This window comes from Mustela erminea, chromosome 16, assembly GCF_009829155.1.
Source record: "Mustela erminea isolate mMusErm1 chromosome 16, mMusErm1.Pri, whole genome shotgun sequence".
NCBI lineage: Eukaryota > Metazoa > Chordata > Mammalia > Carnivora > Mustelidae > Mustela > Mustela erminea.
The window spans coordinates 36,254,450-36,817,945 of NC_045629.1; the positions used below are offsets into that span (position 1 = coordinate 36,254,450).

General features: G+C 37.8%; 8 protein-coding genes, 1 long non-coding RNA gene, 1 other non-coding gene and 2 pseudogenes across 16 annotated transcripts in view; 3 read left to right on the plus strand and 9 right to left on the minus strand.

The window, feature by feature from the left end:
- Window positions 1–57,360: 57,360 nt before the first annotated feature.
- On the minus strand, window positions 57,361–77,145 carry PSKH2 (protein serine kinase H2). Its single transcript, XM_032315993.1, has 3 exons — window positions 76,961–77,145; window positions 71,668–72,334; window positions 57,361–57,702 (listed from the first exon to the last, which is right to left on the minus strand). Exons 1-3 carry the CDS (start codon window positions 77,143–77,145, stop codon window positions 57,361–57,363), a joined length of 1,194 nt encoding a protein of 397 aa, XP_032171884.1.
- Window positions 77,146–96,130: 18,985 nt separating this feature from the next.
- Window positions 96,131–140,479, plus strand: ATP6V0D2 (ATPase H+ transporting V0 subunit d2). The gene is made up of 8 exons (XM_032316211.1): window positions 96,131–96,492; window positions 107,973–108,144; window positions 126,957–127,135; window positions 128,535–128,614; window positions 129,949–130,026; window positions 136,671–136,847; window positions 137,880–137,957; window positions 139,989–140,479. The coding sequence occupies exons 1-8, from the start codon at window positions 96,363–96,365 to the stop codon at window positions 140,148–140,150; spliced, it is 1,056 nt and encodes a 351-aa protein (XP_032172102.1). The 5' UTR covers window positions 96,131–96,362; the 3' UTR covers window positions 140,151–140,479.
- On the minus strand, window positions 104,811–244,114 carry LOC116575087. Its single transcript, XM_032316212.1, has 11 exons — window positions 243,877–244,114; window positions 220,400–220,508; window positions 216,298–216,385; window positions 179,967–180,097; window positions 178,494–178,562; window positions 177,139–177,187; window positions 172,713–172,769; window positions 165,613–165,699; window positions 141,950–142,073; window positions 124,400–124,567; window positions 104,811–105,824 (listed from the first exon to the last, which is right to left on the minus strand). The coding sequence occupies exons 3-11, from the start codon at window positions 216,327–216,329 to the stop codon at window positions 105,537–105,539; spliced, it is 1,005 nt and encodes a 334-aa protein (XP_032172103.1). The 5' UTR covers window positions 216,330–216,385; window positions 220,400–220,508; window positions 243,877–244,114; the 3' UTR covers window positions 104,811–105,536.
- Window positions 184,014–185,508, minus strand: LOC116575088 (annotated as a pseudogene).
- A 604-nt stretch (window positions 244,115–244,718) lies between the features above and the next one.
- Window positions 244,719–293,753, minus strand: LOC116574942 (annotated as a pseudogene).
- Window positions 265,072–385,339, plus strand: WWP1 (WW domain containing E3 ubiquitin protein ligase 1). 4 transcript variants are annotated; one of them, XM_032316199.1, is made up of 25 exons: window positions 265,072–265,512; window positions 286,771–286,866; window positions 297,464–297,554; window positions 303,950–304,088; window positions 304,733–304,857; window positions 318,242–318,379; window positions 318,474–318,540; window positions 321,699–321,883; window positions 331,650–331,986; window positions 342,528–342,623; window positions 344,354–344,528; window positions 346,653–346,707; window positions 346,793–346,877; window positions 347,007–347,135; window positions 349,890–349,965; window positions 350,072–350,143; window positions 351,931–352,019; window positions 355,477–355,636; window positions 358,578–358,711; window positions 358,800–358,940; window positions 361,311–361,431; window positions 366,473–366,577; window positions 368,915–369,011; window positions 369,449–369,521; window positions 384,092–385,339. In XM_032316199.1, exons 3-25 carry the CDS (start codon window positions 297,485–297,487, stop codon window positions 384,102–384,104), a joined length of 2,682 nt encoding a protein of 893 aa, XP_032172090.1. In that variant the 5' UTR covers window positions 265,072–265,512; window positions 286,771–286,866; window positions 297,464–297,484; the 3' UTR covers window positions 384,105–385,339. The 4 variants fall into 4 exon arrangements, with proteins under 4 accessions (XP_032172090.1, XP_032172088.1, XP_032172087.1 ...); XM_032316197.1 differs by lacking the exon at window positions 384,092–385,339 and adding an exon at window positions 375,009–379,532 and having other exon boundaries at window positions 318,477–318,540; XM_032316196.1 differs by lacking the exon at window positions 384,092–385,339 and adding an exon at window positions 375,009–379,532 and having other exon boundaries at window positions 265,073–265,512.
- On the minus strand, window positions 363,144–377,164 carry LOC116575084. Its single transcript, XR_004279598.1, has 3 exons — window positions 377,105–377,164; window positions 369,194–369,318; window positions 363,144–363,198 (listed from the first exon to the last, which is right to left on the minus strand). It is a non-coding gene; the product is annotated as an uncharacterized LOC116575084 (long non-coding RNA).
- On the minus strand, window positions 381,300–432,213 carry RMDN1 (regulator of microtubule dynamics 1). Of its 4 annotated transcripts, XM_032316204.1 has the most exons (11): window positions 431,942–432,004; window positions 428,942–428,999; window positions 417,589–417,706; window positions 409,107–409,203; window positions 407,172–407,331; window positions 397,539–397,628; window positions 388,019–388,074; window positions 386,263–386,350; window positions 384,734–384,764; window positions 382,097–382,230; window positions 381,300–381,507 (listed from the first exon to the last, which is right to left on the minus strand). In XM_032316204.1, exons 2-11 carry the CDS (start codon window positions 428,951–428,953, stop codon window positions 381,457–381,459), a joined length of 837 nt encoding a protein of 278 aa, XP_032172095.1. In that variant the 5' UTR covers window positions 428,954–428,999; window positions 431,942–432,004; the 3' UTR covers window positions 381,300–381,456. The 4 variants fall into 4 exon arrangements, 3 of the variants coding, with proteins under 3 accessions (XP_032172095.1, XP_032172093.1, XP_032172094.1); XM_032316202.1 differs by lacking the exon at window positions 428,942–428,999 and having other exon boundaries at window positions 431,942–432,213; XM_032316203.1 differs by lacking the exons at window positions 381,300–381,507; window positions 428,942–428,999 and adding an exon at window positions 381,698–381,775 and having other exon boundaries at window positions 431,942–432,213.
- On the minus strand, window positions 396,481–396,587 carry LOC116575648. Its single transcript, XR_004279887.1, has one exon. It is a non-coding gene; the product is annotated as a U6 spliceosomal RNA (small nuclear RNA).
- On the minus strand, window positions 413,956–415,758 carry LOC116575082 (L-lactate dehydrogenase A-like 6A). Its single transcript, XM_032316201.1, is given in 3 exon segments — window positions 413,956–414,149; window positions 414,152–414,528; window positions 414,530–415,758. Coding segments are annotated over 3 exon segments (1,116 nt in total). The 5' UTR covers window positions 415,231–415,758; the 3' UTR covers window positions 413,956–414,111.
- A 4,852-nt stretch (window positions 432,214–437,065) lies between the features above and the next one.
- CPNE3 (copine 3) lies at window positions 437,066–486,828 on the plus strand. The gene is made up of 16 exons (XM_032316230.1): window positions 437,066–437,179; window positions 450,747–450,884; window positions 451,160–451,339; window positions 453,321–453,395; window positions 455,033–455,104; window positions 460,860–460,943; window positions 463,026–463,115; window positions 467,361–467,459; window positions 469,825–469,911; window positions 471,267–471,326; window positions 471,804–471,937; window positions 478,099–478,153; window positions 478,233–478,284; window positions 480,714–480,847; window positions 481,955–482,191; window positions 483,733–486,828. Exons 2-16 carry the CDS (start codon window positions 450,753–450,755, stop codon window positions 483,841–483,843), a joined length of 1,602 nt encoding a protein of 533 aa, XP_032172121.1. The 5' UTR covers window positions 437,066–437,179; window positions 450,747–450,752; the 3' UTR covers window positions 483,844–486,828.
- Window positions 486,829–496,382: 9,554 nt separating this feature from the next.
- Window positions 496,383–563,496, minus strand: part of CNGB3 (cyclic nucleotide gated channel subunit beta 3) — a 150,126-nt gene continuing 83,012 nt past the window's right edge. Inside the window, exons 5-14 of the mRNA XM_032315994.1 lie at window positions 563,095–563,159; window positions 562,161–562,283; window positions 554,163–554,304; window positions 549,574–549,733; window positions 548,042–548,139; window positions 527,148–527,231; window positions 520,342–520,460; window positions 499,421–499,567; window positions 498,864–499,038; window positions 496,383–496,673 (exon numbers count right to left, since the gene is read on the minus strand). Coding sequence (XP_032171885.1) covers window positions 496,416–496,673; window positions 498,864–499,038; window positions 499,421–499,567; window positions 520,342–520,460; window positions 527,148–527,231; window positions 548,042–548,139; window positions 549,574–549,733; window positions 554,163–554,304; window positions 562,161–562,283; window positions 563,095–563,159 — 1,371 coding nt within the window. The 3' untranslated portion in view covers window positions 496,383–496,415. The remainder of the gene's footprint in view (window positions 496,674–498,863; window positions 499,039–499,420; window positions 499,568–520,341; window positions 520,461–527,147; window positions 527,232–548,041; window positions 548,140–549,573; window positions 549,734–554,162; window positions 554,305–562,160; window positions 562,284–563,094; window positions 563,160–563,496) is intronic.

Genomic DNA, 563,496 nt, shown 5'->3' on the forward strand with positions numbered 1-563,496 from the left:
TAGTTCTTATTCACATCTGTGTCTCCAGAAGCTCTTCAGCCGCTCATGTGTTTAGTAGCCAAAGACCTCTTTCCCCTTGGGTAGAAACTGCAAATTTGCTAGTTAATTAGCTAATTTGTTTCCATGCTTTGTGAACAGTACTCATTTGTTCTTCCTCTTTCCTCAGATTCATGCTGCTTGATTCTCTTCCCATTTGAGTGTCTTCCACCTTCCTGAAACTCCAAACAAGAGGACTATGGTCAATCAATTTCCTAAAGATTTCTTGAGTGTGTCTGTGTGTGTCTCTGTGTGTCTGTGTTTAATAAAAAAAAAAAAAAATGAGGAATGAAGTAATCTGGAACAGTTTTGTAAAGATCTCTCTGACAGAAGTAACAATACCTTTTTTTTTTAATAAAGGAAGTTTCCAGTTAGTATGAGGAGACAAGTAATGTTAACTAAGATCAACTTAAGTTGATACGTCTCAACCAATTAAAAGGAGCATTTGTGAGTTCTAAACCAGATATTCCTATAGGAATATTCCTTACAGTTCTTCTGTTTAGGCAATAGAAACAAAATACTTAAAGGTCTCCTGCTATTACTCCTTCTGCTCTTGTCTCAACTCATTTAGCAGCCCATTAAAGAAATAATTTCGCAGTGAGATTTATAACGGTAGAAATACACCAATAACTTTTCATATACTTTAACCCAAAGTTTTTCCTTGTGCTCTTCTCGAAAACTACCTAAACTCTCTGTAATTATTTAGAAGTCTGTCCTTATATGAGTAACCAACCTGTTAAAAGAGAAAACAGTTTGACTGGAAAACAATAGGGTAATTCTGTTTTGGGTTAATAATTAAGAAACTGGAAGCTATTTGTGAAAACAGATGACCTAAAACATCCGAGAGACTAATTTGTGTTCTACAAATCTGTATTCTTTCCACCAACTTCAGGGCTCAGATTGTATTTCTCCCTGGCCTCGGAATGCGTCACTGTAGCCTTGACTACAAGGGAGCCATTGATTCGGAATACAAAGAGGGAGTAGGGACTGTCCCTGCACAAGTGACTCCCTGCACCTGCTGTATGTCTCTCCTGGACTGAGCAAATCAGAACTTGCCAAACACTTTGCACTCCTCTAAACTCAACCTGACGTAGCTCTTCATGGTGAATAATTCAAGATTCACCAACTTCAGAGTACATGTTGTTTACAAAAGTATGATTGTGTAAAGACAAACATCCTACAACGATTTCAGTGTCTGTTCTTTTAAGCTGGATGGCAGGGTGGCAGATTAGAAGATATTTAACCAAGCTTCAAGGTTCCTTGATAACTCAATAAATTTTTGAACTGATATCATATTCTCTGGCTCTGAGGGAATATAATGCTAATTGATTTACTATCGTGGATAATAAATAAAAAACTGTTTGAATATGAGTTTATACCATTAAATAATGAGAAAGATATGGGAAAGACTCGGAAAATAGGAATGATGTCCCACCATATTTCTGAGTTTCTTCTATTTGTTCTGCACTGGATTTTTTCATTTTTATGGATTTCTAGGATCTGAAAGTGAAAACCATTAATATCATCTTTTATTCTGAAGGAGATAATAATAACTTTTCCAAAAATATTATAAAAAGAATTTCCAATGTGTACAGATAGCTTAAGATCAATTTATGTTGGTATCTAGTCACCGTCAAGTTTTTCCTCCAATTTTCAAGTATCCAGAGTCAGAAGTTGCGCCTGATGTCTTCATAATGCTATTTTGTAAACCACTATGGTTATTGTGTTTCATCATTATTAAATGCAAATTTATTTATATCTAGAATGTGAATCAAAATTTCACTTTCTGTGACTATATTACTATGATTATTTTTTTAGCCCAGCCTCTTCTGACATTTAGATCAAATATGAGCAGTCCTTCTTCATCAAGACAATTCATGCTTTTTCCCCGGCCCGCACATTTTGTGTTTTGTTTGCTTTAACGGCATACGCTTTATTCAACCAAGATAAATACAACTTTTTGTTAAGTCCTTTATTTTTTCTCATCATCTTACTTTCCTTTGTTCTTTATGTGCATATGGATAAAATAAGCTCACAAGATTGTTTCCTTTCTTTTTCCCGTACTAATTCCTTCTCAGACCTCACTTTTCTTTTGAGCTGGTTTTGGTCACCTTAAGGTTTCCAGGGTCCACCAATAATACATTTCTATCTTCTGGCCTAATAACAGCCCCTTGTCCTTGAGTGATTCCCGTCCTTTCTCTGTGCCTAACTTGTGTCCTTGTGATTGTAAACCTCATGAGCAAAGAATGTCACTAATGCTTTGTTCATTACAAAATCCAACATCATAGGTAGCAAATAGGACCATAACATTCAGAATTTTAATTAACTTGCAGACTATTGCATCCATATAGCTATATCAAAACTCTCTTGGAACATATTTAACTCATTTTAATCATTGTGGAAGTAATAGGCATCAGTAAAAAGCTGATATAATGTTGATAGCCTCAGGAAAAATTCTCTGGAACAATCTTCAAGGTGATCTTATGCCTCAGAACACATAATCTCTATTGTTGCTAAATCATTTCTATTCTGGACATCCTGCTATTAAGCAGCCAAAACAATATACTGCATATTTTCTCATGTTTTACAGACCGTGTATTAGTGGGTAAATATGCAGGTTGATGTGTAGGTATTTCAACACAGAAATTCTTATATAATAATTACATAATTGCTAGTGAGAATTATGTACTTCATTCAGTGTGACACTGAAAATCGGAATCTATAAACCTAATTATTACTTACAGCCTTTTCTTTATATAAAATAATAAGGCAATCATTAAAGACTCAGGAACCTTTGATTTTTCACCTTGAAGGGCATGTACAATATCACAAATGTCACTAGACAGTCGTGTTCTTTAGCAAATGCTAATAGAGGGCAGGAGACTGTGGGCAAATATGTCCTTGATTTACCTCTGAAAATGAAACTATTCTCTTTTTGGTAAAAGGGTACATCTCTATCTGAAGGATAATTTGTCTTGTATATCAAGAATTTACATAAAAGTATCATTTATGAGATTACTCCATGGACAATCATTTTTTTAAGATTTTATTTATTCATCAGAGAAAGAGCATGCACAAGCAGAGGAAGCAGGAGGCAGAGGGAGAGGGAGAAGCAGGCTCCCTGCTGTGCAAGGAACCCAACATGAGACTCAATCCCAGGACACTGGGATCATGACCTGAATTAAAGGCAGACACTTAACCACCTGAGCCATCTAGCCACACCTCCACGGACAATTTTTTTCTTGATTTTCTGTATAGTAATTAAAATCCTATTGAACCAAACAAATTTTTATAAATATGTAAATACTGAAATAAACTCAGAGTGTTTATATCCTTTTTTTTTTCATTTTTTTTTAATAAACATATATTTTTATCCCCAGGGGTACAGGTCTGTGAATCACCAGGTTTACACACTTCACAGCACTCACCAAAGCACATACCCTCCCCAATGTCCATAATCCCACCCCCTTCTCCCAAACCCCCTCCCCCCAGCAACCCTCAGTTTGTTTTGTGAGATTAAGAGTCACTTATGGTCTGTCTCCCTCCCAATCCCATCTTGTTTCATTTATTCTTCTCCTACCCACTTAAGCCCTCATGTTGCATCACCACTTCCTCATATCAGGGAGATCATATGATAGTTGTCTTTCTCTGCTTGACTTATTTCACTAAGCATGATACGCTCTAGTTCCATCCATGTTGTCGCAAATGGCAAGATTTCATTTCTTTTGATGGCTGCATAGTATTCCATTGTGTATATATACCACATCTTCTTGATCCATTCATCTGTTGATGGACATCTAGGTTCTTTCCATAGTTTGGCTATTGTGGACATTGCTGCTATAAACATTCGGGTGCACGTGCCCCTTTGGATCACTACGTTTGTATCTTTAGGGTAAATACCCAATAGTGCAATTGCTGGGTCATAGGGCAGTTCTATTTTCAACATTTTGAGGACACTCCATGCTGTTTTCCAGAGTGGCTGCACCAGCTTGCATTCCCACCAACAGTGTAGGAGTGTTCCCCTTTCTCCGCATCCTCGCCAGCATCTGTCATTTCCTGACTTGTTTATTTTAGCCATTCTGACTGGTGTGAGGTGGTATCTCACTGTGGTTTTGATTTGTATTTCCCTGATGCCGAGTGATATGGAGCACTTTTTCATGTGTCTGTTGGCCATCTGGATGTCTTCTTTGCAGAAATGTCTGTTCATGTCCTCTGCCCATTTCTTGATTGGATTATTTGTTCTTTGGGTGTTGAGTTTGCTAAGTTCTTTATAGATTCTGGACACTAGTCCTTTATCTGATATGTCGTTTGCAAATATCTTCTCCCATTCTGTCAGTTGTCTTTTGATTTTGTTAACTGTTTCCTTTGCTGTGCAAAAGCTTTTGATCTTGATGAAATCCCAATAGTTCATTTTTGCCCTTGCTTCCCTTGCCTTTGGCGTTGTTCCTAGGAAGATGTTGCTGCGGCTGAGGTCGAAGAGGTTGCTGCCTGTGTTCTCCTCAAGGATTTTGATGGATTCCTTTCACACATTGAGGTCCTTCATCCATTTTGAATCTATTTTTGTGTGTGGTGTAAGGAAATGGTCCAATTTCATTTTTCTGCATGTGGCTGTCCAGTTTTCCCAGCACCATTTATTGAAGAGGCTGTCTTTTTTCCATTGGACATTCTTTCCTGCTTTGTCAAAGATTAGTTGACCATAGAGTTGAGGGTCTATTTCTGGGCTCTCTATTCTGTTCCATTGATCTATGTGTCTGTTTTTGTGCCAGTACCATGCTGTCTTGATGATGACAGCTTTGTAATAGAGCTTGAAGTCCGGAATTGTGATGCCACCAACGTTGGCTTTCTTTTTCAATATCCCTTTGGCTATTCGAGGTCTTTTCTGGTTCCATATAAATTTTAGAATTATTTGTTCCATTTCTTTGAAAAAGATGGATGGTACTTTGATAGGAATTGCATTAAATGTGTAGATTGCTTTAGGTAGCATAGACATTTTCACAATATTTATTCTTCCAATCCAGGAGCATGGAACATTTTTCCATTTCTTTGTGTCTTCCTCAATTTCTTTCATGAGTACTTTATAGTTTTCTGAGTATAGATTCTGTGCCTCTTTGGTTAGGTTTATTCCTAGGTATCTTATGGTTTTGGGTGCAATTGTAAATGGGATTGACTCCTTAATTTCTCTTTCTTCTGTCTTGCTGTTGGTGTAGAGAAATGCAACTGATTTCTGTGCATTGATTTTATATCCTGACACTTTACTGAATTCCTGTGTAAGTTCTAGCAGTTTTGGAGTGGAGTCTTTTGGGTTTTCCACATATAGTATCATATCATCTGCGAAGAGTGATAATTTGACTTCTTCTTTGCCGATTTGGATGCCTTTAATTTTCTTTTGTTGTCTGATTGCTGAGGCTAGGACCTCTAGTACTATGTTGAATAGCAGTGGTGATAATGGACATCCCTGCCGTGTTCCTGACCTTAGTGGAAAAGCTTTCAGTTTTTCTCCATTGAGAATGATATTTGCGGTGGGTTTTTCATAGATGGCTTTGATGATATTGAGGTATGTGCCCTCTATCCCTACACTTTGAAGAGTTTTGATCAGGAAGGGATGCTGTACTTTGTCAAATGCTTTTTCAGCCTCTATTGAGAGTATCATATGGTTCTTGTTCTTTCTTTTATTGATGTGTTGTATCACATTGACTGATTTGCGGATGTTGAACCAACCTTGCAGCCCTGGAATAAATCCCACTTGGTCGTGGTGAATAAGCCTTTTAATGTACTGTTGAATCCTATTGGCTAGTATTTTGTTGAGTATTTTCGCATCTGTGTTCATCAAGGATATTGGTCTATAGCTCTCTTTTTTGATGGGATCCTTGTCTGGTTTTGGGACCAAGGTGATGCTGGCCTCATAAAATGAGTTTGGAAGTTTTCCTTCCATTTCTATTTTTTGGACCAGTTTCAGGAGAATAGGAATTAGTTCTTCTTTAAATGTTTGGTAGAATTCCCCCGGGAAGCCGTCTGGCCCTGGGCTTTTGTTCGTTTGGAGATTTTTAATGACTATTTCAATCTCCTTACTGGTTATGGGTCTGTTCAGGCTTTCTATTTCTTCCTGGTTCAGTTGTGGTAGTTTATATGTTTCTAGGAATGCATCCATTTCTTCCAGATTGTCAAATTTATTGGCGTAGAGTTGGTCATAGTATGTTCTTATAATAGTTTGTATTTCTGTGGTGTTAGTTGTGATCTCTCCTCTTTCATTCATGATTTTATTTATTTGCGTCCTTTCTCTTTTCTTTTTGATAAGTCGGGCCAGGGGTTTGTCAATTTTATTAATTCTTTCAAAGAACCAGCTCCTAGTTTCGTTGATTTGTTCTATTGTTTTTTTGGTTTCTATTTCATTGATTTCTGCTCTGATCTTTATGATTTCTCTTCTCCTGCTGGGCTTAGGGTTTCTTTCTTGTTCTTTCTCCAGCTCCTTTAGGTGTAGGGTTAGGTTGTGTACCTGAGACCTTTCTTGTTTCTTGAGAAAGGCTTGTACCGCTATATATTTTCCTCTCAGGACTGCCTTTGTTGTGTCCCACAGATTTTGAACCGTTGTATTTTCATTATCATTTGTTTCCATGATTTTTTTCAATTCTTCTTTAATTTCCCGGTTGACCCATTCATTCTTTAGAAGGATGCTGTTTAGTCTCCATGTATTTGGGTTCTTTCCAAACTTCCTTTTGTGGTTGAGTTCTAGCTTTAGAGCATTGTGGTCTGAAAATATGCAGGGAATGATCCCAATCTTTTGATACCGGTTGAGTCCTGATTTAGGACCGAGGATGTGATCTATTCTGGAGAATGTTCCATGTGCACTAGAGAAGAATGTGTATTCTGTTGCTTTGGGATGAAAAGTTCTGAATATATCTGTGATGTCCATCTGGTCCAGTGTGTCGTTTAAGGCCTTTATTTCCTTGCTGATCTTTTGCTTGGATGATCTGTCCATTTCAGTGAGGGGAGTGTTAAAGTCCCCTACTATTATTGTATTATTGTTGATGTGTTTCTTTGATTTTGTTATTAATTGGTTTATATAGTTGGCTTCTCCCACGTTGGGGGCATAGATATTTAAAATTGTTAAATCTTCTTGTTGGACAGACCCTTTGAGTATGATATAGTGTCCTTCCTCATCTCTTATTATAGTCTTTGGCTTAAAATCTAATTGATCTGATATAAGGATTGCCACTCCTGCTTTCTTCTGATGTCCATTAGCATGGTAAATTCTTTTCCACCCCCTCACTTTAAATCTGGAGGTGTCTTCGGGCTTAAAATGAGTTTCTTGGAGGCAACATATAGATGGGTTTTGTTTTTTTATCCATTCTGATAGCCTGTGTCTTTTGACAGGGGCATTTAGCCCATTAACATTCAGGGTAACTATTGAGAGATATGAATTTAGTTCCATTGTATTGCCTGTAAGGTGACTGTTACTGTATATGGTCTCTGTTCCTTTCTGATCTACCATTTGTAGGCTCTCTCTTTGCTTAGAGGACCCCTTTCAATATTTCCTGTAGAGCTGGTTTGGTATCTGCAAATTCTTTCAGTTTTTGTTTGTCCTGGAAGGTTTTAATCTCTCCTTCTATTTTCAATGATAGCCTAGCTGGATATAGTATTCTTGGCTGCATGTTTTTCTCGTTTAGTGCTTTGAAAATATCATGCCAGCTCTTTCTGGCCTGCCAGGTCTCTGTGGATAAGTCAGCTGCCAATCTAATATTTTTACCATTGTATGTTACAGACTTCTTTTCCCGGGCTGCTTTCAGGATTTTCTCTTTGTCACTGAGACTTGTAAATTTTACTATTAGGTGACGGGGTGTGGGCCTATTCTTATTGATTTTGAGGGGCATTCTCTGAACCTCCTGAATTTTGATGCTCGTTCCCTTTGCCATATTGGGGAAATTCTCCCCAATAATTCTCTCCAGTATACCTTCTGCTCCCCTCTCTCTTTCTTCTTCTTCTGGAATCCCAATTATTCTAATGTTGTTTCGTCTTATGGTGTCACTTATCTCTCGAATTCTCCCCTCATAATCCAGTAGCTGTTTGTCCCTCTTTTGCTCAGCTTCTTTATTCTCTGTCATTTGATCTTCTATATCACTAATTCTTTCTTCTGCCTCATTTATCCTAGCAGTGAGAGCCTCCATTTTTGATTGCACCTCATTAATAGCTTTTTTTTTATTTCAACTTGGTTAGATTTTAGTTCTTTTATTTCTCCAGAAAGGGCTTTTATATCTCTCGAGAGGGTTTCTCTAATATCTTCCATGCTTTTTTCGAGCCTGGCTAGAACCTTGAGAATTGTCATTCTGAACTCTAGATCTGACATATTACCAATGTCTGTATTGATTAGGTCCCTAGCCTTCGGTACTGCCTCTTGTTCTTTTTTTTGTGTTGAATTTTTCCATCTTGTCATTTTGTCCAGATAAGAGTATATGAAGGAGCAAGTAAAATACTAAAAGGGTGGCAACAACCCCAGGAAAATATGCTTTAACCAAATTAGAAGAGATCTCAAATCGTGAGGGGGGAGAAAGGGGATAGAAAGAGGTTCAAAAAGGAAGAAAGAAAAAAGGAAAAAAAAGAAAAGAAAAGAATTTTAAAAAAAGAAAACAAATAAGAAAAATATAAAAAAGAAAAAATATTTATATTGGATAAACTAGTTAAAAATCGTTAAAGAAGAAAAAGGTAAAAGTTAAAAAAAAAATTTACCAGAAGGCGAGAAAAAAAACAAAAAATGAAAAAGAAAAAAATTAAATTAACTGCAAGACTAAAAAAAAATCACAAGGAAAAAGCCATGAGTTCTGTGCTTTGCTTTCTCCTCCTCTGGAATTCTACTGCTGTCCTTGGTATTGAAACCGCACTCCTTGGTAGGTGAACTTGGTCTTGGCTGGATTTCTTGTTGATCTTCTGGGGGAGGGGCCTGGTGTAGTGATTCTCAAGTGTCTTTGCCCCAGGCGGAATTGCACCGCCCTTATCAGGGGCCGGGGTGAGTAATCTGCTCGGGTTTGCTTTCAGGAGCTTTTGTTCCCTGAGCGCTTTCCGTAGAGTTCCGGAGGACGGGAATACAAATGGCGGCCTCCTGGTCTCAGGCCCGGAGGAGCCGAGAGTCCGGGGCCCCACTCCTCAGTGCACCCTCAGAGAACAGCGCCCAGTTACTCCCGTCTGCCTGACCTCCGGCCGTGCTCCGAGCTCACCGAGCCTGCGACCAGTTCAAGGTAACACCGAGCTGTGAGCTTACTGTCGGCTCTGTCTCTGTAGACGGCCTTCCCGTTCCAGTACCCGCAAGGTCTGCGACACTCAGACACCCCCGATCCTTCTGTGACCCTGCGGGACCTGAGGCCACGCTGACCCCGTGTGGGCTTCGCCCCGGTTTAGCCTCTGGAGCGATGTCCCTCAGCGGAACAGACTTTTAAGAGTCCTGATTTTGTGCGCCGTTGCTGCGCCGCTTGCCGGGAGCCGGCCCCTCCCCCCGGGGTCTATCTTCCCGTCGCTTTGGATTCACTTCTCCGCCGGTCCTACCTTTCAGAAAGTGGTTGGTTTTTTGTTTCCAGAATTGCTGTTCTTCTTCTCTTCGATCTGCTGATGGATTTGCAGGTGTTTGCAATCTTTAGATAAGCTATCTAGCTGATCTCCGGCTAGCTGAAGTAGTCTCAGCCTGCTACTTCTCCGCCATCTTGACTCCTCCCCCTGTTTATATCCTTTTTATTAATATTAAATACATTTGAGCCATCCATTTCTATTAAGAAAACAAAAACTTTTAACTAAATAATGTTAACTATTTAACATTATTCTGTTAAATAGAATTTAATTCTGTGTAATTTTGAGTGCTTGTGCTAGGTGCTGGGATTATGGCCCTCAGTGAGGCAAATGTGGGGGTCTTTACCTTCTTGGAGTTCACAGTCAATCCAGGAAACCATGTTAAATAGGTAAGCATCAGACTGCTGAATATTATACATGGGGGAAAGCAGGCAACTATAGGAACACGCGAAAACATGATTTAACTTGGACAGGAGGGGATTACCTCATGACCTAGAAGATGGTCTACTGTGGCTGATAAACGTTCCCATTCAACAGTACCTCACTCCACACAAGCCAGTTCAATAGTGCAAGTGCCAGTCTGGTTATCTTCATTGGTCAGAACCTCCAGATTTCTTGAAGTCAAGAGTTTAGTTCCGGGACACCTTAGTGGTTAAGTCTCTGCCTTTGGCTCAGGTCATGATCCCAGGGTCCTGGGATTGAGCCCCGCATCAGCTTTCTTCTCAGCAGGGAGCCTGTTTCCCTCTCTTTCTCTCTGCCTGCCTCTCTGCCTACTTGTGATTTCTGTCTGTCAAATAAATAAATAAAATCTTAAAAAAAAATAAAAGAGTTTAGTTCATTTTGGATCACTAGGCTTTCCTTGTGAGGGATTTCTCTCCTCTCTTCCTCCCTACCCTGGCGGATTGCCCAGGTTTCTAGCAAAATTTGTAAACTGGAAATTGGGTCTGGTAATATGAATGATTTGCATACACTCTTCCCTTTTATAGGCAAGTAAGTCCTAAAAAAATGTCTTGCTGTTTGGGTCAGTAGCTGCATTTGCATGTGACTATAAAACCTATTATTGCCCAGACATTCTTGAAAACATCCTTGGATATAAAGACTTGAGATTTTGTCTATTTGTTTATTAAAAAGCAATTAAATATTTGAAATAAGGGAAGAAGTGATAGTTCATGGAATCCAGAAACAAAAATTATATACATTAAAAGTCACACTAAATTCAAAACTATCTTGCCATCTAGGCAAGAAAATGAAGGTAGACAGGTTATAATGAAAGCTTTTTGAAAATGAGTGAGCAGAATTTCCTTATACAGAGTAGACAATCAAAACCATTTGTAGATTGACTGAATGAATCACTGCAGAGTTAAATCAGTGAGCTCAGGTTTTCACACGTAAAGTATCTTATGAAGGACCAAATGGGCCTTCTAAAAGGCTACACAAAATCTAACTCTGTTGACAAGATGGCCTTTTTCTCCAGTTTTCTCTTGACAGCCTCTTTTCAGTGGTCATTTTGGCTTTAATTTCCTCCAGTGTGGAAAGTGATAATATGACAGGATCCTTCGCAAACTATTTTCTCAGTCTTCAGTTAAGATGACTGGCTTGAAAGGGCACACAGCAACCCTGACTGGGCATGAAGTAGCAGCCGTCCATAGGATGACCCAGAAATCTCTCAACGAATACACTTAAAAAATGGGCAAGGAAAAAGCAGAGGACAGAGTAAGAAAGCATTGCTTGGTCTTACTCTGACCCTCACCTTCCCATGTCAGGTCCAGTCGGGCTTTCATGTTCTGTTCAGTGAATCAGAGGGCACCATCTCCCCAAACTTGACTCTTACTCCTCTTAAACATTGAGGCATCCTGACGAGGAGGTACATAGCTCCATGCCTTTCAATCTAAACAGATGATCATAGAAAATTTTATAGTGTAATTTTACCTAGAAATGAGGAGCTGTCCACATATCATTAGAGTTGTAAAGAAGGAATTGTGATGGGACTGAGAGAAGGAAAATGCTACAAGGAGAGTAGATTTTCATCACATAACATGATTTTACAGATTTTGGTGTGAGTGACCACAATATTTAGTATCATGTTATTCCTCCTACAGAGAGTTATTTCTATAAACATTTAAATGACTAATACCTTCCTCAGACTTCGGAGAAAAGCAATCAAGCATTAAATGCCTAAGCCTCACACATTTTCTGTAGGAGATATTTGTTACCATGTGACCATCTGTGTGCATGCTTCCTAATGGGTATTACATCTTAGACTGCTTGCCAAATACTTATCTTGGTGTCATCATTATATTCCAAATAAACTGGCCTTTGTGAATCACACAAATGTGACAGCACATCAGTATATTTAAGTTCGGCATAGAGGACACAAATTCCTTTTGATAAAAACGTTCATGCAAAATCAGAATCGCATGGGCAATTGAGGTAGTTATATAGGCTATCTCTAGTTCTGGGAACAGAAATAAGGAACATACGGCTTTGAGTAGGGTGTTTCTTAATAAATATTAAAAGAGAAGGTGCGATTGCTAACACTTTGAAAAATTTTAAATGCCTCACTCATCTTCATCTTGGTGCCCTCATCCACTCTCCCTCACTTTTCTACCACTTCAATACGTGACTATTATGTGTTACATGGGATCAACACTTCGTAGCAGAGAGATTAGCATGGGATTTGACCAATGCGATTTTCCATCCCACTGAATGAATTCAGTCTATCTGACAAGAAAGAACAAAATGTGGGCATTCGGAAGGTTTGGGGTTCTTTTCTGCAAACAGAGTGCAACTGGGAGTTCATAATACATCCAGATAATCAAAAAATATTTAATCTCAAGGGGAAGGGTTTGAGGTTTCCATCCTCTTTCTCCTTGGGGGCCTAAGATTTTCCCTCTTATGCACATGATCTACTCCTTCAGAATTCCAGTTTCACAATCCTATAATTATTAACTAAGAAGTAAATGGGTCTGTCAGTCAGCTTTTTTTTTTTTAGATTTTATTTATTTATTTGACAGACAGAGATCACAAGTAGGCAGAGAGGCAGGCAGAGAGAGAGGGAGAAGCAGGCTTCCTGCTGAGCAGACAGCCCGATGTGGGACTCGATCCCAGGACCCTCCCGAGCCGAGGGCAGAGGCTTAACCCACTGAGCCACCCAGGCACCCCTGTTGGTCAGCTTTTAAAAAGATGTCCTATTCCTCCCTTTCTCTAGGATATTGAATGCTGCCTTGCCTTATGGCTTCATAACTTGTACCTATCTTCCCAAAATAGAAGCAGACAGCTCCAAGGTAATTTGCTGTCTTTGATGCACCTCAATATTCAGAAGAGAACAACAACAACAAAATATTATATATAAATTTGAAATGATTTTACCAGCTTCTTTGGCTTTTTATACATTAATATGTTCTTAAAATATCCAGAACAAAGGAAGAAGTGGATTTTCATAAGTCCCAGAAGCAGTCACGTAAATAAGAAAAGTAATATTATTTTCAAAGCATCCTGTCCAATCAGTAAACTAAATTCAGAGCGACTTCATTAAAGCCTTTGACATGGGGTAATACCACATTTCCTGGAGCATAGCAGTCATGCCAGAAATATTTGTTGATTGAGAGATGAAGGTAGGGGCGCCTGGGTGGCTAAGTCAGTTAAGGAACCAACTCCTGATTTCTGCTCTGGTCATGATCTCAGAGTGGTGAGACAGAACCCCATGTCAGGCTCAGTACTCAGTGCAGAGTCTGCTTTTTCCTCTCGCTCTGCTCCTCCCTCCACACACACACTCTCTCTCCTTCTCTCTCTCCCTCTCAAATAAATAAATAAAATCTTTTTTTAAAAAAATAGAGGTGAGGGTGCCTGGGTGGCTCAGGATCAGCTCCGGTCATGATCTCAGGGTCTTGGGATCAAGTCCCGCATCGGGCTCTCTGCTCAGCAGGGAGCCTGCTTCCTCCTCTCTCTCTCTGCCTGCCTCTCTGCCTACTTGTGATCTCTCTCTGTCAAATAAATAAATAAAATCTTTAAAAAAAAAATAGAGGTGAATGTAGAAATTTACGTCAATAGACTCAAGAGCTCAATCAGCAGGCCAGAATCTCACCACAGACAAGGACCTTCTCTGGAGGGTGAGTTTGCCTCTAACATCTACTCGTGTTCCATCTACGCAGGTCCAGTCCTGAGAAGAGTAACTTTCGTTTTCTCTCAGCAAGAATCATTTTAACTTCTGGTCCTCCCAGGGCAGGCAACATAAAATCTAAGAAATTCCCAGTCACCTGCCTTTGAGCTCTGAAGACAGCACTAGCTTGGATTAGAGCCCACAGCAGCCACGACTGGGGATCCCCTGGGCATGAGACAGCAACTTCTCCAGGTAAGATGCCTGGCTCCCCCCACAACTGACCCACTTTAAAAAGAAGGCAGGTAGGACCAGGGGAGAGGATAGAAAGAAGCAGAGAGTAGAGGAAGAAAGGATGCTTGGATCTGCTCTGCCACTCCCATTCCCATCTCATTTGTTGCTGGGTCACATGTTCTGATCCACCTCTCAGAACATGTTCTGGGTCTCTTCTGTTCTGGGTCTCCTCCGTTCAGAGAATCTGGCAGTGTCACGTCCCAAGATTTAGTTCTTATTCCCCTAAAACAAATAAGTACAGAGCCCTTCAGTCTGGGCAGATGACCACAGCAAATGTTAATGTGTAATTTTGCCCAGAAATAAGGAGTTGATCACATGTTATTAGAAAGTTGTACAGATGATTCCCCAACATGGATCTGTCATAGAGTGGAGAAAGCAAGACGCTACCACAAAGGACAAGCATTGGTCGTATGAAATGATTTCCCTAATGCTTCTATGACTAACACAGCATCGTGGCATCTTAGTCTTTTAAAGAGAGTTATTTTTTAAAGGGAGTTATGTTGAAAGACGTTTAAATATCTGAATCATACTCTCTTCAGAAATCTCCTCAGAGAAGAAATGCCCATGCCAGGCTGATCTCAATCACAGTCTTCATTAAGAGACCTTTGTTACTGTGTGACCATCAGGGTACATGACTCATAGTGAGAGCTGTATCTGCAATGCCTTCCGAATAATAGATATCTTGGTGTTCTCATTATATCCAAAGAAATTACCTTCACAAATCGCTCAGTTTGACAATATGTTGGTACATTTAAATTAGGAGTAAAAGATACTGAGTTTCCCTTTGATAAATATTTACCCAAAATCAGGGTTGGAAGGTACAAGCACATGATGTAACTATTCAGAATATCCCCAGATCTGGAGACAGGAATAATTAACAATATGGCTATGAGCATAGTTTTTCTTGATAAAAGTATAATATCAAATGCACTTGTTAAGTGGTTGACAAGTTTTCAAATACCTTACCTACTTTCATTTCCTCAGCACCCTCATTCCTACATCCTTACTTTACTACCAATTAATCTCTTGCAATTCTATGTTTCATGGAATTCTGCATATGGTTTAGCTAATGAAACATGGAGAAAAGAGAAAGGGTCTTCCACTTTTCCACCTATTATCAGGATCCCTGTGATGTTACAGTAATGTGTTGGGCATCCTTTTGTGTTAGAGTTGGAAAAGTCGTGCTAGCCAGCCAATAATTTTGCATGTAAAATATTTATTCCCACTAAATTAATGTGGCATATCATATCAAAATCACAGAATCTGGTAACTATATTTTTTAAAATATTTTAATTAATTATTTACCATGTTTCTAAAACACTTATAAATCTGCGGATTTTTCTTAGTGATATATATGTCGGTCAAGGTTCTCTAGAGAAACACAATAAGATATAGATATATAGAGTTAGATAGATCTATGTATCTATATCTTTAGATAGATATAGATATATCTATATGTTAGATAGAGATAGATAGATAGATAGATATAGGTCTATCTATCTATCTATCTCTATATATATATAGAGAGAGAGACTTAAAAAGATTTGCTCATGTAACTGTGGAGGCTTGGAAGTCCAAAACCCATGGGGCAGGCAGGAAGGCTGGAAATGCAGACAGGATTTCTGTTACAGTCTTGAGAATCCATTCTTTGGAAAGCTTCAGTTTTTCATCTTTAAGGCCTTGGACTTTTGGGGTAAGTCCCACCCACATTTTGAGGGCAATCTCCTTTTCTTAAAGTCAATTGATTGTAAATTTTAGTGATATCTACGAAATACCTTCACAACTACATGTAGACTAGTGTTTGACCTAACAACTAGGCACTGTAGCCTAGCCAAGTTGGCACATAAAATTATCAACAGTGTGTAAGTTATATTATCTACAAAATAAGACTAAGTACCCTTTATAATTCAAATTAAAATAGTCTCAACTGCTTTCTCACTTACTCCTGGACTATTCTTGTCTCAGGAGCTCCACTTCCACGATTCCAAGATGACTTTTCAGTCAGTTTTGGTAGCTCTCCCCAGTTGTTTGGCTCAAATCTGGCACAGTCCATTATAGCCAAGAATCTTCACCAGCTGCAAATGATGGCTGCTTTGGGGGCCACAGATGTCCTTGAAGTCTGACCCAGAACAGGAAATTTGGAGCAGCTTTTCAACAGCTACTTTTGGTGCCACACAATGGGTGTCTTTGGAGTCCCATGGATCAGGAGGGCTAGAGTATCTGTTGGCGCTCTTGTTACCTCATAGAGAATGACTCCACCTGCTTCCTCATCACTGCTATGATAACGGAGGCTTTGACAATGGTGAGTCAGCCAGAGTGTCTCAGATTGCATATCAAGGATATGAGGATGTTATCCTTGGGGGGTAGTTGAAAATACCCCATGTAACCACTGGTCTAAAAATACTCTCTTCCTCTTCTTAATAGGCCACCAATCCTATTGGATAAGAGCCCCATCCTGATGACCTCATTTAGTCTCAATTACCTCTTGAAAATATGGTCACATTGGGAATTGGGCTTCAACATAGGTATTATAGGGACAATACTGTCCTTAGAACTTTCCTCGTGTCTTCACTGTCCCTGGAATCCAATGTCACATTCTTGTGACTCTGGCTAAATTTTTCATGACAATGCACTTATTTAACATCTAAATGCTAGGAGGTATGGATGATGACAAACTAGGACATAGTATTATTGTTATTAGCAAATAACAATCATCTCAATGGTATTATTTCCTTACATAAAGAACACAAACTAATATCTGCCTAAGAACATGTACCCTCTCCTGCATTTAGTTCTATTAAATCAAAGACATTGAAGTCAGAAAGAAAGGACCAATAAGGGAGAAACTATGGGTACATTATTGGTATCTAAACTTCCAGCCAATGAGCAAACCGACAGCCAAATATAACAACCTCTGCCTATAACCTTAGGACTTCTCCGCCTCAGGGCAGAATTGATCAATAAGTAGATAAGTACGCTTTTCTATTTTCATTTCAAAGCATTTTATTTCTGAGAATCATCAGAAGTTTGATTTTGGATATTTTATATAGTGGCTGATTGGCATAAACGAATATATTCTCATCAGTAAATATATTTATGCTTTGATTAATTTAAATCCCATTTTTCTAATAATTTAAAAAGCGATTATTACCAAACAAACTTTACCAAAAAACCCACGACATTACCACTGATGAGAAGGCAGATGTTGGTTCAGACAACCAGGGCCTGAAAAAGGCACAGGTTTCCTGATTACCTCTAAGTATATGCAATTCAATCCCAAGAATGTTAGGAGGTTGACAATAGAAGCAAAGACACCCTGGAGTTCAAAGGTCATCAGGGAAATGGTAACACAAAATGGCTCCCATAAACGGGGTTTAGAGAGGATAGTGACCGTCCAGAAATACAGTGTCTAATTCCTAGGGTCACTGAGTTATTTAGCCCAGGGCCTGGCACACAGTGAGCTCTGTATCAGTGTTTGTCACGTAAAATAAATGGATACCAATACTAGGCAGACAGACTCAGTGTCTCAAATTCAACATGTTTCTCCTTCTCCACATCCACAACTCTCATGATTTCTCACATGCAGCCCTGAAGCAGCTTCTGTCTGTCTCCTGACTTCACGGTGGGGACGGGCAAGGTAGCATAAACAAGGGGAGACTGGACAAACAGCTCTAAAACTAAATAAAACTAAATAAACAGTTTATAAACAACAGTTTATGAAACAACAGTTTATTAAACAACAGTTTAATAAACAAACAGTTCTAAAACTAAATAAAAAGGCAATGAAGCCAATCCTAACTGCCAAGCAGTGTTACAGATAGTAACTTAGTTACTATCCTTAGTTCAAGGAAATTGAAATTTCTATGGGCGAAGTTGGGATAAATTTACAGAGGATGAAAGAAAAAATAGAATGAGACATGAAAAGGATGTGAAGGGACCATCTCAGGATGCAGAACCAGGATTCCTGTAGAGAATGTAGAGAAGATCTTCTCAATGTAGAGAAGATTCAGAAGCTGGAAGCTTAGAGTGATTCTTACAATGTTTCTGCTTCATAAAACTGCTCCTTTCACCTTGTTAGTTCAGCTCAGAGAATGGACACAACTTTGTCAATGAGAGAGTACATCAGTTTGTTGTAAAGGGATGTTTTCCCATGATCTGAAACCCAGCCTCTCTATTATCTGTTTAATTTCTCCTTTATATCAAAAACAAAATCTCAATTCCTTGAGCCTCAGTCTTGACTGTTTTTAAGTGTGCACATTACTGATCCTTTTAGTCTGTTAGACTGCTGTCATTTGTAGAAGAAAATTAGTTTCAATTTAAAAGTATTTTATTGGTGATAGAGCCTTTTTTTCAGAAGAAATAAAAACTCTTGTTTTCTATTCTGAAAATATGACTTCTTTTTCCAAATTTCATCCATGGGCACCTGTTCTCCACTTGGTTTCCTACAGAAGCAATAATAGAAGCACTTTATGTTCTCTGAGCTGCCACAATGTGGGCACAGTTATTACAGATTTTATTATACTCAGTAGAAAAAAAAATAAGGCTCTTAGCATTCTGTGGTATTGCTTTTGCAATTTATAAAAAGGTTAGTGAAATGGCACTCTGAAAATGCTCTCACCCTCCACCATGGGCATTAAGCGTCCGTGGGGGAACTGCTGTTCGCTTCTTGGCAGATTCTAACTTACTCAGTGGAAATGACACTTCCAAATGTGTTGTCCCTGGTCAATTGGGAGTCTCTTGGTCCTTCACAATGCTTTAAATTTTCCTTTTCTCCCTATTAACTGCAACTGTCTGTTTAAGGCTTCAGAATGTTAATGTTTTTAAATTTTGTATGGCTCGCCAGAAAAATATGAACTACTCTTCTATTTTCTCCACATCAACAGCTTTCATGGATTGGTGTTAAGCTTCAATCAGTCCATTTCCGGATTCAATAAATTTTGATTTATTCAAGTCAATCCTCTGCTTCTACCAAGTGGCCCCACATTGCACTAGGTGGAAGAAGAAATGCATTTGGTCCTCCTGGCTTTGTCCTTCTCTACCTTTCCCAACTCTGACCTCCAAGTGATGATGAACATTCCATAATGTTATCTTTGTGTCAGTATACACCTTGATGTTATTTTTTTTTAATGTTTTGCTCCTTTTAAAACCAAATGCAAGGAGTACATTGTGGCATTTCTCTTTCTTCTCAAGGATTTCTGGTAAATTTCTGGGAGATTTCTGATTCAGAGAGAATCCAGACCCTGAGAATGCATGGACCTAAGTCCAATCAGATCCTCGCTGGGCTGGACACTTAGCTATTAATGGAAGTAGCCGTGTAGCTGCCCTCATTAAATGCACTCTTCTTCTTCTTCCTGGGCACCCACACTTGCAGCTAAGTGTGGCCATGTGGCCAAATTTTTCACCAGTGGAATGCAAGCAGAAGTAATGTATACAAATTCTGCTTCGTTTGCTTAGTAGGAAATTAGTTTCTCTTGACTTCCTTTGTTATTCCTGTGCTAACTAGCCACAGATATGTCTGAGAGGCAGCTTCAACCTTCCAGATAAGCCCGTGCCCTAGGAAAAGAAGAAAAACGATGGAAACAAAGTATTCCTGAATGACCATATAGAATAGGACTATCCCCCAGCCTCAACCACATAGAGCACTGTATAAGAGAGGAGAAGATCTACTCTGTTGCAAGAACTATAAATGGTATAGCTGGGTCACTTTGCTTTAGCAACTTAGTCTTTACTCTGACTGTTCCTCTGAGCCAAGACAGATTTACTCCCTCTCCTCCCACTTTATCCCACAGGGGATGCCAACACCCTGTGGATGCGGAAAGGAAAACATCTCAGCAGGCCTCTGCTACAGTCACTCCACAGACAGCGCATCATTCAATCATTGTTTACTGTGTGCGTGTCCTATACAACACCCTGGGCTAGGCATTGTGCAGGAATTGACACCAACCTTGCTTGTTTAGAAGAGAGAGGAAAACATGCCCAATAGGAGGGATCGTGAGAGACCTTGAAAAGGATGTAAGGTTGGGTGGGTCTTCATGGTTGCAAAGGATTTCACAGATGGAGATAAAGGAATGGAAATTCTATGTAAGAGGGAACATGCTAGCTAAGAGACAGAGGCAAGAAAATTCCTCAGGTTGGCTAGAGCATGAAAGGAAGGAAGAGAAAATAGAAGAAAAAACAAAAAACACATTGTCAGACCTCATTTTGGGAAAAGTAGCAGATCTGAATGTCTGGGGCAAAATGTGGAGAGCCCCAAATGACAGGCTTTACCATTGGACAGTGGGAAGACACTGAAATCTGCTGCAGGTGCCACAATCCAACCAGGCCTAAGCAAATACTCTTTTTCTCTTTTTATTTGAAGTGATTTTGTTGCTGGTAGATGAAAAGTGAAAGCATTCATTTAGGGAATTGCCTTAAAGATATGAGGCACTTCGTAAATATTGTTAGTAAAGCACCCATGTTATTTTCAGTTACTTAGCATTCCTATGAGAAAGCCAACTTTTCCCAAATCTATTTTTGAGTCTGATCAGTGAATAATAGGAGAAATGTTAAGGTGATTGAAATGTATTTAGAGCTATCTGATTTAATCTATGCATTTAGTATGTGTTTTTCTTTGGTTGCTAACATTGTCAAAACAAATGCATGCCTCCGTATTTTCAATGAACATAATTGGTTTTTTAGATTGTATTTTTAAAAATATATGTAGGAAAAATGTACATACATTCTATTCATTTGTGTTTGGATTATACCGTTAGTAGTGATGGTTTCTTTTCTCTACCACTTGCAAAACTAACTCATTATTTTATTTCTTCATGAAAGTAATGTTAATAGATTAGCATTTGCAAGTACACCCTAGCATAAGATTCATAATAAAACTCCTTTTTCTGCCTGAGTTACTGCACAATGACTGTAGGAATTATAAATGCATCAGGAGAGCTTAAACTGAATATTTTAACGGGACTATGGAGAAATGATGTCTCACTGCAAAATTTTATCCCAAGATTATTCTTATTTCTGAGAATAAAATTGCTTTCAAAATCCTTAATTTGTAAAAATAAGTTACCATAAGTAGGTAATGGAATCCATAGATATTTTAGAGACATGATAGAAATAGGGATAGAGAGAGAGACAGTAGATAAATTTTTTTCTCAGTTACAATAGGCTCAGTGTAGCCAAAGACATGTAATTTCCCCCATTACCCCTGACATGCTCACCCCTCAAAACTGGGCATCTTGTCTATTATTCTGGTAATATAGAATAAATGAATATAAGGGAATCATGATACTAAAATCACCAATAGCCTTCTCAGGGAAACGGTCAAGAACTATATTCAATATTATTTCTCTTAACTCACTTTAGTTTTAATTATTTTCCAAAAATTCCAATTCCTAATGCCCCACCCATCCACACATTAGTATCTCAACTATATTACTGCATACACCCTTGCCACTGCCCTTGGAAATATTCCAATTTCTTTCCTACTACAGGAAAAAAAACATAACTCTTACCTCATTCTATTGAATTTTTATTTCCCCTGCCCCTTTACTTATTTAAAGTAGGTTACTACTATTGTACTTAACATTGGGTTACGATGCACAGAATGGGCCGTTATCCAAAGGACAAGTTCTGGTACACTGAGAATTTAGCATCTCAAAGTTCTTTCTTGGTAACTGACTATAAATTTGGTCTAACACGCTGATCCTTTTAAAAGCCGAACAAAGAGGATCTGATGAAGGAAGAAGTTAAGAATAGAATTAATTTGCTCAGCACCAAACACGCAAGAGAAATTGGAGTGGCTTCCCAAAGGACGATGCAAAACATGTGCACATATCCAGGAGCATATTAAATCTCTGACAAAAGACTGATCCTAAAACCATAGACTGATCCTAAAATCAAAACAACCACAACAATGAGAAACCGCCCTGACCAATTACATTCTAGTATAACATCAATCAGTAAAATACAATAAACAGAATAAGAGTTAAGAAATGTTTTCCTTGGAGCACCTGGGTGGCTCAGTGGGTTAAAGCCTCTGCCTTCAGCTCAGGTCAAGATCCCAGGGTCCTGGGATCGAGCCCCATCTCGGGCTTTCTGCTCCGCGGGGAGCCTGCTTTCTCCTCTCTCTCTCTGCCTGCCTCTCTGCCTACTTGTGGTATCTGTCCGTCAAATAAATAAATAAAATCTTTAAAAAAAAATAAAATCTAAGTAAGGGTCATTTTCAATGGAAATGGAAGAAGGGGAGCAACAAGTCACCTGGGTGGCTCAGCTGGCTCAGTGTTCGACTCTTGGTTTTGGACCAGATTGTTCTCTCATGGGCTGTGGGATAGAGCCCCAAGTTGGGCTCCTCACTTAGCAGTAAGCCTGCTTGAATGATTCTCTTTGTCTCTCTCCCCATGTACCTGTGAGCGTGTGTGCTCTCTCTCTCAGTAAATAAACATATCTCAAAAAAAAAAGAAAAGAAAAGAAAGAAAAGACGAAGAAGAAGAAGAAGAAAGGAGAAGGAGAAGGAGAAGGAGAAGAAGAAGAAGAAGAAGAAGAAGAAGAAGAAGTAGAAGAAGAAGAAAGGGAACAGTAAGAGGAAGGGAAATATAAATATAAAGGTGCTAAGATACAATGAAAGTGGCCAAATAGCAAATTAGTCTCATTAATGAAAACATTTCTTTTTTTTTTTTTTAATTTTATTTATTCATTTGACAGGCAGAGATCACAAGTACGCAGAGAGGCAGGCAGAGAGAGAGGAGGAAGCAGGCTCCCTGCTGAGCAGAGAGCCTGATGCGGGGCTCGATCCCAGGACCCTGGGATCATGACCTGAGCCGAAATTATTATTATTATAATTATTATTATATTTTAATAATGAAGTATTAATACTGTCGTCAGCAAGTATATACATTCTCAGGGAATCTTATTGCATTTTTTCCTTCCACTAAATGTGTGCTAACTTCACTTCCTTTGGCTCTGATTTACCCCAAATCTGAGCCAAATCTGGCTCTTGCAGCTTTTCTTTATGACTCCCGCCATCACATCCCACCCGAGCCTAAACGCTGACCTTTCATCATCCACACACCTGAGAGGCAGGTCCATAGTTTGTGTTTAACATTTTTTTAAGTTTCCTTTGTCAGGACCACCACCGTCACGGCCATCAACATCACCTTCTTCTAGTTTTTCTTCTTCATCATCATCATCTTCACCATCATCTGTAAAAGTTCCAATTCCTTGTCTGGATTTCTGATCCTTCCTTCCCTAGCTAGTTAGCTCAGATTAGAAACTCTTTCTTAGTGGTATAGATGCTCAACTTTGTTCAGAAATACAGAAGTTATAGAACTATTCATATCTTAGTCAATTTCCCTGGCCTTGACTTCCAAGTCTTCCTCAATCTTCATTATCTTTTTTTCTTCCTTCTAGAGAATCACAGCTGACTGGACATAGAAGGCACCTTAAAGGTCATCTTATCAACCCTTACTTTTTAAAGGTGAGAAAAGTGAAATTTAGAATTAATAGGTAGAATAACCAGATGTACAACCCACTCCTCCCTCTCTGAACCCAAAGCACCTTTTTTTCTATCTATAGTTCTCAGCCCACAATGATACTGACACCCATGCAATGGCTGGAGACATTTTTTGTTGTCACAACTGGTTGTGGGAGGAATATGCTACTGGCATCTGGTGATGTTTGGCAGCATCTCTGGCCTCAACCTACATTTAACCAGATAACTGTTAAACATGTAGAAGGAAAATGAAGTTAGAGAATTAATCCAAGTCACTCAACAGTAAGTATAAGAGTCTTCAATCCCAGCCAGGTCTATCTGGCTTCTAGATACCATCACTCCCCACTATGGTGCCCTCTTGAAAATAAAAGTTAAAAAATCAACTCAGAAAAGAAAATGAACTCAAAGTGTTAGTATTGTATTGTATATTATCTTCTTTTTTTCATTTTCCCAAAGTTGGACCATTTCTAATTCTCCTGAATTTTGTAAATATAAACAGCCTCCTGGGGGAAGAAAACCACTGTCCTCACTTGGTGGAAGAGAAAGAGGCTCCAGTCAGTGGTGTTGGGACCTCAGCCCTGTCTCAGGAGGAGTCCTGCGAAGATTCACTAGCTCAGCAAAGAGGAGGCCATCTTGCAAACAACACTGGCCGTCAGAATAAATTACTGTATTTTGTTCTCATTTCAATAAGAACTCCATGAGGAAAGAGAGACATTTCCTGGGCTTGTATGCCCTTTTGTTTCATAAGCTATTTCCTTTGTAAGTCAATATGCCTCAGAGGCCTTCGAGCAAAGAGACAGGACTTCCTGTGTGTTTTTGGATATGAGGCAGGGGGCACCAGAGTTTGGACAAGAGTGTGGAGGGACTGGAATAGCAAGAAAATAAATATGAGAAACAAAAATCTCCCAAGAATGTTTTTCAGAGTTTTATACTGTCAACCACTTACAGGGGACAGGGAAACAAACAAAAATTTAAAAAATTAAAAATAAGAAAACCCTTTGATTTCTATGATGGTATTTTTATCAAGAGAGTGACTGGCCATTTCATTGCTGATACTCTGACATTTACTATTTTTCAGACTCAGAGATCAGCACCTGTGTTCTCTGTCCGACCCAGGTTCTCATGTCTTACTACTGATTCAAAGTGGACTCCTATGTTTTCGCCATATATGCAATCTATACACATAGACTTAACTCTCCAAAATCATAACAGTGTTTTGATGGAGTCAAGTTGCCTCTCGACAGAATCTGGTTGGTGATTTGGCTTTGATACTTATAATTACACGACCTAAGACCTGAAATAGACCACAATTACCATAAATAATTGTTTAAAGAATCACAGCTCCATTTCTCCTTTCTCCCACCCAGCAGTATTTCTGACTTGGCACTGATATCTTTTTTTTTTTTTTAATTTTTTATTTTTTATAAACATATGTTTTTATCCCCAGGGGTACAGGTCTGTGAATCACCAGGTTTACACACTTCACAGCACTCACCAAAGCACATACCCTCCCCAGTGTCCATAATCCCACTCCCTTCTCCCAAACCCCCTCCCCCCAGCAACCCTCAGTTTGTTTTGTGAGATTAAGAGTCACTTACGGTTTGTCTCCCTCCCAATCCCATCACTTTTTATTGCTTATTTGCCTACCTGACTAATTCTTTTAGAAGCTTATGCATTCCTTAAAGAAAGGAACCACATTCTGTATTTCTCTTAATCCCCAAAGCCTGCAATAGTGTCTGACACAAATTAAGCGTTTGAGAAATATTGGTCAGGGTATCTGATGAATGAGTAAATAGTTAATTGCATGAATGAAAGAATGAACAACCACTGGAACTCTCAGGAGGTCTTTGTCTGCCCTAAGTAAGGCCACAGAACCCACATTTTGCCCCTGTTACAGCATCAGAGAATGAGACAAAGGAGGAGTCTCTGAAACTTGAGAAAACTTTCTCAAGGACTGAAACCTAAGCAACTTCTGAACATGTTACTCAGAACTCTGAATAAGGATATCCGCTTTCTTGGGCTGTGTTGACCCTAAGTGCTAGTTACCTTGAATGTTACACTCCTGAGTTGAGGAAGATACGCTCGCGGTTCCGAACCTCAACAGGAACTGAGAGGAGCCATTGTGGTTCGGACACAAGGAGTTCTGTGTCTTTTACCTCCCAGAGGTTAGAAACTTGCACATTGGTAGCAATTAACTAGGTGAACACCATGATCCCACCAAGTTGGGACATTCTTTCACTACCAGAGCAAATGATGAGAGAACTCTAGAGATACGATTCTAAAATACTCTTGATATCAGTGCGTCCATTCTATTCAATTCAAAGTCTCCACAGGATAACTGGTAATTGCTTAGCTTCCTAATCTCAGTGTTCTCACCTGGAAAATGGAAATTAACAAATAAGTGAGTTTGGGGCATCTGAATTGCTCGGTTGATTAAGGTCCGACTCTTGATTTCAGCTCAGGTCATCATCTCAGGGTGGTGGGATGGAGTCCCCTGTGGGCTCTGTGCTCAGTGATGAGTCTGTTTAAGGACTCGCTCTCTTTCTCTCTCTCTCCCTCTACCCCTTCCTGCCCCAAAATAAATAAATCTTAAAAACAAAACAAACAAACAATAAATAAATAGTAATAAGTTTAATAACTTATTTAAATAAATAGTAATAAGTTTATAGTATTTGCCAGAGAACCAGACACACACTGAACAAATATTGACTAAGAGGGCTTATAACATAGTTCCTGATGCTAAACACACAAAGAACAATTGTTGTAAAGCACTAAGTGCAACAAGAGCTCTAAGTTCACAGTGTTACAGAAACACAAAGAAAATAATCTATCTCAGTCTGACATCGGGCTGAGGAAGTTCTCCTGAACATGCCACTTCTTCTGAGACTTTGAGGATCATTAGGAGTTTGGGGGTTATCGAGTAAATGGAGGTGGGGGAGGATATGGCATTGCAAGCATCGGGACAGTTTACACAAAGACACAGAGATTAGACACCACATGGCACATAGACAGGAAACCAGAGCTCCTTGGTGTTTCTGGAGTCCAAAACTCAAGATACAGCAGAATTATAAGCAAGGGCCATCAAGAGGAGAGCCACGAGCTAGGTTAAGCAAGGAACCATTTGGCCATATCTGTCATTCAGAAAGAAAGTTCTTGTAGCCAGTGGGAGAACGGTGACAGTGCTGAACTTTACCTGAGCCACATACTCCTAGAAGATGGTGAAGCTTCTCGGGGATCCTTTCCAATCACGCCAGTCCCGCTCGTGTCACTTGCCCACCTCCAGCTCTCTCTAGCCTGGTTTACTCCTCTCCTGAAAGAAAAACCCTTCTGAAGCTTGGGATCTCACCGTCAGAGCACTCTTCCTGTGGCAATAATTCATTTCACACACACGCACACACACACCTTGCCATAACCCTTTTAAATAAAGTCTCTCCTTACTCAGTCCAGATTTGCGTTTTCTTTTTCAATGGACTGGGTAGGAACAAGAGTGGAGCCCACATGGGACCATTGTAACAGTCCAGAACACAGTGGGAGCATCCAAGCTGGGACACTAGAGTGGACACTAGAGTGGATACTAGAGTGGGGAGCAGCAAGAAACCTTTACAAGGTGAACCTGGTGGAAGCTGGTGGTGCTCTGGACAAACAAAACTCTAGATGCTTTTAGAGAGAAGGAAGAGTCTGCATGTTGCCTGCATGCCTTCAGCATATAGACAGGAAACCAGAACTGGGAGGCTGCTCAGAGCTCCCTGGTGCCTCCTCTGAGCTCCCCATGCACCTGCTACATCCCTGCATCACGGCCCAGGCACCGCGCAACCAGGTGTGTCTGTAACTCTCTCCCTATGGGCTGCAAGCTGCCCGAGAACAGGGTTTGTGATTAGTCACCTTTGTACTCTCAGAGCCAAGTGAAGTGCCTGGTGTCCTAGAAACAGACGCCAAGTGTTCACTGATTCACATTAGAGATTAACTCACAAAGCTGTTTTGATTTCTCAAGAAATCCATGTGTGAGCAAGTTCCCAGTAAATAACTATAAAGAGTTTAGGGTACAAACCCTCTAGCTTCTGAACTAGTATAAGTGCCTAGGAAAATAATTTCAGATGATATGTATTCTAGATTTACTATGTACCAGGCATTGGGCTTAAGCAGTCGGAGTGCACCCTCTCCTTTAATCTCCACTAAACCCCAAGAACAAGTACAATGATGATCATCCTTATTTTCCTGATGAGTAAAGTTAAGACTAGAGCAAGTGATTTTTCCATAAAGAAGCAGAGCTGGGATTCTGACTTTCCATCTGGCCCAAGTTCACACACTTAATCCCTACATGTGACTGCCTTCCTTCAGTATCAGAAATGGCTGTGACCATCTCATCGCGGGAGAACTGCTCATCTTTACGGACAGCGGGAAATCTGAGTAATAATAGGTCAAAGAGAAAGAGGTGATTAAAATGAGCAGTGGAACTTACTCTTTAGGGCAAATGCCAGAAAGACGAAATTCATTTGAAAACGTGCATGACGTATCTATGATTCAGTAGAAACATGGACCTGAGGGAGGAGATGAGGTTGTGAGAGCCTTGATGTTCTGTGCTAACCATCAGTCAGCATAAAAATTACCTTCTGAAGAATTGCAGCCAGGGACACACACACACACACACACACACACACACACACACACACACACGCAACCTGAAAAAAATCATTTTTGCAAACATGTTTGCTTTTCCAAAACATTCTGTGTGCCTTGCATTTTCTCAGCACATTTCTGGGTTAAACAGCGAGAAGTTGGAGAGCTTTAGAACAGCCAGCACGATGCACTTTGGAGCTGACTATCTGCAAATGTGGCACTTCCTTTGGGACAGCCTTGCAGAACTACGATCGATATGTAACTCTGAGGGGGACCAGCAATTCAATTGCACCTGAGATAAATTTCAAATTGTCTAAGACACATTCCAGAGTGATGGCCGGGTGGCGGACTTCAACATATAGAAAGCATCATTAGCATAAGCCTTGGGTTTAGCCAACTTCCAGAAGAGAAGAGAGGTATTTAAGAGCCAAGATGATCCTAAGATCACTTCCGCTTGAACTATTTCCTTCTGAGAGGCCGTGGATAGAGCACCAACCTTGCTGATGTTTTACAACCTCTGGGAATGCTGAGGATCAGAGCCGGGGAGAGGTAGGACTGGGGTTGGTGACTTATGACATTGCTTAACCAATGTGCTGTCATTTTTCTTGCTGTTATGCAGGTTTTTAAACTGAATTTCAAATACTCAAGCCCGTGCCTAGAAAATATAATCAATCAGAATTGGGTATCCTTTAATACATATGATGAAAACATGCTACAAGGGTGATGCAGTGAGAATAATTGTTGATTGATGATGTTTTCTGTGAGGAGGTGAGCATCCAGAGGCCACCACGTACAAGCTCTGGGTCTGAGGTCACTTCATGAGGCTGGATGTAGAGGCAGGAGGCCACTGCAGTAGCTGAGACTAGAGCTGTACCAGACAGTGAATTGCGTGAGGGGTCCGGAGCTCAGCTTCCTAGCTGTGCCCTGTCCCATAAGCTCAGGAAAGTGACTTCATGCACTTCTGTCTCCGCATCCTTAATGACCTATAAAAAAAAACATTTATATTGTTCCCCTATACCTATGATTTTTGAACTTTGGACAACATTGCAACTTGGTTTTACTTCACTGAGATCCCAAAAAGTAAAAAGAGAGAGAGAGAGAGACATTGCCCTTGAAAATGTGGGTGGGACTCAACCAATTCATTGAAGGCATTTTGAGCAAAATCTGAGCTTTCCCAGAAAAGAAGAAGGAATTCTCCCTCAAGACTGTGACAGAGAGATCCTGCCTGAGTTTCCAGCCTGCCCGCCAGCCCTATGCACTTCCAACTCAGCTTCCAGCTCATGGCTTGCCCTGCAGATTTAGAATTTGCCAGGCCCCACGATCACATGAGCCAACTTCTTAAAATAAATCTGTATCCGTATATTTTTTAAAGTTCCCAAAGACTCTTCATGCCGGATTCCCTCTGTAATCTTTTTCTTAGAAAACTATCTTTCCTTTTGATTGAACAAATAAATGAAGCAAAAAAATCTCAAACAAACGAAACAGCAAAGGCCTTCAACTTCGTATTTGTCTCCCTCATCTGTACCGGGCTGTGTTCACGATACCATTTACTCTATTTCTAGATTGTTTGCTTTGTGATTGTCTTCTGTAATGTTACAACAGAACCAGGAATGAAAGCACAATCCTAACTGGTTCAAGATTAAAATCACCACAATGTGTGTAAATACATGTAAGTTAAGCAATCACTGAACAAAAAAGCTGACATTTCATTTGCTAACCATTAATCTATAGCCCTGCGACTGCAGATAAATGTTTGTATTAGGGAAAGAGCTATGAATCAGAGAGTTTGATTTCATATTTGTTATAATCTCGGGTAATTTAAACAACCTTCCCTTTCATAGTTCTTCTTTTTTTAAGATTTTATTTATTTGTTTGTTTGTTAGAGAGAGGGAGAGAGAAAATAACCTGGGGGGAGAGGGCAGCAGGCAGAGGGAGAAACAGACTCCCCTCTGAGCAAGGAACCCGATGGGGGACTTGATTTCTGGACCCTGGGATCATGACCTGAGCGAAAGGCAGACGCTTAACAAACTGAGCCCCCCTACCAGGTGTCCCTCATAGTTCATTTTGATTGCAAACTAGTATCTGATGATCATATATAGTCATAGTTGTAGTGAATATAAAAGGAAGGAGTGTGTACTGGGTATTTACACAAAGATACAAATGTAGTGATCCTAAGGGACACCTTCAGCCCAATGTCTATAGCAGCAATATATACAATAGCCAAACTATGGAAAGAGCCCAGAGGCCCATTGACAGATGAATGGATAAAGAAGATGTGAGAGAGAGAGATATATATTCGTGGAATACTACACAGCCATCAAAAATGAAATCTTGCCATTTGCAATGATGTGGCTAGAACTAGATGTATTATGCTAAGAGAAATAAGCCAATCTGAGAAAGACAATTATCATAGGATCTCACTGATAGGTGAAATTTAAGAAACAAGGAAGAGGACCATAGGGGAAGAGAGGAAAAAATGAAACCAAAGAAGGAGACAAACCATAAGAGAGTCTTAATCTTAGGAAATAAGCAGGGTTGCTGGAGTGATGGACATTGGGGAAGGTATGTGTTGAATGAGCACTGGGTATTATGTAAGACTGATGAATCAGAGACCCATACCCCTGAAACAAATAATACATTATATGTTAATTACTTGATATTAAACTTTAAAAAAATTTTAAAAATGAAGGAGTGTGATGAGTTGAACTACGTCCCTCAACAAGATATGTTTATATTATCACAATGACCAAATGAGGCTGAAACTACTAATATCCATATTTCATAGCTAATAAAATTGTGCATAGACAGCTTACAGCCAAGGTCATGTTAGCAGGAAATACAGGGTATTGTGAGGACACTATGACATGTTTTGTCTTTAAAATTTATTAAGTAAAAGCGAAAACATATGCATGCTGACACAGTCATTCATTGGTTTTGTTTCTAGTATTGTCGTCCTCTTGAAATATTAACTCAAATGATCCAACAGAGGATTGAGAAAGAGAGAAAGGGAGAGGGAGAGTGTGTAGTGGGGCCGATGCAATCCTCAACAGACTAAGAAATAGAAGTACAAGCCTGTCGTATTCCTCGTGTAATCATCACAGGAGAAGAATTCATAATCTCCAGAGTCACATCAAACTTCCGGTTTGAGGTGATTTTCTAACGTAACATCCATTCTTTTTCTTGAAATTCTTCAGTTCTTTGTGGATTCGGCATAGACTTGCCTCCTTCCCATCTTCTGTGTTCGCCCTGGCAGTGAGTGAAGATGGGCTTCGTGAAAATGATTCATTTCTTCCTGATAAAATGGGAGGAAATGTTTTTCACTCTTTTTGCCAAAAAATCCTTTCTGCCTATTTTGTTTTGTTTTCTCTTCTTCGTTAAACGTGCGGGATGTCCAGGACTTTTTCCTGGAGTTATGGCTGTCTTTGGCAATGCTAACCCAGCGTCTTAACCAAGTGCTCACCCTCCACTCCTTCCAAGGAAGGAGGAGACAGAGATGAACATCTGTTCTTCCCCGCCATTTCTTTCAAAGCTCTTTTTTTTTTTAAGATTTTATTTATTTATTTGACAGGCAGAGATCACAAGTAGGCAGAGAGGCAGGCAGAGAGAGAGGAAGGGAAGCAGGCTCCCCGCTGAGCAGAGAGCCCCATTCGGGCGGGACTCGATCCCAGGACCCTGGGATCATGACCTGAGCCGAAGGCAGAGGCTTAACCCACTGAGCCACTCAGGTGCCCCCTAAGTTCTTCTGTTACAGACTTTCTTACCCATGGCCTTCCCTTCACCAACAACAACTTCTCCTTGAATTTTCTAAGCCACATTGTATAAGCATTTGTCTATGATTCTCTGTTTACTTGCATGTCTTAGCTCATTTGATTCTTTCAGTATTATGATGACAAGAGTAATGACTGCTCCAAAGTAACTCCAATTTGTCTGCTTCACAGTGACCAAAAATATGATTTTCAAAGCTTTTAATTGTCCCCCCAAACAACTGAGACAAAACTACTTGTATTCAGATTTATGATCTCAATGAAATTCAGAGTCTCAGGGTGACAGTCATGCAGACTCACAGCTGTGTATCCTCCATCAGGATTTCACATAGAGCCTGGGAAGGATTATTTAATAAGGTCCCTGATAATCAAGACTCATTTCTAACTTTAGCAAATTTCTAATGAGGTAGCTCTGGAACAGAACAATGACTAATTCAGGCTTCACGGGTCAGGAACTGGATTCTGAAGTGCACTGAATACATCTTGGATGGTAGATAGATCTTTCATTAGCAAATATTTATTGGGCATTTCCCTGTACTAGAGGGACTGAGCTAAGAACCTTACGTACATTATCTTAATCCTTACTCAGCTCCATGAGGTAAATAATATTATCTTTATATCCCTTTCACAGAGAGATAACTGAGGTTTAAAGGGGTTAGTAGCCTACTCGAGGTGGAGTCAGGACTCAATCCTGGACAATTTGAAGCCAAACTTTTTGCTCTGAACCACCGTCCTCTAGTGCTGTCTTTTACTAGAAGAACTCCACTGAGGGATCAGAAAGCCCGCTAGTGCATTTGAGACACATTTAATTGCCAAAGTAACAAAGGCAGTCACATTTACACCAAATAGTTTCCTGCTGTATTTTCTAGTGTGAGAACCTCAGAAGGGAAGATTTCACCAGAGATATGCTGGCCAAGAAATGTATCTCCTGGAGCACGTGGGTGGCTCAGGTGTTGGGCGACTGCCTTCAACTCAGGTCATGATCCCGGCATCCTGGGATCGAGCCCTGCTTTAGGCTCCCTGCTCAGTGAGGGGCCTGCTTCTCCCTCTCCCTCTCCCCCTGCTTGCATTCCCTCTCTCACTGGGTCTCTCTCTGTCAAATAAATAAATAAAATCTTAACAAAAAAAAGCATCTCCCTGGAAGTCATTAATTGCCCTGCTATTTTTAAATGGGCAAAATAAACTATTTTTCCCATTGCCAATGTTGAAAGCTAATTCACACATTTCTTACTTTGGCTTACACAGTTTCACAAGTCGACCACAGCCCTGCCTCCCAGGCTCACGTCTCACTACCCACTGACTGCCTCTACCGCATCCTCACACCAGGTCTCTTTGACACTCGGATGACTCATGGGGCTTCATACCTTCATGCCACTACGTGTACATTTCTTCTTGTTCCTTCTGCCTTCTTAGTCAGGGTGCAAGCCCTCTATTCATCCTTCAGGACCTGCTATGAGATCACTCCCTCTGTCCAACCTCTCTCGACCCTCCAGTACAGAATCAATCTCTCCTCTTACTTTCATGCATTTTTCTGACTATCACAATCATTGCCCTTATTTGCTTTATTATTATCTTTTCAGTTATCTCTTGTCCCAAAAGCTTGCCAGTACATACTGACAAGATTGTAAGCCCCGCAAGAGCAAATCGTGATTGCAACTGTTAAGCTCTGCATTTCAGTGTCCCCCTTGCTGATGTAGGCCTCTCTATTTTTCAAGCTTGTGAAACGTAAGTCTTATATCCACAAGATAACAGATGCCTTTTTTCCCTATCCCAGTTTCAACCAGTCTATTGCTTTTAAAAATCAATTTATTTTTCACCTTTAAGATCATCACCAACCTCCCGTGGGTGGATAGTTTACTTACAACTTAATAATTAGAACTCAGAAAGCCATTAAGGAAATTTGTCCTGAGCTGTGTGGGTTTGAGTGAAGCCAAATAAATATTTTCAAACATTGTCCTATTCCCAAAGAACCGTTGGTTTTTTAATATAACCACAGCTGTTAGCTAACAGAACCATGTCTTTAAAATAGCAAAGTTCATTAATGCCTTCACATAATAAATGTTTAGACTGTCTGCCATGTGCCAAGCATTGTGTGAGATCCTGGGGAAACAAGAGCTTCATAGTGTACTGTCTAGAGGAAAAGAAAAAGAAAGGTTTAATAAGCAATCACTCAAGCATGTATTTCCAAATGTGCAAGCACAGTAACAAGTAATATGGGTCCTCTGAAAAACAACAGCAGGGATCCTCAGCAGGTCTCTCAGAAAAGGACATTTAAATTGAGGCAGGGAAAGTGAGCAGTAGTTAACCAGTCAAGAGCAGAGAGAATGTCCCACCAAAAAGGGGCCAGCCATTGGTCCAAGATGCCAGCTTATACACATGGCTTATGTATATATTTAGCTATGTGTATAGATATGGCCTCTAAATGCAAAGAGGTATTTCAGAGACACTGAACAAAACTCACCTTTTTTTATTTCTATTTAAAGAAAATATTTGGGGGTGCCTGGGTGGCTCAGTGGGTTAAGCTTCTGCCTTAGGCTCAGGTCATGATCTCGGGGTCCTGGGATTGAGCCCTGAATTGGGCTCTCTGCTCAGGGAGCCTGCTTCCTCCTCTCTCTCTGCCTGCCTCTTTGCCTACTTGTGATCTCTGTCTGTCAAAAAAATAAATAAAATCTTTTTTTTTTTTTAAAGATTTTATTTATTTATTTGTCAGAGAGAGAGAGGAGCGAGAGTGAGCACAAGCAGACGGAGTGGTAGGCAGAGGCAGAGGGAGAAGCAGGCTCCCGGCTGAGCAAGGAACCCGATGCGGGACTCGATCCCAGGACGCTGGGATCATGACCTGAGCCGGAGGCAGCCGCTTAACCAGCTGAGCCACCCAGGCGTCCCAATAAATAAAATCTTTAAAAAAAATAAAGAAAATATGTTACATTTAATCATTCCTTAATTAGGTGATTATTATTCAAGATAAAAGATAGTTACACATAAAAGGAATGTGAGAAAGAAACATAGGAAAAGAGAATACAGAGATGATAAAATACAAGAATCTCCAACTTTTTTTCTTTTCATTTTTTGGGGAAAGAGAGAGCAACAAGGAGGGGCAGAGGGTGAGAGAGAATCTTCAGCAGGCTCCACACCCAGCGCAGAGTCTGACGCAGAGCTCCAGGTCACAACCCTGAAATCATGAACTGAGCCGAAATCAAGTGTGTTGTTTAACCTACTGAACCACCTAGGCATCCTGATTTTCAACTTTTCATATTGCGGGCCCTGCTCCGGGCCTCCCAGGGAAACTATACTTTTACCAAGGTCAAAAAGATTCCCCAATGTCAAAGCATGGGCTCAATTTCTGCCTGGGCAGACACTGTACATCTGCTTCATTGAAAAAAAATAACCAAGAAGGAGCATTCCAAGCATAAAGGAAAGGAAAAAAAAAGAAAAAAAGAAAGAAAGAAAGAAAGACCGACCCTCCCTGGTTCCCATAAGATTGAAGACACAGATTCTTGTGCGCAATGTAAACATTAAGAGAAAGTCTTTAGCTTTCTGGAGTGTCCGTGTTATAACAATATGTAACTCTTTATGTTAAAAAAAAAAAAAAGTATTTAGTTCTGCACCAAATGTTCCTTCCCTGGAGCATCCTCTTCTCTATGAAGATTGTGTATTCTGGGCAGCTGTCCTAACTTGGGCTCAAAAAAAATTTTTATTCCAGGGATGCTAGGGTGGCTCAGTTGGTTAAGCCTCTGCCTTTGGCTCAGGTCATGATCTCAGGGTTATGGGATCAAGCCCCACATCAGGCTCTCTGCTCAGCCGGTAACCTGCTTCCCCCTCTCCCTCTGCCTGCCTCTCTGCCTACTTGTCATCTCTCTCTGTCAAATAAAAAAAAAAAAAAATCTTTAAAAAAAAAAAAAAAGCAGGAAGAGGAGTACGTTCAATACAAAAACAGATACACACGTGACCAGAAAGACTCTACCACTGAATTATTGGAAATGTCTGCTCTTGGCAACTTTCTTTCTTTCTTTCTTTTTTTAAAGATTTTATTTATTTATTTGACAGACAGAGATCACAAGTAGGCAAAGAGGCAGGCAGAGAGAGAGGAGGAAGCAGGCTCCCCACTGAGCAGAGAGCCTGATGCGGGGCTGGATCCCAGGACCCTGGGATCATGACCTGAGCCAAAGGCAGAGACTTTAACCCACTGAGCCACCCAGGTGACCCTCTCAGCAGCTTTCAATTCAAGCTTTGGTTAATCTGATGCTGACAATAGCATCCTGTAGATGTCTACATGAACTGGGAGAGGAGAGACTATTTCTAAGGGATAGTTTTAAAATACAAATTGATGTCATTGGATTAAAGATAACTTCATTAAAATGACCCTCCTACTAGTGAATTCCCAAAGAACATACTCTTTTTTTTTTTTTTAATTTAGGTTATCCTTGACAGGCAAAAGAAACTGTCCACATTTAATGTATAGATCTGGAAGAGTTTGAGCCCAAGTATATACCTGTGAAACCACCATCATAAACACTACCATAAACATAAGCATCATCTCTAAAAGTTTTCTTTCTTCTCTCTTTTCTCATAAAACAATTTCTATCTCATATTGTAACTTTTGGAGACCAGGAGGTCAGGGCATGGGGATCAGATTGATGTGAGGTGGAATGTGGGAACTGGGTTGGTGAAAAGAAAGACTATTCAAAAGAGGGTACTGGGGGCGCCTTTTGCCATGGGTCCCTGAGCAAGTGGCAATAATGGAGAATATGTTGGCATTGTCTGGAACACATTCTATGTAAGCCTCTTCTGGTTTGGCAGCCACAAAGAGCACACACTCTGAGGACTCACGAGTGAGACCGCCTAACCTAAGTGGTCATATCACTATGGATGGGAGGCGGAATCGTAAGAGGAGAGTGTTTGAGGAAAGCATAAAACTTGCATTTTCTGCCAACCTGTAACCTTAGACGAGGTGGGAATTTCAGGGAAAATGTTTCACCTTCAAGAAAAGAAAGTACTGCAGGGCCATCCCTCACAGCTGACAACCTCCTGATTGTGATAACCCAGGCTGGAGAGGCCTGGAAACCAAAGCTCACGCCACCTGAGAACACCATCATTTCCTTTACCTTCTTCTCATTTATCTATCTCAAGGGTGTTTCTTTTCCAAATGGCAAAAAAGGACTTCCAGTCTAAATGGTGGACTGAGATCATGGGGGAGGGGAGTGGAATCACTCTTCTGAAAACGTGAAAATTCTGGAGATCTTATAAGAAGGAAGTGTTTAGAATACACGCCTGAGTGCAAAGGGTGTGAAACACTTCTCGGGCACGTTTTAATCAAAGCCGAAAGCGGCTGCCAGGGCAGTGAGCAGAATCATAGCCAGAGAAGCCTCTGGATCTTTGAGCTAAACTAGAGACTCAGGTTGGATGTGAGCTTTGAGCTTCTGTGAGATGATAGTCCCCTCAATATGGAGGGGATGGGGTGCTCCACCGAGAGATTTTTCCATGCAAATCCAGGAGTCACAAAAGGCCACCCCGTCCCAAGACTGGGAGCCTTTCAAGTTCTAATCTTAGTTTAGAAACTGACCCACTCACATTTTCAGGCTCAGGGACACAGCATGAAAGGTCTTTGGGTAGAAGAAGACTCGGTCCTAAGGAATCAGACATCACACCTCCGCCCCGTAAGAGTGTGGGATCAGACTTGGCACAGACTTGCCCAGGCAAATGTGAACCTATCCCTTAAGGACACTTTCGCAGCCCCGTGTATGGGACATGTAAAATGCCTATGTAACATGTATGTCTCTAGTCCAATTTTGAAGATTATATGAAGATTTATTATATGAAAGTAAAAAGAAAATGTTGACTTTATAAACAGTGCCTTTCCTTAATAGAAATTTTCAACCTCAAGCTTGGGTTTGAACCAGTATCACTCCAGAGCGCCGATATACCAACATAGGAATATCTTATGGCGCCATCTAGTGTCTAAGCATTACATAGCCCATCTGTTCTACTAAGAATAAGCAGCCAAGTGATGAATCACTGAATTCTACTCCTGAAACCACTATTAATTACACTGTATGTTAACTAATTAGAATTTAAATAAAAAATTTTAAAAACAATAAACATCTCTATCATAGGTATCTAGAGATTTCATGAGCCATTGTTTGGAAGGACTATGAATGCCTACAATGTTAGGTTATCTGTTCTGTATTTCTGTTAAAATCACATTCTATACATATTACCAGTGGAATCCATGTGTTTTTGCTGCCCACATGTCCCTACCCATTTCCACTGTCTGCACATGCCGGAATCCATTCTCACTCATGTCTGTGGCTGCCATGCTATATACAAACTAAGAGGTAAGTCAATCTGCATGGATGAGAGTAGAAATATCAACAATTTGGTAGAATTACACTGCCATTTAAAAGGAAAAATTTTGATGCCCAAAGAGATTGCCTTATAAGAAAAAGGTGTATCTTTACAAAGAATGGCAATAGTCTCTCGTGGTAAAACTATATATAATAATTTCTTCTGTATATTGCTCAACTGAGGCTTTCAGCATTTGGGGCTTGATAGCCTGCTTGTGTTGTCAAGGGTCCTTCCTTATTCACAGAAAATGCCTCACATTTGTGTGGTGCTCTGGAGGGATGAACTGAAGTCAGTGAGAGCATCTGCCCAATGAGAAGCATGTGATCTCTCTCCTTAGGGCCGGCCTGCCCACTTTCAGGGAAGAAGAAACCCATTCGCTTTGTTTGCCTAGGTTGGCTTGTTTGTTTTTCAGGGGTAGGAATTGGCTTCCTGATTATAAATTGAACTGTTTCCAATATTTCAACAAAACAGAGTAAAAAATTGATATTTTCATCTCTTGTGAGAAGTTACCAGCTACTGGTAATAAGGGTTTTTACATTTTCCATTTCTTTCATAAGAAACTGCCTGTTAGAGACCAATAACTTCCCCCAAATTGAGTAAAGACACTTGACCGAAGCTTACCTAAAAGCATACACTAGTTGTCAGATCCACAAAACCAGGTGAGAACAGTGGCAAACACTCCACAGTAACAATAAGGCCAATTCCTTTCAGCTCACACAAACGTGGGAGCAAAAAACGGACTAATCCTGCGGCTGCCTCCAAGTGAAGGTCGTGAACCACCACTGCTAATGTTCCTCCAGACCTGAGTTTAGACAGGTCTCCACCTTGACTAGGAAGTGCCTCCTTAGCCCCATCCAGGCTCTGAGGTGTGAGGCGCACAAAGGCAGGACAGGGTGTTACCAAGAATACCTCTTGAAAATAAACTATTCTGTACTATTTGTCAATAAATTATAGAACAAGCTATTACAGGTCTGGATTTGTTTGTCTTATTCCTGGTAGGCTAACAGGGGCAGAGGTAGAATTTTAAAAGCTTGTCAAAATAACACATTATCCTTTCATACATGTCTGTCTTCTGTTCTCTACCCTCTAATTCATCTTGGGATCATTTGCAAGTGGAATGGAAAAGAATCCAAATTAAATCAAGATATCATTTTTCATCTTTTTGAGTAAGATTCTTTTTCAATTACTAATACCCAATATTTTGGCAAGGGTGCAGGAGGTATAAATTTATACAAGTTTTCTAGAGAGTAAAAAGCGCATGCCCTTTGACCCAGCAATTCCATTCTGGAGATGTATCCCAAGAACAAACGTGGAAAGAACAACACCAGAATTTTTATTGTACTATTATTTACAATAGAAAAACTTTGGAACAACCTAAATCCTCAAAAGTAGGATAATGGTTAACTAAGTTATGAGATAGCCACCATGCAACCATTTAAAAAATATATGGAAGATTATTTAAAGAGATAGAAAAATGTCACAATATAAAAGTGGAAGGAAAAAACATACCACCAAACAGTGTGTACATGTTTATAAAATATGGCAATGTGAGCAATAGATATCTCTCGGTATTGGTATGGGCAATTTGATTTTCTTCCTCGGGTTTATAGATTTGTCCAATGAGCATGACTGCCTACTATAATCTGAAAAATAAACAATAGGTTATGTATAAAAAATGCCAAAGTAGAAGAGTCATGCGGTGGATAGAGTCACAAGCCTGAGTGAAGAAACAAAAATATCCATTGTTCTTCCAAATAATCATGACTTTGTAATTGCAACTCAGCAACCATCACAGGGGCCAGCCAAGTGTCATTGCTAATCATAATTTATGTGATAAGATTCCAGGAATCTACTTCAGATTTTCTTTCATAACTTACACTAGTAGAGTCCTATGGAGAACTACATTAAGGCATGCAGATGTGTTAGATAAATTCGATTTGGTCGTGGTGAACCATCCTTTTAATGTACTGTTGGATCCTTTGGCTATATGTTGGTGAGAATTTTTGCATCCATATTCATCAGGGCTATTGGTCCATAATTCTCCTTTTGGGTGGGGTCTTTGTCTGGTTTGGGGATCCAGGTAATCCTGGCCTCATCAAAAGTGTTTGAAAGTTTTCCTTCCAGTTTTTTTGTTTGTTTGTTTGTTTGGGGCTTTTTTTGGTAAAGTTTCAGAAGAATAAGTATTAAATCTTTTTTTAAATGTTTGGTAGAATACTCCTGGGAAGCCATCTGGCTGGCACTGGGCTTTTGTTTCCTGGGGGATTTTTGATGACTGCTTCAATTTCTTGGCTGATTATGGGCCTCTTCAGGTTCCCTTTTCTTCCTGGTTCAGTTTTCGTCATTTCTAGGTTTCTGGGAATGCATCCATTTCTTTGAGACTCCCTGATTTGTTGACTCAGAGTTGCCATCCTATGTTCTTACAATTGTTTGTATTTCTTTGGTGTTGGGTGTGATCTCACCTTCTTCATTCATGATTTTATTGATTTGGGTCCTTTTCTTTTCTTCTGGAGAAATCTGGGGTGTATCAATCTTATTAATTCTTTCAAAGAACCAGATCCTAATTTCATTGATCTGTTCTACTATTCTTTTGGTTTCTACTTCATTGACTTCTGCTCTAATCTTTATTATTTCCCTTCTCCTTGTGGGTGTAGGCTTTCTATGCTGCTCTTTCTCCAGCTCCTTTAGGTGTAGGATTAGGTTATATATTTGAGAACTTTCTTGGTTCTTGAGAAAAGCTTATAGTGCTATACACTTCCCTCTCAGGACCCCCTTTGCTGCATCCCAAAGATATTGAACAGTTATGTTTTCATTCTCATTTGTTTCCATGAATTTTTTAAGTTCATTTTGAATTGACTGATTGACCCATTCATTCTTTAGTAGGATGCTCTCCAGCCTCCATATATTTGAGTTCTTTCCAAATTTCCTCTTGTGACTGAGTTCCATTTTCAAAGCATTGTGGTCTGATAATATGCAAGAAATGATCCCAATCTTTTGGGACAAGAATGAATATGGTTGCCTTTCAATCTCTGGCCCTGGAGCTGAGACCTTGGGGCCCCACTCCTCAGTGTGCCTCACAGAAGAGCGGTCAATCCTTCATGTCTCCTTGGTCTCATCTGCACTCTGTGCTGACTGGTCCTGTGACCAAACATCTCTATCTCTGGCCCACGACCCTGTTTGGAGTCTCCAAACCCAACAGGCTCCTGCAGCATGCTCAGGCACCACTCCTCCTGGGGGAAGAAAGGGGCTCTCTCCAGTTGTGCCACTTCTTGGGCCCCTTCTCAAAGAACAGTGGCCAGACTGTGCTGTGGATCACAGTTTACGGCAACCTCCAGCTTAGAGGCCACTCCTGGGCTCGCTCTATACAACTGGCTTCCCTGCTCCGATACCTGGGAGCTCTGCTGCCCTCAAGCACCCCTGGTCTTCCTGGGACCCCAAGGATCCTGAGAACACACTGTTCCATTGAGGGTTCCACCCCTTGCTTTGCCTCCAGAGCAACGTCCCTCACCAGAGCAGACTTCTAAAAGTTCCGATTTTGTGCTTTGCTGCCCCTAGCACTTGGCAGTAGCTGGCTGATGGAGGATCTCTCCCTCCACAGTTTATCTTCCTGCCTAGAGACTTAGACTCACTTTTCTGTACCTTCTACCTTGCGGAAAGTGATGGCTTTTCTGTATATAGAGTTGCAGCTATTCTTTTCTTTGATCTCTGCTTGAATTTACAGGTTTTCAGAATGGTTCAATAGCTATCTAGCTAAACTCCTTGGACCAGATGAAATTAAGATCTCCTACTCCTCTGCCATCTTGGGCTCTCTCTCTTCTTCTTTATCCAGACTTCTTTGGGTGTTTGAGGTCTTTTGTGATTCCATACAAATTTTAGGATTGTCTTCTATTTCTTTTTTTTTTTTTAAGATTTTATTTATTTATTTGACAGACAGAGATCACAAGTAGGCAGAGAGGCAGGCAAAGAGAGAGAGGGAAGCAGGTTCCCTGCTGAGCAGAGAGCCCGATGCAGGGCTCAATCCCAGAACCCCGGGATCATGACCTGAGCTGAAGGCAGAGGCTTTAACCCACTGAGCCACCCAGGCACTTCTTGTCTTCTATTTCTTGGAATCACGCCATTGGAATTCAGATGGGGATTTCATCACATCTGTAGATTGCTTTGGGTACAGTGGACATGTTAACACTATTAACTCTTTCAGTTAATGAGCATGGTGTATGCTTCCATTTATTTGTGTCATTTTCCAAATCTCTGGTCCGTACATTCACCCACTAATACACACATATTTTTCCTTCCTTCTCCACCATGCTTTCAGTATACCAGGTCTTTCTCATTCTTGGTTACTTTTATTCCTAGATTTTCTTTGCTTGATGCAATTGTCAATGGTATTGCTTTCTTAACTTCTCTTTGTGAAAGTTTGATATCAGTATATAGAAATACAAGTTGGGGTACTTGGGTGACTCAGTCAGTTAAGTGTCAGGCTTCAGGTCAGGTCATGATCCCGGGGTTCTGAGAATGAGTCCAGCATTGGGCTCCCTTCTCAGCAGGGAGTCTGCTTTTTCCTGGCCCTCCTCTGCTCCCCTTGCTTGTGTTCTCACTCTTTCTGTCAAATAAATACATTCTTTTAAAAAAAAGAAATGCAACCATTCTCTGTATATTGACACTGTATCCTGTAGCTTTACTGAATTTTTTTATTCTAACAGGGTGTGTGTGTGTGTGTGTGTGTGTGTGTGTGTGTACTCTAGGGACTTCTACATATGGTATCATGTCATCTGCAAATAGTGACCATTTTCTTTTCCTATTTAGATTTCATATCTTTTTTGTTTTGTTTTTTTGTCTAAATGGTTTGGCAAGGGCTTTCAATACTGTGACGAATGAAAGTGGTAAAAGTGGGCATCATTATCTTGTTCTTGATCGTGTAGAAAAATTTTCAGCATTTCATCCTTGAGTATACTGTCAGCTGTGAACTTTTCATATAGGGCCTTTGTTTGGTTGCGGTATGTTCAATCAATACCCAGATGGTTTAAAGTCTTTAGCATAAATGCATATTGAATCTTGTCAAGTGTTCTTTCTGCATCTACTGTAACAATCCTAGGATTTTTATCTTTTATTTTATTAAGGTGGTATATCCCATTGGTAGATGTGAAGATGTGGGATCATCCTTGCATCCCTGAAATAAATCCACTGGATCCTATTGTGTGACTCTCCTGATGTATTGTTGAGTTAATTTTGCCAGTAATTTGATGAGGATTTTTGCATCTCTGTTCATGAGGGATATTGGCCTTTCCTTGTCTTGTAGCATCTTTGTCTTGTTTTGGCAGCAGAGTAATGCTGCCTTCATAAAATGAGTTTGGACATACAGTTTTCTCTCCTATTTTTTAAACAACTTGACACAGGGTTGGTATTAATTCTTCTTCTACTGTCCTGTTGAACTCCTCAATGAAAGTGTCTGGTCTTGGGACGCCTGGGTGGCTCAGTTGGTTAAGCAACTGCCTTAGGCTCAGGTCATGATCCCAGTGTCCTGGGATCGAGTCCCACATTGGGCTCCTTGCTTGGCGGGGAGCCTGCTTCTCCCTCTGCCTCTGCCTGCCATTCTGTCTGCCTGTGCTCGCTCTCTCCCCATCTCTCTCTCTGATAAATAAATAAAATCATTAAAAAAAAAAAAAAGAAAGTGTCTGGTCTTAGGCTATTTGTTTTTGTTGGGATGATTTGATTATCAAATCAATGTTTTTACTAGTGATCAGTCTATTCAGACTTTTTTTTTCCTTCACAGTTCAGTCTTTCTATGTTGTTGTTAGGAACTTATCCATTTCTTCTAGGTTGCCCAAGGTGTTGGCCTCTACTTATTCATAGTACTCTCTTATGATCCTTTGTATTTTTGTGGTATTCATTGTAATAGCTCATCTTTCTTTCTTTTTCTTAAGTTTTTCTCATTTTTTAATTTAAAATCAATTAGCCAAGTTTTAGTTTTTGATGTAATGGTCAATGATTCATTACTTGTGTATAACACCCAGGGCTCATCACCATATGTCCCCTCCTTAATGCCCATCACCCAGTTATCCCACCCCGCAGCCTACCTCTCCTCCAGTTTGTTAGACTGTGCTGTCCCATTGAGGGACATCGTGTGTGTCATATGGAAGAAGAATTGAAAACAAAGGAACCAGAGGCAAACCTACTAGTATGAAAGGTACTGCAGTAGGAATTTAGAAAAATAAATGAAAATTCCTGAAATGGTAGTTGGACAACAGAAATGGGAAGAAGGAAACATATTAGAGAGTCATTGTGGGGGTAGAAGGAACAGGGCTTGATGACGGAGTGGAAGCAGAAAGTGACTAAGAAGACACTGTTCAGGCTGTGATGCTGCAGTTAGCACAAACCTTGGCTGTGTTTACCCTCACTGTCTATCTGAATAGACAATTTCCACTAATCTGTTCTCCTTTAACAAATGATACTGTGCTACTCCACTCCTAGTTTATTACAGCTACAAAGAGCTCCTTCCAACCTGGGAGGACATGGCATTTGTCACAATATGTTATTATATATGCTATTAGGTATGTTACATACTATATGTGTTACCATATATGCTCTATGAAGTCCAGCTACCTCTGCAGTAAGCACAAAGTTAGAGGAGCAGTGGTATGGATAGTTTAAAAATAGGATCTTTTTATTTTTTTATTAATTTTTTAAAGGATTTTATTTTCTTTATTAATTTGAGAGAGATAGTGACAGAGATAGTGAGAGAAAGCACAAGCAGGGAGGAGAGGGAGAGAAGCAGGCTCCCTCTGAGCCCGGAGCCCAATGTGGGGCTCAATCCCAGGACCCTAGGATCATGACCTGAGCCAAAGGCATATGCTTCACCTACTGAGCCACCCAGGCACCCCTAGGATCTTTTTAAAATACAGTTTTAGAATATAGGTATATTTATAAAGAAGCAAATTTTGACCTAGAACTGCCCCCCCAAAAATTATTGTATTTATATTTTTAGTTTTTTGTTGTTGTTGATACTGCTGCTGTTGTTTTTCTGTTAAGTGATGTGTGAAGCAGAGGTTCTCAGCTCTTCCCTGACCCTCATTTAGGTGCAAAACCTGGATGGGCCAGACAAAAGGAAGCCAAAGGGTCAGGGGCAGGGCTGGGTAGTCATCATCTGGTAGATAAGCCACAGGTGACCAGGAGTCATAGGTTTCACTGGCTTCTCATGAAAGGGTAACCATTTCTAAGCAAAGTGTGTATTTTCTGGTCATTGATTTTTATGGGCCACATCTCCCTTTTCATGTTCCTCTTGTAGGTTTACAATGGAAAGGGTCATTGACTGAGACAAATTTCAGAACTGCCATATCTTTCAGAGCACAGATTGGTGGTTGTCAGAGGTAGTGGGTAGGGATATGTGAAATGGATGAAGGTGGTCAGAAGATACAAATTTTCAGTTATAAAATAAATAAGTCCTGGACATGGTGACGACAGTTATCATACTGCAATTGATATTTGGAAGTTGCTAAGAGAGTAGATCTTAAAAGTCCTCATCATAAGAAAAAAGATTTTCCAACTGTGTGTAATGGTGGCCATTAGGTAGACTTATTGTGGTCATCATTTCTTAATATGTATACATACTGACTCATTCTGTTGTACACCTGAAACTATAACAATTTGTCAATTATATCTCAAAAAAAAGAGAACTGGCATTTTTCTGAAAGTATAATATTTATAATATTTATCATTGTTTGGAAATGATACTGCAATCCAATGAAGACCTAAAACAGAATGGGTAAGCATACAGTTATATTTAAAGTTTGTTTTAACAAAACAAAATGTTTTAAGATATAGTCTTAAAATAATAGTGCTTTATATATGAAGAAAGCTTAAAAAAAAAAAAAAAAAAAGATACTGATTGATTAACAAGGTGATATTCTGCTCCCAGAACAACTGGAAGGAAACTTGGGCTTCTGTCTCACCTCTCTCATTATCTTTGTAACATCTACAAGTTGGTTCCTTCTCTCTGTAGCTAGAGGTGGTCTTCCCCATTTTTAAGAAAGTGATCAGTTTCCTAAGTAAAAAACTAATAGCTTATTAGCTGCTACAAAGAAAATAATGCCATTTTCCATTTTCTCTTCTTAATAAATGTTAATAAAGTTGTGTTCATCAGTTTCCCCCTTCTTCAAAACTTGAATGGGTGAAAATTTTGAGGACTCCATTCTTGACTGAATTTTTTGTCCATTTTCTTTCTTTTTCTACCCAGTGGACACAAAATATTCTTTAAAGACTTTAAAGAAAACCCTATTTTCAGAATCACCCCTATCTGAACATAGAAAAACAGTTGCTTTGTCATACTATCTTCCATGGAAAACAGTTCCCATGGGGACAACCCAAGAAGACCGTTCTCTGCACTGGCCATGGGGCTCGGGCTTCACAAAGGGTATTTGTGCACTGTCCTGTTCCCAAACCACCCTGTTCCTCCCTGGCTTCCCTGCCAAAGAGCAATGAGCATGGCCCCTCGTTGTTAGTGTCTCCTGCTTTGTCTGCAAACCAACTGAAACAAGTCCCCCCTTAGAAAGATGCCAGTCCCAGGCCCTCTGTTTTAGCAGGGCCCTGGATTAGTGAAAACCTGCAACCCGAGCTGGAATTCCCAGATTACTCGAGGACAGTTTCTCCGCTTTGGAGGGAGGCTTTGCTTCAACCTGATTCTGGCTGGGAAGAAGAGTCCCTCAGTTTCTTTAACAACATTGGAGTATATGCTAGAAAGGGACCATGCCCTTGACTTTCTTCCTTTTTATTTCCTGTTTCTATTCTGAGCATAAATCTCTCCTAAAAGGCCATGAAGTTCACTCTCACACACCATTCATGCCCTTCTCACTGTTTGGCTTGTCCTTAACCCATGCTAGTGGGTATGGATAGATGGTATTTCTTACAGCAGAGAATGTTCTGAGTGAGTGAAGCCCTGAGCTTCACTAATCACTTTAAAACCAAGGCCAGCTCTGGTATGGAGTGAAACAAGGTTCTTCTGAAGTTCCTCTATTCTGTGGCCAGAGCCGCCTCTCAAAGCTCATACCATGAGAATTCCCTGGTATGAATCTACCCTTAGATGGTTTGTGAGAACAAACAGAACTCTGCCTCTAGGTCCAGAGGAGAGCTACCCAGCTCAACCCTGCAAGCTAGTGTCCTGGACAGCCCACAAGCATCAACAGCATCTGCACCAATGCCCAGGCTCTCTGCTCCGCTATTTTAATACTAGAAGTACTGGTATTAGAGGGGGCAGGAGGTGTGAGCGGTCAAGGACCCACCATAAAAGTCTATGATCCTTCCACTCATCCCAAACCATTGCAGCATCATGGAAAACAAATGGAAATTGGCTTTTCTGTGGACTTGCTCTGGCATAAAGTATCCAAGAAAAAGGGTCTTGCTCTTCTGCTAAAACAAAGATTTTCCCTTCTCAATGAAGAATTATCTTCTATCTGTAGCTAGATCACGTATTTTTTTAAACAACTGTGTTAATAATTGGTAAGGAATCCAATATAAAATAAAACCAGGGGCCCCTGACTGGCTCAGTCAGTGGAGCCTGTACCTCCTGATCTCAGGGTTGTAAGTTTGAGCCTTGTTTTGGGTGTGGCGAGTACTTAAAAATAAAACCCTAGAAATAAGCAAACAAAACAAAGTCATAGGTAGTCACTTCTTAAAATGTAAAAGGCCCTATTGTCACAAACTAGGTATGATTTTAACAGATAAATGATTCTACCACCCGGTATCTGCTGGAAAGAAGAGTTGGTGATCATTTAAAATCAAAGTGATCTTTTTTGTCAGATAATCCTCAACTTTTAACCAGAATAAAGATATTAATTCTAGACAACATGCTAATTTATTATTACCTTACAAAGAGTTCTTGATGCCATTTTATTACAGAAGAAGGGACACTAAGAAGGGATAATACCACCCCTCTAGCTTCTATGAAACAGGTTGACATTTTTTTTTATATCTGAAGTAAATACTTTTCCACAGCCATTTAAAGATTTTTCAAATATAAAATTATTCACACCATGTGCTGGTGGCCTTTTTGCCCCTTCCTCAGGGCAGTGTAGCAGGCTCCAATTTCTTTCCTGTGCCTTCATCCTGTCTTGCCCTGTGGGGCAGCTTCTCTTCAGCATGTGGGGGACCATAGCCTGACGGTCCAGCCCCATTGACTGCCAGCTGGAGTATATGACGATATCCTGAACTGGCACTGTGGGACCGTCACCTTCAGCTTCTTGTCACAAGTAGAGCCTGGAATCACTACTGCACAATATAAATCAAAAGAGTGCTGAGAAACAATATTTTGGTATACCCATTCCTTTAGATTTTCTAGAAATCTCTCTCTTCAGCCATTGGGACCAACAAGTTCTGTACCTGGACCATAGGCTTTTGAGCACAGTGGAGCTATTTTCATAAATTACTCCTTGGCCTACATTGAGGGACATCACGAACAAGGAACTTGTTGAGTCTCTCAGTGTGTTTACTGTAAAGAGGTTGCTAATTGCATTGCACCCGCTAATTACATTGCACATCCTCTCCAGGAGATCCCACAAGAAATTTTACTTTGAGTCTCAGAGTCAGGAATGAATATGGTTCCTCTATGTAACTAATTAAAATTAATTTGTTTTAATTTTATTGTCACTTTGAAGCATGTTATCTTTCTTCTTTGAATGTATTGCTAGAAAACTGAGAGTCAGCTTTTCCGAAGTTTATCCTTAGCAAACCATCCTCTACAATATACAGTCTAAATTTTTTAAAAATATTTTCTGCACAGTGAAAGTAACAATCAATAAAACTAAAAGGCTGCATGAAAGATGATATTTGCATATCCAGTAAAGGTTTAGTATCAAAAAAATATAAGGAACTGACACAACTCAACAGCCAAAAACCAAATAATCCAGTTTCAAAATAAGCAGAAGACATGAAAAGTCACTTCTCCGAAGAAAACATACATAAGGCCAATAGACACATTAAAAAAAGAAGATGCTCAACATCACTCATCATCAGGGAAATGTAAATCAGAACTACAATAAAAAAAAAAAAAACTAAGTGAGATATCACCTCCTACTTGTCAGAATAGCTAAAATCAAAAACGTAAGAAACGAGTGCTGGCGAAGATGTGGAGAAAAAGGAACGCTCTGGCACCATTGGTGAGAATGTAAACTGGTGAAGCCACTGTGGGAAACAGTATGCAGCTTCTTCAAAAAATTGAAAATAGAACTATCCTATGATCCAGGAATCGCACTACTGAGTATTTACCTCAAAAATACAAAAACACTAATTAAAAGGGATATGAGCACCCCTACGTTTATTACAACATTATTTACAGTAGCTGAACTATGAGAGCAGCCCAAGTGTCTGTCAACAGATGAATGAACAAAGAAGATGTGGTATAAATAGGTAATGGAATATTACTCAACCATAAAAAAAAATAAAATTTTGCCATTTGCAACAACATGAATGGAGTTAGACAGTGTAATGCTAAGAGAAATAAGTTAGTCCAAGAAAAACAAATGCCATATGATCTCACTCATATGTGGAATTTAAGAAACATAACAAAGAAGCAAAGGAAAAATGAGAGAGAGAGACAAACCAAGAAACAGACTCTTAACTATAGAGACAAATTGATGGTTACCAGAGAGGAGGTAGGCGGGGGATGGGTGAAATAGGTGATGAGGATTGAAGAGTACACTTATCATGATGAAAATAAAATAAAATAATAAAAATTTTTAATATTTTCATTTTTATTTATAATTGTATATACTAATCTTACCTACTAGTTTTTCCCTATTCTTTCTAATCTCATTTTAATTTTTTTTTTTGCTTTTCTCTTCCATTCAATTCAGATTTTTACCTCAGTTTCATCTATTTATATAACTAAAAACCTTTGAAACAGGGAAAAGAATAAATAAAGACTGGAATACCCAGTTATTTCCCATGACAAATAAAATATGTCTTTTTTTCCTGAAGTGATATACCAGGAAAGAGAATGCAATTATAGAATTTTATAAAGTTGGAATAATTATATAGAATTATATAGAACAATAACTGGTGGATTTGTTTGCAAACAAATCCACTAGTTATTGCTCAAAGCACCATTGCATGAAGGACTGAAGTGAACCCAAAGCCAGGAGCAAATGCTGCAGAAAGAGTAAGACAATGGTTTAGGAAGCCAGATCTAAAGGAAGATACCCAGCATTACCTCCAGAGTCACAAACCATATGGGTTAATTCCTATCTGTAGTGAATTGAATAGTGACCCTTTAAAGATATATCCAAGCAGAACCTTAGAATGTTACCTTGTCTGTGTTCAAAGGAAATGCAAATGGAGACCAGACTTGACAATACCCTGAGCAGACCAAACCAGCTTGGTCATACAAGTGAAGCTTAATTTAGCTTATTTTGCAAGACAAGCCAGGCTAACTTGACCCTGTGTCACTTCTTGCTTGTGCCTGTGAAGATCATAAGTAACAAATTGTTCCCAAAAATTGATATGAGGTAACCACTGACCAATTCCCTTTCATTCAAGAAGATTTTAATATTGTAACCAGTCACTGTGAAGAGTAAACAGCTACTGCCTCCAGATTATGTTAGAACTGTGTTCTAACAACATACCTCTGAGCATCATTCCATGTTTTGGTTTGGATGCTCCTGGTCATCAAACTGTCTATTTGATGTATACACAATACATTTTTACTAATTACTACTTCAGTGATTTATTGGTTTTACATCTCTTTTTTCCTGAACTTTTGGAATAAGTGTCTTTCAAAACATAATGAAGGAAAGGATCTAGGAAGGAAATCATCCTAAATTAAGATGGGTCCTACCCCCAGTAGAAGCATCCCTGTAAGAGACAGAAGGGAAGACAGAGGGGAAAGGCATATGAAAACTGGAGCAGCAATCAGAGGGCAGCCACCAGCTAAGGAAAGCCAAGGATTGCCAGCAGCCACCAGAAGATAGGAGAGAGGTATAAAGCAGATTCTCCATCACATTCTTGAGGAGGAATCAAACCTCTCCATACACCAATTTTGGATTTCTGGCCTCCAGAAGCACGAGAGAACAAATTTCTGTTGTTTTAAGCCATGCTGTTTGTGGTAACTTATTACAGTAGTCCTGGGAAACGAATGCACCATCTTAAGTCTCCAGATTAAAATTCACACCAGTTTGGGATACCTGGGTGGGCCAGGTCATGATCTCAGGGTCCTGAAATTGAGCCCCACGTCCAGCCCTGCTCTAATCTCCACGCTGGGCACGGAGTCCACTTAAGATTCTCTCTCTACCGCTCCCTCTGCCGCTCCCTGGCACCATTTACCCAGGCTCCCTCTCTCTCCCCCTCCCTCTCTCTCTCAAAATAAATAAATAAATACAAAAATAAATATCACACTAATTCATGTTTTAGGTTTTAAAAAAGTTACCTGTGAATTAAACTCTTGGTTAAAGTGACTTTTTCCAAATGAAATAGTTTAAATATTAAATATTTAGAAAATATATTCCAAATACAAATCAGTAATTATTTGTGATATTAAGCTGAAGATGTTTATACTTCAGCCTAAATATTTTAACTTTCCAGAAGTGTATACACATAAAGACTATTCGCGATCACATTTGTATTTTAATAGACAATGGTATGATATACAATACAAGGAAAAAATACAACTCATGTGTGCATGATTTCTATTATTCAGAGTATGTCGATCAAGTATAGAATTCCTCAAAATATGGTTATTAACCTTGTGTTTATATCATGGAATGTAGATCTTCTTGACAAACACTTTTAAAATACACAAGCAAAGATAATTATAAGTCATTACATGCCCACTAGGAGAAAAGGAAAAACTACCGGTAAGAGAGAATTTACTAACAAAAGAAAATTCAGGACACATAATAACACAAGACAAAATCTGAATGGATACTAGACAGTGATGAATACTATTGTTAAGGATAAACTTGTTTTAGAAAAAATGGAAATCATCTTGTAAAAGAAATAAGAAGAAAATACGAGGTTTCTTGTATTTTTTTACAAAATAATTCGGTGTTCTTTTTACTCTATTCATGTTAAGCTCAGTGAAGTAAGAAAAGAATATCCAAATATTTAGAAATTAGTTTGCAATACCTAAATTCACCAGAGGATGGTAGAATAGGGTCAAAACATATGAAAAATACTACTTCATATTTTTCTCCCAGTTCACACAATGAAATCATATGATATGTCTAACTTGCAGAACTATCAAAACCTTTTTATTCAAAAACAGTTATTAGTGGGGCACCTGGTTGTCTCAATCAGTCAATGGAGTGTATGACTCTTGATATTGGGGATGTGTGTTTGAACCTCACATAGGTACAGAGATTACTTAAAAAAAAATAGAATCCTTAAAATAAAAAAAAAAATAGGTAAATAATACATACATACAGTTGGCTGTTAGTTTGATTGATTTGCTTGTTAGTCTGATTCTTCTGGGGTAGGGGGGAGAAGGGTGGGGAACACTCCACCCTGGGACATTACAATATGACCTATAAGTTCCTTGTCACATCTAATCAACAAGAAATTAAGCCCGTGAAAGAACGGTTTTCAAAGAGACAGTTATAAACAAACTGAGTTGATTTCTAAGAACTTTACAAAAGTTGGAGGGAAGGGAATTTATTACCCAATCACAATCTTCCATTCAAAACCCTTCAAGCGTTTGGGGACACACTGGGAGGGGCCAGGAGCAGCCAGCACAGAAGAGAAGGGTATTTTTTCCTACTCATGAAAATTCCCCGTGTGCACCCCACTAGGCCTCTTACTGTCTTCTCATCTCATCCACCCAACTTCTACCAAAAGATCAAGAGATTTTGATCTTCAACAGGAAATTTTGCTGCTGAATGGGGGAAAACGGGGTGGGGGGGGCAAGGGCAGGCAGTAAAGGGTCCACATCTTCTTTTCAAACAGTAACTGAGGTCCTGTTAGCTGCAGCCTACCACATTCTGGGGTTTCAAAGATAAGTAAGGTCTGGTCCCTGCCCATAAGAAGTTAAAAACATTGAGAGTTGGGGTGCCTGGGTAGCTCAGTCGATTATGCATCTGGCTTTGGCTCAGGTCCACTGATCACTGCCCCACAGTTGTAGGTCCCATCGAATGGAGAGGCACCCCTTTCCTGACCCTTCTTGTCTGGTTCCTGCTGCCCCAGACAGCCTCCCTGGATAACTCCCTGTCTGCCCATCTCAGAGACATGACCCATCTTCCTTAGCCTCTCCTAAACCTGGCTCTGCACCCTGCAATCAGTTTCCTCTTGTCGCTGCAATAACCTAGTCCTGACTTTGGGCCAGAGGATGCCTGCAGTGGGCTCTTGAAGCGTTGCCTGAAGAGGAAAGCACCTCAGCGTAACCTGCTGTTCTAAGTTTTAAGCAAAGGACATGAAAAGTAAACTATTCATGGAAATGACAAATATTTACATCATAACTTCAGGCAACATTGTATCCCACTATTTCTTGGTGTCAATATGGGCAGAATTGAAGGCATCAGGGCCTGACTTTTGCATTCTTATCTCCTGGGACTGATCCAACATAGAGTCTGAAGGAGGAGTTCTGAGCTTCTAATTCCAGATCTGCTATTTTCATGCTGTGTCACCATGCAGAAGTTACCGCACATCTCTGAGCCTAGGCTTCCTCATCTGTAAGATTAAATTAAGAATAATACTAACTTCATAGGTTTGTTATGAGAAGTAAATACGATAATATAGGTTAAGGGTATTGGTCATAGTACTTGGCACAGAATGAGCAATAAATGTTAGGACAGAATAACACAGCTACAGTTTAGAACTAATTTCTTTTTACTTAAGAAATCTGAAAGTACTACCATTAGAATTTTTATTGTTTGTATTTTTATTCAGAAAGTTTCAAGTGGAAAATATATAAACTATCCCATTAGATAAAGAACCAAGTTTCACATCTGATTATTCACTCCCCAATTTCTTGAGGGATCCATATTCAGGCTTCTCCTTTTTTATATGTTCCCTCGTGCCACTTGCATTTTTAACTGGCTTTTTTTTTTTTACTATAGATTTAAAGAAAATGCATCAATTTTAAAACTTTTAAAGTAAAAATAAGTTTAAAATGAAAAATAAACTTTCTCTTCCACCAGACTTCCTCTTCTTTTTCCCCTGAGATAATAACTCTATCAAATTCTTACAAATCTTCAAGCTTCTGAAAATATTTCTCACACAAATAAGATCACATTGTAATACCTTTCTGCACCTTGCCCTTCCATTTAATACAATGGCATATCATATAACAAAAGATACAGAGGTACCATGTCAGTTTTAATGTATGGTAGCTCTTTGCTTAAATGTAACGTGCTTTATTTGAGTTCCCCTATTGATGGAAATTTATTTGTGATTCTTGTTTATATAAATACCAATGTTTTATATGCTTTTATACATATGTCTTTGCACACATTGGCAAGAATATGGGTAGAATAAATTCCTAGAAATGCCACTATTAGGCCAAAGGGTCAATGTATTTTTAATTTGACTATATTGCTGCCAAACTTTTACCCTCTGAGGTAGAACCAGATTGCACTCCAGTATCTCAATGGAGCATGACATTATCTGCTTTCCTGTAACCTTTCACCAAATGAATAATAGAAATTTTAAACTGCATTAATCTGATAGATGAAAAGTTATTATGTCTCTGTTGTTTTAATGTCCTTTTTAATTAGGAGTGAAATTGAGTATTTTTTCACATGCTCATTAGTCATTTGGATTTTTATAAACTACCTGTCAAAATATTTGTCCACTTTCTTATTTTTTTAATGACTCTGACTTCTTTTATAGTAAAGTACCTAAACCATTGTTTGCCATACGTGGTGCAGCATTACAATTTATAGTGAAAATACTGTTGTCATATCTCTATATCATATATCTCATATCTCTATATCACATATAATTGTTCAACTTATGAAACCTAAAAGAGAAAAATAAAACAGAGAACTAAGACTGATTTTATAGTTATAGAAAATGTCACTCTAGCATTTTATTTGTACTTCATTAAACAAATTAAGTGATGTCAGCTGATGAATCGTTATTTACTATATCCAGTCATACGAGTGTCCCTCAGATATACTTAACAGTAATATCACAGTCTTTGTATCACTTTATAAAAATTTACTGTACTAGGGATCGGACCATAAGTGCCTTGCCTGGAGAATGGAGTTTTAGAGCTTACTTCTTTTATTTTTTTAATTTTAAAGATTTTATTTATTTATTTGACAGAGAGAGAGAGATCACAAGTAGGCAGAGAGAGTGGAGGAAGCAGGGTCCCCGCCGAGCAGAGAGCTTAATGCAGGGCTCGATCCTAGGACCCTGAGATCATGACCTGAACCAAAGACAGAGGCTTAACCCACTGAGTCACCCAGGCACCCCAGAGCTTACTTCTTTTAACACACCATTTATAATTATTCCATGGTAGGTATTTAGGGCTATCAAGGTATTTGATTAAATGATTCTAGAAGAAAGCTGTTATAACCAGAAAAAACTGACAGTAGAAGAATGAAGCAAGATGATCACATACTGTTTTGTGAACTATAGTGTGTGATAAAGGCTAACTATAGAAAAAAAATCACTATTGTCTGATTCCGCAGAACTCCCATGTTCCCGTGAATAATGCCCGAATTAAACTGAGTATCTTAAGGATAGAAGAGATATCTTAAGATTCTTTTTAAAAAATTTTATTGTGGTAAGATGACACCTAGCTTCTTAACAAAATTTTAAGTGACCAATACGTTAACATGGACTCTAAGTACTAGGCTGTACAGCAGATCTCTAGAGTTTATTCATCTTGTTTAATGAAAACTTTATACTCATTAATTAGTAACTCCCCATTTTCCCTTTCCTCGGCCCTTAGCAATGGCCTCTGAGTTTGACCATGTTAGATGTCTCATACAAGTGGAATCACATGGTGTTTGGCCTTCTGGGACTGGCTTCTTAAACTTTAGCATAATATACTCCAGTCTACCCATGTTGTCACATACAGCAGAATTTCCTTATTTTTTAAAACTGAATGGTATTCCATCACATGTGGATGCCACATTTCCTTTATTCATCTGTTGATAGACGTTAAGCTTATTTCCACATAGTGGCTTCTGTGACTAGTGCTGCAGTAAGCATCGCCTTGCTGATATCTCTTCCAGATCATGATTTCAATTATTTTGGACAAATACCCAAAAGTGGGATGGCTAGGTCATGTGGTATTTCTATTTTTAATTTTTTGAGTATCCTGCATGTTGCTTTCCACAGTGGCTGCCCCAATTTGCATTCCCACCCACAGTGTATATCCACATCTCACCAACAATTCTGGTTTGGTTTTCTGATAATAGCCCCCCTAACAGGTATAGAGATAACATTCAGCATTTGACCTCTTCTTTGGAGAAATATCTGTTTAAGTCCTTAGCCCATTTTTAAAATCAGACTATTGGGTTTTTTTTTTTTTTTTTACTAATGAGTCTTAAGAGTTTTGGAGATATTTGGGGGATTAACCTCTTATCAGATATGTGGTTTGTAAATATTTTCTCCCATTCCATCAGTAGCCTTTTCATTTTGTTAGTTGTTTCCGTTGCTGTGCAGAAGATTTTTAGTTTGAGATAGTTTCACTGTTTGATTTTTGGTTTTCTTGTCAACTAAGTTTTTCTATATGCTTTATAATTAGCAATTTCCATTAAAAATTGCTGACTAGATATGAACTTAAGAGGTATTTGTAATTATCTTGTTATTGTAATTTGTAATTATCTTGTTATTATAATTATCTAGTGGTTATTAACACCATACAGTGGTCATAAATATAATTCAGTAACTTCAGTATCAGTACATTTAATTCCTCATTTCTAACTACCACTATGTCTCTGATTCTTCATTTCTTCATATATATATCCCTTATTCCTATTATCCCCTACTTTACTTATCTATCAACTCTCAAGATATTTTCTTCATTTATTTCTAATTATATAAACATATTTAGTATTTACTATTTATCTTTCACAGAAGTATATTTTGGGGAAAAAATACAGACGTAGGAAACATTACAGACTAAAGGTGTTTAAAATGAAGGTCTGCCTTTTCCAACAATAACCACATGTTCCCAGGTCCATGGAGCTCTCTTAGGTGCTTTAATCCTGATCGAATGGTCCCTACTGACCTAATGCTATCCGTGTTGATCTGCCTTAAAATTGGTTAAAGTGGTTTTGAAGGTTATCTGTTCCCAAAAGTGCAGACAGTGATGATTCCTCTACCCTTACGTTTCTCATGTTCCGTATGTGCTTCGATTTGTGATAAGAACGCGACCTAGAAGACTGTGCAGACTCAGGACTCTGAGAGGGGAGAGACGCCCTCCGCATGAGGTTCCTGGATATGACCCTCTGAAGATTCTTCATGGAAGACCCGGCAGCCCTGGTGATCACCCAGGGATGATCCAGGGCCTGCCCCGCTGACATGCGATGACCAGCCTCGAACATCAGCAATTTGTCTATGAAGTCCTTCGCCAAGTGGGAAATATTCGGCCAAGGCTAGGAAGAAAAAATAGATAAAATAGAACAACATTAACAAAATAAAAATACACAAACACACATAGAGCATCATCTTCTTAGTTACATGATTAACACATATCAAACCTGGAAGACTTTTTCAAATAAGCAAGTTAAATGCTATATCATTATATATATTATTGGGAACCTGAAAATCTACTTTTGAGAGAGCCAAAAAAAAAAATCTATTTGCTAAAAGGAAGAGCCAAACACAAATTGTCTTCCAAATTCTCTGTTCAGTGAAGGAAACTTCCTTTCCAGAAATCTGTCCAGTGTGCTTCAATTAGCAATGTGAGTACCACATCACATTTATGTGGGCTGGACAAGGCAAAGCAGCTGTCGTCCATGAAGTACACCAGCCTTGGGTTAGTATTTACCACACTCTGGTCATCTCCTAGAGTTTCCAGAACTCCAAGAATCAGCTAGAGCAGAAAGTGGAATGGATTGAGAAATCATCGAATTTTCTTTCCCTTTGAAAGCTTACTCCATACTTAGGATGCTTCCATCTCCCAGCCTACAGAAAGAAAAGGCAGAACAAAATGGCCCTTCAGGGAAGACTCCTCCTGCTGTGCAGATCCTCAATACACTCCCCATCAGGTAGCTCCAAGTGGGATTCAGCATGGAACAGAGATACTGCAGGGTGCGATGTGTATACCAGCTACTTGATGTTTCAGGGATTTGTTCTGGTGACATTTACAGCTTTTGCACATATTTTAAGTACAATAAGAGCAATTCATGGTGACTTTTGTGAGGATGGAGACAAGAAAGCTGTTGCTTTACACTTGCTTTCTGCATTATCTATCAACACATACCATAGACCAAACAAAACAAAACTGTAGTTCTGTATCCTTTGTCATCTACAAAGCAGAAACATTGACAAAATTACCAGTACATTTGTCGTATCTCAAACATTTTCTGGTTGACATGTGTTTTTAAAAAGTTGCCTTTCCCAAGAAAGATAAGGAAATCCTTACAACCTAGTGTCTTTGTCCTTGTGTCAGGAAAAATCAGACTCAATTCAGATGTCACACTCTCCGATCTCTTAACAGTCTATTAACCTAGAATTTGAATCAAAAGAAACCAGTAAAAGAATTGCTCTTTTTTGTTCCTTCAGCCTATTTAGGCAAATGAGAGCTGAGAAATACTTTTCCCAAAAATAAAATGCATGAAATAAATGAGCACATTTGCCAAATACTCAAAACACAGGGAAAATAAAATGTAAACACCACATGTCTAGACAAAGTACGTCAGTGGCTGACACTCACAATGGCATATCCTTTGCTTTGGCTAGACATCTATTTGGCTCTGGATCTAGACACATTTATCTAGGCTCAAGGTTAAGCTAGATGTCTCTAATGGAGCATTATAAGACAAGCAAGTGAATCTTTCTGGAAAACATAAAATATGTGTAATGAGATTTATGAAGAGCTCATTAAGAAGACCCCCAAATGAATTTATGCTTAAAATGCAGTTGCAGAAAAAAAGGTAACATAGAAAAAAAGTTCTTCAGCCAAAGTGCATTATTTCAACATGGGTTAGAAATTACAGGATTCCTGAGCCATAAAGAACAACTGGAGAGTACCTAGAAGTCAATTATATATTACACAGTAGAAAATGACAGGTTTAGGAAAAAAATGTCAGAACTATTTATTTTTACCTTCTTAATCTAAAATTTATTTTTGTCTATGTTGTATCAAGTATAAAATAAATTAATATACTATATGTATGTATTCTATAAAGGAATACGAATTGAGTGTGCATGCTCATAATTTTTTGACTAATAGAGGTATATGACAAAAAAAAAAAAAAAAAAACGATTTAGAAGGGCATCTGGCTGACTCCGATTCTTGATCACGGAGTTGTGAGTTCGAGTCCCACACTGAGCATAGAGATTACTTAAAAAAAATTTAAAAATGATTTGGAGGCTACACATTCAATCAAGTTCATATCATGAACCAAATCTCACTTGATGATATTATTCAGTCCCTTCACCAGTTTGGACATCCACCTTGCCATTCCCACTCTTTACCTTGAAAATTCCTCTGTTCAGCTTTTCTCAGCAGTCTCAAAGAGACACTGCCATCAGTAAGCTGGTTACCCCATCTTAATGTGAAGAAAGACTGGGAGTGATGTGAGTGGATCTGGATTACAAGGCTGCCCAGTCCTATACAGCTCTAAATATTCTCAGTTTCTTCATCAAAAAAAAAAAAAAAAAAAAAATGGGCATCATATCTCTTTCACAAGATCGCTATTGGAACCAAATTAGATCAAGTATGTGAAAAATGGTTTTCAAAATATAAAATATAGGGTAAGCTTTAATTGCTCTTGTTCTTTTACTATTAAACCACAATGAAACTCCTTCAGTTCTTTTGTGGACATATCCACCTACTATATTCAGAGGACTGGAAGATGAAAATTACCTAAACTTCTCATACTGAGTCCACTTACTATTGTCATGATAAATGTGTGTCCTCAAAACAATGTTCTGCGTTCAGAGGTAATGAACCAAATAAGAAGAAAGGTAGCAAGACATACAAATGGCTAACGAATACATGAAAAGATGCTCAACATCACTGATCATCAGGAGAATACAAATGAAAACTACAATAAGACATCACCTCACATCTGTCAGAATGGCTAAAATTAACAACCCAAGAAACAACAGATGCCGGTAAGAAAGTGGAGAAAGGGGAACCCCTTACACTGTTCGTGAGAATGCAAGCTGGTGCAGCCACTTTGGGAAACACTTTGGAGCTTCCTCAAAAAGTTAAAAATAGAACTACTCTCCAATCCAGCAATTGCATTACTAAGTAGTTACCCAAAGGTTACAAAAAAGCTGATTTGAAAGGATACATGCACCCAATGTTTATAGTAGCATTATCAACAAGAGCCAAATTTTGGAAAGAGCCCAAGGGTCCACTGATCAATGAAGAGGTAGTATATGTATACAATGAAATAATACTCAGAAATCAAAAAGAATGAACTCTTGCCATTTGCAATGTTGTTGATGGAGCTAGAGTGTATTATGTTAAGCAAAGTAAGTTAGCCAGACAAAGACAAATACCACGTAATTTTTCATTCATATGTAGAATTTAAGAAACAAGACAGATGAACATTGGGGAAGAGAAAAGAAGAGGCAAATCATGAAACAGACTCTTAACTGTAGAGAACAAACGGAGGGTTGATGGAGGAGGATGGGGGATGGGCGAAGTGGGTGATGGGCATTAAGGAGGGCACTGGTGATGAACAGTGTGTGCTATATGTAAATGATGTATCACTAAATTCTAGTACTGAAACTGATGTTACACTGTATTTTTTTAAAAGATTTTATTTATTTATTTGACAGACAGAGAGCACAAATAGGCAGAGAGGCAGGCAGAGAGAGAGGAGGAAACAGGCTCCCTGCAGAGCAGAGAGCTCACCCGGTATGGGGCTCCATTCCAGGACCCCAGGATCATGACCTGAGCTGAAGGCAGAGGCTTTAACCCACTGAGGCACCAGGCACCCCTGTTACACTATATTTTAACTAACTGGAATTTAAATAAAAACTTCAAACTACAAAAAAAAAAAAAAAAAAAAAAAATGTAGCACTAGGGGAGCCTGTATGGCTCAGTGGGTTAAAGCCTCTGCCTTAGGCTCAGGTCATGATCCCAGGATCCTGGCATCAAACCCTTGTTGGGCTCTCTGCTCAGCAGGGAGCCTGCTTCCCCCATCCCCTGCCTGCCTCTCTGCCTGCTTGTGATCTCTGTCCATCAAATAAATAAATAAAATCCTTAAAAAAAAAAAAAAAGGAAGCTAGATACTACAAACACATACAAAAGTACACACAGAATATACACAGTTCCTAAAATTCTAGATGCAACATCTCAAATTTTAAGGATCATAATTAATGTTAAAATTTGCTAAATATATAGCTTACTGAAATACAGGGTAATAATTATTGATGGATTTAATTATAGAGTTTTCAGAAAACTACAAATATCTATTTTTAAGTGAATGGATAAGCTATCATTCAAATTCTTGGGCTAAGAGCACTCTAAGTAGCATTTATCTCCTTAAAAATAGTAGCTTTTAGGAGCACCAGCTGGCTTTGTCAGAAGAGTATGTGACACTTGCTCTCGAGATGGTGAGTTCAAGCCCCACACTGGGTGTAGAGTTTATTTAAAAAATTAAATAAATAAAAATTTTTCTTAAATTTTCAAATAGTAGCATTTATTATAAAACTTCTACTAGGGGCACCTGGGTGGCTCATTTGGTTAAGCATCCATTTCTTGGTTTCAGCTCTGGTCATGATCTCAGGGTCCTGGTATCAAGCCCCGTGTAGGGCTCTGCAATCAGCCCAGTGTCTGCTAGAGATTATCTCCCTCCCCCTCCCCTGCTCCTTCCCCTGCTCACCCTCTCTCTCTTTAATAAATGAATCAAATCTTAAAACAACAACAGAAAACAAAAACAAACAACAAAACTTCTACTGATGACAGTTCTCTGACTAGCATTTCTCTTCCCTTGAACTTTAATGTAGGGCCTTGGTAGGACTTCACTTAAGCTCTGCAATGAAGTTTTATGTAAATGTGCCCCAAAGTCCCAATGAACTCTCTATAACTTTATTACTTGAGACCGGGAAAATCACTCTTCCTTCTATCAGAAAGCTGGAGATTCTGTACATCATTATGTTATAAATATTTAAAATTTAAAATGTTTTCTTCCCAATCTAAGGGCAGACTTTAAGTTGTTTTATCTTTGCCAAAGCTGAAATTGTTCAAAGACAAAGCTAATTATGTCAGAATGCAATATCCATTGGAGCATTTCTAAAACCTGGGAAAAGTCAGGAGATACATACAAGTTTATTACAGGTAACATCAAATTAAAAAATGGTAAAAGAACCAATTAATCATATACCAGGCTCATAAAGAGAATATTTTTGTGAGCTAAGGAGTTCTTGACATGAGAGAAATGATGCTTCCAGTTTTACTTATACGGAAAACACTGAAATTTAGAGAGGATGGGACAAAGCCTAATTTGTTTGTGTACCTATCATATTTCAAAGCACTCAAGGTTAAAAAGAGATGTGTTCGATATTCTTCAAAAAAATTAAAAATGGGGCGCCTGGGTGGTTCAGTGGGTTAAAGCCTCTGCCTTCGGCTCAGGTCATGATCCCAGGGTCCTGGGATTGAGCCCCGCATCAGGCTCTCTGCTCATCAGGGAGCCTGCTTCCCTCTCTCTGCCTGCCTGTCTGCCTACTTGTGATCTCTCTGTCTGTCAAATAAATAAATAAAGTATTTTTTAAAAAATTAACAAATAAAAAGTAGTAGAAGAAGAAGAACATAAGAGCAACAAAAAATTCAATTGGCCTTTGAAACCCACCATATATAATATAGATTAGAACTAGTTCCTATTATAAACCCTATAAGCCAGAACATAAACAACATAGGCATAACATTAAAATTAGATATTTCTCGGTTAGCGAGAGCTTTACACAAATAGTTCTTTTCTCTTCAATTCCATGAATTCTACTGATGATATCAAGGTCAAAAAGTGCAACATAATCAAGAAAACAGATAACTGCTTTCCACCCTAATCACTATTCCTTACACCAAAGGTAACATCTACATAGCCAACGTGACATGCACGTGGTCTCAATTCCAAGAAGCACTCAGTGTGCTTGAGTTAAAGGTAAGTAAGACAGTATATACTTATACAATTTAAGTCAGAGAAGAGATGAAGAAAGTGATAAGCAGAAAATGAAATACATTATGAGAGATTTTATAGCCATTAAAATTATTTTCTGTAAAACTTTTAAAGTAAAAATATCACTGAAAAAGTTGAGCACCACATTTTTGTGAGCATAAGTGTTTTAAGAACTAAATCACAGGAATGGGAACCAAGTTACAAGAATTATGACCTAACTAAAATGTGGTTCATTTCATTATTGAAATTCTAGTCGTGATGGAAAGAGAATAAAAGGGAATTAGGGAACCAGATCTTCTGCTCTCCTTTCCCTTTTTCCTACTTAATAACCTGAATGAAAAAGAAATAGAGCAAAGAAAAAATAAGAGAAATTAATGGAGATAAGGATACAGAAAGAAAATTGGGGTCATAGCTGGTGAATAAAATTAATCAGATCTATTCCTTCTCAGGGAGTGCATCAGTAAATTTTTCCTACCAGTACGGCAATCACAGGCGAATCTAAGAACATGGGGACCATTTTCTATCAATATCTATATGGAATTTTTTTTCATTTTATTTTCCATGTGGGATTTTAAAAAAATATGTTTTTTTTAAGATTTTATTTATTTATATGGCAGACAAAGATCACAAGCAAACAGAGAGGCAGGCAGAGAGAGAGGAGGAAGCAGACTCCCCACTGAGCAGAGAGCCTGATGCAGGACTCCATCCCAGGACCCTGGAATCGTGACCTGGGCTGAAGGCAGAGGCTTTAACCCACTGAGCCACCCAGTTGCCCAAAAGAATATTTTTTAATAACAGTGTTTATCTTTGATGGCTGGCTAATATGGCTATAAGACTCACTTTATTATCAACTTTTTTCACATCAAAAAAAGATTACTGTGATAGAGTGCAATATAATTGGACAGTAATACATGATTTCCAACTCATGGGCAAGAATGTGTAATTTTTACTAGCATTAAAATGTTAATACCTCACTTTTCTCACCATTCCATTTAAAGGATGAAAAAAGGTATACTTGGCATTGTAATAATATATTTATATACTTTTATATATAATAGTTATTTAAACAAAAGTCAAACTTGTATTCCCACTGTTTCCCAACAGAAAGAGCTAACGCATACATAGCCCTATGTATTAATATGTGAACTAGTCTAAGCACATGACATCTTTTAGCTCATTTGATCTTCACAACAACGTGTTAAGTAAACACTATCATTATTACTGTTTCACAGATGAAGGAACTTAGATACAGAGAAATTAAGAAACATGACCAACGTTACACAGTTAGTAAGTGGCAGAGCCAGGAAAGGATCCAGCCAACATTGCTCCAGATCGTGCCCTTTAACCAGGACACAGCACTCCTTTACAAAATATCCACAAAACTGTACACTCACTTACACATAATGCTCCAAAATTCTTGTTTTTTACTACTATGCAACATATTCTCTTTTATGTGCTTTTGCATATGTTGTTCTACTGGGAATGTGCCCATCTCCCTTTAGGAAACTCTTTTTTTTCCTTAGTATTTTTTTAAAGATTTTTACTTATTTATTTGACAGGCAGAGATCACAAGTAGGCAGAGAGGCAGGCAGAGAGAGAGAGAGAGGAGAAAGCAGGGCTGGATCCCAGGACCCCGAGATCATGACCTGAACCTAAGGCAGATGCTCTAACCCACTGAGCCACCCAGACGCCCCCCCTTTCAGAAACTCTTACCCCTCCTCCAAGACACAGCACAGCACAAATGTCCTCTCCTTCATGAAAGCTGACCCAAATTTCCTAACCAGTAAGAGGCTATCTTCCCTTGTTCCATGGACTTTCCACCTTTGTTCCTACATGTATCAGAGCACTTATGTTTGAAGAGATACATAAGAATGCTTGGTCTCTCAGGCACCTGGATGGCTCTTGATTTTGGCTCAGATCATGATCTCAGGGGTGTGAGATTGAGCCCCGCATCAGGCTCCATGCTCAGCAGGGAGTCTGTTTGAGATTCTTTCTCCCTCGGCCTCTCACCCCTGTTCATTCTCTCTCTCTCTCTCTCATTCAAACAAATAAATAAATCTGAAAAAGAAGGAGAAGGAGGAAAAGAAGGGGAGGGGAGGAGGAGACAATGACGACAACAACCTGGTCTCTCAGACAAGATTACTTGAGCCCACAGAGCAGGGACACTGAACATTCTCACGTGGGTGTTCCCAGAGCTAAGCATGATTCCTGGCTGTAGGAAGGCCAGATAAGAAGGCGAGTGGAGACCTCCTAAGGATGCTTTCCAACAGTCTCTGGGAGAAACGATGGATGAGTCTTACTCTCTCCAGCATGAACCCTGCCACCAAGCTGAAAGACATCATGATGGTATTAGTAATCAAAAAGATAAGTAAAGGCCTCCTTCACCCAGTAGACATAGGGTTTCTTTTTTCTTCACCATGTGCTGTGTCTTTCTAGCCTGGTTGTCTCTCAGGCATTGTAGGAAACAACCAGAAAGGGGAACTCCTACCCATACTCTGCAAAGCCCAGTGAGTAGAGTAAATGTACCCTGCCAAACCACCCTAACATTCCAGAATGAATCTAATAAATTTAACAACGGAAGGTATTAGTTACCTAAAATCCACGTTACTCACCAAAGATAACAAGTGTAGTAATCCGAAGGGGCATCTGAACCCCAGCATTTATAGCAACAATGTCCACAATAACCAAGTTATGGAAAGAGCCCAAATGTCCATCAACAGATGAATGGATAAAGAAGATGTGGTTTATGGGGCACCTGGGTGGCTCAGTGGGTCAAAGCCTCTGCCTTTAGCTCAGGTCATGATTTCAGGGTCCTGGGATCGAGTCCCACATCGGGGTCTGCTCAGCGGGGAGCCTGCTACCCCCCCCCCCCCGCCTGCCTCTCTGCCTACTTGTGATCTGTCTGCCAAATAAATAATTAAAATCTTTAAAAAAAAAAAAAAAAGAAGAAGATGTGGTTTATTTATATAATGGAATACTACTCAGCCACCAAAAAAATGAAATCTTTCCATTTGCAACAACATGGATGGGACTAGAGGGTATCAGGCTAAGCAAAATAAGTCAATCAGAGAAAAACAATTGTCATATGATCTCACTGATATGTGGATTTAAGAAATAAAAAAGGATCATAGAAGAAGAGAGAAACAAATAAAAGAAGATAAAATCAGAGATAGACAAATGATAAGAGACAATCTAAGGGTTGCTGGAGGGGAGTTGGGTGGAGGGATGGGGTAACTCTGATGGACATTAAGAAGGGCACCTGATATAATTAAATAATGGGTATAATATAAGGTTTCTACCTCTGAAACTGATAATTCATTATATGTAATTAATTGAATTCAAATTTAAATTGACTTTAAATTAAAAACCAAAACAAAATAAAATAAAAATAAATAAATAAAGTCTACCTTACTATAAATTAAAATTTGTATTCTATGCTCAATGCAATTATAGTTGAGCTACATTTATTCATGCAGTTATAAACCAGAATCTCTTAATTTTTTAAAAGCAATTCTTTTTCTTAAATGCATTCTATATACTTAACTTTTCATGAAATCTTATTGGATATAAGGGGGAAAATGTGATACAGTCCTAGCCTTCAAAGAGCCAACAATGTCTTAGAAAGTTGACATACAGATTGAATGTCAAAACAAAAGAAATTTATTATAATCCTAAACACTATTCAGAAAAAGGAAAGAATAATCCGAGTGGAATGGTCATTAAAGCTCCGTGAAAAGTAATATATTTCACACCAAAATCAAGAAGAATTAAACGTGAATATTATAGCTAATTTTTTTTTGCTTATACATAGTTGAAGTCAGAGTACAAACTGCCAGGCATCTATAAAATATTTTCTATAAATAATAAACATCATTCCTCTTCATCATCAGAGATACAACACTTAAATCTCTGGAAGTTTTGTCCCATTTATTGCACTTCTTCACCTGACTTCTAGAGAAAGGAAGTGATTCACACTATGTGTCATACTTGGAATTTTAATTATAGACAAAAGAATTTTAATAAACAACCCACAATGGGATCCCTGGGTGGATCAGTTGGTTAAATACCTGCCTTCGGCTCAGGTCATAATCCCGGGATCCTGGGATCGAGCTCCACATCGGGCTCCTGGCTCAGTCGGGAGCCTTCCTCTCCCTCTACCTGCCACGCCCCCTGCTTGTGCTCTCTCTCTCTCTGACAAATACATAAATAAAATCTTCAAGAAAAAACAAACAAACAAAAAAGAACCCACACTTATCTGACAGTTCTGCAGGTCAAAATGGGTCTAACAAGCTAAAATCAGGTATCAGCAGCGCTGCCTCTTAACGGCTCCAGGGGACGGTTCTTTCCTTGCCTTTTCCCATTTCTAGAGATTGCACATGTTCCCTGGTGCATGGCCCCTTCCTCCATCTCCGAAGCAAATCATTCCAATCTACGTTCCCTTCATCACATCTCCTCTACTTTTGAGTCTCCCGCTTACCTACTGTAAGGGCCCTAGTGATCACACTGGGTTCATCCAGATAATCCAGGATAATCTCTCCATCTCAAGATCCTTAGTTTAGTCACATCTGCAAATTCTTTTTTGCATGTAAGGTGGCCCATCTACGGATTCTGGGTATTAGGGTCGGGACATTTGGGGGGGACTAGTATTCTATCTACCACACCTATGCTTCCAGAATTGATGGTCACCCCGGCATTTAAATAAAATTGGTGCATTTACAAATTAGTATGATTATTAATACATGGCAGGTATACAATAATATGACTGAGAGAACATGATGATAGGCTTTTCTAAGTCTATCAGTCTGTTACCCTGACATTATGGACTGAATGTTTGTGTCCCTCTGAAATTCATATGTTGAAGCTCTAATCCCTAGTATCATTATAGTTAGAGATGAGGCCTCCAAAGAAGTAATTAAGTTTTTAAATGAGTCATAAGGGAGGGGTCCTGATCTGATGGGATTAGTGAACTTTTAAGGGAGACACCAGAGTTCCCTCCCTTTCTCCCTCTCTGCCTCTTTCTACCCCATCTCTCTCCCCACACACACACACAAAAAGTAAGTCACATGAGCACACCATGAGATGGCAACTGCCTACAAACCAAGACAAGAGGCCTCATAATGAAACCTACCTTGTTGGCATCTTGATTTTGGACTTCTCAGCCCTTAGAACTATGAGAAATAAATATCTATTAAGTCAGCCAGTCTGTGGTATTTTGCTATGGCAGCTTGAGATGGCTAAGACCTTTTGTAATATTATAAGAGAATATGAATATGATAGACATGGGTGCCTGACAAACACAGGAAAGAAAGCCAAGGGGTTATTAACCGAGTATTACAAGCAGCCGCAATCCTACTCTGTTGCATGTTGTCTGAAGTTACAAATAGGCACGTCCTCAAGAAGCAGAGATTGCCACCATGGAGACAATGTCAATGCTCCATCCAGACCCTAGCCCCTCTTTTCTGTATGTACACACACCCCCTACCTTGGGAGTGCTCTCCTTCTAAAAGCCAACACCTTGTTGTTGTTTTTCTCAGTGACCACCCTGGGGCTCCTGGAGCCACTTGCCTTTGATCCCTAGAGAATGTAAAAATTTACCACCAGCTCCCTACCATCATCACCCATTGACTAACAAAGAGTGATAGGTGTGAAATCCCAGCTTGCCTGCCTCAGGTTGGAAGAATGCTGAAGAATCCTTCCCTGCAAGATGAGGCTTACCTTTATGGCTCTGGCCTCCTCATCTTCCCGGCCCTCTTTGCCCCCTTCCCTTACCTGTCTTCCTGGGAGTCTACCCTTACTAAGTCACTTGAACATGAATTGTCTTCTCATTTGGGGGGAATCCAATCCTAGAAACTCTCTGAATTGAACCTGATGGAAAGGACTTTTAAAACAGTATGTTGCTTATTATTTTTGCACATTGAAAAAGTAATCGTGATATCTAGTTTTCAAACATGACCCAATAAACCACACCCCCCGTAGTCAGACTGTGTGTGATCTCTTTTCACCTTGAATCTGGGCTACCCTAAGACTCACAGAATTCACAACAGAATGAGGCAGAGGTAGTGCTGTGCAATGTCCAACCCCAGCCTTTAAAAGCACTGGCAACTTCCACTGTTTCCCTCTTGAAATACTCCTTTTTGGAAGGCCTAAACTACCATGTAAAAAGTCTGACCACCCTGCTGGGAAGACGCCATGGAGAAACCCTCGTGAAGAGAAGGCCCTGTGAAGCATAGAGAGAGGAGGGTGAATAAAGGTTTCAGTGACCTAATTGACTCCAGGTTTCCAGCCATCCCCACCAAGATGTCAGCTATTTGAGGGATCATCACGGACATTCTATCCCAGTCAAACCCCAGTGACCGCAGCTCCTCCCAACATCATGTAGAATAGAAGAGTCACCAAGCTATAACCAAAACTGAAATATGTATTCTTTGTAAACAAAAGAACAACAGAAACAGAAAGATACTCGAATTATAAAGAAAAAAAAAATGAGCCATAATTCCCAAACCAGGAATAAGTTCTGTTAACATTTTAGTGTATTTCTTTTAAGCTTTTTTTTCCCCTGCATACATTTTTCCACATGATTGTGATCATGCTCTATACAACTTGTATTCTGCCATTTTATTCTCACTTGGTAACATACTGTGAACATTTTCCAAAGTCCGTACAGTTTTTTAAGCATGCATAATTTAGGGACTATCACTCTATTATATGGATGTCCCATAATTTATTCAAACTTTCTTTTAGGGTTTGTTTGGTTTTTTTTCCAATTTTCCACTTGTATAACTATAGCTCAGATGAACATCTTTATACTGAAACCTTTGCTGGATCTGGTATTATCTCATTAGATTCTTAGAAGAGGAATTACCAGAACAAAATATATAAACTTTTAAAAGTTCTAGGTGCATATTTTCAAACTGCATTCCAAGAAATCTGTAAAATTTGCCCTCTACCAACAGTGAATGAGATGGTTGATCGCTTAACAGCAATGAGTAGAGTTGAAATGGTTTTTTTTATCTTTATTGAAGTTTGTTTTCATTTGTATTTTTTAGTTATTAGTGAGGCTAGACATCTTTTAAACTTTTACTAGTCAGTGGTACTACATTGTCTGTGAATCCTCCCCACCCTTTCCTACTTTCTCATGTAAGTCTTAGGTCTCAAATACCAGTTTAGATGAGTTTTTTTAAAAAATGTACATATATACGATAAGATATTAAAGCTCTGCCAAAGTATGGAAAATACAATATTTAAATTAGTTATCTAGCTTTTGATTTTTCTTAAGATACTTACATATAGATGTTATCCCTTAAGAAGCTATCATCAAACTATCAATATTTTCCTTCATGACAAAAAGAACCTTTCATAGTTGAACATATATTTGATCACTTGCTGAACATGAAATGAATTTCCCCTGTTGTCAAGCTTCCTACACATAAGCATCAACAACTTTCCTTCTCTACCCAAAAACAACAGGAAGTGAACACGTTCATAAACATTGGGAGTTCCAGGTTTAAACAATGGATAAATAGTTTGCACAAGCTATGAGGTTAAACATTTCACTAAGGAAACATTATATTACAGAAAGGGCTTGGATCATCTAGACTCAAGGCAGAAAATCTCTCACCAGACACCCAAGCGTCATGCTGAGCTTCTGAGTACACACCAGTCTATTCAACTGATGTAAGAAAAACTACAAACTCCCTGGTCTACTTATCAATGTCATGTGCTAACCACAGACAACTCAGTAACACAGGCTCTTGCTACCTTGAGACCAATGGCTCTCAGCCAGGGGTGATTATGCCCCGCAGGGGACATTTAACAATGTTTGGACACAATTTTTGTTAGCACAACTTGAGGAAGGTGTTGAATCTAGTGTATTTACTAGATATCCAGCACCTACCAGTATCTACCAGTAGCGTATGGAAGGTGGAGTAGAGGCCAGGGCTGCGGCAAAACACCCTGCAATGCACAGGACACCCCCACTCCCACACCCTTCTCCCCAACTCACCCCGGCTCTGTAAAGAATCACCCATCCTGTCTCTCCTGCCCCGCCCCCGCCCCACAACCTCACCAACCTCACTGTGTGGCTCTAGGCATAACATGTACCCTCCAGAACTTGTGAGTAATAAATTACTAAATCTTATTTTTGTTCAAAGTTTAAAAAAAAAAAGAAGATTCATCCAGCCCTAAATGTCAACTAAATGTCAATAGTGCTGAGGTTGAGAAACTATACTAGGCTAACTCAATAAGAGTGAAATTATTTCTTACCTCTCCTGTGTAATTATATTTGCCCTTCAGAATCTTCCTGTAAAGTCTTGTATGGCTTTCATCATCAAAAGGCAGGACTCCGCTAAGTAAAACATATGTGATTACGCCAAGAGCCCACATGTCCACTGCACTGGTATATGGTTTCCTTAGCAAAATCTCGGGGGCTATGTACTCTGGGGTCCCACAGAATGTCCTCATCGTCCAGTCTCCGCTTTTGTTCCCAGAGTGTGCCAAACCAAAATCTGTAATTAAAATTTTCGACTCAGCACCTGGATGGTAATATAAGAGATTTTCAGGTTTTAGGTCCCTGTGAGTTATTCGCAAGGCATGCAGATACCTGATGCCATCAGCAACCATCTGGAGAATTCTGACAGCATCCTGCTCTGTAAAGGAGCCCTGAGTCATGAGTCGGTCCAAGAGCTCTCCTCCTGTAGCCAACTCCATCACCATGTAAACTCGATCTTGGGCCTCAAAGATCTCCACGAGCTGAACAATGTAGCGGTGTCTAACCCGCCTCAGGATGCTGAGCTCGGATTCACATGCTTCCCGGCCTTCCCTCACTCTGGTTTCCACCACTTTTATTGCAAAAGGTTTCTTGGTGGTCTTCTGCTCCGCCCTGACGACTTTGCTGAAACTGCCAGTCCCAATTAGGGCCTTGATGTCGTATCTGTTGGGAAGAAAAGCCAAATCTGTTATCCTCTGAAGGGAAGATTCTTAAAATTACCGAAGTTGGTACTTTCTATCATCTCTTTTTATCTTTACATCCCCCCTCTGACTCCCTTACTCATTGTTGCTTAATTGTATTTCTTATTTTTGAAAGCCTCCCCAGATTCTTCTTTGAAACGGAGATAAGTGATATAAAAGTAACTAGCTGGTGGAAAGGTAACTATTAAGACAACAGACTTAATAACAACAACTACCATTTATTATACATTTATTGTGTGCCAGAAAATTTATTTTTTGAAAAAAATTCTAATGACAGTATCCCTATTGGCTAACATAATACTATCTCCCTTTTTCAGATAAGGAAATTAAGAACAACAAAAATTAAGTGATTTTCCACGGTCACACAGATTATGGTTGAAATGGATAGGATTTAAATCCAACCCCTTCGAAGGTGTTTCACCGATTGAGTACCCATGCCCTATCTCATCCACAGCAGCACCTTGATAGACAAGCACTGATAGAATAAACACATCAGGTGGGGACAGTATTACAGCCACAGTTTTCTCCCGGCTATCCCCCTGCACTTGAAATTTCTACACAAGAAACAGACTTTTAACATGGGATATATGTCAATGCATAAAGTTATTTTCTCTCTCTCTCTGGGAAAGGCCAGGAGGTCAGCCAGGATTTCAAAGACTGGTGATCTTTTCAAAGACTGGTGATCTTAAACTTGAATTATCTGTGTAAACGCCTATGTCAGTTTGAGAATTCTATTAAGTTCAACCCTCTATTTAAGAAATGTTGAGAAAGGGGAGCCTGGGTGGCTCAGTAGGTTAAGCCTCTGCCTTTGGCTCAGGTCCTGATCGCAGGGTCCTGGAATTGAGCCCTGCATCGGGCTCTCTGCTCAGCGGGGAGCCTGCTTCCTCTTCTCTCTCTGCCTGCCTCTCTGCCTATTTGTGATCTCTCTCTCTGTGTTGAATCGATAAATAAAATCTTAAAGAAAAAAAAAAAAAGAAAAGAAAAGAAATGTTGAGAAAGTGCTCCACTTAGAATCATGATTTTACAGCTGGAAAGAATATTAGAAAATGACTTACTCCAACCCCTCATTTGACAAATGAAGAAATTTCAAGATCAGGTTAGCAGATTGGTTGTTTAAATTCTACGGTGAGGATGAGAACCCAGGTCGCCTTACTTTCATTGTAATTTGCTACTCTTCCGCTTTGTTAAAACTTCTCCCCAGAAAGGATGCCAGCAAGTGGAACAAGCCTGGGAGTATGTAGGGAAAGGTAATGCTTTCAGTTACATACTCAGTAACAGAGATTCAAATGCAAACTTCAATCTGTGCTGAAAATAGCCTTGCTTCTTTTTGCTGAGTTTATTCTTCCAGTAATTCTTCCCTCTACCTATCTATTCCTTATAGTCCTGTGCTTCCTGAATAAAAGTGTCATTTGGCTGTACCAGCTTACAGAAAACAGCTTTGTTCTATGCAGTGCATTTAATTTTCTGGCCAATTACTTTATCAAAACAGAGAGCAATTTACTCATCGTAAGTGGATTCTGTCGCCTCTTCTCTTTCCAGAGAAGAGGTTGATTTTGAAGATAATCATGGGCATTTCAAATTCTGTTACTTTGCAGACTAGCCAAAATTTACATTTACCTTTAATGGAGATGAAAGCACTTTGCAAATACTAATTTATCACTATGCCTTCAAAACTGCAGGCAAATTCATTTGCTCATGAAATTAATCATCAGCTATCAGATGAATTACCATCTCTGAGGAACTACACTCTTGTTTAAAGAAAAGGAGCTTTATTCAATACTGCTAAGGGACCTTCATACACCAAATACTTGAAAAAAAAAAATGATAGTAATTTGGCACTGAAGGGAACAGTAGGCTTTAAGCCAAAATGTAGAGTAGTAGAAATAAATGGTTTCAGATTGAATAACCAATGTCTCATAACAAATTCCTATAACTGCAGCCTTGCTTGTGATCCCGTGTTGGCCATAGACGGTGACTATTTTTATGATTTGAGTGGCTATGTCTTCTGCAGCATCTGGCACAGAAGGTACAGCAATAAATGTTGAATGAAAGAATCACTCATTGAATACATATTATTTCCAAATGACCACATATATTTTGAAAACATTAAGGATCAAACCAAGCATTAGAAAAGGCATTTACAAGGCCAGGCCATTCCTTGCCCTTCCACTGCTCCACTCCTACCCACCGCCCAACAGGGCAGCCTCAACATTACTTTTGTGGGTGGTGCAACTTTACATCACCCTCGAAATTGAAATTATTACTTTAACTACAGCTGCTACAAACCGGGAATTTTTTTAACGTGTATAAAACAATGAAAGCCAGAAACAATAGTAATATCACAACTTGTTTGATAGAAGCAATCGAGAAAGGGCATACAGTCAGATTTAAATTCTATTGTCTCTATTCTGCAAGAGTTCTAAGTGGATCACAATGAAGAAGAAAGACAACTGTATTCTAGACTCAATTCTGTCACTAACTTGGGCAAGTCAGTTAATCTTTTGGGACTTAACTCCTCATCAGGTAAGGAGCCTTGAGTTAGTCACTAGGGCCCTTACAATGTTGTGACCTTCCACCTCTCTGACCCCTTCACACTCGAAAGGACTAGGACTACCCCGCAGATGGAGGTTATGAGAGTAGATAAGACTGGACCACAGCAACCTCATTCTCTCTGGGTGTGGATAACCAGAGATGCCATCTAACCAATTCAGTCATGATAAGATCCCATGTCCATTCTGATTCAAGTTCAATTGGATCAGCCAACTTTGTCTCTAAGCTTAGCAGCTCCTGGACTAATCCATAACTTTTCCTTGTATTAGAAGTTCCCAAGTAGGCTGGGAAGTGGCTCTGCACAGACTGTGTTCACAGCACTGCAGTAAAATAAGCATATCATTTGAGGGCTAGAAGTGTCCCTGAGGGGGCGCCTGGGTGGTTCAGTGGGTTAAGCCTCTGCCTTTGGCTCAAGTCATGATTTCAGAGTCCTGGGATTGAGCCCTGCATAGGGGCTCAGCAGGGAGCCTGCTTCCCCTCTCTCTCTCTGCCTGCTGCTCTACTTGTCATCTCTCTCTCTCTATCAAATAAGTAAATAAATAAAATCTTTAAAAAAAAAAAAAAAGGAATGTCCCTGAGAAGCCAAATGAGCCACCCACCACTATGTCCCACCAAGCCCTGCAGAGTGGAAGAGGACTTCATGATTTCCTTCCTCTTTATGGCCAACATGGTATGTTCTGAGGAAGGTAGTTTTCAGGTCCAACCAACCTGTCATCCTCGCTCATTTCTTACAGGGATCAGCTAGGTCTTTTTTTTTTTTTTTTTCAAAAAAATATTTTTTTATTTATTTGACAGAGATCACAAGTAGGCAAAGAGGCAGGCAGAGAGAGAGGAGCAAGCAGGCTCCCCACTGAGTAGAGAGCCCAATGATACCAATGCCACACTTGATCCCAGGACGCTGGTATCATGACCTGAGCCAAAGGCAGAGACTTAACCCACTGAGCCACCGAGGCACCCCAAGTCAGCTAGGTCTTACGTGTGCCTTAAGAAGATAATAAAAAAATACTGTACTAATACCTCAAGACAGACTTGTGTCATGCACTGTTCACCACAATTTGCATGTATTACATCAATTATCCTCACAACATTTGTATGGGGTAGATATTATTATTATTCCCACTTTACTGAGGCAAAAACTGAGGAAGGAGAAAGGCTAAGGAACACTCTCAACCACACATGATAAAAGACACAAGAGTGGATCACAAGTCTGGCCGATTCAAAGACTTGTTTCTATTCCATGATTTATGGTCTCCTTTTCAAGAATGTGGTAAAGATCCTTCACAAACATGCCTGTTTGGCCCCAGCTCCAGCATATCTGTGGCAAGGCTCCATCAACCCTGGAGGGGTTGGGAGGCCTTCCTCCTTCCCCAGCTCTGAGCTCAGGATTCCCTCCCCTTCCTTGCTCCTGTTCCTCCTCTACTTTCAGTCTGGAATTTTCCTAGTCCTCTGCCCTCCCTGCTCAGTGTCAAAGAGAATTTGTCCCAACACTTGCTAAAAACAGTGGAAAAGACTTTATTCCAGACTATTACAACTGGAGTCAAAACTATTGCAGTAGGGGAGAGAGACTGACTTCAACTCTGTTGAAACAAAAGGCAAGAAAGTACTCAGCCCTGGGCAAGCTAGTATAAAAGTCCTAGAGGAACTGTCGGGGGGGGGGGGGGGGGGGGGGGTTGGGGCGGGGCAGGGAGGGGAGATTGGTAGAGTGACGAAGCCACCTGTGTTTGCTAATTAGTGCTTGGGGAAGTTGGGCTCCTGCCTTCCCGCAGAGACTGGGAGAAAGTGGCCGCCTGATTACATTTCAGAAGGATGGTCCCCTAGTCCTTGGGGAAAGACATTCCTAGCTTGTAGAAGACTTACATCTCAAAGAGGCGGAGGAAGTAGGGACATCAGGGACCTGTCATCTGAAAGAAGGCTGTCTAAGGTTTAATCAGGCTGGGGCCATTAATCAAGCTAAGGCCATCTTGATGGGTGCTTGGTTTATCTTCCTCAACCCAGTCCCAGGCCATTCCCTCTGCTACTGCTTCACCTGGCGCTTTACCTGGCAAGGACACGGGGGTCGAACCTGGCGCGGAAGCGGGCCACCTGCATCCTCCAAGCCGCCTCAGACACCGCCTCAGGCCCAGGTCCTACGTCTCTGGAGTTGCCCTGGCCTTGACCCTCCTGCTTGACCGGGGCCAGCACAGGCGACCCTGGGACCACCTTGGTGCTCACACCACAGCCCATGCCTTCTCTGCTCTGGAGAGGGGCCAATAGGCCAGGAACTGTAGGTAGGGCTGAGCAGTTTTTTCCCCCTGGAGCTTGGGGGTGGTGGGCGGAGAGGGACCCAGGACAGATCAGATCCACCCCCAGGGCCGGCCTAGAAAGAAACCCCACTGTGGATCTTTGTTAGGAAAATAACTTTCAAAGGGTCCTGCTGCCATGAGGCCACCTTGATGGTCACTAACGATTTATCTTTCGTAAAGTTTGACCTGGTAAAAGCAAAGCATACAGAGAAAAGGCAGGAGCCTCTCGTGCCTCGGCTTAATTCTCTGGGCCTTAGTTTTCTCATCTGAAGATGTGAACATACCGGTGGAATTTTGACCGGAATGGCATTAAAAGTATAGATGGCTCTAAGCAGTATAGACATCTTAACATTGTTTGTTCATCCGATCCAAGAGCATGGAATGGTTTTCCATCTTTTTCTGTCTTCTTCCATTTCTTTCATGAGTGTTCTGTAGTTCCTCGAGTACAGATCCTTTACCTCTTTGGTTAGGTTTATGCCCAGGTATCTTAAGGTTCTTGGTGCTATAGTAAATGGAATCGTTTCTCTAATTTCCCTTTCTGTATTTTCATTGTTAGTGTATAAGAAAGCAACTGATTTCTGTACATTGGTTTTGTATCCTGCCATATTACTGGATTGCTGTATGAGTTCTAGTAGTTTGGGGGTGGAGTCTTTGGGTTTTCCATATAAAGTGTCATGTCATCTGTGAAGAGAGAGAGTTTGACTTCTTCATTGCCAATTTGGATACCTTTTATTTCTCTTTGTTGTCTGATTGCTGTTGCTAGGACTTCTAATACTATGTTGAACAAGAGTGGTGAAGATGTGAACATAAAAAATTATATGAGCCAACGAAGGATATCATCTCCTTCATATCATATCATCTCCTTCATTATCCTATCCTAAAGAATCTTTATGTTTCCAAGGCTGAGCTATATCTAGATGACAGGAACATTAAATATATATGTATGTCTTAAACTAGAAGAACTTATAATATTGGATGTATGTAATATTATTGTACTCTGTTGCATTAATTAAACACGCATTAATTATACACACTCATTTGTTTCTGGTACTCCACTAACTCTCCTGCAGCTAGAAGAGCCTTCCTTCTGGATGATTCAACTGAAATAGAAAGACTGGGAGAAAACCAGGTGTCTAGAACCCAGACCAACACGACAAGAATAAAATATGTAAAAGTAATAAGAAGAAAATTATATAATCTTTCTATTATGTAGAAATTGTATAATCTTATCTTATAATATATAATAATTACTATATTATTAATTATAATTATACTATATATTATCTTATGTTTTATATATTTCATCTTTGCATTCATAATTATCCATATATGCATTATATGCATGATATGCATATTTTATATATCTGGTAAATATCTCTTTTTGATAAATAGTATTTTATGTATTGAGTAGATATCAAGATATTGATTATATATCGTTTACCTTGCTAAATTTTAAATAAATGATGTGTGGAAAGTGAAATCCAGTGAAGACCAAGCAAATCAAGATGAGGGACCCCTAGCAAATTGTAGAACCGGTACTGCAGCCCAGTCTCCCAACGCCTACGGTCGTGCTCTTTCAGTTATGACATTTCCTTTATATTAACACAATATCTGTGATGAGTCAGTTACTCATGGATTTGCCCAGAAGAACTGTATTTTGAAGGAAGATTTGAAATACGACTTGAGGGTTGCTGAGAGAAAAATGAGCCTATCCTGCAAAGGGAGCTGAACTACCAAATAGTGAACTTTTCTTAATTAAGAACCCTCAGAGGGTTGCTGGGGGGAGGGGGATTGGGAGAAGGGGGGTGGGGTTATGGACATTGGGGAGGGTATGTGCTTTGGTGAGTGCTGTGAAGTGTGTAAACCTGGCGATTCACAGACCTGTACCCCTGGGGATAAAAATATATGTTTATAAAAAATAAAAAATTAAAAAAAAAAATACACACAAGAACCCTCAGAATCCTCTGAGTACTAGGAAACCAAGAGAGAAGATTGATTTTTTTTCTTTTTTTTCTAAAGATCTTATTTATTTATTTGACACACAGAGAGAGATCATAAGTAGGCAGGCAGGGTGGGGGTGGGGAGCAGGCTCCCTGCTGAGCAGAGAGCCTGATGTGGGGCTTGATCCCAGGATCCTGAAATCATAACCTGAGCCAAAGAGACTTAACCCACTGAGCCACCCAGGTTCCTGAGAAGACTGGTTTTAAGCTGGTGCTGGTGGCTCAAGCTTTTAAAATAATTCTCAGAGTAAACAATATAAAGCAAAATGGAAAAGAATAAAAGGACAGAAGTAAAATGTCAAGGTGATGCTCAAAGAACTACATTTGTTACTCAGAGGGCCCTCGAGTATGCGTCGTTTGGATATGTGTGGCCCAGCAACTAGGACACATCCATTCTAAGTCCGGAACTTGGGCAGCAGGGAAGGAATCCAGTAGGTAGGAGGCACCTCTCTGGTGTGTCCCCCGTCCTTCAGGTCTCACAGAGCTCTGGTCTCCTGGCTGCAGCTGACCACAAAGCAGGAGAAGCTTTGTCAAGAGCCTCTCACTAAGCCTGAGCCACATTCCTTGAAAATTGGCTAAAATAGTCACTGATTTTAAAGCCTTTTAAAATGAAAACAGTAATGGAAACCATTGATGAGCTCTCTTTGGGGAAAGCATCAGCTATTAACTAGAAGTGTTATTGGTGAAATAAATCTTGTGCCTGGAGAAAAAATGAACTACTTAATGCATTCAAAACTGCTACTTACTCTTAATCTCACAAAACAAACCGAGGGTTGCTGGGGGGAGGGGGGGTAAGGAGGGGGTAAGGAGAGGGTGGTTGGGTTATGGACATTGGGGAGGGACATAAGGAGGGGGTAAGGAGAGGGTGGTTGGGTTATGGACATTGGGGAGGGTATGTGCTATGGTGAGTGCTGTGAATTGTGTAAGCCTGATGATTCGCAGACCTGTACCCCTGGGGCAAATAATAATACATTATATGTTAATAAGAATAATTAATAATAAAATAAAATAAAAGGGGGGAAAAAACTGCTACTTTTAAAGCTTTCACTGAGTTTTGAAATGTTGAAATGTTAAAGTCACATCATAAGCAAGTTCTTTTAGCCTAAGTAACCCTTGAGAAAAGGTGATAGCTCAAGTAACGTGTGGCGTAACATCATACGACACAATCTCTTGCGTGTATTTCTCTTGATTATGTGTAATCGCTACATTATTTAGGACACCTCTCAAACATTGCTTGGGATACGTGCTATGTATACATTAATTAACTATTTGTAGTTATTTAAATTACACATTTTATCTTAGTTGAAATAATAAAATTGTTAAAATGAGCTTTAGACTTAAGACCAGTTTTAAATGAATTTTTATTTTTACATCAAGTATTTCATGCCTACGGGTGGCTTCCTATAACACTTATACCAGCTGAATACATCGAAATGGTGTCTAGCATCTGTTTCTGGGCTAAACTTGACTCCAGTGGTGTTTTCTGAAGAGGATTAAATGAATTGAACCTCCAGCTTCCAGAGGAAAACACCTTACCTCATTCTCAACTTCCACTCATTGCCCCAAAGTCACAAATTCTTAAGAAATGATCATCTGTAACGTTCCTAACCATATGTAAATACTGCTCCAATCACTTCTGCCAGGTTCCATCCTGTAACTAGTTTTTGTTTTGTTTTGTTTTTTTAATGAGAGAGAAGTTAAATCCTAAAAAATGAGGATAAATCCTAAAAACCATTCTGGAAATACATATTCTGAACCCATAGAAACTTCCTAAAATAGCCCTCTGGCTTATACTTCATAAATACATTTATGTAATCTGACCTGTGAGAGCTATACAGTTATAATCCAGCTCTTAAAGAGTATTCCACTGAGAGCATGTAAGGAATTATGTCAAATCAAAACCCATTAAAGACTCATATTATCATTTAGAGAGAATTCATTTAACTCTTACATGAGCAAGATTGGTGGAAAACATGAAAAAAATTTTAAACATTTTTGTATTCTAGTCTATTCTCAATCTTCGGTACACTGTAGTAAAGAAGAGCAAAAAAGAAAATAGGGTTATCACAAGGAGTGAAACACTGGAAGCCCCGCAATTCTATGCCCTTCCATATCTTAAAAACAATATATATCTATAACCAAAATATTTGTTTATCACCAAAATATATATATAACCAAAATATGTATATAAAACCTATATATATATATATATATATAACCAAAAAATATATATAACTAACCAGAACACATTTTAAACAGATAACATGAAGAATTTGTTTCATTTCGAATTAGATCCTCCTGGAATAGCTGCAATTTGGCTGTGGTTATTTTTCCAGTCTTGCTTCTCTTTAGAGCCCTCCTGCTGGGATCCATTTTCCCTAAAGTGATCTCACGCCTGAAACATCAGTCTGAAGGTGCTCCTCTGATTGACTTCCTTTTTCCCAAGGTGTAGGATTTGTGTTTGTAATGACAACTCGCACAGGGCCCTTTCAAGCCAATTTCACATACCCAGCGACGCTGCGGCATACAAGCAAGAGCGCAAAGCTGCTCGCTGGGCTTTGTTCCCATGAACAAATAATACAAGTGTCTCTAAGTAGGATGCCTTTGTGTGGAAGTCAGAGACGGGAGAAAACTTCCAGCTTCCCTTGGCAGATTATTTCTCACTCTCACAACACCTCACCAAAAAAGAAAGAAGAAGCTAAAAAAAAAAAAAAAAAAAAAAAGACCATAATCCAGACAAGTCAGGAAGAAATTTTCAATGACTGAAAATGTTTTTCCTTCACTACAGTAATGAATTATTCATGTTAACTTGCCTCTCTCTGCATTGGACACTAAATAAAGAGAACTTAGCTTTTGTACGATTTCAAGTTTAAAACATTCTTTATCTTGCAATTACAAAAAAGAAGACAAATTATTAGCATATATAGTACTATACTGTAGGTAAGAACTCTGCTGTTAAGTAAAAATACAACTTTCACTTTGTTTATAGTAGCGAACCAAAGAAGTGGAAAGATATCATGGTGAAGTTTCCCTATTTTAATGCGTCAGTTAAAGTGGGAAAGTATTTCACTATTTTAGCTGATTCGCCTATTCTGTCTTTTCAAGGTGGCGATTTGAATCCAAAGCCTTTAAAAAATGATGGTTAGACATGTTTAGTTACATCAAAACATATTTGCAGTATGTTGGCGGGTGGAAAAAAAAGCCCTATATGGTCTGATATCATTTTTAAACTCACTAATGAGATAAATTCCTGTGGTGAGGAAGGAAGCCTCTGGCTAATAAGCAGTAAGGAATTAGGCCTGCTGACAACTATGTGAGTGAGCTTGGGAACAGATTCCCCAACCCCCACTGAGCCTTGAGATGGCTACAGCCCCAGCCTGTATCTTGATGTGAGCTCCTGAGAGCTTTGCTCAGAAAATAGAACTCAAATGTTTAAGTCCCAATGACACTCTCTACCAGCCCTATGACCTTAGGAAGGTTACTTAACCTTCTGGGCACCCCCCGCAACTTTTCTCATCTAGAACCTGAAATAATAAAAATATAAATGTCATAGGATTGTTGTGAATAACTTAACTCATGTAAAGCCCTTAGAGCAGTGCCTGGAAGAGCACAGATGCTCAATAAATATCATTTTTGTTATGAATTATATAGAATTATTATATACATTACATTATATACATTAAAAACAAATACAAGTAAATGACTTCAAAGGATATTACTAATCTATTATTATGTAACAAACTTCCCCCAAATTTAGCAGCTTTCAGACAACAAGCATTTATTTTTCCCCAGTTCTGAAGATGAGGCATCTAGGAGGCGTGCTCCCTAGCTGGGTGCGTCTGGCTCAGGGTCTCAGGAAGTTACCATCAAGCTGTCTAATGAGGCTACAGGCATCTCATGGCTAGACTGAGCCTGAATGCCCTTCCAATTTTATGTCTGTAACTATCAGCAGGTCCCGGTTCCCTGCTGGTTATTGGACAAACAGCCTCATCACACGCACTTCTCCACAGATTGCCTGAATGTCCTCTCCACACAGCAGCCAGCTTCCCCTACGACAGGGAAGGAGAACAAGCGAGCATGCACGGGTGAAGGAGGAAGAAAGTACTGAAAACAGAAGCTTCAGTCTTGTATAACTCCATCTCAGAAGTGACATCCCATCGCATTTGCCATGTGTTCTTGGTCACACAGCATCTCTGTTCCCATGTGGGCAGGAAGTGTGCAAGGCTGTGACTACCAAGAAGTGAGTATTTGAGGGGGCCATCTTGAAAACTGGCTTCCGCAGAGGTAGCACTCAGACCAGAGAGGGAAAATTCATCATGAAGAGGTATATTGAAAGTCAAAGATAGCTAGAGATGAAATTGTAAGCTCTTTCTCTCACTGGAATGAAGTAGTCTTGCAAGCACTTGGCCTTGTCGGGGAAGAGAATATTCGACATGATTGGACGTGATGAACATTCAAACCTCTTCGAAGCGTGGGTTTCTATGATCTTTCATGTGGTCAAGTCTAATCACTACTAGAGAGTAAGGCTCTTGAGGATCCAGATCACTGTGTCCATCCTGCTGTTCAAATAAAAGGAAGATCTCTGTAAATTCATGTTAATTCAGTTTGTAACCAACAGACATTAAAACTACTATCAGACTGAATCAAAATGAATGTATGCACATCTGTATGTTTAATACATTTTGAAATACATTTATATCCATAATTTTGTAATCAAACACTTATTTTGCCATAGTAAGTCCTTTATATTCACTTCTTTTAAAAAAAAAAAAGATTATTTATTTATTTATTTGAGAGGGAGAGAGAGAAGGAGAGAGAGCAAGCACGCGCTGGGGGAGGGGCAGAGGAAGCACAGGAGAGAGAAGCAGACACTCCACTGAGCGGGGAACCTGACATAGAGCTTGATCCCTGGACTCCAAGGTCATGACCTGAGCTGAAGGCAGACACTTAACCAACTAAGGCACCCAGGACCCCCTTTCTATTCACTTCCATTGTGTTTCTCTAGGGACTTCATTTTATAAACTTTTCAAAGGTCTGAGTCTAACTACTGAAATTAAAAAAAAAAAAATTAAGTTGTGATAACTACAAACACATGTGATTTCAGATAAAACCCCTCGCAAGGAAAATATGCAGTTGCTAGGAGATAGAGAAATAAAAATTTCAAAAAGGATCCAAGATATTTAAGAGGAGAATAGAAATACAAAGGGGATAAATGACTACCAGTGGCATCTCAGCAGAGTAGGACATTTTGTAATTTTCCATCCCTGCAGTCTAGATTCTAGCTCCATATTCTTCCATTATGAAAACAAAGAATGCATGTCTACTCCTACGCTTCAAATTCAACCACTTTAACCTCCCATCAGAATGCAGTTCTGAGGGGCACCTGAGTGGCTCTGCCTTCAGCTCAGGTCGTGATCTCAGGGTCCTGGGATGGAGCCCCAAATCTGGCTCCCTGCTCAGCAGGGAATCTGTTTCTCCCTCCCCCTCTGCTGCTTCCCCTGCTTGTGTTCTCGATCTCTGTCAAATAAATAAAACTTAAAAGAAAAGGGAAAGAAAAAAAAAAAAAGAATGCAATGCTGAGGGAAGAAACCAAAGAGATATTGTGTTATTCCAGTCCCTTCAAGAAGCAGGTGCCGAAATAGGACTAAATGTGCAAGAATGTTATGTGGTGAAATGCGTGTGCAAAAGGAAACAGGGAAGGAGCCAAAAAAGACTAAAAGAGTCATTTAAAAAGGCTGAGTTCTAAAGCGCCATGCAGAGTGTCATCAGGAAGTCCTTGAGCCAAATCATCTGAGAAAAGAGTCCCCTATCTCTCAGGAACAGGTTTTAGGATTATCCACCACAGCGATGTTGGGGGAGCAGGCGGCCTCTGGGCAAACACAGTGGATTTCAAAGTACAGAAGCTGGACCTCAGTCAAGTTCCCGGAAGTAAGAGGTTCTCAAGGTGCAGTTCTCATGGCTGCCTCAGATACCAACTATCCATACAATTACTAGGGGGGAAAAAGCAGTATTTGAATTATCTAGACAAACAGTTTTCAGATGAGCATTTTAACAAAAATCAAAACTTGTATTCAAAGAATTTTTGCAAAGTTTTCATAAATATCTCAAACACCAGTGGTTTAGAGACTGATTTCTAACTTAAACCAACATTTTGCTTCCTATTTACTGAAACATGTCTTGGATTTCCTTGCTGTAATATTTAAACCAAACCAAACTCTTTAAAAGAAGTTAACAAGGAAAAGAACCTTGGTTCTTTTTTTTTTTTTTAAAGATTTCCTTGGTTCTTGATTGACTTGTGGTCTCGGGGCCTTTCCACAGGTATGAGATAACAATTCTCACACAAACCTTTCTCTCCAGGGAAATAGCTTTCTCTTCCTACAACACAGTCCACTGCATTCTTGGCAATACTTTTCTCTCCAACTGTTAGTCTGTGACCAATGTTTTCACGCCGGCATTTTGGAGAAACCTGCTGTGGATTGAAATTGGAGGTCACAGTTTCCTTCCAAACATTACTCTCAGAATGTAGGACAAAGCCCTTCTACCCAAGAGGAGCCCATGGTCAAGCTGAAGCCAGCTGTGAAAGCTTTCAAGACTAATTTTCTTCACTCTATTATCAACCCTTCCGGTGTCCAAATGTGTCAGGTGCTGTTTGGCTTCAGCTATAAGAGAGAATGTTTAAGTCCAGATTTTATTCCTCCAGTATGTAAGGCTTTATTTCTGAAATGCTGTTTTGTGTTGTTTTTCAAGACATTCTTTCTTGGTTTATTCACTTCAATTTCCAAATCATGCTGGTGCTTTAATGAAGTAGTAAATTGCTGGGCTGCCTGGTGGGAAGATCTCAGGTTATTAAAATTACATGATTGGTTTGTCCCTATATGTTTGTGCCTTTTAAAATGTTGAGTATAGAACCATTTGTCAGAAAAATGGTTCAGACAAGAAGTCTAATAAATAAAATACAGTGCTGAAAATCATTCCCTAGTTCAAATATTTTTGCTCTCATTTTTCTCACCCTTCATCCCAGTCATTACCAATCGTTCTCAAACTCTAATGTACCAAAAACCAACTCAGGGAGCTCGTTTAAAAGGCAAATTCCTGAATGCCATTCCCCAAATTTCAGATTCATTGAGCCTGGGAAAGAGCCCAAGAATCTGCATTTTTAACCCAGTGCAAATGGTCTATAAACTACAGTTTGAAAATACTATTTTAGACATTCAAATTTAAAGGTCATTAAAATGCAACCCAAAGATTCACGGCCAAAAAAAAAAAAAAAAAATTATAGCCATCCTCAGTACTATAACTCATAAATGGCAAAACTGGCCGTCTAGTTCATAGACCCCAAATGCCTTACCTTTAGGGAATGAGGATATTAGGTAGCCACCACAGGACAGGGGGATAGAGAGGAGTGGAGAGAGAGAGAGAGAATCAACTTGAACTTATAGATGTATATAAATGTCATTCATTTCCATGTTTGTAACTTATTATTTATTAAAAATATGGTGGTGTATATAATGCAAAGTAACATTTTTTTCTGCCTGTCAGTATCCTTATTTTCCCGTGCCAAAAAAATATATACATTTATCTAAAGGATGATTTGAATGATTTTTTAAAAGATTGTATTTATTTATTTGGAGAGCCAAAGATAACAACTGAGAGCAGGAGCTGGGAGAAGAGGAAGAAGCAGGCTCCCTGACCGCAGGGCTCTATCCCAGGATGCTAGGATCATGACCTGAACCCAAGGCAGACACTTAACTGAATGAGCCACCCAGGCATTCCTCTAAAGGATGAATTTTAAAGATTTTATTTATTTATTTGACAGAGAGAGATCACAAGTAGGCAGAGAGGCAGGCAGAGAGAGAGAGAGGAGGAAGCAGGCTCCCTGCTGAGCAGAGAGCTCGATGCGGGACTCGATCCCAGGACCCTGAGATCATGACCTGAGCCGAAGGCAGCGGCTTAACCCACTGAGCCACCCAGGTGCCCCTAAAGGATGAATTTTAAATGGCTGACCAGCATTCCATCATGTACACACTCTACAATGTGATTAAGCATTCCTTTGTTACTGAATATTTCATTCCACTGTGTAGAGGACACTAGAATGTGCTACCAACATCACCTACAACACACAGGATTTTTTTTTTTTTTTTTTAAGGTGAGTGCTAACTAAGCCTGAGACCAAAAGTCTCCAGAACTAGGGGCTGAGCCAGCCAGGTGCCCCATTATAAAAGTATTTTAAATATTTGTGGAGAAGTCTTTTCAATTTGTTCCTTTATTGTTTCTATCCCTTACACTGTACTGAGAAAGGTCTTCTACAGTGGGAACATTCTGATGCCAAAATGCACTGTGTAATCAGTCTCTGTAATTTTGATCGAAACTTCTCGTTTTCTACTCAACACACAGACATGAGATCACCAAAGCAAATTGTATCTCAGGGTTCAAGAGTCATTGGAAATGGCTCTCATTGCTTTCCGACTGAAGTGAAGTGGGGGAAAATGATGACCTCACTCTCAGCAAGCAAATCCCTTTCACCTAAATCTTTACAACTTCCTATCTTTTGTGACTTTGCAATTCACTACTCTTCTCAATGACCCTAGTTCCCGCTCTAGATCCATAGGAGGTCCCGAGCATATTGTGTGTCATTTAGGAACCTTCCATCTAGTGGTGCGAATAGAGAAGAAGGCTTTTCTCCTGCAAAGAACAACTCCATTTCAGAATATAGCTCTAAGGACAATTGAATAATAAACTCATATTGTGTAAAATTATGAACAATTCACTTTTAAAATAGTGGAATGAATCATAAAACCTGTTTTCAGAACATCTTTGCTCTATCCCCAATTCTGCCATTATTGGTTTCTCATGTCGGTTTAAAAAAAAAAAATCCTCAACTCTTTTGAATCTGTGTTTCCCTTTTTTTAAGATGAGAAGGATGTTTTTTATGTTCCCAACTTCTCTGTCATATCCCTATATGTTTTATAACTCTATTTCATGTGGCATTTGAAGCGCTCTTACATCAAAAGGTTTCTTTTCCAGAAAAAAAAATAATCATATATCAAATGTTTTTTAAAAGCCATTTTGTAATGGTGAACTAAATAATCTTTAAAAATAAACCAATCTTGTTGAAATAGAGCTAGCATATTGGAGTTCTATGAAAGCATGATTTTCTTTACTAGAAAATATGTATTTTTAATACTTGGAAATATCTGAAAATGTAATGATTAGCCTCAAAAAACCATGAGTTCCTCCTTATTTCTGCAGTTGGCTTGTCAAATGACATCCAAGATCCCATCTTATTCTGATTGTAAGGTTTATTAGTATAAAATCTTTTCTGATTATAAATCTTTCTTCTGTGACATTTTTCTAGCCTTCTAATAATGTAAAATAATGACCTTTCTACCTATAATAATCTATTTTTCTCAGTTCATACTTTCTTATAGAAATAATGTTCTTGGCCTAATAATGCCATTTATTATATCTAGTGGTGAATTTTCCATCATTAGTTCATGTAATTACTATAAGAGCTTACTGTTGTAGCGAGACAGGTCCTGGGATTTCTGCCATCAAGATTGAAAAAATTTAAAAAAGGGAAACACTTGTAGGAGAGAAGAAAACACTGTAAGGTTGTTACATATTAAAATACATGTGAATTCAAAAATATATATAATTTCTTCAAGCTACAGATAGTTTTATTTATATAATAGTACAATATGAGCTTTGCAACATTTAAAAAATAATTAATGTTATAAATAAGGATTTCCCTAACATTCCAAAGAATACTATTTCTGGCTGTTAAAGGCATGAATTACCCAAAGAAAGGGAGCCATCGTCCAACCAGCTGTTTGAAATATGCTGTTTTAAAGTTAACCATCTTTAATCACCAAAGGACTTCTCAGAGACGTTTTCTGTTAATATGTACTTTGTCCAAGATGGGAAACACTTATCTCTTGCATTTCTCAAACCTGTTTGTCCACAGAGATTTTCTTCCCCTCCCTCCCCCAGACCATCTCTCAAGGATGCTGAAAACAAGATAAGTTGCTGTGAATATAAAGGTTAAATGAAACCAATTTGTGAAATAACAGATGAAAAGGTAAAAAAAAATAATTTGTAGTCTAGAAAGAAGAAAAGAAGGGCTTGCATTTAAGACCAATGATGGCTTGGGGAATGGAGTAAAAGACAGGTCATGGCAAGACTCTTTGAGCTTAGTGAGATGTCTAAAAGAAATCTTTTAACATAAACAACTGGAAGTCACTTGTTTAAACTTCGATGTGACATTTTCCAAAGAAAAGATTTACAGGTAAGGTAAATCAAACAAAGAGAGGCTTACTTTAATGTTATGGTGACCTCTTGTGGTTCAAAACCAAAATGATCCTCTCTTTGAAAAATCAAATCTGGCACCATAGCGGTAAATATGTTGGAGCTTAAATAAACTTTTCCAGTGTCCATCCAAACTGTTATCAGTGGTTATCTCTTCAGGGTGGTATTAGAGGAAATTTCATCTCATGTATTTCTGTAATGGCTGAAGTTTTGCAAAAACTATGCGTTGCTTTGGTGAGCAGCAAAGAAAACAAAAAGAACAAAGCATAAAATGTAAGAGGAAATGATTTTTCTCAGGTAATTATTCAGAATATGGAATTTGGATTAAAGTACTAGTTAATGTCCTTAAGCTCTGGAAACAAATATTCATTCCAAGATTTTGAACTTTTTAACTTTGCATAGTCATATTTACGTAAATATTGTATCTGGATATTATGAGTGATGATTGATTTTTGTTCTTTTCTAATCGGATTAAAAATTTTTGCCATAGACTGGGTTTTGTAATAAGAAATGAAATAGGGCCACTGAAGAACAATGAGATATTATGAAGGAAGGCATGTACTGTCTTAGATCCAGATTTAATTAGTATATGAAAGCAAAAATACTCTTTTGTTAAAGTAGAGAAAGTGAATCATTAGGGCAGACAGCACTTTGCAGATCACTCACATAACAGGTTTCAGAGCCAGCCAACACCTGAAATACTTGTCATTTTCTCTTCAGGAAGAACAATGTATTAAAATACCCTTAAAACTTTGAATTTTCAAAATCAACAAAGCACAGATAGTTCCACTTCTGATCCCAAGAGTAAAGTAGCCTGGAAAAGTCAATGATTCTGATGACAGTTTGCAAATTCTCCTGTTTGTAAGAGGCAAGTGAACCCAGAACCATCTTCTGGCGGGGTAACACGAGAGCTGTTCTGTTCGGAATCAATGACAAGCAATCTTGGTTTGCTTACAGCGTTCCTGAGCCGAATTCAGAATTCAGTCACATGCTTTCTGTTTTTTCTCACCATCATCCACGTTAATCAAGTTGAGATTCTTGACGAACATACATACAGAGGAGTTCAGTTCATGTGGCCTTAAAACTCATTTTTGCCAGGATAATGTATTTCTTGGGCTGACATGGGAGGTTTGCTTTGTTTTGGCAAGTTCTGATTAGAACGGCTCAAGAGCAGGGGAATGTTACAGAAAGGTAATAGCAAATGCATCTACAAAAACACGGGGCATCTAGAGAGAGCATCCGCTCTGAGCAATCCACAGCCCCTGGTTACTGACCTAAGCTTCTGGTGAACAGTGTGGGGCCATCACCACCTGTACTGCCCACTATGCTGCGAGTGCCTTTTTCTGCACGCAGTGTGAAACCAGAGCTTTCTGGAAAATGGCTGATTCCAGGCCTGGGCAAAAACTGCAGAATGAGCATGGAACATCCTGTCGTTACAGAAAGCAAGGAAGCTGTCAAAGACTACCAGAGTAAGAACATGCTGACTATGTTTAAATACATAAATTAAAAACACAATTGTTTATAAAAATAAAGCTCTTATTGGTCATTTTTGAAGGATGCATGAGAACAAACGCATTATATGGGAAAGTGGTAAGTAGTAGTTAATTAAGCATTTAGCTTGCCTTTCTATATAAGAACTATAAGTTAGGGGTCCCTGGGTGCCTCAGTCTGCTAAGCATCCAACTCCTGAGATTACTTAAAAATAAAAAAATAAAATCTTTAAAAAAGAGAAGGGAGAGGCAGATGTTACATGTATCCTCATGGAAATATTCAACACTGCTGTGATATGTTGTTACAAAACAATCTAAATTTAAAAGTGATCTGGCTTCTGGATCTAACTACCAATGCATATGAATTACAGGAGACAGAGCAACAAGTTAAATGACACCTCAGGTGCAATCACCAAACTGTGGAAACCTTTACAGAACACGTGACCCAGCTTCTTAAACAAAAAAACAGCATGAGCGGCAGAGAAAGTATACCTGGAAGTTAAGAGACATGTAAACCAATTGTAATGTCTCCTCATTCAAACTAACCAAATGTAAAAAAAAAAAAAAAAAAGCTGAGATAATTTGAACAGTGGATATTTAAGATTAATAAATAACTTTAGTATTTAGGTTTTACTATTTATTATTTAATAATAAATAACTTTAGTATTTAGTATTATGATATCACTATAATATAGTGATATCATAAAAGGGCCCTTATCTTTTAGAGATCCTGAAATTTGTGCACAAAATAATATGCTATATTGGGTTTACTTGAAAATGATTCAGGGGGAGGAGTAAGTGGTCAAGGTTATAGCTCAGGCGGTGGCAAACTATGGCCCAGAGGCCAAATCCAGCCCACCGCCTGTTTTTGCAAATGAAGTTTATTAGAACACAGTCATGCTCATTTGTTTATGTGTGGTCTGTGGGCACTTTCCTGCAACAATGGCAGAGTTCCGTAGTTGCGATAGGAACAATATGGCCCACAGTGCCTAAGATATTTGCTGTCTTGCCCTATGCAGAAAAAGCTTCTGAGACCCGGTATAGCTAAATCAAAATGGGCTATGAGTGGATTATAAGCACAGCGGGTGATGCTTATATGTCAATGAGAGACTGTATTATGGAACATGCAATGTTTTAAAATCTAAACCAACCAACCAACCAGTGCATACAGCTTTAGGAAAAGGCTTTGACTTGGCCCTTGACTTTATCACTGAGGATGGCATTCTTGTTCCACCCCATAGTGCATCCTCCCCAACACTCAAGACACTGTCCACCTTGAGAACTACTTCAGAGCTTAGCAAGACCTTGGCCTGCCTTAGTCTGCCACATCAGAATGTCCAGTGACGCCTGGGTGGCTCAGTTGGTTAAGCATCTGCCTTTGGCTCAGGTCATGATCCCAGGGTCCTGAGATAGATCCCCGCCTCAGGCTCCTTGCTCAGTGGAGAGCTTGCTTCTCCTTCTCCCACTCCCCCTACTTGTGTTCCCTCTCTTGCTGTGTCTCTCTCTGTCAAATAAATAAATAAAATCTTTGAAAATAAAACAAAAGAGAAACAAAAACATCCAGAAGATTTCGTAGGAAGCAGCTTGGATCGTCTTTGCTTACTCACTGTCCTTTGAAGAGGCTACTGTTTCTAGAAAGAAACCCTTTGTTTTCAGGATAACAGACACTGTACCTCTCCAAGGAGTATCTCTATTACTTGAAAAAATAAGTTGATCCTCTAATGCTGTGAAGCTAATGACACGAAAGCTATCAAAATTGAAACAGAGTCACCATAAATCCTATATATCTTATAGATAAGCATACACACGTATGTATCTGCTGCAAAACCCCCAAATAACCTCATTCCTCAAATACATTGACCAAATACGGGGTTTCCTAGAGAAACGCAGGGCTAACGACTGTAAGAGCAAGTTAGGTCATTTTAGAAGTCCAGTTCTGGTTGCTCCAGCAAACAGGTCCTCTCAAGGTGTGCTACTGAGCCGCTGAGAGCCAGAAAGATGAGTGAAACACTGTTCCTGGCCTGAAGGGTCCGGTGGTAAAGGATTAGGATTGCAGCAGTTGGTAGAAACGAGAGGAAGAGGCAAAGCCATCGCAATGGTTTCTCTTATTACGTACTTAGTACACACGCCTGCATGTGTTAAACATTCTAAGGATTTTCTCTCACTTCATCTTTACAGTCAACTGTGAGGTAAGTATTATTGTCCTCATTTTACACATGGAAACACTGGTGCTTAGAGAGGAAGTGACTTACACCCATGCTCTGCCGTAGTCCAAGCTGCTCTCCTAAACTCTGTTGGTCGTTTAAACGCCGAAATGAACATTTTTCTTTTGTTTGCACCGTGGGGACGCATTTATAAAGAAGCTCCAGATGCGTGTCCCTGCACTGGGTTTCCCCTCATCTCTCATGAGTTGGATCTCATCTCTGATGAGTAACTTTAACAGGAATGAGACTTTTGTTTAAAGATTGATTGAGTATTTATTTATTTATTTGACAGAGAGCGACATAGCGAGAGAGGGAACACAAGCAGGGGCAGGGGGAGAGGGAGAAGCAGGCTCTCCCCTGAGCAGGGAGCCCGATGTGGGGCTCGATTCCAGGACCCTGGGATCATGACCTGAGCTGAAGGCAGACGTTTTGTGACAGAGCCACCCAGGCGCCCCAGGAATGAGACATATTTGTTTGTGCAAAGTTTGAAGGATTATGTGAAGAGAAGAAATTGGCCTGCCTCATTCATGAATTTTGTAATCACAGGGGAAGTTGGTGTCTATCATTGTTTTTTTTATTCTGTATTCTTTTACGTAACCTCTACACCCAACGTGGGCCTGAAATTCGTGACCCTGAGATCAAGATCACATGCTCTGTGGACTGAGCTGGCAAGGAGTTCCTCTATCTATCATTTTAAAGAAACACTGGAACTTGGCTCTCCATATAAATGTAAAAGATGGCAAATTAAAAAGTCTTTTTGGGGACACCTGGGTGGCTCAGTCGGTTGGCTCAGGTCATGATTCCAGGGTCCTGGGATCAAGTCCCACATTGGGCTCCATTGGGCAGGTGGGGAGACTGCTTCTCTCTCCACCTCTGCCAGCTGCTTGTACCCTCGCTCTCTCGCTCTCTGACAAATAAATAAATAAATAAAATCTTTAAAAAGTCTTTTTGCACACACACATACACAAAATTCTCTTTTGAGCATGTTGACAAGCGAGACTAGCTCTGGGCAAAACTATCATGAGGGTTGCGTGTTGTACCATAAGTGTTTAACAACTGGCTCTCCTCCCAAAATATGTGTCTATATGTTTAGGATAATTTTTACTATTATAAAGAATGTGTGCCAATTGACAAATAACAATAAAATAATACTCTGTATTGTAAATTCCATACGGCCGATCAATTTTCACAGAATGCTTTCATTGATCTTTGTTCCGTAGTCAAACTTCGGTTTCAACCAACAGATAAATTCAGTTACAAGATGAATGGTGGTTGATGGGTTTGTTTACACTAAAGAGTAGAATGAAAGTGAAACAATAAAGACATATATCAGGACTTCACTTAGTCCTTATTACGGGAATCCTGTCTTTGCTAAATCATGTAATGGTTTTTGAATACTGAAAGACTATTTCCCCAAAATTTGTGATTCACAATCTAATAGCTAGAGAGATAGCACATACTTTTGAGTTTAATTTGCATTGTTAACATTTTCTCAAGTCTAGACAAACAACCAGCAATAAATCAAGCCCTGATTTATACCATTTGGCTACTTCCCTGTTCTAAACACTCCCACCATGGTAAACTTCAAACTACAATAATGTTATCATTAAACCTTTACTTGAAAAAAAATGCTTGGTAACAAGCCATTACACAGAAATCTATCATATATCTACAACAGACGTAACCTCAAGTGCATAAATTATAGTAATATGCTGAAATGATTAGGGAATGATGAATTTGTTTTATAATTTATTTAATTATAAGTTTGTATTAAATTGAACTGTATAAAATTACTGATAGGCAACCATTTTTTTGATCTACAAAGGTTAAGTTCATACAATTCAACCTAAAACATACTCCGGGAGTTTGAGATGGTGGAATTATTGGAGGGAGGGTTGGATAATGATGATGGTAATCAAAAGAGCCTTTACGGTTTATTAAATTAAGCTTTCAAAGTGCTGGACACTGTGCTAAACCAAGTCTGGCTATCTGTGATTTTTCAAAAACTACAACAGAATTTCTTATGATTCCATCTTATCTAGCTTCTCCCAGTTGGAAAATATTGAGACAGAGACTGGAGAATTTCTAACACTTTTAATTCAGTTAAGAATTTGACACAATATATATGAAAGTGAAACACTGTATATGTAAAATAGCATTCAGGATATTTGACACAATTTTTGAGCTAAGTATGGGAGAGAACAAGCACTCTTTTTGGAGCATGAAACTCAGTAATTGTCCTGGCTTAATTAAGTATGTACTTTATTACCACCTGTGCATTTTGAGCTGTCTCACAGATTCTAAGATCTTGTTTCTTATCTGTGATTTGGGTAATAATATTATCTGCCCAGATACTTGTTCTAGTGATTGTGACATTTAAATGGGAAAAGAAAATAAAGAGTGCCTTATGAATGGTCCAATTTTGTAAAGGTAGAGACTTATAGAATCACAGCTCTGTGTATTTGCCTCCAGGATATCTTTCTGGGCTCAGCTCCCAGACTTGGGGCTGGGGGCAGGGGCTAGGGAGCGGGGGTGGGAGCGGGGGAGGGTGGATGAGGGGGGTTAAGAGCTATCAGCTTTAGCAGTGTTAAGACATTACTAAACATTTATTTTATCAACAACTGCATTGCTGAATTAGCTTCTCAGGATTCTTCCAACTGCCTGCTCCCAACAGATCTATTTACAAAACATAATTTTTAAAAAGAGAAAAAAAGCCCTCCCTTTGTCCTCAAGAAATTCAGGACAACTGCAATTCACAATGGAAAAGCTCCAAAGCTCACATGGGGGGAGGTATGTTCACAGAGGCTTCAGGTGTTTCAGGACTTGCAATGGCACCCTGGGAGGGACCAGCTCCCCTGCAAGGGAAAGAGCAGAGACCTGACCCTCCCTCTCTCCTACTCCACTTCCCCCTGTGGGGGTTTGCTTTGGGTTTATTGGACTTATCTCGCTGACTCACTGTTGCTGTGAAAACAGGGATGAGCATGCTGTTGAAAGTGGCAGAAACCAGAGGAAACTAGTCACGAAAACCCTGACTCTCAGCTGATAGATTTTTTCCCTGATAACTGCCACTCCTACTTTTTTCCAGACTAGAAGAGGGTTTCAGGAGCAAACCAGCAGCCAAAGCTGCTTCAGCCCAAATTGACTGGGATCTCTTTCCCCATGCTGGAGGGTGCTGAGTTCTACTTTAACGTGGACCATGGCTACCTGGAAGGCCTGGTGCGAGGGTGCAAAGCCAGCCTCCTGACCCAGCAGGACTACATCAACCTGGTCCAGTGTGAGACCCTGGAAGGTACGTGCTGCTCTTCTCCCCTTTTACAAGGGGGAAAAGGGAAATGAGGCTGCTCATTGGAAGCATGGAGAAGGGACTGTGTTCCCATGGCCTGAGAGTCCAGAACAGGTTCTTATTCCCTGGGTCCAGACTTCAGGGATCCATGAACTTGGATGGGGAACAAAAAAATTACATCTTGCTTTTCAGTTTTCTCTAAGTAAAATTTCAGCATTTCTTTTTATTATGAATGGAGGCAACAAATCACAGTGGTTAGTACTTTGTCAACAAACAGTAAAAATTCGATATTTTCATATCTCTGTATAATTCTTGCAGATATTTTGAAATACCATAATTTCACAGTTTCATAATTATACTAGATATTAACTTTTTTTTTTTTTTATTAGAGAGAGAGATCACAATTAGGCAGAGAGGAAGGCAGAGAGAGAGTGGGAAACAGGCTTTCTGCCGAGCAGAGAGTCCGATGCAGGGCTCAATCCCAGAACCCCGAGATCATGAAGGCAGAGGCTTACCTCACTGAGCCACCCAGGCACCCCAGTATTGCACTTATTCTTTAATCTTGGTATTTAATCTCTTAAGAAAGAAGTACAATGTCATGCTTTATTTATTTTTATTTTTTATTTTTTTTTGAGAGAGAGCACAGGTGCAAGAGAAGGGGGAGGTGCAGAGGGAGAGGGAGGGAATCTTAAGCAGACTCTGGGCGGAGCTGGATTTCACCCTGAGATCGTAACCAGAGCCAAAATCGAGAGCAGGATGCTCAAACCACACATCTTAAAACATCTTGATAACCATAGTTTAACATACTGTTTTTACTTTGTAATTGTATGTATTTTCATTTCATTATTTATAAATAATATTTGCAGAAGGACTTAGTCAAAGTGCCCAGGGGTGAATGTCCCCCCACCAAATGCTAAGAAACTTGGGCTAGAAAATTTTATTCTATACCCAGTTTCTCAGTATATATTGATAGGAGATTTATTTGAGGTTTCTCTTTAACTGAAGCTTCAGAAAAAGCCAAGAAATGGGTGGGTGGTGAGGCCAGCCCTGTATTCAAAAGTACTGACCTTGACCTCTGCCCTATCTAGGTAGGGTGACCTAAGGCTCCTGGCCTCTGAGGCTGAGTCCTCACTTGTAAAATGCAATGGTAATGTCTGCTTTGCTTGCTTTGTGGAGAAATAAATGAAGTAATACCTGAGAGATACATTAGAAACCATGAAGCACTATGTAAATGGAAAATACTTTTTTAAAGCACTTTATTGAGGTATGATTGACAGACATAAAACTGTATATATTTAATGTATGCAACCTGATGAGATTAGAGGTAAGTATACCTCCATGAAACCATCAGCATCATCAATGCCATAAATCTATCCATGACCTACAAAAGTTTCTTCCTGCCCTCTCTTATTTTGTGCGCGCGCATGTGTGTGTGTGTGTGTGTGTGTGTGTGTGTGTGTGTGTGTGTGTATTAACTACTTTCTGTATGCTATCCAGTAGCTCTCTGGGACTTATTTACCTTGTGTTTCTGAAACTTCATACCTATTGACTTATACCTCCCCATTTCTCCCTTTATTCTGGAAATCATCTTTAAGCTACAATATTTTCAAAACTTCACCAAAGATTTCACATCTGTAATACAGTATTTTTATTATAAAAACAGCTACACTAGTTCATTTTGAAATGTACTTATAAAATCAACATATGTCAATAATAAGGTGCTTTAAGACCACAAGATTATTCTAGAGAAAACAGGGAAGCAATATGGATCGAAACTGCTAGGAAAGGTGTTAAAAGCAAAAACAAAACAAAACAAACCTGAAGGTGACTTGGCAGAGGCTGGGGGTCCTGGGTCACTTGTTTGTGGTTCTGAGCAGTTAGAGCCAGAGTTAAAGCAGAGCTGGTCAGTCTGAGTTAGATGCTCTCCTTTCCCTAGCAGTGGAGGCAGCTAGAAAAATCTTTCAGATGATAAATAGTTCTGTTAGCTGCAAATAATCACAATATAATTCCAACCCCTAAATCACATTAGCTTATTAAATGAGGAGTTTGGTGACTGGAGAATGTGAATCGTGTACAGAAAATCTGTGCAAGTATGATGGTAACTTCATAGTGTGGTAGATAATAACTACACTTACTGCGGTGAACATTTCATAAGGGTGCATACTTGTGGAATCACTGTGTCCTAAACCTGTAACTAATATAATGTATGTCAGCTATACTTGAATAAAAAGAGAAAATGTACTTAAACTGAAGTACAAAAAGTGAATGAATGCAGGGAAGAATGAATGTTTCTAACAGAAGCCACTTGAGAGCGCCGAATCCTAACCACTAGACCACCAGGGAGCGTCTAACAGAAGCCACTTGAAAGAATTGTACTTAGTTTTCAGTCAAGCTTTTACTTTTTAATTTTTTAAAGTTTATTTAAGTCATCTCTACACCCAACATGGGGCTTGAACTCATGACCCCAAGACCAAGAGTCTGAGCTCCGCCAACTGAGTCAGCCAGGCACCTCCAGCCAAGCTTTTAAATGAGCTAAAGAATGCAAATTTTAACACAAACAATACATAAAATGCCTAAAATGTGATACGAAATCACGTTTAGCCAACTCACTAAAGAACCCTCCGCTTCAATTTGGGAGAGGTAAAAAAGGGTTTCAGACCCTCATGAAGACCTGAAGAAAGAATCTTCTTAGAAAATACAGAGGTGCATGCATACAGAATTTTCCATGTACTATCAGGGGTCATGGACCACCCAGAGCCGTCCCTGCGCCCTCTTAAGAAACTCTGGCGCCTACACCATTGCTTTCTTGTCCTTGTGCCTCAGCTTTTATCTTACTTCCCTCCTAATAATATTTTTTTTTCAACCATTCATTTCACAACTATGTTTGAATCTGTGGGCCAGTCTGTTTGGAGACTCCCAGGAATATCGTGTGTGAGTCATTAGCCGCACGTTCTAATGGCTGCTGAGAAAAGAAATCTAAATAAGGATTTCACGACTGCAGGTGACAGTTGAGCACACCGATGCTTAAAATGGTCGCGGCCGTTCTGACGCTCTAGTCAAGGAGTGCAGGCATATCCGCATCTCTTTTTCCACTAAAATGTCCATATCTCCTGAGCATGAACTGAAAATAAATGATTATTGTGTATGTTGATACCATTTTTTTTTTTTTAAGATTCTATTTATTTATTTGACAGACAGAGGGAGAGCGTAGGAAGAGGGAGTGGCAAGCAGAGGCAGAGGGAGAGGGAGAAGCAGATTCCCTGCCAAGCAGAGAGCCCTGTGCTGGGCTGCATCCAAGGACTCCGGGATCATGACTTGAGCCTAAGACAGACACTTAACAGCCGAACCACCAGGCACCCCAGCTCCATTTTGATAAAGAAAATAATAAGGTCTGCTCTACTGAATATTCCATAGGATGTTGGGAAATAACTTGTGAAAAGCAATGCAACTGTTGCATATGCAAATGTGCTGAGAGAAACCCAACCGTCTCCTGAGCTGGATTTCTCAAAAATTGAGAAGAGGGGCAGCAGGCTGGCTAAATCAGTAAAACATGTGACTCTTGATCTTGGGCTTCTTAAGTTCACGCCCCTTATTGGCTGTAGAGATCACTTAAAAATAAAATATTTTTTAAAAGAAAGTTGGAGGGGCTCCTGGGTAGCTTAGTGGGTTAAGCCTCTGCCTTTGGCTCAGGTCATGATCTCAGGGTCCTGGGATTGAGCCCCACATCCGGCTCCCTGCTCAGCAGGGAGCCTGCTTGCCCCTCTCTCTCTTCCTGCTTGTAATCTATCTCTCTCTCTCTCTGTCTGTCAAATAAATAAATAAATCTTTTTTAAAAAAAGAGAGACTTGGAGAAAAGAAATCAAGGCCATTTATTGGAACAGATGTTAAGGACTTTGGGATTTCTATTTACATTTGCACAAAATATGCCTTGTACCAGTAATGGATGAAGAAGAGTAGGTAAGACTGTCGCTGTGGCACCCTGTGTTGACACAGACACTTTCTGCAAAAGAAAAGCTAACGTAGCAAAGATTAAATTTGCCTTTAGTCTTTTCAAGTTCTCTAGACTTCAGAAGTGTTCTGATAATGACAAATTATTTTAGAATTACTTAGAAAGAATACATATGATTTTAGGTAAATTTAGAAAAGAAAATGAAGATTGTCTAGCAAAGCTTTGAAACATCCTAGAATTCATTCTTGTGCTTAACTGCGTATATAATTGTGCCAGTGTGATCAGAAATACTCATCTGTTCCAAGGTCTGCCCCTGACTCACAGTGACCTGAATCAGTTGCTAGGACACTCGGTGACTCAGTCCTTCCCAGAGACAAAAGAGCAAGGCTAGTGCACGTGGCGCGTCCCACTGGTAGTGCTGGAACTCTGTACCATATGGAAACTTTAAAACCTTTAAAAGTGACTTCGCAGCGAAATAATAATGCTAAAAGGACATGAAATACTCTTTTAGAGAATTAACACTTTTTTTTAAGAATTAAGACTTTGTTTTTTTAGAGCAACTTTTTAAGCTAACAGCAAAGTTGAGGAGAAAGCACCGAGATTTCCTGTACACCCCCAGCCTCTACACCCGCACAGCCTCACCATTGTCAGCATTCCCCACCACAGCCTAGGGGCGCATTTGTTATAATCGATGAACCTGCACTGATGCATCATAATACTCAGAGTCCATAGTTTACCTTGTGGTTCACTCTTGGTGTTACACACTACGAGTTTGGACAAATAGATAATGACATGTATCTGTCATTATGGTATCATACAAAGTACTTTCACTACCCTAAAAGTACTCTGTTGGGCCTGTTCATTCCACTTTCCCAACCCTGCTCTGGCAATCACCAGTCTTTTTACTGTCTCGTAGTTTTGCCTATTCCAGAACGTGGTATAGTTAGAATTATACAGCATGCACCCTTTTCATATTGGCTTCTCTCACTTAATAACATGCATTTTTTCCATTTCTTTTGATGGCAATATGGCTATTTTCATTAGAATTTTTTTTTAAGATTTTATTTATCTATTTGACAGACAGAGATCACGAGTAGGCAGAGAGGCAGGCAGAGAGGGAGAGAGGAGGAAGTAGGCTTGCCGCCCGGCAGAGAGCCCGATGCGGGCTCCATCCCAGGACCCTGAGACCATGACCTGAGCTGAAGACAGGCTTTAACCCACTGAGCCACCCAGGTGCCCCCATTAGAATTTTTTAAATGACAAATAAGACTGTTAAATATTCGTTCCTCTTCAAAAAAGACAAGATGGTAAAGTTAAGACTTTAGAGCTCTAGAATTTAGTACTTGATATTTTCTAAAATACATGGTAAGAAGTGTCTGCTGGCTCTGTGGATTGAACCTTTCCTTTGTCCTCTCTGCTATATTTTTTTAAAAGGGGATGAGGGACTCTGATTCTATCGTACTAACAATTACGTCCCTTTAGGGGGCACGACCTTCCTTCTTTTCCAATAGGAATTAATTTATAACAACATGTTAAGCATTTCTAGCTAGAGTTGAGGAAGTAAAACTAAATAAGATATAATCCCTGCCCTAAAAGGGCTCCCACTCTGGAGAATAAAAATATTGAAAAATAAGAACTCTTAATGGGGGCAATTTGGGCAATACCTATCAAAATTCCAAAGGCATATACACTTGGCCTAGGATTTCATATAGCATTGTTTAGAATAGCAAATGATGAAGCAAATCAAATGTCCATCTGCAGGGAACTGATTAAACAAATTATATAACATTCACATAACAGAATATTCTGCAGCTATTAAAGGAAAAAAAAAAGGCATGAGGATACCCCCTTAAGAGGACTGATATGGAAAGACCACCAAGCTCTATTAAGGGAGGAAAGCAACGGGAAGAACTATGTGTGGTATAGTACTCTTTAGTAAAAAGGCAGATAAATTTAAAAATACATTTTCTATATGATGGTCTAGATACTGAAAGGATCCAACAGAAACTAAAAATAGTAATTACCTGCACCTAGGAGTGAGTGGGCGGCGGTGGTTGACAAGTTTAGGCGACTTTTCACTTTTTACCTATATTTATACCTACTATCTATTTTTAAAGGAAAAAAATATATATATAGGAGGAAGACTTAATTCAAAGAACTTTCTTCATGCTCCCTTAAATACTACTTGTGCCTCTAATTATAGCACTTTTCCACCTTGTATTAAAAATGCATATCCAATGCCGTCACTTTCCTGTTCAGAAATACTTCAATGGCTTTCATCAGGCAGGATCAACTTCACCCTTGGTTCAAAAGGGTGGAGGAGTCTTGCTGATCTCTACCTTGCAAGCATTTCCTCAGAACCCTCCTACCTTTTGTAAAGTTCTTCCTTCAGTCACAAATTCCATTCTCTATCCTGTTTGCCTAGAGAACACTCATTCCTCTTTCCAGTCTCCACTCAGGTTACTTCCTCTGTAAATCGTTTCCTACTGCAGACATGTTGGGGTACAGTTGACAACCCCTAACTTCATACTCTGTTGTACCTTATGAAGGACCTGATTCTGTGACATTTGTATAGATGTGTCAGACCAGGGGTGTACCTTTGTCTTGCTTGACTATCTTGCACCCTGAATTAACAGTTAAGGACTTAACTCATAAACTAATAAATGAATCTATCTCCTTCTGTGTTACAAGCTTCTTTAAGGGCAGTAAGTATCAGTATGTGAGGCCACTGAAGTGTCAGATAGGTTGGGGGGGGGATACTTTTATGTTGTATATGTATATCAGATGTATACTTGAAATACCTTACAGTTTTATTTGTCAGATGCACTTCAGTAAAGCTGAAATTTTAAAAAGAAATACCCATTTTTTTAAAAAGGGGGTAGAGACTGTCTACTTTGCTGTCCTAGTTCCCTGGCCCTAAGGCTATGTTTTGCACATAGAAAGAATCTGAAAACTCACATTAGAAAGGTGTACATGTTTGGGTTCAAGTCCTAGCAATTCCACTCTCTGGCTGTAGGATATTAAGCCAGACTGCTTAACTTTTAACATGGTGTTTTCTTATCTGATCCTTAGATTATATCTCCCTGGCCTAACTCCCAGTTATCAGGAGCATCAGAAATTTCTGAAAATGTTTTGTAAACTGCTAATCATAAGAATTCCTAGGAATTCATAAGCCCCTCCCTGAACAACTGTGTGTATACAACAAGAACTAGTTTTCCCTCTTTTGCTAGACTTTTGAATTCCTCAAATAATTCTTCCCATCTCATAGTTATGATTAATGGTGTTTCATATATGGTCCTATGTAGCTGATTGTGTTCTTCAAAGAGCACCTGTTTGGTGCATAAGAGCCAGAATGAGGCATGTTATCCTGATAACATGCATGGAATTATATAATGAAGTGCTATATGGCCCTAGGTGTTTTGTTGTTTGGGGGTTTTGGGGGGTTTTTTGTTTGTTTGTGGTTTTTTTTTTAACATTTTATCTATTTATTTGACACACAGAGAGCGCGTCTGCGAGAGAGAGATCACAAGCAGGCAGGCGGGGGTGGTGGGGAAGCAGGCTCCCTGCTGAGCAGAGAGCCCGATGCAGGGCTCAATCCCAGGACCCTGAGATCATGACCTGACCAAAGGCAGAGGCTTAACCCTCTGAGCCACCCCGGTGCCCCTGTTGTTGTGTGTGTGTGTGTGTGTGTGTGTGTGTGTGTGGTGTTTTTTGTTTTTTTTTTAAGATTTGATTTATTTGAGAGAGAGAGAGTGTGTGAGAAAGAGAGAGAGCGAGCCCAAGCGGGGGGAAGTGGCAGAGGGAGCGGGAGAAGCAGACCCCTGACTGAGCAGAGACTCCGATGTGGGACTTGATCATGAGGATCATGACCTGAGCTAAAGGCAGACATTTAAAGGCTGACTGAGCCAGCCAGGAACCCCAGGGTCCTAGGTTTTAATCAGAAATTAAAATCTACTGGGACGCCTGGGTAGCTTAGTTGGTTAAGCGGCTGCATTCGGCTCAGGTCATGATCCCAGCGCCCCACATCGGGCTCCTTGCTCGGCAGGGAGCCTGCTTCTCCCTCTGCCTCTGCCTGCCACTCTGTCTGCCTGTGCTCACTCTCTGACAAATAAATAAATAAAATCTTAAAAAAAAAAAAAGAAAGAAATTAAACCTACTAATATTTGAAGCTAATCTATGTGATAAAAATTGTATTGGGTGACATAAAGAATATGATAAACAAAATATTATGCACTCCCTAAACAGCTCTCTAGTTGAGAAGATATCATAAATAAGTAAAAACAATAAAATTTCTAAAATACAAGAACAATTTAAACCTATAGATCAAACATATATTTAAAAGCAAAGTAGATCTCCAGGGCTATAAGCTAGGAAAAAGCCAGTGAGATGCTAGCAAACAGTGTTGAGGTGGCTGGGCGTTCTGGGCCAGGAGGGAAAATTAATGAACTACAGATTCCTGTATTTAAATAAAAGCATATGGGTGAGGAGTAAACCGGTTTGGCTGCAGTACTAGAATACCTGAAGATAAGGCCGGAATTTAGGCTGGGAAAAAAATCTTGAAGGACCTTGGGAGATCTGATTGTGGAGCTTTAGGAAAATGAATGAGGCCAAGAGTCATGTCTGAATCTTCAGTCAAGTACTTGAAAGCATAGAAAACATAAACATACTTCTCTGGGCCTCAGTTTCTTCATCTATGAAATGGGAATATTTGCTCAAGTTAAGAGATAATGTCCATGAGAGCCATTCTGTCAGTAGTAAAACATTACAAATTTAGCAAAGTCCTTTTAATCTGCCTACAACTGTCAGTGACTCCAAGATTCCAAATAATTCTTAGGAAAGATTGAGTTTGAGGCAGGGAGTGCATGAGGAGAAGGGAGCTTGGGAGATTCAATTTAAGAGCTCACAGCAGTAATCTTGATGTCAGGTGGCCATTGTAAACCAGGGGCACGTGGAGTGGAAACCAGAGAGGGCAATAAAGAACAGTGCAAGGGATTGGGAGTAAGAAAGCTTTATCACCGTAAGAAATGCAGTAAATTAAGCAAAAATGGAGGGAGACGTCCTGGTTTTACAGAAATTGGTATATGTATTAAAATCCGAGTAATTACAAAATCTGATGGCTGATGCCAGTGTATTCGCTGAGACTATTCTGGTGTAGACAGTAAGAACCAAAGTCTTTAGCCTGCTGAATCAGATTATCGCTGAAGTAGGTGGGTAAAAGGGAGAAGAGAAAAGGTAACATTATGGAGTAGCTCCTCCATAGGAGTGCTGGCTCTTCACTTTCCTCCACTTGTTTAATCCCCACATCAACCCGAAAGCATGGATTCTGTATCCATTTGATAGGTGAAGAAACAGAGTTCAGAAAAGCCAGGTAACTTCTAAAGTTCAGCGCCTGCAGGGTGTAGGGAAAAGGCAGGGGATGGCTCAAGAAAACACCCCTTGTGGATTCTTCTCGAAGGTGTTTCCTTGGCATAAAACCTACCTGGAGTGTGAAAGGTTTGGATGTTCACTTTTAGAGAGAGCCCCAGACTGGAAGCTGCACAGGGAAAAAAAAAAAAAATGACCATGTTCTAAAACTAATCTGACCAGCAGGTTAGTAGAAGATAATCATGATGTCCCAGAGCCTAAACCTACCTCACTAACCAAATGATCTCCAAGAATTCACTGACCCTAGTGACTGCAAGCCACAGAGGACACATTTTTATGCTGCCCCATAGACACACATGCACATGTGTGGGTGCTACGCTGTGTTATATGCTCATATTGTTACAATGGCTTAATCTAATACTTCCATTCTTTGCCCTTTGGGACCTATTAAATTGATTCAGTTGGTAGTGATCCCAGTTTGGAAAACATTCCATTTCCTTATTTGAATAAAAAAGAAAAAACGTCACTTCTCTGGATAAAAAAGTGGTGTAATTTTCCAAAGTGCGCTCTGTGGTAGCTTCATTGTTTCCTAGTGGCTTGGGAGGTTCTGAACATACTCTTCAAAAAATCACTCAAAGTAATGTGTTAAAGGCTTTCAGTTCCTACAGCTAAGAAGCCTGTTTATTCCAAATTTATTTGACCACAGAGTCCTTTTTATTACATACCTATTTAAATAAGCGCTTGGGGAAATGCAGAGAAAAAATTACATGAGCCCATTTTGAAAACTATACAACTATACGCATTGTTGATATTATCAGCATTCTGTTACCATCTCAGAGCAAACATTTCAGATTTTGAGATTCTTTGAGAATCTCAGTGCAAGGGTCCTTTGGATTGTTTTGGTGCTGGGGAAAAAGGGTTCCTTCTATTTCATTTGTTTTTCCATTGACTACGGTATTACATGATTGCTGTGGGGTCTGAAACACTTGAGACGTTGAATTTCAGGATCTCACTGGCAGCTGAAAGGTTTGGGAGTTATTTTGCTTAAAAGAAACATATGCCACATGAGCAAAATATCATGGTTTTGAAAGAAATAACATTTGTGTTTCTTCTGTTGGCAAATATTCCTCAGTGCTGAGAAAGCAAACTGTCAAACTATATAAAAAATCTGAGCTGCCAAAAGAAAAGCCAAACAAGACATGCCCCCCCCAAAAAAGTATGTAATTTTTTTTAATTAAATTAATTAAATAAGTACTTGAACTAGTAAATTCTGCAGTCAGATAAAGAATATTTCAGTGCATAATCTTCTCCAGGTACTAAGGAAACATGCCTGTCCTCTGAATCTCAGATACTTTACAATCACTTGAGAGCCTAATTGCAAATTCACCGTCTGATCAACTAATGAAGCAATCAGTTCATAGCCAACAAGGGCTCCCGGTAAGCCTCCGGATAAAAAGGAAGCCATGCCAAGGCCAAGCCCCCTGTTCCTGGGGACAGCCTCCTGCTTACTGGTCTAACTTTCTTACCTCTCCTCCTATTCCACGTAATGCTTCAGCACTTACCTAGCATTGAAAAACATTGGCATTTACAGGATGCCTGGTGTGGTCTTCTGGAAATGATGTTGGGTTTTAAGAGTAAGGAGAGCCATCTCCCAATTCAAGCCTTATTTCTCTACAACTCTACCACTTAGCCCCCACTGAGACTCAATTTCTGCATCTATACTAAAAGGATATTATTGATTGCCCATTCCACCTCTCGTACCCATGGTAAATATTACTAATAAATTTCTTGTTTCCATCAAGCCAAGATGAAGCTTTAGGATTCTTCTCAACAGCTTTCTGCGCAGTTAGTCCCAAATGACTACAACTGGCTCAGGTAAACTTAGGACTAGGTGGTTGTTAGTGTTCTTTTCAACTGTATTAAATAGTTCTAGATTGCTTTGATAACTGAGTTTGTTGTTTTTGTACTAGAATATCTGTACTAACACTGAATTTTTTATTGCTTTAGAGAGTGACACTCAAGGCTAAATCATACAGAGGCATACACATCTAATAAGATAATAATAATTTAATATACATTTATCATAAAGTCACAATAAATTCAATTAATGTTGCAAAAGCTATGTATGCATGTTCAAACTTTAATCTGATTTGAGGTTTCATTTAATTTTCAGATGTGAAAATTCATCTCCAGACCACTGACTATGGCAACTTCTTGGCTAATGAAACAAATCCACTTACTGTTTCCAAAATTGACACAGAGATGAGGAAAAAGCTATGCAGAGAATTTGAATATTTCCGGAATCATTCCCTGGAACCCCTGAGCACATTTTTTACGTACATGACGTAAGTGGTAGCAGGAAGCCCAATTAATCTCCCGTGTGATTGTGCAAATGACTCCTAACAGTTAGGAGTAATGCCCTCCTAACAGGTAGGGCATTAGGCTGGCATGAAGCTTAAAACCCTTTTTCTTTTTTGTAAGTTTGAATACATTCAGATTTTCACAACTAATAAACTCACAGAGCCACATATTCACTGTTGGAAAAGAGATTTCATTCATTTCTAAACATGATTATGTAGGTGATGGCAGCCTCCACATAAAGGCCTGGTTTCAGGGCTGTCTGGCTGGCTTGGTTGGTAGAGCATGCAATTCTTGGTCTCAAGGTCATGAGTTCAAGCTCCACACTGGGCCTAAAGATTAGTTTAAAAAAAAAAGTGTTTTCAGTTTTCATTTTAAGAAAAATGGTAAGTGTGCTATTAAAAAGTTCTGCCTGCTGATACTGAAAGTAAATACTATGTGACATTTTGGATCACTTGTCAGGCTAGAGCTGAAACATCAAAGTTGTTGGTAAAGCCATATCTACCCTTTCCTGATTCCCCTTGCAACAGCAGAATAACTCCCATCATAGTTATATATGTTTCACTTTTTTCACTTTCCATAACCAGTAGTTTCAATATCTCACTGTCAAGGATTTTCATTCTAAAAATTCTTGAATTTCCACATAGTAATGAATTGTACTTCTATTAATCCAGTTAATAAATCCTGTCCAGGGCTCAAAACTTTGGGCCTCTCCAGTTGTTCTAATAGATAACCTGGGAACAAATGTCCACAGCAGATGAGCTGATTATTATGTATATACCATTCCAATGTAATATACACAGATATGTATACTAGACCTGGGCCCTAGACTGGATTAGAAAAGTATAAAATAAAAATATTCCTCTGTTCCACATGTCCCCTTCTTCTGCACTCGATTCCTTTCCCCAAAAGTAAATGCTTCCATTTCATATGTATTTTCTAGTAAAATACTTAGAGTTGAGTATGTTCATTGATACTCACTCAACCCACCCCACTTCCATACTTCAAATTTATGCAAATGGGGTCATATTCTTTCTACACTTTTTTCCCACCTGGTACTTCTTAGAAATATCCTTGTCAATATCATTCTTTTTGCAACTGCCTAGAATTCCATTTTGATACATATCATGACTCAATTTACCAGGAATCTATTAACAAATAACTCATTTTTTTCAAATGCAAAAAGTTTTGCAGCTAGCCTATTACTGTGTAGGTCTTGAATTTATTTTTAAGATACATTTTTAGCAGTGGAAGTAGTGAATTGAAGGAGTGTTCTTTTTTTATTTTTGTAAATTTTGCTAAGTTGTACTCAACAAAAGTGGCACCAGTTTGTACCCCCAAAACAGTGCATGAGAAAGCCTGTGTCCTTACACCATTACCAAGATTGAATATTATCTTTTTAGTTTTTGCCTGTCCAATAGGTTAAAAATTGCATCTTTTGCTTTTATTTATATTTCTTTATTATCAAAATCGAATAATTTTGTAGTTACTAATCATGTGTATTTGCTACCTCACCAAACACTTTGTATTTTTGTTATTGATATATTCAGCAGTTTTTCTTGATAGGGAAGAGCTCTTTGTAAATTAAGAAAGATAGCCCTTCATAATACAGGTTGAAAAATTATTTCCTCAGTGTGATATGATTTAATTTTTATAGCTTTGTTTTTTCCTGTAGAAACATTGAATTTTTTCACTAGCTATACCCATCAATCCTTTCATTTGTTGACTTCTGATTGTTGTGTACTGCTTAGAAAGTCCTTCTCCACTCCCAATTTGTAGGTAAATTTACCTTTTATTTCATTCATTCATTATTGTTGATTTTTTTCTTTTCTTTTCTTTTCTTTTTTTTTTTTTTTTGATGTTTCATTTTTAACATTTAAAACCTTTGTTCGTCTAAAATTTATTTTAGTACAGGGAATGAGACTAGGGATTCAGCTCAAATTGTTTTTCCCCAATAGCTATCCATTTATTCCTATACCATGTCTATAAATAAGTAGAAGAGATGACCATAGTTTGAGGCAGGAAGTAATCGTTGGTATACCTGAGGTAATGTGATTAGTGCCTATATACCTTGTTTGTGCAATTAGACCTCCTGTCAGTGCTAGAGGCTAAGTTTTTATTTATTGGCAAGACCCCAGGTGCTGATTTTATAAAGAATCACAAATACACAGCTGGTTAGAGATGAAAATTAGGTGTGAACTTGGGTTTACTCAGTCTGAAGCCCAAGCACTTTCTTTGGGAAGGATTCTGGGAAGCCTTCCAAAGATCTGACATTCCTTTTGATTCTGGAAATAGGCTGGAATTTGGATATGAGGGAAAAGACTGAGCATCTGGGGTTGGAGCATGTAGATGGGAAGGACATAGCATGCATGGTGAATAACAGGTCAGTTTGGGCAGGAGTGGGCTGCACCAGTAGTGGAGGGGAGCAACAGGAAGAGGAGGTTAGAAAAGTCAATTCCAGCTAGATAATGCAAGTCTTCAATGGCAGGCTAAGGAGGAGAGGTGTGTGTGTGTGCGTGTGTGCGCGCGCATGTTGGTATCTCCAAGACTCACCCTTAAAAATCTGATGGGTGGGACGCCTGGGTGGCTCAGTTGGTTAAGCAGCTGCCTTCGGCTCAGGTCATGATCCCAGCGTCCTGGGATCGAGTCCCGCATCGGGCTCCTTGCTCCGCAGGGAGCCTGCTTCTCCCTCTGACTCTGCCTTCCACTCTGTCTGCCTGTGCTCGCTCTCGCTTGCTCTCTCTCTGACAAATAAATAAATAAAATCTTAAAAAAAAAAAAAAAAAATCTGATGGGTGCCTAGCTGGCACAGTCAGTAGAGATTGTGACTCCTGATCTTGGGTTCATGAGTTCAATCCCCATGTTAGGTGTGGAGCCTACTTAAAAAATATTTTCATACATATATACAACTGAAGCAGAAACCCAAAATGCAAAAGAGATGAAAGAAGAGGCCAGGTCTGCTCATAGGACTCTTACCTCCTCATAATGGTTGGGGTGAAGAACAAAGTGCTTGGGCTTAGGCTGAATTAGCTCCGGGTTCATATCTAATCTTCAGTGACTGCCTGGTAGAGAGGCTTTTGAAGCAGCGATGCCTCCGCAAAAATGTCTGACAAGGGTAGTTATGGAGACATCATTAAAGATACTTCAGACAGACAAGAGGGCCCTATCTGTGTGGAGACAGAAATGACAATTGAATATTACTGCATGCCAAGGCTCTGCTAAGTGCTTTGCAAACATTGTCTCCTTTAAAGCTGACAAATCAGGGTACCTGGGTGGCTCAGTGGTTAAGTGCTGCCTTTGGCTCAGGTCATGGTCCTCAGGTTCCGTGGATGGAACTGGATCAGTTCAACTGGATTGAAGTGGATCAGGCTCCCTACTCAGTGGGAGGCCTGCTTCTCCTTCTCCAACTGCCCCTGCTTGTGTTCCCTCTCTTGCTCTCTATCAATAAGTAAATAAGTAAATAAGTAAATAAAATCTTTAAAAATAATAATAATAAACCTGATAAATCTTAGTTCTTATCCTCACCATTTTGAGGATGAGGAAACTAAAAGTTAATTGCAGCAGGTTGCCTGGGTCACGAATCAACAGATTAAAAAAAATTTTTATTTTAAAATAAAAATAAAATAAACATTGGAAATAGGCTTTGTAAACATCTTTTGCTCAGATTTTAGACAAGTTCAGAAAATCTAACCCATGATAGTAATAGAGGACAGTCCAATTTTAATGGAGTCAGAAAGCTGCCACATTTTGTACTTTCTGCATTGAGAGACGAGTCTCACATGACAGAAACTTGCTCAAAATGTATTAAGAAGTACTTTAGCTCTAAGAATGACTCTGAGTCACTTGGTTAGTGTTTCCTCTTATGTGATGACTCCATGGTTTAGTGTTTCCTAACTATAGAATCTTAAACCTGGGAGAAGCCTTAGCATTAATTAAGCAAGCTTGCTTATTTCACAGAAAACAACCATGTTGATCTAGGTAAAAATGTATTCTGTTTCTAGGGGCACTTGGGTGGCTTAGTCAGTTAAGCATCCAACTCTTTTTTTTTTTTTTTTTAAAGATTTATTTATTTATTTGACAGAGAGAAATAACAAGTAGATGGAGAGGCAAGCAGAGAGACAGAGAGGGAAGCAGGCTCCCTGCTGAGCAGAGAGCCAGATGCGGGCCTCGATCCCAGGACCCTGAGATCATGACCTGAGCCGAAGGCAGCGGCTTAACCCACTGAGCCACCCAGGCGCCCAAGCATCCAACTCTTGATCTCAGGTCTTGATCTCAGGTTGTGAGTTCAAGCCCCATGTTGGACTCCACTTAGAAAAAAATAAATAAATAAAATTTAAAAAGGGAGAATCTACTGTTTCTAAAATAAAATTACTTGGGGTGCCTGGGTGGCTCAGTTGGTTGAGCAACTGCCTTCGGCTCAAGTCATGATCCTGGAGTTCCTGGATTGAGTCCCACATCAGGCTCCCTGCTCAGCAGGGAGTCTGCTTCTCCTGCTGACCTCTCTCCTCATGCTCTCTTCTCTCATTAATAAATAAACTCTTTTTTTTTTTTTTAGATTTTACTCATTTTATTTGACAGACAGAGATCCCAAGTAGGCAGAGAGAGAGAGGAGGAAGCAGGCTCCCTGCCAAGCAGAGAGCCTAATGCGGGGCTCTATCCCAAGACCCTGGGATTATGACCTGAGTGGAAGGCAGAGGCTTCAACCCACTGACCCACCCAGGCACCCAATAAATAAACTCTTTAAAAAATAAAATAAAATTACTTAAAATTCCAAATATTAACAATGTTTAAAAATTACATATAAGAATACAGGTGGTCACAAAGCCTTGCATATAATATTAATGCAAAAGTGAAAGTAGAAACGTAATTTGGGTGGTATCAATATTGTTAGTGGTATTGGTAATGGACATGTTTTGACTTATCTACTCTCTCTCTCTCTCTCTCTCATCTATAAATTCTTTGAACTAATTCTTTTAGTATCTGTATCTGTACTTACTAGTATGTAATGGGCACTGAATATTTGTTGAATCAGTATATAATCCCATAGTTAGTCGCATCTTACACAGAGCTAGAAAATATTTGCAGACTACTCAGAATTTTATATTTTATATACCACTTGAATATTGGATACTTATTGGCCAATATGTTAGGAGTAAAAACCAGATATCATGCCTGCAGATACATTTTGTATAACAGGGTCAGTGTTTAAAGTAATTTAAAAAATGTATTTAGTTGAGCTTGCATTCTTCAATTAACCAGTCTCTAACAGTTCTGTCTTTTGTCTTATGATCGTCTGTTCTATCTTGTATCTTATGATCTTGGGTTACTTATCAGATCCCTGAAGATACTTACTCTCACTTAAATGTTTTATTTACATCTCCACTCAAGAACCCTGCAAAGAAGGTGTTTATATCTCCATTTTTTTCAGTTAGAGAAACTGAGGGTCAATAAATTAATGAATTTTCTTCTCTTTTTCTTTTTTAAGACTTTATTTATTTAACAGAGAGAAAGAGATCACAAGCAGAGGGAGTGTCAGAGGGAGAGGGAGAAGTAGGGGGAGCATCAGCAGGGAGCCTGATGCTGGATCCTGGTATCACAGCCTGAGCAGAAGGCAGCTGTTTAACTGACTGAGCCACCCGGGCACCCCAATTAATGAATTTTCTAAAGTCACAATACTATTAAGAGATTTGGAAGGGTTTTGACTCTGGGTCCATCTGTCTAGAAAGCTAAAGATCTTGCACTTCCCCAGTAGTTTATTAAAAGGCAAGTAATTCAGAATTGTCTGTGGCCCTTCAAAAAGTAAGTATATTCCTGATCGTTATTCCAGAAAATTCTGACCTTGTTGGCCTTGGAGTGGGACAGACACCCTTTTGGAAGACACCTGGTTTATTCTGGTGAACACCTTTGATTAACAATGCCTTATTGCGGTGCTTCAACTTTATGACTTGGAAGTCACTTTCACAATTATTCTCATGAGTTTCTCTCTATTGTTATCTGCACAGACAGCATCACCTCCCAGTCAGAGACCAGATAGCTCAACTGCACCAAAACCTAGGTCTTCTAAATCTTAGTCCATGATTTGTCCCACCCAGTCCTGTGAGTTGCCTGCCCAGGCAGCATCCAGTCACTCTGGGCAGAACTTAGACATGTGTCACCATAACAAAAGGTGTACATATGGAAAAGAGTCCTGAAACTACTTATTTCTCTTCTAGAATGTTTTCAGAAGTCAGGTGTCTAGCACCCACAAACTTCCATCAGGTAGGATTACTTTCTGTTCTATCAGGAATTGCCCAGGGCATCCTTTTGGAAATGGGAAGTCAACCCTAATAGAGATGGTCTAAATTTAAGTTGTTATAATAAATACAATCTAAGTATTGCACATTTGTGTGATATAATTACTGTACATGTGAAACTTATTTTGAAAATCTGGAATGGATATTTTTAAATGCTTAATAGCAGGAAGATCTGGGGGTTTTGTATACTATAATTATACACAGTTGTGTGAAACAAAGGAATGAATCCATAGCATTTTAATGAAGAGACTATTTAATATAGGACTAGATTGTTTTATTTTCTTCCCTCCTACTCAGCACTTTCTGGCAGCCTTTCAGCTTCCCATCCCTTTTGAGATGAGCCATCTTTTAAAAATAATCTTTCAATATTCAAAATACTCCACCTCAGGGGATGTACATTTTCTGAATATAGGAAGATCAAGGAAGAGCACGATCAAAGTCAAACATAGTCTTAAGTACTTGGACTATTATTAGCCAAGAACTGTAGGTTAAGGACCACACATTGAAAAAAATCTTCAAAGATTTATTCATAAAGGCTAATCAAAGTCCTTGACTATTCAGATGATGTGTTACAAACCTTCTTCAGGCTTTTTACTGCACTATACATAAGGAGGCTGTATACCCTCATTTGCCCGGAGGGGTTTCTCAGGACACGGGTCTCCCCCTGCTAAAACCAGCAAAGTCCTCAGCTGGCAAGTCTGTTTCTTCCTCTCCCTGCCACTCGTGCACTTGTGCGCTCTCTAAATAAATAAATAAACAAATAAATAAATAAAATATTTTAAAAAAAAGATTTGCAGAAAAAAGTCAAATTTGAACCAAAATATTAAATGGGCATTACATTGAAGGACTAACTTACACATTAGTGAGCCATGAGAAGATGTTGTGTTTGGAAATAACAAGTCAGCTCAGATGTGGCTGGAGCCGAGACAAGAACAGGAGCATGGGCTGGAAACAGAGAGTCTGGCCAGATTAAGGGCTCTGACCCTAAGTTTCTATGAGTAAAAGTCAAAAAAGGAAGGCTTTTCAGAAAGGGTTCCACCACCGGCATGCTTCCTGTGTGCAGTTGACTGAACCCCTCACCAAATGGTCACCATCTTGTCAGGTGGGGCATAGTCTCCTGGGAAGCCATTTGGAAGAGCCTTTGAACACCTACAGCCCCTCTGCCTAAGGCAATGAAGCATGGCATTAATTTCTCCTCTAACGGATAGAAAGCATCTGTTCTTATTATCTACATAGTGTTTGTTCAGTAATTGGTAATTGTTATTATGATGCCCATTTTCTGGGCCACGTGAGGACCTTGTAGCTGGTAAGTAGAGAAGCTAAGTAAGATGTGACATGAGGTCACTCCTGACAGCATTCCCTAGGTGCTACTTTCTCTTCTTTGTTCATTTGTTTTTACTCTTCAACACTTAACACTGCCTTGAAAAATGAGGGGACTGATCTTAACGTTTATTTTAGAAAGATGATTCTGCTGGAATTGTGAAAGATGCTTGAAGGGATGGAACTGGAAACAGAGAAGCCAGAGGGAGATATTTTAAAAGTTTAGACTAGAAATAGCAGCCAAGATAAAAAGGAGGGGACAGTGGTTAGATACATTTGGGAGATAGACGTAACACAATTTACCATCTTGATATATGATCAGTGAGAGAAAACAGGCAATAACTCCTGCAAATTCTAAGCTAAGGAAAGAGAATCTGCAAGTTAGAGAAAGGATTTTTATTTTTATTTTTATTTCTAATCAAAAAGAATAAGAAGCCCACTGTAAATTAGAGACAATTATACAAATAAAGCACCCTTAACCTCACTATCATTTTCATATTCTTTCTTTGATACATTTTAAAAGAACTAAAGTCACTCAAAATACAATTTCAAATTTTAACTTTTCTATATATACTATCAGCATTTTTTTCTATGTCAAAAATTTTTCTGACATTTGTAAATGACTATATAGCCTTCCATCTGTTCATGAACATTTTAGAAGGGCTGAGTTTTGTGTATTCCTTACCTAAAGTCCCCACAGTATTTAATTTATTAAATTTTGATTTCTGTAATCAAGTTCCCAATAATACTATGAGATTGACCATTTGACACCACTTTGCATTTGTGATTCTGAATCTCTGGCCAGAAAAGTCCTTCTGAAATCTTAAGGACTGCAACATTTTAAAGGTTTTCTATCCAGAGATTCCATATGGATGTTCAGTGGCAAGCAAGTTCAGGGCAAAAATGTCTCAACCGTAGCTGCTGATAAGGCCTCCAGCATTTAAAACTCTCAGCACTTTGAGAATTGAAAACCCTTGTGCTATCTTGTAATAGCAATACTTGATCTGTCTGGAATTGAATGACATTCACTTAATCAGCATACCGTATACTAAGTGCTAGGAGTGAAAGCCTATGCTAGGTTCTAAAATTAGAGATGAATTGAACATAAACTTGTCCTTTAAGCCAGTGGGATAGTTACTTAAGGAGCAGATTCCAAGACCATTTCTCTAAAAACTATGTTTTATTAGGTCCTGGAATATGGTCTGTGAATCTTCTTTTTTTTTTTTTTTTAAGATTTTATTTATTTATTAGAGAGAGAAACTGAGTGAGTGAGAGAGCACTAGAGGAGGAGGGTCAGAGGGAAAAGCAGGGAGCCCTACCAGCATCATGACCTGAGCTGAACGCAGTCGCTTAACCAACTGAGCCACCGAGGCACCCCTCTTCACTTTGAATAAACCCTCCAGGTGACTCTGTTGCAGGTGAGAAAGTCTTAGAACCATTTGGTAAACTCTCACCTGAGTCTACAATAGGCCAGTTATGGGATCTTGAAAAAAAGTTCCTTAGTCATTCAAAGCTTTGGTTTCCTTATCTAGAATACTAATAATTGTTTTCAAATCAGAATTGTTAATGTAATTTGAAAACGGGGCCAGCTATGTATTTTGCAAGTCCTTGTGCAAATGAATATACAGGGCCCTTGTTTAAAAAAAAAAAAATTTCAAAAGTAATTTCAAAGAGAGTAACAGCAGAGAATTAAACCAAGCATGGGGCCCTTCTCCACATTGGGCCCTGTGTGACTACACAGATCGCACACCCATGAAACTGGCTGATAGACAATATATGAATATATCCATACTTACAACATATCCACATACACATACTTTTAGAAATGCAGCAAATTTTTTGCATAGAGTATCATCACCAGTGAAGGTGAGAAAAGATTGCACAAAGGAGGTGAGGCCAAAGCTGTAGACTTGAAGGATGAGACCATGTTTGCACACGGACGTGCCTGGGAGGAGGCACCGTGTGCAAAGCAACGGGGGCAGAAACATGGAACTGCTTACCCAGTATTACTGTTGTGTTGCCCGTGCCACGTGACATCGTCAAAATTAGCGTCTGCCCGTTAGGGATGTTAAGGTAATGGATGTAAAAGAGCTTAGGGTGCTATATTCCTACAACAGTTCTCCCTGAAGGGGAAATAATCAGGGCCAAGACAGACCTGTTTTTTCACTTCATTCTTCGGCCGCATTTCAGGTGGGGGAATGATAATCAACCACCAGGGGGCATGATTGATCCCAGTAGCCTGTTTTCCAGAGCATTGCTCCCTCCCCAAGAATTGTTTAGTAAAAGAAATTTGAGACTGTCTCATAACCTGGAAGGATTGAAATCCACCCCGGTACTGATCCAGATATCCACTGCCTCAGTCGTATTTTATTTTATCGTGTTTATTTTATTTTTTTAATTGAAAAAGAAGCCCGTGCTTGTGTTTTTAAAGAGTTTTTTTTTTATTAAAAATTTTTTAGTGTTCACCAGGAGCCAGCACTTATATAATGACTTTATGTGTATTAAATTCATTTAATTCTCATGACATCCTTATGGGTGGTACTAATATTGGTATTTTAGGAATAAGGAAACAGATTAAGTAGAGACTGTATTTTGGAATGCAGTTCCCAAAACCCAGAGGCAACCCTCATAGTGTTTTTTGCTCTTGTTTTTATTTTTATTAGTTTTTATTTTTTATTATTTTTTTTTTTTAGATTTTATTTTTAAGTAATCTCTATACCCAAGGTGAGGCTCTAAGATTAAGAGTTACCTGTTTTACCGACTAAGCCAGCAAGGAACCCCAACCCTTTTTAGTTTGATGCATAATTACTTCCTATGCGAAAAAAAGTTTTATATGTATGCAAATGTTTATATGTAAACAAATATAAATATACATAGTTGGTTTTATTGTCTTAGAACAGCAATATCATATTACACGTATTATCTATACTTGGTCATTTTTTACAAAATCTAGTCAGAATTTCCTACATAAGCATACAAGGTCTGTCTTAATTAAGGCATATATTGTATCCCATTGTGTCTACCATCGTTTGTTTCCCTTTTATCCATTTAGGTCATTTCTTTTTTTTTTTTTTTTTTTTTTTTTTTTTTGCTATCCCAAGTAATGCTGCAACAAACATCATTGTACACACATCTCTGCTTTCTCACGCCAAAATTTCTTCGACATGGATTCCCAGAAGTGAAATTATCAGTAGACATGCAGGTCTTAAGATTGTGATAGATGTTAGCAGATTGCTCTCTCATCCTCCAACAATCAATGAAAGTTTTCTTCCTTAGGCTCTCAGCTGTTTTTTTTTTTCCTTCTTCTTTTCTTTCCCCCTCGGAAGACACGAGATTTCCCAACTTCTGTTGTGACTGGTGTTTTGAACATGATAAAGATGAGCTCCATCTATTAACTGTTCTTGACCGAATGAATAGGCTGTGATAGACACAGCTTATTTAAACCCATCTAACAGGCGAGAAGAATCACTCCACTGGAGTTTTCCTGTGAATTACCATAAATTTACATGCATGGTGAGCAAAGGGGTGGCAGTGGAGGAATTTCCCTAGTGTTACATTCTCCTCAATGGAAAAGCATAGAAGAGGCAAGGAAGAGACAGCTATGACCCCTAGAAAGGGAGCTCAGGCTAAGCTACCAGGTAGGCAGTTATCTCCTTCACTTCTGTTTACCCACTATCAGAGTTAATGTACTTGAATGACCATAAAGAAGAATTTATTCATTGACTGAAAAAAAATCATTGTGTCCCTATGCTGTACAAGTATGGTTCGGGCTTCTTGGAGCCCACAAAAAATGTAACTAAGAAAGACCGGTAAGGATTATCGACAAATAACTGTATTTGAAATGAATATGTAAAATGACTTACCTAAAAGCACACAGTTGAACAGTGGCAGAATTAGTATTACAGTCCAGGTCTTATTTCCTCAGATATGCAGTAAATACTTGTGAATGAATGAGCCGATGGTTCATGTTCACCATTGGTACTGCCAATATATATTGAAAGTTAATATCACCCCAGGATAAATATAAATACAAAAATTTAGAGAGAGGAAAAAAAAGATCACTTCCAGCTGGAGATATTAAAAGCTTAATGAAAAATGTGAAATTTAATATGACCTTAAAGAATGAGAAGGATTTCGATTTCTAGCAACTGGTGGGGAAGGAAGGTCTTATGCATCTGAAGAATAAGAACAGAGACACTGATGTAGAAAAGGACAAGTATGTTTGAGGAATTTTTAAATCCAAACAGATGGGTTAAACCAAGATTATAGAAAAGTACTAGAGAAAAGAGTTTTCTAAAGATTCCAGATCTACCAAGGGTTTGGGAAATGCATAGTGATCAGCATTCTCATTCTAAATATGCTATTATAGGCAATGCTGACTTCTGAGCAATTTTTTAGTATTTTATGAGAAGGGGGTAAAAAATGAGTGTGACAGCAAAATTAATTGCTTTTTAAAATTATTTTTAATTTTCACTTCTTCTATTTTAAAAAAGGGAAACTTTAGGGAAGTAAGAAATGCTACCCAAAAAAGTCCAATTTCAAGAGGGAGCAGATGTTTATGGGGGATATTCTGAATCTCAACAGTCTATTTAGCAAGTCAGACAAAATAGCAGAACTGCCCCCTGTGAGGATATAGAGTTAGCCTGGGATTAAATGAATCTGGAGTAGCAGAAATGTTTACCAGTGTGATCTAGGAAACTTTCATTTGCAAATACTTCCCACATGGCCCTGTTGTTCATGTCACTATAAATACTGTCGGGCCTGTTAAGCACGGATCAGCAGCACCTTTCATGAGGAAGGAAATAACTTCAAGTCCACCAAGTGTATTTTGCCCATAGCCCAGTCCTTCCCATGAAGAGTTACTCTTGATTTTGCATTTCTTGTCCCTCTCCCGGGATATTCCATACGTGCAAGTGTGACCTAGCGATCATATCACAGTTCTAGTCACCTAAAACAGAATCGTTGTCATCAAGAACGCTGTATATCACGTGTTGCAGAGGGAAGGATGCTGACCCAGCCTCTTGGTAGGAAGGAACCTACAGCAATCAAGTCCTGATACCAGGATGTGGCTCTTGGGATGAAGCCAGGTCGAAGTCATTCAATGGCTGTCAGATAATGAACCTGTTGTAATCACCAAGTCACCAAGTTACTTACTCCCACTGCACCCAAATGGAGAAGTTCAGATGGAGTCTTGAAGAGCCTCCTTCTAACAAAGGGATTTAGGCCTTTTAGGATATAAAAGCAGTTACCATTTATGACCACGAGTTAAGGGATATTGTTTTGAGATTAATGATTACATTCCCAAAAGATAAACATAAACTGTTTGAAGTGCTGATATCTTAAAGGAAACATCCTAAAGTAATGACCACACAAGGCTCATTCTAGGGTTGTGTGATGCAGAACAGGATGGGAACAGGTTTCCTAAAATCAGTATAAGTCAGATTTAATATTTAATATCCCAGCAGAAAACATAATTTATGGTCTTGTGGATGATGCAGTCTTCCCCTCAGTTCCTTGACTCTACACCACAAAAAGGTTGATAACTTCTTATCTTCTAAGAGCAATGGGTAAATTTAGAATAAAGATTCTATTGGCTAGAACTAAGTGTAAAACTACAAAGATGTAGAAATCTCAGATGATAAAAGAATTTAAACATTGTACATTTTTTTATATCAAAGATTAGGTGGCTTATAATTTCCTGTTCCCCTTCCTCCAGAGTCTGGTTTATTATCTTCTAAGAGCTTATGATCACACCCTCCTTCTTTATCCAAGGCACTCTACCAGGATTTCGTATGTGTTACTAATCCAGTGCCAACCACTCAAAGTAGAACAAATATTTCCATTTTAAGCCTGGGAAAATGGAGCTCTTGTTAAACTGGTTTTTAGGTGACAGAGTTGGGATTTGAATTAGGCTTCTCTCTTTCAAAGCCTGCGCTCCTATTGTGACAACTTAATGATTTATAAAATGTCACATGTATGAATTGATTTAGTTTACACAAAGACTGTATGAAGGCAGTGATATCCTACCCTTTCCCACAACTTGATGCTAAACTTCTTAAAAAGGATAGTCTATACTCATCCGTTTTCTCACTTGTTTACTGAAACCAATTCAGTCTTGTTTGCTTCCTCATTGTACCCCCCAAACCACTCTGGTTGCGAGGTCCCGTGGATATATTTTTCAGCCCTTCCACAACTCACTGTTGTATTCAGTTGTTGATGTCCTTGTCCCATGCATTCTGGGATGACACTTTCTCTTTCTGCTCCTTTTTCCATTCTGGCCCTTCCTCAGTCTTCCTTGCAGTCTTCTTCCTGCCCCTTAAGAATTTTGGGGTGGTCTGTTCTATTCACTTTTCTAAAATGCATACTTTTTTTTTCTTTAAAGATTCTGTTTATTTGATGGGCAGAGATCACAAGTAGGCAGAGAGGCAGATGGGGGTGGGGGGAGCAGGCCTCCTGCTGAGCAGAGAGCCCTATGCGGGGCTCCATCCCAGGACCCTGAGATCATGACCTGAGCTGAAGGCAGAGGCTTTAACCCACTGAGCCACCCAGGCGCCCCTAAAATGCATACTTTTTTTAAAATGGTATTATTCACATCCATAGTTGAAGAAATAATCAGAAGCCAGGTAATAGAGAGCTTTGCATACAATGATGAGAAATCTCTGCTTTATCTAGAGGCAAAAAGAAGCCATTGACAGATTTTTAGGAAAAAGAGTACTGATGCTGCTGATAGAGATAGGGATTATAGAAGAAGGAGAGACACTGGGGGCTTTCAGGTTTTGAGATTATGTAACCGAGGTGTCTATAAGAAAACCAGGCAGTCGGGGCCACAAGGACGAAGTAAAAGAGTCTGGACCTGTGCTGGGCAGAGAGGTTTAGACTAGAACTGAAGAATAATTTCTCTAACTCAACAAATTACGTCTCTACATTGTCTGACCATTCAGCTGCTGTTGTATAGCCCAGAATTGGATAGTTAACATACAGGAAATGTATTTTAGTTAGCTTCAAGATCCTTTATAAGTTCAGGGGCAAAAAAGAGAAAGAACAGCACCAAGATCAAAAGGAAATGTTAAAATATCACCTGCCTTGAGTTGTTTTTTTCCAAATCCGATAGGAGCCAGAGTTTTGGCTTTGGGGTGCCAGCTCTGCCTCCTTCTCACAGTGTGATCTTGGACAAGGTATTTAAAGTGGTGGTGATAGCGGTCCTTACAGTATTGAGTTGTGAGGCTTGCATGAGAACACACATGTAATGCCTGACACACAGGAAAAACCTCCAAGAGGGCTGGCATTTTAAAAATTACAATTTTTATGGCCTAAAATTTTTGGAGTAACTGCATCCCAGTTTTAGGTGACTTCATGATTTTCACAGGTGCCAGTATTAGAGTTACAGAATAAAATATTTAGCAGGGGCTATAAATGAGGGTGTTTGTCTAGACCACTAGTGAGAGAAAAATTAGCCCAGCTCCTCCTGGCTCTGTCACTACATACGAACACAATTATCTAAAACATGAGGACTTTGAACTAGTGGAACGCCCCACTGTCTTTAAAGTCAAAAATTACTCAAGTAAGATCAGCAGTGATTTTATTCCTAACCGCTCTGTGTGTGGCTCTGAGGGTCTACAAAGGTTATAGGCAGAAGAAAGGAAACCATTTCTGGCCGCATCAACCGCCTGCCACCCCAGAGAGCCAACAAGAATTATGTACCCAGTGCATATATGTGATGTGGATGAGGAAGGGGACAGGACTCCTCCTGCCTCCCGCCGTGGGCTGAGTCCTGTGTTTTCACTCCCAATTCCTGAACAACACTACAAGAACTGGTGTCACTGTTCCTTCTTAGAAACAAAGCAGTTTAAATAGTGAGTTGAAATAAAACAGAATCCAGGCCCTATAGTCCTTGCTCTTTGCAAAATATAGAGTCTAGCCTATTAGTAAAAAATATTTTTTGATTCTTACTTTATTTTTTAAGCGAACTCTACCCCCAATGTGGGCACAGATTCAAGACCCCGAGATCAGGGTCTCATGCCCTATGGACTGAGCCAGCCAGATGCCCCTGAAAAGAATGTTTAACTCAATACAGACATGGGCACACACACTGCAAAGACACAGGCATGAGTGTTACATGTGGGTAAATCCGTATAGCATAGACATTGGTTGCCCGTCAGCATGGTCTAATAGTCCTCTGCAAGTTGGGAATGTTGGCAGCTCATATGCTTTTACATTACAGAGGTGCTACGGGGAACAATTAAATGTCTGGAGCCTGCTAAGGATTATTAAGTGCTAGCGATTTTCCTCTCAGGTAATAGCTTTTGAGCCATAAAGGGACAGTTAAATAAGCACTTCCTTTTTAATATCATTTTCAAGAGATAAAAAGGAGTCTAAAATTCTGTAATGGCTAAATTTGGTACTGCTGTTTGGGAGAAGAAGAAACTTCAGAGTCATGTGCCTTTTGTAAAGAGATAATTGCCTGCTTCTAAATTTCTTCAGATAGAATTTTTTATTGGAGTAAATTGTCGAAGGTCCACAATGAGGGAGACTCTCTTCCAGCTGGAAATGCAGTCTTGCGCGCAAGGTCTGTGACCCCTGCAGCCGGACTCCAGTGACCGTGCTTCTAAGGGGCTCGGCTGATTTTTACCTGGTTGTTTTTCAAGCCTGCGTTGTGGCTGTGGTTTGTCCCATCCCTGTCAGACCCGAAGGACCTCAGCTCCTCAGGTGACAGCCCCTTCAGTGTCTTGATCCAAAACCTCACCCTCTCAGGTTCTCCTTTCTTCACAGCACCGGAACACCTTCTCTTCTCTCCCATCTTAAAAAAAAAAAAAAAAAAAAAGACCAAAGTTCAAAGCCCCTTGGCCCCTGGGTCTCCATGGAGCTATCTTTCCCTTCCTTTAAGGTTAGCTTGTAGTTTGAACTCCTTGTTTCTTTTTAGACCTCTATTTCCTGGTCACTTTATTTATTTATTTTTTTAAAGATTTTATTTATTTATTTGACAGATGGATCACAAGTAGACAGAGAAGCAGGCAGAGAGAGAAGAGGAAGCAGGCAGGCTCCCTGCTGAGTGGAGAGCCTGATGCGGGGCTCGATCCCAGCACCCTGGGACCATAACCCGAGCCAAAGGTAGACGCTTTAACCCACTGAGCCACCCAGGCGCCCCTATTTCCTGGTCACTTTAGAAATACACAAGTCACATTTCTGCCACCATCTCCCCTTTCCCTTCCACTAATAAAATGTCCTGGAAGTGTTTTGACTGTTGACAGATAACCTGTAAGTTGCTGCATCTTATGGACATTTCAGTGTCTACCTTGACTTTCTTGTGGCATTTGAAGCTCTGGCCACTTCCTAGAATTTCTAAAATTTCCCCCCACCCCCAGGTTTTCCTTCTATTCTCTGGTCTTTCCTTCTCAGGTTCCATCAAGGTCCTCGAATTTGAGGTTCTCCAAGGTTCTCAGGGAAGAACTCTTCCTGTGCACGCTAAGATGTGATCCCAACCATCCCAAGACTTCTGCTTCCACCATTAAACGTATGCTACTAAACCCCCCAAATGTCTGGTCCTGGCTGTCTTCAGAACACTGACTTCTGAAACCTACCTAGCATCTCCTCTTGGATATCTCGCAGGCATCTAAGCTCACTCTGTCCAAAGCATCTGCTCCCACTGCAGCCTGCTCGTCCTCTAAAGCTCTCATCTCAGTAAATGACCCCACGATCTGTTAAACCTAGAAACCTGTGGGTCATCCTTGACAGCTAAACAAACCCAGCATAGTATAAGGGCTAAGAGGAAGATTCCAAAAGCAGACTGCTTGAGTTTCTCAGTTGTCTCAGTTGTTAGCTGTGTCACTATGAGTGGAATTTTTACCTCTCTGGGCCCGTCTGGTTCCTCATCTATGAAGTGGAGAGAAGAGCAGTACCTATTATCATCATAGTGTTGTTATCCTGATTAAATAACTTTTGTAAAGCACCTCACTATCTGTTTATCCCTTCTCCTGTTTAAATCATTATTCTGCAAGATCATAACACCCGCTTCTAATGTTTAAAGGCATTCAGAGTCTTCCATCGCCATTCACCCCCAAATTCCTCATTTTGTCTGTCAAAACCCTGCATGCTCAGCCTCGGCCCCACCTGCACTGCCCAGGACCAGGCAGAAAACTCTTCTTTTCTTTTCTCTGGGGCTTTTTGCATGCTCTTCCTTCTGCCTTGAATACTTCTCTCCCTCAATTCCCAGCCACTTTTGCCTGAACAGCTCCTACTCATTCTACAAGTTTCAGCTTGAATATCACTCCCTAGGAAGTCTGATCCCAGACTGCTTCGGTGCTCCGATCTGAATCTCCACACCACCCTATAATTTGTCTAGCATCCCCGTGCTTTGTTACAATTTACCATAATAGATTCTTTGTCAAGTTCCTCCCTCAGACTACATTCTCCGCAAAGTAAGGAACTCGTTCTTTTGCTTCTCAGTCTCACTGCTTGGAATATCCTGGGTGATGAGCACATGATCGAACAAGCAGATGCACCCAGGATATCCCAGACAGAGCTTATACTGAGCAACATAATCACATAAAATATGAACCTATGGACTTTTGGGGAACTTGAGAGAAAACAGCTAGAAAGTTCACTACCTAGTCTTCATAGGAGGAAAAGAATATGGACTATTTTAAATTTCTAATAAATAAAATATTAATATTTTAATATTAAATTTAATAAGTATTTTATTTATTTTAAAATATTTTAAATTCTGAATCAGTGATGGCTTTATTGCGATCCAAAAAGTAAGTTTTGAAGATAGAGTGAAATGCTCCAGGTCTTTGTTTCTCCACTTCCTAAGCCCACAGTCTGTTCTGAGAAAACACTCAGTTTCACACTCATCCTCACCCTACCACATTTGACAATTAAAATATATGGGTCGTTTTCTGCCTATTACCACCAGCCTAGGTTTTATTTAGCTTTACTTAGTTACAATAACATTGATTTTCAAACTATGCTATCTCCAGAGAGTCAGATATTTTACCCCATTCACAGCTCTCAAACCCCAGAGTTTAAAAGAAAAGAAAACTCATATATTTCCGTAATGAAAGAGTATGTGCCTGAACACTATATATATATATATATATATATATATTTTTTTTTTTTTTTAAACTTTTGGTATGCTTCATATTCTCATACAGTTGATTTCCTAATGCTCGAGCCTTCTTCTAAACCAGGTGCAGTTACATGATAGACAATGTGATCCTACTGATGAATGGTGCATTGCAAAAAAAATCTGTGAAAGAAATTCTGGTCAAGTGCCACCCTTTGGGCCGTTTCACAGAAATGGAAGCAGTCAACATTGCGGAGACACCTTCTGATCTCTTTAATGCTGTTCTGGTGGAAACACCACTAGGTATGAACATATAAGCAATTATATCACTCCTTATGCATGTTTCATAGTCATCAGAAAATGTACATTCAATTCCTTTTCTCCATGAGTCCGATGTCATACTGTACAGATTCCTAGGCATGGAAGGGACATTAAGAAATAATTTAGTCCAGCTCCCTCATTCACAACAAATGAAAGTAACCTTCCCAGAATCACATAAGAACCATTGGTAGCTAAGTAGGAGCTGGGGCTCACCTCCCAACCTCCAAACCTTTGTATGTTGTGCCAGATCATAGTAAATAAGTGATAGAACTTGTAATTTTTCAAAAAAATTAATTTTCTAATTTGGTTTTTTATGATTAATTCCTTATCCTTTGGTTTTAAACTTCTGTCTGAATAAGGCTGTATTGTGGCAGTGTTTTGTTCTAGGAAGTTGAGGAATGCCATTTTTCTGAGATGCTTGGGGCGCCTGTGAAATGACGTGAAACAATGATGAAATAAATGCTAATTTCATTATAATTTAACACTGATAATATTTCTAGCATTTAAAATCTTAGCAGGATCACTTTATATATGTTATTGTCAGGAAAACTGGAGGGTAGCAATTCATAGCAATTCACTGTTGACCATGTGTCAAAATTTTTGCTGTTGAAAACAAATTTTTTTTAAAGATTTTTATTTATTTATTTGACTGAGAGAGATCACAAGTAGGCAGAGAGGCAGGCAGAGAGAGAGGTGGAAGCAGGCTCCCCGCTGAGCAGAGAGCCTGATGCAGGGCTTGAGCCCAGGACCCTGGGATCATGAACTAAGCCGAAGGCAGAGGCTTTAACCCCCTGAGCCATCTAGGTGCCCCGAAAACAGAAATTTTAAAAAGTAGAAAAAAAAAAAAAAAAAAGGCCATCATTTAATGTGTGATGCTAAGGGAGTGTGGTGGAAAGAGGGTAAGTCATAATCATGGATATTTGACTCCAGGCTCTGCCTGGTCCCAACCTGGTGAGGTAGAGCAGTGCAGTTTTCCCTCAGTTTCCCCATTTTAAAAATATTAGCATCTTAGTATAAAAGTGCTTTGAAAACTAAATACGACACAGTTTTAGTACAACTCAATGCTTAGCACATAGTAAGGCTGCAAATGATAAATGCTGCTCTGAGATGAGGGGTGAGGAGGGGGCTTCCAAAAGTAAGCCATAAAGTGACTAGTTCCAAAGGTGAAATAGATGCAGTGTTCAGTGACCAGCTGGCACACGGTAAATACTCAGTAAATAATGACTCTTATTCTCATCGCTACTGGTAGCTGAATCCAGTCTGTGGCTTGCCCCTGCACAGTGTTCTGGTCAGCTCAGGGTAAGATGTTCAGAAAATCGTTTCTACAGTTAATAATCATGCTTTCAATTAGTTTATTTTGTGTGATAATTTCTGCTTTCAGCTCCATTCTTTCAAGACTGTATGTCTGAAAATACCCTTGATGAACTGAATATTGAATTACTGCGCAACAAACTGTACAAAGTAAGTGTCTCCCAAAGTACTTTGTGTTTCCTTATGACATAATACATCTTAACCAGTGTTCTTCATTAAAAGTTACTTTGCCCATTAGCCAATTTCTGCAATTATGAAGCTTTGTGGGCTTGGAATACAGTTTTTATGGTCCTGGTCTTCTAGTTCAGGACGTAAATGTCAGCTTCCCCTGAAACAGCAAGATTTTTGAGAGGAAGTATGTGCCCCATTCTTCTCTTCATTCCTAGTTCCTTGCCTGGTGTGCCTGCATACAGGGGTGCCTATCTGGTTCATTTGGTGGAGCCTGCAACTCTTGATCTCAGGGTTGTAGGTTTGAGACTCGTATTGGGTGTAAGGATCACTTAAAAATAAAAAATTTTGAAAAATGAAACATAAAACAATGAGCATACCTAGTGATCCTTGTGTTACACAGTATCCATCTCTTTCCTCCTTGAATTTCACCTTGCCAACCTGGCCAGCTCTGTGTCTGAACTATGTTGCTACCATTTGTGTAGCTCTATGTCCTTTGGGCTGAGCAAAATCTGGCTATTTTCACTCATACAACCATAGCATCTTTGGACAATCTCACAGAGTAACTAAAGGAGTGTCTGCTGTCATGCCATTTATATAACTGGTCATGCTAAAACATATGGTCCTTTCAAAAGCACTGTGTTGCAGGTAATTTTCCTTTTTGTGAAGAAATGTATGGACTTAGAGAAGGCATCCTTGAGATACAGCTAAGAGAAGGCACTGCTCTAAGCAGATTATAGGCATTAATTCACCTAATCTAGCCAGCAAAACTCTCTGCTCTCCCCAGTCCTCAGAGGAGAAAGCAGAGACATGGAGAGGTAAGATTTACTTGGCAGAAGTGAGTTAGCTAGTAAGTAATTGAGTTGGGATGCAAACAGTCTAATTGTTTAGCCCAGACTCTGCCTTCCAATGTGTCCTCCATGTTCAAAGCCATCCCAAACATGTCTCCTGGGCACCAAGAGAGATTAAGTGTCAGCACAAGACCAAATCTAGAACTCCTTGGTGAGTTCATAAAAGAGCTTGGCACTCTTATTAGAGTACCAGAAGTTAACCGTGTGAAATAAACCCAAGAACCATGCAAAAAAAGTGCTTATTAAGGAATCATAAGGTACGATAAATACAATTTTGTTCTTTTTTAAAGCTGTGCAGCATGCTTCAATGTGAAAGTTTGTATCAAATTTTTAATAAAATATCGCCCTACGGGACAAGTAATTCAACCTCCATTAAAGTATTTAATAAGCCATGAAAAGCTGATCTACAAATTTCCAAAGGAAATTATCTTAATTTATTGTTTTATGGTCTTTCTTCTTCTTAAGTCTTACCTCGAGGCATTCTATAAATTCTGTAAGAATCATGGTGATGTCACAGCAGAAATCATGTGTCCCATTCTTGAGGTAAGAAAGTCCTTAAATTTCTTTATGCCAAATAATGTGCTTACACAATTTTCATTTACATGATTGTACTTATATATCTTTATGTTAGAAGCTCCTTTATGTTAGAAGCTCCTGCGGGTTCCTTTGTGGCTGTCAGTTAAGCATCTGCCTTCGGCTCAGGTCATGATCCTGGGTCCTGGGGTCAAGCCCCATGTTGGGCTCCCCACTCAGCAGGGAGCCTAATTCTCCCTCTCCTTCTGCCCCCCTGCCCATGCCTATTCTCTCTCATGCTCTTTGTCTCTCTCTCAAATAATAATTTTTTTTAAAAAGCTCCTTTATCTAAAAATAAAATAGGGGCACCTGGGTGGCTCAGTGGGTTGAAGCCTCTGCCTTCAGCTCAGGTCATGATCTCAGGGTTCTGGGATTGAGCCCCGCATGAGACTCTGCTCAGCAGGGAACCTGCTTCTCCCCCTCTATCTGCCTGCCTCTCTGCCTACTTGTGATCTCTGTCTGTCACATAAAAAAATAAAATCTTTAATAAATAAATAAATAAAAATAAAATAACATATTTTATCATATATATCATTTGATGCCTTCAGTTAAGAGTGACATTTTCTAAGTTTTCTACATAGAAATTCTAATTTTGAAATTAGAAAAGAATGATGCTTATAGTAGTTTTGTCATGATTCATTTTGATGTAATATAAACGAAGTAGATTGTAATTAGTTAAAATTTGGGTATACTATGAGCAATTGGTAGACCATGAGGACTTGTAATAATAACGCAACTCCCTCCAACATTGGGCAAGCTGGGAATTCTCACAGTGTGGAACCAAAGTCCACTGTAGGCCTTGTTCCTTATATAAATCCTAAAATAAAGGAGGCTCAAACAATCCTCAAGTGTTCTGCTCTGGGTAGGAAAACTCTTTGGGTTAGGTGATTCACAGATGGCCTGCTCACTACATTAGGTTTCAGGTGCCACTACTGCTTTCTAACCTGCCTCTCTGACTGATGCTATAATCTTTTTAATTCTTCTTTATCATCACAGATTTCATCTGTGCTCAGAGATCGTCTTGCTTGCATGTGTGGATCTCATAGATTCAGGCTAGAGATCAGAAGGATCTGGGGATATCCTCGGCATAGTCTGTATTGTGTTTCATACAAATCTCTTCTGCTGGTTTCACTTGGATAAGGGGCAGCAGGGAGGCAGACACCATTGTAGACTTTTTTAAAAGCCCTTTGCTTTGCCCTGTGAAACTAAGTTTTGTCTAAAGAATGTCTTTAACTGGGGCACCTGGGTGGCTCAGTGGGTTAAAGCCTCTGCCTTCAGCTCAGATCATGATCCGAGGGTCCTGGAATCGAGCCCCGCATCCAGCTCTCTGCTCTGCGGGGAGCCTGCTTCCTCCTCCTCTCTCTGTCTCTGCCTGCCTCTCTGCCTACTTGTGATCTCTATCTGTCAAATAAATAAATAAAATCTTAAAAAAAAAAATAAGGTCTTTAATCATTAGATTACCTGTCAGAGTGACTTCATTGGTAGGTAGATTAAATAGTTCAATGACTTCTGATTTCAAGAAAAAGCCTGATAAGAATTGCCCTTTAGGCCAAAAAAGGGGAAAAAACAAAAAACCTGAATAACTTCATCTGCATATATTTTAAATTAATTTCTAAAACTGCATATGATAAAATTAGTTCCCTTCAAAACATCTAATCATTAAAATTTTACAGTTAAAGATACTTTGCTATGCCTTGTTGAAACTCTTCAAGCAAAAGCAGTCCTTGAAGTAACAATTTATCACTGGAAGACTCCAAGAAATCTTTTTTGCCTTTATCTATATTACACAGGAAGTGGGCATGGATAAATAAATAACATTTTTTATGGTATACTAAATGTCAGAAAGTGAGCTAGTCTCTTTCAGACATTCTGATCACATAACATAAGTGACCTGCTGGCCCTATGAAGCACTCTCCTTGTCATAAATTTTTAACTGCTAGCTACCCTATAAGAAGCCACATTATCTATGGCTTGAAAATGTAATTTCTACTGACATAATTCCTGTGGTTTAGAAATGGCTTGTGTGCTTTATAAGTACAAAATATGTGAAATGAGAGCTATGGCAAAACTCATAACCTTACAGAAGATGTAAAATGACACTATTAATAGTTAACATTTATTATGTGCCAGATAATATCCTAGGTGCTTTATATACTTGAATTCACTTGGACTTCAAAGCAGCACAATGAGGGCATCTGGATGGCTCCACTGGTTAAGCATCTGCCTTCAACTCAGGTCATGATCCCAGGTCCCGGGATCAAGTCCCACATCAGGCTCCCTGTTCGGCAGGGAGCCTTCTTCTCCCTCTCCTTCTGACCCTCCCCCCATTCGTGCTCTCTCTCTCTCTCAAATGAATAAATTTAAATTCTAAAAAAAAAAAAAAAAGCACAATGAAAATCTAAAAAACAACACAACAACATGGGAATTTAGTATCTATTTCTCAGAACTGGCAGCTGAGGTGCAAAGAAGGCTAATAACTTGCCAGAGGACACATAGCTGATAAGTGGTAACATCAGAATTTGAACCCAGGTAGCCTAGCTCCGGATCCTCTGTGTTTGTCCACTATATTACCTCTACATTAACTTCACCATTCGCAATTCTTGGATAAAAGTAAGTGCTAATTCGAGGCACCCGGGTGACTCAGTTAAGCATTTGCCTTCCCCTCAGGTCATGATCCCAGGATCCTGGGATCCAGCCCTGCGTTGGGCTCCCTGCTCAGTGGGAAGCGTGCTTCTCCCTTTCCTCCCGCCATGCCCCCTGCTTGTGCTCTCTCGCTCTCTCTCTCAAATAAATAAAATCTTTTTTCTTTTAAAGTGCTAATTCATGAGCAAGATCATATTGCATGTGCTATAAAAATCAGAACTAGGTAAGAATTATGTCTCTGTAATCCTCAGTAATGTAGAAAGGACAGCACAGTATCAGAAGAATCCTTATCACTGTAAGGGTTTGATCAAACTATATACCCAGTGTTCCCATTATCCCTTTCCTATGCCCATGATACTTCTTCAAGCTGTGTTAAAAATAAAACTACATTTAACTATCTTTATGTAAAAGCGTTGTTACACTAGCATGCAGTTATGATGTTTCTAATGATATGATCAGAAGAGATCTGTCAGATTTATATAAATTGATGTATTTTAAAAAATAAATAAATAAATCGACATATTTACATAAATATATCAGATCATGTAATTAGCCCCCGTTTTACTCGTGCACCAGTAGCGCACTTCCAGTTACAGAATTCTTCCATGTCTGTCCTTATTTAATCTTAGTTGACAGGATACTTCAGAAAACTCAGTATGGTAAAAGAGAGCACTGTTAACCTGGCCTTGCATGCAAAAATTTGCCCTAATTACAAGACTGTGACTTCACATGAAAAAAAAAAAGAAAGAAAGAAATTGACTTATGTTCAAGACAAGTGTACTGCAGTGTAACGTTTGCCTTTGTGCCTTTTATTATTTGTCTTTGCCCTTCTGACTTCCTGTATGTTTAACGAAACAGTGAAAAACAAGCTTAGAATAAGTGTGTTTCATCTTCCTGAGCTAGCAAGGCTAGGTTCAATTCCCATTCTCTTGCCTCTCTTCCACGGCCATCAGCCCCTCTACCCACTGCCCCCACGAGGTATTCCTGCCCTTCAATAATGAACTGGCATGAATGTGTCCTGATCAGCCCAACTCGATCACGTGCAACTGATAATGATTTTGAATACGTCAACAGTATACTTTTGCAACAATAACAAAAAATAAGTTATGGTTTCAAAATGAATGCATGTAAGGAAGAGTGAAAGGACAAAGGACATCTGGCATCATCTGTGCCACACAGGAAGCCAGCCCTCCATAAATGACAGAGTGGGCTTAAGTGAAATCGAATACCACCCATTTACTCTCGTCCATAATCAGATGTTGTGTCAAACTGTCTGCTTAGGGATGGTCAAACACAAGATAGCCCTTTTACAATTTCAAGATTATAGCTCCTTTCACTAAGAATACACACACACACACACACACGCACGCACGCACGCGCAGAACCTCCAGACTAGAAAAAATTACTAAGGTAGATACATCAGGCAGTTATAGTAAAAAGGAAATTAAAGGATAATAGGAATTCAAAGGAAATCATATCAAATTGGGGAGGAAATAAAAGGGCTTCTTGTTAAAAAAAAAAAAAAAGAAAAGAAAATGGCATTTGATGGGACCCTCCAGTGCCCGTAAGGTTTCAACATGGAGGTTTCTAAAAGGAAGGACACACACTGTAGGCAAAGAGAAAGAAGTATTTACAAGAAAATGAAGTTGGCAAGTTCAGAGAACCTATTGTATCAATCAAAGTCCTCTCTTGGCATAGCCTGTGAAGCCTTTTTCTCTTCCCAACTACCTGTCCAGGTACCCGGTGCAGCCTACTTCTTCACCTGCTTTCCCAGTGCTTTGCCCAAGACCGTTCCTCCACGCGTCGTGTTTTAACTTAATGCGCCTTCCTCCTCTACAGCAGCCTCTGCTGCTTGGCACGTCTGCAATGCTGCCTAGTCCACCCTGCTGCTCCCCATGAAAACCCTAACATCTTCTACAGCAGTGCATGTCAATGATTGTTCAATAAAACTTGGGCGGGGGGGAGTGAAAAACAAAACAAAAAACTCCAACGTCTTAGAACTAGAAAGCACATTAAAGGGCATGGTGGGACAATTAACTCTATTGTTGGTCCTCCTGCTCTAATTTTTATTTCAAGGTTTCCGATTGCCTTGAAATCTCTCTCTTGCATTTCTTCTGTCCCTGGAAGGCCTAAAATTCCTGACAGTTACATTCAGTGTCCAGGGGCGGCTGCCTTTGCTTTTAAATGAGGTCTCTTCCTGCTGGTGGGTCACCAATACTTGGTCATGAGGTCAGTCAAAAGGATCAGAAGGAACCAACTCTCACCCTCCTGATAGGAAACACCTGTTCTAACCAGAGAGTTCCAGTAAAATCTGTGGCAAGTCTGGATTTGTTAATTCACCAAAGTAAGCTGATCAAAGTAGAGCAATTTATTTCAGCTATTGTTTGCGTACAAATAACCTTAGAATCCTGTTAAAATGCAAGCCCTGGTTTAGTAGGGCTAGACAATGGCCTGAGACTCTGCATTTCTTTTTCTCATGACCTGAGTCAAAAACAAGAGTGGGACGCCTAACCGACAGAGCCACACCAAGACTGCATGTTTAACAAGCTTCTAGGTGACATCAAAGCTACCCATCCAAGAAACACACCTTGAGTAGCAACATTACAGAGAATATTGGAGAATTTTGAAAGTAGTAAAATCACAGATCACTGTACTGGATTCAGTAAATAGTTGTGGTCTTTGTACATTTCAAGCACTGGATATTAAAAAATAAACAATAAACAAGAGTGACATGATTTCCCTCAAAGATTTTACAGTGTAGTAAGGAGAAAAATAATTTCCAGATTTTAAAATACTGTAAGTGCAGAGTGTTTCAGGTAAATGAAGAATTTCTCAGCTCAAGGACACTATGAGAAACTCCCATGATAGGCAGAGAGGATCCCATGAAGGACAGACTAAGAAGGTATGGTCAGAGGAGGTAGGAAGAGAACCAAGAGACAGAAGAAACATGGAGTTGAAAGGAATAGTAAGAAATTTCAAGAAAAACTGAGTGGTTAGAGGAAATCGGCCTGACATGGAGCTGGTTGCTCAGGTGCCCAGTGGTGCTCAGCACAAAGACAGGACCTGAGTATATGTGACCCACCTGGGAGAGCATGAGGTCCAGCCCTGTCACCTTACAAGTGAGGAGATAGGTCTGAGAGGAAGGTACCTTGTCCTGGGCTAAATGATCTTGAGATACACAGTTAGACTGATTGATGTCCAACCTAGGACTTTCAAGAAGAAAACCAAAACCACCAAAGTACAAACAAATGGTAAGTAGCACAAAGCTTCATTAGGTTAAAAAAAAAAAAAAAAAAAAATCCTAACCTCAGGAACCAGAAAGAGATGTTAACATTTACAACACGCACTCTTTGGTCCAGATACCCTGCCAGGCACTTCCACTTATCTTGTCCTATCCCTGGACAGACCCCAGCAAGTAGGTACTATTCCCATTTTTATGGAAGAGGCATTTGAGATTCTAGTGACCTATGTGACAGAAATCCATGAGTAACTAATTGTAGAGTGCCTGGGAGGTAAAGTTCAGTGGGGTTTCAAGAGTCATGGACCATTAACGCTGTGTGATCCTTCTCTGGCAAGCAAAATTACTCCATGAAGGGTTGGGGCACCTGGGTGGCTCAGTCGGTTAAGCAGCTGCCTTCGGCTCAGTTCACGATCCCAGGCTCCTGGGATCCAGCCTCTCCTTGGGCTCCCTTCTCAGCCGGGGATTCTGCTTCTCTTTCTCCCTCTGCTATTCCCCCTGCTCATGCTGGCGAGTGTGCGCGCGCTCTCTCTCAAAATAAAGAAGTAAAATCTTTAAAAAAAAAAAAAAAAAAGGCTAAGGGAACATTAATAACACATGTTTGTATTATAGTTAGACAAAAATCTGGAAAGAAAAGCAAATCACTGTGGAAATGAGTTTGTCTACTTAGGGTTCTGTTTATAGTATTTCGTACATGGTTAGATTTCACTGATTTTATGTCTTGCAAATTCAGTTTGAGGCTGACAGGCGTGCTTTTATCATCACTCTTAACTCCTTTGGCACTGAACTGAGCAAAGACGACCGGGAGACCCTCTACCCGACCTGTGGCAAGCTCTATCCTGAAGGGTTGCGCCTTTTGGCTCAAGCTGAAGACTTTGATCAGATGAGGAGAGTAGCAGAGCATTATGGGGTACGTAACTACACCAGGCACCCTGAATTTCTCACATTTTATTACCTGTACTTTAAAAGTTCACACATTAAATTTACATGTCTTCTCTAAAGCAGTTATGTTCTTAAGGTAGAAAGCAATGTCATTCTAGAACTTCTCCCAAAGAAGTACTTCCAATTTCCAAGCCATGTGGGTTTTTCTTTTTTTCTTTCTTTCTTTTTTTTTTCTTATTGAGGTTCCTGCCAAGCAAGTACTTGTTTAAATCTCCAAGGAGCAGTCATTTGAGCAGGTCTTTTGAAGTGCTTCATAGAGCAAGTTCCCCAAGGGACTGGTGCAGTGTTCTGGATATGTGAGCTCATGTCAAAGTTACAAAAAAGAGCCTGACCCAGCAGTCCTTACCCATTGGGTAGACACACTCAGGTACAGGATGTCTACTTGAAATGCAAGGGAGAATATGGACATAGTGGTTTCTACCATTCCCTGTAATCAGGGCCAGAAATAGGGGATGAAAGGAGGGCTCTATGTTGTTCCCCTACTCCACATCCAAATGCTCTCTTAAGAACCTGCGGCTTCTCAGCTCATCCTCTAATTCCATTCTTTCTGACTTACAGTGACATGATGCCCTCCGGATAACTTTTCCAGAACTGGGATGACACTCTTATCTTTTCTTTTGGGTTTCTGAAGGCTTCTGGGAAAGAGAAGTCAGCAAACTGCATAAATCTTTGCAGTAGCTTATGTCATCACAAGAGGCTTTTTAGCATAATATTAAATTTCGAGCTTCTCCCCAGTTTCCGCCCCTTCCACCCTTGAAATTCCATGTGAATTTTATCAACTGTCATTTCAAAGAACCCATGAACCCATCCTGGTTAAACCATACTCTTTTATCTGGGTTTTTTTGGTATTGTTTTCAGGAGACCAAAGATCTCACAAGAAAGCATTCAGTCCTTCTGGGTAGATGAGAAGAGAGACATCATTTCTATATTGCTAGGAAAATATCTTCATACCTATTTATAAGAAATGAGAATCTGTTTAAAGATAGCCTCTGTTTTTTAGGTATACAAGCCTTTGTTTGAGGCTGTGGGTGATGGCAGTGGAGGAAAGACATTGGAAGACGTGTTTTATGAGCATGAGGTAGGATATAAATGGAAATGCTATTAGCTTATGTGTGCTTTTACTCTCAGTTTTAGATGTTTCTTACTTTGGGTTTTCTTTTGGTGGGGCTTCTTGTTTCAGTTGATCAATTCAGCTGATCAAGTACATTCACAATTTGACAGCCAAATGGGTATTAGTGTCTCTCTGCCTTGGAGGCCCAGTGGTTCCCATATGATGGCTTCCTGTTGACTTGTCCTAGCCAAAAACAGAGTGTGTCTTACCCAGAACACATCGCAAAGCTCTGGAAAGAATGCAGCTATTCCATAATTAACTAAAGAATCAGAAGTAGGACATTCTTATGATCATATATGGATTCTCCTCATGGTGTACACTCTGTGATGTGCATCTCACCCTAATCCATCCCTTATGAAGGATTTTTCTAGGGTTATAATACAATTTAGGAACACAGTTATAACACTTAGGAATTATTTGCATGGAATTCTATCTGGAGAGTCTAGACTATTCTCTTTACCTGAAAAAGAGAAGAGTCTTTAATCCATTTATAGTCAATTCCTGGGCTATTAACTATTCAATAGAGGGCTTTTTTTGAGGGAGATGGGGATACCAGATAAGGTCTTCCAAATGTGGAGAATTTTTCTAGTGTGTTTTATTCGTTTCTCTAAAACCACTGGCCCTTCCCTTTCCATTGATTGAGAGAAAATCCTGAAATTTTACCCAAATTTAGAGTAGGACTGGCTCCAGAAAGCAGTTCAGGCCTCTTCCTCTAAGTCCTACTCCAGACATCTTCAAACAACTCTCTAGTGCGTGTCATACAAAGAAGTAAAAACAATGCAATTTATCCCATATATTAAGGAGGTTTTTAAAATTTCACACTGTTGCACAACCGCTTCAAAGAAGGCTGTTAAGAAAGTGGCCCTTCACAGAAAAAATAAGTGTCTGTTGCTGAAACCAAGGACTTCCACTTCCTGAATACTTAGCTTGATGCTTTCAGAACTGCGGGAGGGATGCAGTACCTCTCATCCTTTTTTCAAAATGGAATGGAATAAAAGAATTGTTCCATTTCAGACTTTACATGAGTTACACAATTTTTTTAATTTTTATTTTTTTATTTTTTATAAACATATAACATATTTTTATCCCCAGGGGTACAGGTCTGTGAATCGCCAGGTTTACACACTTCACATCACTCACCAAAGCTACACAATTTTTTTTTAAGTTGTCTTTTACTGTTCTACCTTCTGCAGAAAAACAACAACAACAACAAAAACATAAATTTAACCGAATGTCAAATTGCTGCCAAGCATCCTAAGAAAGCTCATTATGTCACTCATTCCAAATTCCAGGGGCCTGTGACATTGCCCTGGAGGAGAGTTAGGCAGCCTACAAACCTTTTTAACATTTTCAAAGTTCTGGTCTAGGGAAAATGGTTTACCTAAATGATGCAAGCCCACTAGCTAGAAGCCAACCATATTTTTACTACAGAGTTCCACACATACATACACAAATACTAGATTTTCCCAGGAATCTTTGTGCTAGCAGTGCTGTGAAGATTTGAGCTTGTCTAGTGATTCTATAAACCTACTTTATTTTACTTATTTTTTATAAAGTTACTTTTTAAACTACTATTGTCTATCTTTATCTGTAGAGTGACACTAAAGTTCCCTTTAGAACTTGATGAATTGCTACCATTTTCCGGTATTTGGTCCAATTTGGGCATTGCCTGTTTGTTTGTTTGTTTATTTTTAACATTTTACTATTTATTTGACAGAGAGAGAAAGATCACAAGTAGGCAGAGCAGCAGGCAGAGAGAAAAGGGGAAGCAAGCTCCCTGCTGAGCAGAGAGCCCGATGAGGTGGTTGGATCCCAGGACCCTGAGCTCATGACCTAAGCTGAAGGCAGAGGCTTAACCCACTGAGCACCCCCGGACATTGCCTATTTAAATACAAATAAGCACTGTACAAATACAAGCCAGTCTGTAGTTTAATATTATTTCGTAAATGTTGTACACTCCTGATAAGTGATGGTCTTTATTGTTTTTTCCTTCCTCAGGTACAAATGAATGTGCTGGCATTCAACAGGCAGTTCCACTATGGCGTGTTTTACGCATACACAAAGCTGAAGGAACAAGAAATGAGAAATATTGTGTGGATAGCAGAATGCATTTCACAAAGACATCGAACTAAAATTAACAGTTACATTCCAATTTTATAAGCCAGTGTGGGGCTTCCAATGCAGAGCATCTTACTTATTAAGAAGAGGTTCCAAGGAAATTAAAAATTGTGTTATATTCTCCGGGTTACACAAAAATAATTCGCACTGCAGCTTCATGAGTTGCAGATCCACTAGGAACATAGTAAACCAACAGAAACAAAGTGATTCTTTTTTTTTTTTTTTTCCAGCAGCCTTAAATTTTTTTCCACATTTATGTCTCACTCTTTTCCCAGACCTTAGACATTAGTTCTAATTAACCTTATGTTACTTTCCCTATTTCTGTTCAGTTGTATTAACAATTAGATCTAATTAAAGTGTTTTACTCTTGCTTTCCCTTGCTTCTCTGCAGGCCCAAATTACTATCTGCTTCACTTTTCCTTCACTTAGGTCCACAAAAATCCAGGGTTGTGTGAGGCCAGTATTGACCATATGTGCTGAAAATATTGTATTTCTTTTCTTTTTAAGATTTTATTTTATTTATTTTTTTATTTTTTTGAGAAGAGAGAGAAAGTGCATGTACACACAAGTGGAGGGGGTGCAGAGGGAGAGAATCCTAAAGCAGACTCCCTGGTGAGCATGGAGCCCAATGCAGGGCTCAGTCCTATGACACACGAGATCATGACCTGAGCTGAAACCAAGAGGTGGATGCTCAAGTGACTGAGCCACCCCAGGCTCCCCAAAATTATCAGATATTTAAAGTATCAGTGTGATATTTAAAAATCAATTTAATTTAAAATTGTAATTTAAAAATCAATGTGATGATAAAATGTGATAAAATCATCACATTGATTTTTAAATCAATCTTTTGATTGATACACACACACACCACACACACACACACACACACACGGTGAAAAGACTCCCCCTGATCAAGTAAGTTATACATCCATCACTTCACATAGCTGCCTCCCCAGCCCCCCTGCACCCCCCATGAGGACATTTAAATTCCACTCTCCTGGCAAATTTCAGTTATACAGTAGTGTTATCAACTATAGTCACCATGTTGTCCAGTTAGATCCTCAAACTTTATTCATATTATAACTAAAAGTTTGTCCTCTTCTCTAACCTCTCCATATCTCCCCATCCCCCAGCCTCTGGCAACCACTTTTCTTACTCGCTATTTCTAGGAGTTAAACTTTTTGCCTTTTTTTAGATTCCACATAGAAGTGAAAATTAAAAGGAAATGTATAGCTAAGATTTTAATAATCTCTATGATTAGAATTTTTAATTCAGTCATATTTTCCTTAAGATTTATGGAGGCATGGAAGAGTAGACAATGGTGATTCTCAGCTCTCAGTGTCCAAATCGTGTGGTTGTACACAAGGATTCACCTTGGTGGTGTGATGACAGTGATTTATATTGAACCAAACTTTCAAAGCCTCAAAGGCGTTTCAGTAGAAAGATCAGAGGAAAGTTATGCAATATCCACACATGCAAATACATAAACATAAATCATGTTATAGAAAATTAATACTTCACAGTTTAATTGCCCCTTGTGTTAGGTATAATTCTGTGAAATATCAGAATTATCTGAGCCATAGAATTTAACATGAGTGGTTAACAGTGGCTTTAATTATTTGGGTTCACAAGACCCTTTAGGAATCTGATAAGCACTATGAACACTTTCCCTGAGAATAATAGACATCTGATCCTCTAAAATCCATTCAAGTGCAACCTAGCGGTCCACAGACTCCAGGTTAAAAACCTCCATTGCATAGGCCAAGGAATAAAAGAAAACAGGTTAGAAAGTAATGGATGAGAAAGGATTTAATTTAAATAAAATATAAGTACTCATATACCTCTCCATCTTTTGCAAGGGCATCCTGTTTAGCTGAGCAAGCATTTTTAGGATGGAGCCACATGCTTGGGTAGAAAGGGCTCCCCACCTGGCCAGCAAGGTCAGTCATGTCAATCTCGGAGACGCTGGAAGGACGGAGGTTACAATCAGTTTGCTGTCATACTAACCTGAAATTATGATCCAAAACATGACCCAACTTTCCTTTTTGAAATGATTGATGTTCATATCCACCCAATGCATTAACCAAATTTACTATTTTTGCAAGAAGAGTAGGTGAAAACTTCGTGGATTGGTTAAAAAATAAATGCTCATCTATAAATAGAGTCAACTGGTCTTGGACAAAGAAGCAAAAGCAATACAATAGACCAAAGATAGTCCTTTCAACAGATGGTGCTGGAACATCTGGGCATCCATATGCAAAAAAAAGAAAAAAAAAGGCACTAGACACAGACCTTATACCCTTCACAAAAATAACTCAAATGGATTATGATTTAAATATATGACCTATATAGTGACCTAAATATAAAACATGAAACTATAAAGCTCCTAGAAGATAACATAGGAGAAAACCTATATGATCTTGGGTATGGTGATGCCTTTTTTGATACAACACCAAGGACACAATCCAGGAAAGAAATAACTGGTAAGCTACAGTTTGTTAAAATTTTCTGCTGTGCAAAAGATAAAATCAAGAGAATTACAAGACAAGCTAAAGACTAGGAGAATATATTTGCAAAAGACATATCTGATAAAATAATGCTATCCAAAATATATAAAAAGAAACTCTTAAAAACTCAAGAACAAGAAAACAGGGGCGCCGGGGTGGCTCAGTGGGTTAAAGCCTCTGCCTTCAGCTCAGGTCATGATCTCAGGGTCCTGGGATTGAGCCCCACATTGGGCTTTCTGCTCAGCAGAGAGTCTGCTTCCTCCTTTCTACCTCTGCCTGCCTGTCTGCTTACTTGTGATCTCTATCTGTCAAATAAATAAAATCTTAAAAAATAAGAAAGCAAACAACCTGATCAATAAATGAGCCAAAGAACTTTTTTTCAAAGATTTTTTTTTATTTATTTGAGAGAGAAAGAGAACACAGGCAGAGGGAAGAGCTGAGAAAGAGAGAGAGAAAGAGAAGCAGACTCCTTGTTGAGTGGGGAGCCTGACAAGGGGCTCAATCTCAGGACTCTGAGATCATGACCTGAGCGGAAGTCAGGTGCTTAACCAACTGAGCCACCTGCTCACCCCGAGCCAAAGATCTTAACAGACACCTCCACAATGAAGACATACAGGTGGCAAAGAAACATACAAGAAAATGTTCCATGGCATACGTCATCAGAGACATACAAATAAAAACAAGGTACCGTTACACACCTATTAGAATGGTCAAAGTCCAGAACATGGGCAATTCCCCAAGCTGGCAAGGAGAGGGAGAGACAGGAACTCTGATTCATTATTGGTAGGAAGGAGTTGGAACTTAGGTCTACAGAAAAACCTGCACATAAATCTTTATAGCAGCTTTATTCATAATTGCCAAAACTTGGAAACAACCAAATGCCCTTTAGTAGATAAATGGATAAACAGGAGTATATCCAGACAATGGAATATTACTCAGCACTAAAGGGAAAAGAGCCATCCAGCCATGAAAAGACAGAGAAACCTTAAATGCATATTGCTAAGTGAAATAAGAAAATCTGAAAAGGCTATATATTATCTGATTTCACCTATATGACATTTTGGGGGAAAAAAAAACAACTATGGAGACAATAAAAAATCAGTGATTACCAGAGGCGGAGGGGATGGGGGCGGGAGATGAATAGGCAAAACAGGATTTTCAGGGCAGGTAAAATACTCTTTATGATACTATAATGGTATGTGATATTATACATTTGTCCACAAGCTTATCATATACAACACCAAGAATGAATGTTAAGGTAAACTACGAACATTGGGGGATGATGATGTGTTACTACAGGTTCACCCTTGGTAAAAAGGGGGGAAAAAAGGACCACTCTGGTGAACGATGTTGATGACAGGGGAGACCATGTACGCATGGGTGGGAGCAAGGGCATACTTGGAAATCTTTGTACCTCTTTCTCAGTTGTATTACAAACCTAAAACTGCTCTTAAAAAAAAAAAAAAAGTCTTAAAAAATAAATTCTAAGCAGCTGGTATTTCCTGAAGCTTATCTTCAGGATTGAATGATCAAATGGAAGAAATTACTTTTAAACCTTCATCTTTGGTGAAAAAGGAGAAAACTGTGCTCTCACATTTCCTCATGGCACCTAGAAATGAATCATCTCTATCTTCTTCATCACCTTTTATTGCTTATAGCCAAGTAAAAGTAAATCATGTAGAGTAGTGAGGAGTAGGCAGGACAGATGCATAACCTCCTTGGTAAATATTATAAATCCAGGAAGAACAGGTGGAAATTTAAATCGGTGTATTTCCTAGAAGGAAATGTATATCTCTATGCTCACAAAGTAACCTGTGCTATCCTGCATTGATGAGGCAGTTTTGGGGCAAGACTTCGCAGAGACAAGTCGTATGTAAATCCAAAATAGCTGGGCATAGGCTAACCCTCTCCGGAGCCGCATAGAAAGCATAAATCGACTTAGGACAGGCATAATTATAAAATATGGGAGGGCAGCAGCAAGGAGAGAAGGGAGGCCTCTGTAAAAATAAAGCAAAGGTCAGCACTCAATTCGGAGAAAATGACTTCTTTCAAAATCAGCTCTCCGTTGAAGTCTGGAGAATAGACTCCTTTGAAAGATAACTTACCCCAGGAAAAATAAGTAAAAGTAAATGTCATGAACGTTGAATGAGGAGCATATTCTTTTAAACTCAAATTAATGCTTTAACCTTTTTCTCCCTTAGGCCTTTTAGGTTTTCCCTACATATTTTCCCAGTAGGATATAAACATTATAAGCACTAAGTTAATTAGGAAAGAATAGGCTCAGAACAAGAAAATAAATGCTGATTTCAAATATAACTCACAGGCACTATGGAAACAGCAGGGTTTAACCTCTTGGAGACCAAGGTAAGGCAGTATGACATCTTTTGTTGTGCATCCAAAGGAACTACCCTAATAGCAACTTAAGTGTTCTACACAGAGCTTATGAAGGCTTATCTCAAAATCAGCAAGTGGTTAATAGAAAGTGACCCCCTGCCTCTGGCATTCTATGAATGTGTTTGCAGGTATAAAGGAAAAGCTCCCTTTTCATTAAACAGACATCACAAAAGAGCCTGCTTATTGTCTAAAGCTGATGCCAACTCAGGGTCTTTCTCTTCCAGATTGCGAAGTGCTAACATCCCTGCTAAAGTGTTTCAGGGACCTCTGATACTATACCTGATGTAAGCCCAAAGCAAGAATTTAAAGAAAAAGGTTTTTGAACGTTCATTAAGAAAAGTAGTAATCATGGGGACATATAAGTCACAAATATTTTTTAAACCGGAGTTTCTCAGCCAGAATGTCAAAGCCCACAGCTATGCCTCGCATGGGTGATGGGGTAGAGATGGTGATTCCAATAGCCTTGGGGTGCCCATGGTCTCCAGTCTCCTCTGATCCGCAGCAATCTTTGCTGGTTGCCGCAGATGCCAAACAAATGCTATCATTTTATGTGGACACAATGATATGGAAAGAAACCAAGTAAGATAACAGATGAGTAACCCATGGTTCCTCTAAAGAGATAGAAGCAATACTAGCAGAGCCCATTTTTATATTTTTATGATACCTTTTACGGACTTGAGAACCCCTGGTCCACACAATTTGATTTGTATGTTGCCGAGGAATTAGCATTCTCCCCATTCTCTACAGCAGAGTCTTTGTCTGACAGCACAAGTTCAAACTACATATCAGCACATCTCCATTAAAAAAATGACATATATGTATGATCCACTAAGTTTTTACAGTAAATTTCTCTACTTTAATTGTTATATTCTAATCTGACCACTTAAGTACATTAGGGTGAATATTCTTTTGTTTCCTTATTCAATATAGCCCTCTAAGGAACACATTTTTATTTCCTCATTGGTGTATCTATCCTAAAAAGACCAAGAAATAAGATAGATGATTTAAACTGGTTACTGAAATACTAAAACTGGCAACAAGAAACAGAGTTTCAGAAACAGAGTTTCAGAAACAGAGTGGACACTAGTTTTCCAAATAAGGGAACTATAGTCAGAAGGGCTAAGAGTAGACAAATCAAAACTGGATTTCAAGTGTCCTGACTCTTCCACTGTGTGTGTGTGTGTGTGTGTGTGTCTGTGTGTGTCTGTGTGTGCGTATTCGGCTTTCTTTGTGGTGGTTTCATTTTTTCCTTTCTCCTTAAGTTACAGCCTCCAGTCTAAGACTAGGGTTCTTGTTTGGTCCAAATACATTTTGTGAAAAACAACAGAAATCGGGTGTGCCAGGCTGGCTCAGTTGGAAAAGCATGCGACTCTTGATCTCAGGGTTGTGTGTCTGAGCCCCACATTAGGTATAGAGATTACTAAGAAATATAACCTTTAAAAAATGATAGAAATCCTATCAAACCAGCTTGAAATCCAAAAAGGAAACGTATTGCCTTGTGTCACTGGGAATTTGAATTGCTCATGGAACTGGACCCAGGGCATCAAAGATTTCGTTAAGAATTGTCCTTTTGTCTTCCCCATGTACTGTCACAGGTGACCAGCAGCAGCTGAGGGCCACATTCTACCAGCTACTCAGCCCAGCAGAAACTGTCCTTTTTGTCCAATACCAACAAACCTATTCTGGATTTTTACAGTGATTGATCTGTCAAAGCATTTCATGTACAGTTTTGCAATTATAGTATTTATTACTCTAATACTGAGAAATCAGGAAGAATTATTAAAAGTATGTTAATTTACTTTTATAAATTATTAGAGTAATAGAAACACTACCTACTTTTTGTAGTCATTTAATATGTACCTGAGCATTGACTTTTATAAGTTATTAGAATAGTAGGAACACTACTACTTTAATTAATCATTTAATATGTACTCAGTATACGTATTATAATATACTCAGTATAATTTAAGACTTCCAGTTGGAAATAATTTTGCCATTGTTCAATGTTGACTGCCAAATACATAAAATTATTTGGAATGCTAGTTATCAAAGCTTTGATTTATTAAGATTTTAAATTTAAAATGTTAATAATTAAGTTACATCATGACATCATAATCTCCCTCATCTGTCATTTACAACCCATTAATAATAAATTCTCCCAATTCTACTAAAAAAATATTTCTTTAACCCACCACTTAAATCCAATCTCATTTAAAAAAAAAATCCAATCTCATTTTTGTATAGACTAGGGCCATAAACCTCTAACTGGTCCCTATCCTGTCATTATCCCCACTACAACTGAGAGAGCTTTTTAAAACCAAGATCTTATCACTCTCTTATTTAAAACTCTTCCATCAATTTTGAAATAAAAGCAAAACTTTACTATGGCCTATTAGGCCCAGATTAGTCAGGTCTTTGTTGCTTTTCCATTGTCTTTATTGGCTTCTCCCTGTCCAACTATTACACTCTCACTGGCCTTCTTTCAGATTTCAAATACCCCAAACTTTGTCCATTTTGGGGTCATCATACATGTTCTTCTCTCTACAGGGAAACTTTTTCATTGTATGTTCACATGGTAGGGCCCCTTTCCTTCATGTTTTTTGTTTGTTTGTTTGTTTTTTAATTTAATTTAATTTAATTTTGTGTGTGTGTGTGTGTGTGTGTGTGTGTTCCAAAGTTCATTGTTTATGCACCTCACCCAGTGCTCCATGCAATATGTGCTCTCCTTAATACCCACCACCAGCTTTAATGTCACCGTGTTACCCAACTCAGTGGGCACCTTTCATAACTTTGGAATTGTGCAAACCACCAGTACACAATAGTAATGCATATTCACTTCCTCAAAGAGGTCCTCGAGTCTTAAGGAGATCCCTCAAATTGGTCTCTTCACCTCATAATTCTTCTCCCCCCCTTTTTTTCAGCTCATAATTCCTACCACAATTTGTAACCATGAATGTGTTTGTTTTGTAATGTTGGTCTTCCCCATCCAACTGTGCTCTATGAGACTAGGAAACTTCTCTTTTTGATCACTGCTCTGTCCTTCATAATTGGCATAGAGACTGGCATATGGCAACATTTAATATATATTTCTTGAAGGAATGAGCAAATTCTTCCACTTGATTTCTATAAATCAAGTCATAGAAGTGCTAAAAGATAAACTGAAGCATATTACAAATTTTCTGAGTTTATTTAAGCAAAAATTGATTCCAACTGGGCAGCTCCATACAGGAAGTAATTAGAAGCACTCCAGTGACAGGAATGAGGAGAAAGACATACAGAAAATGCTGAAGAAAAGAAGGAAATCATTGAATTGGCTATAGCTTAAACATTTGCCGTCTTTGGAAAAGCCTACTGGCTATTTGTGATCTGTCTTTGGGTTCTGATTTTTTAACCTTGCTTCATTTATAGGACAAAGTTTGGGTTTCCTACATAGGTCTTAGAACCACCTCAGGCTAATGGCCTCCTTGTTTAATACATTTAACAGAGGGAAGGACCAAAAACATAACTAGGCTAGAGGACCCATAAATTTCCTTTGGGCACAGGTATTTTCAGCACCCAGGAAGACAGAAAAAGCAAAACAATTAGACTGAAAGAATGCCACAGTCTCACTCAGTGAAAATACAGAAACACGCTGAAAGGTGGAGACCTTGCTGGCTCATGCACTGAGGCACGTGGAGCGCACTGCAATACTCCGCCCCCTCATAGGCATACCACATGTATCCGTCAAACGAATAAGCCTCTATGTGAGGCAAGTATTTTATCAGTACCCACATCTGACCCTTGCAGCAAAAGGTTTCGGAAACAGTGACGTGGGATCTGTATCAAGCAGAGCATTTGCTGAGCAAGAGGAGCAGCCAGATTGCCATTGTTGCCTGCACTCACATCTGGCATAAGCACTCACAGTCAGAAGCCAAGCCAATTTGATCACAGAAATAGACTTTGGCCAAGAACTACTTAACTAAATGGAGCCTACTTCCCGTGGTCTTACAAACACAGGTGTTTACAAAGGACAAATTCAAAGGACAGGGAAATTCACTAAAATGGCTTCATGGTGTTCCCTGAACACCAAGATAAACCTGAGTAATGATTCTCAATCCAATCTGCCTGCCTGCTTAAATACCTACATTTACTTTGAAATTTATTGGAGTCCAAGAATTTATAAAGAACTGGTTAGTTCCCCTGATCTGAAGTGTATTGAAAGGAAAAAAATTAGACTGAATTATCAAGTGAGATTTACTCTGCATTGCACTGTTTCTTCAACTATTATCTCTATATTATCATATATATGATATATATTATAAACCATATCAATATCAATATATTATCAACTAATTATATTATCTCTCTCCTTCAAAAGGGTTCAACACATGTAGATAAAAGCAGAAGTACAGAATATTCCATTTCAGTGATGAAAATTAATCAGTATATGCAGCTCCTGGGTGGCTCAGTCAGTTCAGCGTCCGGCTCAGGTCAAGATCCCAAGGTCCTGGCATGGAGCCCCACACCTCCCACCCCACCCTATGTCCTGCTCCTTGCTCAGCAGGGAGCCTGCTTCTCCCTCTTTTTCTGCCCTGCCCCTGCCACTTGTGTTCTCTCTCTCTCTCAAATAAATATATAAAATTTTTAAAAAAAGAAAATCAATATATTAAGAGGGTAAAAGGTAAATGATATTTAGAAAAGGAGAGAGAGAGAAATGATCTCAAACAACTGCAAATGGCATTCAAGGTTAATTGCAAAGTCCCCAACATTACTGAAACCAGTGTCTGTCGGTCTACCAGGCACCGAGCCACACCCCATTCATCCTATCAAGAATGGAAAGGTATTCATAGAGGCTACTCTACTCTCAACTAGAGGAATAGCAGAGGTGTTCTGAAATAATTGTTCTGGGGGTTTCACATTTATTACCTACTCTTAATATGGTCTCCTGATACTAGGCAGCATTTAGACATCTGTTCAAAACAATTTTCTTTACTTAAATATGGAACCCTTGGAGAGAACAGGAGAGTTATCCTACAATAGCGTCCTTCAGGTATAGGTGAAGATTAAGTAAACCATGCCCAAACACAGACTAAAAGCCATATAAATGCATGGTGTCTTGTGAAACCTCTGTCATTCTACAGTACTTTTTCAAGGTGAAGAATGCTAAAAATGCACTCACTCTGGACTGTCATTGTTTCCTCACTGACATCTGCTCTTCCCAGACACTTAAATAATATATCTAATCTGCTCAATGTTTCTCAATTACATCATTCCAAAGAAGAGAGCTTCAAGTACCACTCCCCAAGTTAACCAGTTCAATAGGATTAATACTTTAATTTACTTCAGCTTAGGAAGATGTGAAGCATAGACCTAGGTGCAATAAAGTAATCAAAGATATTTGAACTTCCTGGTCATTATTTTGCTATTTTTCTAACCTTCTATCATTAACTCCTTTCTCCAGAACCTACTTCACAGTCATGGAGAAATATTCTGAGACAAGGCTACATCAAACACTATTATTTGCCTTGACAGTAGGTGGGAGTGGGGAGTTAAAAAAATCAAAGTGTAAAATCGTTTCAGAAGTAAGCTTCATTTCCCATATTCACCCTTCAGGATAATGATCCACGCTCCAAAGCAGATTGCCTTTACTCTGGTAGGCAGAACTCAGTCGATGAAGGCCTCAAAAATAAATATTTCAAATCTTGTCAGACATCAAACAAACACAAGTTGACTCTAAGAAATTAATTGGTTAGAGCAAAAAGCCTTAAGGAATGAGTAGGAGTCAGAGGAATTTGAATCTATCTTCTCTAATTTCTAGAACATTGTGGCCCCAGGCAAGCTAACTGACCTTCTAAGATTCAGTTTCCCCATCTGTGAAAGTGAAATAATTATATCTACTTCTTATAATTGCTATAAGATTTAGATAAAATAATTTATTTAAATGCTTAGTACACAGCCAGGCACAAAGTAGAAGCTCAATAATTGTTCTATTCTTATTCCTTTGGACAGACTCGCATTAGGCTGATTTGTGCATATGCCTATCCCAGTCACTCAACTGAAAGGACCCGGAAGGTGAAGACCATCTCTTTGTGTCTCACAAAACAATGTTTGCTTAAAATAAATCATACATGCTTTTTAAATAAAGTCAAACATTTGCTACATCTCAACCAATATAGACATATGACTAAGTAATTTTACTTTATTCTCAGATTACAGTTGGCTAAAGATTAATTAATTAAAATAAATGAGGACTACTGCCTCTCCTATCAACCTGCACAACCCTGGATGGTCCCTTTTGTATACAGTACTTTGTTCTGCTTCCAACCCAAGGCCTCCCCTCCTAAACTCCTAGAGCAGGTCCTGGGCTTGCCTTGCAGTTCCAGTTACTCTGCCTGGCTCTCCTTTCCCAACGCCTGCTGCTGCCCTCCAGGGTGGGGGACATAGTCAAGTCTTCTATTTTGTTTCCGTGGACTCACCATTCCTCTTCCTTTTTTTTTTTTTTTTTTTTATTCCTTCCCTCCCCATTCCTCAATTCAGTCCCACAACCAATTCTAATAGAAAGTTAGGCAAATATATCCTTATTTCTTAAATAGAAGCCTCCATGCTGGCTATCAACCCTTCCGGATAGCTCAAGATGCTTTCTTCCACTACCTCTACCTCCATTTTTTTTGTTTTCATAATTTATATTTTTATGATTTGCCTTTTTAGGAAGTATCTGCAGAGCCCCAAAGACTGAGTTGAAGAGAGGTCCCAGGGAATCTGGACAGGTGGAGTCCTGCCCCTGCCTAGTCCTTAGGGACATGGAACACCTCCCTGCACCAGGAGCAGTGAAAGGGTCCATAGGGCCATCAGCACCCTGAATGTGCCCCACTACATAAGTACATCTCACTGTGTCCCGAGCCTCCTGCCCAACACTTGGAGGCAAGTCCCCACACCAGAGCCCACCCAAATGCAAGCACCTTCTCCACAGCCCTCCCTTTGACGGCTTGTATATATGTGTGTTTTATTTTCAGCTCATAGTATTTACTTGTGTTCAAGAATTAAATTTATACTTTCCTTCCAAAAAACTACTGTTAGAAAGTAAATATCTTCATTCTAATTTTCAGAATATAAAAAGTCATAAAAAAAGGCAAAATAATAATAACACAGTGTTGCATCAGGGGCTGCTAAACTGAACAAGCCCATTTGCCCTTCTTTATTGTCGGGTTTTTTTAAGCGGGCTCCCTACCCAACATGGGGCTTGAACTCTTGACCCCGAGATTAAGAGTCACATGGTCTACCAAGTGAGCCAGCCAGGCACCCCTGTTCTTCTCTGAAATGGCTCCAGACAAGTAAATGTTTTATAGTTTGGGGATCCCTTTTTCTAGGGATCTAACTTCCCCTTCCTTTCTCTGACTGTCAGTGTAATAGAAATTACATGTGTTTTTTTTTTTAATCATTTTCTCTAGTTTCTTTTTATTGAACCTGATTTGCTGCTCACCTAACGGGGAGCAATAAAACTAAACTTTTATACCGACTCAAATTAGGTCTAAAGAAGAGTAAATAGAGCTCAGTGTAAACTTTAATTCCTGGCACTGTGCTGCAGCTTTGAATTCTCAGTAAACCCTTTGGCTTGATGGATTATTTTCTATTTCCTGAGACCTGAGATTACTTTGTTAAATAACTGCTGGGTACGTGAAGAGTTTTTATATTAACATTCCTGTTGACAGGAAGTGGTGGGGCTGAACAGCAGACTGATATGTCCTCTAAATCAGTATTAAATAATGTCTGTGTTAGTACGTAAAGACTTGTGGGTAGCAGACATGCCAATTGCCAAATGGCATTACAAAACCAAGCCTTTAATTCCTTCTGATTATTAAGTATTCCGCTGAGTGTGTGATAACAAAACAGGAGAGGATATTTTCTTCCCAGGGTTCTGCCAATTCTCAGCTTGGATTTAACACTTTGGCTGAGAGCATTTCCCCTTTCTGTTTCATCTGGATAAATTTTGCTTTTCTGGTTTCCTGTCATATGAGGTTCTGTTTACAAAGGGGTGGTATCATCTTTGGGTAGAAGGTATTTCACAGGGCGCTGTCAGGCTAATTAGCAAGGAAAGCTGCTTAGTGCAAGCTGCTATGGAAACGTCAGATACTACATTATGTTAGACCATGTCATTTTAATTGGCATTGAGCGAAAGTAGACCTAATCTCTAGGAACAATTTAAGCCAAAATCCTTTCCTAGCTTGACACGGCATTTTAAATTTGAGGTGGAAATTCGGTTTCTTGAAGGGGAAAAAAATATTCTTTTTATAAAAAACATGAAAATGGAACACCTAAGAAGGAAAAAAAAAAAGATTTAAGTTGAGTTGATATGGTTTGTAGAAAAGATTATTGTGTATTTGCCTGCCTTAGCTTCTGCTCAACCTAATCCCTTCAGGGGCTATCACATCTGTAAACTCAAAGGGCTTCACTGCGTGGGATTAGGAGAATCTAATCTTTAAACCACAGAACAGAGAATCTACCAATAGTGTTCGCAATCCTTCAGTACTTTCCTAGTGGATACTCTGGTTAAGATTCTTTTATTTGCAAGCAAAAGAAACTGACTGGCTAATTCAAACGAAACACGACATTATGTTAAAAGGGTTGTCCTCAAAATCAAAGGAAGGGCAGGATTCATCAACCTTGAAGAAGACAGAAATCCAAGCAGATGCAGGAAAATCACAGGGATTGGTTGTTGCTGAACCTTCTCTCCAGGACACTCACGTCAGATGACTCAACTCTAGAACCTTCAGTTTTTACATATCTTAATTTATTTTCAAATGTCTGGGGAGGGAATATCCTCTGGGCCCAACTAGATTTAGCACCTCTAGCTTTGGATTAACAACACAGCCGATGCCAAGAATAAGGGGAGGAATAAGCAAAGACAGTACAGTCAGGACCAATTGGAGAATCACTGTGCACACAGCAGCAACCCCACTTACAATCAGGCTCTAGATTCATGTAGTCATCACAGAACATTGATTTTCCTATATTTTTATCTTTTAGAATTAATAAATAATTTCAACACTTTAGTAAGTACATACAGTATGCCAGGGAGATGACAAAATTCCAAGCCCAAAAAGATAAGCTCGTCCTCCAGAGCAAGACGTAGATGTGTAAGTGATGTAACTTGCATCATAAGAAATACATTCAGGCTTATGTGTATTTAGGGAGTTGCAAGAAGTCCCGGAGGAAAGTATCAATCCAAATGCACCTGAAGATGTCAAGGAAAGCTTCCTACAGGAAAAACTACCCGAGTTGGGTCTTAAAGGATCAATGGGAGTTTGTTATGTAACAGGGGAAGAGAGGCATGTCCTATAGCAAAAGGACATTTTTAAAACATGCAGCACCAGGGCACCTGGATGGCTCAGTCGTTGGGCGTCTGCCTTCGGCTCAGGTCGTGATCCCAGAGTTCTGGGATCAAGCCCCGCATTGGGCTCCCTGCTCCTCGGGGGGCCTGCTTCTTCCTCTCCCACTCCCTCTGCCGTGTTCCCTCTCTCGTTGTGTCTCTGTCAAATAAATAAATAAAATCTTAAAAAAAAAAAAAAAAAACGCACAGCACCTACAAAGGATAGAAGAAAAGGACAGCATGGCTCATTTGGGGGCTGTGAATAGTTTGGTATCATTGGAATTTCAGAATCTGAAGGAGAAGTTGCTGAAAATAAGTCTGAAGAGAAAGGCAACTCTCTGAACTTTCTATTATGAAACATTATGGTGTATGGACTAAATGCCTCAGATAATGGAGAGTCTAAATGATTTATGATTTGGTGAGTTGACATAATCAAGGTTGGTTTTAGGAAAGCTACTTTGGCAGTAAGGTGGAGGAGAGTCTGAGTAAGAGAAGAATACCAGCTCGAAGACTACCACAGCAGAGCAGAAAAGGGAGGTCCAGGGAAATTCAGTCTTCATGCTCAGGCAATAATCTAGAGAGTGGGGTCACCAAAGGAGATGTGGAATTAATGAAAAGAATGTTCAGAAGGTCAAAGTATTCAGAGCTCAAGTGGGTCAGCAGTCAAGAGAAGATAGAAAGACCAGAGACTTGTATTTCTGAGTTAAAAACACAATTTAGCTATTAGAGTGTGGATATTTATGACGTTTCACTTGTAGAATATTAAGAATAAGCATAGGCCTCACGATGGAACCCTGGAGACAATTAAGGGGGGTAGATCAAGGAAAAGACAGAGCTGGAATTTAAGAATAATAGGAAGAAGACCAGTAAGGAACAGAAATCAGAGAAAGTAAACAGAGGGAAAGGAGAGGAGTTTCAAGAAAGAGTACTCATTGGTTAGGATCAGACTTAGCGGCAGGTTGCAGGGCTTTCTCATATAGGTGGAGTTAGGCAGCTGGTGCTAGTGCAGGGGCTCGGTTATCATCCAATTCTTTCTCTATTATACTCAGCATCTTACTAGTCTAAGTGGGTTGTCCAAGATTCAGGCCAGTGTGAAGGGGGATATATTGAAGAAGGGAGCACCACTCCCTTTTAAGATAGTTACTCTACACTTTGTATAACACTTCTACTTCCAATCCATTGGCAGAATTTAGCCACATGGCCACACCGATTTTAAAGGAGACTGGAAAAGGCACATCATATTTTGGGCAACCATGAGTCCAGCTAAAAATGGTTCTCTATTTTATTTACTAAGGAGGACAGGGGAAGTGGATCCAGGGAAGCAACTGGAAGTCTCTGCCATATAGGAATTGGTGAATAATGACATAAACTGAAGATAGTTCTTGTAAGATAAGGATTTAAATTGTTTACTGTTATTAGTGAGCAACAACCTTGGCTAAAGTAATTTCTTACCTCGTGAAAATGTGAGTCAAATTACAGTAGATAGAAGCCTGACATTATGATAAGGAAAATGAAGAGGATTATAGATTCCACTTTCAACAAGCTGGCCTGTGAAAAGGAAGATAAGAGGTTAAGACCATAGTTAGCTCAGCACTGTCGAGAACGGAGTTCATTCTGTGCAGTCTGAAGGGCAGGAAGACAGTCATGAGAAACAGGACAATGGAGCGATCCTCTTCTTCTAGAAACTGATTCCTCTTCCCACCTCCTCCTAGTTTTTATGGCTTTTTGAGATCTTATATTCTTATATGACCTATTTCTTGGCCCAGGTTAATTGGTAGAGAGGGTAAATCTAATCGAAATTGATCCAAAGAATCCTACTTCATGAACCAGTTGAATCAATGAGGAATGGCTAAGTTGCTCAAATGAACCAAAGTGTCTCTACTGTGGGATTTTTATATTTCATACCAGAGGAAATATTGAGTCAATATCATTCCATTGATTGAAACTATAAGCTGTAAAAATAAGTTTGCAGCCATGTTTTTTATCATGGGTTGAAAAGTAACCTGTGATGAGAAAGACAAACGAAGTCAAGATTAAAAGGAATATAAAGGCACAAAAGTGACAGAAAAAAGAAAAGATCAGAGTCTTAGAAACATTTAGATCCTTGTTTCTGGTTGTTCCTGACATCCAGCAACATTCTTTCTCTTGAGATGTATGAGATCATTAGGATCCTTATAATAAAATTCCCCCTTTCTGCTTCAGTGAATGCTAGCTGAGCTTCTGTCATTTACCATCATCAGAAGTGTTCAATTAATACTGAGAGGAACATGCTTTTATGTTTAGGAAAGGGGCCCAAGAGAAAGATAAGATACGAAAGACAGAACTGAGAGTGCATCCCAGACATCAATCCTATTTCCGCATAGCTCCCTTTAAACTAAAAGTCCCAAATCCCTCCCATCTTTGTGACCTCAGTCCCTGGCCACACAGCTGTTTGGATCATGAAGAGGCACCTGACTTCCATATATGTCTTAGATGAGCTTGTCTGATTGAATTCTTTTGTGGGGCCTAGAATTGAGATGTGTAGAGACTGAGCTCATAAAAAGTAGAGGCTAAGATAAATTGAGCCCTCACTCCCTATCAACTAATGTAACCTTGCAGAAGTTATTTAACCTCTTTAAATCTCAGTTTTCCCATCCATAAAATGAAGTTAATAGTAGCATCATTCTCATAGAGTTGTCATTAGAATCACAAGAAAGATGTCTATGAAGTACTGAGCAGGGCCTGACCCACGGTAAACTTATAACATTAATCACACGTTAAATACAATATGATAATCAAAATGATGAATAATAAAAATTATCTCTTAGTTCTGATTCCCATCAATCACAGATCTTTTCTTCATTTCTCAGTGAAATCTACGTATCCTTATAATAATCTTTCTTTCCGTTTGATCTGAATAGATTGAGATTTTGTTCCTAACTAACACAAAGTTAAGAATGCTTGGCTCTCCATCCCCAGGGTGAGTTTGGAAAAGTTACTCTCTGTATAGTCATTCAGCAATATTGCCCTCCCAAAACACTCTTGCCTTTGGCCTCTGTGACCCTACTCTCCTGGCTTTCCTTCTACTTCTCTGGCGATGGTATTCCCTTGCTGGTTCAGTCTCTTCTGCCTGCCCCTTTAATGCTGTAGTCCTCAAGGCTTACTCCTATGTGTCCTCACTTTTCCTACTCTGTATTTTCTTCCTAGACAATGAATGATGTAAACTCATGGTGTCAATGATCACCTAATTGAACCCTTGACTCCCATAGGGTTATCTTTATCCCAGACCTCCTCTAATCTCCAAATCTACATATCTCACTGCCTACTCAACATTTTACTTGGAGATCTCAAAGGTGACTCACAACCTCCAAGCTCAAAACTGATCTAATGATCTTTTCCCTCCAAAGCTGGTTTTCCCCCAGGGTTTTCTGTCTTGATACCACTACCCACCCACTTATTCAGCTTTGCAAGCCAGAAAACTCTAAGTTATACTACAGACCATTCTCTTCCTTATGCCGTGGTCCAACACTAAGTCTTGTTGATTATCCCATCAAAATATTTCTTGAGTTTTTCTACTTCTTTTTGTCCTTGCCATCAACGTTGTCCAAGCCATCATTGTCTTTCACAGGATCCTGCAACAGTAGTTATTTCATTACACGCTATCATACTTTTCTACTATCTTTTCTTCAGACTATAGCCAAAGCTATATGGCTTTCTGTTGTTCCTTAAGATAATAAACTCCTTATCACAGCCTATAAGGCTCTGGATGATCTGGCCCTTGTGTGAGAAAAGGCGTGTGTTGGGGTGGGCTCATACTGGCTGGCAATGGCATACAGATGGTTAAGTTCTCCAGAATTTTGCAAACCGGTTTTTGAAGAGTTGCTAGTTCAAAGTTGGATGCAGTAGGAGAAATAGGCAAATGTTACAAAGCAGGGTTTTCTTTTTCCCCTGGGAGAACCAGTTTACCAGCACACTGCTTTTCTCTCTCTTCAGTCTCAGACTCCCATTAGAATTCTGTGCTTTCAGCACACTAGCTAACTTTAAGTTCCTCTAATATGCCCTACTTCCTCCTATATCAAATCTATTGGCCCTTTAAGTTCCTCTAATATATCACACTTCCTCCTAATATCAAATCTATTGGCCCTTCTTTCCCAGGACACTATAAATTCTAAAAGGTCAGTGACTCTACCTATTGGCCCAACATTATATTCTCAGTGCCTACCAGTACCTGGCACAGGGTAGATGCTCAATAAACACCCTGTTCTCACATGGATATTATAAATTTCAAAACAAAGTGGTACCTGTGATAATGATTTGAAAATGATAAAATAATATTTAAATATGATGCATAGTAAAAGATGTGTTGTTTCTTGAACAAATGTATTCCTATTTTTACTAGCTTTTCTATTTTCCATTTAAGATAGTATCACAATTCATTTTCTATATGATGAATTTTTATTTCTATGAAACAGTCATAACTGAACCATGATATTAATGTTTATTTAACTTCAATTATATATGCCTTTTATTATCATAATAAAATTACATCAGATGAGGGTAATATTTAACAACGAATTCTTTGAAATTTCTTCTTTCCCATTTCAAAAGTCAGCTTTCCAGAAACACATATTCTTCCTCTTTATACAGTGAGGTAGTTAAAACATAATGTGAACTATTTCCTCTCAAAAGAGATTGTTTAAATTATCAGAACTGTCTTGGAAAACATTTCCAGTAATTTCTAATGAAGTGAAAATTGCATCATCATCATAATTATTAAGATTATATCCACCAGTAGAATTTTCCATTTATGTGGAAAAGAAATATGTTCATGACTATGTCTCTATCAATGCTTTTAACTATTCATTCATTTTTCATGCTATTTTTTTTCCTAACAATGAATATTTTTCTTTTGTCCCTAAGGCACTAAATGCAAATCATATTTATTTTAGCATGTGAGCTAATGAGCCAAGGCAAGACTTTGTTACAAACATCATAGTTTTTTTAAATATATATTTTATATTGTATAATATATATATTCAGATATATATTATATTTATTTATATATAAATATATTTTAATAATGTATTATATATTTTAAAATATATATTATATCCATTTTAATATATATTATTTTATATATATTATTTCTTCCACCTAATTGCAACTTAATTTTGGGAAGAACAAGTTGCTCCATCATAGAATAATATGGGAGAACATTGTAATATGTAAAGTAATATGGAGTAATTTGCTACTCTTTACCATAATCACTAGTTTTGTTGTTGTATTTAATGTTGGGACCAGGTGTGATTGAGTTGGTATATTCTTGGTTAATATTAGGGATCTAGTTAATCTTCTGTAGTTCCAAACTCAAAATATGCCCATATTGGGCATAACAGAAATAAAGATTCTGTATGGAATAATCATCTCAAGCTCACATGGAACACTGAGCAAGATAGATCACATTCTGGGCCATCAGATGTATCTTAACAAATTTAGGAGAACAGAAATCATACAGTGTCTGTTGTCAGTCCACAGTGGAATCAAACCAGAGTAATCAGATGTGGTAGATGTGCTCAACTCTTTTTTTTTTTTTTTAAAGATTTTATTTATTTATTTGACAGAGAGAAATCACAAGTAGACAGGCAGGCAGAGAGAGAGAGAGAGGGAAGCAGGCTCCCCTCTGAGCAGAGAGCCCGATGCGGGACTCGATCCCAGGACCCTGAGATCATGACCTGAGCCGAAGGCAGTGGCTTAACCCACTGAGCCACCCAGGCGCCCCAGATGTGCTCAACTCTTAATGCATGTGTTGGTCTCTCCCAACTGGTTTTCTTATTCTTATATCTGAATGTGATTCAGTAAAGCAGTGTTGCTTGTAAAATGGCATATTTGTGCATCACCTTATTAAAGTTCCTATGTCTCTATCATTTGAAAAGTGTCTTCTGCTCTTCAGTAAAACATTTGTTGAATTTTATGTTGTCTTTCCCTGTCTGTACACACTATTAGTTGTAATTAGTCTCTGCTTCCAAGTGTACATGAAGCGAACAGACCGTTGCACAGGCCTTCAGTTGTATTTGATCATTGTGGACAATAAGCCAACAATTTAGACCAAAAATAACTTCATTCTTTTCCTTAATAAGAGAAATAGCTTGAAGTTTCTGTTTGAATTTCTTATGCATTTCAGCTGTCCTCATACATTTGTCTATGTTGATTTACCTTACAGAAACTTCTTCCCTGCTTTTTTTCTTTTTAAACTGAGCCTTATAATTTAAATACTGATAATGTTGGCCTGGTAAGAATTTAATATTTTTTTCCTTTTAAAAGACCGATAGCTTACATAGCTTACTAGACACTACTCTTTGGAACTTCGTCCTAATTCACTGTCTTATAAGATGCTAGATACTTTTTAGCTTATTATATTACTTCACTTGGTTATTCTGTATATACTAACATTTGTAATTGCTTCCTCAAATCCAAGGACCACATCAGGCAGAGAAATTCATGCAGAAAAGTATTTAGGCCATGGCCTTCCAAAAGGCTTATTGTAAAACCACTGTTTTACAAGTTGTCAAATACTATACCCAACATATCTCTGATGCTCATTTCATTCCTGATCTTTCTGCAATCTTCCCCGACCCCCAAGACTAAGTCAGATCTCATGTTATGCTCTTAAAACACCACTTCCTTTTCTTACATAATTGTATCTCAGATTGTAATTATATACTTATTTTGAGATTCACTGATGAACGTCTAAGATTCTCTGCAGATTTTAAGATCCACAAAGGCAGGGATTGTGTTAATTGGGGTACAGACTAAAATGCTTTCACAAGGAGAGCCTCAAATAATGAAACTTATACAAGTTGCAAGCCTATTTCTCTTTCATATAACATTCCAGTTAAGGGCAATGTGGAGCTGGTGGGATGGCTCTCCTTTTCTCAACACATGGCTTCCTTCTCTTAGTCAAGGGAACTGATAATTTCTTACTATCTTCCTCTCAATTAAAAGAGAAAAGGGCCAGAGCAGCAGCACAAGGTCAATACTTTAAAGGGTGAGACCACTAAAGCCTACACTGCTTCTACTCACAACTCATCAACCCTAACTTAGTCACAGAACCAAAAGTAATTACAAAAGAATCTGGGAAATGTAGTCTTTAGCTGGCAATCACCTATCCTAGGGAAGAAGGGGAAATTAAATCGAGGGGGACAGCGAGCAGTCTGCCACAATATCTCTGTTATTACTACACAGTCTACCTCTACCTCCAGAACCTACTCCAGTGCCTGTCCCATAGCAAACTCTCAGTAAATATTTGTAAGGATGAATGGAGGAATGGATTTCACATTTTTATACCATCACTGACTTTTCCTCAGGCTTTGATAGCTGTGGACCCAGAAGATCAGGAGGCTCAGGGGAGTTACAGTTTTGGGGAAGTAGCTAAACAAACAGTCCAGAAAGTAGCTTTTTTTTTTTTTTTTTAAGATTTTATTTTATTTATTTTAAGGAGAAAGAGTGTGTGAGCAGGGGCAGAGAGGTGGGGGGGGGGGGGTGCAGAGGGAGAAGGGAAGCTGACTCCCCACTGAGCACAGAGCCCAACATGGGACTTGATCTCATGACCCTAAAATCATGACCTGAGTCGACACCAAGAGTCTGAGGCTTAACTGAGTGACCCAGGCGCCCCCAGGAAATAGCCTTTTTGCAAGGCAGAAGCTGATGAGATAAACTGAAACTCAGGCTGTGTGAATCACTAATCCCTAAGATAAAATGAAGATGTTTCAGAATCTACCCAGGTGAAGCCATCTTCCACTGGGCCATTACCCATCACTCTTAAGTTGAAGGGGTGCCAATTTCTTCTTCCAGCTGAACACACAGGATTTTCGAAAAGGACACACATATCTCCAAAAACCATAGATTAATTCTGAGAGATAGGCAGTAAACATACAATGGGAAAAGAAACATTTTTCTCTTTCACAACTGAATTGTTACTTCCCATGATCAATTGAAATAAGTGAGAAATAAGACCATGACTCTCCAGGAAAATTTAATTGTGACTTTCTCCATTCCCACCTAGGACTCCTCTGTAGCACTTATCACAGGGTATTATAGTTAACTACACTATGGGATATTTGTGGACTGAGAGCATATCTTGTTTTTATTTATATAATCCCTCCAATACTACATAGCACACAGTAGTACTTAACAAATATCTGTTAAATAAGTCACTGAATGAGGAATTAATGACTGAATAATGAATCTCCTGAGTTGTGTTACTGACAGAATAAAAGGTAACTTGAAAAATAAAACCACCTCCTCTCTTCCGTCAAGAGAGGGAGCAAGGGAAGCAAAGGAAGAAGAAAAAGATTATTTTTTTTTCTGCTTAACCTAAAAACTGTGAAGTATTAATTTGGTTATGGATGAGAAAAATGTTTCTCTATTTTATTATAGGATTGGAATTTACCGTCTCTCAGAATTAGGGTGTTCTTTGGGAGGTGGTGAGTGGAAGTATTTTAAGCATTTCTCCAATGCAAGACTGGGGGAAGAAACTGTCATTCCATGAACTCACCGTGCTTTCATGGAAAACTCAATATCTATTCTGGCTGTTCCCCAGCTACTCAGGGAGTGTCCGCACAGATCATTGACTCCCCACCTCCCACCCACCCACCCAGAATGTTATTTTGAAATGGATGACTCAGATTTAGGAAAATGTACTTTCAGTGAAGAGAAGAATGGATTGTGGCAGGAGATCAACCTCTGTAGCTGAGAGGCATGATTTCTCAAAAGGAAGGTAAAGATTTGCAGGGCAGAAGTCAGATAAATGAAGCGTGGGGTGTAAGAAATCAGATAGAAATATGGATGTGGGGGCGCCTGGGTGGCTCAGTGGGTTAAAGCCTCTGCCTTCAGCTCAGGTCATGATCTCAGGTCCTGGGATCGAGCCCCCGCATCAGGCTCTCTGCTCAGCAGGGAGCCTGCTTCCTCCTCTCTCTCTGCCTACCTCTCTGCCTACCTGTGATCTCTCTCTCTGTCAAATAAATAAATAAAAATCTTTGAAAAAGAAGATTTAAAAAAAAGAAACATGGATGTGTCGGAAAGGGGTCCTCTATGAGGAGTTTCAGCTTCTTGGGTGCTGTCGCTATGGACCTTGGGAAAGGTCATATTTGGTGCATACTTGGTAATACCCTTGACTTACAGCGAGTTATGTAATCGAGTGTGAGAAAGTTATTCTCTGTACCATAGTGGTGGTCACAGTGTAGGCCCACTTAGTTAATCTTGCTCACCTTGGTGCCCCATGGACAGAGCCCTGTGGCTTTTCCCCAGGCCTGGGATAGAGCCAGAAGAGGGCAAGGATGCTATGGGGGCCAGAGGTAGCACTCCCACACAGAAGGACGCAAGATTTCCAATCAAAGAAAGCAGCTCTCCTTCCCCAACAGGCAGATAATTTTTCTCTAAAATGCTCCTTGTTTCAATCTCATTTGGGTTAACATGTCAAAAAGTTCAAAGATTTCAGAATTCTGTTTATCTTTTTTTTTTTAATTTTTATTTATTTATCAGAGAGAGAGAGGGGAAGAGAGCAAGGACAGGCAGACAGAATGGTAGGCTAGAGGCAGAGGAAGAAGCAGGCTCCCCACCGAGCAAGGAGCCCGATGTGGGACTCGATCCCAGGACTCTGGGATCATGACCTGAGCCAAAGGCAGCTGCTTAACCAACTGAGCCACCCAGGCGTCCCTGTTTATCTATTTTTAATTTATGTTCAGTTAGCCACTGTATAGTGCATCATTAGTTTTTGATGCGGTGCTCAATGATTCATTAGTTACATCTAACACCCACAGCTCATCACAGCATGTGCCTTCCTCAATACCCATCACCCCTACCTCCGCCCCCTTCCCCTCTGAAGCCCTCAGATTGTTTCTCAGGGTCCATAGTCTCTCATGGTTTGTCTCCCTCTCCAATTTCAGATTTCTGAAAAGGATTATAACTGTAGCTCACTTTGTCCTCAACATCTTCATTTCCAAAGTGTTTGCCTAGAAGTAAAACACCAGAGAGCCTACAGATATTAAACAATTTATGTTTGTCATTGTTATTTAAGTAGTCCCAGAGATCCATGAGATCATTGGTGGGAAGCTAGGTGTCATAATAAAGCTCTGCGTTCACAGAACATAGTACTCTAAGGATCTTAGGCAGTTTCATGGTGGATTTGTATTAAATATCATTTATTTCCTAAGCTTAACATCACAGTAAATAGTTCACTAACTATTTAAAAAGATTATGAAAGGCTTTTTAAAAGCTATATTGCTTTCCATGTAAACTCATTATTGCCTGTTCTCAATGTGAACATATCATCTACAGTCTGGACACTCATTCAAAGCTAAATTAGCCATTTGGCTATCAATATGCAGTCGTTATACATGGATGTGCGTATTTACATTCAATTTTTATGTTTATGTTTAATACGCGACTGCTCAGTTCTCTGTTAAATCTCCTAGAAAGTACCGATCCCTCTTCTGTGGTTTATAAAGGCTGCATATTCCTGGTTAAAGGGCAGCTATCCAGAAGACACTCAATAATTATGCACTGATGATGACCATGCTAATGGTAATTTAGGAGGTAAGATGAGTTAAATTCAACATTTTCTTCTCATCCGGCAGAGATGGATCCTCTTCCCCATGGCAGAATTCCAGCAGCAAAAATGAAATCTCAAGGCTCCCACAGCAGAATTTGCTCCTCATTTGTCTGCACTTCTCTTCCTTTTGCTTCAAGACTTTTCCCAGGGTTTCTTACAATAAGCTGTACTTAGGGCCACGCCTGCAGCCCCTCCTCTGTTTGGAAATGGGTTCACTAGCCTCAGGCGGGAGCAGCTCCCCAACCCTCACCACCACCATCCCATCAATTAGAAACAACTCCGGGGACTACCATTTGCAAAGGTGAAACATGGCCCCAGCTCCTTGAAAAGTTCTCTGGCTCCTAAATGTTTAGTTAGATGGATAGATCAATGCAGTGCCATCACTGGTTAACACTCAGAGAAATGTGAACCAAGTTACACAGAGGAATTGCCACCTTCGTGTCTGACCAGATCCGTCTTTCCACCCACTATTTGGCAGGAAGTCCGTTGTGAGACGTTTCTTAAAACTTGAGCCAGTTTAAAACAAAAACAAAACTTTAGCCAGTTAATCTGAATTTTCCTCTTAAGCTTTAAGACAATAAACTTAGATTCTCTTCTCATGAATTAAGTAACTTTTAGCTGGACTAATTACAGAAATAAGTTTGGTCCTACACAAGGCATAATGCTGACCTGGTCTCTTTGGTACATCTGTCTGTAGTCACAACTGAAATTCCACACTGACTCATGGCATTTTCTCCAGGTACCAGGAAAGCAACACTGCGGAGAGAGGATTAATCATGTTGGATGGGGCATGATATAATAGCCTGCTATTTATTCAATTACTTCCCATTTCTACCCTCAGAATACATTTGAAGTCTTAAAAAGGTTTTGCCTGGCAAACAGTAGGCCTATCAATATTCCTAAAATAAGAGAATCATCTTGGTTTTATACTTTCTAGGACAAAATTTTTTTCATTTATTATTTTATGTGTAGGCTTTCCAAATTGTGTACCATTTTGTTTTAATAAGTAGGACAATTAAAAGACTTTCTGTGACCAGATATTTTTGAGAAGCCTCAAGTAACTTAACATTAGAGAAGCTTATTTACTGAAACTTTTCAGAGAACTAGGTTGTTTAAGGTTATAACGATCAAAACAAGATATTTTGCAAATGCTCAGAGCATGATTTATTTTATTTTGTAAAAATCAGTGTTAATTTTCATTGGCCATCATAATTCAATATACCCTGGCTGAGCTAATTAAAAGCAGATAAGTTGGGTCTTCCCACTCTGTTTTCAAACTAAGAGTTTTCAAATACTACTAAAAATCATTCTAAAGTTATGGGCCTGATAAGTTAAACTTTAAAGATAAAGTTTCAAATTCAATATATGGCCTAGGTTTATTAGAAACTATAATAAATATACTTCTAGGAGTTATCTAATTGTGGAGCTTTTTTCCCACATTTCTAATTTGTTTTATATTTTCTACACTGCCATAATCACATTTATTCAATGATTTATTGTTTTCCAGTATGGTCTTTACAAGGCTCTGGTTCTTGGCGTTTTATAAGAAATGAAGATGGATAATATGAAGAAAATTTATCAAGGACTTGGAGATGGCCAGGAGGTACTACTGGGTGTCCTTTCAGGGGAGCCCTGGGTATTAGAAGGAAGACCCTCTAGGGGTTATCTGATTGTATAGACGTGCTACCTTTGACTCTCTTTGGTTGACTAGTATTTTGCAACTCAAGGAAGACAGAAGCAAAAATGTAGAAAACTGATAAACAATGTAAATTACTTCTGTTCCTGCCAGTGCAAATTAGTTTTATTCTGTGAAGAATGTAAATCGAATTCTTATTTGAAACACTTTAAAGATCTTACTGGTTCTCTCATTAATGACCTAAATAATTTTTCTACATGTTCCTTTTTCATTGGTATATAGGTCATGATTTCACTATTTTGAGAAGTATACCTTAACAGTGAAATACATCCCTGCCCCTAGAAGCTTATAGTCTGAAGCGAGGAAATATACATATGTACTATAGCCATAACACATGTCAGAATTTGGGAAATTCCCTATAATAATTGTGTATTCATTAGAACGATTATTTTTACTTAGAGCAGAGATTTCAAGCAAGGATTCAGGCCAGTGTATTCTGATGACAAAGAAATAAAGGAAAGCATTCCAGGTAGGGATATTATAAACAAATACATGGACACAGAGAAAATAAACTGAATGTTGAAGGAACAGCAACCAGGTCAGTTTAATCAGAGCATGGGTGTACATAGAAGGGTTGTAAAATGAAAGCCAAAAAGGGAGACGGGGCAGGAGAGAAAGAGCAATTGTTTCTTTTGGGCATCCCTCCACAATTCATACTGTTTTGTGGTTTTTAAGGTAACATGTTCACATAATGACTTTTAAGATTAAGATAAAAATACGTCAGAGGGAGAAATGTGAAAGCAGCAGCAGCCTGAACACTTAAAAGTCAGAAGTGCTGCCATCTGTATATACAGCACATCCCAATCCTTGAGCATTTCACACACACACCCCTACCATCAGTGTAACCTCCCTTTCCAGGCCCAGACACCCCCTCTCTAATGTTACAGTCTGGCCACCTCAAGGTAAAAGTAATACCATGATGGAAATATTACGAGTGTTGACACAGACAGATTTCAGTTCAACTCTTGACTCTGTCACTTACTAACTCTGGTGTTGAGAGATTCAGGATCTTCTGTAAAACAGTTGCATCTGAGTCTTGAGGTCCTCACTTCTGGCCTTAGGGTGGCAAGTCTGGGGGATAGGGAAGCTGGGGAAGGAGAAGTTGGGTCATAGATTTGGCATTATTTTTTTTCTAGCTCACCTTTCTCACACAAAAATGGAAGAGTCCCAGTACCCTGCTATTCAATTGGCCTCTGGGCATAGTGCGGAGTTTCTATTACCCCACAGAGAAGATTCCAAGCTAAGTTCAAGAAGCCCTGTCTACTATGCACAAGGTTCCAGGGATAAAATCCAAATGACACAGACTTAGGGAGAGGGGTGGTATTTCACAATCTATTCTAGTTATCTTATAAAAAATAGTTGACCAAATTTCCATCCACAGATGAATGGATGAAAAAAAAAAAAAAAAAAGAAGGTGAAGCTGAAAGGTCTGAGATTCTAATTAAGACTCGGTGTTTTCAATGACTAGCCCCCATCCCTAAGCTACCTAGGGTCCCACCAAGAGTCACCTTGTTAGAACAGAAGAAGCTCCTATCACCCTATCACTCAGGAAATTACAAGGGTTTAGGAAGAATGCCAAGAACGGGGGACAAGACCAGATATTTTTCTATAACAACACAGAAGAGTGTTGCAGAAACTGCTAGAAAAAAAGGGAAAAAAAAGACATTGGTTGTTGGTGTTGGAAAAACCCCATAATCAATGGTCAGAAGTTAAAGGCTTGTGCTAGAAAAATAGATGCAACAATGGAAAGGAGAAAAGCAATCATGTGAGAAACACTGTCAAGGTAGAATTAATAGAACGTAGATGGTCAATTAAATTCAGGGAAGTGAGGGAAAGGAGGACTCAAAGATGACCCTTAAGTATGAGTCTACATTGCTGAGAAGATATTGACGTTGCCTACTAAGAAGTAAAAGTAGAGTGGATTTGGTAGGGAAGATGTTCAATTTTATACATCCTGAGTTTGAAATACCAGTAAAAGATTCTAGTACAACAGTTCAAGTAGGAACATGAAAATATTAGAGTAAAGTTAGATAACAATTTTATACTGTGTTGAAAAAACTACTCCTTTGAGATTGGATCAACCCACACGAAACTTTGGGACATGTTGACATTTTATCCTCTCCATCTGATATCCTCTCTATCTCCAACTTTTGAAAGAAACTCACACATTTGGAAATAATTTTCACTACCAAGAAAGTAAGTTGAGAAATAGAAGAAATAAGAAGAAAATATAAATTATAAATGAATCCTTAAAAGACTTAACTTTAGACACTTTCCAGAAAATGTCTTTCACTGACCTAAGAGCTAGAGAATGCTTTTGTGTGTGTGCTATGCTAATTATAGTCATATTTCTGAAGATGGGTTCATATCTTCCTTTGCCCTTTCACTAGCTTTACAAGGTTTTCTCTTCTTTCTGATTTTCTGTACCCCTTCAAAGTTTGAAAAGAACACATAGCTTGATTATGTTCTTTAATATACTCAACTTTTTTCTCAAGTTGCCAATCACTGGTAATAGAAATAATAAGTTGGCAATAGAAAGTTGGCAACATGTAGTGGGAAGGGAGAGAGAAGTGAGAGATTTTGAGGCAGGTGAGACTGGCAGGTAACTTCTGAAGGATCTCAGACACACTTTGGCAATGAGCTCTGGTTCTAGTAATCAGCATTATCGTTTTCAACTTTGCTGAAATTTCTTAGTGCTGTTTAAGGAGCCTTGACACTTGTGGAATGAAAGGTAATTCTCTCCCAAAATGTCAGAAATTCTTTCATTCATTCTATCTTGCTATAAAAATAAGAATCAGTAGAACATGGAAGTCTGAGATCAAATGGCTGACTTGCTCATTTCATAGGTGCCTAATCTGGAGTAGCATCTAAAAATCATTTAAATAGGGGCGTCTGGGTGGCTCAGTTGTTAAGCCTCTGCCTTTGGCTCAGGTCATGATCCCAGGGTCCCAGGATCAAGCCCTGCATCAGGCTCCCTGCTCTATAAGGTACCTGCTTCTCCCTCTACCACTCCCCCTGCTTGTGTTCCCTCTCTCACTGTCTCTCTCTGTCAAACAAATAAACAAAAAAATTAAAAATTAAAAAATAAATAATTTAAATTTTTAAAAAATTTGCATCTGTAGAATGACTATTTTTGCTGCATATATATATATATATATATATATATATATAACATTTGTGGGGTACTTATTATAGGTTCTGCAACTTACATGCATAATTTTATTCAAGGCTCCAACAATGCTATGAGGATGGAATATGGTCAGACACACCGCCGTCATCAATGTGAATCTGCAAACAAAATCTCCACCTCCAATATGGAGAGTGATAATTGTCATTCTCAGACTTTTTCTATACTCTATTTTTTTTTTAAAGATTTTATTCAATTATTTGACAGAGAGAGATCACAAGTAGATAGAGAGAGAGAGAGAGTGGAGGAAGCAGGCTCCTTGCTGAGCAGAGAGCCCGATGCGGGACTCGATTCCAGGACTTTGGGATCATGACCTGAGCTAAAGGCAGAGGCTTAACCCACTGAGCCACCCAGGCACCCCTATACTCTAATTTTAAAACTCTGACTGAATATTCTCTCACACTGGAATCCAAGCCATCATTTTACTAGTTGTACCATAGCTAAAATCTCCTCAATGTAGTCAGGGTCTAACTAAATACACCACACCATCCCTCCTGTCATTACTGATTCACCAGTTTGTGAATAAACATTTTCCCTCATCAGTCCACAAGTTGTGTCTTCCAATGACTGGGGTTTAAAGACTACTCATCCCATGAGACTCCACAAAGGCCATTTCTCAGCTCATATACAAGATGAAGAAAGCATATGGCACTGTCCCATTAGTGGCTTTTTTCCCTCAACCACAGATGTGTGCCCATAATCTTTCTATGGCTTTCCAGAAGAGTGACCAAAGAAACTACGGCATTAATTCTTCGATGGCTTTGGCTTTTCAAAACCGAAAGTCTCAGATTATGCCTTTAGGCTCATAAAATATTTAGACATAAATCATTTACTTGTTTCCAGCAGATTTTACACAAATTTAATCATTGGTTTAGGTCATTTCCTTTATATTGACCTGAGGTAACTTGGATGCTGTTGAACCAGAATCAAAACATCACAAAGTCTTGAGCTCTTACTTTTTAAATTATGATTTCTGCACAGCTTGCATTAAGCTTTTAAAAAATTCCAAAACAAGAATGGACTTTGAATTCAGTTGTGACATCAAGAGTTATGTGAGCCAGAATTTTTCAGTGAGAAACACAATGTGTGTTTCCTGTAAGCAAAAGAAAATAATATTATCTTTCAATTTTATGTAGGTCTTTTAAAAGTACAGACTGCTGTGATAAGATTGAGACCAACAGATGATGAAATTCAAGTTGGAACTCTGGTTCCTGCCCAGAATGAGCCCATCAATTCAGAAGAGGAAGAGAATTATAGAGGCCACAGGCTCTTATAAAGAACACCTTGTTCTGTAGAAATTTCTGTGATGCACTCGATTTGTTTTAATGAGTTCTGTTTATGGCAAAATGCTAAATGCATATTACATAAATTGAAATTTGATACTATTCAAGCCTGTAAGATTTTCAGATAAAATCCCAGATAGGGTGAGAGACAAGATCTGTCCTTAATGCAGTTCAAAGAGATTTCTCAGGAGGAGATCCAGGATAATTTCCCATGATGCAATGGGCTACTTAATTTGCAGTAAATGGCACAACGCAAACTTCTATGGAGAGTTCATATTTTTCTATTGATATTGATATTTGTTCACTTACTCATTTATTCATTTATTTGTTCCTCTAATAAAATGTATTACATATCTACTGTGTTCATTTGTTTTATAAATTTTATAGAAAATTTACCATATGCCACATATGAACATGAAAATACTTACATCTAAGGCTGTGCCTGCCTTCAATTAGCACTCAAATCATGAGTATTATTAGTAAGACAGTTTTTTAAAGTGAAAAAAGGTAGAGGTCTTAATTAATTTAAAAGTGTTAACCACTATTTATTTAGAGTTTGCTATACATCAGTTACTGAGAAAAATACTTTATATTATTTTTAATATAATTCCCATACAAACCTACATGGTAAGTTTAACTCCGATTTGTAAATGATAAAACGGGCTTAAAGAGATTGATTACCATCACTCATCACTTAGCGACCACTACCAAACACCCTGCATTCTACCACTTTTGCCAGCTGAAATATATTTTTTAAAGATTTATTTATTTATTTTAGAGAGAGAGAGAGTGTGGTGGGGGAAGGGCAGCGGGAAAGGGAAAGAGAATCCTGAGCAGACCCTACCCTGAGCAAGGAGCCTGACATGGCTTGATCCCAGGACCCTGAGATCATAACCTGAGCCTAAAGCAAGAGTTGAAGACTTAAACGACTGTGCCACCCAGGCACCCTGCCAGTTAAAATGCTTTTAGATTAAAGTAGAAAACTGGTAAAAGTGTCTTAAATCATAAGCAATTAAATCACAAAGCAAGAAGTTACAGACAAGCAGTTTCAGGAATGGTTAAATTTTCAGGTTAACAATATGAGGGTTCTATCTGTTTCTCCATGGTTCTTCTAACTTTCAACTCAGGTGCCCTTTAGCGAGAAGATTAGAAGATTTCTCTGAGGAAGCTGACCAGCCCAAGACGACAGATATACAGATTTTATCTTGGGGGAGGGGAGTCCTTAACAATTAGTCCACCCATATCATCATAAACAGTAGTCACTCCTAACCCATTCCAAGACTCCCACCAGCTGACTGAAACCGAAGATAGTAATAAACTCTACATATACTGTTTTTTCCTATGTACACCTAAGTATGATAAAGTTTAATCTTTAAATTCGGCACAGTAAGGGATTAACAATAGAAACCCATAATAAAACGGAATGATTTTAACAATAAGCTGTAATAAAAGCTATGTGAATGTGGTTCCTCTTTCTTTCTTAAAGTATCTTATTGTATTATCACACCATTCTTTTGATGTGAGAAGATAAAATGCCTACGTGATGAGTTGAAGTGAGGTCAGTGACATAGACATTGGGACTTTATGTCAGGCCACTACTGACCTTCTGACAAGATATAGGAGAGGCATCTGCATCCAGGCCACAGTTGACTGCAGGTAACTGAAACCACAGAAAATGAAACTATGAATAAAGAGGAACTACAGTAGTTATTTTTAATTTTGTAGACTTCATGCATACATTCAGAATTCCCATCAACTTTTTGGCTCATTAATCATAAGGAGACAGTTAAAGCATACAAGGCCTCTGAGAAAAGCTCTAATTCAACACGGACAATAAAAATACAAGTGCAAATATTGAATCTATGAGCCAAAAACAATATGTTATTAAAAAGAAATACAAACGAAACCTTGGAAATTAAAAATATAATAATTAGAATGAAGGAAGAGGGAAGCATGAAAAACAATTTCCAGAGAATAGGAACAAAAACAAAGATTAAAAATACGAAAGAAAAGATAATATCATAAGAACAGTCCAGGAGTTCCAACATCAAAATAATAAAAATGCTGGAAAAAGAAAACAAGATATATAGAAAAAAGGAACTTATCAATGAAATGATTCAAGAAAATTTCCCCAAAACCAAAAGAAAGTATTTTCTATATTGAAAAGTTTCATCAAAGGCTTAACACCCCAGGTGAAAATAAAGGAAAGCTTTTTTCTCTCATCTCAAAGTTATGGAAGTACCTTATACAGAAACATAAGGCTGAATCTTTAGTCCCTAAAAATTTGCTGTGTGACTTCTCTATATTCAGGTAGTTTGTTTTCCATGCTTCTAAATGAGCACATAGCTATATATGCTGGGAAATATCCCAACATGCCTAAGCTATTGGCATAGAGTTGACACTTAAACAAATTGAACAAAAGATAACATCTCCAAGAACCCCATCTTCTAGGCCTAATGGAAAGATATGAACAGAGCCACTGAAGCACAATTATATTCTTTACAACCACATCATTAGCTTAGACAACAAAATGTGGCATAAATAGCAACATCAAGATTCTTGCTTGTCTGGGTACTCTATTTGTCTGCTAGGGTCTCTGACATCAGGATCATAATAATCCAGCTCTAGAGATTACCTGGCTATGATCTTCAAGTCTAGTTTATGGTTTCTTTTGAAATACTGATTCTGTCCTTTCAGGACACTTTGCTAACATGGAGGCTCACAATACTACATCCTGACATGGAGTTTGAGATTCTTCCAGATTATATATTTTAGCTCCAACTCTAGCATGTGGATGAATTTGCCCCCACAGAAAGAAGTAAAAACAAGAATCATGAATCAGCCTGTATGGCTGTAAGATGTTACCACACAAATAGGGAATTGAATTTGATAAGTAGGAAGACCTAGCTTAGTAGCTTGAATAGCAGCTCCCCTAAAAAATACCCACTTGGAACATCAGAATGGGATCTAATTTGGAATAAGGGTCTTTGTGGAATTAAGAGTCTCAAGATGAAATCATCCTGGATTTAGAGTGAGTGCCCTTATAAGAGAAAGGAGAAGGAGATTTGACACACAGACACAGGGGAGAAGACAGAGGCAGACACTGGAGTAATGCAGCTAAAAGCCAAGGAAAGCGAAGGAATCCAGCCACCACTAGCAGCTAGGAGAAAGGCATGGATCAGATGCTCCCTGAGGGCCTCCAAAAAGAACTAATCTTACCAACACCTTGATTTTGGATTTCTATCCTCCAAAATTGTGAGAGAACAAGTTTCTGTTTTTTTAAGCCACCACATTTATGATAGTTTGTTATGGCAACCAACCCTAGGAAACTAATACACCCTCTCAGAGCTATTCTAAACCTGCTCTGGCTAGAAAGGAAGTGAAAATTCCTCAAATATCACCTGCTTTGCTAATTTCATGATGCAAGCAAGAGTTAATATCTCAAAGGCCCTAATTACACAATAGAGACAAGATCACTTTTAAACTTCAAAGTACAGTCATACACAACTTATTAATTTCCACAGTACACTTGGGTCAAATGGGTAAGTGTCATTAACTGCCCTTCAGAGTGTAGCAAATAAGCCCCTTGCCTAATGTCATCAAAGGAATTCTTTATAGAGTGGCTTCAAGACAGACTCCACTTAAAGTAAATATGACAGGAAGGTAAAGCACTCATGGTCAGGAGTGGTACAAAAGGAATTGGAAAGCAGAAGGTTTGCTATACAAACATTCTAGAAGGCCTTATTTTCTATATATAAATATATATATGTATAATGTTTATGTAACATATATAGTGTGTGTGTGTATATATATATATATATATACACACACACACTATATAAAATTCATGCTAGAATTTTCCTTGAAAGACAAATCTTTAAACGCTGGCTTTTGCTATCATCAACCAATTTTTTTTTTAAGATTTTATTTATTTATTTGTCAGAAAGAGAGAGGGAGAAAGCACACAAGCAGGCAGAGAGGCAGGCGGAGGCGGAGAGAGGCAGGCTTCCCGCTGAGCAAGGAGCCCAGGACCCTGGGATCATGACCTGAGCTGAAGGCAGCGGCTTAACCCACTGAGCCACCCAGGCTCCCAATCATCAACCACTTTCTTGTCACCTGTTGTGAAACAAAAGTTTCCCTGAGAAATTTTATTGACCTGACAGACTTGCACAGGGGTATCTATCCCACACAGTCTTGGAGCAGGTATGTCTCAAGCCATAATTTATAGGAAAGACTTTGGTGCCAAAACTGCGAACAAAACTCTAACATCTAGATCAAGGACATGATAGCTGTGTTCTACCCTGCCATAATCAGACCATATTTAGAAAGTCTACATTGTTTTCGACATAAAAAATTAAGGATTTCTTAACATTAAAAAGATCCTATCTGGGAGGAGTGAAGGAATCAAGGCTTTCAAAAGCAGGAATTCTTGAATACTGGGTGTGGGGGAGTAATAAATCTGGAGAAGGGAAGACTCGGATCCATGAGATAGCTATCACCAAATACTTAAAAAGATGTAATGTGAAAGGTAGGTAGGTAGATGTAATTCTACCTACTTGATAGGTAGAAATCACATTACAGCTTCTTATTAAGAAAAACTTTGGAAGGGCGGCACAGTTGGTTAAGCTTCTGACTCTTGGTTTTGGCTCAGGTCATGATTTCAGGGTTGCTGTTGAAGACATAGTGAACTTGTTCGTCTAAGGCTCCTCGGTATTCAGAGGAAGGAGTATGAAGGAAAATAACCTAAAACCCATGCTTCAAAATAGCTTTTAGGTTGAAAAAATACTACTAGTAGGGAGCAGCTGATAAGACAAATGATGTTATTTTTTTTAATCTTCAAATCAGCACCAATAGAAGGACTCAAGTATGATGAAGAGAATGCTTTTTTATTTTAATTGCTAAATTTTATCACAAAGTCACCACAAATTCAGTAGTAAAAGATTGGGGTGTAGAAAAAAGAAAATGGAAGAGGGAAAAATACCAATGTATCAACCAATGCAAACCAAAACAGAGCTTTAGTTATACAATGATTTCTGTGTGGTTTTTAAAGCTAGGTATTATCATCGGCACCTCTTTATACACTATTTCTTTGAAGAAAGAAAGCTACAAAGGGTATTTCATCATTAATGTTCTATCATGTGCTTGATCTTTTTTTATTTAACTTGTCTTGTTTAAAAGGCTATTTTCTTTAACAGTTTCTACTTCTGACATCTGTTCTTCAGACACATCAGGGGTGCAAATATTAAACTGCAATTGTAAATAGCATGTCATTTTCTCAAACCAAATCAGCCTCAATTTAAAATATACAGAAGTTTTAAAATATAACAGAAGTTTTACATAACTTTAATATATTTTAAATTGAGGCTGAGAACAAAGAGACACACATAGATATAATGTATATGTGGAGACTTCACCAAAGGGATCAAAGTCAAACATAGGCTGATGGTCATTGTTATCAATGGTAATGGAAAAGGCACCTGAAAAAAAGGGCAAAATTCAAACAATAAGATATGAAAACCCATATAACGTATCTGCATACTTATACAAACAAAAATAAGATAAAAACTAGTGATAGAAAATGGGTTAAATTATCTGAGGGTAGATAAATCTGGCTTAGTAGAATTTTGAAGACTTTCATTTTCAGGGTATTATTGGTTGAAGGATTTAACATCTAGTGTTTTGACTGTTCATGAGTAGAAATAGTCATGATCATTTGGTAGTAAAAGAACCATCTTCTGATCTGGATGGAATGAATTCCTTAAGATGGAGTTCCTAGAGCTCCAAGAAAGTTATAATTTTCCTGGGGAAATATCTAGGCTGTAGGAAATTCATGTCAAAAACACAGAACACCCTCAAACCCTCTGTTATTCAGGCAGATATTGACAGGTAAATATTATAACTTTATAGGCTCAGTCTATGTAAAAAAAAATTTAAAAAAAAAAACTTTCGCCAAGGCAATTCTCCCTATTTTGGGTGGATTTTTGCTTTTGTTTTTGTTTTAGCCAAAAAACTTGAAGCCCTGTTCTTACCTGCTCTGCCCTAGGATTGATAAGTGTCCTGCACCAAATACTACCCAACCTAGGGAGAAATTTTAATAGGCAGTCACTTTTGATACATCTTTAATAAATAGATTTGAGTCTAAACCCCCCAATATAGCTATATTCATATTTATGAAGCCCTTTGATTAGAAGGTCATTCCCTTGGGAACTTATTAAGAATTTCCTCTTGGGACACCTGGCTGGCTCAGTCAGTAGAGCATGAGACCCTTGGTCTTGGGGTTGTAAGTTCAAGCCCCACGTTGGGTGTAGAGCTTATATTAAAAAGAATAATAATAATAATCCCCTCTTAATTTGTAAACACCTCTGAGAAAGATAATTTGTCATCTCACAGCTCAATATCAATGATCAAATAACTGAGGGAAAAGAAAAGAGCATTCATATGGGATTCACGACAAACATTAACTACTTTTACTTATGGTTGCCCTTGCCATTCTTTTTGATGCAAATGTGTATCAAATAATTATATAAATCATAATAACTATCAATGTGAGACTCTGGATTGTTTGCATGTTTAAGCTTGTTTAATACATCCCACATTCCTAGGAGGTAAGCATTATTTATTACCATTTTAGATCTGAAGAAACTGAGGATCAGAGGAAAAATAACAGGATAATTCCTCCTTCCCCATGTATTTTCTGAACACTTTCTGGAGGTCACCACATGGCAATAATCATACTATGACTTTTGGTTCACCTGACTGTCCAAATAGATTATACCCTGCCTAAAGCCAGGAGCCATATCTTATTCCTTTCTGCATCCAAAACACCTGATAAGATACTTAAAATGTAGTTGCTTCTCAATAACTGACACTCAAACATTCAAAGTTAGGAGATGGCTGGATGGAAGAAGTAGAGGGAGGACTAGAAAGGAAAGATGGTTTTAAGTCAACCAACGTTGATGGTTGCTTTTTTTCCCCTATGTTCTTTTTTTTTTTTTTAAGATTTTATTTACTTATTTGAGAAAGAGAACAAGCAGGGGAAGAGGCAGAGGGGGAGGGAGAGAGAGAGAGAATCCAACCAGACACCCGGCTGAGTGTTCTTTCTTCAATCTCTTATATTATATATTTCTTATGTTCGTTTGTAGTGGCTAAAAGACAAATACTCTAAAGAAACTGCCTAGATTTCAGTCTTGGCTCTATTTCATGCTATGTGCAATTGGGCAAGTAACAACTTTTCTAAACCAGTTTCCTCATCTATAAAACGGGGATAAGAGTAGTATCCACTTTTTGTGTTACAGAGAGCAGTAAATGGGATAATGCAAGGAAAGCTTTTAACATGATGCCTAGTCCACCAGGACTATTCTGATCATGAGAGGATCAAGGTCACCTTTCTCCAATAATATCCTGATGTTGCCAAGTTTTTGCTTATTTCCTTTTCTGTAATTAAAGGGCTCTCCTGTAAAGAAAACAAAAAAATTAAAACAAACAAAACAAAACCAAAAAAGCAAATCTCCTCATAGAGACTGAAAGTAAATTTAAAGTAAGTAAAGTAGAAAGGATGGAATTTGTTGATGAACAAATTCAGCTGATGTTTCAGGACAGGAAATGCTATCACTTGTGACCACACAGCAGTACTTACCTCTTGTATTTCCCACCTGTAGGAACTCCTGGGACTGTGGGATCATGACCTGAACCAAGGCAAATGCTCAACCAACTGAACCACCTCAGCCCCCACTCTCATTATTTTCTTAATTTAAATTCCTAATGCAATAAAAGATGGATATTTGAATCCAAGAAAATTATTTCAGAATCTAACCATGGTCTAAGGATTATATGCTTAGAAGAGTAAGCATTAAAAACCGAATCACGGGCACCTGGGTGGCTCAGTGGGTTAAAGCCTCTGCCTTCGGCTCAGGTCATGATCCCAGGATCCTAGGATCAAGTCCAGCATCAGGCTCTCTGCTCAGCAGGGAGCCTGCTTCCCCCTCTCTCTCTGCCTGCCTCTCTGCCTACTTGTCATCTCTGTGTCTGTCAAAAAAATAAATAAAATCTTAAAAAAAAAAAAAACCTAATCACAAGCATTATGGTCAAAATACTTCATGGGTCTTCTACACGTATGGAACAATTGCACCACCCAAAAATTTGCCGCAACTGTTAGGACACACCAGATGAGATAATCATAGTTTTTAACAACCAAAAATTTAAATTGGTATCAGTGTTGATTCACATGGTCTAGTGCGCTTAGGGAACTGTAAACTAGAAATGATCAAGATTCTGAGCTTCTGTGGAACAAACCAAATGCTAAATTGCATCAGAGCAAGTATGTCCAGGGCCCCTTTGCCACCATAAATTTTAGAGTCATTTATAAGAAACAACATTATATTACATATTAATACTATTAATTATAACCATCAATTGACCATTAACAACTACTCTTTTAAATGCTAATAGCCCACATTTCCAGTTTAATATTCTTTACGGCATGTAGAACATTTAGAAAACCAACATGGTAAAAGTTTTAATAGACCAAGCACTGGTTACACAGTATCACTCTGGTGAGGAAAGATCATGAAAGGAATACAAATATTTTGAACCTAGTCTGCATCATATGTCAACATTATATATATATGTATTTTTCCCGTATCACCAGAAATATGGTTTTCCATATTATCATGCTTAACTATAAAACTCTTCCCTAAGCCAAATCATACTCTTTGGCCCCTTTGTTATTTTTGAAAATTATAAGTTGATTCTGTATATGAAATAATGAAGAACAAACATCAGTCTGACTAGTGAAGGGATACTGATGACCCAAATGGTCTTTACTATTATTTATTCCTTCAGTCACTTGTTTACAAACCTGAAGAGAGAATATCTCTGCGTGTCAGTATAGTCAGGTAGGAAATACTAACTAGTAGATAAATAATAGTCACCAGAAGTAATGCAGTTAATATGCATCTTGGAATTATCTCTCTGGGTTCTTCAGCTCCTCTATAACACATAAAAGAGCAAAATCACAATAAGTACAATTCTGTCTTGAGTTTATCTTTAAAACTGCTTTATGCATTAATTATTGGGCTGGATTCCTCCAATGAACCCAGACCACCACCACACTTACTAAAACACATACACACAAACATATTAGTGAACTACTACACAACTATTGCCTTTCTAAGTTCGGTGATAAGTGCAGAAAAGGGGGGAAATTTTCTTCATTTTCCTTAGAAATGGTAACATTTCTGAAGAAAGTCACAAGAATGAAAATCAAAACTGATCCCAGAGAACCCTGTATGGTTTGGGGCCTACCTGTGTCTTCAGCCTCAGCTGTTTGGTAAAAAGCATTTAGTCTGGGAAGTAGAATATGATAGTGAGCAAAAACAAACAGGAAGCTTAACCTCAAGAAGAAAGATGCAAGGATTAAATGATCACATAAATAAAAGTGATAATAGTGACTGTGGTAAATATCCCTATGGTAAATATGTGGTAAATATTAAAAGAGATAAAGGTCTTTGAGAATATATTACATAATAATTTGACGATCTATCTGTGTCATAGGCCCACGGGCTGTTCTTCAATTTCTCAAAAGTGTCATGGCCCCTGTACCCATTCTCTCATCTGGAATGTTCTTTGCTTTCCTAGTTGCTGAGCTGACACTTACTGTTCCTTCAGATCTCGACAACATAGTACCTTCTCCTGGGAGCATAAAAGAGGACGCTCCGCTTGGCTAGCAAAAACCATCATAGCATACATTTTCATAGCATATATGAAAACAGTAAAAGAATCAGTCATAAACTCTCTTCTCCTGTAGGCTCTTTGCCTTCCCTTAATGTCACTATTAAGTGCAAAAAAGAAAAGAGGTCATGATTTAGCATCATAGGTAATGGATTTCCTAAGATAGTCTTATTCTCAAATATTGTCCCATTGGTCACTCCGTTTTCCCCAATTTTGCCATTCTGTAAAAATTATCCCTGACATAAAGAACTGAACATTATAATCATGTGTATATAATGTGACCCTGTGCCCTGGCTACTGGTAATAGAACTGTGTAGACCTCTGACTCACTGAAAGCCAATCACTGCCAGTATACAAGAAGATTCCTCTTAAGAATTTGAACCAAATGTCAACAGCACCGAGAGAGAGGAAAAAAGCAACATAACATAGCAGAAAAGAGAGGTGGCTGATAAATCTAGTTTTTAAAAGTCATAGAGCTTCCCTAACTTCTGTTGCTCCTGAAGATTAGTTGCTCAGGTGTTCCTTGAAATACAACATTATTCTTCCAGCAAGTTCTTTTATGGTTTAAGCCAATGTGTGTGGGTTTCTGTTATATAAAAACTAATCCCCCTGATAATAAATATCTGTAATTTGACATATGTCAAATCTGTTTTATCTGCATCTGCCCACGGGTAGAATGCACTACCCATGGTGTACACTAATATGAGCTGATTGAGCACTTAAAGAGTAAGAAATTTCAGTGTTCTCAGCTAAATGATGTCTGAAGCATTTACTAGTGGGCTTCTGGACAATTTATTGACTATTAAGGTTTCAATTTCCTTACCTGTATATGGGGAGAACAGAAAATATGACAATAAAATTCCAATCAAATGTCTAGCACTTAATAAGTTATTAATGACTATGGTTATTAGTCAAAGGTTTTGAACAAGGAAAAGGCAACTTTTAGGATTAACTACACTTTCCTCTGGGCTTTTTACTCTTTCTTATTATGTATTAGATTTACAGAGAGTAAGGAATGTAATATAACATAACATAATATAACGTAATTCAAGTTTATAATAGTCAGTGAATATCCTTGGTCTTGAACTTAGAAGATAGATGTTCCTACAAGATGCTAAGTCAGCATCTTGTAGGAACATCTACATATCACCATTTTACAGTTAAAAGTGTTACTTGGAACTTCACTGTACTTAAAGTTTATTAAGTAAATTAACAATCCTCGAATACTGAAATCCCTCCTGCTTTTGTTTACTGCCAGCCACTTGTAAAGAGTTCTACAATAGTTTAAAGGTTAGTAAATTTTGTGAATCTATTTTCAGCAGAGAAGAATTATCTAGCAGTGAAACATCTCTGGCAATGGAACAAGATGAATAAAACAGAAGCCAGAGACATCTCTTCTAGCCTTATAAGAGAGAGTGACGAAGTAAGATAGAGAGAGAGAGAGAGAGAGAGAGAGGGAAAGTCAAGGTAATTACGCTAGCCTCTCAAATTGCAGTGGTACATTTAATCACAAACTGCTTAGAAAAGTAATCTCCTCTCACGGCGTTCTTATTGCAGTACTTCACCGTTTAACTCAATGCAGACTTTCTTCTCCTGTCCAGAGTTCACCAGTGACTTCTTACTTAGTGAAATGTCTTCTACTCAGTCCTCACACTCCTCAACTTCTCAAGCCCTTCACCGGGTTGATTACACCCTCTTTTTTGGAACATAGAGTGATTTTCTTTCATAATTCTCTCAACCTCTTCTGGTTTCTTCATTGCATCTGCTTTCTCCACCTACCCCCTTAAAGTTGCGTTCTCCAGTCTCCAACCCTATGCCACTTTATTCTACTTCTTTCTATATACTTGCCTTAATAATCCTATCTATAAACCAACTCACCAGATGGAAACCATTTTGCAACCACCCAAGGTTACATGCTGTGTCCTGCAGTATTTCTGGTCTCCGCGGGCTTCACTCATAGTATTTTACTGCTGGAATTTTTTTGTTTAAGATTGTCTTTATTTATTCAACAAAGAGAGAGAGCACATGGAGGGGGAGCATGAGGCAGAGGGAGAAGCTGTCTTCCTGCCAGCTGAGCAGGGAGCCCGATGCCGAAGCTGGAGCCCAGGACCCTGAAACTTGACCTGAGCAGAAGACAGATGCTTAACCAACTGAGCCACCCTGCTGCCATCCAGCAGCCTCCTGCTGCTGGAATTTTTTGAGCTCAGTGAAAGTTGCCACCTTTTGATAACACAACAAAGGTGTTCTTACCATCTACTGAATTCTCACTGTAATCACATTGTTCTCTTATTACCACTTACTAAATTCTATCATGCCATTGTTTATAAGCACAGAATTATACTGATTTTAAATCATAATGACCATTTTCTACATGAAGGAGGAAAAAAAAAAGTCCAGAGAGGTGACGAAACTTGCCACAGCTCATTAAGTGGCAGAGGTCAGACCAAAATTTAGATATTGCCTTTTCTATTAGACTACTAGCCTCTTCAGGGTAAAGAGTATATCTTACTCACCTTAAGGAACTATTACAGGGTTTTTTCAAAAATACCCAGTGTTTATTTATTTTTTTTTAAAGATTTTATTTATTTGACAGAGAGAGATCACAAGTAGGCAGAGAGGCAAGCAGAGAGAGAGAGAGGAGGAAGCAGGCTCCCTGCCAAGCAAACAGCCCGATGTGGGACTCGATCTCAGGACCCTGAGATCATGACCTAAGCTGAAGTCAGAGGCTTAACCCACTGAGCCACCCAGGTGCCCCCAAAATACCCAGTGTTTAAAAAAATATTTGCTGACCAAATTATTTAATACTTAAGGGACACATCAGTGACTCAGGGGGTCTTATGATTAAAAGAAATATGTGCTTAAGACTAGAATGTACTTCATGTTGAAATGTCAAAGAAAAGAACTAGTAAAAAGGATGAAGTTGAAAAAAATGAAATAAACAGCGGCACCTCGGTGGCTCAGTGGGTTAAGCCTCTGCCTTCGGCTCAGGTCATGATCTCAGGGTCCTGGGATTGAGACCCGCATCGGGCTCTCTGCTTGACAGGGAGTCTGCTTCCTCCTCTCTCTCTCTGCCTGCCTCTCTGCCTACTTGTGATCTCGCTCTGTCAAACAAATAAATAAAATCTTAAAAAAAAAAAAGAAAAAATGAAATAAACAAATAGGGAATTTCCCTGAGGAGGTGAGAGGGAAAGAAGAGGGTTCAAAGGAACAGACTGATCTCAAAAATGAAGAGAGAAATCTTTTGTCTTGACATTGAGGGAAGAGTGTTAAATCCAGCCTCTGAGCAATTATATTTATGATTCTCTTCTCTTTAAAAGTACTTCGGAGCATGAGTGTGTCACACCCACTCACAACACAAACAAAGTCTGGCATTGGATCACTCCTGAGGAACATGTCCACAACCCCAGAATTCATCCATTAACAGAAAGGAAACTAGATTAACATGGAGATCCCATAAATGTGGGCCCAGAAAAGAAAGCTGAAAAAAAAGAAGTCATTCAATAAAACAAGCATTTTTGAATGAATGGGCGAAAACATTAAGATTGGGTGATAAGTGCAAGACTGCCATATTCTGACTCAATTTAGAAAGTAAGAAAGAAAAATAAACACTGAATCATCATGTATTTAAAATAAAATTCAAAATATATTTTAAAAAGATGTACATTTCACATTGCATGCAGTAAGTCATGACTTGAGATTTTCTTTCTCAATGAATTGGTAATTGCCTGCTATAAATGTAAAACATCCTCTGCCTGAAAATGCAAAATACCTTTGGAAAACAGCGTCTATAAACTGGAAGTCTTCTGGAAAATCAGTATCAAAAGAGTTCTGAAAGCTTTCTACATTCTCTTCCTTCCTTTCATCAGCAGTACCACTGTGCTTAAGGAAATAAGACCGAGTAGGGCCATTTTCAGCCCTAGGCTGTCTGTCCGAAGCCAAATCACCTCTTTCACACCTCGACAATTCAGAATTCCCACAGTCCACAATATGGCTAGTGCCAGACATTTCTTTGGTAGCTCCAGAGCAGAGCAGCTAGAATAAAAAGGCTCAATGCTATAGTCAGTGAGGAGTAGGGCTGGCACCTAACCCTGGCCCCAGAAACAAAGCTGTCCAGAGATTCAAGAGAGAGATCAAGTTGTCAGAACATCTTTTGAGAAAATATTGAGCTCCTCTGCATGGGAAGGTTATACCCATCCCTGCTGAGCAGAAAGTGGTCATCATGGAAAACAGGGCATAGGCAGCCTAAATACACAAAGAAAATCCCACATTTATGCAAGAGTACTTCAGTGTCCCTTTGGGGGGGGGTCACAAAAAGTACTATACCAATGGTATTAATGACTAAAAAGCTTGTGCTCCCACAATATCCAATCATTCTCTAGAGTTGTATCTTCTTCCCTTTATCCATTGTAATTAAAATATTTAAAAAATATATAAACCATAATTTCTAAATTTTTCTGCCTATATTGCTGAAAAAGGATGTTCATAGATTCTCTGAAATAAAAGTGTTGTCCTTTTTGCTCTATATTATTAAATACAGCCTATTTTCAATCGTTAACAAAATACATGTGATGCATCCAAGTAAAATAGTGTAAAGTTGATTGGAAGGGTTCAGTTTAACTTGTTTCTAATTATTATCAAAATAATACATTCAGGGACGCCTGGGTGGCTCAGTTGGTTGGACGACTGCCTTCGGCTCAGGTCATGATCCTGGAGTCCCAGGATCGAGTCCCGCATCGGACTCCCAGCTCCATGGGGAATCTGCTTCTCTCTCTGACCTTCTCCTCGCTCATGCTCTCTCTCACTGTCTCTCTCTCAAATAAATAAATAAAATCTTAAATAATAATAATAATAATACATTCAGATGGAAAAAAGGAATTTCAAAAAACAGGGTATTAGAACAAAGCAGGAGTTTCTTACTCTATTTCACTCTTTCCCAAACACATTCTAGTTCTGTTCTCTGGGGACAAACCATTTATGTATGGTATTAGTTCTTCTTGGTAGTTGCCTCCATAACTCTGAATAATACGAAAAGTCTTTTTTTAATTCACAAATACTCAACTTTGGAGAGAGTTTATTAACTTCCTCCCATAAACACCGAGGAATCAACTCACTTACTTTCCTCTTACTTAAACTACTTCTTCCTCCCATTTTTTATCATCAAGCTCTTAAGAAACAAAGTATTTACCCTTCATCAGGCTCATGGAAGCCAATTAAAAAGTGGGAGAGTGAAATTCCTTGCAACATTAAGACTGTCCCTTAACGGACCATCATTCTGATAGCCTGGATCACATGCAGAAAGATGTGAACCTGAAGTACAGGAGAAAGCCTGACCCCACAGACAGGGGGAAGGAAGTTTATGAACATCTGAGCAAGGCCTCGGCCTTAGTAGCTCTTATATACATTGATTTTATCATGCAAAGCTTTGCTCTGAGAATCTCCAAAACCTTATACGCTTGGGACACACCACCAGTCTCAGAAGTAAATTATTTTCAAGTTATCCTTTAAGAATGAATGAAAACAAAATTGCTTCTGTTTTCATTCTGGTTATGGCTATTTCCTGGCAGACTGCATCCAAGAAAACACACTGAAAATATTGTATAGATCTCAATAAACATGATCAGGTCCTCTCCCAAAAGAAACCATGCCTCTCATCCCGTCCCAGAAAGCAAAGTCCTGGGAGTGAGGGAAGGAGACCAGAACGCTCACCTTAAGAAGATAGAAACAAAGCATGAGAAGGAAACCAGACACAGAGAGAGACAAGTACTATATGATCTCACTTCTATGAGAAATCTAAAATAGTCAGATTTATAAAATCAAGGACTGGAATGGTGGTTATCAGGGGCTGAGAGGAAAATGAGAAGTTATTACTCAACAGTCATAACATTTAACCTAAATAAAATGGATAAACTCTAGAGATCTGCTGTACCAAAGCATACCTATGTTCAATAATAACGCATGCTAAAAATTTTTTTAAGGGACTAGAGCTCATGTTAATTGTTTTTATCATAATAAAATGTTTTTTAAAAGAGTAAAATATAACTTAACTCATTAAAAAAAAAAAAAAGTAAAAATAGGAGGCAGAGTTAGCCAATGTCCTGCCCATCCATCTCCCACCTACCTGCTACTTTCAGGAGAGATAGTGAGGGAATCCATTACCCATGCTCTGAATCTCACAGCAGGAAAATAAGGCCAGAGGAAGAACCATGGCTTCCAAATAAAAGTGTGGTAGCTTTGTGGTATGTCACTTTGACTAAGCTGAACTACATTTACTCTCAGTTAGAATGGACCATGAGGATGATTCTTGTGTGAGATTTAAAGTACCCAAGTGCAGCAGCAGTTATTTTGATAGTTCATATTGACAAGGAACGCTTCCTTGACCAAACTTTAGTCAAGCCCCACTAAGCCCTCTTCTCAAATAAGTTGCATCCCTGACCTGTTGAACACAGTTTAGGAAGAATGCCCACACCCTTGATATCTAAACAAGTAACTCTTAGTAATTTTCCATCCACTGACCCCCTCACTCTGCCTCGTTGACTTTGCTATATTTGGGGTTAGGCTCAGTTCTAGACTGAAGTCTCTCTTTTCTCTACCTCAGTAGCTCAAATAAAATAGGTTCTGCCATTTTTAACAAGTGTTCTGTGCAATTTTTCTGTTATAACATATATTGTCTTATATATAATAGGCTACCTCTTTTCTGTAGTTATCATGGGTCCAGTGGCTTACTTCACTGGTAAGAAGTGGTGACCAAGCCTTCAAGTGCTCCACCTTCACCAAGATCTTCTTCCAGCTTCACCAACTTCAGGTTCAAGTAGGTGTTTAGCTCTATGATGAAGGGCCCCAACTTCTGCAATATAGCCCCACCATCAAGGATAATGGTAATGAGAACTGACACAGATTTCAGTTCATTCTCATGGGTTCCAGCTTGTTCTTGGTCTTCCCTCCTTTACATCTGACATTCCTTCTGGATGCTTGAACTTTAACTCCTACGAGTGGACTTGAAGACAATAGCCTTAATAGAGACTAATTAATCGGCTCCTACAACTGGATAATGTCAAATCTCTATAACAAAAAATCCTTGTAATTATAGAGGTATGTAATTAGATAGAGACACAGCTATTTAGCTGTGTCTGATACAGACACAGCTGAAGATATAAATAGGTATATATGTAGATGTAGATACAGAAGTAAATGAAGATATGGGTAAATAGACAAAGATATAGATACAGATTTCCTAGTGGTTCTGCAGCTCTGATTGATACCAAAAGCAAAAGACTGTGCCATCTCATGCATCCCTGGAGTCCTGCAGTATTCAGATATGTCTGTGATTCTGAAAATGAAGAATATGAAAAAGAGACTTGACCTGGAGTACCAATCCCCATTTTGGCTTTCTCAAGACTAACAGAAATTCTCCAAACTCAGGGAAAGCACTCTTTAAAAGTATCCCCGGTCTGAGGGGCATACACTTGAAAATCCTATATGGTACTAGTACATCAAAAGGGAAAATGTGCAGATCATCCAATATTTGGTTCACTGACATGGCTCCTGCAGAGCCCAGAGGAATATCTTCCACACAGCATATACATAGGTGAGCTTAGCCATTGGACAGAAACTCTAGAAGGCTAAACAAGAAAATACCATGCCTGTGCCTTCTTACACATAGCTTAAGAAACAGGAGACTGGAAACTGCAGAGGACACATTTTGAAGAACATCAAATTTTACAGTGACATGCCACCCTCAAGGGTCTGCAGTGTTATTCCTTTATCTTTATTTTTCTTTTTCTATAATTGATCTGTAAGGGCCTATTTAGCCAGAGCAGCCCCATCCCGGTTGAACTGCCATTTTGTTGTAAAACTTAAATTGACCTTGCCCCCGGCCGGGGAACTTATTTAAAAGCAAGAGTCTGAAACCGGTCCCAGGTAACAAAGTCCAAATACAAGGGTGGGTCAGGCCAGGTGTAGGTATTCAATCAGTGGGGACGCATACTGTGTCCTAGCTACCAAGGAGTATAGGCTCCGCCCTTTGGGCACCTTTTGGGCGCCAATTCTGAACTAGGTGATAGGCTGGTTCAAATGTCTACTAGGGTAAATTGTAATTCAGTTGGTCCCCTAGCATCACTGTGGAGTTTCCTGTGTGTGTTACAATCTCATTGGCCACCTGTGTGTGGCCAGGCCCAACCACATGGCCTTTGCTCTATAAAAATTAGTCTGGAAAGCAGGAAGGGGTTGTCCTCTGTGAGGAGCGGCCCCGACCCGTCTGTTTGACGAAATAAAGCTTTGCTTGACCTTTGCTTTGTATCAGTCTCGCTCCTTTAATCACAGACCCATTATTGGGGTACCCAATTTTGGGGGGACCTAACAGACCTACTAAGACAAAATCTGTCATGATGGCAGATGGAAAGGTGTTGGTTTAATTGAATGTATATCATTAACTCAGTTGTACAGATATGCAAAAAAAGCCTTAGAGAAGTTCAGGAATGTGTCTAATTCATGTGCCTCTAGTTCTGTCTTATTCCAGAGTCCATAATCTTAACTCTTTTTTTTGTCTGAATTCTACTTTTTGTTACTCTGACTTAAAAAATAACTTTGATAGCCACAATGGCAGATCGAGGATCCCCACTTGTCTGCTCTTTAATAAAACCAGCAAAATGCTAGCAAGTTTGTCAAAATTAACCTTTAGTTTAGAAGGTAATATAAGACTTGTAACAATCTGAGGAGAGTTTATTCAAGAAAAATGTCGGGGGGTGGCTGAGCCTGGGTGGCTCAATCGGTTAAACAGCCAACTCTTGGTTTCAGCTCAGGTCATGTTCAAGGCTGAGATTCTCTCCCTCTCTTTCTGACCCTCCCCTCATCATGCTCGCTTTCTTGCTCTCAGATAAATAAATAAAATCTTTTTAAAAAATAAAAAGGAATAAAAATTAAAATTAAAAAAAGAAGAAAAATGTCTGCACTTCGTGAGTTTTTTAACTTGGCCTACTCCCATCCGCCTTTTTCCAGCTCCAAAGCAACCTTGAAAACCAGCAGCCCTGCTATCACGGTTGTTATGCAAACCAGCAGTACTGCTGACACTGAAAAGGGACAAACCAAGAGCACCTTGAAGAGTATCATCTCCAGTGCATTCTTCTCCCGTGAAGATCTCTTATCTTTGTAAAACCCCCATTTGCAGGGCTTTGAGATTACTCAGAGCTTCCTCTGGGAAAATCCCTGTCTGCAGGGCATTTGTCTGAAACAATCAAGGGCAGTTGATTAACACAACAACTACCTAAGGCAGCAATGCCAGTTTAATGAAAAAAAATCCCAGCCTAAAATTTAAAAGGCAGATCCAGAGGAAGAAATGTCCAGAGGGCCTTTGAAAAGAGCTCCCATACTTCTGAACATCTAGAAGGCCAGTACCTGTTCAGGCCCATCCAACGCCTGGGAAAGACCTAACAGGGCCCAAATCCCTTATCTCTGGCTGACCTTGGGGCAGTGTAAACAGGAAATGAAGCCTAAGGCAAACTAGTGAATTGCCTTAGCCTCAATATACACACACAAGTCCTTGGCAGATTGGAAGAACTGCTGTTTCCAAGCATTTATGGAAACCTCTGATCATTTGTTAGCTCACTATCATTTGTTAGCACAGTAGAAAATTCAGTGGTTGTGCACTCCAGGGAATATAGACTGTATCAGGTTCCCAAGGCTATAGTAATAAGTACCAAAATCCGAATGTCTTAAAACAATATAAACTCACTGTCTAGTTGTTCTAGAGGCTTGAAGTCCAAAATCAAGATCTCAGGAGGGCCATATTCTCTCTGACAGCTCTAGGTAAGAATCTTTCCTGCTTGCCTCTACCTTCTGGTGATTTCTGGCAATCCTTAGTATTTCTTGATTTATAGATGCAAGACTCCAGTCACACGCTCTTTTTGCCCTATGTATCTTTTTTTTTTTTAAGATTTTATTTATTTATTTCACAAGTAAATGGAGAGGCAGGCAGAGAGAGAGAGAGAGAGAGAAGCAGGCTCCCTGCTGAGCAGAGATAGGGGACTCAATCCCAGGACCCTGAGATCATGACCTGAGCCAAAAGCAGCGCCTTAACTCACTGAGCCACCCAGGCGCCCTGCCCCTGTGTATCTTCATATTGCCTTTCCTTTGTGCCTGTATTTGTGTTTAAATTTCCCTTTTTAAAAGGATACCAGTCATATTGGATCAGAGTCCACCCTAAAGGCCTCATTTTATCTCGATTACCTCTGTAAGGAACTTATTTTCAAATAAGGTCACATGCTGAGGTACTAGGTGTTGAACTTAAACATATGTTTTTTGAAGGACACAATTCAACCCATAATATAAGTTTTATAGAGTTAGTCCAGGAAAGTGATTAAACACAGACACACACACACACACACCAGCCCCAATAACAACAACAAACTATGGGAACGGTGGATCTGATTTTCAGAGGTGCCACATTATATTATCTGAAATGTCCAGTTTTGATAAAAACGTAAATGACTCATAAAAAAAGCAAGAAAGAATGGCCATACACAGGAAAATAAGCAGTCAATAGAAAATTTCCCTGAAGAAGCCCGGATGTTGGACATACCAGATAAATGTTTTAAATCAGTTTTCTCAAAAACATGTTCAAAGAAATAAAAGAAACTGAATTTTAAAAATGAAAAGAAAGTATAGGGTGCACCTGGGTGGCTCAGGGGGTTAAGCCTCTGCCTTCGACTCAGGTCATGATTTCAGGGTCCTTGGGATCGAGCCCCCCATAGGGCTCTCTGCTCATCAGGGAGCCTGCTTCCCCACCCCCACCTCTCTCTGCCTGCCTCTCTGTCTACTTGTGATCTCTGTCAAATAAATAAAATTTAAAAAAAGAAAGAAAGAAAGAAAGAAAGAAAGAAAGCCAGCCATCTTGGGACACAAAATAAATAAATAAAAATCTTAAAAAAAAAAAAAAAAAGAAAGTATGGCAATATCTCATCAAATAGAAAACATTCATAAGGAAATATAAAGTATTTTTTTAAAACCAATAGAAATTCTGTAGTTGAAAAGTAAAATAAGCGAAATGAAAAATTCAGTAGAAAGATTCAAAATCCAACTTGAGCTGACAGGAAAAAAAAGAATCAGTGCACTTGAAAATAGATCAGCAGGGTTATACAGCCTAAGGAGAAAAAAAACAAATTTAAAAAATGAACAGAGCCTCAAAGACCTGTATGATACCAGTAAACACACAAACATATACATATAATGGAAATACTAGAAAGAATGAGGAGAAATGGGAAGAAAACATATTTAAAGAAATAATGCCTGAAAACTTCCCAAAGTTGAAGAAAAATAAATGAACTCCAAGTAGAATAAACTGAGAGGTTCACACCTAAGCACATCATAGTCAAACTGTAGGAGGACATAGACAAAGAAAGAATTTTGAAAGCATCAAGAGAAAAAAACAACTTATCATGAATAAGAAATTCTCAATGAGATTAATGCTAACTTCTCATCAGAAATGGAGTCCAGAGGCAGTGGGATGAGATATTTAAAGCGCTGGGGGTGTTTGAGAGGAGGACTACTAACCAAGAATTCTACATCCGGCAAAACTATTTTGCAGAACTGTGGGAAAAATTAAGATATTCCACTGTAAACAAAAGCTAAAGGAATTCACATCCATCACTTCTGTCCTAATGGAAGGCTTTCAATCTAAAATGAAAAGACACTAGAGGGTATCTGAAATCCACATGAAGAAATGGAGTATCAATAAAGTAACTACATAGATAAACACAAAACACAGAACAAATGAAATTTTGCAGCTTCTTTTTCTCCTGTCTAATTTAGAAGACAAGTATATAAAACAATTAATATAAACCTGTATTGATGGTTTTATAATGTACAAAGACGTAATTTGTATCATAATACTATTGATAAGTCCCAGAACCTAAGTCAGGTTCGGTGGGGTGAGGAGGTTCGGAGCCGACGACTAAAGAAAGAATTCTTAAGACGTCGTTGGTGCAAAAGGTGATTTATTAGAGCACGGGGACAGGGCCCGTGGGCAGGCGGAGATGCGGCTGCCCCGGGTTGTGAGGAGTGGTTGGTTATATACACAGGAGTTGGGTAGGTGAGGACAAAGGGGTGTTCAGAAGGGCTATTGGGGCAAAGAATACTACCAGGATATTGAAGGCTTAGTTGCTATCAAGTAAAGACAATTGGAAGTCTGGTGGAATGTTACATTCCTGCTATCAAGCATCCTTGTTAATGAGATTTAAGTTTAGAAGAAATTTAACTTTATTTACTTTTCCTTCTACTTCCACCTCCTTCGGTTTTTATGGAGGGGAGGGTAACATTAGGCTTGAGGAACTGAGTTCTGTGTCTTTGGAAATTGGGCTATTGATAAGGTAACTTCTTTGTTGTAATCTCAAGGAAATTTGCAAACCAAGGGAGACTCCTGTCTTGCAGGATTGCGATCTCAGCAAGTTAACTATTTATCATTTTATGGCAGTCAGGGGTGCCTGAGGAATGCTACACATATGGAGGGGAGCGGATGAAAGGGGGGGGGTGCAAGGCGCCAGCTTTTGCTTTGTCCTCAGCCAGACTCCTGCTCCCTCATCACTATCACAGAAGAGAAGGAAGGGGATACAATTGTATTAAAGCAAAGTTTCTGTATACTACTGAAATTAAGCTAATATTAATCTAAGCTAGATTCTTTTATTTATTTATTTATTTATATTTTAAAGATTTTATTTATTTATCAGAGAGAGAGAGGGGGAGAGAGCGAGCACAGGCAGACAGAATTGCAGGCAGAGGCAGAGGGAGAAACAGGCTCGCTGCTGAGCAAGGAGCCCGATGTGGGACTCGATCTCAGGACACTGGGATCATGACCTGAGCCGAAGGCAGCTGCTTAACCAACTGAGCCACCCAGGCGTCCCGCTGGGTGGGGGAAAAGAAATTCTGAAAGAAAGAACTTATTTATTTGAGAGAGAGAAAGAGAGAGCACAAACTGGGGGAGAGGGAGAAGTAGGCTCCCCACTGAGCAGGGAGCCTGATGTGGGGCTCAATCTCAGGACCCTGGGTTCAAGACCTGAGCCAAAGGCAGATGCTTAACCAACTGAGCCACCCAGGAGCCCCAAGCTAGATCACTTTAAATTAGGATGCTAGTTATCAGACTCAGGGCAACCACTAAAAAACAGCTTTAAGAAAAGAGTAAAGAGGTAAAATGTGACCCTGGTGGCTGAGCAAGAATAGTGGGGGCAGGTGACCTTGCAGTTTCCTCTTTCCTCATCCCTTGAGACCAGCTTGAGCTCCATCTCCTCTAATGGTCCAGCGAACAGAGAGGCTAGGCCAGGGAGCCCAGGAAAGCAGTAATGGAGCAGAGAACATGGAAGCGATTGTAGGGCACCACATATTCAGCTCCTGGGCATCTCCATGTCCCAGCCCACCACAGATCCTCCAAGCACACAGCTCTGGCTCTTTCCCAGCACCGGGGACCTCAGCATTGACCCAGAGGGTGGTGGTAACCCAGATGTGCTACAACTGCAAGTGCATGGTGAAATATTTTAAAATACAAAAAGGAATTTAAATGGTACACTGGAAAGTATTTAACACAATAGAAGGAAGTAATGGAGGAACAGAGGGATAAAAAAGAAGTACAGAAAGCAAAGAGCAAAATGGCAGGTATAAATTCTACCTTATCAGTAGTATATTAAATGTAAATAATTGAATGTTCTGATCCAAATTACAGAAACTGGTAGAATGGATTAACAAAAAAAAGATCCATAATCCAATTATATGCAGTCTATAAAAGAGCCCTTAAATTTAAAAATAAAAAAAATAGGTTAAAAGTAAAAAGATAGAAAAAAATACATGTGATACAAATAGTACCCAAAAAGGAGCTGGAGAGGCTATACTAAAAAAGACAAAAAGACTTTTAAGAAAAACTTGCTCCTTGATAGGAGAAACATTTTATGATGATGAAAGGATCTACTTAGCAGAGAGTAACAAATAATTATAAGCTATAAACACCTAACAATCGAGTCCCAAATATATGAAACTAAAATTGAAAGGATTGGAGGTAGAAACAGAAAATTCAACAATAATTGTGGATCTCAATACTCTGTTTTCAAATTTGATAGAAAAACTACAAAGAAAATCAGCAAGAATATACAGCTTAAAAAATATCATGAAACCATTTGACCTAACACCTATTAACAGCAGAATTCTTTTCAAGCACACTTGGAACATTCTCCAGGACAGAGCATACATACGTTAAGCCATGAAATAAGTTAATCAATTAATTATTTAATTAGTTAAAAAGGATTTAAATCATACAAGTGGAGTTAAATTAGAAATCAAAGACAGAAAGAAGCTACAGTAATCACGACTGTGTGGTATTGGCAAAAGAATAGACAAATAGATCAAAGAAGCAGAAGAAAGTCCAGAAATAGAGACATACAAATATAATCAACTGATATTTGACAAAGAAACAAAAGCAATTCAATACAGAAAATAGAATCTTTTCAACAAATAAGGTTGAAACAACTAGATATCCAAATGCAAAAAAAAAAAAGGAATCCAGAGACTGTACACCTTTTACAACAATTAACTTAAGGAGAAAATATTTGCAAAACACAAGTCCAATAAGGAACTTGTATCTAAAATATACAAAGGACTCTTTAAAACACTCCCCGCCAAGAAAACAAACAACCCATTTAGAAAATGAGAAAAGAACTGATTAGAAATCTTATCAGGTAAGATATACAGATGGCAAATAAGCATATGAAAAGATGCTCCACTTCATATGTAATTTGGGAATTGCAAATTAAAACAACACTACATACCTCTTAGAAAATCCAGAGCACTGGCAATAGCAAATGCTGGTGAGGATATGGAGCAACAGGAACTCTCATTCACTGCTGGTGAGAATGCAAAAAAATGGTACAGTCCCCTTGGAAGACAGTTTGACAGCTTGACAGCTTCTTAAAAAACTAAACGTTGGCCTACCATATATGATTCAATAATTGAATTCCAATACCAATTGAATTGGTATTTACCTAAATGAGTTGAACTTTTACCTCCACACAAAACCTATACACAAATCTTTACTCATAACTTACTCCAACTTGGGGTGCTTGGGTGGCTCAGTGGGTTAAAGCTTCTGCCTTCGGCTCAGGTCATGATCTCAGGGTCCTGGGATCGAGCCCCGCATCGGGCTCTCTGCTCAGCAGGGAGCCTGCTTCCTCCACTCTCTCTCTTTCTCTCTCTCACTGCCTACCTCTCTGCCTACTTGTGATCTCTGTCTGTCAAACAAATAAATAAAATCTTAAAAAAAAAATAACTTACTATAAACTTGGGAGCAACCAATAATCCTTCAATACGTGGAATAATAAGGAAACTGTAGAATATTAATACAATGGAATATTATCTAGTGATTAAATGGAATAAGTCATGGGGAAGCCTTAAGTGAATACTACTAAGTGAAAGAAGCCAATCTAAAAAGACCACAACTACAACCTAAAAAGGCTACATACCACATGATTCCAACTATATGACTACTGAGAACTGAACTAAGCTACTCCACAGTATGCTGCCTTGACATCTATTTTTATTTGGCCAAGGGGCCTTTAGGTGCTTTAAACTGACATTAGCCCCTCATGGAAGCACATGCCTCAGAAAAATGTAAGTTCCTGATTGGGCTTCTCCAATACCCCTTGTGATGAAGTCTTCACTGCCTGTCAGGGCCTTCCCCTTGTGTAACCTGAGATGAAAGACCATGTATCCTATCAAAACACTGCTGTTTTGGTGTGAGTTGACCAATCTACTAGAACCTGGGAACCCCAAAGTACTCCATCTCTGGACCTTAATATAAGCATGTGCCCCAGATTGTTACTCTCTGCCTACACTCTGCCTTGACCACTCCATGTGGCCCCTCAAGGTATGCTGTGTACTTCCTCCATGACCTATGAGTAATGCACTTCTCTATTTGAATTCCCTTGTTGTTTTTGTTGAACCAGGGCTCACCATTTGACCCTCTGAGACTGTACTTAACAAATGTTAATTTTACAAAGTCACAGCAAACATCCTGGAAAAGGCAAAATTACTGAGACAGTAAAAAGAAAAGTGTCTTCTAGGAATTTGGAAGGAGAAGGTTGTAGCATGGGATATTTTAGAGAAGTAAACCTACTTGTATGACCATGTAATGATAGTTCTATTTGTAAAAACCCTTAAGATACCTGAAACTAATGTAACATTGTATGGCAACTATACTTCAATAGAAAAAACAAACAAATAAACAAGATGAAAAACACAAAGCGAACCCTAATATAAATTATGGATCTCAGTTAATAATAATGTATCAATATTGGCTCATCAAGTGTAACAAAAGTATCACACTAATACAAGATGTTAATAATCAGGGAAACTTTGTAGGATGGGTGGGGAGGTGACAGGTAGAGGAGGTATGTGGGAACTGTACTTTGTGTTCAATTTCTATAAACCTAAATCTGCTCTAAAAAATAAATTATTAGTTAAAACTAAAGTATGGCAAAATTGCTGGGTAGAAGATCAATATACAAAAATCAATTGTAATTCTACATATGAACAGAATTAAGAATATAATTTCATTCACAACAGCACTAAAAAGAATAAAATATTCAAGAATAAATTTTATAAGAGCACAAAACATACACTGAATTCTATAAAACTTCGTTGAAGTAAATTAAAGAAGATCTAAATAAATAAAAGAGACGCATTTTGTGTTTATGAATTAGAAGAGCCAATATTGTTAAAATAGCAATTCTCTTCCAAATTAATCTATAGGTTCAACAAAATCCTTATCAAAATTCTGTCTCCCAAATTGATCTATATAGGTTCAACTAAATCCCTATCAAAATTCTGTAATGTGATAGAGATGCTATTAATCACTATAATGGCAATCATTACAATATATAAATGTATCAAATTAACACGTTGCACATCTTAAATTTACACAACGTAGTATGTCAAATACATATTAATAAAAAAACTGCTGGTGGGCTTTTTTTTTTCCAGCAATTGCCAAAACAGGGGCTGACTCAATTGGTTAAGTTTCCCACTCTTGGTTTCAACTTAAGTCATGATCTCATGGGTCATGGGATCAAACCCCCATGAGCTCTGCACTCAGCTGGGCATCTGCTCGAGATTCTCTCTCTCCTCTGCCTCCTGAATAAATAAATAAATAAATCTTTAAAAAAAAAAAAAGGGAAAGAAAGAAAGAAATTGACAAATCCTAAAATTTGTATGAAAATGCAAAACATCTAAGATAGTTAAAGTAATTTTGAAAAATAAGGACAAGTTTGGAGGACCTAATTTCAACTTCCTAATTTCAAAACTTGTTATTAAAGATACAATAGTCAAGATAGTACGGTACAGTATATAGACATGTAATTATACAAATTATAATAACATAACTGAGAGCCCAGCTTTCTATTTTAGTTAACTGTTTTTTGTGGGTTTTTTTTTTTTTACAAAGATGCCAGAGTAATTCATTGAAAAGAAATGATAGTCTGTTTAGCAAAAAGTGCTGGGACCATTAGATACCCCGTACAAAAAGACTGACTTAGACCTTCATCTCAGACCATACACAAAAATTAACTCAAAATAGGTCATATATTCGAATGTAGGAGTTAAAATAATAAAACATTTAGAAGAAAATCTTCAAGACGTTGTGTTAGACAAAGACCAAAAGTGTGGTTCATAAAAGACAAAATTGTTAAAACTGACCTTACCAAAGATTAAACCTTTTGTACTTCAAAGGCATCATTAACAAAATGAAAAGACAAGCAATAGAAAGCAAACAAATATTTTCAAAACACATACCCAGTAAAGGACTTGGCCCCAGAATTTACAAAGAATGCTTACAACTCAATAATAAGAAGACAGTCTATCAAAACTGGACAGACATGTGGACCGAAATTTATAAAAGAAGATACATGAATGGTTAATGTAAAGATGGCACAAAGATACTCAATAATATTAATTATTAGGGAAATGCAAATTAAAATCACAATAAGATATTATTTCACACCTCCCAGAATGGCTATAATAAGTCAGGCAGGCAGTAACAAGCATTGACAAGGATGTGGATAAACAGGAATCCTCCTACATTACTCATGGAAATGTAAAATAATGTATTCATTTTGGAAAACAGTTTGGTCATTTTTCAAAATGTTAAATGTTAAACTACCATTTTAAAATGTCTATATACCATTTACCATACATTTTAAATGTTAAACTACCGTTCTACTCCTACACCTAAGAGAAATGAAAATATACATCTGCACAAGGACTTGCACAAAAATGTTTATAGCAACATTATTTATAATAACCAAAACTTGGAAACAATTTAAGTGTCCATCAACTGGCATGTAGGGAAAAAATGTGGTATATCCATACAATGAAATACTATCCACCAATAAAGAGGGCAACATACCGACACATCAGGGATGGCCCTTAAAAAATTACGCTAAATGAAATGCTAAACCAAAAAAAACCCCACTCCATATGACTCTGTTTCTATGAATGGCCTGAAAAAGACAAATTTGAAGAGATATAGAGTAGATTAGTTGTTTTCTGGTGCTAAGGGTGGGAAAAAGAATGAACTGTAAATAAGCATGAAGGATCTTTTTGGAGAAAAGGAACATGTTCGATAACTGTTTTATGGGAATGGTAATGCTACTTGGTAAAATGGCTAAAAACCATGGAGTTATATACACTTGAAAGGGATGAATTTATGATATGTAAAACATACCTCAATAAAATAAAAAATAAAAAGCACGGTAACATGATACGTGAAGTATTAGTTGGTAGTTTCCCTTATCTCTCCTGGTTTCCTATTGATCCTCCCAAACATAACTACATGCAGAAATCGTATGTATTTCTGCAAGTGATTTCAAAGGCAAAGGGGGAAAATGGATGCCAAATTTATTTCTAAGCTTCAAAGACCCTTTCCAGACAGAAAGTATTTAAAGGAGAAAAAATGATCTGAACCAGCCTCCAATATATAAGGAATCTTCTGAACAAAAAGGAGGAGACTTCAGAGGGGAACAAGAGAGTTATAAACACTGCAGCAGATATGCCTCCTGTAAGGTGACCAGCTCAGGACCTTCTGTGTTTTCAACCCAAAAGTCCTGCATCCTGGAAACCCTTTCATTCTTGGGAAAATCTGGAAATTTAGTCACCCTACTTTTAGTTCACATCTTCTGAGTCATATCCTGGGGGATTGGTGCAGGGGTGTTAGTGGGAAACCAAGAATAAAAGAAACTTGTGTCCTGGTTTCTACTTGGGATTTCTGAAAAGTCAGGAGCCACTGCACCCTCAAGGAGATAGAAACGTTGGGGAACTAGACATGGTAATGGGGCTTACTTAGAAGTTAAAGAGACATACGCACCATCCCAGGACACCTATGGCAACCGTAGGGTACGAAACGGGGTCTAAAAGTTCCTTTGGGTCTCGCATGGGGTATGGAAGCTAACTTATGGTTTTCTTTGTGAATGTCCAAAATTAGGATGAAGAGAGGCATATCCAACAGGGTCTATGTTGGCCATCCTCAAAAGAGAGGATAAGAATGGCCTCAAGGAATCACCAGTGCTATGAAGCAGGGTAGATGCCAAGATAAGGGCACATTCTACCTAGGTTGCTGTTTGAGAAAGCATCATACTTAGCTTTTGCCATGAATCCAGTAAGGATCCAGTTTGGGAGTGAACAAATCAAGACCTGGATGAGATCAGGCCTCTCTCATACCACCCACAGTGGCAGATATATATGCCCCTAAAACTGAAAAATCCACCCAGGGAAAAGTATAGGAAGAAAAGATGGAATTGACAGGGAGGTAAAGCTCCTGAATATAATTAAATTTCAAAATTAAATACTGAAAAATAACAATTTATTTTTACTTCAAAATGACTAAACTAAGACTTCTGCCTCAGGCAAAATAAGAACTTTGAGACAAAAATCAAAGTGAATTATAGACAATAAAGGAATGGACATTTGAGGAGTTTCTAAAGCAAGAACTCTGCCTTCCACTGAGATTCTCAAACTTTAACTTTCAGAGAATGTGGCAGAACAGTTGGCCTATAATTTGCATGAAGATAAGTGCTGGCAGTCATTGAATCCCTGTGTATCCTTTGCAAATAAATCTAGAAGTGCCAACACCATCACTAGTAATGAAGTACCAGAGAGTGAGATGTACCAGGAAACAGCTCATTGCATGTACAAGAAGATTTAATGAGGAGACCTGGGAACTCATTACATACTCATTTTAATAATTTACAGACTGGGAACAAAGGTTTACTTCTACAAACAGTGATTTTAAAATTAGAGATCTTTCAACAGTCTTGCCCCTGAACTTTGGATTCTGGTTAAATAATGTCTGTTCAGGTTTTTAGATTAATGTGGGCAGAGAAACATTGTTTCAATGCATTATTCTATGTTTTCTTGAATTTAGTGAAAACTGGAAAACGTGTTCTGTTTTGTTTTTCTTATTAATAATACTGTCTAAGTTACCATTCTCATGCAAGGAGATGGTATAGGCTTGCTTTCAGTATGTTTTACTCAGCATTAAGCATGTTTTCTTATCCTGTTCTGTTTAAAACATTTAAACATACCAAATTATGTTACTTAATCCTATCTTTTTTCTCAGACACTGATGGAGTTACATCATTTAGCCAGTAGGTATAACATTGAAATACATGGTATTTTTGTACACATGAGTGGAAAAATATTGGCAAATAATCCAATGTAATTATCATTTGTGATCTCATATTTTGGCTTGGGCAAAACATCCACGACTGTGATGTAACGGCATGTACTTCAAACAAGGATTGTATTTCTACAGAAATAAAATGGGGGAAAATTATTTGAAATTAAGTATTTTAAAAACGTTTTCACTACTGGCTCTGTTGTGTAACATATTAACAAAACCCCCCACAAAATGCATAAGGACAAAATATCTGTCTTGAAGCACATAAATACTAAGAATAATATCGATATTCTTTGTGAAAAATATATCACATTGCCCTGGTATTCTAAGAAACATAGAAACATGGATAATGAGAAGACTAAATAAAAGCACTGAGAGGAAGGAAAGAGGTGGAGAAAATGAAATAGAGAGGAAAGGATGAGGAGGAAAGGAGATCTAATTCATCCTTTTGTTATTAATTAAATTTGTACTATTTAAATCTCGAGAATTCTTTCAAAGTAGAAGTTTTTATATTGATCTATAATGATCTTTAAAGGGAAATGGCTAATATATAAAGACCACCACCTGTATAAAATACATACAGTTTCTCCAGATCACATGAGGTGGTACTTGCAATTAGACTTATAAAGACAAAGATGGTAAATGGAAAGGGGAAACTACGAAATGCACTTTGCAGTTTTGAAATTGGTCTTGAAATTTTTTCATTGCGTTGAAAAAAAATGGGACACTGTCCAGTTTGGCTTTAATATCACCATCTTCTAAGTCTTTGGTATAACCATATTTGGTATAATTATATTTTATTATATGAACTAGGAATACATACACATCAACTTATAGGAAAGCTGAGTGGCTTTTGAAAACAGCCATCTTTTTTCTTGCATCAGAGGAAAACTGAGGTAGACATCAGTTCCATGGCTTACCCCTGTTAAGGTTCCTAACAGTCACAAGATGCCTGCTAGAGCATTGACATAGCACCCGAAACCAGGAAAAGGAGAGTGGCAGTGCTAGCTCTCTGTTTCTTTTGTGAGAGAATCAAGGAAATTCTTGAAAATTCTCCAACTCCATGGGTAGGAAAAACTGTTGTTAGCAATAGTTTTTTAAGATCTGTTTTTAATTCTTTGTCCTAAGATCCTAATTATGAAGTAAATCGTGTTCAACAGCTCCATAATAAATTATAAGAAATTTATTTCAAAAGAACTAACTACTCAAGGAAGTAGGTTAACCTTTAGGTTTCTACTTTATATTATACCCAAAATGTCAATCATACCTAGTGTTACAAACCTCTTTCTAGGAGAACTTGTTTTCCTTCAACATCTGTTCTACCAGGAAAATAGCTATTGGCCAAATAAACCGTATTAAATTCCAACCAACTCACCTGGAAAATTAAATCCAGTCCCATGTTGATTAACAATATTAGAAGATCAAAACCCATGATTTCATAGGAATATACCAAGTTCTACCAGGTGGCAACTTAGAAGTCCCTTTACAGAAAAGAACACTGAAACAGTTTTTTTTCAGTAGCATTATTTTTTTAAGTGGAGAATAGTGCCAAAGTGTGGCTCCCTAAGTATTTTGTATATTTATTTCTACTTTTATGTCATTTCTTTATCTTGTTTTATAGTATTTCTACATGACTAGCATTCTAGAAAATATCTCAGCATTGCAATCATTTTTCTTCTTCTCCACTGGCTTCACATAGAGATGTTGGTCAGAACTGTTCTCAGGGGGAAAGCTCACAAAATAGATTCAGAAACATTGGAAACTATCTTTCCAGGACTAACAAGAAGGGAGAAAAACCATTGGATCATATTAATGCTTCTTCCAGGAAATTTTTAGACAAGACAGGTAAAATGAATTAATGAATAATATTAGAGATTCTCAAGTTGTCTATAGACGAATCTCCAAGCCTCTCTCCATGGTGGTCTCTGTTTCTGGCTAAATATTCTGATGGAGGCAGGACCTGGCCACCAAGGACTTATTCTTTACCTTAGAGGTATTTTGTAGAGAGAGAGGGGTTTTACTGAATTCAGGGAAATCCATGGGCCTCACAGGGCTCTATGCTCACTCCATGTTTGTGATTATATAGATTTTTAAACTATAGCTCATATTTGAAAAAGTCATGCGTTTGCTCTTGCATCCAGAGAGGGCAAAGGCAGAATAGTCTTTGTGGCTCCGTGTCTGTGGCCAGGGAAGGTCACACACATAAACTAGGAAACTATTTTTGATAACTTGGACTTGGAAAGACCAGCTGAGCTCTTTGTAAGCTATTTAAAACCTGCTCTGGATTCTCAGGCAACGCCAGATCTTCTGATTACATGTTTACAAGCCAGTCCTTAAAGATCCGTGTGGCTCTTCACGCCACAGCCAGGACACCTAATGCTATTCACCTTTAAAGTGAAATCCAGATACTATTGGAATAGTCTCCATAAATAACTGTGCATACAGATGAGTGCAGTTTTAGAGACCAGCCAATAAGCTCTTTGTCTAGTGTCATCAGGAGGACTCACATTCTGAGTTCAAATCTTACATTTTTCCAACTTAGTCAAAATGCTCAGCATAAACTTGATGTCCCAGAAACAAAGTCTTTGAAGAAATATAAGATACACCCTGGGGCACATGAGAAGGCAGTGGTTAAGTTCATAGACTCCAGAACCAGACAGGCTAGGACCCTTGGCAGTTTCCTTGCTCTTCTGTGCCTTTGTTTCCCCATTTTATTTTATTTTATTTTATTTTATTTTATTTTATTTTTAAAGAATTTATTTATTTATTTGACAGAGAGAGATCACAAGTGGGCAGAGAGGCAGGCAGAGAGAGAGAGAAGAGGAAGCAGGCTCCCGCCAAGCAGAAAGCTCAATGCGGGACTAGATCCAGGACCTCGAAATCATGACCCGAGCCGAAGGCAGAGGCTTAACCCACTGAGACACCCAGGTGCCTCTTGTTTCCCTATTTTAAATGGGGCTGATGGTAATAAGCACAGAATAGATTTGTTGTTAGTGCAGAATGAGTTTAGTATCTGTAAAATGGTGAGAACAACTCTCTGGAACATTGTGAGTACATCATAAGTATTAGCCACCATTAGCAGAAAGCAAGAGATCATGTTCTCCAAAATTACTTATTTCCCCCAAATAATTTCAGATACATATTCCCTCTGAAGAAAGAAAATTGGCATTGCTCTTCTGTGATAACAATGATCTTTTTTTTTATCCTGCTCTAAAATAAAGGTATCCCTATCAATTGTGAAATAGCGGGTGTGAAGTTTTGTAACTACAAATATTGCAAAAGTCTGCAAATAACTTTTATTTCTCTACAACTGAAATTAATTTTACTCTCAAGCCCTAATTTGCTTCTTTGGTGGAAAGTTCTTTCTTACAAATTCAAGGTCACTTAATCACTTTCAGTTTAAAACTCAGTCTCTTGGGGCACCTGGGTAGCTCAGTGGGTTAAAGCCTCTGCATTCAGCTCAGGTCATGATCCCAGGGTCCTGGATCGAGCCCTACATGGGGTTCTCTGCTCAGCAGGGAGCTTGCTACCCCCCTCCCTCTGCCTGCCTCTCTGCCTGCTTGTGATTTCTCTCTGTCAAATAAATAAATAAATAAATAATCTTAAAAAAAAAAAAAATCAGTCTCTTATGACTCTCAGCTCTCTCTTGCCCTTGTCCCCTATACCCCTGTGTAAATTTTTGTTGTTGTTGTTGTTGTTGTTTTAAGATTTATTTATTTATTTATTTGAGAGAGAGAGAGTGGGGGTAGGGGCAGAGGGAGAGGGTGAGAGAATCTCAAACAGACTTCACACAGAGCCTGATGTGGGGCTCAATCCCATGACCCCGAAGTCATGACATAAGTTGAAACCCAAGAGTTGGACACTCAACAAACTGTGCCACCCAAGTGCCCCCGCTGTGTAACGTTTTTGAGATTTTATAAGTTCCTGAGAGATTTGTCTTGTGCCTGTGGGAGAGGAAGGGTGTTCTGAGCTCTCTCATGTGTGACTGCAGTCTGGTAAAGCTTGGGCTACTTGACCTTGGGCTTTGCCTCTATCTCCACTGTCTTCCATATTATCCTCAGCTGGTGTAACATGGAGGCTCTTGCCTTAGCATGCTAGTCCACCCCACAGATCCTAACATAGGCTCCATAACCTTAGCACTAAGCTCCTCTCTCAAATCTAATTCCTAACCAAAATGATTTGGGCAGGGGGGTGAACTAGTTCATGCTCTTTTTTACTCAAACATGCCACACCACCATTTCTATCACAGCCGCCTCTTGTTGGTGCTAGATGACATTAGTCATCATTACTGCATAACTTATTACCCCAGCACTGAGTGGTTTAAAACAACAAATACGTATTACCTCTTTTTCTGCCACTCAGAATTCAAGAGCAACTTAGCTGCGTGGTTGTTGGTCAGGGTCTCTAATGAAGCTGCTGTCAAGATGTCAGTAGGGCTGCAATTATCTGGAAGTTTGGCTGGGGCTCATGGACTCACTTCCAAGGTCACTCATGTCACTGTTGGCAGGAGGCCTCAGTCCTCACTGGCTATTGGCCAAAGACCTCGGTTCTTTACCATGTAGGCTTCTCCCTAGAGATTCTGAAGATCCCTCAGGATGTGGCAGCCGGCTCCCCCAGAGCGAGTGATTTGACAGAGAGAAACATGTAAAAGACTAATGCGTTTTACTTATAAAACAATGTTACATGGGACTCAATTGTTTATGAGGCTTCTAAAGCAATTAAGGGAAGTTTGATATCTAGAATGAAAGAGATGATAATCCTGCTCTATGATTATTCTCATTTGTTATTTAAATAGCTGCCAGACATTGTGAATTTGATGCTGTGAGACTGAATCTGCAAAAAGGGAGATAACAACAATAAACTTTAAATTACAAAAATCAAGTTTTGCCATATAATTATGGTACTTGAACAGGAAATTGATATGAGTGTTATTTTAACCCGAGTCACACACAAAATAACATTGTTTCTATAAGGCTTTTCAGATTTTTTTTTTAATGCACACAGGAAGAAAATAGATATAAATATCCTAATGTATCAGCCTTCTCCCAGGGATAAAATAGAGCAAAATTGTTGATTGGGTATATGGCATTACCCTCATCTTCAAAATAGTATCAGTAGAAACGTTCAGGAAAGCTGAAGAGAGCATTTTATTTTATTGTAATTATTTCCTCTAAATTAAGCATAATTTGCAAATTCAGTAGTGAAAATAGAGGAAGAAAGGACCGAATACGAACAACTCTTTTATTTAATGGAACAATCATGCAGATCATTATTAAAGAAATACACATTGTTTAAAATAGTATGAACCTATAATAGACAAAGTATGAATTTAGGCACATTTACATAGTATCTCATTTCAGAAATAATGTATTCTAGTATTTTCACCATTATTGATCTAGCAGACATTTAATCTTTATTGGGAACATGGGCCATCCTCACAAAGCTGTGTTGTTGTTGTTTTATAGCTTCCTGCTCTGGTAGCAATTCATCAGCTACATCTGATAAAGAAGCCTTTGATAGCAATTATAAATCAATGATTTTCATCAAAACAAAATTAATATAATTGAAAGAATGCTGAAAGTAAATGAAACATATCCTGTAGGGAAAATATTATACACGGATCGTATGGAGGCATGATCATTGGTATTTAAAACAAAACAGATGAACAGTTTAGATATGAAAACCCATTAAAAGGTATCTGCATATTTCTCTGATGATACAGAGAACAACATCTGGGTTAATGACCTAAAGCAACTTAAACTACCTCTGAGATTCTACAATGAAATTGATTAAAAGGAGTTGATTTCAGAGGGCATCTTTGTCCAAATTTTGGTTAAAGGGAAGGAGCATTCGTGAGCCATCAAACCCCATGTATGTGTCACAATTATGGCCACTTACTTGCTCCCCCAACCCAGCATGTGCTTAAGGAGATTTTGTTCAAGGCAACACAAGTCATCAAATCTCATGCTAGAAAGTGTTTAGGTTGTTAACCTATAACACATCATCCAGCTGTGTGACAGTCTGAATGTAGCAGGTTACTGGTGTGATTTGAGAGGTGTGTGGTGTGGGTGAAGAATAAAAAGAGATGCTTGCACCAACAATTTTCCTCCGGATAGTTCTGAGCTTTCTTTCTTCCCCTCCCCCAAATTCCTCCACTGCTGGTGCTGCTGTTTCAGCCGCTATCTCAACCATATAATTAAGGACTTAGCCTTCTGGTGTTGAATCATTCTGTGTCAGGCATTTTCTTTAATTCTTAAATATCAGTGTGAAAAGTAAACCTTTCACCTAATACATTAAAATGCAGTCAAAAACAAAGACTAACAAAGAAAGAGGACCAGGCAGAAATAACAAGGACGCACAAGACAACCGTAAGCTAAATCTCCTTAACTCAGGTTAGCTTTGCTACTTTTAAAATGCAAATGTATGTCAGGAAACAATGATGATCATAAAAGCTCATCTTTATTGAATGTGTACTATGAGCTAGACACTGTACTAAGTGCTTTGCCATCATGTATTCATTTATTTAGTCAGTTACTAAGTGCCCAATACTATTCTTTGTACATGGGTTATGGTAATGAAGACAATAGATACTATCCAGGCTTTTCTGGATATAAAGTATTTACTAGTGGGGAGAAAGCAAACAAACTGATAAACAATGTATCAATAGGTGATGAAGGCTATGTTGAAAATAACAGGAAAGATGGTTTGAAATCAATATCCCTATCTCATTTAATATTCCGAGCAAATCTAAGAAGTACAAGTGAGAAAACATGAGGTTCTGAGAGGTTAAGTAACTAGAGCAAAGTCACACAGTATTTTTTTGACAATGGTTTGACAAAGTTCTTTAGTAAAATTTTTAAAAATGAATATTTAAGAATTTTCTCAGCTTAAATTGTTTTCCTTTTCCATCCCCAAAGAAAATGCAAAATTATCAGCACCTACACACATATACACTCAAACTATAGTCATATTCTCTGCACAGGACTACGTTAGAATTTAAATTGCTGAAAAATCAAGACAATTCCAAGAAATGATTGCAGGGATGATTTTTTTTTTTCTTTGAAAAACAGGGGACAGACAGTGAAGCTATTTAGTAAAAACTATTTTCTGTGGTTATCAGAGGTTTCTTGAAGGTCACATTTCAACTAAAAGAGGATCCAAATCCAAGTTCTCCCTACCTTCCCCTTACTAACAATCTTTAGGGATACATCTTCTTTCTGCTCCTAAAAAGAAAAAATGGGATTGCTTAATATTCTCATTTTCTATGAACACTTGAAACTTGGAGCAAATGTGTCCAAATCAATGTGAACTTGACTTTTTTTTTTTAAGATTTTATTCATTTATTTATTTGAGAGAGAGAGAGAGAGAGAAGGAGCAGGAGGGAGGGGCAGAAGGAGAAGCAGATACGCCACTGAGCAAAAAGCCTGATTTGGGGGGTGCCTGGGTGGCTCAGTGGGTTAAAACCTCTGCCTTCGGCTCAGGTCATGATCCCAGGGTCCTGGGATCCAGCCCCGCATGGCCTCTCTGCTCATCAGGGAGCCTGCTTCCTCCTCTCTCTCTGCCTGCTTGTGATCTCCGTCTGTCAAATAAATAAATAAAATCTTAAAAAAAAAAAAAAAAAAAAGCCTGATATGGGACTCCATCCTAGGACCCTGAGATCATGACCTGAGCAAAAAGCAGATATTTAACCAACTGGTGTGGTTACTGGAGCCACCCAGGTGTTCTGTGAACTTGACTCTTAACCATTGTATGGCTTTCATGGTCATTTTCATTTAATTATGTTCACTATTTGATGAAAGAGTGGGACGAAGAATAGCAAAGAAAGGGAGAGACAATACTGTACCTCTTAGAATTTCTAAAGAAGGAAGAATCATAGTGTAGTGCCCCCACTGCCCGTCATAAAAGCCTCCTCAGTGCTAGCTGTAGGGTCCCTACCACTCTTTGCTTGTCCCTACATGCTCCTTACCATGCTGTATTTTCAATTCTTTATTTTCTTTTTTTTTTAATGAAAAATGTGAAGTTTGTTGTCTTGTAATTAACTCCTTTTATCAATTTCTACAGAAGAATACATAGAAAAACCCAAGATGTTTCATTTTCTAACCATTCCACTGAGCCATGAACTGCTTGCTGGAAGGGATTCACTTCCATTTGTGTTTATATTCACAATATCTAACACAGTCTCAAGACCAAAGTTGGTGGGCAACAAATAATGGTTGGATGAATAAATTAGCAATTAAGTTAGAATCCAAGATAAAACATTTTTGAAGCAGGCAGCCTAAGTAATCTTTGTTCCAGATGTTCTTTCCTACAGCCCATGATACTCACAGAGCATAGGTTAAGAACTCTGACAGCGAGTCAGAAATCTAAGGTGAGATTCTCAGTCACAGAACTTGTTAGTTATATGCTCATGTCTCTTTACTCAACCTCTCTAAGCCCCAGCTTCTTTATCTGCAAAATATAGACAATAAAAGCGTCTAACTTTTTGCTGATGCATTAGATATGATAATTTATGTTGCATTCTTAGCAATAGACCTAATACTTTGTAATTGCCTCACACATATTAGCTATTATTATTATTATTATTATCTTAGGTACTTGACACAGCTTATAATTAGAGCATCTTGCCCTGACTAGTTTAAGTCAATAACTTTTTAGCCAATAATTCTCCATAATAAAGCCATTGTTAACTACTCATTCTTTCTGTTGAAATCCTCCTTATCCTTTGAGGTACTGAAGACCAAACAGTTTTTGTTTTGTTTTTTTCAGCATAACAGTATTCCTTGTTTTTGCACCACACCCAGTGCTCCATGCAATCCGTGCCCTCTCCAATACCCACCACCTGGTTCCCCCAACCACCCACCCCCCGCCCCTTCAAACCCTTCAGATTGTTTTTCAGAGTCCATAGTCTCTCATGGTTCACCTCCCCTTCCAATTTCCCCCAACTCCCTTCTCCTCTCTATCTCCCCATGTCCTCCATGCTATTTGTTATGCTCCACAAATAAGTGAAACCATATGATAATTGACTCTCTCTGCTTGACTTATTTCACTCAGCATAATCTCTTCCAGTCCTGTCCATGTTGCTACAAAAGTTGGGTATTCGTCCTTTCTGATGGAGACGTAATACTCCATAGTGTTGCAGACCCTAAGGTATGAAGGCTAAGATGGAAATTCTAAGTTGATAGGTTGACATTTTGGAGTAGGAGTTCTCAGAGTACCACTTAAGAAGGTACCTATTCTACTTGCTATATGGTTAAGAAGAAATACAGGGAGTTAATTCAAGAGTGATTCATTCGTGCGATTCAAAGTCTTCTGCATGACTGGCTGCATAACTGTTCTTCAGAAGCAGAGTTAGATCCTAGGATGCGGAGTTTCCCAGGGGTGTGTTTGCTCTGTCTGGTGCTCTCAGGAGCTCAGTAGCCCCAGTTTATCTTTGATGGCATTGACATATTGTCCTCTCATAAAAACATAAAAATTTTCAGCATGATGAAATTAAAATGACATCTAATGGTTCAGACACTCTAATAACTTCACTGAGTTCGGTTTTTAAAGGTTTATGAGGTGTTTTTGTTCTCTTTCGAATGCAGCATACAGATAGTCTCACTCCTTTTTTTTTTTTTTCAAATAGTCTCATTCTTACTTAGAGTTTCTTCCTTTCTCACTTATTGTTCATGTCCAATAATGATATTGATGCTGGTTGCTCCTGGATACCCTTCCTTCTACACATTGTCCTTCTACACTTTTCTGCAAAATCATTGTCTATAAAGAATTTTGAAACAAAACAAAATAGTTTCAAAACTGTCTCCCCAACATTTGACTAGTTGAACTAAAAAAAATAAATAAAGCTAGAAACTAAACTAGACAATAAAACAGGTGCCCTCTAATATTGTGTTCTTAACAAAAATGATGAGAAGGAAGAAAAACTCAAGTTGCTGAAGCAAAATTGGGCAAACTCATACAGTAAGACTCCTAGCTCTCCTGTTCTGACCATTTCCTATTCATCTCATTAGTAAAAGAGGGATCCTTTGCCCTAAATAGTGTGAGATGGCTGAACACACGACACCTAACCCTGGCGAAATGAGAATGATAGCAGTTCATTAGTCATGTAACTCACACCCCAGGGGAGGAGGACTCCACATGCCCTGCGGGGGTCACACACGGATTACACTCAGGAGCAGAGGGAACCAACATAAGCTGTGGAAGTAACAAGTAGATGAGGCGTCTTCTGCTTCTCACTGGAGGATGTGATTGGCTTGTTTGAAAAATTTTGCAGACTAACATGGAAGTAAAATTCATTAGGTTGAGGACTAGGTGTAGTGCAGCTGGTCCAGCTGACAGAGGAACTGGTCAGGTGAGAAACCTCTCCCGCTAGGTGGGAGTCATTTCTGTCTGGCAAGAGCAGATCAGAACTCACCGTAATGCCTTTGGGGCTTGTTGATGTTATGATAGCTCTTGAAGTTTTATGTCTTACCTTCTACTACTGAGTCCACAAATCCCTGAGAATTCTCTCTAATACTCCAATACTTAGCTTGTGGAGTAAAGCTAAGTGAGTCATCTTATTTTGTCATAGAAACGAGTGATGGGAGAAACTGGTTTAGTAGGGGAAACTAACCACAATGAGTCACACCGGATGGAAGAATGGATCAGCAGCCTGATGGTACTCACTTCTTACAATGATTTTATGGTTACCAAAGCAGGGAGTAAACCTGTGTTCAACAAATCCATCTACTGTTCCTCTGGAACACACATTTTCTCTCCATCTCCAAGCCACTTTGCAACTATCTTGGGGCCATGAAACTGAGACTCAGCCAGTGGAATGTGGTAAAAGTTACAAATGCCACTTCCAGACCTATAGCAGATCCTCTATTTTCTCTTCCCTTTCCATAATGACCATAAAATTCACAGGCTGAGAATGATAGCCTCACAGGATAAAAGGATTTTAGTCGCTGAACGACTAGGGTCCTTTTCCCCCACAATACCCTCATTGGACTAGAACATAAGTGAACTATTATAAAGTTTTATTATATTAAATATCCAAGGTTGGAGAAATACTTCTTACAGCAGATAGCTTATCCTAATAGATAAGCCCAGTACAGAACATTAAGAAAACAAGATATGAGAGCACAGCTTAGGTATTGTTACAAATACTAGATACCATTTCCTCTGAGTAATCCCTTTCCCCCTCCCAGTATGCCTTGTGCTGGCGTTAAAAAAAAAAAAAAAAAAAAAAAAAAAACCACCTCTACATTGTATCACAGAAAAGAAAGTCAACTCCTTTTAGGGACAGTGGAAAGAGAATCAAAAATTAAATATAATAGATCAAAGATATAGTATCCAAACAAAAGTAAGGTGAAAAGAAATGGGAAGACAGTCTACAATGTTAATAAATAAAATAAGAACAACAACAAAATAAACCACCCCAAAATGATAAGAGAAGAATAGGAGAATAAATAAGAGATTATAAGCATTGAATTGAGGGCCAAAACAGCATCATTACAGATAAATTAGAAATAGAATAGACAGAGATGAAAATTGGATTACTGGGGCACCTGTGTGGCTCAGTGGGTTAAGCCTCTGCCTTCGGCTCAGGTCATGATCCCAGGGTCCTGGGATCGAGCCCCACATCGGGCTCTCTGCTCTGCAGGGAGCCTGCTTCCTCCTCTCCCTCTGCTTGCCTCTCTGCCTACTTGTGATCTCTGTCAGATAAATTAAAAAAAAAAAAAATCTTAAAAAAAAAAAAAAGAAAATTGGATTACTAAAATGGACAAAAAATTTGAGCAAGTCACCAATAAAATCAATCACCAGATTAAAAAATAAGAAAGGGGTGGTTGGTATTGAAACAATCAAATATAAATAAATAGATAAGGAGCATAAACACCCACAATTCAACAGAAAGCTTCCTGAACCTAGAGAACTTAACAAATGCAACCAAAAGCCTTCAAAGAATTATTACCAACAAGTAACCTTCAAATAAAGAATGATTCCAGCACACTGAATCCATCTGATTACCACTAATTAAGTCATAGCTTAGTACAATCATTATATTTTAAAAATAAAGAACACAGAAGAAAAAAGGGAGGGGATAGAGAAAGAAAAACAAAGAAAGGAAAAGAGGAAATTCTTCAGGCCTCAGGCAGAAAACAAAAAATCTCTGAAAAGGAAAAAGAAAAAAAATCGAGGAGCAGCGTGATCCAAGCCAAAACATAGGGGAGAAATATATGAAGAAATTTTCTAAAGGAAAAAGAAAGAAAACATACACCCTAAGAAGATTATACTCAATCAAGATGTCAGAACATCAAACAGACCATACAAATTTGAAGGAATTCTAGGAATATAGGATTCCTAGGCTCTTACTGGGCAAAAGAAGGAGAAGAAGAAGGAGGAGAAAGAGAAGAAGAAACACACACACACACACACACACACACCCCAAAATCCAACTACTCATCTCAGAAAAGCAAAAGCCATGTAAAGAGACCAGGGATGGAATGAAATCCACCTAACTACAGAATAAATACTAAATAGTATGGTCAAAAAGCAATGGCAGGTAAAATGATAGAAGTCATATAGTCTGGCTGTGCAAAATAAAAAGTTCCACTGACCTGAGGGGATGCAGGCACTAATGTGAAAGGAGACAAGTTTAGGACCCAGGCCTCTGGGCTCAGATCAGAATTCTAGCCTTGCTGCTTTCTTAATAGTGTGGCCCTGGGCAATTATGTGAATTTTCCTTAGCTTAGTTTTCTCATCTAAAAAACAGGGATGAGGGATGCCTGGGTGGCTCAGCTGGTTAAGCAGCTGCCTTCAGCTCAGGTCATGATCCCAGCGTCATGGGATAGAGTCCCACATCGAGCTCCTTGCTCCGCAGGGAGCCTGCTTCTCCCTCTGCCTCTGCCTGCCACTCTGCCTGTGCTCGCTCGCGCTCCCTCGCTCTCTGACAAATAAATAAATAAAATCTTTAAAAAAAAAAAAAAAAAAAACAGGGATGAGGGGTGCCTGGGTGGCTCAGTGGGTTAAAGCCTCTCTGCCTTTGGCTCAGATCATGATCCCAGAGGCCTGCGGATCAAGCCCCGCATCGGGCTCTCTGCTCAGCAGGGAGCCTGCTTCCCTTCCTCTCTCTGCCCGCCTCTCTGCCTACCTGTGATCTCTTTCTGTCAAATAAATAAATAAAATCTTTTAAATAAATAAATAAATAAAAATGTAAAAAAATTAAAAACAGGGATGATACCTCCACCTCTTGAGCTTGTTTCGGGGATGATATGGCTTACTACACTTAAGGCATTGTAATCACTCAATAAGTGTTAGCTATTGTTAGAAATTACCTCATTTCCCACTGCAAGGACTTCAATCGATACTGCTTAAAATGGAAATAATTTTTAAGAATGACTCCAACTTCTTAATGTGTTTTATTATCTCTTGCAAGCTTAGAGAAATCTCTTAGAATATCCCAGCATTTTCATTTCTCTTGACCTCAAATTTAAATTAAATATTTTCATTTAGACTATAATCTCATTAAAAAGTTGTTGCCACCAATTTATATTCCTATGCGTCCATATGTATATATATATATGTGTAGAAAGACATCTGGGGTAAAGCTTTTTTTTAAGACTTTATTTATTTATTTATTTGTCAGAGAGAGAGAGAGAGAAAGAGTATGAGCACGTGAGCAGGGAGGAAGGGCAGAGGTGGAAGGAGAAGCAGGCTCTCCTCTGAGCAGGGACCCCGGTGTGGAACTTGCTCCCAGGGCCCTGGGATTGGCATGCAGGAGGTTCACAGCTGGGTGATCTCAGGAGCAGCCCCCGTGGAAGAATAATGGAGACAGACTGGACACAGGGAGAAGTTGAATCCTTTTTTTTTTTTTTTTAAAGATTTTATTTATTTTATTTAATTTTTTTTAAATTTATTTATTTTCAGCATAACAGTATCATTATTTTTGCACCACACCCAGTGCTCCATGCAATCCGTGCCCTCTATAATACCCACCACCTGGTACCCCGACCTCCCACCCCCCCTCCACCCTCCCCCCCCCCCCGCCACTTCAAACCCCTCAGATTGTTTTTTGGAGTCCATAGTCTCTCATGATTCACCTCCCCTTCCAATTTACTCCAACCCCCTTCTCTCTAACTCCCCATGTCCTTCATGCTTTTTGTTATGCTCCACAAATAAGTGAAACCATATGACAATTGACTCTCTCTGCTTGAGATTTTATTTATTTTTATTTATTTGTCAGAGAGAGAGAGAGCAAGAGAAAGAGCACGATCAGGGAGAACAGCAGGCAGAGGCAGAAGCAGGCTCCCCGCTGAGCAAGGATCCTGAAGCCGGACTTAGTCCCAGGACCCTGGGATCATGACCTGAGCCGAAGGCAGACACTTAATGGACTAAGCCACCCAGGTGTCCCGAGAAATTGAATTCTGATGCTAAGAAGATTGGTATCCAGGCCACTCTTGGCAACCACAGTGATTCTACACAAATTGATAGTAGCCTAATTTACCCCGCCCTTGCTACCAGAAGTTACTTACCTATTAGATTAATATTCAAATCCATTAATGAAGTAATGCGTAAACAAAAAGTTCACCATTCAGATTATGTGCCAGGTATAAAAATCTACAAGAATAATAACCTTGTATCTTTTCTTTTCAATCTTCTCTTTATTTATTATGGTTTTAGATAAGTTGACCAATAAAAACACACTGTGTATATATTAGTTACTGCTACAGTAACACTACATAACAAACCAAACCAAATTCGATGGCTTACAGAAACAGGCACTTACTCTTTGCCCAAAGATCTATAAGTCAATGGCATTTCATCTGTTTAAACTGGGCTTTTCTGGGTGGCTCTGCTTCTGGCTTGGGTGCAGACTGCAAGGTAAGTTCAGGTTTGTTTTACATGTTTGATCTACCCAAGGCGTGCTCCCCTCAAGGCACCTAACTGGAATATCAGGACCAAGCCAAATTAAGAACCAAGCCCATTTAAAGTTCCACTTACATCATGACTACTAACATTCCATTGGTCAAAGCAAGTCACATGGCCAAACCCAATATCCTGGGATTGCTGAAGTATATTCCACCTACAGTATGAGGGGGAGGGGGGGGTTAGTACTTGCTGAACAACTGTACAAATTACTACAGACTAGTTTGCTCAACATTATAGCTGACATTCACAGCTCTTTGATGTCATTTGTTGTTTGAAAACATTCACTCCAGCATTTTTTTTATTTGGGGAAAATCTGATTGGAAATAGCTTTTCCAAAATAAGAAAATGATGTATAAATAATTTAAAAATACAGTATAAATAAAAATTGCCCATAATAACATGAACAACAAATCATTACTCTTACATTTGGTATAATTATATATCCATAAGTAAATCTATTCTATAATTATATTTATATGTTATACAGCATGTCTCAGTTACCATTAAGTTATTAACATTTTATTAGGTCATTAAATATTTTACATAAACATGGGATGTGTAATATTCCATCACATGTTGACACTCTAATTTTTTCAATAATACCCATTATTGGGTGTCAATACACATAAATCTTTTGTGTACCTCTGATTTTTTTCTTTAGTACTTACCGTCTTCTCACTCCTTCCTCTCTTTATTTCAACCACACTTGTCTCCTTGCTTTTCCTCAAAATTTCAGGCACATTCCAGCCTGAGGTACACTGCACTGGTTGTTTTCTAAGTCTGGAATACTCTTCCTCGAGATATCTCACATGACTTCATCTCTTACCTCACTGAAGATTTTTCTCAAAAGTCACTTTCCCTATAAAACCTCTTGTGACTCCTACCCTCACTTGAAGCTGTCACCCAAACTTTGTCCTTTTTCTCATTCCCCTCATCCTGCTTTTTTTTAAAAAAGAATACTTAACATAATTTACTTATTTGCTATATTCACTATTTGTCTCTTTCTTTCTACTAAGATATAAGTTCTATGAAAACAAAGATATTAATCTATTTTTTCACTTAAGAGATCCTAGTGCCTAGGAAAGTGTATAGCATACAGTTAGAACTCAATAGAGATTATATATTAATAAGCATACAAAACTAGAATTAAAGACTATATAAGACCCTGGGATCATGACCTGAGCCAAAGGCAGATGCTTAACCAACTAAGCCACCCAGGTGCCCTCAAAGACTATACTAAGCTTCTAAAAATTTAACTATGCCCCAAATTGGTCTAACTCTTGGGCATTTACCCTAAGGATACAAATGTAGTGATCCAAAGGGGCACATGCACCCAAATGTTTATAGCAGCAGTGTCCACAATAGCCAAACTATGGAAAGAACCTAGATGTCCATCAACAGATGAATGGATAAAGAAGATGTGGTATATATATACTATGGAATACTATGCAGCCATCAAAAGAAATGAAATCTTGCCATTTGCGACCTCGTGGATGGAACTAGAGAGTATTATGCTTAGAGAAATAAGTCAATCAGAGAAAGACAACTATCATATAATCTCCCTGATATGAGGAATTGGAGATGCAATGTTGGGGGGTTCGGGGGTAGGAAAAGAATAAATGAAACAAGATGGGATTGGGAGGGAGACAAACCGTAAGAGACTCTTAATCTCACAAAACAAGCTGAGGGTTTCTGGGGGGAAGCAGGTAGGGAGAGGGTGGTGGGGTTATGGACATTGGGGAAGGTATGTGCTATGGTGAGTGCTATGAAGTGTAAACCTGGCGATTCACAGACCTGTACCCCTGGGGATAATAATACTTTAGATGTTAATTAAAAAATTTAAAAATTTATAAAAATATTTTTAAAAAAGAGTAGGCATTTTAAACAAAAGTAACACAAGTCATATTTTATTCTCTATACTTTATACTTTTATTTCCGCATCCAAATAAAACTCTTGTACTACATAAAAATTACTTTCTATTCACTATTCATTCTTCTTGAAAGTTAATTGATAATTTTTCATACATAATGTTTTCAAATTTTGTTACCAGAAAAAATCAATCCTGCTTTTGTCTAGTTGAACATGTTCCTAGCATGGCTAGATCATTAAAATCCAACATATTTTACTCTTCACATAATTTAAGAACAGAAATAAAACTAAAAAACCATAATAGAGTGTCACATAAACTTACTCAAACAAAAGTTTGAGAACATTTAAGAAACATCAAAATGTTTGTTAAACATTCACTGAAGAGGTAATAGTCACGTATTCAAAGGAATTTTCTTTCAGTGTTTATAGTAGAGAAGTAAATGAAGTTTAGAGTTTTATTTAGGAAATTATTAATTTCCTACTTCCTTATCTCTCTCTTTTCCAAATTTCCTTTTCTTCCTCAGATATGTTACTCTTGTTCTTAATATATGTTCTTACCTTTGAGATTTCTGTCGTGTACTTTCTTATTTTTTGTCCATTTTCTCTACTTAACAGGGACTCTAAAACACTGCTCTATCCAATTGTCATTGCCTTGAAGACTCATTTTCAAACTGACTTTACATTAAATACCCACAAGGATATCAGGAATTACTGATTTTCACATGTGTTTCTATTAATCTTCAGTATATAATCTTTCGAAAGCAAACTTGTAAGAAGAAATAACTTAGAACTATTGTTGATAAAGGGAAAAACATTTTATTTCTTTTTAATGTTTATTTTTAATGTTTAAACATTATCATCTATCCTTAAAGCTTGAACCTAAGGGACAATAGAATAAATTCTTTTCTTTTTTTTCTTTTTAATTTCAATCCTAACTGCCTTTACATTATCCTTGTAGAGGAAACATTTTATTTCAAATGAGAAATACCACCCATGCCAGCAGTGAACACTGACATTTTTCCAACTGCAGCTCTCTGAAAGATTCATTTCTACTGAAATAACAGTAGTGGGGAACAGACCAGAGGATAACTTGCTTGTTAATAACTTTTCTAAAACGGTCTTTAGGGAAAGTGATGTTGACTTCCATCCTGCCCCATCTAACAGTGGAACAAGAAGAAATTGGCTCTGATGGCAGCCAGAAAGATTTACTGTTATTATGGAAGTTTTCTTCATTCTGCTCTCCCCTCAAATTACCATCTTATCATGCCTTTCTTTCATCACAAATGTCACAAAAATAACTCCCTCTTTCTACCATGTAATCCGTGCAATGTGGCTTCCTTCTCCTTCATTCTCAGAGATCACTAGTAATCTCAGAGCAATCCCAAATGCCCTCTTCCTATTTCAGCCTCTTTAATTTCTCTGTGGCGTGTGACTCCTTTGACCTTCCTTCATGGAACTAAACTAGTTCTCTCTGAACATAATTGTCTAGTGTCTCAGCTGGATCTGTATCTTAAGAGTAGGTATTCCCTATGTCATCTTCCCTTTGTCTCCTTCATCGCACACTTTCTTCAGGGTTTTAGTCATTTCCGTGGCGTTTAGATGCCCTATATTATTGTGTGCTTGGGTTAAATGCCAATTTCAGTACATATCCTGTTGTTTTGTTTTGTTTTTTCCTGTTTCCACAGCCTCCCTTCTATTGTTTGCTCTGGCTAAAATGATCTCTTCAAGATCATTTTTCAAAACTCAGCTTAAGTTGCCACCTTCTCCATAAAACCTTCTACAAATGGAAGTGAGCATTCTTTACCATGAACACCCATATTAATTTTTTTCATGTATTTTTTTAGTGAGAACATGAAAGTTGTCTCTTAGAAAATTTCTCTTGTACAATACAGTATTAACTATGCTTACCATGTTATACATTAGATCCTCAGAACTTAACTGTGAACTGTTACAAAGTGGGCTGGGACCTGAACATCCTAGCTGCTTGCAAGTTTTTTGTTTTTTGTTTTCTTTGAGCAATGCTGTCTCAAATCAGGGAATTCCACTATGAGAAAGTGCCCAAAATACAGAAGGAAAAGTGAAATATCACCTGTCTTTCTTCAGAGACTTGGGCAGTCATGGAGGCAAGCAGAAGACGATAGGGATGGAAAGCTGGATCTCCCTTTCCCTGTTGGCACAGCAAGAAGGCAAAAAGGATGCTGAAAAAATGGGATCTAAGCTGTAGGTAAGGCCCATCTGAGCTCTCAGAAGGTCAGAGACAGGACTTCTTTCTTTGATAAGGTTAAAGAATATTCCATTGTATGTATACCAAATTTTCTTTATTCGTTCATCCGTTGGTGAACAACACTAAGATCGTTCCCTTGGTTGTTGTGAAAATGCTACCATGCATGGGAGTACAGATACCTCTTCAAGACAATGGTTTCATTTCCTTTGGATATATACCCAGAAGTGGGATTACTGGATCATATGGCAGTTTTAATTTCTTGAGGAAACTTCTTACTGCACCAGTTTATATTGGTTGCATGAATGTAGTTGCACCAATTTTCATTCCCACCAGTGTACAAGAGGTTCTTTCTCTCCACCTTTGTTATTGTATTTTTTTATACTAGATATCCTAACAGGTGAGGTTTTTATACTAGATATCCTAACAGGTGAGGTAATAATTCTTTGTGGTTTTGATTCCTATTCTTCTGAAGATCAGTGATATTGAACACCTTTTCATATACTTGTTGGCCATTTGTATGTCTATTCAAATTCTTTGCCCCTTTTTAAAATTGAGTTATTTGGTTTTTGCTGTAAGTTGTATGATTTCCTTTTATATTTTGGATGTTAACCCCCTTCTTGAATTAGTGGTTTGCAAATATTTTCTCCCACTACACAGATTGTCTTTTCATGTTGTTGCTGGTTTCTTTTTCTGTGCAGAAGATATGTAGACTGAGGTAGTCCCCCTTGTTTATTTTTGCTTTTGTTCCCCTTTGTTTTTGGTATCAAATCTAAAAAAATCATTGCCGAGACCAATGTCAAGGAGCTGACTCTCTATATTTTCTTCTAAAAGTTTTATGAAACAAAATTTTTTAAAAAAATTTTATGGTTTCAGGTCTTATATCCAAGTCTTTAATACCTTTTGAATTAGTTTTTGTGTATAATGTGAAATGGAACTCCAATTTCATCATTCTGCATGTGACTATCCAGTATTTCAAACACTATTGAAGACTATTCTTTCTCCATTACATATACTTAACTCCTTTGTTGAGATGTATTTAACCATATGTGCATGGGTTCATTTCTGGGCTCTCTCTTCTGCTCCATTGATCTGTATGTCTTTTTTGATTAGAGTACCACACTGTTTTGGTTACTGTAGCTTTGTAGTATAGTCTGAAATCAAGAAATATACCTCAAGCTTTGTTCTTCTTTCTCAGTATTGCTTTGGCTTTTCAGGGTCATTTTAAGATGCATACAAATTTTAGGGTTATTTGTTCTATAGGAATGTCTTTGGAATTTTGCAATGTTTGCAATAATGTCTTTTGTAATTAGATTGTATTTAATGTAGTATGGACATTTTAACAATATTAATTCTTCTGATCCATTAACATGGAATAGATTTGTATTTATTTGTGTCTTCTTCAATTTTTTTCATTGACATTTTACAGTTTTCAGTGTACAGATCTATTACCTCCTTGGTTAAAGTTATTTCTGTTGTTTCAGCAACCCAGTCTGTGGTACTTTGTTATGGCAGACTAGCAAACCAGTACAGTACCATGGCATTAAAACATAAGGTATTGATACTACATAATTACAGAAAAAAATTTCTACATGATAAAAGTTAATTACCTTATTTTTTTCTTATCCCTTCCTTGTGGCTGGACTAAAAACTTACAATTGTAGTAGCCAGCATATACTACAAAAAAATTCATTTTATCCAGTAGAGATATTAAAAAAAAAGTAGTTAGAAGTTGAAAATCTGGAAATTCTCCCTATATTTCATCTGTTTCATAGCATGCTGGTAAGAGCTCTTAAATCATGAGAGAAAACCTGTCTGGCGCAAAGACCGATGATGTCAGAAAGAAAACACCTGGGGAGAAAACATTTATATATGGAAAAAAGTCACACTGCATCATAGAATGAACCAAGTAAAAGCAAGATTAAAGGTTAGAGGTTAAGATAGAAGAATAAAGGAAAGAAGGAAGGAAGAAAAGGAAAAAGAGTGAAGGGAAGGGAAAAAAGAAAAGAGAGGAGAGAGTAGAAAAAAGAAGAAAGGAGTAGGTTAAGAGAGTGAGAGAGAAAGTCTATTAAATAATTTTTCTTCTTTCTTTAATGTTACTAATAAAATCTCATGGAGTTCTTCCAGAGTGGAAGTGTTTGTATTGGTTGATAACACTGTTTTGGTGAAAGTGGTCACTGTGCAAAAAAATAATACTGTGAATGTTTATAAAATAACACATTGAGTTTGCTCATTTTTGCAGAGATATTCATAATAGCGATGAAGAGTGGAGAGAAAAAGTAAATGAAGAAGCAGAAGGAGATCTCAAATATGATAGTTTTTCAAAAAAAATGTAATGTATGGAAAACCAGAGATGTTTTTCCTCTCTGTAATTGGTTTTAGCAATATTGTGCTATTATGCCTTCTAAGCACTGGTAAATATTGTTGCCAATAACCTTTACAATTTTTGTTACTGGACGATAACAACTAATGGCTGTTTCCTTCTCCAGAATGTCACCCTCAGCCAAAGTAGAACCACCTTGCCTAGAAGGATATTTTTAGAAAGGAGACATGATGACACAATTTCTGCTGTAGAGCTCCCCTAGGGGAGACTGAAGTTGAAACCAGTTTTGCTTAGCTTTTTATACACTGCCCTATTCTGCCTCCTTCCTTATTCTGAGCATATTCCTGCAGCAAATCACATCAGTAAGATCCTCAGACTCAGGTTCTGTGTTCTAGGATACGATCCTAAGAAGGAGCCTCTAAGGATGAGATTCTGGAGTTGGAACTCTTCCCTGCTAAATGGCAATGAGGACACATCATGGGTTACATGTGAAGCATTCAGAGTCACTGGCTTGCTATAACGCTGCTGTTGTGAAGTTTCACCTTCGGTAAACTGTAAAGACTTCTAAGGGCATATGAAAGCTGGTGCTATGTTTTGGGCATTTGAGAAGCATTAAAGAAACAGCAAATGAAAAGATTAGAATGAATTGCTTAGTGTTATCAATTGGCTAGAAAGAAAACCTAACAGTCTCAGATCTATTAATCTATAACTTAAAGCAAAACATGAAAGTTAAAGGACCTCCTTGGCTGTAATTTTTTTAAAATTTATTTATTTATTTTAGGAGGGAGGGGAAGAAGGAGAGAGAGAGGAAAAAAATCTCAAGCAGACTCCTCACAGAGCATGGAGCCCAGCTCAGGGCATGATCTCACAGTCCTGAGATCAGGACCAGAGCTAAAACCCAGAGCTGGACACTTAACCGACTACACCACTGAGGCACCTCACTCCTTGCCTGTCTTTAGAGATAACTTCACTTCCTGTTGTTGAAACATTGAACAGTAGATACAGGATTTGATTGTAAAGTGGTAGAACCACAGAGAAGGCGAAATTCTCATTCTGGCAAATCTCCTGTGACAAAGTCTAGGTCCGATGGGGAAGTAGAACCAAAATTTGGGATGGGGATATCTGGGTAGATGCACTTCAGAACCTTAAACCTCTAAATTGACCTGAACCCTTTGGGTCCACAGAATTGACCTACATTCTCCTACTGGAAGATAGATCCACTTTCACTTCCTTGCTTGAAACCTACGTGGAGAACTCCAGAAGTTTTAGACGACCATATTGTCCTCCTCAAGATCTGCCTCCACCTCCCTGGCTACAGACACATAACTAGGGTCAAATCTCTATATAACCAGACTGGAGAAGTGCAGGGCCTGCTGAGGGTGGAGAGAGGGTATATGCTGAAGTGGCTAGAAGACCTGGCTAATATGTTCAGCACGAACTGAGAAAGTGGGTGTATCTGGAGAGTGTCACATCAAAAGAGATGGAATATTAAACTGAATATGGGTGTTTGTCAATTTGGAGACATTCTTTCATAATGCAGAACTAAACATCTTGGTCAGGCAATGGGTAAGTGCTCTAGTATACTCCTGGGATAGTTCCTGGGAGCTTAGGGGAAAAAAAAAAAGATGTACCTTATTATTAAACAAACTAAAGATGCCTGTTCTGCTATGTCATTTTAATGGAAGAAGAGATCAAAAGGCTTAGAGAAGTGGGCACACTAGAATGGGTTCACTATATAAGGCTTGAAAACCCTCCATGTGACCATGTTCAACTCAGATACTTCTGATTTTAAAGGAAGTAAATTCAAAATTTAATCTCGGCCAGTGCAAGACTCTCAATTTTGCTTTGATTTTATGTCATTCCCAGTAATGGTGTGAGAAAGATCGTGATGGGCCAAGGGGATGTTTTATACAGCTTTATGCAAAAGAGGCATAAGGAGCAGATGTCCCATTCCAATGCCTTCTTCTGGTCCTCAAAGGTCTCCACAGAGGTATTGCTTCACTAGATTAGTCTTCAGGCTTTCTGATTATTGTCTCTATTATACAGCTTTACATAATTTTTCTACAATTAACTAGGAAAGGCTTTAAAAATACTCCTCTGTTTTGGGGCGCCTGAGTGGCTCAGGTGTTAAGCGTCTGCCTTCAGCTCAGTTCATGATCTCAGGGTCCTGGGATCGAGCCCCGCATCGGGCTCCCTGTTTGGTGGGGAGCCTGCTTCTCCCTCTCTCACTCCCCCTGCCTGTGTTCCTTCTCTCACTGTGTCTCTCTCTGTCAAATGAATAAATGGAATCTTTAAAAAAAGAAAAAAAAAAAACCTCCTCTGTTTTTTTAACTATTTGTGCAAAACCAAACTTTCTTCATATACTTCAACTGAAACAGTATACTGCAAAAGACTGAATAGAGAATAGATATGAGAATTCATCTGTCTTCCATCAAGCCAAATATTTCTAGTTTGTTGTTGGGACAATACAATGGTTTTTCACCAAAGCATGCTATCTATGTTAACATGTAATAAGCCCATAGTGATATTTTAAATAAATTAATAAATGAATTTTTAAAAATGTCTCACTTTTAGCTTATAATACAATAAATATAAATGAATATAATCCATATTAACAGAAGTTCTTTGGAGTCCTCAATAATCTGTAAGAGTGTAAAGGGTTCTTAAGAACAAAAAACTTGATAAGCCTCTCTGCTCAGCAGGGAGCCTGCTTCCCCCTCTCTCTCCACCTGCCTCTCTGCCTACTTGTGATCTCTCTCTCTGTCAAATAAAATCTTTAAAAAAAAACAAAAAGAAGAAGAACAAAAAAAACATGAGAACCATCGATCTAGAGGATAGTTATTAGGGTCATACTTCTTCCATAAACAAGTTGAACCAAACAGAATCTTGAACAGAGAATCATAGACTCTAAAAATGAAGAGAATGCATCCCATTGGGTCAATAGCATCCAGAGAAGACAATTCCTGCCATGAGCCCATTGAATGTGTGTCCTCAGTTCTTGCCCATTCTCAAGTCCAGTTCTTCAGGATAATGTCCCGTATCTTTCCAGTAAGTTGACTTTCCTTAAGTTAACTGAGGTTAATTTCTGTTGGCTGCCATCAAATCATGATAACAGATAAGAGTGTGTAATAATACTCCTTTACTAGGTCTGAGTCTAAAATCTTTTACTTCGCTTGTAGTCCAAACTCTATTGTGTCAATGAGTTTCTGCCTGTGGAGACAAGCATCTGTGACACCAGGGGATCCACAGCAACAAATGTGGAATTTAATTGAAAAACTTGGAAAACCCAATTCTGTTCTCCCCAGACAATTTTAAACCAATACTGAAGCTCACAAGATACCACCTCTTTTTTTTTTTTTTAATTATATGTTGACAAACCAGTCATTAAAGATGTACTTTACCCAGAGTCAGGGTGTCTGTTACATTTAATCTTCAAAGCATGGTACACAGATCAGTAGAGTAATCTAGACAACAAATATGGGTATTGCTGGAAACGCTATTAGCCCCATCTAGGAAAGTGTAGCAATTAAATCTCTTCCCTCAGGTCCTCAAGGGGATATGTATTTAAAAACCCTGGCTCCAAACCTCACACCACTCAACATAACCATGGCTCCCTGAACAAACATGAATGTTCAGAATCTGTACAGACAGAATTTGAAGACAACGAATTTACTGAACAAATTTTCTGTGGGGGTTTATTTTAAAATACAATAGGCAATTCATATTGCAAATTTACTTTACTTCCCTCCAAGACTAATTTTATATTTCTCTTTTCTGACATGATTATCTAATTTCTATATTTTTCTGAAAGAAGATATTCCATGGGAAGCCTTATTTGCTAACTTTGATTAATTTAACAATCAGGCTATAGATTTTGTAAAAGATTTATGAAATCTAAGAACCTATACATGAACTGAGGGTCAGAAACCTTATTATCTAGAATTAGCAAAGATACAGTCCTGCTCTACACTTCCTTTGTCAGATTGTATCTGAAGAAACTGCATCTGTTCTTGGGCATGACACATTTAAAAAGTGTATAGTATGAAGAAAATTGAGCAGGTTGATAAATCAGATCAAAAGTAGACATTTGGGGGCACCTGGGTAGCTCAGTGGTTTAAGCCTCTGCCTCTGGCTCAGGTCCTAACCTCTGGGTCCTGGGATCAAGCCCCACATCGGGCTCTCTGCTCAGCAAAGAACCTGCTTCCCCCTCTCTCTCTGCCTGCCTCTCTGCCTACTTATGATCTCTCTCTCTCTGTCAAATAAATAAATAAAATCTTAAAAAAAAAAAAGGTAGACATTTTACAGAGAAATTTGGAATGACTAGCCTAGAGAAATGTGGACTAAGAAGCATAACAATGATTGCCCTCAACTATTTAAATTAAAAAATCATTAGACCTCACCAATCTGAGAAAACACAAGTAGGCAGAGAGGCAGGCAGAAAGAAGAGGAGGGAAGCAGAACCCCTGCTGAGCAGAGAGCCCGATGCGGGACTAGATCCCAGAACCCTGATATCATGACCCGAGCCGAAGGCTGAAGCTTAACCCACTGAGCCACCCAGGCACCCTAGACCTCAGCAATTTATCACCAATTTGAAATGTGATTGTGAAAATAGAGTATTCCCCATCACTGGAACTATACAAGCTAGGCATGCTATAGAATTATAACCGTCCTCCTCATTCTGAGATGTTCTCTCTCACTCTTCTTGTTTGTTATTTCCACATCTGAATCTGAAACTGATGTTGAATTGATGGGAGCAACTATGTAATTTATATCATACGAAATAATTTGGGGCTTAATGTTAGTAATCTACAAGGATAAAATAGCTCTAAGTATGTATTTATTTATAATTGTATGGGGGGGAGGCGCCTGGGTGGCTCAGTGGGTTAAAGTTGGTTAAGCCACTGCCTTCATGACTCAGGTCATGATCCCAGAATCCTGGGATCAAGTCCCATATCGGGTTCCCCCTGCTCTGCAGGAGGTCTGCTGCTCCTTCTTCTACTGCCTGCTGCTCCCCCTACTTGTGCTCCCTCTCTCTGTCAAACAAATAACATCTTTAAAAAATTAAAAAAAAAAAAAAGTTACCACCATATGCTTGACACTATATATTGTTAAAACAAAAAAGGACCACAGCCCCAAAATGGAGTCACCTGCTCTAAGCCCCATGTCAGCAAACAAAGAATTAATACCTAACTTAACTGAGTTTCTGCCTGTCCCAGGAATGTAAACTTTAACTAGTCGGTCTGGAATTACCTGGTCAGCATTAGTGAGGTAATATGCTGGGTAGACCACTGCTGTCCCCAATAGGAAGGTGACGTTGCCTGAAACAATCAATCCATTTTGTGGGGGAAGCTCCCTTTTCCTACTTTCTTCTACCTATAAAAAGCCTTCCATTTTGTACAGTTCCTTGGAGTTCCTTTCTATTTGCTAGATGGTATGCTGCCCAATTCATGAATCACTGAATAAATTAGACCTTCAAATTAGATCTATTAGATCTTCAAATGTACTCAATTGAATTTTACTGTTTAACAATGGTTTAGGTGTATACATATATGACCTCACTCTTTAAAATAAAAAGTGTATAGAACTTTCACATCAATGGTTTCACCAAGGATTTATCTTTATGTAAAATTTAGAGAATCCATTTCCAGACACTTCAGAGAGGGAAGCATTCAATAATAACTTTAAATATTAAGTGATTTTTCCAAACTAAGTGGAATAAAATTGAAAACACTTCAAATAAATTAAAAAAAAAAAACTAGAAAAAGGAAAAAAACAAAGATTAAAATATATCTATGGAGACTTGATCAATAGGCTCAAAGTCAAGCAGAAATAAAGTCATTCTCAACAATAGAATAAAAACAGCTTTTAAAAAATGCTATTTATCACAACCCAGATATCTTTTTATATATCCTCTCCCAAAGATATGAGAAATAGCAAATGATCTAATGGGTGGGAAAATGAGCTAATATTAAGTTGCTGGCTAATACTAATTTTCAAGGGGACATTATAGGTTATTTTTTAAAGAATATTGGTCCACAGGGTCCTGGCATCGAGTTCCGCATCAGGCTCTCTGCTCAACAGGGAGCCTGCTTCCCGCCCCCCGCAACCCCTGCCTGCCTCTCTGCCTACTTGTGATCTCTGCCAAATAAAGAATATTCGTCCAAATATTAATGTTTAAGAATTAGATTGATAAAGCAGTGTCACTTTTTTGGAACTACGACAATCAGGCTAAACATTTTGCTGACCAAAGCAGAATGATCATTTATGGGATTTCCTGTGGAGCCAATATAAGTACCAATACGTTTCCTTGGACGAATCTCAAGGCAGGAAGGCATCAGTGATGAAAAACACAAGTAATATATTTGTGTCTATTGTTACTCACAGTTGAACAAGATCGACACCAAATGGTATAATTTCAGGCCTGTGAAAGGGTAGAGTGTAGAGAGGAAATTTGGAAATCTGGCCAAAATAATTCTCCTTAAAGCCTGCCAGCAAAAACATAAATCTCCACTATTACCCTCTCTTTGATATGGTGCTTTGAGAATCCTGCACTAAACTGTGAAGCATGGGGAAAAAAAAAAACAAAGTAGGCATATAATTTGATAAAAGCAAGCCCTCTCCTCTACCCCAAAATATCTCCACGGCTAGTCTCAGATTTTGTACCCCATAATTAGATGTGCATTCTTTCTGTATCCAGCAGGGCTTTTGTGTTTTGTTGTCTTATGCAACTGGAAAACATTCCTGGGATGAGTAAATCTGTCAATTAACACTTTAGAGAGAAGTAGTTTCTAAATAAGGGAGTGAGAGGTCTGAAGCAACACTAAAGGAAGGCACTAAGCAGGGTACACCTGAGCCAGATTTCAAATACTTTTCAGCTGTTCCCAAAGCTTTGTAAATTTACACGCATAATACTATTAGTAACAATAAATAATGCTAATTGAACGCATTCTATATGGCAATGAACCAACACCTCACATGGGGAGCAGATTTGAAATTTTCCAGTCAAAATGCTCTCCGATGCTCCAAAAAATGCTTCATTTCTTTTTCTAGAATTGAATACAAATCAGTCTGTAAGCACCTATGTCCACTAATTGAGGAAAAATTTAAAACATGCCCAAAGTAATTCCAGGCACTTCTAATTTTAAAAGAAGTCAATTCAGAATTTAATCTCAGTCAGTATAAACTGCCAACCTCTCCCTTGATTTTATCCTTTCTCCATTAGTGGTGTGAGACGGGGGAGGCCCAACTCAGTGCCTTCCTGTGGTGTTCAAAGGCGTCCACCGTGAAAGTACCGTTTCTCCAGCCTGATTTTCTGGCTCTCAGGTTAGTGTCTCTATTATAGATTTTAACTGGCCATTTGGAAACATAAAGTTAAGCAATACTTTGTAAATCTAGGCTGAATCCTCCATCTCTATATTGACTCTAATGGGGAAGCCCAGGGCCAGTAGGTAAATCCCAGGAAATAGCAAGAACACAGAATGTCTCTGTTAATATTACACAAGGATTCTTCCACTGCACATACATTATTTTACTTAAAACTGTCCATGGTTTTAATGGCTAGTGAGTGAAAAATCTGGGATTTTCCTCAAGTAGAACTGACAGCAGGGTCTGAGACTTACGTAGCCTTATTTATACTCTCACTCAGGGAAGCAACAAAAACACCATCCCCAGGCAACCCTCTTGGGTCCCCTCCTTCCTCAGGAGCTTTGGTACCCTATCATTCAGCAAACTTCACTATCACCCAATTAAAAAAAATTTTTTTAACCACCATCCATTATTAACACCTCAATTTTTATTTCACTAAGTTTAATGACCAGTTAGGTTTGAAGATCTCACCAAGGTCTAGGACACAGAAAAGCAAAGCAAAGAGGGGGAGAAAAATACCATGTGTTACTCTTAAAGAGAGACCCTAGAAATATGCTAAAATGGGGGACCATGAAAACCTTCTTGTCAAAGTTAGGTACTCTTCAGGGATTGTATTTATTCAAGGAGACCATTCTCTAGGGGTCTCTCATATATTTTTTTTAAAGCTTTATTTCTTTGACAGAGAGAGAGAGATCACAACTAGGCAGAGAGGCAGGCAGAGAAAGAGGGGGAAGCAGGCTTCCTGCTGAGCAGAGATACCCACCCCCCAATACAGGGCTCAGTCCCAGGACCCTGAGATCATGAACTGAGCCAAAGGCAGAGACTTAACCCACTGAGCCACCCAGGCACCCTCGTCTCTCAAACTTTTGCACTGGTGTGCAGAGTCACTGATGACTTCTGTTCTGGTTTGTCTTTCAAGAATTTTGTATAACAGGGGCACCTGGGTGGTTCAGTGGGTTAAAATCTCTGCCTTCAGCTCAGGTCATGATCTCCCCCCACATCGGGCTCTCTGCTCAGCAGGGAGTCTGCTACTCCCCCGCCCCACCTGCCTCTCTGCTTACTCGTGATCTCTGTCTGTCAACTAAATAAATAAATATTAAAAAAAAAAAAAAGAATTTTGTATAACAAACAGCCCTGGAAGATAGAAGTGGTGTCTTCCTCTAGAGAAGGAGGTTTGTTTATTGTCAAGCATAATAAAGATAATGTTTCCCTCAGGGCAAAAGTTGGGGAGGTTTGTTTGCAGTGCATTTAAAAAGATTTAGTTTTCCTTAGCAGTGACAGAAGCTCATTGCCTGTACAATTACCTGGGCTATTCCACTTCCCTCGTGACTTTGGGAACAAGGGAAACCACACATAAACATGAAGCTTATGCTGCTTTTTTTGCTGTGAGTAATAGTCCTTTGTCTCTTATCCAGGAGTCCCATGTCCTCTGCCAACATCCATGAAATTGGCAGGCTAATCTGTGAGCTTGCAAGAAGGATAAAATCTCAGATCATTCACAATTCCTGACACACACAAAATCTTATTCTTGTCTTAAGGTAGATCTTACTATAATGTTACTCTATTTTTGGCCTATGAATGTCTACCACAGATTGTAAACTGTTTGAGAACACCGTAACAGACGACTTAGGCAAAGTTGTGAAGTGGTAACAAACAACCTCAAGTATTAGCAACTAAACATTGGAGTATTGATAAACATTTAACAACAAGCTCTCCAGGAATCAAAGTCTTGATTTGTAGTATTTGGCAATTTCCAAAATGTAAATACTCTCACCTTGGCCAATTTTAAGCTACTAATGTGGTATTACCTAATGCAGAATTGGGAGGAGAAGAGTACAATCATTTCCCACAAGCCAGTACAAGCCAACTCTAGGACACCACTGGCTTTGAACAACAAAGGCTTATTTCTTGCTCATGGTACATACTTTCTGCAGTTTAGCTTCTATTCTGCCTAAGGTCATTTTCATTCCAGGATATAGGCTGAAAGAGGTGCCTTTATTTGGGACAGGCCAATCAGTGGTAGAGATAAAAGAGTAAGAGTGGAACCATGGGATGATTCAATGATTCTGCCTGGAATTGACATAAGTCACTGCTACCCACATTTTACTGGCCAAAGCACACCACTTGAGCAAGCATGACATCAGTGGGTTGGGAAGTAGGCTTCCCCCGTCAAGACAGATCCAGTAAGGAGGGACAGCAAGTATTTTGACACTAATAGAATCAACAAAAATGTGTCTCATGTCTTACTTTTCTTTAAATTCACGCCACCCAAGATAGTATTTGGCACATCGTTAGTACTAGGTTAATGGTAAGACTAAATAAGCAGTTAGTGATCACTGAGTTTTAATAATAACATTAGAAGGGTAGGCTAAAATGTTCGCTGTAATACCAGCTAATACTGTGATTTGAACTTTGTTTTCATTTTCCCCAATATCTTCTCAGAGGATAACACAGCCCTATCCAAGGAATGCAATATAGTACTTAAGACCGTTCTACATTAAAGAAAAATTTCTTGAACCCAAACTTTGTGACAGACATTGTTTGGGAATTGTGAATAGATGGCAATATGAAGAAAACAAATTTCTTGCTCTTGTTGAACTTAAAATGTCCCGGGAAACATACCATAAGCAAATAAATACATTTTTCCATTATATTATATATTATACATTATATAATATATGGCATATATTATATATCATATATAATATGCCATTCTATGATAAATTCAGTGAAGAAAAATAACAAATTATGAACATTTATTTATTTATTTGACCCATTATTTACTTATAACCCATTATTTATTTATATAAATAAATAAACATTTATTTATTTAACCCATTATTATTAACATTTATGAAATCATAGCAAGAGTACAAAGAGAGGATCACCTATATTGTCTTTGTTTTAATTAGTAACTAAACCTTCATTTAGCAAAGAATATGAAGATTATGAAGTTGCACAGATTAATGACATGTATAAGTTGTGAATTTGATAAGAATAATTTCCCTATTTGTTTTTATTGTTTTGATCGTTAATTAATTCTTTATTAAATAATTTATAACATGTTTTCATAAATTTTATGTGGGTTGTACTTGACTTATTGTTTCTAGTTTTTAAATATTTAAGCAGTCTGCTTTTTTGGTTTTCCTATTTCATCTTTCTTTTCAGGTTCCTTTTATTTTGGGGGATCAGCTTTGTATTTTTTTTTTTTTAAGATTTTATTTATTTATTTATTTGACAGACAGAGACCACAAGTAGGCAGAGAGGCAGGCAGAGACTGAGAGGGGGAAGCAGGCTCCCCGCTGAGCAGAGAACCCCATGCGGGGCTCAATCCCAGGACCCTGAGATCATGATCTGAGCTGAAGGCTGAGGCTTTCACCCACTGAACCACCCAGGCGCCCCCAGTTTTGCAGTTTTTAATTTCTATCATGCTTTCAACTTGTCCTCATCCTTAAAGACCTAAAGAATAGAAAATACATAATTGTATTCAATGTTATCGTAATTTGAATTTACATTTTATCCAAAAATAAAATAAATATAAAAATTAAAATTATTTTCTTTCATGTTTTTAAAAGTGTTCTATTTTTTCTAAAATGTTTAGAATTACCCATTAACTTTAAAGGGCAAAATTGAAAATTGTGATTAATGAACATAAAATTTTTAACTAATATTACATAAGTAAAGCTAACATTTGAGTTTTATTTTTCAAAGATTTAATGAAATCTTATTAAATTTTTGTCAAAGAAAAAAACTATTTGCAACTTTACATTTTATGTCTAAAGCCAATGTAAAGAACTAGTATCAAGCTTTGTAAATTATATTTAGTTCTCTATACAAATTTAGAATTAATATAAATTATTTAATATTGCAAGTATCTCTCAGGCCCCATATGCAATTATTGTTCCTCAGGTCCCATATGTCATTTTTCTGAACCATAAATTGGAACAGGAAAACAATGCAGGGCACTATTGGGAAGTAGTGTTTCATTATGCAAGAATTTATTGTATCCATGCTAGCTGAGAGAAAGGATTTGAGAAGTTAATGAGTCTTAAAATTCTTCCACTGCCTTTTGAAGTCACTTCAGTCTCAGATGTTGGCAACAGCACAATCTGCAAATATTCACAGCACTCTCGGCATACAAGTTGCCTTTTATTTTGAAGACACATGTTAAAAAATGTGGACAGACATTTCCTTGGGGCCTGAATATGTAAGTTTTAAGAGTGTATGTTTACGATGGGGCTGTGTTGTGCCAGTGGTGAGATTTGGCTCCTCAGAGATAAAGATTGCCTGTGTGTCCCTTCAGAAATCTATTTTTGTGCTTTTGTAATATAGGGGCACCTATAAAGCATGGGACCATGTAGCAGAGGTTTTAGTAAAGAGTTTAGATTTTATTATTATTTTTTAAAGATTTTATTTATTTATTTGACAGAGAGAGAGATCACAAGTAAGCAGAAAGGCAGGCAGAGAAAGAGGGGGAAGCAGGCTCCCCACTGAGCAGAGAGACCAATCCGGGGCTCTATTCCAGGACCCTGAGATCACGACCGGAGCTGAAGGCAGAGGCTCAACCCACTGAGCCACCCAGATGCCCCTATATTTTATTTTAGATGGAAAATCTTTGGGGAGTTTTGAGCAAAATGTGACCTGATCTTATATCAATTTAAAAAATATTTTTCTGAATGCAATGTGAAGAACAGACTATTTGAAAGCTGTTGCAATGGTCAGGTGTTAAATGAAGATGGTTTAGACAACAGTGATGAAGGTGGTAAAAGTGGCCCAATTCTGGAAATGTTTAAAAGGCAAAGCCCAAAGGATTTGTTGGTTCAAACCTCCACACTTCTAAGATTATGTTCCTCCACTTTGAAAGGGAATCATCTTTAAAGGTTGGATTTATATAAAGAGTAAACATGATAGTCCATGTAAAGTTACTCTTGTGAATGTCTGGTATATAATATACATATAACAAATATTAACCATTAAATTACTTCAAGTTATCACCTGATAAAACAACTTTTCCCAACTATCTTTTTCAGACCTCTAGATTTTTGCACACTTATCTTTTTATAATTAGGAACCCATGGGATGCTCTTCGTTTCCTTTCAAATATTCCTATCTACCAGGACTTTGAATACCAAAAAGTTTTCCAGTCTCAAAAGAATGAAGACAAAATTCTGAAAATGATAGGAGATGGGTTTATGTCTACCAGAGAGAAGATCTTAATTTTCACAGGCAGTTCTCTATTCTACTAATTATTGTTTAATCTGAAACTGACTATTGCCTACTAGAGAATACTATTTCATTAGCAATTCATTAGTTTTTTTTCTCAATCTCACCTGTATGCATGAATAAATCCACAAAAATAAAAACTAATCTTCTTGTCAAGAGACTCATAATGATCTTTGCCTAACTGCTCCAGGAACCACCTCCCTTCTCATGAGAAAATATTTTGCACTGAATTACAGAGACCTTATATTGAATAAGGCCTATATATGCTATACACCAGTGCACTGGAAAATTAGACCTAGACTACATTATCACAATATGTTTTACAATTAGTTGAATTGCAAATAATTCTTTATATTGAGGTTCTGAATATATTCTTTCAGTATCATAGAACTAAAGTTGTCTTTTCAAACAGAAGACAAATCATAAAATCTATTACAACAAAAAACTGGGTCTTTGGTTTTAACAGTCCTGTCACTAATTATGCAATCCAAAAGAGATTTGCAAAGTACAGATAATTTATCAAAGCAAATAAGTGGATATGATAATCAAAATGGTTGCCACCATAGTCATTATGATACAGTCATAGCTAAATACGAGGGAACTTCTGTTGGGCCCCAAGAGGCTAAGATGGCGCCGGGTGGCCTTCTCTTCCGGATCGGGAACCCACATGGCCGACAACAAAGGCGCCAAAGTGGCGGTTTCGGTTTCCCATCAGTTTTGTTTCCCGCGAGTCTCCACCCCCTGCAGGGCGTGTCTCTCCCAACTCCCGCCGACACGGCACATCCCCATTGGCCCCCACTTTGCTGACCTCACTTCCCTTCCCTCACCCCATATAAGCCGCTGCCCTACTCAATAAAGCGAGATCCTGCTTCGACAGACCTCCCGAGCCCGGTGTCTTCTGTGGGTGCGTTCTGGGTTTGCGACACTCGCCATCCCGCTCAGCCCCAAGGAGAGGCCTCCGGCTGGCCCGGGCGCCTCCTCCCCTCGGCGGGGAGCCCAACAAACTTCATTATTTGTTAATTAATTTTTTTTTTTACTGCAGCATTTTTTATTTTAATTTTTAATATTTTATTACTTATCTATTTTTTGGAGAAGAGGGAACTTTAAACTTTGTGAATAATATAAGCAACTGGCCCTTTTTGGTGGCAGTTTAATTCAGTTTTTGTAAGGAAAATACATCAGTCAGAAAGGCACTAAATTCTCAGGCAAAAACACACAAAAAAGTGACCCATGTTATTGAGGGGATAATTCTGTTAGCCCATGAGACAGACACAGAATTGCAGAGAAGAAAAAAATATATTTAAAAAGAATCACTGGGGCGCCTGGGTGCTCAGTTGGTTGAGCATCTGCCTTCGGCTCAGGTCATGATCTCGGGGTCCTGGAATCGAGTCCCACATCAGGAGCCCGCTTCTCCCTCTCTCTGCAGCTCCCCCTGCTTGTGTGCTTTCTCTCTCTCTCTCTATCAAAGAAATAAATAAAAATCTTAAAAAGAATCACCAGTGATGCACGCTTTAATCTATTTTTATTTTTTTAAAGATTGTATTTATTTATTTGACAGGCAGAGATCACAAGTAGGCAGAGATGCAGGCTGGGGGGGCAGGGGAAGCCACTGAGCAGAGAGCCCGATGTGGGGCTCAATCCCAGGATCCTAGGATCATGACCTGAGCTGAAGGCAGAGGCTTAAACCACTGAACCACCCAGGCGCCCCTGCTTTAATCTATTTTTAAATTATCACAGGATATCCTTTCCTGACGAAGAACACTGACTTTCACGTTTCATTGCATTTAGTGCCTTCTTAAACATATATATCTTATGCTTAACTCCATGAAAGCATTAATACTGTTTCATAAATATTGATTTTTATCTATTTCTTCTACTAGATTATGAGCCACTTATTGAAATAAGGAACACTAAAAAAGGTTCTAATAAAGATATGAGTGGCTCAGTTCTGGACACATTAAGTTTGAGATGCCAATGAGGTAACGTAGCATCTTATTTTACCACATAGATTTTTCAACTCCCAGACACAGTCATCTTTCTTTGTATGCTGAGTACACATCTCAGACCATTTTATATAGTAGATGTTCAATAAATAACTGTCAATTGACTTAATCACTAATGAAAATGTCATTTCTGAGTTTTAAAGCTCATTATTTCATTATGCAACTTAATAGAATTTATTCTAGCATCCTGCTTTCAAAGAAAGAGATCACATCATGATCATGATATAAAGTAGATGATCTCTTGGTATCAGCAAAACTAACTTTTGTTAACAGAATGCTATTTTCACTTTGATTACACCATCGAAAGAAATGTGTATTTCAAGAGGACAGTGTTCATGCTCATGAACATTGTTACACTACATGTCAAAAAGTGCTGGGCCAAGTTGTATGCATGCAAACAATCTTCTAAGAAAGGAAAAGGAAACAGAGAGAGGAAGGAGGCTGACTCAGTGGGAGGCTGTTTGCTAATTAGTAAATATGGGCTGGACACATATTGAGCCATGCGGCTGTTTTTCAAAAAAGCAAAGTACATGGAGAAATTTCAGCTGTTTCCTGAAAATATGCTCACTCACAGTTCCGCAATACAGAGATTGTTTATGGCCTATTAGAACTGAGGACTTTGTTTTATCGAGAAGAAAGAGAGAAAATGGGGAAGGGGGAAGTAGGTACTGGGGAGTCACCTCAGAAGGAGGCTGAAAAACAGAAAATGTTTGTGGCCAAGGGCTTGTTCAACAGAAACAAGTTGATGTGATTTCTTACCAGAACGGCACAGTCACATTTTTTCTTCTCAGAACATTTGCAAAATCAGAGTTGAGGACAGAATTTGGGTGTGGATGCGGTGGGAGGTCGGTGACAGTTGCTGGCACTCAGTTAAGTTTTCCAAGTATGTTTAAAACGTAGACAGTTTAATCAAGAACTGACAGGATCACCAGGGCTTGGACTGTTGTCCAGGCCCTTAGCTCATGACCATGTCACCAAGTTCATGGACTTTTGTTTATTTACTCAATAAATATTTACTGAGAACATACCAAGAGCCAAATATTGTTCAAGGTGCTAAGAACACAGTAATGGGTGGCGGGGAGGTTGCGGGGGGGGGGGGGGTACAGATTAATGTCTCTGCTCTCAAGGAATTTATATTTTCCTAGAGGGAGACAGGACAACAAGCACAGAAACAGGATTTTCTGACGGGTGATAAGCGCTGTCAAGAAACTAAACTAAGGTGATGTAACAGGGAGTGACCTTGACAATCAGTAGAATAAAATCCTCTTCAAGGTGCCAGACTGGCTTCATTGGGGTGTGACCCATCAGAGCCCCCTATGGGGATCACGGACCACTCAAAACCCAAGTCTGTGCAGAAGACAGTGTATTCATCCCTATGGGACAACAGCCCTGAAGGCTCCTAGACCTACACTGGCTACAAAAGGCTCTTCATGATCCAGAAGCAACTGCTGTCCAATAGCTCTGAGCTGCTCTGAAATTATAGGCCTCTTTCAGCAGATGCTCCTGACTAAAATAACTGCTCCCTCCAACCATGCCCTGATTTACCGCCGGCTTAGTTTTCTTGACTGCCTTCGTGTTGTTGATATCAAATTCCACTTAACCTTGAGCCTCACCTCCTTTCTCTACTGCCCTACCTAGACTATCCTGCTTTCTTTCAGCAACATGGCAAGCTTGCCTAATCCTATCCTGGACCTAACTCGGTCTAGTTGTAACTTGGATGAAACTTGCTACTGACATGCTGCACAATGATGACATCCCGGCAGAAGCTGGTCTTTGCTTTCCCTGTGCCAGCATCCAGGACTTTTGCCAACCTGCCTATTCTCACAAATGCTCCAGCAAGGCTTTTGAAATCTATACTATCTAGGATATTTTGCCAACTGAGGTTGAGATGTTATGCTTTGAATACCTGGTAGCGGAGGGTCCTGAGTAAGATATCCAAACCAAGATTGCTGATTGACAGAGAAAAACTCTACCCATCAATACCAAAAATATTGACCGTCTCAGAGGCATACCTCAGGGCACAAGAATTCAAACGAAGTGACAGAAAAGTCTAACTTAGAAAGCAGTAGTGGTAACTAAAGGAGGGCTAGCACATCTGTGCCAAAATGGCTCCAGGGTAGGACAGAGGCTCATGTTAAACTGAAGTTACTCAGGAACAGAAACTAAGAGCCTTTTGAAATAAGGCTGCCTAAAGGAGAAAGAAATGTTGGTACGGATAGAAAGACACAGAGAAGAGAAATGGTGCTGCCTGAGAGAAAAAATTTTTAAAAGGTGGCTTCTCTGAAGTTGTTTTTTCCAGCAGTTATGAGGCCTGATCGTACTATCTACAGTTGGATTATGTGAGAGTCCCACACAGCATTCAAATAAACTTCCTTTCACCTGGTCTATCGGGAATGTTTTTCTCAGCACCCTAGGCAAGTATCCTTGGAGTCAGAAGCTACATAGGCATTTCAGGGTATCTCAGATTCTTTGGTGCCTAATAAATCATCGGAAATTATTCCCATGCTACCTGCACTACTTCTACCTGTGCCCATAGGTATACCTCTCAGATGGTTGACATTTTTTGGTACTAATGGGTAGTTTTTCTCTGCCAACTAGCAGGCCCAGAGTTTGGATATTGCATTCAAGACTCTACCACTAAGCATTCAAAGCATAACATCTTTGGCCCAAATGTGCTTTGGGCTGTTTTTCTCCAAGTTATCTGTCCAGTCAGCTGTGGTGACACCCTAGAGATAAGGATGTTAAGACCCGTGCTACAAACACGGCAACCATGGGTGTGGTCAGGGGAGAGTTTTTCTTAGATGGAAGGCCGGGTGAGGTAGGCAATGATTAGCCAACAAATTTAGTGATGCTATAAAGTACAGTCATCACCCACAACTACCAATGAGGTCATACTTTCCAGGCCAATGACTATTCATAAAGAATCTCGTGTTTCCAACTTACATGAATGCTTTAAATGTCCGTTGTTAGTGAGAATGTAATTCTAAATATTTCCACTTCCCAAAGGCAAACTGAATTGTAGACACGCTGAAGACAGACATCTTGTAAATCTTGATCTAACAGAAGAGTCTAGCTAAGGAAGAAGTTGTTAAGTAATGGTGAATAAGAACGTGAATAGAAAATATTTATAAGGGGCTAGAAAATGGTGGCAGGCTTGCTTGCGCTTACATATGATAGTTCTCCCTGGAATGTCTTTCCTTCCACCATCTTGGCAAAGTCTCACTCATTCTTCAAGACCTAGATTAACCATCATTTCATCTGGAAAGTCTTTTCTGACATGGCCCACTTTCCTCTCTTTGAGGCAAAGATCATCAGTCTCTCCTTTGATCAAGTGCAACATGTACATCATTTTAACTGTTTTTTTTTTTTAAAGATTTTTATTTATTTATTGACAGACAGAGATCACAAGTAGGCAGAGAGGCAGGCAGAGAGAGAGAGAGAGGAGGAAGCAGGCTCCCCACTGAGCAGAGTGCCTGATGCGGGGCTCGATCTCAGAACCCTGGGATCATGGCCTGGGCCGAAGGCAGAGGCTTAACCCACTGAGCCACCCAGGCGCTCCGTCATCATTTCAGTTTTATTTCAGCACTTCTCATGCTAACTTATGTGAATTGCTTTACAACACGATGTCTGCAAACTACTTTAAGTACCTTAAAGACAGAAGCACTGTCTTATTTGACTGCATATTCCTGGACACCTCGCTTGGTGCCTGAAACAGGTGCCTGAAACACCACAGTATTAAAGAATTGTTGACTGAATGAGGAAGAGTAAAAGAAAGTATATTACTGATTTGGCACAAATGTAGTCGGAAGAATGTTCCAGATAATCGAAGTTTATACCTCCAGCAATGAGAACTTAAAATGGTTTATAAAGACAGAAATCTTAATAAATTGCCTTGCAGATTTTTCTGCTTCATTAAACAAAATGAAACAACATCATGAATACTTTCTAATCTATTCAAATTTCTCATTTTGAATCAATTATACTATTCTCTAATGTACTCTCAAAAAAGTTTAGTTTAGGCACCACCTCTACCAGGAAGCCTTCTCTAGCCCTATCCCATCAGACTTCACTAGATATCATCTTATATTATTCATAGAACCCCCTTGTATACTGCTTACAATACTTTATGGAAATTACTTGTTAAGTCACATGATTCCACTACTTCATATGGTCACACACCTCTGTTTTCCCCATTAGACAGAGGGCAGCTCTGGACAGAACACCCCATCTAATTCATCTTTTCATTGCCAGGACCAAGCAGAGCACACTAGGTGCCCAACAAATGTTGAACTGAAATGAACATAGTTGTGTTACAAGAGGGTTTTGAAAAGTGTAAAACTTAATCTTTACACTAAATTATTCCCACCTTTTTCTATTTTATAATATTAGAATTTTTTATATTGCTTCTGTTTTTTTTCCCCAATTATATCATGTTACTCCATCAGAGTACATCTAGAAGGCCCTTTACATCCCTTTTATCAATCCAATGATTTACAATTTTTGTTTATCACATATCTTGAACAGTAGAAAATATTTGAACCCATACCTCTACTAAATGACAGACAGTAAATTTGTGTACACATTTATACACATTTATTTACAAATTTGAATGCATGTATTTTAAACTGATATTTTATGTACACTCACAACCAGAAGGGAAAAAAAGAGAAAGATTAGATGATAATAAAGCAAATATTTTTAAACTAAAGTGATATTTTATTATGTTTATCAATAACATGAAGTATTTTGCTCTTACTTTGTAAGATCATCTTCTTTTAACCTTGTTATAATATTTAATGATAGAATATTTTGAGGGTTTGGATTCTAGATTCAGTTGATGTAATGCTTAATTTTAATGGCTACCATAGATGAAAAAAATACTTCAAATGGACAAAGTATAACTTAATCTTTAGTTAAGTACAATGCTCATTTTTTTATGCCCAGGCACTAATTACATAAAACTTTTTGTTGAAATTCAAACAGGAAATTCTGTTCTCCTTGAGGTCATCTTGATGTAGGCATTTTGTAAAAAAAAAAAAAAAAAAAAAAAAAAGGGTAAAAAGATTCAAAACTTCATTTGGACTATGTTTAGATAGGGTAGAAAATTCTATTTCAAAGATTGTATTTGTGACAACATGGATGGACCTAGAGGGTACTATGCTAAGCAAAATAAATTAGACATATAAAGACAAATACCACATGATTTCACTTACATGTGGAATCTAAAAAATGAAACAAACAATACAAAACAAAACCCAAACTCATAGTTACAGAAAACAGACTGATAGTTACCAGGAGGAGGGCTGCTCAAGGGGAGAATTTACAACTTCCAGTTGTAAAATAAATAAGTTACAGGAATATAATGTACAGCATGGGGAATATAGTTAATAATATTGTATTTGTATGATGCATGGTAACTGGACTTCCTGTGGTGATCATTTTGTAATGTATACAAATGTCTAATCACTGTTATACACCTGAAATTAATATTATATTGTATGTCAATTATACCTCATAATAAAAAAGGTTGTAAAGTTTTCAACTATAAGCATCCTTAGAAGTGACATACTTGCATCATTTTTCAGCCACAATATTACATATTAATAAAAATATTTTCAAACACTTGTTTTTCAAATACCTTTTCCATAATACCATTTCCCCCAAAATTGTTTACTTTCTCATTTACTGAAAAAAAAAGTTTTCTTTACTTTAATAATACTTAAAGAATAGGCATGCTTGTTTTTAAATATTTGTTAAGTAGCACTTTATTGATAAATATTTTGTTATCAGGGAAAGGGTCAGCAAATTTTAAAAACCTTTTTGTAAATTTGTCTTTAAATTCAACAGCAGTTTTAAGTATTTTTCAATAAAATAACCAGTAAATTCTCTATGGTTGCAAATATTATTGTTATCTCCTATTTCATTAAGTCATGTAAAAATTTGACAATATTTTAAAGGCTCATGTTTTTTTGAAATTAAGAACTAATGTTGATGCGCTTCTGGCTTCAGTTTCTCTGATGAAAGAAAAGTTTGCTTATCAATGATGCAGTTAAGAGAATTCACATATAAAAACATTACTTAAAATATTTTTGAATTTTCAACTGCATGCAAAGCATCAGCTCCATCACAATATGTGTTTCCCATAAAACATTTTTAAAAGAAATTCAGTAAGCCTTTTTGTACTGCTGAGAATTCCAGTAAATTCTTCTTTTTCTTTAAAGTTTTTTCTTTCAATTCCAGTTAGTTAGCATACAATATGAGCTTTAGGCGTACAGTAAATTCTTCTTTTAGAGGCACAAAATTGTGATTAATCATGAATTTTTTTTTTTAAATACAATCTAGCCAATAGAATCTGAGACAGAATAGAAATGCCAATATATTCACCCAGCTCTATCATGACATAAATTCTAATGCTATATAATTTGTCTTACCTGTTTTTCAAAGTCTTCAGCTTTGGCAGTGTTTTCTATGTATCTGGTGACAAAGGAAAATGGATGTTAGTGTGGCTTATTGCTTCGTGAATTATTCCAGTCTTATTCACTTTGGAAGGGAAAACAGTTTTCCAAATGGTCTTTTTTTTTTTTTTTTCTTTAAGAAAGTATTTATTTTTCATCAGCCTTATTTCCACGTTGTTTGCCTTTGCAGAAGAGCAGCTTAGGACCACTTAGTGCTCGTTCCTACCCTTTCAGAGGCCTGAACAGTGGGAGAAGCCTTCAGAAGCCGGCTGAGCACTCCAGTTTTCAGTAGGGAGCTGCTGAATCAGCACAGAGGGTGCCTGCACGCCCTCACACCATTCTTGGACTTCAGGTGGAGTACCGGTGAACTCGTGAGCTGGAGCAGTCCATTCACCTTGAAATTCCTCCTCGGTCACAATCTCGCCAGCAGCAGCCTGCTCTTCCTTTTCCATCTTTTCAAGATCTCTGTAGAACTAGAGATCAGGTGTAACTTCCAAAGAGTGTTTGCGGGAAATGGTGCCACACACGCATAGAACTTCCCAGCCTAGTATCCACCACATCAGACCCACTGAGTGAGCCCCTTTGTTGTTGCAAGGAGCGGCCATGTCCACACAGTGCTGAGGAGAGTCTGTGTTACACAGAGCGACTGTAGGCAGGTTAATGTAAGATGCCTCTGTGAGAGGCTGGTGGGCAGCCCTGGGATCAGTAACCACCTGAAGTCTCAGCTCCCAGAGGCTGCCTGGCTCTGCGTAGTGAAGTCTACAGGAACTAAGCGGCCAGCAGGAATAGTGGCTCTGGAAGCAGCAGGGCATTTCAGCTCACTGGCCAGTATCCCTGGATGATATGAAATTGACAAGAGCCAGGTTTTCAAGGGCAACGGTGGTACAAGCTGCCAGCAGGAGCTTCTCCCAGCTTCTCTTCAGATTTATGATAGAGATGCCATCACATTTCCTTTTGTAGATGCACTGTTCCATTTGGAAATCAGGTGGGTTCCTGATGCAAGGAATTTGAGGACATTCTCCTTCTTCATTTACAGGACATCAGGGGCTCCAGATACTGTGAAAGATTCCCTTTAATTTAAGACAATGCCACAGGGAGCCCTCCCTGTGTGGTGTGGAAAGCCCAAGTGGTCTTTTTTAATAAGTAAACTTATTTGTTATTGAGTTTAGTAAAGTTTCACTAAATGCCAGATTGAGTAATTCTTGACTTTGAAAACTTCTGGAAAAATTGCAAAAGTTTGTCCTTATGTTTTGGATGCTTAGTTTTTATGTCTTGCTAATCATGAGCTATCATGAGCTATCATGGATCTTCATTAGCAATAACAAAAAAAAAATCCACACTTCAAATAGTTTCATCATAACTTTGAACACGAGGGGAGGTGACTTTTTATTATATCTGAATAAATCTTGTTTAATACTGTAATTGCCAAAAAGCATGTTCACAAAGAAAAGTGTCACTGCTAAGATTTTCTTTTTAGTCCAATTTTGCTTATATTATTAATTTTATCTGCTGTTCCTTTGAAGGATTTTTTAAGTCATTTGTCCATTTCATGAATGTTAGTTTAGGTAGAACTTATAACAATGCAGATAACCTCATGATGAAGAAATGGGAGGAGGTGCCCCATTGTTCTGGGGAATGCAATTCCCACTACTTTGCTCCCATGTGATACGAGGTTAAATCCTAACACCAGACATTCACAAGCTATAGACTGTGATGGCCCGTTGTCAATCTTTTTAATTAAGTGTTAGGAAGGACTCGTTTCTTTTAAATTATTTTTAAATAACTAGAAGTTTTAGTATTTTTTTCCCAAAGTACAATGGACAGCCTAGTGCTCTTCTGAAATACATATACCTCACTTTGGATTTACTGTTCTAATGTTTGGTTGAGTGAAAAAACATGCTAACACTTTGGACGATTTCCATCTGCTGAAGCCCTGAGTGTCTTACCTCTTGAGCACCAGAAAGTATCATTTACTGTTTGGTATTATTTTCATTGTAAATATATTTGTCTTGTCTCCTCACTTAAATTATAAGTAACAGGGAGTCATGGTATACTCTTTTCTTTTGTTCTTCACATTACCCAGCACAGGCCTTTGTCTAGAAGATACATGATATGTATGTTTTCTTGTGCTAAATGTTTAGCTTCTCATATGCTATTATCTTGTTTGCCCGAATTACAATTTCTGCAAAGGCAGGAGACTTACTGTTCTTCTTTGAATTCCCCACATCTGCTGCATAACTTAAATAAACCTCCAATGAACATTTGTTGACTAATATCAGATAACAAAATAGATTTGACTAATAACCTCATTTTACACAGAAATTAAACCAGTATACTATGGATCATGGCTCTAATAAAATTCATTTATTCTTTTCACTCATTCATTCCAACAAATAATGTTTACAGTGCATTTTCTATGTACCACACATTAATTACAACTGTGGCATAGCAATACAGAAAGTGGAGAACACAAACTAAAAATATGATAAACACGCTATATAATCATTATATAATAATCCATATTGAATAGAGGCGAAAAGAAGCGGTTACACACTCTCATAAAACTCTTCAATTTTATATGTAACATCCAATGTGCTTATAAATTATTTATTCAATATTGGTCTGTTTTCCTCACTGGAAAGTAAGTCCCACTGAGGCTCAGACCACAAGTAGACTTGTTACTACTTGTTACTACTCCACCCAGGGCTGTAGCACAATGCTGGCTCATAACCAAGTAGTCAGTAAGTCTATCTTGGATGAATACATAGTTGAATGTATGGGGAGAAAACCAATACTGACAGAATATATTTTAAAAATCCAAAAATAGGGAGAATTATAAAACAGAAGATTAAACTTTTATTGAAGACAACTTGAGACAGACAAATTGTTCAAGAAAAGTACTCTATGAGTAAATTAAAAAGAATAATTTAAAAGATAAGTTTCTGTTGGATTTTGACAATGGCCACAAGTTCAAGAATTCAGTAATTTGCTCAACAAATACGTACTGAATTCCTATGAAATTTCAGGCACTGTACTGGGTGCTGGAATGCAGAGGAGTAAAATAAACTTGTTCTCTGTCCACATGGAGTTTACAGATATGTAGAAGGTATTAAAAGGCATAAAGATTATTTTTCCAATATGTAAAATAAAACAAAAATCTCTATTACCAAAAATACTTGCATATTTGATAACACAAGCAAATACCTAACAAGTATTTGATTGTATTTTGGCATACATATGTATTTTGGTTACATTTGTGTAACTTCCAGTTCCCACATTATGTTCTGTGGTTTCCTGCATAACTGAGGCTTTTCTGCACTCTGGATCATTGTTCATGCTTTGCTCCTTGCTGGAAGACTTTCCCACTTAAGGCTTTTTTTTTACTTCTCTAAATCTACTTATCCTCTAACATTTTTGGACAAGCACAGCCCCCACTCACCCTTTGATACTCCCTCAACCACCTTTGTGTGTGTGACCATCATTGTACTTACAATAGCATTTATTTTTCTTTTTTTTTTTTTTTAAAGATTTTTTTATTTATTTGTTAGAGAGAGATACAGAGCGCAAGCACAGGCAGACAGAGTGGCAGGCTAGAGGCAGAGGGAGAAGCAGGCTCCCCGCCGAGCAAGGAGCCCGATGTGGGACTCGATCCCAGGACGCTGGGATCATGACCTGAGCCGAAGGCAGCCGCTTAACCAACTGAGCCACCCAGGCGTCCCAATATAGCATTTATTTTTCTATCGTGATTTATTTGTCTCTTTTCTGAACTCTAAGTGCCTCTAGGGCAGAGGCTAATTTTCACTGATTTTGTATTTATAATGCCTGGTACAGAATAGATGATCAATAAATGTTTGTTAACTGGAGCTGAAACTCCTACTCTTATTTTGAAAGAGCTATCTGTCTAATATAAGAGTAGGACTTCACCTGACCACGTGTATTTCCAAGCTTTCTTTAAAAGGCATTCTACAATCTGCTCGTCATCAGGAAAAATCATAGCTACAAGCATTCACAAACCTGATTACATTCTCATTTCTTTTCACCAACAACTTAAATCCACATGAGAATTTGAGGCAGAGAATGTAATGTATCTTTACCATCTTGATCACATGAAATCTATTTATCTTCTTAACACTTCAAGTACTAAAAGACTGCATAATAAGCAAAGTCACACTTCTTTTTTGGCAAGTCTCACGTCTAAAATGCTGCTAAAGTGCTACAGGGGAACATTCTCTGTACCATTACCACTCCTGGGGTAATAAATGAATTTTTCCAGAAACACAATACAAAAAGAATTATGAGTGTATGAAAATACCATCTGTGAATATTATCTCTGACTTGGTACATCAGATACATAGTGAGGTATACATAGTGAGGTCCCTTCGCTGGTTAATTATTACGTTGGTATCTCTGTATTATCTGTTGTCACAATAATGTTTCATAACCAACCACCAAAACCCAGTGTCTTAAAATAATAAACACGTATTTAGTTCACTAAATAAAAAATACAGGTTGTTGATATTGAATAGGTTTAGCTGGAAGTTTCTTCTGATCTCATCTGGATTTCCTGATGTATCTGAGGACTGGCTGGCAATTGGATGAACCAGGATGGCCCAAGCTCAGATGTCTGAAATAACTTAGCCCTATTCCTCACGTCTGCCATATCCTTCCTGCAGAGCAGCTGGACATGTGCTCATAGCATGGCAGAGGGGAAGAGTGACTAGGGCCAATCATGCAAAAAGGCAACAGAAAAGCACATGCACCTTTCTACAAAGCCTCTGTTTGTGTCATGTTGGCTAACATCCTATTGACCAAAACAAGTCACATGCCCAAACATAGAGTCACGATGAAGTGGAACTTTAAAGTTATAGGAAAAACGTTGTGGATTCAAAGAAGTCATTAAGTGGGTTATTAAGACAACCAATCTATGGGCACCTGGATTCCTGAACCTACCATGATATTACATTGAAAAATTGCATGACATTTTCATATAAAGAATTCTGAATACTTCAGAAAAGTAGAGTTTTCTAAGAAATATACTACAGTGTTTTATTTATTTATTTTTTTAAAGATTTTCTTTCTTTATTTGCGATAGAGAAAGCAAGAGCATGCACACGAGGCCAGGGGTACAGAGGGAGAAGCAGGCTCCCCGAAGAGCAGGGACCCTGACGTGGGGCTCAATCCCAGGACCCCAGGACCATGACCCAAGCCGAAGGCAGCCACTTGCCTGACTGAGCCACCCAAACACCCCAACTACAGTGTTTTAAAGTTTTGAATTTTATTTGGAATTTGGCATTCAGTCTCACAAAGCTATAGATTTTTTAAAATAAATTCTCCATCTGATATACTTTTATCAAATATAAGGGTAAAGGAAAACTATGCAATAATAGCAATTATAAACTACAACTGATTTTGTGAAATCCAGCAAAGTAAACCTGTTAAGACAGGTAATACAAGGGGTCCACTAAAGAAGGAAATCGATGTAACAGAAAATATTTATTTAACCTACAAAGAGAGTGTGTACGTGCACGTAAGCACATGCATATACACACATGAAATATTAGAGCCAACGCTTCCAAATGAATACTGGAAAAAAAATTGCTTAAAGTAGAAAATTAGACATTGCAATACTTTAAGAAAACAATGCATGAGTTAGGTTTTTCTGGCAGTAAAAAAGCCTTACGTAGGTAACTTCTGTGGATACGGAAGACCTATGCAAAACAATCTCTCAACAGTCATATGGTCAGGCTTCCTGAAAAACTGAAATGCCTTTCAAGATCCACTGGTGCTCAGTGTCTCTTATAACTACAGTGATCCAGCAGCTGTCTGGTTTACCCTGTTGTCCCTCAGCAGCAAGAAAGAAAGTGCTTTCTATTCTAGGTTCTCTCCCGTAGAGCTAAACATACCTCTGCTTCTGCAATGACTGTTTCTGTCTCACTGTCACTTCCCTCTACCTGTTTTTACTTTTACCTCTTGACTTCTGATTACTGTGTCTTTCTATGAAGACTCTCTGTTTCCATGTCATCCAGCTACCTGTATCTCTCTCAACAGTGTCTAATTCTGCCATCACTCTTCAGGAGGGTGTTGGCAAAGTCTTTATTCCAGGCCATGTCCTAAGCTACAGGCTAATTTTTAAATGAGTATCTTTGGCTCCAGAACCCATCATTGTTCTGCTCAGCTATGGACCAATGTTAGTGTTATTGTGGGGGGGGAGAAAAAAAAAGGCCCTCAGTTGAGGCCATAATTATTCCATGCACTCTGCGGCCTCTCAGAAGAGGGTAGCCTATGTGTCAAGGGATTTCAACAGATTGTTTAATATAAAAACACAACAAACAAGAAAAGAAGAATCCAGGAATGCAAAGATATATCACACCTATTAATACAATCCTGGTGTGTGTTTTATTTTCAGCACCAAGCAAATCTCCAGTTCTCAGAGGACACTGACAGAGTATCTGACAATTTAACTCATTTCTGAGATTATTTACCTGGAGATAGCATCAGATCCCATAGTTTATGAGGCGAGCCCTATAAGACTGCCCCCTGCTCCTCTACAGCTGCCGGTCCCAAGTCCAGTTGTCACCTGTTTTTCTAACCTATTGGCTATAGATAGGAGGTTCCCAGCATTCCCTCTTTGGGTTTGATTAATATGCTGGAATGGCTCACAGAACTTTGAAAAACACTTTACCAGTTTATTACAAAAGAATATAACTCAGGAGTTGCCAGATGGAGGAGACACATAGGGCAAGGTATATGGAAAGGGGTGTGGAGTCTCCACGCCCTCTTCCAATGGACCACTCTCCTCAACTCTTCATGTGTTCACCAACCCCGAAGCTCTCCAATTTTGTTCTTTGGGTTTTTATGGAAACTTCACTGTATAGACAGGATTGACCAAATCATCAGTCATTGGTCATTGATTCAACCTTCAGCCTCCCTGGCCTTCTCAGAGATCAGGAGAATGTTTTTGTTGTTATTGCAATCCCAACTGCAAACCTGATGAGTTTTTTTTTTAATTAGACAAAATGACACATATAACTGATAATAACCATTATGTGAGAAAAAAACTAGAAATTTTGAAAATGAAGAGTAATGACGAACATTTCCCTTAAAGGTAGCCTGTACGTACCCTTATGGTTATGCTTTGTGATCTGTGTCAGCGCTCTGTTGTGATTGCTTAGTTCATGTGGTTCATTTTTGTGCTTTACCTGTTGTTAAGCATTTGGTATATTAACCCTGCTTATAGGTAGTAAACTATATACCATAGCTATAGTAATTAAAAGTGTGATATTAATGATTGCAAAAATAGAAAGACAGATAAAAGGAAGAGAATAGATGGCCCAGAAATAGATTATTGTTTAATGAAATGGAAAAAACCTAATTTTAACATTTCACACTAGAATTTCTCTTGGGAAAGATATCCTTTTGTTGAGAAAGATATCTTAATATATTGCACAAGGGTAAAAGGTAAGAGCCTTGGGGCCTAGGCTGGAAGAAGATAATGGAACAAAAAGAAAGACACAGGGCGCCTGGGTGGCTCAGTGGGTTAAGCCGCTGCCTTCGGCTCAGGTCATGATCTCGGGGTCCTGGGATCGAGTCCCGCATCGGGCTCTCTGCTCAGCAGGAGCCTGCTTCCTCCTCTCTCTCTCTCTGCCTGCCTCTCTGCCTACTCGTGATCTCTCTCTGTCAAATAAATAAATAAAATCTTTAAAAAAAAAAAAAAAAGAAAGAAAGACACATTACTCTGTCCCAAAAATCAAAAATGAAAAACTTGTATGAAAAGAGAGTAAATAGAGGAAAACTCACATGCTTGTCGAGATAGGTGGCCAATGAGAAATTTCTGGCTGTAGATTGGCTGAAGGCTTTAAGACAACAGGGAGTTTTTAAGATCAATGTTATTTATTTAACTTTGCTTTTTCAAGTTTTTATTTAAATTCCAGTTAGTTAATGTATAGTGTAATATTAGTGTCAGTAGTAGAATTCTGTGATTCTTAAGATCGATTTTAAATTGTTTGTATTGCTGCATGAAGATCCCCTTTGTCTCCCTCTAACTGTCAATGAAGAATGCTGCACACAGAGGATAACTCTCACGAGTGAGATTTTCTTTTTTAAGGGGGTGGGAGTAGTGAGAAGGAATCAAAAAAAAAAAATCTTGAGATTCATGTCTGGAGGGAAGCAGAGAAGAGGCCAGCCATGTGGGATGAGATGTATGTAAAAGCAGAAGTTAATTAGAAGCTGATTCACAAAGCCAGAAGAGACCATGTAAATAAATTCTTTTGGAGATTCGGAGAATTTGTAAGAGGGAGATTGGATTTCTCATAGGATGTTGACTAAGGGGTTGGAGCCAATTTTATTTAAATATCAAAGGGTAGGCCAACCTTAACTGACAACTGGGTTAACTAGTACATGTGGCAATTCAGCCTTTGATAATAATAATTTTTAAAGTTGGCGTTATGAATCAGTGGGAAAAGGAAGTATAAAAAAACCACCTTTTATTATAGGTTTACCTAGGGAGGGATAAAGTCCTATCTTAGAGTTTAATCAGATAATAATTTGTATAGTCAAGGGATCATCATTAAGAGTTATTCTGCCTAGGACCTACTCTATGCTAGGCTCTGTCTTAGGCACTGAGGATACTGTAGTGTAGACAAAACATCAGCTCTTAGAAACTTTTCATTCTAGAGGATGGAGATAGCCATTTTTTAAGTGAGGGGCATACATCTTCGTGATGCACTATTTTTGGTATGCTGAAAAATGTATTTGGAACTCAGAGAAAAATGAATGAAGAGAATTTACATGGTCAGCAAAATGACATGAAAAACTACCTCAAAGTAGCAGGGGAAATGACCTTGAAATGATGGAATAATTAATTTGTGTATTTTTAAAAGGTTTTATATATTTATTTGTCAAAAAGAGAGAGCACAGTTAGGGAGAGTGGTAGGCAGAGGGAGAAGAAGGCTCCTTGCAAGGAGCCTGATGCAGGACTTGATCGCATGACCCTGGGATCATGACCAGAGCCAAGGGCAGATACTTAACCAACTGAGCCACCCAGGCATCCCTAATTTGTGTTTTAGAACAAGGTCAGTAAACTTATCCTGCCCTGGGTTAGTTAATAAATATTTTAGGCTTTGTATACTATACAGTCTATGTTGCAACTACTCAACTCTATTGTAGCTCAAAAGTAGCCACAGATAATACAAAAGAGAATGAGCATATGCCTGTCTTGGTACAGAACTTTACTTACAAAAATGGGTATCAGTTTGCCCACCATAGTTTACCAGCCCCTCCTCTAGAGTTAGGATGCCTGTACTCAAGTTTGACTTCATCTGTTACTGGATGAAAGACTTTGTACAAATTACCCAAATTCTCTAATGTTTGTAGTTCATAAGAGGAAAACGAAATAATGCATATAAAACTGGTCTGTTGTTGTTGTTGTTGTTTTTCTTTTACAGTTCCTGGCTCATAATAAATTCTCAAAAATTGTTAGTCACTATTACTAAATTAAGGTTTTAAATATGTATTTATAGCCTCTGATAATACATTTTGTCCACATGTGTGCATACTTGTGTTTGGCTGTATATGCATGTGTGTATGGAAATGTATGTTTGTGTGAGATTGATCATATCCATATCCATGTCCTGAATTATAAAATGAGTTAAGATTGTGTAAATGACACTGGTGAAATAGTCATCACAACAGAAGGTATTAGAGTTTTCATGGCCACAGTAGACTGAGTACCAAGCTTACCTCACCTTCTGAGACAATTCTACTAGACTTGGAGGACCAAGACTAACATGAATGGAACTTCTGGGGTCCCAGAACACTGCTCTAGACTGGAAGACTTATGCTTGGGAATTGCACTGCTTCAGGAGTAGCAGTAGGGAAAGACTGGATATTAAGGTAAAATTAACCCACTGAGTTGAAGAGAAAGATAATATAGTTTGGGAAGATTACTAGACTTGGTGGGGTAGAGAGCTAGAGAGGAGAAAACAACATGAAGAAAAGATATTAAATCCTGAGATTTAATAAGATTTAAGATTAAATCCTGAGACTGTTATTGAATATAATTAACACATGCATAAGGTGAAACTCTCCAAGGCCAGACAAAAAAATGGACCAGAGAGCTGTAAAGTGAATAATTCTCAAAGTTCACAAACAGCTTAGAGGTGTTTGAGTCTGGCCAGCCAGATTCTAGGAGCCTTTTTGAATACCCAGAGTACAGTCTACTCTACATCAGCTCACCAAAAAAAGCTTAAAAACAAGACTCAAAAGAACCTAGCTGATTATGAAATAACTTATCTAGTATGACAAATTTTGAAATCTAGCATTCTTAAAGAACACACAAAGCAGCACTCAACAAAGCACACACTGACAAGGTCCAGCAGGCAGCTATTACTAGACATGCAAAGAAGCACAAATATGTTTCTCACAGCAGAAGAATAATCTGTCATAGAAAAAAAAATTATGAAATAATATAAATGATGGAATTAGCAGACAAGAATGATAAAAGAGTTATTATAAACATGTACAAGAATTTAAAGGAAAAATAAATATAATGAAGACGGGAAAATATTTTTTAAAATACCAAATGTACTTCCTAGGGTTGAAAAATATAATATCTGAAATAGGAACTATACTAGATGGTCTTAACAGTAGATTAGGTACCACAAAAGAAAAGTTAAACTCAAGACAGAGCAATAGAAACCACCCAAACTGAAGTGCAAAAAGAAAAAAGAAGTCTCTAAAAACGAACAAATTAAAATATCAACAACAAAAGCAGAGCCTCAGTGACCTATCGGGGTTGGGGGGGGAAACTAAACAGTAATGATGTAATACATATTTAATTACAATATATGCAATTGGAGTCCCAGAAGGGAGATCAACAGGAAGTAGAAACAGCATTTGAAAAAATAACAGCCAAAACTTTTCTAAATATGATAAAACATAAAACCCCATAAATCCAAGGGACGCCTGGGTGGCTCAGTTGGTTAAGCAGCTGCCTTCGGCTCAGGTCATGATCCCAGCGTCCTGGGATCGAGTCCCACATCGGGCTCCTTGCTCCGCAGGGAGCCTGCTTCTCCCTCTGACTCTGCCTTCCACTCTGTCTGCCTGTGCTCGCTCTCGCTCGCTCTCTGTCTGACAAATAAATAAATAAAATCTTAAAAAAAAAAAAAATTCTTTAAAAAACCCCATAAATCCAAGAAGCCCAGTGAATCTCATGGAGGATTAATCACATAAAGGTATGTACTAATCGGATTGTTCAAAACCACTGATAAAAAAAAATTTTTTAAGGAAACAATAACAACATAAAAGGAGCAGAAAACCAACAACAGGAGAAACAGAAATGTTAAATTATTTCAGAACTTTCATCAGAAACTGCAGGCTAGAAGACAAAGTACATCTTTAAAAAACTGAAGGAAAAAAATAATCAAAGTAGAATTCTTTACCTAGCAAAAAAATTCCTTAAAAAATGAAAGTGAAATAAAACTTTTTTTGACAAATAAAATCTGAGATAATTATTATCAGTAGAACTTTACTACCAGAAATATAAAAGGAAGACCTTTAGGCTAAAGGAAATTGAATCAACTTGTAATACAGACCCACTTAAAGAAATGAATATTGTTCAGGGGTGCCTGGGTGGCTCTGTCAGTTAAGCGGCTGCCTTTGGCTCAGGTCATGATCCCGAGGTCCTAGAATCGAACCCCACATCGGCCTCCCGCTCAGTGGGGAGCCTGCTTCTCTCTCTTCCTCTGCTTGCTGCTCTGCTGTACTCTCTCTCTCCATCTCTCTAATAAATAAATAAAATCTTAAAAAAATATATCTTACTTGAAAAAAAAACTTTTAGAAATGAATATCATTGGAAAAATATATATGTGCAAAAATATAAAACTTTTTTATTTAAAAAAGTGATTCTTCTAAAGTAAAAATGCTAGTAATGTACTATAGAGGATACAACGTGTAGTACTTCAACTTACAACAACAACAGCACTAAGAAAAAGAAGGGAAAAGTTGAAGTACACTGCCATAAAGTTCTTACATTAAATATGAAGTGGTATAATAGTATTCGGAGTTAGACTGTGTAAGTTAAAGATGCATTCTATAAGTCCTAAAACAAACAATAAAAAACTACTAAGAGCTATAGGTAATAAGTCAGTAGTGGAGATACAATGGAATATTAGAAAATACTCATCTAGGGGCACCTGGGTGGGGTAGTCGGTTAAGCTTCAGACTTTCGGTTTCAGCTGGGATCGTGGTCTCAAGGTCATGGAATCAAGCTCCACGTGGAATCCCAAGGGACTCGTGGGACTCTGTGCTTGTTACAGAGTCTGCTTGGGATTCTCTCTCCCTCCCCTTGTGCTCCTTCCACTCTTGTCTCTCTCTTTAAAATGAATAAATCTTTTGGAAAAATTCATCTAATCCATTGCAACTCAGAAAAAAGAAAAAAGAAAAAGAAACAAGAAGAGATGGTATAAAAATAAAATGTAAAGCTAATTATATCAATAATCATTATATTTAAATGGTCTGAACACTTCAATTAAAAGGCAGAGATTGTCCTGATTGGATAAAAAAATCAAGTTTCAACCAATGCTGTCTACAACAAAACTACTTTGAAATATAAAGATAAGGATACATTAAAAGTAAAATATGGAAAAAGATATTACTCAAACACTAATCATTAAGAAAACTGAAGTGGATAAATCAATATTATTATTAATTCAAAACAAATAATACTAACAGATTATGAAGGAAATTTTGTAATGATAAAGAAGAAAAAATAATCCTAAATATATATACATCTAATAACAGACCTTTAAAATACATGAATAACCAATAGAACACAAAGGCAAAAATGGTGTTTCCACAATTACAGCGAGAGATTTCAATATTCCTCTTAATAATTGATAGTAGCAAGTAGATGAAATTCACGAAAGCTATAGGAAGCTTGAAAAATATTATTATTCAACTTGACCAAATAACCATGTATAGAACAATTTTCATTCTCTCCCACAACAGCAGAAAATATACTATTCATGTGCAAATGAAAAATTCACTGAGAAGCTGAGGGATAAAACAAGTATCAATGATTTAAAAAGATAGAAATAATAGAGCACATTCTCTGACCATAATAGAATTAAATTAGAAAACAATGACAAAAAGATATCTGGTAAGTTCCCAAATATTTGAAAATTATGCAACATACGTCCTAATACTTCATGGGTCAAAGAAGGAATCACATAAAATATAAGAAAATATTTAGGACAAACAAAAATAAAATATATCAAAATTGGGGGGATTAAGCTAAAACAGTGTACAGAAGGAAATTTATGCTCTACATGCTAATGCCCGAAAAGAATTAAGGTCCCATGGTGCGTGGTTGGCTTAGTCAGAAGAGCATGCCACACTTGATCTCAGGGTCCTGATTTTGAACCTCATGTTAGGGGTAGAGATTACTAAAAAAATAAATAAAAACTTTTAAAAGGTGGGGGAGGGGCACCTGGGTGGCTCAGTGGGTTAAAGCCTCTGCCTTCAGCTCAGATCAGGATCCCAGGGTGCTGGGATCGAGCCCTGCATCGGGCTCTCTGTTCAGCAGGGACACTCCTTCCTCCTCTCTCTCTACCTCCTTGTGATCTCTGTCTGTCAAATAAATAAATAAAATCTTAAAAAAAAAAAAAAAGGTCAGTTCCCAGGACAAATGTACACTTTAAAAGAAAGAGCAAATAAACCCCAAATAAGTCTAAATATGGCAATAAAAAAGGTGAAAGCTAAAACAAATGAAACAGAAAATGGACAAATTAATGAAACCAAAGCTTTGTTTTAAAGAGATCAGTCAAACTGAAAGACCTTTATCTAAACTGATAAAGTAAAAAAGAAGACACAAAATACTAATATTAGGAATAAAAGATAAGATATGAAAATTTGAATTGTATTTTATCTACAAACAAATTAAATTCATAATTAAAACTCTCATGGAAAGAAAACTCCTGCCCCAGATAGCTTCACCGGTAAAATCTCTCAAACACTTAAGAAATAAATAATAAAAATTTTACACAATTTCTTTCAAAATTAGATAAGGAGTCTACATTCCCAAGCTTATTTTATTAGGCCAGCCTTACCCTGATAATAAACCTAGACAAAGACATAACAAAAAAAAACTACACCAATATGCTTAATGAGCTTAGATTGCTTAAAATCTTTTTAAAGTTTAGCAAATAAAACCTAGCCACAAATAAAATGTCTAATACACCATGGTCAAGGTAGTTTATTTCAAGAATGTAAGGTTGTTTTAACATTTGAAAAATCAATCAACTTAACACATCATATCAAGATGGGTTCATACCAAGATGAATCCATCAATATTTCATCTCAACAGATGCTCCCTCCTAAAGCATATGATAAAACTTAACACTCATTCATCATAAGAACTCTCAGCAAACAGGCAAAGAAGGGAATTTCCTCAACCTGGTAAGGGCATAAATAAATAAATAAATAAATAAGGATAACATAATACTTACTGGTAAAACACTGAATGGTTTTCTTAAAGTCAGGGCAAAGGCACCATTTCTGTTCAGCACCCTGCTGGATGTGCTAGTCAGTGCAAGAAAAGGTAATAAAAGCATACAGAATGGGGGTGCCTGGGTGGCTCAGTGGGCTAAAGCCTTGGGCTTCAGCTCAGGTCATGATCCCAGCGTCCTGGGATCAAGTCCCACATCCGGCTCCTTGCTCGGTGGGGAGCCTGCTTCTTCCTCTGCCTCTGTCTGCCACTCTGACTGCCAGTGCTCACTCTCTCTGACAAATAAATAAATAAAATCTTTAAAAAAATAACAGTTATAATAGCATCAAAAGCATGAAATACTTAAGGATAAGTGTATGCAATACCAATACTATAAAAAATACAAAATATTGCTAAGAGAATTTAGAGGCCATCTAAATAAACTGAGATCTATGTCTGGGGATTGGAAAACTAAATATTGTTAAGAGGTCAATTCTTCCTAAATTGATCTACATATTCACAATCCCAAGCAAACCCCTCAAGGTATGTTTAAAAAAAAATTGGGGCACCTGGGTGGCTCAGTGGGTTAAGCCTCTGCCTTCGGCTCAGGTCATGATCCCAGGGTCCTGGGATCGAGCCCCACATCGGGCTCTCTGCTCTGCAGGGAGCCTGCTTCCTCCTCTCTCTCTGCTTGCCTCTCTGCCTACTTGTGATCTCTGTCAGATAAATAAAGAAAAAATCTTTAAAAAAAAAAAAAAAAAAAAAATTAATGAGTTAACTAACAATCATACGGAAATGCAAAGAAACTGGAAGAGTCAAAATTATTGTGAGAAAAAAGAACAAACTTGGACTATTTATACTTCCTGACTTTCAAGACATTCTAAAAATTACAATTAATCAAGATAGTGTGATAATTGCATAAAGACAGACATATAGTTAAATGAAATGGAATAGAGTCCTGAAATAGACAATGAATTTTTACTAAAATTGGCAAAGTTGTTCAATGAGGAAAGAATTATCTTTTCAATAAATGGTGTTGAAACTCTGTGTCTATTTGGAAAAGAATTAATATTGACTCTTACCTCACACCATATGCAAAAATTGATCTTAAATGTATTATAGACTCAAAGATAAAAGCTCAAAGTATAAAATTCAAGAAGAAAGATTAAAAATCTTCATTATCCTGGAGTGGGTGAAATTTCTTAAATATGTCATAGAAAACATAAACCACAAAACAAACAACTGATAAATTAAAAACTATTCTTTAAAAGACATTGCTAACAAATGAAAATGCAAATTTATCTGTTCCTGTGTAAAAAATTCTTCAAAAAATAGTGGCTGAAAACAGAAATAAACTGTTATCTCTCACAGTGTTTGTGGATCAAGAGTCTGTGACTTGTGTGGCTGGCTGATTCTGGCTTAGAGTGTCACAGTTGTGACATGAGAAGGCAAGTTGCTCTTAGCTGTTTATCAACAGGCCTTAGTTCCTCTCTGCATGGGTCTTTCAAAATACTGGCTTTCTCTAGATCAAGCACTCCAGGAGGGCAAGATTGATGCTGCAATCTCTTTTATGACCTAGCCTCAGAAGTTACATATCATCATTCCAAGGAGGGGAGGGGGCTCTACAAGAGTATTGATACCAGGAGGCCAGGATCAATGAAGTTCATCTTGAGAGGCATGTGTTTGTATATGTAGTTAGACCACCATAGTAAGACACAATCTGGGAGAAAAGATTTTACACATACATACCTCATGAAGGATTGGTATATAGAATTATACGTAGAATAGACAAAAACAATTTGAAATGGGGAAATGATTTGAACAGAAACTTCACAAGAGAAAATATACAAGTGATCCATAAGTAAATGAAAAGATGCTCAACATCATTAGTTATCAGGGAAATACAAGAGAAAACACAATGACACAATGACCAATACACATCCACTGATGGCTAAGATCAGAAAGGACTAACATTACTAAGTGTTAGAGAGGAAATGGAACAACTAGAACATACATTGCTGGTAAGAATGTAAAATGATACAACCACTTTGGAAAGCAGGTTGACAATTTCTTATAAGGCTAAATATGTACTTCCCATGACCCAGCAATTCTACTCCTAGGCATTATTTACCCAAGAAAAAGAAAACATATGTCAACACAAAGAATTTTAACCACATGGTCATGGAATCTTTAGTCATAATTACCAAAAATAAGAAACAAACAAAATGTCCATGAATAGAACAAACATTTAAAAAATTTGGCAAATCTGGGACACCTGGGTGGCTCAGTTGGTTGGACGACTGCCTTCGGCTCAGGTCATGATCCTGGAGTCCCAGGATCGAGTCCCACATCGGGCTCCCAGCTCCACGGGGAGTCTGCTTCTCTCTCTGACCTTCTCCTCACTCATGATTTCTCTCACTGTCTCTCTCTCAAATAAATAAGTAAATAAATAAATAAATCTTAAAAAAAAATTAAAAAAAAAATTTGGCAAATCCATACAATAGAATAGTAGTAAACAGTAAAGAAGGAATATTGCTACACACAACAATATGAACAAATCTCTAAAATATGCCTAACTAAAGAAGCAAGACACAGAAAAGTACATAGTAAATTATTTCATTTATACCAAATTCTTGAAAAAGTAAAATTATTTTCCAGTGGCAGAAAGCAGAAAGCCTAGGACTGGGGATAAAACAAGGTAAAGTAGCACCCAAATGAACAAGGGATATGAAGCAAACCCACCTCTTTCATAAGTACATGTGAGAAAGGGAAATTTTAAGGTGCAGGGAAAACAAGTTACTGTGAGGTTTCTCACCTTTGGCACTATATTGCCATTTGAGTCTGATAATTCTTCATTGCTGCAGGGGTGTGTGTGGGGTGTGTGTGTGTGTGTGTGTGTGTGTACTGTCTTATGCACTGAAAGAAATGCAGCACTCTCTGGTTTCTACCCACAAGATGGCAATGGAAATCTCTGCCCCTACCTCCCCATCAGTTGTGACAATCAAAAATATCTTATAATATTACCAAATGTCCCCTGGCATGCAAAATTGTCCCCAGGTGAAAACCACTGGGTTAGTGTATTTGTTATCTATTGCTGTGTAACAAATTATCCCCCAAATTTGGTGGATCAAAACAATAAACATTTATTATCTGACAGTTAGTTACTATGGGGAAGATATTTGCCAGTGACTTAGGTGGGGGATCTGGTTCAACTTTTCTAATGGGGTTGAAATAAAAATGTCTGCATCATCTAAATGCCTGACTGGGGCTGGAGAAACTGCTTCCAAGATCACTCAATCACATGGAGATTGGCAGGAGGCTCAGATCCTTGCTGTTATTTGGCAGGATATTCTGTTCCTTGCCATGTGGGCATCTGATAAAGTTATCTGACATGTCCTCATGACATGGTAACTGCCTTCCCCAGAACAAGTGATCGGAGAGAGAGTAGGGAGGAGCCACAATACCTTTTAAAGATCTTCTCTTGGAAGTGACAGTCTGTCACTTCTGCTATATTGTACACATTTGAAGCAAGTCACTAAGTACAACTTACATTCACTTGGGAGGGAATTAGTCTCTACTTTTTAAAGGAGGGAATAGGAATAAATATGTAGACATATTTTAGAATATGTGGAGAAGGATTCTTTAACAAACAAGCTAAGGAAGATCACAGACTACTTAGAGAAAATAAAAAATAGATCATCATTCCAAATGAATCTGAAAGGATTAAATTGTTTAATGAAAAAGGTGAAATCACCAAATAAATAGAAAAAAATAAAGACATAATGATATGATCTCAGAATGAGAAAGGACTTGTGAAGCATTAAATAACAGAAGACAACAAAAATGGAAAAGGCCAATCATTTCATCTGGGATCAATATATTATATATAAGTTGCCTTTTTTGACTATTCCAATAAGGAAATGAACAATGGACTAACAGTAGGATGCCATATTTGTACGTATCAAAATATACCATGATGTCCTGGGCACAGTAAAGGACAATCATACTCTCAAACAGTGCTGTAGGAAAATTGATAATGACAATATAACAACAGTAATTTATTATGTGTCACGTAATTCTAGATATTTTATTTGTAGCAATTCATTTGCTTTTTGTTTCAACATCATGTGGTAGCATTATGCCAATTTTCTGGTTGAGGCACTGTCAGATTAAGGAATTTGGCCAAATCTCATAGTTTATAGGTCAGCAGAACTGACTTATCTAATAGTTAGTAAGTTCAGTACCTCAGGCTTACCTTACTTTTAGGGTCCATGAAAATTTTTATATTTCTTTTAAAATCAGAAGGGAATGGCTGAAGAAAATGTTTTCATGTATAATATTAATGTATTTGTTTTTATATCAGTGTAGTTATAAATATAATTTTTAATATTATTTTATGGAGGAAGAGGCCCACAAAGGTAAAGTAATCTGGGACCCATGAAAGTCTGAATGTGGCCTTCCTGAGGGGCAGAGCTGCATTTTGATACCAGGCAATGTGATACCGAAGCCTGTGTTCCTTCTGGAAGGCAGCTTGCCAATATGTTTCGAAAGGGCTAAAATTGTTCACACCTCTAATTACTTTAAAGGATTTAAACTCAAGGTAACATGTAAGGACACAATGATTTAATAAAAAGATAGTTATTTATAACAGTATTCATTTGAAACCAAAGAAATATTTAAGAATGAAAAGCTGGCTCAACAATAACCGTCAGTTTAGGGGCCTAGGTAACTATTAGGAGCTTCTGAATGGAACAGAACTGCGGGGAAACTGAGGACTCAGAGGACCTGAAAGTGAGCCGGAAGTGGAAGGAGGCCTGTAGGCATTTTGGAGATAGCGCGCAGATCTCTGCGGAGTATGTGTGTGTTCTATTTGAGATTCTTGAATTCATTTTTAAAGGGAGGGGGCAAACAAAACAGTGAGGAGAGGGTTAGAGGAAACAATATTCATTAAAACAGAGATCAGTGAACACAATCAGGGAACTCTGAAAACAGTTCTGAAAGATGGAGGGACTGAGCATGCAAGAGTCAAGTGGCCTTGAAGATCATGTTAATCCTTCTCTGGAAAGTTCGGAAGAACCAGTGAAAGATTTTAAGCAGTGAAGCGACATACTCAGATGTGCATTTTAGAATAATCATAGTGGACATGGTATGCATTGAACCCTGGTCTGAATTGAGTGCAAAAACTGATGGAACAGAGAGTAAGAGAACTTACATTCACTCAAGAGTTATTTATTCCGGGGGCACCTGGGTGGCTCAGTGGGTTAAAGCTTCTGCCTTCGGCTCAAGTCGTGATCCCAGGGTCTTGGGATCGAGCCCCACATCAGGCTCTCTGCTCCGCAGGGAGCCTGTTTCCTCCTCTCTCTCTGCCTGCCTCTCTGCCTACCTGTGATCTCTGTCTGTTAAATAAATAAAATCTTTAAAAAAAAAAAAAGAGTTATTTATTCCGGGACACCTGGGTGGCTCAGGTTAAGCGTCTGCCTTTGGTTCAGGTCATGATTCTAGAGTCCAGGGACCGAGCCCAGCATCCAGCTCCCTGCTGGGTGGGCAGTGTACTTCTGCCTATGCTTCCTTCCACTCCCTGTCCCCACTTCCACCCTCTCCACCCTCCATCCCTGCATCTCCACCCGCTTCATGCCCCCAGCACCACCCCCCCCAGCTGCTGCTCATGCTTTTTCTCTCCCTCACGGTCACTCTTCCTCTCAAATAAATAAATAAAATCTTAAAAAAAAGTTATTTATTTAATGTTACAATTATTCATGGGGTGTTGATGCTGTTCTTGGTATACAATTCTTTCAAGAGCTTAATTAGGATGGAAAAAGAAATAGAAAGGTTTTAAAGTCAAGGAAAATTTTAAGACAGAAAAGAATTAAAACATGATCGTGCTGAGGGAGGGCACTGGAGGTAGTGGACAGTAAAGAGGTTCGCTTTGGAGAGGAGCAGGGACACCCAGTCTTCGAGAGAGAATTAAAACTAGTAAGCTTGGGTGTTGATGTAGGTAATTTGTGGGGCTTGGGTGAGGCAGTTGGGCTAAAATTGTAGAAAGCTGTGCTTGATGGCGTTTATCATTTCTGAAGTAGAAGACCAGGTTATCTGGTGAGTAATGTGGTCACCACTGATTTCTACCTGCAGTGTGGCCTTTCTTCTAAAAGCAACAGACAGAACCAAAAATACTTCTAGAGACTAGTTGACTCGTTTGTATAAATGAGGATAATAGACCCTTTTTAATGGTATTGCCATATGACTTGTTGCACTGACACATGTACTTGTTTAGTATTAGTTTTAGCATTGTATTCATATAGGAGTAGAGGGAGTGAACGTTTTGATTACTAATAGAAATAAAATGGAAGTCTTCTGGCATGGCCATCTGTTAAATGCACTATTTACTCTTGCAGTGGGTACTAAGTCAAATACTCAGGTTAAGGACTATTTATTCACAGCCTAATTTTGCTGTAAAGCATTCAAGAAAAGAACGCCAGTGCCCGAGGACTTTACTCGCGGTCAAGTCATCCACCGGTTCTGCTCCGAACCAGAAAGTTAAGTCAACAGCACCCACCTCCGCCTTAGAAATGCCTCTTCCCAAATCTCAGCCGCGGCCCCGCCCCTTCCACAGGTTTTGGCCCCGCCCCCCTCTCCCATTGGCTGGCCCTCCACCTCTCCTCGACCGCTCCGAAGACCCGGAGGAGCGGAGTTTTCCAAAAGCATCATCGGGGCGCCCTCGCTGCGCATGCTCGCGGGAAGCCGGATTCCGCGTCCGGAGTTGGTTTTAGGCGGCCGCGGCACAGCGCGCGGTGCGGGGCCGGCGGGGAGGCGCGCGCTCGCGGCGCGGCGCCGTCGACGGGAGCACGCGGCGCGCTGCTGAGGAGGGAGGTGTGGGGTCTGCTGGGGGTGGCGCGTGGCCGGGGTGGGGGTGGGGGGAGGGTCGGGTGTCGCCGAGCGCGGCAAGCGGGTTCCAAGTGGCTGCAGGCGGCCTGGGCTGCCGGGGCCGACGCCTGGGTGGCTGCTGCCGCCGCCGCCGCCGCGCCTGCTACGAGATGGCGATCTTGGGCGCGGAAGGGTGAGGGCGCGCGCCGCTGGAGGAGGCGCCGCTGCTGTGGCCGCCCGACCGCCGGGAGCCGACAGCTTTGCGCCGGGTAAGGACGCCGAGGCGGCGGGCGGGGGGCGCGGGGCGCGGGGCGCGGGTGGGGTGGGGGCGCCGGCCCAGAGCCTTCGCGGCGGTGCGGGTAAGCCCGGCACGGTCCGTCCCGGGGCGGGACCCTCTGAGGGTCGGGGACGGTCTGCGCCGCCCTGGCTGCCCTCTCCAGCCCAGGGGCCGGGAGTTTTCTGGGGTGGGGTCACGGGTCTTGCCCCGAGTTGGCCCTGACACAGGCCCGAGCTAATGATACCGGAGCGAAGTGTTTCCGTGACTCTGCAGCCGCGGTTCTCAAGCTTCCTTAGCCTGGTCTTAGCGTTCCGTCTACCTTCTCTTCCTTTCCCTAACGCCTCTCCAAAAAACAGCACTGTATGGACTTAACTGCCCGTGCCCTGACTTTCACCGCAATTTCGCCGTCCCAAACCAAAGACTCCCAGCCTTAGAACGTATTTTTCTGACGTGTTTTTGTCACTCCTGCTTCACTGACTCTGCAGTCACCACCCCCCACCCCCGCCACAACCCCCACCTCCACCTTTGTGACCTGGTAGGTTCCAGTGACCTTGCAGTTTTTACTAGTCTTTATCTCATCTGTGACTTGGACCTTCTTTCATCTTTAAAATAAAAAATGTTTTGATTTTGTAGTTTGCCCATTGTTTTTACAGCCTTTAAATGATCAGTCCTTTCTTTACTCCATCGTTTGGAGTTGAGCGTCCTATGCTCCTGTAATTACATGAAACCTTCCTTACCAAAGACGAGTATCTATTATTTTGACATCCTTGCTCTTCCAGGTTAAAATATTTTCCAGGGGCTCGATGTGGCTTTCTTTTTCTGCTTGGTAAGTTTTTATCTTTTTGTGTAGGCTTATGTGCAAAGAGATTTGAGTTTCTGCTTTAAAAAGCTACTGTTAATAGTGGGAAAGAATAATGTCCAAAGTTAGCTTTTTGCCCCCTTTGGTATTTACCTGAAGTGGCTGGTGTACACTGCATGCGGGTTTGTGCAAGAATTCATCCATATGTATAAATCCACTTTACCTGTCTCGCTAAGTAAGGCTCTGTGTACTATACAAGCAAAATGCTCCTTTTGAAAAAATAAAGGCATTCTTTTATTCATGTGATTTGTTTTTGACCATAAAGCAGATAATTAGCTGTGACTGCAAATTAATCACTTTTCATAAGTAGTATTTTTTTTTTAAGCTGAAAACTTAGTAGCCAAGTGTTTGGAGCTACTCAAATTGAGAAGTGTAAAGTATGTAGACTAGTTATTTGGTATGTAGCTTATTAAGGTTTTCAAATAGTTCTTCCCTTAAAATGCAAAACTGTTTATAAAACATCCAATACCAGGAATTAAAAAGCAGTAAGTAAGGGTTATGTTTTTTTGGAAGCCTGGGATGATAGAGGTTGTCGCAAAGAAATTCTCTGCCTTCAGAGTGATCGTAATCTTCGCTGTTTACCCCACGAAGGCTGAAATATCTTTTACTTCCTTTCACAATTATTAAGCATCTACTGCATGACTGTGTGAGGTGTTTGGGGGAATATTAAGGATTATAGCAGTTTCTGCCTTCCCAGAATAGTTAGGTAGGACTATACACAAATGGCTTATTTATCTTTTAATACATAGTTAAGTTTCATATAGAATTCAAATTCAGAAGGGGTAGAGCTCCCATCTTACTTGGCAAGGGGAGGTAAGAAGGGATTCAGAGAGCTGCTGGCTTACGAAACCTTTGTTTTGAAGGATGACCGTGACTTTCTATAAGCTGAGAACGGTAATGCAAGCAAAGATAAGGGACTAAGAGATTAGAGCGTACAGTTTATACATTTGGGGAGAGGCAAGTGTTATACTCGGATGAAACAAAAAGTATTTGTACTAACAAAGGATGATAAAACTTGAAGTAGAAGTTTGAACGAGTTTATGATTGCTTTTAATGCCAGGCTAATGATCTTGGATTTAGTAGGTGTTGGGGGTTTTACAGATGATTTTTGAGTTGTGACTTATTAAACTTTTGTTTTCAGAGGATTAATTTGGCAGCAATGTGTGATGTGAATTGAAGTAGAAATCTGGAGGCAGAAAGATTTTTTTTAAAGATTTTTATTTATTTGACTGACAGAGATCACAAGTAGGCAGAGAGGCAGGCAGAGAAAGAGGAGGAAGCAGGCTCCCCACTGAGCAGAGAGCCCGATGCGGGGCTCTATCCCAGGACCCCAGGATCATGACCTGAGCTGAAGGCAGAGGCTTTAACCCACTGAGCCACCCAGGTGCCCTCAGAAAGACTTCTTGATTGCTGTGGTCAAAAGTAATGAGCGTTGGAACTGTGGCTATAATACTAGGAATAGAAAGGAAGAAGGAAATTGAATGGAGAGAATTTGATGATGAGAGAGAAAATGAAGAAAGTAATAATAACTGAGATTCTGATCCAGGTTGGGAAAAGAATGGTACCATTTTGGGGCGCCTGAGTGGCTCAGTGGTTTAAAGCCTCTGCCTTCAGCTCAGGTCATGATCCCAGGGTCCTGGGATCTGAGCCCCACATCGTGCTCTCTGCTCAGTGGGGAGCCTGCTTCCTCCTCTCTCTCTCTCCACCTGCGTCTACTTGTGATCTCTGCCTGTCAAATAAAGTCTTTAAAAACAAAAAACCAAAAAACCCTTGGGTTTAAAAAAAGAATGGTACCATTTTGAGCAGTATCAGTGGAAGCTTTATCTTTGGCACATCAGTGTTACTTTACAGTAGTAGTTTTTAGCCTTTTGGTGTTTACTAATTTTTGGTGAAACAAAAATCTGGCCTGGAAAATTTCCATATGCACCTATGCTTTCTGGATATAATTTTAGGAAAGTCTGTGAACCCTCTTAAAGCTCGCTCATGAACCCGTGAGTCAGTGGGTTGGGCTAAGAGCAGGTCTCAGAATTACTGGAGGCTTTTTAAAAAAATAGAATCTTCAAATTCTTCCATTTGCTGATGTCCCCTACTGTAGAGACATACCTTATATACACTTAGATACAATATCTCTTTACATTTGTGCTGTGGTGTACAGTTTACAAAGAATTTTGACAATGGTACATTATTTGCTATTATATAACAAACTAGACCAAGAAGTTAAATGATTTGCCCTAAGTATTTTAGTTAGCAAGTGGGTAAAGTGGAATTAAGAGCTAATTGACAATGATTGCTTTTTTTTTATAAGAAGGTATATGATTTAACATCTGTATATGTTATTGACTTTAAGTGACCTCATCAGTAAGACTGAATTATCCCGGAGGTTCCTTTCAGTTTTCACATTTTGTGATTCCTGGGTCTTTGATTTTAATGGACTTTCTATACCCTTCTTGTTTTCCATATGCAGGAGAGCTGGTGAGAGGAGACATGCATTGGGTGTATGGAGAGCATATAGCAATAACTATATTTATTTCCTTTGTATTTATTTATATTTCCTTTGTATCTTAGTTTGGGTTTGGGGGAAGGGGGAAAAGTGAAATAAGAAATCTTAAACATTTTTATCTTTATTGTATTATTTGTATTCATGTATGCCTTACTTAAGAGTCAGCCTTTGACTTCATTTATGAAGCCTTATCAAATAAAAATGGAAACTTCATAAAAGAAATGAAGTACAGGGTCCTAGTCACTGCTTTTCTTCATTGGATTAAGGGGTTAAAGCATAATTTGATTAGTAAATAATTGACTTTTCTCCACCTATAAGATTATCTTCCTAGTAGGGAACTTGAGCAAGTTATTACTTAGTATCTTTTATAGCTCTAAAAACTTTGATTCCATAATTATTAGAAAGACTGGGGTCTTTTTACTCTTTCTATAAAAATGTGATGTAATAACAAGTAGTGGAAAAACCAATAAATTGGCCTGTATAGTAGTGTTGAAGGAACTAGTTGGTAATACTTAATGGTAGAAAAATGTCTAGCAAAAGCACATACACAAATGATTTTTCTACTCATTGCTGACATTAAGAAGAATATCATATCTTATATTTGTATGGCATTTGACATTTTTCCATAATGGCTGTATAGACTTTCTCATCTGATTCTCATGATAGCTGAGAAGTAGGTATGTCAGGAGATAATCATTGCTTTTTAGATGAATATACTGATGCTCAAAGAAGTTGGAAAAAATTTCCAAGTATATGACTAGTAAGTGGCTAAAATTAGAACTAGAAGTAAAACCCGTATTTTTGTTCCTAGGTCAGTAAATTTTTTTTTGCTAACACTTCATCTACAATGGGAATTTAACTGAAGGTGATATATGAGGAGTGTGTTAAAATGGTAACCTCATTACAGTGGCTGTTGGTGGATAATTTTGAAATTTTAAGCATTTTTCACAAATTAGTTATCCTCCCATCAAGAAAAGAGCAGAAGTTGATTTCTTATCTGAAAAAGTACATGGGTGAAATGTAAGTTTTAATTTCCTTCTGAAAATCTGCTTATAAAAGCCTACTCAATGGAAGTTGGTATTTTTGGAACATTTAATCAGGATGTGATTTCCAAAAGTTTGTATTATGGTATTTCATGATTTTTACTATTACATAAAGAGCTTTATCATTAAAAAAATGATTTGCCATTACAAAACTCTTAGTATACACTTCAGATACACATGATTAAACAATTTCGGAACATATTGTGTAAAACCATATGCCAGATAACTCCTAAGTTATAAGGAGGACTAACATTTGTCTTGACATTCCTTAAACCTATTGTTTGTTCCTAACACCGCCTGCTGTGCCTATTACATGCCAGGTATTGTGCTGGGTGCTGAGGTACAGTGCTGAGAGGACAAACATGAAGCCTGTCCTTTTGAAACTCAAGAGTTTGGTATGGTCACTAACATTTAAAAAGGCGTAAGACTTTTATCTTCTGAGTTTGTATGAATGTTTGGAGTTGTAATTACTTAAATCTCTCCTTTTCTATGAGTTTTGAACAAATTATGCAAAAGCAAAAGGAACCAGGTAAACATTGTTTTGGTCATTTATTGCTGTGTAACAACCTAAAAGTGACTTAAAACAACTGTCTTATTTGCTTATAGTTTTGCACTCCTAGGCTGGACTGATTGGAGCAGTTTGGGTTTTGCTGGTGGTCACTCTAAAGGCTGCTTTCAGCTATAGTTCAGCTGGGAGCTGGTCTTCTCTCTTTTTTTCTCTTACTCCATATTTCTTAGAGTTTCAGGGTCCTGCCTCCTAAGTGGCCTTTCCAGCAGTGTTGCTGGCCTTGCATAGTGGCTTAGGACTCAACAGGGCAAAAAAAAAAAAAAAAGCAACCAGGCCTTCTTTGGGCACAGCATCATTTTTGCCACATTCTGTTGGTGAAAGCAGTTCACAGGTCCATTCCATATTCAAGAGAAAAGGACTAGAGAAGTATGAGAATCTGAAGATTAACCCAAACACCTGTATTACACCAAAAATGGGGCACCTAGAAAACTTCATGAAGCTGAGATTTTAAGCTGCCTAGTACTTTTGGTACTTTGAGCCTAGGCTTGTCAGAGGGAAAGTGGAGTCTGAAATTCAAATAATAGCATATTTGGCTTATTACATAGTTGGAAGTAGCTGGCACTGTCTCGTTGGGTAGAAAAGAAAATTTTGGACCTCTGGGTTTAACCTTATATGCTACCATAATGGGGCAGGATTGACTTGATCTGCTTGAGGGCATTGGGGTCTAAAAAAATTGCAGGACCCAGACTTTGGGCTGCTCTGTAGTAGTGATTTATCCAAGTCTCACAGATTGAATGAGACAAATACTGCAGTCAGCACTCTGTGCAGAGTGGGCTGTGGGTGGGCAGAGGCCCATCCCCCTTGTCCTTATGATTATGTGACACTTAGGATAGCAGAGCTCCTTGGCCAGTCACTCTGGCCTTGACAACCCTTGAGCAACCTAGTGCCTCACAAATACTATTTTCTGTTTGCAGTGTCTTAGAAAAAGGTAGTATGAGCCACTCTTCCTTGGAGAGGAGTCATAGTGGAAAGAAGACTCTTGTGGAGAATGGGATGTGACTTCTCTGTCCTTAGGGAAATGTGAGGCGTAACATAATGCTCATCCTTACCAGGAACAGGTAGATTCATTGATTGCTTAGCTGGGTTTCTCTCACTTTATCCTAATCATTTGATCAGTTTATCTTAGTCTCAGTAGTGGGTCCCCCCCCCAACCAAAGTTATGTACTGTGTCATGTTATGGCTAACTGGAATGAAGAAAATGAATGTTACATTATTATTACATTATAGCTTCTGAGTGAAATAATAGATTAATGTATTTCATTTAAAGAATTTAGGTAGATTTGAAGCATTTCATATATAACTTAGCAATGAACCCCTGCATTCTAGTACAAATATCTTTGCAAATTTCTGGAAATAATATGTGTGCTGTTGTGGAGAGGAGTTTGGTAATTGGATGTACTGAGGAACACGATTTATATAAATAGGAAAGGCTGGGGCACAAGGAAGGGGAAAGATAGAATTACCTTAAGGTGTTTCTTTATGACTCTTCCCTGCCCCAAGTTATATGGTAGTTACAGGGTAGTTTAAAAATGTACTAGCATTAACAGAATTGTAGGTGTAATAACTTTTTTTTTAAATTTAACTAAGTTCTTTTGATAGCTGTCTAGTAAACCCATAATTATGATTAAATAGAATGGGTAGAAACAAACTGTTGATTCCTGACTTGAAGTAGGATCCTCTGGCCCCGGACATACTTTACCATAGAAGTAATAAACTAGATCGCTGTACTCTAAAAGTTCTAGAACTAAAGGCATCCTGGCATGTGTTAAGTGCTGTAGCTTTAAAGTCAGGCAGAGCTTGTCCATGCTGCTTAAACACAGTATTACTTCAGTTTCTTCTGTAAAATGTAGAGAATATTTTTCTTTCTGAATTTTTGTAAGGATTAATTGAAATAATGTTTGTACAGCAGGAAGGCAGGTCCTTGGGATGTAAGCAGCTCTTAAATCATTCTTACAGCTTTTCATTATTATTAATAAGTTAAAATTCAAACAAGTAATCCACTTTTTCTGTGAGCCACTCATTTCAATCAGAGATAGTTGTAACTTAACTTTGGCATTGTCAGAGCTGCATCTCTAACTTCACCTCTTAACCTAAAAAATGGGTGCTAAAACGTTAGGAATCAATCTGAGAAGGATACTGACTCAGCGTGGCTGGTAGTCTGTCAGCTAGTAATGGTTTGGCTGTGCAGTTTGGGATCTAGAATTTGTTAACACCATCACTGTATGAATTACAGTATAGAACAGTTTGTCAGTGTACAGTCTCTGCATCACAGTCATCTGGGATATTTGTTAAAAAGCAAGATGCCTGAATGTTTGAGAACTGGTATAGTCCTTGATAGTGTAGCTCAGGAGTCTTCATTTTTAACAAATACCTCAGATGATTTTATACATACTAGTTTGAGAACTGCTGTTGGAAACCAAATCAGTAATTTGGGGTTCTAGTGTTCTCCCAGTCCATTTTTTGAGCTACAGTGTTCTGTAAACACACATGTATAGTGTAAATAAAGGGAGCTTAACATCTGAACCTTTCAAATGTTTAAAGAGGCTTAAGATAATTGCCAAGGACTTGATCCAAACAAACTATAGAAACCTGATACAGAGTGATTATATAAGAAGTAGGCAGAAGTAATCCTGCAAGAGGCATCCATCAGGCTTCCTTGTTCAAGAAAATTTCCCCATGCTTCTTCAAAAGAAAATACTCTTTTGAGTAAAGATACTCTTCTAAAAAAAAAGTCTGCTGAAACAGTTAAATTAGATACTGTGATTATCAAATAATCTGATTGCTTTTTCACTTAGCTAAATAATCTACTCAAAACAGATTCTGATTAAAGTGTATCTATTTTAGAATTTGGTCTTTTGGGTAGAAAGTAGGTTTGCTGGGGGCCATAATCTGGCTCTTGTGGGGAAAAAGCCATTGCTTAGTTTAAGGGCATAGACTTATGAAAAACATTGTGAGAAAAAATTTAAATTTTAAATCTTAAATTTTAAATTGATCAACCAGGAAAAAAAGTTGATGCTTATTTTCTCTAACTTGCTTAGAGCAGTGATGGTGACAGCCTGGGTCTATGTCACTTAAGCCTTTCTCAGTCCCGTGACCATATCTGAGAGTGAAACAGCAGATCCTTATGTTTGAGCTATCCTGGAAAAACTTTACCTATGTTTGTATCAATTATATTTGTATTGTGTTTAGTATATTGTGATAAAAATGGTAAAAAACAAACAAACAACCAAACACACCAAACACACCAGATCCATGATTCTTTCTAAATTTGACTGGAAAGGATTAGTTGGCATTTGAAGAGCATATTGCTTTTGGGTTTGTTTTCACTGACTTTGTGGCTAGTGCTTTGGGGAGGAGAAACAACAATAAACTAATCTCTCTTTGTCCTGTGAGCTGTGAAATAAGGTGTCAGTGTTTAGATTTAAATACCCAGGATGGAAAGTGCACATTATACTCAGGAATTTCATTGTTCTAAGTTAAAAGTTTTGGTAATTGTAACTTAAACTTTCTTTGTGATTTAATTTTCCTCTAAAATGTTGGCTTTTTAATTGCTTTAGGCCTTAAAGTGAGACGTACTTAAATTTGAGTTCTCACATTCTTCTTTTTTTTTAAGATTTTATTTATTTATTTGACAGAGAGAGATCACAAGTAGACAGAAAGAGATGGGAAGCAGGCTCCCCGCTGAGAACCCCATGCAGGACTCGATCCCAGAACCCTGAGATCATGACTGGAGCCGAAGGTAGAGGAGTAACCCACTGAGCCACCTAGGCGCCCCGAGTTTTCAACATTCTTTATTGGCTAAGTGATCTTGGTCAGATTAATTTTGGATTAAGCCCTAGTTTAATAATATGTAAACTAGGTATTCATATGTAAAGTAGTAGTACTAATACCTAATTGATAGATTTATTGTGTGACTTAAACCTAGCACTTAGAATTAAATGAATATTCACTGGGATGTGTTCACAATACAATGAAATGGGTTTCAGAATTTATTTTATTTTTTTAATTTAGAAAGGTAAAGCACTCCATATATTATGTTGGGTAAACCCCCAGTGAACTCTCTGGCAGAACTCTGTATTGTCTTTGGCAGATGTTAAAGTGTAGATAAATAAGGCAATAAAAAGCTACACATCAGTCAGATTTTGCTGTTAAGTGGTCCAGGTCAGTTTACTTTATGCCTCCAAATGAGTTATGAAGTAACTTTATGTTTTTATAGCTTTCTGGGTTTTGGATTTGTGGATAGATGACTGGTCCTGTATTTTTACCATATTTTAAACCTGAGAAGAATTACATTATTCTAGGAGTAAAGTTTTAGTTGTTCAGTTGATTTTCTTATTTTGGACAATTCTGGGTATTTTGGATTCTGATATTTTTCTCTTAAGAGTGGGGATATGTTGTGAAAGTTTGTATTTAGCAGTCTGCTTAACTTCTTAGGAAGAATGTTTGTGAGTAGTAAACTAACATTGTGTATCAGTTACTTGTAGCTTTAAAAACCGGAAGTTGTGTGTATTTATAACAAAACATTTAGCAGTACTATATTCTCAAGTGATATTTTGATCTGATCTTACTGCAGGTATGGGGAGGGGTTACTACTTAGCATTTTGCAGCATGGCCATGTGACTGAAACCAGCCTTTCTTAACTACTGTCTTTCTTAATCTGCTCTCCTCTACAATTGTGGAAGGAAGGTAGAAAAATACTGGAGTTCTTCTGCTTCAGAGTATTGAGAGTGTGGCTAGAATGATGGTGGTGATGGGATGGTGTTAGGAAATGAATACCCATTGCACACCTCTATATTCCAGATTTTAGAAACAGTTCTAGTTTCCTAGAGTTAATATTAACACTTCCTTTCCCCTTCTCAAAATTCATTTCTGTATCCTCATTTTAAAGAAAAGAAAACTGAGACTCAGGTTAATTATAAACAAATCGTAGAGTTGAAGTTTGGACCTAGGTCTGTCTGACCCTAAAAGATATTCTCTGTATTACATTACTCCAAGATGCTCTTCTCACACTAGGAATTTGGAATTGAAGAATTTGCAAATTTTCATGGCTAGTTAAGTGTTAGTAAATTAGAATCTTTCATGTATTAAAAAACAATCAGGAAATATTTTGGCATGAACTTTGCGTCATAATATCCTAGTGAGCAATGCAGTGCAGAACACGAGCCTCATCAGCTGGCCTGGGTTTGGCCTGACATTGAGAAGCTTTGGGTCCCTGAGTAAGTCTCTTAATTGCCTCTCAGCTTCGACTCTAAACTTCCATGAGATGTAGCAAATACTGTGTATTTGAAGAATACTAAATGTTAAAAAATTACTGGATTCAAAGGAAACAAGTCTGGAAAGCAAGTATTAATGCTATTAAAATACCATGCTTTGAAACAAACAACCAGTTATTTATGGAAATGTTTGTGTCATTTTGAAATCTGAGATTGTACATAATATAATTACATTAAGTTTGATCCTTGCAAAAGTAAGAATGTTATGTACCTTGGATGTTTTTCCCAGAATTTATGAATTATGATCCCAACAGCTTACCTCTTTAATTGTTAGAGTGTTTATGTTTTATACATTATCTTTTTTAGATTACTTGTTCTTTGTCAGTTTTTAGGAAAAGCATTTTTAATGACTAACTTAAAAACCCCACAAACCATCCTATTATGAAGTTGTTTAATCTTTAAGTGATTAACATAAGAGAATAGTACTGTCAGATTGATACAGTAAAATGCTCAGTTCAAGTCATAGGTTTAGCTTAGCATTTTGTTTTTTATATTCTGTTTTTGTAGTTAAAAAATAGTAAAAAGATCATTGGCTTTGGGCCTAGGAGATTTGGGTTCAAAATCCTTTCACTGGTTTTATAGCCCTCAGCAATTTCCTTAAATTCTTAAAACCTAATTTTCTTCATTTGTCAGTAAGGATAATTGACTCTAGGATAATTGAAAATATTAGAGATGGGTTTTTTGGTAAAAATTTTGATAAATATTTTGATAAATTACGAATATATTATTTTGATAAATAATAGGAGTCAGATAGATGGTTATGGTATTCTTACTAGTTTTGGACTCAAAGATCTGATTCAGATTCCAGGTTTAAGACTGGCTATATTTCTGCCTCACTGAGACACTCATGTAGTGCAGATGGCCCCAGGTAGTTTATACTCTCATCTTAGACTTTGCTTAGTAAGTGTTTACACAGCTCTTTTTATTACTGAACGTTGATTCTGTGAGCGTGGAACTTTAGTTTTAAGATGGCTCGGTGTTACTTTAATTTTATTCTGTTAATTGAATAAAGCAGCACAGGAGTGGGAGACATGTTTTCTGCTGATACCCACTAAGACATGGGGGAAAAAATTACCAAATACAAAAATGTTGTGTTGGAAAAGTTTTGGTATTTTGCTTTTGTAAACATAATATTGCATATTATGAGAAACTGAGAAATTGTAACACATTGTAGAAAAACTGTCTCATTCTCATTACTGATAACATTCTGGTGTAATTTTCCTTTGTTGATGTAAATAAATATTAATGTCAATTCTTTTAAAACAGAAAAATAAGAATCATGAAAAACAAATTTAGTAAATGCATAAGCAAAATGTGTTTCATTTTTTTATTATGACCTGAGGAGGAAGAGGATAGAGCAAGGAGAGATGGAAGGATTGATGTGATAAAAGTTACAGAAATAGTGCCAGAGTCCTGTGTTTTTGTTTTATTTTTAAGGACCATAACTCTTCAGCTTAATTAGAATAATTCCTGCTAAACTTCATGAATGTTTTTGTCCTCACTATTGTTTTGTAGGAAACAAAGTACAAAGATTTTTTATATTTCTTACTTCCAGTAGAGGAAAACTGTTAATTTCATTTTGGGGGAAGTTGGTATAATGCATTTAATTATATATTTTTTAAAGGTGCATTTTATGGAGCAATATCCCCATCTTGTGGCCTTCTAGAAAAGTAGCAACACTTTTAACAATCATAAGCTTTCTCTGAAGTTGGCCAAGGGTTCAATCAAGTTTGTAATAGGCAGTTCTTACTATAAATGGGGTGGGGAGTAGAAAACAAATGATTTTGTATACTTGGATTGTAACTTTGTCAAAAAAAAAAAAAAAAAGGTTTTTGGAGGAAAATAATACTATTTTAAAAATGGAAGCACTTGTGGGTTGGTTTGGTGCAAAGATTATGGATGACTTTACTCTTATGTTTTCATGAAATATGCAGTGTTTTTAGATAAGCATTTGTAAGCTGGAAAAATCTCAATATGTTTTGTGCTCTATCATTTAATAGGATTACCAAACCCCAGAGAAATTTAGGTGGCCTGTCTCACTGTGCCATTTAGTGAGACCGTTGCCTTGAGCAGTGTTTTTCTCCCATCCAAGTACTAACCAGGCCCGACCCTGCTTAGCTTCCGAGATCAGACGAGATCGGGCGCGTTCAGGGTGGTATGGCCATAGACGAGCAGTGTTTTTCTAAGCTGGTTACTCTTAGAGGAATATTTTCTTTTTCTTTTTCTTTTTTTTTTTTAAGATTTTATTTATCTATTTGACAGAGATCACAAAGTAGGCAGAGAGGCAGGCAGAGAGAGAGGAAGGGAAGCAAGCAAGCTCCCTGTTGACAGAGAGCCTGATGCAGGGCTCCATCCCAGGATGGAAAAAGCAGAGGTTAAAGCAGAGGCTTTAACCCACTGAGCCACCCAGGCGCCCCTGGAGGAATATTTTCAGCATGAATTTTTACACTTTTTTTTCACTTTGATAATAATATTAAAGGTGAAAAAATAAATCGAGAAGTTTAGTAGTTCACTTAAAAGTGTACCTAAAAACTAAATAAGGCTATTTCATTTTAACCCTGAGGTTATTCAGTTGTTTTTGAGGTTCGGTTGATACTAATTAACCTTCATTAGCAAGCAAGTATTAAACACTTTTGTGTTGCAGGCTTTTTGGTAGGGAGGGTAGATACAATGGTGAAGATTTGTCCTGCACTCTTGGATTTTACGATCTAGAATGCAGATGCAGTAAGAAAAATAAAGCTGTTTTGAGGAACACAAAAGGTAGAAAACGAGGATTCTGGATAAAAATAGCTGTAATTTTTTGAGTTTTTACTGTGTGCCAGGCACTACGCAAAATGCTCTCAGTACTTTTTCAGTGTCAGAAATTTATTTTGGAATTTTTGCAGTGATGGTGCATATACACACAAATAAGTGTTTGTGGAACCTCAGAAACATCTCTGTGGAACAATAGGTTTCCTTGTACAGTACAAGTGGTTCATCTATTATGGGTCTGGTAGGCTTTTGTGGCTTGGTCTTGTTATTTTACCACCATTTATAAAATTTCTGTGAGAAAATTTGTACTGTGTTCTAAGCAAACATCTCCGTAGACTTTTAGGGTCTAACTGGTATATAATTTGGGCATTAGCATATGACTTCTGAATTATTTTGCACGTTAGGGCTAGAAGTTTTCAAGTTTAAACCTGAAAGTTGAGCTTTCTCTTGTTTTTATACATTTGGATGTTTAAGTATTTAATAAATCAAATGAGTATTTTAGGTGACATTTATGCTTTATTTTTGTATTGGATATTTTTATATTGTGCTGCTATTGTGGGTTGTGGCAATGAAATCACATTGGTAAGGTGGAAATGGACTTAGACAAGTCCAGAATTAGAAGGGCAAAGATGGGATAGGGTATAGGTGGTTTATAAGGTCTTACAGGATTTTTCTTTTTCTTTTTTTTTTTTTTTTTAAAGATTTTTATTTATTTATTTGACAGAGAAAGATCATAAGTAGGCAGAGAGGCAGGCTCCCTGCTGAGCAGAGAGCCCGATATGGGACCCCATCCCAGGACCCTGAGATCATGACCTGAGCGGAAGGCAGCGGCTTAACCCACTGAGCCACCCAGGCACCCACAGGATTTTTCTTTATAGAATGTTAAAGTTTTAGTTTTGTGCTATGTGGGTTTTTTGTTTTTTGGGTTTTTTAAAGTCTAACCACCCTAACCAATCCTATAGGGTTAATGTTTTATAATTGTGATTCTTCATTGAACATACATTTATTGAGTGTTTAGTAAGGGTTGAGCACCAAGCTGGGGCTGGAATTATAAAGGTGAGTTGTAATAAAGAAATTTATTGAGTAATAAAGGAGATAAAGAAATAAACATGGTTACAGTGCTGTGAAACATGTAGCAGCTAACTAGTCAAAAATTGGAGAGATTACACTTGAGCTGAATCATGATTAGAAATTATGTAGATCAGGGTTGAGAGTACCCAAATGTTTCTGTGAGAATCACCTCAAACTACCAGCAGAGTTCCCCAGATGATTCTTCATGCAACCAGGTTGGGGAAAACTGGTAGTAGATTAGAAATATGTGTCATTAATGAGTTTGGGGTAAAGAATTTTTCTGGAGAATACCAATTACCTTATTTTCTGTAGCTGAATTTTAATGCATGAAGGTGGCAGAAAGCATATATATACATGATGCATTTAAATAACGAGGAGTAGTTCGATAGTAGCTAGAGTATGCCCTGTTCTCTTCTGGAACCTGTGCTCTAAATGGCTCCAATAATTAGTGTCATTGCTTCGATTTTATTTATTTATTTGTCAGAGAGACTGTACACAAGCACAAGCACAAGCGGGGAGCGTCAGGCAGAGGGAGTAGGAAGCTCCTTGCTGAGCAAGGATTCTGATGCAGGACTAGTTCTAAATACGAACTATTAAAAATGAAATGGAAAAAAATTCGCATGTCTGGGATTGTTACTGATACTCCCCTGGACCCAAGTCTCTGCTGTTTTGTCTTATCTAGCCATATGCTATTATAACAGGTAATGTATTGTATTCCTAGTGTCTCAAAGATTGCCTCCCTCAGTGAGGAAGCTGGTAGGTAAAACCTCCTTCTTAACTTTCTTCTCAGACACTTGTGGAGATAATTTTCATTCTCACCCATTTCTTTTCTCTGTCTAGCCTCAGTGCAGGCTATTTATGTGTATACCTCTGTTAAATCTCAACAGCCCTGCCTTCTCAGAGCCCTTGTCATTTGTTCTGTGACTTCAGCTTCTTCCTGTCTGAAAATATGTTCAAGTCTCTTCCATCTTCCATCAAAAACAAACCTATGAATACCTCACTTTAACTCTGTATCTTTTTTTTTCTTTTACAGTTAAACGTCTAAATAGAGGTTTCTTAAGCCATTGGCTTTTGGTCCTACCACTCTGTTAAAATTGCCCTAAAAAATGCCTGCAAAAATCCATATTGTACAGTGGACAGTTTCCTCTTTTTTCCTGTCTTACTGTTACGATCTCTCAGAAGCCTTTCCTGACATTTCTTCACCTCTTCCCACCAAATCTGATTTAGATGCTCCTCTTCTGTACTTCTGTACTTCTGTAGTCCTCTGTACAACCCTGTCAGTGAGCTTAAAGCTGCTGATTTCCTTGTCTATTTCCACTGCTAAATTATAAACTCACTGAGAGCAAAGAGTGTATCTCAGATGATTTCTGTATTCCTGCTGTTTAACACATTACCTGAAAACATGTCTGTGTATATACGCTGAATGACTTAATTCAGAAAAATTGTTAAAAGAAATCCCCAATATGTAGTTTGTTTATTGTGTGCTAAGTACTTTTCTTAGCACTTTGTCAGTATTAACTTATTAACTCATAAGATGGTAGGTTTGAATTCATTTTATAGATTTAAAAACTGAGGCACTGTGAGGTAAAGAAGCTTGCCAAAAGTTGAATGTAGTAGTCAAGTGGAGCCAGAATTCGCGTTTAGGCAGTCTGGCTGCAGAATGTACACTCTTAATCACTATCTGCCACTTAGTAAACGTGGGAATAGAAATTAAAATCCAAATTCAAACTAGACTTTGGTAAATGATCGCTTCATATTTTCAATAGTTTGTTACTTTCCCCACCTCATTAGAAATAACTGGACTACCAGATAGACTGAAAGGCTTCTATAAGTGACAGTTCAGTTGTTCACAGGACTTGATTTTGTTTCTTATTAACTTCACATGTTGCTAGATGTTCAGAGTCAGTTAAGTTTGCAATAAGTGTACTTTCTTTTTTTTGGAAGATTTTATTTACTTACTTATTTGAGAAAGTAGAGAAAGGGGGAGAGAGGGAGAACACGAAAGAGGCAGAGGGAGAGGGAGAAGCAGCCTCCCCTGCTGAGCAGGGAGCCCGATGTGGGGCTCAATCCCAGGACTCTGGGATCGTGACCCAAGCCAAAAGCAGATGCTCAACGACGACTAAGACACCCAGACACCCTTGAAATAAGTGTAATTTTTTTTTTAATTGTTAACCTCAGACTTGGAAAAGAGCAAAACTGGCACTTATCTCAGTTCAGAATATAAGTATCTTTGCTATTTGATCCTCTGGACTGGCCTTTATTTCGGTGTGTCATCATTATTGTTAGTTGAACCTCTAGTCTACTGCCCAGATTCTATTATTAATTATTTATTACCTTTTTGGGAGGGAATTTGCATTCTGTATAGGCCAACAGACCCTAGAAGTTTTGCTGGCTGGAAGTTTATATGAAACTTCTTTTGCTTGGAAGGATGGGTGGTTAATTTTGCTGTGGATAGGTAACTATTTTGTAACTGTTTCTCATCAATTGAAGGCAAGCATCTTGATAAGAAAAGCAGGTTAAGTTACTGTGATCATGTTTGTGCTGTGACTGGAGTCTTGCTGGGTGCAATGCAAGGGTGTTTTGAAGGCAGGGAAGTAGATGGAATTTGAAGTAACCAGAATCAAGAAGTAACTTGATTAGAACTAACTAGAGTGAGAAAAAGAATTAAGTTAAGTAGTTTGACTAGCTATTGGACATGATTTTAATAGAGTAATTTTTGTGTGAAGAACATTGAGGAAGTAATTGCAGGAATTTAATGGGCAGCAGTTCATTAGGGTTTGTGCCATGGTAATTTGAGGAGGCATAGGTTGGATTTAGCAAGGCTTTTGACTGTCTCAGTAAGGATATACAGTAACAGTGTGAATGTTGATTTGAGGAGGGGAAAGAAGTTTGTATTAACTGTATAACCAATGTTTATGTTGGTCATAGAGTTAATTTTGAGAGCGGAGAGTTCACATAGTTTGGAAATGGTTAAAATTGACAATAGACAGGGAATCTGCAGATGGATCAAGATTTAGTGCTTATCAGGAAATTAAAATGGTGGTGTATGGTATTTCAGTGTAAGATTTGTATTTATTTTTGCTTGTTAGTTTGAAGTGTCAGATAACATTAATGAGAGGTAAACTTTTAGATCAGTTTATGGTAAAGCAAGTTTTCTGTGTAACTGCAAGGAGTAACACTTAAAAGATACAGTTGACTGTAACTCACTGTACACAAGAAATTGAGATTTAAAAATAGGGTAAATTTATGAAAGGGAAGATGTGAAATATCTGGAAGAAGAAAGTCAGGAAAAGAGGTCTAGATTTGTTTTTGTTTTTTTTTTGGTTGTTGTTTATTTGTTTTTAAAGATTTTATTTGTCAGAGAGAGAGCGTGAGCATAAGCAGGGGGAATGGCAGATAGAGGGAGAGGGAGAAGTAGGCTCCTCACAGAGCAAGTAGCCTGATAGGGGACTCAATCCCAGGATCCTGGGATCATGACCTGATCCAAAGGCAGCTGCTTAACCTACTGAGCCACCCAGGTGTCCCAAGAAGTCTAGATTTATGTTGCTGAAAAGTAAGGTAAAAATTGGAGAATGAGTGAAAACAGAACCAAAAAGTTGGGGGAAAAATTAATGTATTTACCTCATCTGCTTGAAAATCTGAAATTGAGTGGAGATAAATAATAAGAGCTGGAGAGAGTGATTTAGGAAATTTGGCATTTTGATGATAAATACATTTTTTTCATTATTTAAAAAAAAAAAACAACTTACTGTGTTCCTTCTGTGAAGTGCCATAATATAGTTCACTAAAAGGAACTTTAAAATTGACTGAAAGTGCAGAAGGATGGAGGAAAGGTGAGTTTATTAGAGCCTGTGATTAGGTAGGCGTTTTTAGAGTAAGATAGATACCCAGACCATAGTCAGAATTTACAAAGTACCTGTGGATGCCCATCTTTATTTGTCCTTTGTCTGATAGATACTGCAGGTGCTTTGTAAGTCACTGGAATGACAAAGTTTAAAAGTGTTTTTTTTTTTTCCCCTTAACATAGTGGCATTTGAAAATTATCAGGAGGGTGATGTTCCTCTGTTTTGCGTTTAAGAGGATTAATCTGTGATAACTTAGGTCGGTGTGGATGAGTAAACTTTTTAAGAAATCAGCTGGCTTGTTTTTTGAAACTGCAAAGAGCTGTGAAAACATAGGGTAGTGATGATATTGCCACTAGGTGCTGGTAGAACAAAGAAGAGCTGGAGAGACTGGAGACCCTGAGTTAAGTGGACAGATTGTAAAGGGAGTGTGTGGTGGTAGAGCTTTTGGGCCAGCTGCTGGCCTATGGAATGAGATTGGTCAGTGGAATACAAGGCCCTAGAGTTGTTGGAATACATGTAGAGACAAGAGTGAGGATGATGGTGTGTGGTGTGGGGAAGAACTATGGGCCTGAGTATTAAGAAGCTATTCAGGAAGTTGGAAATGCTTTTGGATCTTTAGGAGACCACAGTGGTGATTATTTGGAGGGCTAAAAGCCTTGCTCCTTCTTTTTCCCTTCCCCTAACATATAGGCCCAGTGGTGTGATATTGAAGCCTGCTCATGAGTTGTTGTCCCTGTAAAATTGATTTTTCCTTTCTAAATATTTACGTCATCCAAAAATACAAAATCTAACAGGATGATGCCTTATTATTATAACACGATTCCACAGAAAAATCTCTTTGAGATACATCAGAAAAGCTGCTTACAAAGTTAGAGCCATTATACTGTTTACTAAGGTTACCAAATACCATGGTGTGCCCTGAAGTGAGAGGTTTGTGTGGGAACAGAACTAAAATGTGGATGGTCCTGGCAAATCTGTATAAGTCAGTCACCTTCTCATTTACTGTCCCCTTTTATAAATGAATTGAAATGATCAACAATACCTTTTTATAAATGATCTCTATATAGAAGCAACATTCCTGGGCGCCTGGGTGGCTCAGTGGGTTAGGCCGCTGCCTTAGGCTCAGGTCATGATCTCAGGGTCCTGGGATGGAGTCCCGCATCGGACTCTCTGCTCAGCAGGGAGCCTGCTTCCTCCTCTCTCTCTCTCTGCCTGCCTCTCTGCTTACTTGTGATCTCTCTGTCAAATAAATAAATAAAACTCTTAAAAAAAAAAAAAGAGGCAACATTCCTATATTATTAAAATTAAATCCCCTACTTTGTAGTCTGTACTTTCAGGAAATACTTATTTTCTGCTTTAGAGTTGCTAAATCTTGGGTGTTTTAGGGCAGGAAAGCTGCTTTTTTCATTTGTATATTGGCCACTTTCATTGAGTTTTAAATTTTGTGCCATTGATACAATAGCTTTGCTTAACTGCAGGCTTTCTAATCCTCCAAGTTCCACATTCATTAGATGGAACATCTCTAGCACCTGATTCTGTACCATCCTGTCTTGTTTCTAAAATTTTACTATGTATTAATATTGTCTTCAAAACTAGACTAAGTACTGAAGTTGGGATTTTTGTCTTCCACCATTTTTATGTCCTTAGCATGCCCACTTTACAAACTAGGCAGTCCATTAAGTGTGAAATTGATTCAGGCAGGTAGATATGTGACAGTAGTTTTCTGGCTTTTCCAACTCTTGATCCCATGCATATAGCATGCAAAATGGATCAGATTTGTTGGTCTTTTTTTCTTAATATTGCTTCTGAAAGTAAAAGTGTTCTTTACTTAAGAAAGCCAGAGGCGCCTGAGTGGCTCAGTGGGTTGGGGCACCTGGGTGGCTCAGTGGGTTAAGCCTCTGCCTTTGGCTCAGGTCATGATCTCAGGGTCCTGAGATTGAGCCCTGCATTGGGCTCTCTGCTCAGCAGGGAGCCTGCTTACCCCTCCCCCCTCACCCCCCACTTCTCTCTGCCTGCCTCTCTGTCTACTTGTGATCTCTGTCAAATAAATAAAATTAAAAAAAAAAAAAAAAGAAAGGCGTCTTGGGACACCTGGGTGGCTCAGTTGGGTGGCTCAGTTGGTTAAGTGCCTGCCTTCGGCTCAGGTCATGTTCCTGGGTCTTGGGACTGAGTCCTGCATCTGGATCCTTGCTCAGCAGGGAGCCTACTTTCCCTCTATCTCCGCCTGCTATTCCTCTTGCTTGTATGTGCGTGGTCTCTTTCTCTGACAAATAAGTAAATGAAATCTTAAAAAAAAAAAAAAAAAGCCTGACTTGAAGTAAGCAGGCAATTAAGGTACATCTTCTGAGTGGGGATTCAATAGGCCTATTACCTTGGAGGACTGAAACATAGTTAAGTATCTGTATTCAAGACTCCCTGTTCTTTGCGGTTGAATAATAACTCTTAGACAATTCTGTGGCATTTTTAAAGGCTTGAGCTGGACAGAATCAGCTTACATATAACTGGCCATATCCTCTGGTCATAGTTTATGGCCTAAATTCATTTGGATGAATAACCACTTTGCTCAAAAGTTCGTTAAAACTCACACTTTGGCTTTTCCTTTTGCCATAGTTGGTCACACAGTTGTTAAGGGGTAGAATAGGAGATGAAATCAAAATAGTAAGACTGAGGAGTTGGCTTCTAAACTTCATACTGTATTGTCTCGCACAATTTGCTCCTCTTCTCCCTGTCCTGGTTATGGCACCTTAACCCAGATAGTGAAGTGGTAAATTTTAGTTGTTCAGAATCCTTTCTAAGTCTCAGCTGTCCCAAAACCATCTAGTCAAAGATCTTTTATATTTAGTGAGTTTTTTCCCTCATGCTACCTGCTCTGGTTCAGAGAAACTCAGGAAACTCAGTATTTTAAATGTAACCCCGCTGCTGCCAAAGTTACTTTTCTGAAATGTGATTCTCGTTGTTGAAACCCATTGTTACCTATCAGATACTTCTATGATAAACTTCAAACTACTATGCTTGTTATATTTTGAATGCTGTATAAACTATTCCCATAGGATCCTCTACAATTTAGATTGCTCTGTTAACCTTATCCCTTGATAATATCCTTTACATTTTTCAGGTATTCCAGTAGCTCCCGGAATGCTCCCTGGCTTCTGTAGTTTTCTCTTAAAGAATTATACTTGAAGACACAGTTCATTCAAAAATTGGTTATCTTCTGTGAACCCTTTCCTGATTCCTGTAATTTGGATTATCCACTTTTTCTTATGTGCCCCAGATGTACTACTTAACATTTCACATTTGATTCAGTAACTGTTAACACTGAAAGCTATTTATTTCTTTACAGGTTTGTCTCCTCACTAGACTATGAGCTCCTTGAAAGAAGGAATCGTGTCTTACTCATCCTTATATCCCCAGTGTCTAGCACAGTTCCTGGTACATAGTAAGTGATGAACAACTTCTTTTTTAACTAAGATTTTAACTAAGATTTAGCTTATTTAGCACTTAGACTCCATATATTGATAGTTAATTCTCTAGACCTACATTGTCATAAAAAATATGACTATAGACTTAAAATAGTCTATATTTAGGCACCATTTCCTCATCTGTAAAGTGAGGGAACAGTGCCTCCCTACTCATACTGCGTTATTGTAATGCCAGATTAATGAATATATATAGCAATACATTGTATTTAAGTGTCACACAACTTCATCTTATTAAGTGGAGTATGGGAACTAATTGTATATTGAATTTGATTATTTTATTTGCTTTGTTCCTTCCCTTTTAGGACAAAAAGGTACCAATTTTGAACAATCTCTGTTGTATTTTGCAGTTTAAAGTTGCAGTTACTGATGATCAGAAGCATGTACTCAAAATAACAAACCCTGTGCTTATTTATCTTCTTTATTCTCAAGCAGTTAACCTTTCTAATTCGGTAATAAAGTTCAATTTTCTTTAATCTACCTCCAAGTGAATTAATATCTTTGCCTTTCCTTAGATCCCTCATCCTTTGTTCAGAGGAAGAATTGTCTTTTTCTTGGATGACTAATCACATCATCTGTGTGAAAGCTATGTCCTTTCCTTCTTTTCCTACATAGGCTATAGACGTATTCCCTTACCATCACACTTGATGAATTAATGATCTGCACTTTATCTACGTCCTTGCCTTCCATGTATTCTTGAAATTTTTAAAAATTCTGTAATTTGAACATGTCGGATTATGTGTAACATATGGAAGTTAATAATAAAAACAAACATTTGGGAACTAACTACTTAAGAACTGACTGGGTGTACCAATACAGTTGAAGAGCTGCCTGTGAGCACCTCTGTAACCGCATGTTCCTATTTTTCCCCAACCCCTGAAGTAACTGCTATTCTGGATTTTTTATATCCTCTTTTTAATATTATAATACTACAAAGGTATTTTTTTTTGTTCTGAGTTTAATAATTGTTTATAGCTTTTGTAAACTTCACACAAATGGTATTTTATTATAGAGGAGGACCTATTTTACAAATCTTTATATGTTCCAAAGGAAACACTCAGGTGGTATCATAAAAGAATACATAGAAAAATTTTCAGTGTGCCCATCCTAATTTACAACAAAATAGTGGTGGGTGACTTATTTTTGGACTGTATGGTTATTGCTGTGCCACATACAAAATAAAGGGCTTTATCCACAATGTAGAAATACAGCAGAAGTATTTCCATACACTAGTTTTCTTAGTTTGTGCAGAAATGTTTCGATGAGATTCACAGTGTACTCCTTGGAAGAGTGACAGCATGTCATTCTATTGCCCTTTGGACCTCAGCATTTCTTTAGTGGGTTTCATTCAGTTGTTTGTTAATTGTATAAGCATTTGCGATTCAGGATCCACAGTGTTTCCATGTATCTGAATTTCTTACTCAATCATGGAATTGTGGTATTTTCAAAGGAAATGCATGGGAAAAGATGAGGTCATGATGACTGCCAAAATAATTCATTTCTTTCTTCTTTGTGTTTACGAGTTGGAAACATTTCTTGATGACCTCAGTGTAGAATGTTAAATCTTAGAGGTGGGACTGAGTGAGGGGAAGATGTTAATACTCAGAACTCCATTTGTATTTGTATTTGTATTTTGTTTCATTCACTATCATGTTTCTAAGACCCATTGATGTTGCCTACAGCTATAGTTGATTCTCACTGCTGTATGGTGTTCCATTGTGTAAGTCAGCCTAATTCATTTAACCATTTTTCTACCACTGGACATTTGAGTATTTTTTGTTGTTGTTATTTTTAAGTGTGCTTATATTTGGCACACAATTACAAAATTTCTGTACTATGTACCTAGAATTGCTCATTGAATGACATAGAGGTTTTCTAGTTGTTTTCCAGCAACTGTACCAATTTTAACACCTGCTAGGAGGATTTTACCAATTTAAATAACTAATAGCAGTCTGTAAGAACACCTTCTTGGCCCTTTTTTGGGCCATTTTTTGGTACTGTCAACATTTCTAGTTTTTATAATCCTAGTGAGTTTGTTTATTTTTCTAGTGAGTTTAAAAATAACATCTCATGTGGTTTTAACTTGTATTTCACTGATTAATTTGATTCTCCATCTTTTCATATACTAATTGGCCTTAGAAGTTTCCTTGATCTATAAAATTTCTGTTCAAGTTTTTTGCCCATTTGACTACTTGTGTTTTTATCCTGCCCTTTTTTTTTTTTTTAAAGATTTTATTTATTCGACAGACAGAAATCACAAGTAGGCAGAGAGGCAGGCAGAGAAAGAGGAGGAAGCAGGCTCGCCGCTGAGCAGAGAGCCTGATGCAGGGCTTCATCCCAGAACCCTGAGATCATGACCTGAGCTGAAGGCAGAGGCCTTATATCCTGCTTTTGTAGACTTTCTCATATAGTTTAAATACAAGTCTTTAGTCAGCTTTGTGTTTTATAAATATCTTCCCGTTTGTAGCTATCTTTTTAATTTGCTTTATTATGTTTTATGATAAACAGAAGTTCTTGGTTTTCATGTAGTCAAAATACTCACACTTCTTTTTTGGTTGGTATACTTGTTTAAAAAATCCTTTCCTGGCAGGGCACAAAATTTTTTTTGAGTTTTCTGGTCAAATTTCTTCTAAAAATTTTGAAGTTTGTCTTTCATATGTACATCACTAATCCATCTTGAATTGATTTTGTGTATGATGTGAGGATCCAATTTAGTTTTTCCATATAGATAATTTTAGTACTATTTAGTTGTCCCTTTTATTCCTCAGATCTGCATTGTTACATCTGTTACGTGAGGATATCCATACGTACCTTGGGTCTCTTTTGGGGTCCCTATTTTGTTTTGTTTTATTTATATTTCATCAGTCTTGTCAGGCATTTATTTGTTTTAGTGTTTCCTAAGAATTCAAACTTCGTTAATTTTTTCCTTTTTTCTTTTTCTTTTTTTAGATTTTATTTATTTCAGAGCATATGTGTGAGCAGGGGGAGTGGGAGAGGGAGAGAGAGAAACCTAAGCAGACTCTGCTGAGCACAGAGCCCAAAGCAGAGCTCAATACCATTACTCCAAGATCACCAACCAAGCTGTAATCAGGAGTCCAATGAGCAACTGACTGAGCCACCCAGGCTCCCTTTTGTTAATCCTTTGTTACCTTTCTTCTACTTCATTAGTTTCATTTCTTTATTATTCTGTACTTTTCTGGGGTTTACTCTGTTGATTTCTTTCTAGCTTAAACAAACTGGCCATTAACTTACTAATTTTCAGCCTTTCTATTCCTAGTGTAAATCTTTAAGACCATAGATTTGCCTCTAAGTTAACTTTTGTTGTATCCTACAAATTTTTTTGTGATACCTTCAGTTCTTAATATTTAAAAAATTTTTTTTCAGCGTGGTTTCTTCTGACCCATGAAATATTTAGAAGTTTTATTTTCTATTTGTGTTTTTACAATTATCTTCCATTATTGCTTTTTTAAAAGATTTTATTTGTTTGAGAGAGAGAGAGAGAGAGTGTAAGTGTGTGCACGCGCATGTGCATGCAAGTGGCGGGCAGAGGGAGGTAGAAAAGTAGACTCCCTGCTGAGCAGGGAGCCCAATGCAGGGTTGGATCCCAGGACCCTGGGATTATGACCTGAGCCAAAGGCAAGCCTTAAACCAACTGAGCCACCCAGGTACCCCCTATTATTGTGTTTTTTGTTCTGTTTTGTATTTGGCCACACGCCTCAGAACAACATTATACATATTCTTTGAATTCAGTGAGATTTTCATTATGTCCCAGTATGTATTCACTTTCTGTATGTTCATCTATGCTTGAAAAGAATGTTTATTTTCTAATAGCTGGGTATAAGGTTCTGTATATGTTTGTTAAGTCCTGCTTGTTCATTTTTTTTTTTTTTAATTTTTTGGTTTATTTAACCTATGAGAAATTAGAGTGTATTGAAATCATCCACAACAATGCCAGTTTGTAAATTTCTTTCTGGAGCTACAAAAATCCTTTGAGGCTTTTCTCCCCTTACTGAAATGTTGAATTTGTCTGCATATTTTGTCTTGTTTGGATAGATAACTTGATTTGCTCAGGAATGTTTCAGAGTAGCTAGAGAGTAGGAAAAAAGTGCAGGATGTGGAGGTCTATTCTTTATAAACTTCCCCCTCATTTTAACCTAATCCATCAGCTTGGAGAGTGACATACTTAGAGTACCGAATTTATAGGCTGGGTTCCTCAGTTGTCTTTGGCTCAGGTGCAGATTTGGACCTTTTTTTTTCTTTCTTTCTTTCTCTCTCTCTCTCTCTTTTTTTTTTTTTTTTTTTTTTTTTTTGCGTGGGTTCCAAGCCTATGTGGAGCCCAACACAGGGCTCAAACTTAACAACGATGAGATCAAGACACTTAACTGGGGCGCCTGGGTGGCTCAGTGGGTTAAGCCGCTGCCTTCAGCGCAGGTCATGATCTCAGGGTCCTGGGATTGAGTCCCACATCGAGCTCTGCTCAGCAGGGGGCCTGCTTCCCTTCCTCCCTCTCTGCCTGCTTCTCTGTCTACTTATAATCTCTGTCTGTCAAATAAATAAATAAAATCTTTAAAAAAAAAAAAAAAAAACAAAAGACACAACTGATTGAGCTACCCGGGCGCCCCCAGATTTGGAATTTTAATCCTTTTTGCCATGTTTCCTTTCAGACTCCTTCCATTTGTCTTTGTTCCCTTCATATCTGGGGCCCTGATGGACTTCCCGCTTCTACCTTTTTGGACACTCACCCCATCTACTTTATTTTTACCTTTCCAGGTTGATCCTCCTGAGATGGTTGAGCTGGAGCTACTTTCCTCTAATCCTTTGTAGGAGATTGCTGTTCTGTTTGAGCTCTGAAATCAAGCTTAAGAACCTGGGTGGCTCAGTTGGTTGAGCAGCTGCCTTCGGCTCAGGTCACGATCCTGGAGTCTCAGGATCGAGTCCCACATCGGGCTCCCTGCTCGGCAGGGAGTCTGCTTCTCCCTCTGACCCTCTCCCCTCTCAAGATCTCTCTCTCTCTCTCAATTAAAAAAAAAAAAAAAAGAATTAACACTTCACTTCACCCAAGCATCCACTTTTGATGGAAGGGGCAGCTGGGTCGGTTTGGGAAGATGAGAAGTTGGAGAGTGTCAGTCTTCTGCTGTAAGAGTATTTCATTTTCCGGATTTCTCACTTTCTCTCCTTTGTGCCTCCTGTTCTGACTGCTGATGTAGCTGAGGTCCCAGTTTGAGATGAGAAACTTCCTGCCCTTGACCATTCTTATTCCCGAGTTTTTTCACTTTGCCAGTTCAAGTGTTTCTTCTAAGGCTGTCATTCTAGTTCTGGTTCATCTAGCTGATGCTCCGATTTCTCCTGTTCTTCCTGGAGCTGCTTTTCAACGTATTGTTCTCTTACAGCTGTGTTAATAGGCCTTGCTGCTCCAAACATAGAAGCTGCTTGACTAGACTGGGAGGTAGTAGCCAAGGAGTCTTCTTCCTTAGGAGTACTCTGAAGCTTTAGATTCAGTTTGGTTCTTAGGATGACCTCTGTCATCACATCTTTAATCATCCCCAGAATAATCATCTTTGGAGCTCCTCAGCTGAACATCATGTCTGTTATATTGGTCTTCCTGGTGGTCCCACTTCCTCTGTAGTCATCACCTGTGTTGTACCCACTACCACATATACTTCTGCTGCTGTTTTTCCTGGAGTCATACCCTCAATCATAGCCTCTGTTAGTAATCATGTTAGTAATCATAGCAGTCCTGGCCTCCATAATAATCATGATGTTTGCCTTCAAAGCTATCATCACCTCTTCTAGGTGGATAGTCACCGAGGCTGTCTGTTTGGGTATTTTGTGAGAATCCCGATTCCTTGCTCCGTCAAGAGAATGAGCATCCTTGTCTTTTTTTTTTTTTTTTTTAAGATTTTATTCATTTCTTTGACACAGAGAGAGATCACAAGTAGGCAGAGCAGCACAGAGAGAGCAAGGGGGAAGCAGGCTCCCTGCTGAGCAGAGAGCCGGATGTGGGGCTTGATCCCAGGACTCTGGGATCATGAACTGGGCTGAAGGCAGTGGCTTAACCCACTGAGCCACCCAGGTGCCCCAGCATCTTTTTTTTTTTTTTTTTTTTTTAAGATTTTTATTTATTTATTTGACAGACAGAGATCACAAGTAGGCAGAGAGCCAGGCAGAGAAAGAAGAGGAAGCAGGCTCCCTGCTGAGCAGAGAGCCCGATGCGGGGCTCAGTCCCAGGACCCTGGGATCATGACCTGAGCCGAAGGCAGAGGCTTAACCCACTGAGCCACCCAGGCGCCCCAGCATCTTTGTCTTTATCTTGAGCTTGGTCAAGAGTGTCCATTGGAATTTTGTTAACCAGAGACTCTCTATTGAGGCTCAGGGTACCAAGCAAGGAAGGCAGGTTTTCAAACTCGACGCAGTCAAAACCTTTCAACCTCTCTGATTTGCTGGGTTCATATGGTAAATGCACTCTACTGATATTTAATTCTCTTAAGAATTCCTTAATGTGGACTTCTGTCATGTCATCACAGATTGTGTTCCCTAGAGAAGCAGCAGTTTGGCAAGATAGCTCTACTTGATACTAGCTTGCCAGGCAGCCTGTGGAGCAGTGGTCAGTTGGAGGTGCCTTACACATATTGTCATCATTACTGTGCCACGTGGTTGAAACATCTTCCAGATCACTCCGGCTTACTGGTTTGGGGACAGATATGCTTCCCCCACCAGTGCCGCCATCCTCAGCCAGGAAGACTGTTAGGGAGATAGCCTTCCCCATCTTTCTTGCTGAGGCCACTATGTGAGGAAGCATTTTTTTTAAAGCATGCAAATTTACAGTTTTAGGTCTACTTATTTGCATGTTGTATCATTTTCTTTGTTCTCCTTAATAATGCCGTTTGTCTGCTATTATCACTGATCCCAGCTTTCTGTTACATTTGTCGGTTTTCCATATTTTGCTTTCATCTGATCAGTATCTTTACTTGATAGGTATCTCTTCTCTTTTGAATGTATCTGTGTATTTGTTGTGATTATTTCGATGTTTGGACTCTCTTTGTGCTTTCTGATAGTTTTGCTTATTTATGCTTTTTTTTCTTGTCTAGACTTTTTGGATGGATTGAGTTTTTTAAATTTTTCTTCTACACTACTAGCTTGGAAATGATAGTCTATTTCTCTAATTTTATGATCACCCTTGGAATTCTGCTGGGAATGCAGTACGGTCTAAAATTAAAGCAGATTGTAATCCTTCTGCTGAACAATGCAAGGATTTATACAGTTAACTCCTATCCTTTTCTCCCCTACCCTGCCCCCTCTTTTATATGTTTCTATTCATTGTTCCATATATTAATGGTTTATACTAGCTTTCTTTAAATACTATAATAAGAAGTTGTTATTTTATTCAGACAAAATTTATTTAGATATACTTGTATGCTTACCAGTTTCTTCACTCATCTTTCCCTTTTTGCGTCTTAGAGAATCCTTCTGTGGTAATTTTGTTCTTTTATGAAACATGTTCTTTAGGCTTTCTTAAAGGTCCACTGTTGATAAACAGTGGTTTTTCTGGCAATGTCTTAATGCCTTTCATATTCCCCAAAGAGAATTTTGGTGGTTAAGTAATTTTGGACTCAGTTCTTTGTAGATAAGCTTGTTCTCTACCTTCTGCGACTTCATTGTTGCTGTTGAGAATTCTGCTATCACACTAGTCGCTTGTTTGGTGTGCAGTGTCTTTTCTCTGACTGCTTTTTATCCTGGTTCTTTTTTGGTGTCCCGCATTTTCCCTGCTCTGTGGCCACCTGTGAATGTCTTTGTTTATCCCACCTTTTATTTATTTATACATATATACACATATATATGTATATGTGTATATGTATATGTGGATGCATATATGAATGTATATATACATATAACATATATATGCTGTATTTCTTCGAATTGTGGATAAATGTCTTTCATTGTTTGTAGGGAATTAAGTCATTTTCTCTCCTAGTGTGACCTCCTCTTTTTTCATTTCCAGGGATATAAGTAGAAATATATGTCCGATTAGCTTCATGTCTTTTAGCCTTCCTTTGCTTTTTCCATCTCTTTATTTCAGTACTATTTAATAAATGACTTTTTCAGATTCATACTCAGATCTGCTGATTCTCTCAAGTTCTATTTAATCTGGAAAAAAAAACCCTGGAATTTAATCAATAATCATATTGACATTGGCTCATTAATTATGACAAATGGTGGCATACTAATGTGAGATGTTAATAGTGGGGGAAGCTGCGGTATATGAGAATTCTGTTATCGTCACAACTTCCCTGTAAATCTGAAACTATTTCAAAAATAAAGAGTTAAAACAGGGGTGCCTGGGTGGCTCAGTCTTTTAAATGTCTGCCTTCAGCTCAGGTCATGATTCCAGGGTGCTGGGCTTCCTGATTGGGAGGGACGCGGGGTATGGAAGGAGTCTGCTTCTCCCTCTACCTCTTCCCCCTGAACATGCTCTCTCTCTCAAATAGAGAGAGAGCATGTTCAAAGAGAGCTGTTACAAATAGTACTACAAAAGAAGAGTTAAATTCTGACTCTTCTTCAAATATGCAATGCCATTTTTCTTTTTGCTTGACCATGTTTTATCTTTCGTTGCTAAAACAATTTTTAAAAGTTTATACTTAATAATTATAATACATAAAAATCCATGTAGGGTCAGAAATTACTATTTCTTGTTTCTGCTCAGTTGTGGTGGCTTGTTTTCTTTTAAGTTTGAGGTTTTTTTTTAAACTGTAGGCTCATAATTGGTTGCTCTTTTTTTCGGATAACCCTAGTGGCTGAAATTGGGGTGCTTTCCTGCAAGCGTCATGTATATGCTTCTTCTGTGTTACAGGTTACAGCTGATTTAGGCTTTTGCTTCTTGTGGGAGTCTCAGCTCCCTTACCTTGGAGCAGGCTCAATTCTTTCTCTCTCGATCCCAGTACTGCTATCAGCTTGCACATCCAGGGCAATACTCTAGTTAAAAAAAATTTTTTTTTCACTTACCACTACTCACTGTCCTCTTCTTTTTCAACTCAGTTAAAAAAAGCATTTTTGCTGCTATTACATGGGGTGGGTATACGCTTGATACTTCTCTTATACTTCTTGAGAACATAGCAGTGTTCAGAAATAAATTACACTGGTTTTAATTTATTCAGGATCTTTTACACTGAAGCAGGAGGACCTTTCAAAATATTTAGTATAACAGCTGCTTGAAATTGAAAACCTTCAGTTTCCATTGATTTTCTTCATTGTCCATTGATCACCTAAAGCTTCTGTTTCCATTGCTTTTCTCATATGCACATGACATCTGAGGTATCTGCAGGTGATGTAATCTTTGAGCTGGTTTTCTCATCTGCAGAATGACAGCATTGGTCTGAATGACATTTCACAATCTGTGAATTTGTATTAACTAGAATTACTTGATCAAATATTATGCAACTTCATCTTTTTATACACACAAATGCATATATACAGTCACATAATATATGCAAGTACAAATAAGAGAATGTAATGATTTTAAAGTATTAGATTCCTGAATTTGGGGGAAGGATCTAAATGGAGCATAGAAGATACTACAAACAGAGAAAAACAAGACAAATGTTATATTCATTAGTATTTCTCAGTCTTGGGCAGAATGTTCCACTTCATCCTTTAGTGGGTTAAGGGGGGTTAGAAGTTTTAGCTTTAAAATTTTGTCATGAGGAAGAAAGACAAAGTCACTCAGCTACTTTGTATTTTATTTAAAAAGTAAAAATTGAAGTGGCGGAAGGGAGCAGAGCATGAAAAAAATTATTGATAAAAAGAAACATGTAAAATTTACTGGGGACATGACAACTAATGCAGTATATAAATCTGAACTAAATACTGTGGTGAAAAAGTATGATAAAATGTTTGGAACAGTTGATGAAATTACAGAATGTGGGCTATATAATAGAGAATAGTACCGTACTAGTTAAATTCCTGAATTTGATCATTGTTCTGTTGTTAAAAGAGCATATTTTTATTAGGAAGCATACACTGAAGTATTAAAAGATGGAGGGGCAATTTACTTAGGTGGTTCAGATAAGTAATCTAGCAACTAAATAAATAAATACAGTATATAATATGTAAAAATTGTATATTTGTAAGTCAAGAAGAGAGGGGTTGGGGGTAGGGTAGCTGGGTGCTGAGTATTAAGGAGGGCATGTGTTGTGATGAGCACTGGGTGTTAATATGCAACCAATGAACTCTTTAATGCTACATCAAAAACTAATCATGTACTATGCAGTTGCTAGCTGAACATAATAAAAATAAATAAATAAATAAATGAACACGTATTGCGGGATTCTTAGCATCATTATGTATTTTGTTCAGATTGACCCAGATATTTTTCATTGGCCATATTCTTCTGTGATATTTTGGCACTAAGTTATAATTTTAAATGGAGGACAGCTGTGAATATATCATTTGATGAGTTGAAAATATTATATTAGGTTTGGTTTCTTAATTGACTCAAACAGTTTTAATCATATTGAAAGTTATACTCTTATCTAACACATGAATAAATTAACTTTTTAATAGGTATAAGCTGAATATTGGGACATGGCCACTGCTTCACCACGGTCTGATACTAGTAATAACCACAGTGGAAGGTTACAGTTACAGGTAACTGGTAAGTTATGTTCATAATAACTTAAAATAGTGATTCCCTGATAAAACTTTTTTGAGACCTAATTGAGTAAACTTATCCGCAGTTACCTTTTCTTTTAGATTCATACTGTGATGTATTTGTTGCAACAGGCCTTAAAGATAGAAACTTCTCAAAAGTTTTTCATTTATTCAGTAAATATTTATTGTACCTGTGCTGGATGAAGAGAAGATACATCCTCTTTGGTGGTGGGAGAATTTGGGTATTAGAATAAGCATCTTTGAACTGGTCCTTAAATAGTTATTAGGATGTAGAAGGATGCTGAAGGCCTTTTTGCATCTATTCACGCATCCAATCATTGGGAAATACTTAGGTGGCATTACATGCATGAAAACACAAGGCTCTAGTTCTCCAGGAACTTACTGTATAGTGTTGAGACAGTTTGTTTTATGTGGAGAATTGCCACGCAGAGTGACTATTAACTTGATGCAGTGAGAACTGAGAGGAAGGTGTCTTTAGTCTGCTTGGGATCTGGATGGCCTGCAGACACAGGAAAACAGGGGAAGAGAAGAACTCACAGGACGTAACAGTTTTAACTCCTGGAGGAGTCAGAATTCATCTCAATGCAGAAAGTATTCGAGGGAGAAGGAACATTTGCAGAAGATTGGAGAGTCTTGGTTAGGAGACATCAGATCATTCATTATATATAAACAATATAAATACCTGTAAGATTAAAAAAAAAAAAATCACCTGGAGGTAGAGTATATACTGGAGGGGTGGGGGAAGAAAGGGAGAAAGTTTGTAATAGCGAGAGACTGGCAATGGAATCCTAGTTAGACAATGAAATAAATATATGTGCCCAAAGGAGCCAAGTTCTAAGATAGTATTGTTAAGTCAAAGGTGTAGAGTAGTGTGCATTGTATACAACCATGTGGATGTAAAAAAAAAAATTAAAAAAAGGAGGGTTGCGTATGCAGCTCTGTGCTTAAAAATACTAGAAATTATATTTGTCTCGGGAGGGGTGAGATTGAAGCCAGAGTGGGAAGACTGTAATTCTTCTGGTACTTACTGCTGTGAGGTCTCTAGGAATTTTCAGGGAACAGAGCTAGGAAATGTTTATTGTCTTAGAAGGAAAAAACAGATTCTGAGTTCATGCTGATAGTTCAAAGTCAGAATAGCTGTAGTTTCAAAATACCATGTTCCATTAAAAGGAGAAAAGAGATATTTTTATCTTATTTGACTTTGTATTTGTTGTTTTTCTCTTAGCCCAGAAATCTTAATTCCAAATGACAATAACATAATTGTATCTGTGTTACCCTGAAACACACACACACATTGGCAATGTTAAAATTACTGAAAACAGCAGGCCCACTCACTGCAGCTTAAGAGTTCTTTGTGAGTCCCCCCCGCCTTTCCAGGATGTATAGTCAGAATCGCACATTTGAAAGTAACTTCTAATGTAATTTTCCATTTGGTTTTACCACCAACTGGATAATCGGTTAGGTTTATTGCTTTCATTTATTTTCATTTAGTTTTGTCTGCTGCATGTAAAGAAAACATTTATATAGCTCTGGAGTTAAAACTGTTAAATCAAGGTACATTTGAAGAGGCCTGGTTACTCCATGCCATCCCTTCCACCTCTCCCCATTACCTAAAAACCTACATACACATTTTTATTAGTTTCGGTTTATTTTCCCATTGCTTTTTGAAAATATAAACAGATGTGTACAATATATATATTCATACATCTCCTCCCAGCCTGGCACTTAAGGTACTTTTCTGCACCTGACTATTCCATGTAACAGTAGTAATCTCCTGAGGTTTGCTCCATAGTAGGGTATATACCTTTTTGTTGCTGTACAATAAATACTCTGTTAAATAGATGTACCAGAGCTAATTCAACCAGTCTTCTGTTGATGGACATCATGGTTCTACTCTTTTGCCGTTACAAATAGTACTACAATAAATAGCTTTATGCAAATGCCATTTCTTGTTTTTGCTCATGTTTCATTAGGATAGAATCCAGGAATGAGATTGCTGAGTCAAGGAGTAAACACATGTAATATTGCCAGTTATTGCCATATTCCTCTCTATAAGATCTGTACCGTTTTCTGTTCCCAGCTGTCTAAGAGAGTGCCTGTTTCCCCATAGCCTCATCAAAGTATGTTATCAAGCTTTGGTTTGTCGACAGGTAAAAAGTGGTATTTAAGGTAGTGTCATTGTAACTATCTTCTCTCATTATGAGTGAGGTTGAGCCAGGTTTAAGGGTTATTGTATTTCATTTTCAGTCAACTGTTGGGATGTATATTTTGAAGTAATTCCCTGGATGATTCTGATATGTACTCCACTTAACTGCTTACATAATTCCTGATATTTCTTCTTTTGTTCGATATAAGAGGCTTAGAGCCACATTTTTGCTTTTCAGTGTTACTTGTGTAGGACCTACCTGTGGCCAACTTACCTGATGTGTAACTTTCTTCCTGGTTTTGACCTTTCTGTGACTTCTTAGTTGAAGTAACAAAAACCTGATCTGACTGAATTGAGCCAAAAAGAAACTTACTGAGCAGCTACCAGGTAGCTCATGGAATCACCAGAAGTCTAGAGAACCAGTTGGTAAATAGGTGTGGACCAGAGAAGTGCAAGTAGTGCCAGTGTATGGTATTTATCTTTTTGAGTGTCATTTACTGTTCTCCTTTGAAATACGGTGATGATCTTGGGAAACTGAACTGGGACATATGCTAGATGGTACAAGATTTAGGCTTTTCTCCCTTCTCTTCTTTACCTTTCTTTCATTTTGTTGAACTGATTTTTTTTAAATACAAAGCACCTTAAAATCCAGTCTTACTGATTTAACAGTACCTTTTGGAATACACATTTACTGTTTTTCCAGTTAAGACCAAGAATCAGAGTAAGTTCCTTCTGTTAGTAATAGGAAAGCAACCAAGATTTTTGGACTCCCAAGAGGTTGCTCCTTTTATTAGAGAACAGTGACCTCTGTGTTGATTTATCTTTCTTCCTTCCTTCCTTTTTTTGTATTGATATTTCTTTTACGTTTAGAATAATCAGTACCATGACTAAGGCCCTTCTGCTATTGCAGTCTGGCAGGTTATGGTCTATAAACTGAGTTACTCTATTAGCTGATTTATTTTTATTCCTATTTTTAACCCATAACTGATTTGGCAATAATAAGATCATGAACATTGATCATGCAGAGCAGGAAAAGTGTAACAAGAAAATAGAAGAGAAAGCTACCTACCATAATATGGTATTAATACTGGAATGAAGCATGCACGTAAACATAATAGCACCCAGACGAGTATCAACCTTAGTAGTTGAGATTTCAGGCTTTCTGCAGGAAATGCAAGGCATGTTAAAACAGACTTGAGATTGAAAAATTAATGGGCTCTTATATTCACATTCATGATTTGTTTAGGTATTATGTCTCCTAGTACCTTACTATCATTTTTTAAATTTAATTGTGCTCATATGTATCATCATATTTTTGTATGAGTGTAGTGAATTATGAATTTAACTACTCTTTTCAAATGCTTCAACATTTATGGAATAATCTGTCTTTTCCCACTGATGTGAAATGCCACCATTGTCATACACAAATATCTTATTCTCTTCTCTTCATTTCTGTCCTTACATCATAGTCAGACTGTTTTAATAACTTCCATTTTATAGTACTTTATTTTTTTCTGTTGTATAGTACTTAAAAAGTATGTTGGGAAAAATCTCATTACTTGGTAATTTAAAATATATCTTCACTATTCTTGAATTTTCTTTACCTTTCATTTGAATTTGAGAGTCTCCTTCCCTTTTCCTCTGTTGTGCCCCCCAAAAACCTCTCTCAAAACCATGTTAATGTTTTCATTTAGGTCATTTAAAAATAATTTGTTAAATTAGAGATAATTGAAATATTTCAGTGTAAAACTTCAAATCCAGGAATATATCATGTCGTTCCCTTTAAGTCTTTTATGTCCATCAGTGAAGTTTTATAGTTATCTTCATGTAGATCCTATACATTTATTATAATTATTACTAGGTTTTTTTTTTTGAGGGCAGGTGTTACTGTGAGTGGGATTCTTAAATTCTCTCTCTTTTCATACACATATACAGAACTCTCTGATAGATTTTTGGTATTTATATATGACATTTTGTGTATAACACATAGGCAACTTAATAAATGAGAAACTGAAGTTTATCCTATTTACTTCACTAACTAGGGTTCTTATTTGAATTAATAAGGTTTATCTTTACTTAAAATTGTAGCGTTTTAGTTACTTATATGTACATTTTTTTGCCATCATATTATACATTTTTGTGTGAAATTAAAAATTTTAACACTTTCCTTACCTTGCTGACGCCTAGTATTATTGAAGACTTCGCCAATAAAAGGTATACAGTGGATATATTTTGAATGTATCTGCAATTAACTCAGAAGAGTTAATACATGTAGTAATTAATAATAAATAGAATAATAGTTGCTAGTTCTTAAATACAGTATTTTCTTTTGAGTCTCTCTTTCTATTCTTGGGATATTAATTGAAGACTCTAGGGCACTTGGGTAGCTCAGTCAGTTAAGCATCCAGTTCTTGATTTTGGCTCAGGTCATGATCTCAGGGTTGTGAAATGGATTAAGCCCTGCGTCATGCTCCATGCTGGGTCTGGAGCCTGCTTAGGATATTTTCTCTCTCCCTGTGTGTCCCGCTCTCCCACCCTCTCTTTCTCTTCTGAAAAGAAGAAAAATTAATTGAAGACGCTACTGTATTTCAAATACTCTTCTTCTGCTGCAGCATTTATCACTTCATATTTCAGTGATTTCTTCATGTGACTGTGTTACTGTTCTTTCATAATAGACTAGAAGCCTACATTAGCTTATGTTCCTACTTCAACATGTGATACAGGCATGGCATGGAAGGGGAAGGGTATTCCCCTTTCTCAGACTCGCAGTATTCATAAGTAATAGACTGTAGAGGTGATCTTGGTAAGTTGTTACTGCTGCTTGGTAGTCAGTACTTTGCCCTGAAAATTTGTACTCCTCATTTGAATTAGTAGTTGCAAAAATAATATTTAAAAGTAATTGTTTAGCCTAAATTAAACAGGTCTTCCTCCAAATCAGGCAAATCTGATATAAAATTCACTTCATGAATGGTTGTCATTAATTTCTCAAATGACATTTTGAAATTAATGTTTTTATTTGAAAAAGCAAGTACTTCCCCCTTTTTGGAAACGAACTTTCCTGGTAAAGCATTTTTTTTAAATTGCTGAAGTTTATCTAATTTTCAGTAGGCAAGTATGAAACACTACCCGACAGAGAGGTTCATAGGTATGTTGAATCTGAAAATAAACTTCTTTCTTTTGAGGTTTGATGCAGTTCAGTATTAAATTCAGATTGTTGGCAAGGATGTGGAGAAATTGGCATCCTTATACCCTGCTGGTGGGAATGTCAAATGGTACCGCCATTTTGGAAAACAGTCTGGCATTATTCCACAGAGTTATTATACCCAGCAGTTCCACTCCCAAATGTATGCCAAAAGAAATGAAAATATATGTCCACATAAAAATTATGCACAAATGTTGAGCAGTATTACACACAATAGACAAAAAGTAGAAACAACCCAGATCTCTCTCAACTGATGAATCAGTAAATAAAAAGTATACCCATATAGTGGGAATATTATTTGTTAGTAAAAGGATTAAAGTACTGATACATGCTACAACATGGATGAACCTTGAAAGCATACTGAGTGACAGAAGCCAGTAACAGAAGACCATGTGTTGTGTGAATCCATTTCTGTGAAACGTCCCTATTTAGGCAAATCTAGAGAGAGAGAGAGAGAGAGAGAGAACCTGTTGGTTGCCTAGGGCTGATGGGGGGACTAGGAAGAAATGTGGTGACTGGGGTTTCTTTTTAGGATGATGAATATGTTTTTAAAGTTGCTTGTGGTGATGGTCGCATAACTGTGAGTATATTAAAACCATTGAATTGTACAAGTTAAATGGGTGAATTACATGGTATATGAATTACATTTCAGTAAAACTGTTAAAAATTCAAGTGGTTCTCAGGCATTATCAATAGCCTTTTGTATTGTTTCTTCATTCTCCAATGAAAAGAGTTTAAGTTGCTTAAGAAACACAGGTTTTTTTTTGTTTGTTTGTTTGGTTTTTTTTTTAAGATTTTTTATATTTGAGAGAGAGAGAGAACAAGAGAGGGAGAAGCAAACTCCCCCTGAGCAGGGATCCCGAGATGGGCTTCAATCCCAGGGCTCCAGGATCGTGACCTGAGCCAAAGGCAGACACTCAGTTGACTCAGCCACCCAGGCTCCCCCACAGTTCATTTTTATTGATTGATTCCTACAAAGTACTACTTTTGGTGCACCTATATTCACTAGTGGTTATCATGTTTCTGTTAGTTTCTAGTGCCAAACTAAAAAGAAAAAAGAACTGGTTTGGAACAGCAGTATATACAGAAGTAATTGTAGATGGAGAAATTAAGAAAACAGCAAAATCCAGTAGTTCTTCTAATCCAAAATGGGATGAACAGCTAACCGTGTAAGTACCTTGTATAGAGAATGTAGGATTTCCAAAAGGCGGGGGGCAGCGTATGCTCCCTTAGAATGCTTTTGGTTGGTCTTCTGTTGTAGTTGTAGGATAATCTGGAAGTAAGTAGTGTTATTTTCCAGTGTGAATAGACAATTTTAAGTATGAAAAGATTTTTGGTTAGTTTTGTTTTCTTTAGAGAGGAAGAATTGTAATTCTTGCTTTTTGTTTTATTAACTGAATTATTCCATACAGCCATATTTTCTGTTACTGTCTTGTAAAAAAAAAGACAAAATCACTGTTAATTTTTGTCCTTTCTAAAAGATAATGTTATAAATTTTACATAGTAAAATTATTAAAAATAACATCATCAGTTCTCTTAAATATTTAGGAGTTTGTTCAGATAGAACTAGTGTTACTGTGAAATCTCAACAAGACTCTTATCTATCCGCGGTGTTTTGGTTTTGTGATACAGGAATTCTTACCTAGTTATTGAAGTCCTAATGCATTTGAAGGGAAATAATTGGTTTTATTTATAATTCAGATAGTTTGCTGTTTCATACAATATTTTTTCTCAAAACTGAATTTATGGCTTTTTAAAAATTACTGAAATAAATGTATATTCCTGTATTTTTGTTATAATTTTACCCTTACAGAAATGTGACCCCACAGTCTACTTTGGAATTTCGAGTTTGGAGTCATTATACTTTAAAAGCCGATGCTTTATTAGGAAGAGCAACAATAGATCTGAAACAAGCTCTGTTAATACACAATAGAAAATGTAAGTTCTTATCTTTGTTTCTTTAAAAATTTATTTTAGGTACTTTTCAAAGTATTCTGAAGTCCAAAAGCAAAAATAGTTTTGTATTTATAAAAGAGAACTTGAGTTATTGTGTGTTACTGCTCTTAATAGAGTTTGTGGCTCTGTTTGAAATAGGAAATACATACCTCTGGCCTTTCTCTAACAGATTTTACAAAATGGTCTTAGTCATCCACGAGTACCCTGTTGCCAGTGATAAGAATGATTTATTATTTACTAATTATGTAGTTTAAAACTTGAAAAATGATCATAATCTGAGTACTCTTAACTTGGTTGATAATTTGTACAAAATAAATTCTAACTCTTAAATTTTCTTACTAATAACTAGTTCATCATAGAAAATACAGAGAATATACAAAATTACAGAGGAAAATAAATTGTTATTCCACTATCCAAGATTAAGCATTCCTAATAACTTAGTCTCCTGTCTCTTTCCTGTTCATCGATATAAACATACTTTTCTTTGTATCTACTCATTTATCCCCTGCTTTTTTTCATCTAATAATTTAATATGAATATGTTTCCAGATAATGACATTTTTCTAGCCTGGGTAAAATGGTTTAAGCTTCACTTATTTGTAAATCTATCATTGTATGCAAAAATTGGGAGGTCTACATACTTTTATAATTCTGGGGTGAGAGTTTATTGTTTTTAATGATTTTTTAAAAATATTGTGTGATCCAAAGATTAAAAGCCAGAGTTCCAGTTTATGATTCAACTAATCTCATATTTTTTGACATTTAGGCAGTTTCACTCAAACCAATGCCTCTGTTCATCTTATTTTCTTAGAAATTTTCTCATTCCTAAAGGTATGCTGAGTTACAGGTAAAAATGCTAATGTTTTAAATAATAAGGGGATTTAAAAAATTTTTTTGTTGTTTTTGATGTAGTTTTTGGACATAAAGAGTTATGAGTCAAAAAATGTAAAAGCCATACTAATTTTTATATACACAGATTTAAAAAAAAAATTCTTTTGAAACAGTGAAAGTTTAATTCTCTGCTGTGCCATGGTTTCTGTTCATGTAGTTCATCTTGGTTATAGAAATGTCTTAAAGGCATGTAATACCTTTCCTGGTCTTATGGTTGCTGTGTATCTTTTTTTTTTCTTGGCTTTATAGCATTATTGGTGTAAATACACAATACCTCAGTTAACTTCTGTTATTTCAGAATTAAATGTTTGGTTTAGCCAGTTTATATGCTGTTTCTGCCCTGGATTAAGCATTTACATGAGCCCCCCTGCTTTTTTTAAAAAGAGTATAGTTGACACACAATATTATGTTAGTTTTAGATGTATATATAGTAATGTTAGCAAGTCTGTAAATTATGCTATATTCACCACTGTTGTAGCTACCATCTGTCACTATGCAATGCTGTTACAGTACCACTGACTGTATTCCCTGTGCTGTACCTTTTTTTCTGTGCCTTACTCATTTCATAGCTCGGAGCCTGTGCCGCCCGCTATCCTTCACTCAGTTTTGCCCATTCCCCATCCCTTCCCCTCTGGCAACTATCAGTTTGTTCTCCATATTTATGGGTCTGTTTCTCCTTTTTTGTTTTTTTTTAGATTCCACTATAAGTGAAATCATACGGTGTTTGTCTTTCTTTGTCTTGTTTCATTTAGCATACTAACCTGTAGGTCTATCCATGTTACATATGGCAAGATGTCATTCTTTTTTATGACTGAGTAATATTCTTTTGTTTATTACCACATTTTCTTTATCCATTTGTCTGTTGATGGACACAGATGGTTTCTGTATCATGGCTGTTTCAAATAATACTTCAGTAAACATAAGGGTATATGTATCTTTTTAAATTAGTGTTTTTGTTTTCTTTGTGTATTTGCCCTATAGTAGAGTTATTGGATCATATGGTAATTCTGTTTTTAATTTTTTGGTGAGTCTCTGTACTGTTTTCCACAGCAGCTGCATCAGTTTACATTCCCACAACAGTGCATAAAGGTTCCTTTTTCTCCACATCCTTATAACACTTGTTACTTCTTGTTTTTAAAGCCATTTGACAAGGCCGAGGTGATATTTCATTGTGGTTTTGCTTTGTATTTCCCTGATGATTAGTGATATTGAGCACCTTTACATGTGTCTGTTAGCTTTCTGTACATTTTCTTTGGAAAAATGTCTACTTAGGTCCTCTGACCATTTTAATCAGATTACTTGTTTTTTTTTTTTTTTTTTGGTTGTATAAGTTTATGTATATTGGATATCAGTCCCTCATTGGATATATCATTTCCAAATATCTCCTCCCATTTGGTAGACTGTTTTGTTGATTGCTTGCTGTGCAAAAGCTTTTTATTTTGGTGGTAGTCCCAGTAGTTTTGTTTCCCTTGCCTAGAAAAGTGTCGCTAAGGCCAGTGTCAAAGCAGTAACTGCTTATGTTTTCTTCTGGGAGTTCTTTCTGGGAGTTCTCAGGCCTCACATTTAGGTCTTTAATTCATTTTGAATTTATTTTTGTGTGTGGTATTAGAAAGTGGTTCAGTTTCATTCTTACGGATGTAGTTGTCCAGTTTTTCCAGCACCATTTATTGAAAAGACTATCTTTTCCCTAGTATATCTTGCCTCATTGGTCATAGACTAATTAATTGACCATATAAGAATGGGTTTATTTCTGGGCTTTCTGTTCTGTTTCATTGATCAGTGTGTCTGTTTTTGTGCCAGAACTATACTGTTTTGATTATAGCTTTGTAATATATCTTGAAGTCTGTGATTATGGTACGTCTGCTTTGTTCTTCTTTTTCAAGATTGCTTTGGGTGTTTGAGGTCTTTTATGGTTCCATACAGATTTTAGGAATGTTTGTTTTAGTTCTGTGAAAATACTATTGGTAAGGACTGCATTAAATCTATAGATTGCATTGGGTAGTATGGATATCTTAACAGTATTCTTCCAATCCATGAGCATGGTATGTCTCTCCATTTGTGTCATCTTCAGTTCTTTCATCAGTGTTTTATAGTTTTCACAATATCAGTCTTTTTACCTCCTTGGTTAAGTTTATTCCTAGATACTTTATTATTTTGGTGCAATTGTAAATGGAATTATTTTCCTAATATCTCTTTCTGCTACTTCATTTTTAGTGTATAGAAATGCAACAGATTTCTGTATAATAGTTTTGTGTCCTGAAGCTTTACTGCATTCATTTACTAGTTGTGATAGTTTTTTGGTGGAGTCTTTAGGGTTTTCTGTGTATAGTATCCTATCATCTGCAAATGGTGACAATTTAGCTTCTTTCTTATCATTACTTTTTTACTTTCTTACCTTTTTTTTCCCCCTTGTCCGATTGCTGTAGCAAGGACTTTAAATATTATGTTGTGGCAAGAGTGGACATTCTTGTCTTGTTCCCGATCTTAGAGGAAAAGCTCTCGGTTTTTCACCTTGGGTATGATGTTAAGTGGGTTTTTCATATATGGCCTTTATTATAGTGAGGTATGTTCCCGCTAAACCCACTTGGTTTAGTTTTTATTAATGTATATTGAATTTTGTCATATGCATTTTCTACATATATTGAGGTAATCATATGGTTTTTATGTTTCATTTTGTTAATGTGGTATATCATTGACAGATCTGTGAATATTGAACCATCCCTACCTCCCTGGAGTAAATCCCACTTGATAGTGGTGAATGATCCTTTTAATGTTTTATTGAATGCCGTTTCCTAGTATTTTGTTGAGGATTTTTGCATCTGTCTTCATCACGGATGTTGACCTTTCTTTTTTCATAGTGTCTTTGGTTTTGGTATTAGGGTAATTCTAGCCTTACGGAATGAAATTGGAAGTTTTCCCCCCTCTTCTGTTGTTTTTTTTTTTTTTGAGTAGTTAGAGGAGAATAGGTATTACCTCTTCTTTAAATGTTTGATAGCATTCACCTATGAATCCGTATAGTTCTTGACTTTGTTTATTGGGAGTTTTTTGATTACCAGTTCAATTTTGTTACTAGAAATTGTTCTGTTCTGATTTTCTGTTTCTTCCTCATTGAGTTTTGGAAGATGGTGTTTCTAGGAATTTATCCATTTCTTCTAGGTTGTCTAATTTGTTGGCATATAATTTTTTTAGTAGTCTCTCTTAATCCTTTGTATTTTTCTGGAGTTGGTTGTTACTTCTCTTTCATTTGTGATTTTACTCTTTTTTTCCCTGATGAGTCTGGCAGTTTTATCTTTCCAAAGAACCAGCATTTAGTTTTTGCTTTTGTTTTTTTGAAGATTTTATTTATTTATTTATTTATTTGACAGAGAGAGAGAGAGAGAGAGAGATCACAAGCAGGCAGAGAGGCAGGCAGAGAGAGAGGGGGAAGCAGGCTCCCCACTGAGCAGAGAGCCCAATGTGGGGCTCCATCTCAGGAACTTGAGATCAGGACCTGAGCCAAAGGCAGAGGCTTAACCCACTGAGCCACCCAGGTGCCCCAAGAACCAGCATTTAGATTTTTTGATCTATTCTTTTTGTTGAAGTTGTTGTTTGATTGGTTTTGTTTTGTTTAGTCTCTATTTTCATGTATTTCTTCAGGTTATGCTTGGCTTTCTTCCTCTCAGTTTTTTGTGTAGCTATTAGTTTTTGGGTTTGTGGTTACTGTGAGGTTCACAATTAAATCCAAAGTACATAGCAGCCTGTATATTAAATTGATGGTCACTTATGTTGAAACACATCCTTTTTTTTTTTTTAAGATTTTATTTATTTATTTGACAGAGATCACAAGTAGGCAGAGAGGTAGGCAAAGAGAGAGAGGCTCCCCGCTGAGCAGAGAGCCTGATGTGGGCCTCAATCCCAGGACCCTGGGATCATGACCTGAGTGGAAGGCAGAGGCTTCAACCCACTGAGCCACCCAAGCGCCCCGTTGAAACACATTCTAAAAGAACTTTTTTTTAAATCCTCCCTTCCAGGTTTTATGTATATATTATCATATTTTACTCCTTTTGTTCATAATTTTCTTACTTGTAATTACTTTTTGATTTAAAGAAGTCTTTGTGACATTTCTTATTAGGCCAGTTTTAGTGGTGATAAATTCTTTTAACTTTTGTTTGTCTGGGAAACTCTTCTATTCTGATTAATAACCTTGCCAGGTACAATATTCTAATTTGTAGATTTTTTCCCTTTCAGCACTTTGAATTAAAAAAAGAGTAAAATATTATTAATTAATTAATTAATGGTCTGCAAAGTTTCTTCTGAAAAAAAAATCAACTGATAGCCTTGTGGCTTCTATACATGACTAGTTTGCTTCTCTCTTTCTGCTTTTAAATTTTTATCTTTGATCTTTGATATGTTTTATTTTTCTTTATCTTTGATATGTTTTATTATGTTGTGGTGTGTGGACCCTTTTGGGTCATCCTCTTTGGAACTCTGTGCTCCCTGAACCTCAGTGTCTTATTTCCATCCCCATGTTAGGGAAGTTCTCAGCCATTATTTCTCAAATGAAGTTTTCAGTCTCTTTCTTCCTCTTCTCCTGGGACTTCTCTAATGTAAATGTTTGTTTACCTTATCTAAGAGATCCCATAACTTATCCTCATTTGTAAAAAGTTCTTTTTTTTTTTCTTGTTGCTGTTTAGCATGGGTGGTATTACCCGTCCTTCCATATCACTGATTCATTCTTCTGCATTATGTAATTGTTTATTCTCTCTAGTGTATATTTTGTGTTTTGGGTTTTTTTTGTATTCTTCATCCCAGATTGGTCCTTCTTTATATTTCCTATGTCTTGTTGAAATTTTCAGTAAGTTCATCCACTTTTCCTCTCAAGTCCAGTGAACATCTTTATGATCATTATTTTGAACTCTTTATCAGGTGGATTGGTTGTTTCCATTTGATTTAGATTTTTTGTGAGGCTTTGTCTCTTTCTTTTTTAGAGCATATTCCTGTCTTCTCATTTTGCTCGACCTTCTGTGTTTAGAATGTTTTGCTAGACCTTCTCTGTTCATTAATTTCTATGAGTAAATCAATATATCTGTCTCTTCTTAACTTGAAGGAGTGGTCTTGTGTTTAGCTATGCATGGCACCTCTTTTTTAGTACACATAATTATGTCTTATAACTCACAACCCAGAGATGGTAATTGCTAACAGTTTGATGAATTTTGTTTGTGTGTACATGAGTATAACAATTGGGACTTTATTCAGTATCATGTTGTGCTTAGCTCTCTTAATATTATGTGCATTTCCCTTATCATTCAGTGGTATTCTTTACAAAATTATCTTTCTTACAAAGATTATGATATTTATCTGCCAAAGTAATATTGTAGGAGGGTCAGAATGTCAGTATTCTTTAAAAGGAAACTTTTGTAAATTGTATTATCTTGAAGTTATTTCTTAGAATTTAATTGAGCAGAATATGCTCAGAGGAAAAATAAAATTTTGTAAACATTCATACATGTCTGAAGTTAATGGTTTCAGAAATGCTAGTAGTAGCATCCTATACACCCCTGGCAGTCCATCTTTTTTTTTTTAATTATTGAAAGCTATATTAGTTTGCCATACCCAAACACCAAAGACTGCGTGTCCTAAGTAGCAAGTGTACCTTCTCACAATTACGGCCATTAGAAGGTTGAAATCAAGATGTCAGCAGTGTTGGTATCTTCAGAGGACTTCTCTCTTTTGGTTTATAGATGGCCATCTTCTTATATCTTCACATTTTCTTCCCTCCGTGCATGTGTCTATATCAGAATTTCTTCCTTGTAAAAGGACACCAGTCATTATTGGAAGAGGCACCTCATTTTAATTACCTTTTCAAAGATGCAATTTCCAAATTGAGTCACCTCCTGAGGTACTAGGGGTTAGGACTTAAACATATGAAGCGGGGGGGGGGGGTGGTTAGCAGAACATAACTCAGCCTATAACAGAAGGTAAGTAAATTTAAAGCTGAATCATAGTGCTTTAAAGGTAAAAGAACCCTTTGGGCATTAATCCGAGTGACTCATTTATTAAGTATCTTTTAATGTAAGTGGCTTGCTCAAGAACAGAAGTTTTGACTAGAACACTGGTTTTCTGAACCTTAGCTTTTAATTTTAATTAGAATAAAAGAAAGTTAGTGTAGTTCTAGGTAGCCCTGTAGAATTTAAAAATGCATTCATATTGATAAAATTCTTGGGTGCCTTTGTTTTAGCCTCTTGGTTTGGCACTTAGACATTGTCCCTCTTCAAATTTATGGCCTAATTTCTTCTGTACTTAAGGCCCTGACATTTTCTTCTGACAAATTCATGTTTTTCTATCCCTTCTCCTGATAAATTTGAGGTGAGAGTAGAGGCTTAATTGATTTGAATAGATATATCTCCCAGTTTTGAAGATACTTCTTTGGCCTTCATGGTTGTTTTAAGTTGTTAAAGCCTTAAAACCCACAACTAAACCAACCTAAAATCATCTTATATTTTCCCCAAAAATACCCAGTAGGAACTTACTAGGGAAGTTCTTTCATTTCTTCACATTTAAATCCAGGCAAGCCTGAACCTTCCTTTTTTTTTTTTTCTCGTCATAACCTGGTTGGATAATGACCAGAGTTTTTGCTTATGCAGTCCTCTGATACATTGTCTGAGAAGTTATGTAGGTTTAAGCCCTCATTTGCACTCCAACCTTCAGTTAATGTTTTTAGATCATGCGGATGCCATTCTAAATTATAGAAGTTATCTAATTGGCTATGCAGAGGTATGTGGTATGTCCTCAGCCGTGGATACTGATAATCTGAGATACATTTCTTTCTCTTAATCCCACTGTTTCTTAAACTGTGAAAGAAGACTCCCTCCATTATTAAAGGTAAAGCCTGATACTAGTTAAAATGATAAGGACAGATTTTAATCAGTAATACACTGTTGCAATAAGGAAGACGGTCCAGCTTGAACTGAACTAAATTTGTATTTGTATAGCAGTAATGGTAACTGGGCATTTCAAAGGGACAATGAGGAAGTGGCAGGATAAGGGTGGAAGCTAAGTAGAGTCAGAGAAGTAAAAAATGATGAAGGGTTTATTGGAATAAATGTGATAGGCTAGTTTTTTTTCTGCTGGTTGGAATTCTCTTCTCCCACATAGACAGTGAGTCCTAAGCCCTAGCCTTCCTGATGATTACAGTCCCAAGGAGTGGCTTTCACATCGTGGACAAAGACACTCCCAAGTTACAGAGGGTAACATTACATTTGCCCTTTGAACAACACAGGTTTGGATGGTACGGGTTCCCTTATATTTTTGGATTTTTTACATTACAGTACCATAAATACATTTTCTCTTCTTTATGGTTTTCTTAGTTATATTTTTCTTTTCTCTGGCTTAATTTATTATAAGAATACAGTATATAATACATATATAGCATTTGTTCACTGACTGTTTCTGTTATCAGTAAGGCATCTGGTTATCTGTAGGCTGTTAATAATTAAATTTGGGGGGAGTCAAAAGTTAAAGGGGGATTTTTAACTGCACCAGGAGTCAGTGCCCCTGAACCCCGCGTTGTTCAGTGAGTAAGCTGTAGATCACAAAGGGAGAGTGGAAGAATTCACCATTGTAAGCCCTTTTTAGTAAATGCTCTAAGGTCAGGGTGTCCGAGTCCTCTCACAGGTGTAGACTGGAACAAACATGAAATTTTTTTTTAACAGCCATGAATTTTCTCAGGTAGGCAATATAAGTGGGGCTACAATCATCCTTGCGTTGTTACAGCTCTGTTAGTGTGTGTTCAGGTTTTTTAATGTGGGGAGGAGTGATGGATGAGATCATTTGTGCTGAGCATTTGCAGTTTTTATAGGCCAAGGTTGAGGCCCACTCAAGAAGATGACTCCGAGGAGTCTGATTGGAGTTTGCTTAAGGAGAGAATCTTTGTCACCATTTGTGGGTGAAAAATGTAAGAGCAGCATAACTAATATCCATATCAGAGTGTGTATAGAACTTGGTCTTGTATTTCAATTTTGAGTCTGGTGGAGCCACTTTAAACACCTGAGGGAGAAGTCAGATAGCTGCCACTCAAATCCTGGGGACTACACTGTGTTAGGTTTTTGTTTGTTTGTTTATGGTCTTAGTAGAACCAAGAACTTTGTTGAGGAAAGCATTTTGAAATCCATTAAGTTCACTTTTTTTTTTTAAAGATTTTATTTATTTATTTGAGAGAGAGACAGTGAGAGAGAGCATGAGCGAGGAGAAGGTCAGAGGGAGAAGCAGACTCCCCATGGAGCCGGGAGCCTGATGTGGGACTCGATCCCGGGACTCCAGGATCATGACCTGAGCCGAAGGCAGTCGTCCAACCAACTGAGCCACCCAGGCGCCCCCATTAAGTTCACTTTTAATTGAATTATGTCCCAAGTGATTTACAGTAATCAGATAATTTGAAAATTATCCCTTTACATTGAATGGTAGGGAGACACAGCAGAGAAATGTGTCATTTATGACAGAGGACAGAGCATAAGTCAAATTTAATTTTATTTAAAAATTTGCTTTCGTCTTAGGTAGTACTAATTTGTTTAGTTTGCTAAGTTGCGAGTTCTTTTTCTGAAATGACTAGGTCAGAGGGAGTGAGCAGTTTGAAGCTTCCAGCTGTGCATAGCTGTCTCATTGCCTGGTATAGGACCAGGGCTCCTGGGTGGCTCAGTGGGGTAAAGCCTCTGCCTTTGGCTCGGGTCATGATCCCAGGGTCCTGGGATCAAGCCCCACGTCCGGCTCTCTGCTCGGCAGGGAGCCTGCTTCCTCCCCTCTCTCTCTGCCTGCCTCTCTGCCTACTTGAGATTCATTCTGTCAAATTAATAAATAAAATCTAAAAAAAAAAAAACAACAAGAACTAATGGTAAAGGACCTCCTATGCTTGGTCATAAAAGACATTCCAGTATTTGCCTTGGTCTCTTGGATTATGTACCTAGAAATTACCATTGTGAATATCCAACAAGCCCTAAAGAAACACCTAAATGGAGAGGAGCTGAGTCCTCTTCTCAGCTCTCAGCACTCAGCTTGTTAGCTATGTGTATGAGCCATCATTTAAGCAGATTGTCTATCCCCTCTCAAAATTCTAGCTTTCAGAAACTGAGCCGTAATAAATGCTCAGTTTTTTTTTATTTTTAGTGACTAAACTTAAGGGTAATTTTTTACTTAGTAATAGATAGTAGTAGTTTTTAAAAATGGCTTCAGAATATGACTGAGTTAAATCTAAATATGTGAAACACCTTAAAAAACAAATTTTTGGAGATACTTTATTTTCCTTGGGGAAAGAATGTGTAAGTTTGTTTGTTTGTTTGTTTGTTTGTTTTACAAATTGGTGATAGAAGAATAAATCATCTAATTGTATACCTAGCTTCTCAGAGGCTTAGATTGTTCTTTGCCCTACTAAAACTAAGAAAGAATGTCTAAGAGGAAAAATCAGATTATAGATTAAAAGTTGTAAAATTGTAAGTTTCTTGAGGACAGTCCTTTCTTAATAATTTTTTAGAACTTTGGGCGCCTGCGTGGCTCAGTGGGTTAAAGCCTCTGCCTTTGGCTCAGGTCATGATCCCAGAGTCTTGGGATCCAGCCCTGCCTGGGCCTCTTTGCTCGGCAGGGAGCCTGCTTCCTCCTCTCTCTCTGCCTGCTTGTCTGCCTACTTGTGATCTCCTTCTGTCAAATAAATAAATCTTAAAAAAAAAACCAAACGAACCATTTATTAAGCACCTACCTCTGTCAGGTACTGAGGATACATCACTAAATTAGATAGACACAATTTCTGCTCTTTCAGAGACTTCAGTTTAGTTGGGGAGGTCAGGTCCTCTCCACCTCCTCCCCCCAAATTCTGGTGATACATCTATTAAAAGAATTAAGTGGAGTAATGGTATGGAGGTTTACTTTAGGCTGGTCAGTGTTTATCCTGCCTTTTCATTATAGTATCTGGTACACATTGGGCATGCATTTATTGAATAGATGAGTATGTCTGAATTGGTTTGTTTATATGTTAGAATAATACTCTTATTCCCCCTGCCAACATACATACATGCATGTGTAGATGGGAATTATTTATGTGATACTCCTCCCAATTTTATGACTCAGAAATGTTATATCCCAGTATTCCAGAATTGTGAATATATCCAGTTGTTAGAATTGTGAAAGCCTTGGTTTTGTAAACAGCCTCCTGCGGAGCAGAGCAAATATGTCCCGGATAGAACAAATTTTTGTGGCATTAACGATTTTTACAAAGAGACAAAGTGTTCTTCAAGGCCCTCTTCTTCCCCCCCAAAATAAAATAAAATAAAATAAAATAAAATAAATAATAATAATAAATAAAGGCAAGGAAAATCTTATAGACTGGAAATGCTGATAGCAGTTTTCAGGATACTGAGCTTTTGGCTAATCAGATAGGGGAGCTGAGCTTGGACTCCTGTAGTCTAGACCCTTGGGGGTGCCCTCAAACCACTGACAGAATTAGAAACAGACCCTGACAGTACTAAAGCCCAAATACTACTCTTAGTCTAATATCAGAGAATGAACCCACCACCAAAGATTATAAATTTTAAGAAGAAGCCATTGTAAGCAGGGGTTGGCAAATACTTTCTTTAAATGGCTAAGATAGTAAATATTTAAGCCTTGCAGGTAATACAGTCTCTCTGTACATACTCAGCTCTTCCATTGTAGTGGGAAAGCAGGCGTAGAAGATATGTAAATGCATGAACGTGACTGTGTTCAAATAAAACTATTCACAAACATAGGTAGGTGGTCAGATTTGGCCTGCAGCCAGTTTGCTAAGCCCTGCAATAGAGGATGGAGTAGAGGAGGTATTTTACGAGTTAATGACTATATTTGAATACCAGTAAAAAATAAATTCTTCAGTCCATTATATCCAAAGCAAAATGATAAAGAGAAAGTCATGATTTCAGCAAGTGAAATGCATGATTCTAAAGACAAAAAACAGCTTTAGAGAAAGAGGTGATTTGGATGGATTTATAAATTAGAATTACAGAATTAGCAGTAAACGAAGATGATGGTGGTAAAAATACCCTCAAAAAGTGAGAGATTATCATCAGTATAAAATAGTGTGCTCAACAAATCTTTTAAAGTTGAGATTCAGATTAAGATAAGAGAGAATTTACCATCAAGAGACGTATGCTAAAGGGATTTTGGAAAGAGTATTCTTTAAGAATCTACTCAAGCTAAATATTTTAGGAACAAGAACTAAATCTCCACATTCCAGATACTTTAAATAAAAGTGATGACAAAAATGAAATACAATGGTGGTCAGTGTAGTTTTCTTCAGATATAGATTATTAGAGTCTAGGTAAAGATGAAATTCATGCTTTTGTAGTTTTTTTCCCCCACACTTTTGTATTTTGTCTAGTCTCTAATCACCTTTGTTAATATTTTTGTGATGTGCAGGAGACATGAGGTTTATGATGGTATAAAGTTTGAGGTAGGTAATCTAAAAGGTCTTCTTTTATTATATGGTTCTTAAATTTTTTGCAAAGAATTTCTGTCCAGTGATTATAGTGGTTCCAGATTTTTTTTTTTCTTTTCTGTATTTGGATAATTAGTATGCTTATGCTGGACATTTTGATCATTGTGGGGGGACTCAAATTTGTTCAGTATAGGAAAGAACAAAGTTAAGGGCATAATCTAAGAAGAACTATGTTCCATGGTTCAAGAAGCTGCAGACAGAGCCAGTAAATATCAGACTGAAAAAAAAAGAAAAAAAATACATATCAGACTGAAGTACTTGGCTTCATTTTGAATAGTAAAGGGATCAGTAAAAACTTACATTTCTGTGGAATAGAAGTCAAAGGAAAAGGACCTTGAGTTTTAAGTAAGAGCTAGGAATCCTAAAACAGGAAGGAAATATTTGGTCTTCTATGAAAAAAAAATAATAAACTATTGTCATAGCATTTTATAATTTATTGGGTGCTTAACATGTATCAGGTGTGGTACGAAGAACTTTGTGTGGTTTTGCACTTAGGCCTTTCGACAGTCCTTTTTAGTTTGATCCTTTATTATCTCCATTTTATAATGACTGGAACTGAGGCTTTTTTATAGTTTGACTACTCACTCAAAGCTTCAGGGCTAGAATCAGTAACCAGACTGCCTGACTTCCATGCAGAAATTTTGCCTTAACCACAAGTCTTATGGACTGAAGAGTAAGTTTAGATAATTGTTGTGTGCATTATCTGCATATATTTATATGTTCTCTGTGCTTTATACAGTGCAGAGGAGAAATTAAAGATGACATTGAGAGCATGGGTGAGGGACAAGGAGTTTTTCAACTTGGTGTGAAAGGGAAGTGAGCCTGATACCATATAGAAGGGTCTACAGATAAAAGTGGAATAATTCTTCCCACATGTAGCCATCAAGTACTGAACTAGACTAATTCTTGATGTGTAGTTTTGATTTCTAACATATCATTTTGTATGTGGCAAAAGCTTTTAACTTAAGATTTTTTTTTTCCCTAGTGGAAAGCGTGAAAGAACAGTTAAAACTTTCTTTGGAAAACAAGAATGGCATAGTGCAAACTGGTGAATTAACAGTTGTGCTTGATGGACTGGTGATTGAGCAAGAAAATCTAACAAACTGCAGCTCATCTTCAACCAGTAAGATAATTTTATGTGTTCTTAAAATTTGAAGAGGAAAAAACCCCAGCAAGACGTATATAAAAACCTGCTTGCTTGCTTTCTTGTTGTTCAGTAGAAATACAGCAAAATGGTGATGCCTTACATGAAAATGGAGACCCTTCAGCAAGACCAACCTCCAGGTAGAATATTTTATTTTAGTATTTGTGGCAAGGTAATATAACATTTTCCATATTATAAAGCTTTACATTTTAACCTTAGTTTAAAGTTTGCCATAGAATTTAAAAATTCTATCTAAACTTGTCATTTGTTTGAATTCTTGTAAAATTTTTTAAGAAATGACTGTAGTTTTTAAAGTAGTTTTTTTTTTAAAGTAGTTTTTAAAGAAATAAGAACTTCATTGAGATATAATACCTACACCAAAAGGTTTACCCTTCTAAAATATATACTTCAGTAGATTTTGGTACATCACCACTATCTAATTTCAGAAATTCTCATCACCCTCAAAAAGAGACTGTACTCATGTGCTGTGTCTCCTCGTTCCTCTCTCCTCCCATCTCCTCGCACCACTAATCTATTTTCTGTCCCAAGTGGCTTTGACTATTCTGGCCATTTCTTAAGAATAGATTCATACAATATTTTGCCTTCTCTTACTGGCTGTTCTTAATTAGCATAAGGTTCATCCATGTTATAGTATGTATCAGTCCTTCATTCTTTTTTATTGGTAATGGCTTCTTAAAATCTGTATTTAGGCATATTTTTATCAGTAAATAGATAGACTCAGATAATGTGGAAAATGGATATCTTTTTGCTGTCTCAGTTGGCAGCTTCCTGCAGATCACTATAAGATACATGCCCCACAGATTATAGTCTTTCCTCAGAACTCACCCTGCCATCTCAGAAACTCCCTTGTATTCACATTTGATGACAGTAAATAAAAAACTTTCTGGAGATGCCTGGGTGGCTCAGTTGGTTAAGTGTCTCCCTTCAGCTCAGGACATGAGCCCAAGGGTCCTGGGATCAAGTCCCTCATCAGGCTCCTTGCTCAACAGGGAGCCTGCTTTTCCCTTAGCCTGCTGTTCACTCTGCTTGTGCTCTCTCTTTCTGACAAGTAAATAAAATCTTTTAAAAAAATAAATAAATAGGGCACCTGGGTGGCTCAGTCAGTTAAGCATCTGCCTTTGACTCAGGTCATGATCCCAGGATCCTGGGATCTAACCGCACATTGGGCTCCCTCCTCAGTGGGGAGCCTGCTTCTCCCTCTCCCCTGGCTTGTGTTCTCTCTCTCTCTAAAATAAATAAAATCTTCAAAAAAAAGAAATACTTGAAAAAAAAATACTGTTGTATGACAAAGTGTTGCTTCTATTAATACACAGAATTACTAACATCATTATTCCTAAATTTCTTAAGAGTACTTGAATAGATGAATGTATCTTCTGAAAATATACTTGGCTTAAATAAATATATTTACTTAGCATATGAGAAAATTAAGAACTAAAAGGGTGGAAAAATTAGGTAGATTAAAATAATTTTTTTGTGTTTATGTATCTATAATCACATCTGTTTTTATAATTTTTGAAATACAATTTTAGATGGGTAAAGGAGCTTGAATCGTCACCGGTCTGAAACCTAATGTTGTATACTGCATATAGTAAGGCATTTTGAAGGAAAGATTAGATCTACAGCACCAGGAGAACTTCACATGCGTTCTTTTAGACTCCTGGATCACTGATTCTTGCTGAGTGGCGGGGAGGGCTGTGCAAATCATAGGAATCACTTGGGAGCTTCCTTCAGACTTCACCTGTCCGAACTTCCTGAAGACCTCCCTTTCCAGATATATAAGTGACAAAGGAAGGGAGAGTGGCATTTATTCATTTGTTAATTTTTCATCAGATACTTTTCACATGTTTGTACTGGCCCTGTTCCTTCTGGTCGGATAAAGTAGATAGTAAACAAGTGAAGAAATAAATTAACTAATTGGAGATAGTGATAAGAACTGTGAAGTCCTTGAAATAGGACAAGGTGACAGGAATGGAAGGGAGCCTATTTTAAAGAGAGATGTCGGGGGAATCATCTCTAAAGAAATGTCATTTGAATTACAATTAAAAAGCCAAAAATGTACTATCCATGCAGAGTTCTGACAGAAGAGCATTATTCTAGGTAGAGGGCATAGCAAGTGCAAAGACCTTGGGTTTATTTTTAGTTAATTTATGCTCTACAAATTCTTCCAGCTCTAGAATATAATATTTAACCTTTTTTTGATAATCCTGTAATCATTATAATATTACTGCCTATGTATAATAATTTTTCATAAACATTTGAAAACTTTACAGCATGTTTTCATAGTCATTAAAATTGATACATAGTATATCTGTTGCAAGGTGAGCAAGAGGGAACTTTGGAGAGAAATAGATTTGAGATAGATGGGCAGGGCTTACGGACATGATCTGATCTGATTTATTTATTTATTTAAAGATTTTATTTATTTGATAGAGCACAAGTGCAGGCAGAGAGAAAGGTAAAAGCAGGCTCCCCACAGAGCAGGGAGCCCAGTGCGGGGCGGCTTGATCCTAGGACCTCAGAACCATGACCTGAGCTGAAGGCAGACATTCAACCTACTGAGCCACCCAGGTGTTCCTGATTTATGTCTTTTAGAAAAACATTAAGGTTGCTTTGTGGAGGGGTGCATATAGGGTAGCCTGTGTATTTGGAGAAATGGTTAACTTACGTGATATCGCCCAACTCTCTGTCCACTGCCAATAAGATTTAAAATGTTTGATTTTGTAATTGGAGATTTATTTATTTATTTGCAGTTCATATAGTACTATAGATTCCTCTAACTCTGCAATATAATATTTAGCTTTTCTGATTCTCATGTGCTCATTATTTTAGTGCCAGTACATTGTAATTTTTAATCAATATTTGAAGACCTTTCAGTTTATTTTCCAGGATTCTATAAAATTACAGTAGGTTGGAATTGATTTTTTAAAGTTCCATAAGCTTTTTGAAAATACTTTTAGAGCATTTAAAAAAAAAGATTAATCTTAGACTTAAATATTTAAAATGTATGACTTGGTCATTACTGTGAGGGACTGAATTCATTTTGATTTAGTGTATTTGTGTATCTGAGTGTACAGTTACCTGCCAGTGTGGATACACTTGGAATTGAAAGTAATGTAAACTTTAATGTAACAAAAGCATGCTATATCATTTGTTCATTACTCTTGTTACCTTTCACTTTGTTTGAATATTAAGAATTTGGTAAATCTTAATGACAATTCTTATGGAAAGTTATTTAATTTTACTTGTTAAAGAAAGCATCTTTTTTTTTTTTTTAAAGGTTGGCTGTTGAAGGTGCTAATGGAACAGATAATCATGTACCCACAAGCAGTCTAGTTCAAAACTCATGCTGTTCATATGTAGTTAATGGAGACAGCACACCTTCATCTCCGTCTCAGGTTGCTGCCAGACCCAAAGCCACACCAGCTCCAAAACCACTCACATCTGAGCCTGCCAATGACACTGGTAAGCATGGTGATTTATGACTCATTGTTTTTGGGTTTTTTGTTTTTTTTTTTTTTTAAGATTTTATTTATTTTCAGAGAGAGACAGTGAGAGAGAGAACACAAGCAGGGGGAGTGGGAGAGAGAGAAGCAGGCTTCCCACTGATCAGGAAGCCTGATAACGGGGCTCAATCCCAGGACTCTGGGACCATGACCCGAGCCAAAGGCAGACATCCAGGGGCTGAGCCACCCAGACGCTCATATGATGTGTTTCTTAAATGAAAACTAAATTAAACTTTTTGAACCTGTGCCTACACTTCCTACTGTATATTCTTTCTTAATCTTTAAGTCTATGCTAGGAATTTAAAGATCACAATACCTGAAATATTTTCGAATAATTTCAATTTTTCCAGATTATTTAGGAGGGTATTCCAAATACATATTCAGTTTAGAAGTAGTAGTACATTTCACTAAGCATGCACTTATAATTAGATTCTTGGGCTTATACCACAGATATTTCTGGAAGTAATTAGATAAAGGTCCAGTTACTTACTAAGTTCACTCCTGATTCATGAAATATATAAGAATGATGAATGCTCATTTCAGAAAAGCTTGTATGACCACATGTTTCATTCTTGTCATCATCCTCCATTTAAACTCTGTGGAATTTGGTAAGTTAGCTTTTCTTCCTAAAATATTTAGCTATTTGAGTAGATTGGTGAAAATACCTATTGACCACTGGTTAGTTGCATAGTTTAGTGTTTGGGTATATTCAGATGCTGATGCAAAAGGAGGGAATACTTACCGAGGCTCCCCCCCACCCATTGCTATAATATTAGAAGCTGGGGATATTTATATTTCCCCAGAGATATAAATAAGGATCATTCATATATGTGTGTGTGTGTATATTTTCCTTCCATGGCTTGTCAGATAATTGTAGGCCCATTCTTCTCTTATTTATCCTTGCCTGAAATTTCAAGGTGAAGTTAAAACACAAAGGAACTATAGTTGAAGGCTCCATTGTAAGTAATTGCCACAACATTCACATTAAATGCAAGGAAACCCAGGACAATCATGATCTCTAATATTTGTGCTATATATGTTCTAAACACTATATGTCTATTTACTGATTTAATGCTCACCATAATAATTGAAATAGATACTAAAGTCTTTCCCTTTTTCCCAGGAGGAATTGAGGAATAGAGAGGTAACAGTAGGGAGTAGAAGAACTCTCTAAGCTCTCTGCCCTCTGCTTCACTTTGATGTGTGTGATTTTTACAGTGTCGCAAAGTTGTACTTTTCATCTTTCATACTGTGATAGGCTTCAAATAATACTCCCTTATCCAACTTAGTGATTGTGTTTTCACCTCCTCTGATAATTGTTGGTGGCATCTGACAAAACAATCCCATCGGTCATTCTATTGGCCAGTTTACAAAGACTTCCGGAACCTTCTCTGTTGGTAGCAACCATTCTGCCAGTGTGTTTTGTGTGATCAGTCATCTCTTAGGAGGATGAATTCAGGTACTTCTCAAGGAATGGGGTAGTAGTCTTTAAGACATAAGTGCAAAAATTGTATTCCTCTTTTAATCAAGAACTTTAAAATCAGTTTTCATGTTGGAGTGTGGGTATGGAGTAGGAGTGTGCATGTTCTGTGTATAACATGTTACATGTTTTAATCCCTTAGTTACAGTTCGAAGTCCTAAAATCTTTAAAACCAAAAGGATGTTTTGGTAAACTCCTTTGATGGCAAAATGACTAGAAATGTTTTGAAGGTATTCATAGTTTATCATGCGTGGTGTATCTCTCTAATTTGCCACAGAAATATTACAGTGTGATGACAATGTATAGTTCCCAAAATCTGCTCACATAGTAATGTAATATAGAACAAATGTGCCATATTAATTTTCTAAATTCTGAAGACTTACAGATTCTGGAATACACTCAGGCCCAGGGTTTTCAGATAAGGGATTGTGGGCCTGTGCTAAGGAATTTTAAGACAAATAATTTCATTTTACCGGAGATGGTATTATACAAGAGGACTTTTGGGGGGGATTTTTTTTCCTCCCTCCTGTTCATTTGGGTTTTGATTAACAGGGTCCATTTGTAAGTTTTATTGCTGTAAATATTAGTTATTTTAAGCTAGGGAAGGAAACAGTCATGATTGAAGAGATTAGATTCTCCTTCTATTAGGACTTTGTTCAAATCCCAGGTCTATCATTTCATGTGTTAACTGTGTGATCTTGGACAAATTTCATATCAAAATTTAGCTCTTCCATTTATAAAAAGAAGGTAATACTTAACTACCTGGTAGGATTTTTTTCAAATGCCAAATGAGATAAAGATCTACTATAGTCTTTGAATGGTGGTAGGTACTTAAGAAAAATAGTTTTCTTCGCAACTTCCCACTGTCCCAAAACTTCTAGTGCAAAATGACTTATTCTAATACATAATTATTCTCTTATTAATAAAATAGATCAGTGCTCAGTATGGTAAGTTTTAGGCAGAACTAACTGATTTCATGTTTGTTAAACTTTTGTTTATAGCTTTTGGGATAATTACAGAAAGTTTCCCAAAAATGTACAGGCAGGTCCCATGTTTCTTTCACCAGCCTCCCCCAATGTTAACATACAGTATATAACTGTAATACAGTATTAAAATCAGGAAATTGGCATTGACAAAATCTGCATTTCACCAGTTATATTTGCATTGTGTGTGCCTTTAGTTTTGTGCAGTTTATCATGTCTGGCTTCATGGATCTGCCACTGCAGTCAAGATAAAGATCCACACCATCACTAAAGGCCCCCTTGAACATTTGCGTGAATTGACTTTAAAGAAACTTAAGGTTCATATATAGAAGCAGTTCTTTGTCACACCTTTAAAAGGGACTAAAAATGAACTCAAGTACTCCAGCATTTCTGCCTTTTTCTGCTTCACTCGAACAGTTGTAGTAAGGACAGATGCATGGTGCTTTGAGAGGGGCCTATCATAAAAGACAAGGGAAGCTTCTCAAGGATTAAACGGGAAAGTAGGGTGATAAGTCTTGTAAACAAAATGTCATAACAGCTGAAAGTAAGGATTGGGATGCATTCATTAAGAAACCAAGTTAGTGGGTGGCACCTGGGTGACTCAGTCAGTTGGTTGAACATTTGACTCTTGATTTCTGCTCTGGTGGTGGTCTCAGGGTCCTAGAATCAAGCCCTTGTCTGCACTTAGCCTGTGGTCTGCTTGGGTGTCCCTCTCCCTCTGCCCCCGCCCCCCAGTACTCACTCTCTCTCTCTCACTAAATAAACAAATAAACAAACAAAATCTTTTTTTAAAAATGTACAAAAACTTTAAAAAAAAATAAAACCACCCAAGTCAGTTGGTATGGTCTTATATCTGTAGAGAAGGAAATGCTTTACATGAACTTCTGTTCCACCTGTCACACATTTTAAGTACTGGCTTACATAAAATTTTCCACATTCTTTCACGAGCAAAGAGTCTATGATCCTGACTTCCCTCCCTCTGTTTCTCTCTCTGCCTTCCCATTCCTTTTTGCCTTTCTGGTAGTTTGTCCTTTTGCTCATCCTTTCATCATTTGTTGACAGGTATTTATTTCGCAGCTAGCGTAGGCAGATGTTTATTTTGCAGGGCTCTGCTTGCTGGCTGTTTACATACACATCACAGTTGCTCAACTTAGGGCTTAAGACATCTTGGGCCAGATAATTCTGTGTTGTGGGTGGCTGTCTAATGTATTGCACATTCCTGATCTGTACCCTCTAGTCACTAGTAATATCCTCTCCTTCCCCTAGCTGTGACATTGCTAAAATGTCTTTGGAGTGGCAGACAAATTTGTCTGCAGTTGAGAACCACAGATACATATCAAAAGTAATTTCTCCAATCAAAGATATGCCCACTCAGAATTGTCCCTATTAACATTTTGCATTACTGTGGTATATATGTTATAATTAATGAACCAGTATAAATACATTATTATGAACTGTAGTCCATAGTTTACATCAAGGCTCACACTTTGTGTTATGTGGGTTTTGTGACATTTAAGAAATGCATGTTGTTGGGGCCTTTGGGTAGCTCAGTGGGTCAAATGCTCAACTCTTGATTTCACATCAAGTCTTGATATAAGGGTAGTGAGTTCATGCCCTGTGTTGGGCTCCACCCTGGGGCGTGGAGCCTACTTTAAAAATAAATAAAGCAAAGAAAAGAAATGGCTGTCATCTACCCACCAGTACAGTATCATACAGAATTGTTTTACCATTCCCCAAATCCCCTGAGTGCCACCTGTTTAATCCCTTTCCCTACACTCCTAGGAACCACTCATCTTTTTTTTTTTTTTTTTAAGATTTTATTTATTTATTTATTTGACAGAGAGAAATCACAAGTAGATGGAGAGGCAGGCAGAGAGAGAGAGGGAAGCAGGCTCCCCGCTGAGCAGAGAGCCCGATGCGGGCCTCGATCCCAGGACCCTGAGATCATGACCTGAGCCGAAGGCAGCGGCTCAACCCACTGAGCCACCCAGGCGCCCGCCACTCATCTTTTTAATGTCTCTATAGTTTAGCCTTTTTCAGAATGTCACATAGTTAGGATTCTTCTTTCACTTAGCAATACGCACTTCAGCCTCCTTCATATCTTTCCATTGCTTGATACCTCATTTCTGGGACTGCTGAATTATCCTCTGTTTTGTGGATATACTCTTATTTGCTTATCATCTTGGTTGCTTCTAGGTTTTGGCAATTATATAGAGAGCTGATACAAATATTGATGTGCAGGTTATTGTGTGGACATAAATTTTTTATTTTAACTGCACTGAGGACTGTGTCTGCTGGATTATATAATAAGAGTATGGTTATTTTTGTAAGAAACTGCAAAACTGTCTTCCAAAGTGGCTCTACCTTTTTGTTTTCCCACTAGCAATGATTGAGAATTCCTCTTGCTCTCCTTCCTTACCAGTATTTGCATTTTAAGGAGTTAATTGTTATTAGTATTTTTTTTTTTTTAACAGTGCTGAATCTTCCCATCCAGGGAAGATTATGTCTCTCTCCATCCATTCTGTGTTTTAAAATGTCTCTTAGTAATGTTTTCTGGTTTTGTTTAGATAGGTCTTGAGTGTAATTTTAATGTTGAACTTGCATAGGGTTATTGTGTTAAAATATTTTGGTCAAATGGTACTAAGAGTTTTTCAGTTGATTTTTGTAGTGTTCTAAATAAACTTAACCTCTGTGAATGAGTTTCATCATTTTATTTCCAATATTTTTCCCAGCAGTATTGGAGTGGTGATTATGATCCTCCTTGTTTCTGATTTTGGTTTGTTTCTGACCTTAATGGAAATTTTCCTAATGTCTTAAATTCTCCTAGTGTCATAATATATGATGCTTACTGTGGGTTTCTGATGGATAACCAAAATTACTAATTCTCTTGATTCCTCTTATTCCTCAGCCTTAGAGCTGTATTACTCCCCCATAATAAATTAAGAAACTGAGTTTTTCTTTTTCTTCCCTAATGTACTATCTTATTTATTTATTTTAAAAAGATTTTATTTATTTGACAGGAGAGAGGTCACAAGTAGGCAGAGAGGTAGGCAGAGAGAGAGAGGGGGAAGCAGAGTCCCTGCTGAGCAGAGAGCCCCATGTGGGGCTTGATCCAAGGACTCTGTGATCATGACCTGAGCCAAAGGCAGAGGCTTTAACTCACTGAGCCACCCAGGTGCCCCCCAATGTACTATTTTAAGTAACATGGGAGTGATCTGTTCAAAATTCTGAGTCTTGTGCTCTTCGGTGGAATGATATTAGATCTTACATCACTTTTTCATTTCTATTGTGATGAGTCTTTTTCTTTTTTCTTTTCTTTGTAAGGATTTTATTTTTAAGTAATCACTGCACCCACTGTGTGGCTCAAGCTCAAACTCTGAGATTGAGTCAACTTGCCCCACCAACTGAGCCAGCCAGGTGCCCTATGAGGAGTCTTTTCAATTTTTCTTTCTTTTGATTCAGTTAATGCATTTCAAAGCTTAGCTTTTTTTTTTTAAGATTTTTTTTTTTCTTTTTAAAGCAATGTTTGCACTCAAAGTGGGGCTCAGGCGTCAAGAGGCGCATGCTGTAGTTTATGTATTTGAGACTTAGTGATATAAAGTGGTTTGTGGCATTCCTAATGTTATTCATACTGTGGTTTTCTTTATAAAACTCAGGTATACTAAATGGTTTCTCCAAATTTACTGGTAAGAATCATCTGAAGCATTTGTTAAAAATAGAGATTCTCAGGGTCACCTGCGTGGCTCAGTGGGTAAAAGCCTCTGCCTTCAGCTTGGGTCGAGAGCTCAGGGTCCTGGGATGGAGCCCGGCATCAGGCTCTCTGCTTAGTGGGGAGCCTGTTTCCCCCTCTCTCTCTGCCTGCCTCTCTGCCTACTTGTGATATCTCTCTGTCAAATACATAAATAAAATCTTCAAAAAAAGAAATAAAATAACAGATTCTCAGACCCTTCCTTAGAGGCTTCCCCCAGAAATCCTTTAAGTCTAGAATGGGAACTGAGATCTATAGTTTCAACAAGGTCTCAACTGATTCTTAGCAGGTAAATTTGGAAATTCTGATATGTTTTACTGTTCTTTTAATTCCTTGTACCACTTTTCCTGCCTGGCTTTGGAATTTACTGTTAAGCTCATTTATTGCCATTCTTTTTTGTATCTTTGGATACTTCTTTGGCTTTGTCCACTAGCATTTGATACAAGTGTTTTTTTCATTGCCCTTAATTTCCCTAAAGTTTATAACTTCATTATTATTTCCTCTTTAACTCAGTAGTTTATTGTTTAAGGAAATTGATTCTGGATTGGGGGAGAACTATAATTTTTATGGACATAAAAGTATCAGTTTTCTCAACTAGTAAAATGGGAATAAAGCTGGTATCTGTCTCAGCATTGTTCTTTGAAGACCAAATAAGGTAACCCTTAAAAAGTGTTTAGCAAGTTATGTCAGAGTTTAGGTAAACATTTTAATATGTTGTATTTATATTGTTTATTTCTAGTTTGTTTTAATTTATCAGAGAGAGAGCGTGCATAAGCAGGGAGAATGTCAGGCAGAGGGAGAAATAGGCTTCCCGCTGAGCAGACGCCTGACTCTGAGCCACCCAGGCATCCTACTTGTTTCTAGTGTATTGGTAGTTAGGATGTGTCCTCCTTATTGTGTAATTAGGGATTTTCTTTTGGTCTTCGACATGTCAGTTTTTCTAAAAATTTTTAGTGTTTGGATAGAATATGTATGTAAGAAACTTTTTAAATATAATTTAAGTCAGATATATTGTGTTATTAAATCTTCATGGACTTAACATTTCTACTAACACTCTTTAATCTGCATAGTTTTGAGGGAGATATGTTCAGTTCATTTCTTCCTTTATGAATTGTCATTAATTTATTGACTCAACAAATATTTATTGTTTTCATATGCCAGGCCTTTTGTAACAGTTGGGGGATACAGGAGTAAACAAGTCTGATAAAGTTTTCACCCTCTGAGTTTAATGAAAAGAAATAAAAACAAATACATAAAATGTCAGAACAAGAGAAACTAAACAGGTTAGGAACAGCATTAAATAAGGTATTCAAGCACTGCCTCAAGTGCTTTCTGAAGATGTAGTTGAGCATTAACTCTAAATGATGAGGAGAAGCCAGTCATGAGATATTTCAGAGACCATGGGAACTGCAAGTGCACATCTTCAGAATGGGAAGGGGTTCGTTCTGTTCAAGGAACAGGAGGCGGCCATTTTGAGAAATCAAGGATAGCTGTGGAGCAGAGTAATGTAGTCTGTATAGGCTGTGGTTAAAGAGTTCGGAATTCTGGTAGTAGTAGGAATTCACTGGTGTGTTTAAGTAGGGGAGTGAAAAGATCAGTTACATGTTTTGGAAATGATTTCTTTGGGCTGTCATTTGGAGAATGAGTTGTTGGGCAAGAGAAAAAGCAGGCAGACTAAAATTAAGAGGCTGTTGCCGGTATTAAAAGCAGAAAATGATGGACCAGGAGGTGGTGGTCCAAATAGAAGAGCTGAGAGCACTTACTGTTGAATAATTATTGTAGGAGAGAAGTTTCTGCCATGAACAACTGAATGGTGCTATTTAATATTTCATTTACTTCCTTTGTTGCTAACAGTTTGTGTATTGTGTGCTGTGTTTTAGTATGCATAAAGGTTTATGACTCTCTTCTTGGGCTGGATTATCTTTTCTCAGTTATTCCTCTTTTCCATTTAGTGTTATTTTGCTTTGAAGAGACTACTGCTAAGCTTTTCCAGTTTTGGAGATTTCTGTACTGTTGAAGAGTATTAAATGAAATAATTCTCTTAAGTGAGCATCATATACAGGATACCAGAACTTAGTCTCTCTCTGCACATTCTCTTTTCATTTCTCTGTGTTATCTAACAGTGTTTGATACAGATTAACTATAAATATTTTATTTGTTGTATTTTTTTTTTCCTTCTGAAGCCATTCTCTCCCCCATATTTGGACAGAACTTAATTCATTCTCTTGTTTATTTTGTAATTATAGTTTGATTCCTTTAATATACATTTCCTTTCCAGTGTTTAAATCTTTTTCTTTCTTTAAAAATCTACCTGATGAGTCCAGTACTCTTAATTAGGTCTTCCTCCCCCATTTCAATTAGAATTTTATGTGGAATTTTCTTTCATTTTGGCCAATAATCTATTCTCTTTATAGTTTTAATTTGGCTCACTTTAGTAGTGATACATAATTGAAATTCATCAATCACATTTAAAAAGAATATTAAGAAAATTGTATTAGTGGATCCCAGTACTGAGTCATTTCTTCAGAAAGTGTAGAATGAATTCCTGGATCTTTCTGGCAGTCCCCTGTGGTACTAAATTAATGCTGCTGTGTATTTCCCCCATTGGCATTTTTGATACCAACTACCTGTTTGATATTCGCTCCATTTGCATATGAAAAGGGAGATTGAAAGGGATCATTTAAAGTTTTTATATAAACCATGCAGACTTCGAAAATTGATCATTTGCAGGAAGAACATGTTATCCTCATGTTGGTTTCTCTTTTCCTTAAGTTAAAGCTATTAGTGTATGTATACACACAGTTGACCCTTGAGCAACAAGGGATTTGGAGCACCAACATCACCCAGTCACCCCACCCCTTAACCCCTGCCAACTGAAAGTCTTTGTATAACTTTGGAGTCCCCCCAACAGATTTAACTACTAAGAGTCTATTGTTGACTGTCAAGCCTCACCAGTAATATAAACAGTCAATTGACACTTATTTTGTATATATCTTATATACTGTATTCTTACAGTACAGTAAGGTAGAGAAAACGTTAAAATCATGAAGAGTTGTACTATATTAATTGGAAAAAATCTGCATGTACGTGGACTCACATAGTTCAAACCTGTGTTGTTCCAGGGTCAACTTTATTCTTAAATTTTTATTATTTATATGTTCATCTCTAAAATGTGAGCAAGGGGACGCCTGGCTGGCTCAGTTGGTTAAGCGCTGCCTTTGTCCCAGTGTCCTGGGATCGAGTCCCATATCGGGCTTCTTGCTCGACAGGGAGCCTGCTTCTCCCTCTGCCTCTGCCTGTGCTCGCTCGCTCGCTCTCTGTCCCTGACAAATAAATAAATAAAATCTTAAAAAAAAAAATTAAAATGTGAGCAAGGAAAAATACAGTCTTATTTTATTTTCATCAGTATCTGATACATTACTCAGAGTAAATTAGGTACCAAATAAGTACAAGTGGTGAGTTGTTTGCTTTGTCATTCTTTGATAGTTTATCTCACTGATTTTTCTCTTTTCAGTTAATGGAGAATCATCCTCATCTGCACCAACCGATAATGCTTCCACCACGGGTACTGCAATAGTATCTGAAGAAAATGCCTTGTCTTCAAATTGCACTAATACTACTGTTGAAGATCCTCCAGTTCAAGAAATACTGACTTCCTCAGAAAACAATGAATGTATTCTTTCTAACAGTGCAGCATTTGGATCTGAAACGAGAAGTACTTTAGACCTTGCTGCCTCTAATTCTGGAAATAATTCTGCTTTTGAGGCAGCCAAATTAAGACAGCCAGATGGGTGTGTGGAACCTGTACGGCAGCAGTCTGGAAGTACCAACACAGAAACGTTGCCATCAGGGTATGTTAAATACATGTTTTAGAAGTTTGACTTACATTTGAATAGCAGCTTTTTAATAATATGAGTGTTGAACATGTATATAAAATTTTTCCACTGTTTAGTAATTTGAAATCAAAGTTGGAATTTGATTGATATAATTTACTTGCCACAAACTAAGTACTTTTTAAAACTGAGAACAATTACTAATGAAGTATGTGCAGTATGAAGGGGAAAGAAAAAACCTAACGTTAATGTGCAAGACAACACTTGATTTGATTCTTGGTTTATTTTTACTTCCAGGGAAGAATGACCATAATACTACATAATTACCTCAGTTCTCTAGCTTCCCTTATGGTCTGCTCCCCAGGCCCCAACATAGCCATCCTTTTTTTCAGTTAGTACTGAGTGCTGGGAAAAGTCACCTAACTCTGCTGATTACCTCTGTTACAAACTCAGGTTTTCATTGCTGCTTAATAATTCTTGGTTCCCTTTAAATTTTCCCATTGAAAATATCTAGCTTCCCCAAATTTCCTTTAAAGAATTATTCTGTGTGTGTATTCCATTTGGTCATCTCTCCTAGATTTACTGAACAGGTTTTTTTGACTCTTTACTTGGCTTTGATGATACTAATATGACTTAATCATTCCTTGTCTCTGATTTCAAAAAGTTTATTTCTCGTGGCTCAGACTTACTACCGTAGATGCAGTACAGTTGGACAGTGCCGTGATAGACGTATGGATGCAGTGCTTTCGCTCACAGCTCTCAGCAGTCAGCATGGTTCATCTTGGAGCTGTGGAAACTGCACTGCTAGAGGTCTTAATCTTACTGTCCTCCGTTTCTCATCATAGTCATTGTGTTCATGGCCCTGTCTCTTTTTCTGAACTGTTTTTCTCAGTGTTCTTTGCTGCCGCATCTTACTTTGCCTACTGCCTAATAGTGGTCTTTTAGCCTTTGTTCTTCTGTCTGCATGTTTGTCTTCCTCTGTTGGCGGTCATGCTTTCCCATCAATGTGACTATCACATCTGTATGTCTGAGCCAGACCTTTTTCAGAGTTCATTTTCAACTGCTTCTGGAAATCCCCCCTTTTCCTGCCAGCATTTCAAACCTCTCTCAAAAATCTCTCCTTGTTTTTTGTTTTCAGTCTTTGGCAGCTTAATCATTTATCCTAGTTCCATGTTTCTGCCACTGTGACAGGTACATTTAAGAAGCTGTTAAGAACCTCATGGTCTGATAGGAGGGTAAAGATAAGTAAGCAGCAGCTATACTGTACAGTTGAAGCTGGGCTAGACCTAAGTTGAGCAGGCTGTGGGTGGGAACATACACAGAGAGATCTTTGAGGGGAGTAGCCTACACTGTTGAGATCAAAGAATACTTTCTGAAAGAGGTGACGTTAAGTGGATGTCTAAAAGAGGGTTAGGAGTTAGCAGAGTAATAATGTAAGTGCTGGTGGTAAAAGGATTCATTCTCAGTAGAGACAACTCCTGTTCAGATCTCTGGCATCCATAAAAATGTGTAAGTAGAATTCAGGAAATAGTATTTTGTTACAGCTTGAGTTCAGCATTCGAGGAAGTTGACATATGCAGTACTAAAGAGTAAGCAGTCCTATGAAGAATTTCTTATTCTTTTCTAAGAGTGTGGGAGTATTTTCCTGAAAACCATGAATGAACATTATAATGAATTTTAAGCAGGGTCGTGGCATTGTCCTTTTTGCGTTTTAGTTAGGTCGTTTCCTTCTAGCAGTGGTACAGATTTTTAGGAGTCAAGGAGACAAGTTAGGATAGCAGCCAGGCTGGTTTATAAATGAGAGAAGCAGGCATTATGATTTAAAATGATAATAAGCTCAGAAACTTAATTCTCTGGAGTCCAAATAAATGCTTCAACATGGCCTGTAGCCACCATATGTGATGTTTGTGTTAGGAGACTTTTGTGGTAACCTAGATAAGTGATTTTCAAGTTGTAGGCTGTACCCCATTAGCAGATTATGGCCAGCATTTGAACACATAATTGAAGTAAGTCAGTGTAGACCAGAATAGGAAATACTGAAGTGTTAGTTGTAGTACGAGTAAACATTGTTCCCAGGAAGTTTATTTTTCTGGTGTGGGTTTGTGTGTATAAATACCAAATAAATAGCTGTCTAGTATACACAGAGATACTTATGTAAAACATATTTCTTATTCTGTGAACTGTCATCAAAAAAGTTTAGAAGCCAGGGTGCCTGGGTGGCTCAGTTGATTAAGAATCTGGCTCTTGGTTTCAGCTCAGGTCATGATCTCAGGGTCCTGGGTTTGCATCGGACTCCATGCTAAGTGTAGAGTCTGCTTGTCCTTCTCCCTCTGCCTCTGCTCCTCACCCTTGCTCACGTGCTCTTTCTCTCTCAAATAAATAAATCTTTTTTTTTAAAAAAAAGTTGCTTTAAAAAAAAGAAAAGTGTAGAATCTTTTGATCCAGGTGAAAACTTAAAATAGCTAGGTGGACGCTGGTTTTGTAAGGTGATTAGTTGTGAGGAGGTAGTAGACTAGAGGCGTGGAACCAAAGTTGATTCTTCTGGCTTAGGCAGGTCTTTGTGTAATTGTCCAAGTTAGCAGTTTTCAGATTTACATCATCATCTCTCTTTCCTCAGAAATCTTTCCTAGTTCCCTGTGTTTCCTTTCTTTTAACTTACTCAGCTGTATAGCTAATTACCAGTGGAATCACGAGTGTTCTGAAAGAAGAGTATTTCAGTCTGGAGATGACACTTGAGTTTTAGGCCAAGCATTATCTCACCCAAAGACCTTTGCATTTGCTCAGACTTCTGTGTGGAAGGTTACTCCTCTGATACCTGCATGACTTATTCAGGTCTTTGCTCAAATGTTACCTTACTCCAGGGGCCTTTTCTGGTTCCCCCTGGTTAAATCAGGCCCCTTGGCACCCATCCCCTTACCCTGCCTAATTTTTCCCCAGCTTTTCGCTAGGAAAATTTATAAACCTGTAGAAAAATTTAAAGAATTTAACAGTGAACACCCCTATGTCTACCAGTAGATTCTGTAATTGACCTTTTACTGTTTGCTTGATATCCTGCGTCTGCATCTCTGTCCATCTAACTTTTAAGAGCCTAGATGTCCATCAGCAGATGAATAATAAAGAAGATGTATTTTTTTACAGTGGGATATTATGCAGCCATCAAAAATCCATGAAATCTTGCCACCTGCAACAGTGTGGATGGAACTGGAGGCTGTTATCCTAAGCGAAATATGTCGGTCAGAGAAAAACAGTTATCATATGACCTCACTGATAGGAGGAATTTGAGAAACAAGACAGAGGATCATAGGGGAAGGGAGGGGAAAGTGAAAGAAGACAAAACCATAGAGGGAAACAAACCGTAAGAGACTCTTAATCTCAGGAGATAGATGAGGGTTGCTGGAGGGGAGGGTGGTGGAGAGGATGGGGTGGCTGACTGATGGACATTGGGGAGGGTATGTGCTATGATGAGTGCTGTGAATTGTGTAAGATTGATGAATCATAGGCCTGTACCCCTGGATGCAGTTCAGTGATTTGCAGACAGCAGTACATTTTGCCCCTCAGTACTTCAGCTTGTATATCATTAACTCTAGAGTTCAGTATTTTTAAAGATTTTATTTATTTATTTGTCAGAGAGAGAGAAGAGAGCAAGCACACAGGCAGACAGAGTGGCAGAGGGAGAAGCAGGCTCCCTGCTGAGCAAGGAGCCCAATGTGGGACTCGATCCCAGGACGGTGGGATCATGACCTGAGCCAAAGGCAGCCTCTTTACCAACTGAGCCACCCAGGCATCCCTAGAGTTCAGTATTTTTAAAGTTTTTTTAGGTAGAGTTTACATAGAAGGAAATGCACGAGTCTTAATTATATCATTTTCATAGGTTCTGACGAACACATACATTGGTTAACCCAAACCCTTAGCAAGATACTGAATATTCCCATCATTCCAGAAAGTTCTATAAGTACCTTTTCAACAGTCACTGATTTTTTTTCCACTATAGATGGAAGATCAGTTTTCCCTGTTACAGAACTTAATATAGGTGAAATCAGCATGAACACTTTGGAGTAGGGTTATTCTAATCAGCATAACTTTTATTATTTTTCTTTATGATAATTTAATCACCACTTACATATAGTTGTGTCTTGTCCATTTTCTCTCCACTGGACTGGAAGGGGCTTTATTTTGTCCATTTCTGTACTTCTCATTCCTAAAACCATGCCTGCCACATAGCAGGTACTCAATAAATTTTGTTAAATACGTGCCTGATTAAATGATCTTGAGTGAGTGAGCAACTGGGCAAAGACCCTGGCTTGGCTTGTAAATGCTTCTGAGGAAATGATTAACAAGGTCAAAAACTACTAAAAATTTCAAGTAAGATAAGAACTGAAAGGCACCGATTGAATTTAACAACAAAGAGATGATTTATTGTTGACCTTTGATAAAGCAGTTTCTGGGAAATAGAGCTGTATTCAGAGTGCTCTGTGATGGGGTGAATGGGGGGGTTAGAAGTGTGTAGAAAACATTTAAAGAGCTAGTATGTAAAGCTTTCTCACCAGTGAACACACAGAGTAAGGAATGCTTGGTCGGTGGAAACGTGCAAGAGGAGATAGAGAACCGAGGGTTAGTTTTTGTTTTATAAAATGGGAGATTTTAAAGTTTGTTTATTTGTTAAATTGGAGAGACTTTAAAGGGTAATCAGGTTCTGATGTGAGGAGTCTGTGGACACAGTGGTTAGCAGTAGAGGAGAGAATGAGGTAACTGTCCTTTGTAGTTTATGAGAAAGCAGGTCTTCCATTATCCAAGTTTGAAACCAGTAGTTAATTCAGTAACTAAATGTGGTAATTTTTATTATAATACATTTCACCAAATTCTTCCACATTCACTTTTTTCAAAGCAAGGTCTTAGGTCAGTAGTAGATCTTGAAAATTTATATATAATGTTCTAGTGAGAGAGACTATACCTAAATACTAGAAAGGTGAGTATTACGGTTGAAGAGATGTGTGGCAGTTATAAATGAGCATGTAGATCCATAAAATTAAAGAATTTTATTGTGAAGTCTCATTCAGCCAAGTAACTTGTACCTACTGGGAAGTATTCATGAATTTCCACTATTGGGATATTTTTATCTCTTGTCAATTCCAGCCCACCTCTTTTCTAGGACCCATGGGTATAGCTTTAGCAGGCTGTCACTGTGAGTCACCCAGACCAATCCAGAGTATCATCCTTTGCTCTGCGCCACCCCTTCCCCTACCAGTACCTTCTTCCATCGTTGCTGCCCAAGGCCTTGGTTACCACCTACACATTGGGGACTCAGTTGTGACAACTGTTGTGCCCCAAGAGGTAGAATCTCACTTTGGGAGTGACAGCTCAGCAAGTTAATCTCTTCTTGGACCAGCTGTTGGAAAAATGAGGTGGGGCATGACAGGAGTTTTTGCTCTTACTATGTAAGGACCTACATAATATTGTTGATTTTGCCTTTTCACCTGCATAGCCTAAAATACTTCCTATCTGGCACTTTACAGAAAAAGTTTGGGAAAGATAAATTCTGTTAGGAGCAAAAACACTGAAATTTGGAAGTGAACCCCTATTTTGGAAAAATTTAAAACAGTTGGCTAGGGATGCCTGGGTGGCTCAGTCAGTTAAGTGTCTGGCTCTTGATTTCAGCTCAGGTCATGATCTCAGGGATGTGAGATTGAGCCCAACTTTGGGCTCCAACGTGAGTACTGAATATTTATTGAATGTTAAATTAGAAATATTTGCAGTTTGCCCGAGATAAAACTAGAATAGAGCTTCCTAGCTCATTATATAAATGGAACACTTGGTTATGTTTATTTTTTACCCCTAATAGTATAATATATTCCTGCTCACAAGCTAAGACATGGACCAAGTTAAATATTTTAAGTCATAAAAAAAACACTCAGACAATGGTGTCTATATATTACTCCAGTAGTAAGTATTTAAGAGCTCTTCTGTGTCAGACTTTAGGCCCTGGGTGTTCAGAGGGCCAAGAGAGGCCAAGCCTCTGATGCTGTGAAGTATGTGTAACAGCAGGCTGATCAGCCTGGGGCCTTGCATATGCAACCTATTACATAATGTCATATAGTGACAGGTTCTATGAGGAGAGATAGAAATAGGTGAAGAGCTTAGTGAGTAGCTATGTAAATTACTGTTAGGAATATACTTGCATAATTTTAAGAAAATACTCTGCACAGAGTTTTTTACTTGCCTTTTTATTTTTCTCCAAGTTTTTATTTAAATTCCAGTTAGTTAACATACAGTGTAGTATTAGTTTCAGGTATAGAATTTAGTAATTCATCACTTACATGTAACACCCAGCACTCGTCACAACAGTCCCCACCTTAATACCCATCAGCCACTTAACCCATTCTGCCCCACCTCCCCTCCAGTAACCCTCAGTTTGTTCTCTGTAATTAAGAGTGTTTTCTGGTTTGCCTCTCCTTTCCCCCACTGTTCTCTGGGGACAGTTGTTTCTTAAATTCCACATATGAGTGACATCATGTGGTATTTGTCTTTCTATGACTGACTTATTTCACCCAGCCTAATATCATCTTAATTCCGTCCACGCTGTTACAGATGTCAAGATTTCACTCTTTTTGATAGCTGAGTAGTATTCCATTGTGTATATTTACTACTTCCTCTTTATTCATTCATCAGTCAGTGGACATTTGGACTTGTTCCATAATTTGGCTATTGTTGATAATGCTGCTATAAACATCAGGATGTATGTATCCCCTCAAGTCTGTTTTTGTTTTAGAGGAAGTATGAGTGTTGGGTGGGGCAGAGGTAGAGAGAATCCTAAGCAGTCTCCATGCCCAACGTAGAGTGAGTGTGGGTCTTGATCTTGGCCCCCTGAGGTCATGACCTGAACCAAGATCAAGAGTCAAATGCTTACTGGGGCGCCTGGGTGGCTCAGTGGGTTAAAGCCTCTGCTTTCGGCTCAGGTCAGGATCCCAGGGTCCTGGGATCGAGCCCCACATCGGGCTCTGCTCAGCAGGGAGCCTGCTTCCTCCTCTCTCTCTGTCTGCCTCTCTGCCTACTTGTGATCTCTGTCTGTCAAATAAATAAATAAATCTTTTAAAAAAAAAAAAAGTCAAATGCTTACCGAATGAGCCACCCAGATGCTTTTGTAGCCTGTAGGTAAATACCTGGTAGTGCTTTGTAAAATTTGGTTGTATGTCCATGTCAGTACAACTCACATTTAGCACATATTTAGTAAGTATTTATTAAGCACTTCTGCAGGCACTGTGCTATTTTTACACTGTTGAGCAATATAGACTTAAACCTAAACCTTCATGAAGATTGTTGCTCTAAATATGTAGGTTTACCTTAATTCTTTTCAATGTTCTTAATGATTTGTTTTTAAGTAGTTGCACACCGAGTGTAGGGCCCAACGTGGGGCCTGAACTCAAGACTAGAGCTGAGATCAAGAGTTGAATGTATTTATAGTATTTCCTTGTGTATCATTGTTTAACAAATTATCCCCAAATTTAGCAGTTTAAAACAACAAAACATACCATCTTAAATAGTTTCGGAGGATTAGGAATCTGGAAGTGGCTTAGCTGGATGCTTCTATGCAGGTTCTCATGAGGTTGTGGTCACCTGGAAAATGATTAAGTGGAGCTGACCTACCAAACCCAGGAGAACTGAATTCTGGCCTGCGAGGGGGACAGGCCTGGTCTCTGCATTGGCACCATCAGATATGGTAGGAAGTGGTAGTAAAGATGGCACTACGGGGACGCCTGGGTGGCTCAGTTGGTTGGACAACTGCCTTCGGCTCAGGTCATGATCTCGGGGTCCCGGGATCAAGTCCCTCATAGGGCTCCCAGCTCCACAGGGAGTCTGCTTTTCTCTCTGCCCTTCTCCTCACGCGTGTTCTCTCTCCCTGTCTCTCTCTCAAATAAATAAATAAAATCTTGAAAGAAAAAAAATGACACTACAAAGAGCAAGATTGAAAGTCACTTTGAGAAATAAATCCTTAATTCCCCTCCCTGCAGCCAGGACTAGTATCTTGCCTATAGGTGTTTTCTCTGGAAGTTCTCTACCTTTGGGAACACCAGGCACTTGAGGTTGCTAAATTGGGACATAAGTGACCTTTAGGAGATTAGTAAGTGAATAAAGTTATAAGTGAGTTTGCAAACCCCAGCATTCTTACCTACTCAAATCCCAGAATATTGACACCGGATTTTACCTTCTCACCCAGATTGAAATTATCTTCTGTTGAAACCCCCCCATCCTAAAAAGACTAAAAATACTGATACCTATTTGTCCTCCAAAATAGCGCTGTTCTCTACTTCTTTAGTCAGTCCTACAATCTGCGCCCAGCCACACAAAGGCCCCAGTCAGTTTTCATATTTTCAGAGACACACGAGTAGATAGAACATGTATTAAAGAAGGAGGTGTTGGGGCGCCTGCGTGGCTCAGTGGGTTAAAGCCTCTGCCTTCGGCTCAGGTCATGATCCCAGGGTCCTGGGATCGAGCCCCGCATCGTGCTCTCTGCTCAGCGGGGAGTCTGCTTCCTCCTCTCTCTCTGCCTGCCTCTCTGCCTACTTGTGATCTCTGTCTGTCAAATAAATAAATAAAATCTTAAAAAAAAAAAAGAAGAAGAAGAAGAAGAAGGAGGAGGTGTTGTAAAAGCAGAATACCTCAAGAACCAAAAGCTCTTAGAAAACTAATTCATTGGAAGATTTGGGTAATAAAGGTAAAGAAATTTTCCAAAAAACAGAACAAAAAGATAGATTTTTAAAATAAAAGAAATAAAATCGAAAATTTAGAGTACCAGTTCAAAGGGTCCGGTAAGAAAAGTTCCAGAAAGAGAGAAAATGGGAGGAAGTCCTTAAAACCCCAACAAATATGAGGGGCATAAATTTTCTTATTAAAAGGGCCCACCAAAATTGAGGATAATGAGTGAAAATAAATCTGTATTAAGATGCCTTGTGAAAATTTTAGTATGTTGGGGCCAAAGAAAAAATTTTTTTAAATTTCCAGAGATTTTAAAAAGGGACTGGAAGCAGATCTCATACTTACCAGAATGGCATTGGAGTTCTCAGAATCAACACAGGAAGCTATTAGGCAGCTTATGTTGAGGGAGATTAAACGCAATCTAAATTTAATAACTTACATGATCCCGAGTTAGTTTTGAAGCATTTTGTAACTTATGTTTACTGGATGCAGCTTAAGCAAACTATTAATTTTTTTACATGCCTTTTTTACGTTAAAGTATGCATACATGTGTGCACCTTGCTTAGGGAATAACTTTAGTATGTATAATTGTTGTGTAAGAAAATAATTTAGGGGTACTTGGGTAGCTCAATTAGTTGAGTGTCTGATTTGAGTTTGGCTAAGGTCATGAGACCCAGCCCTGTGTCAGGCTCCATGCTCAGTGGGGAGTCTACTTTAGATTCTCTCTCCCTCTGTGCCCCTCCACCTGTTCTGCTGTTTCTCTCTATAAAATAAATATCTTTAAATAAAAAAGGGGGGGTTTAATTATTAAAGACCTCTCCAATCCAAAAAGAAAAATTAGATTGGGCTCCTGGGTTTAAGAGAAAGAAAAATATTTCCATTTCTTCTACTTTCAATTGAAAATAAGAATGTTGCAATCAGAAATAAGCAGGTTTTTATATTTTATATTTAACATTTTTCTTCTAGGAAACGGGAATCACAGAGGAGAAAACAAGAGTGGGGAAAATAAGAGATTGAGTCTTTGAGATGGAACAGAAAAAGATGAAATTGGGCTGTCCAAAAACAGAGGAGTTTCACCAAAAACAAGAGGGAGATAGTTGTATACAAAAAGACACTGAATGCATATAGAAGAATTATTGTGGAGCAATTTCACCACATACTTCTTTAATGCAGTTTCTCCTAAAATCTTTTAGATGTATGTTTTTTAAATTACCAGCAAAAGTGGATAATTACCTCATTAACATTTTGTGCCTTGAGTGTGATACTGGGCTGGAAATTCCTCTACTTTTGATTAAACTTGTCTTTAATTAATTAATTAATTAATTTGAGAGGCAGAGCATGAACAGGAGGAATGGCAGAGGGAGAGGGAGAAGCAGACTCCCTGCTGAGTAGGGAGCCCAATGTGAGGCTCCGTCCCAGGACCCTGAGATCATGACCTGCGTAGAAGGCAGCCGTTTAAGCTACTGAGCTACTCGGGCGCCCCTACCTACATTTGTCTTTTCTGATGATAAATTTCTGATGATAAATTTTCTATGATAAATTCTATAAATTAGTAACATTTTAAAATTTTAGGTAATACTTTATCTTCCTTTCTTGACTATATTTATTGAGTTTCCAATACTGTTAATAGAAAAGGAATAAGAACTTAAAGGGTACTAATAATTGGGAAAAGAAACTTTTATGTGTGTGTGGAGTGTGTATATATATACATACATATATATATATACACACACACTTTTTAAGATGTGTGTGTGTATATGTATCCTTTTAAAGTAAGACTTACTGGTAATTTTCCTGATTATATATAAGGAATGATTTTTCAGATTGTCTTAGTTATCGTATATTTTTGTTTTGCATTTTTGTTAAAGGTGGGAACAGAGAAAAGATCCTCATGGTAGAACTTACTACGTGGATCATAATACTCGAACGACTACGTGGGAGAGACCACAACCTTTACCTCCAGGGTAATGTGACAGCTTTATGCATCTCCAGTTGTGTTTTATCATACATGTGATTTCTTAAACTTACTTATTAATGATTCTTTCATTGTGCATGTTCTGTTTCCTTCATTTACTTCTGTGAATAATTTCAGTTAATAAGATTTGTTATATTGTATCTCTTCTACAGTTAGTCTGAAGGGGCTTCATCAAGAGATTGTCAAACACTGGCAAGAGTTACTGAGAGTACTTGTCATTTTGATCCAGTTTTAGTGCTTGTCATTAGTTTTTAAGGAATGAAAGGTGTATTTAGGAAAATTTGTATGTATGGTTCTCCAGAGATAGCGATCTAAGGTATGTTACATGACGTTTAATGATACAAGAGATGCGAAAGTGCTTCAAAGTTATCTAAAAGATTACTCTAAGTAAAATTGTATCACATTATGGCTTTAGTTAAATGAATAAAAACATTTCTATTACATGCTAAATAAATTCATGCTTGTTAGGCTGTCATTCATGATCATTCACAAACAGACCTTCCTTTTCATTTGTGTTCTTACCTTTCATAACTCCTTATATCGATTGTGCTGATAGCTATTTGAATTATATTATTTATATACTTCTCAGACACCTGGTGGCTCAGTCTGCTGAGCATCTGCCTTTGGCTCCGGTCATGATCCTGGGGTCCTGGAATCGAGCCCTGCATCAGGCTCCCTGCTCAGTAGGGAGCCTGCTTTTTCCCTCTGCCCCTCGCCCTCCGCTCTCAAATAAATAAATAAATAAAATCTTTTAAATACGTGCATATATACGTACATAGAAAAAAAAACCCACTCTGGCTGTTCCTACAGTATCTGCTGCTCACTCAGAATATCTGTCCTTCCAGATGTAACTTAAAGTTCACGAATATAGTACACATTCCAAGTCCAAAAATTCAAAGCATAAATGTTATTTTTGTGCGACTTATTGCTGAAAGGATTTTTAAATCATTGTATGAGTTAATGGCACAGAGAAGAAGTGTTTGCAAGGGAGCTGAGATGGGGCAAGTAGGAGAACTCTCTAGGCTTGCCTTGTCCCTCGAATAAGCTACGTAACAAGATCAATGGCACAAATTGACTTACAGTTCTCTGAAACTGGGAGGGTGGGGGAGAACTTCAGTTGGTGGTGAAATAGGAAAGAACATTTTGTTTTGAGGGAATATTCAGACAAAGAGATGATAAAGGGAAACATACGATACACTTGGGACCAGCAAGTAGTTATTTGACTCTCATGTAGCTCCCTTGAAAGATCTTAGGGTAGAGAAGGCTGAAATGGTGAAGGGTTTCATTTTAATGTCATGTGGGAGAGCTCTGATAGGTGGGATGACATGATTGCATCTGCATTTGTGTTCAGCAGCCAGATAACGGCTGGAAGATTAAAGACCTGTAAGAATCGAGTTACAGCCCTGAACTTGGGCAGGTGCTAAGGGGCAGATTGCTAGGTGTACAGTGAGCACTCAGTAGTTTCTTAACCAGAAAAAGAGAGAGGGTAGCCAGATTGATAACTGGGACTTTTCAGTATTTGGCCCCTTTTTTAGACAGTTCTCAGAAATCATATAGTGGTAGAATGGAAGGCAATTTAGCCCCCAAAAAGCAGGTTACATATTCAAAATTTTAAAGATATGTTGTGCCTCTGATTTTTAAATTATATGAGTGAAGTATTAACTAAATACTTACCAGTTTCTGTTTAATTTTTATTAATGCTTGTTTTGTTTGTGGCAGTTGGGAAAGAAGAGTTGATGATCGTGGCAGAGTTTATTATGTGGATCATAACACCAGAACAACAACCTGGCAGCGGCCTACCATGGAGTCTGTTCGAAACTTTGAGCAGTGGCAGTCTCAGCGGAACCAATTGCAAGGAGCTATGCAACAGTTCAACCAGAGATACCTCTATTCGGTAATAGCAGATTGTAAGATGTCAATACAGCTCTTTCCTCCAGGCATTTGGTCTTTTCTACTTTGGTGATTTTTAAATGTTATAGACTGCACTGCAAGGTATTTTTTTATTTACTCTTTAATAAATAATTCTGATATACATACATACTAAGTTTTTTTAAAATTCTGGTTTACTAGCAGTATTACAGCTTTTGTCTTTTTTAAGTGGTAGTTTGTAAGTGAAATTTCTTAATGGAACAATATGGCTTTACTAATTCCCAGTTCTTTGCCTTTAATTATAAACATTTTGTTTGCTCCTGATTTTATTTAAGACCAGTCTTGCCCTTTTCCAGCTGTTCTGATTTCCATTCCACATTGTCAGAAACAGCTTAATGTGTTTGACCTACCAGAGATATTCCTGGGATTGGAGATAGTGTTGTCTAAAATATCTAAGCTATTTGAAAATTTGACCTATTGATGGTTCATTTATTGCCAAAGCAACATCCACAAGAAGACTTGGGGTAAAGGGAAATCTTCATTAAACGGGTTTGATCACAGGAAGTGGAAAATATAAATTTTAAGTACCAGACAACTCTAGAGAGTGTTTGAGGCAACTTGAAAACCTGAAACATAGAGGCTAGCAGATAGGGAGGAAATAGGAAAGACACAAAAAGAAAACTTAAATAACTCTTTTCCATTATCTTGCCTCAGGCTGGCTCTTTCAGCTCCATTTTCTTCACTGGTTAAATAATAAGTTCTCATTTGCAGGTTGACCCATTCTCCTGGTGATCTATAGCCAGCAGAGAGGGAGGGGGGCCAACCCAGCTTACATAGCATTTCCTGCTGCCACCAGCTGGTTCTTTGGTAATTTGTACAGAAATCTGTAGTAAGATTTCACTGTTGCTGTATGTAGTAAACAAGAAATTAGGTACTGTGTGCTTTTGTTCTGGGTCATCTTAGCTGTATATATGAAAGCCTCGCAGAAACAGGGCAGAATCGGGTCATAGGGATGTAGTAGAAGTGTGTTCTGCAGAGAACATCCTTAAATGGGTTGAGGTGTAATTATCTAAGTATAGCACAAGTCTGGGATGAAAGTCCCAGCTAATGCATACATTAGCTCAGTAATGTCACCTGTTAACCCAAATTCTTTGTGCATCATTACCATGCTTCATGCTTACTTCACTCATACAGAGCTGCTGCCCTTTGGGCTTCATTCCCCAGCGTACAAAAGAAGATGGGGAAAAGGGAGTGAGAAGATGGCTTTTATCTTGCAAGCCCTGCCTTTTTACTTGTAAAGGGGTGTCCTTACCAGGGACTTAAACCAGTACTCCCTGACTAGACTTGGTCATTCTGCCAACTCAACTGTGAGGAAGGCTGGGAGTGGAATATTAGACGGACACATTGCTGTCTCGAACAAAACAGTGATTTGAGTGTCATGGACGGAGGTGTGGGAAGTGGATATTAGGTAAAATTAGCATCTATTAAAAGGTTATAAAATATTATGTATAACTGTCTTAGATGTAATTTTTCAGGTGATGATTTTTACATTTGTTGTTCTTTTAAATTGATAGTGCAATGTTTATATTTTCTTCTGAATATATTTCTGGGCAATAATATATGTAGGCATGAATATTTATGAATATATAAAAGATACTAATACTAAGATAAAAGTTTACAAAGATGATACTGGATTTTAATGTTGATTTTATTAATAGGTGTGTCTTAAAGGGAACTGTGATTATTGTTGTAATTTTAAACAAGTAATATTTTTCATTTAAACACCATAATTTTCTATATGCTCTTCTCATTTCACTCCCAACAAGTTATTATAGAAGGGCTAAACAAATTAAAAATTAATTATTAGATTGAAATCTAATTAAATTAAAATGTTTAAAGAATTAAAATATTAATCTCAGTATATTATTTCTAAATCATCCTAGAAAAACTAATGATTTTATCAACTGATGGGCCCCTCTTAACTCATGACATTTTTAAGTGTACTTTGTATCTTGAAATCACTGTATTTACATTCCTTTATTATATTTTTTAGAAAATTACTATAAAATATTGTTCTACAAAGTATTTAGTTTATCTCTGCTTTTATATTAATGTTTTTATTTTTCCCTCCAACCATTTCTCCAATCAGGCTTCAATGTTAGCTGCAGAAAATGACCCATATGGGCCTTTGCCACCAGGCTGGGGTAAGCTGATATGTTGTTGATAAAAATGTCTGAAGGTATATATAGTAAAGAGTGATTAAATGCTGTGCTCACTCTTATTTTTTAGAAAAAAGAGTGGATTCAACCGACAGGGTTTACTTTGTGAATCATAACACAAAAACAACCCAGTGGGAAGATCCCAGAACTCAAGGGTATGTGCGTACTAAGCCCTTCACTAAGTCATCTTACATAGATCTATGGATAAAATCAAGTAAACCTTGATTCTAATGTTTTCAGTACCTAGAAGATACTCACCTTCTGACTGTAACGTTATCTTTTAGCTTACAGAATGAAGAACCCCTGCCAGAAGGCTGGGAAATTCGGTATACTCGGGAAGGTGTTAGGTACTTTGTTGATCATAATACAAGAACTACAACATTCAAAGATCCTCGCAATGGGAAATCATCTGTGTAAGTGAAAACCTGAAGTCTTAAATGCTATTTAATGAGGACATAAAAATTTAGCTTCAAGTGCTCACTTCTGCAGCACATATACTAAAAATTTAGCCTCAAGTTTAGCAACAGATTGTACTTTGTGGATCAAGAAAACCTATGTAAGTAATAGCCTGGTATACCCATTTTTGCTTTACATTACTAGAGAAGGAATTTGTAGCACGTAATGTGTTAATAGTAACGCTAGCAAATATTTCTCTTGTGATTGCTATGTGCAGCATAGTGCTCTACGAGTGTTGTATAAACTACTCATTTTATCTCCCAACGACCCCTTGAGAGAGATACTATTATTTTCCCTTTTTCAGTGCCGAAACTGAGACTTATGGAGCATAACTAACTTGTCCAAAACCAGATAGAAGGGAATGGAGCTGGTTTCAGACCAAGGCAGTCTGTTCACAGAGTCTGTGCTCTTAACTGCATATTATGGTACTACAATTCATAAAGGAATGAGATGTTAACACATTTGAATTTTCCAGATAAAAATATGTTAAAATAGAGCTCACCTTCATCCTTAAACTCAAGTGTGATATCTTTGCATCACGAAGAAAATAGAAACAACCATAAAAGGGTTTTTTTGTTTTTTGTTTGTTTTGCTTATTCCTACTGTCACATCTGCCCACCTCCCAGCATCTGTTTTCCTTCTTGATCCTGTAGATGAACTGTCATTGTTCCTGTCAAAGACCAGTCCCTTTGCTGGCACTCTGGATATTTCCCCCTTCTTTCCCATTTAATTGCTCCAGCAGTTACCATCTTGCTATCCTCCATCATCAGTTTTTCTTCTACTGAATTAAATCTCATCAACTGGTATTTCTCCTAGATGAAAAAACAAATAAAAACACATCATTTTACCTTCTAAATTAATTCTTTGAAAATTCATTTTATTACTGGCCTTTAAAGAAAAAGTACCTGAAAGCATTATTTCTACATTGCTGTTTCTAATTTCTCTTTCAAACAGACTATAAGGAAGTTCCACTGACCCTGAATTTGTTAAGGACACCAGTGATCTCCATCACCATTGTTAATTGTTAATTCAGGGGTTGGTTGTGTTCCTGTCTCATTTAATTTAGGAGCATTTGACACAATACATTTCTAGCTACCTCAGCTTGAGAGTATGTCCAGAATCCACGTAGGTCTTACCATATCCACTGCCACCACATGGTCAGCTGGAGTGGTGCCTCTGTCTGTCTGCTTTCTACCACACCTCTTACAATGTAATTCTCCTTACAGCAACAGGATTGACTTTTTTTTTTCTCCCTCTATTGAGTATAAAGTCATTCCTTCACACAAAAACTTCTCAGTGATTTCCCATCTCGGAGTGAAAAGGAGAGTCCTCACAGTGGCCTCCACAGCCTTATAGAATGTGACCTGTTACCGCTTCAATTTCATCTCTGTTTTCTCCCCTCATTCACTCTCCTTCAGCTTCACGGGCCCCCTAGCTGTACTTCAAGCACCTGGGCTTTTACCTCTGGGTGGTAGCTTTTATTCTGCTCTTTCCCCAAATATGTACATGACATAATACCTTCCCTGTTTTTGCTCAAATAGTAATTTGCCCGTGAACTCAGCACTGTTCACCATTTCAGAAATTTAAACTTCTCACTGCACCACTCCATGTCTTTTTTACACTGCCTTTCTGTCTCTCTCTCCCTTCTCTCTCCCTCCCCCCTCCTCCTTTTTGAGGAGCAGGAGTGATAAAACATTTACTCCCTTCTGGGGTGCCTGGGTGGCTTAGAGGGTTGAGCTTCTGCCTTCGGCTCTGGTCATGGTCTTGGGGTCCTGGGATTGAGCCCTGCATCAGGCTCTCTGTTTAGCCAGGAGCCTGCTTCCCTCCCCTCTCTATGCCTGCCTCTCTGCCTGCTTGTTACCTCTTTGTGTCAAATAAATAAAATCTTAAAAAAAAAAAAAAAATTATCCTCTTCTAACACACTGCATATATAGTTTACTTCTTTATTTTGTATCTTGTCTGTCCCCTTCACTGGTATATAACCTCCACAAAAACAGGTTTTGTTACCTATTTTATTAACAAATAACACTCTCATTGGCTAGAAGAATGCCAGGTAATACTATATATTTCACAGGTATTTGTTCAATAAATTCACTTGAACCTAACAACATAAGAGAACATTTTCCATCCATTCCAAAATGTTCCCTAAGATCATGAAAGGTCTTTGTGCTTGTATCTTAGGTTCTCCCTCAAAAGGCAGAATACCCGGGCCTTCTCAATGTGAATTGAACCTGTCCCCCCATACCACCCACTCTGCCTCTTCCCTCAGCAATCAGTTGAGCTGTGTGACCTGGATGTCACTTGTTCTTAGAAATTACTTTTGCTTTGCATACATGTCAGCAGTGTTTCTTTCAGTTGGAGGTTAGGTATAAGTTATGATAGAATTTCCTTTCTTGTTCTCTTCTACCTAGAGCTTCTGTCCTCCTTAGTTTTAAGTATTATCAGAGTTGTTTTTTTTTTTAATAGTAATAAACTTTAATATTTCGTTTAACTGACTTCTTTACAAAAGACCCATACATGCATGCAATCTTGCTCTTTGTGTGTGTCCGAGCTGCGCAAGCCTCTTGGCCCACCAAATGTTATCTGCTGTCCCAGCAAGTAACTTTCCTGTGGTCATTTCTAGGACTCTGGTATACTCCAGTTTCATACTGAATATTATATATCCAATTTTATTTCAGATTAATATATGTTTGTTTGTTTTTTTCCTTTAGAACTAAAGGTGGTCCACAGATTGCTTATGAACGCAGCTTTAGATGGAAACTTGCTCACTTCCGTTATTTGTGCCAGGTACTACAGTGGTAAATAAATCTTACGTTCATAATCAGTTAGTCTTATCTTTATACTTACCTTTACTGCACCATACATGATATCATGGTATTATTTTTGTTTTTAGTCTAATGCACTACCCAGTCATGTAAAGATCAATGTATCCAGGCAGACACTATTTGAAGATTCCTTCCAACAGGTAAGGAAGATTTTATCAGAAGAAACAATTATATTCTATGTATATAAAGGGAGTTAGGGTTTAGAAATTTTAAACCCTGACTGCCACTTACTGAGTGTCCCTAATAATAATAGTCATAATAAACCCCATCATGTAGCAACTGATTGCCATGTGTTTGGTACTGGCATCTTACGAGTATCGTTTCATTTAATTCATCCTCACATGATTCCTTTGAGACAACGCGTACCATTAAGTCCATTTTAAATGAAGCTTAAAAGGCTTCTGGAACAAGTTGACACGTTCTGACAGTTACTTTTCTACGACTTCATTAACTCAAACTTAAGTCTTGATAATACTACCAAATTAAAATTAAATCAGTATCCCTTCAGTAATCCTAATGTTCATTGTTACCTCCTATAGGTTTCAGTTTAAAGATTTTCAGTTTAAAGATTAGGATCCCAGAGAGACCTCGTTTGAGCCACACTAGTTAAGATGGGAGTCCCTGCTCACCTCCCTCATAGTCCCATTCTAGCCCTTCATGTATTCTTTTCAGTGACACACAGCACCACGTGACCCATTTTGTCTCCCTTACTAGAGCTCCCATGGGAACACCAGCTACTTCATTTACTGCTGTTATGCTCAGTATCTAGAATAGTGCCTTGCACATAGCAGGTTTTCAGTAAACATTTGGTGAATGAATTAAATCTAATGTTTCTGCCTTTCCTGAATGATTTGCAGAATATTTAAAGATAAAAAATCAAAATATTATTAGTTCTTTTTTTCTGATGTTGTGGAGAATTTTCCTAAGTCTCTCATTCTCCCCCCCCCCCACACACACACATACAAAGTATTACAGTGATGAACTGAAAGTCCCTGTGTATACAGGTACACAGCGATTTTTACATAAACAAGCCGAAATGTAATAGCGGCACTCAAAAATTAGAGATGTTCAAATCCTAGCTTTACTAGCTGTTGGAATTTGGGCAAGATACATAATACAGCTGTTACCAAAACTTTTTTGGTTTGAGTTTTAATAAATTCCTAGCTTGTTATAAGCTGTTTGAGCTTTCTTGTAGTAAGTGTATATCATCCAGATTCATGAAAGATTTTATTTTGCTTTGTTCTTTGGTGTGGGAAGAAGCAGGGTCTGTTTTACAAGCGTGACTGCCTATGAGGCGAAGTCCTGCTGGTGAGCTCTGCTGTCTCCCAGACATGGCGGTCTTGGCTTTGGTTTTGACATGTGTGGTGGAAGTAATTGTTATCCAGAAGTAAAGCCTGTTTGCTAGAATCCTACTGTAAGCTTTTAAGGATTATGAAAATTGGGTTTACGTATTGTATAAATCCTTTGCTTTAGCTGAGTTCTTTAGTACTGAGAAATGGAATAGTGGTATAAGCAGGGCCCAAAACAAGCTCTTTTGCTTCTCATCAAATGTTGAAAAATTTGCAGATCACTTTTTACAAGATTTTGGTAAAATTTGAGGAGCAACAGGGGAAGGAATATTTTATAAACTTAAAAGCTTTCTGTGTCACTCTTTCTTGCCACTAACCCAAAGTAGAACTACCATTTGATAGTAGAAGAGGGGAAAGAGATTTTAGAAGGTGAATCACAGAAAGCTTAATAGAGTAAGGTATAATATATCTGCTAGTTCATGGAACACATCAGCTGATCCCCAGTTGAAGGCATTGTTGTATGAGATGAGGAACTGTGTAACTTTGGAAATGCAGATGAAATTTAAATTGAATTGTTTTGGAAGAAGCTTATGCTGTATATGAGTGTTTTAAGTATCCATGTTTTTGTTTTTAATTAGATTATGGCATTAAAACCCTATGACTTGAGAAGGCGATTATATGTAATATTTAGAGGAGAAGAAGGACTTGATTATGGTGGTCTAGCAAGGTAAAATAAAGAACACACATCTGCTTTGAAATAAGTATGTCTCCATTGTATGCAATGGATGTATTCTTGAAAACATACATTTTTTCAGTAGCAATCCAAAGTTATTTTTAAAAAACAAAAAATATTAGTGCAATTCTAGAGGTAAGCATTACTATAACTATTGTGGTTATCCTATACATTTTCTGTGCATTTATAAAAATTTGTATGTATGTGTAGTATAATACATATTTGCTGGTTTTTTAAAACAGAATTGATGATACAATATGCACAATATAGCAACTTCATTTTATTGTTTTGTATTTAATGGCCATCTTTTCATATCTTATATGGAGCTAGTAATACTACTCCTTTATTTAATGGTGCTAATATTTCTCTGTGTAATATTACATTTTATGTAGATACCGTAATTAATGGATCAGCATACATAAGGTTGTTTCTGAATTTTTACTATGTAACAATGTTTTATGTTTCTGTTTTAATCCAGTCTGAGTCTTTGAGAATAGTTTTTCACATTCATTAAATACATTCATTGTTAACAGTAGAAAATGTGAAGCAATATGAGTGGGAAATCCTTTTAATTTTTAAATTTTTTAATGAATAACTATAAAAATTTTTGCTTTGCCCAAATATAATTTGACAACAATTTGTTTTTTAGCAGAACACCCTCATTAAACCTTTTAAAAGTATTAAACCTTTCCATAGGAACAGATCTTTTTAAACTAGTATTTCGGAGGTGTACAGAATTACAAACTCACAATTTCTGTATAGCGGGCAAAAAGAGATAGATGGGAGCATATTTGTGGAATTATCAGAGTTGGTTAATTAGCATATTTTCTTCTCTAGTCCATTATTAAGCTTTTTCAGAAAAGAAACACTACCTATCATATCACATCTATTGTGATTTATCTCAATTTCAGGAATGTTCAGATATTAAAAAGATCTACCTTAGAAATAAAATACGGTTTTATTTTTTACAGTGTCTGACTTTGTAACATTTGTATGTTTGTCTGTACTTAGAGTCACCTCAGCCGTTTGGGTTTAGTTTCATGTTTTGAGGGTTTTAATGCATATATTCAGTTACTCGGTAACATGATTTTCTTATTCCTGAATTCTTAAATTTGATTCATGTTTTCATGTTTTGATTTATTCAGGAGTTCACAAGGGTGATACACTCCTTTAGTTTTGCATGTTTGAAAATGTGTTTTCAGTTGCTTTTGTATATAAACAGCTTCACTAGATACAAATTTCTTATGCAGCAGTAGTTTCTCCACCACTTTGTAGACATTACTTCCCTGTCTTCTAGCATTGAATGTTACAGCAGGTGAAGTAGAAGGCCAGCCCCTTGTAGGAAACTTTATTTTTTTTCCCCCTTTGGATGCCCACACAGTCCTTTTCCTTGAAGTTTGTTAATTTCATTGTTGATTGTTTTATATCTTTTCTTAGGAACATATTAATAAGATCTTTCTTAACTTAAGGGAAATTTTCTTCTATTGTGTCTTTGAATATTTTTTCTGTTCCATTTGTTCCATTTTTCTTCAGGAACATCAATCATGGGTATGTGGAATCTTCTTTGTCAGTCTTACATGTCTGTCATCTTTTCTCTGATTATTTTTATCTTTCTTTTCAGTTTTGTTTTGATTTTCTCAAACCTGTCCTCATGTCACTGTATGCAGTACTGCCCTACATTTTGTTGCTTCTAATGTGATTTTTCTTCATTGGTGGCTTTACTGTTTTCTTCATTTTCTTCTCTAGGCTCTGCTACCTCATCTGTTGTCTTGTAATTTTTTTAACCTCTACTAGATCTCTTTAGTTTATTTGAGAGTACAGTAAAGGATATGCTGAAAGTGAACTCTTCCACTTCTTGTTATAATTTTTTTTTATTTTCTTTCAATGTCAGGGTATATAGGTCAGATACCAAGTACATACCAAGTACAGGCTTTCTTCTTTTGAATATATTCAGTTTTCTCTGGGCTGCTGTTTGCTAAAAGTGATCTGCAGCAACTAGAAAGTTTATTTCTAGTTTTTCATTTTGTTTTTGTTTTTGCGTCTGAACCAATTATCACAGATCTGTCAGTCCTTTCCCCTGGGGGCCTGTTTTAACCTGAGCCTTGTCACAGTGTGAAGTCACTTGGTTCAACTACTACTTTGGGACTGGATTTAGTTTTGTGAATTGATGTTTATCATTTCTTATTTGATTTTGTTTAGGAAAAGATTCTCCTCTCTACCAGTCAGGCAGTTTCTGAGATGGTATTTTTAAAGCTTTAGAAAAACTTTTGTGAATGGGCTTCCAGGCCAGATTTAGCCTGCCTAATAATGGCACCCATTGTGATTTTAAATTTTTTCCCATTATTTGACAGCATTAAAGAAAATCACTAGATTATGCTTAAGAATCAAGATTTCTGGCTTCTCTTTAAAAACCCTAGACCCACGTTCCCACCTTCTCACATGGCATCAGTTGGCTGAATCTGCATAGCTGATTCAGTCCTGTGGGATAGATACACTTTTTCACTCTGCACACCACGGCACTGTCATCTAAGGGTGGTGATTATCTGCCTAGAACGAATTTTTCCTTAATGGGGGGGATTGTGGCTAAGTAGAGAATGTGAAGCCCATACAGAGAAAGAAGCCATGTGTACTGATCACTATAAGCATTTGAGCTTGGAACCCTGCTTAGAAGAAATTACTACTATTGAAAGTCTTGCAGATTGGGTTTATTTGGTGATATGAATTATTAATCTTTTATCTAGTTAGATTTCATTATTAGACTTTGCTAAATAAGGGGAAGTAGCTGGTGATACGTTACAGAATGCTTATCACATTTAAAGATGCCATGTTTTTAGTTTTAGTTCCATTGTAATTTGTTGGCAATAAAACTAAAACTGCTGCATAGCCGCAGTACTGTGTATGTCAGTATCAGCAGCAGATACTTAACTAAAACCAATCTAGGTAGATCCTAGAATGCCTATGAGTTAAGGATACAAAAATGTATATGAACACATGACTTTTGCTTTTGAGGAGCTTTTAGTCTAGTTGATGGGCAGGTCATGTGCAGGAAAATGAATAATATTGTGATTGTTATCACAGTACCACAAAGCGTTCAGTGATTGATACAAACAAATACGATGAAAGTGGGATGAGTCTCAGTTGGACTGAAAGCAAGTGGGACCTACCGAGGCTGAGTTGACACTGAGGAGACATACCCAAACAAAAGTGTGGCAGAGAAATAAGCCTGTTACCTGTGAGTAGCACCAAGTTTGTAGTTGGGCATCATAGGAACTGCAGGTAACTGAGCAGAGGGCCAGATCTTAGAAGGACTTAACTGGAGGGCTAAGGAATTGGTCAGCAGAGTTATGAAAGGCTGTTGAGCAGAGAGATGATGTGTGTATGGGTGTATCTAAGATTTGTTTTTAAATTCATGTATGTATGAATGCTAAAAAATAATACTATTTTCTTTTAGAGAATGGTTTTTCTTGCTTTCACATGAAGTTTTGAACCCCATGTATTGCTTATTTGAGTATGCTGGCAAGAACAACTATTGTCTTCAAATAAATCCAGCATCAACCATTAACCCAGACCATCTTTCATACTTCTGTTTTATTGGTCGCTTTATTGCTATGGTAAGTTCTTATTTTCTTCTACTTATTTCAGAAGTATTTTGGAGAGGACTTAATGATGCATGTTATCCTTGGTTATGTGTATTCACATATTTTGTTACCAAGGAAGTTTGCCTAGAAAGGAGAGTACCGTATTTTTGGAGTACCTGTATGAAATCAAGATTATGAATATAAGGATTATCAATGCAGCCACTTAGTCTTTAAAAGTCCTTTCATTTTATAAATTAAAGTTTAATTACGGTGTGACTACTTCTGAATAAAAAGAAAATCTGATTTGTATTAAAAATTGCACTTGACTGATGTTTTGGGAGTTCTTTTTTTTTTTTTTTTTTTTTTTTTTTTTTTATTTGACAGAGAGAGATCACAAGTAGGCAGAGAGGCAGACAGAGAGAGAGAGGAGGGGAAGCAGGCTCCCTGCTGAGCAGAGAGCCCGATGCGGGGTTCGATCCCAGGACCCTGGGATCATGACCTGAGCCGAAGGCAGAGGCTTAACCCACTGAGCCACCCAGGCGCCCCATGTTTTGGGAGTTCTTAGAGCTTTTCAGAAACTCTTGTGGGACTCTTGTCTTTTCAGAAATGTTGTATTTATTTGTACTTTCTGTCTATTCACTTAGCAAATATTTATTAAGCATCGACTATGGTATCATTGTATGACAGAGATGAGACCATGATAAAAAGACACAGTCCCTGCTCTCAGGGATCTAAATTCTATCAGAGGGAGACAGAATAACACACAAGTATGTGCTGAGGGAGAAGGAATGTTGCTTTTCTATATGGCATGATTAGAGGTGGACTCTTGGAGGGGTAACACATGAACAGAAACGTGAAAGCAAGGGATTGAATGATGCATATATCTTGGAGAGTAACATTCTAGACATAAAGGAACAGGGAAAAAAAAGGTTCCAATGTGGAATTACATATTTCTTTTTGTTTTTTTTAAAGACTTTATTTATTTATTTGACAGCACAGGTAGGCAGAGTGGTAGGCAGAGGGAGAGGGAGAAGGAGGGTCTCTGCTGAGCAGGGAGCCTGATGTGGGACTTGATCCCAGGACTCTGGGATCATGACCTGAGCTGAAGGCAGCTGCTTAATGACTGAGAATTATATTTTTGATTGAAAAATGGCATGTGTGGAGCAGAGTATATGAGAGAGAATTTGGTGGGAGATGGGGTTGAAAGATAACTGTATGAGACTTCTGGAAATTCACAAAAGGGTTTTGAGCAGGGAATGTCATGAGACTAAAACATTTACATGCAGATAATGATAAGTAAGAAGAAAGAATTTGATGAAGTCAAAGGGATAGGGAATATGGGAGCAGTGACAGTGAGTAGGAGAGATGAAGAGATCTGTGCACACATGGAAGTATGAGGTAATAGAGTGTATAGATTCAGATGCTAGTAGTGAGCAGATGTGGTGGAACACAAAAATTCTCTTCTGGTGGCTTCTGTTTCCTCAATGATACAGAAAGCAAGATCATTAGCTCAGAGTGAGGAGTAGGGAAAAGTATTTGAGGAATAATAGTCCCCCGGGAGAGAGAGTACAGTGGGGAAGTACAGTTAATCAGGCAGCACTAAGTTCCTGCTGGAGGTTGTTGGTCAGGAACTAGTCAGCATGGTTGTGTTTGCATTTCTCGCATGTTCCAATACTCAGGCATAGGCATGCAGTAGGTTAAGGGTTGTGTTTACCTGGGCTTTGGATTTTGCCAGAATTTCTTTGAGGAGAGGCTGGGTTTGAAGGTGTACACTGGAGTAATTTTAGTGATTTGATGATGGAATCAAAACTGAATAAGGAGAGAATAACTTTGTTGAGAAGCTGAGAGATAGTGATAAGGTTGCATGTATTGTTTAGATCCAAGGGGGATCAGAAATTACAAATATCACTACAAAAGGCAGTAAGCTAGGAAATTAGGTGATGGTTAAAATTGAGTTTGTGAAAGAATGCTGTTATTGCCAGTAACAGTATCTGATGTTAAAAATGTTTAGCTAAGAGCACTAAGGTTACTGAGAGGACTAAAAAGGGTATTTAGCAAATCATCATTGTAGATATTGAAATGTCTAAAATTATGATGGTGGTGTAGAAGAACATAGCATTGAGGGCGTAATAAGGAGAAACTCCGAGATCTAGGGTTGATGGCAGTAAAGTGGGTGCAGGGAAGTGGCCATGAGCCACTCAAGGAAATATGAAGCTATGAACTTTAAGATGGGCAGATTGGGGGAGAAGGAATTAGTAATGAGCAACACCTGCCCCACTTCCAGGCCTGTTGACATGAGGGGGATGGGAAAGAAACAGCACCCCTGTGGGAGGACTTGGGATGGAAGCAAAGTCTTCAGAAAAAGGCTAGATGTTGTTAAATCAAGATGCTAAAGTATCTACAGGGAAGGCGTGGGGGGCAGATTTTGTTAATGATGGATCACGAGCTTTAGAAGGCAAGCATAAGAGATGGTTTTGGGAGTTAGGGAGGTGTGAGAAATGGAATTGGATATTGAGATGGGTGGGCAGTTGGTGGTGAAAGTCAGGGTGTGAGGAGGGGGTCTGGTGCTTTTTGTGTTGGCTGTTGTGAGCAGGAGAAAGGCAGATGGGGTCGGTCTTGCCAGGTGCATGCACAGGAGCCCTGAGGCTCCATCTGTATTTCTGCATCCATTTAGGCCAATTTAATTTATAAAACATACTAGAAAGAGTGGGGTTTTGGTACTGTTCTTTGACCATTCTCGTTGACAGTTATTGGTAGGACATGATAGAGTTAAGTGTTTGAAGTCATGTAACTGTAATTTGTGTGTCATACTTAGCATTTTGCATAATATTTTGGTTTTCATGATTTATCCTGGTTACTTTTATTAAGTGCTTATTTTGGCTTGTTAAGCCTCATGATTTCTGTTATTGTGCTCTGAATAAGAAAAATACTGTTTTATATATTTTTAAGCAAAATTTTTTATTTCTCTTGGCAGGCACTTTTTCATGGGAAGTTTATTGATACTGGTTTCTCTTTACCATTCTACAAGCGTATGCTAAGTAAAAAACTGACTATTAAGGATTTGGAATCTATTGATACTGAATTTTACAACTCCCTTATCTGGATAAGGTTTGAAGATTTATCTTTCAATAAGACATTTTCTTGGAGCCAATTTAGATACCATGTTAATTAATTGATACACATTTGTATCACCCAGAGATAACAACATTGAAGAATGTGGCTTAGAAATGTACTTTTCTGTTGACATGGAAATTTTGGGAAAGGTTACTTCGCATGACCTGAAGTTAGGAGGTTCCAATATCCTGGTGACTGAGGAGAACAAAGATGAATATATCGGGTAAGGTGATACACCTGATTGACCTTAATCTCTAGAGCTTCTGGAGTATGTCAAAACTAACTCCTCTATCTGTGCCTTTAATTTGACCCCATGTTCACTCCTCTGGGAAGCTGTTGCACATTCATTCCTCCTTCCATTTATCCTTTTTTGTCACTTGCTCTCTACTCTGACAGGACTCAAAAATTCAAATGTACTAAAATAACTTCTTTGCCTTATTTAAGTTCTTCTCGACAGTATCAGTGTTCTTGAAATAAGACACTTTCTCACTTCTGCTTGCTCTAAGCATTCTGACCTTTGTCCAGATCAAAATTTATGGAACTTTAGGGCTAAAAAGGGCTTTGCAAAGACTGTGCAGTTTCTTTATTTCTAAATGAAGCACCCAGGGTGCTCTGTCAGGTAGTAGCGAAGCCCATTCCGCAGCCAGCCTGTGCCCAGCACGCTGATGCGCAGTTCCACTTCCAGCTCACTTTTCCTCTTTAACTTAGTCTTTTCACAGTACCTGCCACAGCCTCTGTCTTGAAACTCTCTGTTCCCTTGAATTCCATGATCCTGCACCATATGGATTTTCTTCATGTACTGTGTAATGATGGTTATCTAAATCTGCATTTCCTAAATGTGCTCTAATATAAGAGTGACCAAAAACTAACCACAACCAAGATGGGATGATCAGAATAGTTTCTGGAAGGCTTATTCTGGTATCTTTGTGGAGGACAAACTGGGAGGGATAAATGAATGAATGGAAGGAAGTACTCAGAGATCAGAACACAGAGGCTCTTTCATTCTCCTAGAAATTGAGTATCGTAGGCCTGAAACAAGACACTGTAGAGATGAAAGTGAGGGAATGGAGTTTTGATGATATTACAGAAATAAAATAGTTCAGATTCCATAACCAATTACATGTAGTGGGGAAAATACCAGCAAATGATGTATTTAGGGTTTCTGGATTGGTTAATAGTTGGCATGTTTTAGCAGGATATCCAAGGAGAGAGGACTTTAATATCTGAGGAGGAAAGCAGGATTTGGGAATTTAAGAATTATTGGCTTTTCTATGATAGTTAAAACTTAGGTAATTGAGGATAGCATCTTCAAGTAGTAAATAGTGAGAAAAGAAGGCAGAGATCTCAGTGATAAACATTTCTGGAATAGTGAAACCAGTAAAGAAAACAAAGGAGTAGCCAAAGTTAGATCAGATCAGGAATGGTGATACTGACCAGGGAAGAACTGCATGAGACTTGGGAATGCTGATGCCCAGTGTGCAGGAAGTTCACATGCAGTAGGAATAATTTTGAAGAGGGCATCTCGACAATTTAGAACTCTTTGGTGACATTTATGAAGAAAGTTGTTTTGTTTTTCCCCCTGGGAAAGATGTTCAAAGTCCCAGACCATTACAGTGGTTTAAAATTTGGGTGAACAGGAGGTTGTAAGTGGAGGCAGTGACCATATAGAGTACTCTCTTTATTGGAGTGGTGGTAAAGAGAGGAAGAGAATAATTAAAAAGAAATACTGGGTTGAAGGAAGGGTTTTGGAAAATAATAGTCTGAGCACCCATGTGGGTAAATGGGAAGAGGGTAGGATGGTAGAGTTGAGGGCATGGGCAAAAGAGGACGAGTACTTGATGAACAACAGTTGTGGAGGTGGCAAGGATGAAAGGTTTGCCTTAATAGAGAAGAAGACCCAAGAAGCAGAGGAATGTGGATAAGTTGCCTTTTATCTGCTGGTATTGCTGGCTTCTCCTCATCAGTAGCCTGTGCTGTTCTCTCAGGGACCTCCAGACCCATTTACTGTCAGTGAAAGGCCCCTTGTGGGGGTTCTGCGTTGCCATACAGATTCTCTTCCTTATTGCTTCATTACATTTCCCTCCTCGACCTCTGCTTTTTATGTCTTCTCAGAATGTTTTATTTTCATCTTCTTTTTTCTGTTCTGTTAGGAAATCTTCATGTTTTCTGTAATAAAATGAGCATGTAGAGAACCAGTTCTCCAGCTTCAAACCTTCTCAAGTCTTCTTGGTGATGGAATGAGAACCCGTTGAATGACTGTAGCCTTTCCCTTACTGTGTCAGCACACAATATTTGGGATTATTTGTTTATACATGTACAGGAAAGAAGTGCTCAAATGTGGCTGTTTCACTGACAAATAAAAAACTTCCTATTTTGAAGAGCATCCTTTTTAGCTACTGATGTGCTGGAACTGATTCCCTCATGGGGAAGCATGTGTTAACTCTTAAAACTACTTACATATACAAAATCAACATATATGTATTGTTATATATATATATATATTTGGAAAAAGAGAAGGAATTTCAGAAGTACTTTGTGTTTCTAAGCTTTCACCTCACATGAAAAATTATTTTTAAATTATTTTTATTTTCAGTTTAATGACAGAGTGGCGTTTTTCTCGAGGAGTGCAGGAACAGACCAAAGCTTTCCTTGATGGTTTCAATGAAGTCGTCCCTCTTCAATGGCTGCAGTACTTTGATGAGAAAGAATTAGAGGTGAAGCTTTTTTATTATGCTATTTAGGAAATGTTACTAGGAGGATGAACTGTTCTTGTGCTTCTACAGGAGGATGTCCACACATTTTTAAATGATGTGGCATAGTCTTGAATCCTCTTATTCATGCCAGTGTTCAGGGGGGATTGAAATCCTAGCATGGGGTGATGGTCCTAAGTTCTCTGAATCATAATGATGTCATAGGTACAAAAACACTAATCAGTGCCTGTTGTTAGGGAGCCTGAAGAGTGTTATCTTATTAATAACTTGAGGAACTTACTGAAATTCTGGTTTTCTGATGAGTTGCCCCAAAGATTGTTTCTTTAGGTCATAAGTTCTTAGTGGTCTTAATTGTGTTTAGACTTTTTAGAAGTATATCAGAAACTCTTTTCTGGGGGATGGGAGAGAGTAAGATACACATAACAGAATTTACCATTTTGAACATTTCTAAGTGTACAATTCCGTAATATTAAGATTACTCACATTATTGTGCAGCCAATCTCAAGGATTTTCATTTTGCAAAACTGCCACTCTAGATCCATTAAGCAACTCGCCTTTTCTCCTTCCCTGGCCCCACCATTCTACTTACTGAGTTTGACTACTGTTGAGAATCTGTAAGTGATCTCGTGCAGTATTCATCTTACTGTGACGGGCTCATTTCACTTAATGTCATCATAGTTTATTCATACTGTAGCATGTGTAAGACTTTCTTTCCTTTTTAGGGCTGAGTAATATTCCATTATATGTATATACCACATTTTGTTTATCTACTCATCAGTCACTGAATATTTGGTTTGCATCTACCTTTTGGTTATTGTGAGTAGTATTACTATGAACATGGATATTTTACATATCTCTTAGAGACTGTTCTCAGTTGTTTGGGGTATATACCCAGGAGTGGTATTGCTGGATCATAAAGTAATTCTGTATTTATTCTAGGAACTACCCCTGTTTCTCGTGGTGGCTATACCATATATTGCATTCCTACCAAAAGTGTGCAAGGATTCCAATTTTTGCACATCTTTGCCCACACTTGTTATTTTCTGCTTTGCTTTGTTACAGTAGCCAACCCTCATGGATGTAAGGTGATAACCCCATTGTGGTTTTGATTCGTATTTCTCTAATGATTAGTTATGGTGAATTCTTTAAATCTTCTTTTGCCATATAGATTAGAACATAGGCAGGGCCGTTAGGGTATTCCTTGGTATTCTCTGCCTCCTTTGGATGCAATATCTTAACTTTAGCCATCTTCAGTTCTCTGTTAAGAAACTTGGTTTGTTCATATACTCAAATGGGCATATGAAAAATTAGCATTACATATTATATACAGTAATACTATATAGAAACTAGCCTTCTGGAAACCGGCAAGTACATGAAAATCAGGACTCTGAGACTGGATGATAATGTAGACTATAAATCTGGTTAATGAAAGTCTCTTTCTTTTAATAGCTTGACTGTAAGATTAGCAGAAACACATCAGAAGAATAAAATGGAAGATATTTTTTAGAGTACTATTCATCTTTTTTTAATCACAGAATTAAGAATCTGAAGAAAATAATTTTTGTCTTCAAAATGCATACACCTAAAATATTCCATACACCCATTAAAAGCTCCTATTTTAGAGGCCCACCTAGTTAAAGAGCAACCATCATGGCCAGAGTCCAATATTAGAGCACAGATGAAACTAAGACAGTAGACGTAAAAGGATATAAATAGGCACATACTTTTAGATAGCCTTTGGTAGAGTTTACATTTGTCTCACACATAACCCTGGAAAATAGTTGGGCCATATGATAGTTTACTTCTACACATAAAGAAACTAAAGCTCTTGTAGGTTACTGATCTGGTGTTAGCTCATAGTACAGAGCTGTGAGAAAATACAGATGGATGTTTTTGTTGTTTTGCTTATGTTGATTGTTATTCCTAGTCTGTTGCTCTTTTACTTCAGTCATCATCTTTCTTAACCATGAAAAATATCACAGTAATGGGCATGCATATCATTATTCCAAATAATGGTTATCATAGTTTTGGCTCTTTATAAGTTAAAATCTGTTTAAACTGAGAAGATGTAACAATCATTCTTTGTAAAAACTCTCATCACACTAGGACTACTAGAAGATAACTTTCTCAGTTTGTTAAAGGGCATCAACAAAAAAAGATACACCCTGACATCACTCTAATTGGTGACTGTTACTGTTCCATATTGAGGTTGGGAAGAGGGCAGCCTAACCTCATCCTTTATATTCCCCATTGTACCAGATGGCCCGGCCAGTGCAGTGAGACAATAGTAGAAATAAAAAGCATAGGGACTGGAAAGGAGTAAAAAAGTGGCTTTTATTCATGGATGATAACATGATTGTCAACCTAGAAAATCCTAACGAACCTACCAAAAAAAAAAAAACCCAAAAAACAAACAAAACCACCTACTAGAAATAACAGTGAGTTTAGCAAGAGTACAGAATAGAAGGCCAGTAATTTAAAAATCAAGTCTATCTTCTGTGTACCAGCAACACTTGGAAATTGAAATCTTAAAGTTTTATGTAATAAAGTATCCAAAAAATAAACAAGTTTAAACAAGAGCATGCAAGAGCTCTCTACCTAAAAACACAAAACATTGCTCAGAAAAATTAAAGATGACTTTAATAATGAAGAAATACATCATGTTATGTACTAAGACTCAATATTACGAAATGTCATTTCTCTCCAAATTGATCTGTATGTTCAGTGCAATCCCAGTCAGCATCCTGGAAGAATTTTTTGTAATAATTGACAGGCTGATTCTAAAATTACAAGGAAATATGAAGGTGTTAGATAAGCTGATTTTTTTTTTTAATTTGTCAGAGAAAGGGTGCACACAGATAGCGGGAGCAGCAGACAGAGAAGCAGGCTCCCTGTTGAGCATGGATTCTCAATGCAGCACTCAGTCCCAGAACCCTGGGATCATGACTTGAGTGGAAGGGAGACGCTTAACCAACTGAGCCACTCAGGCATTCCACAGTTAATTTTGAAAAAGGACAGACTTGGGGGATTTCACTATCTGAATTTAAAAATTGTTATTAAGCCACAGTATTTGAGATAATGTATTTTTGAAAGGATACACAAATACACAGTGGAACGCTAAGAGAATCCAGAAACCACATATATAATTATCATATGTGGGTGTATGATTTTCAACACAAATGCTAATATTTTTTAGTGGAGAAAGAGAAAATCTAAATGCTTCTGGATCAATTAGCTGTCCATATATTGGAAAATTCACCTTGACCCCCTGTTTTAGCCCATGGAAGAAAGACTAATTCTTTCTAAAGATAGATTTATCTATCTATCTATTTATTTATTTGACAGACTGAGAGAGAGAGAGACACACACACACACACACACGCACAGAGAGAGGGAACACTAGCAGGGGAAGTGGGAGAGGGAGAAGCAGGCTTCCTGCTGAGCACGCAGCTCAATTCAGGGTTCCATCCCAGGATCCCGGGATCGTGACCTGAGTCAAAGGCAGATGCCTAACGACTGAGCCACCCACTCACCCCAGAAAGATTAATTTAAAACATAAATGTAAATATGAAAGCTGAAAAAAAAGGAGAAAAATCTTAGTATGGGCAGAAGTTTCTTGGGAAGAACACAAAACAATTAGCCACACATTATATTACATATATTATTACATTAAATATTGAGAGGAATTAAGTATTAGATTTCATTACAAATTAGTTATTTCATATAATTTATTTTTATATATTTCATATATAATATGTATCATATATAATTATATTTTAGATTTAAATATTTTATTGTATGTAAACATTCTGTAAATAATATGTATTCATTATATTACTATATATTTCATATATATATTATATGAAAAACTCATTTAAAATAAAAATTTTCTGGACTGGTCAAAGACTCATTTCACAAAGGAAGCAATGATTGCAAGTAAACATATGAAATATACTCATTTGTTATTGGTGAAATGCCATTTAAAACTAAGTGAAATACCACTTGGGGATGTTGGAAGTTTCATAATGCTAAACATATATATTAGCCTCTTATGCCCTAGAAGTTCTACTGTTAGGTATTTACTCAAGTGAAATAAAACACATAGGGGCACCTGGGTGGCTCAGTGGGTTAAACCTCTGCCTTCAGCTCAGGTCATGATCTCAGGGTCCTGGGATCAAGCCCCACATCGGGCTCTCTGCTCAGTGAGGAGCCTGCTTCCTCCTTGCTCTCTCTCTCTCTCTCTGCCTGCCTCTCCACCTACTTGAGATTGAAATAAATAATATCTTAAAAAAAAAGAAATAAAACACATATATTCATATGTATGTACATACATATACATACATACATATATTAGAGCCAAAGATGAAGACGATGTTTTTGACTGCAAAAAGGGACCTAATGGGTAGTACATTCTACATCTTATATCTTGATTGTGGTGGTGGTTAAATAGGTGTATGTATCTGTCAAAATGCATCTAACTCTACTTAAAACACCTGCATATGTTATTGCATATAAATTGTAGCTCAAAGTTAATGAGAAAGGAAATAAGTATCAGACTGTCTCATTATGCTGAAAATAGCTTTCATTCCATATGTAATACACTGGGCTTATTTGAAAATTTTACCTAAGACTATTTTATTCCCAAAGCCTGGAAAAATTAATTTTTAACTTTAAATAGAGAAGATAGCATAGATTAAAAAGAAAAAAAGAACCAGATATTTAAGTTTATAACTTAACAATAATTTGGACACCTAATTTGTTTTTGTGTTTTTTTTTGTAAGAGATTTTTTTTAGCATAGCTAATGTTTCTCTTGAAGAACAATAACTTTATATGCTTTCAGTCTGAGTTCATAAAGTATACCAAAGAATCCTTACTCTAAATTGCCCTAAATTTTGTTGGACCTGCTTATTGTGATCATTAGTTGTGGGGCACCTGGTTGCACAAAATTAGGCATGTGCCTAGGCATTCATTAGAAAGTCAGAGTCATACAGTTATTCTCTTCACTAACTGTGTACTTGATCTGCTGCTGTGCTCATTTCCCAGGTTATGTTGTGTGGCATGCAGGAGGTTGACTTGGCAGATTGGCAGAGAAATACTGTGTATCGACATTATACAAGAAACAGCAAGCAAATCATTTGGTTTTGGCAGGTATTTGCTTTTATCTTTTTGAAACAAAGGGTTCAAAGAAAATGTTTTTTCATGAGACAGTGGTTTAAAAAACAGTTCATTTTTTTTTTTTTTAAAGATTTGATTTATTTATTTGACAGAGAGATCACAAGTAGGCACAGAGGCAGGCAGAGAGAGAGAGAGGCGGGCAGAGAGAGAGAAAGGGGAGGAAGCAGGCTCCCCGCTGAGCAGAGAGCCCGATGCGGGACTCGATCCCAGGACCCTGAGATCATGACCTGAGCCGAAGGCAGTGGCCCAACCCACTGAGCCACCCAGGTGCCCCAAAAAACAGTTCATTTTTAAATTGAAACTGCCTTTGGACAGGGTTTCTAGTCTCTGAATTATAAATCAGAAGTTGAATATGTGAACATTTGTTAAAGGAATTTCCATTGCTTATTTTTTTTTCTCAGTTGGGATAATGAACGACAGAATCTTCTTTAGTAGTTCAATGGTAATACTTGTAGGTATAGCATATTTTTTCTAATAGTATCAAAGTATTCTATAAATTCTAGTTAATTGTGGAAGTACATGAGTAAGTACGTGGACTCTAGTGTTGGGCTTAAACTTACCGTTGACCCTGAGATCAAAAGTGAGATGCTTAACCTTCTGAGTCACCCAGGCCTCCCAGTAGTATGTTTTTTTAATGAGAAAGTCAATGCAGTTACTTGAAGGCGGTAATACGCTAGGGAATTAGAATAATCTAGAGGATAATGCCCAAGAATTACTTCTTTTTTTCTTTCTCTCCCTTACTCCCTTTCTCTTTTGTTGGTATTTTAGCTTAAACTATAATAGGGTGGTCTCATCCAAGTTTTGCATACTAATCTTGAAGCACACTTTATTAGATTTTGCATTTTGTGTGTTAAAGAATTTTAAAATCTCTAGGCTAGGGATGATATTCAGAAAAATCTGCTAATTAAGACTCATTAGAGCAATTCAGTGACTGAACTTCAGGTTTATATATGCTAAACTTTCATTTTCAAGTGAAAACTAAGCCTGGGATTTTATTACTAGAGAAAGACTTTTCCAGAAGTGGAATCTTTTCGTAAGACACTTCTGCACATTTATCTTATAGATATACTTCAACATATGCAAAATGTCACATACTAGATAGAGTACTTTTTGTACCATTAATGGTATAGTAACAGAGACTTCAAATATCTAAATGTCCACCAGGAGGGGACTGAGTAAATAAATTATAATATACCTGTTCTATAATTCTGTACCTTGTAATCATTCTTTTACTTTTTTTAATGCAAATTAACAAAAATATTGGAGAATGAGATGTTTCTATACAATTTAAAGGGAAAAGGTGTGTATATAATGTGCCATTATATATTCAAAGTATATGCTAGAATAGTTGACCCTTCAGGGTTTGAACTATGCCAGTGTACTTATATGTTGATTTTTTTTTTTTTTTACAGCACAGTATTTTAAGTGTGTTTTCCTTAGGATTTTCTTAGTAAATTTTCCTCTGGCTTATTTTATTTTAAGAATATAGTATATACTACATATATATAAATGTGTTATTTATGTTAACAGCAAGGCTTCCCGTCAACAATAGGCCATTAATTAAAATTTGGGGAGTCAAAAGTTGTATGTGGGTTTTCCGAAGATTGCAGCTGCACCCGAGGTCAGCTCCTCTTAATCCCTGTGTTGTTCAAAGTCAGGTGAATACATTATCTCTGAAAAGGTAGAGAAAAAACTGGCCATGAGGCGTGAAAGGTGCTCTTGATGCTGTTTACCTTTTACTACCTTTGAATTCTGTACTGTGTACTATGTGTATCTGTTACCTGTTTTAAATAAACAAGGAGTGACTGGCTGGCTCAGTGGGTAGAGCATGTGACTCTTGATCTCAGGGTCATGAATTTAAGCCCCACGCTGGGCATAGAGCTTGCAAAAAAAATAAGTTTTATCTCTTGAGGCCTCTGTTAGCTTATTTATACAGTAGGGATGCTAATGATCTATCTCCAAATATTACTGGAAGTGCTAAACACACAAAAAGCATAGGTACAGAGCTGGGCAGGAGCCCCAAATAGGTGGTAAGCTATAATATGATAGCTGATCAACATCTGTTACCTTTTAGTGGTATAACCTTTTGAACCTCCCATTTTCCTCTCCATAAGATGAATGTAAAATTAATAGTAGTGGACAACCAGTGCTATACTTGTGAGGATTAACTCAAGATTCATAGTGTACTTAACATATACCTAACCTTAATAAATTCTCGAAGAAATTTAAGACTAATTTAAGTGTCTACTATTTTAAGTACTAGAAATAATTTAGTATTTATATTAAAGTAAGTTTGATTTTGTTACACAGTTTGTGAAGGAGACAGACAATGAAGTAAGGATGCGACTATTACAGTTTGTCACTGGAACCTGCCGTTTACCTCTAGGAGGATTTGCTGAGCTCATGGGTAAATGCAGTTTTATTGTAGTTTCTCTGTAGATAATTTTGTGATAATAATGGCTTTAGACTTACAATAGACTTGAAGTTAAGGATATGCATCTCTGCTTTCTATAGAGTATCTACCAGAAGAAAGACTACTTAATGGTTAATATCAACTACATTTATAAGACAAAAATGGAAGATGCTTACCTATTCTGGTTGGCCATTGCTTTGCTCCTTAAGGTGATTGTGAAGGGAGCAAAATTCTTTAGAGCTACTTCTCTTTCCCTTGATTTCTTCTTATTGCGGGATTTCTGCAGCATTAAGAAGCTTCTCTAGACAGAAGTGATTTACATTGTATTCTGTATTAGTCATAGGATTGTGTGACATATTGTGTTATATACTTGTTGTCAAAACCAAAAACTTTAAAGAACCAGATAAATTTGCCTTATTTTCCTGGTTTAGGAAGTAATGGGCCTCAAAAATTTTGCATTGAAAAAGTTGGCAAAGACACCTGGTTACCAAGAAGCCACACATGGTAAGTTCATGAATCCTAAATAGGAAGGCAAAGGCCACAGAAACTTTTTTTTTTTTTTTAAATATGTAAGACCCAGTTTAAGTTACTACTTATTAAAGTAGCTAGAATTTCAGTTTTTAGAATAGACTAATACGGGATTCTTTAACTTCGGAATGATTTCTACTTGGTTACTATAGTAAGATAAGTATCCATTGATGAAACAAGTATTCAGAATAACTACTATGTATAAAATAAGACTGAATAAAGTGCCTTTTATGAAGTCTGTACTCCACTGGGGGAAGGGAACACAGATGACAAGTCAGCTATTTGAATACTAAGAAGGTCCTTCAAAGGAAATAAAAAGAACTAGAGGGAACCTCCTAGATTGGGTGGTCAGGGAGAGTTCTCAGAAAGGATAATGCTTGAGTCTGATAAATAACTTGCTGCAGGAATAAACAGGAAAAGTGCATTCCAAAGACCTTGGAGTAAGAAATCATTTTTCAAGGAAATGAAAGATGACTGGTGTGAATGGCAGTCAATGAGGGGAGGTAGGGATAAAAAGAATTCAGAAGCGTAGGCAGCGGTTAAATTATGTAGAGCTTTATAGGCTATTATAAGGAACTTAGATTTCACTCCAGGGGCAATTAGAAGCCTTTGAAGAGGCTTAAATAGCAACTAATGAGATTAAGGAAAAATCACTCTGGCAACAGAGGAGGGAGGAATTAGATTCAAGACTGAAGTCAGGGAGATAGGTTGACAGAACGGTTAGAATCATCCAGGCAAAAGATGATGATAGCTTTAGGAGATACATGGTTCTTTCAGGAGGTCAGAACTATTTTCATACTAAGCAGTTACTTGCCTTTTTATTGTTTAACACTTGAACTTAACAGGTACAAAAGCAACAGTGGGTAAAAATGCTGGTGCCTCAGCAAAAATCAAGACAGTGGCACCAAAATGCTGTCTGTGTTCTTCAACACTGCACATTGCACACACTGCACACAAACTGCAGTTTAAAGCAAGGGGTTAGGGGGAGCCAGGTACTTTCATGATTGTTCTTCTGAAGCAGTAAAAAAAAAAAAAAAAAAAAAAAAAAATTAAATCTTGATGCTTGAGTATGTATCTTTTTAATATACTGTAAGACAGAATGGGAAGCCTGCATAAAGCACTTCTACACATGAGAGTTGTGGTTGTCTGGAGGGGAAAGATCTTAGCAGCTGAGTTGAAAGCTGAACCAGCTTGCTGTTTTGGTGGTTTTTTAAAGATTTTATTTATTTATTTATTTATTTATTTATTTGACAGAGAGATAGCACAAGTAGGCAGAGCAGCAGGGGGAGGGAGAAGTAGGCGCTCCGCTGAACAGGGAGCCCTACTTGGGTCTTGATCACAGGGCCTTGGTATCATGACTTGAGCCGAAGGCAGGTTCTTAACCAACTGAGGCACCCAGGTGCCCCCAGCTTGCTTTTTTAATGGAATGCTGTTTTTGCCAAAACTGTTTACTTGGCAGACATTTTCTTGAAAAGTAATGAAGTAATAAGTTTATCACTTTAAAGAAAACAACAGACAGCATTTGTTGGCAATAATGAAAGCTGAAGTTTTGGGTAAAAAATTAAAATTTGGGAAAACTTGGGGCACCTGGGTGGCTCAGCGGGTTAAAGCCTCTGCCTTCAGCTCAGGTCGTGATCCCAGAGTCCTGGGATCGAGCCCCGCATTGGGCTCTCTGCTCAGCGGGGAGCCTGCTTCCTCCTCTCTCTCTTTGCCGGCCTCTCTGCCTGCTTGTGATCTCTGTCTGTCAAATAAATAAAATCTTTAAAATAAATTTGGGGAGGGGCGCCTGGGTGGCTCAGTGGGTTAAAGCCTCTGCCTTCTGCTCAGATCATGATCTCAGGGTCCTGGGATCGAGTCCCACATCGGGCTCTCTGCTCAGCAGGGAGCCTGCTTCCTCCTCTCTCTCTGCCTGCCTCTCTGCCTACCTGTGATCTCTGTCTGTAAAATAAATAAAATCTTTAAAAAAAAAAATTAGGGGAAAACTTAAAAGATATCAACCACCATGAGCTTGAAAGCGTCTCAAAACTTTTCTGATGAGATTGGTGGTATTTAACCAATGTTTTTTTTTTAATTACATAATTAACTGTGTCAGCATTTGGAAATACTTTATAACTTGGTGAACTCTTCTTTCCAAATGACTGGTGCATGAGTTTAAAAAATCACGCATGGGTAAAAGATGTATTCAGAGTATAAGATAACCATTGGGTTTTATGGAAGTAGGTAGAAAAAGTTCTTTGATAGGATTTCAGAACTCTATTATGTGTTACCTTGTCAAATTAATACAGTGTCTAAGAATAATAGCCACAATTACCTGAAAAAAATTACTGGAGTACATCTTTATTTTCTAACTGCATATCTATGTGGGACAAAATTTCATATATAATGCAACAAAATAAATGCACACATAAAGTGTGAAAAGGGATCATGACAACAACAACGAAAAATTGAGAACAGCCTAGATTAAACTGGTAAATCCAATAAGAGAAACTGTTGAGGCAGGGGCGAGGTCCTTAACCAAAGGAGATAGTTGTTCAAGAAAGATGAAAAGAATTGGGATGCTTAGTATAAGCTAAGGAATTGGACTTTGATAAATATCAAACAGGAACACTTACGTTGTTGTAATAGGAGAGGAAGAAAAGTTTGATACTGCTGTTGGTTTCTTTTTTCTCAAAGTGTAAGATGAGGTCACTGGCTAAGAATGAAGAAAGAAAAACTTTTGAAGAGAAAGAAAGAGCTGTCAGATTTATTAGCAAAATACAACTAAAAATGCTGCACAACATTGGACTGCCTACTTGGAACTTTATAAAGTGGCACCATCTGTCTAGTTGTAGGATTCTCCCCTCCAGTAACTTTCAGCTGTTAAGGTCCCAGGAATGAAAAACTATAAGGCTGAATTCATATGGTTTTGGGAGTTGTGATTAGTAAGTTCAAAAGAGGGACAGACAGATGTAAAAGTATTTGCAAGGTACTGGTTATAAGGCGGGCCTGTGGATTAAGTAGGAAGTAAGGATAGAAGAGTCTGAAGACAGGCTAGGACAGTGAGAAAGTAACGGGCAAGTAGGTTGCCATTTTAATTGAAGGAAGCTGTAAAGACAGAACAGAGTTTTTAATTAGACATTTCCTTTAATTAGAAATTTCCTTTACAAGGTTCAGGGTGTTCTCTTGAAGTTAGTAACAAATAGAGGAACAGGTCACTGAAGAGGAGAACTGGAAGGCCATGCGTGGCTGTTGCATTCCATCCAAGAGAATGAAAGGAGACATGAACCAGGTGCCAAAGCTTTCAGTGAATGAAAGGAATATGACCAAGAAGTTAACAGGGTAGCAAATGGTTCAGAAAGAAGGTTGCATAGCTGGATTGTGCGTGCCTCAGAGGAGAAAAGTTTTGTTGATTGGCTGCAGAAATGTTATGTTTCAGACTAGCTGGATTTTTAGTTAAGGCAAGAGAGGAGTTACTCAGACTGTAGAAAACTGAAATCATAAAACAGAAGTTTAGAAGGATGGAATATCTGAGTGGAGGACAGGGAAGAGGTGGGAATTTCATTCAGATGGGTGGAATACTGTTGATGATCCAGAGATACTCGAGTTTTTAGTAGTGACTAAGGTAAGCAGTGCTACAGTCTATGGTGAAAAGTAGTCTTGATAATTCTCAGATGGAGTTCTGCTGTCACCTCCAATGCTTTGCTGCTTATTGAGGTGGTTGACTTGCAGAGCAGTGGTTCCATTAGACTATATAGTGATACAGCAAACCAACAGGGTACTGTTTCCTTAATCCATTAATCCACTGGAAAGGTATTAGTGGCTTCCCTTTTTATAGACAAAGTAAAAATAGCAAATTTGACTCAAAGCTGGAACGAAAAGCTAAACTGAAACTTAAAACAGTATTCTGATAGCCTCATAGTAAGTACTCAATAAAAGATGAATAGATTTTAGTCTGTCTCCATCCTGTCGCTGATGTCTTAAAACAGAACCCTGTTTTGGATGTTTTCAAGTAATCTACTTTCTTATGTAGTTCAGTTCAACATTTACTAAATGGATCAATGTTGGGAGAGTAGGGAAGATGGCCCCTCAACGGGTTTTAGAACCTACTGTAAGAAACCAGTCAGTCATCGTACAGAGAAAAGTAAGTGCCAAAATAGAAATAAAAAGAATTTATGAAAAGGATAATTCTTGGAAGGAAGTTGTAACATTTGGACTGATTCTTAGTGAGAAAAGGTATCCACATTATGAAAGAGCTGTAGAACATGTCGTAAGACAGAAAAGTATGTGTTATGCTTGGAGAACATTAAATAAGTGGTAGGGGACTGTACCAAACAGCATGGCAGGCTTCCTTCCCCCATACCTTCAATCCATAGGAATTAGAAGCAGCAAAGCTTTTTTTTTTTAAAACAGGACACTGCACGAACTTGTGTGTCATTCTGGTGCAGGGACCATGCTAACCTGTTGTTTTAGTGTATGTGCTGCCAAAGAGAGCACAGCAAAGGTTTTTTAAAACTGCCATGTCTTTTGAAGAAAGTATTTCTGGCCATGGTAGAAGGCTAGAGATTCAGTAGAAAGAATGAGTCTGACCAGGCTTTATGTGATTGAAAGAATGACAGAATTTGACAAGGCTTTATGTGAAAGATGTAAGAACTAGAAAGTGACAGATTCTTAGTCTAGGACTCTACTGAAAGATATTTTGTTGACCTCTGCTGTCATTGTACCTGGAAGCATGAAGTGGGGGAGGGGAGAAAGTACATGGTCTGCTTAACTGCTACCATTTAATTTTCTCATACAAAGAGAATAAAGTAGTCTGAGAAGAACACCATTTTATTTGGCTGCCTTGTTTCAAAAGGCTCTCATCAGGTGTTCTGACTCTTACAGAGGAGTTGGGGCTGATGGGGTGGTAGGAGGAAACCTGGATAACCTAAAACTTTCTATATGAGAAAATGAAAATAGAGAAAGATTGTAACTACACTAGAGCTATTTCACTAGACACTTAAGAGTGGGAATTGGACCCCCTACTCCCACCCCGTCAACCCAAATCCAGTTGAGCTCAGCACAGGGAATTCTTTGAGTCTAGCAGGACTGAAAAGACCAAAGTTGGTATTTATTGGCACTCTATTACTACACTAGCTCCCAGAAAAATAACTAATAGATTCTTAATAACTGGTAAGTGAATGAAAGAAATGGACTCTCTTAAAAACCCAAGAGAAGTTAGGGGGACTTGTGAATTTGTAATTCCAGTGTTCTCTGGGAATTGTTAAAATATTTTTGAGTGCGTCTTCATTTTAGTAGCTTGCCATAAGAAATCTGTATATGTTAATATTAAATAATATAGTAGTATATTTTTAGAATACTTCCAGCAAAATTTTTGTATCTTCCTCTATCCATTTAGTTTTTCAAATGTGCTTTAAGAAATATTGTATTAGAAATCTTTCTCGAGTTTGTTTTATTGAAAACACATCTGTTTTTGTTTTTGTTCAGTTTTAATCGCTTGGATCTACCACCATATAAGAGTTATGAACAACTAAAGGAAAAACTTCTTTTTGCAATAGAAGAGACAGAGGGATTTGGACAAGAATGAATGTGGCTTCTTGTCTTGGAGGAGCTCTTGCATTTAAATACCCCAGCCAAGAAAAATTGCACAGATAGTGTATATATAAGCTGTTCATTCTGTACAGTGAATTTTCTGAACCTCTCAAAGTATAAATGTTTTTCGTTCTTCCACAGAAATATGCAAAACAGTTCATCCTTTTCTACTTTATTTATTGTTCCCTTGAAGTGACTGACCAGGAAAAAGATCATCCTTAAATTTTGAAGCAAGCAAGAGACTTTATTAAAAATAAGTATATATCTATATAAGCATATAAGATAGTGGCTCTAGTTTTATAGAGCTCCAAGTATATTAAACATGACAGCCGTTCATTCAAAAAATAATCTGGATTTGCTTTACCTTGTTTCTAGTATCCAGAGGAAAAAGTACAAATTGCTTCATGATCTTCTCCCTTATATAACACCTTTTGAGGGTGTTTAGTTGCATGGCTGTTCAGGAAGGTATTAAGGGCTTAGGCCAAATCTTACTTTGAGTATGTTAAAAAATGCTGCTGGCTTTTCTGAAGGACAGGCATTTGAACCTGTCAGCTGATTTTAAATAAATACAATAGTTGAAAATTTTCCCTCTTTGCTACATCACTAATACAGTCAAAGTAATGAATGAAACCATAATGTACATGTAAGTCATACACTATATCTGATGCCATTTAGTTTATTCTAGAAATTGGAAAGAATTCATTAAGCAGCAAAGAGGTTTGTTTACATGTAACTTTGGGATGCTAGGTATTTGTGGAGTTAAAAAGAATCAGGTACTTAAGTACTTTCGTTTTTAAATCTGTGATGTTCTTTAAATTTAACTCATAATAAATTGATGCAGTTTGATACTTAGGAACATATAATAAGGTAATGTGAACATTTTTGCTTTTGTGTTCAGAGTTTTGGTTTTATAAAACCAGATGGACTGAAGAGTTGTATAAGCATTTGAACACGCAAATGAAAACTATTTTCTATTAGTGTTCATATATCCTCATTCCTCTTAAATTCATGAAAATTTTATGATCTGAATTATATAGGCATATTAAAGACTCTTTTGGTCCCCACCCCCCTTTTTACATAGATCATTATTTTTGTCCTAATAACTTTTTAATTTTTCATTATCAAGGGCATTTGCTGAACTACAAAGATGTATAACAAATTAAAATCTGATGTGAATGATATTAATGCTATTTTAGCAAACTGGGCTTCCTTATTAACAAAAATTGCAATTTCCATTTGTATCATTTCAATATGCAGTGTAAATTTCAGGAAGTTAAAAATTTTTTTATAACCACAAACTGACATCTTACAATGTCATCTGTAACATATTTAACTGCTAAGTACATATGGAAAATACTAGTATACAATTTAATTTCCCTAAACAGTTTTTGTTTTGCCAAAATTTTATTTTTCTACATACTAGATCGTGTTCTGCACTTCTATTCAAAGTTCATAGTAAAGACGAAATAAAGGCAGTGATCCGCTATGTTGAATAGACTTCCTTTCCCACATCCTCATCTGACACTGGGCTATCTTGAAGCATAAAGCATTAAAAACAAATACTAATGTATATGACATTATGTGATAGAGGATGACCAGTCTTCAAAGCGGCTACTTAAATTTTACCGTAGAAAGCACCACTGCTCAATGAATTTTGCATGATATGACAGAAGTTATTGATGAACATCATTCAGTGGAGGTGAGAATGTGAGAATACCATTTACCAGATTTAATTGAAGACAGGAGGTTTTCAGGGTGCTGGTCCCCCCCCCGCCCTCACTTCAGGTAAGAAATTACTGTGTACCAGTTGAGGCTACACCAAACTCACAGAGACCAAACCAGCTTTCTGAAGAAGGCTCTTTTGGAGAACTCAGAGCATTCCACCTTTCAAACTCCATAGAAAAGCAAGCCTACTGGCAGGATTTTATTATATCTTAATTCATACACTCAAGGGGCGGTGAGAGAAAACCAGCATGTGGGTTGCCTCTCACCTTCTCTCCTCTTTTCCCATCCTTGTCCTGTGCTGGGCTAGATAGGCTCACTATGCCTGAAATGAAGAAACAGGCAAAGAATGAGGCTCAGAGACAGATTCATATTGTTATTTCATTTCAGGGACACTCAGCACCACCACCACCAAACTGAGCCCAGTGAATGGGTAAGAGGCACAACATAATTTCTGATTCCATCAATCAGATTAAGTTGTCTGTCTTCCTAGGAAAGGAGCTCTAAGTGGCAGTTAAAGCTCAAAGAGTTAATAAACCTTTTAACCTCACAGCCTTCAGTTAATCACCTGCCTCCTATTTTTTTTTTTTTTAAACTAGATGGCATGGTTATGTGTCAAAATACTACTAGGCAGTACTATTTCTATTAAAAATGACCCTGACTGATGTTCATCTGGACTGGGAAATCTACTTGATAATAAACCATACCTTTGGATTTGCCAGAGGAAATAACTGCATGTCCTTCTGAGGTCCCTGAGCTGTGACCTGTTCTTGGAGCTGTGTGAATGCTCTGTTACACAGACTGCTGCTATAAGCTCATCTTCTAAAATGTTAAGGAGTCCTGACATTGACTTGCTGGTTCAGCTGTGGTTCCTATCTTAAGCCTTCTGAGTAAGACTAGTACGGACTTTTATTTGTTGAACCCTGGTGGATGATATTGCAGAAGTCAAAAATCATCTACATTTAAATATGTAGATGAGAGAACAAAGGTTGTCTTGTAAATACTCCCAGTTTATTCTTAATCTTTTGAACTTAAAAGTCAAACTTAAGATAAATGGTCTCAAGGGAAAAGCCCAAACCATATCAGAGAAGCCGTCTACATTAAGGAGGCTCTTTTTTACTGACTTGTTTACTCCTCAAAGGATAAAACAGTTGACTATTCCCAGGGCAGTGCAGTGGGTCAGAACAAGGCATTCATTAAAAGTTCATGGCCCTTGGCAAAGTTATCCACCACTCATTCTTTTTCTTCTTACTATTAAACTTAAGGTACAGTAATGCCCAGGTACACACAATCCAAAATAAGTTGTATTGTAAATACCACATGAAGTTTTATTAAAAAAACCCTCAAATAACATAGAAGCAAAAATGTACAACTGAAAAAGTGGCATCTCCTTAATTCCAAATTTTCTCTCCCAAATCTCAGCTAAGAAGAATACATTCAGATAACTGCATTTAAAAATACTTACTGATAACAGTATATACTTTATGTATTCTCTTTCATCCTCACAACTCCTAAGGTTGGGAGTTTTGCTTTTTCTTCATTGTAATGATGCTTATTTTATAGATAAGTGAGTCATTTTTACAAAATTCAGTTCAGTCTGTGATTAAATTTTCAATTGGGAAAATTTTGCTATTAATGGAGAGCTTTCAGATTTTTTATAGAATAAATCCAAATTTATTCTCAGTCCTCAAAGGAAGTAAACATATCCACAAGGCGAGGTAATTATAATTACCTACAGCCCATGTCTGTAATATGTTTACAAGACAGACGACTACAAACTTAATGTTTACATCATGCATGTGGGGAAATAAGCATCTCCAGCTAGCAGTCACATCTGGAACACACACAGTTAAGTAGGGACTGCACAAAAGGGAGAATAATGGGGTCCGAGGATTTGTTCCCAGAAATAATAGGTCTCAACTGTGAGTGAGGAAATGCCAAGAACCAGTGTAAGACCTGGTAAATCAGACCCCTGGGAAGTCCAAAGGAAGAGACAAAGTGCACACAATCAGACTCTTAGGAATGTGCAGCATCTTGGGGGAGGGAACTAGCTATCCCTTAGTTTATAAGGGGGGAAAAGGGAAGATAATCGCTCTATAAATTAGGACCCAGCAACTGCACTCCTGGGTGTTAATATAACCTGTACCTAGTGTTCACAGGAGTCAAAGACTGGAAACAACCTAAATGACCTTCAGTGAATGGCTGAGTACATTTATACCATGAAATATAATCAGCAGTATAATGGAATCAACTGACTATATGCAGATGGATTTCAAAGAAATTACATCAAATGAAAAAGGCAGTTCTCAAAAGGTCACATAATCTGATTCCGTTTATATAACAGTATTGAAATTAGTGGTTGCCAGGATTAGGGATGGTGGTAAGGAGGAAAAGTGGTGGATGGATGTGACCATAAAGGGCTAGCAGTAGGGATTTACACAATTTGGTGGAACAGTTCCATGTCTTGATTGTAGCCTCAGTTGTAAAAAAAAAAAAAAACACACATACTGACAAAATTACATAGAACACATACACAAGTGAGGGCATTTAGAAGTAAAATCTGAGTAAGATTTATGGGCTATACTAATTACCTGATTTTCAACTTGGAGGCAGAAGTTTATCTCTGGGACCACTCTTATTTCCCCACTCCCAAACTTCCTATGAATCTATAATGATTACAAAACAATACAATTTTTTTTTAAAGCATTATAAAATATCAGAAGACAGACCCTACCCATAAAAGGCTTTATTACTGAAAGATACTCATTTCACAAAAACTCCTTCATAGACATTGTTCTTGAACAAATCAAAATCCTTCACCTCCCATTTGATGCTTGGTATTGCAGGTAACACAAAACACACACACACACACACACACACACACACACACACACACACACACACACACCACCAGAAAATACTGAAAGTCACTCTAGTGAAAAGGAAAAAATTTCAGATGAAGATACTCAAAACAGAAAAAAACATTCTTTAACACAATATACTAATGAATTAAATGTAACTATCAAAACTAAATCAAATTAAAAATTAAAAAACTCAGAACTGGACAAACTACATGCAAATGTGAAATGCCTGCTGATTGAAATCAGGGGAAATAATGGAAGAAAAAGACATCTCAAGTGAAGACCAAAGGTATCTGAGGAAGAAAACAATAGAGACATGGAAGACAGAAATTCAAAGAGCCAAGGAAATGAAACGGAAAGAGGTAAAAAATCAGAGAAGTGATAAAAAAATTAGGCAAAGAAGACCAAATTACATAAAGTTAATCAGAGTCACTGAAAAGATGAAACAGTGGTTCCCAAAGTGGGGTACGGCAAATCTGGAATGAGAGAGACTCTAAGATGACTGGCCTGTTCAAAAAAAAAAGTCAATGAATGGTGGGATTAAAAAAAAAAATGGGAGAATTCTTCTAGATTTTTAAAAACTAAGGCCGAAAATCAAATACAATGTATGGTTGATTGGATCCTGGTTTTTAAAATTGGTAAGACATTCCTGGGACATTTGAGAAAATACAAATATGGCTGGTATCAGAATATGGTTTTAAAGAATTACTGTTAACTTTTTGTTGTGCTAATGGGTTTTTGTTTGTTTAGAAGGATGTCATTCTGAGACTGCATGCTTAAATACTTAGGGATGAAGTATATTGTCTACAATTTCAAAAGTTTAGAAATACACACGCACACACACAAAACAGTAAAATATAGCTGAAGATTAGCAATTGGAGATGGGTATACAGAGTCCAGGACTTTCATTTTCCTTTTTGTTCGAAAATATGCATGACAACACAAACAGCCCACACCCTCACGGTTCACTGTTAACTTTACAATATCCAACTCCCTTGGGGGAATACCTGCCTATGCATGCATTCTTGATTTATCTAAGTGATTCATAGGATTCAAGATAATCCTTTTTATAAAACAGTTCTGCAGCCTCAATACGGTCCTGCCTATGTAAAACATCTTCATTTCTATTTCACACTTGAGTTCTATGTTCCTTTCACATTAGGGAAGAGAACCTGGGTTTGTCAAGTAACAAAATCAATCCTTCACTTGTAAGACCATGTCACATTAAAAAAAAAAAAACAAAAAACACTCCATTTTCTGTCCTCTCCTGACTTAAAGTTTTTTCCTTAACACAGGTTGGTTTCAAGATCCATCATTTAATTACTTTATACCAAGAACCCTCAACATCCTAACCTCATTTTCACTGCACCTTCTCTGCAAGATCTCAACTTTGCATCAGTCCAATTTGGCAATGCACACCCCCCAATGAAGCCTCTTCCACAAAGCTTTTTTTCTTGATCTCCCATTCTGATGTGATCCATCCATCCTCAGAAATCTATACCACTTTGTATTGCTAGTGCCTAAATGTGCAATAATCTCTGCCTCTGAGCCAGGGAGAAGTCTCTACCAATTTTTTGGTAATTATTTCTTTTGCCTTATTGTCTGTGAAGAAACTTAGAATTTTGCTCATTTACTTTGTTAATGGTCACATTAAAGGAACCGAGAAAACAGCCATAGAACAGTTCACATATTATCTTTGTAATTTCATGAAAAGGCAATGTTTCTTAGATACTTCGTTGGCTTTCTTCTCTGAAAAATTCTCAATTCTTGTCACTGAAACCTGTAAGCAACTGAGCAGCTTCTGTCTGTATCTAAAATGGAAAAATATGTGTTATAAATAAAGAGTACACCACAGATACCAACTTGCAAAACCTAATAAGTTCATAAAGCAGACTGTGGTTTCTAAGTGTTCCCACCAGGAGATAGCACATTATGAAAATAAAACTGAACAGGAACTGGGTGAGACTCTTAAGAGAATTCGTCCACCTTAGTACACATCACGTGCCTTTTATTGTAGAAATCTTATTTGATCTGTCACGTATGTCAAACAGGAATAAGGCAGCAACTAATTTATAATCTGAGAGAAAACAATATATAGAAGTTGACAGAAATGCTAATGAGTTCCAAACAGTTTTCAACAAGATACATTTAGACAAATTATATTTTTAAAGAAGTTCTTAATTTACCTTTACTTAATAGTCCCTCAGCAGAAACCTATCTGCCTTTATTTATTTATTTTAAAGATTTTATTTATTTGACAGAGATCACAAAGGCAGAGAGGCAGGCCCAAAGTGGGGCTTGATCCCAGGACCCTGAGATCATGACTTGAGCAGAAGGCAGAGGCTTTAACCCACTGAGCCACCCAGGCGCCCCTGCCTTAATTTATTGGAGATACTTTACCTGTTTATCCTCCTCTGTGTGTGCCGGATAGTCCTTGGCTTTCATTAGCCAGAAGGCAGCAAGCTTTTTATTGTGTAACTTCAAATACGTCTTTCCTAAAAGTAGCAAGTTTTTGCTGTAGAAATTTGGATCCACTATACATAAGAAAAAAATTTATCTCAGATGAATAGAGCTGTTAATTTCTTAAGTCTAAATTCCAATAATATATTTGTGTGGTCATACAAGATTAGGCTAACTAGAATTCTCTTGTTCAACTATTCCAATCTCAAATATTAGTTACGTACCATTTATTCAATATCTCTTAATGTGCTAGGCATTCTATTACATTTCTCATTTTTATACAATTTTATAAAGTAGATACTGAGAACCTGAAGTACCTGACAGAATGTATCCTCTGTAAACAGACAGGGGTTTTCTTTTAATGTCTTTTATCACCTGCTGCATCCTAATTACCTAGGACATAACATGGACCCAATACATACTTGCTGTATGAGGAAATGAAATCATGACACATACGCAGTTGACCCTTGAACAATGCAGTTTTGAATTATGCATGTCCAAATATATGCAGGGTTTTCCCCCCATAAATACAGTAAAGTGCTGCAACTGTATTTTCTCTTACTTTTAACATTCAATTTCCTCTAGCTTAGTATACTAGAATACAGTCTATAATACATGGAACATACAAAATACATTTTAAACAACTGTTTAAAGTTCTGGTCAATGGTAGAATATTTAAGGAGTTAGCTTTGAGGGGAGCCAAAAGTTAGTTATATGCAGATTTTCAACTACGCAGGCGGCCATGTACCACTTACCCATTGTTTAAGGGCCAGGTGTACATACATATATTTGATTAATATTTACTAAATGTGGGTTATACTTAAATACAGATTTAACAAAGACTCTGTTCTTTTGAAACCCATCATGAAACGGAGAGACAAGAGGATTAAAATGTAACAGAAAAATGAAAGGGATGCTTTGACAGATGTAAACATTTTAAAGTGCTATGAGAAACCAATGAGAAACTAAGAAGTTACATCTGGGCTGCCTGGGCAGCTGAACAGGATTTTAACAGAAAAACAGAACATTCTTGGCCCAGGGAAAACTGAAAAAAAAGCCTATGAAAGCATGGGACAGTCTCACTAACTTCATTAATTCTTTATACAAATTCCTCTTATCAACTGGGACCTTCTATATTTAATGCATACTTTCCCCTGGATATAATTTATAGTTAACTCCATTTGCTCCTTAACCCAAAATTGTTTTACTTCTTTAATCTGAACGTATTTATGAGGTGTTGTATAGGTTTCCTTAGGGTTCATCCATTCATCTGTTTAATACTGTCATTCAGCAAATTTAATAGCATTATACTAAGCACTGAGGAAAACTGAGCAAAACAACAAAGTCCGCATCATCCCCATATTTAGTCTTCGACATGTAAACAATACAACGCACATACTCATACTGCGGTGTGATAAGGGCTATGATAGGAGAAGTAACAGATACTTAAGAGCCTAGGAGGAGCTTCTGAACCAGATATGGTCCATAAAAAAAGACCACCTGGAAGAACTGACCTACAGTGTTAAAACCTCAAGGATGACTGGAGTTACTGACCATGTTTTTCTTAACACCCCAAACCCTTAATTCACTAAGGCTCTATTTCTACTTTGCAGTTATGCTTCTAAATCCCTCTGAGGACATTTTATTCCCAGATTCATATTCATGATATAAAAACTACGATCATAAGAGGTTATCAGCAAAAGGCAGTAACAGAACAAACAATATATTACTAACATGGTTTAACATTCAGATACCACTCTTAAGAAGAAATTTAAAAAATAAATGCTTTGCTATCCTAAAAGCATCTGAACAAGTCCATATGAGTAGGCTCTCTAACATACAGGCTTTAATTTTCTTCTAATTTTACAGAAATAGAATTGCAGTGGTTTTTCTGGTGTATTTGGTAACATATGCTTATGTCCTTTACTCTTCTAGTTTGTGCTACTAATATTAAAAAGGATGAACTTAGGATGGCTGATGTCAGTTTTGTACACTGGCCATTTCTTCAAAGCCAGAGTGACATGAAACTCCATAAAAGACGACAATATTTGCAACGAAGCAAAAACTGGCTTGGTTTAAAAACAAGATTTCTCATCTAAATGCTCTTTAAAGAGAAAGGGTAAATATTAGAAAAAAAAATTAAACTTTTTGTAATGTGACAGATATTAACTAGACTTGATTTTATAATTTACAACATGTGCAATTATTGAATCCTTACGCTGTACACCTGAAACTAATATTGTCAATTAAACCTCAAAAAAAATTTTTAACTAAACATTTAAATAAATTAATGATTCTAAATGGCTGTATAATCTTGAATAACACAGTTAACTTGTCAGAGCCTCCTCTCAGAAAGCTGAATCTATAAGGACCATTTCAGAACTGTAGTTCTAAACTCAGTAGCAATCTATTTCTTACTCTGGTGATCTTTATAAAATAAAGACTAAAAACTGTTTGATAATATTTAGTGCAAAGAGAAGTATATTAGATTAAGTAACATTTTTGTCTTAAAAATGCCTATTATAAAGCACTCATACAATTTTAACTATATTAGTATATGAAATAGAAAAATGTTACCTTGCTCTGCCCTGTGAAAGTAGCCTAATGCCTGTTAAAAACATGAAGAGTCCAAACAATGAAAACAGAATCAATATATAAAAAAACATTTCTTCAAAAGTCAGGAAGTAAATTAAAACATATTAAAATAAAGGTCAACTTATCAACAGTGAAAGTTAACACAGCAAAACAACGTTTTTAAATCATCAGAGCACAGATTACAGGAGATGGACAACTTCTAGTAATAACTTGATTGCTGTTTAGAACTTAAACCAAACCAGCATCAAGTGAAGAGAAGAAAGAACATTACCATATGCAACTCAGCTATTTTGATCCTTCTTAAGTCTTAACAGTCACTACCTGTAAAAACTTAGTAAAATCAAAAGCTAAATTTACTCAGTGATACATAGGTTGTACCAATAAACTTTTAAAAGTCTTTATTATTGAAATTCAAACATAAAATGTTATTGAGTCTGAAACTTCCCTTTTTTGTCCCATTTAAGCTGTTTTATAAAGTATGATTTCCTAGAAACATAACTTTTATTATAGTAGAGCCAACTGTATCTTTTTCCCTTAGAATACATTATTTTTAATAATGCATATTCCCAGCTGTGTTCTGATTATTCAGTTAATATTTTTTAATTTTTTTATTTATTAAAGATTTTATTTATTTATTTGACAGACATCACAAGTAGGCAGAGAGGGGAGGAAGCAGGCTCCCTGCCGAGCAGACAGCCCGATGTGGGATCCCAGAACCCTGGGATCATGACCCGAGCCAAAGGCAGAGGCTTTAACCCACTGAGCCACCCCAGCGCCCATCAACTAAATATTTTAATATCAAATTCTACACCATAGCCTGCCAGAAGAAAAAATAGCTCCTTGTCATGATACAATACAAGTACTAGGAAAGCTCTTTCAGTGGCCTTATTTCCTTACTCTGAACATTTTAGTGGTGTAAGTTAGTGTTTGCCCAGAAATCCCTTTCAAATTTTATTTTCAACAAGAAAAACAAAAGGCCTTAAAAATATGAGTGTATATATCAGTGACACTGATGAGGAGAATAAACTAAACGCCTTTGTACCCCCCCCGCAAAAAAAAAAAAAAATTAGCGTATAAGCCTTGCAACCCTGCTTTCTAAAAAAGTTATAAATTACTCTTCCTTTATCTATACAAATACACGATTTCCTAGGTAAATTACTGTTAATGTGTAAAACACATATCTAAAACTCGTGCTGAGTAACAGCTGCTGAATTTATTCTATTTTATGACTTTTATATGGTGTAGATTTCAAATAGAAAACAATAGTAGATTTTTGCATGAGCTATTACAGCTGACATTATACCAGAATCATTAGCCACTCACCTAAATAAAAAAAAAAAACACTCACCAGTCATAGATTATAAGTATTAAACCTTTGTGATAAGATTGCTGCACTGGATGGTTAGAAACATGCTCAAAGGCCTCACGGCTCAGAGCTGCAGATCTGGACACTGTAGAATGGCACTGTAGTTAAGAAATCAGTACTAACTTAACAAAGGACAGCACACTACCTCCTCATAGGTGGAACTAGGAGGAGTTGCGAACAGCACTTTAGCAATTCTTCTCTGATACCAAGGCATTTCAGCAAATGTATAACACCTATAGAGAAAAAACAGACATCTCAGTTGCATCTTTTTTCCTCTTACAGAAAAACTAAGCATCTTAAGAGATATAAAAGAAAGTTTCTTCTGTTGGTATGTTTAAACAATTTGCACTTTACATAACATCCATTAGGTTAATATTCCCAGTGAATTACCCAGAGACTGATTTATATTGATCCATCAATTAGGATGTGTTCGTGATTAAATGTAAGTAAGCAACAGTACTAGTAATGAAAACATAGTATTTCTCGTTCATCACTAAGTGCTGACTCTGTTCTAGGTGCTCGGTGATTATCTCTCATTTACTCTTAGGATCATTACCCCTATTTTTTTAGATAAGAAAAACTAACTCAGAGTAGTTAAAACAAAAACAAAAACTAAACATGGTATGTATAAATAACAATGGCAAGAACCAATTTAAGTCTGCCTACTGAAAAGAGTGAGGCAAATGATTAACATCCAAAGATCTTGGCAACTTTCTGATACAGGTAGGGAAAAAAGTACTGCATCTTTGACTAAGGGTCCGAACTCCTAAGGGAGCAACTGTATCTCATTCATGGTTCCTCCCTAGCACTGTCTAGCCATTATCATTAGTTAGTTTAATATTGCCCTTTGTCCTGAAGGATATTTAACTCCTTTTTAAGAATCCTTTTAAGAATCAGATACAGGGGGCCCCTGGGTGGCTCAGTGGGTTAAGCCTCTGCCTTTGGCTCAGGTCATGATCTCAGGGTCCTGGAATCAAGCTCTGCACCTGGCTCTCTGCTCAGCAGGGAACCTGCTTCCTCCTCTATCTCTCTGTCTGCCTCTCTGCCTACTTATGATCCTTCTCTTCCTGTCAAATAAATAAATAAAATCTTAAAAAAAAAAAAAGAATCAGATACGGGAGGGCGCCTGGGTGGCTCAGTGGGTTAAGCCTCTGCCTTCAGCTCAGGTCATGATCCCAGGGTCCTGGAATCAGCCCCGCATCAGGCTCTCCACTCAGCAGGGAGCTTGCTTCCTCCTCTCTCTCTCTGCCTGCCTCTCTGCCTACTTGTGATCTGTCTGTCAAATAAATAAATAAAATCTTAAAAAAAAAAATCAGATACAGGGCTGTCTACACATTTATAAGACAATAAAATACTCAGGTCTGTGAACTACACCCAAAGAAAACAGCGGCAAACCTGTCTCAAGTTTGCTGCTCATACCAGCAAAATAATGCTGTACACTAGACAAATGGAAAGATACTGAAAGTCAGATTATTTTATTCCTCAGATGAATCAGACGGTATTTGACAGACCTTGAAGATGCAAAGACCCTCTTAGGGCATCGAACTGTGTTGCTATATAGTTAGATCAATCCAATTTCATTTAGCCTTGTAAGTAAAAACAGTCTCTCCTAACAAAAGGAATTTCAAAGTCTAGCAAAAATTTTAATGCCTTTTTCATTTTAACATATATTTCTAAATGAGTTAAAATGGTTAACATGATCACAATAAAACTTAGTGATACATCACAACTACTAGTTAATGAACTGAACTAGTTAATGAACATTATTACTACTAGTAATAATCAACTGAACACTCATGAATGCCAAATACTTTTAAATACTTTACAGCTTGGTATTATATACTACAAAATAAGATCATAGTAACTACCACTGAAATATTTATTTAAAGAAATGTTCTTACCAAATACCCATAAGGTGAATTGAGGTAGCATCTTTTGGGTTCAGTTCAATTGCTTTCTAACAAGAAATGAGAAAGTCAATCATATTTGTTTTCTAAACACAAATGAGTATTATGTTTGCTGAAAAAGTCATGATAAAAAAATTTTTTTGGCAACCCTACATTTTGATTCTTCTATAATACCAATTTTTTCCCCTCTTCATTCTTCAATGTGATTAAATTCATTTCAATACACTGTTAGTGACTTGTATTAAAGGTAACTCTTACAAAGCTCAGCAACTAACAGGATTTATCAGTATGAGAAAAAAACATGAAATTTTTAAATGAATCCGATTTTGAAAACCAATCTATAGTTCTCAATGTTTCTTCTAGATTAGAGGAAAAATAATTTAATTTTGCAAGTTCTGCATGAATACTGGACTAAATGGTATTCTTAAAGGAGAACAAAGTACTTAATACTTTTACAAAGTTTCTTCCTTTATGTACATTTTGTTCAACTTCATCTATACTCAACAAAGGAAAAATAAATACTACTTATTTACAGAATTTGTTAGTAAAATATATACAATGTAATACACTGATAGTCTTCCTAATTTCAATTTACTATATGAAAGTCCTATGTGAATTAATGTGAAGCATAAACTATGGAACAAGTTTAAAGCAACTGTTTCTCCTTTTATCCACTATTTTGTTGAAAGTCTTTGAGAAACATGTCAGATTAATGTAAATCCTATTAAAAATAAGAGATCCTTCTAAAAAAAAAAAAACCTGAAACCTCCTATCTTGTGTTTTTCTGTAAACCCACGTTTTCATTTCAGTCAGTAATGTGTGAGATACACATTTTGAAGTATTTGTATTGGTTACCAGTAGGGTCTCTGAAGCCAGACTACCAGGGTTCAGATCACAGCTCCAAGTTTTCACCTTGGCAAGTTCTCTCTTCTTGCCATGCTGGAGTTTGCTGTTTTATAGAACTGATAGAGTAATATACCTACATTATAGAGTTGTGCTAAATATTAAATGAGCAACTAACAGGAGGTACTTAACGTAGTAATATCTTCTATAACCAGCATAAATTTACTTTTAAAAAGTACCACTTAATTTATTACTGATGCTAATGAATGGTATCAGTAGTAGAGGTAATAGCTAGAATAAGGCTAATAACCAGGTATGACTTAGCAGAAATCTTGCTTCATTAATATGAATAAAGAATCAGCACTGACTTTATTTTACTTTTCCATTAAACAGTGATATGACTCATAGCAAAATATGTCTTAAAATATACACAACTCATACACTAAGAAACCTTTCCTAATCAGAGTTCCACTAGAAAATTAAACCCTACAAATTGTATGAATAACTGTTTTCTCCAATCTACCAAGAATGGTATAGAGCTAGTCCCATTCTAGGTGCAAGGAGGAGAAGTTAATTCAGAACATGCAGTGGATGCCTGGGGGAATTTAATTTTTTTATGGGATGGGTTGAGAGGGACTACTCTCAAGCAAACACTTTCTTTTTTAATTCTTGCCATTAGTTTGTTTTCAAAACAATCCAAAGATAGGGGCACCTAGCTGGCTCAGTCAGAGGACCATGCTTGAGCCCCATGTTGGATGTAGAGATTACTTAAAATCTTAAAAAAACAACAAAAATAACCCAAAAATAATAATTCCTTATGGTTTTAAATATAATAATGGAATTAGGAATAATAGTATAAATGATCTTTTTAGTATGTAAATACTAAATACTATCATTTTAAAAATATACGTAATTGGACACCTGGGTGGCTCAGTTGGTTGGACGACTGCCTTCGGCTCAGGTCATGATCCCGGAGTCCCGGGATCGAGTCCCGCATCGGGCTCCCAGCTCCATGGGGAGTCTGCTTCTCCCTCTGACCTTCTCCTCGCTCATGCTCTCTCTCTCTCTCAAATAAATAAAATCTTTAAAATAAAAATATACTTAATACATATTTGAGATCTGCAAAACGTAGATTTTTTTTTTTTTAAGATTTTATTCTTTATTGACAGAGGGAGAAGCAGACTCCCCACTGAGCAGAGAGCCCAATGTGGAGTTCAATCCCGGGACCCTAGCTCATGAACTGAGCTGAAGGCAGATGCTTAACCAACTGAGCCACCGAGGGGCCCCAAAATACTGGTTTTTAAAGAAATAATCTATAGTCTCTGTTTCCACTAATATATTTTTTGCAATTTTTTCATGATTTATATTGGAAGATATTTGTCATATATTCTACACACTATGGCACAATAACTCACGTGATTTATTTAATGCCACTGAGCAAATTATGACATTTCACAGAATCTAAGATACCATGAAAATTACTACATATCATTTTTTATCTATCACTAAAAAGAAAAAAGCACTGCCTATTAAAAGATACCACTGATTATAATGCACTGTGATTTCAAAGGTCTTACAATGTGAAAAAGTTGCATATTATTAAACTGAAATATATGTATGTATATGCATACTCACACGTACACATATGTCTGTGTATATATACTACTGATGCCAGAATAAAAGCTAGATCTCCTGACTCCCAGTCTAATGTTCTTTTCTGTTACCCACTGTGTAAAACAGGAACTGAGACTATTACCATAAAATTCAGAAAAGCTATTAGCTTATCTGCGGTTCTTCCTATTAATGTTTCCATCATATTCTCTTCCTTTGTATATTTTTTTAATTTATAGAAAATTTATTTTTATAATTTCAAAACCGTGTACTTAATTCTTTTGGCTCGGAACATCATAATTTAAGGGGAAAACTATTATGGCTGTACTTTGTTGTTATACACATTTATGATAATTTCAGCTTTTAATCTTTTTAAATTTCTTTTCAGCGTAACAGTATTCATTGTTTTTTGCACCACACCCAAAGTTCCATGCAATATGTGCCCTCCCTAATACCCACCACCTGGTTCCCCCAACCTCCCACCCCCACCCCCCGCCCCTTCAAAACCCTCAGGTTGTTTTTCAGAGTCCATAGTCTCTCATGGCTCATCTCCCCCTCCAATTTCCCTCAACTCCCGTCTACTCTCCATCTCCCCATGTCCTCCATGTCATTTGTTATGCTCCACAAATTAGTGAAACCTTATAATAATTGACTCTCTCTGCTTGACTTAGTTCACTCAGCATCATCTCTTCCAGTCCCATCCATGTCGCTATAAAAGTTGGGTATTCATCCTTTCTGATGGAGGTAAAATACTCCATAGTGTTCAGGGATCACATCTTCCTTATCCATTCGTCCATTGAAGGGCATCTTGGTTCTTTCCACAGTTTGGTGACCATGGATATTGCTGCTATAAACACTGGGGTACAGATGGCCCTTCTTTTCACTATATCTGTATCTTTGGGGTAAATACCCAGTAGTGCAATTGCAGGGTCATAGGGAAGCTCTATTTTTAATTTCCTGAGGAATCTCTACACTGTTCTCCAAAATGGCTGCACCAATGTGCATTCCCACCAAGAGTGTAAGAAGGTTCCCCTTTCTCCACATCCTCTCCAACACGTTGTTTCCTGTCTTGCTAATTTTGGCTGTTCTAACTGGTGTAAGATGGTATCTCAATGTGGTTTTAATCTGAATCAGCCTATGACGGGAGCCACCTTTGATGGCTAGTGATGATGAACATTTTTTCATGTGTCTGATAGCCATTTGTATGTCCTCATTGGAAAAATGTCTGTTCATATCTTCTGCCCATTTTTTGATATGATTATCTGTTTTGCGTGTGTTGAACTTGAGGAGTTCTTTATAGATCCTGGATATCAACCTTTTGTCTGTACTGTCATTTGCAAATATCTTCTCCCATTCCATGGGTTGCCTCTTTGTTTTGTTGACTGTTTCCTTCGCTGTGCAGAAGCTTTTGATCTTGATGAAGTCCCAAAAGTTCATCTTCGCTTTTATTTCATTTGCCTTTGGAGACATATCTTGAAAGAAGTTGCTGTGGCTGATATCGAAGAGGTTACTGCCTATGTTCTCCTCTAGGATTCTGATGGATTCCTGTCTCAAGTTGAGGTCTTTTATCCATTTTGAGTTTATCTTTGTGTATGGTGTAAGAGAATGGTCGAGTTTCAGTCTTCTGCATATAGCTGTCCAGTTTTCCCAGCACCATTTATTGAAGAGACTTTTTTCCACTGTATATTTTTTCCTGTTTTGTCGAAGATTATTTGACCACAGAGTTGAGGGTCCACATCTGGGCTCTCTACTCTGTTCCACTGGGCTATGTGTCCGTTTTTATGCCAATACCATGCTGTCCTGGAGATCACAGCTTTGTGGTAAAGCTTGAAATCAGGTAACGTGATGCCACCAGTTTTGTTTTTGTTTTTCAACATTCCCTTAGCGATTTGGGGTCTCTCCTGATTCCATGCAAATTTTAGGATTATTTGCTCCAGCTCCTTGAAAAATACCAGTGGAATTTTGATTGGAATGGCATTAAAAGTACAGATTGCTCTAGGCAGTATAGACATTTTAACAATGTTTATTCTTCCAATCCAAGAGCATGGAATGGTCTTCCATCTTTTTGTGTCTTCTTCAATTTCTTTCTTGAGTGTTCTGTAGTTCCTCGAGTACTCCCAGGCATCTTATGGTTCTTGGTGCTATAGTAAATGGAATCGATTCTCTAATTTCCCTTTCTGTATTTTCATTGTTAATGTATTAGAAAACACTGATTTCTGTACATTGACTTTGTATCCTGCCACGTTACTGAATTGCTGTATGAGTTCTAGTAGTTTGGGGGTCAAGTCTTTTGGGTTTTCCATATAAAGAATCATGTCATCTGCGAAGAGAGAGAGTTTGACTTCTTCATTGCTAATTTGGATACCTTTTATTTCTCTTTGTTGTCTGATTGCTGTTGCTAGGACTTCTAATACTATGTTGAACAAGAGTGGTGAGAGTGGGCATCCTTGTCGTGTTCCTGATCTCAACGGGAAGGCTGCAAGCTTTTTCCCATTGAGGATGATATTTGCTGTGGGTCTTTTATACATAGGTTTTATGAAGTTCAGGAATGTACCCTCTATTCCTATACTTGGAAGCGTTTTAATCAGGAACGGATGCTGGATTTTGTCAAATGCTTTTTCTGCACCAATTGAGAGGACCATGTGTTTCTTCTCTCTTTTCTTATTGATTTGTTCTATCACATTGATTGATTTGCAAATGTTGAACCATCCTTGTAACCCAGGGATGAATCCTACCTGGTCATGGTGGATAATCTTTTTAATGTGCTGTTGGATCCTGTTTGCTAGGATCTTGTTGAGAATCTTTGTATCCATATTCATCAGTGATATTGGTCTGAAATTCTCCTTTTTGGTAGGGCCTTTGCCTGGTTTGGGGATCAGGGTAATGCTGGCTTCATAAAAAGAGTCTGGAAGTTTTCCTTCTGCTTCAATTTTCTGAAACAGCTTCAGGAGAATAGGTGTTATTTCTTCTTTGAAAATTTGATAGAATTCCCCCAGGGAATCCGTCAGGTCCTGGGTTCTTGTTTGTTGGGAGGTTTTTGATCACTGCTTCAATCTTGTTACTAGATATCGGTCTATTCAGGTGGTCAATTTCTTCCTGGTTCAATTTTGGGAGTTTATAGTTTTCCAGGAATGCATCCATTTCATCTAGGTTGCTTAGCTTATTGGCATATAACTGTTGATAATAACTTCTGATGATTGTTTCTACTTCCTTGGTGTTAGTTGTGATCTCTCCCTTTTCATTCATAATTTTACTAATTTGGGCTTTCTCTCTTTTCTTTTGGATTAGCGTGGCCCATTGTTTATCGATCTTATTAATTCTTTCAAAAAACCAGCTTCTAGTTTCATTGATACGTTCTACTGTATCTCTGGTTTCTATCTCATCGATCTCTGCTCTAATCTTGATGATTTCCCTTCTTATGTGTGGAGTTGGTTTGATTTGTTGTTGATTCTCCAGTTCTTTAAGGTGTAGAGACAGCTGGTGTATTCTGGACTTTTCAATTTTTTTGACGGAGGCTTGGATGGCTATGTACTTCCCCCTTAGAACTGCCTTTGCTGTATCCCATAGGTTTTGGACCGAAGTGTCTTTATTCTCATTGGTTTCCATGAATTGTTTCAGTTCTTCTTTGATCACCTGGTTTGATCCAAGCATTCTTAAGCAAGGTGGTCTCTAGCTTCCAGGTGTTTGAGTTCCTTCTGCACTTTTCCTTGTGATTGAGCTCCAGTTTCAAAGCACTGTGATCTGAGAATATGCAGGGAATAATGTCAGTCTTTTGGTATCAGTTGAGTCCTGATTTGTGACCCAGTATGTGGTCTGTTCTGAAGAAGGTTCCAGGTACACTTGAGAAGAATGAGTATTCTGTTGTTTTAGGGTGGAATGTTCTGTATATATCTGTGATGTCCATCTGCTAATGTGTCATTCAAGGCTCTTGCTTCTTTATTGATTTTCTGCTTCAATGATCTATTACTGAGAGAGGCGTGTTAAGATCTCCTACTATTAATGTATTCATATCAGTATGACTCTTTATCTTGATTAATAGTTTTCTTATGTAATTGGCTGCTCCCATATTGGGGGCACAGATATTTACAATTGTTAGATCATCTTGGTGGATAGTCCCTTTAAGAATTATGTAATGTCCTTCTATATCTCTGACTACAGTCTTTAGTTTAAAATCTAATTTATCTGATATGAGAATCACTACCCCGGCCTTCTTTTGAGGCCCATTGGCATGAAAGATGCTTCTCCATCCCTTCACTTTCAGTCTGGGTGTATCTTTAGGTTCAAAATAGGTCTCTTGTAGACAACATATGGATGGGTCCTGTCGTTTTATCCAATCTGCAACCCTGTGTTGTTTTATGGGCGCATTTAGGCCATTCACATTGAGAGTGATTACTGATAGATACGTTTTTATTGACATCGTGTTACCTTTGAAGTCTTTCTTTCTATAGACTGTCTCTATATTTCTGTTCAATTATATTTTTAGGATTTTTTCTCTTTTATAGAACCCCCCCCCTTAATATTTCCTGCAGTGTTGGCTTGGTGGTTGCATTGTCTTTTAAGCCTTGCCGGTCTTGGAAACTCGTTATCTCTCCATCCATTTTGAATGTCAGTCTTGCTGGATAAAGTATTCTTGGCTGCATGCTCTTCTCATTTAGTGCCTTGAATATATCTTGCCAGCCCTTTCTGGCTTGCCAGGTCTCTGTGGACAGGTCTGATGTTATTCTGATGGGCTTTCCTCTGTATGTAAGGAGCTTCTTTGTCCTAGCCGCTTTCAAGAGGGTCTGCCTACAATTATAATTCTTCATTCTTACTATTAGATATCTCGAGGACTTTCAAGAATCTATAATCTTGGGGGAAAACTGTTCTGCCTCTAGTACATGAACACTGGTTCCATTTGTGAGATTGGGAAAATTTTCATGGACAACTTGTTCCACTAGATCTTCTAGACTTCTTTCTTTCTCCTCCCCTTAAGGGATTCCAGTAATTCTGACGTTGGAACATTTCATGGCATCATTTATTTCCCTGATTCTGTTTTTGTGGCTTCTAAGCTGTTTGTTTCAGGCTTCCTCCTGATCCTTTCTATCTGTTTGTCCTCCAGATCACTAATTCTATCTTCTGTCTCAGTTACCCTAGCTTTTAGAGAATTTAGATTAGATTGGAACTCATTGAGAGCATTTTGAACATCATCCCTGGTGGTTTTCAGTTCTAATCAATTCCGTTTGGTCATCCATGGCTTTCTCCAACCTAGCTAATGCCTGGACAATTGTTAGCCTGAATTCCCTTTCCAATATATTGTCTATGTTGATAGCCATTAGCTCTGTTGTAGAAGGCCCATCCTCTGTATTTTTCTTCTGTTGGGCATTCCTCCTCCTAGTCATTTTGGTGAGAGATGACTGATCGGATGTAGCTGGATGTATCGACAGTGGTGCAGTCAAGGCGCACCCTGGAATGCTTTTGAGCAATCAGGATTCCCCACCCAAATGAGAGAAAAAGGAAAAGAAAAGGAAAAAAAAAAGACAGTGAGACAGGAAAAAAAGGGAAGATAAGAGAGAAGGCTCAGCCCAAATGGGCCCCAAGGTAAGATTTATGAAGTATACAAACAAAAACAGACAAACAAAAAGACTGATAAAAGTATATGACAAGAGAAAAAAGTATATATATATAAAAGCAAAAAAAGGAAGAACCTCGTCAAAAAGATCCCCAAGTATAAGATTTATATACTATCAGGAGAAACACAAATACACAGAAACACTGGCGGAAGAAAAAGATGGGAGAGTGGTTATAAATTCTCAGTGTGGGCGAGGAAGGTTATTTTGATTCTTCCTAGATGTATCTTGATATCTTTGTTAAAGGACTCAACTTTCCTAAGCTAAAGGGGGATTAAGAATTTGTATACGTATAGGGGTAGCATTGATTGGGGAAAGGGGATTACCTTGAAGTTTAACTCTATATGAATATTAGAAAATAAAAATAAAAAAAGAATAGACTAAACTAAACTAAAAAAAAATGTGGAACATTTCACGAATTTGTGTGTCATCCTTGTGCAGGAGCCATCCTAATCTTCTCTGTATCATTCCAATTTTAGTATGTGTGCTGCCGAAGCGAGCACTCTTCCTTTGTATTTTTGAAGTGGTCTAATATATCAAAAGAGAAATAAATAAGCTGAATTTTTAGTGGCAGTTTTTCCAGAGTTTTTGTTTAGTTTTGTTTAGGACAATGAGGTAGTGTATATGGCACATCATGAAATACACAAACTCCTGGAGAATATGTGACATCTAAGGACAAACTTACTATAAAGAACTAACTTCAGGGGAAATATTAAAACATAAAATAGGGGCGTCTGGGTGGCTCAGTGGTTTAAAGCCTCTGCTTTTGGCTCAGGTCATGATCTCAGTGTCCTGGGATCAAGCCCCACAACGGGCTCTCTGCTAGCGGGGAGCCTGCTTCCTCCTCTCTCTCTGCCTACTTGTGATCTCTTAAAAAAAAACAAAAAACGTAAAATACACAGAGATAATTATCGTAAACAGTACTACTACTATTGGGAGTGGTTTGTCAGTTGGGTTTGATTTTATACCAGACCACACCTTGGGGTATTCACGACCTCATATGGTTCCCTCCCATATAATCTGGTCTTGGCCACATGACTTGTTTAGGTTCACAGGATATTACCAAGTGTGATGCAAAACAGAAGCTTGATAAAAGTTTGCACATTGGAATTTTATCTTGGAATGCTCATTCTTGGAAGCCAGCTACCATGCTGTAACGAAACTGAGACTAGACTACTAAATAATGCAATGGAAAATGGAGAGAAAGAACCCATGATACAAGAGACCATCTCGTACATTCTGTCCAGCTGAAGACTGAGGTGAAGGCAGCCGTCTGAATGACCTCAGCTACACCAAACAGACCAGAAGTACCACTACAGAGTTAACACACAAAATATTGAGAAATAAGCTGTCACTGCATTAGACCTCTAAGTTTTAGGTGGTTTGCTATTCAGCAATAGATAAGTAAAACAATTTTATTTAAAAAGCTAATTACTTTTAAAATTCATCAGTACCTCAAAATGCTCCTTGATAATGTAGGCATTTGCAATTTTAGCCTTGATGCCTTCATAATCTCCAACATCACTAATACAGATTGCATACCACTAAAAACAGAAGAAAAAAACATGTAAGAATAATATAAGAATATAATATAATAATATTAGATAAAATAAATTCTGATGCCACTATAAAAGCTAGGTCTCCTGATAATAAAAAATAAAATAAAATAGATAAAATAATATAAGAATATAATCTACTAATATTCCATTCAATACAAGGTAAAACTGAATAGTTATTCCTCAGTAGTCATTCTCATTAAGCCAAAACTTACAACCTTGAGATCAAGGTTGGGAATATATTAGGCTGTAAAAAAGTCTCAAGTTTTAAAAGATAGAAACCAGAGTATGTTCTCTGACTACAGTGAAATGAAAATATTTTAATAAAAGAAGGAAATCTGTATAATTCACAATTATGTGGAAATTTAAAAATTCCTAGGATAGCTTAGTTGGCTAAGTGTCCTACCCTTGGTTTCGGCTCAGGTCATGATAACCGGGTCATGAGACCAGATGAAGCCCTGCATCCGGCTCTGTGCTCAACAGGGAGTCTGCTAGAGAGTCTCTCTCTCCCTCACCCTTTGCCCCTTCCCTATCTCTCTCACTCGCTCTCTAATAAACAAATCTTAAAAAAAAAAACAACCCACATTCCTAAATAACCAATGAGTCAAATAAGTCACAAAAAAATTTAAAAATCCCTTGAAAAGAACAAAAAAAAAAAAACGACATAACAAAACTTAAAGGATTCAGCAAAGTTGTATTCAGAAGGAAACTTATGGCTATAAGCTACCTTAAAGAAAGTTATCAGTCAATAACTTCACCTTAAGAAACTAGGAAAAGGGGCCACCTGGGTGGCTCAGTGGGTTAAGCCTCTGCCTTCAGCTCAGGTCATGATCTCAGGGTCCTGGGGATCAAGCCCTGCATCAGGCTCTCTGCTCAGTGGGGAGCCTGCTTTCCCCTCTCTTTCTGCCTGCTTCTCTGCCTACTTGTGATCTCTCTGTCAGATAAATAAAATCTTAAAAAAAAAAAACTAAGAAAAGAGCAAACTAACCCAAAGTAAGCAGAAAGAATGGAATAATAAAGATAGAGTGGAAATAAATAAAATATGGGGGAAATGGGGAAAGGAGCAAAACCAAATTAATTCTCCGAAAGGATCAACAAAATTTACAAGCCTTTAGCTAAACATAAAAAGAAAAAAGAAAAATTAATAAAATGAGGACTCAAAGAATACATCTATTATTACTAACCTCAGTAATAAATCTAGGGATAAAAAAGATTAAAAGGGAGTAGTAGCAACAACTGTACGGGAACACATTAAGTGATCCACCAAATATGAAAAAATTCCTAGAAACAAGATACAATCCAATTGACTTAGAATAAACAAAAAATCTGACAAACAAATAATAAGTACTACTACAGAGTTAGTAATCAAACAAATTTCCAACAAAGCAAACACCAGGATCAAATGGCTTCACTAACAAATTCTACCAAATGTTTAAAGAAAATTAACACCAAGCTCCTCTAAACTCTTCCAAAATTAGGAAAACAATGAACATTTCTTAAGTATTCTCTGACACCAGTGCTACTGAAACCAAAACCATCACAATAAAAGAAAACAGAGTTGCAAAAACTCTCAATAAAATACTAATAAATTGAATTCAGCAGAACATTAAAAAAATCACTCACCACAATGAAGTGGGATTTATCCCTGGAATGCAAGAATAATTCAACATACACAAACCAATCAATGTGATCCATCACATTAATAGAAAAAAAAATCTTATGATCATTTTGATACAGAAAAAACATTAAGACAAAACTTGACATCCATTCATGGTAGGAACTCCCAGTAAGTTGAATTAGAAACAGAAGGAACATATATAAACAAAATAAAGACCTGAAATTATGAGACTCCTGGAAGAAGACAGGAATAAAGCCTCTTGACATGGGTCTTGGTAATGATTTTTTGGATATATCATCTAAAGCACAGGCAACCAAATAAAAAACAAGTGGGACTACATCAAGCTAAAAAGCTTCAGCAAGGGAAAAGAAACCATCAACAAAATGAAAAGGCCCATCTAATGGGGGAAAATATTTGCAAACAATATATCTAATACAGGTTTAATACCTGAATTATAATTCATACAATTACATACAATTCACTACCAAAAAACCAACAATTTAAAAATGGGCAGAGAAATGTCCTAATAGACATTTCCCCAAAGAAGATATTAGAAAGGCCAACAGAAGATACACAACATCAATAGTCATTAAGGAAATGCAAATTAAAATAGCAATGAGGGGCGCCTGGGTGGCTCAGTTGGTTGGACGACTGCCTTCGGCTCAGGTCATGATCCTGGAGTCCCGGGATCGAGTCCCACATCAGGCTCCCAGCTCCATGTGGAGTCTGCTTCTCCCTCTGACCTTCTCCTCGCTCATGTTCTCTCTCACTGTCTCTCTCTCAAATAAATAAATAAAATCTTTAAAAAAAAAATAAATAAAATAAAATAAAATAGCAATGAGGTATCACCTCACCCCTGTTAGAATGTCCACCATCAAGAGATAAATGCTGGTGTGGATGTGGATAAAGGGGGTTCCCTTATGCACTGTTCGGATTCTAAACTGGGATACTCAATCCTCAAAAATTAAAAATACAATTACCATATGATCTAGCAATTCTACTTGGAATTTATAAAAAACAAAAAATGGAAACACCTACTTGAAAAAATATCTGCATCTCTTTGTTCATAGCTCGTTTGCAACAGCTAAAATGGAAACAACTTAAGTTCAGATCAACAAAATGGATAAATTAGTTGTGCTGTATGTATACACACACATACACACACAATGAAATATTATTCAACCATAAAAAGTAAGGAAATACTGCCATTTGCAACAACTTGGAGGGACTCTGAAGGCATTATACTAAGTGAAATAAAAATACTGTATGATCTCATTTACATGTAGAATCTTAAAAAAAAATCGTAAGACTTGTGGTTACCAGAGGGAGAGAGCTGGGGGAGGAGGAATTGGAGGAAGGTGGTCAAGAGGTACAAACTTCCAGTTATAAGATAAATACAGTTGAACAACACAAATTTAAACCATGCAAGAGCCACTTATACACAGATTTCTTGTGAGAAATATAGTAATGTAAATCTATGGTCCTTTTCATTTCTTTTGGAGTAGTCTCTTTTTTTTTTTTTTTTTTTTTTTAAAGATTTTATTTATTTATTTGAGAGAGAAACAGTGAGAGAGAGCATGAGCGAGGAGAAGGTCAGAGAGCGAAGCAGACTCCCCATGGAGCTGGGAGCCCGATGCGGGACTCGATCCCGGGACTCCGGGATCATGACCTGAGCCGAAGGCAGTCGTCCAACCAACTGAGCCACCCAGGCGTCCCTTGGAGTAGTCTCTTTTTTGTAACTTTATTGTAAGAATACAGTATGTAAGACATACAAAATATGTACTGATTATTTGTTATAAAAGCTTCCAGTCAACAGGTTATTATAGTTGTGTTTTTGGGGAGTCAAAAGTTCTATGTGGATTTTCAACTGCACAGGAATCAGCGCCCTTCTCCCCATGTTGTTCAAGGGTGAATGGTATTATGGATGTAATGTACAATGTGAAAACTACAATGTGAAAACTAATACTGAAATATGATATAATAGGAAAGTTCATAAGAGAATAAACCCTAAGAGTTCTCATCATGAGGGAAAAAATTTTTTCTTTCTTTCCTTTTTATCACATCTATATTAGAAGATAGGCATCAGCTGAGCCTACTGTAGTAATCATTTCACAATATGTGCAAACCAAACCATCATGCTGTATGCCTTAGACTTACAATAATGTATGCCTATTCTTTCCCAATAAAATCAGAGGTAAAAAAAAAGAACTGAAGAGTAGTATCTCTTATGATGCAGAATTCAACAAAATAATGGCAAGTTGAATTCAGCAGCAAATGAAAAGGATTACACAACATGGCCACATGGGATTTATCCCAAAATACAAGGGTGGATTACCATATGAAAATTAATTAATGCAAGATACCACATTAATAGAATGAAGGGGGGAAAAAACCAACATGATCATCTCAGCAAACACAGAAAAAAGCATCTGACAAAAATCCAACACCCTTTCATGATAAAAACACTCAACAACTACGAATGAAAGGGAACTTTCTCAATCAATAAAGAGCATTTATGGAAAACCCACAGCTAACATCATAGCAAATGGTGAAAGCCTAATAGCTACCCTCCTATAATCAGGGACAAGACAAAGATATTCACTCTTGTCACTTCTACTCAACACTGTACTGAAGTTCTAGCCAGGGAAATTCAGCAAGGTAAAGAAATATCAGGTGTCCAGGTTGGAAAAGAAAAGAAACTATGGATAATTTATAAACATGTTGATAATATAGAAAAAAACTAAATCTACATAACAACCAATAGAACCAATAAAGGAGTTAAGCAAAGCTATAGGACATAAAATTAATATACATTAATATACAAGTATTAGTTACACTTCTATATGCTAGCAATAAATAATCTTAAAATGAAATCAAGAATTCCAATAGCATCAAAAAGAATACTTAAAGAATAAATTTAAATCCAAAGACATCCAAGACTTGAAGACTGAAAATTACAAAACAGTGTTGAAAGAAGAAAAAGATCTAAATAAATGAACAGATTTAAATGAACAGATTTATTTAGATCTTTAAATAGAGATCTAAATAAATGTCTTCCTGTTAGGATGGCAATACTCCTCAAACTAACCTACAGATTCAATAAAATCCCTATCAAAAACCCAACTGGCTTCTCTGCAGAAATTTACAAGCTGATCCTAAAATACGTATGGAAACTGAAGGAACTCAGAATGGTCAAAACAATCTTGAAAAAGAAGAGCTAGAAGACTCACAGTTCCTTATTTCAAAACTTACCACAAAGCTATAGTAATCAAGACACTGTGATACTGGCACAAAGACAAACAGGTCTACACTCAGACAAATGAAATTGAATTGAGAATTCAAAAATAAGCAACACATTTATGTTCAACTGATTTTTTCTTTCTTTTTTTTTTTTAAAGATTTTATTTATTTGACAGAGAGAGACACAGCGAGAGAGGGAACAGAAGCAGTGGGAGAGGGAAAACAGGCTTCCTGCCGAGCAGGGAACCCGATGTGGGGCTCGATCCCAGGATCCTGGAATCACGACCTGAGCCGAAGGCAGATGCTTAGCAACTGAGCCACCCAGGTGCCCCTGTTCAACTGATTTTCATCAAAGATGAAAATGGAGAAGGAACAGTCTTTTCAACAAATGGAGCTAGGACAACTATATATTTATATGCAAAAAAATGAATTTGAACTCCTATCTCAACCATGTATAAAAGCTAACTCTTTTAAGGATCAAAGATCTTAATGTAAGAGCTAAAAAATACAGAACTCAGAAACAGACATAGATGAAAATCTGTGTTTTTTAGATATGACACCAAAAGCACAAGCAATCAAAGAAAACTAAACTGAACTTCCTCAAAATTAAAAAAAACTTGTGCATCAAAGCTTATCATCAAGAAAGTAAAAAGACAATCCATGGAATGGCAGAAAATATGTGCAAATCGTGTATCTAACTAGAGACTAAATGCCAGAAAATATTCTTAAAACTCAACAAAAGACAAACCTAGTTGAAAAAAACCTAACTGAAAAAAAAACCAAAGAATCTGAATAGACATTTCTTCAAAGAAGATATACCAATGTCCAATAAGCACATGAAAAGATGCTCAATATAATTACTCATTAGGAAAACAAATCAAAACCATACACTTCCCACCCACTAGTTTTAACTTTTTTTAATGGATAATTACAAGTGTGACCAAGAATGTGGAGAAACTGGAACCCTCACACATTGCTAGTGGCAATGTAAAATGACATAGGTCCTTTGAAGAACAATTTGACAGTTCTTCTGAAAGAATTACATAGGGGCACCTGGGTGGCTCAGTTGGTTAAGCATCTGAGCTGAGCGCCTTCAGTTCAGGTCGTGATCTCAAGGTCGTGCAACTGAGCCCTGCATCAAGCTCCCTGTGCATTCAGCAGGGAGTCTGCTCACTTCTCTCTCTTTCTGCCCCCTAAAATAAATAAATCTTTTTTTTTTTTTTTAAAGATTTTTATTTATTTATTTGACAGACAGAGATCACAAGCAGGCAGAGAGGCAGGCAGAGAGAGAGAGAGGAGGAAGCAGGCTCCCTGTTGGCAGAGAGTCCGATGCGGGGCTCGATCCCAGGACCCTGAGATCATGACCTGAGCTGAAGGCAGAGGCTTTAACCCACTGAGCCACCCAGGCGCCCCTAAAATAAATAAATCTTAAAAAAAAAAAAATAGAATTACATATGACCCAGCAAATCCATTCCTAGACATATACTCAAAAGAACTGAAAACAGGGGGGCGCCTGGGTGGCTCAGTGGGTTAAAGCCTCTGCCTTCGGCTCAGGTCATGATCCCAGAGTCCTGGGATCGAGCCCCACATCGGGCTCTCTGCTCAGTGGGGAGCCTGCTTCCTCCTCTCTCTCTCTCTCTGCCTGCCTCTCAGCCTACTTGTGATCTCTGTCTGTCAAATAAATAAATAAAATCTTAAAAAAAAAAAAAGAACTGAAAACAGGTATTTAAAAAAATACTTATACATGGATGTATATTCATACTATAAACAATAGCCAAAGTGTGGAAATAACCCAAATGTCCATCAACTAATCAATGGGTTAACAGAATATGGTATATCCATACAAAGGAATGTTATTCTTCCATAAAAAAGAATGAAATATTGATGCATGCTATAATGTGGATGGACCTCAAAAACATGGTAAGTGAAAGATGTCTAAACACAAACGATCCCATACTGTATGATGCCATTTCTATGAAATATCCTGAGTAGGTAAAGCCATAGACACAACAAGCAGATTAGTGATTGTCAGGGTAATAAGAGGGAACAGAGAGTGACTATTTAATTGGACTTACTGGGTTTCCTTCTGGGGTGATAAAAATGTTCTGGAACTAGAGGTAATGGTTGTACAACACTATAAATGTATTAAATGTCACTGTATTGTGCACTTATAAAATGGGTGATGTTATGCTATGTGAATTTACCTCCATAAGAAAAAAAGTAAAAGCAAATGCTCACACAAAAACTTGTATACAAGTTATATACAACTGTATGTAACAGCCAAAAAGTGGAAATACCCCAAATGTTCACCAACTGATGGATAAACAAAATTGGTATATCCATACAATGGAATATGCAGTACTGTCACATGCTCAATATGGATGAACCCCGACAATATTATGCAAAGGGAAGGAAGTCAGACCATACATGCCACCTATTGTAATTCCATTTATATGAATGTCTAGAATAGGAAAATTCATTGGGACATAAAGGAGATTAGTGCTTACCAGGGAATAGGTGCAGGGGAGAATTGGCAGAAGGTACAGGGTTTATTTTGGGGATAACAGAAATATTATGGAATTAGTGCTGATGGTTGCACAACACAGGGAAAATGTGAAAAAACCACTTAAGTATATGCATTACAATGATGAATTTTATATAATGTGAAGTACATAAGTAAAACTAAAAGCAAGACTTCATCACCTGTTTACACGGACATGTTAAAGACAGTTAAAAGTAAAAGGACAGAGAAGGATATAACACGCTAACATTAAGCAAAAGAAAACAAGAGTTGCTATGTTAGTATCAAAGTGGAAGATAAAACTAAGAGTATTTCAAAAAATAAGGGGGATCATTTTACAGTAATAAAGAGATTAATGCATCAGGAAAATATAATAATCCTAAATGTTTATATTCCCAATAGAAACTTTAAATTGCATGCTGCAAAAATTAATAAAACTGCAAAGAAACAGGGGCACCTGAGTGGTTCACTGAGTCAGGCCTCTGCCTTCAGCTCAGTGCATGATCTCAGGGTCCTGGGATCGAGCCCTGCATCCTGCTCTCTGCTCAGCAGGGAGCCTGCTTCCCCCTCTCTTTGTCTGCCTATCTGCCTACCTGTGATCTCTCTGTCAAATAAATAAATAAAAATCTAAAAAAAAAACAACTGCAAATTAAACAGACAAACTTACAATTATACTTGGACATTTCAATGTGTCTCTAAATAATTTACAGAACAAGTAGATAGAAAATCATAAAGGTTACAAAAGGATACAAATGGTACAAAAGAACAACACCATTAATGAAACTGACCTGAATGAGATTTATAAAATACTCCCAACAATAGCTGAATAAACATTCCTTTCATGTGTACAAAGAACACTTAACAAGATGGACCATATTCTGGGCCATAAAACAAATCTCAACAAATTTAAAGAATCCATATCTATTTTATTTTTAATAAAAACCAGTATTAGTGGGGTGTTGAGGGAGACTGGCCCCTAAAGGGAGCATTTGGAAATGGGTGGAGATGAAATTTGCTTGTCACAATGACTTGGTAGTTATACTGAGGACAGTCCAACATCATAAAGTGATGTCCTAATAACAAAATACCAATAATGTCCCATGTGTCTCCAGAGTGCCAATTGAAAAGCATCATTCTAAGTCAGTTAGGAAATTCAAGAACTAGCAGAGTTACATGTGAAAGTTATACCAGCTCTTAGCTGTCCAACTGCTCTATTCTCACCTCTACATAAAAATATAATGTACTATATAATGTAATAAAATAGCGTGCATTTTATTTAAAACCAAACAAGCACTGATAAAAATATGTATCACTGCAGCTGTGATTCCACATCAAACCTTGACAGTAAGAACTGGGCACTGAATTCATTCTTCACATGTGCTGGGCCTGGCAGAGGATGCCCACCTCCACCAGAGCCCCAGAGGAAGAATGACACCCCTGGTGGAGAGGGCTCAGGTGACAGGCACCCTGCCTGTCTTAGAGCTTGGGAGGGGAAGGGGCCACGTGTGTAGCTCTGGTTTGTCTGCGTGAACTCCCCCTGGGCCACTGGAGTGAGCGGTTCCTGAGTGGCAGTGAGTGGAGGAAGAAGGGTGGAGAACTGTCTAGAGCGGTGCAGACAAGAGTCCTCCTCCTTCCTCCTTCAGTGTCTCTGAAATCCCCACAGGGGATCTGATGGCCACTGCAGGGTCCTACTTGCAGCCACAAGCCTATGAAGCAGTCACCTTTTGCTCTGGCTGAAGGGGAATCAAGGTTCCGAGAGGGACAACTCTCCTCTTGACACATTGTATATTTGTATATAAAATATACAAAATATATAATGTAAGGAAATATATAATGTAAGGAAAATGAGTAAACATTTGTCAAATCCTTATAGTACTAGGAATAAAGACATAGGCAATTCATGAAACAACTAACACTTTCATTTAAAAATAAGCATTCACAAAAGTAATTTATCAACACACTAATGAAGATATAATAAATGTTCAAGAATACAAAGAAAAAAAACTAGATCCTTTTGAAAAAATGTTATAAAGATAAATTTCTTTAAAATAGACAGATTTTCTTTCCTCTGTAAATTAGGAATAATAAGTAAGTATAGACCAATGTACCTACCTCTCACATGGTAACAGTTGCATTACTTTAAGCCCCTCACCTTATGAGCTGCAAAACTGGATTCATTTTTTTCTAGTGCTCTTTTTGCATACTCTAGGGCTTCATAAATCAGGAGTTTTTTCTCCTCTTCTGAGGTCCCACTAAGCTGAGCTATATCACGTGATGCCCGTGCCAATCGCCACAGTAACTCTGCATCTTCACTAATTTGAAATAAATATAAAATAACCATTTTAGCTCATATTTAAAAACTGTTAGAAGTCACATCACTAATGAATACATGTAACGGTCTTTCGGGTCAGTGAAGATATAGCAGTATCAAAAGCCATTATTCATAATGTTGTATTTTCACATAAAAACTTTATTTGCTAAAATTTACTACAAAATATCCGGTATTATACATAAATATTAACTCTCCTATATCATCTAAAATACTAACTTCCTGGGGCACCTGAGTGGCTCAGTCAGTTAAACATCTGCCTTCGGCTCAGATCATAATCCCAGGGTCCTGGGATGCAGGCTCCCTGCTTCTCCCTCTTCTGCTGCTGCTCCCCAACCCCTGCTTGTGCTCTCTCACTCTCACTCTCTCTCAAATGAATAAATAAAATCTCTAAATAAATAAATAAAATACTAACTTCCTTAGAATGAATTCTTTAAATATTTGCACTACAAAATCATCATATAACTTAAGGCTTGAGACACTGCAGCCAACTCACTAACTGGCTCAGATAGTACCATAAAATCCACAAACTTTGGAGAGCAGGTCATGCTCTACAAAACAAAACTGCTATATCCCTAGCCCCAAATATAGTAACTGGCACATAACAGGTGTATGGTAATTATGTGTTAATAAATAAATGATTGAATATAACAGAATCTCAAAATAAATCTTATATTTGAATGTGTCATCCATGCCACGATGCATGGAAATATTTGAAGGGCACTAGACTCCTTGAAGAATTTCCATAGGAATATACTTATATAAGATAAGAAATGGTTAATAAATAAAATAGTAATCACAATTAAGAGTTAGAAATATTTTTAAAAACATTAAAACTCCTTTTTATCCTTTTTATTAAATGTTTGCCTTTAAGCCCATTATATATTTAACAAAAAACGGTATTCACATAAAATTTTGAAACTAAAGGTAGCAATAGTATATTTATAATTAAATAAAGATGGAGTAACTATCTTATAACTTACTTTTCAAGTAATTACTGAATTGTCTGTAAAATGCCAAACATGACACTACAAGTAACTAAGGGGAAAATGGAGAAGAAAAAGTGGATCTATAGACATTTAAGAAGCAAAATTGATGGGTCATGAAGAGAGAACTGATCTTAAGAATCTAAGAAAGGTAGCTGAAAATGACAACATTTTTAGTTTAGGATTAGGTAGATTTGTGGTCTGGAAATGCCAATTTAGCCTTATTAAACCTATTTTATTGGGCAGAATCTCCTTCCACCTACATTTTCCCAAAAACTGACTGCACACTGATACTCTGGACTAATGTAATCTATATATAAATCTATATACCATGTAAACTAATACTAAAAACAGAAAAAGAAGGTATTTTTAGTTTCTCTAAAAACCTGCTTCTAAAGTGATACACACATACAATGATGCCATACAAACATCCTAATTCATTTACATCTTATGTCAATAAGAAATTCACTTAAAAAAATGAGAAATATACAATATAGATAACCATATATTCAACAACTACCTCATATGATCCAAAGCAAAATTACAAAATGGAAAAAATGAGTAAGGAGAGTCACTTTTCCTAAATCGATGAGATACATGTGGCACTTGTGAATCATTTACTGTAAGAAACATACTATAAATTAAACTCTAAAAACTCTGCAGTAAAAACTTCAAAAATTATAAAAATTTCAAGCATCAGGAATCATTTTAATTGTTAAATAACATAGATTTTGAGGAAACTGCAAGCCCAGGCTTATCATACATTGCCTACCTTTCCTTGTATTGGGTCAGCAACTGATAAAGTTTTTCTGTTTCTCCACTCTCATATAGGTAGTCTGCTTGCTCAAGAATTTCTTCAACTCTGAAGACTAAAAATGAAACAAAGACACAATAAAGTAGGCTTTCTCAAGCCAAACGGCAACAAATCTAAGAAACATTTCCATATATAAGCAAAAGAAATTAGATATAAAAATTACCTAAAAATAAGATCAGAAATTCTGAAGAATCTAGATGTAAGTGTAGTAGAGATAAAGATGAAGCTGTCACAACAAGTGACTTATTGAAACCACAAAAATTAAAAAAATTAGAAAACTTACTGTGGAACAAACCAAATATGATATGTTTTCAAAAATGAAGACACAATTTCTTGTGAGGAATTTATGGTACCCTTACCCTACACACAACCTCTTTGTTGTTGTTGCTAAGTGTCCTCCATTGCAGAAAATAACGAGATATAACATCCATTTCCAGCACTGAAAATTATTAATTTGCAGGGACCGCACCATACTATTTCACTAGATTTCTCTTTATGACCTAACTTATCAGTATTATGGAAAAAGAGTCAAATTTATCATTGAGGGGTGCCTGCGTGGTTCAGTTGGTTAAGTGGCTGCCTTTGGCTCAGGTCATGAACTCAGGGTCCTGGGATCAGGCCCCATGTTGTCATGGTTGGGCTCTCTGCTCAGTGGGGAGTCTGCTTCTCCCCTCTCCCTCAATTCCCTTCCCCCCTCCCCACTCATGCAGGCACTCTCCCACTCTCTCACTCAAATAAGTAAAATCTTTAAAGAAAAATTTGTCATCAAAAACTTAGATTAATTTAATTACACAGACCATCTGAAATTACCTCACTAGCACTCTGCTCCAACCAACTCATTAATTTATTTATACATTACTACAAAATATATAAAACATTTTTTTAAGACAATATAATGCTCTAACAGCATATTTCAGGTTGAATTTAATTTTTGAAAAATTAAAGCTAGATCAGAAAAAAAATCTTCTGAATTTTAAACAACTATGTAAAATGAAGTACTTTTTACTAAGTTAACATCATAATGTAATTATAAAACTAGTTTAAAAAAATTAAATGACAGGGCGCCTGGATGGCTGTCAGTTAGGCATCTGCCTTCGGCTCAGGTCATGATCCTAGGGTCCTAAGCATTGAGCTTCCTGATCTGCAGGGAGTCTGCTTCTCCCTCCGCCTCTCTTTCTCTCATGAATAAATAAGTAAAATCTTAAAAAAATAAAAATAAAATAACAACAGCAAATTCTTCTTTAATCCTACTTCAATCTGGTTAGGTGTCATAGTTCAATATTCATATGGCTGGTTGATTTTCTTAGGTTTGCTTCCATTTCATTTTACATTTTTATCAGTGGCTTATTCTCCAAATTAAGGTTATAACAACCCAAAGTTGTTTTTTTTTTTTTTTTAAGATTTTATTTTTTTAAGTTATCTCTACACTCAACCTGGGGCCAAACTTACAACCCAGAGATCAAGAGTTGCATGCTCTACACCAACTGAACCAGCCAGATGCCCCATAAACCCAAAGATTCTTAAAAAGAGAAAACAGTAATCTTAGCATTCTTCATCAGTATTTGTGGTAGGTAGAATAATGGCCCTAAAATGTCTACATCTTAACCCCTAGAACCTGTGAAAGCATACAGGTTACATGGGAAAGGGGAATTAAGTTTGTAACTAGAATTAAGGCTATTCAACCTTAAAACAGGAAATGATCCTGGATTAGCCAGGGGGCCTAATATAATCACAAGAGGCCTTCAAAGTGGAAGAGGAAGGCAGAAGAAGGAAGTCAGAGGAGGTATAACAATGAAAACAAGGCCAGAGTGAAATGATTACTGGCCTGGAATATGGAGGAAATGGGTCTTCAGCTAAGGAATGTGGAAAACCTCTAGAAACTGAAAACAAGGAAAAAGATTCTCCCCTACAGCCTGCAACACAGCCTTGCCAACTTGTAGATTTTAATCCAGTGGGACCCACTTTGGACTTCTGAATTATAGAACTGTAAAATAATAAATTTATGTTGTTCTAAGTTATTAAGTTTGTGGTAATTTATGACAGCTGCTGTGACAGAAAGCTTATACAATATTAAATATATTGATGTGGCATATTTGAATGTATACATGGTATGTGTAAATAACAAAGTTACATTTAATTCTATTCATTGACTCTTCTCAGACTTTCTGAGAAGAGTGACAGAGATTACGGTCCTTAACATGATCTAAGAATGCTGCATCTCATCACCCATGTAATTAAAAGAAAAATATAGAAATTAAGTGAATAATTTAAAATAGTTTAAATCCTTTTCGTGTATACTATTCCTTCTTAACATCTTAAATCACTTATCTATTTTTTATTATACAGCATAGTACCATAAGCTGTCATATCTACGCTTTAAATATATGGTTTTTTTCCTTGATTCTTAAATAGAAATTTCAAAAACCATACAGTGTGCAACTTACCAGGAAAAAATGCACTTGCTCTGATACTACAAACTCACATAGGTACTAGATGGGAGCATGTAGACCACTCATATCTGCAAATCAGCTGTATGGGGTTTTTTTACTTGTTTAATGCTCTGTACTTTTCCTGAAAATATTTAAAAATAAGCTATGTTACTGACATAAAGAGACCATACTGTTAAAATGGACTAAACTTTTAAAATAAATGTAATAATGAATATCCCAAGATGAACTGAGACATTAATTCATCTGTACAAAATCTAAATTTAGCCTAAAATGAATATGCCCAAGATCGTAATTATCAGAATTTTTTTAAATGTCATTGATATGACATAAGTTAGTATACTTTGGTCTACTTGTTTTCTTGCTCTGTGTACTCTCAGCCATGTGAGATGTATCTGGACAAAAAAAAATATTCCTCAAAGTAAGCAAAATTGTTCTACTTCTGGAAATTTCTCCCTATAGGAATTATAAAGTAGAAAATGAGCATCTAGATTCTTCAGATACTTAAGGATTTTTCTCTGATGCTAGAAGGCTCTAAGTAGCAACAACATAATCAAAATTTATGGCAAATTTTCAGACCAACAATACTGTATCTCAGGAGCACTGGAAGCAGCACCTCTTGACACACCCTGTAGTAGTTATAAAGGAATATAGAAGAAGGAGCACTCACCCCAGGTCTGTAGACTGATCAAAGCGGAATCAATGAAAGCGTACGAAAAGAGCCAACTGAAGTGATTATATGAAGAACCTTTACTTAAGGTGGGCCACTTGATTTATCTTTTAGGCATTTTACAAGTGAACTTTCACACACACACACACAAGTACTGTGACTGTAGGGGCATACCTTGAAGTGCTTTGAATTTTGTCTATTTTAAAGAAATAATGAAAAACTTCCTACTGGAGTTTTTCAATTATGGCTGATAAGTAGGTATATGCCCTATCCTTTGTAAATATAGACGTTACCATTTTAAAAGAGTCCCACAACCCCAACCAATTGAAATGTCAAAACATACATATGTCCTTGAGGCACCTGGGTGGCTCAGTCAGTTAAGTGGGTGCCTTTGGCTCAGGTCATGATCTCTGGGTCCTGGGATCGAGCTGCACATGGGGGCTCTCTGCTCTCAGGGGAGCCTGCTTCCTCCTCTCTCTCTCTGCCTGCCTCTCTGCCTACTTGTGATCTCTGTCAAATAAATAAATAAAAATCTTTTTTTAAAAAATGTATTTGCCCTTAATTGTTAAAAATGATTCAGAATGATTGTATCCCAATAAATGAAGAAGGAAAAAATGTTTTAATTGGCCTCAATGAGAATGAAACAGCCCTAAAGAGAAGTAAGCAGTTTTTTGTTTTTTGTTTTTTAATTTTTTTTTTTTTTTTTCCAGGATCATGACCTGAGCCGAAGGCAGAGGCTTCAATCCACTGAGCCACCCAGGCGCCCCGAAAAGTAAGCAGTTTTGATGAGCAAAATTATCTGAAGACCATTTTCTAAAAAATATGAAAAATAAAGATCGCAGTATAGCAAATAGGAGACAAGATATATGCCAAAGTAAAACTTGTAAGGACTGATGAAATTATAGTTTCATAAACATGGATCATTTTCCAAGTTTAAAAAAATCTGATCTCTATATTATATCAATAACTAATGTTTCTTCAAGGGCTTTGGCCTAGTCGCACAAATTATAATGGACATGCCCATCAACTAATTATAAAGTGACATTTTATTTAGGAAAACAAAGCTAAAGAAAAATCAAAGCAAGATAAATCAAAATCCATACTCTGTTCTTTGTATCTATTTTCTAAGTGCTCAAAATATGCTTGAAAACACAGGAAGGATTCTGTAATATAAGACAATTTTCCTTAAAATCTTTAATAAAGCCAGTTTAGTTTTCAGAATAAGTTATACCTTGGAATATTAAAATGTTATTTTTTTAAGGTCAAATCACGTTTTCATCTGGAGTTAGGACTGGAACTAAAATTTAGAATTGTTTGTATAAACTTTTATTTTTACATTTGTAGAGGAAATTGTAACTTTTTTTTAAAACATATAAATGAAAATATATATATATATATATATATATATATATATATATATATATATATATATATGCTAGCCAGAATGAACGAATTAGCATATACTGGCTGAAAAGAACCAGAATTTCTGTAACACACTAAACACATACATCATTCTTCTAGACCAAATAGCAACCACACACACGAATTCAAGTTTATTCAGAAGTTTGATATACAGGGGTGCTTGGGTGACTCAGTGGGTTGAAGCCTCTGCCTTCAGCTCAGGTCATGATCTCAGGGTCCTGGGGATCAAGCCCCACATTGGGCTTTCTGCTAAGCAGGGAGTCTGCTCCCCACCCCCCCCACCTGCCTCTCTGCTTACTTGTGATCTCTGTCTGTCAAATCAATCAATCAATCAATCAAAAGTTTGATATACAATCCTACAACCACTATCTCTACTTTAATAACGTCAGGATGGTTCTAAATAACTTTAAAGCTTGTTCTCTTTCTAAATTTCCCAAAGTTTTTCTGCACTCTTTCTCAAACAGATTCCTCTTCAGGGGTCAGCTTTATCTTAATATGGTTTGCAATACCATTCCCTCCCAGGATACAAGGAACACTAACAAACACTTCTGCATTTATTTCATAGAGGCCTTTCGTTATAGTGGAAACTGTATGCACTCTCCTAAGATTCTTCAAAATGTTTCCTGTTAAGTCAGCTACAGAGAGGCAAACAGCCCAATTAGTATGACCTTTCATTTTAATCATCTCACAATCACAGGTTATCACTTCTCTGTGGACATTTTCCCAGTCATCAGGATCTTTATCTGTTCCTATATCTGAATTCAGATCCTTCAAGGGGATACCAGCAATGTTCACTCTATTCCACACATGTACACCCGAGTCTCCATGTTTTCCAAGGATTCATGCTTTCAGAGTGGAAACTAAGTCTTTGCCCAATAAAGAAATGGAAACGGACAATGTCCAGATTACGGCCACTTCCAATAACACTGTTTTGGGGAATTGCACTCAATTTCCAAGATACATAAGTTAAGATATCCACTGGATTGGAAACAACTATCATTTTGCACTGGGGACTAAACCAGGTAATGTTGGAAATCATTAATTTAAAGATGGACACATTTCTCTTAACTACATCAAAGCATGTTTCTCCTTTTCCTGGGTGTGCACCTGCTGTCATAATCACTAGGTTGGAGTTTGCAGTGACATGGTAATCTGTGCTGCAAACAATATATGGCATTTTCATGAAAGAGCTGCCATGTTGAAGATCCACTGTCTCACCCTTCGTTTTTCCTTCATCAGCATCCACAAAGGCAAGTTCATCACTCAAGCCTTTTAATAAGATGCTGATAGCACATGCTATGCCAACTGATCCAGTTCCTATAGTAGAGATCTTACTATGATAAATGGTCTCCTCTGAAGTTAAATTCTTAGTTAATTCACACCTGACAGTTCCCATTTTGGAGACAGGGATGAAGGACCTACTGTCCCTTAGGAGGGTGCATGCCACCTGGCAGGGACGCAAAACCATCCCTAGGCAAAAGACATTCGCTCCTACAGGGTCTAGTCTCCGGCTTGCCCGCAGGACTCTCCCAGCCCAGCTCATAGCAGCTGGCTCAAGAGGTGAAGGAAGGGAATGGAGGAAAGTCACAACAAAGTTCTCTGAAGTGCAAAGTAAGAAAACAGCTGAAAGCTTAACGCACTACCTCCCCACCCCAGCTCGGACTGCTGCAGCCAGGGTGAATGCCACTGTGGGATCACACCCAGTTCTCAAGCCCACTCCCAGTTCGTGGAGTCCCCCCCCAAGGGTCCAGCACCTTAAAATGTTTTTTTAACTTACTGAAACTGCAGTGATTTTAAATAAAAGCACTTTTGAAAAAAGGACTATCACCATTAAAAGCTAAAGTTAATTTCAGCTTTGCTTTTCAAAGTGCCATATTTTACATCTTTGCACTCATTTCTGTACGGAAAGGGTGCTAAAGCACACTGAAACTAAATGTGCAGACAAAAAAAAAAAAAAAGATTAGAGTACTAATCTCTGCTCTGACACTTTGACTTTGAAGAAGTGTAACTGCGAACTTCTTTTTCAAAAGTTAATACTATAGGGGCACCTGAGTGGCTCAATGGATTAAGCCTCTGCCTTCAGTTCAGGTCATGGTCTCAGGGTCTTCGGATCGAGCTCTGCATCAGGCTCTCTGCTCACTGGGGAGCCTCCTTCCCCCTCTCTCTCTCCCTGCCTCTCTGCCTACTTGTGATCTCTCTGTCAAATAAATAAATAAAATCTTAAAAAAAAAAATTATTAAAAAAAAAGTTAATACTATAATGCGTGGAACCTGGCTAGCTCAGTCAGTAGAGGTCCTGACTCTTGAGGTCCTGAGTTCCAGCCCATGTTGGGTACAGAATTAATAAAAAAAATTAAAAAATTAAAAAATAAAAAACAGTCAGAAAAACAAAAATAAAACAAATCAAAAACACCTAAGATGGAACACACACAAACACAATGAGAAAAATAATCTAACAGCAACCACTGGGCACATCTCTCAGGGATACATTTTAAAAAATTATTATCACGTCATAATACAGTTTGTCCCTACTATTTTACAAGGTTGCTGTGAGAACTTAAGTTAGGTGAAAACTCCAAGGAACCAAGTCCTCTACTTTATCCATCATAAAAATTATATGTTAAAAAAAAGGAAAGATAAAACAAAAACAATTGTTAATTATCTGCCTTTTTTTTTTTTTTTTTAAGATTTTATTTTATGAGAAACAGAAAGAGGCAGAGGGAGAAGTAGGCTCTCTGAAGAGCAAGGAGCCTGATACAGAACTTGATCTGGGATCATGACCTAAACTAAAGGCAGTCACTTAACCGAATGAGCCATCTAAGCACCCCTTATCTGCTCTTTTAAAGACAAGAATAATCATGAGAAATTGAAATCAATGACTAGCAGTTTTTACCTAATATTTTCATATTCATCTATTACAACTTTAATAAGAACATCTATTCAAAATAAAATCTCTACTTCTTTCCCCAATCACTTCTTAACTAAAAGGTGGGGACTATTAAAAACAAAAAAAGCTTGACACATAAATTAAAAATTTTTCTCTAATACACTAAAATTTTGCCTCTGTCACACACAACTGGTTTAGTTAATGTCTTTTAAATATGGCAAGTCTTGTTATGTACTTACCTAAAGTATATCAAATAAGAAATCAGAGTTTTTCTATTTTAAAATCAGTTACTTGATATTTAATACTAAACTGCATTTTGTTTGTAAAAAAAATAAAATAAAATAAGAATACTAGAAAATACTTTTACCTCAAAGTAACTGGGCGTTTCTTAACTATATCAAGAAGAGTGTAATACCTTGGAATTAAGGAAACAAAAGAATTATTGTGTCATAAGGGCCAGATATAGATATAATCTGTGTTATATCCCTCTCTCCCAATCCCTCAACCCCTTATAAATATAAAAAACATTCTTAGTCCAAAGGTCCCATAAAACTACAAAGTATTAAAAGAGTATTTCTGGGGCACCTGGGTGGCTCAGTCGTTAAGCATCTGCCTTCGGCTCAGGTCATGACCCCAGGGTCCAGGGAGCCAGCCCTGCATCCGGCTCCCTCTCCCACTCCCGCTGCTTCTGTTCCCTCTCTTGCTGTCTCTCTCTCTGTCAAATAAATAAAATCTTTAAAAATAAATAAATAAATAAATAAATGAGTATTTCCCACTGAAGGAGCTATAGTTGCTGGAAGAAGTTACAAATACACACACACATATATATTCACACAGAGATATACAGATATAATATATATAATACATATATATAAAATCAGACTCAATGATGAATAGAGAGAAAAGCAGAAATATTAGAACAAAGTTTCATTATTCAAAAATAACTCAAAGTTACTAACAAAATATAACAAACATAATTATCTCTAAGTAGTACACATACTTAGCTTAGGCTTACCTTTGGCTGATGCATGAACCATAGCAGCCTGGGAAAATACTTGGTATGCTTCAAAACCCAAATAAGGTAAAGCTGACAATAAAAGGCTTCTTTTGAAAGCTCCTAGATTTCCCATCACCTGTGAAAACAATTATGGTCAGAAATAAATCAAAAGCAAAATATTGAAGGAATAGCTACCCTAAGCAAAAATTACATCAATTAAAAAAAAAATTACAACTTCTACCCCTAAAGCAATCAATCCTAAATAGAATATTGGAAGCTCAAAATATACTTAATCAAATTCTTCAGTAAAACTATTTCACGGGGGCACCTGGGTGGCTCAGTGGGTTAAAGCGTCTGCCTTCGGCTCAGGTCATGATACCAGGGTCTTGGGATTGAGCCCCACATCGGGCTCTCTGCTCTGCGGAGAGCCTGCTTCCTCCTCTCTCTCTGCCTGCCTACCTGCCTACTTGTGATCTCTTGGTCAAATAAATAAATAAAATCTTTAAAAAAAAAAATTCTTTAAAAAAAACCTATTTCACGAATCTTGCCATTTGCAACCCCGATGTGGATGGAACTAGAGGGTATTATGCTGAGTGAATTAAGTCAATCAGAGAAAAACAATTATCATATGATCTCTCTGATAAGAGGAATTTGAGAGGCAGGGTGGGAGGTTGTGGGGGGTAGAGAAGGAGAAAATGAAATAAGATGGGATCAGGAGGGAGACAAACCATAAGAGACTCTTAATCTCACAAAACAAACTGAGGGTTGCTGGGGGGAGGGGGTGTATGGAGAGGGTAGTTGGGTTATGGACACTGGGGAGGGTATGTGCTATGGTGAGTGCTGTGAAGTGTGTAAGCCTGATGATTCACGAACCTGTACCCCTGAGGCAAATAATACATTATATTTAATAAAAATAATATAAAAAACAAAAAAACTATTTCACATAGTTACATTAGAGGGAGAGCATACTCTTAAGAAAAGATTCTTAACAATGGCTAAGGCTAACAATAGTAATTTATCTAAAAATAAGTCATGCTAAGTGCTGGACTACAAGATCTACGTTTTATTTGAGGAGGCATGGATATTATAACTATGAAATAAAATATGAGATACTAATATACAATAAGTACCAATCCTAAGACTAGACAAGATGAAAAATATCAAATATGGTGATTACTACATATAAAAATGTACATGGATTTAAAGATATCTTCAAAAGTGATCTACAAAACCCACAGTTTTGAAATAAACAATGAATAAAATAAAGAGCATATCCAAACAGATTCGTAAATTAATTTTCAGTATTATGGCCAGAATTCTCAAGACCAATGGCAAAAGAGTATACAGATATCACTCTACTAATTCTTTCCTACAACAGTTTGTTCTCTTTCACAAGATAGTAACCTTTTCTCCCTTTCTGATGATTCATTCCCACTGATATAAAAACAAGCTATACTATCTTCATAAGTCATTATTTCTCCCTTAAAAACAAAGAGCTTCCTCTTGAATTCACTTCTCCCTTTAGTCTCATGTCTAACTTCTCTTTTCAGCAAAACTTTTAAAAAGTTATCAGTACTCTGTCTCCACTTTCTCTCTTGGATTCACACAAATCACTTTTATCCCCACAACACCCACTCATGGTATTCCAGTTAAGGTAATCAAGGACTCCTATAGTCAATTCTGAATTTTCAGCTTCCTTGACCTATCAACAGTATTTGACAGCTAATCACTTCCTTTTTTTTTTTTAAGTTTTGAATGGAAGTTTAATTTTTTTTTAAGATTTTATTTACTTATGTGAGAGACAGTAAGAGAGAGCATGAACAGGGGAAGGGACAGAGGGAGATGCTGGAAGCATGATAAACAGCTCCATGCAGGGACTCCAGGATCATGACCTGAAGGCAGATGCTTAATTGACTGAGCCACCAAATCGCCCCTGGATGTTTAATTTTTTTAAAACATCTTTATGGAGGGGCACCTGGGTGGCTCTCGGTTAAGCCTCTGCCTTTGACTCAGGTCATGATCCCAGGGTGCTGGGATCCAGCACCGCATTGGACTCCCTGCTCAGCAGGGGTGTCTGCTTCCCCCATGCCCTCTGCCCCTCCCCCCACCTGTCCACCCCTCTCTCTCTTTTTCAAAATAAAATCTTTTAAAAAAATAAAACAGTTTTATTGACATATAATGACATACTATAAATTGTATATACATAACATGTACAATTCATTAAAGCATGCATATAAACCCATGAAACCATCACTATCACCGCAATCAAGATAAAAGATATTCGTAAACCCCTCCCCCCTCATCCTCAAGCTTTTCTGTAATACATCCAGCCCCTTTCCTCAGCACCTGCTGGTTGTCTCACTCTTGAAACACTTTTCACTTGGCTTTTGGAACACTAATATCATTCATTTTCTCTGGTTTCAACAGCTGCTGCTTTTCTTCGGTTGGTTCCTCCCTAGCCAGGTGTGTTTTGGGCTTTGTCCCCAGACCTTCTTCTACTTCTATCATTTTGGTGATTTTGTCTTTAAATAGCATCAATGTGCCGAAAACTGACAAATGTAATATGAAGCCTGGGTGACTCCTCTAAACTTCAGAATCATATATCCAGCAGCTTAATCAACATCTATCTCCACATGAAGCACAACAAGTATCCCACATTTATTAGCCAAAACAAGTACTATTTCCCTCAACTTTACCCACCTCACAACTCTCCCTTTCATGTTAAAAAGAAACTCTTTCCTCTCTTAGGTTAAAAAAACAAAGAAGCAAACCAAAAACCTTGTAGCCATTCTTGACTCTCTTGCAGGACTTATATCTGACCCATATTTTAACTTCTCATAAGGATCGAGGATAGGAATGAGGAAACCAACATATTCCAATTTGCTGAGTGCGTTACTTACTTGCGTATGAATATTCAAGATATTACACACAACTGGATTCAAAACAAATCAACAGCAAATAGGAAAACTGAATTTGACATAATCACAATTTTAACATTTAATTTTTTGAGTTTATTCATATTTACCAAAGAGAAGCAAGATGGGTTTAGGAGCAGAGGGTTTGGGGATGTGGATCTATGGTGTTGGTACATAAAAGAAAAAGACTAAAGATATCATCAGTAAGTTTCCTGATTCCCTACTTTTTTTAAAGATTTTATGTATTTATTTGACAGAGGGAGAGAGATCACAAGTAGGCAGAGCAGCAGACAGAGAGAGGAGGAAGCAGGCTCTGTGCTGAGCAGAGAACGATGAGGGCTTAATCCCAGGACCTTGAGATCCCAAGACCTGGGCTGAAGGCAGAGGCTTAACCCACTGAGCCACCCAGATGCCCCTGGTTCCCTATTTTTATGGCAGGTGTATCACATGTATGAAAAGTTTACATAGACTATTATAGCTTGAGAAAACTACACATTCATGGTGTTCAACTCCCTTGCTGGTATCATGCTCAACAATATTGTGGCTTTCTCAGAGTGGAGAAAATTCACTGTTGGGCAGCTGACATTTGTATTTCTTACTGTAAATTAATAAAGTGACAGTTTTCCAGTGGAGCTCTGACTAATTTAGTTATGTAAAGCAGCTTTCTGCTCATTTGTGAGAAAACAGATAAAGATCATGTTTCGGAACTAAAAAACCAATTAAAATAATCAGGATTCAGTGACCCCTGAAGATACTAACAACTTGTGAAACTGTCTGAGACAGCTTGAATGTGCCATTTTACTTTGTACCTTCAATACCTGACAATGCCTTTCACATAAAAATTCTCAAAAAATATTTGTTAAGGGCGCCTGGGTGGCTCAGTGGGTTAAGTCGCTGCCTTCGGCTCAGGTCATGATCTCAGAGTCCTGGGATCGAGTCCCGCATCGGGCTCTCTGCTGAGCAGAGAGCCTGCTTCCCTCTCTCTCTCTCTCTGGCTGCCTCTCCGTCTACTTGTGATTTCTCTCTGTCAAATTAATTAAAAAAAAAAAAAATATATATATATATATATATTTGTTAAACCAAAGAGGCTATCTCTTAGATAAGACTTTTCTTCAACACCAATTATACTAAGTTCAAGTTAGAAGGAATTCCAAAATACAAACTCATCACTAGATGAAAAGGAATGTGTCCCTACCATCTCCCAGTTTTCCTCCTAATTTCTGTCAGCTCCTCCTTCTCTTAAATATTGGAATTCTCCCATGGTAGGTACTTGGCCTTCTTCTAGTCTTACTATAAAGTACTTTTAACATCTACCATGTTCTCATTCACAATCATATGTTAATGCCCCCTGAATCTGGATCTCCAGCTCAGACCTCAGAAGGTAAACACCAGACCTATCCAACTACTATCTATGCTACATGTCAACTTAGTTATCTTGTCGGTCACTATAACTAGACCAAAACATAGCCCAAAACATCTCATCTCCCTCTTTGCCACCCCACCCCAACTGCTTCTATAGCCCTATTCCAGTAAAGAGCATCACCATCCATCCTACTGCTCTAGCCAGAAACTTGAGATCTTCCTTGACTCTTTCCTTTGAACTCCCACATCAAAGCTATTTTTTAGGTCCACTAAGCTTACATCCTTAATGTACTTTGAATGCATCCACTTATTTCCATTTCCATGATAATCATTAAAGTTCAAAACACCAGATTTCTCACTATACTATACTAATCATCGCTTATCTGGTCTATAGCATCCACTCTAACCCATCCATTCTTGACCCTAGACAAAGTTATTTTTTAACATCATTTTGATCAATTGATTTCCCTGTTTAAAACTTTTTCGTGGTTTCCTGTAACCTTTAGAATAGAAATCAGAAATACTTGACATTGTTTATAAGGTTTTCTGAATCTGGTTCAAGTAAGCAGACTTTAAAATGGCCTGTAATGGGTTTGGTTCAAGACGGCAATGTAGGAGGATCCTGAACATCCATCCTCTCACGGAGACACCAAATTACAGCTACATGCCAAACAATTTCCTCTGAAAGAAACCCCCCAAAAGACAAGCCAAAACACGCATCTTTTTGGAACACACACACACACACACACACATACACACAAAATCTGGAAAAGAGTACGAATACATGAAGGTTAAATAATGTGCTACTGAACAATGAATGAGTCAACCAGGGAATCAAAGAAGAAATAAAAAAATACATGGGGACAAATGAAAATGAAAACACAACAGTTCAAAATCTTTGGGATGCAGCAAAAGCAATTCTAAGAGGGAAGTTTATAGCAATACAGACCTACCTCAAAAAACAAGAAAAATCTCAAGTAAACAACCTAATCTTACAACTAAAGGAGCTAAAAAAACAAGAAACAACAAAACCCAAATCCAGCAGAAGGAAGGAAATAGTAAACATTAAAGCAGAAATAAATTATGTAGAAACTAAAAAAACAATTGAACAGATCAATGAAACCAGGAGCTGGTTCTCTGGAAGATCAACAAAACTGATAAACTCGTAGATTTGTTGAGAGAGAGCAGGGAGACAAGTAAAATCAGAAACTAAAGAGGAGAAATAACAACTGACATCTCAGAAATACAAAGGGTTATAAGAGAGTATTATGAAAAATCATGCCAACAAACTGGACAACCCAGAAGAAATGCATATAATCTCCCAAAACTGATTGGGATGAAACAGAAAGGCTGAAGACAGATTACCAGCAATGGAACTGAATCACTAATCAAAAAACTCCCCAAATAAGAAGTCCAAGACCAGATGCTTCATTGGTGAATTCTAATCAACATTTAGAAGTGTTAATACCTATTCTTCTCAAACTTTTCCAAAAAACGGAAGAGAAAGGAAAGCTTCTAATTCATTCTATGAAGCCAGCATTATTCCCCGATACCAAACCAGATAAAGACACTACCAAAGAGTACTCCAGGGTAATACCTTTTTAACACAGATGCAAAAATCCTCAACAAAATATTAGCAATCCAGGGGTGCGTGGGTGGCTCAGTCGTTGGGCGTCTGCCTTTGTCTCAGATCATGATCACAGGGTCCTGGGATCGAGCCCCACATTGGGCTCCCTACTGCAGAAGCCTGCTTCTGCTTCTCCCTCTCCCTCTCCCATTCCCCCTGCTTGTGTTCCCTCTCTCATTTTGTCTCTCTCTGTCAAATAAATAAATAAATTCTTAAAAAAAATTTTTTTTTAATTAGCAATCTAAATCCAAAATACTTTAAAAATAATCATTCACCACAATCAAGTGAAATTCATGCAGGGATGCAAAGGTGATTCAATATTCACAAATCAACCAACATGATAATCACATCAATAAGAGGAAGGATAAAAACTATGATCATTTCAACAGGATGCAGAAAAAAAGCATCTGACAAGTATAACATTCATTCATGATAAAAGCCCTCAACAAAGTAGGTATAGAGGGAACATACCTCAACATAATAAAGGCCATATATTGCACAACTAATATCATTACTCAATGGAGCAAAATTGAGAGCTTGTCCACTAAGATCAGAAACAAGAAAAGGATGTCCACTCTTACCACATTTATTCAGTATAGTACTGGAAGTCCTAGCCACACCGATCAGAAAAAAGAAAGGAATAAAAGACATCCAAATCAACAAGGAAGAAGTAAAACTTACTCATTGCAGGTAACAGACTACTGTATGTAGCAAACCCTAAAGCTGCCAACAAAAAAGCTACCAGAAGTGATAATGTGAATTCAGTAAAGTCACAAGATACAAAATCAATGTATAGAATCTGTTGCTCTTTTACACACTAAAAATGAAGCAGCAGAGAGAGAAAGGAAGAAAACACTCCCATTTACAATTGCACCAAAAATAAATACCTAGAAATAAACTTAACCAATAAGATAAAAGACCTGTACTCTGAAAACCATAAAACACTGATGAAAGAAACTGAAGAAAACACAAACAAATGGAAAGACATTCCATGCTCATGGACTGAAAGATACATTGTTAAAATGCCCATACTACCCCAAGCAAGCTATAGATTTAATGCAATCCCTAACAAAAATATCAATAGTATTCTTCCCAGAACTAGAAAAAAAATCCTAATTTTTTTTTAAGACTTTATTTATTTATCAGAGAGAGAGAGAGCACAAGCAGCGAAAGTAGAAGAGGGAGAAGCAGACTCTCCACTGAGCAGGAAGCCTGGTGTGGGACTTGCTCCCAGGGCCTTCAGATCATAACCTGAGCAGAAGGCAGTCACTTAACTGACTGAGACATCCAGGCGCCCCAAAACAATCCTAAAATTTGAATGGAACCACAAAAGACCCCAGATAGCCAAAGCAATCTTGAAAACAAAACAAAACTGGAGGTATCACAATTCAAGATTTCAAAATTTGTGACAAAGTTGTAGTAAATAAAAGACTATGGTACTGGCAGAGAAAGAGACACATATGTCAATGGAACAGAATAGAGAACCCAAAAATAAACCACAATTACATGGTTAATTAATCTATGACAAAGGAGGCAAGAATAAGCAATGGGAAAAAGACAGTCATCTTCAACAAAATGATACTGGGAAAACTGGAAAGCTACATGCAAAAGAATGAAACCGGACCATTTTTTTACACCATACCGGAAACAAACAAACAAACAAAAAAAACCCAAAAAACAAAAAACAAAAACAAAAACAAAAAAACCCACCTCAAAATGGACTGAGGACCTAATGTGAGACCTGAAACCATAAAAATCTTAGAGGACAGCACAGTCCTCTGTGCAGTGATTTCTCTGACATTGGTTGTAACAATGTTTTTCTTGATATGTCTCCTGAAGCAAGGGAAACAAAAGCAAAAATAAACTGTTCGCACTACATCAAAAGAAAAACTTTTGCACAGCAAAGGAAACCACTGACAAAACTAAAAAACAACCTATTGAATGGGAGAAGATATTTTCCAATGACACATCTGATAACGGATTAGTATCCAAAATATATGAACAAGTTATATAACTCAACACCCAAAAAACAAATAATCCAATTTAAAAACGGACATAAGACATGAAGACACTTCTCCAAAGAAAACATACAAGATGGCCAACATGAAAAGATGCTCAACATCACACAGCATCAGGAAAATGCAAATCAAAAACATAATGAGATACCACTGCACATCTATCAGAATGGCTAAAATAAAAAACACAAGCAGCAACAGGTCTTGGCAAGGATGTGGAGAAAAAGGAACTCTCATGCACTCTTGGTGGGAATGTAAACTGGCACAACCACTGTGAAAAACAGTATGGGTTTCCTCCCCCCCCAAAAAATTATTTTTTAGATTTTATTTATTTATTTGTCAGAAAGAGAGCACAAGCAGGGGAAGTGGCAGGCAGAGGAAGAGGGAGAAGCAGGCTCCCTGGAGAGCAGGGAGCCAGATGCGGGACTCGATCACAGCATCCTGAGATCATGACTTGAGCCGAAGGCAGATGCTTAACCAACTGAACCACCCAAGCGCACCTCCCTCAAAAATTTTTAAATGGAATTACCCTAGGATCCAGCTATGACATTACTGGGTACTTACCCAAAGAATATGAAAACACTAATTCAAAAGAATAAATGCACATGTATGTTTACTGCAGCATTATTTACAATAGCCAAAATAAGGAAGCAACCCAAGAGTCCATTCATAGACAAACAAATAATGAAGATGCGGTATATAGACACAATGTAGTATTATTTAGCCATAAAAAATATTGAAGTCTTGAAATTTAAAACAACATGAATGGATCTAGAGAGTATAATGGTAAAGCAAAATAAGTCAAAGAAACACAAATACCATATGATTCCACTCATACATGGAATTTAAGAAACAACACAAATGAACAACAACAAAAAAACAGATGGTTTTCCTCAACAGAGGAGAGGTGGCTGGAGGGATGGGTGAAATAGGTGAAGGGGATTAAGGGTACACTTAATCTCGCTAAGCACTTAGTAATACACGAAATTGCTGAATCACTGTATTGTACACCTGAAATGAATATAACACTATATGTTAACTACACTAGAATTAAATTTTTTAAGAATCCACTGAGGGGTGCCTGGGTGGCTCAGTTGTTAAGTGTCTGCCTTCAGCTCAGGTCATGATCCCTGGGTCCTGCGATGGAGACCCACATCGGGCTCCCTGCCACATGGGAAGCCTGTTTCTTCTACTCCCCCTGCTTGTGTTCCCTCTCACTGTGTCTCTGTCAAATACATAGATAAAATCTTAAAAAAAAAAAAAATCCATTAAAAATACCATACATCACAATCAAGTAGGATTTATTCAAAGGTTCTGCGAGGATGATTCAAAAATCTGCAAGCCAATCAAGGTGACACAGAAAATGAAGGCCCCAAATCACATGACCATCTCAATAGATACAGAAAAAAAACACCTGACAAAAATTCAATATCCATTCATGATAAAATTCTCAATAAAGTGGATACACAGAGGGAACATATCTCGACAAAGTATGGGATGAGCCCTGTATCCTGCATATGGCTCCTGGCTTAGTGGGGAGCCTGCTTCTCTCTCTCCCTCTGCCTGCCACTACTCCCTGCTTATGTGTGCACTCTGTCTAAAGAATAAATAAAAACTTTTTTTAAAAATATGTGGGTATCTCTTTTAAGATTTTATTTATTTATTTAACAGAGAGAGAGACAGAGTGAGAGAGAGAACAGGAGCAGGGGGAGTGTGGGAAGCAGGCTTCCTGCTAAGTGGGGAGCCCAACGCGGGGCTGGATCCCAGGATCTTGGGATCATGACCTGAGCTGAAGGCAGATACTTAATGACTGAGCCACCCAGACACCCCAGGAATAAATAAAATCTTTAAATAAATAAATAAATAAATAAGGCAATACATGACAAGTCCACAGGCAGTATCATACTCAGTGGCGAAAAGCAAAAAGTTTTTCCTCTAAGGGGTGCCTGGGTGGCTCAGTGGGTTAAAGCCTCTGCCTTCCGCTCAGGTCATGATCCCGGCGTCCTGGGATCGAGTTCCACATCGGGCTCCTTGCTCAGCAGGGAGCCTGCTTCTCCCTCTGCCTCTGCCTCTGCCTGCCTCTCTGTCTGCCTGTGCTCACTCGCTTGTTCTCTGTCTCTGGCAAATAAATAAATAAAATCTTTAAAAAAAAAAAAAAAACCAGTCCAATTAAAAAATGGGCAGAGTACCAGAAGAGACATTTTTCCAGAGACATAGAGATAGCCAACAGGTACATGAAAAGGTTCTCATTAGGTAAATGCAAATCAAAACCACAATGAGATGTATCACCTCACACTTGATAGAATGGTACTGTCAAAAAGACAAGAAATAATAAGTGTTGGTGAGAATGTAGAAAAGATAAACTCATGTGCACTGTGGGTAGGAATGTAAACTGGTGCAGCCACTACAGAAAACAGCATGGAGGTTAATCAAAAAGCAAAAAAAGAACTACCGTATGGCCCAGTAATTCAACTGGGTGTTTATCCAAAGGAAACAAAAACACTAACTCAAAAAGATATATGCACCCCCACGTTCACTGCAGCATTATTTATAGTTGCCAAGGCATGGAAGCAAAATAAGTGTCCATCTAGGAATGCATAAAACAAATATGAGATATATAGATACACACACACACACACACACACACACACACACAGAGGAATATTTTTCAGCCATAAAAAGAATGAAATCGGGTGCCTGAGTGGCTCAGTGGGTTAAGCCTCTGCCTTCGACTCAAGTCATGGTCTCAGGGTCCTGGGATCGAGTTCGGCTCTCTGCTTAGCAGGGGGCCTGCTTCTGTTTCTCTCTCTCTCTCTGCCTACTTGTGATCTCTCTCTGTCAAGTAAATTAATAAAATAAAATTTAAAAAAAGAATGAAATCTTGCAATCTGTGACAACATGAAAGGACCCTGAGGGCATTACGCTAAGTGAAATATGTCAGACAAGAAAGACAAATGCAGTATGAGCTTATGGTGGAATCTAAAACAAAATCCAAACTTATAAACAAAGAACAGATTGATGGCTGCCAGAGGGGGAGTATAGAAGGGGGCTGGTTAAATGGGTTAAGGTGACCAAGAAGTTTAAACTTCCAGTTATAAAATAAATCCTAGGATGTAATGTATAGGATAGTAAATACAGTTAATACTACTATATGTATTTTTGGAATTTGCTAAGAGAGTAAATCTTTTTTTTTTTTTTTTAAAGATTTAATTATTTATTTGACAGAGAGAGATCACAAGTAAGCAGAGAGGCAGGCAGAGAGAGGAGGAAGCAGGCTCCTGAGCAGAGCAGAGAGCCTGATGCGGAGCTCGATCCCAGGACCCTGGGATCATGACTGAGCTGAAGGCAGAGGCATTAACCCACTGAGCCACCCAGGCGCCCCTAGAGAGTAAATCTTAAAAGTTTTCTTCAAGAGAAAAAAACTTGCAGAGACATACGTTAACTTTACTTACTGTGGGGATCATCTGGCAATCTGTACAAATGTTGTATCATTGTGTCATACACCTGAAACTTAATGTTACATGTCAATTATATCTCAATTTAAAAATATACAGAAATATTAATTAAAATGGCCCAAAATGATTCCTGCCTTTTGTCAGGGCCCAGGGTAGGCTACCCCAAAATGTACCACAATGGTATACTGATTATTCCTAATTGAAGCTAGTTGGGAAACTGCTGGTCCAAGGACACTGAGACCGTCCTCTGATCCCCTGAAAAAGGAAATAAATCTCCCATATGAAAAATACCCTCCTGGTACTAAGAAGTAAAAGGTCACCCTCATCATCAGAGATAGGTACATTAAAACCTAGAAAGCAGGGGCGCCTGGGTGGCTCAGTGGGTTAAGCCTCTGCCTTTGGCTCGGGTCATGATCCCAGGGTCCTGGGATGGCGCCCCGCATCGGGCTCTCTGCTTGGCAGGGAGCCTGCTTCCTCCTCTCTCTCTCTGCCTACTTGTGATCTCTGTCTGTCAAATAAATAAATAAAGTCTTTTAAAAAAAAAAAAAAAACCTAGAAAGCAGTAGAAACAAGCCATGTTACAAATCTACTACCTCAACCTAAATTCTGCTTAAAATTCCTTACTGATTAAAGCTCCCAAACATCTGTTTTCTTTATTCTGCCAATTACTCACAAATTTATTAAGTTTAAGATATATAAACACTGCCTGCCTTGGTCATTTCTTTGGGTCTCAATTTCACTACTGGACCTCCATAATAAAACTTTGGTTTTTGTTCCTTTTGTCCCACGTCAATGTAATTCCAAAACCAGCTGGAAGAATCCTGGGAAGAAAGATTTCTCCCTTCTGTACTTCTAATATTCACTCCTTTCTGTAATTCCCTTCCCTTAAATGTAGGCTGGACTTACTGGCTCTCTTTAAAGAAACAGAATATGCAAAGTGAGGGGATATTACTTCAAGATTAGGTTAAAAAAACCTGCAACTTCCATCTTTGACACTCATTCTCTCCTGTTTTCTTTGATTGCTTGCCTGCGTGGGGGAAGCTGCTGTGTCTTAAGGCAGCCCTTTCGAGAAGCCTTCCAAGTGAGTACAAAGGCATGCCTACAACTACATGAGTGAGGTTACAGGCATAACTTTCCCTCTACCTCTAAATTGAGCCCTCAAATGAAACCTCAGCAGCTGAACACTGATTCAATCCTTCACTGAGAAACCTTCCGCCAGAGGCACCCAGCTAAGCCTCACCTGGATTTGATAACAAAAGAAACCGTGAGATTATGTTTGCTGTTTTAAACCATTAAGCTGTGCAATAATTTGCTATGCAGTAATAGATAACTAATAAACTGGCACTCGCCTGACTTTTCAGCCTCGGTTTTTGTCTGTTTATTCTATTTCAGGTTCTAGTCCTAATTTCTGGTCCTCAAAAATACCACTTTTTCTTACCTCAGGGCCTATATCATGCTACTCTCTCCACTGGAATAGTCTTTTCTCCTCATCTTCCATTACTCATTAATCTCCAATCATTCTTTAGAGCTCATCTCTAATTGTTCACACTTTCCCCCTTCCTCCCTTCAAGATCAGGTTAAATATAACTTTGCTTCTCTTTTCCAAACACTTTGCACTAATTACATTTACTCAACTACCTTTCCTTCTAACCTGTAACATCAATGAGGAAAGGTGTTTCTGTTTTTCATGTTCACTGTATCTCCAGAGCTTAGAACAGAGCCTTATTCATAGTAAGCACTCAGTCAAGTCTGCTGAAAAATAAACGTTCAGAGAAGTGTTTTGTAACACAGATCACATACAGAAAAGGACAGAAAAATTAAATCTCAGCGACTCAGCATTACCTCCCAATCTCAACAAAGTCCTGGAACATATCTCCAACTCAACTTATTAACATTATGCTGAGAGAAAGATTTAGGAAAAAGAAAAAACAAATGTAAAGGGCTCCAAAAACTCAACGAAAAACTAGAAAGCTGTTATATGAGTTTCAACTCCCCCAAGTTCAATTTATTTAGGGAAGAATGGTTTTTGTTTGTTTGTTTTTTAGATTTTATTTATTTATTTGACAGACTGAGATCACAAGCAGGCAGAGAGGGAGGAGAAAGCAGGCTCCCTGCTGAGCAGAGAGCCCCGATGCGGACTGGATCCCTGGGATCATGACCTGAGCGATCATGACCTGAGCGGGAATGCAGAGGCTTTAACCCACTGAGCCACCCTGGTGCCCCATGGAAGAATGTTTTTTATTGCCTTTGGCTTAGAGTGGAGTTTTATTTCTTAAAAATTTTTCTAGTCTCTCTTGATTTTTTTCTATCCTTTTCTATCTTCTCTAGTTGTTATTTTTAGCACAGTGACTATATGCAATACATGTAGATATCTTACCAGCCATCAAATCCAAGATATTTCTAGCTGTTTGACTTGGATACATCATTTAACCTGACTTCAGTTTCCTCTTCTAAAAAGTGGTTAAAATAACACTTCTCACTGACAGGATGACAATAATCCTACATCCTTTCCATAAATTATGCAGATAAAACAAAAGACTCAAACGAAAAATTTTAAACCTAAATTGTACAAAATCTCTTCTTCTAAGTCGTAGTAATTTTCAAAATCACACCACAAACTTTTCAAAGTCTGGGAGACTAAGAGCCTTGGGCGCTGTAGAGCATCGCCAAAAGTAAACATTTACACGGCGGTCAAGTTCCACCCCCGCCCAGTTCTCTGTTTTCACTCAGGAAAGACCAGCAGGATTCCCGGACTGTTGGGGAAGAAGGGGCTGGGGGCCTCATTCCTCCTCCGACCCCAGTTTTCAGAGAAGTATCCTTGCGAAAGGGAGAGGACCGTCCGTCGCAGTCACCTGGGGAGCTCCAGGAACACCTGGCCCTGAGTACTTCCTTCCTCAGCTCACCACATTCCCCATGGCGATACGGCGCAGCCAGGCTGAACAAGAGAGTGCCGGAGCCCAGCCAGTAGCGAGAGGAGCGGGAGGGCGGCGGGGATACCTCAAAGCCGCGGAGTCGCCTAGTACAGCACAGCCCGCGGCTGCCAGCAACACCCCTCGAGAGCCAAGGTCCTGGAAAGACGCGACGTCCCCAAGGCAGAAAGCGCCAGAGGCGAGCCGCCAGCGCCATGACCTACAACTCGCGGACTGACCCTTCAACCCTTTCGGCCGCTGTGGAGCGCAGCGGAGAGCAGCGGAGAGTAATTCTCCCCAGTCCTCCCAGAGAAAACGCGACTTCCCCCTTCCAGGCCGCCTCTTCCGCTAAACGATTTCCGGTCCACAGGTTCACGGGGAGGGGAATACCGGATTGGGTGGGACTTTGCCGACCTTTCGCGCCTGCGCCCTGAGGACAGTTCTCTTTTGCATGCTATAGGGTTTCTGCCCATACTCTGTGGGGCTTGTCATGGCTTTGGAATAGGATTAACACCAGAAGAGAATTGAAAATTCTCTGGTAAACCCGATAATTTAAGTATGCAAGGAAAAAAAAACCGGTCTATTATTTATAATTTTCTGCTGCCTTCAAAGATAGAGTAATAGGCGGTCCTTTTTGGAAATAAATACTTGGAAGAATTAAACTATTCCACATAACGAAAGCGAAGAAGAGATTGACAGTTAGGAGGAGGAGTTCTTGAGGAGATAGAGAAGCCAGAGAAGATAAAGAATGTGAAGCCCAAGCTAGTCTTAGTAGAAAACGATGTGGAGAACAGAGGGAAAAGAAAAAAAAAATTAAATGTTCATACAACTTACAGCCATTGACAAGTACCTCCCTCAAGGAGCTTAGCTACCTCAGGCAACCTTTGACATTAGCCTAACCTCTAAGACACTATAAAAATCCCTTTGGAAACTTCCTTTATCTATACCTTCCCCCTCCCCCAAGATAAATGTATATATGTTAGCAATCATCCTCAAAACATGCACCACACTAATATACATCTGAAGGGTCTCATGACTAAGGTTTTATTAGACAGTATTAAATGACCTTTTCCTAACAGCTAGTCCTTCAAGGTCCTGGAAAATTTGCTTCCAAATTCCTTGGAGACTTACCCTATCCCTAAACACCCCCCAACTTGAAAGTATGTAATCCAGCCTCTCCTTACAACCCCAGAGAACTTTGTCTGCCCATAGGTCCTGTCCATGTGCTTTAGTAGAACCACCCTTTTTGCACTGAAGTCCTCTCAATAATTCTTTCTTGACTGCTCCCAAACCACAACATTTCACATCAGAAAAGACTAGGGAGAGGAGGCCTCTTGAGAGAAAGTTGATGACCTTGTTTGCTGTGGGATGTGTGGTGCAAGCCCTTGGTTTCTCCTCAAAATATTTAGCAAGATTAATACGTCTCGGGCGGTGGCTTAGTGGATTGGGCCTCTGCCTGCTTCCCCCACTCTCTCTGCCTGCTTCTCTGCCTACTTGTGATCTCTCTCTCTCTCTGTGTGTGTCAAATAAATAAATAAATAAAAATCTTAAAAAAAAAAAAAGATTAATATCTCTCACCAGGGTGGAATATTTTGGGAAGGATCAAAGAGTTTTGAATCTTACTTCAAGACTGATGTGGGTGAAAACATGAGCTGCAAATGGAGTACATACTATCCGGATTACGTGTTTTTTTTTTTATGGGCAATAAGGGAGGATAATCATAGTTTCTTTAGAATTAGATTACATTTATGTATTACCTATGTAGTATTACATAGTACAATAACACATACTTATTTCATTTGTTCTTTCCAACTACCTTGTGAAATAATGGGTATGTCAAATTAATTAACAAAAGAACTATAGCTCAAATAGATTAACCAAGGATACATAGGTAATAGATGTTGTTGGAAGACTAGAAGACTATAATCCATGTCTTTGAACTTCAAGTCTAATGCTTTTATATGATTGCTGCCTCCATGTCTTCCCATTAAATCTCCCACATTTCTTTATGATTGCATTAGTAATATCCTTATTTTCTTTGTTTTTAAAGTATATTTAAAAAAAACATATAGAGTCTCTTCTTAACTTTTTTCTGAACCTTAGTCTTTTTATCCAGAGGGAACCATTTTTACATATTTCTACCGATAGTTACCTCAATATTCCTAAATAATATGTTCATATAACTGGATGCCATGAGAATCCTGAAATTGAGTTTCTGATATCTTAGCCAGAGTAAATTTTTTCAAAGATTTTATTTTTAAGTAATCTCTACACCTAACATGGGGCTCAAACATAAAACCCTGAGATCAAGAGTCACATGCTCTACCTACTGTGCCAGCCAGGCATCCCAACAGAGTGAAATGTTAATGAAATTTTCTATTTTGAAAAAAAAATTTAGATCCTTAGGAAAATTGCACGAACTTACATTTCTTCACCTAGATTCAGCCATTGTTAACATTTTGTCAAATTTTCTTTATCTTCCTTTATATATATTACATGTAACATTTATATTGTGTTCCAATTATTATTTTTTGTTGCTGAATCTTTTGAGAGTAGATTATAGATATCATGATGCTTTGTACCTAGAAACAAAGATATTCTCTTATTTAGTCCCAGTACAACTATCAAATTCAGGAAATTGCAATTGACCGAATACTATTATTTAATAAATAAATTTTGTTTATTGCCCCCAAGCGGTCCTCGATAGCAACCACTTTTTCCCCAAATAAGATCAAATCCTGATTATATGTTTATGTGCTGCATTTAATTGTCATGTTTCTTTAGTTTCTGTAAGTCTGTAATATTTCTCTCTTGACTCCAGGCACACTATCTTTTCTTTTCTACAATGAGCTTCAGACCTCCCTACATGATATTCTCTCTGTCAGGATTCCTTCCCATTACACTGGTCACCCTCCCCCTTGTTCCCATCCACTCTACTCTTTCTTACTCCATTAATTTTTATTCATCTTTCTTTTTTTTATTTTATTTTTTCAATGATTTTATTTATTTATTTGAGAGAGAAAGAGAGTGTGTGAGAATGGAGGGAGGGGCAAAGGGAGATGGAGAAGGAGACTCCCCACTGAGCAAAGAGCCCCAACATGGGACTCCATCTCAAGACCCTGAGATCATGACCTGAGCTGAAGCCATAGTGGGTACTAAAACTATAAAAATATAAAAAAATGTAAAACCACTCTCGTCTCTACTTCTTTCCCTATTTTAGTAGAGCCCAAAGTCAGGAAGTTTAGGTATGGATAAGGATATGTATTTTTGAAATTTTGAAACTTTCACCTAAATTTCACCTAAAAATCTGAGGACTTTCACTTACATGTAAAATCGGAAGCAAAAGTTAAACAAATTTGTCTTTATAACGTTCAGTAAAAACAAAATAAAGCAATTCTCTTCCTTTTCCCTACTGTCCTCCAACCACGAAAGTCTTGTTTCTGTCCCTGCAACTGGCTAAGTCTTTTTCTGTCTTTGTCTATCATTCCTCTGATCTCAGATCTTTGAATGACTTGCTCTTTCTTGTTTTTCAGGTTTCAATCAAATATCACTGCCTCAGAGAGACTTTCCCTCATACTCAATCCAAAAAAGTTCCCATTTGAGGCACCTACTTGGCTCAGTCATTAGAGCACGTGACTTTTGATTTGCAGGCTGTGAGTTCGAGCCTCATGGTGAGAATAGAGATTACTTAAAAATAAAATCTTCAAAACAAAACAAAACAAAAACCTTCCATTATCCCCAATGTCCTCCCTATCACATCACCCTCTATTACTTTCCTCATGGTAATTATGACTATCTGAAATCATCTCATTTGTTTTTAATAACTTACTTGTTCTTCTAGTATAGAAAATTCTGATGTCACTAGTTAATCACAAGTCTAGAACAATGCTTGGCCTGTAGTAGGCACCCAATAGGTGTTCAATAAATAAATGAATGAATCTTCACTTGCAATGATATAATTATTTAAAAGTGTTTTTTTGTGTTTTTTGGATTAAAAGTCTTTTTTTTTTTTTTTTTTTACTTAGGAAAGTCCTCATTTGTTTCATTTTCCATAGTCTTCTGCAATTTATCTTTTTAAGATTTTATTTATTTATTTGAGAGAGATTGAGAGTGACAGAAAGCAGGAGCAGGGGGGAAAGGGAGAAGCATGTTTCCTGCTGTGGAGCAGGACCCCAGGATTAGGACCAGGAAATTAACCCCAGGATCAGGACCTGATCCAAAGGCACCCAGGACCCCAGGATCAGGACCTGATCCAAAGGCAAACACTTGAGGGACCAAGCTACTCAGGTGCCCCTGTCTTCTGCAGTTACAAAAAATATATCTTTTGCTCATTTTTCTATTTTTTAAAAAGATTTTATTTATTTATTTGTCAGAAAGAGAAAATGAGAGTGTGAGCACAAGCAGGGAGAACAGCAGGCAGACGAAGAAGCAGGCTCCCTCCTGAGCAAGGAGACCAAAGCAGGACTTGATCCCAAGACCCTGGGATCATGATCTGAAGGCAGATGCTTTCTGAGCCACCCTATTTTTCTATTTTTTTTTAAATCAATTTATACTTTACATACTAATCCTTCCTTTAATATCAGGTTTGTAACAAATATTTTTCTCATGTGTTTGCTGAATGATTTTGTCCCTGTTTTCCTTGGGCAGACGTTCTCAATTTCTAGTAGTCAGATGTAGCAGTATTTCCCATGGTAGTTTGTTTAGTTGTAGGCAGCATCAAGTAGCAGTAAAGCAGGATGCTTTGAAATTAGTTTACTTAGAATCTGTGACTTCAGGCGAGTAAACCAATTACTCAGCTATCGTGTTTCAAGTTACTCAATCACAGTTTTCTCATTTGCGAAATGGGGTTAATGGCACTAAGTAGGTCACAAAATTGTGAGAATTAAATGAGATTCAGATGCAAAATGACTCGGGTAGTGCGTTCATTGAAAAGTTGTAAATAAGAATGTTTAGGAGTTCGCATTTCTGATTTTTTCCTTGTTTTTCAGATAGTAGTATAAATTTTTCAAATATTTTAATTTGCTTATCCTTCTGAAAAAATTTTTTTGTGCACCAAGCAACTCATTTTTGAGTTGGGACCTTCCATAAGCAAGCCATCTTCTAAAAGACGTGGAAGCACGGGTCTACTCCCTAGGTTCGGGTAAGAGTCAGTACGGGCGGTCCGAGGCCATAGTGGGCGGAGCTTCGCCTTAGCCACTCCCCGAACCGCCCCGCCCCTCTGCCCATTCGGCCTCGGGTTCCTGTGAATCCTTGCGCCCGGGATACCTAGTGGATTCTTCCTGCCTGGTCTCCACCCCTGCCTGATTTACCCCACTGAGAGCCGGATGTGAGTGCGGGCCTCTGTCTGCTTCGGGGCTGGTGTAGCGGGGCCCCAACAACCCACAGATCCCCTGCGGGAGAAAGAGAGCCCGCTCGGGGAGAAACCGGGCCCGCAGACTCCGCGCGGTGGGGCCCACACGGCCCTCGCGCTGGAAGTGCACCCTGGGCTCGGTGCGGCGAGGGATCGGCCGGAGCGCGCAGGGGACCCTCGAGCCTCAGCGTACGAGCCTGGGGAGGCTTGGGGCTGGCTAACGCCTTCCGGAGAAGCCAGAGTTCGGGGCTAAGCTGTGGGCCGCGAGAAGCCTCCTGGGCCTGGCTTTCGTGCACCTGGGCGGGCGGTGTCCAGCTCGCCAGCTTATCCCAGCAGGGAGGGTCGGGCCTGAGGCCCAGGGGAGGTGACACGCTTGGAAAAATCCGCAGCGCCCAGTGGGGCGAGGGGCTGGGTCAGGGCTCCTCGCTTAGAATCAAATGCTCGGAGGAACAGGCACGCTTCGCAGCCCCTGAGGGTTCCAGGAGAAGCAGCTAGGTGGGGCGGGAAGAGGTAACTCTTTGATTTCATAGCGGAGCAGAAGGTTGTGAGACAGAGTTTCTTAAGAGCTCCTGTTCCGGCTCTGGCTCCCACATTCTTCTGTCTAGGGCTTTGGACTCACTACAACCAGGGACGTGGAGGAAATGCAGTTGCATTGGTTTTGCAGTGCCTCTGGGAGACAGAGGATACAGACCATTAACGTTGCACTTGGTTGATGACCCACAGTTTCTGCTTAATCTTTTTGTGGCTGCCTCAATAAATCAAATAGAGAAACAGAAGGTATACGGGGTTGAATATAGCGATTTTTGGTTAGTGACCCATAAACACTGTACTAGAAAATATTTGTATTTGTTAGTTCATTTAATGGTCACAGACTTAGGTGGTATTGTTACTCTGTTTCATACTCGGGACTCGGATTAAATAATTTACCAAACTACAAAAGTGCTAAACAGTACGACTAGGGCTGGATTTCAGGTCTCTGTATGATTTCAGGGCACAGGCCTAATGGCTTAATGTAAAGAACATTTCTGCTTGGGATAAGACAGTTAGTTAGCTGGGTTTCAAGTGTATGCTTTGACGTTTGTTAGCTGTGTGACCTTGGGCAGGTTACTTAACCTTTTAGGGCCTGTTTCTGCGCTTGTAAAATAGAGATAAAATACATCCTATGTCATACGGATTTTTAAGTGAATTAAATAAAATCGTATTTGTAATACACTTAACAAAACACCTGCCACATATATAGCTACATGTACCTTGCTGTTGTCATTAACGTGGGGTCTGCAAACTCCAGTTCTGAGTGCTGCCTGCCAGAGCCAAACAACTTATGTGGGCATAGAGCATGGGTAGAGAGAAGCAAGGAAGGATAAGAAAGGAGAACTAAGAACAGATGACATATATGACGGCAATTCTAGTGAGACCAGTAGATTAATCTTTGGTACCCGGGGCCACTTTTTTGCCTTTCTGAGATATTTTTTTAAAGGCAGTTGCTTTTGGCTGATGGTTTGGAAAAATGCATCCCAGTCTGGGCTGAAAATATTCAAATAAAGCAAGTTTTGGGGACTGGACCATGTTGAAACTCTCTGGATGTAAAGGGGAGCTGAATTTCAGCACTCCCCAGAATTTCTGGCACGATGACACGATGAAGTGTGCAGCTGGTTCTCCTTCCTTCAGGATTTCTTCTGTCAGATCTAGCTCCTGGGGAATGGAGAGGCAGAGGAGTTTTCAGGATGGGGGAAACAAAAGGATTCTTTGTCTTTTTAGGGCTGTGTAATGACTGGACACCTCTCCTACTTTCACTTCTAACTGTAAACACTTTATAGACAGTGGTCTTGATTTCCACATAAATTTAAGGCACCCTAAGTTTACACATATTCAGATATTTTTTGTATACTCTTTCCAGTGCTATCACTGTAGTGAATATTTCCTTTGCAGCATCTGTTCAGATAACCAGTTCACACTGTATCCTACCTCCTAGCAATTCTTGGTATAGCTTTTGACATAGTTTTCCTCATCCTCCTTCTCTCTCAGTACTATTGCTGTGCTTTTTTCCCTACAATTGTTAGAGTTTTCTTTTCTCCTTTTTCATTTTTTTTTTCAGTCAGTGAGTTATTATGTGAGAAAGTATGCCTGTCAGCAAAACTGAGAAAGTTAGTGTTGGATATGAAATACAACTCAATGACATTTGACCTTCAAAGATCTGTAATGAGGGCGCCTGGGTGGCTCAGTGGGTTAAGCCACTGCCTTCGGCTCAGGTCATGATCTCAGGGTGCTGGGATCGAGTCCCGCATCGGGCTCTCTGCTCAGCGGGGAGCCTGCTTCCCTCTCTCTCTCTGCCTGCCTCTCCATCTACTTGTGATTTCTCTCTGTCAAATAAATAAATAAAATCTTAAAAAAAAAAAAAAAGATCTGTAATGAGCCACTACTGATCACCAAAAACATAATCTCTGAGGTGGATATTTTAGTAAGGATCAATGACACCATCTGTTGGTGGTACTCAACAAGTTTGAGGACCCCAGACTTGGACATTCCTTTAATGTACCCACTATTACCTTTACCCTACAGGTTAGCTTCCTTCCTTCCCACCAATGTTTTTCCTTCGTGTTCTTACATACATTATAAGGATCGCTAGGCAGGTTAAAGGCCAACAATTAGGTAGACTATGTGGTTGAAGATTTGTTGAAAGATAAGACTGAGAAGGTGGTTTAAATGAGCCCCTATAAGTATCATAGATTTTATTTAACTACATTACTTGAGTGTCTGATGTAATCAAAGCCAGTTGCTATATATACTTTGGTAAGATGATGATAACTACATTTAGGTTGATTATGCTGGCTTACATTTGAAGAGGCTAGTGGAAGAATATTGGGATTCTTTTGAAGAAGCTGTATTCTTTTAGTGTTTAACAGCTTATCAGTCGGCAATCATTGGTTTTCCAATCATATTTTTAAAAAAATTAAAATCAGTGTATTACTGGTCAAATTTACCAACATAAGTTAGATGGATAGCATATTAATACAGTTTTCCCATGAAAAGTAGAAGGAAAAACTACTCATTTTAGCAAATCATTTTGAAATGTCCTGTTGCCAGGGGATGTATTATTTCTGGTTCCGGTGAAAATTACCAAAGCACAGCATGGTTGCAATACGCATTTTCATCAGGCTACTTCAGGTTTCTGAGCTTTAGCTCCCTGTTCCTCTAACATGGTAGTACACATTAAAATTGATATCTGCAACTGTAAAGCGGAACTTGTTGGTCACATTTTCATCTGTTTAGGGATCAGGATTATTTGAAAAGAAGTGAAAATCAGAAGAAGTATTTCCCAATTGTGTTGTCAAGTTAAGGTTATAAAATATCTAGAGTTGTACCCCGCCTTCAGTACTTCTTAGTCCTCCCCTGCTTCGTTTTTTCTTTAGCACTTTAACACCTGGCATACTGTATATTTTACTAACTTACCTTTTTAAAACATTTTTAGTGATATATTTTATTTAACCAAATGTATTTAAAAATCATTTCAATATGTGATTAATCTAAAAAGTTATTGAGAGTTCTCACATTTTTTTTTTCATTTCAGTCTTTGAAATCATGTTCCATCATCTCAGAGGCACCACATTTCAAATGCTCAGTAGCCTCATGTCACTAGTGGCTACCATACTGGTCAACTAAGGGCTAGAACTTGACTCATGTCCAGACCATCTACATGATTCTAACATGTAAGGACTGAAGCTCTATACTTCTAACACTCTGAGGCTCGAGGGTGACTTTCTAGAATCCTGTGATTCAGATAGTAACTAATGCTGTAGGACCCTTGGGTCAAATAGCCTATGATTCCAATGTTCTAAGAGTCTGTGATTCCAACATTTCAGAGTCTTTGACTTAAGGATCAGCAAATTCCAGCCTGTGGGCCAAATCAAGGCCATGGCTTGTTTTTGTAAATAAAGTTTTATTGGAATACAGCTATGCCTGTTCAGTCTGTGGCCACTTTCATTCTACCAGGGCAGATTGAGTAGTTGTGACAGAGACCATGAGTGACCTCTTGACCAGCCAAAACTACAATATTTACTTTTTGTTCCTTTACTGAAAAAGTTTACTGGCCCTTGATGTAGAGATGCAAAGACTCTAAGATGGGTAGTGGTTTTACAGATGTTTATTTGACTGTTACACTTTATAACCACACATATGTTACATAAACTCTTTCTGTGAATCAAATATCACATAACATATGTTGTTCAGAAGAGACTGGTTTCCCCATTTTAGGTATTCACCATTTCAGGCTTATATAATTCCATTAGGTTGATTATTTACCTTTTTTTTTTTTTTTTTTTTTTTTTTTGAGAAGTAGTTCCACGCCTAACATGGGGCTTGAACTCATGACCCTGAGGTCAAGAGTCCGGTGCTTTACTGACTGATCCAGCCAGGTGTCCCTCCCCCACCCTCTTTTACTTATCTTTTTTATCGTCTTTCTCCCTATAGTGTAACCTCAGGAGGGCAGGTTACTTGTTTTGTTCATTGTTCTCCCAACACCTCAGAACATGACCTGACCCACAGTAGATACTCTATATAAATATGCGTTGAGTGATTGAATAGTATTATTAAACTGTTCATGTTTGGGAAATAGAAAGAGGGTTGCCAGAAAGTTAAAACCAGTTGACATTTATGTGCCAAGTAACCATAAACGGAATATTCTTGAAATCAGGAAATATATAAACATTTCAACAGTCCTTGCTCAACATTCAAAACTTTATTATTTTTAAAAATATTTTATTTTTAGGTAATTTCTGTAACTAAGGTGGGGCTTGAACTTACAACCCCAAGATCAAGGGTCCCATGCTCTACCAACTAAGCCTGCCAGGTGCCGCTGTTCAATGTATAAACTTAAATCTTAAGAATGAAGTAGTTGTAGTTGTTCCAGCTTTAAACTGAAAGAATTATTTTGTGTCATTGTTCACCATGAACTGGAAAGAAGCACAAAGTGACAAAATGTGAAATGCCTGTCTTGCCCAGTTAAATATTGTATGGCCCAGCTAGGAAGAGAAGGAAGGGAGCCGAGTTTTAGGAAGCGTGCTTTTAGAGTTGGGCATAGTTGGATTGTAGGGACAGGTGAGAAGTTCTGATGGCTGGCCCAACATCTAGGAGATTCCAGAAGGTGGGGAGTTCTTAAATAGCTCTGAACACCAAGGGACAGCAATCTCAGCAGGTCGATGTGCCTTTTTATAGTATCCAAACTGCCAGCAGCTTTACTGAGCCCTTAGAATTTTAACGTTCAACGGAGCATCCTGGAATTTCTGCTAGGGGATATAGCTCTGATTTTTATCAATGCCATTTTTGGTAAAAGATGATTCACTTTGTAGATACTTACTTTGTAGCTAATTTTGCCAAGATGCATGCTTCCTAAAGTGAGGCAACATTGTGATGTTGCAACTGCTTCTAACTTTTATTAACAGTGCATATACTATGAACTTTTCATTAGATAAGCTTGACAATATAATCAGTGACATTTCTAAAGTGTGTATAAAGCAGCCGTTGGGATTAGTAAAGCAGTCTAACCAGAAAATGCATGTGAAATAAACTCTATAGCCTGCTATGAGTCATAGAACAGATCAGTATAATCTTAGGAATTTTCTAGAGAAATCAAGGAAGGGGCCTTAATTAATTGCTCACTTTGTAACAGTAAGGACAGGGTAAAACTGCACATGCTTTCTGTGTTTAAAGTAAGAGTAAGGGACACCTGGGTGGCTCAGTTGGTTAAGCATCTGCTTTCTGCTCAGGTCATGATCCCAGGGTCCTGGGATTGAGTCCTGCACTTGCTCAGCGGGGGCCTGCTTTCCCTTTGCCTGCTGCTCCCCCTGCTTGTGCGCTTTCTCTCTGACATATAAATAAAATCTTTTTAAAAAAAATAATAAAATAAGAGTAATACAAAAATATATCTTTTCCCAATTCTGCATGTTCAGATATCAGCAATAGCATTGCTATCCAGATTTTATTCAGGATTATTCAGAATCTGGAAATTCATTTTAAAAATGGTGGTCAAATGCTGGTTCCTTCTGCTGTTGTAATACGAGCTGGGAGTTTAATAATGTGAGATTCCATAGATGGTAGTAAAACTCACTTCCTCATTATGCTGCATGTAGATTGGGGCTGGTGTTTTGTTTTGGTATACTATACTTTTTCAAGTCATGCAGGGATAGAGAATTTAAGAATTTCAAGCAAAGGTACCTAACTGGTGGGCAAGTATCTAAATATATATTTTTTCAGGTATAGCTTTTTTGGTGGTGGGAGATGGAAGCTGAATTTGGGAAATGTTATTTTTTTCCTTACATTTCTCTTTTTGGTTCTTATAAATTTTCTGCTCTTTTCTACTTTTTAAATTTTTCTACTCTTTTAGTACCACTTCCTAAACAAGTTTATATTCACTGTAATTAGTCATGGAATAGTAACTAGAAGAGGCTTTAAAGTTACTTAAAGTGATTGACTCAACTCTTAGAATTGACAGTTGAAAAACCAGAGGCCTAGAGCAGTTATAGCCCTTGGGGCACGTGTGGTAGGGCTGATGGAGAACTATACTCCATTTTTTCACACTCCTGGTCCAGTGACTCTTCCCGTAAGTCCCTTTTTAACATTTAAAAAGAAAACTTGCCCTTTTCACTGTTTAGGTGTTTTAATGCTTGGCGTAATTTTAATTATGTATCCCCATGGCTAGTATTCCATTGCAGGTATTTTTAAAAAATGTGGGCATCTCTTTCCCCCTTCCTTCTTTCTTTTCTTTTGTTTTCTTTTCTTTCTTTCTTTCTTTCTTTCTTCCTTTCTTTCAGATTTTATTTATTTTCTGACAGAGAGAGAGAGTGAGAGAGCACAAGCAGGGGGAGCGGCAGCAGGAGTGGCAGAGGGAGAAGAGGCAGGCTCCCTGCTCAGGAAGCTAGATGCAGGGCTAAATCCCAGGACCCCCAAGACAGACACAGACACTTAACCACCTGAGCCACCCACGTGTCCCTGGGCATCACTTTCTTTCTTTCTTTCTTTCTTTCTTTTAATTTATTTGACTGACAGATCACAAGTAGGCAGAGAGGCAGGCAGGCTCCCTGCTGAGCAGAGAGCCCGATGCGGGGCTCGATCCCAGGAACCTGGGATCATGACCTGAGCCGAAAGTAGAGGCTTTAACCCACTGAGCCACCCAGGCGCCCCTGGGCATCACTTTCTTAATAAATGCAGGGCAGGCTCACTGTACATTCCTTTAATGTAAGTTTTTCTCTGGCTATTAAGTGTGGTATATTCCTGAGAATTAATGTTGCTACCTTCAGAAAGCACGGAGATTCTGTGTCCCCCATGTAGATCTGTGTTTGTAGAAACTCTAGCAAGAAGAAAATGCTTTCTTAGCCCTAAGTAATTCACAGTGTAATGTGCTATCTTGAGGAGGAACTGCTGTGATGTAAATGCACACCATTCCAGTTCTTCCATTGTTTGGCCATTACTGTTTATTCTGGTTATTTTTATTTAAGAAAGATAATCATAATTGTAGCCTAAAAATTAATCTTCTAATTTTGTAAGATCGTATTCGTTAATTTGTGTCAGGCTGAATATTTACATTTGATATACTAACTAGAAAGCTATAGGGAAATTAATTAGAGAATATTGCTGTTATACTAAGTAATGATTAATTACAGGCCTTAGTGCTCTCAGGGCATTCTGGCATGATAGGAAACAAATCTGGGTTCTTGTTATGGCCCTGCTACTTATTAGCTTGTTTTTCTTGGGCAAGTAATTTAAATGTTTGGGCAAATTATTCTTATTTTTCTTTTTTTTTTTTTTTCTTTTTTTTTTTTTTAAAGATTTTATTTATTTATTTGACATAGAGAGATCACAGTAGGCAGAGAGGCAGGCAGAGAGAGAGAGGAGGAAACAGGCTCCCTGCTGAGCAGAGAGCCCGATGCGGGACTCGATCCCAGGACCCTGAGATCATGACCTGAGCCGAAGGCAGCGGCTTAACCCACTGAGCCACCCAGGCACTCCTATTCTTATTTTTCTAATAGACACGATGTGTTGTTTTAAAAGTTAAAAATTATTATTATGAATATTATTAACATTCTGGGACAATCCAGATATTATAGCCTTAGCTCTGGTGTATTGATCTCTTGCTATATAGTACTTATTCCTTGTCTTGCCCAATTTACTAGGGTTTTTTTGTTTGGTGTTTTTTTTTTTTGTTTTTTGTTTTTTTTTTTTTTTGTAAAGTTCAGAAGCTAATATATTATTTGGAAGCATTTTGATAATTTTGTAGAAAACAAAAACCAGAAATTATCCAGCCACGTGTATTTACTAACTCTTTACATTTTCCCCTCTCCCACTCTCTATTTTTAAGGGAAAAAAATGATCCAGTAGCAAGTGGCAAGTGGCAAGAATATAAATTATTTTATAATGGAGTGTAGTTTTAATCCTCAGTAAAAACAGAAATCTATAGATTTCTTCTCCAGCTCTGAGGGCACTTTGATTGCTTCCTCTCTGCACCGCACTGTTTTATATTGTTTGTCTTATTTCTGTGCATATGTGGATAGCTAGGTATTTTGCTTTTGCTTTGCATTCTTTCCCCACCCCGTGCCGGAACACACTGAAGATACTCAGTAAATAATTGTTGAATGAATGGAACTCCCCGATAGAATTATGAGTTCCAAGGTCTTCTGTTGCTATATCAGGTCCCCACTGTCCTTAGCATGATAATGGGTACACAATAATCTCTCTCTTTTTTAAAAGATTTTACTTATTTATTTGACAGAGAGAAGCACAGTGAGAGAGAGGGAGCACAAGGGGGAGGATATGGGAGAGGGAGAAGCAGGCCTTCCGCTGAGTTGGGAGCCCGACAACGGCAATGGGGCTTGACCTGAGCCACCCAGGTTTTCCACACAGTAACCTCTTAATGTAAACACTTGTTGGTTTGACTGAGATCTCCAAGTAGTGGCGGCTTTTAAACTGACTGCCATATTACCCTTCCCCCACTTTTTTAGGGAGGTTGAGGAGGACACTTTTACCGTTCTGAGCCACACAATTTGAGAAACACTGCATGGGGTGTGTCCTGCTGATGTTGCTGGGCCCCATTCCAGCTGCCCCAAGGTTACCCCGCTGGCTTTCAGTGGAGGTCATGCAGGATGCAGTATGGATAGCAGTTAGTGAATCATGGTATTAGAACCAGAAGGAACCTTTGAGAACTTTGTCATGTTGCCAGCCTCCTCATTTAGTAGCTAAAGAGTGAAATTTCCTAGAGACATTTGTGGCTGGGCACTGACTTCTCCCTCCCAATTGTTCTACAACAAATAATGAGTCACTGACACTGGCTCTGTCCTCCCTCCCCCATGCACCAACCGGAGGTAGCTCAGGTAAGCAAACTCTTCTGAGAGGATTTAGGAAAATTAGCACTTATCTATAAGAAAGGCTGCCTGCCTGGCAAATTAATTTTGTGTAAATCCCAGGCATTCTTTTATTATTTTTCTAAGAAGTTCTTTATAAACAAGGATGAGAAAGTTTCATTATGTCTTACTATTGAATAACAAGCCATTGATGGCTAGACTATTAAAGTATTTGAATAGTTTATAAAATAATAATTGCAACAATTCATAGAATATCTAAAAATGTGAGTGCCCTATAAACCTACAGTTGTCAGGTAATTTTTTTATCCCCATTTATAGATGCGGAAACTGAGGTTCTGACAGACAATTTGGTAAAGCTGACACACCCAAATAAATGATGGGAAGGAAATTTGAAGCAAGCCTACTGACTCCAAAGTCACTGGTATTTCAGCCATGAAAACCCTGTGTCAAACATCAGACAGCATGCTTCAGGATGCAGAGGAAGCAGTAAAAAACAGGTCCTTGTCCTCAGCACACAGATAGAGTGTGGGCCATGCATACAAGTAACAATAGTGGTAAGAAAATAGCATCAGTACCATAACTGCCCTACAGGGGAATCAGCAACAGCTTGATGGAGAAAATGTCATTTGAAATGGATCTTGACGAGTTTAGATGACAGGCTGGGGGCAGATGTAGACAGAGCCATGAATTACAGGTGTACCTAATTGGACTAGGGTAGACTCTGGATAGCCAGTAATGATTATTTTTAATTTATTATTTTTTTAAGATTTTATTTATTTATTTATTTGAGAGAGAGAGAGCACAAGCGGGGTGGGCAGGGGTGGAGAGGCACAGAAGGAGTGGGAGAAGGAGACTCCTTGCTGAGCAGGGAGCCTAATGCAGGGCTTGATCCTAGACCCCAGGCTCACGACCTGAGTGAAAGGCAGATGCTTAACCACTGAGCCACCCAGGCATCAGGTTTTTTTTTTTTTTTTTTTTTAATCAGAAGTGATAAAATCATGATATGAATGGAAAGAGGATGGCAGTGGGAGTGCCTGTCTGGAGACCGTTAAGTGGGCAGGTAGAGCTACAGAAGACCTGAAGAGGGGCACCTGGGTGGCTCAGTGGGTTAAAACCTCTGCCTTCGGCTCAGGTCATGATCCCGGGGTTCTGGAATCGAGCCCCACATTGGGGCTGCCGATCTCTGCCTGCCTCTCTGCCTACTTGTGATCTCTGTCTGTCAAATAAATAAAATCTTAAAAAAAAAAAAAAAGACCTGAAGAACTTGTGACCATAGGCATAGGGAAGGTTCTGCACCTCCATAGTTGAGAGAGATTTGAAATTGTTCTAGGCAGAATCTGCTTTACTGAGTAGACCTAAGGAGTACCTCTAAGGAAAAATGGGAAAAGAGAAAGCACATAAGACCTAAGAATTTTCAGCTAGAACTCAGAAATTTCAGGCATAGGAGTGACCATATGCTTTAAATTTCATACATCCAGCCCAAATTCAATTATTAGGTCTTATTTTTAATTCCTTTGAACTCTCTGTGTTATAACGTTGACTCAGGAAAATTAGGGTTACCGGGAGAATGGCTGATAGGGTTTGTATTTCCAGATGTTATTTGCATTTTAGAAACTAGACAATTCTCCAGTGAGTAATCTGTGTTGTAAGAAGCTATTGTCCACTCCTGGAGGAGGTTCTTTCTGTCTTTTCTATCATCCTGCATTTTGGGTAGTAAAACAAATAGAATCACTCTTTAGTTGTAGATACACATTCCTCTGCCTGGTCACTTATCCCAGCCAAATCTCCTATTCTCCATACTCAAAGGGTACAAAACATTTGCCTTATTTTCCTCCATCATAAAGAATGCCCTATTGCTTTTTTAAAAAATTGTGTATCATGTGCTGGTTGATGACACTGAAAGGAACTGAGAAAAGCATCATCAGGGATGTTTCTTTTAACAAGGTTCCAGACCTGATTGTTTATGTAATTTCTTCCATTTGTCATTCAGCCCTAATGAATTTCTAGAAAAAAATGAGGCTGCATTTAGAGTCATTTTCATGGGGGAATGCTGTTAATAGAGGAAATTTGTGTCCTAACAGCAATAGTAATGCAATATCAACGATTTACTAAATAATCAGGTGTGTCTGGCATATTGTTTTTGTGGCTCTTTATAATCATTGTTAGGGGGGAAAAATGTTCCTCTGATGTATCTTTTTGCTATGAGGCTGACTTTACACATAGATACAATACATTTTCTGTTGAATTCCCTCCATTTTTGGAATTTGAGGGCTTTCTGTTTGCTGGTAGACAATTCTTTACATGTTCTTCAGGAGCTTTAGAAATCCTTACTCATTCTAAATCTGTCCACAGGGTACTGCATGATCCTGGGTACAGATGACATACAATTTATAAGACTTAAACTACCTTAAGAAAAAAATTATACAACTAAACATTTATTCCATAGATTCTATGTTAGATATGAAAGCAAGATTCACAGCACATTCCCGATTTGTAAGTTTACTTACGTATCTCCATTTTCACTGATGAGAAAATCTAGGCTCAAAAAGTAATTTATTTGAGGTCACACAGGTCTCACCAGATGCAGGATTTCACCCAAGTATTACTCTAAATGTACTCCAGATTTGATCTTGTTCCTATACTGTAGTTATCTGTTACTATTGCAGCAGGAATTCAAATGACTTGATGTAGTTTGGAATCATTAGAGAAATCATCATGGAGTAGCCTAGTTTAAAAAAAAAAAAAGGAGAGAAAAGAAACATGGGATATATGGGAGAAGATCAAGTAGTCCTAAAATAATATAATAGTAATAAACAACTTTGGAACACTTACCATGTACTAGGCACTATTTAAATATATTCACTCATTTAATCCTTGCAACAACTGTATGAGAAATATTATTTTCACTTTGCAGATGAGGAAAATGAGGGATTATAAGGAGGTTGAGACTCTCACCTGAGGTGACACATTAAGTCAGTGTGGGATCCAAATGAGAACTCATCTGTCTGAATCCAGAGCTTATCATACAGGGTGATGAAGAGGAAGGAGCAAAGACCTGAGCTGAGGTTGAGAGTCGGACCCTTAGCTAACTGAGCCACCTAGGTGCCCTGACACAAGTTACATTTAAAAATAAACCATTTCGGGCGCCTGGGTGGCTCAGTGGGTTAAGCCGCTGCCTTTGGCTCAGGTCATGATCTCAGGGTCCTGGGATCGAGTCCCGCATCGGGCTCTCTGCTCAGCAGGGAGCCTGTTCCCTCCTCTCTCTCTCTCTGCCTGCCTCTCTGCCTACTGTGATCTCTGTCTGTCAAATAAATAAATAAAATCTTTAAAAAAAAAAAACAACCATTTCATTCTATCCTCAATGTGAGAACTTTCAGTTGTACCTCCTAACCACCCCTCTACCCCAGTACTTCAGCCTAGCTCTCAGGACACCAAACTTGACCCTCTTCTTGTCCAGCTTGGTTTCCCCCAACATGGATGCTTACTTCTGTGACACGTGACGATGAGGTGTCCTCACTGTGCCTTCTAATGTCTTGATTCTTTTCTACTCTGTGCTGTCTCTCTCTTCACCTAATGGAATCCTTCAAAGCCCAGGGAATGTCAGTCTGACCCACACTCTTGGCACTGTCAGTTATTCTCGGTCTGCTTCAGTGACTTCTTTATATCTTTGGCACATACTGTCAGCACTGTGTATTTTGGCACTTAATAATTTTGACAATGTAAGATGACAAAATAAAGAAATCTGAATTTAGATTTAGATTTAGTTTTACAAAATACCTGGGTTGGGTATTTAGTAGGCAAATTGGGAATTTGTGAATTTTGTTTCTTATTAAGGAATATTTCTGCCTTTTTTTTTAAGATTTTATTTATTTATTTGACAGAGACACAGCAAGAGAGGGAACACAAATGGGGATGGTGGTGGGAGAGGGAGAAGCAGGCTTCCCTCTGAGCAGAGCGCCCCGTGCGGGGTTCAATCCCAGGACCCTGAGATCATGACCTGAGCCGAAGGCAGAGGCTTAACCCACAGAGACACCCTGGTGCCCCATATATTAACAGTCTTATTCCAGAGAGTTTACTCCGGGATCCTATTTTGACAGCTTTTCCTAAGAATTCAGCTGTTTCATTGGGAATGCATGGACTTATTATTAAAGTCACCATTTCATTAGCATCCTGTTTCTTTGGTTTTCTCACAGTTCAAGATGGCTGCCCAATGCGTTACGAAGGTGGAGCTGAATGTTTCCTGTGACAATCTTTTGGATATGGATGTAGGGTCAAAATCGGACCCTTTATGTGTGTTATTTTTAAATACGAGTGGTCAACAGTGGTATGAGGTAATGTTAAATACTATAGGTGAAAAGGATTCTGAATTGCTCTTTTGATAATGTCAAGTGCTTATTACAACTGTTAAAAATAATGAAAACAGCTCATATGTTAATGCAGTTTTTTGGGGGCAGGTTTGTCCTTGATGGTGGAATTTTTCATCTACATATGGAAACTTTCTTTAGCTATCTGTTATGCTTATATTTAGTTACCTATAGTACATAAAGATGCTAAAATGTAAGTGCATTTTAATCTGACGAAACTTTTTGTTTTGGGGTGAGTATAGGTTGATCGCACAGAAAGGATTAAGAATTGCTTGAATCCCACATTTTCCAAGACATTTGTTATTGATTACTACTTTGAAGTGGTTCAAAAATTGAAATTTGGGATTTATGACATTGACAACAAAACCATCCAGCTGAATGATGATGACTTCTTAGGAGAATTTGAATGTACCCTTGGACAAGTGAGTATAATTAGCTACTGCAATATATTGTGTCTAAATTTTAACCAGAGAATTGGGCGTTTTTATAAGTGTTCATTAGTTTAATTTTTAGAGTTGAGACGTATGTAATCACTTTACAGACATGTTTCAAATATTAGTATGTTTGATTTGAACATTATAGAATTTATCTTATTTTTCATAAGGGCAGGAACTATGTGTTTTTGGCAAAACCCATTAATTCTTTTGAGTTGGGGTGTTTCGTTTAACATTGCAGTAAATAATACCATTGCTCTAGCTGCTTTGTGTACTATTGGTTTTTCTTTAAAAAAAAAAAAATTTTTTTTAAAGATTTTATTTATTTACTTTTTTGAGAAAGAGGGTGTCAGAAGGGGCAGATGGGGAGGGAGAGGGACAAGCAGATTTTGCACTGAGCACATGAGATTCTGAGATCATGGCCTGAGGTTAAACCGAGTCAGAGGCTTAACAGACTGAGCCACCCAAGCACCCCTACAATTTTGTTCTTATGCTTAAGTCATAAATGTTTTCAAAGTAATAGCACTATCCCTTTACCTGGCCTGATCTTCCTCAACCTTAGGTGTACTAGTGTAAGCCTTCCTCTCCAATAAGCCTCCTCTGATCCCCTTGAGTAGTTTGGCGCGCGACCCTGTGCTCACCCCAGTACTCTCTACTGCTTCTACCCAATCATCAACCCTCCATCCATAGTTACTTAATTATCTGCCTTTCCTATGTGACAGATTTGATCAGGGTAAAGGTGTGCCTGTAGGCTCACCGTTTTGTTTCTTTCTCAGAGTCTGAGTTCTAAAGAGAAATCAGGGCGCCTGAGTGGTCTAGTGGGTTGTAAAACTCTTAATTTCAGCTCAGGTTGTGATCTCAGGGTCTTGATATCCCGCTCAGCAGGGAATCTGCTTGTGTCCCTCTCTGTGTGCTTACCCTCCCCCGTCCCCGCCCTGCCACAGGCTCCTCTCTCAAATAAATAAATAAATAAACAAAATCTTAAAAAAAAAAAAAGAAGAAGAAGAGAGATCTTGACTATTTGTAATAGAGCTGGGAAGGCCTCAGGAGGGAAGACTCATTGTTTTTCAGTGGGTGACATTATTGCCTAGATTTGTTTATTTTTCCATGTATTGTTTGGGGATCTTGGTATTTCCTATGTCTCAAGAACAATATGAAACTGAAGTTGATCAGTTTTCTAAAACTTTGATGAAGAGTGTCAAAGAGAAAATTAAAGTATTGATTTTTTCGGAAAAAACCACATTGTAGCTAAATTTTAATGAATTTGATAGATGCATCTATTTGAGAGTACCTAGGTCTACTATATTATTTTATTATTTTTTTTAAGTTATTTATTTATTTTTTTTTTATTTGACAGACAGAGATCACAAGTAGGCAGAGAGTCAGGCAGAGAGAGAGGAGAAACCAGGCTCCCTGCGGAGCAGAGAGCCCGATGTGGGGCTCAATCCCAGGACCCTGGGATCATGACCTGAGCCGAAGGCAGAGGCTTTAGCCCACTGAGCCACCCAAGCACCTCTACTATATTATTTTAATCAAAAATGATATTTTGTGGGGGTTATATATTCAAGTTATGCATCAGTTAAAAAGTTGAATCTCATTTATTGAGTGTTCTGAGGCCCACTTCTCATCTATAGGTTTTTCAGCTCAGTGATTAGTATATATGAAGAGAACCCATTCCTCTTTTTCCATTACAGGGAGGAAGTTAAACTTTGAAGTAATTGATAAAGAAACTAGTGGTTGGGGAGATCGTATCTGCCAGGAATGGCTCCTTGGAAATCTTTTCCAGTTGGTTTTAAATATGTAGATGTGTTTTATAATCTGTAAATCTTTAAGGCATGGACTTAATGTTTCCATTTCTAATGACTTAAGTTGACTTAACTTTATACTCAACTTTTTTTGAAATCATTCAGTTTAAAAATTCACATACTGAAGTGAAATAGCTCTTTGTATCACTTTCCAATTTTAACAGATTGTTTCCAGTAAGAAGCTAACTCGACCCCTGGTGCTTAAAAATGGCAGACCTGCTGGGAAAGGGAGCATTACGGTAACAATAAGATATTTGTCTTTTGCCTGAAAAGATTTAACATGATAGGACATGCTGAAACTGTACATATCAGACAAATACTCTATAGCCATGCTTTATCATTTCATCCCGAATGTTGTCCTTCATCCTTACTTGCCTTACAGTGATCAAAAATGGGAAATATGTTGGGTCAAAAAGAAGGAGAAAATGCAGTATGGGAATTCCTTCTTTGAGTCTTTTAAGTTGCTCATGGAATCAGATGTAGCTTGGTGATGCTTGTCTCTCCCTCATGGAAGTATAAATCCCCAAGTTAGAGAGAAATGACTTAATCATCTGAATGGATTAATTTGACCCTCTACAAAGTTCCCCCAATAGGACAGAAACTGTATAATGGATTTAATTCCAAATGGATCTTATATTATGCCATGACCATTGAACCTCTCAACCTCCTTTTTTTAAAGTTTTTATTTCATTATTTAAGTAGCCTCTGTACCCAGCATGGGGCTTGAACTCATGATGCTGAGATCAAGAGTCACATGCTCTTCTGACTGAGCCAGTCAGGCACCTGAGCCTCTCAACTCTTAACCATCTTTTCTGTGCTCGTGCTCTCCTGCCCATCCTCCCACTCAGATTTTTCCGTTGCTAATTACTGGTCCTAGGCAAATGAATATATACTTTATACTGTTTTATATTTCATATTTATATATGAATATATATTTATATTTACATAATGCCACACTTTAAATAAGTATCTTTAAATAACAGGATAAAATAATTACCTTCTAGAGTTTCTGTCCAGGTTATCACTGCCTGGAGCAGTATTTTCTAACTTTAGCTCTGAGAATGGAGGGCTGGCTCCCTCCTGTTTGAGGGTTGTTGTCATTATGAGGGCATTTCCCTAAGCAACTGTTTTGCCCTAGTTTAAATCTCCTGAGGCATAAGAATTTTAAGTGTCTTTGGGATGTTGACTTTTGTGAGACAGAACATTACAGTAGTTAGCTCTATTGCTCTTGGGGTTATGATAGCCTGGAATTTGTTTTTAACTAGAATAAGTTTTTCAATGACATTGGATGAAAAACCTTGATCTGATGCTTCAACTTAAAGTGTCTTCTAGGTATGATTTGCTCACACTTTAGATAGGGTCATGCAGTTTTTCAGGGCTTTGATTTTTCTTCTACTTTTTAAAAATTTTATTTATTTATTTGAGAGAGAGGGAGAGAGCAAGCACAAGTGGGGTGGTGCGGGCAGAAGGGAAGACAGAGAAGCAGAGTCCACGAGTGGGGAGCCTGACATGGGGCTTGATCCCAGGACTCTGAGATCATGACATAAGCTGAAGGCAGATGCTTAACCTACTGAGCCACCCAGGCGCCCCAGGGGCTTTGATTTTTCACTGGAATGGGGAAGATCTAGTTTAGGCAACAGCATTTGAAAAATAAGTTGTGTAATACAGATTTGGCATATTTGGGGAAAATATTTTATACACATTAAAGAAATAATGATCAATCTTTCTGAATAGTACTTTTTCTTATAAAAGATTTAAAATTCATTTATATTAGTAGAGATTATATCTATTATCAGATAACAGAATAAATCAGTACTTCTAAGTTTATCAGAATCCCTAAAACATATTGTCTTTCACTTACCATATATCCTCATAGATTTCAGCTGAAGAAATAAAGGATAACAGAGTGGTATTGTTGGAAATCGAGGCAAGAAAACTGGACAATAAGGTGGGTAGTTGATGCACATTTCTACAAGGATATCATGTTTTGCCTCACATTGATTCCTTTTTGAAAAAAAAATGATGCAATTAGTATTATGAACTCTATCATCTGAGCATCACTTAGAGTATTTAGTTACTTCTAGATTCTGCTTTCCTATGTATGTTTAAGCAGAAGCCATTTTCTTTTACCTCTTTCTTCTAGGTGTTATCAAAGGGCTTGTCTAGCTTAAAAGAAGAGTTATTAAAAGCATTAAGGTTATTGTAAAAGTCATTTGATACAGTGTTGTTGGATTACCTTAAGGAAAGAAATAGAAATTCCATGCTCTATTGGATTTTTCTCTTTGTTTCCAAAAGTCAATGTTTATTTTTAATGAAGAATGAGTGCAGTACATAATAACACAACAATTTAGTATATAGCATGAATTAGAATAATTATTCGAGTGATTTTTAAAAAAATTTTTAAAAGATTTTATTTATTTATTTGACAGACAGAGATCACAAGCAGGCAGAGAGAGAGAGAGAGGAGGAACAGGCTCCCTGCTGAGTAGAGAGCCCAATGCGGGGCTCAATCCCAGGACCCTGGGATCATGACCTGAGCTGAAGGCAGAGGCTTTAACCCACTGAGCCATCCAGGTGCCCCTCTTCGAGTGATTTTATACTGAATCACATAAACCAATCAATTTAAAAAAAATCATTTTTATTTGCCTTACAATTTAGTTTGCAAACATCTTAGACTAGTAGCCAGGGACAACTTTTATTTTGGAAAAATTTAAATAGAACAGTCTTTAAAAACCCTGCATGTCCCCATCATCCATCTTCAACACTTATAACTCATGGCCAGTTTTGTTTCCTATCTACCTTCTCTCCTCTCAGACATCATGTCATTTCATCCCTATAAATATTCTGGAGTATCTCCAAAGATTCTTTTAACAGTATAATTGGTTGGTATGTTTCCAGTCTTTTTTCTTTTTTTAAAGATTTTATTTGTTTGACAGAGATCACAAGTAGGCAGAGAAAGGAAGGCAGAGAGAGAGAGAAGGGAATCAGGCTCCCTGCTGAGCAGAGAACCTGATGTGGGGCTCGATCCCAGGACCCTGAGATCATGACCTGAGCCGAAGGCAGCGGCTTAACCCACTGAGCCACCCAGGCCCCAGTCTCCAGTCTTTTTTAATCCATAAATGTCCCCCTTTCTTTTACTTTCTTCCTACATCTCTCTTTCCTTTATTCCCTCTCATTTTCTTCCTTCATCCCATCCATCCATCTGTCCATCATGGAACTTACTCAATAAAGAAATGGACTCCTCTGTCCTATAGAAGTTGTAACACTGCTTATGACTGATTAAATGCTTATGGTGTCGTTTAGCATGTTCTCTCCACTTTTATTTCTTGATTTCTGTAAGCTGGTAACTGAATCTAGAGGAATGATCTGATGGTATTTTGAATTGTCAGTAGGGCAGCTTTATAGGTGGTGACATGTGATTTCATCAGGAGGCTCCCATTGTTGAGTCCTGTCTTTTTGGGACATCTGAACATTGATGGTAATTATACTGCCTAGATATATTATTTTATTAAGAGCCTGTTAAATAGTGAGATTCTCATGCTATCATTGATTCTTCATTTATTAATGAGGATACTTCTATAAAGAAAAGTATTCTCACCCACGTTACGTATTTATTTATTCTGAAATACGATTGTACAGGAAGCAAATTAAAATGTTTGATTTTTTTCCCTCATATATACCATTTCACAGATTAAGTTGGTTCCCTTTCATCCTCTAAATGTGACAATAAGGGTTTTGTCTTTGTTTTGTTTGTTGTTTTTTATTTTTAGTATTGCTATGAACTCTTTACCAGAGAACTCCTATAGATGCTTAAATTATCTTAACTTTGGCCTGTGAAAACCTCTTGAAGTTTGTTCCTGAAATCAGTTGGCACATCTCCAGGAGTCTTTGGATAGCTTCCTTGCTGTGTGGCATGACAAGATGTTCCAGGCTTATTTTTATCTAATTTCCGCCCCAGACTGCAGATTAAAAAGAGCCTGATTATATTTTAGTGGAAATTGTTATTTAGAGACCAGTCTGATGCTAGGGGTGCTTATTGTCAATTATTGCTACTTACTGTTTCTAAGGCTTTTTAGTAGACAATTAGAGGAAAGACTGTTTTGTTTTGTTTTGTTTTTTAAAGAAAAACTAAATAATAAATTTATACAAATATTTCCAGTTCAGATATAGAATTACAGGGCCTTACTTCTTTAATTCTATATTTGTGCCTGCCTTCTCTTATGCTGAAAATCTCAGTTCCTAAGGATGTTAACATAATTGCTTCTGTTTGCCTTTTATAATATCTAATACTTTCAGAATAAAAATATCCATATTATAATTAACAATATTTTTACTGAAAACAGATTGAGCTTTTTTTGAAATTCTTTTTTTTTTAACTTTATTTGTTCATTTATGTTATCTCTACACCCAGTGTGGAGTTTAAACTCACTACCCTGAAATCAAGAGTCATGTGCTCTGCTGACTGAGCAAACTAGGCACTCCTCTTTGAAATTCTTTTTGTCTTTAGAGTTATATATTCTATGTGGACTGTATATTCAAATTCTTGTGTTTTATTTTATTTTATTTTTTTTTTTTTAAAGATTTTATTTATTTATTTGTCAGAGAGAGAGTGAGCGAGAGCGAGCACAGGCAGACAGAGTGGAAGGCAGAGTCAGAGGGAGAAGCAGGCTCCCCGCGGAGGGCAAGGAGCCCGATGTGGGACTCGATCCCAGGACGCCAGGATCATGACCTGAGCCGAAGGCAGCTGCTTAACCAACTGAGCCACCCAGGCGTCCCTCAAATTCTTGTGTTTTAAAGAAATCTTTTAGTTATTGTTCTGTCACAATTACACATTTGAATTTTGCTTTTGATATTTAGGGATTGTTTTCAATTTTTAAAAATTTAACTTTGTTTTATAATTATATAAGAGATTTGTATGGTTCCAAAGCCAAATCTATAAAACAAGATATTTTCAAGTAATTTAGCTTCTTTCCCTGTCTGCTATGTTTTTTCTTCCTTTGTTCCTGTAGTAATAATGTTTTAAAATTTATATTTCATGGTTTAATTTTTCAATTTCCTAAAAGAAAACTAAGGCTTTTTTTTGTGTGTATGTGTTTGTATGCCTCTGTATATATACATATATGTATATATGTATGTATATTGATATGTTTATGTAAATAGATATGTATGTGTGTATATTTATGTATTTGTATTTATATTCTCTACCCTCAGCCCTTGGGTAGCTGTAGCATACTACATACATATACCATTTTTTCTTTTAGTGAGGTAGAGAGAGTGAGAGCATGTGTATGTGTGCACATGTGAGTTGGGGATGGGGAGTAGACAGGGTAGGTGCAGAAGATTCTTTTTTTTTTTTTTTAAGATTTTATTTATTTATTTGACAGAAATCATAAGTAGGCAGAGAGGCAGGCAGGGGGTGGTGGGGGAGCAACTCCCCACAGAGCAGAGAGCCCGACTAGGGGCTTGATCCCAAGACCCTGAGATCATGACCTGAGCCGAAGGCAGAGGCTTAACCCACTGAGCCACCCAGGCGCCCCGGTTCAGAAGAGTCTAAGGAGAATCTTAGACAGGCTCCACTCAATGGGGATACTGACTTGGAGCTCCATCTCACAACTCTGACATCATGACCTGAGCCGAAGGCGACAGTCTGTCACTTAACCAACTAAACCACCCACGTTCCCCCATACTTGTGCATTCAGACACACATATGAATATATATTCTCTGGATATGCATATATACACTTTTCTCCACCTTGCTTTTTTTCACTTAACATGTTCTGGAGATCTGAGTCAGGAACTGTTAATTCTTACTTTCGTTCTACTACTGACATCTTAATGAACTTTCAAAGGTTTGTTGTCTGACTTTCAAAATGGTAATAATGATATTCTGCCTTTCTCTTTGGTTTATTTCTAAGGTAGGTCAGACAAGGTACATTAATGTGTTTTTAGAAAGTTAACTTCTCTGTGTATAGTGCTACTATTAATTTTATTAAATGGTTTACAGAGAGGCTAATTACATTGATTCTTAAGATTCTTATTAGATAAGGTTAAATTTTAAAAGTTCTGGGGTGCTTGGATGGCTCTGTCAGTTAAGTGTCTGCCTTTGGCTCAGGTCATAATCTCAGGGTCCTGGGATCAAACCCTGAGTTGGGCTCTCTGCTTAGTGGGGAGTCGGCTTCTCCCTCTCCTGAGCTGTCTCTCCCTCTCAAATAAATAAATAAAATCTTAATTTTTTTTTTGGAGGTCTGGATAACCTTTGTTTGTGTGTGTGTGTATATGTATCTATATTTATATCTATATTTTAAAAGTTTACTTACTTAAGTAATCTTCCACACCCAAATGGGGCTCAAACTCATGATTTAAGAACAAGAGTCACATCTTCTTCTGACTAAGCCAACCAGTACCCCCTGTGTTTATATATATTTTTTAATATTTTATTTATTTATTTTTGAGAGAGAGCATGAGAAGGGCGAAGGACACAGGGAGAAGGAGAAGCAGACTTCCTGCTGAGTAGGGAACCCGACATGGGGCTCAGTCCCAAGATCCTGAGATCATGAGTCAGACCCTTAACCAACTGAGCCTCCCAGGTCCTTCCTGTCCCCCCACCCAGCCCCGTGTTTATATTTTTGACTGTACCATATATATTACTTGCTTGACATTGAACTGCTGAGGAAGGAAATAATATTTTCTTAGTTCTGAATTTAACACTGAGTTTAATTTAGGACTCAAGAAATCTTTAATTCAGGGACATAGCTGCATATATTACTGTAGAATTAACAGGTGTCCTTTCATTTTACCAAATAATAAGTTGTATATTCTAAAGAGTATGGCAATGGTAATATAAAGGCAAACAAAAATGAGAAAACAAAATAATTTATAATCTTACTTGAGTTTGACCTCTGAAAGTGATTTGGTCAGTCTTCCAGAATTTTATCTCTGTGTATGTGTGTGTATGTGTATTTGTGTGTGTGTATGTGTGTGTTTGTACTGAGGCTAGTGATAAGGGTATTTTTGAGCACTCGCTGTGCTTCAGCATTATACAGGGGTTCTGTGGTGAATTACAGAGGGAAAAGAAGATGTACGTTGTACCGTTGGAATAATTCCATTATGCACTTCACATATTTACCTCTGCTCCCTTCTGTGTGTAAAGAAATGTGTGGAATTGGTGGAAGAGTATTGGAAATAGAAGAATAAGATATAAAGTCAAGACTCAGATCCATGAATTTACTAGATGTATGATCTTGCCAAAGTCATTTAACCCTTGTGAATCCATTTTATTGCTGATAACTGCTGTCCCTCATGGTGTCAGTATGTAGCCAAATGGGATGTCATTTATATAAAACTATTCAGTGCTATGTGAATGAATACTCTTACTAATGAAAACAAGCCCCAAACATATCTTACTGATTATGGGTCTTATTGTTCACCATATTTTAAAGCCATGTTCTCATGTTTTTTTTGAGAAGTGAAGGTGTGAGACACAGGATTATGAGCATTTATCACAAATGCCTTAGTAGTTCTCCTTGTAGGCATCAACAGGTTGCTAAGTTCGTGAGAAAGAATGGGATTTGTATTTATTACTGTACTTTACTGTATATATCTATACTGTGGAGTTAGACTTCAGGTACTGCTAACATGTAACATGTATAAAGTGTGGTTTCACATGGTTTCAGTGGAGAATAATTGACTTTTTTTAAACGTAGGATCTATTTGGAAAGTCAGATCCATACCTGGAATTCCACAAGCAGACATCTGATGGAAACTGGCTCATGGTTCATCGAACAGAGGTGAATATCTGAATTTGAAAAAGTAGAGTTGAGGTTTCTATTGGAATTGTAGTAATCTAAATTTTTAAAAATTATGTATTTTAAAAATATCAATCTGAGTTCAGACATCTAGACAGGGATACAAGATCAACATACTCATTTCTTTTCTTTTTCTTTCTTTTTTTTTTTCATGTGGAGGTACTACCATGCTGAACTGTCAGTAAAATTTTTATCTTGAAAAATTTAAGACCCTGTAAAAAGCACTAAAATGTATACCTGTGTATCCTTCACTTTGATTTGCCACCTGGTCATATCTGCATGTGTGTTCTTTCTCATTCACTCACTCACTTTCACACACAGACACACATATACATATACACAGACATGCACACATATAATTCCCATTCACAGAACCATTTTAATGCAGGCTACAGACATCACCTTATTACCACAGCAGGCTTTTATTGAGAAGAAGGGCATTCTCCTATACAATCACACCTGGAAGTTTAGGACTCAAAATTTAAAATTTATAACATCAGTGTATCATATAACTTTGAGTTTCTGCAGTTGATTAATACACACACACACACACACACACACGCACGGAGGTATATATATATATATATCTATATATATACCTCCACATATTTTTGTCTAGGATTGATTAAAGGTTCACATTTTGCATTTCACATTTTGCATTTGGTTCTTATGTTCCCAGTATATAAGATTCTTCTCCATATCTGTCTTAGGTCTTAATGCCTTTGAATCTCCTGAATAATCAAGACCAGTGTGTCCAACATTCTAAGTCTTCTGTTTCCTTACAGTTATATCCAAATCAAACAAATCGATCCGGAACATTATTTATGTATACCTTGCTCTGTATCATCAGAGGACTCATGGTCTCAAGCTGTCCAGTATTGATGTTGCCAACCTTGTCTACTTGATTAAGCTAGTGACCACCAGATCTTGCCATGATAAAGTCCCATTTTTTCCCTTTTGTAATTAATAAGTGATCTGTGGTGTGACACTTTGAGAATGCATGATTAAACTGTTCTTTTGCATATCATCCATCTACTGATGATCCATACCTAAGGATGGGTTATATTAGGGGTTTATATTAGGGGTTATAAAATAGTGATTTTTTTCTAAAATTTTCATCCCTTTACATATACTAGCAGATACACCTCTTTCATCTCTCCTCTCTCTTCCTTTTTTATTTTTGGTATCATTGTAGACTCATGACTGTTATAACACGGTATATTCATTATATTATAATTCATTACTGTCATTTTAGCTGTTCCAATTAATCCAGATTTGACCAGGGAGAGTGATGTTGAAAGGCGTTTGGGTTCCTTTAACATAACCCCATTAGTCTTTAAGCATTCTTTTATTTATTTGTTTATTTATTTATTTAATTATTTGTTTTTTAAAGTAATCTCTACACCAAATCTGGGGCTCGAATTCACCACCCCGAGATCAAGAGTCTTATGTTCCTCTGACTGAGCCAGCCAGGTGCCCTGCATTCTCTTACTTTGCATTAAACTATTTTCTCAGGTCACATTATGCTCACTCTCTCCCAGGTCTGGAATGAGCCCTTTCTCTTGGAACACTATTCCTTTAATGGAGTAGTCTTAGATGTACTCATTGCTACTGAGATGTCATTTCACTTATGCCTTTTCAAAGGACATAGCTGGGAAACGTGTATTTGTATATATGTTTATTATGTATATGTATATTTACAAAAATTTTAAATCATGAATTTAGACTACTTCTTCAATTCAAGCCTAACCCAGCAAGGTTCTTTCTCATTCATGCTTATTCCAAATTTGAATCTTCTGTGTCCTGCAATGAAAAGCCTGGTTTCCCACAAAATCAATAATCTTTCTAAGCGTACATCGTAATGGGTGAAATATATTTTCCAAGTAGTTTCTCTTCTTTTCTCAGAATGTATCTATCATGTTTTTCTTCTAACACTTGTATAATATTGTCCTAGATAGTTTTTCATTGAAAAAATTGACTGGGTGAAAAGGTGGAGAATGATTAGTGAGAGTGTAGCAAGAACTGAATGTTTTTCTAACTAGTCTTTGTATCTTCATTTTATAGGTTATTAAAAATAACTTGAATCCTGTTTGGAGGCCTTTTAAAATCTCTCTTAACTCCCTGTGCTATGGAGATATGGACAAAACGATCAAGGTAATTTAAAGTTATATGTATATATATAACTATATTATATATATTTTTTATATTATATATTATATATAATTTTTATTTTTAAATATATAATTATAATTATATAATTTATATTATATATATTATATATATATATGTTATGTATACACACACAGTAGTTGATTAGATAGTATTTAATAGAAGTAAGTGATCTAATAGATACCTGTAAGGATTATATTTTATTTGTATTTAGGAATATTAAAATAGAAATGTCTCTGATAAGTAAATTGAAGGGTAGATACGTTTGACTGATCTGTTGGCCTAAGGCTTAATCAAAAATTGTGATTTTCATTTTACTCTTCATTTAAAAAAAATAAAATGTCCAATTTAAATCTTTCCTCCTTTTAATAAGATTCCTTTTTTCTGCAAATAGGAAACTTTAACTGCCTTCTTTGCCTTTGGCATGTCCCTTTCAAATAGAAGCAGATGTTACTTTGACTAAAAACCCAGAGCTTCCCTTCTGCCATTAGCAGCAGAGGAGAATAGTGGTGGCATTTTCCATTGCTTATTTTCAGAGCAAGATATTCATTGAAAACTTCTAGATGGCTTTACTATAAAGTACTAGAAAAGCAGAGTGAGACCAGGAAGTATCAGGCATCTAAGAATTTTTTTAATGTTTTAATTTATAGCCATTTATTAGAAAATATTTATTATTTTTAAGACACATAATAAAAATATTTATTATTTTTAAGACACATTTAAGACACATTATCCTGGAGTCTCATAAGAGTCCAGATAGAAGCCTCTTCTTGTGTTTAGTTGTCAGCAAACCAAAGTGGAGTTTGTTGTTTTTGTTTTAGTTTTTTTTCGTTTGGTAATAAATATGGTAAAAACAGGAAAAGTGATGACACGGAGCATAAGATTTCGTCTCAGGCTATAGTCCAAGTCATGATTTAGGCCTTCAACCAGATAAGGTATCTTGGGCAGGTCATCTAACTTCTTCACTTACCCAATAGAGAAAATAATGTCTATATTACAAAAAAGGGAAGGATTAAATTAATGAAAGTGTAAGTTTTCTAAACCATTATAAAGCACAGATGCTGTTACATTAAAATGACTTAATTCCTTAGATCCCCAAAAATTTGTCCTCAGAGAACTTGGCAGAGAACTTTAAAAATCAATATAAGTAGAATTTATTTGTTATTTCAAATAACAGTGAAAATTTAGGTAAAAAATAAATAGTAGAACAGTAGTTTTAAAAATTACTTTCTATAATTATACTACCTTGCTAACTTTTGCTTTTCACATTAAAAATAATAAGCTAAAACTTTATTAGACCTGAGAAACAGGGAAAGGCTGGGGAAAAGAAATGCCTAAACCATAACTGATTGCTTGCAATAATATGTTATCAATGAAACAATGTTTTTTAAACTTTTTTTTCACACAGTGGCATGCTTACAGGGCTATTTTATTATAGTAAGTAAACTGATTTTCTCAGTTTTCTCTGATGAATGTCTTCTGTTCTTAAAACTTCCTCAGTTTGTGTTAACATTACACAATTTGGTTTCCCACATCATGACTGTCTTTACATTCTTTAGTGCTGTATTTCTTTGCAATATTACGAAATCATCCATCTGTGAGTCTCTTGGTGTTTGGAAATCGTTTAGAGGTGTGATAAAGGGTTTTAGAGCAGAGGATAGAGTCAGAATCATCCATAGTTTCTTTGCTGCTGTGTGAATGTGCCAGTGTTATCACTCCAGCATGTATTATTATTCTCATGAGATCAAGTGAATAAAAGAAATAATCCTGCATGCTGCCCTCCTCCCTAAAATGGGAATGCCTTAGTGAATGTAGTATTTTGTGGTGCGTGCATTCTCTTACATATATACATAGGTGCATATGTATATATGCATGTATTTCAATGTCACAAGCACTGCTAATACTGTATCAGTATTTGAAACAGCCAATAGTACTCGTTTTTGAATTTTTGAGAAGAGAAATTAAAAGATACAAATCATTACATCATTTATCTGAAATTATATCTGAACATAGGCCTGCATTATAAATGTCACATCTTTCATTAGCACCAAATATTTGCCTTCAATGAGGAAGCAGTGAATTTTTCCTGTATCGTTTTCCTATATAATTTTCCTATGTAGGTATTATAGTGAGCTCTCAGAAATTCCAGCTTACAAATCTTTTTACATTCCCTGAAGTCTCAGGCTTATGAAGAGTTTTAGGTGTTCATATACTTTCTTTAAAAATAAAATTGAAAAAAAAAAATTGGCCTTATCAAGGCTTGATCTTAACATAGATAGAAGTTGGAGTTTCCTGAATGCAAATCTAAAATGCCAAGTTCTGGGGCACCTGGCTGGCTCAGTCAGTAGAGCATGCTACTCTTGATCCCAGAGTGGTGAGTTCAAGCCCCACATGGGGTATAGAGCTTACTTAGGAAAAAAAAAAATCAAGTTCTACTTTCCATATATAAAAAAAAACTATTAAAAAGTAAAATCATGGTAATACTAAGATTGCTTTTGTCTTTATCTTAATTTTACTTTCTCTGGAAAAAAATTAGTAAGACCATTCATTTTCTTTTCCCCTCACAGTTTAAATAAAGAATCAGATAAAGGGACTTCGGTTTAAAAATTACATATCTGATATTTGTAAGGCAAGAATCAAACTCTCATAATTGGTAAGAGACCAAACTGTTTACAACAAATAAAAATCCTTTACAGTTAATCAAAATTGCAATTCTATTTTTTTTTAAGAGTTTATTTATTTATTTGTCAGAGAGAGAGATGAGCGAGAGCAAGCACAGGCAGACGGAATGGCAGGCTGAGGCAGAGGGAGAATCAGGCTCCCTGCCGAGCAAGGAGCTGGATGTGGGACTTGATCGCAGAACGCTGGGATCATGACCTGAGCTGAAAGCAGCCGCTTAACCAACTGAGCCACTCAGGCGTCCCAAGAATTGCAATTCTAGACCTTGTCTTTATTGATTGATTTATAGTCTCCCTGGAATAATAATCAAAATATTAGTAAGGAAGGAAACACTTCCTGTTATAATAGGCAGACAGTTCACTTTTCATAGAACTGAGAAGAAAATAATTCACTTTTCTGGGTAAACACATAAATCCTAAGCATTTTAACTTGGTAATTAATAAAACTTTGTAAAGGATACTCTCTTGGCAAGTACTCTCAGTTACAGGCTTTTATTTTAAATCTCTAGAAAAATTCAGAAGTGTCCTTAGCACAGCTTCATATTACCTATGTCGGTTACCAAATAAAACATATCGTCTTCTAACACTATTTAATTCCTCTGCCTACTTCACAAGCCTGTGTAGATAATGTGTGCAGTGCACATAATAAATGCAGAAATGAGATAATCTGTTCTGAAATTACAAAGCTCTATAGAAAATCGGTTATTCCATGATCACAATGAACACCTCTGTTTGCTAGCAGTTCACACCATCTTAATATTCTCATTGCAATGAGTAATCAGGTATTCTTGTGAATATTTATCCTCTGGTTATGCTGTCAGCTTGGCACAAAGCTGCATGCATATCAGGTACTCTGAGGTCTTCCGTCTGCTTTAAGAAAGAACATGCATTTGGTGAGAGCCGTAGAATTCACCCTGTTTTACATGGAAGTAAGAGTTAACATGACCCAGTCTAGATACTTCCTCAGTGGTTAACGTACTCTTTTCCTTGAATTCTCTTTTTCATTCTAAGAATTGTGATTTTCAGAAGGATGCAAATCTGACTTCATCATGTCTAACTCTGAATACAACCCTTACCAGATTGCAGCTAATGAAATATATTTGCCATATTTCTAAATCACCTAGGATTTAATTATACAAGTTTTAGTTGTCTAGGATACTGACTTCCTTTCCTCCTGCAGTTGATGGCTTTAGTCACTGTGTAGTGATAACTAAGTGAAGAAGTGGATGTGAAAGAAGGTGTAATTCTATTTTGATTTTATCAGCTCTTATAAAGGGGATGGTAGGTGAACTGGAAACTGTTTAATGTGGAATTTAGACAGTATCTGTATTTTTCATCTGCCTATGATCTATCCTAGATCCCCATTGCAAGAATAGCTGGGGTTTGAAAGTGGTTCTCATTTCTCCTATTAAACATTTTCTATTTCTCCTATTAAACATTTTCACTTTTTTACATCAATAGGACACTTCTTGGTAAGTCCCGTTTATTGCAGGCAATCCTTTTAAACAAAATGAGGTTGATTTTTATTCATGTTTGTTATACTTAATTCTAGGTAGAGTGTTATGATTATGATAATGATGGGTCACATGATCTCATTGGAACATTTCAAACCACCATGACAAAACTGAAAGAAGCCTCCAGAAATTCACCTGTAAGTTGCATCTTTGTTACTTGAATGTACTTTACTGTTTGACCATGTATTTATTATTTCATTTTTTTCCTTGGTATGGCAAACTGTTTGCCATGTTTTTGCTGTGTTCTAAAATGTTCTGAAATCTGTGGATTTTATTTGTGTAGTAATTGGATGATCCAAGATCCATACTTGGGAGTATAAGTTTATATTTATAGTTAGAGGTTTGGTTTCCTTCAGCTTCAGACAATATATTTGGTTTGATTGAAAATCCCTAGTTTTATTTATTTATTTTTAAAGATTTTATTTATTTGACAGAGATCAGAAGTAGGCAAAGAGGCAGGCAGACAGAGAGGGGAAACAGGCTCCCTGCTGAGCAGAGAGCCTGATGCAGGGCTCAGTCCCAGGACCCTGAGATCATGACCTGAGCCAAAGGCAGAGGCTTAACCCACTGAGCCACCCAGGTGCCCCTGTAAATACCTATTCAAATAATCTTTTTTTTAAAGCAGAACTAATGGAAAATGCTAAAAGTCTGAACAGTTCAAATAAAACAAGCTACCTAAAAGAACTAAAGAGGAGTGGTCTGGATTGTCGTTTTAGTAATTTCACTTTGTCTCTATCTTGCAGAATCAGTAAATGATCTAATTTTAGAAAATAATGAACAACTAACTCTATAATACTTTATGGGTCATGTAAAGTTTTTCTAAATCTAGCTATCTTGATCCTTCCCTTCTCCACGACAGAATGAAGCTTTTAATATTGCTGCAATGACAACGTCTACCCGCTCTTGTTTTTCAAAGGCAGAGCCATATCTTATCATCTGTGTTTTCAGTGCCTAGAATAGTACCTGCCACTTGGTAGACATTCTGTCAAAGTGGGAATAAATGAAATGAAGTAACACAGTTTTTAACCAATGAGAATTCTCTTTAGGGCTTTCCCACATCTCAAATATTCAACAGTTAATAATCATGATGACTGAGAAGTCTGGCAGGATCCTGAACTGTGAAAGAATTTATTTAACATAATTTTGTTTTTTATTGTTGTATCTACTGTACCTTTTAATATTTGATTCCTAGAAAATTAGCAATGACTCTGTCTAAAGGATATAAGTTACTTTCTATTCATCAGAAAAGGTGACTCATCAAGTGTTCATTGAGTTGATCAAGATAGAGAAAATTTGAAGGTATAATTTGGAGGTGATTATACCCTGGATATGAAACAAAATTAATGAAAATTAATTGAAATGAAAAATTAATGAAATGAAACAATTAAGAATAACACAAAGTATGTAACTAAATTTTATAGGGTTGTAGAAGTTTATAGAGATGCTTACAGAGATGAGTGGAGATAGAAAACTGGAATAGGAGTTGATGTTATAGAGGAGGGCAGCTTGAGCCAAGCCTTATGGATGGATAGGTGGCTAGAAGGTGGAAAAGAAGATCCTTCTGTTTGGGGAAAAAAGCTACACCGGAAAGAAGATGTAAGATATTAGTTCTATCCCTAAAAGTATCCCCAGGGGAAAAAGATGATCTTTGCATATTTTACCATACAGTTAGGCTCCATATATTTCTGTTTTCTGATGGTAGGTATTTTCCCTTCTTTTTCTAAGCAGCATATTTTTCTTCTTTCTGAAAATAATGGGTCAAAGTAATAGTTTATTTCCCTTATTTTAAAAAATAAAGAATGTTAATTGAAGCATGTGCAAGGAAATCATCTATAGAGGCAAAATTTATACTAAGGAACCATTTTATATTTATTTATTTTTTCCCTTAGGAACCATTTTAAAAGGTATACAATCTTGGGAATGCCTTTTACAAATTTCAGTTAAAAATATTTCACATATTTTATTATGTAATTATTTCAAAATTGTATTTGCAGCAGACCTATATCAGCAGATGGTTCAATTCCAAGCGAAAAAAAGCCATTCATTTAAATTCACATTGGCATTTTAAAAAACATTTTATTTATTTATTTCAGAGAGACAGAGAGCGCACGTGTGGGGGCACACACATGCAAGAATGAACAGGGGGAGGGCCAGAGGGAGAAGCAGGCTCCATCTCAGAACCCTGGGGTCATAACCTGAGCCGAAGGCAGACCCTTAACTGACTGAGCCACGCAGGCGCCCCAACTTTGGCATTTTTTTTTAAAGATTTTATTTATTTATTTGTTAGAGAGAGAGAGAGAGCGAGTGAGCACAGGCAGAGGCAGAGGGAGAAGCAGGCTCCCCGCCAAGCAAGGAGCCCGATGTGGGACTCGATCCCAGGACGCTGGGATCATGACCTGAGCCGAAGGCAGCCGCTTAACCAACTGAGCCACCCAGGCGTCCCAATATTAGCATTTTTTATATCACTAGTAAGAACTAATATTTTGTCTTTTCTTCCTACAGGTGGAATTTGAATGCATAAATGAAAAAAAGAGGCAAAAGAAGAAAAGCTACAAGAATTCAGGTGTTATCAGTGTGAAACAGTGTGAGGTTAGTTGATGTTTACCATTTATAGTATAATGAGATCACATTTCAAGTTCTTTTTTCAATATGGTGTATATTAAACCAGACAAAGAGTATTAAAATTTTTCTTTATCTTAGGAAATGTGAATTGAATTTTGGGCAATTGAAAATCATATGATCATCTGGGCACCCTTAGGGAAAAGAAGAGAGTAGGAAATAATATAGAAATCTTTCAAATAACTTTGTTTCTAAGGTTTGATAACTTTTTGGCAAAAGGCAAAGAATATTGAAGGGTTTTTTTCCTTATTTAATTTTTTTTTAAGATTTTATTTATTTGACAGAGATCACAAGCAGGCAGAGAGAGAGAGAGAGAGCTCCCTGCTGAGCAGAGACCCCAATGTGGGGCTCGATCCCAGGACCCTGAGATCATGACCTGAGCCGAAGGCAGAGGCTTTAACCCGCTGAGCCACCCAGGCACCCCTTTTTTCCTTATTATTAGGAAATGTGAAACATCACGGTATTTTTCCAGGGTATTAGTAGAAATGATCTAACCCAGTGCATCTATCCTGGTCATAATTTCAAGTTGAGATATTATAAATAGAGCGAAAAATTCACGAGATTTCTTTCAATAAACAAATGGTTGTTTTTTTTTTTTTTTAAGTCTTGATTATTATCAAGCTCTCAACATATTAGACTCATTACTAGTTTCTTAAAACTTGAAGTGAGTGTATTTCATCTTTGGCCATTAATATTCTAATCTTAGATGCATCTGGGTGGTTCATTTGGTTCAGTGTTGGACTCTCGATTTTAGCTCAGGTCATGATATCAGGGTCGTGAGATTGAGCCCCGTTTCAGCAGGGAGTCTGCTTCTCTCTGTCTGTCCCTAATACCCCCAACACCCCTTCCCGCTCATGCTCTCTATCTCTTTCTCTAAAATAAATAAATCTTAAAAAAAAAATCTAATCTTAACATTGCCTTAATTATCTCAAAGTAAGATCTTACAGATTTATGACAAGCAGGGACAGGGATACTTAAACTCAAATACCAGTGTGGATTCCATCTGCTCATATCATGGTTCTGTTCAGTTTCTAAACTGTTAAAAATATATGCCAGAGAGCTCTTTGTATCTCTTATATAGTAAGAGATTTTTTAAATTAAAGATATATTTATTTATTTTTATGGGGGGTGGTGGGACAGAAGGAAAGGAAAAGAGAATCCCAAGCAGACGCTTCGCTGAGTGCAGAGCCTGTTGTGGAGCTAGATCCCATGACCCAGATATCATGACCTGAGCCAAAACCAAGCATTGGATGCTCGATTAATTCAGCCTCCCAGGAACTCCAGTAAGAGATTTTTGATTTTGAGAGTTTGCTCTTTGTTTTTAGATGACAGTGGAGTGCACATTCCTTGACTATATCATGGGAGGATGTCAGCTGAATTTTACTGTAAGTAACACTGACTGGCTCAAAGTAGGCTGAAACATGTTACTTCTTCCTACAGTTTTGCACTGTTCTTTTATTTTCTTGTAAAACCAACTTTGGAATTTACCCAAGCCTTTTAGTATGGTCTCCTCAGACAGGTTGTCTAAGTTCATCAGGAAGCCTTCAACTTTGTTGATAAGATCTGTTCCTTCTGATGTAATTTAAATTACAGAAAGCGTTAGTGAAACAACCTACAAAATAAGCCCTATGTCTAAACTCCTGGGTATAACAATTCATGGATTTGAGTTATCTGGAAAAAATATGAATAGCAGGTTGTTTCAGGCTGAAGCTTTAATTGTTTAATTGTCTGTGGAAATACTGGTAGGCCCAGGCATTTGTTAGGAGATGGCAGTAGCAGGCTCTGGGATGAATGCCTGTCTGTCTCCTGGACATTGAACATACGGCTTCTCCTTAGTAAGGGCTGTGATTGTTATTTGGCAGGTGGGAGTGGACTTCACTGGCTCTAATGGTGACCCAAGGTCTCCTGACTCCCTTCATTACATTAGCCCCAATGGTGTTAATGAGTATTTGACTGCTATCTGGTCTGTGGGACTGGTCATTCAAGATTATGATACGTGAGTATGACTAAAATACTTGTTTTCATAGCTCTCCAGAAAGGGCAGTTTCTTTTTCATCTGCTAGTACTTTGATATAATTGGTGGTGATAGGGCTGCTGGCGTTGACTGGGGGTAGGAAAGGGGGTGTGGTGGGAATAACTTTCTCCCTAAAATCTTTTGTATTCTCTTTTCTAGTTTTCTCTTTGTGACAGTCTTAGGGTTTACTTTTGACCTCTTCTCTCTATCTGTGATCAGTTATAATGTACTATATATAGCTTATTTATTTAACAGCTGACTGGAGTCAACTGTTTCCTTGGGGTTTATTTATTAAGGATAAGTTATCTGTGTAATTGAAGTCCAGATGACATATTTTGTAAACATTTATAGACACTGTTTATTAACATGTCTATTTTTTGGCAGTCACTGTCAAATTATTTTCCTTTTTCTTTTTTTTAGTTTTATTTATCTGAGAGAGAGACAGCATGCAAGTGGGGGAAAGGGGCAGAAGGAGAGGGAGAGAATCCTAAGCAGATGCCCTGCTGAGTGCAGAGCACCACTTGGGACTGGATCTCATGACCCTGAGATCATGACCTGAACCAAAACCAAGAGTCGGATGCTTAACTAAGCCACTCAGGAGCCCCTCAAATTATTTTCTTAATGGCAACTTTGAACAAGTGCCAAAAGAAAACTTGACCTGATTGCTCTAAAAATTTGAATAGATTCTCAATGTATAGATTTTTGAATAGATTGAATAGGCCCTCTTGAAGGTTTACCAAACAATAGAAAAGAAAGTCCCCCTTAATAGTTTTTTGTTCTGGATCTCTTAGGGCACTGTATAAATTTTCACTTACCTTCGCCTATTATTTTATGATTAAAGCCCTTATATATATTGATGGAGCTTTTCATTAATCTGCTATGATATTTAAAGAAGTAAATTTTCAGGCAAATGCAAACAAATCTAAAGCAAAAGTGACAATTCTGATATCAGCCTAGTAGAATTTAAGACAAAAGTCATTAAATATAATTAAAAAACTATTTTATAGAAAACTTCATTACAGGGCGCCTGGGTGGCTCAGTGGGTTAAGCCGCTGCCTTCGGCTCAGGTCATGATCTCAGGGTCCTGGGATCGAGTCCCGCATCGGGCTCTCTGCTCGGCAGGGAGTCTGCTTCCTCCTCTCCCTCTCTCTGCCTGCCTCTCTGCCTACTTGTGATCTCTCTCTGTCAAATAAATAAATAAATAAAGTCTTTAAAAAAAAAAAAAGAAAACTTCATTACATAATCCAAAATAAAAATATAACCATGGACATGTTTGTTAAGAGTATCAAAGTATTTCAACTGAAAGTAGTTAGAAGTACAATAAAAATTTTAAGGTAACATAATTATAGTGGTGGTTATATAAAAAATAAAAAGTTTACGGAGTTCCTTTATCAGACTGCCACCTAGAAGTTAATAACAAAAGGATAACTAAAATAAAATTTACCATATGGAAGTAAAAAAAATCTTAACAAGTTCTTCGATCAAAGAGGAAACCGAGGGCACCTGGGTCGTTCAGTTGGTTGAGCGACTGCCTTCCCGTCAGGTCATGATCCTGGAGTCCGGGGATCGAGTCCTAAGGGCTCCCTGCTCAGCAGCGGCTCTGCTTCTCCCTCTGACTTTACCCCTCTCATGCACGCTCTCTCTCATTTTCTCTCTCTCAAATAAATAAAATCTTTAAAAACAAAAACAAAGAGGAAACTGAAGTATAAAAACAGACTATCCTAGAAATAGGGGCACCAAGAAGACTATACATAGTCCTATCTTTTTTTTTAATATTTTTTCCAAAGACTTTATTTATTTACTTGACAGAGAGAAGCAGCCAGAGAGGGAACACAAGCAGGGGGAATGGGAGAGAGAGAAAAAGGCTTCCCACTGAGCAGGGAGCCCGATGTGGGGCTTGATCCCAGGAACCTGGGATCACGACCTGAGCTGAAGGCAGATGCTTAATGACTGAGCCACCCAGGAGCACCCCCCGCTTTTTTTTTTTAATTTAAGTTTTAGGTAGTTAACATACAGTGTGGTCCTGTCTTTACAGAGGAAAATTTCTGGCTTTACATGATTTTATTTTTAAACAAGAAAAATTGAATATAAATGAACTAGGTTTTCAATGAAATAAAATTAAAGAATAGGAGAAAAAATAAAGATATAACAATAATAGCAGATTCTCTCTATAAATTAGCTATGACGTGTCAAGCACAATTTAATATTGTTTCTACATGATACTCACCTAATCCTCATACTTTGCTGTGACATAGGTACTATTATCATCCATTATCATCTACAGTGTACAGATGAGAAAACTGAGGCATAAGAGGTTAACTTGTCCAAAGTCACTCAACGGTAACTGGCAGAGATAGAATTGAGCCTGGGCTGTCTGCTCCAGAGACATGCTTTCCAAACTGTATATTATGTACTGTGATGTATTTCTTCTAAGCACTGAAAGTAAAGACTTGGAAAGTTAAAAACAAAACAAAACAAAACAAAAAAAAAACCCTCACTAAATGAATAAATTAAATGAAGAGATGATTCTTTGCAAGTTCAACAAAACTAAGGCAAATCTGCCTACGCTGACCCCCAAGAAAGAGAAAACGTGCATAGAATATTAATGAGACAGAGAGTATAAGCATAAATTCAAGAAAAAAAATTTAAAAATTAGAAGTTAATACTATATAAAACTTTGTTATTACATTGGAAAATCTGGATTAAAGGATTTTACGGGGATGGGGGAGGGGGAGAAAAGCTTTAAATTACCAAAGTTGATTTAAAGAGCCTGAGTAGACCTGGAATCATGGAAGGAACGGGATAGTTGGTCACAGAGCCACTCCTCACAAGGGCACAAGGCCAAGACAATTTCATACATAAATTCTAGCAAACCTGTAAGGAATGAATTTAAACCTAAAATAATCAAGTAAAAAAAATATTAGAAAGTAGAGAGAGTTCAGAAAGGTAGTCAGATATAACGTAAAATTTAAAAACCAGCAATTTCTCACTAGCCAACTCAAGAGATTATAGCAGATACAAGATCACAATTCATAATGCAATAAAAAATAAGAATGAATTCAGTACGAGGTCTAGGATCTTTAGTGAGGGAAAACTACAAAGTTGTACTAAAGGACAAAGAAGTAAACTTGTTTAAATGGAGAGATACACTGTGATTCTAGATAGCAGACGTCATAATGATGTAAGAGATAAAATTTCTCCCAGAATTAATCAGTTCTAATCAAAATTGCAGTCGAACCATGCTAAAATGATTTTTAAAACTTCCTGGAGGGAAAAATGAATCACAATAGCCAAGACATTTTTTAGGGGAAAAAAAAAAGAGGGGAGTTTGTTTTAGCAGATATTTAAACTCATTTTAGGGGGCACCTGGGTGGCTCAGTCGGTTAAGCGCCTGCCTTCGGCTCAGGTCATGATCCCAGGGTCCTGGGATTGTATCCCGAATTGGGCTCCTTGCTCAGAGGGGAGCCTGCTTCTCCCTCTGCCTACTCTTCTCCCTGCTTGTACTCTCTCTCTCTCAGTCTGACAAATAAATAAGATCTTTAAAGAAACCCTCATGTTAAAGCTATATTATTAATATTACAGAACTAGTACATGACCAGTGGAACAAAGGTAGAAGTCTTGAAATAGATCCTAGTGTGTATGTGAACTTAGTATGTGACAGAGATGATGTTTTAGGGGAAAGGAGTTGTCACAGCTGCTAAACTAGACAAGAATGAATTTAGATTCCTAACTCATACTGGTATATGTTAAGGTACCTTTTTTTTTTTTTTTTTAAAGATTTTATGTTTAAGTAATCTCTACACACAACATGGGATTCCAGCTCACAACTTGGAGATCAAGAGTCACATGTTCTACCAACTGAGCTAGCCAGGTGCCCCTGTTAGGATACTATTTGGTATAGACAAACTGCTAGAGTGGACACCCCCAAAACAAAGTGCATTTACCCAAACAGAAGTTTATTTCCCTTTCATGTTGCGAGTCTAGCGGTAGTATAGGATCGATAGGGCAGTTCTACCACTGTTAAGTCCTAGATTCTACCCCTGGTTCCAAGGCAGCTGCTGTGCTTCTAATCTTGTCTAGTCAGTGGGAGGAGGAGATGGGCAACTGGGAGGGAGTACAGGTGACTTCCCTCCTGGGGCATCCTGATTCAGAAGTAACTGATGACCACTTCTACTCATATTTTCTTTTTTCTTTTTTTTTTAAGATTTTATTTATTTATTTGACAGAGAGATCACAAGTAGGCAGAGAGGCAGGCAGAGAGAGAGGAAGGGAAGCAGGACCCTGCTGAGCAGAGAGCCCCATGCGGGACTCGATCCCAGGACCCTGAGATCATGACCTGAGCCGAAGGCAGCGGCTTAACCCACTGAGCCACCCAGCTGCCCCTACTCATATTTTCTTAACTAGAATCTATCCACCACCTGGCCACATGCAGCCCAGAGAAGCTGCAGCAGAGCTAGTGTGGTCTCTAGCACAGGTGTTCCATTATTAAGAAGGGAGAGAATGGATACAGATAGAGAGTGGCAGTTTCTGTTTCATATCCTACCCCATAAGACTTTCTGGGTGAATTAGAAGTTTAATATCAAAATCAAACCTTGGACATTCTAGGAATAAATATGTGTGAATTGTTTATAATTTTGCAGTGAGGAAGGCTAAGCAAGACAGCAGAGGCAGAAATCATGAAAGAAATTTTATTTGTTCACATTCATTAATATTGAAAACTATAAAAGGAAGTATATTTTAAACAACGTTAAAGGCAGACTACAAACTGGGAAAAATACTCCTGATGTGTCTGACTCAGGTTCTATCCTCAACACAAAAAGAACCATTAAAAACTAATTTAAAAGGAGTATCCTAGCTGGGACGCCTGGGTGGCTCAGTCGGTGAAGTGCCTGCCTTCGGCTCGGGTCATGATCCCAGGATCCTGGGATCACGTCACATCAGGATCCTTGCTCAGCAGGGATCCTGCTTCTCCCTCTGCCTGCTACTCCCCCTGCTTGTGTTTTCTCTCTGTGACACATAAATAAATAAAATCTTAAAAAAATATATCCTTTTGGGACGCCTGGTTGGTTCAGTCAGTCAGGCATCTGCCTTTGGCTCAGGTCATGATCCTAGGGTCCTGGGATTCAGTCCCACATTGGGATCCTTGCTCAGCAGGGAGGCTGCTTCTCCCTCAGCTTGCTTGTCCTCCTGCTTGTGTGCTCTCTCTCTCTCCGATGAGTAAATTAAAATATATATTCATATGTATTTTACTGAGTGAATATACCATAATGAACATAATGAGCATACTAATTTTTCTGCTAGGAGATATAAATATATATATATATATATCCTCAGGTACCTCCTCAGTGGCAGGTAAGAGGAAATCTTATTTTAAGTATTTGCCTCCCACAAAAGCATATATATATATATATATATATATATATATATATATGAGATAATATACATTTATATCCTAGCAGAAAGATTAGTGTGTTCATTACAGTGTTTTGTGATAGCAAAACATTGGATCTTTATTAGTTGGGGGAGAATATCCATAAAGTGGTGGAATACATGGCAGCCATTCACATGATGTTATATATTCAGGTGCATAATCCCTTATCCCTAAACAATTGGGACCAAATATTCATACATTTTGCTACAAAGAATGTGAGAATTTTATATGTGGCATTTGCACCATGTTTCTGTGGCCAAATGTATGAATATTCATAATCAGTGGCATGAATAAAAGCTATAAATAACCTCGTGTCAGTTGATGTCAGGTTTTGCTGCCAAATGCATTTGCTATAAGTCAATGAACTTGTGGTTTTCAGAGCTTTATGGATTTATCTACATATTTATTCAGCAAAATGATATATAGTATTTAAGTAGAAAATAGCATGTTATAAAATGAATACAAACTCCATTTTTATAAATATATAGAGAGAAACATTTTTCTCCTTCAGTGCACAGAAAAATACTTAGAATGGTTGTAGCCAGATGTTAACATTGGTTCTTTCTGGTGGTTACTATGGGTTTAATCTTTATATTTTCCTAAGATTTTGAATTAAAAAAATAAAAAACTATTGGTTTTATTAAGAGTAAAGATAAAATTTTCTATTTTGAAAAAAAATGATCTTTTAGTTTTTTACAAATTTTCTTTTTAGTGATAAAATGTTTCCAGCTTTTGGTTTTGGAGCTCAGATACCTCCTCAGTGGCAGGTAAGAGGAAATCTTATTTTAAGTATTTGCCTCCCACAAAAGCAAAACAGGTTTTATCAATCCTTTCCTCTTTTGGCAGGTTTCACATGAATTTCCAATGAACTTTAATCCATCCAATCCTTATTGCAACGGTAAGCTAAAAAACAGGAAGATTTTATACTGAATACCTTAATAGTTTGTTACTTGTTTTTTTCTTACTTGTCTTTTTGTTACTTGTCTTGTTCCTTGTCTTTTTTCTTCAAACTTGTTACTACTTTGTTACTTGTGATTTACTTAAATTCCCTACCTAGTTTTCTTTTTGTGACTCTTTCTCTCTCTCCCTGACCAATAAATAAAATCTTAAAAAAAAAACCAAACAAACCCTAATACAAATTATTCCAACAAAATGTTCCTTTAATGCAAGGAAGGATTTTGGCATAACTTAATTTTAGTGGAGGAACTGAAGGCAATTGATATTTGTGAAGAAATTTAATTAATAGTTTATGTATCTTCAGATTGAAAAGCAAGCTGAGATGATAAAAATGAAAGAGTATTATTGCTCTGGGTACCCAAATTTTCTGCAGTACATATCATTGTGGTAAGATCCTACTGCTGGCCTATGTTAATACTATTTTTGTTAGTACTGGACTGACTTCTTCCTAAGTTCAAAGTGACTTAGAGGAGTGAATTAGAATTCTTAAATGTTAAGAGAGTTGGTCTTGTGAAAGTTTTAAGTCAAGTATCTACTTCTTTTCCTTCTTGATCTCTGCTCTGTTAGGGATCTTTTAAGCAACAGACCTGTTTTGGTTTGCATTAAAAATCTTTTTTTTTTCTGTAATGTTTATTTTTTATTTTTTAAAAGATTTTATTTATTTGACAGACAGAGATCACAAGCAGGCAGAGCAGCAGGCAGAGAGAGAGGGGAAGCAGGCTCCCTGCTGAGCAGAGAGCCCGATGTGGGGCTCTATCCCAGGACCCTGGGATCATGATCCGAGCCGAAGGCAGAGGCTTAACCCACTGAGCCACCCAGGTGCCCCTACATTAAAAATCTTTTTAGGCAGATTTCCTTGATGATCTCAACAAGTATGGGGGAAGTTCTTGAGGATTTCTAGTATCTTACCTGCATCCTGGACACTCTGACATAAGGGCTGGATTCCACAGGCGTGTATGTTGCATTTAAGCTTCACTAGCAATGCTTTTACCAGGAATGCCACTTAGCTTCCACTAAGTTGTGCTGTTGTAATAAACAATCTAACCCTCAGTGATTTATAATAGCAATGGTTTCTATTTCTATTTCTGTTTATAATAGCAATAGTTTATTTTATAAAGCATGTGTTAGCTTTATTATAAAACTTATTTTCATTCTAGATTTAAATGACCCAAAAGATAGTTACAATTTTATGTATGTAATATTTTACCAACCTCTAAAAATGTTTATCAGAAATGAGAGAATTGAGAGAAAGAGTCTGCCCCGAAAGAGTTTATTTATATATAAATAAACTAGTTTATTTATATATAAATAAACTAGTTTATTTATAGATCTATAAATAAACTAGTTTATTTATATATCTCTTTACATGTAGCTAGTCTGCTCTATGTTTCTTCTTACTCTGGGACTCAGGACTGTATCTGGGATGTGTTACTCCCTTTGCGGAGGGAAAGAGCCAGATCGCTGGTGAAAACAGGCAGTGGCTCTTAAAACGTCTACTTGGACATGAATGGCATGTCCATTTACATGCTTGGTTAAAGCTAGTTAAATGGCCCTGCCCAATCTTCACTATACAGCATCCCAGCAGGCCCAGGAAGTACAGCATAAACAAACAAACACATTGGTATTTCTGCAGCAAAATGTAATACATAACCTCGAAATGAATTTTTATGACTATACAATTTCCCATATCATGCTTAACATTTAAGTTATTGACTACTAACTCTTTTCTTTTTAAAAGATTTATCAATTTATTTGACAGAGATCACAAGCAGGCAGAGAGAGAAGAAGGGAAGCAGGCTCCCCGCTGAGCAGAGAGCCCCATGCGGGACCTGAGCCAAAGGCAGAGGCTTTAACCCACTGAGCCACCCAGGCGCCCCGACTACTAACTCTTGACTACAATTAGCAGTTAGGTTTATAACCATCCAACTTTGCAGAATCTTTGGCCTCATGTGCAAAAGTTTTTCCATTTATTCAATACGTTTTTCTTACCTCTTGTTGTCAGTTGTGAGATGCAGCAACTTTTTCATGATTCTTTTCCCATTAAAGTCTTATTCCTAAAATACAAAAATTATGCAATATAACAATCCCACTGTAGATTAATGAATAATTTGGCTGAGATGAAAATAAATCTCTTTTATTGGAGGACGGTAATGTTTATAGGTCTTTGCAATGGAGCATAGCTATGAAGTTTTATAATACGTGGTTTAAGAGGAACTTTTGAATATAGTTTTTAACTAAAGCAATAGATATTTACACACACACACACACACACACACACACTCACATATAAAATTAAATTAGCCAGTATGGTAAACAATGAACAATTAAATTGTGTTTGAGAATTTTTAATTCTGCTTTTTTTTTGCTTAGGAATCCAAGGCATTGTAGAGGCATATCGGGCCTGCCTTCCTCAGATAAAACTCTATGGACCAACTAATTTTTCTCCAATCATAAACCATGTGGCTAGGTTTGCTGCTGCAGCCACCCAACAACAGACAGCTTCTGTAAGTGCTATAGTACCAGGGGACAAGGAGAATTTGGATTGGTAGTTGCTTCTGGTGCCTTTTTTCCATTTATTTGGCCCATTGATATACAAAGAATGAAATAATAACATATGGCTATCCTTGGTTTGGGAGTAACAACTGTTGTTATATTAGTGATCATTAAGTACAAGACAACAAAAAAATAACTCTTATACTCGTGAATCTTTTCTCTGCCATTTGAATTAATTTTTGTAAATAGGTTTTACTAAAAAGAAATTACTAAAATCTGCCTTTTCAAAGGTAGACTTAACAAATTAACAAATTGAGAAAATTTATAATTTCAGTTGCTGATGAAAAATCACTAACTGTATTCAAAGGGTTTGGATTAGATAACCATTATCTGTTGGACCTGGATACCAAATCTCTCTTAGCTTCATAACTTTTTATATCTAAAAGTAGGGTAGAGATAACTACCTCATATGACTGCTGAAATGTGAACTAAGATAATTCCTATAAAGTGCACAGTGCCTGGGGCAGAGTAAACACCCAGCTTGTGTTAGCTTTATTATAAAACTTATTTCCATTCTAGATTTAAATGACCCAAATGGTGGAGTTACAATTTTATGTAATATTTACCAACCTCTAAAAATGTTTATCAGAAATGAGAGAATTGAGAGAGAGATTCTGCTCCCAGACCTATTCATTTTTTTTAATGCACTTTAGTTTGATAAGTAATTCTACTTCCATACTTGACCTTTTAGAAACAGAGTTACCACTTACTCCTTGATCTGTACTTTAACATATTTAATACTTATGTTAACGTATTTATTCCTATGCTCATTAAAAGTTTAATCTTTGACATTTAGATGTCTTACTTTATATTTATGCTAACCCTATTTTGTGGTCTGTTTCATTTTTAATAAACCTATAATTTTTGTATGAATACATTTCCTTGTCATTAGAGAATGTTAGAATATTTTATGTAGCTGGTATCCTGGGTAGAGACTGGCAAGGAAAATGAGCAAGAAAGAGACTTGAATGACTCATCAAGCTGGAGACGTTTTTAACCATTGCTTTTATTGTTTGGGAGCTCAACCCGCTCAGTGGATATAATTTTCTTTCTGGCAGCAATATTATGTGCTCTTAATCATTACTGATGGTGTGATAACAGACCTTGATGAGACCAGACAAGCTATAGTTAATGCTGCCAAGCTGCCTATGTCCATCATCATTGTCGGAGTAGGAGGTGCTGACTTCAGTGCCATGGAGTTTCTGGATGGTGATGGTGGAAGTCTCCGCTCCCCATCAGGCGAGGTAGCCATCCGAGATATCGTCCAGTTTGTGCCTTTCAGACAATTCCAGAACGTGAGTACCACTCCTCCTTATTCTTCATGCACAGTAAGGAGTTTGAACACAGACCTTCACCAGTCCATCACCACGTAGTGAAGTAGGTGTCTGGGGTTAGAGATGTATGGAGTTTTGGTTTAAAGAGCCCTGATTTGATTTTGCAGTTTTGCTTTAAGTTGTATACTTGCACGCCTCTTGCCGTCTATATGATGAATTGTTATAAGTGGTGTTGCTGCAAATGTTTTAAAATGTATTTTATCTTTACCTATGTATGTAACAACAGAAAAACTCTATACAAGTATATGATGAATTTGCCAGACTGGAAGTTAATCTGATGAAAATCTCTCAGGACTTTGTTTTACCCAGTTCACTCCAGTGGTAACATCTTGTAAAACTACAGCACGGAATCTACGACCAGGGTATACACATTGATAAACAATGAAGGTCCATCCTCTCAAGACTCCTCAAGTTGCCCTTTTATAGCCATACCCACTTCTCTTGCACCTCCACCCCTCTGTAACCCCTGGCAACCACTAATCTATTCTCCACTTCCATAATTTTGTCATTTCAAAAATGTTATAGAAATGTTAGGATTGGCTTTTTTTTTTTCCCCACTCAGCATGATTTTCTGCAGGGTTGTTTCTGTATATGTTCCTTTTTATTGCTGAGGGATATTCACGGTGTAGGTATTAACCATTCATCCACTGAAGGACATCTTTAATTGTTTTCAGTTTCTGTCTGTTATATGCAAAGCTGCTATAAACATTCATATACAGGTTTTTGTGTGGGCATAACTTTTTATTTCTCTATTATACCCAGAAGTGCAGTTTCTGGGTCATATGATTATTGCCTGTTTAATTATTAAAGAAAATGTTGAACTTTTCCAGAATAGTTATGCTTTTTTACGTTCCCAGGAGCCAGTGTATGAGTGTGGGGGAAGGTGATTAAAAGTGTTAATGTTAGGGATCCTTGTGATGATGAAACAGTTCTATATCTTGATTGTGGTGATGGTTCTATCCAGGTGATAAAATTATATAGAATACTACATCCACACATGCAAATAAGTGCATGTAAAATAAAACTGGTAAAATCTGAATAAGGCCCATGAACTGTACCATTGTCAGTGTTTTTGGTTTTGATATTCTGCTATAGTTATAAAAGATACTACCTTTGAAAGATAGTATCTTCACTGGGTGAATATTGTTTTTGCAACTTCCTATGAATCTGTAATTATTTCAAAATAAAAAGTTAAAAAAATTAATACCAGGTGAATAAAAAAACCCACCTTTAAAGTTAAAGAAAAAAGTAATTATCAAATGCCAAAATGCTGGCACCAAAAAAGGACTTGATAAATATTACTGGGTAATATAGCACTCCTAAGTAACACTGGTTACTTAGCTCATTCTGTGTTTCACAGACTCCTCCTAAGACAGGATATAAGCCTAGGAATTGGGAATTACTGCTTTTTACTGACAGGTGAGGTATTCCTAGTCTGTTATCAAAATGCCAGTAAGAATTTGGTTACTAATAAAGTCACTCTGATTTTGTTTTTTCATAAGGCTCCGAAAGAAGCGCTTGCTCAGTGTGTCTTGGCAGAGATCCCCCAGCAGGTGGTGGGCTACTTCAACACATATAAACTCCTTCCTCCCAAGAACCCAGCTAAGAAATGAAAAGAGCTATGGCTGCCTGAGCAGAATTCTTTTGTGCTGTGTGGAGCAATGGATTCTTCTCCCACCCTGAATCATGAATCTATTATTTTACATGCTTTTCATCGCCAGCATTTATGATGTAAAAAGCCTTCTTTTTATACTTTTTTTTTTGGAGGGAAGTGCTAAGTTAATCTTCGCTCAATAATGCAGTGATTGCTAGTGACTTGCAGTGACACTGTGGGGATTAGAAACTCGTTTGAGAAAAATTGATTTGGTGGTTGTGGTTGTTTACTTTCATATGGTGAAAATACGGTTTCTGAATGTTTGTCAATAGAAAGAATGAAAATTGCTGGGTTGTGATTTGCAGATTGGTGTACTTTGTTCTAGGCAATATATGTTTCACAAACCAACATAACCATACCTGATGACAAGAACTTCTTAAATTAGATGATACTGAATTTGTTCCTATAACTGTATTCAGTGCTTTTCCATGGGATAAAACTACATTCACTTTGCCTGAATTTTGCTGCAGTTTTGGCAATGCAGTTTACAAAACAGTATGCATTCACTTAGGACTTCTTAAAAAATACTGGATGAGAAGGGAAGGCATATATCCAGTTCTTAAAATGTACAATCAACAAATAAAAAGAACCTCATGTAAGTAAGCCATTTTTATTTGCCTTCCTGGATTTTTTATTTTCGTTGTAGAATACTGTAAACATAGTCAGATTTGACCTTTTCATTTACTGTATGTGACATTCAGAATTTTATATCTTTGTAGATGATAGGTTAGCCTAGATTCAACATTATTAGAGTATTTTAATTGGAGTTTATTAAAATGGTTAGGACTGCTTTATCCAGGAAAGCTATGAGGACCAAATATATAACGGAAAATTCAGAATTCCATTTCCTAATGAAATACTTATTAAAAAAAGACAATTTTTATATTTTCCTTGCTAAGCTTTCACACATTGATTTGTACATTTATGCAGATTCATTTAGACATTTTCTCCCTTTTATTAGTAACATTTTTAGTCTGATTTTTAAACTCATGATAGTGGTTTTATATTAATCAAAATCAAATTTTTCTTTTTAATTATGTTATTTCCCAAGCCCAAAATGTATGTATTAAGCCTAAAAACCTGTCATAACTTAAAAAAAAAAATTCCCCACTGCTACGTTAGGATAGAGTGGACTTCACATCCTTTTTTTTTTCTTTTTAGAGCAGAATTTTTTTCCTGATTTTTACCCTTTAGAACATATTACTTAGCAAACATGACATTTTCAGAATAGATTCAGTAACATTTTATTAAAGGACCTATGTGCCAAGTACTATGCATATTCGTAGGTTGGCCAATCATCTCTAACAATTTAATGTTAAAAGTTATGTGTTTATCCTCTGTCCTTAAGCGGATGCACCAGTGCCTTGCTGACATGCCTTTCAGTCTTATTGAAAACTTGTACCACAGCTCGTACAGCTTGTTCTCTGAAATGTCTAAAGGAGATGAGCTCTCAGCCATGAAGAATTTTGGCTTCTCAGAAACAGCTTGTTGCCAAGGTCAGGCCAAAGAGGAGACCTGCTTGTTGTTGTGATTGTCTAGCTCATGTGAGCAGTTCCTCCTTTCCCACTTAGCTAGCTTGCCTCTGCATATGTGCTATTAGCTGAAGGTACCTAATGAGTAGTCTGTTACCCTGTGACATATCTCAGTTGACAAGTCACTTTAACATTAGTTAAGTCAGAAGAAAACTGATCATTCTTCCAGAATTTTAGAGCCTTTTTGTCTCATATGTCCTGATTTCAATTCTCTTTGTGTGCTGGGGAATAGCATATATATATTGCTGTGGTTTTCAGGATTTTTTTTTTAACAAATTGAAGCCTTAATATATATATATATATACATACACACATTCTCATTGTACGGTAAAACAGAGAAGTAGAGCTTCTCTAGGTCCAGAGCAGTTCCAGAGCCCTACTCCGGGGGCCTCCTTCTCAGTCTACTTAACTAGCTCCTGGTTGTAGCCAAGTCACTCCGAAACCACTGGTCAGGAGCATTCGTTGTTTTCATGAGCCAAATAACCTCCAAATACTTCTGCCACCACTGTCAAATGGATTTGGTCTTCATAATTTTGTATTCTGGTCTTAACAAGAATTATTCCAATTTTAATTTTATTTTTCATTCTCATTTTTAAATTATTTTTTTACTCATTCTTGATCAGGTTCATTAGTAGATGTTATTATTCATAAGAACTGTGATTCCAGCAAATGAGAATAATTGATTCCTTTTTTTGCAGTTCTGAATGAAAGCATTTAAGGTTCTAAATTACCATTTTGTAAAATTCTTACAATCTCACCAATTCACCTCATCACATGCTGATTTAGTATTGTTTTATGTAAAAATAGTCCTTTTCCCTATTGTGCCACCATTCCTTCAAGTGTCATTAGTTCTTAAAATGCATTAAAAGAATAACCAAGTTGATTTTCATACCTTATATAAACACCTGTATTACAAACACATATTGGGGTAACAGTGACCTGGACAGACATAATATTTTTCAAATATGCCTTTACTGAAAAAATAACATACCAATTAGTATGGTCATGTCATCTTGTGCTTCAAACTGAAATTTTTAAGATCATAACATTTCAAAGTCAGATCAGGGATTTACAACTGTTTTTTTGGTAGTGCCTTAGGCAGCCTTTCCAGAGTAAATTCTGGGCCCCATTGCTGTTTATGCTTTATTTGACATACTTTGTCTTTTTCATTTTACGAATTTCCAGGAAAACCATCTCCAATAAATTTTCCCTAGTCTCTTTATGTGTGTGGTTGGTAGTCATGGGAGTGACACATAAGGGAGGCCAGAAGTTTGGTTGGGATTGCAAGAGACTATTTTGTGCTTTAATGATGTCATACTTAATAATAAGTATATAAGTTACTAATATATGAGTTGATGTTAAATATATCTTCCATTTGAATTCTCGCTGGATAAAATTATTTCTTGATGTGATACAGTAGTGCCTTGTTTTCATTTATTCTTTCTCTAAATGTTATCAAAACCAGTAGAAAAATTAGAAATAAAGTGAATATAGTATTTTAGGTGGCCTGTATTCTCTTTTATTGAATTGAACATTTGGGGTTTTTAAAAAAAATTATTTTATGGGATTTATTCATTTAAAAGATACTGAATGTATTCAAGATACATTTCTTTTTTACTTTTTAAAAAAGATTTTATTTATTTATTTTTCAGAGAGAGAGAGAGAGAGCACAAGCAGGTGAACAGTAGGCAGAGGGAGAAGCAGTCTCCCCACTAAGCAAGGTGCCCGATATGGGACTCGATCCCAGGACCCTAGGATCATGACCTGAGCCGAAGGCAGATGCTTAACCAACCAAGCCATCCAGGCATCCCTGAAGATAGATTTCTGGGTGCAGTAAGGGAAAGGTTCTCAGCTTATAGCTGGGTAGCCTGAAAAATATGGCACTCACAATCAGTTGTGTTAAGCAGGACAGCAGAACAGTATACCTACCTTACTGTGATATTGCAGTCATTGGACAAGGCCTTGGGGATACAATGGTAACTTAAGTAGCCACAGGTGCTGCCTTCGTAGAAATAATGGACTGGGGAGAGAGAAAACATTAAATGAGTAATTACAGAGACATGAGATCAGTGTATGATGTAAAATATTGTAGCAGGAGACTTGACCCATCTAGTGGGCAAGAGCACTTTTAGGAGCATGTGATGTGCCATGTAGGCTAAGCCCTTAAAGTTAGCTGACTGAAGAGGGTTAAAAGCATTTAGAAGGTGTTAGGTCAACAGCAAGTACAAAATTGAATGTTTTAGGAATGGAAAGAACTTGAAGTTGCTGGAATATGAAGTGTGGGAGGAAAAGTGGTAGAAGAGAGGAGAGATGGAATGGAGTGATTGGTAGAGTTTACAACCTGCAGGACCTCTGGGGCATGTAAGGGAGTTCAGGCTTAGGCTAAAGGTAATGGGATGCCACTGAATCAACTTAAACAAAAGAACGATATAATCAGGTTTTATGTTCTTGAAAAACTGGAGAGCCTTGCATTTTAGGTCAGACGGATGCCTGTTGCCAAACTTAGGCCTGGCCACAGAGGCTTTGCCTTGGTGAGGCCCTGATGAGACAGTTAGTGGTGGTCACTAACTGAGAATAATTGATTCCTTTTTTGCAGTTCTGAATGAAAGCATTTAAGGTTCTAAATTACCATTTTGTAAAATTCTTACAATCTCACCAATTCACCTCATCACATGCTGATTTAGTATTGTTTTATGTAAAAATAGTCCTTTTCCCTATTGTGCCACCATTCCTTCAAGTGTCATTAGTTCTTAAAATGCATTAAAAGAATAACCAAGTTGATTTTCATACCTTATATAAACACCTGTATTACAAACACATATTGGGGTAACAGTGACCTGGACAGACATAATATTTTTCAAATATGCCTTTACTGAAAAAATAACATACCAATTAGTATGGTCATGTCATCTTGTGCTTCAAACTGACTCAGCTGTTTGGTCACATACTTGTAAAGTGTCTGATTCTAGGTCAGTTTCTGAATTCTCTGCTTTTCTTGCCACAACCCTGTCTCCACATCAAATCATCCATTAGGCCCATATCTTATCAACTCCTTAGTAGTTCAGAGGCTGGCTTGTACCTCATGGTGATGTAGATGTCTAGGATTGTCAGATCCTTTCTTGTAAGAAGACCATGACATTTATCATTTGTCACCAAGCATGGCCATGTGAGGATTGGCTACATTCCCCAGAAAACTCACAATAGGTTGTAGTGTCCTTGGAGAATTTTACTCTGGCTTGGCTTTTGATTCTCTCCTCCTGAAGAAGAAGTGATCAGTGAGGGAAGCTTGGATGGCTCAGCTGGTTAAGCATCTGCCTTTGGCCCAGGTCATGATCCCTGGGTCCTGGGATCAAGTCCTGTGTTGGGCTCTCTGCTCAATAGGGAGCCTGCTTTTACCTGCTGCTCCCTTGCTCTGTGCACACTCTCTGTCAAATAAATAAATAGACATATTAAAAAAAAAAAAAAGAAGAAGTGATCAGTGAGAGAAATACCATTATAAGCAGAATTTTTACTTCTTACCATAGGGAAAGGGAGGCCATGATATCTTTGGCCTTTTCACAAGCAGCTGGGCACAACAGGTTTTGTAACAGCACCTGTCTTCTAGGACTAGACTCAGAAGAATATCAGGAATTGGGGAGCCCTAGAGAGTTCTTAGAAGAGTGAATAGGAAATACTTTGACTTTTTCAACCAGTCTTTCCATCCAGTAAGAAGTATGACTTGTTTTTGAGCATATATTTATTGAGTAGCTTAGTACTGGCAATCAATAAGCAACATCAAGATGAGTAAAATTTCTTAGTCACTTCAAAGAGCTTATGATCTAATATGGAAAAGGAGACAGTATGTGATGCTAAAGTAAAAGAAGAATAAGCAAGGTGAGGTGGCCCCTTGTGCTTCAAGTAAGACTGTTTCTTATGCCTTTAGGCATCCGTCAAGACTACAGAGGAGCTGGCCAGATGCTCCTCCCTCCCCTCCTCCCAGCACTTGTTTCTCTCTCCTGCTGTCCTACGACTGTTAGGACTGATCCTGCCAGTCCTCACAAGAAGCTCAGATCATAAATTCCTCACTCCAGCCCATCTCGGGCTCCTCTGTACAATCCACATCCTCATCACAACCCAATGCCCTGCAACTGCTCAAACTCTGCTGCTCTGCCCTTAGGAACGGCCATTCATTAGCATAATCCCTTCTATCAGTGCTTTTTCTGAACAATCCCTTCGTGTTTTTACTCTGATTAAAACCTATTGCTCTTGAAGAACCTAACTTCCTCTGCAGTCTTCTCAAGTAGTTATTTTCTCTTCCTGATCTAGTTGGGTTTGGAGGCAGGGTTAGGTGTCCTCCTTGGCCCTTCCTTCTGCATTAGATAACCCCTCCCTCCTCTTTAAAACCTCCAGCTTTGAATCTCTTACCATTAGTTTAGATCACTTTCTTTCGTTTGTGATAATCTTGTCCTCCACTTTACCTTAGTCCTCACTCTAGACTTTATTATTACCCACAACAAACCCTTTCCTAATATCAAGTATCCCATTTTCCATTAACAACCCACTTTACAGCTCATTCCCTGTAGTACCACAACTTCAACAAATCATTCTCCATCACTACCTTCAAGTTACTAATCCTACCAACTTTTCAAAGGCTCCTGCTCCTTTTCTAGACTTTTTTTTTTAAGACTTTATTTATTTTTGAAAGATAGAGAGAGAACCCAAGTAGGCAGAGTGGCAGGCAGAGGGAGAGGGAAAAGCAGGCTTCCTACTAAGCAAGGATCCTGATGCGGGACTTGATCCTAGGATCCTGGGATCATGACCTGAGATGAAGGCAGACACTTAACTGACTGAGCCACCCAGGTGTCCCTCTAGACTTCTTTTCTACTGATCTTTGCCTTGGCCACTCTGTTCCAAGCATTTGGGCTTTCTTGCTCTTAAATGAATGTGCCTGACATATCCCTGGTTCAGGTCTTTTGCACCTGCTGTTGCCCCTTCCTGAAGAACTCTCCCTAGTCACTTGTGAGCTTTGCTCCCTCACCTCCTTCAGGTTTTCATTCAATTATACCCGGTAAGGTGTTTGCTGATCACTTCGTTTAAAATTATATCTCTTTCTCCAGTACCATCTATCCTTGTCTCTGCTTAGGTTTGTCATTTTGTTTCTTGGCATTTAGTAGACATGGGGAAAAAAAATGAATGAATAAGGTATGTGTTAGAGTATATGCAAGGATGGAAATTAGTTTATATGAGAAAATGTTGAAGTTTAGAGTGGGGAGATTTTCTTCTCATTGTGGGGAGCAGCTAGAACACTGGGGAGATCTTGGAGGGCTTCACAGGTGGCTCAGTATTTCATCTGATATTTGAATGTTACTTGGGGTTTTCTAATGTAAAGAAAGCAAATGAAACTGCAAACAAAGAAATTGACATTGTCTATGGCTTGAAGTCAGAAAACAGCGTGGTTTGCAAACATTGTTGGTACCGGGAGAAGAATATGTGTCATAACTCTTCTATTTCATAACAGAATCTCTTCACCCACTTTTACAAATGGGATGTCAAATGCCAGTTCTGTTAATTTTTCATATTCCTGTTTTAGTGAAATCTGTGGTTTGTCCCCTTCTGAAGTGCAAGTTAAGTCTGAAACTTTCTTCTCAGATTTAGAATATAAATATGGTCCTTACATGGCAGCCTTTACTATCATTTTGCCCCATGAAAATTTTTTTAAAAAATATCTTCTTTATCTATTTGACACACAGAGAGACAGCGAGAGAGGGGACACAAGCAGGGGGAGTGGGAGTGGGAGAAACAGGCTTCCCATAGAGCAAGGAGCCAGATGTGAGGCTCAATCCCAGTATCCTGGGATCATGACCTGAGCTGAAGGGAGACGCTTAACAACTGAACCACCCAGGCACCCAACGACTGAGTCATCCAGGGCCCCATGCCCCATGAAATTTTGAGAAATATACTTGTTTATTTGAAAAACTCCTTCTTCAGGTGGATGCTACTTTTATCAAGTTAGGCCATGATCTTTACATTTGAAAAACAATTTATCTTTGTCCTTGGGTTCTGCCATACTGTGGTATGGTCCTGGGCACAGAATTTTGTTTCTGTGTTCTGTATAATGGGGCCTTGCTGTAGTAATCTCTAAATTCCCTTTCAAGTCTAAGATTCTGGCGTAAACAACAGAGCTTGATTTATTTAAAGCTGGATGCGAGAAACCGCATCACAAGCCTGGTTAACAACCCTTAGCATGCACCGTGTGCTGAATTCATATTACTGAAGAGTTTCCAGCAGATAGGGTCCTTGTATATTTGTATCAGAATCATTGTGTGCTGTAGGCAGAGACGACCAGGACTACACAGGGACAGTAAGAGGGGCTGTGACCTTTCAGGTAGGCCTCCCTTGCTTCATCTGAGGGAGTTATTGTCTAGAAATGTCAGGTTGTATTGCTTAACGATGCACATTTATTTGACCTTTGCACTGTCATTTCTAGTCACAAAAGTTATAGTAGGAAAAATACAGCCAGTCATAAAAACTCATGGAAGAAAACATCAAATTTTACTACAGTGTATGGGTAAGGTACTTAAAATGTGAATTTCAAGTACCTTTGCTTTGATTAGATATAATAAATTCCAGAATAGGATAATGATTAATATCTTCCAGAGATTTAAAAAAATTCCTCATAGGAAGGTAAAAGAATTATTATAAGTACAGAATAGGTCCAAATTGCAGAAAGTACAGATTCTTTCTTCTCTTATTGCTGTTCCATGTGGCAGTTTATCATCTGATGCATAACTGAAATGAAACAGTTTGTTATATATTATTTTAGGGTTATTTATGAGCAGTGTTTCACCAAAGATGGCTCCTAGAATATGAGTAGGGGTACAAATTATTTCTTTTCTGTGAGTGACTTAGGGTTTTGGGCTCATTCTAATTCAACATTTGATATAGTTATACACTTTAGCAGTAATTTCTAGTTCAAAGTTCTCTCTCTCTCTCTCTTTTAAGTAGGTTCCATGCCCAACATGGAGCTCAAATTTACAACCCTGAAATTAAAAGTCATATGCTCTGCTGCCTGAGCCAGCCAAGTACCCCAAAGGTCTTTTAGATAAAGAAAGGTTTAGTTTATTTTTGACATGGTCTGTGTGTAGGATTACAGATTTAGTGAATTAAAATACAGGCATCGAATTAAATTTGAGTTTTAGATACATAATGATTTTTTTGGTATAAATAGGTCCTACATATGGCATGGGACATACCTATACTAAAACAATACTCACTGACTAGATGTCCTGTATTTTATCTGGTAATATCCTGTCTGGGTGATTACAAAAGTGGCTACAGTCCTCCCATCAAGAGGTATGTTTTGTTTCTCTGGCCCTTCCATCTAGGCTGGTCTTGTGAGTTGGCTAATAGAATTCTAAGCCTAGGGGCACTTGGGTGGCTCAGAGGGTTAAGCCTCTGCCTTCGGCTCAGGTCATGATCCTAGGGTCCTGGGATCGAGCCCCACATCGGGCTCTCTGCTCAGTAGGGTGCCTGCTTCCTCCCCTCTCTTTCTGCCTGCGTCTGCCTACTTGTGATCTCTGTCAAATAAATAAATAAAATCTTAAAAAAAAAAAAAAGAATTCTAAGCCTAGACCTCAAGGACCATGCTCATTTCTGCCTTCTCTCTCTAGGAACCCTGTGCAGCCTCCAAGCCTAGGATAGGAGGCTATATGGATGACATAAACCAATCTATCTGAGACTTGTAGACCAGCAGCCCCCAGCGAATTCAGCAGCTGACTATAGAGCATGGACTAGCCCAGCTAAGACCAGAAGAACCACCTGCTGAACCAAGCCCAAATGGGCAACCTACAGAATCCTGATGATTATTTTAAGTCACTTAGTTTTAGTTAGCAAAAGCATGTTGATACAGTTTAACAATGGAAAACAGAGCTGGGCATTTTTTTTTAGGACTAATGGACAGCTTATAGGTTGTGCAGAATTTGGAAGGCTACAGATGAAAGTTAATATAAGATGTAATTTTTGTAATCACTTTTGAGCAAATAATACTTGAAGATGCCTTCAGGGTCAGTCAGAGGAAATTACTTGTTGAATAAACACTCTGACTCACAGAAAAAAACTTACTTGTATAAAGAGATGTTGCTTTACTTCTTTAACAATGTAATGTTTATGAAGTGTAGAAGTTCTGCTGAGTGACTTCTTGCTTCCTTCTTCCTTTTCTGGGATCTTTTCAAGATACATCCCTTGTAACCAGTCCATTTTGCACTATACCTTTGACAATTGATTACTGGGATCAGACCCAGCTGGGGGTTGAGGAAGAATTTTCATATATCTGTGCACCATCAATTAGCCAGTTAGTCACCAAACTACTTGTTGACTTCTCAAATGACTAATGAACATGGCTCTATCAGGGATCCAGAGAAGAGATATGTGGGTTAGCAGGTGTAGGGGAAAAAAGAAAAGTGGTAGGGAAAATCTCAGTCTTTGCCTCTGGGAATCCCTGGATGTCTGGGTTTTGACTTTGGGTTAAGATAAGGGTGATGGGATTTATGATGTGGTATTTCAAGGGCTCAACTCCTTTGGTGACCCCCAGAGTTGCTCTTTGCTTAAGTTTTTCTACTGTTCTAACTGATTAGTCAGCCTGCCTTCATTGTGTGGCTAGAGGGGTTTATGACCTCTGGTGGGAAATAAAGTTTTGAGCTCTCTTGCAACCTGAGTTCCTTGCCTAGATTTCATGGTTCAGAGCATGATCAGATCCTTGTATGACTAAGAAGGCTGGAAGCTTGTTAATGGGATGCCAATCAGACCCCTTAGTGCTTGCCTGGGGTCTTCCTCTTCCTGCGTTATGTCCATTACCTTTGAATAAAAACAGCAAGGATGAGTGTGAGTATGAATATGAGTATGTGGGTATGAATAGGCTCTGTGGAGCATGGTGAGTCCTTTCCAGTAGCCTAACTTAGGAAATCTTTGCACTCTTGGTGACCTAGGGCAAGTTAATGATTACTATGTCTCATTTTCCTAGTCTGGAAAATGGTGAAAATGGTAAGAATAATAATGGCTTTGTAGGATGGTTAAGAAGATTAAATGATTTAGTAGTGGTACCACATTTAGAACAAGAGCTGGGCACAGTCAATGCTATATATTAGTTATTATTATTTTGAGCCTATTCGAAACAGCATGGGGGAACCTTAGCATTTTTATTGGGGTACATTCAAATGCCTTTGTGTGTGTTCAGAAAATTGCAGTGGGGCAACCATTTCACATTCTTAATGATGTTTGGTTTAAGCTAATGCTAGATTTAGTTTGCATTTGCTGGAGATCAACTGTTTAGGCAAGGAGATAAGTCGGGGAGAGAGGTCCTGGAAGAAAGCATGTCAATGACAAGTAGAAACTGGTCTGTTTCACAAATACAGATAGCGCACAGGAGACAGCATGCCCTTGGGGAGATCAGGGATGCGGCTGATCTGTGTTTGGCTTAGGTCATGATCTCAGGGTCCTGGGATTGATCACCGCATCTGGTTCCTTGCTCAGCGGGAAGCCTGCTTCTCCCTCTCCCATTATCTCTGCTTGTGTTTCCTCTCTCACTGTCTCTCTCTTTCTCCTGGTCAAATAAATAAATAAAATCTTAAAAAAAGAACCCCAAATGAAAAATTGGTGACTCAACCAAATGATACATTTATTATAGTGATCGATTTATACATGGTTTGCGGAATGCATCTATGTTGTAGGCTTTTTGGTTAATATGATTTGTTAAAACCTTCTCAGCAAAGTGCTGTTTCAATGACCATCTTCTGGGACTTGGGAATAGCCTTATTATACAGAACTTAATGTTATACACTAATGGCATTTATTAGAATGGAATTCTATATGTATTATTACTTCCGACATCAGCCTGGCTTTTTTAGTCTCCTCACAGCATGAGACTTTAGTAATTATGCTAATGTTAGCTGATTCACGAGGACAACTTCCTAAAGTGCACTTAATTAACTTGGAGATTTTGTAAACAGCTGTACATGTAGGTTCTGCAAATTGTAGGGATATGTCAATCCGACATGTGTACAGTCTGCCTTCCTAACCTCATCACTTTTTACTAAAGCTGAAAACAATAAGAAGCTCAGGTCTGGCACCGTTTGAAGCAAATGTTTGAGGAAGACTCTGAGAAATGTCACTTTAGCCTATCTGAAGATGGGAACTGTGAGATTCCTCCAGTCTGAGTCTGTGGAGCAGGATGAGTTAGGTACATTGTTACTTTTCAAGTTGGTATGCAGGAAAATGTTAGTTTGTTTCTTTAGCAGAGGGAATGATTTTTCCAACATGTTGCTACAATATGTCACCGTGTTCCCCCTCACCTCCCCCCCCCCCCCCCCCGTGGGTTTGTTGGTACCACTGAACAATATTGCTCTTTAGGGGACTTTGGCAAGTTAGATTTCACATCCATAAACTCCATTATCTCTGTTTCCCTTCAGTCCCTGCTGCTGGGTTGATCTGATATTTGAGTAACTCATCACCCTTGTCTGCATGGAAATTACCTGGTATTTTACTTTCAACATTTTACTAAAATCTCATAATCCCCTACAAGTGAGAAGTAATATTCATATACATAGGACATTTAGTCAAGACTAACAGTGACGTGCAAGACTTTAACACACACACACACACACACACACACACACACACACACATTGAAAGGTAAGGAATCACTTCAGGGCCAAGACCAAAATAATAAAAATGGAAGGAAGAAACATCAAGAGAGAATGGAAGAAAAAACCTTACTACATAAAATTAGGAGAAATACCAATTGCGCAAGGCTAATGACAACAGTGAATAGGGATGGTTTTGAAATAATCTTCTTACTACTGTATAAGATCACACTCTCAGATAAGTCCTAGAAACTAAGCTAGGGATTTGTCTCTGGTTTCTCAAGGGTCCTGGCAAGGTCTTTTTCCTTCATTAATTTAAGCTACAATCCTGGGTACAATCTCTTTGGGAATTAGCTAGATTATATCTAAAGATAATCAAACATTTATTGCTTAGCCTTTTCTTTGACTTCAATCGTCAGAACCTCTTCCCCAGCCTCTGCAGAAGGAGCCATGCTGATGATGAGGGATTGATGAGTAGTTCCTCCGGGTAAAGCTCCGCTTGTAATCGGCTGGGGTTCTTCTGCTGTAACAGAATTTGCTCTGCATTCGGAGCTGTCCTGTGTTTTCTCTGATGGCTCTCTTCCTTTATTTTCATATTCTGCTCCTTTACCCTCTCCTTCTTCAGAATTTTCACTTGTTTTCTGGAAGAAGCAGTTATAAGAATTGGTTTTGAGATCATAATAAAGGACACTGGACTCTTTTGATTAATATACAATGGCTAAGGATCCCTACCAAGACAGATTCTCTGAATTAATGTGGGAATCATGTCTGCCTTGCATTTGACTATCATTTGATAACTTTCTGATGTGCTGCAAGAATGAGGTTGAGCTGTCACATTTGACTTAACAGAGTAATTCTGGATTTCATTTTTGTCCCTGACAAGAAATTCTCTTCCCCTTGGTTCTTATGCTCTCTGAATTATTGGACTTAGTGCTCAGGATTCTTTGCTTTTGCCTTAAAAGTATGTACTTATTTATTTTATGAAGATGAAATTTTAAATATTTATTTACTAATAAAAAAGTGTGAACCAAATGCCATAAAGATACTACAGAAATTATGGTTTTCCTGCTGCATAAGCTCATGGGAGAATCTCAGGGAGAAACTTATCTCTCTTTCTTCATACAGTCTTTTCCTTTTGTCCCATGGGTGCTTGAGCTCTATGATTTTAGGAACTCTTATGCTTAGTATCATCTGTAGAAATTTCATAGCAAAAAATATACTATGCTCTTTGCTGATGATGCTTCAGGTCAGTTTAAGAAAGGTTTGTACAAGGTATGAATGTGCACATATAAAGCTGGGAAACTTATTTAACACAATGACCTATATTTCAGTACCCCATAAGTCTTTTACATAACTTACTACTTCCATGCTGATTAAATGAGGCATTTGGTTTATACTTTATTCCTAATTTTTACCATAGCCTTTGTGTGTGAAAAAGGAGAGGCAAGTTTTAGTCTCTTGAGTGTGACTGATTTATAATATTTGCTTAATGATCTTCTGAAAGATCCACAGCCAACCATTTCTTACAGTTTTTATAGATAACATGTCTAGATTCAGAAAACCTGAATCCCTGCTCCGTCTTCAATATCTGCCCTCATAGGCTTATTACAAGAATCAAAGAAATACGAAAATCAAGAGAGAAAAAGAGTAACATTTGAGTATCTTGAAGTTTCTAAGAATTGAGAGGCAGCTCAGTGTAGGCCTAGAAGTCTGAGTACCTGAGTAATAGTTTTTGCTCTGTCACTTTTTGTGATCTTATCCAAATAAGTTGATCTGGAGTTCAGTTTCTTCATCTATAACAAGAAGGGCTTGGATGAAATCTATGAAGTTATTTTGGCTATTAACATTTGTGATATATAAGTGATTGAATATTTGTGAAAATATTTATTGGCTCACTGGTAAAATATGTTATATATTTATAGGTTTATATGTGTGCTTATACATATGCAATTGATTCTAATTATTCTTGGTAGTTTTGTTCTATCAAACTGCCACAAACAGAAAATTAGCAAATACTGAACCATTGCTCCTAGAGATAATGCAAGATTTTGTTCCTATGAGCCTCTGTTGACAAGTTTTTGTCAACAAGTCAATACATAACCTTGTTTTATGTGTATTTCTGTTTAAAGACATTTATTATATATATATATATATATATATATATATATATATATATATATAAAATAGTTTCATTATATTGAACTCAAGGCCAATAGCACTGTAACTCTTGCTTGAATGATGCTTACCTAAGCATGTGTCTTTTTTCTGTAAGACACATCAGAGCATTTTTGTGCTTATGAACACAGGATAGTACTTCAGCTTTATGCAGTACAAAAATGAGAAAAACAAAGCACTTAAATAGACCATGAAAAGGTCACTTGTTTACAGCGTGAGAACTAAAACAAGGAAGTAGAGTGTCTTCCTGTTCAACCTTGGCTGAGAACACGTGCATTGGGAAACTTAAATTTTTCACTGCTCTGCATATACATATGTTTGCAAATGACCATGTTGAACACTGATTTTGGGTTTATAAAGAAATTTCTGTGAGTAGGTAGATATGCAAATATACAGAATATACAAATAATGAGAGCTGAATGTATTTATATATACATATGTATTAAAAGTATCTATAATAAAACATGAGTATTAAATGTAATGATACATGAGGATATAGTTTAGATAATAATAAATGCTATAATTAAAGTAATAATTATTCACATTAGATGCATCCAAACTATCCTAGCATCTGAAATTGAATTAAAGCAGGAACTTGTCTGGGTATACTTAGTCCAATGGTCTGTTACAGCCCTCCATCCACTCTGTCTTATCACCTGAATGGTTTGTTCTCTCTTCAATTTGAGTAGTCTTGCAAGTCCTGCTTTTCCTGTACCTCCCAGGAGAGCTTTAAACATTTTAGGTGTCTCTTGTTTTGGTGGGAAGAGAAAGGCAAGTCCTTTTCTTGGAGGAGTTGCCTCTGTGCCTGGAGCCTTCTTCTTTAGAAGCACACTGTGAATAGAAGAGAAAGGCTACTTTATTTTATTTAATTAGATTTTATTTATGTATTTGACAAAGATAAATCACAAGTAAGCAGGGAGGCAGGCAGGCTCCCTGCTGAGCAGAGTCCAATGTGGGGCTTGATCCTAGGACCCTGGGATCATGACCTGAGCTGAAGGCAGAAGTTTTAACCCCCTGAGCCACCCAGGTGCCCCGAGAAAGGCTACTTTAGATAGTACTGTAAGAATTCCGGAAAAACCTACCAGAAACACTAACATTTCTCCTAATCTGAGAAGTTTTCAATAGATAGTTGCATATATAGTTGTTTGTTAAATGCATCTCATGGAGAAAGTTGATCACTGCCCAAACTCTAATGGGGTTTTAAAGGTCATACCTGGCTTTCTTCATGAGGAGCTTTTCAGAATCTGGATAATGCACTAGAATTTGTTGGAGGGTCTTTTTGTCTAGAGTTAAAAGATTGGCGAACCCATGGGCTATCACATTGGCAGTTCGACGATTTCCTCCTCTTGCCGCTAGGAGGCTGAAAGAGGAGAAAAGTGAATCTTTATCACCAGTTTCTGTTTTCTTCTACCAAAATTAAAAAAAAAAAAAAGGTATCAAATATTTTAACCATTTACACTGCTTTGGATAGATGAAGATGAGAGTTCAGGTGATTGTGTGGAGGAAGTTAGATGTGGTGGTGATGGAAGTGGCAACAGTTTTCAACATGTTTTGTTTTGAAATCCCACCTCAAATGAAGGACTTGTAGCCATCAGTGCCCCATGAGATTCCACCCCAGATTCCAGAGGCTCACAGTCTTTTTAAACTCGATATCCTCTATTTGCTTCTCTAGCTTCATTTTTCATCTTCCCCATCCTCTTTGTTCCCCATAAAACTGACTAATGGGGCTCTTGTATAATAATAGTGGATAGTAGCTGCAAGATGCAGACTTTCTCTGAGTAAGTGTACTTAAGGAAGGCCAAAGGCAAAAGAGAAGACAGAAACAGGGCATTTCAGAGAGATTTGGAAGTCCTAACACCTAGAGCTGCAGCAAATATTAAGCACCGTCTAACTCTTAGCCAGATTAACATAAAACCTCATGCTAAAGACCTATCTACCTCAATTCCTATTACCAATTGCATCATGTACAGCTTCCAACAAAAAATTATAAAGCAGACTAAAAAAAACAAGAAAAACACAGCATAACAAGACAAAGAAAGCATTAGAACCAGACTGAGATAAGACACAGATATAGGAATTCTCAGAGAATTTAAAATGTCTCTGATTGGGGTGCCTGGGTGGCTCAGTGGGTTAAAGCCTCTGCCTTCAGCTCAGGTCATGATCTCAGGGTCCTGGGATCGAGACCCGCATCGGGCTCTCTGCTCAGCAGGGAGCCTGCTTCCTCCTCTCTCTGCCTGCCTCTCTGCCTACTTGTGATCTCTCTCTGTCAAATAAATAAATAAAATCTTTAAAAAAAATAAAAAATAAAATGTCTCTGATTAATATGTTAAGGGATCTAATGGAAAAAGTAGACATCATATAAGAATGGATGGGAAATGTAAGGAGAGAGAGTGAAATTCTAAGGCAATTCAAAAGGAAAGATTAGAAATAAAAAACATTGTAACAGAAATGTAGAGGGACTTTGCTGGGCTCATCAGCAAAGTCTGCACTGCACATGGCCAAGAAAACAGATGAGTTTGAAGACAGGTCAGTAGAAATTTCCCAAACTAAAATGTAAAGAGAAAAAAAAGAATGAAAAAATCCCCCAACAACCTGCTCCCAAACTTCAAAAACTCTAGGACAATTTCAAAAAGTATAAGTAAATATGTAACTTTTGTGTGTACATATACATAAAATAAATACATACCATACATCATTCTTTAATACCAGAAAAAAAATATTTGAAGTAATCATGGTCGAGGAGGTTCCAAAATTAATGACAGACATGAAACCACAGATCCAGGAGGCTTGAAGACTATCACAACAATAAATACCTACCTCTGACAGTTGTGTTTTATTCCTTTTTTTGAAATCCAAGTGCTTGACCTAAGCTTGATTGCCATTTCAAAGAGGCATTCACTTCAAAGATGCTGATCTTCACTAAATACATTGCCAGCCACCCAATTATATAAAAAGCCAGATTGCCTTCCCCCAGTGAGGCTTTGTTTTAGAGATCTAGTTTATTTTATTATTTATTTATTTATTTATTTATTTATTTATTTGTCAGAGAGAGAGAGAGAGAGAGAGAGCAAGCGAGCACAGGCAGGCAGAGTGGCAGTAGAGGCAGAGGGAGAAGGAGGCTCCATGCTGAGCAAGGAGCCTGATGCAGGACTCGATCCCAGGATGCTGGGATCATGACCTGAGCTGAAGGCAGCCTCTTAACCAGCTGAGCCACCCAGGCATCCCTAGAGATCTAGTTTAATATCTAACCATTGGGCTAGCTTGTTTTTTTTCACTTCCCATACTTTAAATTTCTGCTCTTATATTTTAAATTCACTAATAAAAAGTGAGCCCACAAAATCCTAGACTCCTATTCTCAACCCCAATAGAAGCAGAACCCCAGGCCTATGTGTTCTTTCTCTCTCTGTGACCTTGGTGTGTGGCATCAGGTTGGCTGTGTAATTTTTGAGGTCTTGTAAGTAATAAATTTGTACTTTTTTAAGGTTTCCTAATGTTTGTTGCTGAAAGGCATCTTACAATTTTTTTTTGAAGATTTTATTTATTTGACAGAGATTGGGAGTGAGAGAGTAAGCAGGGGGAGTGGCAGAGAGAGAGGGAGAAGCAGACTCCCTGTTCAGGGAGTGTGGTGGGGTTCGATTCCAGGACCCTGAGATCATGACCTAAATTGAAGGCAGAAACTTAACCAACTGAACCACCCAGGTGCCCCTGTGTCCTACAATCTTAATAAAAACCAGAAAGGCCAGTCCAACCACAACATTGGGTTACTGATAAGTTTAGATCGGCACAAACCACCTAGAAGAGGAAGAAGGATAATAGTCAGCAGATTTTTCATGAGAAGCCATGCAATTAAGAAGAGAGGGGAGAGAAATATAGTGTTGAAGGTCCTAACAGATTAGATCATAATTGTCCACACCACAAAGAAGAAATTATAACTAGACGTGATAGAAGTTAGCTAATGCCGGGGTGGTAATTATATTGCAATATATATGAATTTCTAAATCCAATATGTTGTACACCTAATAGTTACACAATACTATATGCCAATTATATATTTTGATAAAAATAAAAATAGTAAAAAAAAAACAAGAAAGAAACAAAATCAGCAACCTAGAATTCTATGTACAGTGAAATTACCTTTTCAAGGTGAAAAAGAACAAAGATTTTCTTAGAAAAATAAAAGCAGAGGGAATTCAACATTAGTTCACCTACTCTGCAAAAATGTTGAAAGAAGTTCTGCAAGAAGAAAGAAAATAATGTAGGTTAGAAATTCAGGTCTACATAAAAGGGGGAAGGACATTGGAGAAGGAATAGAGATAAAACTAAAATCTTTGTTTTTCTTATTCTTAATTTTGATCTAACAATAATTTTAAATAATAAAATAACAATGCTTTGGGTGATTTATAGAAAAAGGATAAATGAAATGAATGACTTAAGGGCTGCTAGGGAAGAATTGGGAATACTGTGTAAGGCTCTTGCTCCATAGGTTGTGTTCTGTGAAGATAGACTTAAATTAGTTTAAAATGTGTATCACAGAATGGCTGCACCAGCTTGCATTCAAGAGGAATTTGAGAGGCAGCGTGGGGGGTCATGGGGGGCAGGGAGGGAAAAAAATGAAACAAGATGGGATTGGAGGGAGACAAACCATTAGAGACTCTTAATCTCACACAACAAACTGAGGGTTGCTGGGGGGTTGGCGGGGAAGGGATAGGGTGGCTGGATTATGGACATTGGGGAGGGTATGTGCTATGGTGAATGCTGTGAATTGTGTAAGACTCAGGATTCACAGACCTGTACCTTTGAAGCAAATAATACATTATATGTTAATAAAAAAAAGTGAAAAAAATGTATATCACAAATTCTAGGGCTACCACTAAAATGTCTTTAAAAGAAGTATAACTGACATGCTAAAAGAGGAGAGTTGAATGCTCAGTTGAAAACAGAGAAGACAGAAAAAAGGAGGAAAAAATCCTAATGTTAGGCCACCTTAAGGAATCAAACAGAGCCTCTTTCCAGCAGTTCTCACTGAACTTTGGTCCAGGTCTATCCAGGATGTTTAGAAATGGAAATACTTCCTCAATACATAAAGAAGATATTTGGAATCCATAAATGTTGACCATGTTAAATGACTACTTATTTTGTTTGGTGACTTCACATTTTAAATTTCTTGTTCCATGGCAAAAACAGCCTTTCTTTCTTCTCTTCTTCATTCTTTCCCTCCCTTCCTCTCGTCCTCCTTCCCTTCCTTTCCTTCCTTCCCTTCTCCTTCCTTCCTTCCTCCCTTCCTTCTTTCCTTCCAAGAGAAAGGGGCAGAGAGAAAGAAGGAGAGGGAGAATCTCAAGCAGGCTCCACACCCAGCTCAGACAACAGGGGGCTTAATCTCATGACCCTGAGATCATGACCTGAGCCAAAATCAAGAGTTGGAGGCTTAACTGTTAAGCCACCCAGGCACACCACCCTCAAAACTTATTCTTTACTCCTTTCCTGAGGTTCTTCCCAAGACAAGTTTGCTTTCACTTTTTTCTTTTTATTGAAGAGGAATGAATTTTACTTTATCTGCCTGCCTATCAATCTATTTCCATCCATCCAACTTCCTATCTATCTTCTTACTTGTCTTTCTGTGCGCAGGGTAATCCAGTAGTTAGGCAGGGCTAGATGGCACTGGGAAGCTTAATTTGGGTCTAAGAATGTTTCTGTGTGTGTCAGACAATGAGAGCAGAACGGAAATAACATATTTAAATGTCAGGTTATTTTGAGATTTCTCAAGCTTTAATTAAACTTGCCTACAGGTTACACGTTTAGAGTGCTTGATGAGTTTTTGAACAGAAGAAATAGTCTGTTTGCCAGATGGATTTTGCCCAAACTCTCTCAGCAATGTTTAAAATAGCCTCTTTTTTTTTTTCTTCTGTCCACAAAATGCTTCTCCAGCACTCCACCAATGGAAAGTTTCATGCATTAAATAGCTTAGTAAGAAGATCCCTAAATATGCCCGACCCCATGTAGTTTCTGAAAGCACGTACTAGAGGATAAATAGTGGAGGTTAATGATAAATGTCTGCAGGTCAAAAAATAACGAAGAGAGTAATGGTCCAGGAAAGAAAGATTGGATTCTAATTCTAGATCCACCTCTGTGTGCTGTGACTTTAGACAATAACTTAATAACTAAATCTTTTTGATTTTTATTCCAACCACGTAAGTATTCATTGAGCACCTACCATGTATTCAGTGGAGTGAGTTAGAGGGCAAAGGAAGAATTATTCAAGCCTAGTGTGATTTTGCGTAAAGAATACAGACTTTGCAACCAGATAACTCTACCATTTATTACACACATTTCTTTCTTTTTTCTTTTCTTTTTTTTTTTTTTAAAGATTTTATTTATTTATTTGACAGACAGAGATCACAAGCAGGCAGAGAGGCAGGCAGAGAGAGAGGAAGGGAAGCAGGCTCCCTGCTGAGCAGAGAGCCTGATGCGGGGTTCGATCCCAGGACCCCAGGATCACGACCTGAGCCGAAGGCAGAGGCCTTAACCCATTGAGCCACCCAGGCGCCCCAACTTTCTTTTTTCTTTTTTAAGATTTTATTTATTTATTTGACAGACAGAGATCACAAGGAGGCAGAGAGGCAGGCAGAGAGAGAGAGGAGGAAGCAGGCTCCCTGCTGAGCAGAGAGCCCAGTGCGGGGCTCGATCCCATGAGATCATGACCTGAGCCAAAAAGCAGAGGCTTAACCCACTGAGCCACCCAGATGTCCCTATTACACACATTTCTAAGCAGGTTACTTAATCACTCTTCTAGGAAACAAGACCATCTTTTATTACCTACTATAAGTATCTGATTATCTTTAGGGAGAAATAGGTGTTTATAGACTCCTGGTGTTTAATTATGAGGAAGGTGTTATTAGGTAAAATTCCCGGCTGAGAAATTTTAATTCCTAATTTGTGGCATGTAACTGTAGTAAGCAACAATAAATATAACTTTGTATTACTTGGAGCTCTCCAGAAAAATAGAACAAATAGGATATATACAAATATATGTACATATATGTATGTGTATATGTATTTATATGTATTTAATATACATATTAACTATATATATTTTTATATGTGTGTGTGTATATGTGTGTGTATATATATATATATATATATATATAGTAAGTCTTCTCAGTCTCCATAACATATTTATTATGGGAATAGTTATGGAGACTGAGAACACCTACAATCTGCCATCTGCAAGCCAGAGACCCAGGAAAGCTGGTGGTGTCGTTGGACTGAGGGGAGATTGGCGGAAGCCTATAGTGTAAATCCAGGTTTGGGTCTGAAAGCCCAAGAACCAAGAGTGTTGATGTCTGCTGGCCAAAGGCAGGGGAAGAAGGATGGGTCAGCTCAAGCAGAGAGAGCCAGTTAGCCTCTCCTTTACCTTTTCAGTATTTTAAAGGATTAGGTACCCTACCTGCACTGGTGAGGGTGATTTTCTTCACTCTATTCAAATGCTAATCTCTTCCCTAAACATCCTCACAGACACACCCAGAAATAATGGGCATCTCTTAGTCCTGGCAAGTTGACACATAAAATTAACCATCATAGTACTAGTGGTACTATACATAGCACAAATGTGTAGATAAGTGAGTGAAATCAGACGTGTCCATGTCAGAGAGAAGGTATATTCAGTAGGAGAGGACCTATATATGCAAAAATCTGTAAATGTCAGGATTAAATAGTGACATGGAGATCATATATGTGTGTACATACACATATACATATATACACACATTATGCATATATGATATACATATATCTAATACAGATGTATGTGATATATATAAATCACAGAGAGCTAAAAGAGTTGCCACATATAGCATCATAAATTGTGCACTGCATACATAAACTATGTGATCGGAGCTCCCTGGACTTGTGCTATGCACAGCCTGCACAGCCCTTTTAAGCAGAGCTAGCTTATCCAGAAAGCATTCACACAGATAAGTAGAATGCAGAGGGGTATAAATTGGGCGTAAATTGAATGGAAGAGCAAAAAAGAAAAACTAGAATGGAGACATAAATGGGATTCATAAAAAAATGCAAACTTTGCTGTAAGAGGGCTTCAACTTTGACTTAGTCTTTTATACTTCAAAAAAGATGAATTCCTAGCTTTAAGAAAGATAAGAATGCCTCTTGAAGGGCTTAGTAGAGAGACTGCATGTAAATGGTGAATACCATCCTCATGTTTTTTTTTTTTTAAAGATTTTATTTATTTATTTGACAGAGAGAGAGATCACAAGCAGGCAGAGAGAGAGAGAGAGAGGAGGAAACAGGCTCCCTGCTGAGCAGAGAGTGGGGCTTGATCCCAGGACCCTGAGATCATGACCTGAGCTGAAGGCAGAGGCTTAACCCACTGAGCCACCCAGGTGCCCCCATCCTCATATTTTTATGATAGATGCAAAAATAAGTTTGCTAAAACTGTGCTATTTTCCTCATTAAAGGCACTCCAAGGTACAGTTCAGTAAGAATAATTCTGTAGGAGAGGAAGGACATCAGTATGATGCGTTCCAGGTAACTTGCAATCTTTTTGTTGTACCTAGAATATACAGAGAACAAATAATCCCTCTTAAACACTGCCTTTCTCATATGGACTTTCTTTCTTTCTTTTTTTTTTTTTTAAAGACTTTATTTATTTGTTTGACAGACAGATCACAAGCTTGCAGAGAGGCAGGCAGAGAGAGAGAGGAGGAAGCAGGCTCCCTGCTGAGTGGAGAGCCCGATGCGGGGCTCGATTCCAGGACCCTGGGAGCATGGTCTGAGCCGAAAGCAGAGGCTTTAACCCACTGAGCCACCCAGGCACCCCTCAGTTGGACTTTCAATAAATACTGTTTCTATATGAGTTTGACATTGTATGGAACATATGCCTTAGATGTCTATCATGTGGGAGAATGTGAGGAATTCACTGTATAAAATGAAAAGAAAAAAAAGAAATTAGAGATAAATTAGGAGTGTGTAGAAATATCATACTCCATAATGAGCTAGATATGATGCTAAGTTCTGAGACTATAAAAATGATTAACATCTGACCACAAATTGCTTATAATCTAGGAGTGGGATAAGTGTGGGTGAGGATTGTCAGACTAGAAAATATAGAATTACTACTAACTAATATTTTTGAGTGCTTACTATGAGTTAGGCACTTTTCTAAGTTTTTTTTTCCTTTTTTGAAGATTATATTTATTCATTTATTTTGGAGAAAAAGAGAGCGAGAGTGAGAGAGAGTGTAAGTGGGGGAGAAGCAGAGGGAAAGGGAGAGAGAATCTCAAGCAGACTCCATGCTGAGTGCAGAGCCTGAGGTGGGGCTCAATGGCACAACACTGAGATCATGACCTGAGCCGAACCCAAGGTCCAACACTTAACCGACTGAGCCACCCAAGCACCCCCTAAGTTCTTTTTTCTGTATTAATACATATAATGCTTTCCAATTCTATGGGATAGTTATATATTATTATTAATCCATTTTAACTGATGAAGAAATGAAGTCTCAGCTGAGTAACTTCCTCAGCGTCACGCATCTCATAGGTTGTGGAATTGGGATGCAAACCTATACAGATTTCTTAAACAGGTAAAAGAAGTTCAAAATGGCAGATGCAGTCACCTGGGTGGCTCAGGGGGATACGCATCTGACTCTTGATTTTGGCTCAGGTCATGATCTCAGAGTCATGAGACTGAACCCTGCATCAGGCTCTGTGCTAGTGGGGAGTCTGCTTGGGATTCTCTCTCTGCCTCTCCCCCAACTCACACTCTTTCTTTCTAAAATAAATTAGTAACTCTTAAAAAAAAAAACAAATGACAAATTCTTTAAATGTAAAAAAATGAGAATGTTTCCTAAAATAAAGATATTTCTAGTTTAAAAGCATTTTTTTTCCCATGTAGAAGAATCATTTCCTAGAATAGAAATAAAACTGTCTCTGAATACTGGTGATGGAAAGAGTATCACATCCAATGCTGAGTGAGAGATTAAAACTTCAAATGTCTGTTCTCATTAAGCAAATTTACAAGTGGATGATATTTAGAGGGCAGGAGGTTAGATCACCTGTGTAGCTTTTTCTGAGAAACTCTTTTATCCTTTTCAGTGTTACTGGAAAACACTTCGTTGCTTGAAAATTTTTACCACTTCACTAAAAATAATTCTAACAAAACTTTTGTAGGTGAGCAAATATCAGAGGATGTTCTAGTGTCACCTCTGCCCAAGCTGCTTGCTCTTTGCAGATACTTTGATATTCATAAAACTACTGCAAGGCAAACACACGTTAACCTAGAATTTGGTGGGTTTTTTTTTTTTAATAGTTTGAGAAAAATCTGTGTATGTGGACTTTCATCAGCGTTAGAGAGTTTAGATTTCACAGATACAAAACACAAAGCCCTTTTCCCCCCAGGTCTTGATAGTAGAGTTGAATTGGCTTCAGAGGAAGTGGATGAACAATGAAGAATCTAGGTAAAAATTCTAAGGATATGGAGAGGAAGAAAAGAATAACAGGTACATTTTATTCTGTGCTCTGTTTATCTCTATGCTTTCAAGTGCTCAGGAGAATTCTCTGTAATTGATACTCTGGTTAGAAAATACCATATCAAACAAACTATAGAGTAGTTCACTAAAAGTTTCTTTGGAGTCAAAATAGCCAACAATAACATATATTAATGACCATATCTATCTGGTGATGTACATTCTTACCTATACCTACTGACTTAATAACTGAGTTCTGGAATCAGTGAAGTGACTTACTAAAAAAACAAATACTATGAGTTTCATTGTTGGAATTCAAATGTAAGGCTGGAGCTGACTAATTAAGAGACGTTTTCTTTACACTTGAATTCTAGTGCTGTCAGTGAAGGCACTGGTATTATTTTAATGACACATACTTACTTGCCCGTGGACAATAGAAAAAATAAGGGAGGAAGCCAGTCAGGCTGGTATAATAAGATACACCAAAGTCTGACTGTCAGAATCTTGACCCCCCTCCCTGCTGTTCCAAATGGTGGTAAGAAACTTTGATCTTCATAGCATTAGAGACATTGGACAAAGTTACTTTAGGAGGTTTCTTTAGGATAGTTGGATGCATGATTTAATAATGGTATTGATAATATAGTTGTTTACAGGAATACTGTGAAACTTAGATGAGGTGTGCTTTTTGCTCTAAGCAAAAAGTGCTACACAACCAAGGAGATGGCCTACAAAATGATACAGTAAAAATATAAATACATATTTTTAACACAGGTAGTGTTTATAGGTTAGATATAGGAAGAAATAAAAATAATTTTCTTTCTCAATATTAATCAAAATATCTTACCCTTGCTCATGTTTCTAATGAATCTACTTTCTCTGTCTTTAGGAAGAAGGGTTGAGGGCAGCTTTTGGGGGCTTGGGGGTTGGGGTCACTGGGTTGGGGGGCAGAAAGAGATAATTGAATTATTCTGATAAAGTGTAAAAATATGGAATTAAAATGATCTGAAGAACTAGAAGTATTCTCTGGTACTCTTCTTTTAAAAACTGAGTGTTTAGGAGAAATAGGCAAACATGGTATAGAGGGAAAAAATGTTTAAAGTTATTTTTCAAAATATTGGGGCTTTTCACTATGATACAAGGTAAATATCAAAAAAGCATTCTCCGAATGGGTGATTTGACCAATAAAATTGATGTGAATTTAAATATTTTAAATATTTAAATTTAAATACATAAGAACACATCAAAATACATAAGAATACATCTATCTAAAATACCTAAGAATACATCAAAATGCCTAAATTCTACTTAATAACATGCTATATATGATGAAAAAAGGATGATGAAAAAGAAAGAAAAATGGAAGTTAAATAAATGATTACATTTATAAAAATAAATAGGTCCATAGAAAATTAATTCATTTAGAAAATATTTATTGCATACCTATTATTTTCTAGGCACTATTTAGAGAAATGCAAATTAAAACAACTTATTAAAATGCAAAACCAATGAGAATAATAAAGTAAAGCCAGTGATGTTAGGGAAAAATAGCTATATGTGCATGCTGTATTGTAAATTGATTTAATTTTTCTGGAAAACAATCTGCCCATATAATAGGAGAGCTATAGAATGTTTCTACCTTTTGACCTAGTTATTTCACTTTTGGGAATAAACCTAAAAGAAATAAAAGCAAAGTAGTTTTATAAAGATAAACACAGCAGTGCTATTCTTAATAATAAAAACTGACTAAAAGGGCACATGGCTGAATATGCATATTCATGACAAAAATGAATGTGTATTAGTACATTTGCAATGATAGAAAGATAATTACATTCACTTATTTATTTATCCACTTACTTATTGAATAGCTATTTATTAGTCATTATATGGGCCAGGCACTGCCCTAAGGGCTGGGAATTGAGTGCAGAACAAACCAAATGTGGTGTCTGCTATTGTCCTTGGAAACCTGTGACTTTGTGCAAAATAGAAAAATGTAGCTTCTCTGGGCAACTGCAGTCCTGTGGGTGCAAATCTGGGCCAAAAAAATGCTCCCATTTGGAAAGTAAAGAGTAAGTGTGCATGAAGAAGAGCACAATAGCAGAGATCATGACTCAGGAGTGGAATATGGTCCCTCACTGGTCATCTTGATGCACAGCACAACTGGAACAGCCATACACAATAGTCCCGGTGCCCACAAATTAATGAGGAGAAAAGACATCAAAGAAATAAATGCCCCAGGGAGGATAATTACAAGGATAAGTTCTCAGAAAGAAAGGAATATAGTCTGACCAGAGCATATAGCAAAGATAACAGGGAGGTCCCTATAGTGGAGAATATAGGAAGTTCTGGAAGAAGCTGCGATTAAGTAAAGGAGATGGAAAGTGTCCAGACAGAGGTAACAGTGTGTGTGAAAAACTCCCCAAGGCCATATATCATGTGGCATATTCAGGGAACTGAAGCCTGAATTAAAGAGCACACAAGAGTGGGATCCAATGTGAGTAGAGAGGTAGAGCAGTGGTTTGCCTCTTTAGAACCTTGCAGGCCAGGATAAGAACTTTGTTCTTACTCCTAAAAACAGTGTAAAAGCATCAGATTGTTTTAAGCAGAAGTGGGGGGGACACAATCATATCTGTGTTTCCCAAAGATCCCTCTGGCTGTAGAGTGGAGACTGGATTGCAGAAGATGCAGATATTGGAGTAGGAAAAGCAAAGTAGGCCACTACAGTTGTCCAGTGAGAAGTGGAGGTGGGTTGGACCAACAGGAGCATTGGAGATGGTAAGATGTACATGATGGGAGATTTATCAAGGAGGTAAGACTGATAGGTCTCAGAGGTACACTGGCCATGTAGGGTGAGTAGAAGGAGGTATTAAGCATGCCCCCCCCCCAGTAAAAATGTTAAAGTTAACAATTTAAAGAGTTTGGTATTTGTTTCCTAGAGTTGCTTTAACAAATTGCCACAAACCCAATGGCAATACAATAAAAATGCATTCTCTCACAATTCTGGAGGTCAAAGTCCAAAATCAAGGCATTGGCAAAGCTGGTCTTCCTCCAAAGAATCTAGAAAAGAATCTTTTCTTGCCTCTTTCAGCTTCTGGTGGCTCCAGGAATTCCCTGGCTCTAGCTACATAATTCCAATTTCTGCCTCAGTCTTCAGATGGTCTTTCCCTCTTTCCCCTGCATCTGTGTGTCTTTCCTCTTCTGTCTTATGTGAGGATACTTGTCATTCGAAATAGGGCTCATCCAGGTAATTAAGAATGATCTTGTCTTTGAGATCCTTAACTTAATTATATCTGTAAAGAGCCTTTTTTGTTTTTTGTTTTTGCTTTTTTTCCTAGTAAGGTTATATTTTATCTTCACGGGTTCCAGGGGTTAGGGCATGGATATATCTTTGTGGGGGCCACCATGCAACCACTATAGGCATTACGTGAAAAATCATTTACATATCCTATAGTAGGGACTACCAGCATTGACCTTTGTGCACACATTATTGTCTGCACGTGTCATTTGAGGAACACAGAAATGTCTTCCATCAGTTCCCAAATAAGCTCAAGTAATTGCCACATCCAAGGGATACACTGGTCATTTTGAAGCCTTATACTCCTTAACATCCTGTGTATACTCCATCTTTGGATGTAATCCATATGTTTCATCACCTGGTATTGGAATCTTTTGTTTCCTTGTCTCAGCTGTTTGTAAGGCTCTTCAGGGAGCCAATTGTTTCTTGTTGGCCATCCTTGTTTACCATGTCATGCATGGTTTTCTTTGAGACACTTCATATTATGCTGTAAGGGGTCCTGGATATAAATTTCAGTTGTTTTTATAAATCACAATGAATTAATTAACTAAAAATTACTGAATATGGGCACCTGGGTGGCTCAGTGGGTTAAGCCTCTGCCTTCAGCTCAGGTCATGGTCTTAGGGTCCTGGGGTCGTCGAGGCCCACATCAGGCTCTCTGCTCAGCGGGGAGCCTGCTTCCCTCTCTCTGCTTCCCTCTCTGTCTACTTGTGATCTCTCTCTCTGTCAAATAAATAAATAAAATCTTAAAAAAAATAAACAAAAATTACTGAATATACCTACAAAATATTTTTGAAAGGAAGTGGGATATAAATGAAAATCAATATTTATTTATAGTTTTTCAATTCCAGTTTATTGAGAAACAATTGACATGAGTCACTGTATAAATTTAGGCCATACTTCATGATGAGTTGATTTACATATATCATAAAGTGGTTACTACACTAGGTTTAAATAACATTCATCTGCTCATATAAGAACAATAAAAAAGAAAGAAAACAGGAAAAGAGCTCTCCATCCCATCCCTGTGATGGGCGCTCTTAGGAATTATTCCTAACTTTTCTATCATACAGCAGTGTTACCTATAGTCATCATGTTGTACATTACAACTCTAGTACCTATTTATCTTATAACTGGAAGTTTGGGAGTGCCTGTGTAGCTCAGTCAGTTAAGCATCTGCCTTTGGCTCAGGTCATGATCCCAGGGTCCTGGGATCAAAGTCCCATGTTGGGCTCCCTGCTCCATGGGGAGACTGCCTCTCCCTCTGCTTACAGCTCTGCCTACTTGTGCTCTCTCTCTATCTCTTGGACAAATACAAAAATAAGTAAAATCTTAACTGGAAGTTTGCCCCTTTTGACCAGCAATTCCCCTCCCCACACCTGTCTCTGGTAACCCCAAGCCTTTTTTTTTTAAAGAGAGAGATCACAAGTAGGCAGAGAAGCAGGCAGAGAGAGAGGGGGAAGCAGGCTCCCCACTGTGCAGAGAGCCCGCGAGGGGCTCCATCCCAGGACGCCGAGATCATGACCTGAGCCGAAGGCAGAGGCTTAACCCACTGAGCCACCCAGGCGCCCCGCCCCAAGCCTTTTTTTTTTTTTTTAATAATAATTTAAAAAAAAAATTTTTTTTTTTTAAAGATTTTATTTATTTGACAGAGAGAGATCACAAGCAGGCAGAGAGGCAGGCAGAGAGAGAGGAGGAAGAAGGCTCCTTGCTGCGCAGAGAGCCCGATGCGGGCCTCGATCCCAGGACCCTGAGATCATGACCTGAGCCGAAGGCAGCAGCTTAACCCACTGAGCCACTCAGGTACCCCACCCCAAGCCTTTTTAATGAATATTTTCTTTCTTTTTTTCTTCCTTTCTTTTAGAGTCTACATATAACTGAAATCATACAATATTTTTCTTTCTTTATCTGATCTATTTCACCTAGCATAATGCCTTCAGGGTCCATCCATATTGTTACAAATAGCAGGATTTCTTAAGGCTAAATTATATTCATATATGTATATGGGTATTCATACATATATGAATACAACTCTTTTAAAAAAAAATTTTATTTGACAGACAGAGATCACAAGTAGGCAGAGAGGCAGGCAGAGAGCGAGGAAGGGAAGCAGGCTCCCTGCCAAGCAGAGAGCCTAATGTGGGACTCCATCCCAGGGCCCTGAGATCATGACCTGAGCTGAAGGCAGAGGCTTTAACGCACTGAGCCACCCAGGCACCCTGAATACAACTTAAAAAAAAATTTTATTTGTTTATTTGAGAGAGAGAGAGAGAACACAAGCAGGGAGAGTGGCAGAGGGAGAGGGAGAAGCAGGCTCCCTGCTGAGCCGAGAGCCCGATGTGAGGCTAGAGCCCAGGACTCTGGGATCATGACTTGAGCTGAAGGAAGAAGCTTAATCGACTAAGCCACCCAGGTGTCCCTAAATACAGCTTCTTTATCCAATTATCCATCAGTAGATACTTAGGTTATTTCCATGTCTTGGCTATTGTAAATAATGATGCTATGAACATGGGTTTGCAGATATCTTTTTTTAGTGTAGCTATAATCATATTAAATAAAATAGACTCTAAGTTAAAAATGGTAAAGGGAGACAAAGAAGGTTATAATATAATGATAAAGGGTTAATGTATCAAGATATCATTGTGTCCCATAATTCCTATAGGTCTTTTTCACTTTTTTAATTCTTTTTTCTCTTTGCTCCTCTGGGTAATTTCCTAAGTCCTATCCTACAGATCACTGATTCTTTTGTGTGGTTGAATTTATTTTTGAAACTATCTCTTGAATTCTTCAGTTCAATTACATGCTTTTCAACTCTTGCATTTATATATTTTATATATATATATATATATATATATATATATATATATATATAATTATTCTATTTCTTTGTTTGAACTTTTTTAAGGATTTTATTTTTAAGTAATCTCTATACCCAGTGTGGGACTAGAACTCACAACCTTGAGACCCAGAGTCACACACTCCACCAACTGAGCCAGCCAGGCATCTTGACCATAGGCTTATTTTTGAGGGCTCCATAGTTTTCCATTTAAAAACTACAACACAATTTAGGGTATTTAATGTCCTCTTAGTGGGCATTTAGAAAGGTTCTAGAGTTTGGTGTTTTTTTTTTTTTTTTAAGATTTTTATTTATTTGTCAGAGAGAGGTGAGAGAGAGAGAGGACAAGTAGGGTGAGCAGCAGGCAGAGAGAGAAGTAGCCTGCCTGCAGCACAGGAAGCCCAGTGCAGGACTGCATCCCAGGACCCTGGGATCACGACCTGAGCTGAAGGCAGACGCTTAACTGACTGAGCCAGAGGAGGCATCCTGAAACGTTCTAGTTTTTGTTAATGCAGAGTTGACTATTACTTCTTCTTCTTTTTTTTTTTTTTTGGATGACTATTACTTCTTATTCGATGTAACCAACTGATGTCAAGTTGAGAAAGGGGCATAGACTTAGTGCAGTGAGACCAGGGAGAGACATAGAACGTCCAGGGGTCTCAAGAATTTTTTTTTTTTAAAGATTTTATTTATTTATTTGACAGACAGAGATCACAAGTAGGCAGAGAGAGAGAGAGAGAGGAACAGGCTCCCCGCCAAGCAGAGATCCCGATGCGGGGCTCAATCCCAGGACCCTGGGATCATGACCTGAGCCGAAGGTAGAGGCTTTAACCCACTGAGCCACCCAGGCGCCCCTCAAGAACTCTTGATGACACAACCCCACATGTCTTTGGTTGAACTTCTTATTTTTTCAATGCATAAACAAGAAGGTTATTTTGAATCCTTTGTTTGACAGTTCATAGATCTTTATTTCTTTAGGATCAGTTATTAGAGCTTTATTAATTACCTTTGGTGTTGTCATATCTGCCTTCATGATCCTTGATTTTTTTACATTATTATTTACACATTTGAATAATTAGACTTTACAGGTTTGTTTTGACAGACACAGTTCTTCACCAGTCAGTTCAGTTTGAGTTTCTGGGTGTCTGCTGTATGTCCTTGGGCAGATATAGCCTGCTATTACAGTCAATTTTTATGTGCTGCAACTGTTCAAATTTTAAGGAAGGACATGGGGGATTGTACCATTGGCTGAGAATAGTTGGATAGGACTGCTGGCTTGGTTTTCTATCCAAGTGAGGCTGGAGGACAGGCTCCATTATTGCCTGGATTCTCTGGTGAGTCTTACTAGATGGTCTAGACTGGGTACAGGATTCAGTAGTATATGGGACTATAAAGGAGCTTCCCTGATGTAGAAGGGCAGCAGGATTGAACCCAGCTTATTGTTTGGGGACTTGAATCAGGCCAGAGTGTGTACTGAATTCCTTGCTCAGGTGAGACCACTGATTTTTCTCTTTGGATGGGGGAAGTTTTGGGCTGTACTCTCTGTTCAAGTGCCACTGTATGTAGGGCAGTTGAATGGGCTATGTAGCCTCCTATGTTCTCTGGTTAGGTTCCTTAGTTGGTTAAGCTAAAGGTTGTAGTCAGCGAGGAGCAGGAGTATAAATTAGATTCCCTACCTGGGCACAGCGGGAAAAGTAGCTTTAAAGCAGGTAAAGCTCATTGTTTGCTAACTCAAGCCAACCTGCACTGCAAGTTCCCTGAGTGAACAGGGCCACTGGCTTTGCTGTCTGCCTACCTCAATTGAGTGGCTTCAGTGCCACTGGGCCAGCATAGTTTCCAGGAGTTGTCTCTAGCCCTTACTGGTCAGATGGGGCCAGAAGGCACTCACAGGCGTTAGGGCTATCTATGCCTTAGCTCCCTTGCCTGCATGGGAGGGAAAGGGACTGCTCTAGGCTATTCTAAATTTCCCAAGTAGGTTCTGTAGTTGAAAAGCCTCTTTTAGCCTTGACTATGAATTGATCCCTCTGCCTGTGCATATCATGGGAATGCTTAAAGCCCAGTACTGGCTTTTCTGGAACCATTCACCTCTGCCTGCCTGCCTCTTGGCTTGAATGCTGCTGGCCCACACCGATTCCAGTAGTTGTTACTAGCCCTTCTGGTCAGATGGGGCCAAAAACCTTTCCATAGTGTGTGGGACTGGTTTAGCTCCTTGCCTGAATGAGGGCAAATGGGCCTCTAAGGTCTGCAAACCTTGTTTGAAGATCAGAATCAGACAGTTCCACACTCTGCTGAGTTCCCTGGTGAGTGCATTCCTGGTTTGGTTCTGCAAAGCTACTGGTTGGGATTACTACTTGGGCATGGCATGAACTTAGTCTGTCAAGATCCACTTGCTGGATATTGCAAGCCTCTCTTCTCTTCTCCATCACAGTCAGGTTCCCAGTGGTTGAGACACAGGTTCTCCTGCAATCATTGTAGTGAAAGATCAAGGTATGGGGTTCCACAAAGCTTGGGGGATGGTTGTCCCCTTTGGGTTCTCTTTTCACACTGGAGAAACTGGAGGCTCAGGGGAGACCTCAGTATGATGCTATGCTGGCCTTGGGAAGGGGCAACGTGGTCAGTGTGTAGTTACTTCTCTTACCCTTTTCTTTTCTGTTTTTTTTTTTTTTAAATTAATTTTTTATTTTTTATAAACATATATTTTTATCCCCAGGGGTACAGGTCTGTGAATCACCAGGTTTACACACTTCACAGCACTCACCAAAGCACATACCCTCCCCAATGTCCATAATCCCACCCCCTTCTCCCAAACCCCCTCCCCCCAGCAACCCTCAGTTTGTTTTGTGAGATTAAGAGTCACTTATGGTTTGTCTCCCTCCCAATCCCATCTTGTTTCATTTATTCTTCTCCTACCCACTTAAGCCCCCATGTTGCATATTTATTTGAGAGAAAGAGTGAGAGAGAGAGAGAGGGAGAAGCAGACTCCCTACTGAGCAGGGTGCCTGATGTGGGACTAGATCCTGGGAATCCAGGATCATGACCTAAGCTGAAGGCAGTTGCTTAACCACCCAGGTGCCCCTTCCCTTCTCATGCAGTCTTTTGGTTTCTGTGGTGCAGGTGGTGCTCCAGCCTCACCCACATGTTGTAGGATTCTCTCAGTAGTGTCTTGTTTTCTAATAGTTGTTAATTGTGCTTGTGAGGAGGAGCAAAGTAAGGAAGAAATTATGTATCGGCTTACTGTATTATTTTTATGTAGCTGCTGGTGACATAAAGATGGAAAGTTCTAGTTCTTATATTTTAATAACTTAATCTGTTGGGAAGATCCATCTGAACAAATTAAGTGTAATTAAATCAGTGTTAACTACTATAATAAAGTTATGAATAAAATAGTATGGAAGCAGAGAACAGGGAGCCTCTAGTTGTTTTGGGGGTGATTAGAGGTGACTTCAAAGGTGACCCATGAATTGAGTCCTGAAGGGTGAGTAGATATGGGGAGGATATTCCAAAGAAATATGAAACCAGTAGGAAATTCTATTGAAATCACAATAATGATACCAATGGTAGAAGTTCGTATGTGTTTCAAGAATGGTGAGAAGCAGAAGGAGAATAGGAAGTGGTTAAATTTTTTTGGTGAATAAGACTTGGCACTTACTGTATGTGCAAGGAAAACAATGGAATCAGAACTACTACAAAACCATCCTTTGGCAGACCCTAGGTCTCTCTATTAAAAATGGGGTGTCTGTACTCTTCAGATATTAATTGGAAGTGTGGTCTGGGTTTTCTCCATGAAAGGCTGTAAATCTATATTTTAGTCAGGGTTTGCTCTTTTAGATTACTATACAATGTCTTTGAAAGCCCTCAATTCTTTTTTCTTCTTTTTTGCCTCAGAAAAAAGAACCTTCTTTAAAAAGCTATATGATAGTGTTGGATATAGATCATTTTAACAAAGGTCACAGCATTTTTGAGTAGTAAACATGATCACCAGATCTTTCCAGTATCTAGATGTTTGGCAGTCATGCTTCCATCACTGGAGTAAATAACTAGAGCTCCAGGGGCATATGACAGCTGTGGGCCTACGAAGCCTGTGGGTATCTGGGAAGAGCCAGATGCATCCTGTTTCTCCTCAGCGATAGCCAAGAAGAGAATCAAGGCAAAAATTCCCTTTTGCTTGAATCAACCAGACTACTGAGCAAGTATAGTGCTTGCCTGGTCTACTGGCTTCAATTTGGCCTTAGAAATCAAATGGGTAATAGGAGATTTATTTGAGAAGTTATTGTCAAGAATCTAAGATTCTTAATCTTTAAGATTCTTTTCAATTGCAGCTCAGCAGCACCTGAATACTACTTCTAGAGTATTTCTTCTTGTGATGATAGTATCAGCAATTAACATACTTGTATTTATAAAGCTTTATTCTTCAGGGAGTATTCAACCCTTGGGAGAGATCAGCTAATTAATTTCTGTGATATTTCAGATTAGACTGTTGCATGTTTTATGACCTTGAAGATTACAGTGGTTATTAAGTCACTAAAATATTAAATCACTTTTGCAAGGATTCCCAGTAAGGAAGCAATAGAAAATAGGCAAATAACTGAAATCTTGAACATTCTAAGAAGTGTTTCCAGCACTGCCCCAAAGCAGGACCCTCACAGGAGTGTCCATTCTGTTTTAAGCAAGGAGAAAAAAATTAAAAAAGGGAGGCCACATTATTAACAGAGATATAACATGCTTCAACATTCTCAGAAAATCTCTTATACTAATATGAAGTCATCTGAAATTTCCCGTATCTCTGGAACACTGAAGATAATTTCTTAGCAGCTATGAAATTGTTATGTCAGTAACATCCTTACAGTACACACTTCTCTTCCCCTTCAGAGTCGGCATCCTAGTTCAAGACTCCATCATTTTTCACTTGAACAACCACAACTGACTTTTAATTGGTTTCCTCTATTTTATACTTGCTATTCTACTGTCTCTTCTCCACATAGCTGTTGGAGTGGTTGTTTAAAGTCATAATTCAAATTGTATCACTTTTGCCTAAAATCCTCCACTGGCATCCATTTGTATTTAGAATAAAATATGAATTCCATACTATGGCCTTAAAGACCTGTAAAATCTGGTTGTTACTCGCTTCCTTGGCCGACTCAAAACTGCTCTGTTAGCCTGAAATTTAAGTTTTCCAACAATTAACTCTCCCAACCTCTTGTTTCATCATTGATTCACTCATTCATTCACACACACACACACACACACACACACACACATATATATATATACACACACATATTCAATATATACTTAGTATCTACCTTCTGCAAGGCACTGACTAAGTCTTGGCACTAAGGAGCTGAATGAGCTAGGTCTTTGGGGGAAGGAGGGATAAACAGATATGTGAAAATCCTTATTTTGCCAATGCTCTCAGAACAATCAAACGTTTGTCAAATTTGAGCAGGAAGCTTAGTTATTCTATGACCTAAGATTTTTCTTTCATGACAAATAATAGAGTTTAATACTTATGATTTATCTTTTAGCTACCTGATTTCTCCAAACACCGCTCCAGCTTTCAAAGTAACCAGAACCTGAGTACCATCAGAGCCTCCAAGAACTTGGACTTCACCTTGCTTGATGATATACATTTCCTTGCCAATTTCTCCCTGTATGCCAAATATAAAGAGGAAATGGTAGTTACTTAACTCTTGACAATTATGCCCCCAAATTAAGAAATATAAAATGTTCCAGAGGAATAAATATAAATTAAAAAAGCAAGAAATATCAATGTAAAAGTGATTAAGACTGAGGTAGTTATGGATATTGATTGGATCACATGAAAGGAAGTTAGTAAGGAAGTGATACTTCCCAATATGGAAGCATTGTATGCCACTACTAGACAGGTAAGCACTGTATGGCACCATTGGCCAGGTAAAAATGTTTCAAGTCAGCACATAGTTTCAGGGACAAGCACAGGTAGAGGAAATAACTGGTTGTAACCATAGTCACCCATAGCTTTGGTGGCTAGTGCTATGCTTAGAAGAAGGTACTTGCTGTTTAAAAAGAGCACGGGCTATAGTCTTTCAAAGGTCAACTCCACTCTTATGCCTATAACACTGAGGTCTGAATTTAGTAATTGGAACACAGGAGACCTTTAAGCTATTATTCTTGTTCCATATTGAAAAGAAAGTGTTAATGCATCAGGTTGTTTTACTCAGTTTTGCTTATCTCTGGGGACTCTCTTTTGCTTATCTCTGGGGACTCTTGGAGCCAGGGCAATGATGCTTGTTCAGGCCCCAAGAACTAAACTCCTGGAATGTTCACAGAGTCACTGGTTAATAGTGTTATTCTGTATGCCTGGGGCAGTGTAGCAGGATGTACCAGGCTGTCAACATTGTTTAATGTAAACACAAAGATTTATGATATGTATTTGGTATCTGGTTTGGAGTCTGAATCATGGCTGGTCATGTAGCTATGTGACCAGCACCATTTAACAACTTTTGACCTCAAGACTCTGATGGGTTTCCCTAGGTGGAGACATTTTGTCTTTGTCTTGAGGTCTACAGCTGGAGAGAAAAATGTATCCTTATGATCCTCTGAGGAGTAGGACCTAGAAAGCCTGCACCTGATTTTTCTAGTCTTTGCCTATGTGTAACTTTTTCTTCCTGTTTTTACACTGTATGCTTTGCTATAATAAATCTTAAGCCATAAATATAACTTTTTTGTTGAATCATGCAAATCACCAAACTAATGGGTTATTGTGGCCCTCTTTGAATATCTCTTCTTACTCCAAAATCCAGAAAGAATAAATATATAAGAGACCTAAGTTGCAATTGGGTCAAGAAAAGCTGTTAAATTCTAAATAAGCTGGTTTGCATAATACTAGGCAAACTATTTGGATAATAACACCTATAAGTCTTAATGAATTGGGTCTTGATCACCCTGAGGTATAAAATAATAGCATGAACACAGTGAATTTACTTACTTAGTTCAGGAGGGGACTGGGTTATTTGAATTCACTAAATATTCCTGTTAGCCATATTTTCAAAAGATTAGAATACATTAAAATTAACTCAGGATTAAACAGTGTTGATTATAGTTTATGCTCTGTGATGGCTGAGACAATGTTTACTTTGTTTCAGTGTTGAGCATAAGGCTTATGATATAGGCACTCATTTATGAATGAGGTAAATATAGTTTAACCATTTTCTTTGAAGTTTTAAGATCCTTTAATACCAAGGTTTGTTTTCATTCCACGCCCCCCTTTTAAAAAAGATTTATTTATTTTAGAGAGATAGAGTGCGAGCACAAGTCAGGGGAGGGGCAGAGGAGAGACTCTCAAGCAGACACCTGACTGAGTGCAGAGCCCCACATGGACTTGATCATGGGATCATGACTTGAGCCAAAATGAAGAGCGAGATGCTCAACCAACAGCTACCCAGGCATCCCAGTTGTTTTCCTTTCCTGAATATTAGTTCTTATCATATTAAATTTTAAATTTAAAATTTTCAGGTTCTACCTCTTAGTTAACATCTATGACATGGAATTTTTCATTTTATCTTCCTATTACTTTTATGAGGAAAGTAAAGTAAGCACTATTATTTCCATTTTACAGAAAGAAAAATAAAGGCACAGATCAGCATGGTTGACTAACCAAAACTCCATGACTGTAATTAGAAGCAAAAGGAAGCCTAGAATGCACAACTCCTAAGTGTACAAAGCAAATATTTTAAAATTTTGCATTGTGCAGAATATTAAACATGTATTTATTCTCAAACATAGATAAAAGTAGAAATTCCAAGACAGATGGACCTTATTACAATTATTTCTATAATATCAATGTTAATAACATCTAACATTTACAGAGTACTTTAAAAAATCATAATAATATCTGATATTTACATTACTCCTTATTTTAATACTTGCATTTCTTCTGTCAGAACATGCTACTTTATAATTGCAAAACATTTTCAGGGATCTTAATTCATTTAATTCTTGCAAAAATCCCAGTGAGGTCAAAGATATTTAAAAATTGGTAGTAGAGGCTTGAAAAGTTAAGTGTCTTGAGCAAATTTACAAGGTTGGCAGATGATAGCATTAGAACTAGCAGCACATATGTCACCTGACTCTGTAGAATATATATAGATAGAGCATACCTAATGATAAATCCAGTATCAACACCAATCTCTAAAAAACCAATAAAATGATGATGAATTATTTAAAAAAAAAGAAAAGTGTCTGAATATTAGTTTTCCAAGAGATTACTCCAGGAAGTAATGATTACTACAAGGGTATATTCCTTATTCTTTTCATGAAGTAATTCTCTGGGAACTAGAATGATTTTTCAAAAGCAGTTATTACATCTGACTGGAGGTAGAAGTACATAATGGGCACTTAAATATAGTTCAGCACTTTTAATTATTTTTTAATGATCATTTCAGTAATTTTCCAAGGAGATCTGGCATAATCAACGAACCAAAACTTCCATGATTTCTTGCATACTTCTAGGCTAATTTAAGCCTTTCCTGCAAATTTAATTAGCATTCAAATGGAGTAGACATTCCTCAGAGAACAAGGTTCTGACAGCATGTGCAAAATTAAGACCAAACCAAGCTTCTGTGGTTGGTTTATGTACTAATTTGGAGGAAGTGTACAAATGCAAGAGCCTCATGTAGAGTGAGGTAACCCTTAGTGAGAGAGAGCACTTCAAATTTTCAGGGTTCCTGTTTAGAAGGATATATTCTTCAGAAGGGGAATTCTGACACTCAAATTAATTCTGCAATTAATTCTGGGAAAATTCCTCGAGTTATAGCTGAATACATTTATAATTTCATAAAATCTAGATTAGAAAGCATTGTGAATGCAGTTTCCAAAAATCCATTTGTACTTAGAGTAAATACAATGTTTAGGAGGTGTTTCATGGTTTGGATTTATATATTTATAAGGTTTTTTAAAAAAAATGTTCATTTTGTCTGACATGTACATCAAATGAGTTATGATGATATTTCTAGAAAGCTCTGGATGTGGGTACTGTGTATTTTGCTTCTTCGTATAATGTCTGCAGTGCTAAATTTGTCTCTCTTTGTATATTGTGCTAGTTTTTTTAGTTGTCAGTAAATTAATTTGGTTTTAAAGAATTTTAAACGTAAGCCAACAGAAAATTCTTTATGCTGTTGAATGAAAACAGGACAATGCTTTTTTTCGAAATGGTTTTTTTCGAAATGGTTCAAGCTATGCACTCAGTATATTTGGGAGTCATCTTGAAGATTAGGCAGGTCAGCAAACTTCATCCTGAGCCCTGACATTCCTTCAAATATTAAGGCAAATTCCTATAGAATATGAGGTTTTTTCCTTCCTGTTTCCTACAGTGATTTGTGGAAATGATAAGCAAAAGCAAAGCTGAATTTAACAACTTTTCATCTCAGTCAATATCTACTATGAATTAAATCCTCCTCTCTTAAAGGCGAAAGCAAAGCAATGTGGCAGGTAGTCTCATGCGTTCTTATTTATGCTATTTCTCCTACTTATTCCTTTCTTTCCTCACTTGTGTTCAATGCTCTGTTTTTATTATTGAGTGCTGGAGGTATGCGAGGAAGAAATTAGAAATGAGAAGGCTGTATCTACTCTGCATTTCACACTTTGTTAAGCAAATTTGCACTGCTTAGGGGCATGGGTGCTAAAGTTTCTATGAGTTATCTCAATTTCCAGTCCCTGCTGTTACTGGAACAAATTGAAAGGCCATTTTGGTGCATTAAGGCCATGTCATTCCAAATCTAACACTGCCCTAAAGGGGTCTTTAAAATGAGTTGTGGTTTGTATTTCCCATTTCAGTGTAAATGATTTCATATCACCAACCTGCCTGCTTTTAACTTGGACTAATTTGTGTGGGATTGCATATTCTTGGTTTCTATTATGTCAAAATCTCTCCTCCATTTTTGCTCCTCTGATAGCTCCTCCTTTGATTCTTCTTCCTTGACCTCCTCCATAAATAATGGTATTTTCCAAAGTTATAGGCCTTGGCCCTCTTGTTTTATCTTTCTTAAGCTTCTAATGAAGTTGGTTTCCATAAGATTTACCTCTAGTTCTATCCTCTCTCACAAACTAGACCAATTTCTTTCTATCTGTGCACCAGGTATCTCTACCCAGATGCCTTGAAATATCTTCTACTCTTAACTTTGTTTTACACCATCATTCCAGTTGATCACTTGCTTCCATTCAGTAAATATGTCAAGCTCTGTCCTACTTCATGGCTCCAAGCCTTCATCTAAAATGCTGTCCTCTCCACCTTATTACTAAAGAAATATTTCACTTTATATTTTATAAAGGTCATGGCTGACAACCTCCCCCTTTCTCAACCCTCAAATCTAAATAAGTGCTGTTGCACCACACACATCCCTAGTGTATTCCATTTTTATAGAAGTTAGCATATTTTGGAGCTTATGTATTTATTTAACTTCATTTGTTTATTATTTGTCTCTTCTATCAGGCCAGTGATTCTCAACTTTGGCTGCATTTTAGATAGTCTGGGAGCTTTAAAAAAAAATCTTGATATGTGAGCTCTACCTTAACCCACTGAATTGCTGGGGATGCAGTCCAGACTTCTAATTTCAGGTGATTCTGATGTACACTGTGAATTGAATACCCTTGAACTAGATTGTAAGCACCTGGAGGACAAGAACCATGTTTTTTTGCTCACTGCTGATTATACCCAGTACTCAACACAGTGTCTGGACATGGTACTCAAAAATATTGACTTTTAAAAATAAATAATACTAGAATGTTCTAACTTTGGACTTACTGTAGTTTTCTGAACTTCCTCTGCAGGGAGTTTCTCTCTGCCTTAGCTCATGCTAATTCTTTCCTCTATCTGAAATGCCAGGTTGTTCTTTTTCTTGGTTCATGTAAATTCATTTTTTTGACTCTTTTTCTTTTTTTAAAGTAGCCCTATGCCCAGCTCAATATGGGGCTTGAACCAACAAACTTGAGATCAACACCTCAGCTGAGATCAAGAGGTGGACATTGTTAACTGACTGAGCCACCCAAGTGATCCCATGTAAATTCATTCTTTAAGACTTGCCTTGAATATGATCTTCTCCAGGAAGTCTTGCTAGTACCCCAGTGGAAAAGTGTCCTTACTCTGTGTCCTTTAACAGTTTGGGTTTATGTCTACCATAGCACCTAACACATTATTCTGGAGTGATATAGGTGCTATTACTTGCTTGCGAACTCCCCAGGGTTTTGGATCATTTCTCATTCTTTAAATTGCTCATCTTCCTCTACTTTTTATTCTGATTATTATTTTTAAAAATTTTTTACTTTTATTTTTATGTAGATTTTATTTATTTGTCATAGAGAGAGAGAGGAACACAAACAGAGGGAGCAGCAGGCAGAGGGAGAAGCAGGCTCCCTGCTGAGCAAGGAGCCCAATGTTGGACTTGATCCCAGGACTCTGGGATCATGACCTGAGCTGAAGGCAGATGCATAACTGACTGAGCCAACCAGGCATCCCTTTTTATTCTGATTATTGACTTCACTACTGATTTAGTTTCCCAAGATATAAATCCCAAAGTCAGCATTCCTTCTCTCCTCCCTTAAGTTAGACATCAGAGATGTGCAAAAATGTTCACTGTAGAGTTATTTTATAATAGCAAACATTTGAAAATCGATTTATAGATTATAATATTATGCAGCTTTAAAAATAAGGTGGTATAAGATAACTGAATAGTAAATAAAATGTAATTATGACATAGTTATATGATAAAAAATAAATACAGTATGTCAGTTTTATAAAACAAGCTATCCATCAATCAGTATAAAAGATAGATTGCAATATATGAGTAGTGATTATTTCTGGGTGGTGGAATTTTTGTCTTTATGCTTTTTATGTGTTTTCCATTTTAAAAATAATGAGCATGTATTACTTTTGTAATCATAAAAATTACAGTAAAATTGGAAAGAATGTGGCATTAATTATCCACTAATTGGGTGAGCTAAATCGAGGTAACTGATAGCTTGCTGAAGATATAAAAAGGGCAGAACCACCTTTCACTTCTGTAACTTTTTTCTCCACTTTAAATATTTGGCATTAATGGGGTGTGATAATTGATGATTTACATTTATACAAAGCAACTTTTCAGACTTCCTACACTTATATCCTATAGGTAATGAAATCCATATTGTCTTGTTCCAGTTTGAACTTAGAGTAGATTATTCTTTTATAAAACTCTATGTCAATTATTTCTATACTATGGAATTCACCCTGGAAATTCTGTTTAAACTATGCTCTTGACCTATATCTGAACTTAAGTGTATTTATTTACTAGTTGTGCATTCAAAAGATAGCATGTACTCACCTTTTTGCAGACAAAGTCACCAGGTAAATAAACAATGGATTTCAATCTTAGCAACATGTCATAAATCATCTGTGTATCACAGCCCTAAAGAAAAAAAAATAACAAAGAGAAAAATAATTTTTATACAGCTACAAAGACAACATTCCAAATAATTTTAAAATGACACGAAAATAAGTAGTAATAAAAGTTGTCTGTGTTAATACTAAAATATTAATTGCCAATGGATATGGACTTGTTTTGACCCAAAATTTAGGAAGAAACCCAAAAAAACCTATAGTGTGAATGCAAGACTTTGGATCCTGGTCAGATTTTTTTTTTTTTTTAAGATCTTATTTATTTATTTATTAGAGAGAGAGAGACAGTGAGAGAGAGCATGAAGGGGGAAAAGGTCTGAGGGAGAAGCAGACTCCCCGTGGAGCTGGGAGCCTGATGTGGGACTTGATTCCAGGACTCTGGGATCATGACCTGAGCTAAAGGCAGTCGCTCAACCAACCAAGCCACCCAGGTGCTCCAGATTTGGGTTTTAATCCTGTCTCCACTACAGAACATTTTCTAATCTGTTAAGTGGGAGTTAAAAGAATACATTTCATAATGGTAAAAATTCTGCTCATGTAAAACTAAATATAATGTTTAATTAGTGATTGCTATTAATGCTTATGATAACACAATAGTGATAATAATTATTAGTATTAAGACTGACCTAGAGCAAAATAAAAATCTGAACATTTTTCTTTATCATAACATCTTTCATACAGTTGTTTGATATTATTATTTAACTTTCCAAACTTGTCTTTCTTTACCAACTTATTTATCTTCTTAAAGGCAGAGTAACTGTACATAATGGATATAACAGCAATATCTATTGAGTGAATGATGTTCATATCCACTTTAATAGTGTAAGAGACACATTTGATTTGTTAGAATATGCATGTATATTTGTGTTGTACACAAAGAATTATAATTTATCTCTATGATAGGCTAAAGAAAAATTGATAGATGCTTCAAAAATGTTACTTTATGTAGTGGTTTGGAATCTTTTGCTTTCACCAAATATTTTAATTTTTTTCTCTCAGAACTGCTAGCATGTAGCTGCTTTCCATTTGTGGTTGGTCCTTCCCATTCCTTAGGGGAATTATTATTTTGTGGAGAAGTAATCATAGTCAGGAGCAGAGGAAGGAGGAGGAGACGTGAGGGGTGTGCTCCCAATTTGTGGATTGGATAATCATTCTTTCGGCAGTCACCAGTTTTCCGTAATGATTTCAGTAGCAAACACTTGACCTAGATCCATCTGAAATTTAGACTTCAGGGTTGTTTGACTGATAAGGAACGTTAATAATTTATGATTGAAGTATCTTTATGTAGCCATTGGTAAGGAGCACTCAAATGAACTTAAAGTCAGAATTTTAAAAAATTTATGTGAGAAAATATAGCTTTTGGTTATCCAGGATAAGAAAAAAAAAAAAAAAAGGCCAAGGGTGACAGGAATACCTTCTTAATACAGCCCAACCAATATTGATGAAAGCCTGTTATAAGCAAGCCTTTGTACATGCCCTTGGAGCTATGAAAGATGAAAGAAAGTAAGGTAGTTGGGATGATATTTTAAGTAAACAGAAAAGCTGTAATTGATGGTAGAAGTGAATCATGTCATAAGACATTCCAGTTAAATATCCATAAAACTTTTAAGAGGTGGGGCAGTTACTACTTCCTGGGAGTGGGTACAGGAGAGAGGGGAAAGCATCAAGAATTTGCTCATGTGGATAACACAATTTGAGTTTGTTGAAGATGGTATGATTTGTATTTGCAAAAACACAGAAAGATCCTGTTAGGTGAAGGAAAATTTACCTTTTCTTTCCTTGTTATGTATTTGTTTTGTGCAAGGTATATAATTTTTATTTATATCTGTTTTATTCTTACTGTGTCTCATAGATTATCATATTTGCTAAAGAAAGTGACAAACATTAATTTCTTTCTAAAAATTGTGGTTAGTTTTTAGTAAAAGTTCTATAAATATATAGCTCATGTGCCTGATTTCTTTTTCTTTTCTTTTCTTTCTTTTTGATCTTATTTATTTATTTTAGAGACGGGGGAGAGAGAGATAGAGAGAGAGTGGGAATGAACAAGAAGACACCTGGGCTGAGGGCAGAGCTGGATTTGGGGCTTAGTCTCATGACCTTGAGATCATGATCCTAGCCAAAATCAGGAGTGGCATGCTTAACTGACTGAGCCACCCAGGCACCCCATCATGTAACTGATTTCTTTTCTTTTCTTTTTTTAAATTTAAATTCAATTAGCCAACTTATAGTACATTATTAGTTTCAGAATGTAGTGTTCAGTAATTTATGAGTTGTGTAAAACACCCATTGCTTATCACATCACGTGCCCTCCTTAATACCTGTCACCGAATTACCCCATCCCCCCACCCACCTCCTCTCCAGCAACCCTCAGTTTTTTTCCTGTAGTTAAGAGTCTCTCCTGGTTTTTCACCTTCTCTGATGACTTCCCATTCAGTTTTCCCTCCCTTCCCCTATGGTCCTCTGCCTTGTTTCTAATATTTCATATATGAGTAAAATCATATGATAATTGTCTTTCTCTGACTGACAAATTTTGCTCAGCATAATAACCTCCAGTTCCATCCACGTTGATGTAAATGGTAAATGTTCCCTCTTTCTGATGGCTAATATTCCAGTGCCTGATTTCTCTTAAAGCTGTAACTGGTTTGGAGTAATTTCATTTTGGAAATGGGTGTTCTGGTCACTCAGAACTCTTAGAAAAAACACAAACAAACTTTGGATTTATCATAGGATCTCCTTCACTAAAGCAAGTTCATGTTCTTGATTTTTTAGAGAAAATTCATTAGAAATATACTTGGAAGTTCTTAAGCATAAACACATTTGAAATATCACTGCGATGAAACTAACTCTCAATCACTCATATCCATGGAGAAGAATAACACTGTAAATAATCAGAAACAGAAGACTGAAAAAACCTACTTACATTTGTGCAATTTGATTTTTTTGGCATTAATTTTTACAATCCTAGTTATAATTTGTAGGCTGAAATAAACTTTTCATTCTTTGAACAATTCCTATCGCAATGAACTTTGATGAAAATTCCCAACTGTATTAAATTGTACTCATAGGAGTTATTAATGATTTTAAATGTTTTCCTATGAGCATAATTCTTGTTCTGTAAATACACAGAGATGTGTGTGGCAGTACTGTTTTTAGTACTGAAAAAATTGGAAACAACATAATGTCAATCTGTGGACAGATAAAAATGTTGAATAATTATAGGTTGGAATACCATAGAGTGGTTAAAATAAATAAATCAGACCTTTCTTTGTATATAGATATGATTGAACTCGACAAAATATTGAGCTGCACACAAAAGCAAGATGTAGCATACAATCAATATGACTCTAGCTATGAAAACACTACACAAAATAGTCATTGATGTTTGTATAGATATAAAGTAAAATTATAAAACTGAGGACTGGAAGGATACCCTTGAAGTCATCTTAGTGGTCCCTTCTGGGGAAGGTGGGAGACTAGAACCGGAGAGAAGAACTGATGAGATGTCAGCTTGACTTTTATTAATTTTAATGAAAATGAAGTAAAACACATATCTCAAGATCGTTTGTAGGAACAGATGCCATTTGAGGAAGAACACATTTCATCTTTTCTCTTCTACCTTCAGGTTAGCTCACTGGCAGAAAGCACTAATAAAGGAAACCCAATCCATGGAAGTGTTAGACCAAACTAGGAGAGGAGCCCTAAAATAGATAAGCAAACAATGATTGCTTTCCTCAGTAGAAATGTGCAAGTGCCTACATGAATAACTTTTAGCTTATAGCTTGAATTTCCTCAGAGAAAAACATCTGAACTGTTATAAATATGAATTTTTATTAACACATTTGCATAGAGTGTGTATCAATTTATGTAAATGGCACATAGCAGCTGAATGTAATAAAAACTTACAGTTTAAGTTTTACCAATTAAGTGATTCTGTCCCCTAATTGTTTTATGGACAGGTGCCATTGGCCTTGGGGCAGCTGTGATGGAGAACTAGGTCCTTCTCATCTGTACTTAGGCTTACTGAATGCTGTTTGCCTTATAAAGTTGTTATAGTTTGTGTCTGACAACAATTATCTCCACCCCCTACCCCTCAGAAATGATTATTTTATTGAGATACACTTTGTTCCACTATTGTGTGATTAAAAAGAATTACATCCCAGGGCTAGTGTTTTTACTTTGTAATGCAGCTCCATTTCTTTTATAGAGGCCATTAGGAAATTTTCTGATTTATACTAGGTCAGAGCTCAGTCACTGTTTCATAAATGTCCTTTTTAAAAATAAAGTGAGAGTACCTGCTCCAGTATCAACATTAACATTATATTAATAATATTTGTATTAATTTTGCTATTTTCTTATCTTTACCTGTTTTATTCTTTCAACCTTCCTGTGATGCCTGGCATTAATTAATATATTATCACTCCTGGTTTTTAGATGAGGGAATGGAAGCTCAGGAGGTCAATTGACTACTTCCCTAAAGTCACACATGCAATAGATGTCAGAGAAAGGAAATCACCAAAGTGTATGTGTTGTTGTTGTCTTCTAAATCTACATTTGGAGCAACTGAGGGTAAGATCTATGTATTATTCACTTCTGTACCCTCAATGTCTCACCAGTGTTTGGGGCATGCTAGGCACTAGGTAAATATGTGGTGATGTATAAAATGAAGTTGTTAGATATTATTCCGTTTTCAACAATGGGAAATTCAGTGCTATATAAATGTATATTACAGATTTGAATAAAGATTCTGGTGATTTGAAAAGAAATAGAGAAATTTTATTTTTATTTTATTATTATTTTTAGAGATTTATTTATTCATTTTAGAGAGAAAGAGAGTGCATGAGAGCTGGGGGAGTGGCAGAGAGAGAGAATCCCAAGCAGACTCCTTCCTGAGTGCAGACCCCTAATGTGGGGGCTGGCGGGGCCTCCATTCCACAGCCCATGAGATCATGACCTGAGCCAAAACCAAGAGTCAGAAGCTCAGCCAACTGAGCCATCCATGTACCCCTCTATTTTTACTTAATTCAAAACATAGCATATAAATTAGATGGTGCTTCCTGTACTTAGAAAGTTCTTTTAATAAGGCTAAGCTCTGACTACAACTGAAAAACAGGTAAAATTTATTTTTGGAATGACTACCTTCTCAGTCCTGTAGGATTTCTCCAGTTCTATGTTTATTTCTGCTTAAATTTTTTGAAACAGAACTTAAGATAGTCCCGGTAACTTATAATTCACTGTGACTTCGGGTGTCCCTCAAGTATAAACGATAGTCTTCAGGGATTTTCCCAACTTACCCTTACTTATTATAAAAGGAAGTGTCTTATCCCATCTTAAACTCCATTCCTATTAAGGAAGTGATGGGTAATATGTGTAGAACAGAGAATTCTGAATCCAGTTGCCCATGCCACTGACTTTCCAGTCACGGTAGCTATTGGGAACAGCAAAGTCAAATGTGATAAATAATTTGCACATTACTATGCCATAACTTATTGAGTTCTAAGTGATGTTGGGCCCAAGTCTAGGCTCAATATTTGCAAACACTAGTAAAAGTCTTTCCCATCAAGATTTCCTTGAGAACTGACAATAATTCTATTTTTCTGTGAGCTTCAGTATCACACAGTCGAAGTGGGAAGTCACAACCTTGTGGATGAATCTAATCCATCTTGAAAATAGGTTTGAGCGGAGCCACATGAAGGACCTGATTTTACCAGTGTAGAAACTCCCATGTGATTGAACCAGTTTCATCTTCCAGTTAGTAATATGGTAATAATAAATACAGAATTTATTATGTGGCAGGTGTTGATATAAACACTTTATATGTTTTGAGTCACATAATCATCACACAACCAAACTAAATATTATTATTTGGAATTTCTCTGCCTTTTTGGGAGGCACTGGAGAGCAGAGACTCTGTGGGTGTTGTATCTGGAGTGCCTCATGCTTTAGACAGAGTAACTGTTCAGGGCGTGTCATTGAATGGAGTTCATCTGGATCATAAACTCATTGTTCAAAATACTTTAAAATCTCTAGCAACAGTGTCTTATTACTGATACCACCAGGGTAAAAATAAAGTTAATAAAAATGAAATGTAGTTAAGTCTTACTGTAATGCTCTGATTTAAAACCCTTCAGAGAAAATATGTGATGGCACATCTGATTAGGGTGTTACTACTGGGGGATTGTGTGTGACTAGTAGAAATAATTACGTCATTTCCATTCCATTCCTGACTCAGTCTGTCACTCACATAGTTTGTCACCCCCACCCTGCCTCTTTCCTACCACTGAAGTCAAAACCTTTCCAGGCTTCATTTGCCACATAATCACAATGAGTCACAGGTCCCAGTGAGGTGTCCTGTTTTGGATCTGTTCTGAATTTTTACTAGAGCAGCAAATAGTGAGAAACATTGTGCTTTCCTTGGCAGTCTGGTGGTGCCTACATTCTTATTTTGGTATCTTTAGATCTCTGATTTCCTACTGTTAAGCTTTTTTTGTTTTTAAAGGATGAGATTTAAGATTCTGGCCACTAGGTGGCGGAATAGAACTTTTATTAAATTCTCTCCCATTTCTGGCAATTTAGGTGTAGAGGCAAAATGCGATTTCCCTAGCACTTGATTTGATAAACGATATTTAAAAATCGAAATCAAAATAATAGATCATCAGAAAGTAGAGAAAGCTTCCCAGCTTTATAGAAATGAATTGTTCCTTATTAGCTTAATACTTGTGCTTGGGCTGTAACAACATGCAGTTTGCAAGGAAGAGAGCCATTTTTTGTGGAAAATTTTTAAAAAAATGTTATAATATAACTATTCATCTTGAAGCTCTTTGGAAGCTCTGATAACCCCATGTAGAAGCAGCAAATCTTACTAATTAACCACAATTTATTGAAGCAAAGTTTTAGTAAAATCCTATGATTCTACTTGCTTTGACAGAGAAAAAAAACAACACCACATGAGATTGAGGGTCTTTTCTTAGTAAGAAAGTAGCAAAGTGTGTGTGAATTTAGGTTTCTGGGAGTGAAACTGATGTGCTAGTACTAATTCTATGAAAATTGTTAAAGAATGGCCTTGAGCTAACATTGTTTTTTTGACCCTAGGAAAACTTTTCTGGTTCCTCAACATCTTATCATTTATCCAGATAGGACTGGTGGGGAACTGAAAAATAGCACTGTAGAGTGGTTAAGTTCATAGACTGTGGTGTAAGAAAAGCCTGTGCTCAAACCCTGTCCCACTGCTTTGAGATCTATGGCCTCAGTCAGGTAAGTAGTTCTCACTTTGTGTAAAATGGGGATACTAATAAAACTTTTGTTAGAGGTTTGGTGTGAGAATTAATTGAGAGAATGTATTGAAGCAGATAATACAGTGTAGTACATAGTGAGAATAATAATAAACAGCAGCTATTATTATTTTTGAGAAGATGCATGTATTGATTTTCAAATTTGGCATTATCAATCGCTTGGTTTCTTAATTTTGACTTAATTATATTCCCTACAGCTCTGACAGTGCTTGGGGGCTGTGATGGTTAATTTTGTGTCAACTTGGCTAGGCTACAGCCTTCTTAGATATTTAGCCAAACATAAGTCTAAATGTTACTGTGAAAGTATTTTTTAGATGAGGTTAATATTTAAGTTATTATACTTTGAGTAAAGTGTGGAAACACTCCATTATGTGGGTGGGCCTTATTAAAACAGTTGAAGGCCTGAAGAGGAAAAAAAAAACCCAGAAGTTCTCTAAGGAAGAAAGAATTGTTTGCACACTGCCTTTGGATTTGAGCTGCAACATTAACTCTTCTTAGGGTTGCCAGCCTGCAGGCTTGCCCTGCAGGTTTTGAACTTACCAGCTCTGATAATTATATTAGCCAATTTCTTAAAACAAATATTTCTTTCTCTCTATATATGTGCCTATCTTATTGGTTGGTTCTATTTCTCCGGAATATCCTGACTAACATAGAAGTCATGTAAGAATTGGGTATAACGGGGTGCCTGGGTGGCTCAGTGGGTTAAAGCCTCTACCTTCGGCTCAGGTCATGATCCCAGGTCCTGCGATCAAGCCCCGCATCAGGGTCTCTGCTCGATGGGGAACCTGCTTCCTCCTTCCTCTCTCTGCCTACTTGTGATCTCTGTCTGTCAAATAAATAAATAAAACCTTAAAAAAAAAAAAAGAATTGGCTATAACAAGGTTTATAGTGATACTATTAGGATTGAAGGATCAAGTATAGTGTGGACAACTTTCATGGGACATTGTTCATATTATAGTTTATGACATTCCAGCATTGTATTACTTTTGCTAAAACATTACAATAGTCACTGCTCCACTAATATATAAACAAACTTCTCAAGGCTAAAAGGAAAGGAATATAAGCACAGTGTGATTTTTGCAGTTTTATTTTATTTAAAAATATTTTTCTTATTTATTTATTAGAGAGAGAGAGAGCATGAGAGGAGAGAGGTCAGTGGGAGAAGCAGACTCCCTGCTGGGCAGGGAGCCCAATGTGGGATTCGATCCAGGGACTCTAGGATCATGACCTGAGCTGAAGGCAGTGGCCTAACCGACTGAACCACCCAGGTGCCCCTATTTTTAAAATTTTTAATAAATATTTATTCATTTATTTTTGAGAGAGAGAGAGAGAGAGAGTGTGTGTGTGTGTGTGTGTGTGTGTGCGGGGGCAGAGGGAGACGGGGGGAGAATCTCAAGCAGCTTCCCTGCTGAGCATGGAGCTCAACTGAGGACTTGATCCCATGACCCATGAGATCATGACCTCAGCAGAAACCAAGAGTTGGACGCTCAATTGCTCAACTAGCTGAGTCACCCAGGCATTCCCTCTCCTTTTTTTTTTCTTTTTTAAGATGTGTTTATTTATTTTTAAAGAGAGAGCATTGCAGTTTAAACAAAATTTAAATATAATACAAAATTAAAGGAACAGATATAGGTCTTTTGAAAAAACGAAGCAAGGTTATTTAACATAGAATCATTCTCTGGTCCTGCACTGCAAATAAATTCTACTACGTCTGTATCCATTCTAAAATTTATAAAATGGAGAAAAGTCCTTGTGAAATTTTTGACTGAAGACCTAAGCTACAAACCTACAATATTCCTTAGGACATCTTAAAATAAATCTTTGTAAGTTAAATGATTTTCAAGTACCTTTTATTTCCCTTAATTTTGAACATTGGGAAGGCACAAAACATGCTTGTCAGCCTCCAATCATGGCACCAGATTTCTGTTTTTGTTTTTGTTTTTTGTCCTCTGTCTCTTCCCCTCTCTCTTCCTGTCTGCCTGCCTTTTAAAGATATGGAAGATTCATTTTCAGGAAGAATTCAAGATATGGATGTTTTTGACAGTTGACAGTCATGCTTTGTTACCCTTGGATGTTTTGATCTATTCATTGTAGTTCCATTTCTTGTCTTTGTAAAACTGAAATCTACACTGTGAATTTCCTCCTTTCCAGCTTCCTTTGCTTATAGAATTGGGCCCACACTACAGGGCCTGGCTTCAACTGATCTTTCTAGATTTGTCTGTGGTTATCACCCTATGCTCTGGTCATAAAGAACATTCATCCTATGAACAGGTTATAATTTCCCACACTTGTAATAATAAGTCATATGAGGGATCCTGGCCAGGAACCTCTACCTTCTCACTCTGTAGGCTCCTAAGCATCCTCTGGGCATATATACTTCAAATGTTCTCTCCATTGTGCATTCAGTCTGAGTGCATAGGTGACAATCCGTGAATGTAACTGATTCAGAAGCAACACAAGAGTTAATTTGGTATAATTTATGAGGTAGGAGTGTAGGATCACTATTCAGCCTATTTTCTCCTTAAAAAAAATAACAAATTTGTATAATCTACTAAGACTGCCTTTGCAAAAATAAAATTAGAAAGATTCCACACCTACTTATTTTCTACTTCATTTAGCTTTAGAAAAAGATAACTTTAAAAAAAATTTAATAGAAATATAGAGTGGATGAAAGGAGGAGCAAGATGGCAGAGGAGTAAGAGACTGAAATATCATCAGGTCCCAGAAATTCATCTAGATAGTTATCAAACCATTCTGAACACCTACAAACTCAACAGGAGATAGAAGAGAAGAGGAACAGCAATTCTAGGAACAGAAAATCGACCACTTTCTGGTAGGTAGGACATGCAGAGAAGTGAATCTGAAACAATGGGAAGATAGACCACAAGGGAAGGGGACAGCTCCTGGGCAAGTGAGAGAGAGCAGCAGAGCACAAAATCGGAACTTTTAGAAGTCTGCTCCACTGAGGGACGTCACTCCAGAGGCTAAATGGGGTGTGACCCTGGGGTTGTCTCAAGACCCACAGGGTCACAAAAAGACCAGGGAGGCCTGAGTGTGGCAGAGCTCCCACGTATTGGAGGGGAGAAGCTGGCTGCAGAGATGGAGCAAGAACTGGGCTCTCATCTTGGGATTACCTTAAACGGTGATCCAAGGCACAGTTGAACCACTGCTCTTTGAGCAGGGACCCCACAAGTGGCAGAGCTAGGGAGACCCCCTCCTATCTTCTCTGGGAGGAGCAGCACGGGAGTGTGTGGCAGGAATCTGCTGACTTTGGAGACTCCAAACAGGGCCGTGCACCAAATATAGAAACACTAGGTCACAGGCTGGGTGAGCTCAGAGTGCAGCCAGAGACCAGGCATATGGGAGGGATTGACTGCTTATCTCTGAGGGTACAGTGAAGAGTGGGGCCCTGAGCTCTTGGCTCCTATGGGGCCTGGAGATTTGGAGGCTGCCATTAACATTCCCGTCCTCCAAAGCTCTATGGAAAGTGTTCAGGGAACAAAAGCTACTGAGAACGAACCCAAGCAGAATAGTTAGCCTGGCCCCTGGCAAGGGCAGTGCACTTCCGCCTCAGACAAAGACATTTGAGAATCACTGCAACAGACCTCTCCCCCAGAAAATCAGCAAGAACATCCAGCCAAAACCAAGTTCACTGATCAATGAGAACTGTGGAATGCCAGAGCTAGGAGAAAGAACCACATAGAATTCATGGCTTTTCCCCCCTATGATCCTTTAGTCTTATAAAGTTAAATTTTTTTTTAGTTTTATTTTTTTCTTATCCTAATTTAAAAATAATTCCCCTCTTTTCTATTTTAATGTTTTTTTTAACTCTTTTATCTTATCAATACATTTTAAAAAATGTTTTCAAATTTTCATTGGTATAGTCATATCCTTTCATTGTATTTAGCCTTATTTTTTGTATACATACAGGTTTTGTTTTTTTTCCTTTATAATTTTGGGATACAGTTTCTTCTAATAGATCAAAAGATACCCTAAATCTAGCACATGGCTTTGTTCTAGTCTCCAGCCTGATCACATTCTTTCCTCTTCTTTTTTAATTTTCTTTTTCAACCTTATCTTATTAATTCCTTTTTAAGAATCTTTTTTGATTTTTATCTTTACAGTCATATTCCATCTCTTCATCGTATTTACCCTTGTTTTTGTATATATATGTTTTTCCTTCTTTAAAATTTTGGGAAGTAGTTTCTTCTAATAGACCAAAATACAGTCAAAATCAAGTGTGTGGATCTGATCTATTCACCAGTCTAATATATATATATATATGTTTTTTTTTTTTTTCTTCCTCGTTCTTCTCCTCCCAGTTTCAGGGGCCTTCTGATTTGGTTAGTGTATATTTTCTGGGGTTGTTGATACCCTTTTAGTATTTTGTTCTCTCATTCATCTATTCTTATCTGGATAAAATGACAAGGCAGAAAAACTCACCACAAAAAAAGAACAAGAGACAGCACTACAGCTAGGGACCTAATCAATATGAACATTAGTAATATGTCAGAACTAGAGTTCAGAATGACAATTACCAAGGTGCTAGCTGGGCTCAAAAAAACCATGGATAATATTAAAGAATCCCTTTCTGGAGAAATAAAAGAACTAAAATCTAACCAAGTTGAAATAAAAAAAGCTATTAATGAGGTGCAATAAAAAATGGAGGCTCTTACTGCTAGGATAAATGAGGCAGAAGAAAGAATTAGCGATATAGAAGACCAAATGACAGAGAATAAAGAAACTGAGAAAAAGAGAGATAAACAAGTACTGGACCAAGGGGGGAGCATTCGAGAGATAAGTGATATCATAAGATGAAACAGTATTAGAATAATTGGGCTCCCAGAAGAAGAAGAAAGAGAGATAGGGGAAGAAGGTATATTGGTGCAAATTATAGTAGAGAATTTCCCTAATTTGGCAAAGGGACAAGAATAAAAATCCAGGAAGCACAAAGAAGCCCCCTCAAAATCAATAAAAATAAGTCCACACCCCACCATCTAATAGTATAACTTACAAGTCTTAGTGACAAAGAGAAAATCCTGAAAATAGCTTGGGACAAGAGGTCTGTAACATACAATGGTAGAAATATTAGACTGTCACCAGACCTATTCACAGAGATCTGGAAGGCCAGAAGGGACTGGCATGGTATATTCAGAGCACTAAATGAGATAAATATGCAGTCAAGAATACTATATCCAGCTAGGCTGTCACTGAAAATAAAAGGAGAGATAAAAAGCTTCCAGGACAAATGAAAACTGAAAGAATTTGCAAACACCAAACCAGCCCTACAGGAAATACTGAAAGAGGTCCTCTAAACAAAGACAGCCTAAAACTAACAAACCAGAACAGAACGGATATACAGTAACAGTCACCTTACAGGCAATATGGTAGCACTAAATTCATATCTTTCAATAGTTACCCTGAATATAAATGGGCTAAATGCCCTAATAAAAAAACACAGGGTATCAGAATGGATTTAAAAAAAAAAAAAAAAACACAAAAAACAAGACCCATTGATATGTTGTCTACAAGAAACTCATTTTAGACCCAAAGACACCTCCAGATTTAAAGTGAGGGGGTAGAAAATTATTTACCATGCTAATGGACATCAAAAGAAAGCTGGGGTGGCAATCCTTACATCAGATAAGTTAGGTTTTAAGCCAAAGACTATAATAAGAGATGAGGAAGGACACTAAATTGTTCGATCCTCTTGTTGAACAGACCCTTTAAATACTTAATACTTGATACTTTAAATATCTATGACCCTAACATGGGAGCAGCCAATTATATAAACCAGCTAATCACAAAATCAAAGAAACACATCAACAATACTACAGTAATAGTAGGGGACTTTAACACCCCCCTTACTGAAATGGACAGATCATCTAAGAAAAGATCAACAAGGAAATAAAGGCCTTAAATAACACACTGGATCAGATGGACATCACAGATATATTTAGAACATTCCATCCCAAAGCAACAGAGTACACATTCTTCTCTAGTGTACATGGAGGATTCTCCAGAATATATCACATCCTGGGTCACAAATCAGGTCTCAACTTGTACCAAAAAATTGGGATCATTCTCTGCATATTTTCAGACCACAATGCTCTGAAACTAGAACTCAATCATAAGAGGAAAGATGGAAAGAACTCAAATACATGGAGGCTAAAGAGCATCCTACTAAAGAATGAATGAGTGAACCAGGAAATAAAAGAAGAATTTAAAAAAAATTCATGGAAACAAATGAAAATGAAAACACAACTGTTCAAAATATTTGGGTCACAGCAAAGGCAGTTCTGAGAGGAAGGTAAATAGCAATACAAGCCTTTCTCAAGAAACAAGAAAGGTCTCAAGTACACAACCTAACCCTACACCTAAAGGAGCTGGAGAAAGAACAGCAAAGAAAGCCTAAACCCAGAAGGAGAAAAGAAATAATAAAGATCAGAGCATAAATCAGTGATATAGAATCCAAAGAATCAGTAGAACAAATCAATGAATCTAGGAGCTGGTTCTTTGAAAGAATTAATGAGATTGATAAACCCCTAGCCAGATTTATCAAAAAGAAAAGAGAAAAGACCTAAATAAATAAAATCATGAATGAAAGAAGAGAGATTACAACCAACATCAAAGAAATACAATTATAAGAACATATTATGAGCAACTATACGTTAGCAAGTTTGACAATCTGGAAGAAATAGATGCATTCCTAGAGACATATAAACTACCACAACTGAACCAGGAAGAAATAGAAAACCTGAACAGACTCATAACCAGTAAGATTGAAGCAGTCATCAAAAATCTCCCAACAAACAAGAGCCTGGGGCCAGACGGCATCCCAGGGGAATTCTACCAAACATTTAAAGAAGAATTAACACGTATTCTCCTGGAACTGCTCCAAAAAATAGAAATGGAAGAAAAACTTCCAAACTCATTTTATGAGGCCAGCATTACCTTGATTCCAAAACCAGACAAAGACCCCATCAAAAAAGAGAATTGCAGACCAATATCCTTGATGAACAAAGATGCGAAAATTCTCACCAAAATACTGGCCAATAAGGATCCAACAGTACATTAAAAGATTATTCACCACGACCAAGTGGGATTTATTCCAGGGCTGCAAGTTTGGTTCAACATCCACAAATCAATCAGTGTGATACAATACATTAACAAAAGAAAGAACAAGAACCATCTGATATTCTCAATAGATGCTGAAAAAGCATTTGACAAAGTACAGCATCCTTTCTTGATCAAAACTCTTCACAGTGTGGGCCTTGAGGGTACATACCTCAATATCATCAAAGCCATCTATGAAAAACCCACAGCAAATATCATTCCAATGGGGAAAAACTGACAGCTTTTCTCCTAAGGTCAGGAACACGGCAGGGAGATACTGGACAGTATCTCCACTGTTATTCAACATTACTAGGAGTCCTAGCCTCAGCAATCAGACAACAAAAAGAAATAAAAGGCACTGGAATCAGCAAAGAAGAAGTCAGACTCTCACTCTTTGTAGATGAGAAGATATTTTATGTGGAAAACCCAAAAAGACTCAAAACCCAAAAGACTCCATTCCAAATCTGCTAGAACTTGTATAGGAATTCAGTAAAGTGTCAGGATATAGAATCAATGCACAGAATCAGTTGCATTTCTATACAGCAACAGCAAGACAGAAGAAAGAGAAATGAAGGAGTCGATCCTATTTAAAATTACATCCCCAACCATAAGATACCTAGGAATAAACTTAACCACAGAGGCAAAGAATCTGTACTCAGGAAACTATAAAGTACTCATGAAAGAAATTGAGGAAGACACAAAGGAATAGAAAAACGTTCCATGCTCATGGATTGGAAGAACAAATATTCTGAAAATGTCTATGGTACCTAAAGCAATCTATACATTTAATACAATCCCTATCAAAATACCATCAAATTTTTTCAAAAAAATGGAACAAATAATCCTAAAACTTATACGCAACCAGAAAAGGCCCTGAATAGCCAGAGGAATGTTGAAAATAAAAGCCAAAGTTGGTGGCATCACAATTCCTGATTTCAAGCGGTATTACAAAGCTGTCATCATCAAGACGGTATGGTTCTGGCACAAAAACAGACACACAGATCAATGGAACAGAATAGAGACCCCAGAAATGGACCTTCAACTCTATGGTCAACTAGTCTTTAACAAAGCAGGAAAAACTGTCCAATGGTAAAGACAGTCTTTTCAACAAGTGGTGTTGGGAAAATTGGACAGCCACATGCAGAAGAATGAAACTGGGCCATTTCCTTAGACCACAGACAAAAATAGACTCAAAATAGATGAAAGACCTCAATGTGAGAAGAAATAAAAACCAAAATCCTTGAGGAGAACACAGGCAGCAACCTCTTCCACCTCAGCCACAGCAACTTCTTCCTAGAAACATCACCAAAGGCAAGGGAAGCAAGAACAAAAATGAACTACTGAGACTTAATCAAGATCAAAAGCTTTTGCACAGCAAAGGATACAGTCAACAAAACCAAAGACAACTGACAGAATGGGAAAAGATATTCGCAAATGACATATCAGATAAAGAGCTAGTATTCAAAACCTATAAAGAACTTATTAAACTCAACATCCAAAGAACATATAATCCAATCAAGAAATGGGCAGAGGACACAAACAGACATCCAATGGCTCACAGACACATGAAAAAGTGCTCAACATTACTCGGCATCAGAGAAATACAAATCAAAACCATGATGAGATACCACCTCACGCCAGTCAGAATGGCTAAAATTAACAAGTTAGGAAATGACAGATGTTGGTAAGGATGCAGACAAAGGGGAAATCTCCTACACTGCTAGTGGGAATGCAAGCTGGTGCAGCCACTCTGGAAAACAGTATGGAGTTTCCTCAAAAAGTTGAAAATAGAGCTACCCTATGACCCAGCAATGGCACTACTGGGTACTTACCCCAAATATACAAATGTAGTGATCCAAAGGGGCACGTGCACCCAAATGTTTACAGCGGTAATGTCTACAGTAGCCAAACTATGGAAAGAAACTAGATGTCCATCAACAGATGAATATCCATAGGGATGGGTTGGCTGGGTTATGGACATTGGGGAGGTTATGTGCTATGGTGAGCCTGTGAAATGTGTAAGCCTGATGATTCACAGACCTTTACACCAGGACAAATAATACATTATATGTTAATGAAAAAAATAGAAATATAAATGGAAATGGGTTTTTTCTGGAAGAAAATGTATTTTTAATGGAAATGTCAGAAAAGAATGAATCTGTTTATGACTAACATCAAGATGTGAAGATTTAACCTTTTTTCCTCAATCAGATGTTGCTGATTTTATGGATTTAAAGAAATATATGTAAAAACAAAGGAAAATACTCTGATATTAGAAACTGATAACTTCCCAAATTAGAGATAATCCCATAGAAGTCATTGGTATATAACTTAATGGTTTTTTTTTTTAAGAGAGCCAATTGTTGTTACCTATTCTTAGTTAAGTTAGTCATCAAAGTATAGAGAGTGTTATAACATTTTTAAAATACTGCGAAAATAATTTAGCTTTGTGGCTTTCACACCTCACTAGAAGCAATCATTGATTTGGTTTGTATTATCATAAAACAATGTTATTTATAAGATCCTCCTTTTACAAGGGTGCCTGGCTGGTTCAGTCAGTTAAGCTAAACATCTGCCTTTGGGTCAATCATGATCCCCGCGTCCTGGCAGGGAGTCTGAGCCCTGGAGTCTTGCATTGGGCTCTTTGCTCAGTGTGGAGCCTGATTTTCCCTCTGCTCAGCCCCTTCCCCGTTCCTGCTCCTTCTCACTCACAATCTCTCAAAAATAAATAAATAAAATCTTAAAAAAAAATAAAATCTTAAAAAAATTATTCTTTTACTATTTCCTTGGTCCACTATTCAGCTCCTACCTCTTATTCCCTTGGTTTATCTACCTTGCAAAAATTCTTACAACTGGTTATTTGCAATGTGATATGTTGCTGAAATAAGCAAGAAAACCAAATTTATGTTAAAAATTTGGGACATTGCAAACATAACTCTGTTGATTCATACAGAGTTTGAGGTGAGCAAAAATATCCAAGTGTAAAAAATTTGTTATAAAACTGACTGTGGCTCTTTTTATATTTGTAATATTTCAATTTTAGGCATAAATTTGGAACTTTTATGTTGTTGAAATTAATGTTGACTTTGCTTATTGTTTAAAATATTCAATTATTTTTTAAGTTTTGTAATCTAACACATTTTAAACTGTTCCTTTTTACTTTGTGTCATCTGCCTATTTGAAAATCACATGGTTCATATCTTCATCAAAATCTGGTTAGGGGTGCCTGGGTGGCTCAGTCGGTTGAGTGGTTGCCTTCAGCTCAGGTGTTGATCCCAGGGTCCTGGGATGGAGCCCTGCATTGGGCTCCCTGCTCAGCAGAGAGCCTGCTTCTCTCTCTCCCTCTGCCTGCTGCTCTGCATACTTGTGCTCTCTCTCTCTCTGTCGAATAAAGAAATAAAATCTTAAAAAGAAAATCTGGTTATATCAAGAAAAGAGTCATAGAATACTGACCTAACACTGGTATCCTATGGAGCCAGGGGTGAACCTAACACTGAAAGGGACTCTGCCCAACCATTTTACCATACAGCTTCTGCTTCTTCATACTGTCCCCAGTGGTGTTGATTATGTATTTTCAAGACATAGATTTCTGTCTGGATTACATCTTTTTTGCTGCCTTCACTTTCATCTTAGAGGATCACATCTAGTCTCATGGCTTAAAATATATCAATGTGTTAATATGCCCAAATTTATTACTCCAGCTTGGACATCTCCTCTGAACTTAGATTTATTCATCAAACTGCCTACATGACATTTCATCTGGAGGTCTAACTCCCACTTCAAATGAACATATCCCCAAATAGTCTGTTTCTCTCCCCCTCACCCTAAACTTAAAGACTTCTTATTTTGCAAATGGTATCTTTGTTCTTCCTGTTCCTTAGGCTTAAATCCATGGAGTCAGCTTTGATTCCTTTCTCTCTCTTTTTCTCTCTCTCTGCAACAGCAAAAACTTTGTACCCTTTCTTTCAATATATCCAGTATTGGGGGAGACGAACCATGAGAGACTGTGGACTCTGAGAAATTAACTGAGGGTTTTGGAGGGGAGGGGGGTGGGAGGTTGGGTGAGCCTGGTGGTGGGTATTGTGGAGGACACGTATTGCATGGAGCAGTGGGTGTGCTGCATAAACAAGGAATTCTGGAACACTGAAAAGAAATTAAAAAGTAAATAAAAATTTAATTGAAAAAAAGGCAAATCAAAACCATAATGAGATACCACTTTTCACCCATTAGGATGGCTGTAATCAAAAGTATAATAAGGGTGGGAATTAAGGCATACACTTGTCATGGTGAGTGGCAAGTGATGTATGGGTGTGTTGAATCACTATATTGTATGCCTGAGACTAATAAAACACTACATGTTATATATAAAAAAATATATCCAATATTTGGCCCCTTCTTAACAACTCTGCTCTTACTACTCTGGGTCTGGTTATGATCATCTCTTCTATGCATAGTTGCAGTAACCACTATGTGATCTCCTCACTGTTCACTTTTGTTTCCACAGTCTATTCTCCACATTATAGGTGGGATGATCCCTTCAAACTGATCTTAAGTAGTCATCTGCTTAATTCTTCACTGGCATTTGCATGTCACAGTACAATCTGGGTTTATCCTAGAGCCTCCAAGGTCCTCCTTTAACTTGCCCCCCACTGCCTGGCTCTCTCCCTCCCTCCCTTTCTTCCTTCCTCCCTTTCTTCCTTCCTTCTTTGATTCTTTCCTTCTTTCTTTCCTTCCTTTAAGTAGGCTCCATGCCCAGCATGGAGCTCAATAGGGTGCTTGAACTCACAACCCTGAGATCAAGACTTGAGCTGATATAAGAGTTAGACACTTAACTGACTGAGCCACCCAGGTGTCCCAGCTTCCCTTTCTCTCTCTTTCCTTCCTTCTTTCTTCCTTCCTTCCTTCCTATCCTTCTTTTCCTTTCTTCCTTCCTTCCTTCCAATTTATTTGAGAGAGAGAGAGAGAGAGAGCACACACGAGCATGTGTGTGAGCAGGAGTAGGGACAGGCGGGGAAGGAGAGGAGCAAGCAGACTTCATGTTAAGCATAGAGCCTGACATAGGTCTTGATCCCAACACCCTCTGATTAAGACCTGAGCTGAAATCAAGAATTGGAAGCTCAACTCACTGAGCCACTTTGATGCCCCAGACTCCCTTTCTTTTACTGTCTTCTGACTATTTTGCTTCCTATCACTCTACCTTTGCTTCAGCTATTCTGGCTTCTTTAGGATGCTCCTGACTCAGGGCCTCATTTTGTCTGTCTTCCTATAATATTGTCCTTCTGTCCATCTCTTCCTTCCCTTCCCCAGTATCTGCACGCCTCGCTTCCTTGCCTCTTGCAGTCTTTTGCTTAAATACTCAGTTGCATTTCATGAGAGCAGCCTTTTTTGACCGGTACCATTCTCATCTTCCTTAGCCTGTTCAATTTTGTTCATAGAATTATCACCTCCAAACATGTTTCATATTTATTTTTTAATTCCCCTCTTTTGGGATTTAAGCTCTATGTGTGCAAGTATTTGTTTTCAACTGTTGTATTCCCAGTGGCTAAAATGATGCCTGAAACATAGTAGGAACTTAATAAATGCCATTGAATGAACAGAATGAACAGATAATTGAATAGATGAATCAGTGAACATTACAGGCAGAATTAAATGTTAATGAGAAACGCTTATATGCAGTACAATGCAATAAGAAGAGGTGAGGATGGTAAAATCAAAAACATCCAAAAGTAAAAATTTCTCTCATGCACTTTTTTCTACCAAAAAAAAAAGTCTCTAGGGGCACCTGGGTGGCTCATTGGGTTAAGCCTCTGCCTTCGGCTCCGGTCATGATCTCAGGGTTCTGGAACAGAGCTCTGCATCCGGCTCTCTGCTCAGTGGGGAGCCTGCTTCCCCCTCTTTCCCTCTCTCTCTGCCTGCCTCTTTGCCTACTTATGATCTCTCTCTCTGTCAAATAAATAAATAAAATCTTTAAAAAAGCCTCTCAATTTGAATTTGGCCACCTAAAAACTCTAAATCCAAAACATTAGTAATAGAAGACATGGTTAGGCACAATTCTCTGAACGTCAGGCCAATCCAGAGCTAATTTGGGGTTTGTCACGCATTGTCAAGGTACATTCATAAATGGGAAATGGCATGCATAGTAGCAAAGACAGAGTTTAATTGTATTTAAATTAATTCAAGAACAGCCTGAAGAGCTCTTTTCTGACACCAATTAGGAGAGAGTGGTTTCTAAAGAATAAGTCATCTGTTGAAGACAGACACACAGATTATTTGAATCTAACTCCACATAAATTATAGACTGTTGATTTTGTTAAAACATAAGGCAATAAAAATAATAAATGCCATATACAGCAAGAGCTTTGACTTTATGGAGAAATTGATACGGTGTTTTCGTATTCATTGTAAAAGCACTCGCCTTGAACAACTCGACTTTGCTGATGATGCTGAGGTTCACATCCACGGTGAGGGCTAACTGCATGGTGAGAGGCAGGGTGCAGAGCAGATCAGATTCATCTTTACAAACACAGAAACCCACAAGCAGAACAATTAATAAAAAATCACGTAAGTATCAGAGAAATTTTAAAAATTAAGGAAATAAAGTGCCAACTCTTTTTATAAATAGCTGCATCAAATTCTATACTTTTATTACTTCTATTGGACATACATATGTATCACAATCACACTATCACTTTCATGGAGAAAAGAAGTATTTTAAGTATTGATGACATAATAGTTCTGAATAGTTTTAGGACATTGTGGTTACTGAAACTTAAGATGTAAAGCTTAGTGATTATTGGACATGGCTAGTGAGCAACCTAATGGAAAAAGGATCTTTTTTTTGTCTTGATTCTGTAAATTCCAGCTCTAACATCCTGAGGATGGCAAGTTATAATGAGTACCATGGGCCATTTGAAAGCTCACTGAGCTCGGTCACTATCTTCTTTGACCTTTGTGACAACGGTAAGGGTAAGTGTTCTCATTCCTGCTTTGCAGAAAAAAGAAACAAACAAACAAAAAAGAACCGAGATTCAGAGAGATTGTAAGTGACTTGTTCAATTATGCATAACTGGTAGATGGCTCAGCTGGGAATGAAATCTAAAAGGAACTGTGCTGGGGTGCCTGGGTAGCTTAGTCGTTAGGTGTCTGCCTTCAGCTTGGGTCGTGATCCCAGGGTCCTGGTATTGAGTCCCACGTCAGGCTCCTTGCTCAGTGGGAAACCTGTTTCTCTCTCTCCCACTTCCCCTTGCTTGTGTTCCCTCTCTCACTGTGTCTCTCTTTGTCAAATAAATAAAATCTTTAAAAAATTCAATAAAAAAAGAAATTTGCTGAGTAAATTCAAATTATTGTTATTTACTTTCTTATTAACTCAATGAAGAATGCAAATATATTAATGATTTTTCTGTATGTGAATTTAATGATGGGCCTTCAGGCTGATAAAATGTTCCATAAACAAATCTGTCCACTCTTAGTCTCTAGTATGGTACAAATTTCTGAGAATTGATTATTTTTGATGTTTCCTTACAAACATTTAGAAAAAAAAAGAATTGATATATCCTTATTTTGATTCCAATATTGATTCTAAATATGAATATCCTTTCTATAAAAACATAACTCCTTGTTTCCAAGGACTGTTTGTATTTAGTTTCCTCCTAAACCAAGGAGTTGGAGCAGTATCTACAGTTAGAGAGAAGGAAGGAACCTGTTAGTGCTTCTTTTGCTGTTCTTCCTCACTTGACACATCCTCAGGAATAGCTTTTTCAGCATTGGCATAACTGGTAAGTTATGTTTGGATATGTGAAAGAAAATCTCATGGTATTAAACTAATACTCTAAAGATCATTTAGTTGTTTTCCAGTCTTTTGCTCAAATCCAATTACTTCCTGCTTCTAACTTAGAGAACTTGCATTACAGGGACATGCTATACGGGGATTTAATTGGCCTTGCTTACCTAGCATTCTTTGAGAGTCCCATGTATATTCGTACCAAGTCCGAACTCGATTCTGCACAGTCTTAGGAATGGAGTAAGTGTTCATGTAGGAAATAGTCTGATCCATGCTGATTCGGAAGTAGTTCTGATTGGCTGTAGCTGCCCCAATTACATCTTGCATCTAAAACCACAAATATGGTCATTTCACACCTGGCAGAGGAACTGCAAGAGTTACTAAAAGCCCAGTTGAATTATGAGTTTTTATGAGATACATCCCACTCCAATGCACTACTTGATTTTTAACATGCTAATATTTAATCTTAATTTCTATAAAGCAATGGGCAAATCATATCCTCCCTCTGACCCCATAAGGACAACAATAGGACCTGTCTTACTTACCATGTGAAGTTTTCATGAAGATTCAGTCACATAATGCATGTGACTGCACCCAATCTTCTTTGCAAACCTGTATATTACTTCAAAGATGCTAGTTGGTATTTTAAAAATTATACAGTTTGTGCTTATTCAAGGTATACACAAAGAAAGTTGAGCAATTTCTTGTTACAATGTCTAGTCCATTTTTGTGAGTCTCACTTTGAAAGCATCCTTCATAGATTATCCAGTGTGCCTGGCTTTATGGACTCAATTCATCATGAAATTGCAACCTCTGTACTTCCCTTTGTGTTGTTTAGACAGATAAAATCAAATCTCATCATGCTTAAGGCACAGTATTCAGCAGAAGTTGAAATGTGCTGAAATTACTGAAGCATCATCTACTGCTGTGACAATACTTAAGGAACTGTCAGGTTTTAGTTCTTGGATGTTTATAACTCAGCCATAAAAACCCACTCTAGGTTAAAAGCTGATCTTTAAGGTCTCAGCACAAAAAAGATATATAGCTTGACTCTTCCTCTCACATAGAGGGAAGCAAGTGGTTGTAAATTTGCTTTGACTATGGGTTTATAATACGGAGGAAAACCAGGGTCTCACTTTTACATTCTTGAGACTTTGCTCGTTCATTCTAGTAGCTGAGCCTTTTCTGCTTGTTGAAAAACTACTCATTCTTTTGAGGTCTACTTCAAATGGCTCTTTTATTTTGGTGCCTTCCTCAGTTTATATTTTTAGAGTCAAATGGATTTTTCTTCTTATCAAAAGTATCTGCTGAGGAGCTATGCAGAGAGTCTAACTGGATACATCTATTTCAGTTCCTGACTTAATCCTTGGCACTATTCTAAATACCCTTCACAACCTCAGTTACTAGACCTCTTTTTTACAAGCCATTCTTGACAGATGGAACAGATTAACAAGTCACAAAAGGCCATGAGAATTAGAGTATTAGTGGCTGGGTTTGGAGATTTAATAGAGTTTTAAATTGGAAGCCAAGGATAATTAAGAGCATTATTGATCAACGTTGAGGACACAGGAATTATAGTGACAGTAATCTGAATGGTTTATGCACTATCCTTCAGCAGCGTTGGGTTTTGGTAGCATTGGTAAGAAGACATGCGTTCCATGATGTGTTCCAGATTAGGAGGAGAAAATGTTAGTCTCTATGAGTTGTATCAGAGAATACAAGACTGTAGTTAAAATGTCATCATTAGGTTCAGGGTGTAGTACTTGGTGTGGTTATATGTGGGAATTCTGAATATATGGAGATTGTGTCCCAGTCCCTTTTGGTTTTTAACTGTTTTCCTCAGCATCTTGTATTTACTATGAGAGCTTAAGACACAAATCTGTATCTCCTTTCTCACTCTTTTTTGTGGTAGTGGGGGGAGACTCTAGTACTACATTTTCAGTGGCTTGATATTTCTTTCTGTTCCTGTCAGAACCTCAAATTCAATGTAGAGGAAGATGTGGTGTGGTGTGTAAAGCAACATTTTTCAAGCTTTCATATGTATATAAATCACCTGAAGATCTTGTTAAATTGCAGATTCTGACTTCCTAGTTCTGGGGTGAGGTCTGAAATCTAAATTTTCCAAGTGGCTTTTCTGCTCTTAGTCCAAAGACCATATTCAAAGTAGCAAGAAAACTTAATAGGAGCAAGATACAATTTTTTAATTTTATAGACATTGCCTTGGACATAGTAAGTGCTAAATACATGCTAAAATTTTACTATTACTAACAATATTATATGGCTTTATCATTACAACTGTGAATTACATGTAGTAATTAGGGATGCCTTTTAATCTCTTTAAACTGGAGTTGCTTCATGTATAAAAGTAAGACAGCAGGGGATATGACTACCTCACACAGATTTTATGAGAAACTATGGAATATTAAGATTTCTGTTATTTATGTTCAAATTAATTGCATTTCTCTCTAAGCCAGCTTTCCATTTCCAATCATTGTCAATGTAATGATTAAGCCATTAAGATGATGATATTTTATACTTACAGTTTTTTGCTGCTTATGTGTTTTTCCCAAACCTAAATATTTTCTAGAGTTTCCTTTACAATCTCTCTCTCCACTCTGTTACCATGTTCAGCCTTGAGTTGCCCATATCCCTATTTATCTTTTTAACCATATTTTAAAATTTTCTGTATTTTGATGCTTTGATATCTGGTACTAACTCTCCCAGAGTTAGCTAATTCCTAGAGACAGCAAACAACCTCACTGGGAGTGCACCTTTCATAGACAAAGTAACCAATGGGAGGCTATACTCCCAAGAGTCTTCTTTATTGGACTCTCATATTCCAGGCTACTATTCACTTGATCCACCTAATTACCCCACAGCCAAGTACCAGCCAACCAGACAGAGCCTCTACTCCCTAGAACCTGTGAAAATTCTCCAAACTAGCCAATCCTAAATCTGCTTACCCTGCTTCACCTGTTCCTTCCCTGGTGCTTCCCCACGTGGCCCTTTGGCATATTGTGACCTTTCTTTTTTGGGTCTGTTTGTATAACAAACTATCTTTTCAAGGTCAGTTGTCTCCTGATTTGTTGGCCTCAACATACATAAATAATAATAAAACATACTTTATTTTTTAAAGATTTATTTATTTGTGCCTGAGAGAGAAAGAGAGAAAGGAAGAGAGAGAGAAAGAGAGAGAGAGAGAGGTGGGGATGGTCTGAGGGAGAAAAAGAGAGAGAGAATCTCCAGCCCCAGTGTGGAGCTTGATCCCATGACCCTGAGATCAGGACCTTGAGATCATGATCCTAACCAAAATCAAAAGTTGGACGCTCAACCATCTGAACTACCCATGCACCCCATAATAAAACCCACTTTCTTTTTTTGCAATAAAAATGTAATTTATTTATTTCACATCATTTATCTGACTCCCATAATGAGCTTCCCCCAAGATGGTTGCCCAAAAAAACCCTCCCAACAGTCTGGAATTAAACCTATTTTTAAAAATAGTATCATATCTTCCAGTTCATATTATATTTTGATTAATCTTCCTGAATCACTCCTTTGTTCAAAATGTCCCATTGGCTAACTTCCCATTTCTGCTAAGATAAAGTTCAGTATCTTTAATATTTGGAGTCCTTAAAATTATTTTGTCCTTAGGTACATCTCTAACCTACTTATAAGCATCATTCACTCTGGTCATTCTGTACTCTATTTCCTCAAACATGCTTGTATTTTATCATTGCCATCTTTCACACTGTTTCTGATTGATTGGACTACCTGTCTATAACTACTGGATCCTATCTGTTTTTTTTTTAAGATGTTGCAAATACATTCTTCTGGGAAACTTCCCTATTCTGAACTAATACAGAGATTTCAAACTTTCTTTTTGTACTTACCATGGATAGCAGACCCTGATATTCATGGGTGTAGGAGTTGAGTTTTGACTATTGTGGTCAGCCTCAAATGTTATAAAAATAGTTTTTATTGCTAAATTTTGTTAAAGCACGGGACTTTTTCATACCACAGTGAGTGTGGTAAGAACTAATGATGTATCTAGTGATGATAGTCATTTTGTGATTTTGCCCGGATACGAATCTCAACATGACTTTTTTGTTCTCAAACATATTGTATATGAAGTACCTCCTAAGGAAGTATACCTTCTAAGAATGCTATGCTCTTCAGGTTTTTATTTCTTGTAAATCTGGGAGTCCACAAAGATATTGGACTCTATGCCTTGCAAATGTCAACTATATTGCAATAGTTCTTTGCAATTGTTTTACTTTCTTACCAGACTGTGATTCCTTGAGAATAAGGACAGAGATGTCATAGTAAGCATTTATGAGCCAATGGCTTATTAATTAAATATATTTAGATGGCATTTAGTAGCCTCTGGTTTAAGTAACCTCTCAAGTTGATTTTAATCTAGGGACTGTATGACAATACTTGAAGTTTAATTAAAGAAGGGAGATTTTAAAGTTTTCCAGGAAATTCCAAGAAGTCAATCTAGAAACTTGATTTTCTCTGAGTCTAACATGACATTCACTTTGGATAGGTCTTCTGAGAGATAAAACAGTTTAAAAATTGAAAGGCAGTGTTGGCTCATTCACATCTTCCTCCAATTCATTAAAATAGATAAACATTAGTAAAAATAAAGAAAGCACTAGATGGATTTTGATTTTTCTTTTGTAAAATTATAAAGACTTATTAGATTTTCAAAAATTGTACCATTATGTATCTAGGGATTCACATCTCTATTTACCTGACCAATTAAGCTGGAGAACACAAAAACTCCAGAAAAAAAATTCAACAGTTGAAAAGCTATTTCAAATGATGTTTGTGGTTCTGGAAGGCCCCCGATGGTAATTAAAGTTCGAACAGCCCAGTAATAACACCTCAGATACCTGTGAAAAGAAAACATATATATATATTTGCTTTTTATTATTACATTAAAAGACCCCTATGCTTGGGAGTATAGATCACTACTAAGTTATAACACATTTCCTCCTAATCATGGTTTTCTTTCTATAGGAAACATTAGCAAATACCATGTTATTAACAAACTTCTTGATAAATATTATGAAATGGCTAAATAATTAGTCCCAATGGAGGGTGTTAACTAGTTGTTCTGCTTATCCCTTGCTGCAAAAAAATCACACCAAAATTTACTGTTATGAAACAACTATTTTATTAGGACTTATAAATTTGTGGGTTGGATATTTGTGGAAAACCCAATAGAGATGGTTCATTAATGCTCCATGATGAGTAGACCCTCAGCTGGGGTGACTTTAATGACTGGAGATAGTTGGGCAGATTTATTGAGGCCAAATGCCTGGGGCCTTGATTCTAACTGTTGACTGGGTTCCTCTGTTCTACACATTATGTCTGTTTGGAATGCCCTAGGTGTTTTCTTCTCTCACATTTATGAGCCATTTCTGAGCTTAGGATGGATGGGTCTGTCTGGCTATCCTCTTTTCAAGCAGCCTCTCAGTACAACTAGCTTGAACTTCCTCATAACATGGCAGTCTCAGGGTAGATGGGCTTCTTACATGGTGGCTCTAGCAGCTCAGTAGCTATAAGTTTTCTTACAATTTAGAAGTTCCATAATGTCTTAATCTTTTGTTACAGAGTTGAGGGAAAGGACAGTAGTACTTTTTACAGAATCCTTACAATGAGAGGAGCAGCAAAGAATTTGAGGGCATCTTTAAACTACCAGACTAGTGATTTATGAGCTCGAGGATATTTATAAAGATTGGAGAGTCTTTATAATTTAGATACACTTGTTTTTACTGATAGAAAATAGAGCAGATATATTCCTCCTCTCTCTTTTCTACCCATACTTATTAAATTATTGAATTTATAACCATAACAGAGATAGAGGCATACTGACCTCAATATTGAAAGGGAAATTTTTCTTAGGTGTAATATGTAATTCATCTAGAAATTTAGTATTGAAGAAAATCAGGTATAATAACAATATACTTGATTAATATTCTGTACTTAAACAATTGCAAGTGGAGAAACTGGGATCAATATAGCCCAGATAGGAAGAGAATTAGAAATCAAGGCAGCAGAAAAGAATATGTTAAAGATTAGGACAGAACTTATAAGATTGACTTAGCTACATTTGGCTAAGGGTTTCATAGAGTCTGTAGTAAGGTAGGAATGAAAGTTAGTATTACAACCTCATTGTACATTTATTATAATTTTTGTGCATTAGGTACAGTACTTGATATATTTCATATAGCTCTGATAACATGGACGGAATCAGCTATTCCCATCGAATCTTTGAAGAAAAATTTGCTATATATACACATCTCCATATAATATATGGAGGAGGCACTGGATTTTGTGGATTCCAACTAGCAGTTCTAGTTTCTAGGGTAGACACAGAAAAGCAGTATTTTTTACAGAATTCTGATCCTAGTCTGGCTTTTATTTCTTTTATTACGTGTGCCACGTAAATATTTGCACTTCAAGTAATTGTGTATTAGTCTTTGAACGAGGGTGGTCTTTTTCTTGTAAAAAAGTTTATAGTTTTCAGATTTTTAAACAGTAGGGAGTTGGAGGTTTGCAAAGAATCAAACTGCAGTTAAAGTCAATATTCAAAAGCAGGTCTAGAAAGAAATCACTTATTTTGAAATTCAATACCTTTTGAAGGACATGAGTTTCTTTCTTTCTTTCTTTCTTTTTTTTTTTTAAACCTGGCAGATGTAGTAACAAAAATAATTAACTCTTTGGGAAGATTTGAAACCACTGTGCCAAGAGAATAAAAATATTACCACTCTAATTTTTTCTAGCAGATTTCTTTGGACTTGCTAACATTACAGTGAACTGGATGTCAAAGAGAACCACCTTGAAGAAGTATGGAATTAATTTTATAGATTGCATTTTAATTTTTAAAATTTCAATTTATAATTTCCTATTACTGATTTTGTTTGGTCACAGGCCTAGGACTTGTGGGTCTCTTTAAATTAAGGAAATATATTGAACCCAATACTACCCAAGAGTGGGACAGGGTCTAGATTCTCTCTCTACATGGCCAATTCCATTACAAATGTTGAGATTACTGTCCCCTTCAAAGTCACTACAGTCTTAGCAGGAATAAATATGAATTACTTTCACTTTCTTATTTATGGATGTTAGAAAAGAATCAAATGTGAAATATAGACATTGATTTTTTGAATCTGAAGTGTTAGCCTTGAACTATTATTTTTTTGTGTACAAAATATTCTGCTATGTTAATTGGAAGTTTTCTGCCCTAATGCTTTGAGGTTTATTTTTGGATCTTTTCTCAGTCATGTCTCGTATACTCAGACATGCACAACCAGAGGTAAGATTTGTAATTTAATTAGATGGCACCTTATTGATTTTTCTAGGATTAGCTTAATTAGTCAAGTGTGTCCACCTCTAATATTAACATGGCAGGAAGATAGATCTTTTCAAGGAGATTCTATCTGGCTGATTTAATACATGAAGTATCTAATAGGCTGTATACATACAGTTCCAAGTTAGAGCAGTAAGGCAGAATTTGACATAAAACCATAAAAAACATTTAGTATGAAAATAGAAATTCTTGAAACCCCCCTCCAACATTTTTTATAAGCTCTTTCAAACAAAAGAGTTGAAAGAATTCTATAGTGAACTCCCACCTTTTATAGTGAACACCTAGATTCTACTATAAACATCTTACTCTACCTACTTTATCACATATCCCTCCAATTTTCCATTCAGCAATCCATTTTCTTTTCTTTTCCATCTTATTTTTTGGATGGATTTCAAAGTGATTTGCAGACAGTAAGCACTTCCTTCTAAATACAGTGCTTCAGAACAAATATATTAACCACAGTTCAATATTTGTATAGAGTTATTTTTAAATTTTGAAAATACAATAAAAGCACAAATATTGAGTATATTATTTGATGAATTTTGACAAATATTTATTTCTGTGTAGCCCAAACACTTATCTAGATAGAGAACATTTCCTTATCTCTAGAAAGTTCTGTCATTCTTTTCCCGGAGGCCACCACTCTTCTAATGTTTTTGACCAGAGATGAGTTTTGCCTGTTTTAGAATTCCACATAAATGAAATCATACCATATGTATACTTTTCTGCAAGATGTATTTCACTCAGAATAATGATTTTGAAATTTATTCATGTTGTATGTAAAAACAGTTTTTGCTTTTTCATTGCTGAGTAGAATCCATTGCACGAATATAGCACAGTTTGTTTATTCTCCTATGTATGAACACCTAGGCTGTCTTAAGTTCTTGGTTGTTATGAATAAACATTCTTCAATGTACTTATATAAGTTTATAATGGACACATTTTAATTTTTCTTGAGTAAATATTTAGGCTTGAATTTTTGTTTGTAAGGTACATTTTTTTCAAGTTTTTATTTGAATTCTAGTTAGTTAACATTCAGCATAACATTAGTTTCAGGGGTAGAATCTAGAGATTTATTGCTTACATACAACATGTAAGTTGTATGTTTAATTGTAAAAGAAACTGTCAGATCTTTTCCTAAAATGGTTTTTACTTTGCATTCTCTCCAACAATATATGAGCATTTCAGTTGTTTCTTGTTCTTACCCTCACACTTGACATTTTCAGTCTTTTTAATTTTTAGCCTTTGTGGTGGGTGTACAGTGCAACATGTAACTTTCATAAGTATCTAATTTAATACTTTGTGAGTGGACCTTCTAAACTACTGCTATCCACCTCAGTCCCACATTTCTATAAATTTATCACTGGATGTACTGGGTATGAGGGAGAATGGTCTCACTAGAAGGTAAGTTCCACAAAAGTATTTATGGACTTAGCATAATAAGAGTTTAATAATATTTGTTGAATGATATGAAAGAATAAGTGAATGGTTATGCACACCTAGACTTACTGAAGTAGAACACAGGAAGACTGCATCTGTGAGCACATCTGTGGAATCCACTTGCAGACTCTTCCCTGTTGTGCTGCCAGATGGCTTTCATCTCCTTTCTGGTCCACTGAACTCATTGCTGTTCTGGTGTTTTGTTACATCCAAAGGGTGTATAGTGTCTAGTGTAAAGACTTTTCTTTTCTTTTCTTCTTCCCTCCCTCCCTTTTTCTTTCTTTTCCCTTTCTTTCCCTTCTTTTCCCTTCCCTTTCAAAAGAATTGAAAGAATTTTATAGTGAACTCCCACCTTTTATAGTGAACACCTAGATTCTACTATAAACATCTCACTCTACCTACTTTGTCACATATCCCTCCAGTTTTCCATTCAGCAATCCATTTTCTTTTCTTTTCCATCTTATTTTTTGGATGGATTTCAAAGTGATTTGCAGACAGTAAGCACTTCCTTCTAAATACAGTGCTTCAGAACAAATATATTAACCACAGTTCAATATTTGTATAGAGTTATTTTTAAATTTTGAAAATACAATAAAAGTACAAATATTAAGTATATTATTTATCCTTCCCTTCCTTCCCTCCCCTCCCCTTCCCCCATACCCTACCCTTCCCTTCCCTTTCCTTTCCTTTCCTTTCCTTTCCTTTCTTTTCCTTTCCTTTTGCTAGTGTCTGACCTGAAGTATAGGAAACTGTGAAAAAATACCTTCATCTACCTTGGTCTCATTTTTTTCATGTGTAGAATGAAGGGTGGTAGGTCTTTCTAAATTTCCCTAGCATAAGGCATAGTAATTTTGATTCCTTCATCACCCTGTCTAAAGCCATGATCCCCATGACAGCTTTGCTTGTTTTTTTTTTTTTTAACTTTTTTTTGTTTATTTTTAAACTCTTTTTTTTTTTTTTTTTTTTTGGTTAAGACATTTCTGGACACTGGGAAATTTAGGCCCATAAATAAGTAAACTGTGGTACATATGGACAAAGAACAAAGTTATACTTGGGATATTTTGGGGTACAAAATAACCTTAACTACATATGTTTTTCTTTTGAGCTAAACCTTCTTCTTTATCAAGTTTTGCAGTTGAATGAAGGATGCCTGTTCAATATAAATGAAATGACTCTTTGACTTCTATTAAAATGAATAGGTATGTTATTGTGGTGAGGATTAATGGAATGGTATTAAATTTGACTCTTTTTTTAAATGTTCACAATACTTTTCTTATGACCCACAATTTGCTGCCTAATTCTAATGAGGGCAAAGTATGTAAGTCCAGTGACCTTATAAGCAACTTTCACTTTATAGGTCATCAGACATCATCACAAAAGCTAAGTAAAAAATGCATTGGGCTTATGAGGTCACAGTAATATGAAGTAATAGAAGGGTAATAGAATTAGTAATAGAATAGTAATAGAAGGTGGTGTCTAAAAACTTTGAGGAATAGTAAGTATATTACTGTCAAAAGAAAATTATCTTAAAAATATATAAAAATCTCTTCCAGTCCCGTCCATGTTGCTACAAAAGTTGGGTATTCGTCCTTTCTGATGGAGGTATAATACTCCATAGTGCATATGGACCACATCTTCCTTATCCATTCGTCCGTTGAAGAGCATCTTGGTTCTTTCCACAGTTTGGCGACCGTGGTCATTGCTGCTATAAACATTGGGGTACAGATGGCCCTTCTTTTCACTACATCTTATCTTTGGGGTAAATACCCAGGAGTGCAATGGCAGGGTCATAGGGAAGCTCTATTTTTAATTTCTTGAGGAATCCCCACATTGTTCTCCAAAGAGGCTGCACCAACTTGCATTCCCACCAACAGTGTAAGAGGGTTCCGCTTTCTCCACATCCCCTCCAACACATGTTGTTTCCTGTCTTGTTAATTTTGGCCATTCTAACTGGTGTAAGGTGATATCTCAATGTAGTTTTAATTTGAATCTCCCTGACGGCTATGCTGAGTGAAATAAGTCAAGCAGAGAGAGTCAATTATCATATGGTTTCACTTATTTGTGGAGCATAACAAATAGCATGGAGGACATGGGGGGTTAGAGAGGAGAAGGGAGTTGGGGGAAATTGGAAGGGGAGGTGAACCATGAGAGACTATGGACTCTGAAAAACAATCTGAGGGTTTTGAAGGGGCGGGGGGTGGGAGGTCGGGGTACCAGGTGGTGGGTATTATAGAGGGCACGGATTGCATGGAGCACTGGGTGTGGTGCAAAAATAATGAATACTGTTATGCTGAAAATAAAAAATAAATTAAAAAAAAAATCAGGTTAAGGGGGCGCCTGGGGTGGCTCAGTGGGTTAAGCCTTTACTTTTGGCTCCATGATCACAGGGTCCTGGGATCAAGCCCCGCATGGGGTAGGGGGTGGTCTCTGCTCAGCAGGGAGCCTGCTTCCCCCTCTCTCTCTGCCTGCCTCTTTGTCTACTTATCATCTCTCTCTGTCAAATAAATAAATAAAATATTTAAAAAAAATATATAAAAATGCTCAGTTGATTAAGCGTCTGCCTTCAGCTCACGTCATGATCCCAGGGTGCTAGGATCAAGTCCCACATTGGGCTTCTTGCTCAGCAGGGAGCTTGCTTCTCCCTCTGCTTGCCTCTGCCTCTCTCTCTCTCTCTGAGAAATAAATAAATAAATAAAATCTTTAAAAACTACATATTCTAAATGGAATTACTAATACATTTGATTATAAACTTTCCAGGGATAGTTATTCTGTGTGTGTGTACGTATATGTGTACGTTTTCCTAATCAGTGGGTCTTCTGACTTCAAATTTCTAAAATCAATTCTGATTAAAAGTTCAAAGACTATTGTTATAATCCCTCACACATATCCCACTCACTCTAGGTAGTGTGTAATTTTGAGAGGTATTTTCACTCTCTTTGCTCTATCCTATAATTGCTTTCCTTCCCAAGGCTGCTGTGAGTTGCTCTTCAAAGTCATGCTGGGACCTGCCCTTTTCCATTAAGGACATTGCCTTATAATATGCTCAATGTCATTTCATTGGAGCATAAATTTAGGAGAGTTAATTTTATGCCAGACCTCTGTATCTACCAAAAGGAAATCTCACTATTAAATCACCCAGCTGTTACTATTGAATCATAATTCTACTACCCTAAGATTTTCAAATAATTTCTTTTATTCCTGTGATACTTGCATATCTAATTGTCAAGTTTAATTTATGATCCTTGTTACTCTGTAAGTGTTTAATTGAGTTAGTGGTTATAGCTGACTCATAAACCCATAAAACCCTTCAGTGGTAAACTAATTAGCTACTGCACCTGCCCTCCAAATAATTAACATTGTTCATTACTAACAATCAGCATTGAAGTTGTTAAAAGTTACCTTACCAGGGCGCCTGGGTGGCTCAGTGGTTTAAAGCCTCTGCCTTCAGCTCAGGTCATTATCCCAGGGTCCTGAGATCAAGCCCCGCATTGGGCTCTCAGCTCCATGGGGAGCCTGCTTCCTCCTCTCTCTCTGCCTGCCTCTCTGCCTACTTGTAATCTCTGTCAAATAGATAAATAAAATCTTTAAAAAAAAAAGTTACCTTACCCCTCAGTTGTCTAAAGCGGAGGCTTTCAAACTTTTTTGATCATAATCCAGGTATGCATAATCCATGCATTTCTCAGGTCAATCCAGGATACACACACGCACAAACATACACACACACATCTATTAGGTATGACAGACTGATAATTTCTATTCTATTCTCTTCTACTTTACTCTCTTTCACTTAAAAGTAAATTGATCTAAAAAGTTTTTACTAGCCATTAATGGGTTGTGATTTATAGTTTCCCAAAAACACTGGTTTAGGAAAACACATACACTGAAATAGAAAAGAAGAATCCATAAAATTATTTCCTTCAAATTAAAACTTACTTATTTCCTTCACCATTATACACCCAATTAGTAGTTCCAATTCCTTCATAGTCAGAAGCCCAGTAATAAATACAGGCATTAATGTGCAGAGTAAACAGCAAGTATCCAGTTGTTCGAATGACTCTGCCAAGGAGAATAAATGCAAAGTAAGAGCTCATGTTGTTCCTGGAATACAGCCTATTTTAACATTTTCTTTTCCTTAAAGTCTCCATGGAATCTCCTTGCTTTAAATTTGTGAACTGTTAACTCTCATTAGTACAGTATAAAATGATGGTGCCATTGCATGTTTTCTAACTGCAGTGTCTTGACTGAGACTGACAGAGCGTAAAAAAAAAAAAAAAAAAAAAACTTCCTCTCTTTTCACAGATGGTATGAATCAACCCCCTGAAAGACATGCCTCAGGGGTCACCTCTCCACTTTGAGTCTCATAAAATACGCTAGACTGATTTAACTGGGTATCTCTGAAAAGCTCATGGGACTTTATGCTACCATTAATAGTGACTAGGAGTCTCTGTGCAAGTGAACTTCAGGAGAGCAAATGAATGAAATTCAGATTAGAATGAATTGTCATGAGAGAGATGCAAAGTCAGCTTGTGAAGGAGCACGCTTATCTGTACTTGTTCTGACTGGAACAGGTAATACATTCTATTTTTAGTTCTGTATTCTTCTAAAATCTAATAGGATTTTCATGCTTTTATCTCATTTCAAAATATTCAAGTCTGTTTTAGAACATAACCCTTTATTTTATATAGCCCAAATTCTGCAATTGCAGAATTTTTAAAATTTATTTTTATTTATTTCAATTATTAATTAATTTTTATTTATTAATTTCTGTTTTCTTTGGCAGGGAGATCATATTCTTCTCAAATTCTGGCTAAACTATTGCACCATTACTTTCTCTGCCACCCCCAGAAGTATACTGAGTTTACTTTACCTGTAGATATATGCTTTGTCCATTATAGACTCTAGGTGATGATTAAACTCAAAAAATGAAGTGTACTATGTAGAAAACAAACAAAAGAAATCCAAAAGTGTGTTAGTTTTAAATACATCTATTTAAATAAAACTATGTAAAATAAACTTTGTTACTGAAAATAATTCCATTCATAAGTCTCTAAAACAAACAAACTAGGGTCTGTTTAGTTGTATTTTCCTTTGGCCCCTACCTTTTAGAACGGTGCCAATCTCCCAGGGTTTCTTGCTGTATTTTATTTTGACTCTCTAGTTATAGTCTTGTTTGTAATGCTTATTGAAAAGCAAGCCTAAAAATATTTCTTCCCTTTTTCTTTTTAAAGCATCTAGTAGAGCCCTATTTTACAATAATTAAAATTGTACT

Excerpts from the sequence above, each read along its gene's own strand:
- RMDN1 (XM_032316202.1), bottom strand. The coding sequence starts at position 432,070 with ATGGCGCTGGCGGCTCGCCTCTGGCGCTTTCTGCCTTGGGGACGTCGC. Across the intron at positions 388,075-397,538 it reads TTATCAAGGAGCATTTTGAG|AAAGCAATTGAACTGAACCC; the intron begins GTACTGATGAAT and ends ATTTCTTGTTAG. Across the intron at positions 382,231-384,733 it reads CTTTCACAGGGCAGAGCAAG|TGGATCCAAATTTCTACAGC; the intron begins GTAACATTTTTC and ends TCTTATGTATAG.
- WWP1 (XM_032316196.1), top strand. The coding sequence starts at position 297,485 with ATGGCCACTGCTTCACCACGGTCTGATACTAGTAATAACCACAGTGGA. Across the intron at positions 346,708-346,792 it reads GCCTTTGCCACCAGGCTGGG|AAAAAAGAGTGGATTCAACC; the intron begins GTAAGCTGATAT and ends CTTATTTTTTAG. Across the intron at positions 350,144-351,930 it reads TTGAAGATTCCTTCCAACAG|ATTATGGCATTAAAACCCTA; the intron begins GTAAGGAAGATT and ends GTTTTTAATTAG.
- ATP6V0D2 (XM_032316211.1), top strand. The coding sequence starts at position 96,363 with ATGCTGGAGGGTGCTGAGTTCTACTTTAACGTGGACCATGGCTACCTG. Across the intron at positions 127,136-128,534 it reads TCTGGTGGAAACACCACTAG|CTCCATTCTTTCAAGACTGT; the intron begins GTATGAACATAT and ends TTCTGCTTTCAG. Across the intron at positions 137,958-139,988 it reads ACGTGTTTTATGAGCATGAG|GTACAAATGAATGTGCTGGC; the intron begins GTAGGATATAAA and ends TTCCTTCCTCAG.
- LOC116575087 (XM_032316212.1), bottom strand. The coding sequence starts at position 216,329 with ATGCCATTGACTTATAGATCTTTGGGCAAAGA. Across the intron at positions 178,563-179,966 it reads CAGAGATATTCTCTCTTCAG|GAGAGCCCTTTAATTACAGA; the intron begins GTTTGTAAACAA and ends TTTTCTTTACAG. Across the intron at positions 105,825-124,399 it reads CAGGCTTGAAAAACAACCAG|GCGCTGAACTTTAGAAGTTA; the intron begins GTAAAAATCAGC and ends TACACCCTGCAG.
- CPNE3 (XM_032316230.1), top strand. The coding sequence starts at position 450,753 with ATGGCTGCCCAATGCGTTACGAAGGTGGAGCTGAATGTTTCCTGTGAC. Across the intron at positions 455,105-460,859 it reads CAAGAAAACTGGACAATAAG|GATCTATTTGGAAAGTCAGA; the intron begins GTGGGTAGTTGA and ends TTTTAAACGTAG. Across the intron at positions 478,285-480,713 it reads ATCCAATCCTTATTGCAACG|GAATCCAAGGCATTGTAGAG; the intron begins GTAAGCTAAAAA and ends TTTTTTGCTTAG.
- PSKH2 (XM_032315993.1), bottom strand. The coding sequence starts at position 77,145 with ATGGGCTGTGGTGTGAGCACCAAGGTGGTCCCAGGGTCGCCTGTGCTG. Across the intron at positions 72,335-76,960 it reads GACCCCCGTGTCCTTGCCAG|ATACGACATCAAGGCCCTAA; the intron begins GTAAAGCGCCAG and ends TCTTCCCAACAG. Across the intron at positions 57,703-71,667 it reads AATATAATTACACAGGAGAG|CCTTGGCCGAATATTTCCCA; the intron begins GTAAGAAATAAT and ends TTTTCTTCCTAG.